The sequence below is a fragment of the Triplophysa dalaica genome, chromosome 13 (genome assembly GCF_015846415.1).
Source record: "Triplophysa dalaica isolate WHDGS20190420 chromosome 13, ASM1584641v1, whole genome shotgun sequence".
In the NCBI taxonomy this organism is placed as follows: domain Eukaryota; kingdom Metazoa; phylum Chordata; class Actinopteri; order Cypriniformes; family Nemacheilidae; genus Triplophysa; species Triplophysa dalaica.
In genome coordinates, this window is record NC_079554.1 from 12,345,231 (window position 1) to 12,916,471 (window position 571,241).

At 38.1% G+C, this 571,241-nt stretch overlaps 46 protein-coding genes across 75 annotated transcripts; 20 read left to right on the forward strand and 26 right to left on the reverse strand.

Moving 5' to 3' along the window:
• Positions 1-2,762: 2,762 nt before the first annotated feature.
• Positions 2,763-38,854, reverse strand: itsn2a (intersectin 2a). The gene is given in 40 exon segments (XM_056764627.1): positions 2,763-4,164; positions 4,377-4,550; positions 6,043-6,126; positions 6,210-6,292; positions 6,508-6,629; positions 6,710-6,919; positions 7,011-7,178; positions 7,565-7,663; positions 8,057-8,240; positions 8,376-8,482; positions 9,280-9,401; positions 10,707-10,898; positions 10,999-11,095; positions 11,213-11,334; positions 11,434-11,464; positions 11,674-11,840; positions 12,141-12,196; positions 12,929-13,107; positions 13,191-13,263; positions 13,953-13,989; positions 13,992-14,115; positions 14,270-14,388; positions 15,478-15,713; positions 16,813-17,087; positions 17,976-18,056; positions 18,534-18,673; positions 18,830-18,914; positions 19,559-19,699; positions 19,872-20,009; positions 20,515-20,798; positions 20,930-21,024; positions 21,458-21,595; positions 21,682-21,745; positions 21,859-22,001; positions 23,928-23,988; positions 24,259-24,450; positions 24,618-24,781; positions 25,324-25,387; positions 25,968-26,060; positions 38,713-38,854. Coding segments are annotated over 40 exon segments (5,214 nt in total). The 5' UTR covers positions 38,825-38,854; the 3' UTR covers positions 2,763-4,006.
• A 641-nt stretch (positions 38,855-39,495) lies between these two features.
• Positions 39,496-41,711, reverse strand: mrpl19 (mitochondrial ribosomal protein L19). The gene is made up of 6 exons (XM_056764742.1): positions 41,623-41,711; positions 41,272-41,389; positions 40,947-41,065; positions 40,698-40,832; positions 40,336-40,517; positions 39,496-40,069 (listed from the first exon to the last, which is right to left on the reverse strand). The coding sequence occupies exons 1-6, from the start codon at positions 41,696-41,698 to the stop codon at positions 39,848-39,850; spliced, it is 852 nt and encodes a 283-aa protein (XP_056620720.1). The 5' UTR covers positions 41,699-41,711; the 3' UTR covers positions 39,496-39,847.
• Positions 41,712-42,099: 388 nt separating this feature from the next.
• On the forward strand, positions 42,100-53,194 carry pfas (phosphoribosylformylglycinamidine synthase). Of its 4 annotated transcripts, none has more exons than XM_056765174.1 (29): positions 42,100-42,220; positions 42,670-42,797; positions 42,886-43,018; positions 43,101-43,206; positions 43,297-43,495; positions 45,561-45,666; positions 45,752-45,892; positions 45,982-46,106; positions 46,247-46,375; positions 46,479-46,610; positions 46,728-46,856; positions 46,936-47,009; positions 47,091-47,247; positions 47,389-47,450; positions 47,539-47,700; positions 47,796-47,900; positions 48,126-48,257; positions 49,185-49,415; positions 49,520-49,700; positions 50,033-50,116; positions 50,253-50,408; positions 50,621-50,740; positions 50,934-51,079; positions 51,154-51,361; positions 51,436-51,527; positions 51,646-51,760; positions 51,964-52,110; positions 52,194-52,334; positions 52,456-53,194. In XM_056765174.1, exons 2-29 carry the CDS (start codon positions 42,674-42,676, stop codon positions 52,761-52,763), a joined length of 3,945 nt encoding a protein of 1,314 aa, XP_056621152.1. In that variant the 5' UTR covers positions 42,100-42,220; positions 42,670-42,673; the 3' UTR covers positions 52,764-53,194. The 4 variants fall into 4 exon arrangements, with proteins under 4 accessions (XP_056621152.1, XP_056621151.1, XP_056621154.1 ...); XM_056765173.1 differs by having other exon boundaries at positions 42,118-42,241; XM_056765176.1 differs by having other exon boundaries at positions 42,133-42,157.
• Positions 53,195-53,206: 12 nt separating this feature from the next.
• Positions 53,207-56,090, reverse strand: si:dkey-183n20.15 (RING-HC_RNF170 domain-containing protein). The gene is made up of 6 exons (XM_056765177.1): positions 56,004-56,090; positions 55,129-55,177; positions 54,893-55,001; positions 54,211-54,284; positions 53,979-54,089; positions 53,207-53,748 (listed from the first exon to the last, which is right to left on the reverse strand). Exons 1-6 carry the CDS (start codon positions 56,057-56,059, stop codon positions 53,443-53,445), a joined length of 705 nt encoding a protein of 234 aa, XP_056621155.1. The 5' UTR covers positions 56,060-56,090; the 3' UTR covers positions 53,207-53,442.
• Positions 56,091-57,977: 1,887 nt separating this feature from the next.
• Positions 57,978-69,706, forward strand: hook1 (hook microtubule-tethering protein 1). The gene is made up of 22 exons (XM_056763733.1): positions 57,978-58,183; positions 59,324-59,409; positions 60,288-60,360; positions 60,461-60,511; positions 60,737-60,869; positions 61,017-61,084; positions 61,192-61,254; positions 61,336-61,419; positions 62,866-63,029; positions 63,150-63,290; positions 63,392-63,593; positions 63,829-63,939; positions 64,378-64,465; positions 66,286-66,352; positions 66,441-66,581; positions 66,912-66,999; positions 67,166-67,197; positions 67,279-67,361; positions 67,433-67,533; positions 67,782-67,883; positions 67,967-68,035; positions 68,144-69,706. Exons 1-22 carry the CDS (start codon positions 58,139-58,141, stop codon positions 68,297-68,299), a joined length of 2,148 nt encoding a protein of 715 aa, XP_056619711.1. The 5' UTR covers positions 57,978-58,138; the 3' UTR covers positions 68,300-69,706.
• Positions 69,707-72,029: 2,323 nt separating this feature from the next.
• LOC130433928 (cytochrome P450 2J2) lies at positions 72,030-75,904 on the reverse strand. Its single transcript, XM_056763736.1, has 9 exons — positions 75,654-75,904; positions 74,817-74,979; positions 74,591-74,743; positions 74,063-74,223; positions 73,649-73,825; positions 73,420-73,561; positions 73,142-73,329; positions 72,519-72,660; positions 72,030-72,304 (listed from the first exon to the last, which is right to left on the reverse strand). The coding sequence occupies exons 1-9, from the start codon at positions 75,843-75,845 to the stop codon at positions 72,129-72,131; spliced, it is 1,494 nt and encodes a 497-aa protein (XP_056619714.1). The 5' UTR covers positions 75,846-75,904; the 3' UTR covers positions 72,030-72,128.
• Positions 75,905-76,362: 458 nt separating this feature from the next.
• LOC130433930 (cytochrome P450 2J2) lies at positions 76,363-81,552 on the reverse strand. The gene is made up of 9 exons (XM_056763738.1): positions 81,238-81,552; positions 80,987-81,149; positions 80,073-80,222; positions 79,360-79,520; positions 79,055-79,231; positions 78,724-78,865; positions 78,459-78,643; positions 78,135-78,276; positions 76,363-76,822 (listed from the first exon to the last, which is right to left on the reverse strand). The coding sequence occupies exons 1-9, from the start codon at positions 81,418-81,420 to the stop codon at positions 76,647-76,649; spliced, it is 1,479 nt and encodes a 492-aa protein (XP_056619716.1). The 5' UTR covers positions 81,421-81,552; the 3' UTR covers positions 76,363-76,646.
• Positions 81,553-81,960: 408 nt separating this feature from the next.
• Positions 81,961-86,091, reverse strand: LOC130433929 (cytochrome P450 2J4). Its single transcript, XM_056763737.1, has 9 exons — positions 85,656-86,091; positions 85,342-85,504; positions 85,087-85,236; positions 84,841-84,998; positions 84,541-84,717; positions 84,314-84,455; positions 84,027-84,214; positions 83,775-83,916; positions 81,961-82,935 (listed from the first exon to the last, which is right to left on the reverse strand). Exons 1-9 carry the CDS (start codon positions 85,836-85,838, stop codon positions 82,760-82,762), a joined length of 1,479 nt encoding a protein of 492 aa, XP_056619715.1. The 5' UTR covers positions 85,839-86,091; the 3' UTR covers positions 81,961-82,759.
• A 4,426-nt stretch (positions 86,092-90,517) lies between these two features.
• LOC130433927 (cytochrome P450 2J2) lies at positions 90,518-94,002 on the forward strand. 2 transcript variants are annotated; one of them, XM_056763735.1, is made up of 10 exons: positions 90,519-90,910; positions 91,002-91,114; positions 91,325-91,487; positions 91,603-91,752; positions 91,874-92,034; positions 92,167-92,343; positions 92,555-92,696; positions 92,786-92,973; positions 93,131-93,272; positions 93,743-94,002. In XM_056763735.1, the coding sequence occupies exons 3-10, from the start codon at positions 91,325-91,327 to the stop codon at positions 93,916-93,918; spliced, it is 1,299 nt and encodes a 432-aa protein (XP_056619713.1). In that variant the 5' UTR covers positions 90,519-90,910; positions 91,002-91,114; the 3' UTR covers positions 93,919-94,002. The 2 variants fall into 2 exon arrangements, with proteins under 2 accessions (XP_056619712.1, XP_056619713.1); XM_056763734.1 differs by having other exon boundaries at positions 90,518-91,114.
• Positions 94,003-103,084: 9,082 nt separating this feature from the next.
• Positions 103,085-108,368, forward strand: LOC130434345 (cytochrome P450 2J2-like). Its single transcript, XM_056764449.1, has 9 exons — positions 103,085-103,276; positions 103,458-103,620; positions 104,529-104,678; positions 104,783-104,943; positions 105,265-105,441; positions 105,525-105,666; positions 105,768-105,955; positions 107,036-107,177; positions 107,418-108,368. Exons 1-9 carry the CDS (start codon positions 103,085-103,087, stop codon positions 107,588-107,590), a joined length of 1,488 nt encoding a protein of 495 aa, XP_056620427.1. The 3' UTR covers positions 107,591-108,368.
• A 2,702-nt stretch (positions 108,369-111,070) lies between these two features.
• paics (phosphoribosylaminoimidazole carboxylase, phosphoribosylaminoimidazole succinocarboxamide synthetase) lies at positions 111,071-121,210 on the reverse strand. The gene is made up of 15 exons (XM_056764279.1): positions 120,749-121,210; positions 116,939-117,322; positions 116,782-116,850; positions 115,988-116,695; positions 115,627-115,704; positions 115,017-115,192; positions 113,876-113,912; positions 113,420-113,617; positions 112,976-113,154; positions 112,652-112,831; positions 112,448-112,561; positions 112,203-112,286; positions 111,785-111,965; positions 111,494-111,652; positions 111,071-111,390 (listed from the first exon to the last, which is right to left on the reverse strand). The coding sequence occupies exons 1-15, from the start codon at positions 121,095-121,097 to the stop codon at positions 111,224-111,226; spliced, it is 3,063 nt and encodes a 1,020-aa protein (XP_056620257.1). The 5' UTR covers positions 121,098-121,210; the 3' UTR covers positions 111,071-111,223.
• On the forward strand, positions 113,878-126,073 carry ppat (phosphoribosyl pyrophosphate amidotransferase). 2 transcript variants are annotated; one of them, XM_056764284.1, is made up of 11 exons: positions 113,878-114,638; positions 122,603-122,669; positions 122,832-123,038; positions 123,115-123,227; positions 123,311-123,456; positions 123,790-123,856; positions 124,206-124,357; positions 124,482-124,609; positions 124,694-124,915; positions 124,988-125,108; positions 125,249-126,073. In XM_056764284.1, exons 1-11 carry the CDS (start codon positions 114,511-114,513, stop codon positions 125,416-125,418), a joined length of 1,521 nt encoding a protein of 506 aa, XP_056620262.1. In that variant the 5' UTR covers positions 113,878-114,510; the 3' UTR covers positions 125,419-126,073. The 2 variants fall into 2 exon arrangements, with proteins under 2 accessions (XP_056620262.1, XP_056620263.1); XM_056764285.1 differs by lacking the exon at positions 113,878-114,638 and adding an exon at positions 117,337-120,384.
• On the reverse strand, positions 126,035-130,762 carry si:dkeyp-117h8.4 (uncharacterized protein LOC572032 homolog). 2 transcript variants are annotated; one of them, XM_056764280.1, is made up of 10 exons: positions 130,584-130,762; positions 130,413-130,479; positions 130,256-130,308; positions 129,538-129,568; positions 129,409-129,437; positions 129,245-129,314; positions 127,408-129,014; positions 127,285-127,318; positions 127,150-127,201; positions 126,035-126,438 (listed from the first exon to the last, which is right to left on the reverse strand). In XM_056764280.1, the coding sequence occupies exons 1-10, from the start codon at positions 130,665-130,667 to the stop codon at positions 126,399-126,401; spliced, it is 2,067 nt and encodes a 688-aa protein (XP_056620258.1). In that variant the 5' UTR covers positions 130,668-130,762; the 3' UTR covers positions 126,035-126,398. The 2 variants fall into 2 exon arrangements, with proteins under 2 accessions (XP_056620258.1, XP_056620261.1); XM_056764283.1 differs by lacking the exons at positions 130,413-130,479; positions 130,584-130,762 and having other exon boundaries at positions 129,409-129,435; positions 130,256-130,295.
• An 83-nt stretch (positions 130,763-130,845) lies between these two features.
• Positions 130,846-138,592, forward strand: aasdh (aminoadipate-semialdehyde dehydrogenase). Of its 3 annotated transcripts, none has more exons than XM_056764561.1 (14): positions 130,846-131,179; positions 131,313-131,433; positions 131,543-131,814; positions 131,900-132,092; positions 132,546-132,787; positions 133,134-133,240; positions 133,623-133,795; positions 133,886-134,159; positions 134,369-134,487; positions 134,888-135,719; positions 135,800-135,963; positions 136,173-136,298; positions 136,890-137,021; positions 137,608-138,592. In XM_056764561.1, the coding sequence occupies exons 1-14, from the start codon at positions 130,947-130,949 to the stop codon at positions 138,052-138,054; spliced, it is 3,435 nt and encodes a 1,144-aa protein (XP_056620539.1). In that variant the 5' UTR covers positions 130,846-130,946; the 3' UTR covers positions 138,055-138,592. The 3 variants fall into 3 exon arrangements, with proteins under 3 accessions (XP_056620539.1, XP_056620540.1, XP_056620541.1); XM_056764562.1 differs by having other exon boundaries at positions 134,891-135,719; XM_056764563.1 differs by lacking the exons at positions 130,846-131,179; positions 131,313-131,433 and having other exon boundaries at positions 131,760-131,814; positions 131,974-132,092.
• A 26-nt stretch (positions 138,593-138,618) lies between these two features.
• Positions 138,619-145,071, reverse strand: cracd (capping protein inhibiting regulator of actin dynamics). Its single transcript, XM_056764564.1, is given in 8 exon segments — positions 138,619-140,459; positions 140,796-140,952; positions 141,121-141,311; positions 141,405-143,465; positions 143,468-143,777; positions 143,871-144,077; positions 144,352-144,513; positions 144,945-145,071. Coding segments are annotated over 8 exon segments (3,291 nt in total). The 5' UTR covers positions 144,987-145,071; the 3' UTR covers positions 138,619-140,298.
• A 16,752-nt stretch (positions 145,072-161,823) lies between these two features.
• On the forward strand, positions 161,824-173,025 carry cep135 (centrosomal protein 135). 2 transcript variants are annotated; one of them, XM_056764387.1, is made up of 26 exons: positions 161,824-162,107; positions 162,365-162,504; positions 162,709-162,899; positions 162,987-163,154; positions 163,245-163,386; positions 164,016-164,100; positions 164,474-164,602; positions 164,705-164,920; positions 165,954-166,019; positions 166,373-166,523; positions 166,745-166,977; positions 167,399-167,554; positions 167,684-167,818; positions 168,117-168,194; positions 168,522-168,673; positions 168,818-168,933; positions 169,223-169,377; positions 169,472-169,527; positions 169,666-169,834; positions 169,975-170,085; positions 170,165-170,350; positions 170,429-170,638; positions 170,728-170,930; positions 172,071-172,175; positions 172,313-172,484; positions 172,603-173,025. In XM_056764387.1, exons 2-25 carry the CDS (start codon positions 162,386-162,388, stop codon positions 172,470-172,472), a joined length of 3,492 nt encoding a protein of 1,163 aa, XP_056620365.1. In that variant the 5' UTR covers positions 161,824-162,107; positions 162,365-162,385; the 3' UTR covers positions 172,473-172,484; positions 172,603-173,025. The 2 variants fall into 2 exon arrangements, with proteins under 2 accessions (XP_056620365.1, XP_056620363.1); XM_056764385.1 differs by having other exon boundaries at positions 172,313-172,468.
• A 606-nt stretch (positions 173,026-173,631) lies between these two features.
• Positions 173,632-178,163, reverse strand: chst14 (carbohydrate (N-acetylgalactosamine 4-0) sulfotransferase 14). Its single transcript, XM_056764467.1, has 2 exons — positions 177,458-178,163; positions 173,632-175,095 (listed from the first exon to the last, which is right to left on the reverse strand). Exons 1-2 carry the CDS (start codon positions 177,722-177,724, stop codon positions 174,268-174,270), a joined length of 1,095 nt encoding a protein of 364 aa, XP_056620445.1. The 5' UTR covers positions 177,725-178,163; the 3' UTR covers positions 173,632-174,267.
• Positions 178,164-178,523: 360 nt separating this feature from the next.
• Positions 178,524-189,198, reverse strand: exoc1 (exocyst complex component 1). Of its 4 annotated transcripts, XM_056765083.1 has the most exons (20): positions 189,046-189,198; positions 188,417-188,548; positions 188,186-188,316; positions 187,767-187,926; positions 187,292-187,309; positions 186,843-187,030; positions 186,055-186,282; positions 185,703-185,835; positions 185,510-185,619; positions 184,542-184,691; positions 182,980-183,088; positions 182,221-182,265; positions 181,600-181,763; positions 181,023-181,124; positions 180,868-180,941; positions 180,563-180,791; positions 180,283-180,466; positions 179,857-180,056; positions 179,475-179,669; positions 178,524-179,049 (listed from the first exon to the last, which is right to left on the reverse strand). In XM_056765083.1, exons 2-20 carry the CDS (start codon positions 188,538-188,540, stop codon positions 178,897-178,899), a joined length of 2,697 nt encoding a protein of 898 aa, XP_056621061.1. In that variant the 5' UTR covers positions 188,541-188,548; positions 189,046-189,198; the 3' UTR covers positions 178,524-178,896. The 4 variants fall into 4 exon arrangements, with proteins under 4 accessions (XP_056621061.1, XP_056621062.1, XP_056621063.1 ...); XM_056765084.1 differs by lacking the exon at positions 187,292-187,309; XM_056765085.1 differs by lacking the exon at positions 182,221-182,265.
• A 69-nt stretch (positions 189,199-189,267) lies between these two features.
• Positions 189,268-192,919, forward strand: zgc:153896 (uncharacterized protein LOC569930 homolog). 3 transcript variants are annotated; one of them, XM_056765059.1, is made up of 7 exons: positions 189,268-189,403; positions 189,547-189,573; positions 190,132-190,322; positions 190,917-191,062; positions 191,630-192,256; positions 192,340-192,571; positions 192,785-192,919. In XM_056765059.1, the coding sequence occupies exons 3-7, from the start codon at positions 190,289-190,291 to the stop codon at positions 192,847-192,849; spliced, it is 1,104 nt and encodes a 367-aa protein (XP_056621037.1). In that variant the 5' UTR covers positions 189,268-189,403; positions 189,547-189,573; positions 190,132-190,288; the 3' UTR covers positions 192,850-192,919. The 3 variants fall into 3 exon arrangements, with proteins under 3 accessions (XP_056621037.1, XP_056621036.1, XP_056621035.1); XM_056765058.1 differs by having other exon boundaries at positions 190,195-190,322; XM_056765057.1 differs by lacking the exons at positions 189,268-189,403; positions 189,547-189,573 and having other exon boundaries at positions 189,973-190,322.
• Positions 192,920-193,059: 140 nt separating this feature from the next.
• mideasa (mitotic deacetylase associated SANT domain protein a) lies at positions 193,060-202,833 on the reverse strand. 2 transcript variants are annotated; one of them, XM_056765055.1, is made up of 13 exons: positions 202,358-202,833; positions 199,708-201,090; positions 198,277-198,513; positions 197,861-198,179; positions 197,391-197,457; positions 197,150-197,292; positions 196,414-196,517; positions 195,780-195,855; positions 195,521-195,609; positions 194,859-194,981; positions 194,546-194,650; positions 194,240-194,442; positions 193,060-194,158 (listed from the first exon to the last, which is right to left on the reverse strand). In XM_056765055.1, the coding sequence occupies exons 2-13, from the start codon at positions 201,073-201,075 to the stop codon at positions 193,936-193,938; spliced, it is 3,057 nt and encodes a 1,018-aa protein (XP_056621033.1). In that variant the 5' UTR covers positions 201,076-201,090; positions 202,358-202,833; the 3' UTR covers positions 193,060-193,935. The 2 variants fall into 2 exon arrangements, with proteins under 2 accessions (XP_056621033.1, XP_056621032.1); XM_056765054.1 differs by having other exon boundaries at positions 194,240-194,445.
• An 865-nt stretch (positions 202,834-203,698) lies between these two features.
• slc35f6 (solute carrier family 35 member F6) lies at positions 203,699-207,639 on the forward strand. The gene is made up of 6 exons (XM_056764360.1): positions 203,699-203,909; positions 204,773-204,845; positions 205,111-205,282; positions 205,402-205,617; positions 205,834-205,944; positions 206,160-207,639. The coding sequence occupies exons 1-6, from the start codon at positions 203,833-203,835 to the stop codon at positions 206,624-206,626; spliced, it is 1,116 nt and encodes a 371-aa protein (XP_056620338.1). The 5' UTR covers positions 203,699-203,832; the 3' UTR covers positions 206,627-207,639.
• Positions 207,640-207,743: 104 nt separating this feature from the next.
• On the forward strand, positions 207,744-215,776 carry ttbk2b (tau tubulin kinase 2b). Its single transcript, XM_056764359.1, has 15 exons — positions 207,744-207,918; positions 209,456-209,596; positions 209,949-210,096; positions 210,270-210,343; positions 210,444-210,584; positions 210,743-210,847; positions 211,160-211,225; positions 211,342-211,434; positions 211,532-211,657; positions 211,801-211,958; positions 212,054-212,249; positions 212,328-212,539; positions 212,619-213,087; positions 213,459-214,063; positions 214,191-215,776. The coding sequence occupies exons 2-15, from the start codon at positions 209,528-209,530 to the stop codon at positions 214,510-214,512; spliced, it is 2,784 nt and encodes a 927-aa protein (XP_056620337.1). The 5' UTR covers positions 207,744-207,918; positions 209,456-209,527; the 3' UTR covers positions 214,513-215,776.
• A 141-nt stretch (positions 215,777-215,917) lies between these two features.
• churc1 (churchill domain containing 1) lies at positions 215,918-218,231 on the reverse strand. Its single transcript, XM_056764361.1, has 4 exons — positions 217,417-218,231; positions 216,909-217,044; positions 216,763-216,833; positions 215,918-216,607 (listed from the first exon to the last, which is right to left on the reverse strand). The coding sequence occupies exons 1-4, from the start codon at positions 217,453-217,455 to the stop codon at positions 216,515-216,517; spliced, it is 339 nt and encodes a 112-aa protein (XP_056620339.1). The 5' UTR covers positions 217,456-218,231; the 3' UTR covers positions 215,918-216,514.
• A 1,432-nt stretch (positions 218,232-219,663) lies between these two features.
• On the forward strand, positions 219,664-225,662 carry znf106b (zinc finger protein 106b). Of its 4 annotated transcripts, none has more exons than XM_056764324.1 (13): positions 219,664-220,124; positions 220,211-220,288; positions 220,460-220,521; positions 220,634-220,831; positions 220,973-221,015; positions 221,241-221,302; positions 221,378-221,581; positions 222,224-222,928; positions 223,169-223,457; positions 223,561-223,609; positions 224,396-224,544; positions 224,628-224,699; positions 225,154-225,662. In XM_056764324.1, exons 2-12 carry the CDS (start codon positions 220,223-220,225, stop codon positions 224,691-224,693), a joined length of 1,893 nt encoding a protein of 630 aa, XP_056620302.1. In that variant the 5' UTR covers positions 219,664-220,124; positions 220,211-220,222; the 3' UTR covers positions 224,694-224,699; positions 225,154-225,662. The 4 variants fall into 4 exon arrangements, with proteins under 4 accessions (XP_056620302.1, XP_056620303.1, XP_056620305.1 ...); XM_056764325.1 differs by having other exon boundaries at positions 219,664-220,097; XM_056764327.1 differs by having other exon boundaries at positions 219,664-220,086.
• A 47-nt stretch (positions 225,663-225,709) lies between these two features.
• capn3b (calpain 3b) lies at positions 225,710-241,445 on the reverse strand. The gene is made up of 21 exons (XM_056764322.1): positions 241,091-241,445; positions 239,687-239,756; positions 238,721-238,839; positions 238,211-238,344; positions 237,941-238,109; positions 237,721-237,804; positions 236,058-236,221; positions 235,728-235,888; positions 235,432-235,589; positions 235,251-235,262; positions 234,939-235,028; positions 228,716-228,834; positions 228,125-228,187; positions 227,425-227,491; positions 227,277-227,334; positions 227,000-227,064; positions 226,522-226,590; positions 226,323-226,401; positions 226,130-226,246; positions 225,941-225,999; positions 225,710-225,838 (listed from the first exon to the last, which is right to left on the reverse strand). Exons 1-21 carry the CDS (start codon positions 241,343-241,345, stop codon positions 225,812-225,814), a joined length of 2,139 nt encoding a protein of 712 aa, XP_056620300.1. The 5' UTR covers positions 241,346-241,445; the 3' UTR covers positions 225,710-225,811.
• Positions 241,446-242,241: 796 nt separating this feature from the next.
• Positions 242,242-253,310, forward strand: nrbp1 (nuclear receptor binding protein 1). Its single transcript, XM_056764235.1, has 18 exons — positions 242,242-242,907; positions 243,558-243,879; positions 244,042-244,164; positions 245,987-246,088; positions 246,186-246,275; positions 246,667-246,707; positions 246,933-247,027; positions 247,118-247,201; positions 247,895-247,953; positions 248,049-248,147; positions 248,292-248,424; positions 248,536-248,623; positions 248,714-248,764; positions 248,931-249,066; positions 249,472-249,525; positions 249,620-249,683; positions 251,352-251,407; positions 252,234-253,310. Exons 2-18 carry the CDS (start codon positions 243,643-243,645, stop codon positions 252,327-252,329), a joined length of 1,608 nt encoding a protein of 535 aa, XP_056620213.1. The 5' UTR covers positions 242,242-242,907; positions 243,558-243,642; the 3' UTR covers positions 252,330-253,310.
• Positions 253,311-253,894: 584 nt separating this feature from the next.
• si:dkey-12h9.6 (macoilin) lies at positions 253,895-262,563 on the reverse strand. 2 transcript variants are annotated; one of them, XM_056764233.1, is made up of 11 exons: positions 262,382-262,563; positions 260,952-261,093; positions 260,643-260,769; positions 260,390-260,546; positions 260,130-260,299; positions 258,316-258,742; positions 257,667-257,825; positions 256,806-256,976; positions 255,964-256,090; positions 254,979-255,153; positions 253,895-254,866 (listed from the first exon to the last, which is right to left on the reverse strand). In XM_056764233.1, the coding sequence occupies exons 1-11, from the start codon at positions 262,456-262,458 to the stop codon at positions 254,679-254,681; spliced, it is 1,920 nt and encodes a 639-aa protein (XP_056620211.1). In that variant the 5' UTR covers positions 262,459-262,563; the 3' UTR covers positions 253,895-254,678. The 2 variants fall into 2 exon arrangements, with proteins under 2 accessions (XP_056620211.1, XP_056620212.1); XM_056764234.1 differs by having other exon boundaries at positions 253,896-254,866; positions 260,390-260,513.
• A 429-nt stretch (positions 262,564-262,992) lies between these two features.
• On the reverse strand, positions 262,993-264,733 carry gtf2h5 (general transcription factor IIH, polypeptide 5). 2 transcript variants are annotated; one of them, XM_056764939.1, is made up of 3 exons: positions 264,609-264,733; positions 263,549-263,631; positions 262,993-263,471 (listed from the first exon to the last, which is right to left on the reverse strand). In XM_056764939.1, exons 2-3 carry the CDS (start codon positions 263,581-263,583, stop codon positions 263,291-263,293), a joined length of 216 nt encoding a protein of 71 aa, XP_056620917.1. In that variant the 5' UTR covers positions 263,584-263,631; positions 264,609-264,733; the 3' UTR covers positions 262,993-263,290. The 2 variants fall into 2 exon arrangements, with proteins under 2 accessions (XP_056620917.1, XP_056620916.1); XM_056764938.1 differs by lacking the exon at positions 264,609-264,733 and adding an exon at positions 263,812-263,935.
• serac1 (serine active site containing 1) lies at positions 264,617-270,444 on the reverse strand. The gene is made up of 17 exons (XM_056764936.1): positions 270,274-270,444; positions 269,792-269,908; positions 269,681-269,717; positions 269,244-269,386; positions 268,934-269,023; positions 268,328-268,459; positions 268,020-268,141; positions 267,800-267,928; positions 267,600-267,713; positions 267,032-267,194; positions 266,765-266,915; positions 266,526-266,673; positions 266,279-266,379; positions 265,374-265,471; positions 265,075-265,257; positions 264,842-264,985; positions 264,617-264,753 (listed from the first exon to the last, which is right to left on the reverse strand). Exons 1-17 carry the CDS (start codon positions 270,314-270,316, stop codon positions 264,617-264,619), a joined length of 2,052 nt encoding a protein of 683 aa, XP_056620914.1. The 5' UTR covers positions 270,317-270,444.
• A 606-nt stretch (positions 270,445-271,050) lies between these two features.
• Positions 271,051-273,484, reverse strand: myct1a (myc target 1a). Its single transcript, XM_056764937.1, has 2 exons — positions 273,159-273,484; positions 271,051-272,102 (listed from the first exon to the last, which is right to left on the reverse strand). The coding sequence occupies exons 1-2, from the start codon at positions 273,211-273,213 to the stop codon at positions 271,522-271,524; spliced, it is 636 nt and encodes a 211-aa protein (XP_056620915.1). The 5' UTR covers positions 273,214-273,484; the 3' UTR covers positions 271,051-271,521.
• A 3,307-nt stretch (positions 273,485-276,791) lies between these two features.
• Positions 276,792-309,152, forward strand: LOC130433948 (nesprin-1-like). Its single transcript, XM_056763755.1, has 29 exons — positions 276,792-276,913; positions 286,552-286,613; positions 292,125-292,220; positions 293,062-293,145; positions 295,125-295,145; positions 295,432-295,524; positions 295,609-295,787; positions 295,930-296,126; positions 297,837-297,946; positions 299,541-299,648; positions 301,387-301,524; positions 301,716-301,880; positions 301,963-302,075; positions 302,182-302,350; positions 302,499-302,595; positions 303,918-304,114; positions 304,224-304,388; positions 305,282-305,431; positions 305,515-305,652; positions 305,841-305,990; positions 306,149-306,307; positions 306,381-306,545; positions 306,628-306,762; positions 306,853-307,011; positions 307,580-307,788; positions 308,270-308,342; positions 308,434-308,598; positions 308,686-308,835; positions 308,985-309,152. Exons 1-29 carry the CDS (start codon positions 276,847-276,849, stop codon positions 309,150-309,152), a joined length of 3,882 nt encoding a protein of 1,293 aa, XP_056619733.1. The 5' UTR covers positions 276,792-276,846.
• A 631-nt stretch (positions 309,153-309,783) lies between these two features.
• Positions 309,784-314,907, forward strand: LOC130433949 (nesprin-1-like). The gene is made up of 11 exons (XM_056763756.1): positions 309,784-309,795; positions 309,908-310,048; positions 310,134-310,294; positions 310,408-310,558; positions 310,652-310,879; positions 310,991-311,089; positions 312,666-312,856; positions 312,961-313,084; positions 313,206-313,372; positions 314,005-314,149; positions 314,239-314,907. Exons 1-11 carry the CDS (start codon positions 309,784-309,786, stop codon positions 314,905-314,907), a joined length of 2,088 nt encoding a protein of 695 aa, XP_056619734.1.
• LOC130434061 (nesprin-1-like) lies at positions 314,747-391,948 on the forward strand. Its single transcript, XM_056763938.1, is given in 108 exon segments — positions 314,747-314,864; positions 316,599-316,778; positions 317,301-317,451; positions 317,551-317,715; positions 317,916-318,098; positions 318,210-318,311; positions 318,397-318,600; positions 319,165-319,372; positions 319,824-319,936; positions 320,055-320,260; positions 320,584-320,745; positions 320,849-321,122; positions 321,457-321,629; positions 322,505-322,814; positions 322,915-323,079; positions 325,016-325,375; positions 326,463-326,599; positions 328,426-328,603; positions 330,041-330,223; positions 331,771-331,914; positions 332,856-333,011; positions 333,572-333,736; positions 333,860-334,032; positions 334,162-334,315; positions 334,462-334,605; positions 334,779-334,943; positions 335,037-335,354; positions 335,439-335,594; positions 336,723-336,893; positions 338,427-338,753; positions 338,838-338,990; positions 339,773-339,940; positions 340,130-340,306; positions 341,628-341,774; positions 341,927-342,052; positions 342,631-342,807; positions 343,322-343,587; positions 343,705-345,886; positions 345,999-346,336; positions 346,519-346,663; positions 346,771-346,980; positions 348,063-348,331; positions 348,493-348,658; positions 349,913-350,068; positions 350,155-350,307; positions 350,402-350,584; positions 350,713-350,850; positions 350,935-351,120; positions 352,236-352,358; positions 352,561-352,743; positions 353,305-353,448; positions 354,966-355,169; positions 356,821-356,955; positions 357,998-358,120; positions 358,202-358,363; positions 358,719-358,919; positions 360,087-360,260; positions 361,312-361,503; positions 362,565-362,580; positions 362,583-362,695; positions 362,857-362,957; positions 363,196-363,337; positions 363,463-363,582; positions 363,678-363,836; positions 364,283-364,498; positions 364,594-364,695; positions 364,823-364,942; positions 365,018-365,218; positions 365,320-365,493; positions 365,579-365,710; positions 367,082-367,278; positions 367,398-367,530; positions 367,627-367,809; positions 367,890-368,039; positions 368,138-368,314; positions 368,420-368,575; positions 369,344-369,499; positions 369,633-369,803; positions 370,061-370,194; positions 370,299-370,503; positions 372,014-372,196; positions 372,399-372,545; positions 372,621-372,775; positions 372,896-373,043; positions 373,466-373,560; positions 373,661-373,895; positions 374,284-374,478; positions 376,066-376,191; positions 376,781-376,936; positions 378,135-378,293; positions 378,425-378,591; positions 380,365-380,527; positions 381,775-381,962; positions 382,252-382,402; positions 383,463-383,645; positions 383,746-383,883; positions 383,965-384,156; positions 384,511-384,811; positions 384,923-384,991; positions 385,314-385,417; positions 385,530-385,656; positions 385,793-386,004; positions 386,339-386,539; positions 386,612-386,740; positions 388,934-389,146; positions 389,286-389,378; positions 389,902-389,960; positions 390,982-391,948. Coding segments are annotated over 107 exon segments (20,310 nt in total). The 5' UTR covers positions 314,747-314,864; positions 316,599-316,605; the 3' UTR covers positions 391,244-391,948.
• A 529-nt stretch (positions 391,949-392,477) lies between these two features.
• On the reverse strand, positions 392,478-406,783 carry esr1 (estrogen receptor 1). The gene is given in 9 exon segments (XM_056763939.1): positions 392,478-394,052; positions 394,137-394,320; positions 395,381-395,514; positions 396,672-396,810; positions 398,739-399,074; positions 400,384-400,500; positions 403,682-403,905; positions 406,300-406,759; positions 406,762-406,783. Coding segments are annotated over 9 exon segments (1,842 nt in total). The 3' UTR covers positions 392,478-393,826.
• Positions 406,784-408,986: 2,203 nt separating this feature from the next.
• On the reverse strand, positions 408,987-413,236 carry armt1 (acidic residue methyltransferase 1). 4 transcript variants are annotated; one of them, XM_056764459.1, is made up of 5 exons: positions 413,156-413,236; positions 411,724-411,829; positions 411,261-411,502; positions 411,002-411,167; positions 408,987-410,617 (listed from the first exon to the last, which is right to left on the reverse strand). In XM_056764459.1, exons 3-5 carry the CDS (start codon positions 411,455-411,457, stop codon positions 409,838-409,840), a joined length of 1,143 nt encoding a protein of 380 aa, XP_056620437.1. In that variant the 5' UTR covers positions 411,458-411,502; positions 411,724-411,829; positions 413,156-413,236; the 3' UTR covers positions 408,987-409,837. The 4 variants fall into 4 exon arrangements, with proteins under 4 accessions (XP_056620437.1, XP_056620436.1, XP_056620438.1 ...); XM_056764458.1 differs by lacking the exon at positions 413,156-413,236 and adding an exon at positions 412,334-412,453; XM_056764460.1 differs by lacking the exon at positions 413,156-413,236 and having other exon boundaries at positions 411,261-411,540.
• Positions 413,237-413,975: 739 nt separating this feature from the next.
• On the forward strand, positions 413,976-421,157 carry zbtb2b (zinc finger and BTB domain containing 2b). The gene is made up of 3 exons (XM_056765134.1): positions 413,976-414,530; positions 415,682-415,862; positions 417,702-421,157. Exons 2-3 carry the CDS (start codon positions 415,690-415,692, stop codon positions 419,143-419,145), a joined length of 1,617 nt encoding a protein of 538 aa, XP_056621112.1. The 5' UTR covers positions 413,976-414,530; positions 415,682-415,689; the 3' UTR covers positions 419,146-421,157.
• A 356-nt stretch (positions 421,158-421,513) lies between these two features.
• Positions 421,514-456,573, reverse strand: akap12b (A kinase (PRKA) anchor protein 12b). 2 transcript variants are annotated; one of them, XM_056764414.1, is made up of 4 exons: positions 456,141-456,573; positions 437,992-438,094; positions 424,594-429,039; positions 421,514-423,069 (listed from the first exon to the last, which is right to left on the reverse strand). In XM_056764414.1, the coding sequence occupies exons 1-3, from the start codon at positions 456,252-456,254 to the stop codon at positions 424,598-424,600; spliced, it is 4,659 nt and encodes a 1,552-aa protein (XP_056620392.1). In that variant the 5' UTR covers positions 456,255-456,573; the 3' UTR covers positions 421,514-423,069; positions 424,594-424,597. The 2 variants fall into 2 exon arrangements, with proteins under 2 accessions (XP_056620392.1, XP_056620393.1); XM_056764415.1 differs by lacking the exons at positions 437,992-438,094; positions 456,141-456,573 and adding an exon at positions 432,559-432,810.
• A 3,505-nt stretch (positions 456,574-460,078) lies between these two features.
• On the reverse strand, positions 460,079-485,681 carry mthfd1l (methylenetetrahydrofolate dehydrogenase (NADP+ dependent) 1 like). 2 transcript variants are annotated; one of them, XM_056764345.1, is made up of 28 exons: positions 485,333-485,681; positions 483,603-483,687; positions 483,412-483,462; positions 483,267-483,320; positions 483,010-483,134; positions 482,802-482,902; positions 482,525-482,661; positions 482,189-482,300; positions 481,758-481,834; positions 481,528-481,625; positions 481,261-481,434; positions 479,964-480,100; positions 479,774-479,820; positions 478,969-479,076; positions 478,495-478,569; positions 477,845-477,947; positions 476,167-476,243; positions 474,699-474,839; positions 474,413-474,481; positions 471,695-471,806; positions 468,877-469,016; positions 468,748-468,789; positions 466,214-466,314; positions 465,949-466,126; positions 464,902-465,009; positions 464,124-464,276; positions 460,792-460,905; positions 460,079-460,564 (listed from the first exon to the last, which is right to left on the reverse strand). In XM_056764345.1, the coding sequence occupies exons 1-27, from the start codon at positions 485,572-485,574 to the stop codon at positions 460,816-460,818; spliced, it is 2,937 nt and encodes a 978-aa protein (XP_056620323.1). In that variant the 5' UTR covers positions 485,575-485,681; the 3' UTR covers positions 460,079-460,564; positions 460,792-460,815. The 2 variants fall into 2 exon arrangements, with proteins under 2 accessions (XP_056620323.1, XP_056620324.1); XM_056764346.1 differs by lacking the exon at positions 485,333-485,681 and having other exon boundaries at positions 483,412-483,493; positions 483,603-483,686.
• Positions 485,682-486,588: 907 nt separating this feature from the next.
• On the reverse strand, positions 486,589-488,918 carry stx11b.2 (syntaxin 11b, tandem duplicate 2). 2 transcript variants are annotated; one of them, XM_056764983.1, is made up of 3 exons: positions 488,609-488,918; positions 488,210-488,309; positions 486,589-487,757 (listed from the first exon to the last, which is right to left on the reverse strand). In XM_056764983.1, exon 3 carries the CDS (start codon positions 487,751-487,753, stop codon positions 486,878-486,880), a length of 876 nt encoding a protein of 291 aa, XP_056620961.1. In that variant the 5' UTR covers positions 487,754-487,757; positions 488,210-488,309; positions 488,609-488,918; the 3' UTR covers positions 486,589-486,877. The 2 variants fall into 2 exon arrangements, with proteins under 2 accessions (XP_056620961.1, XP_056620962.1); XM_056764984.1 differs by lacking the exon at positions 488,210-488,309.
• A 681-nt stretch (positions 488,919-489,599) lies between these two features.
• stx11b.1 (syntaxin 11b, tandem duplicate 1) lies at positions 489,600-491,841 on the forward strand. The gene is made up of 2 exons (XM_056764982.1): positions 489,600-489,684; positions 490,412-491,841. Exon 2 carries the CDS (start codon positions 490,417-490,419, stop codon positions 491,302-491,304), a length of 888 nt encoding a protein of 295 aa, XP_056620960.1. The 5' UTR covers positions 489,600-489,684; positions 490,412-490,416; the 3' UTR covers positions 491,305-491,841.
• Positions 491,842-493,175: 1,334 nt separating this feature from the next.
• On the reverse strand, positions 493,176-495,822 carry LOC130434692 (adenosine 5'-monophosphoramidase HINT3-like). Of its 2 annotated transcripts, none has more exons than XM_056764986.1 (5): positions 495,554-495,822; positions 494,423-494,516; positions 494,004-494,073; positions 493,816-493,936; positions 493,176-493,716 (listed from the first exon to the last, which is right to left on the reverse strand). In XM_056764986.1, the coding sequence occupies exons 1-5, from the start codon at positions 495,674-495,676 to the stop codon at positions 493,633-493,635; spliced, it is 492 nt and encodes a 163-aa protein (XP_056620964.1). In that variant the 5' UTR covers positions 495,677-495,822; the 3' UTR covers positions 493,176-493,632. The 2 variants fall into 2 exon arrangements, with proteins under 2 accessions (XP_056620964.1, XP_056620963.1); XM_056764985.1 differs by having other exon boundaries at positions 493,204-493,716; positions 494,423-494,540.
• A 2,829-nt stretch (positions 495,823-498,651) lies between these two features.
• LOC130434512 (adenosine 5'-monophosphoramidase HINT3-like) lies at positions 498,652-503,021 on the reverse strand. Of its 3 annotated transcripts, none has more exons than XM_056764710.1 (5): positions 502,604-503,017; positions 499,605-499,722; positions 499,219-499,288; positions 499,041-499,151; positions 498,652-498,931 (listed from the first exon to the last, which is right to left on the reverse strand). In XM_056764710.1, the coding sequence occupies exons 1-5, from the start codon at positions 502,724-502,726 to the stop codon at positions 498,907-498,909; spliced, it is 447 nt and encodes a 148-aa protein (XP_056620688.1). In that variant the 5' UTR covers positions 502,727-503,017; the 3' UTR covers positions 498,652-498,906. The 3 variants fall into 3 exon arrangements, with proteins under 3 accessions (XP_056620688.1, XP_056620687.1, XP_056620689.1); XM_056764709.1 differs by having other exon boundaries at positions 499,031-499,151; positions 502,604-503,014; XM_056764711.1 differs by having other exon boundaries at positions 498,652-499,146; positions 502,604-503,021.
• A 3,090-nt stretch (positions 503,022-506,111) lies between these two features.
• irf4b (interferon regulatory factor 4b) lies at positions 506,112-510,075 on the forward strand. The gene is made up of 9 exons (XM_056764708.1): positions 506,112-506,198; positions 506,329-506,526; positions 506,617-506,803; positions 507,000-507,085; positions 507,169-507,271; positions 507,362-507,469; positions 507,649-507,981; positions 508,892-509,004; positions 509,172-510,075. The coding sequence occupies exons 2-9, from the start codon at positions 506,329-506,331 to the stop codon at positions 509,337-509,339; spliced, it is 1,296 nt and encodes a 431-aa protein (XP_056620686.1). The 5' UTR covers positions 506,112-506,198; the 3' UTR covers positions 509,340-510,075.
• A 3,326-nt stretch (positions 510,076-513,401) lies between these two features.
• exoc2 (exocyst complex component 2) lies at positions 513,402-535,260 on the reverse strand. Its single transcript, XM_056764943.1, has 28 exons — positions 535,170-535,260; positions 532,516-532,644; positions 531,853-532,029; positions 531,579-531,705; positions 530,785-530,898; positions 530,573-530,697; positions 528,959-529,039; positions 528,183-528,328; positions 528,015-528,096; positions 526,420-526,522; positions 526,073-526,191; positions 523,380-523,484; positions 523,056-523,180; positions 522,856-522,924; positions 522,465-522,622; positions 522,269-522,390; positions 521,140-521,201; positions 520,969-521,049; positions 520,811-520,870; positions 520,670-520,731; positions 520,523-520,589; positions 517,143-517,259; positions 515,929-516,070; positions 515,188-515,243; positions 514,376-514,498; positions 514,220-514,281; positions 514,029-514,088; positions 513,402-513,727 (listed from the first exon to the last, which is right to left on the reverse strand). Exons 2-28 carry the CDS (start codon positions 532,631-532,633, stop codon positions 513,634-513,636), a joined length of 2,757 nt encoding a protein of 918 aa, XP_056620921.1. The 5' UTR covers positions 532,634-532,644; positions 535,170-535,260; the 3' UTR covers positions 513,402-513,633.
• A 25,113-nt stretch (positions 535,261-560,373) lies between these two features.
• On the forward strand, positions 560,374-561,821 carry foxq1b (forkhead box Q1b). The gene has a single exon (XM_056764932.1). It carries the CDS (start codon positions 560,498-560,500, stop codon positions 561,425-561,427), a length of 930 nt encoding a protein of 309 aa, XP_056620910.1. The 5' UTR covers positions 560,374-560,497; the 3' UTR covers positions 561,428-561,821.
• A 4,256-nt stretch (positions 561,822-566,077) lies between these two features.
• Positions 566,078-568,576, forward strand: foxf2b (forkhead box F2b). Its single transcript, XM_056764745.1, has 3 exons — positions 566,078-566,377; positions 566,499-567,460; positions 568,121-568,576. The coding sequence occupies exons 2-3, from the start codon at positions 566,509-566,511 to the stop codon at positions 568,297-568,299; spliced, it is 1,131 nt and encodes a 376-aa protein (XP_056620723.1). The 5' UTR covers positions 566,078-566,377; positions 566,499-566,508; the 3' UTR covers positions 568,300-568,576.
• Positions 568,577-571,241: the final 2,665 nt, after the last annotated feature.

The window sequence follows — 571,241 nt, forward strand, 5'->3', positions numbered from 1 at the left end:
TTTTTGCAATAATCTCTTCTCTGTTGTTTTGCGCACAGCGACATCTGTTGGATGGGATGATGATGGCGTCTACGACATTACCTTGAGTGTTTTGTTCGATGATCCAAATAAAAGTCAAACACATCTCAACATGTCTGTATATCTATTTTCGACTGATTCTTCAACGTGTGGTTGTTTTGTTAATTTGCTTTGTCTTGTATAGGCTATCCTATACTAACATGAAAATGCTGCCATCTAGTGGATTCTCATGAAATACAGGCAAAATTAATGGATACTTCACAATTCCTCATGACAACGATTCATTTTAAAGTCAAACAGGTTTTTACATGTATGCATTTGGCAGACGCTTTTATCAAGGTCGACTTACATTGCATTACCCCTATACATTAATCCATAAATATGTGCAATCCCCTTGGATCGAACCCACAACCTTGCGTTGTTAACGCAATGCTCTTACCACTTATTTAAGTATTCCTCTGGTTAATTCACTCCACTTTAAATATTAAAGCATAGTGTCACAAAATGGTGTAACAAAATGGTTGATGCGGGACCGGCTATGCTTGAAAGTGTCACTGCACACCTTACTCCTCCTCGCAGTGACACAATGCTAGCATCTTTATGCCCTACATCGCATCAACCGATATAGTGAGGAATGTCGCAGGCTATTTATACTACCAAAACCCCCCGGTAAATTCAACGACGGTAACCTTTTAAAAATCGTTCATTTCAGGGTTATAAAACAAAACATTGTTTATTATACACTCTTAAACGGAACTTGAAACATAATTAAATGTATAAATGACTAATAAAAACATTGTCAAAACAGTACACAAAACTTGAATCGACCTAGCTCATTAATTATTCAAAAAACAACAGCCAATGGAAACTCTCCAACAGCTGATCCTGCAAAAGTTTTGTCATTAATGTATTGTTTTAAAACATATTGGCAGAATAACATATTATCGATTATATGAAACCATTTTGATTTCAGAACAACAAGAGTGGAGAAGTCTGGAGAGAGAAACGGGTCCTTTTTTTAAAAAGGTGTTATATTCGGCAATGTAAACAGAAGAGTCATACTTGTCCACGCCACAGGGTGGCAGTAGTGAAACCCGCTCGACTGCACAACTTCCCAAGTTAGCGATAGAGGGGAAGATCGTTTAAACATGGCCCTGTCCCAAATGATACTAATTAAAGAAACGGATTAGTTTGAAATATCACTATAATCCAATTATGTATTATCTTTTCTAAGGGTTACCAACAAATGTGTCGAGCCCATTTGGATCATTCTTGCAAACCAAAATACACATTGCAGCCTAAATGCACTAAATTATTACATTTAAGTTATATGTTAAAATGTTAAGTTAAAATAATGTATTATATTATGTTAAAATGCTATAAAAATATGATAGACCATGCGAAGAATTGAATAACTTTTTAATGATCATGTTTCTCTGTGAACTTTAGGTTTTAACTCCACTGTTGCAGGATCCAATATCTCTTCAATCTCGAGACATGATACTACTTTCAGAAGTATATAAAATATGAATCATTTCATGTTTCACCGGTTAATAATTTTATATTGGCGAGGATTAAAACACACGTTAATCTTGTGTAATAGCTTTTTGTTTGACAATTAACCTCTGGTGTCAGGCTGTTTATATCATCATCGGCGGATGGATGAATGTTGTCAGAGTTGACCTGTTTCTCAGCATAGTCCTACAAAGCCACATGCCAAACCCTCCAGAGACACTGGGTCAGAACGACTTTGGGGAGACAACAGTCATTGGGATCAAGGTATGGGCATCACTGTCGTTCTTTTATTATCAAATCTGTAACTAAAACTTTCAATTTTCTTTTACCTACACAATGACAATATCATTGTTGTCTGCATTGTAGGGATTGTAAGGCTTCTTGCAAAGAGGTAAAGCTTCTGGAAAAATATGTATTTTTTCCCGTGTGTCATTTAGGAGACAAGGAGCTCCATGTGTGTCTACGGCAGATGGACAGTGCTTTCAGCATCAATGCTGGTCTTCTCAAAATTCATCACGTCATGTTCTGTTTTTCATCTGAAGATCTGCAGTGCTATTTCTAAAACTGGTGCTCATATTATTTAATTACTATAGAAGTGCAATAAACAATAGTGTATCCAGTGTATGTGGTGCCTTATTAATAGTGTCCATTTAAATTAGAGTTTGACCACTGTCAGACAGTATGTACACACAGGAACACACTCACAGTTTAGGTTGCTATACATTGTGGGGACTTTCCATAGACGTCGTGATATTTATACTGGACAAACTGTATTTTCTACTGCCTTCCCTTAACCCAACCATCACAGAAAACTTTCTGCATTTTAAATTTTTAAAGAAACATCATTTAGTATGTTTCACAATTCATTTGAATTGTGGGGACACAATTTAAGTGTGTGACACTTTTACTATCATTGTGGGGATATTTTGACCCCGCACTGTATAAAAACAGGAACACACACACACACACATAAATCATGCATCTAACATCCAAATCATGGCATTTCATTAACTGTGAGTTTGACTGTAATGCACATATAGGTTATCCATACGACTCCAGTGGGTAAATAAATGTCTTCTAACTGTTTTTAACTATAAACATGGGCTTCCGGTTCTTTCGTAAGCTTCACGCTCCACCACGTTACATGTTTATTTTCAGTTGAGGAAAAGACACAATATATGAGGATGAGTAAATTATGAGAAACATTTTTTGTCTGTATTGTCCTTTTATTGACATCAATTTAAAAGTCAAACAGATTACAAAATGTACTATTTTAGAATTTTGGTTTTAACAATATTGTGCATTAAATAAACAGTATAAAACAGTTGTACAGTGTTATTATTGCTGTCATGTTTTTTTAACATATTGTCAATCACTATGTATCTGTATGAAAACTTGCTAATCTCAACAAGTATCACTTATAAAATCAATCCAGTCCAACTCAGAATATGGGAATCGACGAATAAATCGTACATGTGTCATATGGTGTGACAGCAAAATTTTGTAAACATACAGTAAATATTATGTTTTATTATTAATATTAATATTAATCATATTCAATAGCATAAGATAAATGTATCTTGATTATTCGTTTTTTTATCAATTTTTGCCGCACACCATAGGACAAATTTGCATATAAGTCCGTTAACTACTACCCGCAAATAATTTTAGCAGCGGTGCATGTATGCTTCACCTTATAGTCAACAATCTACTTAATTCATGTAGGGCATGTCCTGAAAACAGGGATTTGTAAAAGTAGTTTAATTTTTAAATAAGAGTGGCGTCTTTTTAATCTATTTGTAAATGGAAAATATGAGCTACAACTAAAGTGCCCATATTAGTATTTCTTTTTTTTTTAAATACATTTTTATATAATTTCAGGCACAAATCAAGGCTGTCAATGACTAGTAAAGCATTGCATTTCACAGCACTATTAACATACCAGAATTCAGTATATTCCATTATAATATTTTTAGCTTTTTAAAAATAAAACAAAGGCACATTTAAGGTGTCAGAAAGCACATAATTGAAGTACATATTAAAAGAAACAAGTAAATTTGTACTATTTAATAATTATATTATTACTCAGGCGCAGCCCTGGTCTAAATCTTGTGTGTTTTGTTTTTTGTGTCTTTCTAAATTTCCCATAAATTTCTGAGTATTTTTACATTAAATATTATGATAATACAAAGCTTTACATATTGTAAACATTGTTGAAGTGGATTATCTACAGTATATCAAGTGTGCAATATAAAGATGGCACTCTAATTTAGCAAATTCAGTAAAGAAACAGCTTCCCCTTTTGGCATAGTCAACTCTTTGCATGTCTGCATTTAAAGCTTGTGTTCCAAGGCTATAAAAGTCAATTGTGGAACTCAGTTATGGTACAGTAGTTATCACTATTAGGGGAAAATAAATTGTTTGATGAAGCCACATTTTATCACTTTTGCTTTTGAAGTTGAAATGGATGTTTTCACAGGACAGGTGTTTGCTCGTAGAGCTGCAGGTCAAGGCGCACTTTGACCTCCCCAGTTGGAACTTCATGTAGCAGCAGACGTCGTACCAATGGACCCTTTCCATCTTGATCCTTCTTTATTGTTGCAACAGGAACCTCAGTACGACCTAGAAAATCTATATTAAAAGCACATTCAGTTAAAATAGAAAAGGACGAGGTTATGTATAAAAACTTATGTATATCTTCATATTATCTTCATATCGACTATGGATCTTTATCTCTATGTGGATAAATAGTGATAAAAGTAAAGTGTTGTCTTTTTCCATCGTGGAGCCTGAGCATGAGGAGCCTAACAATCCTGCATGTGCCCTAGAGTGACAAAACCCACCATCTGGAGAGAACTGGTCTCGCTCAAAAATGGTAAGGCAGAGGACATCCTGGTACAGGTCTTTGATAAAGAAGTGGCAGCTGAAGTTCCATTTGGGGTTGAGCGTGTCGGACTGATGGCGGGAGGTGTAACACTGAGCACCCATAGTGAGCTCACAATATGGATTACTCTTCCCTAAAAGGCACAAAGACAGTCGAGGAAATCTGTTAAGAAACACCATATGCCATGATGATGACCTTTTGTTTTATTATGCTTCTATTAATATTTTTAAAGGGGTGCTGCAATGATGTTTTATGCATTCTGACTTCTTTTACAATGTTAAACATGCTGACTTCTCATGCTTAACATGGTCAACTTGTCAAAAAACGAGTTCTGCATATTACGTAGTATTTCTGTGCGCAATACATTCCCCCAGCGATCATACAGGTTTCATCAAGTTTTTTTGAACTTATAAAACTGTTTCATAACAATTTTTCTTAGTTTTTTTTTCTTGGTCAATTCTCCCGGAAAAGCATGTGGCACGCCCACGCGGCAGCATGGAGAGCAGGAGAAGCAGCATGTTCAAACGTCACTTTCACTTGTGTGCAGGAGAGAGAGAGCATTCGGTTGCGATGTTAAGGTGTTTGTTTGTTCACTGCATTTGGGTGATGAATGCTTTATAAACGAAGGATATAATGCTGGATTTGGAAATCGTTTGAAACTGATATATGGATCGCAGTGCTTAAAGATGCCGGACATGAACCAATGTCCGGGGGGATGCGGGGACCAATCACGACAGACCTGGTCAGCTTTACCAATCAGAGCGTTTCGGAAGGAGGGATTTAATATAGAAAATATATAATATTATATATTTAAATATGTGAAATATAAAGCGTTTTTTTATTAGAAAAATGAACATCCATTGTTAAACACCCAAAAAACAAAATCAAAGCTTCAGAAACAGCAAAAGAACACCCCCTTTAAAATAACGCTGAAAATAAAATAAAACTTTCTCAACAATACTGAAGTTGAAAAGTAGATCTCATAAAACGAATATTTGATTATTATTATTATTATTATTATTATTCAGATAAGATTTTTTACATTTTGTAAAGCTCTGCGCAAATGCTGTAGGGACACAAATAAAAGCTTATTGTACTGCTTTGGGTTAATTTAAATAAATGGTATGGCCTAGTCACTGTGCCAGTAAAAGCAGTCAAAAACAGCACGCAGTGTCAGTGTTACCAGTAAAATGATTCTAAATAAGCAAGCTGCTCCGAGTAGGATTCGAACTTAAAACGGGCAATAAACGGGATGGTAGACAGGCACTTCAACCACAAGACCACAGTCTAACATGATTAATGGGTGCATTTCCCTGCACAGACCGCACTAGCTGGTCTCTGTTGCACATGCACAATCAATGCGTTTAAGATTATCAATGATAGTTGATCATAATTGCATCATGATGCAAGAAGCTCTTCATTTTTGGGCTCCCTTCTGGCAACTGCCTATGTCGCCTATGCCACAGGCCGGCCCTGCTTATGGTCCTATATCCTTTTGTAGATGACCTGAGTCGTTCTTCTAGCTTGTTATTTCCTGTTCTAATGATCGTTCATGAAGGCTATAGGATGTTTTTTCTGATTGTTGAGTGTGTGTTTTAGCGTATGTATGTGTGTTTATTCCAAACCGTTTGGCTTGCAGGCCTTCAGCTTTGTTGCCTCTAGTACTGTCACTAACAGTCGTCCAATTCCATTGTTCTTCTGAGAGCGAGCTGAACCAAACACATAAGCATTTATGAATACACCTGCATTTATGGCTTTCAAGTAAATCTTTAAACCTTCAATGATATCTAACCTTGGTAGGCTTTTTCCCTTTTGAGCTTCTCAGTCTCTATGAAGTGGTCAGATGCGGCTTTGATTTTCTGCACCCATGTTGTCCTGATTCAGAAAAGTGATCACTACTGATCAGCCACTGTTTTCACCCTGAACTGATTCTAATTGTAACCTAAAGGGGTGTTTCCTACCATTTCTATGAAAAGTCTTTTGAAAAATTATGTTACAAATCATTTACACTGGAATGAGATGACATTCCAGTTATATAGCCTGACATAAGCTGTTTTGTTTAAGGTTTGATTGTGAGTGTGTTTGTGTACCTCTCGTTCATAGTGTCAGTCTTGAGTGTGTACACACGGTCGATGTGTGAGATGTGAAAGATTGGATCATCACTGGATGGGTCAGAGGGCATTTTGACCAAGACCTCATTCAAAAACACTGGCTAGAGGAAGAGATCAAAAGACAAATAATAATAACATAGTTATAGCTTAACTCATAATCAACTATGTGGAGTAGCCTCACCGTTTTATACATTTTGTATTGTGCATTTGAGTTAGGATTAAAGAGTTTGTCTGTACTGGATGAGAACTGTTTGGAGGTGTATGTAAGGAGCAGGAAGTCATTAAACAGAAAGGCCCAGAGTTCTTTGCTGCTCTTGGTCTTGTGCAGTTTGCCGCCGCGCAGCAGTTTTCGGGGACCCAGGCAGTTAGTTAGAGAGTTAAAAACAAGGTGCTAAAACAAGACAAATAATTTTTTAGTAACACAACCATCTTAAGGTAAACCGTATCAATTTAGTTTTTAAGTTTAGATTTTTTGGTCTCACCTCAATGACTCCATCACACATCACATGATTCTGGATCCATTCCAGTCTGTCCGAATTTTCTTTTTCTCTCACTCCTTCATTGACCTGTGAGCACAACACCTCTGCCTGCTCTAATGCCATCTGCAGATTTGCATGATCTGCATAACCCACAGGAGTATTCTCCAGAATCTTAATGACAAAAACACATATTGAAATTATGGATTGTTTGAATAAAATGTAAAACAAGTAAAAATACACAGCCCATCCAAAAAAGTCACACACTTTTAGAGGAATTTAAAAAATAATAAAATATTTAATCCACTTGCTTACTTACATAGCAGGCACTAAGCAGGACAAAGTTCAGTCATTCATCATTATCATCAAGTATTAGATAGCTTATCTTTAAAATATGAATTATTATTCCTCCACTTTTTTTTAAGAACAATTAAATTACCGTCTAATGTTTATTTTTAATTTCTCATTTCCCTGCTTTAGTTATCTTCTTTTTTATAATAGCCTACATTCCTCTTATCATTCTATTGTAAAATATCTGAGATCTGAGAAGCTTCACATACATTCTTAATGAGCAGTGGGTAGCGTGTGATCCTCTGCATGGGCTTTAGGAGGAAGCTGGACAGCGGCATCCCTTTACACCGGTAATTACTGGCGATTTTCTACAAAGGAGATAAAAAAAATGATATCTATATCCTTTTTTACAGAGCTATCCAGTAGATCACATGAAAACAATTTCTGCAGCGCCCTCTTGTGGGCTACTGTGAAAAATGTACATTTTAAAATGTCATATGTCAAATATGAAACACTGAACTGTATTAACTTTACCATGAACTGCATAGACCTGACAATATAAAAAATGACAACAATGAATATGACATTTTGTTTATGATTTAATTATGTCATGTAACCTTTCCATGATGGCATTTGCTTAGTTCGACTGACTTCTATCAAATGCCACAACACAAGCTTCTAATTGGACACATGGCTTTTAACATTGAAAACAAGAACTTTTCTCTACAGTTCTTATGATATTAAACTGTGCAGCATCTCACCTTTAGGAAGAGTTTGAAGTCTTGAGAATTGTCTGTTTTCTGTTGCAGCATGGCAGCAGCATTGAGCTGGCAGCTGCAGAAGCGGATGTAGGCCTGCATGTGTGAGAGCTCCGAGGACAGAATATCACCCACCACCTGCACGGGCATCCGTTCACCTGACATCTTTTTACGGACACGTAAAGCTCTAATGCACACAGAATATATATCATTATATCAGAGTATATCATTCAGGAGTATATACTTTGAGTACATGTAATCTTCTAGTTCTGTGACATGGTTGAACATGGCTACAGTACAAGTGATTCCAGCATTGACTCACTTTAAGAGTTTGGTGCTACACATGATCAGTTCCCGCCAGTTCACAAAGATCAGGTTCATCTCAGCCTCTGTCAAGCGCCCTGACTCTGACATGGGTTTATAAAACACCTAAACAGAGACAAACACACACACACGGATAAGCAAATATTCATGTTTATAATGCAGCCACATGGAATATTTGATTCTGATTGGTCGACAGCAGCATTTTGCTGATAAATACTGAAATTACTTTTTCCACGACATAGAAAAATTATTTTGAGCGAAAAGACCAGATGTTAGCTTTTAGTTAGCTTCTAGTTAATGTAGCTTTTCTCAATATAATTTTCTTTGACAAAGTCTTACTAAGTCAGTATTAAAGATATCAAGGTTATATTTTTATAGAACATTCACTGTTAAAAAAATTTAATATTCCGGCAGCTGGTGATCAAGAAAAGTTAAGTAACAAAATAACATTATTTGTAAATTAGGGGTGTATTCATACCGAATGGTCACGGGGCAAATTCCACATTAAAGTGATCATTCCTACCTAAAAGTTTTTTTTTAATATTAATAACACCATGACAGACACCATGCTGCCTTGTCACAGGAAAACAAGATTACGAGGAAATTACGTCGCTCCCTTTGCCAAGTGCATTCCAAACGTCTACATAATGGCACGCATAGGCCCTGCTCACTTCAAAGTCTAAACAAGTGCTCTGCCCTTTAAGGGAGTAGGGCATAGGAATTTTCACTTCCATGAGGAATTTGCCTTGTGATGGTTCCTTGTGACAATCCCACATATTTGAAAATTATTTTTGAAAACATTTCCACATTTTAACACAATTACTTTCCAAAAATACAGATATTATTAATAGAGCCGTGCATACCACAACAAGCAGAATTTCTGAAGTGTTACTTTACTGTACCTCCAACGCAAGTTCGAGATCTTCCAGGTAGGACTCCTCTGTCTGAATGAGCTCATGGATGTATCCTTGCCTCTTTCTCTCCTCAGTAGACATAGACTCTAAACTGAGCAGATCAGCACACCCTACACACGACCATATACATCCACACCCATACAGTAACCACGTCACCACAGCATCTCACAATAACAAACTTTATTTCAGAAATTCAGATTTGTATACTTTAATACAAAACTGCTTTGAGAGCAAAGGTTATCACATTCAGAGCGAATGAGTCTAATCATTTCTAAGGTCATGAGTATTAACTGACTGCATAGCTGATCAAGAGTAAGAGCAACACATGTCACTGGTCACCAGTTCTTTCATCTACAATTAAACACGCAGAGGCAGACTAACAATCCCACGATCTACACATGTCCTGTATGATTTGTGCTGATGAGCATAACTTGCTTGTGTAAGAGACTTAAAGGGTGGTTTACTTTAAAGGGGTCATATCATGCAGTTTTTAGCATTGTATATTCTTTCACTTCTTTGTGCTGTTTTGAGCTGTAAATTGGTTTGCGTGACCCTTTTCTGAACATTCTTTGAAACTCTGAAATAAATTTGCTGTTTTGCTGCCATGTCAAACACCCTCTTCATGATGTTGTTAAGATCACTGCCAGGTGCAGCAAAATATAACATATCAATAGTTTTGATGTAGGAAATACAAAAAAATATATCTTATGTTCTCTATTAATAAAATACTTCACAACAAATAGACGGCATTGTTGTGTAAATGTGGGCAGCTGTATGTTAATATTTTTGGATTCTTGACAAATGATATCCAAGGATTTCACCATAAGTGATTTTTGTGTTTGTAATCATGTTATGGCCCCTTAAATTCATCTCAATTTCTTAAACAAATAGTGAAGTATTGTGTTTCTAGTGCATTTCTGTTAAACAGAAATACTAAAATATGGGCTGATGATAGTGGGAGTAAACTATTCATAAATGTAAAATAAACAAAGTTCAAATAAATAGAAAACGGGAAGTCAAATCCAAAGAAAGCTAGTCAGGGCGGAGTCTTGAGGATGCCTCCTAAACCAGAGCAGTGTTCTGATTTGCCCAGATAAAAGAGGAGGAAGTGGAAGGAGGGGCCAGAGCTATAGTCCTATGATAAAACATAGATGAGGTGGAAGTGGAAAAGAGAATGGATGGATAATGAAAAGATGGAAAGAGAGTAAATATTAGAACGAAAGAAAGAAAGAAAATATCCATCCATCTTCAGATTCAGAAAAAGTAAATCTGAATAAATCCAAATAATAAAGAGTTCAGTTTTAAATGTGATCTATTCTTAAAAATGGCTTGTATTTCCTGCATTAGAATCTCAAAGTGATTTATCCATGAATTTGGAAATAAGAAGTGATCAACATAAGACTAATAGTACTCACATTGCTGACTGGGATCGCATTCTGTGGTCATCTTCACATAATTGGTTGGAAACAGTCCTGTGACCCCAGCGACCTCTCCTTTCCACCAATCAGGATTGTCCTTGTTGAGTACGTTGATCAGCTGACCCTTTTGGAAGTTCATCTCATCCTTATTGGCTGCTTTGTAGTCATACATTGCAATAACCTGACATACTACAGGAGAGACAGAACAAAAATGATGAAAGGAATGGAACAGAACACTATCACACACAGGAATATGAATGAGCATCGACTGAAAAATATGACATCTTACGTGGTTGAGGTGCTGGAGTTAGTTTGCCACTGTTGGGCTCCAGTAGTCTAACATTAGAAGAGTGGAACCAGCCATTTTTACGTTTTTTACCCCTTGCCTACACACACATGCACATAGATACAAAGTATCAATACATAATTACAATGTACTATTTTGATTGTGTTATTTTGGAATCTCCTTAAGAAAATATGCTTGTATCATGTTCACCACTGACCTGTAGCTCACCCAGCCACCAGTTGTTTGAGTTCTTATGCAGCACGACAATAAGCTGACCCGGGGTAAGACTCAATTGCTCTGGTGTTGTGGCAGCATTGACCGTAGTTACCTGAACAATCTCTAAATAAACAATCAGCATGAATCAAACAATGTTAAATATATAAAAATGTCCAGCCTTGATTTGTATTACTGTGGTGGTACAATGCTTTCAGACCTCACCTGGCTTTTTAGGGCCTTCAGGTATGGCAGTCTGAAAAAACAATACAGTAAGCACATGATTACAATACATTGATGTCCTTGGATGTGTGATCGATTTCTTTACATTCCATTACGTGAAAATCAATATTACCATTACCAAAGTAATATATAAATAAAATGACTAATAAGCTAAAAAAGGAGCTTAAACAAAAGGTAATTCAAGTCAATAAAAAATCTACACCATTAGCAAGTCATACGCACATCTTTTTCTTTGGGCTTAACGTAGTTAGAAGGAAAGAGGCCAGACTGGTCCCCGATGCAGCCTCTCCACCATTCCCCCTCCTTTTCTGTTACCAGGACAACATCCTCCACAGAGAACGTCAGGTCACCTGACTCCGGACTCTCATATGTGTACAAAGCCACATACTCTGATAAAATGAAATTACAAAAACACATAAACTCGCATACACACTCTGATATGAGAAATCAATTTAGTGTGCTAAATATATATACATTTACATTTATGCATTTGGAAGACGCTTTGATCCAACTTACATTGCATTATCCAATACATTTATACATAGGTATGTGCTATCCCCTGGGATCGAACACACAACCTTGCGTTGTAAACGCAATGCTCTTACCACTGAGCTACTGGCAAGCTTTACATCAAAAAATGTAACTACAAACATAAATTACATTTACTTAAGCATAATTATATTACTTACCCTCTAGAAGACCAGAATCTGAAAGTTCAATCTCCTCAACAGTAGAATACAATGGTCTAGAAAAAAACAATGATATATTTGCTATTAAATTGCAAATATTTATTTGTCAACAAGGAAATGTAATGAAACAATTTCAAAATTGTTTCAATTTGATATTTATAATCTGCAATAATCTCCATTGAGTTCTAATCTAGTTTTATTGTTAGTATAAGCAATTTAAATGTAAAGATGTATCATGAACTTAATAACTGCTGTTATGTAAATTATATGTGTATATATGCCACTTTTAAAACATTGCATTGCCTGTTTAGGCATCCCAACCAGTCAGACATAGCAAAAGTATTTTAGCCAATGAGTTTAAGGCAGGATTTTCTATTGGGGTAAGTGTTTTCAAAACTTTTCAGGAATCCCGATGAAATTAACATATTGTCCTGCTGAAACCTTGTATTTCCATATTAAATCATTTTAATTTTGTTGCCATAAATCATTATTATTAGTCATCCTTTATGTTTGTCACTCAGTTTTGCACATATCTAACCAAAAAAAGTTTTTTAAAAAGTGCTTTGCAACTATTTAATCACTTAAAAAGTACAGTGTATTTTCCATTTCCTGAAAAACAGTGAATCTAGACATCCAAGGTTTCGTTAGGACAGCAAGGATATACTACATTGTAATGTCTTTAGTATCTCAAATGAAGTTCTCTCCTTTTTTATTTTGTACATTGCTTTTTAGAGATCAGTCTGTTCAATGTGTGCATGTTTGTAAGGTAAAGCAAGAGGCATCCTTACTCGGTCTGTGTGTTATTGGTGGTAACCATGGAGACAAATGAACTGGGGAACCAGCCCCGGCTCTCATTTAATTCTCCGTACCACCAGCTTTCCTGCTTCTCAAGAACCGTGATGATGTCATCTTTGGAGAAGCCCAGGTGACTTTCCGTTTTAGCACACCACTCACACATAGCAACAGCCTGCAGCGACACACACATACAGTACAATCAAAAAGTGTGATCAAAAGAAAAAAATATATAACTTTTGTGTGAACGTACAGTACCTGTGAGTGTTGCGTGTTTGTAGACGCTGGTGTGTGTGTTGGTGTTGGTCCTTCAACATCTACTCTGGGAATTCTGTGAAAGAATGATTTCAATTGATTTGGTGTTAATTCAAAACCTCATGATTCAAACTTATATGACAAAAGTAGTAACATGCTTGTTTGTTAAGGCAAAACTGCTTTAAACCAGTCAAAAATATCACTGTGTGTTTTTGCCGGACTATTATACTCTTTTTTTCAGATGTCTGTCACACTCGCAGATTAGGCAAAGAAAAGACGTGACAGATGACTAAAGAGAGGTGACAGACAATCACATCTGATTTGTCTTTCTGATATTCTAACACTTACAGTAACATTTAAGGATACAATGTGAAGCTTAAAGAAATTGTGTTCATACAGTGCACTACCATACTACTCTTATTATTTTTCCATTATGCATACTGAGCATAGTATGCACAATGGCAAGTCTCAAATACACTGTAAGTAATGATTTATTTTATTTGTAATGCACAAAATATTAAGATGTTTCTAAGAAAGAATTAAAACTTACATATATATAAAAAATGTACTTCTATGAGGATGAACTGAACAAACATACAATGTGGCACGCCATGAGGTCATGAGACCAAAGTGTAGCATGTTAAATTGTTTGCCATTGCAAAATGTGCTCTATTTCACATGCTATAAGGGTTGGACAACATTTAGTATTAAGCTAGTATTTTATTTTCAAATTATTTCAGCCAAAGTGAAGTAAATGTGTAATACCTAGGGTAGTTGGCAGAGGGCGCTGTGGATTGTGAACAGCTGCAGTCCCTTCAGTACCACTGTCTGCACTGCATCTCTCGGCATAACTCTCTGGAAACCACCCACTGTTTCCACGGTAACGCCCATACAGCCAGCCTGTCTCCCTAACTGTTGATTCATCTACCTATGGATCCAATCGAAACCAAAATGAGACGTGTATTGACAAAAGATACCAAATGCATAAACGAAAGTTGGACATGAATCGCAGTCAAGGTGTTTATTAGTGTGAACCTTGAAAATCAAACCTCCTGTGACCTCGATCACATTTACTCATGTACCTCAATCAAACAGTCTGCTTCCAGTGAGAGCTCTTCTGCATTACGTGCTGTGAAGGGATATAAGGCTCTATAGGTGGTGAGGGGAGTACATGTATCCTCAGTAATCACCACTGGCAAACCTATAAAAAAACACACAAAACCACATTAGAAGAAAACAGAATGCTCATATTAGCTCATCTTTTAACGTCAATGGAATTCACACTACATGTAATAAATAGAGTATCCACTAGATTTAATATATAGGTTTAATATCAGAATCAAAAGGAGCTTTACTGGCACACAAGGAATTTGACTTGGCGACAGGAGCTTAGTGCAGAATACATAGTGCAAATATACATTAAGATAGAAAAAATGAGATATTAAATAAAAACAATAATGCACTATATACAAAACGTGAAAAAATATAGATAAAAAACGACATAATGTTTTAAAAGAGTGAACTGATGTGTTATATACAGGTTTAACCTATTGTTTAATGCGATATATAGTTTCCAGAAGGATTGCGTAGCTCAGTGCCGTGGCTGGCATTCTTGAAGAACATAATATATTTTTGGTTGTGTAAAATAGCATCATCCAGTTTCAGCTACTACTGGTCATTCATAACAAGTATAAAGTAAAATTATTACTTGCTCAATCCTTCTGAAAGTTTTAAAGAAAATTGTTCCTCTGTGAAACACTAAAGGAGTTATTTATAGCACGCTAAGAATGGCAACCTGCAAATGTACCCTCAAGGATCTCTCTCTACTTAAATCCAACTTTTAAAACGACTTACCTGATGTAACCCAGTAAAGCTAGATGAATTCAGTCATATCAAATTATTTGTTTGATGTACATGTTATACTATTTTAAATGCTAAAAGATGAAAATGTACTACAGGAATACTTCACAGTAAAATTGTAATGTAATAGAAGTACTTGTTCAGTGTATGAAATAAAATGAAAAACTTTTGTATCAAAATGCATGAATATCTTCAGTAGTCTTTTATCTTCTGTTCATTCTTTCAAAGCACTCGCTATCTTTTAGCACAGTCTGTTATAGTAACTCATATAATTAATGGGATGTAATTAAAGTGAATCATGAAGCCCTCAGAGTAATGACACTCATTAGAATGAATAGAATGAAAACCTCATATTGGCCAAGTAGATAAATTCAAGCTGGTTTTTAGGTTTTGGCAGAGCACCCACATTCACACACTTAAGTACACTTACTTTTGATTTCTGTGCTATTGTGCTGAGTATGTAGCAGCAGTTCGTTCCTCTCTTTCTCCTCCCTCTCTCTCTCCTCTACTCTTCTCTTCTCCTCCCTCTCTCGTGCCAGCTCCTGTGCCTCCTGAAGTCGGGACAGGGCCTGTCGCTGTTGCTCTTCCCTGAGTTTGGCCTCTCGCTCCTGGGCAAGTTTCCTTTGACGCTCTGCTTCTTCCTCCTGCAGACGCTCCTGTTCCTGTCTAATGCACATTTTACAAAATGTTTCAGAGAATGTGTAGTGTTTCTTCATGCCCTGTGTAAAATATTTCGATATTCAAATTTTAGTAATCATTTTCGATAGTGGGTGTAGGACACTGTTGTTCATTAAAGTACAAACAAAATTAGGTAATTTGTGACATATTAAACTCAAAAATTCTTCATACAGTGGACGGTTGAAGGGGAGGAGTGAATGGATGCTTCACCTAAGCCGTCTAACATACGTCATTTAAGATGGATAGTCATTAAAGGAAGTGCATTTTCAGATTTCATCTAAATAATATAATATAAAAAATAGACATTGTCTTTTTTTATTTCACTGGGACTTTAATTTTTTTTCTTTAATTGCTATTGCGACCTTTTTACACCACGCATTTAACAAAATTAAGCATTGTTTTGTGATTGGTTGCCTTAAATTGGTATTATCTAATTGTGTACTTATATTTAACAGTTGACAGCTATTCAACCTACTCCATTATGTACCTTTCTATCAAAGTTATCCGACATTATCAAGATCAATTAGTTCTGACACAGTCGAACTCTGTGCTCTTGTCATATTTTATTACCATTCTTTAAACTATAGCGTGATGCTATGAGAAATGTTGAAGGTGACTCTTTGTACTACTTAGTATTCCAATGTTTTAACAACTTACAGCATTCAGGAAAAAAGGCAATGGGTCTTCATGCAGCTTTTCTGATGTGATGTATGGGTTAGGGTTTAAAATCAAACCAACAATATTAGCCAATGAGTTGACCTAATGCATTTTTATCTTTAAATAGGTCTACGCTAAAAAAAAGTGTTTGTCGTTGAATCCCATTTGTCCTCATTCCATTATAAACTGGGACATGAATAATAATATGGTAGCATTGTTACTCATTTTTTATAGCAAGCACAAGATACTATAAATATTATATAGTAGAAGAATCTAAATTGAATCTACTGCAAATGTAAACACTGAAAATCTACTCTACATTGCACTTATTTTGTAATCACAGACTTTGCCAGTCTTTATTTATTATACTTTGCATTATTTCATAAACACCAGACGTCCATTTTTCATAGGCAAATTAGTGACCGATTACCTGGCAGCCTCCTCTTCTCTTTTCCTCTTTATCTCCTTCTCCTCATTTTTCCTTTTCATTTCCTCCTGCTCCTGTTTTCTCTTCCTCTCCTCCTCCTCTTGTTCCCTCTGCCTCTCATCCTCCTCTTGTTTCCTCTTCCTCTCCTCTTCGTCTTGTTTCCTCCTCTTCTCCTCTTCCTCTTTTCTGCGTCTCTGTAGCTCTTGAAGTTTCTCAGATCTGACTTTCCTCAGCTGCTCTAGAACGTTCTGTTGCTGGCTCTGCCTCTGTCTCAACTCCTGCAACGTTACACACACGCTCCCTCAACATTTGGAATATGTTTACAACAAAACGTACAGTAACAATTTATGATAGACCGATATGTTGCCGTGTCCGAAATATAAATATTTTTACAAATGGACAATATTTTCTTCAGTTTGAACGCCATACAGCACATTAGTGTTTTAGTCATTAAAATGCCAGTAAGATGTAAAGCAGGCATTTGTAACTTAGTAATGTTATATGACCACAGATAAATGGGTTGTGTAAGGTGGATGATAGACAAAAATGCATGGTATGTATCAATAATTTGTTTCAATTGCTATATTTTATTAATATTAAGCCATGTTTAGCTGCCCACAATTAACATAATGTCATGCGTGGACCTTTTCATGTGTTCAAGTCTGTTACTAACTAGGCACGCAATACACAGAAAGTGTTCATTTAGTTTCACCAAGTCTCTTACTTAATTGCATTTGTGTTAAATCTGCCTTTTATTGGCCAAACGGCCACAGTACTTTCCTAGCATCGGCCATTAAAAATCCCATTTCGGTCGACCACTTATAATAAAACTTAAAATGCAGTATTTGGTACAGCAATGTGATGAGCTCTACCCACTGCCTAAATTAACCCCAAATCAATCTTATGGTATTGAGCTTCTATATCTGGTTTGTTCTAATAAATCATAAACAAATTCCATGGTTGTTAGTTTTCAGGTGGTAAGTAGAAATCTTTAGATTGCTGAAGGGTGCCATTATGAAGTGATGGAGATAAAGACGTTAAGAGGTCAAAAATGTAAGCTCATTTATTTGTAAATGGGAAAATTTCACAAATGACTGTAAGAAAATGAAGAAAATAACCATAAGACAGGAAATGGTGAGATGACAGTAAGACAAAGAGAGGTCAACCTTTATTAGAAGGAAGAGATTGGTTAAGCAGCCCAGCAAAGAGAGAAGTCCCTGAAGCACACAGTCATCCATTTCTACAAACTATAAAGGCAGGCAGCGAAGAGAGACAAAGAGAAAAAAAGGAGAGAGAACAGAGGAAAGGCAACAATAAAGTGCACTGTAAGAAAGAAAGAAAGAAAGAAAGAAAGAAAGAAAGAAAGAAAGAAAGAAAGAAAGAAAGAAAGAACGACCTGGAGAGGGAAATATTAGAAGAACACCTAACAAAAGCTGAGGTATCAACTGTGAAATGCAGTAAATGTGTGTTAGTTATAGTGTCTGTGTGTTAAGTTTTCATTATTAGTGAATGTTAGCATGTAAGGAACAGCGTTCCAGTCCTCAGGGTTGGGTGTTGAGGTATAGGTTTAAATCACAGGAACATCTGAAACAGTGAACTACAGAGTCGCACACATGAACATTAGGGTTTAAATACATTCAATTCCTCCCCCACATTACGGTTTAATATAAACATGGCACTTTAAATGTTTTCAAAGTTCATATTGCAAAGCAATTAAATCTGACCTTGATCTCTCTGTTGTACTGCTCCATCTGTGAGAGTTTAGCAGAGGTCTCTCTCTCCAAAACATCTAACTGCTCCTTGAGTTTCCGACAGCTCAGATCTTTCTCACACAAGCTCTGTTCCATATCGTTTATCAAAGGACCTGAAAGGGAATGAGAGAGAAAAAGAATGACAGAGAAAAACAGCTCTTGTTAAAGAAACCCCAGCCCTGGGTTCAAGAGTAATGAAATGGACACGAATGGAATTAGTCATCCGCACTTCTTTTGATGGAGTGCTTCAGATCAACGTGAATGCTCACTTGAGGTGTTCTGGGTGAGGTGAAGCAGTCTGTCTGTCTGTCTCTGCTTCTCAGGACCCAATCGAATCAACTGCATCTGAATTTGCTGCAAAAACACACGCATATAATGATGAAATATCACAGATGTCACACTTTTTATTGTTGCTGCTAAAGGAATAGTTGGTCCAATTTATTTACCTTCGTGACATTTCAAACCTGTGTGAGCTGTTTTTTTCCATGCAATGAAAGTGAATGGGGACCATAAAAACACAATAAAATTATCACAAAATAAATCCATTCGGCTTGTGGCAGGAAACCAAGTCTGAAGCCGTATGACAGTTTTGTGCCATGGGAAACTGAAATGTACATCTGAAAATCTTGCTCTACAGATAAGGCCACCATTCAACTTTTAAAGAGCAGTTTCAACATTGTTATAAGTACTTTTTTATATTCCTTGGAAGTATACATATAACGTTTATATAAAAAAATATACACGGTTATAAAATCGTTTTTATATTCCATGGAAGTATAACTGTATTTTATATAAATATCAGTAGCTTTCATATATTTTTATATAAATAATTATATATTGTAATATAAAAAAATATACTAGATGGAAGAAAGTCATAGAAGTTGGGAAAGAGGAGTAAGTAAATTATTATTTTTTGAGTGAAATATTGGTTTATAGTTTTATTAATTATATACAAAAAAATGTATATAATTAATGCAAGACAAAAACTCTATTTATACCTCAAATTGTAACTGTATAGAGTTGATATCCACTTTACGACTCTCTCTCTTCTGATTAATCAGATCCAGCTCGACTCTCTGCACCTGCTTCTTACTCTTTGCATCCCGCAGCCAGTCGGAGATCTGCTTATGTTTGTTCCCCTGAGAGACAGTAAGGTTGAAACAATATTTGTATATTTTAATTTGATGTATTTATTTGAATTTTTTTATTTAGCATTTCAGTGATCTTTTATATTGTTGTTTTTATTTCCTATTCTCTGAAATCTAATGTCAAGTAATGTTTTTTATAATAAAAAAATGTATATAATCTGACCACAGCCTCCAGCTCCATCTCCAAACTTCTCTTCCTGTCCTTCAGTCTCTGTATGTCACCCTGCTCTTTTTCTTTCTGTGTCTGAAGCTCCACTCGTTTACTTTTCTCCCATTCCATTCGCCTGTGACGCTCTGCTTCCTGAGAGATGGAGAGAGACAGAGGAGTTAATTTTGACATGCATATACAGCTGCAGAATTTTTATTTATTTATTATTTAAGATAAAAATTAAGAAACCATTCCACGTTTTTATTTAATCAGCATTTCTAGAGTTATTTCTACCATTTCGGCCCAGCGTCTGCTGAATTTAAATAAAATCAAACTTCAGGAGTGAAATAAAGTCATCCATAGTAATCACAAACTTTCCTAGACACACAAATATTACAGTTTTTCTTTTGAATGTGTGAATGTGAACTTGTTTTTTTTTCAGTATTTGAGGTCTGAAAAAATACAGAGCATCTTTTCTGTTATTTCTGCAAATAAATACAATATCTTTATTTGAAATTTTGGAGGAATATTGTTAGCAGTTTAAACAAAAATAATTTTATTTAAACAAATACCTATACATAGTAAATTCAGGAAAAGTCTTGTTTTTATGTATCATATTAACACTGTATATTTATATGCTGTTGTAAGTTCCACTTGCCTCTCGTTGTTCAAACTCTTTAAGTCTTTCCTCCTCTCTCTGTCGCTCTATCTCTCTCCTCCTCTCTTCCTCCCTCTGTCTCCTCAGTTCAATCTCCCGTGCCTCTCTCTCCCTCCTCTCTCTCTCCTCCCTCTCCCTCTGTCGTCTCCTCTCCTCCTCCCTCCTCTCCTCCTCTCTCTTTCTCTCCTCCTCTCTCTTCTGTTCCTCCTGAAGAGCTAGACGTCGCTTCTCCAGCGCTGCATTTCCTCTCTGAAAATTCTCCTTCAGTTTATCCTCATACGATACTAAGAGAGAGTGACAGAAAGGTGATTAGACGTGAGATGAGAAGTGTTATCTGAACGAAAATGCTTAAAGGTACAGAACACATCACAAAATTGTGTGCAAATATATTATCATTAACATTTTATGTAAATACCATTGTTCTTGTTATTCTGTAAATGTTCGGGCTCAATCAGCTCAGTGTTGATTGGAGGAATAGGTCCGTTTAAGAGGTCACATGATTTCCCTGTTCTAAAGACAAACACGAGCTCATAAATGAAACAATAGAGCTTGTTCATTGACATCACGCCATGTTGAATATTGCGCCATCTTGGGAGGATGGGTGCTAGTGTGTTCAATGCAGTGTTTTGTTTTTCTTGTTTGATTAGGAAATATGTCTATAGTAGGTCGGTGTTGTTGTGTTAAAATCTGCAATAGCATTACCCAGAGTCGTTCAAGAAAAGCCCATGGTTCTTCACTTTCGATTTCAGCATATATCAAAAACAAAACAAGTAACGGTACAAATCAGAACAATAATAGCAGTGGAGTATTGCCCTCCCAAGATGGCGGCGCCACTGCAACATGCATCATAGGGTGTGATGTCAGCTTCACATTCTCTATTTGAATGAAAAGACGACGTTCCCCTCTTAAGTTAATTTCAGCACAAATTGGTCTGTGTGTCTACCTGAGAGAGGGAGGCACCAGGTCAAGAGGTAAACTCAGAGGTAAAGGACGACCAGTTTTGGCCATATCAACCAGGTGCATTGCCAGAATGAATTCTTCTGCTCTTAACTGCCCATCACGATCTACGTCAGCAAGACTCCTGCAGACAGAAATATAATTGCATAGCGATGCACAAATAATATTTGATGAACAAGGAAACTTTTCAAATATTTATTGTGTACTCACCATATGGTGGCGAGCTGTGTTTGCGTAAGGTTTGACACCGTGAGGGCATTTCTGACCTGGGGACCTTCAAACAAACACACACAAATTTGATGCATACACACAAGCACGGTGTACACACTGTCGTGTTAACATAGTCCTTCCCTACTTTGCTTTACATTTACAGACATAAGTACTCACCTGACAGGTATCCGCTCATCAGCTTGTCCAGGCTGTTGAACTGTTGGCGGTATTTCAGACGGGACGCCTGAGGCACTGACCAATCAGATGAGCCCATTTTGGGGGAGTTACTCGCAAGGGAGGTGGTGGAGGAGGAGTTTGAACTGTAAGGATTTCAGAAAAATCTAAAATTTTACACTACACCTGATTAAACTCTATGGTCACCTTTCAGGCATAGTCTTTCATGTAAACTAATTCCTTGCTTAATGTTGACACTCTTTAAAGGGACAGTTCACCCCAAAATAAAAGTTCTGTCATTATTTACTCACACTTGATTTGTTTCAAATCTGTATACATTTCTTTGTTCTGATAAACACAGAGAAAGATATTTGAAAGAACGCTTAGTGGCCACCATTGACTACCATTGTAGGAGAAATTACAATGGTAGTCAAAAGTGTCCCAGAAACTTTTTGCTTTACATTCTTCAAAAAATGTTCTTTTGTGTTCATCAGAACACAGCAGATTTGGAACAACTTCAAAGTGAGAAACAGAAGACAGAATTTTCATTTTTGGGTGAAATTTCCCTTTAAGACTAGTCCAAGACTAAAATAAAATTAAATATCTCAAACACATCAGGCCCATTGTTTTGTCTCAAAATGCACAAAAGTAATATTTATTGTAAGGCGTTTTTGTAATAATTACTTAAATGTCCTAATTTAACGAAGGCCAAGTCCTTGCTTCATCTAATCCCTGTCTGGGAAACGGGCCCATAATCTTCCAAATGTGCGTGTCTTTAGGTCATTTTTAAACAGAAACAATGCATTTGAATGCTAAATGCTTTTTAAATGTGCTCTGTTCGGCAGCTTCGCATTAACACTAATAACAAAAAACATGAATCCTCTCCAAAAAAAACTCAAGTCATCATAAACACACAGGAAACTGGTATTAGCCGCAACGTCAGCTGGACATACAGTGCTTCAGGATTCTGCTGTGACATCATCCTTTCAATAATTTATGCGTTCGTCAACACTTTCCAAATCCATTTTAAGACGGTAATTATTAGGTCCATTAAAACCATACTTAAAACGAAGAATTATAAGCAATATGCTGACTCATTTCTGACAATATATTAAAAGTTCAAATACACAAACAGAGTTTATACAGCTTCTGCAGTTTGTCATGACTGGAGTGAAGGCGAAGACTGAAAAATCGAATGTAAAAGAAAAGTGATTGTTAAACAGAAGAAGTTTGAAGTGATATATTGTTGCCTAATGTCAATGCGTGTAGCAGTCATTATTTACTCACGTTTTATGACTTTCTGCCACAGAAAAGGTGACATTACTCACAATGTCAATATTGTTCATAATTTCTCCTTTTGTGTTCCATGAAAGAAACTCATACAGGTTGACAATGACATAAAGATAAATGAGTGTAAATTACGCAGGTTGAATCAACCCTATAGTTCACCTCAAAACAAGCCCCCGTTGACTTTCCGTTGTAGGAATAAAAATTTGTATGGAAAGTCAATGTGGGCTTATTTTGAGCTGAATAATCCTTGAAAGTAATAAAATATTTGAAATGAAGGTTTGAAATGTAAATGAGTAAATGATGACAGAATTTAATTTTTTTTGGGTGAACTATCACTTGAAGTGTTAAATTGCCTGCAAAATCATGAATATTTTGATGAAAATTCGATATATGTTGCTCAGCCCTAAACACAAATTCCCTCTAAACAGGCACTGAGCAGGTGTTAATGAGTTAACTATGAGTTTCTCTACCACCATGTGGAGGTTGGATGACTCTCAGAGGAACCCTAACAAGATCTTATTAAGATATTGGGAGACAGCTGCGCTATTCGAGCACACTGTCAGCAAACGCGCACTTATTTACTTCACCTATTTAACTTCATGTACTGGAAAACCAAGACCAAAGTAACAATGTTTCCTATACCATCTGATTTTAATCTGCAATATGGAAGTCATTGTCTTTGCAGAAACAAACACACCAGAATGCATATTATGTGGAAATCCAATACAAATCTGATTGTAAATGTCTATGTAGAAGTACGATGTAATATTCAAAATTGATACCTGCTGGATCCAAGGTCCAAGAGGGAGTGAGATTTACTCAAACTGCAGGAAGCTGGGAACGCTGGAGTGGTGAAAGACGGTAAGAGTCATTATTCAGTGTAGATAAACCTATGTTGAGGGTTTTATTACAAAAGCAAATCAAGGAGTGCATCTAAAAAAAATGGGAACTTGAATGTTGTCTAAAATTAAATTTCCCTGAATGCAACTTGTTGAATCCAGAACAGAGTGATCTCTTTGGAGCCCACTGAGATTGGGGAGCCTTAGCAGGAAGACAATCAACACTGCAAAGTACACAGAGTACAACACCTCATTTAAGTCAAAACAAAAATACCTGATGCTGAAGTGAGGTGTGTAGCATTGCCGTTTGGCAGGGCTGACACACTGAGAATGCTGGGGATCTGTGATCTCGGTCCTGGCATCAGGGTAGGCGCAGGGCCTAAAGGGGTCACTGCGGGGCATGCTGCCACGGGCGTAATTATGGGCATCACCGACATGGCAGAGAGATTTGGCATTGATCCCATCCCTGTAAACCAGACATCATAAAATCAATTGCTAGTCAGTTTATCCGAGATGTGCAAAACTAATTTTGTTTTACATGAAACTTAATCTGTGTCTTATCTGGGTCATGTGAGTCTCAACTTAAATATCAAAGCAAACGAGTCACAGAAGTTCTTATATAATCAGCCGTACCGAAACGTGATAATGACGTCATAATGGGGGTGGGGGTCTGCTTCATGATGATTGGCAGGCTGGAGGGAAAAGGCTGACCCTGCAGCTGCAGTTTAATTAGTTTCATTGCGATGGAGAATTCCAATCTGTCCATCTTCCCATCTTTCCCCATATCCGCAAGTGCCCTGAAAGAAAGGAAGTTAGCAGCCATTGAAGCTTTGGCATACAGAGCACTAATTGCCAAAACAATCCCAGCGGAGCCGCAGAGAATTATGTGCGTGTTGACAGAGCACCATCATAAGATCTCAACTGTTTGGCTACCATCATTTTATTTATTAATAGGAGAATTTTAAAACTTACACGGGGTAGGGGAGATAACCTGCAAGCTACAATCTTACATCAAAAGTTGCACATCTTGCCAGAGTTTATCTACTTCCTGTTTGTGACTGGGCGGAAGTGTTTACACCCATAAACGAACCGCAGACAGGAAGTGGTAACTTAAGGAAACCGCCACCCTTCAGAGAGGTATGTGGCTACCAATGCAATTGTCCCAAAGACCCACACAAATTTCCAAAACATCATTCTGATAACTACAGCACTGCAGAATAAAACACAACTAGACAGGTACACACACACACATTTACATACAGAAAGAATAAAAACATGACGTTTTAAAACCGGATCAAGTGTGTATGTACAATAAGGGTGTGTAAGTGTGTACACTGACCAAATGTCAGCCAGGACTGCTGTTGGAAGTCCAGATTGCAGAAAGAACTTTCGTGCTTGGTCTCCTGGAAATAAACAAAGCCTGCATAGTGATGCACACCGTAATCACAGCACTACAGAGTTATTTAGGGTTTACAGAAATACAATTGTACAAACATATTGTTTTTTTTTATTACAAAACTAAATGTGTTTTTTAAATGGATGACTGTTACAGAATAATGAAAAAATAGCACCAAATAAGAGCCCAGCATCGACCAGAAACCTTTCAAAAAGTATACCAAGGTGAGACCTCAAGATACAAAATGCCAGGAGGAAGTGTCACTTGACTGCAATTATTATTTTTATTAGTATGTGTGTATGTATATATATATGTATGTGTATGTTTTTGTCTTGGACATTGTGAAGCACTTTGGTCAACCATGGTTGTTTTTAAATGTGCTATATAAATTAAATTGATTGATTGATTGATTGAAGAGGCCAAAATACAACATTTAATTTGTATTGTTTATTTAGTTCATTATTTACATTTGTGTTTATTTTCTTTATTCAGTTGAGGTTACTATGATTCTACAAATAAATCTAAACTATCTAAACAAACTTTTAAATGGAAGTATTAGTATATTTTTACAGTGTATGTGTTTTTACCTGACAGATAGCCCAGAGTGGGAACCAGTGAGTCAAATTGTTTGTCATGTTTCACCCTCTCTTCTGGTGTTATAGCCCAAATACTAAAACCACCTGAAAGACAAAAAGAAAGAGAGATTTTTCTTTGGACTTTTAATTTTGTTCTTATGGGTCTTTAAGATTGGACCACTTCTCTAAGAAATCCATCATACTGCGTGTGGTTTTATGGCCAGCCAGGGTTCATATTTTTAGATCATTTGGGTTTTAATGTTTCAAACTTCATTATTGTGACTGAATATTTGTTTATAACTGTTATTTGTTATCACAACATAACATTAATTAAAACGGTGAATCTCAAATCGGGATCAACACCATAGAGGAGTAAATATAAACACTGAAAGCTTTCAAAGGCAATGTGCAGCGATCCATCATCCACGTAAGTGGCCAGTAACAATCTGTCCTTCACGCAACATGCCTAAATTGGGCCAATCTCAACACAGCTTTCACACAGAGTGCTGAAGACACACCATTTATCACCTTCTGTTGTGTTTTGTCACTGCCCTAAATGGAAAAGACAGGAGCATTCCGTTTAAAATGGCTTCTTCGATCAATTGGTTTGCATCAAACGTATGGAAGAACAGTGAAAAGTAATTTCCAGCTGTCATACAGTAAATATGAACAATATACAAACATTTATTATATTAGGGAATGAAATTAATAGGAACGCACTCCCGCTTTTTCTTCTCTCTCTAGTTTCACTCTTCTCGCTCTGGGGAGGACACAAATATGCCTCCTTTAGCTTTATGTTTTTGCATTGTCAGCAACACCGAGTTCCAAAAAGGCCATCTTGATTAACTAAGCGGAAGCCTATGAAATGACGTCTTTCTTGACAAATTAAACCCAATCCAGAAGCAAATTAAAAAAACACTTCACAATAAGGTTGTATTTGTCAAATGCATGTAATTTCTTTAATAAATGGCAATATATATTGGTTTATGCTAGTTCACTTGTGCATTAATGGTAACCGACATTTTGATTTTGTAAATGTATTAGTAAATGGTGACTAAGATAACAAATGCTGTAGAAGTATTGATGTTACTGGCTAAAGCATTAACTAATGTTAACAAAAATACTTATTGTAAAGTGTTACCAAAAATGTTATTTGTTACAACTGAACTGAATCACCTTTAACATATAACATTAACAAAGGTCATTTTCAAGATCAAGGCCCGTATTCATGAAAAATCTTTGTGCAAAGAGTTGCTCCTATTGACAAAATTCTTAGAAATGTGGGCGTTTCACATTAGAATTACAGAAAAAATCCTAGTAAAGAACAAAGTGATTCATAAAGCATCTTAACCCTTAAAAGAGCTCTGAAAGTAAAAAATTTAGTAGTAGCGAGGAGGACTTTTAAGAGACTTAAGAGTTTCCTTAGCAGCAGAGAATAATGGACACGAAAAGTTGACAAATATACATGACATATATACATGACAAATATACATATTACTTTTAAGGTTTATCTGATTTAGTTTTTTTATTGTTTTTTGTGTCTGTTCAACTTAAGTTTTTTTTAGGTTTTGGTTTTCTTTTACAGCTGCTTTGATGCAATGCAAATATTAAAGTGCTATATTAAATTAACTTGAATGACAGTGAGTAAATAAGACACAATACATTAGATCGTGCAGTGTTTATGTTTGTGACCGATCCTATTAGAGACACACTAACATCTCCAAGACAGAGCAGAAATGCCATAGCGCCAGAAATAGGAGTAATCGTATTAACATATTTGGCAACTGGAGAAATGCAACTATGCCGCAGAGATGATTTGGTTCTGTCACAACAGTTACAATCTGATCACACAAACAATTACAGCACTTACAGAAACATACTGTTTCACTGTTTATTTTCTATCAAATACTGTACTTGATATTAACAGCATGGAAAAATATATGTATATAAACACGCACACATATACTGTATATATATATACATATATATATATATATATATATATATATATATATATATATATATATGGTGTCTGTGTGTGCTTGTGTATGGTAACACTGAAAACAGTTAGTTATACAATTTCAAAATAACGAGCCCATACTTTTTTTGCTTTTTTTCCTTCTTGGCCAACCAACCAATCACAGTCTTTAAAAGACGGTCTTATACATAGCAACGGGGTCAGCCCCGCCTCCTCAATAAGGTCAAAGTTTTAGTCTTTTCCTTGTTCAAAGTTGCTCTCAGATTGGTCCTTAATCGCTTTTAAGCTAAATTAAGAGCTTTCTTAGAGGATTCTTAGAAGCTTTAAGAATAAGGACCCTAGTCTTTTATTTTCACTCCAGACTGTTAGTGAGCAGATGGTGTAATAAGAACACACAGGTCTCCACTATCAGGTCTCCTAACAATGAAAAATGGCAATTATTTGACGTTGGAAATGTCATTCGTCATTTTGGATTTCAAAGTTCCTGACTGTTCTTTGGGAGATGAAGTATATTGCATGTGGCTTTGACACCAGCTGTTGTCTTGTGTGTTCAAGGAAACGTGGCAACAGCATATGTCGCGTGGGAATCAGAGAGTCTGTGTGATGGAGTATTCAGGCGCTCCTCTGGGAAAATGAAATCTCTCCAGGCCACAGACTGAAACATGTAGCCAAGGTTTATCACTAATTCAAGCGTTCCTCCATTTAGTTCCATCTAGCAGGGTTTCTACAGAGACAACTCCGCTTATTGCAATAAAAATATGAACCAAGACAAATTTTATGAAGCAAAAAATCTATCAGCTTAATGTACCAAATGCTAAAGCAAACAGTATCTGTTTTTCGCCGTGCACTACTACATTAATTAAACTGTGAACAAGCAACCCTGTCCCAAAGCTCAAGGGGGATTAGTAACTGCATACAAATACTCATACCATAAATGGAGACACACACAAACATATTTAATACATTCATTTATATGCATAATGACATCACAGTCATTTTGTGAAAATCCTCTCATAATATCCACAAAATTCTGCTTTTAAACTTTTTTATATACTAACTATACTGATAAAAATTCATAAAGAAGCCAAATGAGCTGTCAGCTGAATTATTTTCTATACATGACAAATGAAGGCAGAGAGAAAGAGAGAAAAGGGAAGAATAAAGAGAGAGATCTCCGTCTTTTAATTTGGCTTTTTCTTTATCTTTTAAATGGACGGTTAAGTCGAAAAGCGATATTATTAATCTCATCATTTTACTTATTCTCATGTCGTTCCAAATCTGTATGATTTTCATTTATGTAACACCAAAGGAGAAGTTTTGCAAAATGATTCACGCCCTTGGATACAATGAAAAGGGATAGGGACGAGATGTTGTTACCCATTAACTTCTATTGTCAACATTCTTCAAATATCTTCTTTTGTGTTCTGCATAAGAAAGTCATATGGGTTTAAAATGACAAGTGTGTAGATAAATATTAACAGATATATAATTTTAGAGTCAACTATCCTTTAAGTTATAAAATAATTTGTATTTTTACAAACAGATTGAATTGCAAAACTGAAATTACCTGACAATCTTGCGACAGCGTATTGCAATTACATTTAGTGCAGTTGTCTCCATTGATGTTCATTGTAGGGAAAAAATACATCAATTATGACAGAATTTTTATAGTTTGGGTGAACTGTCCCTTTAAAAGCAAGTTCACATCCCAGACACACAAGCACAATAGGACTTGTGTTCTTACCATTCATGACTGCAGGTGGGATGTGAGCGACCCTCAGTTCGACACACTAGCTACTCATCTGCAAAAACAGAGAGAGAGAGATTTGCACGATGAGAAGGATAATACACACAGAAGAGCTACAAAGAACACACTGTGAGCAAAAGAAATAAAAAGTGAACAAGTGAAAAGGATTAAATAAAAGAATGAGAACAAAGAGAGTAATGAGAAGGGTAAAGAGCGCCTATGACGGAGGCAAAAATGGAGATGCACTTTCTCTTATAGTCTCTGTCGTCTCTTATGACTCTCTTATTTTGTTAGTTTTTTTCTATTCATCATGCCAGAACACACACACACATAAATGCAACAAGCCACATCCCTTGCACTCACAAACAGGACATTAATTGTGCCACGGCGCTTTCACCTAATGCATTTTTTTTGCGTTCAGCTCTGTCTTTGCTCCAAAGCTTATTCTGGGAAGCTAGCCCTGAGTCTCAAAGCAAAATCTTAAGAATCAATGCTACATAGGCAAACTGAACAAACAAAGGCCAAATATAAACCAATTAGATCTGAAGAGCTCTTAGCCCATTTCAAACAACTGTTTGAGCCTTCCAGAAAACCTCCCTATTACACCCTGTGTAATAAAGCTGTTGAATGCGGTTGTCCATGGAAAATATTGCACTGTTCATACACAATTCTATTAATAAGAATGGAAATTTGAAATTTTCTGAGTCACAATTGAGTTTTGCAAGCGAGTTTGTCAGAACCTGACAAAATTTAAAACAGCAGAAATTCCCCAAACATTTGAATTATTAGTTTATAATAATTATAAAATCCTTGATGGTCCAGTGTATGAAATCTAGCGGCATCTAGCAGTGAGGTTGTGATTTGCCAGCACTTCGGTGACTGACACAGGACTAATATTGACTAATTATCTTTACGTATTTACGAAACGCGCTCTGTAGAGCAGTTTGTCCGCTAAGGGCTACTGTAGAAACAACAGGTCGAATTCCATGCAAGGGGACCCGCAGTGTTAATGGAGAGACATAACACTTCATTATGTAAGGTCTTTATACACCTCTGAACGCATAGTTATGTATATTATATTGCATTTCTGTCAACAGATACTCCAAAAAATGTACTAAGTTTTTAATTTTACTAAAGCTATATGTTTACTGACATCTGAGTAAAAGTATTGACATTAGTGAACACAGAAAATCTGATATTGTCTGCTCTGTTGTGTGTACAGGACAATATAAGGGTCACACACATTATAAATGGTAAATATGGATATTGATCCCAAACAATGATTGTGGGACCGTGTCACGCCCTATATTGCATTTAAATGAAGTTTCCTATTCAACGAATTATCTACATTTTAGACCAGTAAACAAAGATCTTTACTGAAGTTAAACTTTCACCAACAACGTGAGAAACTGCCACTTGTATAAACAACACAAAAGTATGTTGGGTGGTACACCAGTCTAGCCAATGACTTCCAGACTATTTTTTGCAAAAAGATGTTTCATCCACTTTCATACACAAATCTTATCGTTCAGTGTCATTTCCACAACTTATAAAAAGTATTACAACATACTGTTATTGGTATTTGCAAAAGAAAATACATTGAAATAGCCCAACAGCAGAAATTTCAGTTTGTTTAAAGACCCCCTAATCTAGTCCTTTTAGTCTGCTGGTCTCCACCCCCTTTCCAGCAGAAAGCGCAGGGCTGTGAGCCGGTGCTTCCAGTAACAACAAAACTGAAAAGAATATTTCTTAAGTGAATGAGAAACACAGTCTCATCTTTCAAAACCAAACACATTGTTTGTATAAGTGAGAGTACATAAGACAAACGCGTTATTTGTTTAAAAACGGAGCATGCTGTTTTCTGAGTGAATGCGCAAACGCATTACATCTTTAAATCCGGCACATTGCTCTTATAAGTGCAAGTTAACATGATAAACACATCATATCAATTAAAACTGAAAACGTGCTCCCTATTAGTAAATGCGCAAACGCATTATGTCTTTACAACATACACATTGTGTTTATAAGTGACAATACATGGGACAAATGCATCATATCTGCAATACAACAAAAACATGCTGTCTATAAGTGAATGCACAAATACATTATGTCTTTACACCATGCACAATGTTTTTATGAGTGAAACTACATGGGACAAACAAATCATATAAAAACTGAAAACATGCTTTCTATAAGTGAATGCACAAACACATTATGTCTTTACACCATGCACAATGTTTTTATGAGTGAAACTACATGGGACAAACGAATCAAATCTATAAAAACTGAAAACATGCACAAACGTGTTGTCTTTACAATGTTCACAATGTTGGGGATTAAAAGTGCATTTTCTGGATTAGGGAGCCTTTAAGAATGACTGTGTTGATATATGTCGTGAAAAAAATATCATATCTTATCTTTTGCTTTTAAAAAGAAAGCCAGAGCAATGTTTTCAAAAGTCTTGGAAATGTTTTAGCCCAGCAGCTGGTGTGAGGAAGGCAATAACAGTGCAGCTTGGTTGTTACTCAATTAGATGTGTACGACAAAACATATCATCTTACAGCGATCGTTTCTTTATGTTCGAATATTTTAGTTTACAAATCAGATGTCAGCAAATGTTCAAGTGGAACTCTTTAAATCTTCTTTTTTGAGCAAAATAACTGTTTAGATGCTAATTAGTCTCATGTCTCCTGGCAGTCACTCAATAGTGCACAAACCTCGTTCCTCTCATTTAGTCTAATCCTATTAGACTGTCTGATGCAAAAAAAGTTAATTATCAATTAACTGAGCAAATCGTGGTATGCATCAGAAATGAAATGTAAAATGACAAAGCAAATTGCACTAGTACCATTCCATCCTTGCTAAGTAAACTTTACATTTACCTTAAGCATATAATAACCCTGCTGGCTACAAAGGTCATCTAAGTTTAAGTTTACTTAACAAACTTCCTTAACTTCTCTTTGAAATTTTATAGTCACAAGGACAAGCTGTTTCTTTTTACAGCCCTACATGTGACGTGTGATAATTTTTTTGAAAATTACTTTGCGTGTGCTTAATACAATGATCTTCACTTAGCAGGTTTGCACTTATAATACATGGTACTAAATTGGTACAGTTGTGGAGCTTTCAAGCTCTTATGGGAGTCAGAGCTCTGTAAAAGCATTGACTTGAGTTTGTAGATGCCGATGATTTCCAACTATTACAATGGTCTCTTCAAACCAACATTTTGCAGATATGTCGACCAATTGAACATTGAATAGCACACTAAGCAGAACTGTGTTTGATCAACATATTCCATTTGTCTACTGAGGAATCAACACTTTGTGACTTTAACCACTCAATGAAATAAACCAGAGACACAGACAGAATCATTTATCTTTCCGAAAAGCAGTGAAGGAACAGCAGGCAGTGAATGAAAGTCAGTGATCATCAGTTTTACATTAAGATGTGCTGATGCATATGTGATTGGAGGAAAAACTCTAAGTGATTCAACGGCATAATATCAATACAGTGTAATGGACCATTAAAGAGAGCAAATACTGAGTAATATATGTTAGTTTTATATCATGCTGTGTAACTTGCAAACTTATTTCTATAGTAAAATCTTAGAAAGAGAAATCAAATTTTCACTTTGGCAAGCGTCATCAAGTTTAAAATTCCTTTTTGGAAAGACTGCTTAATCACACACAATAAAAAAAATCCCGCATAAAAAAGTAGGGAAAAAAGCTATGGTGTGCCAGGAAGGTTTTTACCAAAAATTACATGATTATATAAAAAAATCCCTGATATGACGTTCTTATTTCAAAGTTTGATTCTTCAGAAGAGAAATGGAATATGTTGATCAAACACAGTTTTGCTTATTGTGCTATTCAATGTTCAATCGGTTGACAAAAAAAAAATTGTGAATATTTTAATGCTTCAATAATTTGCTATTAAATGTCAAAGATTGAACTGTTTGAGAATTGTGGTTGATTGAATTTTCTTTAAATGTAGAAACCTGTGACATCACAGACAGCTTTAGAAAGTCAAAAGGGAGTTGCAGATAAATCCTTTCTCTCTCTCTCTCTCTCTCTCTCTCTCTCTCACACACACACTAAGAAACACACTGGCTTTAGATTTACAAAAGAATATGTAGAGGTTGATTCAGAATACCTCCGTTTCAAATAGCAACTGTGATCAATGACTTAATGAAACAGGCATGGGTCAGTGGGTTGAGGAGTCTTTCTTAACTCAGAAAATAATGTAAAGGTTTAAAAAACTTTAAAAAGCCATTTCTAAATCTATCTAAATCTTCTAATAACAGAACTATCTTTTCATGGAACGGAAGATTCATTCTGTCATTGTGGAAATGCTATGAACCCACATAATAATAAAGGAAATTGTAGCCTTAACTCAATATGTGCTGAGATTCTGACGTCTGAGATGGAAGAAATGGAAAAAGTGAGAATAAGTGAGCCAGGGTTTTCATGCTTTAATAAAATGTTGCGTGAAATAAGGAGTCTATTACAGATCAATAACAGTGTGTGTTTTGGGATGGAACTGGCTGATGGCTAGATTAAGAAACCATATTTATAGAAACTAAACGCTGTTTTTTATAGTGTTTTTAAACCCTAACCCCTTCTGATTTTGTAGTACAAAAGTAGAAATGTAAATGTTTAGCTTTAAACTGTCATTGTTGTCATTATTATAAACTTTTATGGTAATTCCAGTTCTCGCTCAAACACTGTGTGCATACACATAGGCACACACACTTTAACAGCTTGGATCATAGAGTGCAGATTAGAGGAAGGTGATCTGAATCTCAGTATGTTAAAGTATTTTAAGAATTAGTGAGGACATCTCATAGACTTTCACTTTTAGACAGTACCGCAGGCTAATGGTATAAATAAATACAACCCTTTGTATTCACACAAACATTTCTCTTTTCATACAGGTTCCAAATATTACAAAGCTTTTCTTCCCATAAAATTAAATTAGAGTGAATATTCACTCTAGTTTCCAGTGGCTGTGTTGGTGTAAATTTACTTTGAAAGAAAGAGTCTCTTCTTAAACAAAACCCCTGATAACCTCAAACCGCTACCTCCAACTTGAGCTATTGAAACTAAATCTTTACGAAACAAGAGAAAATAATTTAAAAGCCAACCACTGGTTAAACTTCACTAAAAATTGAAAATGACTGATTTGAACCAAACGTGACAATCATGTCAATGACTATTTCTTTCATGAGAACACAGAAAATATGTCAAAAAAGCGTGTACATGCTTGCCCCAAACAATGACAAAGACACAATACACAATTTATTCTCACAGATATGCATTTCTTTTCTCATTTATATGCACATAATAAATACCTGACATTTGCATGTCATTACTAGCTGATCAGGGGAAATATTATTCAGATTCATAGATCAACTCATAAGATTATTTGTGCAACGCTTACATCATTTTCATCATTTCATTTTTGAATACCTTGAACATTGCTGAGACTTTTTAATATTACTATTTTCTAGAGTGTGTGTTTGTTTCTGTTTTTGTCTAGCTAATCAATTTGTTTAACCTTTATTGAATTACATTTACATTACAATATAAGCTTTCTAAAGAAATGCATATAGGGACAAATTATATTCCTCAAGAAAATGAAAAATACTGAATCCAAATGTGTAAACATTGTCATGTCACATGTCACACGTCATGAGATCAAATTGTTTTAAGATTATGAGAATACCTTTCTGGTCCTAATGTAAGGTTTGGTTTGAGGGGTGTAATAGAAAAATAATGAACTGCTTATAAAAGACTCCAAATCCATTCTATATTTCACTGTTCTCGTGTTGACTTAAACTAGATTGAATATTAAATTGGGTCTCTTTCAAATGCGGCAGAGAAGAGAGAAAGAGAAGAGAGGACTTCACACATCACTGATCTTACAGCAAGAATTGCAAAGCCATGATTATTATAGAGTAACTCAAATACACCTCACTCTCCCTCTCTTTCTGACTGCACTGTAAGTCAATGTGGGTTTTAGAAAGATTTCACACAATTTTTGAGCAATAAACTCAAGCTGTCCATGAGCAAAATTGTTATTTACACCCACGCAAATGCAAAAACACATAAAATACATCTCCCTGGGGCCCAGAGAAGAAATTATATGGGATGTTGGCTGCTGAACAGATTGAAAAACTGATAGACAGACACGTCTGTAAAACAGAAGACTAATGGAAAACAAAAGTCCTTGCCCGTTCCAGATTTGAGACACTGTGGACAGTATAAACTTCCTACAAGGGGGAAACATAATACAAGCTGTCCTTTACATACACAATAACAAACAACCCCACCCTAAATCGCCCCAAACCTCAAACTCGCCTGAAAAACAACAGGTAACATTTAATGTTCCAGTCTCTTCCCGTATTCGCTTCTTAAAGCTTTTCTGCCTGTTTCTCATCCTTCACTTCCTTTTCACCTAGACCTTCACATACAAATGTCCCTTGAACTGTGATGGACACCTGCATTCAGTACTGGCCAATCAGCATTCAACGTGTCATTCCCTTCACACAGCACGTGTCTGTTCTGGGTGCATTACCCAGCGTGTTTTGTGCAGGAAAGGGGAATAAGGGCTCCTCTGTCCACACAGGAAACAAGAATATGAAACAGGCCAGCCACACCACATCAGCAATTCAGTACTGAACCAGAGTCGGTGTTGCAATGGTGAGTATGAAACGTAAGGCAACATTAAATAAAAAAAATACCAGCTACTCTCTGTGACAGATAAGAAGATTGGACCAAAAAAAGCCATGAACCTTTGAATGTACAGTACATGAACCGTTTCTCTTTTCTTCAACTCTTTGTATCACTTTGGTGCAGCATCTAATACGTACAGTATATATACATTTTGTACTCTAGAGAGGCACGTCCAATACTTTTATTCTATGTAGAATTTCATTTTCTCAAGCTTTTCTTATTCTTTTTTCTGATTGAAGGTGAGCAAGGACAGCAGTCAGGTTTCTCTCTATCGCCATTGATATTCAGAGAGTGAGATTGTGAAGTTCGGGATAATACACAGCCACAGAATTTAACTCTAGCAGATCTGATTATATTAAGGAGCGTTTTGAGGACACATGGTTACAGACACTACTTCATTTCTCAACCTCCAATTATTTTTCTACTCTTCCATCTCTCTGGTAAAACCAAAAGCAGACACACACACACACACATATATATATACTGTCTGTATTTAGGGCATCCCACCTCCTCTAGTAGAAAGCAATCCTCTCTCTGTGTGTGACATATGAGGAATATTTCTGGGGCACTCCACCCTGTTCACCCTAGGGAGACATACACACTCTCTCATAGAAGATGGGTGGTTGGCATTTCAGGGTGAAATATTTAGGGTGAAAACGTAGCAAAAATATGTGCTGTTCTGTTAGATAAAAACGTGTCAACTGTACACGGTTATATATCTGGTACATTTTGTCCACCTCTGTTCAAAAATCTTAGTCTGGGTTGATGCCAATTCAAGTCGATCACACCACAGATACGTTATGATTTTAAATAACACACCCCTGCCCCTGTTAATAAAAACCATCAACAAAAATCGATTTAACGGTTATAATGGGAATTCTATGGGTTATAATGGAAACCATAATGGTCTCTGTGGATCTCCACTGGTAATGTGGTTTGTATTGGCGGGATGGTAACAAATAAAACACTATTGATTATTACTGTAAGAAGGCCCAAAACACTCAGTCTACATAAAGGAATGTTGTAATGGTTAGAGTGGTAAACAGCTGATGGTTCATAATGGTGTTTTTAATGACAACCATTAGAATCTGTAGAATTTGACATGGACTATTCTGTATAGAGACGAGAACCATATTGTATGAACTCTCACACCCTGCCAGGAAATTACGTCAGCACACTGTACAGGAAAAGATGCTGCATATAGCCTAGAAGAAAACGAGGGTATTCTAGACTTCAGAAACATTAAGAGATGATTATCCAAGAATATTGATATTTTACAGATCCTGCAAAAATGTTTACCTGCACATTTGAAAACCGATAAGGCCATGCATGCCATAAAAAAAACAAGTCGGTCGGTGAACAGACACCTTACGGTTATATTGATGTCATTATTTCTACATATTTCACAGTGACGGTATAAGAAACGGGAGAACAGTCCATCACTCTGCTGATAAGAGGAAGGGAACGACAGTCGGCATATTTCGTCCAACAAGAGTCACCCATTTATCAAGCAGGTAATTTACTACCTCGGACTGGCCCATGCCCCACATACTGAAATGCAATAGCTGAAACAGATTGTAGCTTCTGTGCTTTGATTAACAGAGATGGCCTTGGAGAAAGAGAGGGCGTTATGAGAACATACAGCAGTTGGCCCACACCACATAACCCATTTAGGCAGTCTTCGGATCTATAAAAAAAACTTCTGGGGTCACAAAATCTATTACACTACAGTAATCATGTCACACAGTAATTATATTAGGAAGTATTAAATAACACTACTAAAACATTACTTGATATAAGATTATTAGTTTAGTTTTTATCAAATAGTATATCTAGAACCGGGTGTTTAGGATGATAGATGTACACAGGTATCCTGGAGGCAGGTGCACTCTTGGGACAGGTGTTGCATCTCTGACGACACTTTGGCAAACCCGGCGGGGAAACACAATGCTGCCGCTATAACGTTTCAGGATATTTTGAAGCTTAACACGGATAGAGTTGCTGTATCCTCAAGTTCACAAGCTGCCAAACAAGTTCGTCCGTTGTGCGAACAGTTATTTCTCTCCTGCTCCGGGATACGTTTCAAGCTTTTGTTCCGAAACTGTCCTGCCTCTATTTTTTGAATAAAATAATGAAGCTCCGTTTAAATCAAATATTAAACATTGGTTAACCAACATAAGATGAATTGATTTGTTAATAAAGATTAGAGCGCAACCTACACATAATAAGCAGGTAGATAGGTTCTGGTAAACATAAAAGGACCCACAAAGGATAAATGTTGCGAATATTACTGCTTACCGTGCATGTTGCAAAAAAGACCGACCTCGTCTTCCTGTTTTAGAAAAAACGGGCAGGGCAATGGAAAATGTCCACAGAAAAGGACGATGTGTCTCGTTTTCAGGTGAAGCATCAGCTGTACCTGCTCACTGCAGAACGCTGACTGCGGCGTCGTTTCACTATCTACAAATGATAGGGCTGACGTCACTGACAACAGCAGGGTGGGCGGTGCTTCGTGCACACTCGCTCTCTGGAGCTGGACAGATGCGCACGAGGATTAACGCGAGCAGGTCCAGATGATGTCGGAAAAATTCAATGTATGATAATATTATCATGCTGTTGACAATACATATCTAGAAACGGGCCTGAATTGAACTCCGCGCTTGGATTTCAGTAACCACTGATACCTTTTTTTATTCAAAAAATACAAGTACAAAATAAAGAAATGCATTTATAATAATGATTTACTAAAGTATTACCTAAATATCTATTTAAACCAAATTTTTATATAAGTATATGGGTCATATTTATAAGGCTTGTCTTGGTATTCTATTCTTCACACATGCAGCAAATCACTGATCTATGGTAATTAACCATTGAATGTACTTAATAAAAGATCAATCGTATTGTTTAAATAGAAACTCATCCTAAAATTAAACAATTATATTCTGTGTTAAGCTATTCGCTTACAATTGTGTGTTTTCTGCTGCCATCTTTTGGTCCAAGTAATTCATTGCAAGGCAAAATGACTGTCCTACACAAAGCATTTTAAAAGCATTGTTCACATTGAAAATGACACGGATGTATGATAAATAACAGAAAGCTTTTAATTGAAGATTGTTATTTGTAAGCAAGCATCAGCAGAAAACAGTTCTGATCTGCTGAGTAACAATATGTACACAAACACAAGCTCTCATTGAAAGTTACAGACAAGACAATTTTCTCAAGTTTTGATTTCTGTATCTCATGATCCATTTCGAGGCTTACACCAGAACCAGAAGTGGGTGGGTGGATGAATGGATGGAAAAGTCTATTGTCACCTGCATTCCTCATCAAATTCAAACCCTTTTAGTATCCCAACTCATTTGCTAACTTGGCACCAGGCCTCTTCATCGGAATTCTCCCTGCAAAGTTGGAACAAGTCTATATGGACTGCTCACTTGTTAAGGTTTTCCTGTACCTCCTCCAAGATCTGCTCTTCTAGATTGGATGTCTCATACTCTTTCAGCATATCGTACTTCTTCCAAGGTTGTGCCCACTTCTGAGCATGCTCCATCATCTCTGGGGTCAAACATAGGTCAAAACGAATACCCTGAACGTTAAACTTGGGACGCTCCCATCGTTTAGACCATGGCTTTGGCTTCATTTTTACTTTTAACTATGAGAAACAACAACAAAAGGAAGGAAATAAAAGGGTTAAAATGCACTTTAAAAATGTCATGAGTCATGTCACGAATTTTAAAAATAAATGCACACAATAAGTCAAAGATTTTACATTTACATTTTACCAATAGATTTTTAAGTAAATTGTCAGAGGTAAATATTAGAGGGGTTACAACTAAACAATGTGGTTTGCAGATTGCAGGCAGATGTTTTAAGTTAGTTATGGTCTTAAATTAGATGTAGGGATAATTTTTTTCTTACTGGATTCACTGGAACATCTCCTGTGAGCTCGAAATGAACCGGCTGCATGTCAAAGTCGTAGGTGCTGTACTCAGGTAGAGCATCTCTCAAGTACATGAGATTGTCATCCAGCCTCTTTTCCAGCTTTAACACCTCAATTTGCCGCAGACGTGGACTGTACAGCTCATAGCATATCTCCACACCTACAAACAACATAAATACATTATTTTTAAAGCCATTAAAATATTCCATGTAACACACTACATACCATGATTCAAATAAAAAAATTATGATTCTGAACAAACACAAGAAATTAGAGAAAGAAATAAACTAAGACTACGACATCTCAGCTGAGAATGTCACGCAATGTCTTTTTTTTTTACCTTGGCCATCTACCACATTCCTGAGGATGAAAGTAGCTCCCAATCCTTTGCCAGAGCGTTGAGTACAGATCCCAACAAAGCGATTTTGGTTTCCATTCGCATATGGGTCAGACATGGTGACTGCTATAATACTGCCTAGATGGAATTTACAGGAGGGGTAAAAGGGAAAGTTTATAAATCAATAAATTATATCAAATACAAAATAATTTAAAGATTTTAATGGCTGTCACCATCACAATTATTTCTTACCAACATAAAATTCTGGAATGTTGAGAACTTTCCGTCTCTCTATCATGTCTTTTCGTTCAATAGAAAACTTAATGGGATTAGTACGCTGACGTGGAGGAATAAACTCTGGACTCAGGAACCTATAAAATGAATCTGAATTAAGCATTGTATAAGAAAGGGCTTTCAGAGCATATTTCCTAAACAAGACATATAAGTATTAATTGTTTTCAAGTATCTGATAACTTATTAACCAGTAATTCATAAGATGCAACTGTACATCATGTTACAACCGAACAATCCAATAAACCTGAAAATAAAGATCACTTATTCAATGAGATGTACAAACCGTCGTAAAGATGTCTCGCTCTGTGTTTTGTCTATGATGACAGGTTTTGGGGGAGGAGTGAATTTTGGGGGTCCGTCTGAAGCCACAGCATGCCTCAACGTTGACGTCGACACAAGACCTAAAAATGAATAAACATTTCGTACCTTTAAAGTTATACGTTTAGAAGCATCCTATTTAACTTACTGTATGTTAATTAAACTCCATCATTGGATACTCAAACAGGTGATGCTTCAGCATGACAAGCGGTTTAATCACCGATATGTCGACAATATTTTGTTAAATTCCAATTAATTCAGAAAGGAACATGTAAAACTGACTAAGCAGTGCAGAATATAAAACAGTGTAACATACGTTCGCCCTGAACCACAATTCTTAACACTCGTAGCAAGCCCATCATTTCTCTCGCCCTCCGTGTGTACGCCGCCATGTTTGACCTCTTACAGGCGTGTGCATCGAAAACACATTCTGATTGGCTAGCTACACTCAATAATCATGACCATGATTGGCTGGATGGTCCGCAGGTATCCATATAAAACAGCAATCAAGAAAGTGTTTTAACGACGTGATTTAATAAATCAAAAATAATATGTATTATAAATGCGTACAACCTATCAGTTACTAAGGGCACAATATTGATTGTATAAAAACTAACTATGCGGATACATACGCATATTTTTGAGTAATTAAAATAATATTTACATTAATTTAACGAAACAGAAAAATTCGTTTGTTTGTTAAAAATATTTGTGTTTTCTAAATTAAGTAATTCAAAAATCCACAAAGGGTTTCGATCATGGAATTCGCGTTATGCGCATGCGCAGAGGGAGGCTGGTCCTTGTGTTTGTGGCGGAAGGTTCGTGTTTAACCCTCTGACACACGTGGATCTGTGAGTAGTCTTTAGTGGGCAACATCATCACAGAGGTGACTACTCGACTGCTGTCTAACAAGGGTACTACTCGAACCGATATTAGTAAGATGTCAGCTTAATCTTTTAAAAACGTTTTAGTTTGATTGACTATCATACAAAGTTTTTGTTTACTGATTAACTGTGCTCAAAAAGTTCTCAAATAATTCGTAGGCTTCTATTTTGTATGCCGAGTCAGTAGGTTGTGATTGTTTTCTCTGCTTATCTGTTTTGTCCCATGCTTTGAGCAATGATCTAATAATTACTCCCTAAAGTAACTAATACTAGTGTTAAATAAATGAGTTAAAACTAATGTATGTAACTGTTCTCTTTGATGTCCTTTTTAAGATTTGATCAACTGAGATTTTTTTCCAGTTTTGGGTTTCCCCCATAAAAAACATTGTCATACTTATAGTTTTCCTATTGTAGGATAACGTTTTTAGCACGTTTATGTTCTCTCTCTCTCTCTCTCTCTCTCTCTCTCTCTTTCTCAGGGTCATGCCTGTCATACGGTTCTACAGGAGAGAGGAGGCAGGTAAAGGGCGGGTCATACGCAGGATCGAACAGCTCTATCCTGAAGTCACCATAACAACTGAGCTTTGCTACAATGTGGAAGTGAACGGTACGAAAATATTGTATAGTGACATATAGATGATGTGATGAGTTGTGGCTCTGTGTTCCCTCTTCATCCATTCCTCTGTGTCTCTCAGGGTCCGAGTCTTTAAGCGTGGGGCAGAAAGATGTTCTGCGCTGGTTGTTCACTCCTCCTTATTCTGCTAGTCTGTCAGAAGAGCCCAGTTTAAAAACAATGGATGGGGCGAAACTGGTGGAGATAGGTCCTAGGTAACACCTGCCATTGTATTTATTTGCAGCATCTTTCATGCATCTTGTATCACATCTTACATTAATGTGATGCCCCTTGTAGGTTAAACTTCTCTACTGCTTGGTCCACCAATGCCGTGTCTATCTTCCAAAGCGCAGGCCTGAACCAGGTGTCCAGAGTAGAGCTCTCTCGTAGGCATCTCGTCAAGGTCAGAGGAGAGAGTTTCTTAAATAGCTTTTTGTATGAATGGTATTTTTTCAGCTATCTTATTTAATGTTGTTTAATTTTCCCCATCTAGCTACGGGAGGGACACAATCGTGTGATTAAGGATGCAGAGATGGAAACACTGGTTTGCAGCTTGTACGACAGCATGACTGAATGTGTTTACCCTCAGCCAATCACATCATTTGCTGTTGATGTTCGGCCACAGGAAGTTTTTGAGGTGGATATTCTAGGAAAGGGTCGTGCTGCCTTAGAGATGGCCAATGATGAACTCGGTAAGACAGATTTTTGGAATCAAAACCAACGTTATATGGTTCTTTTAATTATTAATGCTTTAAGGGATAGTTTACATTTATGTTTAGTCATTTAGCAGACAGTTTTATCCAAAGCGACTTACCGAGAGTTCAGGGAGCAATAAAGCGATGTGTCATACAGGGGTAATGGTACAAAAAGTGCTAAAACCACGTTACTAGTTTCCACAAAAGCCAGAACAATAGTTCACCCAAAAATGAAAATTCTGTAAGAATTCACTGATTGTTACAAACGTGTTTACATTCCTTTTGTTATGCTGAACACAAAGGAATATATTTGGAAGAATGGCATTAAATGGGGAAAGAGATCTGTTTGGTTACTGACATTCTTCCAAGTATCTTCCTTTGTGTTCAGCGGAACAAAGAAATAATTACAGGTTTGAAACAATCTGAGGTTGAGTAAATTATGACAGAATTTTCATTTTGGGGTGAAATATCCCTTTATTGTTTAAAGACATGAATATGTGTTTGTCAGCAGTACTCAGATAGTGTTGGAATCTGCAGTCACATGCTACGTAACATGATTAGAGGAAGAATAGATGTCACATGGTCAGAGAAATCTGTTTGATCAAATCAAATGAAAGTGGGGGGTTAAGTAACTTGAGAGAGATAATATTCATTGGTTAACAGTAACACCTAATCAATTTTAATTCCAGCGTGTATTAGAGGAGAGGAGGAGTGTAATGATGATACTCAACTTACTATAAGAGACAATACTGTAGGGGATTTACAGTGAAAGACTCGTAGACTGGTTATGATGAATAAGACAAGAAGTCAGAAATGCAATTAATAGAAGAAAATTTACCGTAGAAAAATTGTTTGTAGTTTTGCCAGCAGAAGTCAGCTTCAGCACTCTCAAGGAGTTCCACAGGCCGACCTGCCTTACATACAAAATTCAGTAGTGCGTAAGCTAACAGAGTCAACTAACTACGTCATTACTTGGGTAAATCAAGCTCACATGATTGGTTATCAATAGATAATCACTTAAACAAGAACACAAAGCTCTCAAACACTTCTGGAGTCATGAGACAGGACATATAGTCCTATAGATTATGAAGGCATGTAATACGAATTAAAACATGGCGCTACATCTGTCTCGTGATTTTCCACTCATTCTCACTTTCCTGAAACAATACAATCACACATACACAAACTCCTCAAGGGTAGAGTGTGTGCTAGCAGAAGATGTTTTCGAACGTGATGATAAGAAGTCCCTTTTCACAGTACCACTGACCAAGCAGGAAGAGAGAGCCTAGGCATTCATTAGAGACTTAAACCATTAAATATTCTCAACTTTCTGTATCAGAAAAGGTTGGTCTTAATCATGATTAAATCATCAATTTGAAATAAGATAATGCTGAATAATAATAGATTCATATTTGTCAAAACCCCACAAAAGTATTATATTTGAAGTAAGGTGAAGCCACGACACCCGTCCCTTCAATACACATTCAATAGTATTTTTTACAAAATATTTAAGAATTCAAATAACAATTTTATTTGCAAAGACATTAACAATTTCATAATATTTTTGTTGTACATACAACTTGAAATATACAATTAAAAAGGGTAAATGAACCTATGTACATTTATAAAAATTGAGTAGGTCACTGAAAGAGTGACCTATTTATCTGTCACTGAAAGATAAAACTTTAAGAATTTTATCAGTAAAGGAAACAAGAAATCTGAACCTTAGCAGAGATCTTGAAGCAGTAAAAGCAAGTAAAAAAAGTAAAAAAATGACATCATTTACAGGTCATATGTTGGCACTACAACCAATAGAATTAAACAGATATGATATCTTTAAAAAATAACAACTTTTTGTATCTCAATATATTGTGCCATGATGCAGTATATTATTGCACCCCTAGAGAGTGGTACTGTAAATGCTTGATTTCAATTTTTTGTGTGATATTTTTTCCTATAACTTGGCTTGCCATTAAAATTTGAATTACAATAGGATTTTAGAGGCTTTAAAAAGTTTTTACGACTTATCAATCTGAACCTTTGTCTCTGTGTTTCTGAGCAGGGTTAGCGTTTGACTCATGGGATCTGGACTACTATACTGCTCTTTTTCAAAAGGTGAAAAGAAATCCAACCAGCGTTGAATGCTTTGATCTGGCTCAGTCCAACAGGTGTGTTTTCTGAACATAACACGTTTAACCTAAAATACACACTGCTCATGTTTTCTTATTTTGTGTGATTGTGTAATTCTTACAGTGAGCACAGTCGCCATTGGTTCTTCCGAGGACGCATGATCATTGATGGAGAGGAGCAGAAGGAGACACTCTTCAGCCTTATTATGGGCACTCAGCGCCATAGCAACCAAAATAACGTCATCAAATTCTGTGACAACAGCAGGTTAGAAGCTGGAGCGTGAATGTCAATCTTCTTAAGAGGATTCCTTGGCCTTAGATAATGTCTCAATATATGATTCATGGTCATTGTAGTGGTATCAAAGGCATGGAGCTGGAGTGTATGTATCCCACAAACCCTGCACAGGCCAGTCAGTATGAAACCAGACGGACTACCAGACACGTCATCTTCACAGCTGAGACGCACAACTTTCCCACAGGTCACAGGCCAAAAACTGAGGCCTTATATTGATTCATATTAGACTGACCATAATAATAAAAGTAAAAAAAATGAAGTGCTGTATTTAAGCCTTTGACAGCCCTTCGCATGTAGTAGTCATATCCTCTGTATCATGGTCAGGTGTTGCTCCATTCAGCGGTGCTACCACAGGCACCGGCGGACGAATCAGAGATGTGCAGAGCGCCGGTAAGGGTGGACATGTGATCGCAGGGACTGCTGGGTACTGTTTTGGTAACCTCCACATCCCAGGTAAGTTATAAATCAATATACTCCTAAACATGTAGTTAAATTTGCAGCAAGATCCAATATGCCCTTGACCTTCTATTGTGAATACGCTTTCTTATATTCTCAGGGTTTGTTCTCCCCTGGGAGGAGGAGGGGTGGGAGTATCCATCAAGCTTTGCAACTCCACTCCAGGTGGCTATAGAGGCCAGTGATGGAGCCTCTGATTATGGCAATAAATTTGGGGAGCCAGTCCTTTCAGGTAGTGTTTGGCTATGACATCTGAATTTTTACTGTTTTATTGACTGTAGATAATAGTTTATTTGGTGTGAATTTATTATTCATTATTTCACTGTGATCTTACTTTTATCATCATCAGGCTTTGCTCGTTCTTTTGGAATGCGATTGGCTAATGGTGAGCGACGGGAGTGGATCAAACCAATCATGTTCAGTGGAGGGTTGGGCTCTATTGAAGACCAGAATGTGAAGAAAGAGCCAGCTGAGCAAGGTACCAGATGCATCATAATATTACTCTATCTGTCTGTCTGTCTGTCTATCTATCCTGATCTCGTTTGTCTCTTTGACAGGCATGGAGGTGGTGAAAATTGGAGGCCCAGTGTACAGGATTGGTGTTGGTGGAGGTGCTGCCTCTTCTATACAGGTACATTTCAAAATACGTTGTCTGTGTCTGCTTCTCTTCGGAGCGAATCATGCAAATTAATATATTCATTGTTTTCTGTAGGTTCAAGGTGATAACTCAAGTGCTCGAGATCTAGGTGCAGTTCAGAGAGGAGATGCAGAAATGGAGCAGAAGATGAATCGAGCTCTAAGGGCATGCCTGGAGAGAACGGAAGGAAACCCCATATGCAGCATACATGATCAGGGTGCTGGGGGTAACGGTAATGCACTTTTTATATATTGAAATGTTTTTATGTTCCCTTACACAGTAATACAGAGAGAAACATATGTGTAGATTTGTACGATCTTATTGTGCACTTGTGTGATGTAGAGAGATAAAACATGACATGTTATTTGTTTAGGTAACGTGTTAAAAGAATTAAGTGAGCCTGCTGGTGCAGTTATTTATACTAGCAAGTTTAAGGTGAGATAAAGACAATATTAAAACCAATATTTGGATTTGATACTTTTATTTTCGTATCATTTTTATGTATTTCTGCTTTAATGCACAGAGAGGAGACCCTACCCTTAGTGTTTTAGAGCTGTGGGGGGCAGAGTATCAGGAGAGTAATGCTCTTTTGCTTCGTCCCTCTGACCGGAGCTTCCTTGAGAGAGTGTGTCAGAGGGAGAAATGCCCCGTTGACTTTGTGGGCAAAATAACCGGTGATGGAAGGGTGAGTGAAAAGCATTTGATAGGCAGAGCTTGTACAAGCATACAAATACATTTTGAGAATCTGCGTAACACTTCTGCATATGTATTACTCAATAGATTGTGCTGGTGGACGACCTGCATAAAGAAGCCAACAGGCTTGATGGTGGGCGGAGCCCTGTGGATCTGGAGCTGGATTGGGTATTGGGGAAGATGCCACAAAAGGTGAAAGAAGTGAATTGCATTAAACCGTACTAGACATCTATATGAGACCTGATTAAGATTTTAAGTGTGAACAAATTCCCCCTCGCTTGGATGATTTGTGAACTACAGACTCCCAAATGTAAATCACCTATTTATTACAGAATGCATTTTTTTACTTGAATGTACTCACGGTTTACTGAAGTACGAAATTAAGAGATTTATATCAGTGGCTCTTTTTTTTTTTAGGAGTTTGTGATGCAACACATGGCTGTTTCTCTGCAGCCTCTCTCTCTCCCAGCTGGTCTCTCTGTTCTTTCAGCTCTAGAGAGAGTTCTCCGACTGCCTGCAGTGGCCAGCAAACGCTACCTCACCAACAAGGTACCATACGTCCTTCTTAACACTATCATACAGCTGCCAGTCCAGTGTCCGATGAATTTCAGCAGAAACAAACCTTAAGGGACACTTCACCCAAAAATTCTGTCATTATTTACTCACCCTCGAGATGTTCCAAATCTGTATACATTCATTTGTTCTGATGAACACAGAGAAAGATATTCTACATAGTACTTTCATTCTTGGATGAAGTTTCCCTTAAGGTTTGTTTCTGTTGAAATTCATGGAATGGCCCAACAGTAATGTGAAAGACTGAGAGAATGCAAAGATGGTTGAAAGTTGTGAAAAAATCAGGCTATTGAATTATACTGGTATTTAAGGATCATTTTTAAAAATGTTCAACTTTAATACTGTGTTGTTTAAACATGAATATGAACTTTGCTGTATTCAAGATCTGTAATCATTTGCATGCATCTGTTATTTTGACGAGTTTCTCCTGTGTACATTTTCCACAATTATATGCAAATAAGAGAGTATTTTTATTTGGAATTTGAATAAATGAAAATGATTCATCCTTATGATATTATAAATACATAATATAAATATTATATGTATTTTTGGTACTGTCTTAGATTTACCATGTGCATTGCAAAATGTGGGTCCTGAGGCAAAGTAATTTGAAAACCACTTGCGTGCAGCAATCTTTGAAATATAATTATTAGAAACACATTTGTCTTTTTAAGCTCACAATGATTTGTTTTCATTTAATTCACCGATTGAATTTATTATGGTCTCATCTACCATCCTGACATTACAAAGTATTTCGATCAAACTCAGAACAAAACGTCAATATAAAGTGCCACAACGTCCATATAAATGTCATTACTTTAATATCAATTGAATAAAAAGCATTTCTGTAAATGACAAGCATAACATTTCATTTAAGAAATTACATGGGAAATTCTCTTCTAGGTTGATCGATCTGTGACGGGTCTGGTTGCCCAGCAACAGTGTGTGGGTCCTCTGCACACACCACTCGCTGATGTGGCTGTTGTCGCCCTGTCTGCGTTCAGCATCCAGGGTGCAGCCACGGCGATAGGCGAGCAACCAATCAAAGGGCTGCTGTCAACAGCAGCTGGGGCTCGTATGGCTGTGGGAGAAGCTCTCACTAACCTGGTGTTTGCAAGAGTGTCTGCTCTCAAGGTACAAAAAACATCACCTGTGTCTGCCATTTTATTTACAATATAAGTGCGTTTTTTTGTTTTTTAGTAAATGGGACTCCAGAATGTGTGCACATTTCTTTACAGGATGTGAAGTGCAGTGGTAACTGGATGTGGGCTGCTAAGCTGCCGGGTGAGGGGGCGTGTCTGTGGGAGGCGTGTCAGGCCATGTCTGAGGTCATGGGCCAGCTGGGCGTGGCCGTGGATGGAGGAAAGGATTCTCTTAGCATGGCAGCACGTGTCGGTGGAGAAACTGTTAAGGCACCTGGTACTCAACCTGTTTGTGCTATTAGTAATCAGCATTTTAAGGAATTTTGTGAAAAGATGTGACAAGAATGAGAATGACATGTGACATTTAGTTTTATTCACAAATGTTATGTCACTAATACATTTTGAAATTTGTGCAATTGTATGTGCTCATCTGAGGGATTAATTGTAAAAGTATTTCATCGTTGCCCACTGCAAGCCAAGCTAAACCAATTTGTATAATTTGTGTTTTAACTAGTTGACAAGTTCAATACTTGTACACCTATGTAGTTTAAAGATTTCAGCACTTTCTGTATATGTCTTATTTATATCTCACACCAATATCTGCGTTAGGGTCTTTGGTTATCTCCGTGTATGCTGTATGTCCTGACATCACAGCCACTGTGACCCCTGACCTGGACAACCCTGATGGCAAAGGTCAGGCCTGCACCTCACTAGCCCTTTTGAACTCCCTATCATGTTTCTGGAGCTATTATATCAGTCTTGTATTTCTGCTAATAGATTATTTGTGTGTTGACATCTCTTGTGTGCTGTCTATCTATCTTTTTCTTAGGTGTGTTACTGTATGTACCCGTGAACCCAGGTAAACACAGGCTGGGCGGCTCTGCCCTGGCACAATGTTATGGACAACTTGGAGACTGCAGTCCAGATCTGGATCACCCAGATAAGCTTTCTGCTTGCTTCAACACCACCCAGACACTGATTCAGGGTCAGTGCATGCTTTGGGGAATTCTGCTTGTATTGCTACATTAATCACATAATTTGTCTCCATCAGCTGACATCAGTTGGTACAATGCTATAAATAATAAAAATCCATACACGCATTTAGGTTCAGTGCCTCTTAATCTCTCTGAATCCTAACATTACAAGACCATTTTGACATTAAAAGAGTTTGTTGATTTTAAATGATTTATTTTATAGATCGATTGCTGACCGCAGGACATGATGTCAGTGACGGAGGGCTTATTTCCTGTTTGCTAGAGATGGCCTTTGCGGGGAATTGTGGGATAGAGGTGGACTTGCCTTTTGAGGGTGTTCAAGGTTGGTAACAAAAAGTGATTTTCGACATAAATGTTGAAGTTTATCCCCTAAGACCAGCACTTGAGTCTTTGAGCTTGATATGTAATATACAGGTTGTCAAGTTTTTGTTTTACAGTAAATAATGGGTCACTTGTGACTTGTCTTTTTTTACAAGGCGTCCATCAAAGATATTTCTTTCTCTGTCTGATTTCAGTGATGGAGGCTCTGTTTTCAGAAGAACTAGGTTTGGTTTTGGAGGCGTGTGAAAGTAATGCATTGAGTGTCTGTCAAAGATACAAAGAAGCAGGTCTGCTCTGTCTAAGGATTGGCACAACCTGTGGTTTTGGACCTGATGCTATGGTGAGCATCAGAAAATTAGATTCTTAGCATTAGATATGCATAGCCTCTGCAATCATGATTTTACTATTTTGCAGGTCAGAGTGTGTCTCCGTGGACAGGAAGTGCTAAATGAGCGTGTTCCCACACTGAGGGCATTATGGGAAAGCACAAGCTTTCAGCTAGAGCGACTGCAGGCTAATCCACTTTGTGTCAAGGAGGAGGAAGAAGGGCTTGTTTCTCGCACACAGCCTTACATTAAACTCACCTTTGACCCCTCCCAAACACCCATCATTAAAGATCCTGGTGAGACCCATTGCTGTATGATTGAGTGATACATGTTCTATTTTCTTGACATGTATGTTAAGATTCTGCTCTAGTTTTAGAAAAACCTTGTGTTGCTGTAATAAGAGAGGAAGGCAGTAATGGTGACAGAGAGATGTCTGCAGCTTTGTTCATGGCTGGATTTGAGGTATTTAACCTATCATTATCAGCAAAAGGATATAAAGAATTTTCATGAAGAAAGTCTTAGCAATATTGACTTAATCTTTTTGAGAGACTTTTAAGCTTTTGCATGTTATGACCCATAGGTTTGGGATGTCACAATGCAGGACCTGTGTTCAGGCTCTACGACCCTTGACCCCTTCCGAGCTGTGGTCTTTGTTGGTGGATTCAGCTATGCAGATGTGCTGGGGTCAGCTAAAGGTAAAAATCACACTATTGCATGCTGCAGCATATGTCGATATCACAGCTGAACTGTGTATATGCATGTGTATGCGTCTGTGATAACATGCATTTAAACATCTACGCCATTGCATGTTTAAGTTTTGTGTCCCAGTGCATGCTAAACTTTATTAGCAGTTAATCATCAAGAAATAGCAAGTAATTTATCTTTTTCCAAATATAAGGGTGGGCTGCCACAGTGACCTTCAACCCCAGGGCTCGAGACGAGTTCAAGCGCTTCCGTAACCGTGATGACACCCTGAGCCTGGGGGTTTGTAACGGATGTCAGCTTCTGGGTTTGCTGGGCTGGGTGGGTGAGAGAGAGGATGAAGGTGAAGTGGTCTCATTTATACCATGTATATACGTGTATAATGAATTATATATCATTTATTATATTTACTTCATTTTTTAACAGGTTCTGATGTTACTATGACCCATAACAAGTCGGGCCGGTTCGAGTCGAGGTTTGTGAGCGTGAGCATCCTGCCCTCTCCAGCCATCATGCTAAAGGGAATGGAGGGGTCTGCTCTGGGTGTGTGGGTCGCTCATGGAGAAGGTTAGAAATCTGTTCAATCCACATGAGACACGCACACATTTATGTTAATAGGGTTCTTAATACAGTGTCTTCCTGAAGTCTGATCCCAGTAGTAAAAATCGTTCCACTCTGTGCTCTACAGGTCTGATGCAGTTTCGTTCTTCAGCAGCTCAGCGGAGACTCATCAATGCCTCTTTAGCTCCTCTGCGTTATGTGGATGATTCTGGCACCCCCACTGAAATCTATCCCATGAACCCTAACGGTTCTGCACAAGGTGTTGCAGGCATCTGCTCGGCAGATGGGCGCCACCTGGCCATGATGCCCCATCCTGAGCGGGCCGTGTTAGGCTGGCAGTGGGCCTGGGCCCCTCGGCACCTGAGGGGATCACTGGAGCCCTCACCGTGGCTTAGTATGTTCCGCAATGCAGCAGTATGGTGTCAGAGTGCATAGAAAGGGGAAGAAATACGGTACTATGTGATTGTTACTAAATCTGCAATAGCGTAGGAATACTTAGCGTAAGAGTATACCAAATAGCCAAACTTATAACATGGAGAGTAATAGGAGATTGTGGATGATCTTGGCCTGATCTTTACAGTTGAATGTTTTAATAACAGCATTAGTTTGTTGTGTAAATACATTAATGTAGAGTTAATGTATTAACATTCTTGATGGAAACTGCTGAAAAAAATCATAAGGGGCCTTTTGAATCGCACTATGGAGAATTCCTTAGTTTGTGCCAATTGTGACAATTTCAACTTTTTTAGAAGAATTGTTTCTTTACTATAAATATACATTCCAGAAATGATTGATGGGAAAACAAATCTTTAGTGATAAAACACTACACGTATTATCAAGGCATTAAATTGATACTTGATACTTAACATTAGTCTCTGTGGTTTGTATGAATTTTTTTTTATTAGAAACGTGTATATTTACAAAAGTACTTTACATTTACTATACATAGTATCGTTCTAAACTCTTATCACAGTTTGTCTATTTTAGACACATCGTCAATGAAAATCCACCTTTATTGACAACAAAGTGCACAAGGTCTTGACACTGTTAACCTTTGCAAACAAGGTCTGTTACTGTAATTTCAACATGCTAGTTTACAAAGGATCAATGTCCTTTACAACGCATCTGTCAACACACCATGTGTGAACGTTTGAGTTCTTGTCCTCTGTGGCCCCATCTGCTGGTTAATGTTAATAATGCAGATAAGAATAAGGAAAACCACTACAAAATCATCCAGCATGCCCAGCACTCCGCCTAAAGGCCCTGGGAGGGTCTCCAAGGGGGATGCCAGAGACATGGCTGCCCCAAATCCACAGACAGCCACCCTCAAAAGAAACAACCAAACAAGACCACTCATGTTCCCCAACCGCCGCACCAGCAACAGCATGAAGAGAGGTGCGTCACAAAGGTAATCTTTAACCTGGGAAGGAAGGAATTAAAATAAAATTGAGAGTTGAGACATAACACGTGGAACAACAACAGTGTTTATTGTGTCTTTGATCCTTTATTCTCTGTGGTTTCATAACCTTTGTGAGTTTGTGACATCAGAGAATTCAGTAAGGGATAATGTTACAGACAGCCGGTTGTTATCGAAGAAATAAGCCAGTAAATGTTCAGTTTTGGGTCAACTATAATAGTGTTAGCATTTACCTGCCGAGCTGCTCCAGAGTTACGTTTGTTGTAACCTTTAATTTGTCTCAAAATCTCCCTTTCTTCACGATCAGCTCTATTGTCCCCGAAGAGATGACACATTTTATTCACCTGAGATGAAAGGATTAAAGACAAAACATATTTACCTGTTTCCTAAGAAAATACAAATGAATACAGGACAAGATGCCTTTATGCATGCATATAAGATCTTTAGGAAGTAGGTCTCTCCTACCCTCTGTCTGCACAAAGGACAGTTGATGGCATCTAACCAGGAGCCATGTTTCCAATATGATATCAGGCACGGTGCTAAATAAAAAAAACACAGGAGACAGATGAACGTGGGCCACGTGTTTACAGATTATAACCTCCAACGTGTGGCTGGTGCCATGAGCGAAGTCTTACTGGCAGACAGAAATCTGTGCATTTATTACTGCAATAGACTGCCCAGGTATTTTATTGCTTTTAAGGGGCATAAACAATAGATTTTACATCACTTTTACCAAGTAATACATCTTAATTATGTACTTCCTTCAAAAACTATATTTTTCCATGACAATATGCTCAAATGGATGGATTTAAATACACACTAAAGTTTTTTTAGTTTTGTATGTTTGAGCTGTCTCAGCTGACAGGCGCAACTATTGTTACTATGACAGCAGTATAATATTAAACTCAATGCTGTGTTGTAGATGAGTCACATGACCCAGCAAGTGTTTGAGTAAGTACTCGACTTAACGCCTTCTGTATAAATGCCCACCACCATCCGCTACCAGATGATGTAGTGCATTTTCTCTATAGTCTATTATATACTGAATTTGCACCCTAATCTAAAATACATCATTACTGAGAGTTTAAACAAGGTTTATGTCTGTGCAGTGTGATGTTTTTTGTTGATGTGTGAGGTTGACACGCACCACAGAAAAGATGCCCACAGTTGGTCTCTACAGGGTAGCTGGCTGTCTGCAAACACACGGGGCACTGGGGTTCCCTGTTGGCAGTTGGTAACCACAGCTTGTGCAAATCCTGCAAACATGATGTTATGGGACAAATATAAAAAAAATATGAAGCATAATATTGTTTACATTTTAAACCAGAGTTAGTGGTATTGTTGTAGTAGTTAGTAGCGGGTTTAAAAGAGATGTGCACTCACCTCTCTGTTCATGTGACCTTGACTCTTTATTTGCGAGAGATGATGGGACCTTCAAAAGTGAGAGATGCAGTTACTTAAGTGCAAAATATTGGAGTTTATGTTAAAGTGTTTAAGTAAATCAGGCATTTTTGAATTTCTAAGTGTAGAAAGAAAACCAATGTAAAGCTATAATTTATTTCAGCAAAAGCAGTTATCTCTATGTTAAAAGTCAGTATTATTGTTTATTTCTTCTTTTTACTTGTTTCATGACATTTGTTTTATCACTAGAGTTGTCTGAAAAGTCTAAATATGTCTGTGCTCTGAAGAAGCACGTACAGCATCTAAACGTGACGCACCTGTGTTTTACTCATACAACAGATAACACAATATCAGACAGTCTTACATCATTCTGTCACATATGTAGGTACCGAACTGTTTTTTTTATTAGAGAGCCACATATTTGAAGTCATGATTTTGTTTAAGTACAATATAGGTACAATGTACACCTCCAATAAAACCGTGCCGTAAATTGATGTAAAAATGCAACTATATTATTTCTGTAAAAAGTAAAACAATGCAAAGCTGTGCTTAAGAGCCTATATGTTCATAACTGAGAATTGTATCACTGTGAGTTTAGAATTTAATTTAAACTCTCTGATGTCATGTGTACTCTGCGTGGCGTCACTTACTGGCCCAACACACCATAACACTTAACCTGCATCCTCTGAATATTTCTATTTATTGCTTTGTTCTTGCAAGATACATTTAAATATTTAAACACTTAGTATTAAAAACTAGTATGTTATTGCAGCATAGAGTTTTAAATAGGAATACCTGCCACATGAATTTTCATAAAATATATGCAATACAAATCTGACACAAATTGATAAACTCACCTGTTGTGGAAGCTGTGACTGGTAACCATGTTTTTTGTATGCAATTCCCTTTCCATCTGTTTCAGAAGGCAGAGAGACTGAAATGATTTTCACTGCTGCACTACACAGTAAATTTGACAGAGCAGTCATTCATTAACCAGGTTTTTCACTCCCACATCGCTGCTATTTTTGGAGGTTGGGTAACTATGCTGATTTCCCGTTGGATTTTCAAAACTGTGGAAATTTGCAGACATAGTGGCCCCCACAGATATCAATATATGTTCATGTCAAGTTTAAAGTTTGGATGAGCAATTTCATTAATAATAGCCGATTCCTCAATGTTTTGTCACGTGACCAGTGTCACAAGTTCGAAGAAATCTAATCCTACGTAACAGTAAGTAGGTTAGGTGTCTGGGTAACCTGTCAATAGTTTACCGTAGGTATGCATAATATAATGCGCTGTGACCTGGATGCCTAAACAGCTATAAGACACTTATGGACGAGTTAAAATAAAGCTACATCTGAACTAATACTATACCCCTGGATCACATAAAATCAACTGCTTAATCTCTTGCATTCTCTGTATGCATGTGTGTAGCCTATGTGTATGAGCGGGTCAATCACTTTAGAAAGAGCTTTCCAGAATGTCTATTCATGAGACAGGTCACGTACTGTAGTTAACTTCTGCACGTTCATACCATATCAGTTCATTTGCCTTGGCTGGCTAAAAATTTCTTAAGCTAATATTTATCTTTCTTTTGCCCAAAACTGCAAGGTCACATTGGCTAAAAATAGATCCAAAAAACCTTGGTATCACAGATGCAGGTTAAACACCCCCTGGCCCCAATAAGAATCTAAGAGTGGGCCAAGATTGTCAAGGTTAAAGTCCAGTGTCATGTCAGTCAAGGACTATCACCAGTTGTTACATTCTTCCTGATAAAATAGCTATCAAGTTATCAAATTCATTTAATTTTGATTGGCACAATTGAGATAAGTTTGTCTTTTAGTTTAGACTAGATTTTTTCACCAACATTCAGAATATCTGGATCTTCTACACACATGTGTGTCATACTTGGATTAATGCCAGGATTGAAATGTCACGGTTTTTAATGGATATAAAATAAACACATAAAAACATTCAGCATGAAATAAACGCTTGTGGGATTTACAAATCTTTCTTACATACTGTGTAGATTCTCATCCCTTAGTATATGAGCGTGACTGCATCACAATTTTATCTCATGTTTTTATTACAAAAGGGTCATAAAAGTTTCAGAGGCAGATTAAAACATTGTGAGTTGTTAATATTTAGCAGCTGAAATCCATATATGTAATTGTATAATTTAATAAACCTGTATAAAGTCTCTTCATTCTTGATCTAATTTTATAGCTCTTTAATACTCAAAAAGAGTTTTTTTTTCAACATAACGTTATAATAAAAACATACCTCACTAACACACCATTAATAACCATTATAACCATTACCATTAATAATAAATAAAGTTTATACCAATATAAACTAAAGGGAAAAAATATATATCTACATATGATTTAATACATTTTAAATTGGACGTCTTTTGTCTTTCGCTCTGTTTTTTTATCACAGGCTTTATCGCACTTTTTGAACATTAACCTACAAATATTAAGAGGATCTTAACTTAAGTGAAGAAAACACTGTCACAATGTTCTGTATTGTGATTGGTTGCACTGTATTCTTTTCTTAACTCAAGGGAGGAAACGCCAATGAGGTGTGTTCGACTTCATGCGGCTCTGCGCAGACCCATCGGCGTTTAATGTCAAAGTACCGCGAGAGCTATTGATAAGCACAGCTTTTGATCCACTCTCGCGATACTTAGCTGTCAACTGCTGATCACTCTGCGCAGCGCCGCATCAAGTCAAGCACACCTCATTGGCGTTTCATTCCTGGCTGTAGCGCTCTTGATCCCCCAATCCTTATGAACGCAGCACGACAAGTATCAGCGGTGTGCATTCACGAAACCCTTACGCTTTAATTAGTGCGTAGTCTCAATCGATCTCAACGTTGAGCGAGTCGGCGCTGCGCAAATACACTCGCAGGTAAGGTCGGATGCAGTGGGAACGGGAAGCGCATTGTTGACAGGTGGACGGAAATATTTGGCCGAAAGCTTGAAGGAGAAATGGATGTAAATAAAACGGTGCTGTGCGAGAGCCTTATTATCTGGGTAAGATTCCGTCTATTTGAAATGTATGTCTAACGGGATCTTGTGTGTGCGCGTGATGGATCGTTTATTTACGTGTGATCGGATCGATAAGGAAATCGTTACCTGTCGCAGGTAGTCGTCGTGTACTTGTAGCGTAGTCCAAAAATACCGGAAATAAGCCATTTAAACGAAGCCATGGCTGTGCACAAAAACTGAATGGGCTTGCATATTGTACATTATGTACAGCATGATATACAATGATATGTCTATATTAGCCTATATATTAGAAAGAATAGGGTTGAATGTACTTTAGAGATGTGAAGTCAAGGTCAACTTCATCCATATCCGATTTAACTTTGGTCGTCTAATATCTTTAACTAGAGTATTTGTGGAAAGTCTGGTATTGGGTTTTTCTTCAGTCCCTTATGCAATAAGATTTTTCCCAGATCAGTCTAATATGATTAAGGTTTGATTTTTGGCTGTGATGTGTTATATATATATATATATATATATATATATATATATATATAGCAGGTTCTTTTTGCATCTGAACCATGGCTGTTTACTTTGCGCATGCACCGGAGCATAGTGTTTTACATATGTTACTATAAATCCAAATCTCATAGTTAATCTTTGTTTACTATATTAAGTCCAATGTAAATTTGTGGTTACTTTGTTTCGTCATAAATACCACATAAGTGTACAACCGTGGTTAATTTCGTATGGGAAGGAACTGTGATGCCTCCAGTCCAGTTTATTCATACAGGTTTCCTACTGTGTTTGAATGGTTATCTGAATCTTAAATGTGGTGTTCCTAAGCATATGGATCCGAAGTCTTTGCTTTTCTGTTTAAATAAATGTAATATACATAGCAAATCTTTATCATCAGAACTTTAAACATTGTGTAAAACTTTGCAAAACGAACACATACTGGATAAACATTAACATGTCAGCACATTTTGTTAATGTTTATGCCATTGTGTTGCTTTTAGTCAGGACGGTGGTGCAATTTTCACTGTGACAGTTTTTCCTCATTAAATACTCACTTTTAACACACATTTTCTATTGTCCAGTGTTATTTATCACGGGCACACCATGTTTTTAGATTTTTGCTGTATATGCTGATTATGCAATTGAATTTGTTTGTATATTTCAACATAGCTGCAGACCTTCAAGACCGCAGCACCATGTAAGACAGTGGATGATCTGACCTCAGGAGCTGCCATGTCTCAGGCACTAAACCAGATGTGAGTGTTTATTCATTTGATAGAAACTATGATGGAAATCAGCTTAGAATGCATTCAACATTCATCAGTATTTCTGTTTTCTGGTAATTAAACTTTTGACTTTGCCGTTGGTAGCCCTACGCTCTATCAGTAAGCTTCACAAACCATGCACTACCAGTTGTTCTTGTTATTCTTTTCTGTTATAGGTGTGTAATGACATAACAGACTACTCCTATTACACTTAATACAGACTAAGTCAATGCTGTCTGGTTTGTCAGACTGTTCGTCATTAACACAAACCTGACTGTGTTGTGCATTTCTCACTGACATTCATTAGTAAATCATATTCTCTGCCAGCATTACTGATTTATACGTCATCTTGTGAGCGTTTTAATATTTGATGAAATGCATGGGATTGTGGGTAGTCTTCGGAGTCACATTTCCTGACACTTGGTTTTGAGAAGCTTTAGTTTTCTTCTTGTTTATGCATTACATTCAAATGTACTGAAATGTAGCATTTAGTGTTTATTGAGGCTTTGTATTCTGAGGATATGATACAGTTTAGGGCTGTCAAACAATCGCATCCAGAATAAAAGTTTGTGTTTACATAATATATGTCTGTATACTGTGCATGTTAATTTTGTATTGATATTAAAAACATATACATGCATATATTTATGTAAAATATGATAAATATTTAAATGATCGGTAAATATAAATAAATACATGTTAATATTTCCTAAATCGCGATTTATCGATTGATAGCCCTAAAACAGTTAAGAGAACAAAACCTGGACTTATTTTGTTATGCAAATTACAGTCATTTTACGAATTACTGTAAAGCATCTGAAAGTTTGTGAATTAGCTGAACTAAACTGATCAATGTGTTTCAATTACAGAGATTCTTCATGGTTCAATGAGAACTGGTTGGCACGTATTAAAGAGGATGTTGCAGATAATGTTAGACTCAAGGTAGATTTGTTTTTAGGTCTTTGTGCTTACTTTATTTTAAGAACATGCCAAATACAATGTGTTCAATGAAGCTGAAGTCTGTTTTACTCCGTTTTTGCAGATGAACAACCTCAAAAAGATACTTCAAATGATGGTTGACTATTATAATGAGGTAAATGATGAGTTCATCTTTGGTTTAATGCAAATGCTTACATAATTTTAGCTTTTTCAGATTTTGCAAGCCAGACAGTTTACTCCTCAGAAATTACAGTATTAAACAATTTAAGAAATTAAGTTCAAAGTTGTCGCAATGCCTTGTAATTCATGCTTTGTTTCAAGACATGTAACCTATACTTAATCTTTCTAATTGTGACTATTAATCTATGTGTTTTTATAGGTTTTGAGCCAGCAGGTCAAAGATTTCCCTATGCCTGACCTGATGCGAGTGGTAGAGCATTCTGATCAAATAGAGTTAGGGCGCCTCCTTCAGCTCATCCTGGGGTGTGCAGTCAATTGTGACAGAAAACAAGGTATAGCTAAGGGGAAAAAAAGTAACGCAAAGAAAATAACCGATTTGATTTATGCGTAAATAAGATGTTACAGACTCTGTAATATATTACTATTCTATAATTTCTAAGCTTTTAAAGTTTAGTTAATGTTTAATGTTTTGTCTATAGAGTATATACAGATAATCATGACCCTGGAGGAATCTGTACAGCATGTGGTGATGACTGCCATCCAGGAGGTTATAAATTTCTTTAGATATTGTTTTATGCTGTCTAACAAGTTCAACCACAGATAAACATTCAATAGTTACACTATGTGAAATTGAAATATTTTTCATTTGTGTAGCTTATGAGCAAGGAGACCATGCCACACTTAGGAACAGAACCTTTTGGAGACGTTGAACATCAGGTCAGAAATCGTTGTTTATTATGTTTGTTTAATGTCAAAGTCATGCTCTGCAAGATCATTGAGTTACTTCAACTTGTTTAGTTAAAGAAAGCTTTGGAAGGTTTGGCTGAGGTCATGTTGCAGAAAGACGAGCTCGCCCAGCGCTGTCAGGAGCTCGACATGCAGGTGAGACATCGACAAAGATACAATATGATAGTTACCTAAATATTACTAGAATAGAAAGCCAAACTTCACAAGCTTTGTTTTTCCTGAAGTGGCATAAAGAAGATTCTTCAGTTTGTACGTTTTAATGCCTGTGGTTGCAGACTGTTCAAGTCGGCTCAGTGAACAGCATTTGTTGTGTCCTGCTGTTCTGTTCTTGCACAGATAAACAGATTTAGCCTGGGAGTGCAGGATTTTTTTGTTGGTGTCTGCAGAGACAAATAATAATACATTGGCAGTTTTTACATGGAGATGGGTGGATGTGTAAAATACAGTATTTTCATTTGATCTGTTTAATGCTTAGGTATCTCTTTCGCTACTGAATTTCATATGTTTGTCAGAAAGTACTACATAAGGTTCGAAGTTTAAACAGCAAAGTGACATTTTCTGTGCATTTATGTGGGATAGAAATTCATATGTTGCTGATTCTTGACAGATTGAGTTGTAAAAGTATTCCTGCCGTATAAGAGGTGAGTCTGAATGAATGCATGGCAACAAGGCTTAACTAAAATCTAAATCCTCCGTTGGCACTAACCAACCTAAAGCTAAACTGGGAAACTTCAGTCAAAGTGGTCAAGGTTTTTTTATGTGATGAGAAGAGTTTATTGGATTACTTCTGGAATGTGTGGGCTATCAGGTTGCTGGGGTTTTCATTTTAAGATGAACTAAAACTACAAGAATTGTGGGGTGTTGGACAATTTTAACAAGCCTAACAATGGATTAACAATTAATTTACATACAGATGGTGAATTGCATTCATTAACTTTTCCTTTTGTTGGTTAGCAGACTTTTAATATTAAATTAACAGTTTGTTATTAGTACAAACATACAACATAAATTAATTAACTCGGCAGCTATTCTGCTATTCAACATTTTATCTTCAGAAAAGCTTCATGCGTATATACTAAAAGTAATTAAAGGGATACTTCAGCCAAAAAGGAAAATTCTGTCATCATTTACTCAGTCTAAGAAAGTTCCAAATCTGTACAAATTTTATTGTTGCACTGAGCAATATATATGAAAGAATATATTTGGAAAAATGTGGGAAACCAAACAGTTCTGGGGCACCATTGACTACTATAGTAGGAAACAAAACTACTATGGTAGTCAATGGTGCCCAAGAACTGTTTGCTTTCCCACATTCTTTAAAGTATCTTATTTTGTGTTTAACAGAACTAAGAAATGTATACAGATTTAAAACAACCTTGAGGTTAAGGAAATGATGACAGAATTTTCATTTTTGGATTAACTATCCCTTTAAGGGCTTATATCGACTGTTTATTATAACCACTTTTCCTAACCTCATGCTTCATCCGTACATTAATTCAATTGCAATCTGAAATGCAATACTGAAGTGCAATACCGTTCCCCATAGATCCCAGACAAATGTCCTTCTTGTCCTTTGATCAGGTGACAGCGCTGCAGGAGGATAGAAACGGTCTTCTGGCAGAAATTGACCTCATGACTGATCAAGCCAATCAGCTTGATACATGCGATGACCCCAGCACCCCCTCAGGCAGGAAGCATAGCCAACTACAGCTCCAGTTAGAGCAGATTCAGGAAGAGAACTTCAGGTGCACCTTCATTCAACCACTCGTTTTGCTACCAATAGTTCTCTTAAAGAATGAAATTATTAAATGAAACTAATATTAAACTGTTATGGTGTATATAATATACATTTATGTACTACCCAGACTGGAGACAGCTAAAGACGATTACCGAATTCACTGTGAAGAACTAGAGAAACAACTAGTGGAGCTTCAGCATCGCAATGATGAACTGACCAGCTTGGCCGAGGAGTCCCGAGCACTTAAAGACGAATTAGATGTATTGAGGTGTGTGTATCCTTATCTGTGCTGTGAATGTTTCTGTGTATGATGGGTATTTTGGAGAACTTTTGACTGATAGATCCCATCATCTGTGTGTGTTTGTTTAGGAATTGCTCTGATCGGGCAGTGAAGCTAGAGGCTTCTGTCGAGACATACAGGAAAAAGTTAGAAGATCTGAGTGTCCTTAGGCGGCAGGTGAAAGCTCTGGAGGAGAAGAATATGACCTACATGCACAATACGGTCAGCCTGGAAGAGGAGCTACGCAAGGCCAATGCTGCGAGAGCTCAGTTGGAAACGTACAAGAGACAGGTACAAATAAGTGAAAAAAACACAGACGTACACGATTAGGACACGAACATGACCAGAATTAAAAGGATAGTTTATCTTAAAATAAAAATAAAAAAACTATTCTTTTTTGAGGAATGGTTTTGTGTCTATACAGTGAAAGTAATAAAAGGATCTTATGAAAATACGTTTAGAAGCATGTCTATAGGTTCAAGCCTCAAGGTTGAGCATCCACATAACCTTGACTTTGAAACAACAGGTGCAGGAGCTCCATAAGAAAATGTCGGAGGAATCCCGCAGGGCTGATAACCTGGCCTTCGAGATGAAGAAGTTTCAGGAAAAATTTGACACTGTACTTAAGGAGAAAGAGGTACACATACATTGACATGTATTGCCACAGACCTTAAAGGGATAGTTCACCCAAGATTGAAAATTCTTTCATCATTAATTTGTTCCAAACCTGTATACATTTCTTTGTTCTGTTGAACACAAAGGCAGATATTTGGAAGAATATCAGTTAGCAGACAGACTTCATCCCCCATTTACTGCCATAGTAGGGAAAATAAATTCTATGGTACTCAATGGGGGGAGAGATCTGTTTTGCTACTGACATTCTTCCAAATATCTTCATTTGTGTTTAGCAGATTAAAGAAATGTATACAGGTTTGGAACAATCTGAGGGTATGTAAATGATGACACATTTTGGTGAAATATTCCTTTAGGCGATAAACTGGGAGAACCAAGCCAGTTTCTAACAGTTAAATACACCCATCAGTCCTGTGATACCTGTGTTTGCGTGATCCATCAGAGAATCAGTATTGAGCGGGACACACTCAGAGAGATCAATGAGGAGCTCCGATGTACACAAGCACAACAAGACCAGCTTTTACAAGCAGGTATGTACGCAGATGACACACCTGTGTCTGGGCATCTAGTTGATGTCTTAGTTCATTTTGAGTACTGGAGTTTACTATGAGTACTACTATGAGACATTTTGGAAGAGAGCTGTGTGGCATATTTAAAAGTCGCAAGCATCATAAGCACATGGACATTAATTTTGCATCCCAGCTTCAATTGGAAAAAGCTTTCAGTATTTGCGGTCACATACTGGAGCAGAGACTCAAAAATCGAAATCCCTCTTTGGTGAATAAGATCCTATTCCAGTATGGACGTAGGGCTACAAGTTGTGTAGGTAATTCAGTTTACTTGTATTTATTTACTATTATAGACCTCTACTAGGGAATATGAATAGTTGTCTTACAGACGTGCTCAAATTTGTTGGTACCCTTACAGGTCATTGAAATAATGCTTCATTCCTCTGAAGTTTGATGAAATTCAAAGTTATTGTATCATGTATACTTGCATGCTTTTGGTATGTCATAGAATAAAGCAAATGGGGCCTCTTAGAAAGGATAATACATCATTGGATTATAGTGATATTTCAAACTAATTTGTTTCTCTAATTAGTATCACTCATGTATCTTATCTTGTAATCAGTCATTCAGCCTAAACGGAGAAAAGAAGTCACTGTGTTGTTTGTCATCATTGTGTGCACCACGCTGAACATGGACCAGAGAAAGCTAAGGATAGAGTTGTCTGAGGAGCTCAGAAAGAAAATAATAGACAAGTATGTTAAAGGTTAAGATACAATACCATCTCCAAACAGATCGATGTTCCTGTGATGTTCCTGTGACCCCATGAACAGAAGGATAGTGCGAATGGTAGAAAAAGAACCGAGGATAACTGCCAAAGAGCTCATGGGTCCTCCAACTGGTAATGACCCAAAACAAACAGCTAAAATCCCCCATGAATGGATAAGAACAAAACTTTGGACTATTCTGAAGTGGTCTTCTATGAGTCCTGATCTGAATCCTATCAAACATATATGGAAAGAGCTGGAACCTGTAGTCTGGAGAAGGCACCTATTAAACCTGAGACAGCTATAGCACTTTGCTCAGGAAGAGTGGGCCAAACATACTGTTAACAGTTGCAGAAGTCTTGTTGAGAGATACAGAAAACGTTGGCTTGCTTGATGGCCTCTAAAGGTTCTGCAACAAAATAATATGTAAGAGGTCCCATCATTTTTGTCCATGACATTTTCATTTTTTTTATTATTTACAATATTATGTTGAATAAAAAAATGTAAAGCAAAGTCTGAATTCTAATTAATATGGAATAAACAATGGTGGATGCCAATTACTTTTGTCAGTTTCAAGTTATGTCAGTGAAAATTGTGCATTCTTCGTTTTTGGGGAGGGGTACCAACAAATTTGAGCATGTCTGTATGTGTAGCTAAATGCTTTTCTGTTTGAATTTTGTCTATGTGAGAAATTAAGGTTTAATTTTTTTCTTATTTCTGACTGGGCCTACATATATGCATTAATGCTTCTTAAAAACACAAATTTAAGTGATAATGCATCATTTTTTACTCTGTTTCTTTTGTATTATATTCAATGGGGAAACAAGTGGAAAAACACCATAATAACAGACGAGTGGGCAGAAGCAAGCCGTACTGAAATAAATACATAAAACTGTCCTATGCAGGTCGATTTCATACAAATCTGGTAAATCAGATGAAGAACAGCCCATCTTTAATATATCTATTCTGTCCACATAATTGTAATAGTGAAACAAGATATATCAGTGCTTGGTCATTGGCCAACTTTTGATTCGAGAAGACTTTGACTTGATCTTGTTCACATTTTATGTCCTACAGAAAAATATCAAACAGGAAGTCCAACCCATGATACCCTGGCAGCTGAGATGTTGCCAATTGAATACAGGTACGATATTTGTATGATTATATCACAAAGCATTTTCATTTTCATTGTCTATGTTGATGTGTATTTAATTTCATGCTCGATTTTACAGGGAGAAGTTCATCCGACTGCATCATGAGAATAAGATGTTGCGACTGCAGCAGGAAGAGTCTGAGAACGAACGCATAACTGAGCTGCAGGAACAGCTGGAGGTGTCCCGGCGGGCACGCAGTGAAGTAGACACAGAGAACAGGTACTGAACGTCAAACACACAATCAGCATCACATCTGAGAAGCCACAGTTAAACGCTGTACCTACAGGGCTGACACAGCAGACAGAATACAACCAAGGCTATACATGTAGAGCGTTTACTATAGTAAATGGGTATACCACATCTTGGGAACAAGGAAAAGTTAACCTGTAAAATTACTTGGTATAATATTCTTATATACTATACTAAAACAGTATAAGATTATAAACTTTTACCCCAAATACTAAGATAGCTAAAAATTGAACTACAGTTATTAAAAAATTTCCAATAAAAGACCTTAACGGATGCAAATTTATTAGTATTTATTTTAAGGTTAAACAAAGAAAGAATCAGTGAGCTCCAGCAGCAAGTGGAGGATTTGCAAAAGGCCTTACAGACACAAGGAGCCAAACCTGATGATGTAAGTGCGCATTTAGGCCGCTTGATGGCGCCTCTAAACTTTTTTGGTTATTTTCCCAGTAGTATTTCACATACTTCATGGCAAAAAATATATATACTTCATGGCTGCTGAAGTACACATCTTTTACTTTAAATGTTTTTTTATGTCACGCTCCTTTTCCATACAGTCTCATCTGAAGAGAAAGCTGGATGCTCATATGTAAGTTTATGTTCATGTAAATACTGATATTTGAACCACATTTGCACACCTGTATAGCTAAATGTTTAAATCTATATTTAGGGTGAAACTTAATGAGGCACAAGATGAAATAATGAAGAAAAAGGAGTGGTTGGAAGACCTTCAGCCAGAGGCAACTCAAACCAGTGAGCTCCTGATCTTATAACTGACCTTGTGGAACTTTTATCAGGGTAGGCGTAACCAATGTTTCTTTCAGATGTGAAGCTGGATGAGCTGGTGGCAGCACTGAAGAAGAAAGATGAGGACATGAAGGCGATGGAGAACCGATACAAGATGTACCTGGAGAAAGCTCGTGATGTAGTTATTTGAACTTTAACCCGAACATTCAGTTTGCCACTTGATCTTTTGTACTTGTATGTCTCAGCTGCACTTACTTTTACTCCCATTAGTAACGCCTTTGGTTAGGTCAAACAAACATATTGCAGCTCCATTTGATGAAGCTACCGCAAAAAATATGATACCCTGCCGCTTTATGGTACTCCTCTATTATTTGGATGTGACTTGTGTGTTGCTAAATATAACAGTGTTTGTTTGTGTTTTTTAAGGTGATTCGAGCTCTTGATCCCAAACTAAACCCCGCCTCAGCTGAGATTCAGTCGCTGAAAATCCTGTTGTCTGAGAAGGAGAAGAAGATCATTGCTCTGGAGGTAGAACATAATCTCTATGTTCTTCTCATGTTTACATCTTTTGTGTCTTAACTGTAATCTTGTCCTTTCCATCTTTTACACAGCGTGAGTGTGAACAGGCCAAACTGAGAGAATATGAGGAGAAGTTAATAGTGACAGCTTGGTATAATAAGGTAAGGTGACTTGACTCAAAACGTCGTAACATTCAGTGTTAACAAACTCTTTTATATAATGAGTTTGAGTCTCTTGCTGATACATTATCTCCCCCATACATCTAACAGAGTTTGACCTTCCAGAAGATGGCAATCGAGTCACGGCTTAGTGGCCGGTCCAACTCTCTAGTGCCGCCCGGCCAGTCTTTTCTGGCTCAGCAACGTCAGGTGACCAACGCTCGACGTAACACGTCCTTCAACGTTCCTGCAACGTCTTCCAAGTAACGTCGTCTTGAATACCCCCCAACCTCCCACTCTTTTCCTTCTTTCCCTCACGTGCACACTTAAGTGACCTTATGTACACTTCGGATCATGGGGAAAAGCATGCCTTTATGGAATATTGGCATGTCCCCGTGTTCCCTATCTACAGTTAAACGTGTATTAAAATCAAAGGAATTCTTCTGCGATGAACTCAATCAGCATACAAATAATGTGCAGTAGCACTCTTTATTCATCTTTAGGAACAAGCACTCCAACCTGAAACAGTCTGCAGCAAAAATCAGCCCGATTTGAAGGGCTTTGCAAAGTCACAGGTCAATCTTTTGTCAGGCTATTCTGACTGCACAAAATGCATTAAATGCAAGTATTGGTAGCATGTATGCTTTCGCTTAAACTGACTTCCAGCGGTTCACTATGCAGTTATGAAAGACGTTTGTATTTGCATTATTGTAGGTATGTGCAGAATACAACTTGTGACAAAAGTATATCAGACCTAACTTATCCAAATCCACCCAAGCATGTCAATCGGCCACAAAACTAATTGTAAGCAATGGTTCAGAATAAAATGATTTGGTGCTGGACACCATTTTTTGTTTATTTCCTCCAAATATGTCTTTTTCTCAAAACAACGACATAAATTAAATACATTTGTATACATCAAAAATAGAAATGTATGTGACTGATTAAGCTAAAGTCCAGGTGCTTCTTTGAAGCTTTGGTCAGTTATAATATTTTATATTCAGTTGAGTGTGATCAGACTCTTGCATGCTCTTTTAATAAGCAGAAGGGCCTTTTTTTTATTTAATGTGTAAAAACATCTGATATCAGGATTTTAACACCAGCACGTTATCGAGCTGTCTCCGCTTGAGCAAAAAATGCTATTGACAGCTTCAATGATCTTGTACGCCATTGGCCTGTTTTGGCTTTTATCTTAAAAATACATGTAAAACTTGTGACACATAGTTTCACAGTACATTTAAAATGGCTTCGCTGTATACCGTAAATGTCCGCCCCTGCTTAGGTTAACCTGACTGAACTGTTTGCTAATAGTCTAGGTATTGTGTTCAGAAGAAAACGCGTTGTTTCTGTTGGAAGATATTAGTTCTTTGTTCTATCAAACTGTTTTAAATAGTAAAGTGAATCATTGCATTGCTTTCCTGGTGTTTTATTCAGATTTTGGCCTGTGATGGGTTAAAGCTACAGTAAATGCTAATTTCTTGAAATGCTAATATTTGTGTATGATGTGTTTCAAAGGAATTTGTGTACTCAATTTTATGAGCACTATCATTGTTTGTGAGATGTGATTATTACGAAACGATTGATATGGTATTAAAATGATATTTGGGGATAAAGTGCACAGGCAGCCTTTATTTACATGTAATGAAATAAATAATCACTTAAGTTTGTTTTGCAGTATTGCCTCTGTGTGTTTTAATCCATAAGCTAAATGTATAAACCCTCACCACTGGAAGGCGTCTATTTTAAGTAATGTTATTTATTACTGTTTTTTATAGGAGTTATAACGCTACTTTTGATGTTTTCAATTGAACAGCTCACACTAGACTAAAGTGATAGTTAGCCCAAAGCAGAGCCATTGAGAAAGAGAGTCACGTCTTCTTTATTGACTCCAAGGAACAGTTTTTTCACAGTTTCAACAGTTACAGGAAGTAACCAGTAACGCATGGAGCTGCGACTAAACAGACCAACTGAGGTAAACATCTAAACCATTTTAAGACAAAAGCCATTTGATGAATAAAAATTGAAAGAAATAAAGCATTTAAAGAGAAAACATAACTTCCTGGTACGATCTGAAGGCTCCATGAATCCCGTGACGCTCCAGCGTTTCGGACATCCGTTGGCACAACTCTATCTCGCAATGGCTCTGACCCAAAGATGAAAATTCTGTCATCATTAACTCACCCTCTTTCCATTTCAAACCTTTATGACTTTCTTCTGCAGGACATAAAAGAACAGTACTGGACCCCATTCACTTCTATTGTATGAACACAAAACCAATGCAAGTTAATGGGGGCCACTTAAAAACTTTCTTTAAAATATCTTCTTTTGTGCTCTGCGGAAGAAAGAAAGTCAAACAGGTTTGAAATGACAAGAGGATGAGTAAATGATAACAGAACTTTCATTATCACAGGTTAAAAGTCAAACAGTATGCAAAAACCATTTTACTTTTATCTTGTAGTTTTCTACTCATGATCTTGCAAGTGCATTAAATAACAACAAGTTCATTTCTTCATGTAATGTAATGTAAAATAAATCTGTCTATTTTCAGTTTTTAGTAACTATGGGAAAGTCTTTTTTGGCCGAGTTCAAACTCTCTCTGGTTATTTTAAACAACAGCAAGTGAGATAAATGCTGCTGAACTTCGATTGCTCTCCAGCCAGCAAATACAGACACACCCCGAAATACTCGCCAAACGCTTCTTGTCCTGCTAATGTTTACACTGTTGGGTTTTGTACAATGTCAATGATTTCATTGTTTACACAGTGTGTGCGTAGACTACTTGAAATCTGCACTTCTAAATCTCACTTTATTTTATGGTATGTGTTTGTGAAGGAATTGAAAGATTATTAACAGAGCATTATAGATAGTGGTAAAAAGATCATTGCATTGATTATTATAAGCACACACAAATGCTTGTTTGTAATGACAAATGTAAATTAGAGCCATTACAAATTTGGATGAATATAAAGTGTTCATATTTAGCTGGCCTTGGAGGTTCACACTTTAACAGCAGGGCATGTAACTCGGACATATTGATGTTTTTAAAGCATATATATTAAGATTACAAAATTGCACTTGTTTGTTCACTGGCGACAACTATTCATGCAACATTACTGTGCATGATTGGTAAACTTACTGATGTCAATGTGCACCGAGCAATTATGTTAGTTTTCATAAATTGGCATTCTTTTTTTGGGTCATAGATCAAAGACTACTTTTGGCTGCAATTCAATTCGGACTGGGTTCAATTTTCTGCGTTTTCACATCCGTAGCAACCATTTTGAGAGGCGTTTTAACAATTCAGAAACGCCTTACAAACGAGCGCCAAATACAAAAAAACGCATGCGAAAATAACTGACCTTATGTCTGTCAAAACAACACACTAAGAAACTGTTTTACCAACAGCAATAATCATAATATTTTGTATGAATGAAGTCATATTTTATTTTTATAAATGTTATAATGACATTGAATTATAGCAGGTGTATTCAATTAAAGTTCCAAGAGGTCCGGTCTTCATATTTTCTTCCAAACGGAGGTCCGGACAATATATTTTTTGTAAATAAAAATGTAATCAATTTAGTCCATTTGGATATACTGTATAAAAGATTTGATTTTATATCAGGCCATTTATATATATTTTGACTTCCACAGTTTGTAGGCTCTGTGGCTTTAGGGGAATGACCTCTTAATAGAAGTCTGATCATTAATATTTTCTAAATGAAAAGCAATTACTGACAACATACAAACAGCAAAAACTAAGAATTAAAATGCTTATATCATGAACAGAAAACAAAGTTACTAACTAAATTAGCCTTTCCATCCCAGTCATACCAGAACTAATTCTATCTTTAAATCATTTCCCATTAAGAACGTTGTTCATCACAAAATGTGACCCTGCTTGTGAAAACCCAGCTAAAGTCTTTTTACTGTTTTCTACACACAAAAATCACCCTACAGAATATTCTGTGAAAATATAACAACAATATCTTCAATATTGACTTAATAATGCCATTTTAATTGAGGATGACTGAATTATAGAATACAACAGGACACACATTTGGTTTTGAATGTGGTTTAAGTGAATATGGCTTGTTCACCGTGCTGTTGCTTGGATCTTAAAAGGGTGGGGGGTGCGTGTAACTCCTATCATTCCATCAAGATTGAAATTTTCCCCCTCTACTGCAGAAAATCGAAATTTTCGAAGCAAACTAACTAAAAACAGGAAAAGTTCCATTCTTGCTAGCTGCTCCCCAAGACAGACCCTCTTTCCTGAGAGAGGAAACAAGATTAGAGTGAGGGGAAATTTTGTTATTACATGCTACTGTACATACACACTATTGTAAGCACCTATCACTGACAGTCTAAGCACTATTCGCATTCATTTCATTTAAAAGATCAAATACATTTTTATGTTAAATTTGACATCAGACCAATGTAAGGGCTCATGGTTTCAAATTATTGATAATAATTCTGCTCTCTGTACCTGCAGAAAAGGGCATGAAGGCCTCTCGTCTCACAAAGTTGCCATCTTTATCTAAAAAGTGCCCGGGGTTGAACTTGTAGGGTGTCTCCCATTCGTTCTCATCATAGAGAACAGAGTGCAGTATGGGTAACACGGATGTTCCCTGGTTTAAACAATACAAGAAGCATTAGGCTTACTCTGTCATATTGTGTATGTTAAAAATATTATTTTAAGTCTAAACATTTTGTCATTAAGGCTACACTATTTTCTAATGCTAATGGGACCATGTTTTTGCCATCAGACAAGTCGCGTTTAATCTGCAGTCCGTAATGTTTTTGGGTTATAAAGAAACAAAAGTAAGTTACTGAGCATGTGTTCAAAAAGGTCTCCTTGCCATGCCACTATGCTCAACCGTAAGCTTATAATAATCATTTATAATTTAAGCCATACATACATACATAATTTTAAGCACATAATGATAAGCATGTAAAAAACATGTTTAAACAGAGATGGTGATAGAGAGGCAAAAGACTGCAGCTGTAATGTTATGATGCTGCTTAGGAAGAAACAAGATAGTTACAGTACATAAGACGATACTTTAAAGTAAATAAGACGTATAGGAATAAATTAATAATTTCACTCACTTTTGGAATAAAGCACTTCCCGAGGGTTGTGTCTTTATCTGCCACACGCAAGACATTTAGTGGTACAATATCTCCTAATCTTTGGATCTCATGAATAACAGCTTCAGTGTAAGGCATGTTGGCTCTGTCGGCTAAATTTGGCTCCCGTGACTGTCCAATTACTCTGTCTATCTCTTCCTGGACCTTCTCTATAACACCATCAGATCATCACATGTCAGTTCAATTTTTATTACATATAAATGTGCAGATTGTTGTTTGGGTGTGTACAATATATTTACCCTGCACGTCTTGGTTGGTGATAAGATAAATGAGACCCCAGCATAATGTGGTGGATGTGGTTTCAGTCCCAGCCAGAAACAAGTCCAGGACACACATAATCAAGTTCTGTTCATCGAAACCATCTGTTGGTTCATGTGCCTTCTGCTCAGGGATAGAAAAAGTGGAACTTAAACGCATCATTAATAAAATGAGTGTGGAAATCAAATTGTATTCACTAAACAAATGTACCTCCATCGTCTCGACAAGGAAGCTGTCTATGTAGTCACGCGGCTCTGCCGGGTTCAGTTCTGCTTTATGTTTTTCAACAACCTCTCTAATGAAGTCACACAATAATTTGTACGTACTGAATATTTTATTGTGTGGACCTGGGAGGTGACTCATTATAGCTGGAAATGCTTCGTAGAGCTGAGAAGAAGAACAGACATTTACTTCTATTCGCTTTACTGCTGCATGGCCAGAAAACAATTGGATTATATGGTAGCAACAATCACTAACTTTGTTGTAATAACTGTCCTGTAATATTTCTTTAAATATTGAAAATTATATTATAACTGTATCGCTTGAAATGAATGATCTGAATTAAAAATGATGTTTATAATAAAGCATGTGACACAATAGGCTAATAAATACTGTATTATTTACCTGTCCCCATATTGAGCCCTCTAACTGAATACTTTTAGAGATGAACTTCAGCATAATCTTGAATTGGTGGTCAGTATAATCAAATCTCTGTCCGAATACCATTTGACAAATGATATTTGAAACAGCATTATTTAACAGAATTGTTGGGTTAAAAGCAGCTCCTGAAAAGGACAAAAACCTATGAAAATGTAACTGGTTTTTCACACAATTTAAAGGAATAGTTCACCCAAAAGTACAATTTGTGTCATTATTTATTCAACCTCGTTTACACTTGTGTGGCTTTCTTTTTTCTATGGAAAACAAAAGAGGATATTTTGAGGAATGTCTCAGTGGTTTTGTGCCTACAATGGCAGTCAATGTTGTTTGATTACCAACAATCTTCTTTTGGATTCTGCAGGAGAAAGAAAAGCATACAGGAAATCGTACAACGACATGAGGGTGAATAAATAGTATTTTCAAGTGAACTGTCCCTTTAAGAAGCATATTTTTGCATTTACAGAATAAGCCTTTTTAGGTATTACTCTGTACCCTTCTGTCCGTCCATCTCATCCTGCAGAAATCTGCACTCTTCAAGGATGGCCACCTCCATGGTTTTCTTTCCTAACCCAAAATTTCTCAGTGTCGACAGAGTAAAACGTCGATGCTTCTTCCACATTTCACCATTACTGAAGAAAAGACCAACTACAGAAAAACAGACATTTTTACAGACAGTGGGATATTTAAAAATACAGAATATAGTTAGTGTTTGACCCACCATTGCTGCCACCCACTCTCTTCTGCATTGGACTGTAGGGCCGGTCCACAAAGTTTTCAGCTTGAGTCACCAGGGCCTCCTTTACCATTTTATAACCAGTGATAAAGACCACTTTGTCTCTCCCTAATCGCAGACTAAAGATGTTGTTGTAAACATGGCCGAGCTGCGGGGAAAAGATTCAGATTTGATTATTTGGAAATGTTTTGGGTCAGCAAGATACATACACAGGCATACAATTTTGATGGTTTCATCGGATATACATTCCTGGCCTGAAGGTTTATCGGTCTGGCAAGCTGCTAGTAAAAAAATAACTCATTTTATATTTTATTTATATGAATTATAATATATACTATATTAATAGTATTTAATTAAAAAACTACCCAACAGTTATTGAATTTTGCTGCTAAAACTGTCTATAAGCTGTACTGTATGTACAGTATGTTAACCATTTTATGGATTCATTTGGAATTAATTAAAATGATTATGAATTATTCAGAAAACATACATTTAGAGAAGGGCAAAGGTCATTGGTTCGATTCCAGAAACACATGCTGATAAAATGCCGGGAATGTACACTAAATGGCTGGAAATAAAAGTGTCTGCCAAATGCATATATTGTCATTGAAAACTATATTTTCTTAATAATTCTTAAATCATTTCTGCTTATTTATTTGTGTTTGTATAAAGAGCAAAATGTGTTGCGAGATAAGTCCTCTGATATAGGTCATGGTAACATAATGCAAAGTTCATTTCCTAACAGTAAGCTCAATGTAATTATTTCAATTTAAATAAATATTTGTCCATGCTATCAACTCAGGAGGAGCGATGTTTACTCACCTTTGTCAGGTATATGTGTGGTTGTTTGGAGTCAATGTGAAAGATATTTCCCAGGAGTGGAAGAGAGAAAGGACTAGGTGGGTATTTAGGTGGCTTTCTGTGTTTTAAAAAATCTGCCACCACAAGGAAGGCAACCACGAAGAGCAGTAGTCCTTTAAAATCAAGAATCTCGAGAACTGTGTTCAACGCCATGATGGGGAGAAATGCGAGCCTGGTCAATACGTGCTGTATGTGGAACAGGCGGTCTTTGTCTGTCAGTTGCACGCCCCTTGCAGCTGTCTGAATAACAACAGCATAATGTTTTCAACATAGAGTTACATAAGATCTTGATGGATTTTACCATTAACTGATGTGTGGGAACTATTAAACATCCGTAGATGTTGAAAAAATATTTTGTAACAGTAAAAAATTGGATGACACCCAGATGTCTTGTGGTCTGCATGTGTAAGAAACAATCTGGAGTTTATGCTTTGCGAGTTCATTTTTAACTCTAGTTGACCCTTGCCATAGTGCTTATTGAGTATTATCTTGAGAGATTACATAATCGACTGCAGGTTGATAAAAATATCCAGTTACACAGTGTTTAATGTTTATAAATCTAAGATTGAAAGTGCGTAGGAAGTGCAAACAATGCTCACTCTGAAAAAAGATGTATGTGAAGGTTTGCAAAGAAGCTTTATCATATTTTTAAAGTAACTGAACACATAGCAAAAGCCAAAGTCTTTTATTTGTCACATACACATACAATACTGTGTGTTATGTATTGTGAGTATTCTACCTCATGATACACTGTAAACCAGACGATGGAAATTGGGCGCAGGGGTTAGAGACAAAGGTTTAAAAAAACCTGTTTAGCAAGTGTATATATCTTAAGTGTATATCTTATACAAGAAACATGATATTACATGTATATGTATAATGCCCAACCTGTTCAAATTGTTAGACAATGTATATTGAAATGTTCATGTCCTGTGGGCCTGGAGTCCATGTCATTCATCTCAGGTGAGCACAGAATTTGTATGGAAGTGGTGCTTGTGTGAAGCCCACCACACTCTCCAGACTGGCCTCTTCACCAGGTGGAGGACTGAACTTGAAGGTCTGCAGGAGGATGGTCAATATGATGAAGAGCTCGATGTGAGCTAGGTACTCACCAGGACACTGCCTTTTGCCTGTAGAGGAATCATAATAAAAGTAGTTTTACATGCAAAGAGACAATTACAGATTAAGTATTTGTTTTTAAACCAGCATAACCAGCATGTGAATTAATTAATCTAGACCGGTCAGATCCCTGTAACATTCCAGATGTTTCTACACTGTAAGAAAGTGGTAAAACTCTGGCAGCTGGGGCTTTTGCAGCTTTAAATTACAAGATTTTCTTGGAAATTTGCCATCTTTTCTGTAATTTGCCTTTTTCCATACCAATCTAAATAAAACAATAATCCTGCACACTGTCATGCAAACATGTCAAAATGTATTTTTTCATACAACGTTTCAGTCCCATGACAGTGTACCATCAGGACCAAAAAGCTGCATGAAGAAATACTCTTTAATATGTTTGCAAGACTGACAGTGTACGGAATAATCATTTTTTTTATTTTGAACTTGACTCAGTCTTTTCAACGCACCAGTAGATTACCTTCAGGTGTGCGAGGGTGAATGTCAATAAAAAAGTATCACTGTAAAAAATCACGTAAAAAATTAACAGTTTTCATATGTAAAATAACTTGGAAAAACATGTCATTTTACACGAGAAAATGGCACTTCACTGTAATTTACTGGTCGACCAGCTGCTGGAAAATTTTAATTTTTTACAAAAACAAATACATTTGCAGTCTTTTTCTTTTCTGTAAGTATTTAAAAAAAATGTGAAAAATATGTAAAATATAACAGTACAATTGTATCAAATTACAGGGGTTTTTTTTACGGTTCCTTGCTTATTTAATATTACTCCACATATCAAATCTAAGTTTGTACTGTTAGATATTGTTGCTGTCGGGCAGAAACATTGTGCCTTCAAAATTTCTACTTTCAAAAGATTGTTTTTAAGATAATCAAACATTGTCTTGTCAAGGTTGACAAGCTCTTTCTAATACTTTGTATTGGTTGCATTTTTAAAAATCCCACAAACAAACATAAAAGATAACCTATAGCATGATGTAAAGAAAACATAAATTGTGAAATTGTACACGAACATCACATCTTGAGTCTCACAAGAACTCTCAACTCAAACGGTGGTGAGCTTTGCCAAAATACGGATGTATTAAACACAGGAACACAATTTTTTTCTTCATCTGAGCTGTGCCATCCACATTACATTTAATAACATATGTCAGCAATGACATCATATGTGCTATAAGGAAGTTTTGGAGAAACAGATGAGAAAAAGTTGATACTTAAATGAAACACTTGAGATCATTATGATGCTATGCAAGAGCATACTGAGGAAAATACACCCTGGGATGATACTTGATTAAATTATACCTGCTGAGAAGGCAAAAAAAGCATTCCTCCTGCGGAACTGGCCCTCAGAGTCTAGAAAGTGTCCAGGGTTGAAGGTGTCTGGTGATTCCCATTCATGTTTATCAAACAGCACTGATGTCAGATTAGTGATCATTACAGTCCCCTTGAAGAAAGAAAGGAATACAAATATAAGTGAGGATTAGAATTTTCTTAATGTTCATTATGATATCTTTGTTTATCCTTCTTGTTTGTTCAATATTCATTATTTGCTTAAATATTTTATTCCTTTACCACAATTTTTGCTTCACAATCGCTGATATTTTATTTACCCCTGGTGCAGTTTACCTTTGGTATAAAGTAGCCACCCAAAGTTGTGTCCTGTCTTGCAACTCGAGACATATTAAGCGGCACAAGGTTTGCTTTCCTTAAGACCTCATGGATGACAGCGTTGGTATAAGGCATGTTTGCTTTATCTGCCGCAGTCGGTAAACGGGAGCCAATCACCTGCTCTATCTCTGCATGAAGCTTCTCTAATGGATGAAATATTTTCGTTGGTAATGAAGAACATTACATAACATAATATAACATTATAAATATAACAACATAAAACCTTGAACATCGGAGTACTTAATGAGGTAAAGCAAAACCCATCGGAGAATGTTGGTTGTTGTTTCTGTTCCGCCTTCAAACAGGTCGACCATGCACCACACCAGACTACTCATTGTAAACCCCGCGTCAATATCATTCTTTCTCTAAAGGTCACAATGAAATACAGGACAGGGAGAAAGTAGAATTACGGAATATGTTACAGAGTCTTTCTCAATAATTATAACAGTTTTGTACTAAGCAACTTATTTTGACTTGAAGAGATAAAGAAAATATTTCTGTGTATTAACACACAAACCACCAAAACTCACAAAGTTTAACACCATGTTTTTTACCTTCTCTATTTCGGAAAGGTACGCGTCAATATAATCTTTAGGATTATCATTGACCCACTCTGATTTGTGCTGCTCGACCTTTTCTTTCAGGAACAGTGCTAAATCTTTATAGTTTGAGATGATTGTTTGATGAGATCCTGGTAACCACTTCATTATACTGGGAAAGGCTTCATAAAGCTAGAAAAAGATGAAAGCTGTGTTAAAATGAGTGCTTCAAGCACTGTACAGTCAAGTATTTTTTTATTTTATTGTTTTGTATATCCAAAAGTAGTGAAGTTGTCTTTTCATCAATGTAAAAACTCTACCTGGTAGCAAACAGATCCTGTCAGAAACACAGACTCTGCGCTCTTACGTAGACATTTCTGGAAATCAACATCATCGTACTCATAGCGATGACCAAACACAAGGGTACCGATAACATTGGCAACTGCATTGTTGATTTTGACCAGAGGGTCGAACGGGTAACCTGCGTTACAAGTGCAAGACATGGACAAAATGAATCTTTAACACTCTTAAAAATGAAAGGTTCCTCATAGTGATTCCATAGAAGAAACATTTTTAACAAATCATTCAGTGAAAGTTTCTTAAAACAATCGCTTTCTTAATTGTTTATTTTAAGAATCTTTACCCACTTTAAAGAACCTTTTGTGAAACAGAAATGCAGATGTTAAAGGTTCTTAATGAAACCATACAAATATGGTTCTTCTATGGCTTTATTTTTAAGAGTCTAATGATATATGAGACTATTTCAATACTTCAAATGTTAAAAAACTGACCATCAGCCTTGTTTAACTTTTCTTAAAAAAAAAAATTTGGGGATGTTACTGTTATTTTTACATACTGTCATTGTCCTTCTGAAACATCAAATGTCCCATATTTGCAAAACCCAGTGACGAACATAAAGGCTGACTAATAAAAATGATTTATGGCAAAAAAATAAAATCCAAATATATGATATGATTATGATATTTCAGTAGGACAACAGTGATGCTAAAGTTTCAAGTTTCTGAGCGCTTACCTTGCTCTTCTTTAAAGGCTGCACTCAGGAAGTAGCATTCTCGCTGCAAATGTTCTTCCAGAGTTTTTTTCCCTTCTCCAAAGTTTTTTAGATGACTCATAGCAAACTGCTGTTGCTTCCTCCACGAGTAGCCATTGTTAAAGGATATTCCTTTTTCATTTATGAGACAGGGTCAAAAATGTTTACCAAATGTAATTTAGACCAGTGTTGTAATATCAATACAGATTCAAAATGTTTTGTTTGTTCTCTTTCTTACAAACGTTGGTCTACGTATTAGTATCTGGAAATAACTAAGTACTGTATTTGAAATGTCTATGCACTGATCAGCCGCAACAATAAAACCGCTGACTGTAAATTCAATAACTGTAAAGTCATTATGAAAATGTTTAACTGGGGAAGAGATGGCAGCTGGATGCATTGTAAAAAAAAAAGCAGACCAGCGGTGGCAGTGCTATGCTCCAGGCAAGATCTTCCTGAAAAACCTCCCTACAACTCAACTGATCATCTATGGGTTATGCTGGACCAATAAATCGGATCCTAAGAGGCCCTACAGTACATTTTCTCAATTCACACTACACACGTTTTAGATTTAAGCTTTTTAGTCAGATAAAGTTTCCAGATTTTCAGCAATGGAAAAAATTGACATGAACTGACCTAAAAGTGAGGAGCCAACAGTGCTAAGCACTGGGCCACCATACTTGTCTTTGTTTTTGTTTTTGAGATTTTGGTTTCTACTGTACAGTAACTGGCACCTTGCAGGATCTGCTGTTAATGTCTTGGTACCAGATGACAAATGATGTTCAGAGACCTTGTGGAGTCGAAGCAACAAGGTGCAAGGAGGCGGATCTAAAATAAATTTGTCAGGTGGTGGTTTAGTGTTGTGGCTGTTCATAGTAGCTGACACCCATACATACCTTGGCCTTTATAAAGCGAATCAAATAGAGGAGAAATGGGACGGCTGATGAAGTTTTCACCCTGAGTGATCAAAACCTCCTTCACCATTTTATATCCAGACACATAAACAATCTTGTCACTTCTATATCTCAAGCTAAAGATGTTTCCGTACTTCGCAATCAGCTGAAAATTATAGGAAGTAAATAAATCAAACATGTAATTTCTTGATTTGCAATTTCACTACATGTAATAATATTATTAAGTGTCTCACCTGGTCCACGGATTTGTAGTTAACATCAGTGAAGACGTTTCCCAGGAAGGGTAGCGCCCAGGGTCCTGGTGGAAGATTCGTTGGATTCTTAGTTTTGCTTATACTTATAAGCAACAGGACTAAACAAACGACAAACAAGCAAGCTTTGAAATCTAGACTCTCAAATAAGTAATACAAAATCATTATTAAATCTTCAGGAAGCAGGCTCTTTCGTAGTAAACTGTAAGTGCAACAGCCAGACTTTTGTTGCGAAGGGGGCGTGAGATCGAATGCATACGCTCGTTTTGGAGGAGGAAGGGAGCTGAGCCAATTCTTTGCAGTTCAGGGGCATTAGAGCAGACGGGAGCTGTTACGAAACCCTGTTATATAATGATGATTCCATAAAGATCTCAGTGTAAACAGCCCTCCCCATACCAACCTTTGTGTGAACTCTCCAATTCCAAGTAATAAATTATGGCAATTGCACATTCTTAACTTGAGAAGACAGGTGAGATAAGACAAATGGCACATGTGAATATTTGTGTAGTGTATCTATAAGAGCCGAGTTCCTGAAGCATTAAGTAGTCTGTCAAGGGTCGTGGGGAGATTTCAACACCCTTGTGTTGGCCTCTTCCTGTAATTCCTGTCTGACGTCCGGTTTAAACATTTCAGATTATTCACTTGTAAAATCATTTGATTTTTGAGGTTTTAGGTGCACATTTATTTAAGATTACATGCAAATACTGCATTTAATTAAGTAATGTTTATTGAAAAATTGAAGTATGTAAAAGGAGTCAAAGACTCAATATGTTACAACATTTTTTTACTAAACAAAAAGAAAGTAAAACAAACAAGGAGTTTGTCTCTGGTCGACAGGATTCGAAATACTCATTCCGTACATTGTAAACATGTTTTTATGAACAAAGAAAGACAATTCTCATGGGTCTGGGGCCCCAGTATGGTACATGCCTCATTTGTTGCTCGGGAACAAGTCACTTTGTACTGTGAAACATTCCTTTACTTGGCTAGACATGTTTGGTTATAACAAACTAAAAGAATGTTTAATGGTATAATATTAAATAAAAAATGTTTGCTCTGTAATTCTGTTGTTTCCATTTCTTACTTCCATTTAAAGAAATGACAATTCTGATTATGGAAAACTCAATCCGGTAAATTGCTCATATACTCATTCACAAAAACGCATTTAGAATTAAACAACCCAAAATAAAAATGATGGTAACGTTGTGTTTATCCAGTAGATGTTATGCAAGAATAGAAAAAAAACAATGTAGTTGTACAATATTTGTTCTTTGTTGACTCTTCATCTGCAAAGATCCATCATCATAAACATCACATCTGACTCTGTTTTTATATATAGTTGACTAAAATAGATGCTTTAAATAATAATGCAAAAAAATAAAAATAAAAATAAGGTTATAATACTATGAGTACATTAAGAAAACAATATACTGAACTATGGAACTTTACAAATCATGATCCTTTAATTGATCCTAAAAGAATTGCTATTTTCTTTTCCCAGAGTCTAACGTGGGGACAGACAAATGCGGAACGGAGTAGGAGCGTATGTAAACCATATCTCTCCGTCCAAACTGGGCTCCTCTCCTGGACATTTTGAGATGGTGAATTGCTGCAGCAGGGAGGTGAAAAACAGGAAGAGCTCCATACGGGCCAGCTGCTCTCCCAAACACGCTCTCTTACCTATGACCACATCAATCAGACACGCTTAAACATTATAATGTGAAACCCATAAAACAAAATGACACGACAATACTTACATGAAAAATTAGCAATATACAGTATGGCTTTCAAGGGTTTATTATGCTGCGCATTCTAAATAAATTAAAGACCATAGATAAGAGGGTTAAAGACATGAAAATACATTTCATAATTGTGACTACAGAATGTCATGATCCTGCCTCACCTTGTTATGCTTCTCTAGTCTTGTGGCAGGGTCATGACAGTCCCACGTGTTTTGTGTGGAATCATTTTTTGTTTATGATGGCCATGCGTTCTCCTGTCCCGTCTCTTGACCTCGCCCCCTCATTTCGCTTCCCGCCAGTGTTTGATTCCCCACATCTGCCTATTGTAATTATACCCTATTAGTTACCCTATTTAATGCGCTTGTGTTTGCTGTCCTGTGCTGTTGCGTTTTGATACTTACCTCGTCTCCAGATTCTTAGACTCTGTCTTTTCTAGTTCATGAGAAGTGTTTATTTTACTTTATACTGTTCTCTACAATTCTCCCTTGTTTTGTTCCCTTCTGAGAAGTTTTTTTTTAAGCTTACCATTGTTCAGTTATCGTTTTCCCCCTTCGTGAGTTTTTATTTTGTTAATCAAGTAAAAAAAATGTTCCTGCTGCTTGCGCATGGGTTCTCTCTCCTTGACCGAATGACAGTATAAGTGGGACATTAAGCTTCTTTTTAAAGTTTATATGATCATTGGTTATGTCTATTTTAAACCTGAAATCACTAAATTGACTAAAAACAGGCACATAACGGATTGAGAGGTTATTTCAAGTATTGTTGGCAAAATGTTACCTGCTGAAAATGGCAAGAAAGCCCCCCTCTTCCGAAACTGGCCTTTATCATCCAGAAAGTGTTGTGGGTTAAATGTGTGTGGTGTTTCCCATTCATCTGGATCATAGAGAACTGAAGACAGACTGGTTGTAACGGCTGTACCCTACCGACAAACAGAAGGAAAATTATTGGGCAACAATCCTTACAGCACATAAAATATTTCATGAATTTTATTCGGACTACTTTGAATTCTTTTAGAATAGATTAGAATACCTTAGGAATGAAGTATTCTCCTAGCATGGTGTCTTTAGCAGCAAGTTTAGGGAATCCCAGTGGCACAGCATTACCCAATCTTTGTGTCTCATGGATGACAGCATCAGTGTAGGGCATGTCAACTCTGTCAGCCAAGCAGGGTTGACGGGACTGGCCAATGACTCTGTCTATTTCTTCCCGGACCTTTTCTGAATGGAAATAAAGTACAACATTACTCGTCTCATTTATGGAATATTTCAGTCCTAAAGTGACGTAAGATTAAGAATAAAGGACATTTTCACACTCACCCTGTATTTCTGGAAACTTTATCATATAGAGCAGACCCCAGCGTAATGTTGTCGTTGAAGTTTCTGTCCCAGCTTCAATCAGGTCTAAACAAGCCACCACTAACCCTTCTATATTAAAACCAGCCTCAGGGTCACTCTTTTTCTGTCAAAAGTGGGAATCAATAATGATTCATTTATAATAATAAATTGAATTGATAATAATTAAAGAAAACGTTAAAATTAGTGACCATCTGTATCTCTGTCAAGTAGGTGTCTATATAGTCACGAGGGTTTAAAGAGTCCCAGTCTTCTCTGTGTTTTATGATCTCTCCTCTCAGGAAATCTGTGATCTTCTCATAGTTGGCAAACATTGTTTGGTGGGGGCCAGGAAGGTAGTCAAAGAGTTGAGGCCACACATTGTACAACTGAAACAAATTAGCACAAATAGTGAAGAAAACAGAGTTTTCAGAATCGCAAAGACATTTAAATGAAATTTAACTTTTAGCTTAAAAGTGTTTTTTTCTTAGAATGCCATTGCGAATTTGTACCTGTGTTCTAGTTTGGCCTGCTAGCTGAATACATTCAGTGTCAAGGCGTAAAATGTTTTGGTAACGCTCATCATGATAGTCAAAGCGTTGTCCCAACACCAAGCAGGCAATGATATTTGAAATAGCACTGTTTATGGTGACCTGAGGATTAAAAGGTCCTGTCGGAGAGAAAATAAGAACGATGTTTATGTTCCCTTTTGCACAAGTAGTAGACACATAACTGTGATTTAGGTATTTAAGTCATACCCTTTTCCACCCTAAATGCATCACATAGGAAAACACACTCTTGTTGGATGCTGAGCTCAATGGCCTTTTTCCCCTCGCCGAAGTTCCTCAAATGAGAAACGGTAAACTTCCTATGCATGCGCCACATGTATCCGTTACTCAAAGCTATACCTGCACGTAAAAAATACATTTGGATAACAAATACGAGAGAATAAATATGGGGTTATTTTAATTTGCCACCTTTAGACACAAAGTCAATATTGTAAGTGAACTTACCTATTCCTTTAAATGTTTTGTTGAACATAGGAACATTTGGACGCTCAACAAAACCATCATTTTGTGCAACCAGGGTCTCCTTTACCAGTTTATATCCTGAAACGACTACTACTTTCTCACTGCCCACTCTCAAGCTAAAGATCTTCCCATAGACTTTTGCCAACTGAAATGCAAATATACTACGTATAACACAGAACACATACAAAACCATAAATGCTTTACATTACAAACCTTTATTGCTGAGATATTTATCTACAAAAAAGACAACATATCAAATATGTAAATTCCTACAAAATAAACATATTTGTTCTTACCTTATCCATAGTCTTAAAATCCATTTCAGTAAATACAGTTCCAAGGAATGGAAGAGGCCAGGGTCCTGGAGGGAAATTTGAAGGATTCCTGTTTTTGAAAACATCATACAGAACCAGAATAACTAAAATTAAAACCATCCAGCTCTTAAAATCAAGGCTGTCGAAAATGAGGTGTAAGATCATGGTTTTAAAGATATGGCAGGTTCCTGTGTGTATCTGTGTGTTCAAAAAATATTTGACCAGCACTAGGAAAAGTGAACATTGGAGCGGAGAGACATTATATAAGCCACTCCGAATTCCAGGAGGGGAGGGAGCCCTGTAGAAATACAAACATTTATCAAGAGTTGCCGTTTGTAGATATGAACACTGGATAGTGTAAACACATGCTACATCAATCAGAAAAATGAACAGTTCTGCTAAACAAATAAATAAACAAAATGGCGAAACTGAAAGCTTTTTCGTTTCATCAATGGATTTGAAATGTGTAATCTTTTCCAATGCGGAAGGGAGGAAACACCACATGTTTTCCTTCAGTGCTCCTCAGTTGCATACAGCGAAACACACAGCGAGACCTGTGCCGAAACAACATGTCTCATTCCACTGCTTTTTTTAAAAAGTCATAGACTAGTATCAGTAAGGAGTGTGAATATGTAATGACTTTTTTGTGATTAAAGCACAAAATGAACCTGAGCCTGCTACTGTGTAAGGTTTACTTAAAGCTTGCAAAACCTAAATCAGTGTTATTTCTGACTCATTGTTTATAATGCAACGTAACTGTTAACATTAGTTAATGCATTAGCTAACACGAACTAACAATAAACAATTATTCTACTGCATGTATTTTTTTGTGGAGGTTAACTTCAGACATAAATACATGTTTAGCATAACTTTGTAGCCTAATCTCAGGTATTATGTATAAATAAAATTATTATTTAAGTAAAAAAGAAATAATCAATAACAACAAAATGTTATCAAATATTGTTTTGTAATTTTCTGTATGGGAGTCATAAAGTCTGCTTAAAACAGCTTCAGCAAGGATAACAAATTTGTTCAGTTAAAATCTGCAATGATTTGTAAGATGAATGTTTAATCGCAATGCCATGGGGTTTACAACATACAAATATTTAAATGCAGTTTTTAACAGTGACAAATGTTCTACACAGTTGTTATATACATAAATATAATGCATTTACATAGACATTAAAACACTATCAAAACCATATCTCACCATCCAAACCGGGCTCCTCTCCTGGAAATTTTGAGGTGAATTGCTGCTGCAGGGAGGTGAAAAATAGGAAGAGCTCCATACGGACCAGCTGCTCTCCCAAACACACTCTCTTACCTATGAGCACATCAAACCTATGAGCACATCAATCAGACACGCTTAATTCATTACATACTTTTAAAGAAGTTAAAAATGCTAAAAATGTCAAATGTTTTATTCAAAAACATTGCTGTAATTAGAAACTGCAACCTACTTAAATTAAAAAGGTCTTAAATTTATAAATGTAGTGGTAAAGTCCTACTTTTTCCAGCTTTGACCTCTTGCTAAAGCCAATATTTTATCCAGTAAATTTTTTGAAAAAGTCATCCACTCTTATCACATCTAGATTGGACTATACTGCTAGTCCCTGTATTACGGGATTGGTCAATCAGCCCTATCCCTTTTACAATTTGTTCACAACACAGCTGCCAGACTCATAACAAGTACCTAAATACGTAAGCATATTACTCAAGTTCTACGCTCCCGACACTGGTTGCCCGTGTGCTAGAATTGATTTTAAAATGATTTTATTAGCGTTTAAAACATTAAATAGTCTGGCTCCGTCTTATCTATCTGACCTTCTAACTGAATATAGGCCCATTGTTTCTCTTCGGTCATCCAACCAGAGTTTACAGAGTTTATAGAGTTTCCCATGGGAAATTCAGTTGGAATTACAAATGAAAATCTGGTACCTATGACCTGATGAAGATACTTCAATATTACACAATTAATTTGTTTTACATTAATGAGAAATAACACTTTCAATCAACACCATTGTATTAACTAGTGTAATATACATTAAATGTGTTGGTCTGACACACAAAAATTTATTAAGGAAAATTAATTTGATTCAACACAATCGGATCATGTGGGACCGATGTACACTTTCAAATTAAGTAAATCCAATAAAAAAAATACAGTGCAAAGTCTAGGTTAAGAGGGATGATCGTGCTTTTTCTGTTGCTGCCCCCAGACTTGGAATGCATTGCCCCTTTCCATTAGAACAGCCTCTTCACTTTCCACTTTTAAGTGTCTGCTGAAGAAATACTTCTTTGATTTAAATGTTTAATTTTAATGTTAAATTTTGTTTATGTATGCTGTCTTTTTTTAAATTATTTTAAATCTGTTTGAATTGTACAGCAAATTGGCCAACCTCGGTTGAATCAAATAGTGCTACTTAAATAATCTTGACATTGAAATTGATGTCTTTGAATACCTACCTGGCCCCCACCAAACAATATTTGCCATCTAAAGAAAGATCAAAGATTTCCTGAGGGGAGAGATTAAAAACACAAAGAAGACTGGGACCCTTTAAACTCCCTATTTCTCTTTTTGGAGTCCTCTAAGGTTGCTTAAGGCAGATAAAAGGGAGAAATTAAAACCCAGTGTCAATCCAGGTCATCTTTCTCAGATCTACCCATTCCTTCTTCCAGTCCTCAGTTTCTTTATATTTTGGTACAGGCTCAGACCTGATCTTATACTCAAACCAGCATTTACAATAATTTAAACGCTTACACCACATGCATTTTAGCACAACTATTAAGTTGTTCTCATTTACATATTTTCCATTTCTGTTTTCAGACAAATAAGTGTTTTGAAAGGATGCAGTGACCCATTGGTTGCAATTCGAAATCTCACCTCTAGATGCCACTAAATTACACTGGACCAATGCACTAGACCTTTAATGAATATAGTGTAACAATCAATGTTCTAAAACTGGCCATGTGCCAGTGTTTTTGGTACAATTTGTCAGCAAAAGCATTACATTATTTAAGCCTTGGACCATTCCAGTGTGTTTACATTAGAATTGTTCTTCCATGTAGAGGCAGATTTCCAGATGAAAGGCTCGGGTAATAACATTATACATTCAATTTAATTCTCCTTTAGCTTATTCTTCTCACAGGTAGTTCTGTTCATTTTCATCTTCGCCATTTACATTTATGCATTTGGCAGACACTTTTACCCAAAGCGACTTGCATTGCATTATCCTATACATTTATACATAGGTATTTGCAATTCCCTGGGATCGAACCCACAACCTTGCGTTGTTACCGCAATGCTCTTAACACTGAGCTACAGGAATGCTGTATAGCTTTTAACCTTACCTTTTAACCTTTTGGTTACCAACATTTTTCACAACATCTTTTGTGTTTTGCAGAAGACAGAAAATAAGACCTTTCGCAGGGTGACAACAGGGTGAGTAAGTTATGACATCATTTGCTACCTGATTGTGGACACACTTCACTGTCTTGTTTTTGATACGATGATTTCGATGGATGTGTTGTTACACAACAGCTACCAATGTTTAATTTGCTCTTAGTGTAAGGTTAAAAGCTATAAAACCAACTTGGATGTGTGTGCTTTTCAGGGAGGGTATTATCTCATGCAGATGCTGTAACAGGGTAACCCATGTGGTCCTATCTTGTCCCATGACTTAGTCTACTGCAAAAACTACTGTCTGGATATCACCCTCTTAGATTTATTTTCAAATCGCTTCCTCTGGAGGCCCAGTCCAATTACCCCATGATAAACCAGCTGCAACTACAGTTATGTTCACATCCGTTCCATCAATAGACCTGCCACCGGGATACCCTCCATAGCACATACCACCGTTACTTTAAACCTCCATCCCATTTTTCCCCTACCCTGGCACCCACTGACCAACCAGACACAGCCAGTTAGTGTTTTACAACGCTAACCCAAAAGCCACATGATCATTTCTATCCTTATCATATCTTTCCACCTCTCTGTTGATGTCTGAAATAAAGTCAAACATATGGAATGAGTATAAAAAACGTTTTCTTTTTTGTTAAGATGTCTTTTATTTGGGTTCAAGCTTAAACCTGCTGATACCAGTTCTGTCATTCACCATCCGTTAACACAACTCCAGACACCATTTTAAACCAAACATGATATTGTACCCTTTCTACTGTTGAGGAATAGTTAATAGGCAGTGAATAAAGGTTAATCGTGTCTGGATACAAACTGGTAAAGGAACCCCTGATTGGCCAGATTGACTGCTTTGTTGATCTCCCATTAGTTCCTCTGTTAAACAAGATTGTTTAGGGAACAAGTAGCATTGCATCGCCCGGTCCCTCATCAGCCTTTTTTCTCTAGATTTCAATAAATAATAAGCCTAAAACATAATAAAATCCTAACGTAAACCCCATCTTATGTAGGCTAAGGCACTTTAAGTGAATGTGATAGCAGAGCCTTTTCAGTATTAATGCCGAATCAAGTTTACATTTCTAAATACATTTAAAATATTTATGATCTACATAGAGCACAGTTTTATCAGTTCCATAGTAGTCTCGATTGTTAGACTTCAAAATAAATTGTTGTCATGAGGAATTCCTTAATTGTACCTGTTATTCTTCATTTTTGTTATGGACAGAATATACAAGACAAGCAAAAGAAGAAAACAACATCATGTTGAAGTATCAGTCGAAAATACAAAACAGATTGTTGCTCAGTTTTATTTGAATCATCGAACAAAACGCCTTAGATATCATAAGTTATCATCATTTCATACAGCAGATGTCGCTGTGCGCACTCGCCTCTGGTTTACTTACTTGATAAACGACAAAGAGCGCTCCCATGTATTATTGTGGCCTAGTGCCCTGTAGTCTGCACTTCCTGACGTCACCAAATGTGGACTCAGGGGAGGTCCACAATACCGGAGTGTGCCATTAGGGACCGGTTTACGAAAGTTTAGGTTCACGAAAGTTTACCAGGAAACACTAGACCTGTTCGACTTGATGCGGCGCCGCAACATCAGACAGGCGGATGACATCAAAGTACCGCGAGAGCGTTTCGAAACCAAATGAATTTAGAGTTTTTCGAATCCTTCTCGCGGTACTTTGATGTCATTCACCTGTAGGATCTTGCGGCGCTGCATCACGTCGAACAAGCCTACTATAAACAGTGTTGAGATTGTGCGTCATCGTGTTTTGCTGCGGATATTTAAAGCCATATAAACGCGTTGAAAATGGTACTGAATAACTTCCTACCTATTGCGTCGGTGCTTTGGTCACACACTGGTACTCTGTTGCTGTTTTGCTTCCTATTTCTCTTGATCGCAGACCAGCTGAGAAACAGAAAACCCAGAAACTACCCCCCTGGACCCACACCTCTACCTTTTATCGGGAACATCTTTCACCTGGATGCCACACAACCTCATATTCACCTGACGAAGGTAATTCACAGTGTATGTACATGTGCAGCTTGTTCAGCCTGTCTGTATTTTGACAGCATTTTCTGTAAACAAAAATGTTTAACATAGTTTTTAATTTCTTGTAAGAATAAATATAAATGTGTATATACATATATTTTCTTATTATTTTCATCCCTTTAATTCTAATGATACGGTTCATTATAAACCAATCAACACCAATATTCTCTACAGATGTCTGATCACTATGGCAACATTTTCAGCATGCGTTTTGGAAGCCTGAACACTGTTATTGTGAATAAATACAGCATGGTAAAGGAAGCTCTTATCGGCCAAGCAAACATTTTCACAGGCCGTCCAAATAATGATGTGCTTAAAAGGATAATGAACTGCCAAGGTATATATTCAATTTCATCTTAGGGGAATTCACAATGGATGACTTTAATCATTGCCTTACTTATTTCTGATCATGTAAATGCCATGGGATACCCCACTGTGATGTTTGCCAACAGGTGTAACCTTCAACAACGGCTACAGCTGGAAACAACATAGGCGTTTCACTCTCAGTGCTCTTAAATACTTTGGTGTGGGGAAGACGAGCCTGGAATGTAACATCATGGAAGAGTATGAATTCCTGCACAAGGCCATCATGGATACTAATGGTACAGTGTAGACAGAATCTTTTGGATAAGTTTTTTGAAGTCAGAAATGGGATTTATTTATTTGTTTAAAGACACAAAAACATATGTTAACTGATTATTTTTATCACATATATCCTCTTAGGGGTGGCATTTGACGCCCATTATTTTATTAACAATGCTGTCTCCAACATCATCTGCTCCATGGTGTTTGGAAGGAGGTTTGAATACACTGACCAGAGGTTTCTAAACATGCTCAGTCTGTTGTCCAAAACCCTCAAACTACAAGGATCAGTGTGGATACAGGTACTGACGGGCACATTGTTGATTATTATAAATCTGACAATAATGTAATGCACACCAGTAAAATGTCACAAAATGAAATACTATTGTGAAATAGGACGCGTCCATTCTTCAGCTTGTCGATTCTTCTTTTAGCTTTACGGGGCTTTTCCACATGTTATGGATCTTCTTCCAGGACCTCACAAGGAACTTTTCTCCTGCTTCGAACAAGTCCGTGCTTTTATTAAGGAAGAGGTTGACAAACATTATGAAGACTGGGACCTTTCATCACCCAGAGATTTTATTGACTGCTATCTTAATGAAATTCAAAAGGTATTTTGCGTATCATCTTACAAAAAAGAATGGTTAGAATGTTTCTGTGTGCTTTCTTGTGGCTCAGTGATTAGAGCATGGTGTTAGCAACGCCAAGCTCATGCGTTCGATGCCAGGGATTGCACATACTTGGAAACAAATGTATAGTATAATGCAATGTTAGTCGCTTTGGATAAAAGCTTGAATGTAAATGTTAATGTGTTGTTTTTAGAGAAAAGATGATCAGAAGGCAGGATTTCATGAAGGGGGTTTGCATTACTCCGTTCTTGATTTGTTTGTGGCAGGAACCGAGACCACATCTACCACTCTTCTGTGGGCCTTTGTGTACATGATGAAATACCCGGAAATCCAAGGTATTCTCCAAATTCTTCCAAAGGGATTGTTGCAACAGTGGTTGTATGTCTGTTTCTTTTCATGGGTAAATTTTTGTTTACACATTCAGAAAAGGTTCAGATAGAAGTAGACAGGGTAATTGGACAATCCCGCCGACCCAACATAGATGACAGAGCTAACATGCCGTACACCAATGCTGTCATCCATGAGGTCCAGAGAATGGGTAATGTTGTGCCCCTCAGCGTGCCAAGAATGACCACTGAGAATACATTATTAGGAGGATATTTTATTCCAAAGGTGAGATTACACCATATTTACAACTACCAGATTGTATCCTCACTACAGCAATATTCTCAATTTAAATATGCAGAACAAAATCTCTTTCTGTTGGTGTCTGTCTTTTGTAATGTTGCATCTTAGAGTGTCTGATGTTTATGTGCTTTTGTATTTAAAGGGTACACAGATCATTCCTAACCTGACATCAGTACTGTCAGATGAGACAATGTGGAAGTCACCATATTTATTTGACCCACAAAATTTTCTCAGCACTCAAGGCAGCTTTGAAAAACCTGATGCCTTTATTCCTTTTTCAGCAGGTGAATTTCTTATATTTTGTAAACAGTTCTAGATAAGCATGTTACAACGGTAGTTCACCCCAAAATAAAAACATTCAGTCATCATTTACTCACCGTCGTAAAATGTCAAACCTGTATGACTTTCTTTCTTCTCCGAAACACAAAAGAAAATATTTTGAAAAATGTAGGTTAAAGAAAACTATTGGTCCCCTTTCACTTCTTTTGCATAGACACAAACCAATGCAAGTCAATGAGGACCAATGGTTTACTTTTACCAACATTTTTCTAAATATCTTCTATTGTGTTCTGCAGAAGAAAGAAAAATCAGGTTTGAAATGTCAATATGGTGAGTAAAACATGATAGAATTTTCATTTTGGGGTGAACAATCCCTTTTAAGTGAAATAGTACTGAGGTTTATTGTGAGAGTTTATTTTCACATTTGCAACCAACTGTATGCGCAATATGAATTTAAGTCTTTTCTTCCTCACAGGAAAACGGTCTTGTCCAGGAGAAACGCTTGCCCGTATGGAGCTGTTTCTCATCTTCACATCTCTTCTGCAGTCTTTTAATCTCTGTCCTCCAGTTGGAACACAAATAAACCTGGATTTTAAATTTGGGATGACCCTTTCCCCAAAGCCATTCAGAATAAGTTTTCCTCCCCGTTAGCAGAACAACACTTTATGGTACTGCAGTGCGTCATGTTTACATTGCCGATCAAAGTAAAAAATAAATTTCACCTTAAGTACTTTACTTTGTGCATTCTAAATCAATATTCATGCATACCACAACTAACAATTTTAATAATCAGGCCTAATTTTTTTAGGTAACAATAAACCAAAAAAGAACCTTCTGGGAATGTTCTGTACAGGTTCCCTTTAGGTTATTAACTAATAGCATTAAAGATAGACTTAATTAACATTAAGACTTACTGTGACCCTTCATTAAAAATGTATTTTTTTAAAAGCACCATACAAACACAGATGAAAACGTTACACTATTTAACTCTTTAAATATCTAAATATAAATAACCAACACTGTGATCCATAGACAAGCCTGGTAAAACATTACCATTACCAGGCAATTTGGGCGCGCATGCACTTCGTTTTTCTGTTTTTTACCATTTTCCGAAGTCTGCATTCAGGTCTTGAAGCAAATTACGAATCAGGTCAGTAAGATTAGAAAAAGTGTAGAACTTGAACCAATTTTACTTTAAAGGAGCAATTACAAGCACATTATCAATATCGCAAACTTATAAATCCCATGTGTTGCATCACAGGGTTTTTTGTATGTATTTATTGATACTTATTGACAGTTTAACAGTGTTGAATCATGGATTTAGTCATCTGATAAGTGTAACATGAGTTCAGTTATTGTAAGACAGTACATAAATTACAACTGCGACTAAACACTACATTAGTGACAACATATAGAGGCAAACACTTCTGTACTTCAGTTATGCAAAAGTGAACAAGAAAAAACAAGGGAATAAGAGGACATCAAGCACTCCCAACATCAAGGGAATTGTTGCAAGACAATTAAAACCATGCTTCTCAGGGATGGGATGTATCCATTGGAACTATGCTGAAGTTGGGGAAACACTTTTTATTCACCCATCTGTGATATCATATAGGGTAATAGGAATGATAACCCTAGGAATTATATCATAATAGATAGCATTATGATACAGGGGGACACTGTCACTGCATGTTACACTGTCACAATGATTAAATGTCACATATTTGTTAAAGAAACCATCTACATTTCACTGAAAAATATATGCAATTTGAATGTGTTTACTAAAAAACAAGGATTTTCTTTGCAACTGTTAGTTCTCAGTGCCATTTTAATAGATAGGAAAGATTATGGAAACAGCATTCATATTTTAAGCAGTCAAATTGATTTCCTTTATTATTACGAGTTCCCACAAACGCATGCTGCAATTAACCACCGCATAACTACTGAGTGGTATACACTTTTCCTTTGAGATAGTGCTTTAAAGATTATGGGTGAAACTGGCAGAAGTTGTACTGCAGAGTTAAGTGGCTGGCTCCGACAACAACAGTATATATGTATTGTTTATAAACAAGTGTTTTATGGCAATACTCTTTGCTAAAGGTAGGATTGTTAAAATGTCATTACAAAACTCAGGAACAACAAATGCTTTTCTTGGCTGCACTGACAGCCAGGCCAAACTTTTTGGCTTTAAGAAGAGTGTGATTCCACGTCTTGCCATGAACAAATGACTGGAGAGACATCAAAGAAAGCATTATGTTCTACTGTAGGTTATTCTTTATATAATCAAATGCCATATACTATAGCTAATACTATAGCTTGTGGAGCTATACAGATTATGTATTAACATGATTAAAATATTATATATACATCACAAAAAGATTTAGAAAAGTAATGCAGGGAATGCTCTAACATTTGGACAAAGCTAACAGCAACTGATAAATGTGGTTAAATTAGTAGTATTACTTTTAGTCAATTACTTCTAATCATTGCATACAGAATCCAATTATACAATGAATTTAAATGTACTATGGTTGAGAAAACAAACACTAAAGGGCATATGAAAGAAGGACTTACCTAAATGTAAGTTAATAATTCAGGATTCATTTAAAATTATGAACAGGTGCTTGACTAGCCCTGCTACAGCTTATACCATTGTGTTTATTAAAGTAAAGTCTAGTAAAATTCCCAGATCCTACTGTGTTCCCTTATGAAAATAAACTTTTAATTAAAACAAATAAAATGTCCACTTTAGTTAAGCCATTGTAACTATAATGTAAGAGGGTTATACGTGAGACACTTATCCCACGAGACGAGACACGAGACTGGGTTCACGAGACGAGATGAGATTTTTTGACTTTTTTTACAGAAATCCTCAATGATGAATTTGTCTTTTATTCACCTAACACAAAATGTAAAAAAATGTAGGCATTATAAAATCAGCTTGTACTTTATGAAACACATTAAACTTCTATTTTAACTATTTATATCATGCAGAAATAAACAATATGTTAACACAACAAAATGTTTGGTCACAAACTCAAATGACAGTCAGTAATTGCACAAAATGTATTCTTTGTTTTCTTAACAGGTGTAACTATTAGTAAAGAGGTGTGGTTGTTTTCTCAGCTTTTGCATAGCTCGTGTCAGCAGAGGTGGCACTCATTTCACACTGTCAATCCTCCTTCCTCCACTGACTGAACATAGCCTCCAGAGAAACAGTTTGTACTACATAAACACATCATGTTTTATGCTTACAATCACTCCATAATGCCAATTGCATAAGGAAATTGTGTTATTGAGACTTATCGGATCTTGTCACACCCCTACAATTTAACCATGCTGTTGCTTCAGTCGCCAATAACCAGAGTTAAGCATGGTTTTTGTAGTGGAACTGTGGTCATACAAATCTTCCAAAAAACCTGCTTTCTACACTTTCATTATGATAAAATCATGGTTGATTTCCTTAAGGGCTCATAGTACACTAAAGATTATATTAATGTAATATATAGTGCTGCATTTTATTGTGCTGTAATATACTATATTATTGTTTCATTGGGCACACTCATCTCTTGCATGCTATTTTTGTCAAAGCACAAGCTGTTACTATTGCCGTAGAGTTTACCTGTTGCCTACAGCACCACTCTTTGCTCGACTGCCATATCTGAAGCAAGACACGTCCCCTCATTACCACATGGACTCAGAACTGTAGAAATAAATAAATGTAGAAATTAATCAATGTGAAAATATATTAATGTGAAAATAAATTAATTTACATGTAAATACACATATATTAGCACAAATGCATAAAATAATTACAAAAATAGACAAATAAATAAATAATAAATATTTATGTGTTTTCGCTTTTTTACATTTTGTTCAAGGGTGTATTGTTGTATTTATTTATTTTTAATTTTGGCTTAGTTGAGCCACAGCATGTGTTTTATAGTCATAAATATTATGATAAACATACCTAACAGATGTTTACTTTGTCCCAGTGTTTCCCAATCCTGGTCCTGCAGTACCAATTCTTATTGGTACTGCAATGTTAGTGGGTCTCAATATTCTTCCAATCGTTGGTGCACAAACACATTGTACACACTCAAAAATCATATAAATCTGTAAATTTGTTTCGTTAAAATAATAATAATTTTTGTTCCTTTGGCATCTGATTGTTGTAAGTAACAAACATAGCAGTTGCCCAGCATCTCTTTTGTGCCATGTTCCTTCATATTGTAAGTCACGCTATTTAGTCATGTTTGCTCTTTTTCTTGTGTCAACAGAAGCTATAATTATACCCCAAAGGCTCTTTTAAGAGCCCTTTCCAAGAGCATCTTTGACTTACTGTAAGTACATGTATGTGACTTGGGAGACTGTCAGACACCCTTCTCTGTATTTGGGTTTAAGCCAGTTGAAACAATGTCTTGATGCAAGTTAGTTATCAGTAATTCAGTAAAAATCAGTATTAAGCAAACATTTTAGTGTCCTCCATCTAGCTTGCCATGTTCACCAAAACATATTGTTTGATCAATAATTACTGTTGAAACTAAATGGATCTCGAACTGATACATCTCACTCATATTAAGTCATGTTTGCTCTTTTTCTTGTGTCAACAGCAGCTAAATAAACTGTTTTAAGAGCCCGTCACAGAGTGCATTGGCATTGTAAGTATATTGCCAATTTAATCAAATTTAAGTAAGTGACATTCATTTTACACATGATGACTGTTTGTTGCTGTTAATAGACTTTAGACACTCTGCTCAAGTGTCACTTCCTGAGTCTGAGACTCCCATACAGTTGAGGTCAAAAATGTACATATTGGAATATGCTGCAAATTTAGAAAGCACAAAAGGCATTTTAATAAAAAAAGTGTTTTAATTACTGAACAGAATATCTTACATAACCGATGTAAATGGCATTTAAAACTATGAAAAGGGTAAGAAAATCTAGTTACGTTTGTTTTAAAAACGAATACGTCACAGTTAGAGTAGTTTGTTTTAACAGCTTTTAAATATCCTAAAACCGCAAAAGTATTAGGCCTACTCAACCCTTTCCAATAAATAACAAAACGTAAATAAAGGTGTTTTTAAAAACAATATTATAAAAAGATCTGTCACAATAATACTGAGGCCTTTAAGTGGACACGGCTTTCCGTCTTTTGCTTAAGTCACTCTTACATAAGAAAAGTTATACCCTATCTCACTTAGCATGCGGCACAACTCCTTGTCCTGGCTCTGGGGATCAAAAGGTTGGACTACTGCAATGTTCTCCTGCAAAGGCTATCAAACCACTCCAGCTTGTTCAGAACGCAGCAGCATGTCTCGTCTTCCAACAGCCCAAAGGGGTTCATGTGACACCCCTTTTCATCTCTCTCCACTGGCTACCGGTGGAAGCCCATTTCAGATTAAAATCACTAATGCTGGCTTAAAGACACATCTCTTCTGTGAAAACTTGACAGACAAAATAAAAAAACCCTTTCTCTCAACAGGTAGTGGTCTCTAGCTTTTGTTGAAACCAGTTACTTTGTATTGGCACTTGTATTATTGCTCCTGTATGACGTATCGTTTATTGATCCCTAAACTCTTTGTAAGTTGCTTTGGATAAAAGCATCTGCTAAATGATGAAATGTAAATGTCTTACCTCCGTTAACGTCTTACCTCCGTTAACGTCACATTTGTGCTAATGGAGCAAATTCGATGGAGTTAAGAAACCTGTTCTTTTCAAAGTAACCCCTAACATGGTAACCTTTCATGAAAATAAATACACATTTTTGTATGAATAACATTGCCACATAGATTGGCTGCGAGCGCGAGAGCTGGCTACTTCACACACGCCAAATGCATATAGACAGACAACCTCTCCTCTAGTAGGCGGATTTCCTTGCAGGTCCGGTTTTGAACATTTGGAGGCCCTAGGCACAAAGCATTTTTGAGGCCCATAAATAAACTATTTTTTAACACTGTAAAAATGTAACAATTTTAACAAATTAATGTTATTATTAGAAAATCTGTTTCAATTTGAAATTGTTTCACAATCAAATTTTACAGAAGCCGGGATTCATTTTTTTTAGGTAATTTGGGCCCCAAAAATTACATTAGCACAGCCATCACTTCCCAACTCTTTTGGATGAGTATTTAAAACGGAAAAAGGGACAATGATGAATAAATGACTTGATCAGTCAGCTGCAGAAAAGTTTTTATCCTCTTGTCTTTATACATTCAGACTGGACCAATGTATTATAATTTAGGGACGTAGGAACTCCCCATGATACGCATATGTTTGCGTGCACCTGGGTGGAGAGCAGCCATTTTTAAACGTACATGAAGGGGAAACACTGAAATAATACGGTTATGATTTGCACGCACGCTAACATTGGGTTTAGGGTTTGGGTTATGGGACATGTTAATGAGACAAACTGCTGTTTAATATGCACACACGCTAAATTGGTGTATTATATGCACGCAAAAATAGGCGTATTGTATGCATGAAAAATCAAACTTTGGCGTACGTATTACACGATATTGCGCAGCGCGTGTTATTTATGCGCAATTCATGAGTCGTCAATATTTTAATAAACATACTTAACAGATGTTTACTTTATCATAGTGTTTGTAATCTTGGTCCGTAGTACAAATTCTTATCGGTACTGCAATGTTAGTGGGTCTCAATTTTCTTCCAGTTGTTGGTGCACTTTACAATTCCATTGTACATACTCATAAATCATATAAATCTGTGAATTTATTCCATTCAAATTATTATTATTTTTTCCAGTGTCCTTTTGCATCTGATTGTAGTAAGTAACAAAGATTTGCCCAGCATCTCTTGTGTGCCATGTTCCTTCATATTGCAAGTCACGCTATTTAGTCATGTTTGCTCTTTTTCTTGTGTCAACAGAAGCTACAGATACACCCCAAAGGCTCTTTTAAGAGTCCTTTCCCAGAGCATCTTTGACTTACTGTAAGTACATGTATGTGACTTGGGAGACTGTCAGACACCCTTCTCTGTATTTGGGTTTAAGCCAGTTCATCAGTAATATCCTAAGAGACAGTTTTTTGATATGAAGGAAACATTTAAGCATCCTGCATCTAGCTTGCCATGTTCCCTTAAACATATTGTTTAATCAATATATTTTGTTTATCAATATATCATATTGTTTTAATACAGTCATATTTAGTCATGTTTGCTCTTTTTCTTGTTTCATCAGCGGCTAAAAAAACTTTTTAAGAGCCCCTTACAGAGCGTCTGTAAGTAAGTCTATTGCCAATTAAATCAAATCCCAGGAATAAGGTCTCAAGAAAATCAATTATGCAGCTCTTCCAACTGAAACTCTGGTGCTTCCAATTTGTCTTGTTGCCACGCCTGATGTGGCCAATTTCAATGTACGAGCTCACCGTATCTCACCCCAAAAACCTGGAGAGATTTGTGAGTAGACAAATGAGGAAATGGCCTACCAAGATGTCTTAGCAACATAGGGCTGTACGGGAATGTAGCTCTCTCTCTCTTCCCATATCAAGCCTCGTGGAGGAATATAAATTCACTAAAAAAAGGTTAGAGATGATGCTCAAAGAATCCTGTGATTCCTGTTTAAGATATGCTGCTCCAACAATAGCTACTGTAAGGAAATGGAACACAACAACAGAGGTAGGAGATGCAAAGGCAGCCCTCAGCCATAAGGACATCATGGGACAAGTGCAATATGGCAGAGGAGGACTTGGTTTGGCATCAACCACATCCACGTTGCGAAAGCGACACCAAAGGAACAGCGTCACCTGGTAGTGGAGGAGATTCGGCGTCAAGAGGAAGCAAGATGCGCCAGAGCGGTCTCTCAAGCTCTCTGGTATATGCCAACTGCCCTGAACAAATTATCTTACATAACAGATGTTTATAGATCAGTTTACAGTCAGCACCACAGAATAACAACTAATTTTAAATCTAAAAAAGGCTAAAAAAATAAGCCAGTTCAAAAGTTTACATACACCTGATTCTTACTAGATTTTTATTTACATTTAAGATGTCAGATTTCTACACATGTCCGTCATAACAGTCATTACATTTTTTTTTTAAAGAACTAATTTATTTATAAAGTCATTCATTCTTTGAGCTCACTTATGAAACAAAACAGCTTACAATTTATTTTCATTTATAAAATCAGGCATTTCATAAAATACCTAATCAAGCTGCTCACCCATTCCAAAATTGTACTTACACCTGATGTTAAATGTATGGTGTTGACTTGAGCATTATGCAGTGTTGTTCAAAGCACTGTCAGGGTAAAGGATTTTTGTTTTGTGGCTGCTTAATTTCCAGCCTGAAATTATAAACCTCCGATTGGGGTTTCACAGTGTTTCATCTTCACAATCTGTTTGTCGAGATGCAATTGCTTCCAGGGTCAGTGATGAAATATGTTATATATCGATGAGTCCACAACCATTATGAGGTACTGATACAATGGCTTTGGGGAATAAGATACTTTATAAGAGTAAAAATAATCGTTATATGCAACTAATACAAATTAATAAACGTTTATCAGTTAATGTAGGCTTGTGTCTATTATTCTCCTTCTCATCCCCAGCTTTCTTCAGATATAAACCTGCTAAAGTATAGCATCTCTAGAAAAACTTGATAAGCAGATCTCAACCCACTGATCAATGATTACAAATTAATAAATTGTTATGACCTTAGTAGGACACAATTTACTAATTACTCATTAATTATTTTTTACAGACGAACTACCTTCGATCCCCTGGAGGATTAAATCCTGGTGCTGCAGTCAGGAAAATGTTGCGCAAGCTTTGCGCAAGACATCAAATTAGGCATTTGGGGGCTTGAAAGGGAAGAAGAACAAACAGACCTCAATGACCTTAGAAGTTTTGCCCTTACTGCTGCAATTAATCATTTTAGGGTCATTCAACAGTTTTTTATACTGCGTTTAACATACAGAGAGTTTATTATCAGATATTGTCATTTTATTTTTAAGGGGCAACACAAAAACATTTTAAGGAGCGGAGGGCATCTGATTTGGAGTACTTAATTCCCCTCGTTTTGAAATATGCTTCACACAGAGACTTTATGGTATACAATGGGATTTTAAATGATCAATACTAGAATAATGATGCAAACGAATAAAAGTGAGAAAGTTAATGATTTTTCATAAAATGGGCCAAATAAAACATTTAGAAAATATCTGTAAACTAACATCCCATCTGGTGTTATGTTAAAGACTGTTTGAATGTTTTTGTAAAATCTTTAAAAGTTTTCTAAAGTAAAACATTAATATATGTACATCATAAAAACTTGGCGACACTACAATGACTATTTCACATATAGCTTTTAGCTCCAACTCAACTGTTTGAGATCAGATCCGTCTGACTCTTGTCCTTTATTTTGTTATTTTTCAGATTATGCTGAAGTAAAGATCGATATGAATTCCTTTGTATATATAGCCGGTTTTTATATTTCTCATTTTTTAATTAAGAAATTGTTACATTGAGTAAGTGTAATTGTATTTATATGTATATAGGCTATAACATATGATAAATAATTATTGCATTATTTTAACGTTTTTATTGTTTTGATTAATGTTTTCTTTACGTGTTCTATCTGTATCTTGTTAAATTGAATTAGTCAAATTTAGTTAAATATACATATATATATATAAATATATATAACACGTGATTTTAGATTTATTTGCATTGATCCATGCGCTAACGTTCCCAGAACGTTCTGAGAAGCAAAAATTGTTTGCTGGGATGACGCCACAATTTCAGGAGGAGCTATAAATATTTGGACTGGACACAAATTGACCAAATACTTGTCAGACATGGACCTGGTGCACTTTTACGAGTGGATTGATATAACAAGTGTTTTATTATTTTCGTGTGTATTTATATTATTGAGTGATTATATAAGAAATAAACCGCCAAGAGACTTCCCCCCTGGACCCTGGTCTTTGCCTATTATTGGAGATCTTCATTATATAGATCACAAGAGGATTCATCTCCAGCTGGCAAAGGTAATTTCAACAATAAATCTGACTTATGGTTTTACCTCCGGACATCTGTGGAAAGGTGATGTTCAGCATGAAAACAAAAATTCAAGTAATTAAAATGTCAGCTTGTTAATACTTAACACGAAAAAATTGTCTGAATGCTATTTAAATAATGTGTATAACCACTATTTTTTATACTTTTCAGTTTGCAGAAAAGTACGGAAACGTTTTAAGCGTTCGCATTTTCGGGGCAAGATTTGTTGTGTTGAACGGGTACAAACAAGTCAAGCAGGTGTATGTGCTACAAGGTGAAAACTTCACCGACCGCCCACATATACCTTTGATTTACGACATCTTTGGAGACAACGGTGAGTAACTGGTGGTGGTTCCCCGTTTCATTGCTGAGTTGACGACCCGTTCACAGGTTGGTTCAGGATAACCCCTTATTTCAATAACCCCGAGTTTCAAGTAGTTATCAGCGTTTCAACTTTGAATTTCTTTATTCTACTTTATAACGCATAAAATATCATTTTACCCCACTTCATTTATATAAGTACAAGTACTTTTTAAAGGGGTTTTTTACCCTTAATACACGAAAGGAATAGTTCACCCAAAAATTACAATTTTGTTATCATTTGCTCACCCTTCAATTGTTCCAAATTTGGATACATTGTTCTGCTATGGACACAAATTAAAATATTACAGTGACATTTTGTAACTGCAGCTGCTTTCCGACAAAAGACAAATCAGTGGTGACCCTAAACGGCTTTGTACAATTTTTCATTAAAATATATACATTTCTAACAACTGGAGGTCAAGCAAATGATGATACATTTTTGGGTGAACTCTTTGAAAAGCTACCACATTCTTGCTTTTAGGTTAAATATTTGAGCAAAAATACTTTAGTAAAATTTAGAGAAGTGCCAGAATTTTAATGCACTTAAGTAGGCCTATTTTATTTAGGAAATATGGTGATATTTAAATACACTCGATACAGTTAAAACACGTTGATAAAGTACAGATCACCTCTGAATATGGAACATTTAAATCTATTGATTTACAGCTGTTTTATTTTCCTTTTTGACTGTTTTATTGCATTAAAATGATGTTCAAGAGTTGCCTGATTTATTCATTTTTTTTGATGGAAAACATGTAGGAATCTTAAAATGATCTGAATATAATGTTTTAAATTAAAATATATACATTTCTTATTATTAATAAATTAAAATAATAATACAATATCATCTGTAAAATTAACACAGAAAGCTAATAACAGGTTTAGGTGCCTCCAGTGGTTATAAATGGAAGCAACAGAGGAGATTTGCTCTCTCAACACTTCGGAATTTTGGATTGGGGAAGAAAAGCCTTGAGCCATCCATACATCTTGAATGTTGCTTGCTTAATGAGGCCATTTCAAATGAGCAGGGTGTGTTCAAATACTTTTCATTAACAATTACATTTAATATTTTCTAAACAAATGTGGAATTGAAAGATTCCTTAACTTTACATTTATTTTGGTAACATTTCCAGGTAGACCATTTGACCCTCATATCCTGCTGAACAATGCTGTGTCAAATGTGATCTGTGTCCTTGTGTTTGGTATTCGATTTGAGTACAGCGACAATGAATTCCAGTCTCTGTTAAAAAAGATCACTGACGTGGCGATTTTGGGAGGAAACTTCTGGGATCAGGTGCAAATTATCTTATTTTTGCCATCAAATAGGTCAAAGTAGATACATAATGTTATTAGAAACAATATATACTTGGGTTGAATAAATTGTACATGTTACATTGCAACATTTAGAAAACAAAGTGTAAACATTGCATTGTTTCATATTAGTAATATTTATTTTTCTAAAAAAAAATAGCATAAGAAAGATTTATCCTCATCGTTTTTTTTTAGTTTCTAAAAACTGTATGAAAAATGAGCATATTAGTCGGTCAACTACCCACTTATAAACTTTATTTGTGCTAAGATGATATATTTATGTCATTTGTGCTTCTTTCTTTAGCTTTATAACATATTCCCACGGATCATGAAGCGAGTGCCTGGACCACACCAGAAAGTAATTGCTCTATGGAAGGAGGTGATTAATTTTGTGCGAGAGAAGGTGCATGCACACAGAGTGGATTATGATCCATCGAATCCTCGAGACTTCATTGACTGCTTCCTTGGTGAGATGGAAAAAGTAAGAAACTTTCTAGGGGATATCTAGGTGCTGTGTATTTTAAACAGATATTGCATTAAATGTCTCTTATTGATGATGTTTAGTGGCAACATGATACAGCATCTTCATTTGATATGGAGAACCTTTGCTCCTCTACACTGGATCTGTTTGTGGCAGGAACGGAGACCATCTCCACCACTCTGTACTGGGGTCTTCTCTACATGATCAAATATCCTGAGATACAGCGTAAAAAAAATAACAAAACATCTTGCTTTTTTACAGTGGTGTTTCTGGAGTAGCTTGTTAAATACTCTTTTTCCATGTGACTACTTTTATTGCATCTTTAGTAAGAGTTCAGGAGGAGATCGATCGTGTTGTGGGTCGGACATGCCAGGCATCTTCCTCAGACAGAGACAAACTGCCTTTCACCAATGCTGTCATTCATGAAATCCAAAGATTTGGAAATATTGTCCCATTAAATATGGTTCGGGCTGCTGTAAAAGATACCCACATAGGAAAATACTCTATACCAAAGGTGGGATTATATTAAAGTTTAAAGCACTGTATTGCTACGTCTGAATTCGCTCAGTCGTTCACTCATTCACTATTTCCCATATCAAATGCTAAATAGTCCACTATATGGGGAAGAAGTAAATGAAAATGAGTGAACAATTTCGGACACTGGCGTGATATACACTGTAAAACTTTGCTGTAGTTTTGCAGCAGTTTTTCCAGTAACTACCTGTAGATTGTATTACTTTACTACAGTTTTTTAATACTGTTTTTGATTTGAGTTAAACTTTACTTAAACCAAAATTTAAACACTTTGATTTTTGAAATTCAAAATGAGAAAGAAGAAACTGGTCTCTCTCATTACTGGCAATAGCACAGTAACAGCAAAAAATCACATTCTTCCTAAGCACTTTTGTCTAAATTACGATACATTTACATAACAAGAAAAGATATTTAAAAGAAAAGATATTTAGAACTAGGTAAGTTTATGTTTAAAACAAATTTGTAAATTAAATCTACAGTAAGTTACTGCCAAACCTGCTGCAAAACTACAGCAAAGTTTGTAATTGTATTCTGTGGTGCTTATTATTGTGGTAATATTTATTTTCATGTGGCATCAATGTTTTAGTGTATATTTAGCTTGAGTAAATTTTGAGCTTGTATCATAAATTACGATATATCAGTATATTCCAAATAAACAAAAACTGTAAAAATGTTCACATACTTGAAAAATTATTTTCCAATTGTCATTGTATGAAAATTTGATGATAGGGGACTACGTCTGGAACTTGGTTTGTTAGAACAGTATTAGTCATAAAAGACTAAACCGATCAAATGTACACTTCTCAAGTTTTGGTTGATTTGTATCTGTTATGTAAAACTGTTGTTATGAGCTCCGTGTTATGCCAGTACCTTGTAATTTCTGTGCATGAGTAATAATACCAAAATGTATGAATGTGAAAATATTTGTTGGTAATTGTATGGTAACCAAATAATTTGGTATTCGCATTTGAAACAGTAAAAATTAAAGCAAACACAACCTATATTATATTTATAAGAATGTGTTACATTGTGTTGTCATTCCCATGTTTTGGTTCTGTAGGGCACAGTGGTGATTGGCAGTTTGACATCAGTGCTGTTTGATGAATCAGAGTGGGAGACTCCTCACTCTTTTAATCCCAATCACTTCCTGGATGCTGAGGGAACATTTAGGAGGAGAGATGCCTTTATGCCTTTCTCTATAGGTACAACAAAACTCTTTCAAGACAAAGTTCCTATCCACAGAAAAACTACTTGCATTGCAAACAGTGAAGCTTAATTTTTCTCGTTGTGCCCAGGGAGGGCCCCAGGCAAAATCTTGTTAAGAGACCTTAAAATTAAAGGCCAGTATATACTAGTAAAGATGAGCAATGTGTATGTGTAAGCCAAATGAAAGGTGTTTTCTCTCACAGTAGATAGATTGTTTCGTTTTATCTGTTTTTTAGGAAGCAGAGTGTGTCTTGGTGAGCAGCTGGCGCGGATGGAGCTCTTCCTCTTTTTCTCTTCTCTGCTGCAACATTTTACATTTTCTTCAGCAGATGTGGAGCCCAGCCTGGATTTTAGAATGGGGACCACTCGAAGTCCCCAACCATACAAATTATGTGCAGTACCACGCTAAGTCCAACAATCCACAAATATATGTATTCATTTATTGTTTTCTGTCCTTTGAGACGTATTAAGAGAAAATCTTCATACAACATGCATTTTTAGTCATTTCATTCATATGTACTGTAATTTACATAATATTTAGTTAAATCCTCAAACAAGTCTGTTGCCTTTCTCTTAATTTTGGTTTCGGCAATGTTATAAATGAAGCCTTTTTAGTCAAAAAAATATAATGAAGTGATTCCCTTTAGACCAACATATAAAGCTTGTTCTGTTACTATAAGGATCATAGTAATGACCTCTGTGTGATCATAAGTGCCAGGTAAAATATACATTATTTTACTAGTGTATACTAGCATAAGCATACTAGTTTATGCTTAAATTTTTACATTTTTGTGATCGAAAAATAATTTAGTATTTTAGACATTAGTATTGCATCAGCTTGTTCAGCCAGAAAAAATATATAAAATAATATATTCACCTTCATTTTGATTAAATATAACGGCACTGGGTGTATTTTCAATGCTCTATTTCAATTTGCACATTTATAAGGGTAATGGAAACGCAGCTAGCGATTCAGATCCAGTTTGAACGAATCGGTTGAATGAATGATAAAATTATTAAAATCAGTACAATCATCATTAATGTGTAGTCATTCTCTTCCCTAACTTTGAGCAAAAGTGACTTATGGTGAGTTTTTGCATCACTTATGGCCAAAGCTGTATCCTTTCTAGCCACAACCATTACAGCCTGTTATTTAGGTAAAATCATTGTCTTCTTTGAGTAGGGTGATTTTTTTTATAACTCACCCGATAACTTATATTAAGCCTAAAAATTCTGCAAATTAGGTGCGTGGCAACTAGAGTGACAAGGGGTTTCAGAAAACCAGGCGTCTAAGCTCTAACCACGCCTCAGCTTTTGCCCATTTTCGATTATCCGGAAGTGACGCAAGATGCCAAAATGGCGACGAGCGCCTCCGGCTACGTTAGGCTTTATTTTAGGCCCTGTCCCAAATGGCGCATTTCATGTGGAGTTGACGTCTCGCCAAGTCTACGAGTCCGTTGAGTGTCCCATTTGTCTTTTTAGCGCTCAAGTAGGCTTGTCATGAGGAATCGAGTCACCCCTCGAATTCGGTCCCCTTAGGACCCCGAGTGTTTCTATTGGCTGAAAGAACGTCTATTTGGGTACTCTTTTAGCGCCTGATTGCAATTCTTACAAAATTACATTACGATACATGTCACTAGAACTAGAATAATGTATTTTACATCAAATACTTACTATGCTATTATGTATATGAGGCTGTAGGTAGTGAAATCAAACAAATATCGTTCTTACTGTTTTAGTTAGCTTACTTATCCACTACCATAGCATTATAGAACTACGTAATTAGCTAGCGCTTGCGAAAAAAGCTAGCCCTAGCATTACCCTACATTCACAAAAATGTGAATTTTGTACCAGTCGGGGTCCTAAAGGGGACCGAATTCCAAGGGGGGACTAGACCCCATGACACGGGTATTTGGGCCCTGGCCCAAATGGTGCACTTCATGGGGACTCGCTGTCTCGTGGACTAAATTGCGCGTGCTCGCCAAGTCTACGAGTCCGTAGGTGTCCCATTTGTCTTTTTAGCACTGCTCGATGAAGCCCGCATTGATGCAGACTCCACTGAAGCCCCCTACACAGGAATCCTTGCGAAAGGAGTGTCGTGGATGTCAGACATTTACGTAAACATGACGGATACATTTTTAAATGTATGTTTTGATCAAATTAAAAAATATTTATTGATTAGTTAGTTTTTCACATTATTGCTTATTTATTTTCTATTAAGACAGCTATTCAAGAATAAAAACGTTTAATGCAGTGTATTTTCTTGCTTTATTTCGATCTGAAATTACATACACAATATTGACGCAAATTTACTTATTAAAGGGATAGTTCAGCCCAAAACTCAGTTTATTTTCTCACCCTCAGGCCATCCGAGATTTGAACGTCATTTTTAATATCATTTTTCCTGCTCACTGTCATTTTTTCCTGCTCACCGGGAGACTGCATTCATTCATTTATTTATTTATTTATTTATAAATTAGATATTATTTATTAGAATGATCTTACTCGTTGTATAAACACCATGCACTGTGCTGTGTTCTAACTTATCTGTTTTTCCTGTTTGCCCCTGTAAAGCTGCTTTGAAACAATACACATTGTGAAAAGCGCTATATAAATAAACTTGAATTGAATTGAATTGAATTAATAAAATGAGCCATACTGTTCAGCCTCAAGACTCCCTTTCTGCAGGTGAAGCTTAACTACCAGACGCTGGTATGCCATCCGCCACCAAATATACAAGAAAAAGATTGCGATTGTATGCAGAGGCTGCACATTGTGGCTAATAGTATGGTATTGTTTGTATATTGTTCCTGTGGTTTTGTATTTTTTCATTGTGTCTGTTAATTGGAAAAGTAAAAAATAAATTAATAAAAAGCATCTTAATGTCTGTTGTGGTCAAATTTCAATGTTCAAAAAACTCAAGACCCCTCTAAATTTGGTGTATCATAACATGATAGAACACTTGGTGACCTTTGGGATTTTGACCTATGATATTTTGGAACTGATTTTTTTTCTTCTTTTTTTTAGGAAAAACAAACCTGTTTTTCAATCAACAAAATATCTTAAAAAAAATTGTGTGTGTGTGACTTTTTTTAGCAATAGTCTGCTAATTTTCTTCTTTGAAACGAGACCGACCGAAGGTATTCCAAACATTTCACGAGTTACAGCCATTTTAGTTCCAACAGTGCATTTGTGTAGGCTCATGTGTAGGTTCAAAAAGGGCTCTGACAGTTAAGGGGTTTAAGGTTATAAGCCATGCTTTATTGTAGATGTATATGTAGTTGTCTCGGGGCTCTGTAAAACCTGAACAACACAGCTTCTGTATTACAGAAGAATAGAATATATAAAAAAATAAATATGCATAAGCAGATGCATTTACGTCATGCCAATTGAGGCCAGTCGCGGTGTAAGTTTTATAAGATTTCCTCTCAAACTAATTTAAATGTTAGAGGCATCTTTATCAAAAACGACTTGCACTAACATATCTTAAAATATAGGACTGCGATTGTTTTGTCTTCAGATGCACACAGTAATGTTCTTCTCGAAAAGTATGCTTTTTGAAACGTTTAAGGCATGGGCTTTCAAACTGAATGACAAACAAAAAAACTGTTTAGTCAAGTTAATGACTGGCAATAAAAGTAGCTATGATATTTTACCAGTAGATAGCTTAGTATGGCATCTTAAATTTCATTTATTCTATTTATGGAAAATAAAAACTTCTACCTCTAGAGGATGAATGTATATTCTCTCCCCATATTTCCATTTAAAAATATTGCTGGTTTAAGGCTTAGTCCTATTTAAAGATAATCCTTGTTCGGGTAACTGCCCCTACATGGTTTTCTTTTTGTTTAAAAGTTCATGTTTTGTGAGAAAGTAATAAAATCACAGAGACAATATATAACGGAATGTTTATTGGTGAATTTACACCTGAAAAGGAATCTAGGTCAGCACATCTTAATTATTTTGAAGGCAATGACAGGTATCAAGACAGGACAGAAGCAGAATTGTAAAAGTGGTTGAAGGGAATGTAAATGCTGGTCCTTTACAGGCTGCACTCTTGTAGTTTCTTGTCAGCCTGTTTTAGGGAAATCCAGGTGTTTAGCATTGATGCACGAAGTTTGGCCCAGACCATGTGGTCATTTAGACCAAAAATCTGAGCTGCAAATTGGGCGGCGGCTTCAGGAGACAGTACTGTGGAGCATCCAAGACCTTAAAGAAGACATGCAAGAGTAACAATGAGTGAATTAAATGATGAACATGTACAGCAAGACAAAATATCTAAAGACCTCAAACACTATAATTTAGTTAGTACCGCTTGGCATGCGAAGAGATGACCAGATATCCTGAGCACCCCAGTCGGGGGTAATAGGAGGACAATTAATAACAGGGTAGGCTGTGTTTCCTGACATCACAGGACCTAAGCCATTACTTCTTCCCGCAACTGCAACAAAAATGGTGGGTTCTCCATCACCTGAAAAAAAAGTTGTTGATTGCTTAAATATGGCATTACCATTAAATCCTTCAATAGGGAAATTCTGAATTGAAACATTTATTAAGTGAATATTAACAACTGTAAATCACAGAGCAGTATCTGCAGTCATACCCTCATATTCAGCTTTGATACGGAGCGTCTCATCAGGGCCTTTATGAGCTGACGTCACTCTAAGATGGCAGGGAATTCCGTATGAGCCACAAGCCTTCCGGATCTTTTCACAGTGAGCCACATCTGAAGTAGAGCCCATCAGAACAACAACTCTTCCTCTTGCTTGTGACTCCAAGAGCAGCTAAAAAACCCAAAACACACACAAATATTTCCATCAGTAATGAAAAGACCATGCTTAGTTATTATCCAAATTGCCATGTTTTATTGCTTCGAAAAAACGAATCCGACAATGTTATTGCATACTACTGCGACATGATTTGTGATATAATTTGATAATTTATGAAGGACATATTGTGTAGTCTTTCCATATATTATTTTGCAAATAACAGTATTGTGAGGGAGACCTATAGCTAAGTACCTTCACTCGCTCAGCGACCCACTCAAAGTTTCTTTTCACCATCTGCATGGCCTCTGGAGTCACTTCTTTCAAATCACGGTACACCTGTATAGAGAACACTACATTTACCTGACAGTCATATGGATCATTCAGATTTATAGTGCATCACAAACTCCGTATAGGAATTCTTCCTATTACTGCAAAAGAAAATCAAACGAAACAAAAAGCACAAAAAAGAACATTCATTTAATGTATATGGTCTTCACCTGTTTGTCTTTCTGCTGACTGCGATCCCCAGCCGGCCACAGCCTCCACGAGTCGTTGTCAATCACATCAGCCAGCACAATCTCCTTAGTGGTCACATTTACACCAAATTCTATCTGAAATGAAAATTATAATCATTTATTAACCTGAATTTAACCTTAAACTTTAGAGCAAATTAAACTTGTTAAGCCAGGTAAGTGTCTTACTTTCATATCCACCAGAGTGCAGTCCTGTGTTGCCCAGGCTTTCTCCAGGAGTTCAAAAATGGCCACGGTGCTTTTGCTCATGATGTCCACCTCACAGCGGCCGATGGTCAGGCCTGCCAGATCAAATCCAGCAGCCAATATCTGCTCCTCTGACCACTGAGGATCATTATTGGCATCATCCTGAGAGACAAGAATGGAAGAAAAATAAAAGGCACAATTTGTGTGTTATTGTGAACAAATAAACCTATCTACTTAACCATAATAACCCCTAAATAACTACTTAATAGTGGAGTCCCAAATTTGCGCACTTAAAAAAAAACACACCTTGAAGAACGTCTCCAGCTTTAGAGGAGTGAAGCGGTAGCCCTCTTTGACCCCAGGGTTTCGTTTTAGGAAAGAGCCTGTGGCGATCCGTCTGCAAACCCACTCGATGGGTATCATCTCACAGCGGGCCGCCACAAATGCAGTCTCAGAATGTTGCCTGACAAACGCGGTCTTGAATCCTGAAAGAAAAAAGAGTGGATCTTATCTCTGAAAAAACCCATTTGTCCTCTGTTTTGTGTTTTTTATAGCACATATGGTTGTTTTTAAAGTAACACAGAGATTCAACAGCTCTAGCTATTGCAGAAACATGCTCTCAGATAATAGTTGATATGTAGTATGCACATGTGAGTCACAATTTAGTTAAAAAAATTTGAGGAAATATGCTTCCGTCATAAAGAATTAAATGAAAGGTCTAGAAATCAGAGTTTGAGGAATAAATCGTACCTGCATCCTGCAGTAGTTTGAACACACAACTAGTGGTGTTGTTGGAAATAGCGGCTTTGCCCTCCATCTGATCCTTCCGAACCGCATTGCCTGCTGTGATCTGATCTTTAGACTGGACCAGAACATGACTCGCCTCATCCACGAGCTCAAATATCTGCTTGGTCTTTCCCTCGTTCAGTTTTTGTCCCAGTTTCAGTTCTGCGCATAAAACAGGCACCACATAACGTTAACTCTCCAGCGACCGATTGATGTGCGACTTTAACATAAACCACAACAAGTTAACAGAGTTGGAATATATATGTATAACGAGACCACTTTACCGATATAGAAAGACTGGTAATATCGTCATTCTCAACAACAAAGCGTTGAATAATTCAGTTAGGCACACCGCATTCATTTGTGCATTTGTATTCCGCGCAACTGCGCATATAAAATAGACTTTAAAGTTAAACTCACCTGCTTTGTTCTGCATGTTTGTTGCGATTCGCTTTTCCTGAAAAAGATTAGAAACTTGTTTAGTCTGTTGCAATGACGTGAAGAAAATCCTTTCGAAACGTTCTCGTGTGACCGCGAAAAGACTTGAGAAGTTCAGACGAAAGCTGCCAAGTATGGAGAGAGGGGAGAGGGATTCAGCTCGTTTATTTCCACAAGGGCAACGCTTGTTACGACACTGCCGTTCCATTAAAACCAATCAGAATAATGCCGCCGCCATCACCACGTGGGCAAAATCAGTTTTTGCGTTCTTTGGAAGAAGCCTAATCTATTATATTGATTTATTGGAAGCAAATCCACACTGATACATCTTTGCAAACTACGCTAAAGTTAAAGAGCACGTGGTTCGGGTGGGCTACAGGTCTTGCGCATACACTTCTAGCGCATTCCTCAAACTTTAGCAACCCGACTTTCTTTATGTTTTTACTTTGCAAAATGCTTAATTACACTCCATATGCTTTTAAGTAGTGCGTTTGATTATTTGAACTTTTTTGTTATTGCGTCCTGCTGCTCGCTCGCTTCCCCGTGAGAAAACACGTGTTTCCACAGGGAAATCTGGCCCGCGTGCTAACACGCGCATTAAAAGCAGGCAGGAGGACATGGAGTTTGAGGAGTCGGGAATTGGAGAGGAATGCGGGGTTTTCGGATGTGTTGCTGCGGGAGAATGGTCAACACAACTGGAGGTGGCACAGATACTGACACTGGGACTTGTGGCTTTACAGCACAGGTATGCTGCTTTACGCGTCTGTTGCTGTATAAGTATAAACGCTATTGGTGCATTAACTGTACGTCCAGTCTATTTTTATTGTAGAACAAAAATCTCAAGGTGAGAAATGTCCGGGTATTTAAACGAAAATTAAATTTTGTGCAAAATTTCCCAACAGCGCATCTCCGTTACTGCAAGTTTGCATAAAGTAATAACGTTGCATTCTATCAAAATGTGTCACAACCTGTGCAGTTGCATGTTTTTTCCATCATGTTAGGTTTGACTTCGATTCAGCTGTAGTTTAAGCAATACTAACACAAAAACGTAAGACATGTAAACAATGCGATTCATGAAATCACAGACACAGTTCAATAGATTTCCATTGTCCCGTCCTCTCACCGATTGAGCAGACGTGATTGCATTAGACGCCATTGAACACACTGATGTGATCTCCATGATGGGAATGTATTGATCCACTTCTTCTTTACATTCAAAGTCTATATTCTCCGACCAGTCTGTGCTGCTATCCCCATCCTCAGTACTGTGGTGAAACCGTTTACAAACCACACTGTCCCCTAAACACACAAGATAAAGTTAAATAACAACAGACGACTTGATATGTTAAACTTAATTTACTTAAATTTCTCAGTAATCACTGGCATATTTAAATATTTTGTGGCTTTGTAGTGTTGAATGATACTATGTTCTGACTTTTCTGTGTAACGGTTTCATTCAGGCATCCAAATATCTGAATGCGTCAGCATTGTTGTTGTTGTCACTATGTTGTGTTGTCTCTAACTGGAATCACATTTTTAACTGCTATTTAGTTTTTTTGCATAGTTCTCCGTGTTAGCATAAGCAACAGTGTGGTGCTGTGGTCTTATTGTGCTCTTAACTCCCATCCTATAGTCACAAGATTCAATTACATCTGACCATATTCTGATCATGATATGCATGATACATTTCTGCTTGATAATCTTGTCCCTGTAAGGAAAATATCCTGAAAAACCTTCATCTGTTGCCTTTCTTTTTCGTCCTCTGTTAGCCATCACATGCTCTCCTCTTGTGTGTGACTGGTCCATGTTGTCTAAGTTGCAAAAATACACATTGAGGATAGGTGGGAAAAAAAACATGCAAATTACATCATTTTTAAATATTCAGTGTAAACTTGAGCGTGATGTCATTCAGTGGTTCTGAACTGCTGGTTCTTCATTAAATCTTGATTTAACAGTGATGATTGTGTTATTTGTGGTATATTAGTGCATTAAGAATTATTATTATAGATTTATTCAGAATTTGGAGTGTTTGGTCTTCACTGTAAAATGTGGGAGCAGTTGAGAACCACTGGTATTTATAAAAAATGGTATTACCTGTATTATAATCTTGATTGTCTTCATATATAACACCAGTCATAGAATCAGAGGACAGATGCTGTTCATATGCTATTTGAGGGCTTCTGGATGTCTGAACCATCATGGATTTTAATTTAGGTACCCCAAGTTCCTCATTTGTCACATTCCCTGAACCATCTTGGCTCTTGAAGACTCTTGCAGAAACCACGGGTGATCTCAACGTTGCCTCATCCACAGGCGGCTGGTCATATTTAACTGCAACAATGTTATTGTCATCCTGAGGATTCCCTCCCATTGAGTGCTCTTCAAATTCAGGAACATCAAACACCGTAGAACTCATAATCAAACTATTTCCAGTGGAAAACTCTGAATAATCCATGCGACTTCTAGAAGGCTTGGACAGAAGGGCATCCAGCTGGTCATAAAACCTCATGAAACGACGAGGATCCCCAATATCGCTCTTTCCCCTTTGCAGAGAACGATAGAGGTATTTCAGGTTTTTGTACTTGGTGCGGCATTGTTTCCAGTCCCTTTCTACGCCTTGTTGAAGAAGCCTGCGTGAAATCTGCACGAATATGTCTTTATTTCTGGTCGAGCCTTGTAGCTGTCCCTGGATCCCTTCTTCTGCCCAGATTCCAAGCAGCGCGGCCACTTCTTCCTCGCTCCAGTTTCTTCCTGAGTCGTGCACAGTGATTATGTTTGGTTCATTTGGTGGTGCTGTAGTTTCTGGAATGTTGCAAATAATACAAGATCAGCAAGAAGTTTATTTGTAATTGAATAATATTTGTTTACCATTCAATATGGTGACTCACCAGCCTCACTTGGGGTCAACGGATGGTTTGCAGTTTTCATTATGGTTTGCATCCCTGCCAGACTTTCATCTTCAAAACAACAAACATGGAGAAAAAGTTTTAGATGGTCAAAAACATGGTGATGCAATGTTCTCCGCAAATTAACAATAAATCTTACCATCATCAATTCTGATGACCTGTTCTTCTGCAGATTCATTCATCGTAGTCACCTGGTCTCTGTTGGCTATTTTCCTATATGAATTCCTCTCCATACTGCTTTCCTCTTTTCCCTCTAGTATAGATTCGAGCTCGGCACCGAATCTCATTGGCCGGCCTTGGCTTTTGCTAACTTTGTAGTCATATTTGAGGTTCTTGTATTTGGTTCGGCATTGTCTCCAATCTCGCAACACATTGTGTTGTCGCTCTAGGCGTTGTGCCATCTCTTGGAAGATGACCTTGTTTCTGTGGGTGCGTTGGAGCTGCCTGTGAACCTCTCGGTCAGACCAGACTTTAAGGAGAGATCTAACCTCTTTGTCAGACCAATGTCTCCCTCCTTCAATTCCTGAGCCGGCATAAAATAAGTTAACAACAGTGCAACAGTGGGCAGAGGAAAAGCTTTTGCAATTCATTCATTGGCTAATGGCCTTTTAAAGAGACACTTCACCCAAAATTCAATCATAATTTTTCACCCCCCATGTCATTCAAAACTTGTATTACTCTTTCCTCTGTGGAACACAATAATTTTTTTTGTTCTGCAGAAGAAAGTCAGACAGGTTTGGGATGACATTAACGTAGGTAAATGAAAAATATATTAAAGGGGTCATATGACACGGCTAAAACTAATATTATCGTTTGTTTTAGATGTCATGCAATGTGTATACATGATTTAAAGCGATTATAAGCAACTTTTTGACCTTAAATTAATGTCTCTAAAATAATTTTTAAACAACTTTTAACTGAAGGAATTGTACTGCTGTTGCTACCTAAGCAGCCTCCTATCGACTGAAATTGCACTTGTAACTTTGGTGTTCGGGCCGGTACAAGCTTTAGGGCATACGTCACATTTTACTCGTAGCATTGGAGAAGTTAGCCAACAGCTAATAATAAGACGAAACGATCTAGTTCAAGGTAAGTCTCCAAACCATAAGCATGGCAGAGCGAGCACATGAAACAAAGAGGAAGAGAGAGTGATCGGACACAAATCAATATCTGACGGACTTACACTCAGCGACGCAAGAGGCGAAGGGTTTCAAAACGGATGGAGACCTAACGTTAGCCCTCCTGCTACTGGTTTTAAATGTCTTATGTACATTTTTTTCTTACGGTCCTGTACTTTTAAGCTTATTAGTAATTTGGCTGTTCTCTGGTTGTTTAATGGCGCACTAACGTTACTGGTTCACAATATATAACTGTAAAGCAGATTAGAGATAATGTAATGTTGCCGGGTCTCAATAGCTTCTGTAGCATGATCGTGCCTCATCACAAATTTAGTGTCAGGCTTGTTAATGATGACTACCAAACCACAATAAATGTTTTATGGTCAAAAGTTGCTGATTCCTTAGTTCATGCACATAGACTAATGTTATCGGTATCTATAGTTACTTTGCTAGGCACTATTCCAATAGCAAGTGGAGTGTAAGTTCTTGATTAAACCCATTACACAAAGCACAACGCCTGGTCGCGAGTGTGTTTCTGAAAATACTACAGAAAATTATTTGCATTGGTTAGTAAACACATTCACGTTGTGTTTTAGTGACTGCAAATGTGTTATGCTAAGTTGGCTAACGTTAGCAAGTTAGCTGCTATGTAGCTAGCACCCTATGCTCTAACAGCTAACAACCAACTGCTACCTCGGAATCTAGTTTGAAATATTAGTATAGCCCAGTAGTATAACCCGCAGGAGCCAAAAGTGTGCTTAAGTGCATGCACAGTTTATGAAGAGACATGATGTAACGGCAGTTTCTGCATAATCAAAAAATTCATGTGTATTGCGCTGCCCACATGGAAGCTTATACGGCGGCAATATTTTGACATTTATAACAGACAATTGCGCTTATCAACCAAATGGGGGAAGCATACACCAAAACTGCTCGTTGTTGCATTAAGGTTCAAAACACTAAATTTTCCACATACAGTTCCTGTTTGTAACTCTTCTTTGCCCCACCTCTCTGAAACGAGCAGATATTTATCAAAGCATATTGCTCTGAAAAGCGATGTGTGCTATGATGGTCAAGTTAACCAGCGAGTAGCGATTGGTTGAATACTTCAACCGTGTGACGGAAATGTGAGGCCTCTTACCATCTATGTAACTAGGGATGGGCCGGTATGAGATTCTGACGGTGTGATAACCTTGAGCAAAACTACCACGGTTTCATGGTGTCACGGTATTGCCAATGCATATCTACAATGTGTTGTTTTAAAATAAAAACAATGTTTTTCCACTGAACACCTGAAAATCATTAACATAAATATTTGAGTTCTTCTTAATTAAATTTAAAAAAAAAGTCACTGAAGTGATCCTGAACCTACATATCAACAATTAAAACAATTTCTTTAAAAAAGCAGTCTTTGAACCTGCAGCTGAACAATGTTTTTGGAGACATGTTTTCTTTCTACATATTTATTTTTCTGTCCAAGTTATAATGCAGGAATGTAAGCATGTTCAGCTGGTTCAAACCAGTTCATGTTGGGCTAGTTAATTAGGCATGTTATTTGAGTCGGTAGAAAGCCAAATAGTATTTATTCTGACTTTACTTCTTTTTAGAAGCTGCTAGCGTCTGTTTAACATTATAATCCTGTGGAATAAACGTCCTGAGCCCTTTTTAAACGTCAGCGTCTGCATCTTTTTCTGCAGCTCAGAGTCTGTTAAGGTTAAAACAAGTTCAACTTTTCTGGAAAAACGCCCTTTTTCACAGCTAACCAATGACAGAGACTTGTCGTTTCCAGAACAACATGCAACATGACGTGATTGGTCGAGAAGGCCCAAGCTCGAAAAATAAAATGGCGACCGAAACGCCCGTTGGACCATAGTTTTCTATACAAAAATAGTTACATTTTCACTTTCAGCAACTATTGAATGCATTTCTAGCGAGAAAATAGTATTCTAGTTTTTAAATATTTGATTAGTTATTGCAAAGACACTCTCTGCTGATAATTCAAATAGACGTATGCCTATCTACATTGTCTTTAAAATGTAAATGTAATGTAAATGTATCGGTTTCTCTCGGCTGCCTTCATGCAAAGACGCAGCTTCTGAAGTCATGACGTTCAAGCTGCTAATTGTAACGAATAGCGTTTAAATTGAACTGCGTCTTTTTCGACGGGGAAATCCTGCACACACGTGACTCTCAATCACTGACTGCTTGCACCTACCAGAGGGGGAGGGGCCAAGTGACTCGTTACGCTCTTCACCGCACACAACCGGAGAGATTCCTGCACTTTCATTTTTTGAGGACTAGTAAAAAAAATGTGAATACCGCAGGAACTATATAACAGGAAATTTTGTGGTTTTGACACCGCAGATTTTTTTAAACCTGGAAACATTTGAGCGGTTTTAGTCAAATCATACCACAAACTGACTTGTGATTGTGGGGGTGTGGTGTGAAGCGTTTCAGGCAGGTCTGGGTGAGCATTCGTTTTTAGATACAATGCATCATTTGTTCTGAAACTTAAATTTGTGCAATTTTACGGTCTAATACATGCATCGGCAGCTTATAACACACCGAAAAACACGTATTCGTGCCATATGACCCGTCTAAAAATTGTCTTTAATACACTTCTGTATCTTAGAGCTCTGGTGTGCTAATTTTGCCTTGTTTTTTGCTGTATCGCCCATTTTGAGCATTTTTGTGGAGCATGTGTAAATTTTTGTTTTGTTTTATATTTAAATATATATTATTATATATATATACATATATATAGTTTTCATATAAAATGCGCTGCCAAAATAAATTTCTAATTCCATTTAGCATTTTTTGGTGAAAATTACCTTCTGGTAGATTCGTAGCCTCCTCTCTCCTATCGGCCTCCATTTGCTCTTCATCCGCCATGTGAGGCCTTTGGGTCTGTTTGTAGCGAGTCTGTGTAGGCCTCCAATCTGGAAGAGCCATGTTGGCACTCTGGGCCTTACAATCTAACCAGTCTCTACACACCCCGAGCTCTCTCAGTCGGCTTGAGATGGCATCATATTTGGCCCTGCTCTCTTCCTCTTCCCACGCCTGTCTCTCCCTCCACACTAAAACCAGATTTTTAACTTCCTCCCCTCTCCACTGTCTAGTTGCTCCCCTTGTCCTCTTTTTCTCCCCGGCATTGTTTTGTTGCTCTGTTTTAGGCTCCATGTTTCTAAGCTTGCCTAGAAATGGCTTCTGTTTGTTCGTCTCTGCCTTTATCCTCTCCGCTCCCCCTCCCTGTAGACTTTAAGCTCAGTGTCCTAGGCAACCAGACGACTGAGCCAGTTAGGAACGCCCACGTGACCGAGAACAGCCTCATGACTGGCTTAAGCTGTGTGGGGTGGGGGAGGGGTGCTGTGGAAACGTGAGAAGTGGCTTGGCAAGCGAGCTGCACTTGCAGTTTCTATCTCTTAGTAAGACATGTAGAAAAGGCTTAGAGGTTTTCTGCTGCGCTGAGCCGCTGGTCTGAATGGGTCTTATGTTTATCGAATCGTGTCTTCAGGCTGCCTCTCTGTTCACCAATTGCTATCTGTCTCTCTCTTGTTCTCGCTGCCCCTCCCCCTCTTCCTCATTCTCACTCTGCCTAACAGTTTCATACAAACCAGTTTGATCTGCCTTCATCACATGCTGTGCCTCCACTGACTCATGACATGGATTTTTGAAATTGTGGGAGAGAGAGATTTATTGGAAGGACGTACTGTCAACTCCAGTCTTGCCGAGACATGTTGCTCGTTGTAATCTAATTGTTGTCTACATGCATTATCATTTCTCCAACAAATGGTCTCGGATTGAGGCAAAATATACAATTCTTGTTTATTAATGGAATGCTGTTTGTAGAACACCAGAAGGTGATCGGTCAAACCAGACATTAGGAGAGCTCATCCGCCATCCCTGAATAGGCGTAAATAGGTCAAAAGAAGGTGACAATAGGCAGAGGAAGGTGTAAGGTGTGAACAACATAAAAAAAGTTGAATAAAAACAATTGTTTGAGTGAAAAAAAAAAACAGTTTGTGCATTTACTTAATTGTCTACTTCACTTAATTTCTAGAGCTGTTCATTGCATTGGGTCAAAAAAATGTTTAAGTAAAATGATCATTTTTGTTTCATTCTGTGAACATTTCTCCTCAATTCAAAATAAAAATATTGCAAAATATTTTAATTTGCAGAACATTGAATCGGGGACAAGCTAACAAAAGTTACAAAAAGATGCAATGTCTTGAATATAGCGCAAATGCAATACTAATGTTGTTACATGTAGTTTAGGAACAGCTCAAAAATGAATATTTGATCAATATGCCTGATTTGTTTTTATAGCTTTGATGTGTCTGTGCATTCTCTCGGTCTTTCACATTGCTGACTATTTCAGTCTTGAGGTTTGTTTCTGTTGAAATACAACACATGCTGTCCTGCAGAGTTTAGCTCCAACTTGGCTCATCACACCTCGGAAGATTCTAGTCTGCTTTGTGAGACCTTGATTAGCTGTTCAGGTGTGTTTGATTAGGGTTAAAGCTAAACTTTGCAGGACACAGGTCCTCCAGGACCCGTGCTGTACTGGAAGTGCAGCAATATGTGCAAAATTATCTCCAGAACATAGATTGCAATGTATATGTGAATTATTACATTTACGTTTAAAAATGTCAACGAATGTGTTAAATGTATTTTATGTTAAATAGGGGTCAAGAAAGTGCTGGAATTGTCACAAGTAATGGAACAACCCCCCCGACATACACCACCCTAAAGGTACTGTAGGAATAAAACCCTTTCAATGTTTAAATGTCCACTTCACACTTAAACACACATTTAACATATTGTTTTTACATCCCCCAGAAATCAGTGTTTTAACAGAGCAATGATTGCAGGATTAGACAAGCCTGAAATAGTTTCTTTCTTTCTCTCTCACAGGGCATGGGATTAGTAAATACAGCTTTTAAACCAGATGATTTACTGAAGCTCCGCAACGGCAACCTAGGGATCGGACACACACGTTATTCCACCACAGGGATCTCAGAACTGCAGAACTGCCAGCCTTTCGTGGTAGACACCCTGCATGGCAAGATTGCAGTTGCACACAATGGGGAACTGATCAATGCTTCAGCCTTACGCAAAAAGGTGGGATTTGATTGTTTCAGATTACTTGAGACATACCATTTCCATATAAAATAATGTTTAATGATTTCTGTTGCAGGTTATGCGACATGGTGTAGGCCTCTCCACCTGCTCAGATAGTGAGCTTATCACCCAGCTGCTTGCATTGACTCCTCCCATGGAGGAGCTGGATACTCCTGATTGGGTGGCTCGGCAAGTTATGCGTCACAAGAACATCTGATTGATGACTATTTATAAAACCCTAAATTTAATAGTTTTTATGCATGTTTTGTCAGTATTAAGAACCTGATGATGGAGACACCGACGTCATACTCGCTGCTCGTGATGTATAAAGATGTAATCTATGCTGTGAGAGACCCCTATGGAAACAGACCTCTCTGTATTGGATGTCTAGTGCCCATCTCCAAACTGCACAGCTCAGGTGTGTGCAGGCAAAAAAAAGAAGAGTAATTTAGCCTCGTCGAAAAGGAATTAGAAAAAGTTATAATTCAACACATATTGATATATTGCTCCCCTTTTGTGTCTGACCTGGATTATAAAATATCTAGACCCAATATTATGTGTAACTAGCACTGTATATCTATTTCTTGCTGCATTGTACATGAATATAGCCCTTTGCAATTAATGAAAATAATATTGCATTAGAGACAAAAGTAAAAGTTAGAATATTTTTCTGGATACATTTTAATGAGTATATAATTTCTGCCTGGTGAGGCTGGATGTGACCTGTTCAGCTCTTTTTCATTTTACTCAGGTGCTGGAGATACAGAGGGCTGGGTGGTCTCATCGGAGTCCTGTAGCTTTCAGTCCATTGGAGCAAAGTATGACGACATCCTCATGACAACCTTTACTTTGCCAGAATTTAAGAAGTTTCATTTTTTTGTTCAAGTCTCTTTGGCTACCTATATATTAGGGATGATTATCATATGACGTATCAAAATATTTATCAAATTTCACTCATTTTTTTATTTTCTCTTTTTTTATCAACTATTGTGGCTAAACGGGTATTGAAAATTATTCATATGTCATATATCAACATATATGTGGTATTAACATGATATTGATCATCATGGTTTAATATCACGGTCATTGCCAATAACAATATATTGTGACCCCCCTTAGATTACATTACACAAACTGTTACTTTTTTCTGTACATTTTTTTTCTCAGGTATTACCGTGAAGTGCAGCCTGGAGAGATAGTCCAGATATCTAAACATGGAGTAAAGAGTCTATGTATTGTCCCACGCCCAGAGGGAGACAATCCTGCTTTCTGCATATTTGAATATGTTTACTTCGCCAGGCCAGACTCCATATTTGAAGGCTAGTTTATTATTTTAAATGGCCTCATTATCCCTCTGTAATAGAATGCATTAGAAATAGAAATTAACCAGAAATGTTTATGAGTTAAGTTCTAGGTAAATAAGTGTGCATTACCATGTTACAGGACAGATGGTGTATACAGTGAGGCAGCGCTGTGGACAGCAGTTGGCCATCGAGGCCCCCACCGATGCTGATGTAGTAAGCACTGTTCCAGAATCAGCCACGCCTGCAGCATTAGGATATGCACAAGTTGTGAGTAATAAGCATGAAATACATATTTCAACACTATTGGTTCACTAGGTGACATCACAAGCTTGAAAATGTATCTTCCTGTAGTCCGGCCTTCCATATGTGGAGGTTCTGTGCAAGAACCGGTATGTGGGCAGAACGTTCATTCAACCAAACACTCGCCTGCGTCAGCTTGGAGTGGCCAAGAAGTTTGGGGCATTGACTGACAACTTTGCTGGCAAACGTGTGGTGCTTGTCGACGACTCTATTGTCAGGGGCAACACCATCGCCCCTATTATTAAACTGCTGAAAGAAGCTGGCGCAACAGAGGTAATTTTCATTTTATATTGATTTGTTTTTTGGGAATATGTTTGCTGCTTTGGACTAACATGAGTCTTAAAGGTCCACATTCGGGTTGCCTCGCCTCCGATTCGGTATCCGTGCTACATGGGCATCAACATTCCAACCAAAGAGGAGCTTATTGCTAACAAACCAGAGTTTGAGGATATAGCCGGTTACATAGGTAGGTCAAAACAATGCAGGCATTTGCTTAAACATTTTTTTTTTAAAATATGTTATAATTAAAATTGTTATTACAGATGCTTCATGTGCTTTTTCAGAATGTGAAAAACATTGATGAAAAGTTGTTTTTGCTTGGAACAGGTGCTACGAGTGTCCGTTATCTATCTGTTGAAGGCCTGGTGTCGGCTGTTCGAGGTGTGACCGAGTCACAGGAGAAAGATGATAGGATCAGCTCCAACACTAAGACTAGTAGACTTGGCCACTGCACAGCATGCCTCACAGGCAAATATCCAGTGGAACTCGAGTGGTGACCTAAGTGCCTTTAAATAAATTCTGTCTACAATTATTTGAGGTGGTTTATTAAATGATGCTTTATGACTGGAATCAAAACCTAGAGGGATAGTTCACCCCAAAATACAAATGTTCATAAATTCACCATTGTCATTCATAACCTGCCTCTTTCTTCTGTGGAAAAAATATATTTTGAGAAATATCTCTGTGGTTTTGTTTCCGTACAACGGAAGTCAATGGGGGCCAATGTTGTTTGGTTACCAATGTTCATCCAATATTTTTATGTTCTGCAGAAAAAAGTCAAACAAGTTTGTAATGACATGAGGGTGAGTGAAATATTTTTTGGGGTGAACTAAGCTATAATGCTAGCTTAATACATGTTGATTCGGTTGTAAATGTATAGCATATATACAGCGAACCATAAACTCAGTTTAAACTGAAATATTTTTTTGGATTTTACTTTAAGGCTACATACATGAACAGCAATTTTAAAATGCTAGTTCGGATCAGAATAGTCAACACACTTAAGTCTTATTAAATGCAAGTACTGTTTTCTGATTGTATTTTGTTTGAATAGTTATAGCAGACAAAGATGTAAAAGATTGTCCTGCTTATACGCACAAGAATCAAAAACTGTATGTGAAACATGTTTATTAAAATTTTGTTTGAACAGTTTCTGAAATATTTTCTTGACACATCTATTAAGTCAGTACATATGTAATATGACTATTGATGTAAACGTGTAAGAAACATGTGGGTCCTTTTAGAATAATATTAAAACTCAAGAATATTTTATAGTCATGGAAAGTTTACATATAAAACCAAGGAATATTAATTAAAACAGATGAATTTACACACACACACAAATATATAAAAAAGACAGCTAAATATTAAACTGTGGTTGATGTCATGCCTTGTATTTTCTCTGGAGTGAACTTGAAGCTTTAACAGTCCATGTTAAGCTCAGAGAATTGCAGATGTCTGTACAGGAGAAACTCAGTCACTGCAGAAGGCCATACTGGAGTCGCCTCCTTGAAAGACTTAAGAAAACAAACAGTCGTTTAGTCTTAAATTAAATGACTGGTTATCCAATCGTTGCACAAGGACAAACAAAAACAGTATACAAATTATTCAAGCACAATTGAAACAAAATATTTGATTACATTAAGGGTACGCTTACACGAAAACAATGTACTTTTTTTAACGTTTTGTGTACAGACAACAGTTCTTTGAATATCTTCGTCAACGATACCCATGTACACAGATCACTTAATCAACTAAAACATTGCTGTACTCATGCCAGGTCAAATATTGCCAATGTTTTCGCTTCTTTGTCGAAGGAGATAACATATTAACAAAACGCGCTCTGTAGAGCAGTTTGTCCGTTTAGGGCTACTGTAGAAACAACATGGCGACTTCCATGCAAGGGGACCCGGTCCCGCTGTGTTTGTAAATGGAAACGCCTCATTCTAAGGTAATAAAAACATAACACTTCATTATGTAAGGTCTTTATACAACCATATAAACATATAATGAATTTTATTGCATTTTTGTCAATAGATCCTCCTTAATATCACACATTTCACCTTGAGATCGGTGTTGTGTAAACTACTGCTAAAACAAGGTTAAGAGTTACTTTTCAATCCAAGCTTTCGAACATGTTTTAGGCTCACAATTTCTAACAAAAAGTGGACTAGAACAATATTATGGGCACAGTCATTATTCATAATTATATCATGAATATGAATTACCTCACAGAGATTGGAGTCATACCCCGATTAAAAGGTCTCAGTGGTGACTCAGCTGTTAAAAGACAAATAAACATCATGATATAACAGCTTCTGACATTTAAAATACAATGAGGATGTCGACATTGGGCGACAAACCTTTAATAGCATAGACTCCACTTGAAACATCTCTCTGCCAACAAAGCAGAAAACAAATAGTTTACTATATTGTTCAACTAAAATCAAACATGTAAAAAATAGCTACGCTAATGATGGTCTTACCCAGGATGAAGTACTTTGGGCCATTTGCATGGCTAATTTGGACTCTCTGATTCGTCTAAGGTTTCCTGTACCCCTGAGGAACTGTGGACTGGGGCACTGCAACAAGATGGCCCTTTCCCACGTACGCCTGTCTTTACCAGGTCCTGCAATGGAAGGGCTCACGTATTCGTCTTTCAGCTGATGTGGCAAACGTTGGACCTGTTTAACGGGGGAACAACTCTCCCGGAAGCGTTTGAATCGCAGTGACTCTTCCACCTCAGGTTGACGACGACGTTTCTTTAGTGCAATTTTCAGGGGTGTTAAAGCAAGAGCGGACATGCTGGACATGCTTTGGCATGTGGTCTTTAGCTGCTTCTCGCACAGGTTACAGCCAGAGGAAGGGCACGGAGAAGACGTTCTGTGACAGATGAAGTGGTGATATAGCTTTCTGAACTCTGCGTCAATATGGGAACGACTGGATAAGCAAGCAGACTTGGGACCTGGGAAAGAACGTTGATGTTCGGACAATCTTGGACTAATCTGGGTTTGCTTATGAGCCATAGAAAAACTTTGTTGTGGCTCTGGACGGTGATAAAGGGAATGTTGTGGTGAAGACATCGCCTTGTCTTTTTGGCCATATGGAGATCTCTGCAGCTCGGAATGAACTTGACAGTGTGCAGGAGACTTTCGCATTGAATTGTGTACTGCCATTGACTCTTGTCTTTCCATTGGCACAGGTTTGAAAATGCTCATCCTACTAGGAGAGGAACAACTGAAACGCTGTGGGGAGGAGACAGAAGAGTGTAGTCTGCCCCTAAAGCGGTCTTTATCCAATGCGGTGTGGGATGACTGCTGACCGGAGGGCCGTGTTGTTTGTGACATCCTTCTCTGCTCAATAAGAGACAGAGCCCTAGCTGTTCCACCCGGAGAGTACCAGGCTGGATGTGGACAAGCGGAGACCAATGAGGGTGGAACACCAGTTGACAAAACAGTCAGTTCAACGTCGTAAGTTTTGTTCAGATCAGGAGACTGATCACTAAGTGAGGGTGAAACAGAGTGAGGAGTTGTGGAGAAGTCAATCACACGAGCGGTATTCTGTTTTGGCTTCCCGTCTAAATGTAGTTCAGTCCATTGTGACTCACTTGACATTCCGCTCACATTAGCATTGTCCCTCCTAGGTGAGTAAAAACAGGCACTGGCCTCAGATGTATTTTTTAAAGGCGAAGGCTTCAATTTCTTGAAATTCTGAAGTTTGCCGCTGTCCCGGATATAATTGAGAAGGTTTTCTTGAACTGAACTTTGTTTGGTAAATGACATTTCAGTTGTATTGTTCAGTGTCCTGTTCCTTAGGGAAGTGACGCGAGGGTTTGACACTCCAGCATGCCACTGTTTGCGACGGTATTTCTGCAGCACGGCTCTTGCTGTATCCGTCACATGCTGACGTCGGTACGCTTCACCGATCTGACTGAGCATGCCGGGATAGACATCCAGGAGGGTACTGCCATGACTGCTCAATGTTTTCTCCAGTTCTTCATCATCTTTGATAGGCTGAAAAGTCACTCCCAACAGAGAGCTTTGAGATGAATTAATCCCGTTCATAGATTGCTGGAGTGAATCACCACCATGCCCTTGAAAATAAATACATAAATGACATTTTATATCTGCTTGACTGTTAATTTATGCTGCTTAGTAACTATCAACTTAAAATGAATGATTTATTGTCTTCTTCAATTGATGAACAAACACATTAATTAATTATTATGCAATTCCTTTTTTAAATTAACTTTTTCAACACAATCACTGAATTGTTTAATTGTTTATTGTGTGCTGCTGGGTTTTGAAGCAATTTAATACTTACACAGACTTTCATCGTTGTCCTTCTGATCAGAGTAGGTATAATTATCTTCGGTGATCCCGGAAAGTTCCATCTGGTGAAAAAATAACACAACAGAACTATAATATGTATTCTGGGTTTTGGAGTCAATCATTTTATTCTTAACTAGTATACATTTTAAATACTACCTGGTAATTTTCTTGGTCCTCAAAGTCCTCTTATAAATACAAAAAGAGATTAAACATAGATTAAAATTGACTGCATACCAATTAGATCCCATCTATTAAAATACAAAAACAGTGAATCTTGTTTCTTACCCCTGATCGAATGGTTTTCCTTGACCCGAAGCTGCATGAGTGAAAGAGACACTTACATCATAAGGCCATAACTAATAAATTATGTCATTGAGGAATAATTTCACTAATAATAATGTACTAATAACATCACCTATATATAAGGCTAGTGTTGGGTAAGTTACTCTGAAAAAGTAATTAATTACTAGTTACTCATTACATATTCAATAGTGTAATTAGATTACTGTCCAAATTACTCTGTCCAAAAAGTATTTAGTTACTCATTACTAATTACTTTCTATATCCTACATCAACCTTGATTAGTTAAGTGATTCAAGAATATACATGAATAGGCTTATTGAATTCATTCAAATAATATTATGAACTGACCAAAGTATTACAAATGTGAGAATTATACATTAAAGCACAGATTTTAAAGTAAGACTTTGAATTTTGAAGTCAATTACGCTACTACACACGCATATATTTAACAAAGTATTTTGTTTAATTACATCAAAAGTAACTGTATTTAAATTACAGAAAACATGAGTAATCCCTTACTTTACTTTTCCAAGGGAAAAGTAATTAAATTACAGTAACTAATTACTTAGTAACTAGTTACACCAAACACTGTATAAGGCAAATGCAAGTACTATATTTAATATTTATTGTTATACATATAAAAGTAAAAAATAAATCTATGTTGTTGAAAATAACATTTGTGATATTGCCTCAGTCTTACCTTCAGGTTTTCCAGCTCACGTTCTCCCTCTACACTGTCAATGGGCACAGAACCTGTAATACAAAGGGCAAAACACAAACCAGTAACTTATAACATTATTTGTGTAAACACTGAATGTTGTTCAATGTATAACACACGATCGACATTTTTATCCTACCTCTGCCAGTCCTGCATGTCATTGTTTTCAGACAAACGTCTATTCCAGGATCATCTAGAGTGGAATACTTTAAAAACACAATAAAAGTTAACGTTTTAAACTCAGAATATTTGATAAAACCGGCGCTAATGGGTAACTTAACGTAACGTTCGTTTAAACACCACCACGTACCTTCTGAAAAATAGACTCCATCGTGTTTCTAAACACATCGTCATTTTTCCTAAATTGATCGGTATGGAAATGGTGTGCAGACATGTTGTAAGTGACGAAATCTATTTGGAGATTAAAGAAATGAAACAAACATAAACATAGATTGATTGCACTCAGTTAGCGGCCACACGGAATTTTCAAACTTCTCCGGAGAAAAGCTCGAGCTGTGATTGGACGTTTTTTCCACACATCACTGTCACGTCATTTTAACGCGACGCTCCAAACGAGTAGGTCGAGACGCTCATGCGTTAAGATATGCGTATAAAATGTGCATGTATTTGACTGTTTTTATCAAATATGCGTTAACGTAATTCCTCTCAGATAATGGCAGAGAAATCCCTGAATGAGCTTGTGCACGAGGCGGCGCTCGTGCATGGTGATAGAATAGCTGTCACGTTTGACAGCAGCATGGCAACGCGCGTCTCTTTAACTTATGATGAGGTTATTTCTCTTTCAAATAAATTAACTGAACGCTTGCGCGTCTCTGTCTGGGAATGTGAAGGTGCTATAGGGTTATTCTGCCTTGCAGATGTTTTCCTTCCTGTTTGGATTATGGGGTACGATTTATTTCTGGTTTTGCGTAGTGCTCTGAGATCATTAAGATGTTCAGCAAGTCAAAGTAGACTAAAAATTTACCAAACATGTTTACTTATCAATTCAAATAAATCAAACTGTTATGTCTCGGAACAGTGTTCTGCAGTTTCCTGCTGCATATGTACCTCTGGATCCTACGTCACCACCTCTGTGCATCCTGAGAATGATGAAGAAGTGCAGTCTGAACTACTGCTTGGTACAGACTGATCTGCTTCACGTGGGTTATGTTCAACTGACAGTTTTTACATATTTTTCATATGTCCATTATTGTAAGACTGCATTCTTTTTATAATCATATTATTAATTACAGTCTTTTTAACCAACAGCAATTCCAGAGTGCATTTTCCAACCTATTGTCACTGACGGTATGTGCAAACTTGTCCTCACACAAGCTCACCTTGATGACGTTACAAATGGAGCAGGATCCCACCATTCAACCGACTGAGACAGAACAACATCCCCCCGTCTCTGCTGTGATCAAAGACAACCACCAGAGGGAGCAGGTGGCTTATATTTTGCACACATCTGGAACTACGGGTCTTCCAAAGATTGTGAAAGTCCCTCACAAATGCATCGTGCCTAATATAACGCATCTAAGGTAGATGCAAATAAGACAAACTCCTCTTTTAACTTTTTTAAAAAAGGTCTTATTGTATGATGTCAAACATATGCTTTCTCTGCAGATCTGTGTTTAAGATGACTGCAGAAGATGTTGTATTCCTTTCTTCTCCGTTAACCTTTGACCCCTCTGTGGTAGAGATGTTTTTGGCCCTGTCTTCTGGAGCATGTCTTCTAATCGTCCCCTCGGCTGTTAAAAAGATGCCACGCAGACTTGCACATGTGCTGTTTAAACGCAACACAACAACAGTCTTACAGGCAAGGGAGTATACACATCACTCTATTCTCTCAGTGAGAGATTATTATCTAATTTCATCACTCTATTAAAGTGATAGTTCACCCAAGAAATAAAATTCTGTCATCGTTTACTCACCCTCTTGTCATTTCAAACCTGTATGACTTTCTTACTTCTGCAGAACACAAAATAAGATATTTAGAAAAATGTTGTTGACCGAACAGGGTTGGCAGCCTTTCACTTGCATTGGTAGTCAATGGGTGCCACCGCTGTTCGGTTATCAACATTCTTAAAAATATCTTCTTTTGTATTCTGCAGAAGAAAGAAAATCATACTGGTTCGAAATGACAAGAGGGTGGGTAAATGATGACAGAATATTCATTTTATGATGAACTATCCCTTTAAATCACACAAATAAATTGTGTTCAATATTAAGTTTAACATGTATTGTTTTACACTTAATTCACTTTTTTCAGGCTACTCCCACTCTCGTTAGACGATTTGGAAGACATGTTCTGCAGGAGGAGGTACTCAGTGCAGATTCATCCCTGAGGTTGTTGGCTTTTGGAGGAGAGCCATGTCCATCTCTCACTCTTTTAAAGAGGTGGAGGCAGAAAGGCAATAGCACACTGATCTTTACTCTTTATGGCACTACAGAAGTGTCTTGCTGGGCAAGCTGGTACAAAGTCCCAGACAAACTCCTGTGCATGGATGACATGTAAGTGAAACCCAGCAAACCATTTTAGTTTGTTTAAAACTGTGGCAGTGTATGAAACTGTGTATGTTCTTTAATTTTAAAGTAAACATTTGCAGGTGTACAGAATCTTTTGACAACTGACAAAAAGCATATTTGCATGAATCAATTATTTTCACAATGAAGTATAAATAATAGTAGCCTGAATTTATGTTTTATGGCAACTTCGTCTGAAACAATTATATAAACAGGGACAGTCTATATAGAATATTATCCAACGTTACAGCTTTTTCTGACTTCTACACATAATTTGACATAGTAGTTTTGTCCTGTGATCCTATGTTATCAATTGATATGTATTGTGTTATAGTGATGATGTACCTGTGCCCCTTGGGGAGCCGCTGCTGGACACCATAATTGAGGTGAGAGATGAGAAAGGATGTTTCGTCACGGATGGAGAAGGACAAGTGTTCATTGGTAAGATATAATGATCTAAAAATAATTCACTAAAAAGAGCAAAGCTCTCTATTTCATCTGTCATAGTTACATAAAAAATATTTATAGTTCACCCAACAATGAAAATACTGTTTTATTTACTCAACCTCTTGTAATTCCAAACCTGTTTGATTTTCTTTCCTTTGCAGAACACAAAAGTAGATATTTCGAAGAACGTTGGTAACCGAAAAATAGTGGCCCCCATTGACATTCATGTTGAGACACAAATCCACTAAGACATTTCTCAAAATATCTTCTTTTCTATCCACAGAAGAAAGTCATACAGGTTTTGACTGAAATCTTTCACTGTCTAATCATTTTCTTGTAGTTTGTTTTTTCCAAGACACTGTATTTTTCTTCTTAGGTGGTCAAGAGAGAGTGTGTCTCCTAGATGATGAGAAAACTGTAGTCAGGGGAGCAATGCGTGCTACGGGTGACTGGGTGCAGGTGCGCAATTCCCATCTGTATTTCCTAGGCAGGAAGGATCGGCTTGTGAAACGCTTTGGTCAGCGGGTACATCTAGATGCCCTACAACAGGTATATGCACTCTGCAGGTATCTCCAGATAAAACCCTGAGATTATTTGGTTCAGGTTGTACCATGGCATCTTAAATCTTTCTGTTCTCAGACCATTGAGAATTTACCCGACGTAGAGGCATGTGCCGTGAGCTTGAGTGAGGGTAGCAGGCTGATGGCATTTATAGTGCTCGCATCAGGTCAGCTAAGAGCCCCTTCATCCTCCTCTGAAGACCTTGCTGCAGCAGATGTCACAAGAAACTGCACCGACCCAGCCAGCGGAGTAATTGAAGGGGCGATTAGAGAAAGGTTATCACAGCTATTGGACAGTCACAGCATTCCAGACACGATATTCTTCATTCCGGCACTTCCACTCACATCTCATGGCAAGTGAGCACCTTCCTTAAAGGATTTAGAGGGACTGTCTTTTGTAGGGGACCGCACTTTTGTATGAACTATTTATTTGAATTAATAATTAAATAAATATTTTTTAGTTGATTAGTGGATCTAGTTCAGTCAGATACGCATGTTTTCTTACACTGTTCATTTTGATATAGCCACTTATGTTCTAACTTCTTCCTTTATGTATTTTTAGGTAAAGTAGCAATGGACGAGTTGATGAGAATGTGTGTGACACAAAGACAAGAAGCAAACAGAGAAGCTGAACAAGAAAACATTGAAACTGTTAGACTGAAATTACAAACCCTATGGAAGGTATAAAGAGCATTTACGTTTGCATAAACAGTAATAGTTTAAGGAATAGTTACCCAAAAAGGAAAATTCTTGAAGTCGTGTATAAATCTAATGAGCACAGAGAAAGATATTCGAAAGAATGCTTGTAACCAAACAGTTCTTGGCAACTCTTGACTACCATAGTAGGAACATTTCCATGTTTTGTAGAACATAAAATAATATATTTTGAAGAATGCAGAAAAGTAAACTGTTCTGGGGCACTTTAGACAACAAATTGTAATTTGTCTTTCTATGGTAGCCAATGGTGGCCAAGATCTGTTTGGTTAAAAGCATTCTTCCAAATATCTTTCTCTGGTTTTTATTTTATGTGAACTAGTTATATTACAATTAATTGTCTATTTTTCACATTTCTTACTGTTAGAAGTGTCTTAACCTGGCTGATGATGTCGTGATTGAGGAAGATGCACACTTCTTGTTAAGTGGAGGAGATTCCCTTCAGGCCCTTCGCCTTTATGATGAGATCACTGTTGCCATGGGGACAACCCCTGTGGGCCTGCTGGAGGTCATATTGGACGGCTCTTTCTTAGATGTGCTTAGCCAAATAGTGACAGAAAAGGATTTTAACGTAATCCAGCCATCAAAGAAGAGAAAACATGACGATTCCAACTCCGTTGATTCATCCAAAAGACACCACAAGGATATGACTACAGTCGGTGTCACGCATAGCACAGCAGGTTTTATAGCTTCCTCTGTGAAAGAGACTATGGCATTTATAGTTGTGAGGAGAGCTGGTGAGGTTATTGATTGGAGTTGTTTTCAGGGAACGCAAGAGGACTGCTTCTCTGACACAAACAAGAGTAAAGTCATAGTGCAGAAAAGTCCAAAAGACAATCGTTCGGATTTAATACTCAAGGCATCGCATGGACTTTGTGAGAGACCTCAATATAACCCTCAAGAAGTTGTCAGCGATCAAGCTAGTGAACCTGAGAGAAGTGAAAGTTCTCAGGGAAGTTCTGAGAAAGTTCTTCCACTTGGCCTCAAGGTCGTCTGGAGCTCAGATACGGGCAGATGTGTGGACGCGTCTCCGGTTCTGCTGGTGGCTCCTGAGAGAACCACGGTGTTCATTGGGTCTCATTCACACAGACTGCAGGCTCTCAATCTGAGAAGTGGTGAGGTCATCTGGGAACGTATACTTGGAGATCGGCTGGAGTCCTCAGCTGCTATTACAAAATGTGGGACTCTTGTGGTAGTAGGTGTGTAGTCTCAGAGTATTTATTGGGTCTCTTAAGAGTATTGTGTACATATGTGTAACTGGTTTTTAACCCTTTTTCAGGCTGCTATGACAAAAAGGTTTATTTCCTGGATGTTGCCTGTGGAGACACTGTCTGGACATTTGAGACAGGAGATGTGGTGAAAAGTTCTCCTGCAGTAGACCCTAAAACCGGGCTCGTCTTTGCAGGATCCCATGATGGATATATTTATGCATTAAACCCACTGGTAAGATTCCAGAGATGCAAAAAAATCACTCTTAAGTAGTCATACAGTTTTGTATGTGTACATCCTGATATATTTAATTATCTTTACCTTTTTGATTTTTTGTAAAAATGTTCTTGTCAAGTGTATTCTGTCTCTGTATTGTTGTTGCTGTATTTCCCATGTAGACTTGTGATGTGATACCCAAAGGTTTACGTTTATGTTTATCCAAGGCCAAGTCTTCTATATGGCAGCATTATTGTGGTGGCGGTGCGGTGTTTTCATCCCCATGTTTACACCTTTCACCAAGACAGTTATACTGTTGTACTTTAGGAGGGGATCTCCACTGTCTTAATCCAGTAAGTAGATAATTTTCTCTAAAAACAACTTGTGTGTAACTAGTGTTGGGTAAATTACTCTGAAAAAGTAATTAATTACTAGTTACTCATTACATATTCAATAGTGTAATTAGATTACTGTCCAAATTACTCTGTCCAAAAAGTATTTAGTTACTCATTACTAATTACTTTCTATATCCTACATCGACCTTGATTAGTTTAGTCAAGGATAGACATGAAACGGCTTATTTAATTCATTCAAATAAATAATATTATTAACTGACCAAAGTATTACAAATGTGAGAATTATACATTAAAGCACAGATTTTAAAGTAAGACTTTGAATTTTGATGTCAATTAAACTATTGAACACACATATATTTCAAAAAGTATTTAGTTTAATTACATCAAAAGTAACTGTAATTAAATTACAGAAAACATATGAGTAATCCTTTACTTTACTTTTTCAAGGGAAAAGTCATTAAATTTCAGTAACTAATTACTTAGTAACTAGTTACACCCAACACTGGTCACGAGTTATCAATGTAGTATGTGGATGTTTTGAAGATTGTTTACATGAAGAAAAAACGTCTTTGTTATTTGTGTGTACAGGACATTGGAACAGTCTTGTGGACGCATTCCAGCGGCGTTCCTTTTTTCTCATCTCCATACTGCTCTGATTCTTGTGTTTTTATTGGTGCAGTGAATGGACATATAGTTGGAATAAGCCATTCTGGAAATCAGGTGAGGGTAAAAAAACAACATTTACCTTGGGAAAGCAAAAGTGAAATTAAAGACTATTTAATATATATAGGGCAATTTACCTCATAAAATTCTGTCATCATTTTCTTACCCTTATATTATCTCAAACGTATGACTTTCTTTCTTATGCAGAACACAAAAGAAAATAGTTTTGAAGAATATTGATAACTAAACAGCATGGCCTCCATTGACTTCAATTATACCATGGTCTGTCTGAATAATCAATTCTGATTGGCTGAAAACCATTAATGCACAGGGAGTTTCAGTCAGTTTGATCACAATTCGAGATTAATGCACTGCCCATAATGTAATCATATTACACAGATGCATAAACTCCGATCAGACATTGATTATGCTGCTCAATGAAAATTTACTGAAAATATTGTTTATGTTGCCCAGGACTGAGACTGAGAAAGATTATCCCTTACATATATGGACGCAAAGCACAGAGACATTTCTCAAAATATCTACTTTGTGATCCACAGAAGAAAGATTCATATACAGGTTTTGAACAATGAAGAAATGATTTTGGGAAACCATGCTCAACCCATGTTTTATTATTTTGCAGTTATGGGACTTCTCCACTGAAGGACCGGTCTTCTCATCGCCATGCGTTTCTTCATTGACATCTCTGACAAATTCTCAGGTTTCTAAAACTCCTGGGAACACTTCGACATCATCATCACTCAATTATGTGGTCACATGCGGGTCACATGATGGTCACATATACTGTTTAAATGCTCATAACGGATCTTTACTATGGAACTTTCAGACCACATCCAAAGTGTTTTCTATTCCATTTATGTTTGACGGCAGTCTGTGGGGTTTTGGAACACTGGTAGCTGTGTGTTCTACTGACGGGACCGTGTGGATTTTAGATGGAGAAACAGGAACATTGAAGGCAGCTTTGTCTTTGCCTGGAGAACTTTTCTCTTCTCCTGTTGTATGGGGCCAAACCTTAGTGGTGGGATGTCGTAATGATTATGTTTACTGTCTAGAACTTGGCAGAAGGTAATAAAACAAAATTTTAAAACTAGGTGTTAATAGATAAATATATATTTTATGCTTTCAGTTAAAGTGATAGTACACCAAAAATGAAATTCTGTCATCATTTACTCACCCTCTTTTCATTTTAAACTGTATGACTTTCTTCCGCAGAATAAAAGAAGATATTTTAAAGTATGTTGGTAAACAAACAGTGGTGGTACCCATTGACTGGCATTGAATTTGCATTGTTCTCTGTTGTAGTGCCTAAAAAGTGAATGGGTACCCTCATTATTCGGTTACCATATTCTTAAAAACATCTTTATTTTGTGTTCTGCAGAAGAAAGTAAGACTTACAGGTTTGAAATGAATGTCGGAAAATGATGAGAGAGTTTTTATTTTTCGTGAACTATCCCTAAAATGAGTAACTCCCAAAAGTGTCTATTGTGGAAAAGATTTGATGGCTTTTGGGATAATATACCTGATAGGATATGTTCAAATAAATGCTAACTGATAAACTAGCAAAGTGTGTTTTGAGAAAAAATTAACAAATAAAAAACAGAATATCATTTTCGTAGAGTTCAAACGTCTTTCTTTAATTTTCTCTACACATTTTGTAACATTTGCGTCACTTTTTCCTTAATGGATATTTCTAAAGTAGAACAAAAAAAAGTGCAATTATCAACAAACTGTTTTTGTTTCATATCACATACAACACTGTTTACGCTACGCTATTGCACAGGACCAATGTAAAAACAAAGTGATGTGAATGCAGTTCATGAGATCTCCATAAGAATACTGTCCATTTCGTTTCACCTCTATACATACATACATACCTACATACATTACATACATACAACATTATATTAGATAGTGGGATCAGTGGCTCTGCTGAGAGATCAAGGCTTCCATTCATTAATTTCATAACTTAGATCATTTTTATCCAGAGCGACTTACAGTTCAGGTGCAGCTTCACCTAAAGCGAATCCCTCTGGAACAATCACAGGTTAGCTGGCTTTTTCAAAGATATAGAGGTGGCGTCCATGTAAAGTACAGTCACTCCTTTGTTTTGCACAGAAAACACTCTTTGGCTAGATCTCTTGTTCTGCCCCCCACAGGATTTTGCTTCTGAAGCACTGATCTCCCATCACTTAGCCGTGTCACGGGTTTGCTAATTAGCTGTAAAAGAGATGGTAGCACACGCTACACCAGGAAAGCATTGTTTATGTTACAGCAAGCAGGCAGTTTGTTATTTCCGGCAACCGGTTGTACGGAAAGAGGCGGGTACAGAGACTGCAAAAAGTAGTGTTGTTGTCAAATGACAGCACGGCTCTAGTGCATATAGTTATATGGAAACGTTATTGAGAAGTTCAGAGTTAGTTCCTTACATTAGTAAACAGTTTCGACATGTTCTTATCATGGTGATTTTTAGCAATAGTTAAAATGACATTACTCACAGTCGTCACGGACACAGTGAAGATCTTTGTACTTTGCTAAGATATCAAATATAATAAGTTAGGGAAAACAGACACCACATCTGTCCATCAACAAAGTGATGTCAACGCATTCGGGTAAATATGAAAAATCGACGCCAAACCTGAAAAACAATACAAAACTGTTGTTTTGATGCCCATGCATGTGGGAGTAAAGAGTGAGATTTGTCAAGGTTATACCAACTGTGTTGTTGTTGTTATTATTAGCCCTTGAATTGCTTCCCAGAACTGTCACCAAAGCATACTGTCTTGTTTTATTTCAGATGTTTTAAACTGTGTTGAAAATGAAACACATTGATTTCGTAATATCTAGGATCAACAATGTGACATGCATTGTGTATATACACTGATTTTTGGATAACAGGTTTTTGATTGACTTTCAAGATATGAAGGGCTATACCTGTTGCCATATATTCAAAAAATTGATGGATTGACTGACAGGAAAGGATTGATTAAATTGTTGATGCACAGAAAGTTTAGTCATTTTTGAAAACCAAAGAAATAAGGGTTGGCCTCTGAGATGGAGATGCGTTTCGTCGTTGGTTCTCTGATCCATCTGACAGAATTCAGTGCGAGTCTGTATGTAGGCACAATGTTTTGTCATTATGGCAATACATTTTTAAAACTGAAATACCAATTATTAGGAAATGCCTGATTGCTTGTGATTTGTGGAAAGCCGAGTTCAAAGGTTTCTATTTTGCCATGTGTCACCAGAGGTGAGCTAACTAATGTGCATGAAGAAGATGAGACTTATTTGCTTTTTTACTGGGTCAAGTATTGGATCACTTGATGATCTGTGGGCAGTCGCTCCAGGCTTTGGCCTTACGCTTGGCTAGGGCGAGCCAGGCAGGCTCGGTTGAAACCTGGGTGGTGTCACCAGGAGGGAAGCGCTTTGTCACATCCTTCGTTGCTGGCGGAGAAGGTGTTGGGTCTGTTATTTCAACTGTCAAAATAAAGAAAGTAATCTGTTTCAGGTGTAATTCCACAAATGGTTTTTTAAATAAGCTTTCATTGATAGTAACATGTACAGTTAAAAGAGCACATTCTTTTCTACATTTGTGGTGTTGGCTGTCTCAGTTGTATTAATCGGAAGACCTGGTTTCGCTTGAGCCGGGCACTTCTTGGGACCTGCGATTCAGCTAGTAGTAGGCGTATAAAAAGCATCAAAACATACCAAACCTTTAAAATACTGCAAACATTGTGCAATTTAAGGAGCTCTAAAGGTCTGGGGTTATCAAAAACAAGTCAAATGATTTGCAGCAAACGTAGAGATCTTCACCTGTGACTGAACTGGGCAATGTATTGGCTTTCTTAAAGTTGTCACGGCGTTCAAAGCGGGCCAGGAGTGTGTCTGGTCTCTTATGTTCAGGTGCTGTTTGCTTGGGAGGGCTGGAATTGTCATTGCCTTTATCCTCTGTGGGACTGACCATTCCAACCTTACAGATGCAAAGAACAGTTGTGATTTTTCTTCCGGTGCAGTTATAGAAGGATTAGGTGTAGCATTAGTGTAACAGTATAGTTAACAAATTACGTACAGTATTAACTGTATGCTATAGCTAGATACAATCATAACTCGTGTGGCCATTTTTATGATATATACGTACACTTTCTCTTTCCCTGGCCTGTTTCTCAGCCAGCTTTGCTTCTCTCTGGGTTCTTCTTTCTTCTCTGCTGTGCTGTTGTTCTCTGAAGCCTTTCTGTTTTTGCAGTGCCATAGTGATCCACAACGGTCCTGTCTCTTTCTCTTGTGTCCGTGAGCTGTCCAGTGAGTGCCTGGCCTGCAGTGAGGGTTTTTCTGTGAAGACAGAAATTTAGAGTGTCAAATTAACAGAAAGACTGGTTTTAAAGCCAACGGCTATTTTAATTTTAATGCATGCAGATTTCGAACCTCTTTTGAGGAGTTCAGTCCTGCGATCAGTTTTTTCCCTCCATGGAATGCTGATAGATGGAAAAAATGACTTCTTCTCTTTAACCTCGTCCTCTCCTTGACCGTTTCTCTGAGACGGTACAGATGGTGAAATGTCTTCCTTACGGTCCCCGCTCTGCTCAGCAGCTACCTGTGCTGGCGCCTCTGTTGTTTGAGAAATCATATCCCCAGAAGTCCGCTTGCCATGTTTTGGAAAAGGAGAGGATGGAGGAGTGGCACCTTCAGAGGGTTTCGGGGAGGCAGCTGGTTTATGGTAAAGTGGAGGCTTGGGGACAAAGTTATCACCTTCATTGCGTGAAGAAAGAGTACTTCTACCAAACTTGATTCTGGGTTCTTTACTGGGCACGGCAGTATAGTACCCAGCTATCTCTTGTTTTGGAGAAGCAGAGCTTGACTTTTCAGAAAGTGTAGATGTGTCAGAGTCTTGATCGATGGATGTTAGGGGTACTGGGACCCCTTCAAAACTGTCACCTGCGCTGTACCTTTTCTTCCTCTTTTCTGCTGATTGTTCGTTATGGAAGCGAAGAGAGTAGTTGGTCCTTCTCAACTTGATTCCAAAAGGCGTCGGTTGCTCATCACCACTCTGATCCTTCTTATCCCCCTCATCTTTTGTTTCAGACTCATGTGATTCTGCCTGATTTGGCAACCCAGTCTCAGAAATTTGTGAACTGGGAGATTCACGTGATGGACTGGGAACAAGAAAGGACGGGAGATCTTTGGCAAACATGCATTCTTCTGCATTATCTGTTATGCGGACAACCTTGCTTCCCCTGTTCTGGATCTTGGTGCCTGAAGAAAGCAACTCTTTTTGGATGGGGGGAGTTTCTGTAGATGCTGATTCTACTTTTACTCCTTCTCTTTCTTCCTGACTGAAAACCTCAGAGTTCCTGTTTGAATCAGCAAATTTCTTTCTAGCTGGAGTAATGGAAAACTTTGCACTGGCTGACATTGTCTTCCTGAGGTTGGTGTGAGAGAATGGCACTGTATTTAGATCCTCACTTACTGGTCTGCTCTGGGATTGCTTGTGACTCTGATCTGGGTATTCAGGATATTTTCCCTCCTCAGCCCCTTTGAAAATCTTGGATCGTATACTTGCCCATTCTGCCAGTACAGCAGCATTGGATTGGTCTACAGATAAGGAAGACTCGTGTAAAGATTTTGTTTTCCCAGATTTCCGATCCGGAGATGTTTTGCTCTTGGTTGGTGGAGTGCCCATGGCTTTCTTCCCCTCAGAAAGACCAAGAAGGGATTTGCATGCAGTGTCCTTGATCTGATCGAGATTGACTGCAGTTCCACAAAGCTGAGCTCCTGTCACAAGAATAGCGGTATGAGGGACATAAAGAGATGATGACAGAGTTGGGGATTCAGTGCATCCTGGAGAAGAGGCTTTTGCTCCCTCCCTGGTTTCAGTTCTTGTCTCATCTTGTTGTCCAGTTGCTGGAGTAACAGGGGTAAGGTTGACCTTCTGGAAGAGTATCTGTTTCTCACTCGAGGACACCTTGAAAGTGAAGGGTCTCTGTCTCTCTTCCATCTCTCTCCATCGAAGTTCCTCTGCCTTTCTCTTCCACTCTGGGTCAGTGACTTTAGCCTGCTCCTCAGCTGCTTGCTGTTCTTGCAGTTGTTTCCTCCTTAGTTCCTCCTCCCTCTTTTTCTCTTCAGCCTCTCTTCCTTGTCGCCTTTTTTCTTCTTCATGAAACCGTTGCTCCTCTTCTCTTCGTCGTTTCTCCTCTAACTCCTGAATTCTGCTTTTTTCTGCTGCCTCCTCCTCCTTTCTCCTCCTCTCCTCCTGCTCCCGTTTTCTTTCTTCATCTAGTCGGAGTTGCTCTGCCTTGAGTTCTTGCTGTCTTCTCTCTTTCTCTGCTCTTCTTCTTTCCTCCTCATCTTTCCTTATCCGTTCTCCTTCCTCTATTCTCTCTTTTTCTTCCTCTTTCTTTTTCTCCTCTTCTTGCCTCTTTCTTTCCAACTCTTCTTTCTTTATTCTTTCCTCCTCCAGTCCTAATCTTAGTTTTTCCTCTTCTTCCCTCTTCTTGCCTCTACTCTGGCTTTCATCTGCTCTTCCTCCTTTTGCATTTGTTCTTGTCTGCGCAGTTTGTCTTCTTCTAGCCTCTGCTCTTCAATTCTTGTCCATTGCTCTTCACTCTTTCTCTCTTCCTCTAGTTCCCTTCTCTGAGACTCAAGACGTTCTTGGTCCTCATTTTGAAGTCGCTTCTTTATGGATTTCTCAGTAGGCTCATAATCTTCTTTGCTTCTATGGATGTCTTTTCTTGTCAAATCAAATACATCTTCATGTTTTTGTGTCTCTGTTTCTTCTTGCATTTCAGAGAGATCCACTTCCTGAAATGTATTAAAAGGTACAGTAAAACATAGTTTCATATGTCAAATCTTTTTAAACATCCACCATTCCCTGAAGATCGCCATCCAATTTACCTGTGTGAACCTTCGATGTTTGCGAGACACCCTCTGGTTCTTGGGTTTGACTGACAGTTTGTGTTTGGCAGCGGTGTTGTCCAAGCATGGGACAAACTGTGGGAGAGCGTCTAAATTGATGGACTCAATTGTACCAGGGGGGGGTGGCCGCTTGGTACGTGGGGATTTGACTGGAGTTCTGTGATGGACTGGATCATGGCTGGTATCCTTAATATTAAGAAAAACACAAGAAAAAAACATGTTAGTTGCTAATGGGAATGGTGAAATCATTGCCAAATAGTATTTATCTTCAATTCTCCAGTCGATGCAAATGTCATGGGTTCAAATCATAGGAAACACAATTATTGTTAAAATGTTGAATTTACTCAGCAGAAATCTGAGGCTGTATTACTATACAGTTTTAACTGGCTGAAGATTGTACATATGTTAACTATAATAAACAGCAGGACCATGTGACTTTGTATATTTTAATAAAATCTACCTTTTCCTTGGCCTCGGGTTCTAGTGGCTCACATTCCACCTGAGCAAGAACCCTCAGTGGACTTTGTGGTACATCTTCCTCATCTGAGCTACCTTCATCTCCCTCACTCTTTCTAAGTGAAGGAGGTCTCTGACCAAACTTGATATTATGTCCTATTTGTTTCTGTCAACAGAAGCATGGACAGTGGTTCAACCAAGTGTTATTCAAATCTTCAAAAGGCCTAAATATACCTAAATAATGTTATATATTAAAAACTAAATGTGAGCTTGCCTGTGAAAATCAGGTTATATCATAATGATATTCTGAGATAGCAAGGATCAAAGTTTGATTTCAATTATTAATTTCAGTTGGATTTCAACCTTTGACGTGACCTTATTCAATCAATGTTACATATATGAAGGTTATATTTTCACTGCATGTGAATCTACATTATGTAGAATGTAGATTATTTTATGGAGAAAACGGTTCTTTACAGCTAGGCTTTCAATGGCAGGATATCATATCATGGTATGAAATTATAGTGCATGGCTTGATTGTGTATGGAAGTATAACCAAACGTCCTTTGATTATACTGTGTTTGTACACAGTCTCACCTGAATGTTCCTGACTGTGTCTGAAACGTTCTCCTCTGACATTGTCTGCCCTGGATGTGCCTTCTCTGAGTCCTCAGGGATAAATATGCTCTCGTGTGAAAAAGCTCGAGACCCTAGGCTGTTTTTCCTCCCTGTGAATATATATAAACAAACTTTATTACAGTAATTCAGTAAATGTTTTCATTATACAATTTATTAACCCAACAGGTGCTGTGCATATACAGCTCTGGGAAAAAATTAAGAGATCACTCTTTCAATATTTTCAGAGTTTTTTCTAAATGGACTATTTAAAGGTATATGTCATAACCACAGAAGTGTTGGGTTAATGCATTTTCAAAAATCCTGTGATTTACAGAAATTTAGTTATCTTTAGATTTTAAATATTTCATTGCTTAAATTTCAGTGCTGGAAATACACGTAATCTTTATGAGTAAGGGATAAGGTACAGGAAGCCGGTTGTTATTGCAGAAATATTATTTCGCAATAACAGCCAGCTCCTTGTACATTATCCCGCTTATTACACGGCTGCTTGCCACATGAGGAAAAAACCTGGATATGAAATGTGAATTTGAAATATTTATAAGTTAATTTTTACCAAATGCAGACCTGCTGCGAGGAAAAGCCGTTTAATTTCGACATTTGAAACGACATTCAAATGTCACGAACAGGCAAGTTGGTTTAATCATTTGTAAATATAATGTCATACATGTTATTAAAATACATATTTTTATTTGATTTGTCAAAAATAACTTGTCAAAATGATTTGCCTCATCCGGGCTACCGTGTTTTTCGCGGTTATTATCTGGGAATAACAAACCTGTATATGTCGCGACTGGCCCATCACAATCTAGCATTTTAACGAGCCGTGTAATAAATCAAAATAAGGTTTGCTAATAACTTGCATGAAAATGGACACTGATTAGAATAACCAATTAATAATTAATCCCAAATTTATTAATAGGATTAATGAATATAACTGGTCATGAGAACGTCAGAGTTTTACCTTAAATATGGATCGTCATCTAGGTTAACTGAGACCCCCCCATTGCAAACATCTTCAGTGGAATGACTAGGCTTAAGTTCAGATCCCTCAAACCCACGTTCAGCTTCCCTCCTTTTCTTCTTCCCAAACAGACGACGGAATGGCTGGAATTTGCCCTGCCGTCGCCGCTCTGGTAAAAAGTGGGGTCAGGAGGGCAGGAAGAAAATAATCCAAGTTATCAAGGAAGCCAATGCTAACTTTATCATGTCTATACCTAAATATAACCATGCAATATTAAATTGTATGAATGAAAAGAAATACAGAAAGATCAGAAATCCCCTGTTATTAAAGTTCCCAGATGTGCTGTTTCTACATCCTGTAAAGTCAAAGCCCATTGATATTGAACTGGCATGATGGAACTAAAGGAAACAAGCCAACCATTGAATGCCAACTGCTAAATAAGCACCTTTAGATAATGTGATCACCTGTAATATAAAGTGTTTATGAGAAGAGGTTTAACAGAAAGTCTTGATGTAATCCATTTCAGCTTGTAAAAGTGATTTTGAGATGTTCTTCAGACCTCCAATGAAGTCATTTTTCAATGAATTAGTTGAAAGCCCACAAAGATAGATATTTCTTAAGATATTTTCCACAATTTTAAATATATTTCTAAGAAACATTATAAACAATCCTTGAATTTAGAGTGTAAATCAGATATTCATAACATTCACTTTAGACAAACAACCAAGCAATACATATTGTACAGCTTTGTAACTTATTCATAAGGATGTTGCATAGGGATGCTGTAGGTTCGTAACAGCTCCTCAAAGTTTAATTTTGATCTACTCTAAACATCATAGTTTTTCCTTGTTGCTCATTGGCGTGTTTGTAAAGCGGTGTTCTTGGTAAATTTGCCTTAAAACAATATGTGTTGTAAAACATGCAATACAAATAAACTAAATCATGTCAGTCTTGCATTATCCGAAAAATTATCCCATCCTGCCATTTCTGACTACAAATCAATCATCAATGTATAAACAGCTAAGTCCGTGGAAAACCACATACTGTAAACACATTAAAGATAAAATGTACAGAAAAATCTATCTTCCTACCTATTTAAACGGAAAACTCCAGATGCAAAGCTTCCCTGACATAATTGTGTCATGGGTTTTCCTTGTAGCTAAAATGGATGATAAGAGAATGGACCTTTGGTTTGTAGGGTTTGCTATGGAGAGGCTGCACCTCCTGAGGCCAACAAGTTATAATGAATCATAAACGCTACAGAGATAAGAGCGGATGGGAAATAAACTACATACAAATGACTGTAATCGTAAAATATCACTGCAAGTGTCACGCAAGTATCATATTTAAGGGAAGGTTTAAGGCTGTGGCTCTTTTTGACTCATAAGAAGCCATAATACTTTTTTCCAGTAGCATTCTGGGATGGGTGTGCGTATACTATATCAGACTTTTAAAAAGCAATGAATGTTTTAATTTTTTTACTTTTTATTTAAGCTCTAAAGTACTATATGCATGTGTTTATGTGTACCCTACACTTAATGTCTGTTGTTCGTAGGGGCTCCTGGTGAAACGCCTGGTGTGACGTGGCCATTCTACACCACAAAGTGGATCTGTTACAGGCTAAAAGTGGAATGTAGTGTGGAGTTACACAGTAAGCATGTTACTGCTAAAAACACAATGGAACATAAACAAAGGAAGCAGAAGTCCGTGGCCACTTGGATGTAGCATTCCAAAGTTAAGGGCGTGATGATAGTGTTAGTGGTAGTATAAGATTTCCTACAAATGTTATTTCTATCTTGTATTGACTGTAATCTCCCTCTAAACTGCTGCATCCCCATTTCTCGGGCCACAATGTTGTGCTGCAGGCGTCCTCACGCACTGAGGCATATAATGTGAGTGGACACCAGCTACATTAAGTTCCTCAGACTGGACTGTTCTTCTCCCTCTTTAACACACATAAGAATACTTAACCTTGCTTCTCATACTCAAATCTACTCAAAAATGTTACAATACAGTCCTTGTTTTTGTCCGTCTGAACCTGAGTGCTCCACTCCAACAACAAATGTTAGTGTTTGTGCATGATTATTCATTATCATATCATAATTATCATAAATAATAACAATTCAGAACTCAGTATGTCAATTTGTACTTCCGCTGACAATATTTTTACAGGCCCCACCACAACAATGCACGTGTGCATACTTTAAATGCATCTAAAATAAATGTAAGGTTTTGATTTGATGATGTTTCCTGAACATTCACAAGTTGTCTTTGAAATTTGTCTTGAGAAAGCCGCGTGGGCCTAAGGGGTCGGTTTCTTTTGTCAGCAGTATTTTTGTTTCGCTGGAATAGGCTTGATATCCATAAAACAAGTTTTACTCAAACATAAAACATGCCACACACAGTCATTCTAGCTGAGAAAGAATGAAATTATTAACAGGTGGAACATTTATAGTTAAATGGCTTATAAACTTGAGAGTATACGATTTACGCAGAAGGGTGTGTATATTCAGGACAGCAGATAAAGTTTAGAAACACACAGACACAGCACACAATTCTTAAAGAGACAGTGCTGATGACGTCGTAAAAACAGATCAATTTTTAGTTTTTTATGCAGTGTTTGACTGCACTGTCACTTTAAGAGCGGGCCCTCGGAAAGATCCTCTCTCTGTTTTTCTGTTTACCTGGGCCTTCAGATACTGTTACCTCTACCTGCACCTCAAGCTTAGCCTCCTTACTGTCCATCGCCATGGATACGACAGGCTTTGTCTGCAGCAAGGATAGAGGGGGGATAAGCATGAACAGAGAGATTTGTCATTGATTTGTTTGTGTGTGCAAGTCTGAAAAGAAAATAGGGGGTATATTAATAGATATTAAAAGCTCATGAGGCTTGATTGTACGTTTTGTTTTCCCTTTTCACTCTCAGTCTTTATTTGTTTGTTTTATAAATAATTCTCTGTTTTAAGGCCCATTAGAATCACTCCACTATGACATTTTTTTTTCCTGGATTTCAAATTTAAGAATTATGCGATATCACAAATATGTCAAAACAGTTCATGCTGAACACAGTGTGTGGATGCAGTCAGTATTTGTTATAAACTCAGATTTCTTAATAATGCAATGTAAACTACTGTAATGAAAAGTTTTGTGATGGCAAACTTTATAAGCTAAATTTACATAGAACAGAAGTTAGGGTTATAAATAATAGCAGCAGCAGTTTAAATATAGTTCAGAAAATAGTCAATAACACAAATTTTTGCAGTGAAATACCACATGTAAAAGCTCACCCACACATATTCGCTGTATGACAAGTTTCATGCCATAGACATGTGTGTGGGTAGCTGCACAATAGTGTGTAAATATGAGTATCATTTCGGTAAATAGCATTACAAAGACAGTAATGTGAACTGTGAACTCTACACGGGTTTTAGGGAAATATTATATTAGATAATGACAAATGTGACACTTACACGCTCTAAGAATAAATATAGTGTTGGTTGACTAAAGAAAGACAATGTATGTATTTAAACACCTAGTTGTTTATTTCCCCTTGCATGGAAAACTAGCAGAGATGGTGTTTGCAATGTTTTCGTTTACGATTTTTCTTTTGGATACATTAAATTAGTTTCTAAATATTTACAAAAAAAGACAAATTGTGAAGATATATGGAGAATGTGGTGTTGATAGCACCCCCACACATGTCATTTCTAATTAAAGCAAGATGCAATATATAGGGAAAAACATTGCAAGTTTAATACAGAATTAACTTAAATTTTCTTATATCATCAATTTGATCAGTTATTCCTATAAAAAGTCACTACAATGCTACAGCAAAGCTAAGATCTTTTCAATTTGGGCAAGGAATTGTATTTTTGGATACGGAAGCAACTTTCTGCTCGAAACATTAAAAAAACTTTGAAGGAAAAAGCCAAATCTAAAATCCAGAATTGTCACCAGTACACAAAACTGGCAGACAAAAACCATTTGGCAACACTGCACAGATAAGCAGAGGAAACAGTACATGAATACAGTGTAACATCATAGGTTTGTATGAGCCCATTGTTTGTCTTTATGTGAGAAGACAGTGTCCTCTGACTGTTCACATGGTCATCCTGTCTGAACAGTCTCAGCTGTAAGGAAAAAACTTCACTTGAGTAGATCAGCGTGTTTATTTGTGATTCCACTCCGGATGTGTTTTTGCACATGCACCTGCGACACAACTGTACACGTGATAGTGAACTTGTGCACATAGAAACGAACTGTGAGCATCAGAGAAGCTCCAGAGTCAGACAGGGGGTTACGACAGAAACACGCAAAGCAGACGAATGCTGTGCAGCAGGAGACTTTAAAACTACCTCAGACATACATAAACAAGAGCCAAGCTACAAAAGTTACTCCATTGCTAATTTAACCAAATTCAAATGGTACAAACTAAAAGGGCAGTGCATGATATCATCACTAGATCTCATCCTTATTTTAAACATTTCTATCCCAGACCTGCCTTTGTTTGGGAACCGGAGAGCTATAAAAATATGCCTTTAGTTGGCATAGTTGGCAAATCAATGTTTCTAAATTCATAAGATATCTCATAATAACCCTCATGAAGGAATTGAAAAGCCAAGACCCTACGATGGATATGCAGTGTTGCATAAAATACATGCTATACAGTTATATTGCTGCAGTGGCTAATAGCAAAGATTTTTGTAACTAGTGCACAGTAAAGCACCACCTTTTTGGAATTGCTTTGGTTAGAAGTGTCACCTTTAAACTACACTGTAACCCTAATTTTGTTTGTACTTAAACAATCATGGTTGTCATGTTGTTGTTTTTTGGCTTTTAGTCGTTGTAAAACTATGTCAGAGATCGGAAGTATATTGTACTTGACTCGAGAAATATCTGTCCTTTTTGGACAAATTTCACTTCGCTCCATTATAACGCACACTTTTCACTCCACTTAATTTCATAAAAACTGTGTTTTTACCTTTAATAATTAAGTGCATTAAAGGAGTCATATGACGCGATTTTGTGTTTTCCTGTATCTTTGGTGTGTTACAAGTTGTTCATGCATACATAAAAACGTTGTTTAAACACATCCCCACTTTTCTACGTTAGTTCTTGAGAGGCGTTGAAGAACACCGCCCAAAATGTGTACACAAAGAGAGGAGGCGTGTCTAATCCCGCTGTAGTGTTGCTGTTGCTGCAGCCATGTCGTGGAGACGTTGTGTGTTTCATTACAAAAATAGAAATAAATAGAACTCCAAAATGCACCTGGTTCTGCACAAATGCTGCTTCTTAAAAGTTGGGCAAATACAACTTTGTAAGGAAAGTCTGACATTTCTCAATCACAGCCTGCAAGTTCGTTTTCATTATTAAAGAATTTGCAACAGACTATTCAAACGTAAGCTTTTAGTCGATCCTACAATCACAAATGAAGAAATGGTTTTATATTTACGAGGCTGAATCCATCGAGAGCTGGATTCAGTCTTGTATCCTCTGGTCGTTCTCCATTGCAGCGTGATGCTACTCAAAAAAGGTCAATATAAGTCATTATATTCAGCACCTATCTCCCCGCTGCATGCAACAAATGCCTTGTTTATAATATGTTTTATTTCCTTTTCGCATTGCGTCGCGACACAGCGTCAAAGGCTGCTCCAAAAAATATCTATAGTTAGCTGATATTTAAACCTAATATTTTTTTTAAATAAAACCTCACGATATGTTACAAAGTTGATAAATCCGATAAAACTCACACGGTACCGGTGACATTGCCAGCTGTCAATATGCTTTGAAGGCTGATGTTTAGAATATGGCAAGGGGCGTTACATCTCTGCCACATGGTGAGGAATTTGGCCAATCACAAAACACTGGGTAGCTGGCCAATCAGAGCATACAGTGCTTTTCACGATGATGAGCTTTGTTAAAAATCGAGGGCGATCCAGATATGTGGGGCACATAGGAGTTACAGTAATTCAGTGTGTGCAAACTCATGGTGTTTTTTTTTTAACCGTGAACAGCGTAAACACCCTGTATTACACCAAATACACACAGTAATGTTTGTTTTAGCCATCCATTTTGACCCCTTTAAATATATACTTTCTTGCTTTTACTCAAGTAAAATTTGATAATTTAATACTTAAATATTATAGGGCCTTAAGCTGAATTTTATTTAGGGCCCCCTCGGTGTCCCCAATACAACTATTGTCAATGCTTAATTATTAGCTTCAAATATAAATCTATATATCAAGAGCCTTGGGTCGTCTCTGAAAGGTATGATATTCAATATTTGAAAACGGAATATTTAAAAATGTAATGAGAGTAAAAAAAATGATTTACAAGCTCTTATGAATACGTACAACTCCTTCAGCATTGCTTTTTTCTAGTAATCATACATTTTTGTACGATTCACAATATAAGAATTCTTACAAATTAGGCACCTAGTAAAATACTTGGGAATTCCCTTGAGATCAGGTTCAGAATTCATGAGCTAGCTAGAGTTAGCATAATCACCTTAACATCGCACAGGTTTTACATTAGCTTCATATGAAACGGCTTTAAACACCACAAAAAGACAGATAAACAGTTTGAAATACACCAGCATACATGTATTTAGCTAGCTGGATAAAATCACAATCTGTAATATTCCATAAAAGCAAAGAGCTGCCAGTAAATCCTACACATTAAGCGGAGCGCCTGAAGCCTTAGCCTAATGCATTAAGTAGCACCATATACTATTACAGCAAGCTAGCTTTGGTGGTACAATGGTTTGGCTTGAAGGAACAGCTAAAAATCACTAAAGCAAATGGGATGGCTGAATGCACAGCGTATAGCAAAGCTGGTTTAGCCGACTGTGCTTACAGTGCTCAAAAGCACGCTTTTACCTAGTTGAGACGTGCAGCTGGATAGAGCTGCACACCACTGAAGAAAAACCTTAGGGAACATGGTTTGAACCTTCTGCACCTTGATTAACAACGCTCTGTTGCTCCTCCTGGTTGCTTAAGAAAAAATATAACACAACCATTGAATCACAGCTTAAATCTCTATATCTCAAAAAGCAGTCATAACAGACTAAATATGTCGACTGAGGCATGACAACTGATATATCTAACTGGGTGGTTTCAGGATGAATGATGAGATTTGGTTATGGAGATCAGATGAACACAGATCTTTCAGCAGTAGCTCATAAGACTTGGATGTCAGGGTTGCCTTTCAGAGCTTGACTTTAGCATCATGAGGCAATTCTGATCCAAGTGTTACTCTTATGAACTAAACCCTGGTGCAGCATAAACTGCAGTTTAGAAATACAATGTGACATATATATTATGTACTTATATAAATATATATATATATATATATATATATACACTCACCTAAAGGATTATTAGGAACACCATACTAATACTGTGTTTGACCCCCTTTCGCATTCAGAACTGCCTTAATTCTACGTGGCATTGATTCAACAAGGTGCTGAAAGCATTCTTTAGAAGTGTTGGCTCATATTGATAGGAAAGCATCTTGCAGTTGATGGAGATTTGTGGGATGCACGAAGCTCCCGTTCCACCACATCCCAAAGATGCTCTATTGGGTTGAGATCTGGTGACTGTGGGGGCCATTTTAGTACAGTGAACTCATTGTCATGTTCAAGAAACCAATTGAAATGATTCGAGCTTTGTGACATGGTGCATTATCCTGCTGGAAGTAGCCATCAGAGCATGGGTACATGGTGGTCATAAAGGATGGACATGGTCAGAAACAATGCTCAGGTAGGCCGTGGCATTTAAACGATGCCCAATTGGCACTAAGGGGCCTAAAGTGTGCCAAGAAAACATCCCCCAAACCATTATACCACCACCATAACTGCATTAATGAGAAATTGAACAGGTGTTCCTAATAATCCTTTAGGTGAGTGTATACACTCACAGGAAAAAGGTCAATATAAGTCATTATATTCAGTAACTATGTCCCCGCTGTGGTGGAACGGGAGCTTCGTGCATCCCACAAATCTCCATCAACTGCAAGGTACTTGAAAGTCTTACATGTTCCATTTCCAGATTTTCCATGCAACTCCCTCTTGCTGTGTTTTCACCCTTTGCTATGTCTGCAGTCAGAGACATGAGCAAGCTATTGAGTCAGCTTTGTGTTTTCCAAGTAATTTGTCGAGAATTGAAAAAAGCACTTGTGTGAATCTACAAATGACTTTTCCAGTGTAGACTGACTACACATTCTACGCATAAGTAAAGTAATCTATACTTGATATTATAAAATATCTCTATAGGCTAAAAACAAGAAAGACAGATGTTTTAAAATAATGAATATTTCAGAGGAGGATTTGTAAAAATTATGTGATGAGAAATATAGTTTATTTACATATATGTGTCATTCATCACACCACAGTATGTTTTTTTGGCTTGATATTTAATACAAGTATAATATATAAAAGTTAAAACACAAACAATGAAAACAAGCAGTTATCATTGAATGTGTATCCAGTTATTTTGTTGGACAATGAACAAGACACAAAGAGCCTTTGACAAAATAATATCGGTTTCATAAACAGAAGCCTATTGTAACGCGCTCATGCTACACGTCGCATTTTACAAGCAAAGCTTGATCACATATATAGTCAGGGGAGTACGCAAAAAAAAGGCTTACCTGGTAGTCGTTTTATCAAGACAAGCGGATAGTATGTACGTGTGTACGCATGTGTGTCTGTTCCACCTTCCTGCTGTTACTGTGGAGCTCGAGTATTACCTCAAGTCAGGTGTCACATTGCACAGGTGCAAAGAGAACTCATGAATGCTTATGGTGGCGTGTGTGTCAGTCTGTGCACAATGCACATTATAATGACATATATTCAAATGAAGACAAATTCACATACATGTTCCTAATAGTGTGAAAACAGATGAACATCCCCATAAAACTCGAACAATGTGTTTTTGTGCGTTCTCCACAAGCAGCTGGACGATGTTTGTTCCCATGATCGCTAATGTGTGAGGGCATAGTCGCCTGTGTCCTAGATGTGTTTACACACGTGATGACAAACAGTGCTTGAATGTCCGAATGTGTCCAAGAGAGGAGAAAGTGGGAGATGATGGCGAGGTAGTGTGCCGCCTCATACTGCGGTCTCTGTTGCCGCTCACAGAATGCAACTTTGTTCATCGGCCAGCTTACTAGGGCAGCAAGAACAGACGTCCATTGATCATTTCAACTGCCCAACTGGCACAAAGACGACGCTATGACTATGCTTGTCTGTTTGTGTATTGTTTTAACATTTTCAAAGGAGCAAGATTAACTAAATAGAGAGTTTTAGTATATCAATAAGAGCAAAACTGTCACTTACAGTATAACCGTGACGTTAACTGCACTGTCTGGGTCACTTATGTTGGCTACAACATAATTGTGGATCTCATAGGGTAATATGCAGTCTCAGAGGACACCAGCGCTTAGGGAGTTATCAAAAAACGATTAAACCTGTCATTTTTGCTGTCGTCAGCAGCACTGATGGACATGTTTACAGAGTATTAACATGATGGACTGTATTTACTTATAGTCTCTGAACATGCACTGCCTTGCAGATCTATTTAGAAAGTATTAGGATTTTTAGATGGGCAGCTTAATGAGAAGGACAACTAACTGTAAGACGTTTTTAGGTTTACTTACTGAATAGAGTAAACACTAGTGTAGAGGGATCTTAACCATACGTCTGAAATGCCCCGGACATTTTCTCCTTTTTTGAATCCAACCATCTGGGCCATGAATGCCATGTGATGTATCATTTAACGATAGACTTTCTTGCAGGTGACATGGAAAAGTCTACTTCACCATAAATTAAATTTCTTGATTCATTTATTCATCCTCAAGTTATTTCAAACCTGTATGACTCTCTTCTGCAGAACACAAAATAAGACATTTAAAAAAAAAATGATAATCCAACAACATTGGATCCCATTGACTACTGTATGGAGATGAAAAACATTTCTCAAAATATCTTCTATTGTGTTCCACAGAAGCAAAGTCATGAAAGTGATCAATACATGATACAAATTTTTCATTTTTTAGTAAACTATCCCTTCAAGAGCCCATTCTTGTTATAGAATGAATATATCTAACTTTAAGTTGAGAAAATGTGTTTGTCAAAGGTTATAAATCTACTGCATATATGTTGCGTGAATGTGTTAAACTTCAAAGTCTGTAGTCACTCTATAGCCTCATGCTGGCAGCGAACATCAACGTTTTATTAAAAACTCCCACAGAACAGACAGAAGAAAATCATAGAGGAATCAGATTCAATCTGGAAACATTACCTTTCAAGATCTATAGAAGAAATAAGCCCAGACGAGCAGCCCACTCTAATAAAACACACTACCCCGCACCATGATATCTAACAGCTTAATACGAATCCAGTGAATTCAACTTTATAGTGTCAAATGTATACATTATGATGATATTATATGTTAAAAATATGATTTCCAGCCAATTGCTAACCGGTTCTCCACTTGATCCACAGTGTGGATGAAACAAAGAACAATTTTCGGATTGTAGTGTTATGTAGTGTCTTTCAATACAAGAGTTTTAGGACTTTGTAGAACACAGAAATTAAATCGTACTAGTAGGAACCAATGAGAAAAGCTAATGTAAACTTTATGTCATCAAATTACTTGATGTATCTATTTTATTGATATATCTATTGTACATAATATAAGTGTAATAAACGTCATTATATAGGCGTCTTAGTGTGGAGTACTGTTTATATATTACAACTACACTTTTAAACAGACATACTCAAAATTAGATGTAGGACACTCTTCAAAAGAAGTTCTTCGATGCCATATAAGAACCTTTTGTTTACATAAAGAATCTTTAACATCTGAAAAACCTTCCTGTTTCACAAAAGGTTCTTTGTGGCAAAAAAAGGTTCTTTAGATTATAAAACTACGAGAGATGGTTCTTTAAAGAGCCTTTGACTAAATGGTTCTTTGTGGAACAAAAAAGGTTCTTCTATGGCATCGCTGTGAAGAACCTTTTAAGCACCTATATTTTGTGTGAAGGCCTTAAATTGAATCAATAAATGTATTGAGTGCCTGCATAAATGAAAGGTAAACACTGTCTGTAAAACAAGATAAAACATGGGTACTTCAAATATTGGTCCTAGATTAACTAGAAAGACAAGCTGTATTTTCAAGATATTTTCTGTACAACATGACCTCGTGGTTTTGCCTAAATCTGAGCAGATTGTAACAATTATTGCTGTGAAGCAGCTCTATCAGTACAGTGTTAGCAGAAAGACATACAACTAAAGGTAATGTAATTACAGACACACATTTCTGATCTGTCTCCTGTCGCTCTCTTTCTCGAATACACCTGTGTGTTAGTGTATTTGAGAGAGAGAGTCACCTTCTATTACTCAGCATAAACACTAAACACAGAATGCATGTGTAACATTCAGCACTCATCCACTAGAATCGGATAAATCTCACCTTTGTTGTCCGACTCAGAGAAACAATGTCAGCTGGCTTTCACAAAATCTTCATGCTTGTGTCTAGATCTTCATAATCCCTTTTTCCGACAACAATATCGCAGCGTCATTGTTGTCTATGGTCTGTATTGATTGTGTTTGGCTACTTGAGATTGAAATCAATCGTAGAATAAAGTCTCGTTCAGTCTTGTTGTCTGTGTGTGTTAAGTGTGGACAGGGTTTTGCTTTTATTGTGGGGACCAAAATCTATGGGTGTTCTTTGGAATGCCTTCACAAAAACAGTTAAATGAACTCCGAATCTTCCAAACGGTTTGTAAAAGTTAAAAATATAAACCTCTTTCTGTGAGGGTTATGGTGTGTAAAAAACACTTTTGTCTCTGTGTGTGCTTCACTATTCTCATCGTACAAGTCTCCGTCAAAGCAACAACAAATCAGATGAATTATTAACATTCTTTATTAATAATTAAATTTTTATTTTAGTGGAATCAGAAGGATTTGTCTGCAGGCGTTCTTTTTAAAATTCAACATCTTGATGTTTGCATTACATATACACATAATGTCTACTATCAAGGATAGAAAACCGACTAGACTTTAAAGCTTTAACTCTCAACAGCCTGTGAATCTCCACTTTCCCTGGCTGAGTGACCTACATGTCAGAGAGTGTGTGTTCTAGTATCTAGGTGACGTTTGCGCTGTTTCCATACACACATTCAATCAGTGCCCGCATAGTCCTACGTTGTTGAATGTATACTTCACAACCAGCGGTTACAGTGAGTAGTTCAGATTGCCTTCACTCTGTACATCTCTCTTTTTATTTATTTTCCAATAATATCAAAGTACATATTGTGTTACCATCCCTGAGGGCCATATTATCAGTGTCTGTCTATTCATGTTTGAATATCTGCAATCTAGGGCCATATAAAATACCCTAGGGATCAATAGAAGACTCTATATTGTATTGTATGACTGTGTCACACTACACTAGATGACAACATTATACCCACATAATGTTTAAGGGACAATGTCATATCTGTCGAGCGTCGTCTCCGTGAGAATAAATAAAGCATGCTTAATTAGGTCATAATGTGATGGAAAATAACATCCTTCCAACATGTTTAAGGCACACCCACTGTTCTCTAAAGATGTGTAACCTTATTCGGATTATTCTGTAGGATCGTCTGTCTCAGCAACAAAAGCACAGACACCCATGTCGAGCGCACTGGGCTTTTCCCCTTCACTGGTCAACTTGTATTGATGCAGCACATTTATGGATTAATATTAATTGGCCTTTTCATGCATTATTTACGGTGGGAGCAAGGCCTCAGGAACAGTTTCTCTGGCTTCCTCATCTAGAACGCACAAATCTCCAGGGTGTCTTAGGGGAACTCAACCCCAACCCGAGGTCAGCAGTAGACTTCAGTTCCTGTTTTAAAAATGGCAGTGTTTCAACTTCAAATGGCAGACGTTAGGATGTGACTGAACGAGCAGTAAGACGGCTGCTGTGTCTGTTGTGAGTTCAAAAGACAAAACATTTCTATTTCTGTTTTGTCATACTATTTTTGAGAAGGACACCCAGCTTTTCCTTCTATTCGTTTCTATACGCCTACATCATTCAGATGTTTTTATTAAACAAACACAATTGATGGTGACGAATACAAAAGACATCCATCTATTCATGCATCTTATTTAGTGGCAAGTAGGTGGAAATCAGAACGTGATCTAGTATTTTTGTCTTGCGTTAGATATTGATGTTATCCTCATATCACTTGTAACAATGTCTGAGCTGTGCTTAATGCGCAGTAAACAACTCAGACACAAGCCCCAGTTTAGTGCGTTTGTATATGGACAACACCAACAAAGAAAGACAATTTTGACATTTGATACACAGTTAGGCATTACATCATCGTTACGTCATGATGAAAGAAAATTGGGCCAGACGCTGTCTAATAAAAATGCCTGTAGTCTAAATAAAAGACCCTTCCCATCATTTTATGCTAATATCATTTAAACATTTCTTTAATCTACGTCTGTCTTATCTTTGTAATGAGTGTTGGCCATTCGTGTGCTTTATCAAAACGGGCAATGGTAACGATGGCATTTTTGCCACAAAGGCATGCATTGTGGCAGGTAGGCTATGCATCGTGAGAGACAACGACACTGTAGCTCAGGGCACCAGCAATCGCCTGCCAGTCGCAGTTCGCATAAGCACATTATGAATGACCGACGAATTAAATGATGTATTCATAATTCAAACACAGTATCAATCCTTTGCGAGCATCTCTCAGAAATTCACAGCCTCACTTCATCAAAACGACTGTCATTCATAAATGAAAGGCAAGAAAGAGCAGGACAGACCAGGCGTATTCTCAAGAATGATGCGATGCAGACGTACAGACGGCATTTCCTAAACAATGGCAATTTTGTATCATGCATTTCAACACGAAATGCCGCTCGAGACGTTCAGTGTTGATGCCCCAGCTGCGCACACATCTGTGAAGAATGGTGGATTTCGGAAGATGGGCTGTATGAAGGTCAGTATCGCCGACAAAGCAATGCAGTTTAAACAAACGATTGATCGTCTGCAGAAATCTCCTACCTCTTCTTTGCGTGTCGCACCACAGCGATCAGTTCCGATGCTTTTGTATTATCCTCGCGGCACTCGGTATCTCCATTCAAGTCACAGCACGCGCGCTGACCTCTTTGTGTATGTGTGTGTTGCTGATGCTGCGAGTGCTCGCCTCCCTCCTCCTCCTCTCACAGACCCGCACGCATCCAGCGCCGCTTCGCACAGCTGCACGTGAAACGGGAGGGTGTGGCAGACGCCGTTAAAACACAAAACAGTCCATCTTTACCTAATGTTTCAGTCTCTGAAAGCACGTTTAATGAAATCGTAATAGACGACGTATATCAGACCTTGAAATAATCAGCCTTTGAAGTCACTAGAAACTCTCGAGAATGTCTTCGGTGACGTATGCGAATCACTTTAAAAGGTCGTGTTATTAAACAGCAAATCAGGCTACATTTAGTGCAAAAATAAACACAATTTAAATACACACACTGCACAATATTCACATCTTACTTCAGGCCAACAGAATTGTAAAGGTATTGCTTTTTTCAAGTAAAATTGTTGCGCTATTATTTAAAAGGAAGCGTTTTGTGGTCTCAAATACTATACTACCAATACGTCTAGTATTCTTTGTTAAATTACTATAAATGGCATTAATACAATCAAACACATTACAATGTGTTTCGAGTGTCCACCAGACGGCGCTGTTTCGATGGCTTTTTACTGTCATGGGAATATGCAAAGTGTTCCTAATTTCATACGTACATAGCTTCTCACCCCATACATCTGTACTCTGGAACAACAGATATATTTTGCACCGCAACCGACCTCTTTGAGGATTGGTAGGGGAGAAACATTTGGTCCATGGCCGACTTATCAACGGTCATTTCGTCAATTTTGCATCAAACATGATTTCAAACCCTAAAAATCAGACTTTTCTAAATAACATAAAGCACTACCCCAAGGTTTTGTCCTTCTAACAAGAAACATTACAGCATACTATAAAATACAACCACAATTGGCCCCACCATCAATTCAAGGGATCTTTGTTCTGGATAAAAAATGCACGAACGACTTTATTAGAAAATGTTTTACGGATTATCTTTACCCTAAAAGCCATAATAAAAATAACATCCTACAAAATTTTGATAAAGACTCAATCACTAAACTAAGAGCAATGTATCTAACACTCCCTATACCTCCTAAAGTGAAAGAAACACACTTCAAAGTAATGAACAATATTTACCCCCCTAAAAATTAACTGAGTCTTCTCTTTGGTAGAGATGACAACACATGAACATGTTGAAACGACCATGTGTTTTTCTCATGTAATGTGATACAGACATTTTGGTGTGATGTATATAAATGGGTAAAGCAGATGTCTTCATTCCCAGCCTCTTCTCTAGGGACGCGAGATAACATTTGGATTGATATTGCAAAACAAGGGTAATGAGCTCTGTACTAATACAATTGTATGTCTAGCTAAATTCTTCATCCACAAATGTAGAGTTGTGAAATCATTTCCCCAATTATTTTTTTTAAATGAATTTAAACTGTGTGAAGTCTTTAAAAATGTTGAAAGATCCTAAAGCACAAACAATATATGATACCCTAAAATACTTCCCAACTGAGGTTAATAGCTCAACAATAACGGAATTCTCCAGAATTTAAATATTAATCTATTTTATTTACATCTTTTTTCTAAGACTGCACATATATTTCCTGTTTGTATTTAGAGCTGCTCCCTCAGAAGAAATAAATAAAAATAAAAATAAATTAAAAAAAGCGGTCCTTATTTCAAGATCCGGCGCCATTTTTAAACCGAGTTACCGCCACCGGAAGCGCGTTGACTGGGGAGGGGATCTGCCTTTACTTGTAAGGTTCGCTATCTTCAGGACAGTTTTACGATATGGTTATGCTGAAGAAAATTATTCAAGATACGATTGTACAAGACATTTTAGGGTTAATTGTTGCATCGTCCATTGCATTTCCACCTGACGAGAAAAGCGTTTATTTTCGCGTGCCACAATCGCAGAATGGGGGCAAGTAGAGTTTACTGGCTTTTGGAGACAGACTGACAGCTTGTGAAAATACGGTATATAAACAACCCCGAGTTTGCTAGTAAGTATAGATTGTGGCGTGTATCGACTAATATAACTTGATGTATTAACGCATCCTTTGAAGTGTCAACGTAACAACTTAACATATGCTGTGATGCAGTTTAGGGTCGCAGACCATAAGGTTTGTGATAAAATCATTGTTAAACAAGTTTAATGGGACTGAAAAGCTAGCAAGCGATTTGACAGCTGTCATATTGAGCAGTCTCTGCTAAATCTGTGTCGAGAGCTTGTTGTAAATCGATGAATGTGCATTTAAAGCGGCGTGTTTACAAGCGTTGAATGGCCATGACGACCAGCGCAGAGCGGAAGTTCATCAATCTGCGCAAGCGTTTGGATCAGTTGGGCTACAGACAGCCGCTGGCCATTGAGTGTCTCCCACTGGTCGAGAAACTCTTCAGGTAAATGTTGTTATATCCTTGTCATACACACTATGCTTGACTATACAAGCTATTGGATTTTTGCTCAAATAACCCTGCTGAAGTAAACAAAAGAAATGTGATCTGTTAGAAACAGCCAAGAGTCAGAAAAAATAAACAAGGGTTGAAATGTTTTTGATGCGTTTTTATTTTTGCATAACCAAACTGTTTTTATGTGTATGTCAGTGATCTGGTCCACACCACGGAGAGTCTCAGAAATGCCAAGCTTGCTGCAGGAAAGACAGAAAAGGACAGTCGGAATCTGGATACCATTCTGGAGCCGTATAAAACTGATAATGCTCGACTAGTCAAAGAGAACAATGAGCTGCATCTTGGGCTTCTGAAAGTGAAAGAGGAGAAGGATCGCATCAGCAGAGGTAGGGTTTCTCTATTCTGTTCATATTTTACTTTGTTTAATCCACTGTAATAAAGAATCATTAAAGCTTGCGTGTTTCTATTAACAGAGCTGAAGGCGTACATCAGAAAACTAGAGCATGAAACCACCGATCTGAAATTTCTTAATAATCAGTATGTTCACAAGGTGCGGTCCCTTGAGAAAGACAGCAAGGCCAAGACGGAGCGAATCTTTCAGCTACAGGAGAAGAACATGCAAGCTGTGGTTCAAACACCAGGTTGGTTGAACAGTTTTATCTTTTGGTTTTGACATCAGTCTGTTTATGTTACTATTTGGAAACGTTATCATCAATAAAAATTCATTTCAGGTGGGAAGAAACGATCAATCCCGTTCAGACGCCAACGGATGCAGACAGATGAACTCCTCCCACCTAGTGGCCCCGCCCCTTCATCTGTGGCACAGCCAGTTGATCCATACATCGCTGACCTTTTGCAGGTGGCTGATGACAGGTGAGAGAAACAAACAAATCAATATTTTCCAAAATATAAGAATTATAAAAAAAATCGCCATTCTAAACAGTGGACCAGGGCTGCTTAGTCGCCTGTCAATGGCGTCATATCCGCATTACCCTTTGTTACCGCCTTTACTGACGTAGCAACCGTGTGACACTGTCGTAGACGGATGCGGAAGTAGTTCGTACCGTCGGTCCATCTAGCATTATTGCAAATGATGTGGGTACTTTCAAAATAACTTTTACTGTGATTGATTTGAACACTTAAAACTGCGGAGTGTTATCACACCATTGAATTGGAGAAGTACTGTAACATCTATGACTAACAATTAGTTTTAAATCTTACATTACTCGGGTCTTACTCATTATAATTAAATAAAATGATTTAATCAAACGCAATATTTATAAAACTTTATTACTTTACTTCTTCCGCTAACATGATTACTCGTTCCCGTATGACTGATCTATCATCAGCGAGGGAGTTGAGGACAACATATCCCATCATTCTCATCAAGCTACGCTATTGTTGTTGTTTTGATCATGCGCCCTCTAGCTGCGATTTCTACAAACTATACCTTTAAATAGTTTTTGAAATGTTTTTCATGAAAAGATTAACATGTATGTTAGGATCCAGGAGCTCCAGAATGAAGTGGCACAGCTGATGCTTGACCTGGAGAGAGCGCAGGCAGGAATCAAGCATCTCAATAATCAGGTAATGTCTTTAATTTGCCCTTGTTTAGATTCCAGTATACAGAACAGTGGGAAATGTACAGCATATTAGTACAAGAACTAAAACATCGGCTCAGTAGGCTAATACAGGGTTACTCTGATGTGGAAGAATGTTTATTAAGCTGTTTGACAGCTGTTGAAAAATAACTTGTTGGGATTTTCTTGCTCAATAAAGACATTTGCCTGAGGGAGAACAGCTAAAAGCAGTTATTTGCAGGTGTGATGAAGTCCTCATGAATTTTTAGCATGTGTACTCGTGTGTTGGATGCAAAGGAATTAAGCTGTAGGGAAAGCCCAAGGGAATCTAAGATCCGTCCATTGAAATGTAACTATTCACTTTTTTCCTCTATGGACAGGTGGAAGAGCGAGACAAAGAAATTGAACGTCTGAATCGAGCTCTTGATGGAGGTCGACCCAATGATGTCATTTCTCTGGAGGCTCAAAACATCAGCAATGAAAAGCTTATTGCTCATCTGAACCTACAGGTAGAAATGTATTGTGTACCTATGGATCTGACAGATAGCTGGTGGATTAAGAGTCCAGTTCATGACGTCCTCTGACGACAGCCAATGACTTCTCTATCACAGATAGAATATCTGCAGGAGACAAACAGATCCCTGGAAGAGAAAGTTGAGGGACTGCAGCAGAGAAAGAAGACCGTTTCCAGTGAAGTTGCCGATCTGAGCGCTCGAAATCAAGAGCTGTGCCAGGAACTCACGCAAGTAGATCAGCTCGCCCAGCAGCTTGAGAAAGACAAAGAGATGGTTCTGGAGACTGCTGACATGGAGCTCCAAGAGGCCAAGGTGATTGAGGAAGGGTGTATACACCAACTTGAACATGCTGAATGATAGACAGAGAATTGCGTTTATGATTTTCAAAAACGTCTGTGCTGTTTACCTGATTTTGCAAAGGGGCTGTCACAGAGACAGGTGTGATTTTTTTTTTTTAAGACCCCTGTTAAGGCTTGTTGCAATAGTTGGTGTCACGGGCGATACAAGGTGTCCACCCGCCTACCGATTACATCCACCGCGGCACCGACCCCTGTTTTCAATTTGAATGTTTATAGTAATAAATCACTTAGTTTGGTTAAAGACTATTTAGCGTAAGCGGAACAAGTGTGGCAGCAAAGATCAGAAGCAGGAGTCAGATTTTGAAGTAAAGTGAGTTGACTGACAAGACGATGGTGGAGGCTTTTCTGGCAAAGAACATGTAGTAGAATATGTAAGCGGTGTTATCAAGAGGCAGTTGAGTTTACATTTTCTTTTTGTTCTAATTTCAGCCATTTTTTTATCATAATGTTTTTCGTTTAGCATTCCTTTAATATTCGTTTCTTATTAATTTATGTAACATTGATGTTTTTTCTTTTTTTATTCATTTCTTTTTTATTGACTTTTTGTTTGATGTGTGTCGTGATTATTCGTTTTGTAAGGCGTGTGTTTAATATAAACAAATGCCATTGTACTTTTTTGTAGTTTTAATGAAGAAGGATATTAAACCCACCATTAGTTCAAGCAATTGCCCTTCCCGAATTGCCGCTAATTCTAAACTGGAAGTAAAATGCGTCATGCGAACCCCCGGTGAAGTAGAATGCGTCAACCTAGCTGAAGTGTTACCGGTATTTTTACTTGTCTAATAACCGGTGTAAAAATGTCATCATCGTCACTTCCTACCCCTGTTTCACGTTATTATTTTTATATGATACAGTTGTCATGTCAAAAACATAATGTATTATTTTAAGTATTTTATTTAAGGTATAATTCAGTTATTCTTTCCTCCCCTCGTGTTGTTCCCAAGTTCCCATGTTGTTTACAGACAAATACTCTATTTAACACACAGAAAGAGATTCAGCGTCAACTGCGGGAGATAAGGAACCTGGAGGAGGTCATCTCTACATTAAGACTGGTACGTGCAAGGGTCCATGAGTTCACTGCTGTCCACACAGAAGCATGTGAAATGAGCTGGTAAATTAACCATCTGCTTCAGAACTGCACATTTATCCCAGTTGGTCTAACATGACTTGGATGGCATAATATAACTCTCAGATATAAGAATAATGTGTTTAATTTCAATATTTGCTTAAATTGATTAGAGGACCTTTTAGTGAGATTTCTGGCTGTCGCAAAAAAATTACATTACATTACTACTATCTACTACTAACCAAGCTTAGATTGTAGTAATATTTTGTAATGGTTCCATTATAGAGAAATGTGTAATTGTGTTGGCTGCTAATGTTTTAAAGTGATAATTCATTTCAGGATATGGCTGATGGAGATCATGAGAAAGACCGACTGAGAGATCAGCTCCTTGAACTTCAAGAACAGAATGAGAAGATGGAGGGACTCATGAACTTATTCAAAGAGGAGAAGAAGAGACTTCACGACAAAACCGAAAGGATGACACAGGCTGGTGAGATGGGATACTCGATGCTGTGTTTTAGGCATGCATAGAAGGACAGACGATAAAATTTATTCCATTGGCTCCAACACGAAAACATGGCGTTAGCAACACATACCAATAGATAAATAATGAAAAACTTTAAATACGCATCTGTTTGTAAATATATGTGTGGAGGGTGTATTACAGCTTCTGGTTTGTCTTTATTAACTGCATTACTGTGATTGTTTCAGATAAGGAGATGATTCTGGAATTGGAGCGAATGCGTGTAAAGCATGGGGTGTGTGGAAAGGATCCCTCTCCCTCCCGCCTGGACGCCTTTGTGAAAAGTTTAGAGGAGGAAAGGGATTATTACAGACAAGAAGTGGAGCGTTACCGCACTGTGAAGGACAGAGGGAACAAAAGCCCCACCCCTAGTCCAGGCAGGGGGAGGAGCCCAAGAGGTAGAAGCAGCTGGAATGCACAGGTGAGTGTGCATTTTTTCTCGATTGCATATTTATGTATTTTTGCATAGATCATTATCCGATTTGGAAGGTTTATCTTCATTTCATCCATTGACATTTTAAATGCATTCTATTAACTTTAAACTACTCATTTTGGTATATCTAATATTAAACAGCTGTCCAGAATGAAGATCTGCAGTACCACAGTTCTATCTTGTGTGATATTGTTTATAGGAAAAATAAATCTCCCCTTACTTTAAAGCAATCTAGAGATTTTTTTGTCTTAAAAAAGTTGTATAGATTTAACATGCATGCAGTTCTTTGATACACAAAGCAGTTCAGACATTGTATAAAAGATGTATAACAGTTGCTTGTGTACCTAGTTACATCTATGGTAGTTTTGTTCTTTGTCGGTATAAAATGTTGGATGTTTTGCGTTTTTAGAGAGATTTCGCAGATGCAGAGCTCTCACGTGCAGTAAAGGAGAGAGATGAGCTTCAGTCAGTGCTGCTGGGCTTTGAGAAACACATGGAGGACATCCAGACCCGAGTTAAACTACTGACTGCAGAGAGAGATCAGCTCAGCACTCAGTACCAGCAGGTGAGGCACCAGGACTGAGACCGTTGTATAAATCCAAAGCTTTTCTGTTTGTTTCTTGACCACTGAATTAGGATACACATAGCATAGTTTTCTAAGAGAACAATTCTGAATAAGTCTGTTTGAACGCAGGCTCAGGAGGAATTGAGACGTGTCTATATGGAGCTTGAGTCACCTGAACTCCAGAGCAGGACCAGAGACGACAGAACACAGACTGAACTCCAAAGAATTACTGCAGAGAGAGACAGACTCAGAGACAGACTCAAGGTGTGTGTTTGGGACAAAGTATTTGAGCAAACAAATAGCTGCTATGTAGCTTTGAACAATTTTTGTGGTTTATTTAAGACACTCAGCTCAGTTGGTAGTATATTTGCATTAGAAGCGCAAAGGTCATGGGTTAAATACCCTTGGAACACAAGTACTGAAAATGTATACCTTGCAGAAAAGCATCTGCCAATATGTGACTGTAATGCACTTTTAAGCTGTAGTGCACTTGGGATGAGTGATACCGCTATGCGTTAAAGGGCAGTGTTGCCAAGATAAAAATGTGCCAATATTTTTGCAGGGTGCCCAGACTACAGCTCTGACAGACAGAGAACAAGAGGAGATCAGAATTCTTGAACTGGAGAACACCGTTCAGATGGTACAACATTTCAGTCACAACTTACATTTGTTTGTTTATATTTACACAGAGGTGATTATTTCTGCATTTTAGTTCAAAATTATGTCCCTGTAATGTTACCTTTATATAAGCAGGATTTCAAGCTGTGGAAAATGTACCATTTGTATATTTTGTGCTGTTGGGACGTTTATTTTAAGTAATCATGCAAGCATATGATTTTACTGACATGTATCCAAAGCAATCTGTATTTTCTGTGATATTTACTCCTGGGACATCTGTACAAGTTGATACATAGGGTATATTGGTTGTGTTGAAGTAAGAGATGTGTGTATGTGTGTGTGTGTGTAGCTGGAGCGAGAGAAGGCTGATCTGCGCACTCAAGTGTCTGTTTTTAAGGAGAATCGTGCTGCTTTTGAAAAAGAGCTGCAGGCTCGGTCTACAGTCATGGTACAGAATGCAGAGGAGGCGGTACAGCAAAGAGCTGAGAGCTGCGCACTGAGGTATTGTGTGTGTGTTTTTTTGTAGTCATGTACACCACTAGAACAGTCAGGCATCTGGGCCTGTTGTTTTGCTTGTATGTTTTATATTTGGCAGCAGTTGTACCCAGAATTCCACAGCAGATTGATATGTGTGTGTGTGTTTAGATTGCTACAGGAGCAGATGGAACAGTCTCTGTCAGATGTTCAGCACAGATTATCCGTGAAGACCAATGAACTACAAGCGGCCCACCAACAGATTGACAAACTAGAGGAGAAAATTGGTGTGTGTCTTTATCACTCTGTGCTTTCTGTGCACTCTTCCAGTTTACTCAAGCGCACGACTGCATCTAATTATTGACTATTCCCTCTCGTGCTTCTTAATTTCTTTCATGCATTTGTCTCAGTAGTGGTGATGTCAACAATAACAGTGCTTCAGTACCAAGTCAATAAAGTAGAAATATTTATAAAATACTCTCAGCCTTTCTCTAGTATTGGTTTGAGACTAATTGTATTGGTGTCTTTACTGTCTAGTTATAATTCTAATTTGTGCGTGCATGTGTATGAATTTAGCTGAATTTAGTAGACATGGTTCGTCACAAAAGAATGAGGTTACAGCACTGCAGAACGCAATAGCATCACTAGACCGAGAAAAAGACACCCTGCAGGATGCAGTGGACCAGAAGACTGAAAGTATGGTACTGCTACAGGAGGAGAGTCATAGGAAGGTACAGCTGACACATACTGACATCACAAATAATCTACTGTTTAGAAAGAAGTGTTATTGTTTCAAAGCTCTATAAAGTTGATTTTGCCCGGCAGGAAAAGACTCTAGTCGAAGTCAGGTTAACCGTCACAGACTTGGAGAACTCTCTGGAGTAAGTGTTTGTTGTTGATTATCCGTTCGCATTTGTCTGTAATGATCCTTGTACATTTTGAAAGTGGTTCTGTCAGTATTTGATGCCGAGATGTTACTTCGTATAGAAAAAGCAGATTTTATTGTGTCATTATTTCAGTCAGCTGAAAGGGGTGCTAAACAGTCGCGAGCGGGAAATCGCCAGCCTCCGCAGACAGCTGGACCAGTCGCACGAGGAGCTGTCATCGATCAGTCGAGACCGAGAGGTCGCGTTGAGAGAAAACCGCAGATTACAGGAGGATCTGGCCACCATGACCCGAGAAAACCAGGTCCACTTCCTTTTCCATTCCGTCTTCTCTGACCGTCCTTCTTTTTGGAATTTCGTGACATTGGATGCTTTTTGTTGGATGGAAGTGAATAAGGCAGAAATATTTTACAATCGCTCGCACCCCTTTCTTGTGTTTTGAAGGCAGTGCATGCAGAGATGCAAGATGCTCTGAACGAGAGAGACGAACTGAAGCTTAGAGTTCACTCGTACATCTCAGAAGTGGCTCGGATAGAGAGCTTGATGGCTGCCAAGGTAAGCAACCCCAAAACCTTAAACTTTAGTCAAATAATCATATTTTAAACATGCTCTATTTTGTTTTGTATTCATATAGGAACAGGAAAACAGGGAGATGTTGAAACACTTCCGCTCCATCCACTCTGAATCACAGGACATTGAGTTGAAGTTACAGCAGGCTGAGGAATTAAACAAGTCCATCAGACTAGAGTTACTCTCGTCTGACACAGAACGCAGACACCTGAGGGAAAGAGTCTCGCTGCAGGACAGAGAGATACAAGAGGTATGAGTGCTACCGCAGGCATCTCGATTAATGAAATGTCTTTCCCTGTTTTTAATTGCTGCATCATCTTTTTCTCAGCACTTGAATGCTATGCAAGCATATGAATCTCAGGTGTCATCACTGGCACGGGCAATGTCTCATTTAGAAGAGGAAGTACAGACGGCTCAAGCTGAGAAAGCTTCAGTATTGGAAGATCTGGCTTCCATCAGGGAACTCTGTGTTAAGCTCGACTCCAGCAAAGCGGTCACGGCTTGCCAGCTAACTGCTAAAAGCATGGAGCTAGAAAGAGTAAGACCAGCATTCCATCATCAAACTGAATGAGCATGTGACTAAATAACACCAAACTGAACTTTTCATCAATTAAACTTTGACCCCAGGTGACGGGTGAACTGGAGGATGTGCGCTCGGAGGTGGAGGTTCTGAAAAAACAGCTGGTCAGTGAGAGGTTGACTGTTCGCAATCTGGAGGCCCTGCTGTCTACCAATCGGCAAAAGGAGTTCCAGACGCACCTAAGCGCCAGTGAAAAGGAGTCTGAGCTTAAAGTGCTGAAGGATCGCCTCACTCTTGCAGACAGCAAAACGTAAGAGAAGATCAGTTGACTGTGAAAGTTAAGGGGGGAAGTAAGGTGACTGAGGTTTTAAAATGGTGCTGTAAACTTATTCACAAACTTATAACAATCTACTGTAAATGGTTAAGTCTTCAAACAATCATTCTGTAATGTGAACGTACAGGATAAAGTCAAATTAAGGATGTCTGTAACAACTGGACAACGTGTCTGCTAGCATCCTTGTTCTTCTCGACGGCACTTGCTCAGGTGTGCCGGGTCATTTGATGTGAATTCTTGGACGCTCTGTTTAGTTGCCAGGGTGTTTTGAACCAATCATCTGAGCTATAAATGCTGTGTTTACAATTACTCTGGAACCACAGAAGGCCACAGCTGATGAAACAATAAAAACACACACAGTCCCAAGACCAAACACTCCTATGCTGTGATATGAATGATCGAAAAAATGGTCCATTTGATGCTTTTAAAACATATCTGGCACTAGTAAAATATCTAATATAATGATTTTTTTTGTTGGCATAAAAATATTTTTTATGCAAGAATAGAGGGATACTTTTGAATGCCTGTATATGGAGAAAGATGCCTTTTGATTTCAGATGGTGTAGTTACAGCATCTACAAGCAGGCAGTTTATTTCTCAATCCATTAAGCCTCTAAGTCCACTCATCCTTTTTTAAGGACGCAAATTTCATGTTTGTTTTTAGCTGACATAGGAGCCAAAGTCTTGCAAGATGATTATACAAGCACACACCCATATCTTTAATAGTTTGATTTTGATGAAATGCATTTTATAATGCTATACTGCAAAACATTTGTTCAATTTCATAAGGGCACTGTATTCCTGTATATGGCATTATACTGACAAACATTTTGCGTGGGTTCCTGTTTGTTTTAAAAGTAACTTTATGACATGTTTGGTATACATTCAGGATTGTGTCTATTTGAAGTGTCCATTCAATGTTGGTTTCTTGAAAAGAAGCAGTTACTCAATTGCATGGCATTGCCCAGCGCAAGTGTGCAGTAGTTATGGTGATCCCTGATAACAGCGAATGAAACAAACAGACATCAATCAAATAAGGGCATGTCAATGTACTCCAGCACAGTTAGTCAGATATTTTATCTAACTTTATATGTGCACATTTTCTTTTATCTTTAGGGCTGGTCATGCTCGAGAGGTTTCTCAGCTGCGTGGCAAAGTCTCTCAGCTGCAGACAGAGATGGATGTCCTTAAGAGACAGCTAACCACTGAGCGCTTTGAAAGGTGACCACATTTAATCATGAACATTTTCCAGTCTCTGTGTGCGCGTAGAGGCATATAATTTTTTTTTTTCAATAGCAGAATGTCTTAGTTTAAGTGTTGTTCTCCCTAAATTTTGTATCACTGTTTTTCTCCATAAGAGAGAGAGCCGTGCAGGAGATGCGCAGACAAGGCTTGTCTTTCTCCTCTTTGCGTAGCTCGTCACCCCTCAGCACCTCCCTCAGTCCACGACCCGTTTCTCCTGAACGCTCCATCCTCCGCACACCAGAGCACTCCATAGACAAAATACCAGAAAAGTGAGTCTCATATAAGGTCTGACATAAAACATAATACACTTGAAAACTATTTCAGACTGATTTCATTTAAGGAATTGCATTGCATCACAAGTGTACAAGTTTCTAAAGTAACAGCCGTTTATCTTTAATTTCAGAAGTGTGAGCTTTAAGGATTAGAAAAGGTTTGATGTGTTGAACACATTGATGGATCATTCCTCCAGGACATCAGAAGAGCAACCTGACACATTTGCATTGACATAAGACATTTAGTTAAGGTATAACATGGATGTCTTGCGAAGATTCTTTTCTGAAGCAAGCTTGGGATCAATTTTGAAGATCCTTTATTTATTTACTGGGTAAATTATGCCCTAAAGCCAATGAGTAGAACAGTGTTGTTTGTCTAGTTGTGTTTTTTTTAATAACTAATGCAAGACGCAATGGTTGTTGTCTGTTACATTTTTGTATTGTCGTTTTTATTACAGAAAACAAAGCTGTATTTCATGTATTGATGTTATATTCGTCACACAGCAGGCCTTTTTACATGTTACTAATATAAAGAGTGTAACTGTTTTAAAAGATGACTGAGGTGGAAAATCGAAATGATTAGATAGTTAATATGACCATGTTACTCAGGGTGACACTACAATACCAATCACACATGCTACCCAGATTTGTGCTTTATATGTTTACATGTTTCTAGCCGATTGTTCGTATTGACTGATTAATTTATGAATAAACTCTTTTTGATAAAAGCTTTTTTTTCATAAATTAATACAATGGCTAGCTAGTTTGTGTACAGTTTAATGTAGTTTCTTACAATAATTATGTTTGTAAATCCTGTTGCCATTGCTACAGCTCATTTTTAGGAATTTGAATAAGTGCTCTTTAGAGAGATCCACCTAGATCAGAACACGCCTGTGGGCTTTAAAGTACTAAATTTAGAACTGTTACTGGTTTAAATCCACTGTTTATCATTGCTGTAAGACTGCAAACTCTTATCTCCAAAACAGCCACATTACAGGAAATGACTCCTGTAATGATCACAGACTTTTTTCGAAAAATTAAGCATGCTGTTGTCAAAGTTAATAGGCCTTAAATATAATAGCAATGATTTCAGCTCATCAGCGTTGATAGGCTCTCTATATCAGCAGTTAGAGGAAAAAGTACAAAAGAAATCCAGCCTGTTGAGTTTAAAAAATGTTTTATTTCCTCATAGTACAATACTCCAACTTTTGGACGTGAAACTGCATTCTTTTAATCTCTTAAGTGACTCAACCCAGAGTTCATCTTTTCAAAACACCAAATGTCAGATTAGGAGCTTCAAGTCTTAAAGCTATAGTTAACATTTTTTTGCTATATTAAACCATGTCACTTATAAAACAATTTATTAGGTACAACAGTTACCTGGGGGACTTCCCATACGCTCTCTAAAGAGCTTCATGTTTCATTTAGTGTCAAAATGGAGACCTCTGTCAATAAACAGTGAGAAATCCACTCTCAAGACGGGTAAAGCAAACGCAAAAATGATTACATATCTAAATATTTAAGCTAAAATAAAACATTAGAAATATAACACTGATAAGTGAATTTGTGCTTTTTGATATAAAGTCCCATGATAGTCTTGCGCACAGCACAATGTTTATATGACCAGCTTGTGTACTTGATCGAGTTACTTCCAGTTAAATAGTGGTTTGCACTTAAAAAGCTTTCAATACACTGTACTGAAGCCTCTTTTCAATTCTGTACATGTAAAAAAACTTCTCAAATATTGACAAGATTACAGGCGGTTTTACAAGGCAGGTATAAACCCAATGTCTTTGTTAATGCCTGCAGTATTCAGTGGTTGTGTTGGGCAAAGAATAGCCGAACAGACTGAAGTCTAAAATATACTTCGGCAGAAGCTCCTTCAAGAACTTCTGAGGAACAGTGCATAGATAATAATGAAGTGTTTCTTTAGTAACAGGTCTGTACCACGTCTGGCGTTCAGGAAAACGCACGTGTTGCGGCGCCCCGACACGTTCCAACACATAAGCCGCGTCGCTCTCCAGCCTCTCATACGAGCCGATGAAATTATACTGTATAGCGCAAGGATGGCACAGGTTGGTGATGGGCATCCAGTGCTCGTTCATGCGCTCAGGATCCTCGTCTATCAAATAACGCACAAACTCTGTGAACGTCACGTCGTTTCCTGCTATCTTTTTAGTCTTTGCGTAGCCTTTTCTATACCTTCGTACGATCTCCGCGCCGTATTTATGCTGATAGGCCTCGATTTCGCCCAACTTGTTACGGTAGGCAGAAAGCAAGCGGGCCATCGGCTCTCGTACAAACATGAATTTAAAATAATGCCGCAATCGATGGCGAATCTCTTCTGGTGAGAAGTCAGACAGGAAAAGCAAATCGGCACGATGGTCCATCTTCATTTTGACGTCCACGTTGGCTAGAGCTCCGGTCAGGACTTTCAGCACGCGCTTCCAGTTTGAACAGGCCACTTTGGGTACGTAGCAGTACAGAAAACGATGCTCGTCATTCACCAAGACATGCTGGAGGAGAGTCTTCCTCTGCAGGGGACTGAGAGACCAAACACTGTTAGGTGTGTTCCTCTGACCGCACATTGATCTGATGGTACGGTTACGGATCTCCTGTAGAATCTGTGCAGACAATGTGACGTATGTTAGTATTATTCGTTGGGTGATATATGTGATTTGAGAATTTAACCGCAAGCGTCATCCCACTGTAACTCAGTGATTATAATTTGCCCAATAACAACTATGAATAAATAGAACACTGTTTAACTTACACAATTTCCAGAAACATTTCTCTATGTAAGCCAAAAGCAGTTGAAACATATGAAAACATGTTGCTAAGTAGATAAACATTTACACTGGACATTCCCCTGAATAACCAAACATCATCTTTCTCCACTTGTGATTCTTCAAAAGCCTAGATGCACAACGAGAATGTATATACAGCTCTGGGAAATATTACTTTAATTCGTTTTTCGATTTTTTGCATTTTCTATTTGTAGGTATGCGTTTAAATCAGTTCTGTCAAACAATTCCGTGAACTGACAACCTTTTTCTCAAATTCCAAATAAAAAAGCTGTTCTTCTATGTGCATTTATTTGAAAAAATAGACACTGGACAAACTGGTGAAAAAAATGGTTAAAATAATTCAACAAAACATGCAATGTTTTCAGACTTGAATACTGCAGAAAAAAATAATATTCAGATTTATTTGTATTTTTACATGTGTTTAAGAAAAAGGGTTCATGTGACACCCCTTTTCATCTCTCTCCACTGGCTACCGGTTGAAGCCCGTATCAGATTCAAGTCACTAATGCTTGCCTACAGAACTATCACTGGATCTGCACCGGCAAACTTTCACACACTCCTACAGTCTTAAACCCCATCAAGATCACTGCATTCGGCAAACAAGTGCCTTCTCTTAACGGCAAAAAAATCGCTTTTTCTCAATCACAACTCCTTCCTGGTGGAACATTCTTCCTAACTCAGTCACGTGAACCACACCTCTCACAACATTCAAAAAATCACTTAAAACCCATCTCTTCTGTGAATACTTGACAGACAAAAAAAATTGAAAAAAAACTAACCATCTCTCATTCCCTCAACAGGTAGTGGTCTCTAGCTTTTGTTGAAACCAGTAACTTTCTATTGCATTATCGCTCCTGTATGACATATCGCTCTTTGAGTAAAAGATATTTGGATAAAAGCTTCTGCTAAATTACTAAATGTAAATGTAAAAAAAGACATTTGGTGGAATAACCTAAGTTCTTGGCCCCTGCTTTCATGTATCTTAGCATGCTCTCATTCACACAGCTGTTGGGCGACTTGTGGAATAGCCAATTGCCGTTTAAAATTGCGTATTAAAGAGAAATTGTGGTCTTTTATTTCTTACAAAGCTGTATATAATTACACACGATAAAGATATGTCTTAATTTGGTATAACCATATTTTCAAAACATACTTGTACAAAAATACATTTAACTCCCTGTGTAAAATCTAAAATCAGACTTATTCAGAAGTCCATTAATTTCCATCACAATCTAAACCGTTTATTTGTCCATATCAGTGAGTGAGACATGAAAGATGAATGTACTCAATATTTAGTCAAGAATTCTGCAGGGATCTTAACTTAAAAGGACCGCCCTAAGGTTTCCATTGCATACTTTGGCTTCAAGGTTTCCACATGTTGAATATTTTCTAATATGAAATATGGTGCTCCTCTGCCCCATCAAAATCTTTTCCACATTGCAGGTTTAACCTAAACCATCAGGCCCGCTTTCATAGACAAGGCTTAGCTTAAGCCAGTACCTTGCCTTGGATAACTTAGGATATTTGAGTCGCTTTTTTTAAATGCCTTATATAAAAACATTACTGGTGTGTATCTTAAGACAAAACAAAGGCAATTACACACATTATTTAAAGTAAAGACAGCTTCATTTTAGTCTGGGACCTAGTTAAGTCTTGTCTGTGAAACCGGGCATCAGTTGGCCCAAAAAAAGATCAGCTCTCACTTGATTTAATGTCCTAAAACGATCTTTAATGTTTGACGGTTTCAGACAAAAATATAAAAATAAAATTTGTAATGGAAACGAAGTTTTTAAGAGGGTCAAATGGTGACTTAAATGTTTTCTCATTCCCTATCTAGCGCACGTTTTTCTTTCTCCCCTAAATAGCCTACTGAAGTCTTATGCGTGGTTGAGTATTTTTAGTATTAGTTACAGTTTTGCAAAATGTGTTTAATGAAATGTCCATTTTAACCATGTACCCTTCAGGTAGTGTAATGAGACCAAACGCGATCTACAAAAGGTGCCTACCTAGAAAGCTCACTAGTTCTTGGGACAAAGCCTAAAGTCTCCCTAAAATTCCTAGATGGACATCCCAGCCGAACTCAAAAGAAGTCATGTTCCAATGTTATAACCTACAAAACATGTGCGCCACTGTTTATTTACAACGTCATGATTTGTATATGACGTTGTAACTGCATTACCTGCGACTCCACGTCCGCAGCCGGGTTGTTGTTCCTGGCGAATCGCTTGCCGTTGGCCCGTGGCGGCGGAGTCTCTACGCTGTTCAGCATTCCCTTCTCTATCATGAGCAACAGGCCTCCGGATGCCACGATAACGGCGAACGTCAGCACCGAAGGCACGACGGCTGAGTGTCGACGCTGTGTGATCGCGCTCACCGGCGGTCTGTAGTGAATCAGTGAACCGCTCGCGTGTTTGATGCCGTAGTGCTGCTTGCGCGGCGGAGGCATCGCGAATCAGATGCATAAAAGAGTCCTCAGACCGAACGAATACACACAGATCAATACACATGCATCGCTTCAGTGAACCAGACAAATCTCGCAATCGGCTTTCGGTGAAAACGGGGGTTTTAGAGAGAGGATGATGGGAAATGAAGTATTGGCAATGGGGGTGGGTTGGAAAACTTCGGGGAACAAGTAATAACTTATCTGCTTGTAAAGGGGCGGCCGTAAAATACCAAGGGGGCTGGTTAGACTTTCACTACACACAGTCTGCAATAAGGTTTTAGTTATGAGCTTCATTTAGGAAGCAAAAGTAGCTCGAGTCACAACCTGCCATTAGAAGAAAAAAACATTGGTTATATTAATGTACAGGAATAGTTGCTAGTTATGTTTTTTAGCAGACTGCTTAGTATTTGTTAGACCGTATTTTTACTACAAATACAATAGGTTAACCTGAAGACAAAAGTCAATTTTAAAATAAATAACAACTTAAACTATGGCAAAGTACGGGTACTGAGTGGCTCACCCCAAAATTTCTTTCTTGTGCAGAACACAAAAGAAGATATTTTGAAGAATGTTGGTAACCGTATAAAAGCAGTACGCATTGACTTGCATTGTGTACCGCCGTTGTTTGGTTACGAACATTCTTCCAAATATCTTCTTTTGTAAGTAAACGATGACAGGGTTATCATTTTTGGGTGAACTATCACTTTAATTTTGCTATGGGTGTGTAAAGCTTTAACAATGTTAAATCATTTGATCAGATAATAAAAAGATATTCAAAGACTCATTATTCTGACTTTTCTCATTTGTGACCCCAGACAGGATTGTAATTTATTGTAATTTGTGGATCATCATACAGTTTCATGGAAGATGAACCAGGAAAACATTAAGTACATGTGTAGTGTTCAGTCATTTAATTCCGTAGCATAACGTGATATAAAGAAATGTTGCGATAACAAGAACAGGAACTCACTGGACAAGTTTTAAAACAGGATGATGAGTACTGTTACTATGTTTAGTTCACTTGAATGGATAAAAGATTACTTGCAAAAATCTAAATGCATTGTAATATATAGAAATATATGCTGTGGTACATCAATATTCATCCTCTCTCTCTCTTTCACTTACTCACTCAATCTCTCACTCGCTCACCATCATCTCACTATCACACTTGAACTTTAATGGGACTGAGCGATACTGGAGAAATACTCCAGCATATCTTGAATGGTGAACTCCATGGTAATTCCAGATCCGGGGTAGCAGCGGTTTATCAGGCCCTCAAAGTGCTTGTATTGCCGAATGAACTCGTCCTGCATGGAGTGCCACACCACCTAGTGGACAGGACACGTGTCAAACTCAAACTGATGTTCTCAATGATATGATTAATGCATGTGGAATACAACTATATGCATAAATAGCCCTGTCATATTGAAAGGAATAGATCACTACAACTTGACAACGATGTGCCATAGGCGCCATATAGAAAGGACGACTTATGAGAAAAGAATTACTTCAATTTAAGTCTATTTTGCCCTGTTTGGAGCCAATATACATTATGAACTGTAGTTGTTTGGATTTGGCAAAGATGCATGTGAAGATTATTCAGAATTTCTGCACCATGGAAGAAATCCCAGCATATGGGGTTGGAATGGTGGGTGAACAAGGATATAATGGACATTTTCAGGTGAATTATTTCTTCCATAAATATCAAAGTAAAACTATTTAGCATTTATAATAATGTTGCTCTTTTTCTCACCTGTAACAGACTCTCTTCATCACACAGGTGCTTATCCACTTTCTTGTAAAGGTTGTCCAGGCCCTTTTTCACCTCTTTGCCAGGATATTCTTTAATGACTTTTCGAAGTTCCTGTTTATTGAAGGCCAGCTGGTAGCTCACCTCCTCCTCACGTACACCCTGAGCTACACGAGCCTCAACTCCCTCGAAGAAGTGCTTCAATATGAGAAAAAAGTCAATCTTAATCGGAAAACTATCCTAAAGCAAATATTAAGACGATTACAATTAACACATTGAATGGCATCGAAATTCCAGAAATATTTCAAATGCATTCCTAAGGAGTCAAATGTTAAACGGGCACATCGCTGAATCAAGGTTTCCATAAACAGTTTTCTCAGCTCACATTGAGTTTCTCCAGCGGCTGGCCCAGCGAGTTGATGACGTAAGACTGCAGGTGTTCTGTGTATTTCTGTTTGGCATCTTTTCTCTCCGTCTCCAGGCAGGAGATCTTGAGGCTGGACAGTGTCGAGAAAATATGGTGGAAGTTCTCCATCATCACCACATCACGTGGAGTCTTCTGACTCTCATTGGCCACTTTCTCCACTATCGACACACAAACAGACAGATACCAATAAGATTTGGGGCAAAGAAATGACATCTGATCTTGCTCTTTCTCTCAAATAAAGGGATAGTTCACTCAAAAATGAAAATTCATTTATTCCAAACCAGTATAACGTTTTGAACGAAAGGGTAAAGAAATAATAACAGAATTGTATTTATGGGTTAACTCTCGCTTTAAGCATTTTTGAAAACTGGTTAAGACCCTCACCGTTATTAAAAACAGCTCTCATAAGTTTAATGTAGGCCTTGTCCAGGTCGCCTCGTCGCTCTGCGTTTCGGAAAATAGCCTCAGCCAGCTTTGCAAACTCCTCAAAGCCAGTGACAAACTGCAAGATGCCCACCTTGCTCTTCTTGGAAATCTTTACCTCCTCCATCTGACGAATCTGACCGGACTGCAAGAGAAAAACCACCATCAGGAGATACAAATAAGAGTCGAGCGGATTTGATATTTACCATCAACACAGAATCAAAAAACAAGTTTAACTCACAATGCACTTATCGAAGTTTCTCTTTACGGTAACCAGCACATTGCCAAGCGTAGTACTGAGATAAGAAGCAGGATCGACGTTTTCGGCCGTCAAGACGTGGTGACTTATTTTTACCAGCATATAGAGAGAGTTGAAACTGTCTACCTTATCACCTAAAGCTATCAGACTGTTCAGCTCCATTTCTATGCTCTGAAAAATCTTATTCATCATCAGTCGAACCGTGTCCTTCCTATAAAACAAATGAACATAAGAAAGTTTTGAGGCGATTTCTATGATGAAATGAATTGAAGAAAGCTGTCCCTTACTCAGAGATAGATATTCTGTGTTCGCTGGGTGGTCTGGAGTGCACGATTCCATCTGCGTCATCCACATTCTCTCCCTGATGAAGAGTTTGTTAAATTAAAGCAATACGCAAATGATACGTTCATGTAAGGCAGTATTGTTTCTATCTTGAACTCACTTGTGCTGGTGTCGAATGTTGTTGCAGCTTAAAGAACTTGCTGATGAAGTCTTGTTCAGCCAGACACAGTGGTTCCAACTCGCTCAAAACCTGCTCAAAGATCTACACACACACAGAAGAGTCACCAAACCTTAATCTGGATGCATGGAACAAACGCATTTAGCCACACAATATTCATGATTTATTTAATTTGATTCATTATTTTTATGAAAAGCGATTTACTTGAATAATAGAGTGAAAAAAATGAGTGATATATTATTATTATAATGCATATTACAATATGTTAATGCACTAATAAACAAATACTATTTACTATAGTTATAAAAATGAATTAAATAGCTAGAAAATGACTATATCTAAAATACAATACTAAACTTTTATGTGTACATTTTCAAGTATTGTACTACCGACATAAATGTAATAGGTTAAATTCCTAGAGGATGCACAAACTGATCAAATGTGTAGCCTGGTTGTACTGTTTTTCACTTATTAAGAGCGTCTGCCAAATGCATAACTGAAATCTTGTTTTTTTAAGTCATGACACTTATTTTTAGACAAACTGTGGTGGCACACAAACCTTGTCAAACCTGGTCCTGTCTGCAACATCTAGATCAGACGCAGACATGTTGCCCATATCGAGCAGAGAGGAGGACTGAGAGCGTTTGCTGTTGGAGCTGGTCACAGCCAGTTTATTTAGACTGGACGTGGAGCCTGTAAGCTTCCCTGAGCTCCCATGCAGGCCTGAGAGAGTCAGGAGAAACCATCAGAGCAAAATCTATGCACAAGCCACATGTGTTCTATAAAGAACAGTTCTTTTATTGTGGGTCAATTAGTATAACTTACCTTATCAAGAACATCATGGTCTTAAAGCATTTATAAAACCCATGGAATCCACCTACAGTCTGTTATCTGCCATTCATAATAGGTAATAATAATAATAATAATAGGTAAGCTAATAAAACTCTGTCCTTTTAACCCCTTATACTAATAGCATTAGACACGTCAGCGGCGGAGTTAGTTTCACAATTGTGCACAAGGTGAGATGGATATCAAGAAATGGTAAAAGACTGTAAAACATCTAATCATGTTATCAACATCGAAGCTAAAGTTACAATAATGGTTAACTGTGCCGAAATAGACAAACCTCTTTCACTAAGAGGCAGCAAGGCATTGTGGGATATGCGTGGCTGATACTTACTCTCTGTTTCTTGTTTGAGAGCACTCTCTTTCCGCGGAAGCGTGGCTGGAGGCCGGTTAGAAAGGCAGGCAAAGACAGAGACACGTTAGGCTCACGACATGCAGCATGGTGCAAGAGTTAGGGTTAAAGCTCAAAGATTTATAAAAATGATATGCACTGCAGTGGTTGAATTCAGTGGATTTGTGCTCTGTGGCTACCTGCTAACAGCTTGCCAACAAATCAAGGATAAATGTTTCTTAAAGAACATTTTGTTCATGAGCTAAATCCGTTCTTAATATTTTAGTGTGCTCAATGAAAAAACGTGTTATTAAAATCCTTAAGTGTCATGCATTTATGGTTTCTTTCCACAAAAGACAGTGTGGGTCACATGCCTCTAGCATGTTTAATACAGATGTGGCACATGTAATTGTTGTCAAGCTTTGGGCCATGCAGCACATGTCAGGACTATAAAAACATAAGTGACATTAAAAACCATCATATATCAAATGATGCTATCAGAAACAAGCAATAACTGAAACCACTGATTCACTATTTGAGAACTATGTTCTATCCAGTGTATCAAAATTTAACACTCAAAATCGACTTTACATTTGAGATGCGGTGTAACATTAGTGCAAGAAAAGACAAAACATATGGACATTACAAACAATGTGACAAATGCATAACAAGGCACAAGACACACAGTGAGAGTTACAGCATCTACAAAACAAGAGTTTCTTTTGATAAATAAATACAATTTTAATACAAGTGAGATCTTACCAAACTTTCCTTTCCCGTCCTTACTAGTGCCTGCCATTTTGATCTTTGCCACTTCAAAGAAGTCCTTGATTTCCCGCTCATACAGTCGGGTCATGTAATCTACATAAGTCTGTAAAAAATGTTAAACAGGCTTAGAAATTTGAAAAAAAAAATGTGTTTTTGGCCCTGCAGTTTGTTTAGAGGGGAAATGTCACAAGAACAATAGAGCACATGTGCCAACCACCAGGCCATGGCTTCCATTATGACTTGATTTTAAGGATGTTTTAATAATGGAGAGTGGAGACAAATCTTTTTTAACATCTGGGAACTATCCTAGCACTCAGAGAGTAATGATCAAGAGAGTAATCATCTCTCTGATGACTTAAACCCTAAAGTTTATATTGCTCTGTCTTTATAGCCCCCTGTAGTTGATAATTCAATCCTGTAAAACTCTCCTCTTTGATCATCTAAATTACCAATTTAATTGTAAAAAAAAAATGTAACCATGTCTTAAAGGTCCAGTGTGTCATTTTTTGGAGGATTTATTGACAGAAATGCAATATAATATACACAACTTTGTCTTCCGAGCTGTATAAAGACCTTAGATAATGAAGCCATATGTTTTTATTACCTGAGAATGAGCTATTTCAATCTATTTACACAACATTTGCCATGTTGTTTCTCCAGTAGCCCTAAACGAACAAACTGCTCTACAGAGCGCATTTCATCAGTGTGTTATCTCCTTCGGCAATGAAGCAAAAACGTGACGACATCTTATTTTTGCGTCAGCCAGTGCTTTGAAAGGGAGTGGTAGAGTGAGCAGTTGGTTGCAATTCGCAACCTCACCACTAGATGCCGCTAAATTTCATACACTGGACCTTAAATGCAATTTAAAAGCACCACATAGACATATAAACAACATAGAAAATGTGATTTTCACCACAGGGGGACTTGAACTTCATTAAGGTCTAATAACGGAGTATCAAGTCAGACTTGAGCAATTACATACAAATGCTATTCTCATCCACTAAGACATTGCTATTTCTAAAGTGGAATTATTATCAAAAGATCTGAGGAAAATAGATTGCAATGTTATTTTGGAAGCACTTTATTTTACATTCCTATTACACATGTAACTACATATTATGCATTTGTTATTACTGGGCAACCATAAATAATTATTATTTGTGAATGATGAAAATGGTGCATTAGCAAATGCAAATGCACCCTTGATACATTTCTATTTCTATGGCAAATGTAGTTATGATGTCATAATACCAACAGTGCTTAACATAAACACAGCAATGATGGCCATTTTCAATAATGGTTTTTGAAATAAATATAATAATGATTTAATGACAATATTGGTATGTAATTTAACACTTGATACTTATTGAGTTTTATGATGCTGTAATGGTCACCTTAAGACTGAAATTATGGATGATCATAGCAATTTACTACGATTTTGTCCCTGACTTTGTTGTTCTGTGAATATTCAATAAACATTAAGTTCTCAATGATTCCATTAGAAGATAATAAAGAAACCTCATGAAGAATTTTGTAGAAAAGTGATAAACACTTACCCTGGAGAGCCCTTCATATTTATCTCTCTGTGTGTTCTTCAGCCATTCCATCAGTTTGGCGTATCGGAGAAGATCTCTGTGCAGTGGGCTGTGTTTGGGTAAAGTCAGGTCAGCTGTGTGTTGTGCTAGTGTATTGCTCTGATCATGACCCTACACACACAAATAAAGACAAACAGAGTTAAGGTTTTCGACATCAGTGGTCAATGCACATAGGTTTCTTAGTCAGTAATAAGGAAAATGCACACAAGCTGTCACACCCACACAAAGGGTTGCTGTTATGTTCCAGTGACACTGAGCTCTGACAGTTATTAGTGGGGGAAAACTGTGGTGCTCCCATTCAGGCAGTTCCTTCCAGATGCATCTACGATACGGAACATCCAAGATCAAAACAGCAAACACTACGGGAACTGCATGCCGACCAGGCCATCTTCTCACGAGCACCCATAAATCCATCGAAGAGTTAGCAAAACAAGGCATTGATGAGCCCCTCTTGATTTTAAGAGGGGAAACCACGAGCTTATTTCATGATGTTTATGAGTAAGAGGTTTATGTAGAGGAATCAAACATCTTAGTATCCTAAAATGAAAATATTTGGTTTACTTTATCATAGGCATGCCTAAACTGAACGGTTCCATGGAAACGGAAGCGTGTTAATGAGACAGTAAGCTCTGGAGATGAACTGCATGATCGTTACGGTGGGCGGGGCAAACAGGGTGCTGGAGTGGGCGTACTCACAGGGAGTGACAGACAGGACGACCTATAGAATTGAGGGATGGTCATTTTGAAGTGACTGAAGTGGTTGAACTGACAGAGGAACAGACAGGACAGTGAAACAAAGGGGAAAAGACCGGTGGCCAATAGGAAACAGGAAGACAGAAGAAAGAACCAATCACAGACAGAGGAAGATTAAGGGACAGCTGATATACAAATTGAAATGTGTAATCGTTTTTGAGTCTGAGTGTGTTTACCTGGTACACAAAAACATTGTTCAGGTGGTTGGTGAGACGGCGTGCAAAAGTATCTTTGAGCTCAGAAAACAGACGCTGCTGCTGTTTGACTGCCAGCAACTTTTCATGACCTATAGAAGAAAAAAAGTTAAATTCACACAGTTTTTAACAAGATATTCAAGTTATTTCCTTGCAAATGATACGCAAGCACTACCTGGTTTGAGGGCCACATTCATGCACTGTGACAGAGCCTCCGAAGCGTTGATGCAGGCCTCGATACCCTTAGGAGACGACAAATCTCCTTCCTGCAAAGCCTTGATGTGCCCCTTAGAGAGGTCCATGTAGTTCTATCATGTGTGGAGAAAAAGACAACAAATAACAAAGGAATAGTACACCCTAATTTTCATTGTTTTGGTGAACTATTCCTTCCAATAGGAAGTGTAAGGGGGCATGGTTTCTGACATCAGAGATGTATCGGAATCCCTACAAGAACAGCTAAAGTGACAGTAATTTGTTGTCATCATCACAGCATGTGACTGCATCTAACCAAATGACCCTAAACTCACCACAAGAAACTGGATCTCATCCAGGAGTTTGTCGTTGTTGGTGTTGCTGATCTGGATTAGGCGGTTGCTTTGAGAAATCTGGTCCATCTGCTCCTTGACGCTCTGCAGCATCTCTTCATAACTGAGCAGTTTGCCTTCAATATTGTCCACCTCAGAAAGCGCCTTATCCAACAACTGCATCAGGATGTTCACCTGCTTCTCGGAAGCCATGATGGACTGGATGTTAGCCTGACCAGAGAAGAACGGATGAACAACTAAATGAATGCAACATTATTCACATCTGCAAGAAAAAGTTATAATTAATAGAGAACTGATTTACAAAAGAAATAGTTTTATCTTTAATATGAATTTTATTACGTCATATTGTCCATTAGTACCTAATATGACTAACCTTGACCTTTAGATAAGTATTGTCTTCAGGTCAATGTAGATAAAGTTAATCATAAACTCTAGATTACACACAATTGAGCCATTTCACCTTTACATCTAATGCTGAGACACAAGCGTTTCCTGCACAAGTATTTAAAAGTGATCCTGCAAAGAAATTATATTTTAAATACAAATATCCAGTGAATTTAACCCAAAATAAATAAATGGATAAAGGAATAAAAGGAATATTTCAAGTGGTAGAGCATTGCTTCAGAAGCACAAAGTCGATTTGGACAAAAGCGTCAAGGAAATTTCTAAAAGTTAATAATGTAAATGTAACATACAACAATTTCTAATTTTGCTTATTTGTTTGCCAAAGTGGTAAAGAAAATGACTTCGAAAGCGCCGCCTGAACGTACCCCATCTAGGACCTGTAGCTCACGGGACAGTTTCTCAGCAAAGCCCTCTGCGTTGGAGATGGCATACTCGCACACCTCCATCATGCTCTCAATGTCCTGCTCCTCACGAGTGTTCAGCTCCTGGTAATCATCCAGAGCATCCTCGTCTCCCCCGGCAACACTCTGACTCTCTCCGCTCGGGACTGACTCTGAAGAGGCAGATAAAGAGCGGTTTTGACAACAAAGCTTCATGTAAACCACATACTCACACTTACACATAACTGCTACATAAACACAAGATTTATAAGTAACACTTATTATTAACAGGTACACAAATATATTCCAAATAGTGATTGTAAGGTGTAAACTGGATAATCAAAAAATAATGGGATAATTAGTTAAGGGGAAAACTAAAACTGAGCAGGTGAATGAAAAAGGACAAACATGGAAGAAAAAGGTACAGTACAAACCTTCAGCTTTAGGAAGTTCTGGCCAGTGAGAGATTTAGAGAGAACAGCAAAGATCAGGTTAAAGCATTAAGAGACACTCAAAAACACATACAGCAGAAACCCCAAAGAAAGAAAGGAAGAGGCAGAGAAAGTGAATTTGCAGAAGGAAAAAGTTTCAAATATAAGTTGAACTACTGCAACATATCTACAGTATGTACATTCTTTAGGATAATGGTTCTCAACTGGTGAGTAGTGACCCAAAATATAATAATGTTTGAATTTAATAACTTTTATATGAAAGCCATTTTGGTATAGTACCAGGTTTAGGAACACTTGATACCCAGTAAAATCTGGATCCTAACACATAACAGTAGAGAACCACTACTTCTTTGTTTCTATCGTGGGACTATTAAGAAAATAGATATGAGAAAACGACTGATAGTTTAATAACATGCTATGTTTTATCCTCAGCGCCAGTACCAACAGTGTGCCACACCTTCTAGCAGCTGAGGACTGACGTTTGCAAACTCCAGTTTTTTTCTGAGGTAGCGCTGGTTCAGCTTCCAGATACAGGAGATGAATGAGTTCTTCTCAGCTGTGCTGCTCGCAACCCAGCGATAAACCTTCTCAAAATGAAGATCAAACTCTGGGTTGTCCTACAGGGTGACAAGAAGAATAAGAAAGAAAATACGAGAAATATATAAAAATAAGAGAAAATACGAGAAAAAACTCAAATTCATGTGAATGTACTTATACTTATATACAACGTGAATCCACAGTATATCTTAAGAATGTTTTTATAATTTTTTCATTTCGATAGATCTGATATAAGATCTAGTCATAGCCTATGACCCCAAATCATTGAGGTTTATTCCATTATGCCGTTTAGAAATAATGTCACAGTGGAAATTTCACCTTATTGGCATCTTTGGCATCGACCTCCATCAGGTCCCTGAGCTCCCATGCCATCTGTCTCTTATAGAAGTCTCCTTTATCCGACTTCTTCACTTTCACCACCTTCACCTGCACCGGCCGCTCCGTGGTAACTACAGATGGAACCAGAATTAATACAGGTAAGATCAACAACAACTAGATTTTTTATAAACATTAGAACTTTGAGATTTTAACAGGTATAGGCGGACTGACCTGTGGCACAGAGGAAACAGTTCTTTTTCTTTTTTCCTGCCTTGCAGACATTGACGATACTCAACAGACGCTCATCATTGGGGGTAAAAATATCCCTCTGAAGGGCGTGCTTGATCGCAGTCATGATTAGTTCTGGAATTGAAATTACAACTGCATCATAGAAACCAGCACAACATATTATCTTTACCTTGACTATATTAAAAAATATGATTAATTGTAGCTATGATCAATTAATGATTCATCTATACGTGTAAAGCAAGAGTAAAAGAGACAGTTATGATGACTAAGGAATAAAAAGACTAGGAACTGTACGTTAAGTCAAACAGTTCTTCAAAAACAAAAAATGAATGCAGGCAACCTACAAGAATATAGTTAATTTGTCACAAAACAGCCATTAATTTCCGTATTGCAGCAACATTTTCTAAAATTGACCAAAATTAGTATAAACGCTGCTTGTGCATTTGACAGAGAGTGTAAATGGAAAATAATATACGTTTAACATGAATATGTTTTTATTATAATAATGATAAACGTTTACGTTAGATATGTTATGCACAAGGCAGCTGACAAAGTAAACAGTCCAGGGGCCATTTTGGGAAGGTAATAAAGATCAGTAAAAAAATCCTTACCTTAGTTATCCGATAAACTAAGAGAAATGTTAAAATGTTTTGCTTTAACGCATTTACGTGCATTTGTTTTAGTATAAATGCAAGTGTATTTAGAAATCACATCAGCTGTCAGGGACCCAGCCCTGAAAGCGGCGTGAAAACGGAAACGGTAATAATGACAGATGAACTTCCTTTTTCCGGATAAAATAATCTATAATAAAAGTCTCTTTAAAATCCATGAAAATAAACTGTAAGCAACAGTGGAGATATCATGGTAGAGTTATGGTTTTAGCAAGGGTACACAATTGTTTTTATACACTAAGACAGTGGTTTTCAAACTTTTTTGTTCAACCTGTTTTACCTAAATCATTTACATAAAGTAAGTCTCTTAATAATTGAATAGTACATTTGCATGTTTACCTTCAAAAACATTATTTTTATCTGTTTTGAGGTTTTTCTTAATAGTATTTTACATAACTATTGTTATTTCTAAACATTTCTTTGCTTTTATTTTTTTTTCAGTTCGGGAAACCCTGTGGTCCTACTAGGGTAAAACATGACATAAATATGCCTAAATATGCTCTTTTATTGTTATTTAATTTGATTTCTTTTAAGTATTATAAATACATATTTCCACATGGTTTTAATTGAATGTACCTGACATGCACAGAAAGAATGTGAACTGGTGACATTACAAATTTCTTCAAACTTATATCCTTTGAAGGCTTTCTGCTTATCTCATATTATGAGACATAGATAAACCAATTCATGGTCCACGCTAAACAAGACAAGCCGTTCAAAGTTGAAAATGATTTAATGAATGAAAACAACATTTTTCTTTACAAAATAACAGTACATAAATAACAAATGGGTTGATCTATCGTTCATTCAGCCTTTTATGTAATATGGCTAATGAAATGAAACTGGCTGAGATCACAGAAATTAATGAATCAGTAGCCGAGCTATTACAGGGCCATCTTATCAGTCACAGATATAGATGCCTATAAAACCAAGATCACAATTTGCTGGTTTTCACTCTTCTTGACATTCTCTCAAGATGAAATCAGAACTTCTACTGGTGTTGGTTTTGTTTCTTTGTGTGAGCAGTAAGCCTCTGTCTAAAAAGAGGACACATAACAAGCTGCTGGTCATTTCTTTTGATGGATTCAGATGGGATTATGACCAAGATGCAGACACGCCAAATTTGGATGCGCTTGTTAAAGAGGGAGTAAAAGCAAAATACATCAATCCTCCAGCGATCACCATGACATCTCCATCCCACTTTACAACTATTACTGGTAAGGACATCAACTAGTGATTTATACAACAATGTGTCAATATATTTTATTGACTAACTTTTTAAAAGTTAAATTCAATAACCCTGTTGTAATTGAATAATTGTATTTAAATTATTTCTGTAGCCTATGTGTATCTGATTTATACAATGGAGGTGATATACACAATAACTGTCCCTCTTGCATAGTTTATAACTGACATTTTCCTGAAACAAATGTAATAGTCTAGGTTATGGAATTGTGCATCATGTAAATTAAATTTATATGCATTTTGTTTGTAAATTCATACCTAACTGGGGTATGTCATGCCTTAGCACCACTAGTTTATATAGTCTTTTCAAGAATGTTCAAAGTCTCAATATTTCTGATTAAGGTTGCTGAGTAATACTTTTTGACTGAGCTGTATCAAAGGTTATTTATAAGCAGTGTTCATAAACCAATGTCTATGCAGTGTTTTATGTTATAATTTACTGTGCACAGCGTGAGATAGCCTAGATAGAAATGTGGGTCCATTCACTGTAGATAAAGCCACCACAGACTACCACAATTTATACCACATCTAGTATTTAAATGAAGGTATCCTAATCTCTCATTTAGGAAGATGGATACAGGATCATGGTGTTGTCCATAACCTGATGTTTAATTCTTCCACTGGCTTGATCGTTCCTCATAAGAGAACACTAACAAAATCTGAGTGGTGGGATAATGGTGTTTTGCCCCTGTGGATAACAGCTCAGAATCAGGTGAGGAAATATTGCCTAAATCCCCCCAAATTTTAAATTGTAATGGTTTCCCCATAATGAAAATTATTTTTATACTCACTCCCTTGTCATTTCAAACCTGAAGGACTTTCTTGTGCAGAACACAAAATAAGATAATTTGAAGAATGTGGGTAACCAAACAACATTTCCCCTTTGACTTCCATTGTATGGGCACAAAACCACTGAGAAATTTCTCTCCGCCAAAAAAAAAGGGTTTGAACTACATGAGGTTATATAACATTTATATTTTATTTTTTGGACGAACTGGCCCTTTAAGAATATAATGCCTCTTTTCTTTCTTTTTTTATTGATGTTTTGTATTTCTTGTGACGATTACATAATAAATTTGAGAATACATTTACTTTAAATGGTCAAGTTAAAAAAGAAATTATAGCAATCATAGTTGAGTGGAAAAACACTACATAGTGAGGAAATATAATATTTATTATTGTGTATAGTTGTGAATAGTGAACTATTCCTTATTGTCATCAATTATTTATTAAGGACCACTATTATATTTTCTAATCACATCTCTTATGTATTGTAAAGGGTCTGAAAACAGCATCATTCTTCTATCCTGGTGGTGGAGTGAATTACAGTGGGCAAGCTGTGGATCGTTCCTTTGTGCAAAGTTATGGGCACCCGTATGACAATGAAACAGAGTGGAGGCTGAACATCGACACTGTAATGAAATGGTACAGCGAAGAGGACTTTCACTTCGTCACTCTTTACTATGGTGAACCAGACAACGTGGGCCATGTCAAAGGCCCAGAAACACCAGAGAGAATAAAGATCATTGAACAGATCGACCGCGCTATCGGTTACCTTAGGGAGGCCATTGAGAAGAATGGTTTGACTGATCGTCTCAATGTCATTATCACTTCAGATCACGGCATGACCACTGTTAAAAAGTCCCCCGTGTTTGATGAGATCCGACTTGCCAAATACATGAGTTTCATAAACATGTCTGAGTTTGAGTTGCTTGATTACGGTGGGTATGGGATGATAACACCTAAAGAGGGGAAAGAGCAGGAGATTTATGATGCCCTGAAGAATGCACATCCAAATCTCACAGTCTATAAGAAAGAAGAGATTCCGGAACAATTTCACATAGCCAAAAATCAGAGAATTCAGCCTATTGTTCTATTTGCAGACCTGGGTTTTAATCTGAACTCGGTAGGTCTATTTGGAAATAAATGTAAGTTATTATAAACATCTATATTCTTCTATCCTAAAGTTATTTTTTGCTGTATTCACAGAGGATCATTTTGTATATCAACAAAGGAGATCATGGATTTAGTAATCACGAAATGGATATGAAAATGATCTTTCGAGCCTTCGGTCCAGACTTGAGGAAGAATTTCTTGGCTGAGCCGTTTGACAGTGTCAGCATCTATCCATTGATGTGCAAGCTGTTGGGTGTCACTCCAGAACCAAACAATGGAAGTCTCAGCGACACCACAGGAATGATAGTGGAAGCCTTTGATGCTGGTAAGCATGTGATGAAACATTTTGACTTTATATTTGATTTAACTCAGCCCATAAATTAATATTTCCAAAAAGCAAATGAAGATATTCTTAGAAATTACTTTTGATATTTTTAGTCACAACAATTGTGAATTTATTTTATTATTATTTTAAAGCATTTCAGTCTCTTAACAAATGTATTTGTTAAACAACTAATGATATAATCTTTATTTTCAGGTGAAAGAATCAAACTGCCTTTTACTCTTTTGGCACTGATGATAATTATATTAACCGTCATCTGAAGTCATTTTTCAAGACTGATGGTTTATAATAGGTTGTATCAATCATTAATCCTTCCAAATTTATCTGGATTAAACTCTGAAAAAGTCTGAATGCATTTTTAACTACTACACTTTAATCTCACATGTGACCACTAAAATATTTTTCTCTTTTAATGTATGTCATGTGATACACATTTATGTTATTATGTTAAATAATACAAGAAAAAAGGGTTAAATTGGAAGTTTGTCTTTATTTGGCAGACATGTACAAAAAATACAGCAAACACAAAGCATGCTCACACTAGTCACCAAAGTGTAAAAAAATATCATATTTGTGAAAACTGGTTTGTGTTGTACAGACAATTGTGAATAAAAAAATGTGATTGTCTGATATACTGAATTATGGATGCAAGTTTCAATAAAAATCTCTTATTCTAAATTGTCCAATCCCTTTAAGTGCATTTAAAGAATAAATACACATTATTATATATTTAGAGTACTGAATATAAACACAAGCACACACATTGTGATCAATACAACATATTGTACACAGTATAATATACACAACATATATATATTCTGCATTATATACATTCAATCCACATAAAGTATTTCAGAGAATTTCAGTGTCCATGGCAGAATGTTTGCTTTGTTTCCTTGATTATTTGTTTAATATGTGCAATACATAAAGTTATAAAAATACAATCTTTAAGCATACAAAAACAGTTTTTGTTCCATATCAAAACCGAAGGAATATTCATTTCTGGAAAAGTTCACCAACAAATAGCCAAAATGTAGAAATTAGTTTTATGGTTATATTGTCCTTTAAAGTGGTTTAAACTCCTTTAAACAATATCAGACTAACATCCTTCCTTGCTTATAATCATTAAATAAGAGTGAAATTTAAAACTATATACCATAGGAACATTTTTGGTATAAAAATATTTTTTCTTGCAACTTATACAACAGAATCAAAACATAAAACAAGTCGGGCATTTCTGACACCACCATCTTTCCGAACATCCTCCCAGCTCATGAGTGTAAAAAGGGAGATGCAAATGTTACAAAACTAAAGTCAATCTGCTAGCAGCACAAAGGTAAAAACTCTCAGTGCCAATCTTCATCCTGCTCATCCTCGGGCTCTATAGAGCTCTCCTCAGCTCCACTGCTCTCTCCCTGCACTCCTTCTGCCTGTGCCTCCAGTGCCTTCTGTCTCAGTGTAGCTGCCGCCCGCTCCTCTTCCTCTCTCTGGCGCAGTGCTGCAGCCTTCTTCTCCTGCTCGGAATGACTCTTCATGTGAGCACTGCGGCTCTTTACTTTAGAAAACACCCTACAGACACGTAAAACACATTAGAGCGTATTACAGGGAACACAGACAAACTTTCAATAGCAGAAATTCAAGCTCACTCACCTAGTGCACTTCTTGCACGGGAAAATACCTTCTGGCTCTCCCTGACTTTTGTTGACAGTGGAGGCTCTGCTCTTCTTCCCTGCGCTGTCAGGTTTCTGAGGTGCAGGGGAAGGAGTCTTAAAGGCGGGTTGAACCGCTGGCTTCAGGCCAGAATTGTCCTCCACACAGCTGTTCTTCTGCTCCTCGTGAGGTGAGTCTGTCCTCTGCTGGACGAAGGTGTAAAGAGAATAATTGAAACACATTTACATGGTTATTTGGTTATGGTTCTTAAGTCATTACCTGGTTATTTGGTCATTTAATACTCACATTCTCATGTGTTTTAGACACATCTTTTGAACTGTCGTTCGCATTGTCTTGTTTTGCCACCTGTTGTCTATTATGAATTCCTTCCTCCTGCTGTTCTTGTTTGATCTGTTTTAGAAAAAAATAACAGACAGATAATACACATCTTTGAATTTAAACTATCAATCAAGTGTTATTTTTGTACATATATATTTTTTTAAATTTCATTATAAATACAATGGGGTCTAAAATGTGGGAGTTAACACAGAAGTTCACATAGAAGTCTTAACACCTTTTGAACAAATATTTACAAACAGTAAGCAATAAAAGCCTTTACCAAAGGAACCCTCTCCTCTGGGTCTAAAGGTCCGTATATAAGAGACCCATTGCGAGCAACCTTCACTTGTTTCTTATAGGTGTAGTAAAACTCCACACATTGTGCCACTGTCTTACTCCTCACCTGCCAAAACAAACATGTTATTTAGGATGAACGTCAATCATTTTCTAAATAACAGTACTTAACACTTTGGGGAGGAATAGTGATTATTTTTGTGATCTCATAACAAGTCTTTCTCTGAAAAAATTAACCATCAGGCTCAATTTTTAATATCAACCATTTTTTTAATAAATATAATTTGAAATACAAGATTTTCATGGCCATTTCCAACTCTCTTTTTTTGACACTGGCTGAACTGCAGTTTTGCTGTCAGGTCCATTACATTGTGCATTGATCCTTTTTTATTTTTCTCTCCCATTTTCCTCCGCAAAGAATATGGGCCAAACACAAAAAAGGACGCCTCTTACTGAATTTAAGTTTCTTGAAACATTGACCAGTTTTGTCAAATGTAATCTTAATTTAAATAATCTCAAATACATAATATTTAAATTATTTGAATAAGATTTTTGTTAACTAGAAGGAGACATAAGCCCATGAAAGCAAGGGGGCAGGGGCTGATTTTTAATTGTAAGAGCATTTAAGAAAAAAGGCAAGCTGCCTACCAGCTTCTGCACCAAGAAGAAATCTTTCCTGTAAGCAGAAATTCCCTTGTTGAAGTATTGTTTTTCGTCCACAGTCCAATAGTCTGACCCTGGTGAAATTTAACACACATGAATCTCTTTCTACCCGCTATAAAGCATTACAGATAACCTTCAACATAACAATCACTAAATAAAACACTCATGACTATAGATACTTGTCTATCAACAGCATACAGTATCCTAAAAAGTTTTGCAAGTTCTGTTTTAAATGATTTTTTACCTGCATAGCGGTAATTGCCCAAATGGTGGTTTACTGAGAAGACAGGATTCTCCATCAACATCATCTCTAGTGTTGCCTACAAGGACACAGATACATTTGTGGTTTCTCTGTCTCCGTAAAATAATGCACTTTAAGAACAACTATCAATCACAAACTTACAAAACCTCAAATAAATGTAATTTATTTTATACCAATGAACATGAAACCATACTATGACCTTTATGATACTCGTGTATAGACTGTTGCGTGACTGACCCCCAGTCAATTTCCGGTTTGCATTGGCTATATATAACTATTTATATTTTATTTAATTTATGTTTACATTCATTTGTATTAGCTTTAGTTTTAAAATTAAGTTTTGACGCATTTAAAGAAACCGTATGGTACAATGACATCTAGCTGTTGAGCTTGGTATCGCAGTCTAAATTCAAAATATTGGATGGATAAGTTTAGGCAAGAAACGGTTATTCGTGGTTTCTTTAAATTGTTAACAGAAATAGCCTACAGGCACTCTATTGTTTGTGAATGTGTACCGGAAGTTCAGTTGGGGTCACAAAAGTGCGCATGCGCAGTAACGTTTGTTTATGTTGCTAAGATGAAAACGTCTGTAGCAGTATCAGAGAGCTGTGCTCACCATGACATCACCCCTGCACTCATGCAGACAGTGCATGGCTAGTTCTGTGTTGGTTCCTCCTCCAGACAGGACACTGGAGCACACCAGATTCATCAGGTCATCAACTGGAAAACAACAAGGATTGGGATGAGATGGTCTGTGTCGAGGCACGTCTGAAGTTAATGTTTATGTCACATCCCGTCCACTCAAATGCCTCAAAGGGACAGTTTACCAAGTTGTTTCAAATCTGTAAATGTTTTTGGTAAAACTTACTTGAGCATTTTTGTATAATACTTTTTAAAAGTAGTTTAAATGTATTAATTATACCTTGGAATGCACCTTCTTTTGAGTTCAACAGAACAAATACATTAATAAAGCAGTTTTCACTATGGTAGTCAATGGTGGGCAAGAATTGTTTGGTAACTACTATTCTTCAATATATCATCTATATGAAATATATACAGATCTGGAACAACTTAAGGGTGAGCAAATGATGACAGAATTAACATTTTTGGGAGAACTGTTCCTTTAATTTCCTTAAGCATAGATGCATCCTTCACTGCCTCAAACAGTTCAGCAACATATTTTTTCACAACAGCAACATACACAAGACATGATGTTATGGTGCATTGAGAGTCTGAAATTGTTTTTCTTAAGAGGTCCCATCATAAAAAAGTGGCTGTCTGAGTTTTTTCAGCTGCAACACAGCTACATTCAGTTTGGGACACAAACATCAAGGATGGTCAAAGCAATTTACCTCTAGCATCCAGGGAGGGTGTAGAATCAGTCTCTGATAATGGAAGCCAAACCAAAGTGGCTTTGTGTTGGTCATTTTGGGAGATGGTCTGATCCTGTAGTTCTGGAATCTCAGCTTGATACCGAGAACCGATGTTAATGCGACTAAAAACAAAAGAGAAAAAAAAGCAGCATTAGCCAAGATACAAAAAAAGTGGACAGTGATTTTGTAAACAGTTTTTTTTAAAGAAGTCAGTGCTCACGGTTCAAGGCTGACAGGCGTTGCTTCTCCAATAAGCTGGGGTGCAGGAGGAGTGATATCGGAGCTAACTGGAATACAATGTTTAAAGTCATCAAAAGAGAAAAACATGTTGAAAGAAAAAAAAAAAACTGCAGAAGTCCCAACCTGATCTCACTGGAAGTAACTATTTTACAAGGTAGCTACTTTGTACAAATTTTTACTATGTGAATTATATAAAAAAATGCATGACTATTAGAAATAATGAAACACTGAAGCCCCTCCCCTAACCCCACCTCCTAAACTAAATAACAATGGTGTTAAAGCAAATTCTACTAAAATGCACAAATAAGATTGTAAACATTTATATTAATAGTTATAATTTCCAATGAGATTGTCTTGAAACTCCTGATCTTAACCAGGTATTAAGGACTTTTAATAAAAAGTGAATAACAAAAATAAAAAATTTCAATCTAAAAGAAACGTGAAACTCACTTGAACGCAGCAAACTTCTTGCGGCACTTCGGGGTGTCTGTGGGGGTGGCAGGATCTGGCTGCCCGCTGCCATGGAAGACAGGACGGCAGAAAAGTAGAGCCCAGAACCTTCACGCACAGGTGAAAGAATAGGCGGAGGAGTGTACGGGGGGATGATGCTCGCATGCTCAGGCAGACGAACTGGGGAGCGCAGGTTGCTTTGATAGGGGGTGATGCTGGAGTAGACAGAAGGGGCGATGAAAGTGAATGGTTTGGGAGGAGGTATGACCAGGGGCTCCGGCCGCGGGCGACGCCTGGATTTGTCTTCTTCCCCCTTGCCCTAAATCCAATACAAGTGACAGAAAGTTCATTCATCTTTAATAATTTAAACAAAAGCATGTAAATCATTTGAGAACCATTTCAGATTACTTGTGCACCTGGATGAAGTTCTCTAAACCAGAGTTCTTTAATGAATGTCGGCGTGCTACGATAACCGAAGGTTTACGCTCAGGCTGGTTCTGTGGTTCAGGAGTCTCGGAGGGATGTCGCACATCATCCGGGTGTGCAAAGGTGTCAGGGCCTTCCATCTGAGCTTGGCCTTTAGAAACGGGCACAGAGACTGGCATGACAAGGGGGACCATACCAGCTGGTCTAGCAGGGGCATTCTCCTCACTCTATTAACAGAAGATAAAGAGACAAAATGTATAACACCGACATGTAATAAAAAGGTTTGGAGATTTTTTTATATACCTAAAAATATTATTTATGTTGATGTTTCTTGTGCCTTGTAATTTTAATCGTTTTCTTACAACACTCTAATTCTATATATGATTATAACAATAGTTTCTCGCCAGTCATTTCACAAGCATTGTAGATTGGTTGCTATTGTGTAACATACAAACGTAACTTTGCACAAGAAACCTGCAGACACGATGAACACCATTAACTTAAAGCACCTTTACATTCCTTTACATAAAATATTATTTTCTTACAAATATCCTAAGAGAAATATTTTGAAGAGTGAATTCATACCATACGCTTTTTTGTGCAAGGCCTGGATCTGATGCGTGTTAGCAAACAGGCCGCTCCCAAGTTCAACTGAATAGATTTGTACAGAGTGTGGAATGTGTAGGTGTGTGGACATGCAGCATCTTACCAGACTGCTTTTCAGTGCTAAATAATTCAACTGTGCTACACAGTATATGACCAGGGTAGCCATAGGGCAAACACTGCTGTGAGCCAATTTTGTATTTTATGGTTTGATCCGATAATAAAAGTTGGTTCTGCTTGATTATAGAACCAGCAGTGGACGTTTTAAATTGTGTGTTGTTTCATAAGGTGCTTTAAACAACAAAACAACTTAGGAAACCAAAGCAGTTGATATAAGATTTAGGTTATTTGCTAAAATATGTAGGATCAATTTGTGAATAGAACAGACTTGTGTATAAATTGACTAGTTCTCGCCATAAATGTAGCCTTAGATGCTGGAATGGTGTCAAGAATGAAACAATAAATAAATAAAATATGTTAATTGTATATAATTTTAAAAACTTCAAACCCATATTTTCATGGCTACAATTGAATGGTTATGTAACGTATGAATATTTTTTTTTTTTAATACTGAATATATTCAACTTTTTTATTTGTATATGGTGAGAGCCAAATTAATAAAATAAAATAGGGTTTTCTAAGAACCTTAAGATAAAATTTTGACTTGGTACTTTAAAATCCTCTTCCAATGTCTAAAATGAATAAAATGTCTAGTAAAATATATTTTATAGACAGAGAATTTTCAGTAGTAAAAAGTCCTCAGTCATCTTATATAAGGACTTTATACATAGACATCCAGAATAATCTCACACACTCACTCGTGCTGGTAAAAACTCCATCTCTGAGGCCTTTTGCGCTAACGTCTCCAGGTTGATCTCTTTTGAGGCTCTCCGCCGTCTTTGGATGCTTTTGATAACCCCCACTGCAGGGTCCCGGACTCCGGCCACTCCTCCATTTGGGGCAGAAACACTGTCCCTAGATGTCTGGTTTTCTTCCGGACTGACACTATCTTTGGATAAGCGGCGCGAGCGGCGAGGGAGGACCTGACGTTTGCTTTGGGCCTCCTGCGGTTCTGGAATTGTCTTTACAGGACCAGAATCCGGGAAATTGGATGCCTGAGGAATTTGATGCTGTGGTGCAGGAGTTTGAGAGACAGTAAGCGGGGTCTGATGAGATAATGGACTCGATTCGATATTCCCCTGAGCACTCTCAGTCTGTTGTTTGCCTTGCTGGGTTTCTTGCGATGGTATAGATTCTGCTTGATGAAGCCCTTGTGTGTGCTGCTGCAGCTGCATCTGTTGCTGCATCTGTTCCTGCATTTTCTGCTGCTGTTGGTATTGCTGTTGAATGTGTTGCAGCCGTCGCTGCTGCTGAATTTGGTGTTGCTGTTGTTGGAACTGACGCATATGCATTTGCTGCATCTGATGCTGGTGATGCAGCTGATGCTGCTGCTGTTGCAACTGCAACACTTGCTGTTGTGTTTTTGGTTTCTCTACGTAATTCATATTTAAAGATGCATTGTTGCCTTGGTAAACTTGATGGAAGTCAGGTGCCTGGGGTTGCTTGGTATTTCCAAATGCCAATTGGAAGGGTTGCAGAGTGGGGTCCGGCATGTCGTGATGCATGCCTTGAAGTGGATATTGGAGTTCTGCAGGCCTGTGGCCCTGTTGTAGGGCCTGAAACTGAGCATGGTGCATTGCTGCCATTGAGTGATGATCCCACTCCTGCCCGGGAACTTGTGAGGTTTCTGGGTAAGACTGCGAAGATGCCGGGGAAAGCTTTTCTAACTTTAAAGCCTCCATCTCATGACCCGCCTTGTGAAAAGATCTAGGGTCATCCATACCACTAAGAGAAGGGCCAAAGTTTGGCGTCCACTTGGTCATGTTTGGAAGGCCCTGAAACCAGGCTGAGGTCTGCACCGGATCCTGATGCACCCACTTGACCGATCCAGCCTGCTGAAAATGTCCTCGGACCTGATATCCTTTATCAGATTTGAAAACGTTAGAGCCTTGGACCTCAGGGCTGGAATCCACCACGCACCCTGGAGTGTTCTGAGTTTGCTCCAGGCCAGGAGCTCCCACATTGTAAAACATTTCTCCCGAATGTTGCATTGATTCATTCATGGCTTCAACTTTCTGCTTGCTTATACTGTTTATGGTTCCCCTCTGATGTGGTGAGAGACTCATGGCAATGCTGGGACACTACAGAACAACAAAAAAACATGACAATATGGTCAATCACTACTTCTGAATGAAGGGTTGGGTGGGAACGTTTCTGGATGTAAAAGATTTGAGCAGGGCACATGTAGGATTTTATGTGGTCGGGATGCTCCCCTCCCCTCTCATCTCCTCTTGCTTTTAAACTGCAATTTGAAGGTGGTGTAAATATTAAAAAACCCAGTCATCCCTCAGTCAAAGGAAATGGTTTACAAAGGAAATAAAGATTTTTATTTAGATCTATATCACAATGAGAATTTCACTTTATATAACCGCTGTCTTAATTGTTTTCGAAAATCAGAGGTGAAAAAAATATATTTGTTTTAAATATCTGGCAACCAAACTTTAAACCACACGTGGGAAGTTGACAAATTTTCCCTACATGTGTCATGGTGTGACATAGCAATAATTTAGAAAACAAACTGCTAATACTATATAATATATTTATATCTATAATATAAAACAGCATAAGAAAGATTCTTATTCATTGTTAGTTTTTTATAAATGTGTGCAGTCGCACCACAGGACACACTGTATATTTAGTCAACTACTCTCTTACGATAATTAACATTTGCTTTACTACAGTAACCACATTTTAATGGTATTTATAGTAAAACCATAGTAACCTCAATTTTTGTTGTCTTCCTGCAATAAATAGTTTAACCTTAAAATATATGTAGTAACACAATGGCAATACAAATGGTAATCAATCAGCCATAATGTACATTAGTGCGGCCATTGTTCATTTATTTCAAAGAATATTTTTATTATATTCCTAAAATGAAGTTATGCATAATCTTGCAAAAATGACAAGACACTATCCGCACACTATACACTCCATGCTCTGTGCATGGCTATAGAGATCTACAACCAGGAAACCTCACATACACACAAATGCAGAAGGCCACGGCAGACAGCACGGGAGGGGCATGAAAAGTGCAATGCAAGACAACAAGAATTACAGGAAGTGAAGAGGGAAAGGGAGAAAGAGAAGGGGAGTGCGTGCAGGAGAGAGAGAACAAGCAGAACTACTTTTCGATCCATTGATGACCCCTCCCAAACCAGACTCTTGTCAACGATGAAAAAGTAGTTACAGCAACAAAATACGTACATGTATAAGCAATGTTGCACAAGCAAATCACCTTCCGCACTTCCCTATTTGTAAACGGAGTAATCTTGCACTTCTGTGATCTTTGCTCTTTAACGTGTCTTGAACGGTCGGTGTTATGAAAACAGACTGTAGAGTTCTTACCCTGTTGCAGTGTAGTTCTGACGTTTTCTTTACTGTTCAAGTTCAGATGACAGCAGTCAGTTGTTTGTAAAAGATCCAACCCTGGGCAAAGTCAACAGCGTGTACGATCATATCTACACACTGCGAACTGCCTGTCGTAAACGCCAAGACGTAGATGCGCGAACTGAATACGTCCAATTGTATAAGCAAATTGCATGTTGTAATCACCCAAAGGCCTTTCTATACGAAGACTGACAGATTTGACAACTTTTGTATCTAGACGGATATGAACTCCAAATGTAGTCAGCCAAATTAGTTTCCGTTCGTATTCTACCGTTTAAGCGGAGATTTGCTGATGCTGTTTGCAGACCCTCTAAAGTTCGCGGATCCTCTCGAAAAAAAGTCAATCCATTAAAGTTATTTATCAAAACAATACTTGGCGCCGCGCAGCCAATCGGCGTGTTTCAGATTGAAGGCGAGGCGACAGAAGGCGCAAATGCGCAACTTGTGATTGGATGAAGGAAGTTCTTGCGCACTGCTGGAATGTGTAATATTGAATTATTGATAACGTATGAGATAGAGGTGCCATTTTATACAGTAATAACATCCCAGTTTCACTATTACAGGATGCGTTGTCGGTGTAGTAATATTCGATCAAAAAAAAAAAAATCACACACAAAATACAAATCTGGGCTTTCTGTAATTTCGGGCAACACATGAGGGGGCGCTTTTCCGGACATGGATGAGTTTAAACCAGGACTTTACCTTTTAGTTAAATACAATATTTAAGTCAATTTACAAAAACACACTATAGATTTTAAGATATGTCAATTTTAATTGTTCGATCAAGACACCTCTAACATTTAAATTAGACTGGGACTAGATTTAAGCCCTGTCGGGGAAACCGCCCCTATAAAGTCTAAAATACAAGCTGATTTAAAGCCGCAACAATCTTTACACGACAAATAACGTGCAGTTGTGTTATTACCTCATTGAAGCCACGTGTTTATACCAAGATAAAGTCTATTCAATATTGTAGTATTTTATTTATTTTTTAGCTCTACTACAAGAAAAAAATGTGGTGGGTGTAAAGAACAGTATCTACAAAATTCACTGTTTGTGCCACATTCAGTGATGTTTATTTCCTTATTTGCAATATACTGTCATTCATTGTTGTTTTATATCAATACTATTTTAAAATAATTGCTGCTCCAGTTCTTTAACATAAGGCTTTATTGCTTATCCGATTCATATGTCATATTAGGACAAAGTATCTTCGCACTTTAGAGATGAAAATCTGCGGAAAATAATAGCGTCAGCTGATAGCGTCACGTGGTCGCTGTCATGTGATTTGCATACAGGCTCAACAGATTAGCTGAAGTCGTCACAGAGACACAGAGAGAGAGAGAGAGAGAGAGAGAGAGAGAGAGAAACAAAACAAAACTCAAGACATCTGAAGCGTCTGATGTTCACGATCACCCTGTCCAACACTCACCATGGCTTGGACAAAATATCAGCTCTTTCTCGCCGGTCTGATGCTCACCACGGGCTCTCTTAACACACTATCCGCGAAGTAAGCCTTCTCGCTATATATTGGTTTTGTTTACATGTGCTTTTTGCCTGTTTTTGTATGTTTGTAAGGCAGGCACATATATATGCTCTCTTCTTTAAGGCTAAAATACACTACGAGACTGTCAGTCTGGACTTGTTGCAGAAAGTCTGTGACAGTCTGCAGATTTGATTAGTTAATGTTTCTTTCGGAAACTTTGAAAAAGTCTGCAAGTTTATGATGTCTAGTTTAAAAAGAAATCTGTTCATATTTTAAAAGTCTTGTAGTGTATTCTCAAATGTATATGTGTAGAACAGATGACAAGACTTGACTCAAGTGCAATTGTGATTATCTGACAAGTCGTGACGTGCTAGAGGTGCACCATCAGCAATTTTGCCACAAAAATACGTATGACCGTTAGTCAGTCGAGATTGTGACATTTAGCAATTTGCAGTAGGCATCAAGTCATGTTCTCCATCAAGACAAGAAAACCGCCACAAATGTTTCAAAGTACATTATCCCTGTAAGACATGAGACACTTTGTGTCTTATACCCAAGCTTTCTCTCTAGACAGAGGAAATGTGATATCACATTTAATATCATATCTGCTCATAATCTGACATGAATGATAGTGTATGACATATTTTGGCATCAAATTTGAACAAGAGATGTGATATTACAGTGTTTATAGTCATATTATCTCTCCTTATGTCAGTCATGCTTTAACTCGGCTGTAAAAATGAATTATTGCACAAACGGTCAGTTACTTGTTACTTCCAACTGAAAGACAGAGATTTTATATAAAAAACAGAACCAAATGTTTTTACATTTTTAGTAAAGTTGTGTTATTATAAACATTAATAACAGATATCTGTTTAATATCCTAGATGGGCTGATATGTTCTCTGCACCTGGATGTAATGGTTCTCCAAAACATACCTTCTCACACCCCTTTGTACAGGTAATTATTTGTATCTGTTCTTTCCAAGGCAACGATACACAGTTCATGTCAAACTTCCCTCTCAGCACATTTAGTCTGAAGTTCTGAAAAAAAGAACAGAGAACTGAGAATATGTCTATATAACATCTTCGCCTATAGAGAACTAGTTTTGACTCACTCAGTTTCCTTCACTTCATGTTACTTTTCCCTTTCTCTGCCTATGCTCTTCCATACTCACGAATATCCTCATTTGTTTGGCTAATTCAAAAAAAAATCACCCCTCCAGGCTGTAGGAATGTTTCTAGGAGAGCTGTCCTGCCTGGTGGTGTTCCACATCCTCATTTGTTATGATCGACGCAGACCTGAACCCTCTATGGACCCAGGCCAAAGTTTCAACCCCCTCCTATTTCTCCCCCCTGCCCTTTGTGACATGATAGGGACGTCTATCATGTATATTGGTGAGTAAACCCACAAAGCACAGTATGTTGTTTTGTTGATAGTCTATACATTGATGGCATGTGTAGGAAGTTCCATTGTTGGGTTGTTATAAAACTCTCCTCTTTCTTTGTGTGTCTAGCTCTTAACATGACCAGCGCATCCAGTTTCCAGATGTTGAGAGGAGCTGTGATCATCTTCACCGGACTTCTGTCCGTATCATTTTTAGGACGACGACTGGAGCCCAGCCAGTGGATTGGGATCCTAGTCACGATCCTTGGTCTGGTGGTGGTTGGACTGGCTGACTTTGTGAGCGGCCATGGAGATGACAGTCACAAGCTCAGTGAAGTCATCACAGGTAATGAGTGCTAAATGTTTTTAATCATGTGGTTGTTCAAAACAAACTTTGGGGAAATAAGACAATCAGATTGAGGATAATAAAGAAGTGAACTTGTCATTTCAAACCCTGTCATCTCAGACATGATTTGTTTATCACAGTATTGTTTTTTCTTTGTTGCTTGATTGTTTCTTACAATCTGATAGGGCTCAATGTTATTTGATCTTTGTGTTATAGGAGATCTTTTGATCATCATGGCACAGATTATTGTGGCAGTCCAGATGGTCCTGGAGGAGAAGTTTGTTTACAAACACAATGTACATCCCCTAAAGGCTGTTGGGACTGAGGGTAAAGTCATTTTAATCATTTGTCATATAATGTGTTATTAGCCAGGGACCATTTTGATCCAAGTCTATTGATGCTGAATGGTAATAGTCACAAATTATGGTAAATCAAGTTAAGAGAAAACATAGAAAAACATTCCAAAAACTAGAATTTTAAATTATAAAGTTCAAATGTTAATTTGATATTTTACATTTATTCATTCTGTCTCTTTCCATCAGGTTTTTTTGGATTTGTTATCCTCTCTCTCCTCCTCATTCCGATGTTCTATATCCACGTTGGCAATTTTGCCGATAACCCACGTCAGGTCCTCGAGGACGCGCTGGATGCTTTCTGTCAGATTGGCCACAAGCCTCTCATCTTGTTAGCACTGCTGGGCAACACTGTGAGCATCGCCTTCTTCAATTTTGCGGGCATCAGCGTCACCAAGGAGATTAGCGCCACCACACGCATGGTGCTGGACAGTCTGCGTACTCTAGTCATATGGGTTGTAAGTTTGGCGCTCGGTTGGGAGAAATTCCTCGGCCTGCAGATCCTGGGCTTCATTATTCTTCTTGTGGGTACGGCGCTGTACAATGGACTCCACAAGCCTTTGATTGCCAAGCTGACATGCTGCTCTGGACCGCAGAGAGCAGAAGAGGAGGATGCGACAGAAAGAGAGGGACTTCTTGGTAGAGAGGACAGCTAATACTGGACAGTGAAGAAATGTTGGCCTTGTGTGTTAAGACAGTGGGGGCCTTTGCGGTTTGCTCTGTCTTAACCTATTTTACGCACAACAATGAAGTGAATCGTAGTAATTAGTCTTTCTCTGTCAAATCAGATGGCAGGAACAGCATGAGTCAATCACATTTTGGTATATTTTTAAACAACCCTGAGATGTCATGGGAACCAAAGCCCTTTACCATACCACTACTTATTATTAACGCATTTTCAGGGTGTCTTTTAACTGTAAAAATAAGTGATGCTTAGATTTTAAAAATGGATTTACAGTCAAATCATTACTTTTAAAAAGGGATGTTAATATTTTTATTACAATTATACTGACTCAGAACAGAATGTGGTATTTAATTTAGTTTTTAATCAGTTTTATTTTTTATTTGTTTTAGAAACCATTAGCTTTTCATATGATTTGCTGCTGTTGGAAGTACATGCCCTATTATTTTTATTTTTGTGTACTGACATCCTCGTTTGTGGATTGTTTTATTTGTTGAAAATTAACAAATGCACATTTAAAAATACCATGTTTCATTTTTACATGGTAAGATATGAAGAATCACAAAAAAGTTTTTTAATTCTGTAAATTTCTCACACATTCTCTTTAAAAGCATTTATGCATGCATTATTTTGTTACATTTCATGGATGTGGAAAGACTGTTTTTACTAAATGTTAGTTCTAAAAGAAATTACATGTAATGCATGTATGTCATTCATTTTATTATACATGTGTAACAAAGACCACCGCCTGTTTCTGAGTAGTTTTTACTTTATTAATGCCACAATGAAGATATGACAGTGTTGTGTTTTTTGTTATGTTATGGCTGTGTTTTTTTACTTTAAAATTGACGTAAAATATCAGTCAAGCACAACAAAGATTAGCTGTAAAACAAATAATTTATATTTGATTTTCAGTGTAATTAATATGTAAATTAACGTTTGATCCTAAGATCAGATACGTAATTAAAAGACAAATTCTGGCCTTTATTTCCTTTTTTTGTATTATTATTTGTTTTCTTCCAAACGATTTTTGTAATGGAAAAACATTTCACAGAGCATGACGTCACACATCGGTACACACGCGCAGTCATCTAGCCGCCGCTACCGCTGAGACTGCGATAGACAACGCGCGTTTCAATCTATACTTTGTGCCTGAAAACGATATGGGATTATTATGTGCAACATTTCCTATCACCATGGCCTGTGAAACCGAAAGCGGCATTTTAAAGTCTTTGGAAACAGCTCGCACCTCGGGCGCAGAGAGAGGTAATATACACACCGGGAACGTGAACAAGCGGCGTGCTAGTCCGCATCATTAGCGGGATTACAGCTGTCACAACATTGGGTTGCTACGTTGTTTTTGGAAGAGTAACATTAACCGCGCAACCTTTTATTTACATTAAGTTACATCTATGTTGTTCGGGTTGTCTAAGCAGCTCGCGCGTTATGGCTTCAATGCGCTATTTCATTCAGTGTTTTTGGTCCGGTTGATGCTTTAGCTTTAGCCTGTGTCCTCCAAAACATCTTTCCTGTGTATCACTGGATGCGGAAAGGACAGAGTAAGCCTTAACCAAGATGTAGGAAGCGGCTCTTTGATTCAGCATAGCTTGGGGTTGTTGACCTAAAATATCTAGAACAGATTGCTGTAAACATCCAAGCTGATAAAGACAATTGTTATAGGCCGTCCTCAAATGAACTCCATTATATCATGAACAGTCCTGCATGTTATTGTAGTAGGTTTGGACTATTGTAGTCAGGCTGGAGAAAAAAAATGCTGATATTGTTAGTTTACTAGAGATTGTATGACAAAGAGATTTAAACCTTATAACAGGACCGCATCTTTGCAGCAGTTTTGCTGAGGCACTGCATTGCAAGGTTCATAAATCATTCATTTATGTTTCAGACCATAATAAAACATTTTTTTAGACGAAATTGATTTGTTATTTGATTATATTCTGTTAATACTGTTTTTTTAGTAAAACCGTTCTTGTGTGTTGTAAAATGTCTGTAAATTGGTAACTTATATATTATTGCATTTGGGCTGCAACGTTTTCCCTAAGTGCATCATTTCTGTTTAGAACTTATTAGGGTTTTCCAATATAAACAGGTCTTCTGTCACATTACTAAATAAAACATATATTTTGTAGCTCTTTTGAAGTCTTGTGATGTGGATTATACAAGATGTTATGTTTGAGTCACTGTCTTGCAGATCAGGTGAATTGTAATCTTTATTTCAGGCCTACACTAAGCCTGTTCCATAAGGATTTGACTGTATTTAGCTCCATCAATTTTTCCCTGCAGTCTAGCTGTGACAGTCAAAAAGAATCAGGCTGGGTTCTTATCTTGCTTATTCAGCTCGAAGGACATCCTCAGCCCCGGTCAGATTCAGGCAGGGTGCCTTTAGTTTATATAGAGCCCACCAGTACATTCACTTTATAAAATGTGGGTTTCATTATTATAGTTTGTCATAGTTTGAAACATTAACACATGAGTTCAGTAAATTCTACTGCCAGTTATTATTGATATTTTACAAGTACATTTAAATGCTATACATTTGTTTCTGACTATGTGCAATCCCCTGGGATCGAACCCATGATCCTGGCAGATTAAATTTCATGAATTATCCAGTTTATTATTAACATTTTATTTATACATTTGACAGACACTTTTATCCAAAGTAAAATACAGCACATTTTTGTGTTGTCAGTATGTGTTTTTTGGGCACATACTGTATGCTAACATAACGCTCTCTACCTATTTAGCTAAAGAAACTTTAATTGAATTCTCTACCTTTGGTCTTCAGTGAGGGACCAGGCCCACTGATGTGAGGTGTGGAGCATCTCTGAGTGCGCTCGGTCCACTCTGGAGCATCAGGATGAGTGGAACAGGAGAGCAGACTGATATTTTGGCCGTGGGGAGCATGGTGCGGGAGCGATGGAGAGTGGTGAGTTCCTTAAAAGAGACACAGAATTGTGAATTAGGCTAATTGGGCACCTGGGGAAAAAGCACAGTAAGTATCAAAGGGTGTGTATCAGTGAATTCTAATGATTTCACATTTAGTTTCACATACATTTTTTTGGCTTGTCATCCGATACACTGTAAGTGCTGACATCAGCACAAAAATGATACAGCTTGATGACAGTTAATCACATGACACAGCATTTGGAAAAAGTTTCAGACCAGTTTGAAAGGAATTATTTAATGTTTGCTCAGAACTGTCATGGAACATCTGTGCTGTGATGGGCTATAAAAGAATTATGAGGATGTCATTCATTCAAGTTTGCTTTGTTGTCTAGCTGAAGAAGATTGGCGGGGGTGGTTTTGGTGAGATTTATGAAGTCTTGGACCAGGTGAACCAGGTCAGTGTGGCTTTGAAAGTGGAGTCTGCACAGCAACCCAAACAGGTCCTGAAGATGGAAGTAGCGGTTCTGAAAAGGCTTCAGGGTAACGGCACAACAACACTTTTATTCTTTTCTTTCTGAGAGTGATAAGAAGTTGTTGATTTTTTGGAACATTAAGACATAGTCTTACCTGACCAAGTTTTTTCATTAAGTGTAACTAAAATTCTACAGTCAGACTGGATTGATCTAAAATACATAAATTATTTGATGTCTCAGGTAAAGACCATGTTTGCCGATTTGTCGGGTGTGGCCGCAATGACAGGTTCAATTACGTGGTAATGGAGCTTCAGGTAGGGGACCTGATTATTAATTATTTTCGGAACAATCGAACAGAATTCATAAGAACAAAACAATCTGACGTGATGCTTGACTCTTAACATTGAACCAAAGGGAAGAAATTTGGCAGACCTTCGACGCACCATGGCTCACGGCACGTTCACCGTGTCCACCACACTCAGGCTGGGCAGACAAATTTTAGAAGCCATCGAGAGCATCCACTCTGTGGGCTTCCTACACAGAGACATCAAACCGGTAAGACTGCTCTGTTGATGAGACACTGAGTGTGCTCTCTCACAAATGGGCGCTTTTAACTTGGATAATAATTAATGTGTTCTCAGGGATTCTATTAGGTTGTTTATTTTGCCTAATAAAATAATCTGGCTGAGATCTAACCTTTGTTTTTCAAATAGTCCAACTTCGCAATGGGTCGGCTAGCCAGCACGTGCCGAACCTGTTACATGCTCGATTTTGGTTTGGCACGCCAGTTTACAAATTCAAGTCAAGAAGTTCGTCCAGTGAGTAATTGCAAATTAAGAGTTTGGTTACAAAATAAGATAACTCTGTTTTTATAAATTGTAAAAAAAATCATGTTTTTATTATGTTATCATGTTTTTCTTGTGTTTTCTTTTTGTTACTTGGCTGTATTTTTTGAGTAATTATGGCTTAAATGAAAACAAACTTACTGTAGTTTGATTTATATTAATGGGAATGCACAATAAAAAAACATGATTTTTGAAAAGACAGAAATCTTCAAATGTTTTTAAAGTTATATTTATAAAACCCCAAGAATGCTATTGCAATAGTGTGATGATGTTTAATTTTTTTAGCCACGCCCAGTGGCAGGGTTCAGAGGCACCGTCCGTTATGCTTCAGTTAATGCCCACAAGAACAAGGTAATTTATAAATCACTCTTTTCATATTTTTGGGCAGTTGAGCATCCTTTACATGGATTATAATGCTCATTCGTGTGGTACTTAACTAAATAGTCTATCATGCTTCCTTTGTTTAGGAAATGGGTCGACACGATGATCTGTGGTCTTTATTCTATATGCTTGTGGAGTTCATGGTGGGCCAGCTACCCTGGAGAAAAGTCAAGGACAAAGTACGTTCTGCTCCAGTCATAACATTCCATGTATACGAGTTTGGCTGGTGTTTGCTTAAGTGAACTGATCTCATTTGGGTTTTTGCTGTAATAATAGGAACAGGTGGGAAATATGAAGGAGACTTACAATCATCGCCTCATGCTCAAGCACCTCCCAGATGAGTTTAGTGTTTTCCTTGATCATATCTCCAATCTGGACTACTACACAAAACCAGATTATCAGGTACTACTTATGCTTTTAACACATGTATTTTTTATGTGTGAGCATAATCTAATATGAATCTAATGACATGGTCTTTAGGTGCATATACAGTATGTATAAATAATATTATAAAATAACAACACACTATTATTTGTGTGCTGCAGCTCCTTATGTCAGTCTTTGACAACAGTATGAAGAGCTGTAATGTGGTGGAAAACGACTCCTATGACTGGGAGAGAACAGATTCAGATGACACACTTAATGTTGGAACCCTGGCAACCACTGCCCAGCAGCTGACCCGTCTCACACCTGCATACATGGGGTAGATCTCCAACCGCTACAGCACAACACACAGAATTCATATTTCTACCAATTTGTGAACTGTTTAATAAACGGTCGACTTTCATTCCCCCCTAGTATGGCCAATGCCTCAGTGATCCCAGGTGATCTGCAGCGTGAGAACACAGAGGACGTCCTTCAAGGTGAGCGCCTCAGCGAGGCTGATAATTGCACGCCCATCCCAACTCAGCCTGCGCAGGAAACAGAGATATGGGAGGATGTGGAGCACAGCCGCGATCGAAACCTCAACCATGTTCAGCCGCTGATCAGAAAGGTAATGGAAAAAGAAAAAAATTATTCAGATGGGGTGACTGCTAGAGATGCTCATGAGTTTTTTGCGTGTCTGATTCAGGTGGCTAGCGAGGAGGAGCGAAGCAAAGAGGGCAACCAGAGCCCCAACAGTGGGTCCATCCAGGGGTCTCCCAGACGGGTGCGCTCTGAGACTTTGCTCATTGACCGCGTGGCTCCTTTGCTTAGACGGATGCGGCACAGCCAGAGCATGGGACTGGACAAAAGATTGACCCCTGAGCCTAAACCCACCATTGAACGCTTCTTAGAAGCCTAGTCAGTATAAAACACTCTCTTGTGTTTATTATAAATGTCAATTGTCAGTTTTAAGACTTCACCTCTTTTCATTGTGTAGTTTAGGGAAGCAACGGGGCTGCCTGCCCCAGGACAGGGCTGTGTGTCGGGTTGAGCAGGGCTCCTTGGAGGACGAGGAAGGGGCAGCCAGCAGCGGTTACGTGGCCGTCAACCTCAGCCCGGTCCCCCAAGAGGGTGACTCTCAGGAGTGGGTCCTTGTGGAGCTTGAAGGCGGAAGCGGTTCAGCTGGATCTAAACCTGATGAGGAAGAACGCTCAGGGATCTCCCCACGCTCCTGCAGCCCTCTTGCCCTTCCTCGCACCTGGTCTGACCCTCTGCCCCAGCACACCAGTAGCCTGGGCGGAGAGTTCCAGGCAGGTGCATGCCACACTGGACCTCCGTTCTCCCGGTTACAGGGCTTGCCTGGTTTGCCTGGCGTAACCGGACTATCTGGGCTGTCTGGATTGAGAAGATTGCCCACAATCCAGCCTGCATCGATGGTCCACCACAACAGGACTCATCTTGAGCAGGTAAGTGTCTTGCCTAAAAATCTGCAACTTTCAGTTAACATTCTAAGGACACTACACTGTAAATGATGTCATCAGAGTTCTTTGTGTGACAAACAGTAAAGCAGTAAGCAGTGATTGTTTATGGGTGCATTTCAGTGGTTGCATTCAGTATCACTGTGTTGGATTTTGGCCAGCAGCAGCGAATTACATATTACACTATATCAAAAACATCAGTGGACAGAGTGAATCTGACACAAAGCTCTAAACACAGCCAAAATATGGCCTCTGGGGAAATATCATACGCCTAGGAAAAGGACTAGCATGAAAAAATTCTATTTTCCCTGCAGAGCTCCATTTATAATGCCTTGTCTCTAATACTGTTTCCGTTACAGTCATTCAATGCTGTGCTACAGTCCGTCCAGCCTCCGCAGAAGATAGATGAATCTAAGCTTGACAACCTGTCATGCCCCACAGAAAAAGAGCACAACCACGTGCCGGCTAAAAGCCACATTCTTGCAGATGAAAACTTTGCATCTGTTAAGGCCTCTGAGAAGGATGTGGAGAGTGACTCTGGCTGTCCTAATGGAGGACCTTCTTCAACCCCTAACCAGGTAGAGACAACTGGACACAGTGTTGATGCGGTTCCGTCATCCCCTCGTGATCTCTCCCCCCGAGCCAGTCGCATACCGGTCCGTGACCTGGACTCTCCCACCCGCAGGGGTTTTCCGGCTCCGCTTTCCCCTTCCTTTTCATTTTCGTGCGAGCACTTCCCCTCGGCTATGCTCCGCGACAAGTTCACCTTCCCCGCCAGCTCCCGGGGGTCTGACTGGCAAGGGGAGGAGCCACTGTCGTTATCGTCTTCTTCAGGCCCTTTGTCAAGCAGGAGTAAGATTCCGAGACCCATTAGCCCCACTCTTGTGCCGGAACAGCTATCTACTCGATTCATTCCTCGGCCGCCACCAGGAAAACCACCCCTTCGCACAGGTAGCGAAAACAGGTGAGAGAATTTTTTACTGTTAGCTGTCCCATTGGACGTGATAGATGATTGATTGATTGATTTATTATTGAAACCCAGCTAGCTTAACCGATAACAGTGTGTGTTAATGGGTTATTCTCTGTACCAGACGTAGACGCTACCGCATTCGGGCTAGCAGCACCGGCGACGCAGATCTTCTGGACAACCTCACTCAGCTTATGCAGGAGCGAGGTGGCATGGCCGTCAGCTCCTCCTCTCGTTACCAACAAGCCACCTCCTCTTCTCTTCAGCGCTCGCTAAGCTCCTCCCCTTCCCACTTTGAGGGCGGTCAGAGCCAGTCACCAAGTAGCTGTTCAGCCTCCCCGCCTCCCAGAATCAGTGACTTGCGACTGCATCATGGGTCAGGGCATTGCGGCAGAGTCAGAGCTGGAAGTCTTGAGAGCAAAGCCACAGCCAAAATTAGCAAATAAAGAGAAAAACATGCACCTGATGGTGAAAGAAATGTGATTTCAAGTAGCTTTTAAGGTCAATATTAAGCCTGATGAACTGTAGCTTTTTTACAAGCGTTGTTTTGACAGAGAGGGAATACAAACAGGTATTCGGCAGTTGAACCTGTGATATTGGTTGTAATTACTTGAAAGCATTATGTTTTTGTCATTTAATCAAATATTATCAACTGTAACTTTCACCCACAAAAGTAAGCCATTGCATTGCATTTCTTTAGGATCATTTTAATTTATTTTTTACACTACATATGGTTTGTGCCAAATAATCATTTTTCCATGTTTTATTTGTAAAGTATGAGATCTGTCGTTTTTGTTACATTTAAACAATTTGCGGTCACTACAAGTGAGTGTTGTCAATGAGTCTTACAGTAACTCATTGTACTCTTTCAAACAGATGCACGTTTCAGGATTTGTGGGTGCAGCATATCCAACTCTAGCCTTACATTTTTTTTACTACATTTTATAATTTTGTTTTATAATAATTTGTCACAATTAAGTCAAATTTTAATTCCACATTTCGGTCGATAGCTATCTATACAAATAATATCAATTATGTATAGATACATATGGTCCAAGCAAGCATGTGTATATATGTATTTCAGGGAATGTATGTACTTTAAACTGTATCATCTATAGAATGTATTTATTTATTTATTGGATGTGTTAACTGTACCTGACAATGTAGCTTTATTACTTGCTACTGAGTGAATTTGCCATCACGTTAAGGGTCAGCAACCTTGCAATTGCCAAGTATAATCTCCTCCATGCCTGTTATATCATACTAACACAGTCACTGTATAAAGTCATAACAACAATAAGAAATGTACTGACAGTGAAACAAGGAACCCTTAAACAGAGCAAGGAACTCTTAATCCACAACACTATAATCCCATTAACATAGTACTTGAAAACATCTGCAAGATGTGATCTGTGTGATAGATTGGCTGTCTATGACAAGATGGTTTGCGGTTTTTGGGACTTCAGTCTGATGAGTACAAGGCCCATGAAGATGTACAGGGAAAAGGATTGTGGGTACTTGCTCATTAACACAATTTAGAATTCATTGTGTGCTTTTCCACTAGATTAGTTGTTTGGTTCTGGTTTGTCTGGAAGTACATTTACTTCAAACGCATCAGTATAGACACATAACAATGTTATGATGGCGTGCATTTTATGAATTGTACATAACTTAGACTGTATATAGATATAAATATATTAAGAAACTCCACATCATGCTTCATGTACTGTATTTTTCAATCATGCAAAACATGTCACTATGTTGGAATGTATATGTATTCATATTAATGGAATAAATGAGTACTCTTTAGTACCAGATGCCCTTGAGGTTGATATGGCAGTATGTCATCAATGCAACACATTTTTTTAGAAAAACCATACAAAATTATTTTATTGTTGCATAGAAATACAGCAGGACACAATACAATGTACTTTCGTGTACATTTCATTAAAAACAGGAAAATCTGATGCGCTTATTCTCAGTCACACAATTTTAAGTATGTTATCTGACTAATTCAAATATGATTTTTTGTTTATCTATTTTCTCTTGTGCCACAAAGTGATGAGATGGGGATGTTAATCTGCTTTGTAACAATCTGCTATCCCACTCAGACCTAATCTGGCAGTTTCCACAAATCAGGTTAACGAGAGAAAGATCATGACAATGGATGATCTTGTGATGAACACATACTTAAGAAACAGTGGATTCTAATTAAATGTAATATTTGTGAATGACCTCTCAAGCTCATCTTCCCTCAGAAACACGGTGTACCTAGATACCACTAGGAACAAGTTGAAGCAAAGAACAATGCACTCTGTAATATATACTCCCGGAGTTAGACATAACACGTACGCTGTTCTCCAGTGCTAAGCATATGTCCCTCAAAACATGCATCACATGCTCTTTACTATGAAGGCAATTCCCTGTTTTAGCTTCAGTTCAAACACTCTAGAACAGGGGGGCTGTTTGTCTGGGATCGTCTGGCAGAACGCTGATGGAATCCTCCGCTTTTCCACACAACATACACAACATTGTGTATTCCTGTAAAAAAACATCATTAAATTAAAAATTTCCCACTATCTAGTACAGCAGTTCTACAATTTATAGAAAAAACTAAGTATGATTAGTCTGATCATAATTATAATGGGCCAAGTACAGTTGTGAAGTTGATTGTATTGCATTATTTCTATTCTTACCTGATAGTCATCCACCACAGTAAAGGTGTATTCATGTCTGGCTATAACATGGTCACAGTTCTTGCACATATCTGTGAAAAAGAAATCTTATTCGTGTACCTGCCAATTTAAATTAATTTTGCGCTCTTTACTATGACATTACTCACGCAGGTAGGTAACAATCTCCTCCTCGTCTTCATTCACCATAGTCTTATCACTGATCAGCACAAAATCTCTCTGGTGACAGTTGGCACAGCCAAGAAAATTCATAAGATATGAACCATTCTCCAGACATGTATTACCCTGCAAACATAACACATGACAAAAAAACATTTAAGATATTATGACAAGCAGAAATACTGCTTCTCAATTTTTTAAATGAATGTTCTTCATTTCTATAATTTATGATTACATCGCCCTTGGTAACATATAGGATAAACCTATGTAACAAAGCATGGTTACCTACACAAGATATTTAGCGAATGAGGACATAATAAGCCTGGGACCGAATCTACATGCAGTAAGTTACTTTTAAACGTGCTGTTGGTTGAAAACTAAACTGGAAACAATATGCGTAACGTTCGCACTTACAAATAAAGGCCACTTAAGGAGTACATAGCATGCTATAGACGGATTCGGACATGATGTGTCAGTAACATATGATAACTAACTCACCCTGTCGGGATATTGTTTCTGCACACAACCAGCACACATTTCAGATCAGATGCAAAAATAATATATATTAGATAGAAAATGGATCGCAGTCACTATATCAAAGCTTCCGCGTTCGTCTTCTTCGCAGTATTACCAATGCATGATCTTGAAGCTTTAGCGCCCCCAGCGGTGGATCATCTACTCTAACTGTTTTCAAGTTCATTTCTCACATTTGTTAGCACTTTTTCTTCAATTTCCTTTCTTTTCTTTTTTACTTTTAATAGGATGAGTAAGTTTTGATTATTTTGATTAATGCCGCAAATTCCCGAGTCTTCCGTGTGTGTCGTGCTGGGACGTCAAAAGAGCGGCCGCCAATCGCGTTGAAGCGCTATCAAAACTTTTCCGAAGGCCGTTAGAATGAATTTAGGAAAATGGGAATTAAATTATTTAAGCTTAAAGTCCCCATGAACCGGAAGTTGCGATCGTTTTTACTTAGGTATTCTGACGGTTTTGACTAGAAAGGATACAGTTAACTTCCCTGGGCATGCGCACTTTAATACAGCATATTTTTTGTCACAATAGTCCATATTTTTATTATTTTAAGGTAAGGTTTAGTGTTGGGGTAGATGTAAGGGTTAGCTAATGTAATTTATTGTAATTATATGCCCAGATTTTGCACCATTTCCGGCCGTAGCTGTATCCTTTCTAGCAACAACCCTATTCTGACACTAGAATCGTTTTCTGATGGCTAAATTCTGCGCAGAACCGACAACCGGTGATCAGCGCGAGATGCATGCCGGTAAGAAATGTGTCCGAGTTACGCCCGCCTTGCTATGATGTCATGCTGACGTGTGTCAGTCGAGCGCAGTTGCTCTCCACCGACTGGGCCGATCAAAAGCATGATGGGAAACGACTTGCTGACGAAACAGCTTAATGCTCATTGGCTAAGCATGTCCGCTGGTTTTTAAGAAGTTCACAATTTATCGTAGTTTTTATATTTTTATTTATATGTGATAATGAAAACACCTTGGTAAAATCGTATACTATAAAGGGATGTTTTAAGTTATAAGTAGCCTAATTAGGGCATGTGCTTCATTTAGTTTGTTTCGTTTTATTTATGACTTGTTTAAGTTCTATTTGTTGTAATTTTTACGTTATTGTATTTTATGTTTGTGTACATTTTTTTATTCAACAATATTATTCCAGGAAATAAATAAGCCACTCCATCAAAACAAATGCTACATGCAAACATATAATTATATTATATTACACTGTACAGCATCTTAACATGAAGTGTTGCATGCTTCTTACACAATGTAGGCTACATACCTCCACATGCCTTATAGAAAGTCTGAAATGACTTTGAAAGTCAGAAGGACTGTACAAATTTACCACTTCAACAAAATTACGAATTCTAGGGACGTTCCTAGCAAAAAGACAAACATTGTTATTAGGGCAGTGTGCCTTTAAAGCAACTTTTAATTATTTAAATAATAAATTATTTTTCTTCATCGTCATGTAAAAATAGGGTTATTTCAATTGCATCTACTTCGTCCGCGTTAAAAAAAACGCAAACGTGATGTCTTCCATTTCTCTCGTTTACAGGAACACAAAAAGCGGGATTCGGGGAGTGTCCGAGTTACAAGCTGTTTTATGACTCCTCCCCTTACTGCAGCCGCCTACTCTCGTCGTCATTTCAGGCGAGCAAAGGCGCGTCTCTAAAATGTATTAAATCAACAAAGAATAGTTCGAAATGCATTTCCCCGTCCATCACACACATCTGCTTCACAGGAGCGATGCATTCTACATCTCCACGTTTTGAGGCATGCAGTGGGCGAACATTCCATCTCCCTTTTTTCTGATAGTAGCAACACCATAAAATCTACGTTTCCTTGTAGAGCAGCTGCTCGCAAGACTTCCCCACTAAGGTTAATAGCTGAACTATAACAGAACTCTCCCCTTATGTCATGTTGTAATTTTCTTAGATTTTAATTTAATTTATTTACATTTGTTTAATTTCTTTCTAAGAATGCATATATAATTCCTGTTTGTATTAAGAGCTGCTCCCTCAGGCTATATCTTTTATGTGTTATATTATGAAGAAACGAATGTTATGCAGCCATGTTTGTTTGTAAATCTTGATAATTTAAATAAAAAAAAAAGACTCGCAAGACGCCATTCTGAATGATCTGACGTATTTCCGGTAAAATTCCTACTTCTCTTCTACCTCCTGTGGATTCAGGACGATTTCGCTTGGGCGCCCCCTGTCGTTTCAAAGAATATCTCAACGGCGAACGCGTCAAGTATAAACGTCTCGTCCGTTTGGGGAGTTGCGCGCGCGGTCAGCGGAGGCTCGCAAAGCCAGGCTAGTGTGTGAACAGCCCTTGAAGGGAGACAAGTTTTTCGAATTGCTCTCGCGGTACTTTGATACTTGCATCAAGTCGAACAATCTATCGGAACGGACTTTGGCGGTTATTGATGACGTAGAGCGAATACACGAGGACACAAGACCGCTTAAGAACACATACCGAGAAACGGCCTAAATCTACAGTAAACAACATTTGGTCAACGTGGTCTGACTCCGCAAGCACGTGGACGACGTGATTCAGTAACGTGAACTTACTTCATAAAACTCGAACATGCTGTTTTGACACCACGATCGTTACATTAGATATCTCATTGAATCAAAATGTGATTATGTGGTAAATAACTGTGTACGCCCTGTCGACGTAAGAATGCATTCTGGAGTAACGTTAGCAGTATTTAGGACAGCTATTCCAACACTATCATGTAACAAAAATATTTTTTATTTCAGATAAAAGCCTATATGGGGAAAAAACGGACGACCAAACTCAACAAATGTTGTGTCTGTTCTAAAAGTTATGATGAAAAGGTTGGCAATTTTTTGTTAATTCCTTATTCAGTCAATTTTGATTGGACACTATCTTCCTTGATTTAAAATAACAATCAACTTATGATGACTACATAATGGTAATTTATTGTAGTTTGCCTCTGCATAGGAATATTTATCCTTAAGCCCTTTTTACCCTAATATTTTTCACAGAATTTGGACGCACATGCGCATAGTTACAATCACCATAAAGCAATTCAAAAGATCAATGGCAGGTAAAGAACTAGCATCAATTATCATGTCTTTCTCAACTATAAATCAAACAGAAAAAAATGTCTTCATTCATACATACAAACATACATACATTAATAGATATGTTTTCTACAGTAAACTGGTGGCCCATAGATGTTGGGCGTGTAATGTGTCTGTTATTGGACTAGAGGAGTACAAGGAGCATATTGCTAAAGATGAACACAAACAAAATCTGTTCAAACTCAAGGGCAAAAGACAAATAAAGGTCAACCTTCCTGTGGATTATGATACTATGCTCGATGCTGAGCTTAAAAACCTTTGCAACAAGGAGAGGTAAGATTGTCATCTCATGGTGTAATGTACTTGTTCATTATTCTGTATGAATTGGCTTTAAAAATATGTTTTAATGTATCTTAATATTTAGTTTGTTTCCTGGATGCAAATTGTGAAGTTTTTCTTTGTATATCAATTTAGGCGTCAGCGATGTTTTGTCTGTCGTCATAGCTTCCTTGCGCGGGTGAGTTTTTATTGTTGCTACAGGTCAAAAGTAACTTAACAGAACCCCCATTTTTGTTCTGGTAGAATATTATGTATGGAGCTAAAAAAGTGACTTATAATATAACAGAGGTGATTTACTTTGTTCTTGCATTCATTCATATTGGTAAGTCACAGAGGTCATAGAATTACATGTTAAAACATAGCATATGTATTATTTTTCTATTTGTTTGTAATTTCTTCACAGGAATTGGACATACATAAGCATAGTTTTGTCCATCATTTGGAGATTGAGAACTTAAAGGGCAGGTATGGAACTTAAAAGCATTCACTGTCATGGGCTGCTTATGAATGTAAAAAACATAAAGCGTGCTTTTCTTACAGTGAACAGGTGCATAAGTGCTGGGCCTGTGATCTCTCTGTGACGGGTATGCCTGAGTACAAGAAACATATTGGCACTGCAAATCACAAAACCAATATGTCTATTCTGACAAAGAGGAGATCAGATAATGACAAAAGCGCCGTGGATTATAGAGAAGAGTTTGATTATGAGCTAAAAGCCCTTTGTGACCAAAGAGACCTACAAAAGTAAGCTTCTCAACTCATACATTAACTACAATCAATTACATTTGTGGAAAAAAATAAGAGACCATTTCAAATTGAATTTCAAATTAGCATTTAGATGTTTTGTGGTCAATCCAGTCCGTGTCTGTTGTGACACTAAGTCATCCGACAGCAATATGAAAGCCTGACAGAATGACTTGCATGAATACACTAATAAAAATCTAGGTCATAACATTAAAAAATATTTTTATACTTTCCTAAATCCATATACAAATAGGCTTTGCATTAAAGTGAATATGAACTTCATTGCAGTATTTAAGGTGTGAAAAAACAGAGCATCTTTTCTGTTATTTTGACCCGTTTCTCCAGGGTTTCTTTTCTGCGAATAAATGTAAAAAGAAACCATTATTTTATGCAAAACTGGGGAAAATGTTCGCCATAGTTCACAGAATAAAACAACATTTTTCCCTAAACACACATCTATAAATGGTACATTTTGAAATCAGAAAATGGGTCTCTGAAATGGTCTCATAATGATTTCTGCGGCTGTATGTGTGTAATGTACACCGTAAAGCAGCAATGCCTTTAATTTATTAGCTGTTACAGTCAACCGCTATAATTAACAACTGGTCTTTTTATGTGTTTGTCAAACATTAAAAAAAAAAGAATGAAAAAGAAAGAGTTGCAATTTTTGAAGTGGATGAATGCCAAAGCAGAAAAGCAGAAAGGAAAGCAGAAAGCACCACAAACAAAGTTAATAAAGAACTTCCAGATGAAGAACATGAGTCAAAGTTTCGAGGTACCTGCCAAAGTCGGTGAGGATTTCACAAGTGACAAGTTGCCAACACAATGCAAGCTCTTCCAGTCTTTGGAAGACCAACAGAAAATCTCAACTTCCAAACCTGAACCAACAACGCTTAAAAGGAGACAAGGGAGCATATTAGGGATGGACAATTTAAATTGCACGCTTGTGAAAAGGCCTTGTCCTCCATTAGAGATTTCTGCTCATGTCTCTGGAGAGCTTACGTATGCTCCTGAACAAGGTCAGAGAGAGATTTCCACTCGGACCATTGGTAAACCATTAGACTATCAAGATGTTGATGTTTGTTCAGAAGAAAATGTAGAAAGTCACATGGAACGTGTGGTGAGACAGACCTGCAAATCCTACCTTGAGAAAGAGCTCTTTATAAAAGGGAGAACAAAATTGGACATGAAGCACAAGAAACAAGAACGATCCACAGAATATGTGAGCAGTCTCAGCTCTCATAAAAGCACTGGGGAGCCGTGCTCACGTGATGCATTTTACACTTTGAGAAACAGTCAAGAGGACCAGATATACACAAAAACACAGCAGGAGCAATGCATGTCCAGGTAAATATACACATTTTATTTCATTTATTTAAAAAATTCCAACTAGTTTCAAATAACTGAGTTTTTAACAAGAGAGCTTAACTGATGTGTGGAAAATTTGCAGTGCCGTGGGCCCCAGAACTGGAATTGAGAACTGAGTCTGTTAGACATTAAAGAGTTAGATTAAATTTACTTTCACATCTTGGATGAAGATTTTTTTTGTCATCACTTTCTGAATCCACTTTCTTCCTTTCCCTTTAGAAAACATATACATGGACAAGAGGCATCTGTCGCCTCCCCGTCATCTGTATCTTCACTGGCTGAAAAGATTGCAAGATTCCATAGCCGGACTAAAGCAACCTGCAATGTCAATGTATGCCAGACATTAGATGTTGGTGGAAATGATTCATTTAGGACTGATACTGATACTTACAGAAAAAAAAAAAACGGATATAATGCAGAAACATCAGAAGAAAACGGATATAATGCAGAAACATCACAAGAGGACCTTGACGGTGTCGAAATCATTTCTTGCTACAGGAAAGAACAGGTAATGAAATATATGTAAATACAGTGTATATACAGTATGTTTATATTTATCTGTGCTTTATTGAAATTTCTGGTAAAGTTTTGCTCATTCAATTTTGCTTCAGGACATTTCAAATACTACTCATCAGAATCCTGAGACAACATGTAGACAAAGTGAGTGTCTTCCAGCTTTAATTTAAATTAAATTGTAAATTTAATTACTTTTAAATCAAATGGCAATTTAAATGAACAAAGGGAGAAATAATTGTGCTGTCAAATCGATCAATTGATTCCAAAATAAATGTATATGTGCATGCGTGCATAAGTTGACTTGTGTATATTTATATGTATGTATTATTTATATTTCTATATAAATATTTCTAAAATGTATATTATGTAAATCTTTATTATATATATGTGTGCATAATACATTATACACACACCACAGGCACAGACACGTATAAACACAAACATTTATTTTTTTGGAAGCGATTTGGTGGCACACAAAAATAGTAACAATTCGCTAAATGTTTAACTCTATTCGGCTATGGAACTATAATGGTAATTTAATCAAGTACAAGTCATCATAGTTCAAGTTCAAAGTTGATTTGTCACGTACAAAACCATACATAGTACAACATGCAGTGAAATGCTTTTAGAGTAGAATAGAGTAAGAATCAGAAAGAGCTTTATTACCAAGTGCACTTGGACACACAAGGAATTTGCACAGGCACAGGTAACAAAATGTAAAAATAAATATGTGAGAGGCAATACACATTTGACAAAAGGGTCAATATTAGACAATAGACAGTATATTGTATGCACACAAGTGCTATATACAAATTATACTGTAGGAAGGAGGGTTAAAGGGGTAAAGTGCAGGTGCTGTGCAACCATAAATCAAACTTGTACAACTAATAAGTAATAGTATGATAATAATTATGTGTATGTGATTGTTAGGTAAAGTGAATAAGTTAATGACGTTGTCTTCAAGAGAAGAGGAGCTCACCAACTCTTTAAGTAATGTCGGTGACCAGCTGTTCCAGGCATATGCGACCCTGCAGACCGCTTACACGGAGGTTCAGAATCTTCTAACAGCTAAACAACAGGTATATAGCTGCTCCAATAGCAGGTTTGTTTAAAGTAAGAACACAAAGCCATCAAAACAATAATAATTTTTTTCTGTTGTCAGGTAACCTCAGAGATGTCCTCCCTCAGGGCAAAGCGAATACAACTCCTAAAGGACATGATTGAGTGATGAAGAGTAAGAATTTCTATCTTGTTTGTATGTTTTCAGCTTTTAGTCAAAGGAAAACAATGTATTTTCTGCTGTAGATATCTCTGGTAGATTATATTCGATATTTTATCAATGATTGATTAGATTTCTTTTGTTTATAAATTGTGAAGGCACTGTATTGCATAATGTCTGCTAGCATGCTTTTTGACTTGGCTTATTTAAGACATGATCAAAACAGTTATTTTTTTCATGACAAAGGTTCAGCAAGTGAGAAATATTTGAATCAGCCAATAGTTGTTACGGTCTTGACCAAAAAATGTGATTCAGGCTAAAATCTCAGAAATTGAAATTATAAGATAAGAAGCATCAGAGTATGATTACAAGCATTTATTTCATGGCTTTACTCAGTTAATATTATAGTAATATTTAGGCCTATTCATAATTAATAACAATTCAATACTTATGCTTTAATGTCTTTTAGATCCCAGCTAATCCCAAACTTCTTGTTGTGACTGTTTTCATCATCTAACCTGATGATGCAACAAATGGTGGGCCGGTCTGAATTACAAACTGCTGTTTGATGCAACACGATCAAAAGTTTTATGTAGTTTTAAATATAAATACTTTTTGTCAGCATGTTACTTCAGACTTCGCAGAAGGCTGTAAGACCGGTTTTAACTCTGCATTTTTTATTTAGTGTGGTCAGACCAGGAAGTGTAAAAATTGAATGAGGCATTTAGATGTTATTTACATTTGTTATGGACATGTTGATTTCTTGTAGTCATTAATTGTTTTGTGCTTTATGTGCTGCATTGTACTGTTATGACACATGTCAAATACTAAAAACAGGGCAAAACCATTTATTCAGTTGATTTTATTTTCATGTTTGCAAACTAGCAAAAATAAATATACGACTTGATCTGCTTTGTTTACTGAACATTTGTAACATGACCATATTTCATTGACAATAAAATGTCACAAAAATGAGAATGAACTGAGTCATTGTTCTTGTAGCTCAAGTTTAAGTTTGTATCCAGACAACAATTCTCTGAAGAACTGAAACCGTTGGAAATTTTCACAACACTGGTTCAATTTGTCTGTGATGCACAACTGAATGGAGCTGAAATGGCAGATGTTGATTAGGCGTACATGGTCAGCTGGAGCCACTGTGCACAAAAATAGGCACATGTTAGAAAGACCAATAGACTATACTTTGATTGTTATATAATATATGACATACTATATGTGCTCAAATATATGCAGTTTACCTCAGAAACATTAAGCTTGATAAGGCCATCTCCATCATTGTCAAAAGCTTTAAATGCCCCTAGAAAAGAATTCACTTAATTTGAAAAAGCTACATAAGAAAGCATGTCTGGTCCTCAGCTTCTCAAACCACTAGAACCGCCAAATATTGTAGATAAATAACGTTTGAAGATGATTCAATTTACACTTACTGAACATTCCCTCGAGTCGCACTAGGCAGCTAATGTAGCTGTCAAAGTCCAGTTCCAAGCGTTCATTAGAATAACGCATGGCAATAATATCAAAGAGCTGATTGTTGAGTTGGAAACCTGAAGTACAGAAAGATTTCACAGGTTTCAGGACATATAGAGTTCAGTTTCCCAAAGATGTGGCTCTGTGTCTCACCTGCATCATTTACTGCGTTTCTCATCTCAAAGCTGCTGATTGTACTGGATTTATCTGTGTCGTATCGTGTGAAAACCAGCTGCAAACAACATGTCTTGAATATTTGCACCGTGCATGTGATAAAATAAAACTACTTTGATGCTACAGTGTTTCCACAGGCAAATTGTAAAAGTGTTTCAAAATTAAAATGTAGATATACCTTCCACTGTTTAATCTTGTTCCATAAGTGCTTGAACTCTTGAAGATTTAGGTGTCCTGTTCCATCAGTCTTATGTGATATGGTTAGGGTCAATGGATCAGTGTGTCAAAAAAAATTGTCATTTAGTCCACTAGGGCGAGCCACTCAGTAAAGGAGGATGTTCGAAGTAACTGAAACGCATTGCTTTGTTTGTTAAAAGAGTCTTACACCTTCAAAATGAACCTTCACATCGTTTGCCCAACCTTGTCATTTCAAACCGGTATGACTTTCTTTCTTCCACAGAATACCAAAGAAGATATTTTGAAAGTATGTTGTTAACAGCCTCCCGTTCACTTGCATTGGTAAAAGTGAATGGGGGGCTGTGTTCTGCAGAAAAAAGAAAGTCATACAGGTATGAAATGACATGGGACATCAATTTTCCTTTCGAAGGTGAGCTGCTCCTTAAACAGTTTAATAGCACAACAGTAGTAAAGGATACATCCATGAGAGCAATCATACTTCTACAGCTCTCCAGACTGAAACCTTCTGTTTTCAGCTCTTTGTCTGAGAAAAAGAAGTGTTACTGTGTTGCTTAGTTGTAAGATAATTGCATTAGCAGTGAAATAATATGGGTTTGATTCTAAGAAAACAAACATACTGATAAAAACGATATGGCTTGAATGCACTTTAAAGCACATTGGATGAAAGTCTAATACATTGTATTACTAATGTAATGAAAGTTGCAAAATGGTTGCAAAAAAAAAAACTTCCCTCACGTTTGGCAGTCGCTCTGTTAAGGACAGTCCTGAGTTCGTAGGCGTTGATCTGCATGTCCTGCCCAGACCACAAAAACAGATAATTCACTATTCGAGGAATGTGGTTTAGAGGTGAGGGTATAAAGTTTAGACTTGAATTTGCACTCACATCTCCAGCAATCTGTTGAAAGATGGACCTGAACTGTTTCTCCTCTTCAGTTTCTTCCTCAAGAGGCCTTACTAACTAATTGTGGGAGAATTTAGAAAACATTGATTTACGGGCCATATAAAAACATAAATTGTGTGTCTTGACTGTATCTTCTGTATTCCACAGAGGAAAGAGCCATAAGCAGGTTTTGATGAGGGTGAATGATGACAATTTTAATTTTTTGGTAGCACATCCATTTAATATTAAAAAGTCAAAGTCATTCATTTACCTTGATTTTCTTCTTGGCATCTGTCTCCTGGTAAAACCATGTAAAACATGTTAGAAATTACATTAAATTCAAATAAAAATATGTATTATATGAAATAATAAATAAAAATATCAAATTATAGCTGGTGTTAATGGGTTAAAAAAACATGAAAATGACTTGGTCTCGCTATTGTTTTGCTTTTATATGGATTGATTTGTATTGCAAATTCCAAATGATTCAAGAGAGCCCAGGCTGGCTGTTATGGTGAATCATTTATTTAAAAAGGTATAGAGACAATAGCCCTGTTCGACTTGACACTTTGCCGCAAGACCCGACAGGTCAATTCTAAAAACCATAAAAAGTTTGCTTTAGAATCGCTCTCGCGGTACTTTGATGTCACCGCCTGTCGGATCTTGCGGCACAGTGTCAAGTTGAACAAGTCTATCACTCAACAAGACCGACGAACACAGGTGTTGACTCACCACAAGCCCCGCCTCAATTTCGGCATCTATAACCCTGTGAGAAAACATGCAGCTGTCAGCTAAATGCATAGAGGTCAAGAAGTCACTTTAAACATGCTTCACTGTAACATGTGAAACTTTAATGGGATACTTTAATAGGAAACACTATAATCACTTTAAAGGTCATGAACGGGTAAGCAATGCATATACATTCAAATATAAATACATGCAGGAACATGATTTCTAATTGAATGTGCATAAATCTTAGTTAAACAGTAAGGTATGAGATATATATTGTAAATGTAGTCGCGGATAGGCACCATTGTTATTCATGAAGTGCAATGCCTGATCGATCAAATACCTGACTGCTATTATATAACTCTTCGTAGATAAACTTTTTTTTTTTAATCAATTATTGTGTCCTTGATATTTAATGAAGTAAAATGATAAAGTTACAGTCAGTGATATATAAATGTCAACTTTATCATGCTTGACAACTATTCATTTTATTTATGTAATTTACTCAATGAAATGACTGAATATCTAATTTAAAGTTTGACAGAAGGAGAGTTTTATTACTCACTCTGAGGTGCTCCAGTTTTCAGAGAAGACCCTGAGAAGAAACTCACTCTCCTTATGAGGATCAAAAGTGGAGGGAATGATGACATACTCTCCTGGATTTAGACAGAAACGCTCTGTTCCCTTTCTGTCGGTCTCTCGACGTTGTGTCGAGAACGACAGATGGGGTTCGCCCTTGAGAACCAATCAACTCTGACTACTATAGAAAAGGCCAATGAAATTTGGCGAATGCAATTTGCATGCCGGGCTCCGCCCCCGGAAATCCGGTATAAAAGGAGGCCGGCGTGCAGCATTCACTTACCTTTTGTTCTTCAGAGCCATCGCTCATGAGTACAACTCAGGATTCAATCCTCTACAACTACACGCTGGTGCTACGACGTGTTACAGCGGATCGTCCCTTCCTGCAGCGACCTTCCCCTGGGCGTCTCGGCGGTTCCGGAGGTGTTAGAGATTTTTTCTAAAAGTCCTTTTCAGGACTGACTGAGCATTCTCCAGCGCGGCATGTCCCGCTGTTCTCTTGGGTGCGGCACCCTCATCGAGGAGGGGGATGGACACGATCGCTGCATTAGGTGTCTGGGCGTCCAGCACACTGAAGCAGCGTTCGTTGACACATCTGCCTGCACTGCGGGCAGATTGTCATTCAGAAGTTGCGGTCACGGGTGGCTGTCTTCCTACGGGAACCAGCCACCATTTCGTCTGCTACCCGGGCTGTGACATCTGTGGCTACGGCCCCGATGACCACCCACGTTAGCAGCGTTAGTGATACGGGGAACTCTGCGAACGTAAACCCGCCAGCCAAGTGCTCACGGGCCGATCGCACCCCGATTCGCTCTTCTGAACGTTCCCCAACCGGCGGTGGCATACCGTCCGGATCCTCACGCACACACTCGGAAACGATGTGTGACGTAGATGAGATGTCGCTCGCAGCATCGGAGGGAGACTGGCATCCGACTCTGCCGAATCCAAACTCCACCCCCAGCGGTCGAGTTCAGGAGGAAGCAGAAGTGATGTCATCCGTGCTAACCCGGGGATACGTGGTTCCCGAGGTCGGTGCGCGGTGCAAACCGCGCCCACCCCGGGTGCCATGTTTTTCCCGGAGGTGCATGAGGAGCTGTGTAAAACTTGGAACGCTCCACTCACGGACCGTTCCAGTGAAACCAGCTCCGGCTCCCTTACTTCCCTCGATGGTGAGGCAGCCAAGGACTGCGTCGAGATCCCCCGGGTGGAACGTCCGCCTGCGGTGCACCTGTGCCGCGGACGGCTACCACCTGGGGGGGGATCGACCACTCCTACCGTCCAAAGCACGTAAGACTTCGGCATCACTGGTGTCGAAAGCTTGCGATGTTGCGGGCCAGGCTGCCTCCTCTCTCTATGCCTTGGCCATCCTGCAGGTCCGCCAGGCCAGGGCGTTGAGAGGGCTCCACGAGGGTAAGGCCGACCCGGGTATAATGCAGGATCTCCGTGCCACCGCTGACAGCGCTCTACGGGCGACTAAGGCGGCGGCACGGGCCCTGGGTCGGACGATGTCCACGGTAGTGGTCCAGGAGAGACACCCCCGGCTATACCTTGTGCAGAAGAGTGACAGCAAGGAAGTCCGCTTTCTTGATGCACTCATCTCGCAGGGTGGGTTGTTGGTAACACCGTCGAGGACTGCGCTCAGCAGTTTTTTGACGGCGAAGCAGACAGTGGCAATTAACCACATTTTTTTCACGCCGCGACTCGGCCGCCTACAGGCCTCCGAGATCTCACGTGACGTCTGCTTCCCTGCAACCCAGGACCCTTTCGACATCGGCTCCGGTTCCTGTGCCCCCACAGGCGGCACCCCGGAAGCAGAGGTCGAGGGGGAAACCTCCACCCCGTCAGCAACCTCCTCGCGAGAAGGGACACTGACGGGAAGACCCCAGGGAGAACAACATCGGGCCCGAACCTTCACAGCCACGGCTCTGATCGGTCGGTACGGGACGACTCCTGCCTCGTCACCAAAGCCGGGCCCTTGTTAGGGCTTGGCGCCCACTTACTCACTGAGTTTTCTGTTCTCCCCGGGTTTACTTGCAGCCGATCGCACACTCCACTGGACTGTGCTCGGCGAACCGACCTCACACCCTGGCGAGGCGTGAGGTCGTACACATACGACAGCCGTCACCACTCTCAAACCGACAGTGCGTGCCGTTGTCCCGCCAGGCAGGTAAGCAGGCGGAGCAAAAACCTTCCCTCCGGGGACTCCCCGCGACATGGTTAGCTCCGCCAGCCGACGAACCACCCCCCGTGGGAATGATGAAGCAGACCGTCCCCTTGGTCACCCTGTCACAGTCCCTGGGAGCTCGAGAGCTGCCCACACTGTCTCGCTGGCTAATGAGGGCGGTCCGTCTTGGTTACTCGATCCAGTTCGCCAGAGACTCACCCAAGTTTCGGGGCATCATCTCTCCCTCTGTCAGAGGCAGGGACGCCTCCGTACTTCGGGTAGAGGTCACCACCCTTCTGGCAAAACAGGCATCGAGTTCGTCCCTCAAAACCAAGATGTTCAGTGGGTCACCACCCGCACTTCATCGTTCCCAAGAAAGACGGCGGGTTGCCCCCAAAGGCTGCGTACCCTGAACAGAGCACCTTCACAAGCTGCCATTCAGGGTGCTCACACAGAGGCGCGTCCTGACATCTATGAGGTGTCAGGATTGGTTCGTGGCAATCGACCTGAAGGACGCTTACTTTCATGTCTCGATCCTCCTCGACACCGGCCGTTCCCACGGTTCGCGTGCGAGAGGCGGGCATATCAGTACAGAGTCCTCCCTTTCGGTCTGTCCCTGACCGCCCTTTCTCCCTGAGAGGAGGAAGGCGAGCGGGTACTAAACTATCTCAGCGACTGGCCTATCTTGGCACACTCGCGAGATCTGTTATGTACACAAAGGGACCTGGTGCTCCGGCACCTAGGTCGATTGGGACTCCAGGTCAACCAAGAGAGGGGCAAGCTCTCCCCAGTGCAGAGCATCCTCTTTCTCGGTATGGAACTCAACTCTGTCACCATGTCGGCACACCTGTCCGCAGTTGTGCCCAACCAGTGTTGAACTGTCTGAAATGAACATTTTAGGCAGACAGCGGTCCCCCTGAAACAATTCAGAGGCTCCTGGGACACATGGCGTCCTCGCGGGCTAATACCCCTCGAGTTGATGCACATGACACCGCTCCAACACTGGTTTCAGAGTCGAGTTCCGAGGAGAGCGTGGCACACCGGCAGCAGGCGCATGGTGATGCCGCCCTGCTGCCGACGCACCATAACCCCTAGTCTTTATGACTTTTTCGACGGACTCAGGTCCCTCTGAGCAGGTTATGAGGCAGGTCGTGGTGACGACTGAAGTCTCCCTGCAGGGGTGCGGTGTAGTGTGCAACGGGCACGCAGGTGGGGTGTTGGACGAACCCCCGCCTGCGCTGGCATATCAATTGCCAAGAGTTGTGGGCTATGCTACTTGCACTGAGCAGGCTACGGCCTCTCGTGCGAGACATACACGTGCTGTTCCGAGGACAGCACTATAGCTGTAGCGAATACAGATCGTCAGGGTGGCGTTCGCACACAGCAGCTAAACACAACTTGCTCGACGCCTCCTCCGGTGGAGTCAACAGGTGACTCGTTCCCTGCAGGCCACACACCCCGGGCAAACTGAACTAGACAGCCGACGTGCTTTCTCGCCAGTTTATGCCTCGTGGAGAGTGGCGACTCCACCCCCGTGCAGTCCAGCTCATTTGGAGGCTGTTCGGGTAGGCCCAGGTAAAACCTGTTCACCTCCCGTAACACCACCATTTGCCCGCTTGATAGTCCCTGCCCTCGGCACGGATATCCTTGCGCACAGCTGGCCGCGGGATGGGCGGAAGCACACCTTCCCCCCCCAGGAGCCTTCTTGTACAGACTCTGTGCAAGGTCAGGGAGCAGGAGCACCAAGTGTTATTGGTTACACCACACCGGTCTAACCGCACTTGGCCTCAGAGCCGATGCTCTGGACAGCGACTCCCCCTGAACCATTCCCCTGACAGAGGACCTGCTCTCTCAGGGGAAGGACACGTTCTGGCATCCCAGATCAGACCTCTGGAACACCCATGTCTGGTCTCTAGACGGGACGAGAAGATCCTAAGATGGCTACTCCCCCTATACGGCTGAGACCATCACCCAGGCTAGGGCCCCATCTACTAGGCGGTTACACGCCTCTAGACGGTGCCTCTTCTCGTCCTGGTGTCTTTCTCAACGAGAAAGACCCACTGAGGTGCTTGATCAGGATTGTGTTCCCCTCCTCACGAGACTGGAGACTAACATCTCCCTTCCACACTGAAAGTGTATGTAGTCGCTATTGCCACTCATCACGACTCAGTCGGTGGAAAGTTTCTAGGGCAACACGACCTGGTCACCAGGTTCCTAAGCAGCGAGAGGGCGGAATCCGCCTCATCTCCGCTCCATACCCTCTTGGGACCCTAAGTGGTCCTGGGGAGCCTCAGGGCCCCCCAAAGAGCCCCTCGGAGGTTCCGATCTTCCTCATAGAGTAAGACGGCCCTCCTGACGGCGCTCACTTCCTTCAAGAGGGTAGGGGACCACCGAGCATCCTCCGTGTCCCTGGATTGCCTTAAACTCGGCCCTGGAAACTCTCACGTTATCTTGAGACCCAGGCCCGGATGCGTGCCCAAGAAGTTCCCACTACTCCCTCCGGGGCCAAGTGGTGAACTTGCAGGCGCTCCCCATAGGGGAGGAAGACCCAACCCGATTAGTGTTGTGTCCAGTACGTACTGGACCGCACGCAGAGCTCTGAAGCTCTGACCAGCTCCGTGTCTGTTGGAGGACAGCAGAAGGGGAAGGCTGTCTCCAAACAGAGGCTGGCGCACTGGGTCGTGGACGCCGTTACGACGGCATTCCGATCTCAGAATCTCCCATGCCCATTGGCAGTGAGGGCTCACTCCACACGGAGTTTAGCCACCTCCTGGACACTGGCAGAAGCGCCTCTCTAGCAGACATCTGTAGAGCTGCGGGTTGGGCTATGCCCAAACACCTTCGCAAGGGTTAACAACCTTCGCGTAAACCCGGTGTCAGCCCACGTCCTGCGTGGCGACATGTAGGACTGGCATCCGGGGGGGCGTATGCCTGCGAAAGCACCTTTCCACCCTCTAACAGGTTGGGTCAGTGTGCTATTTACCTTTTCTTCTTACCCGAACACATCGCTAAGAAACTGGTACCTCACCAGCCTCCCTTCTTACCCAGACACTGGTTAAGAATAGGCATTCCATCCATCACCAAACAAGCACCCCCTGGGGGCTGGCTGGGCAGAGCAGCCTTCCCCCTTAGGCCGGGATACCATGTGAGCTATCACAGATAGCTCTAACCGGACCTAGTGCTACCGGACGTCTGTAACACCCCCTCCGTGGGCTGTTCCGTCTGATGTATCCTCATGAGAATGGTTCCCACTCCTGGTAACCCATGAGCTTCCCCAGGTGGGCCTCCACCTCGCGGTTAACTACTCAGTCCGCACGTTCCATGCGTTCTCCTCCAAGGACGAGACCATACCTATATCCACCATATTCCTCCCCACGGGTAGGAGGTGGCCTCTGTAGCGCTTCTCTGATTAAGAGTCGCGCTTACCCGGTGTAAACTGATCTGGACGGCCTCTCGCCTATAGAGAGCTAAGGCCCCGTCCGTGAAAGTTACCGGTCAGGGCTGTACCCATCTTTCTCCAAGAAAGCTCTGGAACCCCCCGACCACCACACTGGAAGGTTACAGTCTCACGAAAGCTTCGAGATGACACGCCCAGGCTTGTTACCGTCGCTTCGCTAGAGATTGTGACGCGATACAGCGTTGTGGCGTTTTCCATAGGCAACCCCATCTGTCGTTCTCGACACAACGTCGAGAGACCGACAGAAAGGGAACGTCTTGGTTACGTATGTAACCTCAGTTCCCTGATGGAGGGAACGAGACGTTGTGTCCCTTATGCCACGAACACGTATCGTATTCTGCTGCAGTTTGAGAGGTCTCAGGCTCTTCAGAACAAAGGTAAGTGAATGCTGCACGCCGGCCTCCTTTTATACCGGATTTCCGGGGGCGGAGCCCGGCATGCAAATTGCATTCGCCAAATTTCATTGGCCTTTTCTATAGTAGTCAGAGTTGATTGGTTCTCAAGGGCGAACCCCATCTGTCGTTCTCGACACAACGTCTCGTTCCCTCCATCAGGGAACTGAGGTTACATACGTAACCAAGACGTTACTTCACGCATGTTGACGTAAGATTTAGCGCGGGCTTTTGATGCAGTATAAAGGAAGAAATCTTTTGGCAGCGGTTGTTGGTTGCCTTTCATCTGCAATGACAGAGAGATAATTCAAATATAGACAGTGAAATGTCATGAAATGCCGTGAAAACTTTATGGCATTGGTAAAACATCAAGTGGTGAATATTGCGTTTCAGTTGTAACACATTTAAGGGTAAGCTAGCAAAGAACAGTGGTTAAATGTTTATATGCATGAAGCCAGACAGACAGGACATATACTGTATGTAGCCTCTTCATGGTGTGGTCCTATACCTCTTGAGGAACCTGGGAAAGACGGGACAGAAACGGTTGAACTAAATCAGCAACAATCATTCAAAACATCTTAGATAATATTTTTTTTAATGATTTGGATAAATACCTGAAGTTGGCTAATACAAACTAAAAGTTTATCAAACTGCAAATAAGTAGACATACTATCTAGCTACACATTTACCTCATAGATGGCGAACCCAATGTTGTGTAGGGTGCCACCTGCACAGCGCTCGCTACGTCTGCCTTTCTGCATAAGTGCCACCACCACAGTGCAGGTCTTCCGCTTGGCATCTGTCTCCAGAAGAATCAGACGGTACTGAGGGTTCGTCCAGTATGTGTCTGGGACAGGAGGTAGTAAAATGAATGATATGGGTATAAAGAGTCAACCGATATTTCTGTTGCTATGTGTATTATCAGCATAACAAATTGATTGACAAAAAAATACCAGAAAGTTTAATGTAGTCTCATTGTAGATACCTGGAAAGTTTCTGCAGCCCCCAGCAGAGCATCCTCTTACCCATCGGCCCTCATGCACGGTCACATTCCACTTCAACATCTGGTCATCCTGCAGGGTGTCTGGAGTGAGATTACAGATCTCCAGTTTTGTGAAGTTCTTTTGAAACTCCTCAAAGCCCATCCTTGAGTTGAGTACAGTCGGAATGAGTCCTTATAAGACAGCTTCACTCTCAAACCTTTATGCGTATTTATGAGTATCACTTTGAGTATCAAAGTGTCACATGGTGTGTCATTACAGGTAAAGAAAGAAGCAATATTTGAAACAAAGATGAATCCTGTGGGAGTACTTACCAGAACTCTCCTCGTTCTGTGGGTCGGAGTCTCTCTTTGTCCTGTTCAGTGGTGGCTAGTGCAGCCCATTCATCAGACCTACAGGCAGGAGGGGGGTTTACTCCCCATGGGTCTCGTACACGAACAATACGGATCTTTAGGTCCTTACTATCCTTACGTTTACCCTGAGAAAAGGTTTTTGGGTATTATTTTGAAAAGAATGGCCTCACATTCAGAATATTGCCAAATAAACTACCAAAGCCATTTAGTTTTGAGAGACTTTAGTTTCCCCATACAACACTAGAAAGAAAAAAGACTTTAATGTTGCATACAACAAAATGTCACAAGACAAGTAACCCGAAAACTTAATCAATTGACTATATATGACCCTGGACAACAAATCCTGTTTTATGGGGTTCATTTTTCGAAATTGAGATGTTTACATAATCTTAAAGTTGAATGAATAAACTTTCTATTGATGTATGAGTTTTTAGAATATGACAATATCTGGCTGAGATACAACAGCTTAAACTCTGGATTCAAAATATTGAGAATATTGCCTTTGAAGTGGTAAATCAGGGGCACTGTGGAAGGCCATCCACTCACATAAATAAAGTTTTATATTTAAGCTAGGAAATATTCAAAATATCATCATGGAACATGTTCTTTACTTGATATCCTAAGGATTTTTTGGCATACAAGAAAAATAGATAATTTTGACCATAAAGACCATTTTGTCTTTTACTAAAAATTTTACTCTGCTACTTTACACTCAAAAGTTTACATACCCCTTGTACAATTTGGAAAAAGCTAAAACATTTGGAAAATAAGAGGATTTTTGAAAATTAAGGTTTACTATAAATTTAGATCTGCCCTAAGCAAGTTATTTCATAAAATGAATATACAGTTCATACTAAAGCATAATAACTGAATTTCTAAAAATATCAGAGGGCAAAAGTTCACATACCCCTGATTCTCAATACTGTATGATGTTACCTAAACAATCAATGACAGTTTTTATGTTTAGTCGTAGTTGTTTAAGGGTTACTTGTTTGTCATGAGCCATCAGACTGTTCACTTATCTTCAAAACAATCACCCAGTCCTCCACAATCTTTGCTTTTTCAGCGATTCTGGATATTTGACTCATGTCCAGCAGTAATGTTGACACTGAGTTTTACATTGAGGACAATCAAGAGACTCATACACAAAATGGTTCTGGTGTAAAGAAAAATTATATATCAGTTTTTTAAATCCTCTGAAGGACATTAGTGATTGAAAAAATAAGATGTATAAATGAAACAATAACAATTAACACCAAAACCACTTTCAGAGGTTTACACACACCTGACTTTAAATGAATGGTGTTGACTTTGTGGGCAGCACTGAATTTTTCTATCTATTGTAATAGTTGTGAATGAGTATGAAATAACTTCCAAATGTTTCAGCTTTTTCCAGATTTTGCAAGGGGTATGTAAACTTTTGAGCACGACTGTACACAGTAAATGAAAAACAATAGGTACCTAATATACAATAAAAAATGTGCATCCACTTTCTCAATTGATTTGCGGATTAGGTGTTTTAAACTGACCTCTAAATGACATTCAGCCCTGATTGGGATTGTATATGTGAGCGATGTAGTAAATGTGACAGATACTCAAATTCTCAAGTGCATGACAGTCCCACCTGCTCGACTCCAGTGACTGAGTATGCATGTCCTCTCACAAGTCCAGATACAGTTTTTGTCATCTGAGCAGTTGGAACCAATGTCTGTGTCGCATGAGCCAAAACATTGGTTAAGTGAAAAGCAGTATGTTAAACTTAATGCCACCATAAGGCACTGCATTTAAAACATAAATGAATCAGCTGGTTAATAGTCCTTAACTATAGTGGGTGGGCTACTTACATCTATCGAGCAGCCCACAAGGGACCCTCTCTCTAAAGCTTTTCTCATAATATGGTACAACTCTTTGGGTGCCTCTGAAATTTCATAAAACTCAGTCACTCCTCCGGTAAAGTCCTCCATGGCCTCCAGTGTGTTTCCTCCTTTTAAGGCTTCATAAGAACCGTGTAGCCTGGGTCCCATAATTCAAACCATCAGGTTTAGGTTCATAATTGAATTGGTACATGCAAATGATCTTTAGAATACCACAAAATACCATGATAATAAACTTACTTTGCATATGCCTTCTCTAGAAGAGCACTCCAAAATTCATTCTTGTTTCCAGATCTGGTGAAGACCAACTGGTTTTTATAAGTTGGAAGTCGATCGTCTACCACCACATCCACCCACTCACCATAGCGCCAGAACTATAAGTATAAGACAAAAATAAGTTTATGTTTAATACCTTTGCGCTTCATTCATGAAATTAAAAGAAGCAACTTGGAGATTTTAGTGGCATCTAGTGGTTGCAAATTGCAATCAAAGGCTCCAACCCTCCCTTCCGAAGTTTTAGCATATTTGCAAAAACACACTCTGTGGAGCAGTTTGTCCGCTTAGGGCTACTGTAGAAACAACATGGCAGATTCCGTGCAAGGGGACCCGCGGTGTATGCAGATAGAAAAAGCTAATTCTAATGTAATAAAAACATAACGCTTCATAGTTATGTATATTTTTTTCCATTTCTGTCAATAGATCCTCCTAAAAATATACATGAAGGCTTTGGTTTTAATCCTCGTAATTTACCTGGAAATGGAAAATGCCTGCATAGTTTTCGGAGAAGGTCTGATGATGTGGAATCACTCGTTGCAGCAGTACTTTATTCAGAGTCAGGCAAGCTATGGCAGCCAGCAACCAGCAGTCTCCTACAAGAATTATTGGACAAGTGTAGATAAGTTTTACTAACGTACATCTGACAGATCGGCAGAAAATATTCAGTTTCAATATGATTTATTATCACGCAGCTCTCTGGAATACTCAATTTACTTGAGTTGCCACCCAGTGGTCTAAATTGCCTCATTATAAAAAGGATATTTCTTGTCCTAAACTGAACTCTAGATGACTTTTAAAACCCTTCATACAGCCCTATGGACCATAGGGTGCACAGATGAGGAAGCCAAAGATCAGATTCCAACATGCATATACAGTACATGCTTGAAATTACTTATTGATCCAAATAAAAAAGCGGGTTATGAAGTTTCATATTTCAACGTTTCTAATTAATGGTCTATTTTTATTACATTCAAATTAAAACCCCCTACTACTCTACATTTGGTAGAGCATGACACGTCAATGTCAGGATCATGGGTTCAATCATGGAAACCCAGAAACCTATCAAACCATGGTTATTTGGACACGAGGTTGATAAATGAATAAAATGCACAAGTGTACTGTGCAAAATTTTAGAGCACACAAAATGACATTACTCTATACCGCAAGAATGGGTTTAACTTTCTGTCTCATCTGGATCAGAACATCCCACCAGATTTATTACACTGTATTACACTTGACCAATTCAGCTGTGTATGTCAATCATATTGTGTCTCTCAATAAGTGCAATGGAGATCAGGCTGGTCTTTGTTTCTCCAGAGGGAATTATAGTAGGTGCATTTAAACTCTAAAGACTTCTGATATGATCACCAGGTAAGGAGAGAAAAACATAAGTTCCATATCATGTGTCATTAGAAATGACATGCATTTGTACTTTCTTACCCAGGTCCCCTTGGCAGATATCTGTCCTGTTGGCTCCCCCGAGAATGAACTGTGGATTGCTACAAATCTCCTGTTCAGGAAAGAGAGTACTTTTGGTACCATTTATTTTATATGGTCATTCTGTTAGACTTTTGATAGCCTCACAAGAAGAAACAACTAAGATGAAGTGATGATTTCAGCACCATAGCATTTAACAGCTGCCACGGATAATGATATTCACTGCCAATTGTTTACAAGCTTGGGATATCAGGGTAAAATAATGTAGGGTATGCGTGTCCATCGAGACATTATTTTTAAAGTGTTGGTTAGGATATGCGAATTGCTTGACTGTTTGAAGCACCGTCCAAAAATTGTTTTACTGACTTGAAACGGAAACAGTAACCTGATTCTAAACCATGACGAAGCCAGTCACGATACAGCAGTTTTAATATACAAGCAATGTAAACTTAAAAGTCACACAGGTCAGGTTTTTATAACTCACATGAAGATATGTTAGGCTTCATGTAGTATCTTGAAGGCAGTATATAATATAAAAATGGTTTAATAATGCATATAATTAAACATTTATTGAACTGAACTCGGGTTTGTGTGTACTGTATATACAGTATAAATCCTTTATAATGTAAAACCAATTATGCCTGTATGAAAATAATAGAATAAAAAACAAAACCACCTGCACATTATCAATAATAACATCCAATGCATGTACTCAATTCTGCATACAATGATTTATACAGCCTTGTGGAAAAGCTCATCTTCAGTAAACGCTGTTCCAAAATAGTGAGGACAAGAAATAGTCTAAACCCACTGACACAAGTCCATCAGATTGTTGTTATGGCAGAGGTCTGCTTTAGAATCAGCATTGCACGAATTTGCACGTCAGCTGCCTGACACTGTAAAATGTGTAAACTTCCTGCCATGTACGGAAGGATCAATGCCACATTCTTATGACACGCCTGCAGGAGATAACTCATTTAATGCCTTGGCATTGCTGCCTTTAGTTAGTTTAGTGAAGTAAAAATAAAATCCTAGTTGCTTTTGTGATAAAAAATCAAGATAAATCCCACTTGATCTATAGAATTTATATACAAAGTATTGTATCATCAGCATTGATTGTAAATGTGACTAAAGGTTTGGAAATCATTGCAACACAAATATGGGTTTTTTAAAAAGCAAAAAAAGGCATAATAAGAACATTGCAACTCCAAGTTATGACAAGCAAATACACTGCAAAAAAAAACTCAACTCCAAAAAACAATTGACATCACAAGTAAATGCATCCTGTTTTATGGATATAAGTAAGACTAACTAGACCAACTTACAAAATAACTTTTTGGAATGCAAAAGATAATGTAAAGATGCTACACAACCTCATACAGTGCCACCTTAAGGTCATTCACTCACCGCCGGGCGCTTCCATTCTAACTTCAGAGGGAACTTTTCATTGTAAAAGAGAGAGGAGTCCCGAGCAGGGAACAGCGGGTCTTCAAAGAGCACCTTCTTACTCGCGTATTTGTCTTTGAGCTCCTCAAAGTCCTTGAGTCGCCTGGCATCTTTAACTGCCTCATTGCGACTCAAAATGGCAGAATAAGTGTTGCCAGGGGCAGCTTCAGTTATTTGCACAGATTTTTCAGAAACTTTCCCTTCTCTTTCACTCATATTGATCTTTTTGGAGTCCTCTAAGGTTGGTGAAGGCAGATAAAAGGGAGAATTTAAAACACAGTGTCAATCCACGTCAGCTTTCTCAGAAGATCTGCCAAATCCTTCTTCCAGTCCTTAGTTTCTTTATATTCTGGTGCAGGCTCAGACCTGGTCATGTACACAAATCAGCATTTACAATAAGTTAAAAGCTTACACCACACATGCTCACATGCATATGCTTGCATACACACTTACTCCCAACCTACATTTAGCCTTCCCTCTTAGAAGCTAATTCTATTTATAGATCTCCTAAAGGGACGTGAGGGTTTCTCGCTTTCGGTCTGTCATGCTGTCCAGCTGATGACCTCAGGCATTTTCAATGCAGATGATGGGAATCACAGAGATTCGATCAAAGATCTGTAAGGAAAACTCTGGGACGCAATACCATGAAAACACAAGGTTTACACATCAGGACATGTTAAAAGTAAGTTGACCTTCCTGGATCTTTTGAAAGAAATGTAATGCTTTAAATTGAAGTGAAAAAGTGAAAAAAGTCAAAAAGGAATTATTGTCATTTTAGCTATATACAGTCTGTACACAGTAAATGTTCCTCCAAGACCGGTGTGCTTTAAGACAACACAACACAACACAACACAACATTAACTGTATAAATAAATTGTCTCACGTATATTTTAAATATAGAATAAAAACTAAGATAAGAACTAAGCATTAAACACAAACTACAAGACTACACAGGAATACTGTACATAAAATACATGTGTGCAAACATTTAATTTGTTGTTTTCATTTTGCATTTTTAATGTGTGTTGTGTGTAGGCCCACTCATCGCTCATGCAGAACACACGGTTAAACACGAGCGTCTCCAGCAGATGTCGCTGTGCGCACTCGCCTCTGATTTATTTTACCCTCACTTGATAAACGACAGAGGAGGTTCATTCAGGAATAAAGCGAAAGCTCGCTATCTAAGCTCTCAGAGCTCTCGCCATTTCCCTGTATTTTTGCGGGAGACCTTGATGGATATTTGATCAACCGTCGCATACTGAAGTCTTTTAGGAGAAGTCGTTCCGGGAGTACTTTAAGTGAAAGCGATATCCGGGAGTGTAAGCTTTTGCGGCCATCCGTTTAACCACGTCAAATCTGTCAGCCAGCAAATTCACATTTTTGGCGGTTGTGTTTTTGCTCGAGCCTGAAATCTCTCAGACATTTGCTACTTTTTCCTCTCATCGATCGTATCGTCTTACAGAAGCTGTTTTTGCTATTAATTCTGTTGTTATACCGAAGGCCGCAGAGCTAACTTGCACTGCTAGCCTCGTTCCGGTGTAACGTTAGCGGCTAAAGAACTAAACAGTTTTTCGTGTTTTATTTCGTTATTATTGTTATTTTTGGACTTGTAATAAAGCTCAGAGATCATACACGGACGTACATCACTTGAGGATTCTGTGTTTTTCATCTTTCTCTGAGGACCTTTCTACCTCTGTGTTGATACATTTAGCTAGTGACGATCAACGTTAGCTGCTTCCGGCGAGCTGGATACGCCACTCATCTCAGGATAAACTACAGTAAGATTATTAAGATTTACTGTTTAATAATGTGCATAGTAGAGTTTCTTTCGCCTTTATTTATTGTCGTTTTTTAGTGTGTGTTTAACACTCGCACTGTGGTCTGGGTTCAATTGAGGACATCACGGATACAACCCGCAGAACAATGTAAACAGTAAACCAGATATCTAACTTACTAATGTTTCAACAGCTTTTACACGTTTGTTTGTGTTTTTGCCATCAAGTATAAAGTGTTAAACGTTTTTTGTGTTAAACTTGGAACTGAAAATGGCACAGTGACACCAAGTTAGCACTTATAATCGTCATTTCCTGCGTCTGTTCTGATTTGTCGTCCTTTAAAACTTGGTCAAGTTCAAGTGACGTTCATAGTGTGCTGTATAATGTCTTCTTTTATAAGTTACTTTATTTATTCTGGCTTTTTTCATACTTCTATAAATAGAGCACACTCATAATGAATGATAATTTGAATACATTTATTTGTAAATCAGACAGCTATAATGTGAGTTACGCACTTACAGTCACTTACAGTATGTGCAATATGACATGTCTTGGCATACATTATTACTAACAGATAAACTAGCTAAAGGAAAAAAAAGGATATTAAAATGCAGTTTATGTTTAACAATAATCTAACTGTTGAATCTCTCCAGCAGCTCGGTGCCTCCTGCCCTCGAGGTTGAGCCAGGCTTCATTTTTGTGGCGGTTCAGGTCAGGGCTCTCAGTTATCATCCAGTGATGTCAGAAGAAGCAAAACAGACCTCCGCACCTGCCCCTGCGTCCACGATGGACGTAAAGTCCGATTCCACAGCCTCACCACCTCCAGCTCAGGGGGTTTCTTCAGTGTCTCCCCCCGTATCCACCGTGACGCAGCCTGCACCACCCGCAACTGAGGATGAGGAGGAGGAGAGTGAAGATGAATCTGAGATTCTGGAGGAAAGCCCCTGTGGGCGCTGGCAGAAACGGAGAGAGGAGGTACAGATCGTTGTGCAGCTTATAGACTTTAATTTGATCAGTTGTTTTAATGGTTTCATACCACTAAGGCTTTTATTTGAGGGAGAATTTATGGAAGTTTTTATAGGTTCATTGCGGTCAGTGTGTTTTTTAAGTGTTTTAAAGCTTTTTTTGTCACCACAGGTAAACCAGCGTAATGTACCAGGTATCGACAATGCTTACCTTGCAATGGACACAGAGGAAGGCGTGGAGGTGGTGTGGAATGAGGTCATGTTTTCTGAGCGGAAGAACTATAAAGTACAGGAGGTACAACTAAATCTCTCGGTCTTTGCTCGTTTCTTATTTGTTATGGCAAAACTTTCAACTGAATGTAGAAAACTGGCTGAATATTCATATGACCCGAATAAAAGTTAAAATATGAAGCATATTAGAAACATAAGAGCATGTTAACAAAGAAAAAGTCATATTTGCTCATCTTCCTATTTGAAGCCCATGAAATCATATTGAAAGTTTTTTTCATTTTATTAAGCCATAAGGATATCAATAAACTGATAGGCTCCTACGACTAAATTCCAATTTAGAAGATATAACCATTCAAATTCGACAGTCTGACGTGTGCACTCAGAAAAATCTTGAAATTCCATGACATCACGCTACACTTCAGTCTCTCGTTAAGTTCTCGTCCAATCAAATCTGCTTTAGAATCCGAAGAGTTCTGCCCCTTCACGGAAGCGTTGCCTCAAATCAGCCACTTCTTCTGCATTTATGTATTTGGCAGATGCCAATGCGACTTACATTGTATTAACCTATACATTTATACTTTGGTGTGTGCAATCCCCTGGGATTGAACCCACAACCTTGCGTTGTTACCGCAATGCTCTTACCACTGAGCTAAAGGAAAGCCTTGTTTCTTTAACGGTATTCATTTTGCGTTTGCATCACGAAGGCAGTTGCGCGTGAGTGTCCTCCGGTTCAGAGACATCATAGCACAGAGCCGATCATTGGCGTGATCATATGCGCAAATCCGCTGTGAAAACAAAAGTTTCTGACCCGTTTAAAGTCTACACCAAATGTTGTAGGTTAGGGCTCTATGGAAGAGATCAGACATCGGAGCCTTGATGAGGAAAGGAGAAGACAAACGGCAGTGTCACTCACTAACGTAAATAACAAGCTTCAAATGACTCATCACTGGTATCAATGATCTTCCTATTCTTTTCCAAGACTTTTAGACCACTGTGACTATTATGCTGTTAAATGCAGCTTTGCCAGGCTGACTGTGTGCCGTAAACAAAACGCTTTTAGTTATTTTAAAAGAGGGCGGGGTCACTCGATAGATCTTGTGTCTCTGCATTTTTCTGTCGAAACTACGTCTACACATCAAATAATGCTGCGCGTTCCAAAGCGTTGCAGTGGGGCTTTAAAAATACCAAAGCAGGATATGTGAGCAGTCTGAGCACACCCAGCATGAGGATTATCTTATTGATACTTTGCACCAAATATAAATCTGTTGCTTCCTGTATTCATGATTAGTTATAGAGAATGCTATGAACTTGGATAACCGCTGATTACTTTACCACGAGTCATATAGTGCAGGTTGACTTTTTCAGAGATTGTGAAGAGAAGTGTGTTCGTAATCCTTTTCTCGGGTGCAAGTTTCCCAAACAAAGTGGTCTGACCTGTTCGATGCCAAGTCTTTATAGAAACCGCATTCTCCCTCAGAGCCCTCAAGTACTAATGGATAGAATTATAAGGAAAACATTGAGCATGGTTATGTAACTATGTGGTAATGGGTCTCTTAAGTTTTAAAAATGTTAAAAGGTCATCCATAAGATAGCTTATTGCAAACTGCCGTTGCCTGGAAGCACTATTTAAACAAGCTCTATTCATTAATGTCTGGCATAGAGTCGTGGACAGCCATCTGTTTGGCCCGTCCACATACTGCACCCCCTCACCTCTCTGCTTGGCAGACCCTCACGATGGAATTCAATAATTCATTTAAGAGGTTGCTTTGAGAAAAGATTTGCCTTTCACGTTGTTGATTGCATTTCCGTAAGCGCATGATTTGTCCGTTTGAGTTAAACGGTTTCCTAAAAGATTGATCTGACAAATTGAATATTTTGTTTTTCAGGAAAAGGTGAAAACAGTGTTTGATAACCTCATCCAGCTGGAGCATTTGAATATAGTGAAGTTTCACAAGTACTGGGCAGATGTGAAAGAGAACAGAGCCAGGGTGAGACACTTTATTATTGAGGAACTCATTATTTTAAAAGTGCCATTTAGAGTATTGTAAGATATTAAAAAGATTTTTATCCCCCACCATCTTTTAGGTTATTTTTATAACAGAATACATGTCCTCTGGGAGTCTTAAGCAGTTTCTAAAAAAGACTAAGAAGAATCATAAGACCATGAATGAGAAGGTATGAATGCTGCTGTTTTGTCTCATGAGAATTGCTGGAATATTTGTCATTGTTGACTGTGATTTGAAGTATGCAGTCGCCTAATGTTAGTATGTGTGCTATTCAGTTAGTATGTGCAGTACTGAATGCAGTTATTTAAAAATCTGAATTATATTATTGGGTTGCACCTATACAGGTTTAACTATTATGTCTTTATATTTTAATGGTGTATTATTGTAAGCACTGTAAATGACTTTCTCCAGTCTTTGTATATCCTTATATAAGTCATGTCAAGTTATTAGGTTAATATGGCTGTAAAGGAGTTAAAAATCCAATAGTAATTTCAAAACCGGACGCAGACATGTGTGCTCAGATATCACTGTTAACTCTTTATTGTGATTTTTTTTTTTAGGCATGGAAACGTTGGTGCACTCAGATATTATCTGCCTTAAGGTGTGTATGTTCCCCTAGCTCTTAACCAGAGATCATTTATGTTTGTAGTTTGTTCTTTCTTTAAATGATTAGTTGTATTCACCAATGAAATAGTGCGAATATATTCTATTTTATATAGAATATAAAAAAATATTTTAGGTTGCCGTAATGTTGTATATTGTTGTAATGCTTTCTTTTGTAGAGATCTGTTGTATTGTGCTCAATTTCTCACCACTTTCTTTTCAGTTATCTGCATTCATGTGAACCCCCAATTATTCACGGGAACTTGACCTGTGACACCATCTTCATTCAGCACAATGGACTTATTAAAATCGGCTCAGGTGGGTTAAAGCAAACACTTGAGGATGGAAAGACTTGAATCTTTTTGCAGTGTTATAAGCTTTGGTATTAGAGTTTCTGTGTCTTTCTAGTGGCCCCAGACACCATCAATAACCATGTCAAAACTTGTCGCGAGGAACAGAAGAGTTTGCACTTCTTTGCTCCAGAGTATGGAGGTAAAACATGCTGAACTAAATAACTTTGGGAAACTTTACATTTCATTGAAGTGGATGATTTTATTCCAAACAACTAATCTGATCTATCATGGTTTGTGTCATACATCCTATTATATTGGTTATGGTAAAGAACCGTTATTATTTAGTTTTTGGTTGTCAAATTATCATGTAGTCATATTAAATCACTTTCCTTTTGGGTTCCATAAGAGAAATGTTAAGCAGAATGTTAGTAAGTGGAAGCATATACCTTTTTCACGCTGCCGTGTTTCCGAAGCATACTAAAGTGAATGTTTCTCTCCAAACAGTGTTTAAAGTTTTGTTTATATTATTAGTAAGCACTGCTCTGAAAACACCAAAAACGTAGAAAGGAAATTAAATCCAGTAACATCATGGGTTTAAATTGTGCTTTAAATAAATGTACGCAACTTACGCTGAACCGGATATGCCTCCTAGTGTCTGTGAAAAAGGCATATTGCTCCACGTTCACCTCTATTGTGAATTGAGAACAAGGAGGAAAAATAAGGCATCACGATTCGTTTTCTATTGTTCCAACATGAGGATTATAAGGAAAGTTTTATTTTATGGAATTATGAGCTCTTCAGTCCACCGCAATGACTTTCTAGTCTTGTTTTAGTACTTATGTTCTTTGATGGTGTCTTAGTACAATTTGTCCTCTTCCCTCATCAACTTCAGCTGTTGCCAATGTCACCACAGCCGTGGACATCTATTCCTTTGGAATGTGCGCCTTAGAGGTGAGCAATTTGTTTAATGTGGGCTTTGGATCCTATCAGGGCATAGTATTGTCCGCACCAGTCATTCAGGTTTTTTTCTCACTTTGTTTTTTTAGATGGCTGTGCTGGAGATCCAGAGTAATGGAGAGTCATCATATGTGTCACATGAAGCCATTAATAGTGCCATCCAATTTCTGGAGGACCCACTGCAGAGAGTGAGTACAGGAGCAAACACAGTTGCTTGTAGAGTCAAGGGGCTTTATTTGATTAAATAGGTTATTCATAAAAGTTGATATGCTTGTTGTGACTGCAAGTCCCGTGTTGCTGTTTTTGACGCATGTTGTGTGGGTGTGTTTTAGGAGTTTATTCAGAAGTGTCTGGAGGTTGACCCCAATAAGAGGCCCACAGCCAGAGAGCTGCTTTTCCATCAAGCTCTGTTTGAAGTGCCTCTTTTGAAACTACTGGCTGCGCACTGTATCGTCGGTCACCAGCGTGAGTCACTAAGATAATCTAATTGCCATTCAGTCGCGTATGTGACCTTTATGAATGGGATACGACTGCACTCAACCTATTCAAATAAAATTTACTTTGGCTGGATTCTAGACATGATCCCTGAAAATGCTTTGGAGGAAATTACCAAGAACATGGACCCTAACCAAGTGATCTTGGAAATGAAAGAGGTCCAGCTAAAGTGAGTTGCATAGATTCTTTTGGTTTTATGTTGAAGTGGATCAAATAAACTGAAGGTTAATGCTTCTGTAATCCTGTCTCTTTACTTTAGACTCTCCCAGTTTCCCGCATTGGAGCTTGACAAGTTCCTTGAAGATGTGAGGTGAGCAGTTTGAAATATAAAAGATCTCAAACCCAACTAACCCTACATACTCCAATAAACCAGCTTTTATATTCTTCCAAAGTTCTGCTTTAGTCATTCTTGCTTACATCAAGCATCATTCATGAGTGATGTCATTAAGACCGTGCTCTTGATTCTCATACTGCAGGAATGGAATCTATCCGCTGACTGCATTCGGCATTCCCTGCCCACAGCAGCCCCAGCAGGAGGCTGTCAAGTCCCCCATTGTACCACCCTCCGTCAAAACGCCCACGCCCGAGCCTGCAGAACTGGAGACCAGGAAGGTGAGAAATGGAATGAATTAAGGAGCTGGTTAATGGGGGAGGGTTTACAGTTTTCTCACCTTCCCCTGCTATCAGTCAGAGTCTCTGTGTGCCTTATTACATGGTGTATATATCAACAGTTTCCTGTTGCACTTCATTTAACAGTACCTGTACTTACAGTGTACCTAAGAATGAACTGGGTAGTATAAGGTAACTTCATGGTATAAGTTTAGGTTTAGAGGTAGTGTCAGTAACTAGTTATTATTTTTACTGTCATATGAACACAGTATGCACATGGGAAACAGGACTGTCAAATAAAGTGCTACCTAGTTTCCTCTGAATCAAATCTAAGTGGATAGTGACAGTCAGTTCAGCAACTGGACTGTTATTCAGCATCTGTGTTAAAGACGATATGTCTTTGTTAAGGTCGTACAAATGCAGTGCAACATTGAGCCTGTGGAGGAAGGAGCAAAGCATCATGTAAGTATTTCTTGCAATGTTGGGCTAATGTAAACTAGACTTGAGGTAAAACCAAGTATTTTACATTCATTACTTCTCACTTTTTCTTTTACAGTTGACGTTATTGCTAAAACTGGAGGATAAGCTGAACCGACATTTGAGTTGTGATTTAGCACCAAGTAAGTAGTTCATCAGTCTAAAGCCATTATGCTTATACGTAAACGGTACAGGGCTGTTCCCACAAAATGCTACTTTGCATCTGAAAACAAAGGATCACAGATGTGCTTTTGACATGTTTCGTGATGTAAGGAATACCGTTTCCAGAGGCTTATTGCACAAGGCCGATTTGGTTTTTACCCAGGTAAGTTTGCGTTTAGTTTGAACATACTCTGAGTTTTTGGGCTCAGGAAGGTTTATTGGTTTGGCGCGGCTTTTGTCACCATGGTAACTTGCACTACACAGCTAACCTGCTCCGGAGCATGTTTAGTTCTTGGTTAGAGATCGCAAGCTAAAACTGGACCAATCAGCTCTGAGCAAAGTGAGTTCTGACACAGTGAAGCCACTCCCCTTGTTTCTTACCTCAAATTAAAAATAGTTTAAGGTGTTAAGATGTAAGAGGAAAATCTTTTGCTGCTAATTGTTTATTATATTTATATTTTTTTGATTATAATGATTTATAACTCCTATAATTATTATGAGTTTAAAATATTATTCAATTAATAATAAACAAAGCACAAAAATAAATATAACTGTATACTGTATGAATAAATACAAACATCAGTATATAAAGTATATTGCACGCGCCTCATGAACTCTGGATATAACCTGGGTTGACAGGGAATGTTTATACTAAGCGTTGTGCAACAGCTGAACCCGACTCAAACCAGATTGGGTTTGTCTGGTTTTGTCAAACCGAAACTTGCTCTACAACCCGGAATTTGTTCATCTCGCTTTGTGCAATAGGCCGCTGGTCTTAGCCTTTTTTGCCATTTATGAGCACTATTTATTTATTTGACTTAAGTTTAATAAAAAAGAGAAAAGGGGATTATGTACATTGGGTACAATTTATCAGCATATTTAGATAAAAGTTAGATAAACTCTTTTCTACTGACCTTTTTTGGTTCACAATAGCTAGATAAGAATTAAAACTACTTTAATGGGTGAATATGACTTTCTTCTTGAAAAATAATGCTCTCGAAGTTATAATACCACATACCATTTTACTTCCAAGTGGTGGAATCACATCGGTTCTCTTCAGAAGACCATTGTTAAGACCAAAGAGCCGTGTCGAGCAGTTCTTTGATTGATGGATGCACTTTTTGGAGCTTCAAAAAGTCGATGCCCACTCACTCCCATTCTACCACTTGGAAGTAAAATAACACGTAGTATTATAACTTCGACTGCATTATTCTTCAAGAAGAAAGTCATATTCAGTTAAGATGCCTTGAGGGAGAGTAAAACCTTGTGAAACTTTAATTGAATTTAATATCCTTTTAATAGCACAAATAGTTGTATGAATGTACCTCTTCGGTCTCCTCTAGTATTGTGGTTTGTTACAGCCACATTAAGGCTTACATTTCATTGGCCAAGCATTCACAACTGCATACTTATATACAAGATCTCTCTAGTGTTAAGCTTATATAGTCTTTGTGCAGTGAAACTTCTTTATTACACAAGCTTATTTATGCACTGTTTTAAAACTGTGACTCAAGGGTAAACATCCCTACCTAGTGGTGTCTTGCATCATAATGAATCATCAGAATACGATTTTAGAAAAGTGGACAGTGTTGACATGCATTGCCACAGTACTGCTGGAAGCTAAGATGTGTGCTCTTGTGTGTTTTTAGATGAGAATGTACAGGAGTTGGCTGTGGAACTGGTCCAGCTTGGCTTCATTAGTGAGGTAAGAGATTTCTGGATCTGCTTGAGATATAATACACCTTCTGATTATAAAATTTGATGAAGGATTGGATGGCATTCTGACATCCGTATATAATTTCGATAAGCATGGATCTCGTGGCGTTCATTTTTTGGCAGCGTATTAGCAGTGTCATTTTTCTTGCAACTGATGTGCATTCTTAGTTTTTATGCCAAATAGGATGACATTGCACTTCATGTGTGGGCAATTAGATTTTTTAATAGCTCAAACTACTGGTGGTATTACACAATGTTCTGGCTCAGGTTTGTTTATTTTTTTAACCAGTTGCGCCAACATTTTTAATAAACTGTTTCAAGAAATGAATCAATAAATCAGTTGTTTGTTTGAGGAGATGGTTGGAGCAGTCACTGATTCCTGGAAAAGTGAGGATGGGAGAGCGCGATGACATAAACAGCAAGCTAATAAGAACCGCAAACAAAGCCGAGATCATGGATAAGCTGTCCCAAAAACCAGAAATAACACTTTCTCGCCTTTATTAATACTCAGACTGGGGCCAACATAACAAAATACCACAACGGTTTGGCATCTCAACACTAGTTCAAGCGTCAGCTATACCATCTGTACCACATGGATTTTTGTTTGGACTGTCTTAAGAAGGAATAGTAGATTTGGATGTACAGTAGTGTTTGCGTTTCTTGTATCACATTAGAAGCATTCTTTTGATGAATTCATCTCAATGAATCGGTTTCGAATTAAACTCACCAGCTCTTAAGCTGTATTTGCTTCTTGCGTTCAATACAAAGAGTCTATTTCTTGTTCTAAGATATCTGTTATCTTTGTCTCTCCTAAGGGGGATCAGCCACGTCTCACAACCGTGCTGGAAGAGGCCTTCTCAAAATTCTACAGCCGTAACGGCTCTCTAAATCCTGTCACCGTTTCTTCGTAGCAGAGGGTTGAATCTGCCAGCTTCTCCACCATTTTATCTTCACGCACGGGACAGAACTCTAGCGCTCCATCACTCAGAGGATTGTGTGAGATCTGCAGCCAGAGATCCAGATGCCTTGAAAACAAAACAACCCCTACACTCTTGTTTTTCACACCACTTTATGTGGCGGAAAGTGTTGGCTGATAGTTCCCATATACATTTATTCTGTCAGTGTAGCAGTCTGCTTCTGTTTTAAAAGAAGAAAAAAAATGACTTGGTTATTATTTAAGTCAGTATTAAGAGCTGTTTTCGGAGCGTTTTGCTTAAATTATGCGTGGGATCGGCTACTTTAAGGATTCGCTGAAGTGCAAACCTTATGTTGTCTTTTTAGGCACATGTTTTCAGTTGGTCTCTCGAGTCTCCCGCTGTCATTTTTCTTCGTCAGAGGAATGGGTTTCCATTTTAATGAGAAATGTACCTTTATGGTACAAATGAATTGTTAACCTACGCAAGATCCACTCAGACTGTGAAAGGAAATGGGTTCCTCGAAAACAATGAAAGTTAAAATAGCAAACCGATTATTTATCTAAAGGCGTATGATCTATCTTTAAATGTTTGACTTGCGGCGGCTGTTTTATTTTTCATCCTGTGAATGTATCTTTTTTTCATGCTTTCTAAGAGAAGGGCACTTGATTTTGTTTTTAGATTTTTCCTTGTTTTCTCCCACGTATGTGACACGGTTATGAGTTTCAGTATAAAGATAATGATCTGCAGAGCTCCAAATGTGTTAAAAATGTGCCTTCAACAAAGACACAATCAATCTGTGGTCAGACCCATTGAAACACTTGTATAGTTTTTTTTTACATTGTGCAGATCCTGTATTTTTTTCAGCCACCATCTGGTCTGCATGCTAGTAACTGTAGAAATTTTATGGCACATTTGCAGCATATTAAAACTCCAAACATATGCTTGTTACCTCAATAAAATCCTAGTTCAGCTTAATGGTACATCAGCCTTTGTCTGTTACAAGATGCTAATTTGAACGATGCATGAAATATGCGATATCCAATTGCTGTCATTTGAAAGGGAAAATGTGTTTTTTGTTTTAATAATTCGTGAGATGGGTTTCTTTTTTCTTGCAAACTGTCCAAGATGTTGACTGCTTCAGACAAGAAGACCATGCTTGGCACACTCGAAAGCCCACCACCTCAAAAGAAATGTAATGGAGACCAGCGAAGATAAATGCTATCATTTTAAAATGGAAAAGCATGATTCATTCTGTGTGGCTGTGAAGGAAACAACAGGGTTTTATGGATCTTGCTCTGTGAAATACTGAGGTCAGAACCGTGAGTTTATAATTTGAGTTTTGTATCATGCAAAATATTGGAAAACTGCTTTTACATCTGTTATCCGTATCTTTTCAGAGTTGCACCCTTTCTTGATATAAAGATGAGGTATAGACAACAACTATTCTGTGTGTGTGCGCGTCATATTTATAGAATTTGAAAATGCTGGGATGTTTTAAGAAAAATAAGGTTCTCATTGAAAATGACTTTATTACGACTTCCAGAATCATTGGAAGAAAACAGCCCTTGCACAAATGCACAATTAGACATCAAAACTTTTTTTTGTCCAAAACAATCATTTTACATAAATTGGCATGCAGACCCACAAGTAGAATTATAAAATTAAACCGTTATTTCATTTTGGTTTAGAAAAAAAATGGTCAAGGCAGAAAAATAAACTTCTCATAAAAAACATCCCGGTGACACATAAAAAAGGCAACGGTTCAGAAACATGAAAACCTACAAACGTTTTTGGGTGTTGGTTACTTCCTTTATAACGCGTGTAATGTAAAAAGAATACAAAACGGTACAAAGCACTCAAATATTCACATACTGACTTACATTTGATATTGGCTTGTTATAGAAATTGAATTCACATAAATGGTGAGGCACAGAAAGGCTGTGTTGCGTTTGCCTCTTTGTCGTACACTCAACACAAAGTATCCTGTTCTCCTCATGAACTCACATCACGTACGTTGATGGTCAAGTGTTTTTCATACTGATATCTTACTGTTTACGAAGCTTCGTTCAACGGTTCGTTCAGTATTTGATGGTCTTCCGCTGGAACTCTATGTATTTACAGTCAAATTTCATTTTCATCTTAATTCATTGGATCAGAGCAAGGTCACCCGTAACTGGCCTGGGTGTCTTTGCTTAAATCAGTACACATGTAGATTCGCCAGGGGCTGTTGACATTGTCGAAAGGCAAAGTTTCCAGGCAAATCTTAAGATGCCCCAAAGTTCGGAATGTCAAAGAAGAGTCCAAAAATGTTTAAAAAGCCGTCCCGATTTGTCCTCGCTGGTCTTATTTCTTTAGACATTGGTACATGAGCGCTCTAGGATTCAGCATGTAGCGCTCGGAGTTGAAGAACTTGAGGTACTGGGGCATAGATGACCGCGGGGTCATATAGGACAAACCCGGAGCCACGGCCACCGCTTCTGCAAGCTTCTGCTTCATTTCTCGAACTTCATGGTCTTGTTTTACAATTTTAACTATGACAAATGGAGAATAAATATTGAGTCTCAGAGAAATAGTTGGTGAGATATAAAGAATTAAGACATTTTTAAGGATGCATAAGAAATCATTGTAAATGAGAAGAAGAACCTTGAGCTATCTCCAGCTGTCTACGGGCATCTCCCAAGGCAGAGAAGAGGTCTAGTTTGAGACGGGTTTCTGCGCTCAGGTTGTACTCTAGATGCTGTGCCTTGTCCTGCAAGGAGGAGAGAGCTGAGAGCATGGCATCTGCCTCCTGTTCTGTACATCTGCTCCTTTGGAGGCTCTAGAGAGGAAGATTGCACGTATGAGATAGTTATAGAATGGAACACCATTGGACAATACAGTACAGTGGTATATTGACATCTCATTTGTCTAATTCATTTTTTGTTCAGGTGTATGAAATTTAGCGACATCAAGTGGTGAGGTTGTCAGTTGCAACCAACGGCTCACTCCATCCCTCCATTTCAAAGCACTTCGGTAAGATCACTAAGATGTCATCACGTTTTTGCTTCTTTGCTTAATCACATATGTACGAAACATGCTCTGTAAAGCAGGTTGTCTGTTTAGGGCTACTGTAGAAACAATATAGCGGATTCCATTTAAAGGGACCTACAGTGTAGATGGATAGAAATGGCTCATTCTAAGGTAATGAAAACATAACACTTCATTATGTAAGGTCTTTATAAACCACTGAAGACATAGTTGTGTATATTATATTGCATTTCTGTCAATAGATCCTTCATAAAATTACACAGTAGAGACATCTTTAAATACCTACTTTTAGGCTGATTTCCTCAAAAAGTATTTGCTTTATTTTCAATGAAATCCAAGTTCAGTTCAGCCTGACTAATGGTAAAGTCATCACGGCACAAAAAATTCTCAGATTGCACAATTTCTGAAAGATCTGACTTTTGTCTGGGCACGTTTTATATACTAGACACGCCAGTGAAAAGCAGGATTTTGCACGGAAACTTTCATTCACAACACTGCAAACACAGCTATCTGAGAACAAATGATTTAGCATTAAAATATCAAACACAAACAGCCCATCACAACTAAAAAAAACAAAACACATCTATAAGCCGTTACTCACCTCCACTTCATTATCTAAAGCTATCATTCGATTCTCTTTCTCCTGGTATTGCAGCTTCAGTTGTTTGTACTCTGAATCTAGATCTTTTGCTTTTTTCCTCAGCATTTGAGTTTCACTGTGCTCTTGCCTATAATGGATAAAATACACAATTTTAGTTTACCTTGATCACATTTCTGATGAAAGCAGCCCATTTTGACCTAAACAAAAGTTGAACTGATTTTTTAAAAAGTTGTGTTTCGCTTTAATTTTAACTGTTTCTTTATGACGTGTATTATGCTGAAAAAGAAAATTACACACAATTGTTTTACAATCGATGGTACTCACAAAAACAACAGTCAAAACCACTCAAAACAACAGTTTAACATGCAGTTACTAAAAAGGAGGCATCCAAAACTTTTTATCTTTAATGACAAATGTCCCCACAAACCAAGTTCCAGATGTTGTCACCCATCATCATCATCCCACCTTCCCAGTGCTACAGAAATTTCTAGAATTTTCTGATTGGAAAATAAATTTTAAAATATGTGAAAATATATTGTAATTAATGATATGTGTAAGCTTAAAATTAACTTGAGCTTAACATAAACTTTGACATTGAAGCTACATGAAAATAAATATGACCACATTAATAAGCACCACAGAATTGTACAAGAACTATCGGTCGGGCGAAACAAAACTTTGTTATACTGTGTAACTATTGACCAAAACATTGAATCGTTGGATTTCGTTCTGGGAAAACAAATCACTATTTCCTCTTTAAAAATGTATTACTTTTTTGTATTGCGATGCATGACAAATATATGCATACTGCATGAATTTCGTTGCTTTAACACAAGAATTACCTGTGTGACGCATTTCGAAGCGAAATAGATGCTTCATCAAATTTTTGGGCTCTGACTTCTGCAAGTTGTTTTTCTACTGAAAGCCGAGCCTCTGTTTCCATTCTGATTTTCTTCTCCAGCAGGGGACCGTTTTGCTTGTCCTTATGTCGGGATTTTGTCAAACACTGAATCCTGCATGGCAGCACAACAGAGAATTTAAATGAACACCATCAGCTTTCACGTTCAAGTCAAACTTTTACAGTATAATTTTCATAAATGTCCTTGTAGCACATCAATTATTTGCAACTGTATGTTCTTTTTTTCTGATTTAAATTACCATAATAGTTTCCAGATACTTCAGTGCAAGAATTTGAAATATTGATGTTCTTAAATAATAGATGGTCTGTGAGCTTTTAGAAAATAGTCACCAGTGACTGCCACAATAAAATTGGTTTATAAATTTCTTTGTTCTGTTGAACACAAAGAAGATATTTTGAAGAAAGTAGGACAGCAAACAGTTCTGGTGCACTTTTCACTACCATTGTCATTTTCCTACCATGGTAGTCAATGGTGGCCAAGAACGGTTTGGTTACAAGCATTCTCCCAAATATCTTTCAGTGAAATTTAAACAGATTTGGAACAACTCGAAGGCGACTAAATAATGACAGATTTTTAGTATGAAATGTCCCTTTAATATCTCTTTCCTACAAACTTCATAAAACAAAGAAACATTATTAATAAAATAAACTTCGGGAACACACAGTACACCCACATGTTTATTATGAACACCAAGTCAAACTTTAAGTGCAGTACAGAAAACTCAAGTCAGAGTTCAGATGCCAAGAGCAACAGAAAGAGAGAAGAAGAGATCAGAGAACTCACTTGTTCTGCAGAAGTTCATTTGCATGTCTGAGCAGTGAGACTTCTGGCCGCAGACTGTGTTCACTGTTGGTGAGATTACAAATGTGACTGCGCAGTTCTTGCTCGCTCTGTCTGCTCCCTTGCAGCTCGCCCTTTATTCTCCTCATCTCTTGTTCCAGCCTGTAGAACAGATGGAGATCAATACACAGCAAATATAGGACAAACTGAAGCACGCGCACTGTAAAAGATTTCTGTAGAAATGTACAGTACTGCTGGCAGCTGTTAGCTAGTTCCTACATTTATGTAATTTACTGGCAACAGTTTGTTTAAAGATAAATGAAAGTTAAACATTAACAAGTCTTTATCGTTACAGAAAAAACTATAAAATAACAGCCTCCATGCTAAGCATTCTGGGAACCAAAATTAGGAGAAAAAAAACAGAAAAAGGTTGATGAGGATTTCTGGTTCCCAGAATGCTTTGCATGAGGCCATTATTTTATTGTTTTTTTCTATAAAGATTTATTATTAATTTATCTATAAACAAACTGTTGGCAATAAACTAGATAGATATACATCTACAGTAAGTTAGTGGCAACTAGCTGCATTTTCTTTACAGTTGCAAACATATCATATATTTTTTGTTGTTGAATCATATAAATTGGACACATACTTCAGTATCTGGTCAGCATGCGGGTTGGGAGGACTTGAGATGTTGGCTGAGCACCGTTCGGCAGGGTCCCCTGTAGAGTTGACGGCTTTGGGGACTTTCTGCCTTTTCTCCCCTTTGCTATTAGGGATGTTTACTGAACCTCGCTGCACTTTGGGCAGGGAGCTCTTTGGAGGTCTATGAGCTTTAGTGCTCTGATCCTCCTGAGGTAGGTTTTCAGAGATTTCTAACATGGATGTAGAGTCCAAATGAAGTTCACCTCCCCGGTGCTTGGGCCCTGGGGTTTGTGGATTTGTGTCTTTTTCAGGTCGTCCAGGAAGTCTGTGGATTTGCAGACAGTCTTCCATATTTTGCTTTTCCTCTAATGTGATGTCATCATTTGGACACTGGTATTGCATTGGCCTGGATTTGGTCACCTTGAATTTGGGATCTGTGAACACAAGGTAATAGTTTCGAATGAATACAAACGTGATCATATTATGTGCTGACATAACTGTATAAGTGATACAGTATAAGAAATACTTATTTTGAGTAATACATTATCAAGATATGAGGTTTTAGATACCTACGGTAACACTTTCCTTGAAGCATGTATGTATAATGCATTGTAAAAGTAGTTTTAAAGCATTGTAATGCACCTTTTATTGTAATGTCTTATAAATAATTGTTATTACAGTTAATACATTATAACAAAAAGCAATTCATTGATACACTACACATTTAAAATTGGTTATAATTCTTTACAACTACATATAATCCATTACAACAAACAGTATGAAGAATTATAATGCATTTTACCCTTAATAACTCTTTATAATGCATTATACATACATGCTTCAAGGAAAGTGTTACCAACAATTCTTTCATCGTTTATTCACCTTCGAGTTGTTCCAAATCTGTATGAATGTATTTGTTCAGATGAACTCAGAGAAAGATATTTGGAAGAATGCTTAAACCAAACAGATCTTGCCCCCCATATAATGTTAAATAATATAATCTAAATAAACTGTATTCTGTTGAACACAAAGTAAGACATTTTGAAGGAACTGACAGCAGACAGTTCTGGGGAACTTCTGACTACACATGCATTTCATCCCACTGTATAAAATAATCCAGTAAAGTAGGCTACTTGCAGAAAATTACTATTTTATTTTCCTTTACTTTACAGACATTTCCGTTTAGCTAAAATGTAATTTTTAATGCAGTGCAAAATATAAGATACAGGTAGAACAACTGTAAAAACTACTATGTACTATGAGAGTCAATGGGGGGCAAAATCTGTCTGGTTATATGCATTCTTCCAAATATCTTTCTCTGTGTTCATCAGAACAAAGAAATTTATACAGATTTGGAACATCTCAAAGATGAGTAAATGATGAAAGAATTTTCATTTTTGGGTGAAGAATCACTTTAAAGGTATAATTTAGAAAGTTGCTATTAAGACAAGGTTTTGGAAATACAACACGTATTGGAAAAAGTATAGTTAAAAGTGCCCCAGATCTGTTAGCTGTCCCTCACTCTTCAAAATGTCTTCTTTTGTGTTCAACAGAAAAAAAAAGAAAAAAACGTAATTTTTCTACTCTGGGAGTCAATGGGGGGGCAAAGTCTGTCTGGGTATAAGCATTCTTCCAAATATCTTTCTATGTGTTCATCAGAACAAAGACATTTATACAGATTTGGAACAACTTGAAGGTGAGTAAATGATGACAGAGTCTCCCTTTAAGGGTATAATTTAGAAAGTGGCCATTAAGACATGGTTTTGGAAATACTACACGTATTGGAACATTGAAAAATGTATAGAAGGAAGTTAAATGTACCTTCCATCCACAATTTTGGGTACAGGTGCATATAAGGAGGTAGGGATTGTTGTAAGAGTTCCACGTGGAGGTCGCTCTCACTAGGAATGGATTTTTGAGTGCGCAGCTTAAACATACTGGTGAAGTAGCATGTTGCATCAAATCCCATATACACTAGTGGATAACCAATGCTGGGAGAAATAATGAGTTTCATTAAGTGATTGCTGCATGCATGACATATAAAGGTCCAGCTCTGAAATAAATTGACAATCAGAACTTACCAGTGTGCAGCAAATAGATGGGACAGATTTGCATGGGGGCTTTTAAGGTCCCGCAGCCGCATAGAGGCTTCCATATACACTAAGAGTATCCATAATGTCACAGTTGACATACAGATTCCCTTTTCTGCAAATCGATAAATTAATAAATGAACAGGAACTACGAAACAGGAACATCAAAATACATGGAGGGGCAGAGGTTATTATCTTTATCTTTATTGCAATATGAAGTTAATCTGAAGGGTTCGGGTGTTACCTGTATGCCACATATAGTTGAGTAAGACATATGTACTGGCTGCAAAGAACAGCCAGTGTAGCGGCACAAAAATTAAACAGAATAAGTCCAGAGTAAACGCTGCACACACAAAAACCACACAGATGGCCTGGAAAAGAAAAGGAGTGATCAGCATCTTTACGTTCTATGAAGTATTATTTTTATTGGTCTATGTTTGTATTTTAGATCTATGTTTATACACACATACATATTATATGAGTAACATTTATCCAGGACAAAGACAATAAAAAGTAAAGGATGTTTAAATAAAATTCACAGAAAACTACCTACCAGCCCATGACAGTGAAATGTGGTGTAGACGGTTCCTAGAAAGAGCCAACAGGGCCACAGGTATTCCAGTCTGAACTCCAGAATAAAGTCAGCAAACAGCACCAGCATCCAGACGATCATCAACTTCAGAACAGAGTAAGCGCTGAATAAATGAAAATTTAAAGTTATTTACATTCAACTACATATAACAAGTTATTAAATGATATATTATTTCCATTAAATATGTAAATTATTTATGCATAAGCTAATATATCATTATGTTACAGTATTTTATGAACCGTTTTCATTATAAAATAATTATTTGGAATTATATTTTTAAAATGCCAACATTTATCATCTCTTCAAGACTACGGAGATCTAATCAAGCTTAAAAAAACGAGTCAATGTACAAATGCAAAAAACCGAGTTCTCTGCCCTTACGCATTGTGTACAAACTTAATGATGACTGACAGACAACATTAAACAACAATTAGGAATTTCTATGAGGATTAAACGAAAGTACAAGTAAAAAGTCACAAATAGTATTTCAAGAGTTCACAAATAATATGTTGATCGTACAATCTATTGTGCTCCATTCCTTTGTTCACGCTTTCAGCCCTTCACATCCCTTTGTGTTTGGTAACCATGACAACATTTCATCTTCTGCATCAGCACCTAAATCTACAGTGTTGCCATGGCTATTTAAAGAACAAGAATCCGATGTGCAAGAAATCTGTTCACATTAATTTCTATATAACGCCTACTAAATAAAAGACACTCATCCTTAAGAACAATCATTTTAAACTAGATTGTGACGTGATGGAGAACAATAGGAAAACAGCGACGCTGAAAATACAGCAACTTAAAAACAAGCTATGCATTTTATTCAATAATGGGATTATTATACCCGTAATGCTCATACAACTCGTAAACATCACAATCCTAAATCTATCGTAGAAAACACAACACATTCGCGTGTTTTCCGTCAGTTTTTCCGTATAGTCTCAGGCCCTGTCCAATTGTCTGTGTTTTCAGACAATCTGCTTTCTTAGAAATTCTCCTGTCATTCAGACATAACGCAAAGACAACTTGTTAGAAAAAGCTAACATCAACAAAAGCCACATTTATAAACACCATCGCATAAACGATCAGATAATGCAACGGTGATCGTAAGAATAATACGGGGATATCATTTTGTTATTTCATATTTTCAGTAACGTGGCCATCTCGTAAAATTCTGTTTTCTTTGGCAAAATATTAGCCATCAGGCCTTATGGATTCATTAAATCGGAATCAGCATTAGGCTACGACTTAAAACGCGATAGGTTATAATAACACTTGTGTTTACATCAATCCGCGCATCGCGCCGTGAATTGACGAGCGCGAGCCATTCAGGAGCCAAACGCATAAGGGCAATAACAACACAACAAAGCAGTGCCGTGTTGCGTTACCTTTCGGAAATCTTCTCTGTCAGTTTGATCTTTTTCATTTTCCGCAGTCTGCCTATATCCATGTAGCGTTTCTTCATGTTATGGCTTCTGGTCCTCTTGGCAGTTTAATCCATTAAATGGGTAATTGTAAGAGTGGAGGTCTCATTTACAGTAACCTGAGCAGAAGCGCTTTGTGCGTGAAGGTGGATGTGCGCACGCTCGACGAGAACTTCACTGAGAACGCAGCGACGCGCATGTATGTGTTGTCTGGAGGCTGTACAAAACGCGTTGTTGTTGACCACACGTAATGTGGTTTAGATGCGTTTACCGCGTTACCGTATTACAACATTTACATTTATATTATAAATAGACATATACATAGGTAAACAATCACCGAGGCTCTGTGGGAAATAAAGGAAAGTATAAGACACAATCTCGAGCATTTCATTTTTGGATTGGCTCACAATAGAGTGGATATGATTTTTTCATTGTCAAAAACACAACATAAAGGCGCTTGATGGCTCGAAAGATTAAGACAGAATAGACACAAAAGGACAATGTGTCCAAGCATTCATTTAAACCTTATAATCTTACTAAACTAAATAATTGAAGGTGAAAAAATAGCACAAGAGCACATTTGTTCAAATTTTTATTTGACACATACAAACGTTCCTGCGTTTGTTTATCATCCATTAACAAACATCTTTTAATATTGCACCCTATACAACCTATCTGAACTTGATTCGTCATTCCTTTTAATACGTAATGCCATTCTCCATTTATATTCGTAATCTTATAAATGAATTATATGACTGATGCCACAGAGATTGTCCTGCATGTGCATCTTTGTTTTGGTGTCCATACAGGACGGATCTCCACATCCACGCGATCTCACAGATTGTAATGGCTCCTGTCAGATTCCTCAGACGTTTATTTCTGGGTGATGGGGAATGAATTCTGGTCCATCAGTTCTCCTACGCGTTCCTGAAGAATATGCACGACTTCAGCCAGGATGAAAACGTGCGTGTCGTCCAAATCCTGGATGATGAACTTCTTACCCAAGGCCGATGTCTCGTCCAGATACAAAAGAAACTGTTTCATAGCTGGATCACTGTTTAATATTTGAGAAGAAAATCATTTTAACTGAAGCATCTCTTATTTTAAATGGCTATGCTAGGTTTAGCTTACCATTCGACGAGAACTCCTTTCAATACGTTGACCATTGTGGACGGGCTGTGTTAACACTTCCTTCACAAATATATCTTTCGTATCTATTAAAGGACAAAGAGTAAGATGTTTTAAGAACATAAATAATGACATGCGCTATATGTTTGCATGCACGCACCATCAATGTTTAAAATAAGTCAAATGCTACACTAAACCGCTAAAGTTACATTCAAATTCTAGTATTTTAAAAACAACAATTTTACAGCCCAGGTCAAGACACTCACGTTGATTGTTTTGTGTGTCTCAAAAGGAACTTTATTTTCAAATCCACAGTGAACACGTCTAGTAACAATCGTCTTCCTCAACTAATCTACGCGCTTTACAGCTATAGCGCCACCTGCTGCATTGGAGCGTTTGAAAGATGACGTAGCGTATAAAAGTCCTAAATAAAATAAACGGCAGATGAAAATAGAAATTAAAAGTTAGAATGAACTTTATTTAAACCAGCGATGTAATGATTATTTGGCACAATTGTGTGAGAGAAACACCGACCATCCTGTGCTTTGAGGTAACGTTAGGGGTACAAAGAAGGTTGATGAGTTAAGAAAATATTGTTTCAACATTCAATTTGTTACTAAAAATATAAAGAACAAATAATTTAAATAAAACAAAATTCTTATGTCTCTTAAACTGTACATTGATGTACAAGATAACGTAACTTGATACTCATGCATTTCACCTTACGATATATAGTTAAAAAGAAATGCTAAATGTTTCCTTTAGAATAACAGTACATTGTCCTCCATTAGATTCCAAGGTAAGCACAACACGCTAGGCCTAATACATTAAAAGGCTAAATAAAAGTTTTGAAACATAAATATTTGCAAGACTGAACCGGAAAAGATTGTGGAGTTTTCATTTTACGGCAGAATGTTAAAACATCACGACAAAAAAAACCTGAATTACTTCTCCAGTTCTTATAAGTAACACTATCTTTAAAATGTAATTGTTAAATCCTCAAGAGGCAGACTAAAACATGGCAAGAGATCAGTTAAGCACTGTAGGCACTAACCTAACTTACACTTGACTTTACTTCATTCTCGGTCCTCCAAGAGCATCCTGAATAAACTGTAAACTACGTTTGTAGATAAAGGAATTCTTATTTTCTGGTTTGCAGATGTTTAGGTGCTCTACATTCACCTGGATAAGGTCCCCAATTCCAAGCTCTGAAGGGAGAAACAATATGAAAACCTCACAAATGAAGCATAACATTACAGTTATATAACGACAGCTTCAGTTATTATTTTGACCTACCTGCCGATTGAGATGGAACAACCAATATTTTGAGCATTGGCCCAATGGAGGTAGGCAATGATTCCGTAAAGCTAAGAACTTTAAACTCTCGTTCTTTTGCAATGTTGAGAAAATTTTCGTTCAGGTCACGCAACGCCGGAGAGTCTGAGCAGAAATAAAGTGTGTGAGACAAAGACTTATTCAATCATACCATCAAGAATAAACGAGAAATTCTGAGAACGAAAGTCTTGCACCTTTACATAGTTCTCTGACTTCTATAGAGGGAAACAGAAGGTATCGAACGTTGACAGAGTACTCTGCCATGAACGTGCCGTGGTGAGGAACGCTGTAGAACAGAATTCCTTTAGTGTTCTTGATCAGAGCACTGAGGTCAGGATCCTTTGAGGCATCTAAAAGCATCTTTTTCACAAGTAAACCTATGAAACAAAAACGATAAGTAAACCAAATTAACTCTACAGATTTATAAACCATAGAAATGATGCACGATTAAGACCATATAAAAGTTTTACTTATGTGTGCTTTAAAAACGAACCTCCCATACTGTGGGCTACCCAAACCACAGGCCTGTCTCCTACACCCGCATCCTTCAATTTCCTTAGCAGCTCCTGACTCCTGTAGGCCAATGATTTTCTGAACAATAATCATAGTACAATAAGTTAACCTGATAACTCACTTACATACTTCACACCACCACTATTTCACGAGTTCGACTTAGCAAATAATTAAATAGGCGGCGATTAAGTAAGTAGAGTATATAGTATGTGTATTTGCCGTGCTGTCCAGGGAGAGGGCTCTGAGATTGGTATTCTTCCCGGGTAGAAAAGAGATTTAATCCAGACCAGACTCCTCCCACTTTATATACTTAGCATTTGGAGAGTAAAGTTACAACCCGTGGTCGCCAACATTTGCTCTTCCCAATGTAATCATAATTTATTGTACGCCTGTAAGTAATGATCCCAGTTAAATATGTTTCCCCAAACCCAAACTCTTAACCTAAATGTAATAAAATGTGTTATTAAAAGTACCCTGACCCAAACCTTTGCCCTAAATGTAATAAAATGTGTTATTAAAAACACATTAATAGTAAAGTTTGTCTTCAGCCAGTTTGTTTTTCTGTCAATTTAATAACTTTATTACGACTTAATGTGGGAGGGGATTTTGAGGAGTCTAGTTCCAGTGTCGACCAATCACAATGCAATGGGAGGAGACCTTGCCCCCTGGATCTCGCGTTCTGCAGTGAGGAGCTACTGGGTTTAATGGTGTGGAGTCAGGGTGGAGGAGGGATACTCCAAAATGTGGAGTGAAAGGAGGTAAGGCGATTTAACTATTTATAGAGCTCACTCTTGTTTTGGTAGGGTGATGTAATAGCTAATGACAGGCAGCTATGTAATTATTTGCACGGGCTCCTCCCAACTTTGTTAATTAAATATAATTTACCTTTGGTTTTCGGCAGGACACTTTGCCTTCCAGTCACTTAAATGCGTGTCATACTCCACTGATAGGATTCTGAGGTTTGGACAGTCTGCGGCCAACCATGACTGTGAAAAATACAAAATGAGATCGAGACTGACTTTCCAAATGCCTCTTCAGCCCTGTAATGCTGTTACACCGCAGAAAACATTTGTTAAATCTGTGATTTTACCCCTATGCTTCATTCATAGCGTTTTTTACAAAAATATTTAACCTTGGGCCAGCATTCAGTGTAGTCGTCTCGGATCCCTTCTGAGGTCTTGTCATCATCGCCCGTAATATCACAGTCTTTTTGACGCCACGTCTTAAACGCTGCTCCCAGCAGGCCATGCACAAAAAGGATGTCAGCTTTGATTGATTGGCTGATTATAAAGGAAATGAAATGAGATTAAATATATGATTTACGGAGCATTAATATTGAATAAGTTCATGCTTAATTTAAAGTATGCTTACTTTGTACGGATCTGCGGATGCAAGATATAAACGCCATCTTGGTACTTCTCTCTTACTGCATCTCGGTCCAGGTTGGCCAATGCACGGGCAGCGTGAGATGCCTGCATGATGTGTGGTGATTGGATCATCTCAGCTAGGGTGGACATCCAACCTAGAGAAAATACAGAATTTGAATTATTACAATTATAGTCATTACATATAAATGTCATAACAGTTCATATGCTTTTAGTGAATAAGGATATAAACAACCTTATGCGCAAAGCTAACCTGACTGTACTATAGCAGTATGCAAGCTTTCGTTCAAGGCAAGATTTCCAATAATTCGCACAATGTTACGCTGAATCTTGGGAGAGTCTCGGCGTAGCTGGTAGACTCTCTGTAAAAGCTGCAATCCTCCATTGGCAACAATGTGGTCACAATGACTGGGGACCTGTGAGGAATAATGTGATAGTTCAGGTCAAAATAAACCTTCTTTCAATATTTATTCATCATCAGGCCATTCAAAACCTGTATATGACTCTTTCTTCAGTGGGACACGAAGGAAGATATCTTAAGAAATGTGGTTTTGTGTCAATGCAATGGAAGTCAATGGGGATCAATGTTGTCTGAATAAAAACTGGCTTTCAAATATATCTTCTTTTGTGTTCTGCAGAAGAAATTCATACAGATTTGAAATGAGGGAACTTTGAAATGACACGAGAGAGCTTTACTCATTCACAGAAACTCCTTTGATCACTGTTTATTTCCTTGCCCTACAAAAAGTGTCAGTGTGCAAAAATGCACTACACCCACTGCAATGCTGTGCAGCGGATTATAAACAGAGGGGAATCTTCACCTTTGAGTGCTGCACCAGAGCCTGCAGGCAGAAAGTCTCCACCTTCTCTGAGGGGGTGGATGTCAAGCTTTGAGCGTAGGGCAACCCATTTCCTCCAAAACACCACAGCCCCCCCTAAATCCACAGAGCAAAACACAGCTTTTAGAGTGGATTTTTCATCTAAAGTCAATTTTGAATATGTATTTAATTGTGTGTCTCACCCTTTGGGAGGCCAGTGACTGGCTGCTCTCTCTAAGTGCCAGCGAGGTAAAGTACTGCACGCACTGATCCACCTCCGACTGGGGTAAAGAAGCAAGCAACTGTCTGAGGCTGTCTTCTATTGATATATCCTATACACACATAACACATGAACACTAATGCAAGCAGGGAAAACCAAGACATTTTAAGTCAGCTCAACCAATGTTTGGAATATCTACCCACATCCTCTTTGTGTGGTAGAGCAGGAGGAGGAAGAAAGAATCGCAGGTCCACATTAGGGATGCGGGCGAGACCCACAGCTGTGCGTTGATCGACCACCTGTGCTGCTGTCTGGTACTGATAATCTGTGGTGGACAGGCCAAAAGACCAATTACCATACAAAGGTTACACGCAGCTGCCTTGGACTGACACCTAGCGGCATGCAACAGTCAATGCACGCCATTGCATTTACTGTGAGAAGTGCTGAGATAAAGCCAGTACTATTGGGCAGTCACTACAGTTGTAGTGCGAATACATCTTTAGTCTCTCACCCTGCCAGTGGTGATTCTGGGCCAGGTCCTGCACCGCCTGTTGTCTCATGGCCCGGTCGGCAGAGCAAGTTCTTTTCAACAGGATCCAAAGGGCATATTCATGAGGGTCTGCGTCCATATGACTTAGATGCTCTGATGGAGCAGTGAGCACACAGTCACGAACCCCATCGACACATATCAGTGAGACATCACTTCAGATCTCTCTACATTTTAACAGTCTACTGTGGAACACTTGGCTAAACTGTCTCAGGTTTAATCTATTTGTTATACACTTCTCTATACCCTCAAATCCAATGCCTTCAAGTGAGCTGTGATAAAGAACAGAGCCAAACGTTAAACACAGTCTATTATAGGACTATAAAAGAGAACAACACTGAATGTCAGTTCCTCTCTTCGCAGATACATGTGACAGTCATCTTTATAACTCAACAGAAAGATATCTGCAGATGTTTCCTGAAAAAGTGAAATGAACCCTTCTGTCCTATGTGGGTTTTCTGTAAGCATATCTTTCGGTATACCTGTATGATCCTAGATAACATTTCAATTTTAATCCGCTACGATATGATAACTGACATGAACTGTCAATGGGAACAAATGAATACTCACCGTCCAGGGGGCGGAGCATAACTCTGGAGGAAATTTCGAGAAACTTTCTAACTGCTTTATGAAGCTCTTTTCTGGTTTTGTTAGTGAGCCCTGAAAAAGTTTAAAGGTCTGTTAAAGTGCTAACATTACTTATGTGGAGTATATGAGTTATGAGTTAATGTTTTACAACTACAGTAGTGTTCCTGTTGTTCAACTGATAGATCATTTCTTAAGGCTAAGCCAATGTCTTTTTACTAAAGGTTGCTTTTAGAGCACCTGCCAAAATGCATAATGTAAATGACTTTATAGTAAAAAAGTCAACATGATGTACCAGAAGCAAGACTCTCCTGTTCTCTATTGGTGGCATGAGTTAGGTAGATGTAGGACTTGTGTTTCTCCTGTAAAATGGCACTTGTGTCGATAGTGACGGCCTGTTTCAGCGTAAACACTTCATACGTGATGAAAACACATCCCCTGTCGAAACAAATAAGATAAGAGTCAGAAAGTATGTTGGGGTTTCTGTTGAAGAGAAACCCAATGGTTTTATTAAAACTGTCACAGCTCACACTTCACAAAAACTGTCAAATATATAGAAACATCAAGTGTATAAATGAAATCTGCAAACTCTCAAGGAAATTAAGGATGGTTTTGTTATAGTAGTTTTGCTGGATTTATTATGATATTATAGTAAAACTATGGTTACGAATCACTGTTAATGGTAATTTTGTGATTACAAAATTAGGACCTTTAAAACTGTGATGAACTTACCCCAAAATTACTGCACCCGTGACTTTTGCCATTTTTCCTAAATAAACAAGCATCTGTTAAAATGACTTGTGTATACCAGAAATACAAAATGTGTACTAAAAAGAATCTTACGAAGGTCCTTCCATGGCAGCGGTCTCCTCACAGCGGGTCCGCCGGTGCTCAGCCTGCGGCAGCGGATCAGTCGTAGTGCAGACGCCGACATTTGGGGCTTTACTCGCAGATATCCGACAAGAACACACGTCAGATGACACCAAATAAACGGTGAGACATATGACAGGTGTTTATGCTCACTTCTACAGTAACGTTAAGCTTCTCACGTCGATCAGTCAAAGAAGCGGTAGAGTCAATGCATTCCAGCGGGTTCCCTGTCACCTGATCTCCTGTTTTCGACGCATCGAGCACACTTCTATACAACAGACATCAGGTCTGATCGTCTATTTAATGCTAAATATTCTTAAAAACATCTCACATAAATGAAAAATCATAATTGTTCGAGGTTAAATTAGCAGTGTTAGTTAGCTGGATAGCTAATTCACTGTCTGCGTTTAGAACTGTCACTGAAAGCGTACTTTAAACGCGCACTTTAACGTTACCTCTTAAAACAGGAGCACCTTCAAATAAACCGGGTTTGCGCATACACGCGTTCACTTTTGACAACTATATAAACAGGAAATGTTTCGTATTTGAACGGACTACAATGTGAAGCGTCATTACCGTAAAAACCAGTGTCACGTATCCTTACCGTAATCACTGATGCCAGATCTGGCGGGCAACACTGATCGTACACCTGAGTTCAAAGTCCCCTCTTGAGAGATGTTTAAAAAACATTTATTTTTATTGAACAATGGATAGCCTCTATATCACGTTGGTTATGTGTTTATTGTCCACCCGCCCTATGCATTTGTCTCCGGTCAACACTGGCAACACTGACCGTAATACTGCGCAGTGCGCACTACATTGTTCAGAGTAACGGGCCTATTGTATTTAGGAAATTAAAATCTGTCTGTGTGGCAAATGACTGTATATGTGACTGTGTATGTCATTTGCAGCTGGCACAGCTATGTTTTCATAGAAAGTTGAATCCTTTGCATTCATTTCAACCTGCTGAGAGAATTCCCTCCTCTTGTTAAGGGAAATCCACTCATGTTTGTGAAGGATATCAGGTCACATCCAGGATATGTGTGCTGTAAACCCTCTTTAAAACACTTTAGGAACATATTTGTCATTTGTTTGTACATTTTCACCAACTGTTTTAAAGGATGAATTCACGAAGCTGTCAAAGAACCACAAAATAATAACAAGTGCTCTTTCTGTTGAGATTTAGGCATATGAAAAGTAGCAGTGATTTATTCAATGATGACATGCAGATGTAGCAATGAAAAAAGTTTATTCCTATGAGGATATTTTGGCTGAGGAATGTTTACAAGGGTTTAAAAGACTAGAGTTCCTATAAAACCGAATAAAGACTTAATCCAATGAGTTTGTGGCAAAATTATTTTAAATGACTGTTTACAATAAATGGCTGTTTATCAAAATACAACTTAAGTAAGATTTATTGCAACCCCACCCTGACCTTCTATATCTCTGGCTTTTTCTTTTATATTTCTACTTCTCTCTCTTTCGTTCTCATGCATTTTAAATCATTCAACACTTGTATGCACAACCACAATTGAGCACATACACAACAACCCACATAAATATAACACAACATCTTTGGGAAACTTGCCATGACTGAGTTTAGAAGCCCCCAAAGAAACTGGGAACTGAAATTCCTATTGTCCAATTTAGTCCAAGCCTATGCATATATTTGTCTTCTCCCAACCATATTATTGTGTTCTCTTTCATGTGGTCGTCTCCTGATAGGCTCGTATGATACTGTCATAGGCAGGTGGTGGGGTCTGGCCAGCATGGAAGCCCCTAAGATTGCTGTTGCTCCAGAAGGAATCTGGTCTGTTCCTGGCTCTGGGTGGAGTAATCATAGAACTCACAGTGTTGGTTAAACCGGCCACCCCGGGGCTTGTAGTGAGAGCTGGGGTCTGTGGGTGGCTTCCCTGGGCACCCTCCTCTGCCTCGCGAGCGATCTGACTGCACTGGAGAAGAGGATGGAAGGTGGAGGTCCGGAAACTAGATTTGCGGCCCGGCAAGTCGCCATAGTCTGTTGGTGAGGAAGAGGTCTGTCGATGGAAAGAAAAGGCAGCACTGGCCAGGCTGTTATTGCTGCGTCTGTCGTAGCTGCTGCTGTGTTGACTGAAGCCAGAACGAGATGGCGGTGAGGAAGAACGGGTGGTGGAACGGTGGACGGGGAGGCGTGTGATTGTTGCCGAGGCCCGACGGCGAGACATCCAGGTCAAAGTCATGTAGACCAGCGCACCTAGCAGTAGACCAACAACCATAGAAAGACAGAAGGCCAGTATGACATCTCCTAGAGGAAAAGAGATGTCATTTAATAAAGCATTAAGAAAAGTATAGTTATAAACTTGTTTTTGTTTTTAAATGTCTGGTTATAAAAGTCCATTTGGAAGGAAATGTTTCCTATTTATTTCAGATGGCTAAAGGAGTGGACTAATGATTTTAGGATCTTGAGTGACTGACTGTTGGAAGCAGTTTAAAGGGATAGTTCAACCAAAATTAAAAATCTTTCTTCATTTATTCGGTCTCATAGCATTTAAAACACGTATGAAAGATATTTTAGAAATAACTGCGTTTTTTTTCCATAATGGAAATCAATAGGGCTATTTTGTTTTTAAAGAATTCTATTCTGACACATAGTGGGCGGTAAAATTCCTAATATATAGGGTACACCCAGTGCTTTTTTATGGCACTAAACTGAATTAAATAGTTTGAATTTTAGGAAGTTTCCTGTTGTGACATTCCATTGTCCAGAGAAATACCGATTCCAGTAGCACACACGCCTGTTATCCTGAGTGTCACGTGACATTAACGCTCCTTTGAAATCTGCAATTTAAAAAAAAACTATAGAAAAAGTAATATTTCTAATTCCCTGTGTTTTGGAGTGTCTGTCAGTATGATTTTAAAATCTGTTTCAGGTTATTGAAGAATGAGTTGTCTATTAGTCAGACTAATAATGACAGTGCATAACTTTCCGCCATGTTTTTGTAATATGACAGCAAAAACTCTTTAAAGTCTTAAGTGTACTCCAAAGTGCGTATTAATATACAATTTTGCTCCCTGTGAGAAAATAATCACAGTCCAGAGTAAAGGCTCATCTGGAAAGGACATTTGGAAAGACTAAATGGAAAAAGCTACAGGCTGACTGACTGTTGTTTTTTCACAGATAACTCTTGCCAATATCTTTACTACTCTCTGCCTTTCTGTCGAGAAGCAAATTCTCTTTAAAGTTCTCAGCACATAATGCTGAAAACTAGCCGGCATTTATTTAAGTTCAGAGTTGACAACATAACATTATTCGTAAAAATTGTGAGAGAGACTGCTTTATAAATATTGTAAAATGACTTACTCAATCCAAAAGACTCCAGTATTTCCACAATAGGATGAGTGCTGTTATCTGCCATAGCTCCAAGAGAGGTGTCCAAGAGAGGACACAATCTCTCCTCCAAACCCTTTTGTCTACTCACGTTTTCCTTTTATTCCTGTGTTTTTTTTCTCTATATCTGTGTCTGGGCAACCCCTTAGTTCTCCATGACCCTCCTCTCTGTGCCCGTGTCTGTCTTTCTGTCCCGGACGACTCCGCTCTATGGCAAACAGGATCTTCTGCAGGGCTGGAGTTGCTCTGTTGTTTGTGGCAAAGCAAAGTCTTCTCTTGACATTTCCTGCCTTTCCTGCGTAAAATCAGCAGCAGGCTGTCCTTATCGGCACAGAACAGGGTTCCTGTGGGCTGGAGGGGAAGGGTGGAGAGAGGGGGAGAGTCAAGGTGTATGTGACCATGCTCCCCATGCTCTCATCCATTAGATTTTACTTGTCTCACCTTCCTTTTTTCTTTCTCTTTAAACTCATGAACTTTGAAAGATGTATTGCTCTGTGTCACCTCAGATGGCATTTTGTGAGTCTGTAGTTTATATGAGAGATATGCTTTTTATGCTTTGCAATTTATAGGTTAATGATATAAATCACATATCAGTATAAATTCAACCTACTGTATAATCACAAAAACTAGAATAACATATACTTATAAAATTGTAATTACATTATTTAAATATTATTATATATAAACTGTATATATACATGTGTGTTATTACATATATTTGACTTTTATGGAATTGTAAATTGTGACAGTTTCTGACAATTGTTCAGTTAATTGTTATGGAATACTGTGTGACACCAAATGGATTATATTCTACTATTAGATTGTCACAGGTTAATATGGAATATAGAAAATCACATTTATAAAGATACTCCTTCACCCCAAAATTAAACTTCTGCTATGAATTCGCCCACAAGTTGTTTCTTAATCTCTTTCTTTGGTTGAATACAAAGAAAGATATTTGGAAGAATGTTAGCAACTGACTGTTCTGGGGCATCATGACTACCATAGTAGAAAAAATGTTTATATATTTTTTCCGACTATAGTATGGAATATGGTGCCCATGACCTGTCAGACTCTAACATTCTCGAAATATCTTTCTTTGTGTTCATCAGAACAAAGAAATGTATGCAAATTGGGAACAACTCGAGGGTGAGTAAATGGAGTATTCCTTTAAAGACAAAAAAGTGGCTCATCTGTATTCACCTTATCCACTTTTTTTAATAGAAAATTGGCTCATATAATTTATAAATAAATGCAATGTAGAAAATAAAATGGACAAATAAGAGAAATTGAGCATTGAGCACATTCTTATTTTACAAAACCTTTTTCTCATAAACACCAAGTAAACCATCATAGGATATTTCACAATCAAAAAGTATCAAGAACGTGTTCTCAACCTTATAAAAAAACAATATGAAATGAGGAAAAGGTTTGCATATTTCTGTGTTTCCCAACACAATTTCCAAGATTCTTGAGCTTTTACAATTCCAATTTCTCTTTCCGTATAGACATGCCAGTAGTGCCGGGTTATCCTGACCAGGCTGGCCGTCCAGCCCAAACAATATCCTGATAAGATCCTGCAGAGAAAGCAGTTAAAGTGACACAAACTAGTAAGACATAGTGCTTTCCATTTCAAGTGTTCATGAAGGGTATCTGGAGGTGATTAGTAAGGTTTTCAGGACAGAGTCGCTGTTTTGGGAGGGGAGGGATAAGCCCTGTACTGACATTTCCTCTTATTGTTCCTTGTGAAATCAGCTTTGACCAAACACACGTTTTAAAGAATAGATTGCAATTTATTTTAAGCTACTTACTGTACGTGTGTTCTTGCATTGACATTATATCATATGGGTGATTCATATTTGTGAACACTTGGCCATGCATTTAGCAGATTTCTTTTTTTAGATTGAATAGTGTTTAAATCATAGCTCTACAAATCCCGATTGCCATGAAGTTTTCTTTTGAAACATTCTCTCCTCATGTATTGTAATAATTCTCAATATTCTTTAACCTCTTATTTAGGGCCCCTATTTTTGAGCATTGTATTGATTGCAAAAACACATTCAGAACATGAATGATGAGTGTTTTAGCTTTTAAATGATGCATAGTTTTTGATAATTGATTAAATATGAATGTAAAACAAATGTTATGAAAATGCAGACGCGTTAAAAAACGTCCTTCCCATAGGCCCATGGCATTTTACTTTTTTGTTATTGTTTCAAAGCTTAGTGACTGCTTTTTTTGTCAGGTTTTAGTTGAAGTAACTTATTATGAGCCAGAGAAATAAAAGTGCTCTCTCTACGAACAGCAGATGGCGCCGTTACTCTTTGGAGAACATATTGCAGCTACTTTTTCGGGCAAATTATGTTTTTAACATTTTTGTATGATTGGTATTTTTATAAATACAGATATATACATTAAAATTATAAAACTCCATATTGCACGTTTTTATATCTTTTTGATCATCAAAATGAAGTCCTCTCTTTATTTCTTATGATTCAATATTCAATGTATATGAATTTCTTATGTCTTCCCAGGAAAATATTCAGCAAGTTGTTGATGAGGTGCTAAGGAGCTTCATGGTGCATCTATAAAGAAGGTGAGATGCCAGTTTAAGAATGGCATACTGCACACATTCTCTCTCTCTCTCTCTCTCTCCCTCTCTCTCTCTCTCTCTCTCTCTCTCTCCCTCTCTCTCCCTCTCTCTGTCTCTCTCTCTCTCCCTCTCTCTCTCTCTCTCTCTCTCTCTCTCTCTCTCTCTTCTCTCTCTCTCTCTCTCTCTCTCTCCCCCTCTCTCTCTCTCTCTCTCTCTCTCTCTCCCTCTCTCTGTCTCTCTCTCTCTCTCTCTCTCTCTCTTTCTCCCTCTCTCTCTCTCTCTCTCTCTCTCCCTCTCTCCCTCTCTCTCTCTCTCTCTCTCTCTCTGACACATGCATCTGCAGTGACCGCGTGGAGGTCATTGCTAAGCATTGCATTGCTTGAAAACCAGCACACTCAGCAGTTTACTCTATGAATTGTAAGCTTATCCCTTTATACAGGCGTTGCTTATCGCTTTAGTCAGGCGTTTTACTTGCATTTTATCAATAAGATGTATGTGTGTGGTTGAAGCTGTACTGCAGGTGAAGAGCATAACATTATATCTCACAACATGGTTAACATAAACTTGCCTTGCTAATTTCCCTGGACATTTTTTGGGGGTGGCCTCCCGCTCCTAAGGGCCCAACAAACAAACTGTACTACAAAAGATCTTAGTGGGCTCATCCCAAGGGCCGAGACAACATTACCAGTTATCTTCCCTGATGACGGCCTTCACTTAGTGTAATGTTGTCTGCCTTACTGATGTGGCTGTGCAGAATTCAGGCCCCTCAATTGGTCAATAACATGCACTCAAGATCTGCATTCTGATTGGACACCAGGTGGCAGTGAAAACGAACGCCGGTGCCTACTGTGGTGTCTGAGATGCAGAAAGAGAGAGAGAGAGAAGTGCTAGAGGTTGCTTCCTGCAGAAGGCACAGAACTTCAAGGGGAGGAAAGGGACCGTATGTTTGCGTGGCATGCAGTGATTTTGAGTTTTTAGGACTTAATGTACATTAAGCGGATCCTGGATCATTGGAGAAGTCTCAGGTGGCTGACCTGCATCAGCATCAACTGACTTGAAATCAGTGGAATGGCATCCGCTCAGCACTATGGCCGTTCAGACAGGGAGATTGCCAATGAGATGCAGAGGCTGCAGGGTAAGCGCTTACGCATGCTTTGGCATAAAGGTGACCTCGCTGTTGTGTAGGATGACACAGCATATACCTGTGCAGATGTCATTGGGTCTTTTGTAAGGCTGACTTCTCAATTTGTATAGCTTTGAATAGTTAAGGGTACGGGTGGATATGATTTGTATTTTGTTATGATGTTTTGATTGATAACTGCATCCACGCATCAGCATGCAAAGAGTCCTTGCTAGTCTTATTTGGCGCATTGTTTCAGCAGATGCTGCTCTGCAGATGTATGTTGACAAGAGAAATGCGATGCAGATTTGTCACAACTGCATGCATGAAAAGTTTGTTTGTTTTAATTTGGTGCTTTGCAGTTCTAGTGACGTCTCTTGTTGCAAAATTGCCCTTGTGGAGTTTAGGAGTGTTTATTTTTATTTATAGTCACATACATTCAGTTTTCAACTGAACTGTTTGTTTATCTATAAAATATGGATGTTGTTTACAACGAATACATCTGTAGTTTTACACTGACCAGCATTGTTGTGCTTGTGTGCCCTGTGTGTGGACCACTCTTCAGATGAAATCAGAGAGGACGGAGAAGAGTGAATGAGTTTAGAAATGCAATTATGATAAAAGATTGTTCAGTCTGAGACTCTAAGAACGAAGGAGAGAGGATACAAGCGAAATAGCTGACTCTAGAGATGTGTTCGTCTGTGAAAGTCACCCCTTACACCTACTGTGTAAGTCTGTTTAAACCACAATTCATTATATGAAAAGCATTACCAATCTTTATTGCCAGCCAGTATTTTAGTCTTTTTTTGTCATTTTTCAGAAAATAACCGCTTTAAAAAAGAATTTAACAAAATGTAAATATTTAACTGGGATGCAAGGTTGTATAAGATACTGTATAAGGAATCGTATGTCCTCAATTAAATATATTTACCCTATTAGAAAATTATCTTTTTTTCAATTTGTCAATAAATTTAATTTAAAGATAGATTTTCTACAAATTGGTCTTATTCTCATAAAACTTCTCAAATATATTTATTTAGTTTTATTGATTTTTAGACAAAAAAAAACAAAGCCGCTATTTAAGTATTAAAACTATAATAAAGATATTTGAATTAAACGGAAATAGATCATATTTTGACTCATGATGATAATACTTTCACTAATGAGCAATATAGTTTTTCAGCATTTATTAATCTTTGTAAATGCTATAAAGTTAATGGCAATGCAATTGTTCATGTTAGTTTATAATGCATTAACTAATGTTAAGTTCACCATGAAATGAAAGTTGCGAATGTCTTTTTTTCCTATCAGGACATATGAGATGAGACAAAAATACAGGAAGAACAGTACATTTTGATTTCATGGGGACTTTAATATGATATAAAAAATGTAATGCAAGTAATTCTGAAGTAATACATGTTAACATGTAATAATGTAAACAGAACTTTTGTTCTTAAATTCATATGTTAACAAATACAACCTTATTGTACAGTGTTACCTTTATGACTTATGTATTTATGTATATTCCAATGTTTAGAACAAAAACCCCTAATATGATCCTATACCTGTCAATGATTACGACATGGTCGCATGGGCTCAATATTTCTGTATAGGTAACATAGGACTCTGGTCTCCCTAGAACCCAGAAGTAGATCACTGTGTTGAGTGTCAGGCCAGATTGATGGTATGTTAAGATGCTTGTGGGTGGAATGAATCATGTGCCGCTAAATATGTTATATAGTATGTCATCGCCCCTCTATGCCTCATTGGTTGCAAAATTAAGTCAGAACAGGAAATACATAACCATGTGCTTATGTGTTACACTTATGCATAGTATGAAACAGCAGTGGCAGAGCTGTCATATTATGATACTGCTGAAAGAAAAATAGTAGAGATGAATAAATATCTCATCTCTTAAGGAGGCCCGGAGTACTTTGGCCTAAACCGTACATGTGTGGACTTCCAAATCAAATGAAAATTTTCCCTTTGCCTTGAATGTCTCATATTTCTGTATATATATTCAACATTAGACACATTGAAATTCAATATTCGATGTTCACTCTTCACGCGAGTCGAGAATTCTTCAGCTATTCCTGAATGAGCAGATTAGAGTTGCTAATTAGACCCATTTGATCCCCTCCCTTGATCAGATTAGATTACCATTACTGTGTGTGTGAGAGCATCCCTTCCTGCCTGAAACAAAGAGCTCATCATAGGCAATATTCATTGGGTTCAAAACATTTGAACTATCATTTCAATTTCCTGTTTTATTGCTGAAAACAGAGAGGGAACGTCTTGCTAATGAGCACCTGTTTTCAAAATGGGAAGCATGCACAAACATACACATGCACGCACACACACACATGCACGCACACACGCACATCACACAAACATGTTCATTACATTATTTTTTATTCATGCATTTATGAGCCAATTTATTGGGTTGCAATGACACTAATATCCATCCTCATGTTCATTTAGGTTCATTCTTATAAATAAACTATGCCATCCCATACATTACTTCAGACACAATTTATGCATACATAATTCATGTTGTTTAATTAAACATCATTTTTATTTCAATAACAAATATCATCATTAATATGTAGCGTTCAGATCTGTTCAACTATGTATGATAGTCTATGCTTTGTTGAAATGTGTTAGAGAAGGTGGGCATCCCGACTGAACATTTCAGTACCATTCAAATAAAATGTGATAATTGTAGGGTAACATGAATCATAAACGTTAGTTACGTCATTGTATATTTGTATGCCTTGTTTTTTCTTTTGTCCTCTTTTTGGGTACGTCATATCCAAACAGTGACATGTTGTTAAAAAACAGCAATTAGTGGCACCATATGGCCAAAACAGCAAGTCTGCTTTGAAGTCCTTGCAGGCTAAATTTTTTCCCATATGTTTTGGAATTTTGCTATTTATTATCTCTCATTATCTTGACAGTAACGCCAAATCTCTGCATACTTTCAGTAATATGTTTTTTTAGTGATCATATGTGTAGGCGGTACGACCACTTCTCCACATACAGTCTGGTGGGTTTCTCAAATCAATGAGACACGTTTTACTGTCCTGTTCCCCTACTTTTTCTTTTCTTTTGTGTAGTGTGGGTCCCTAAGGGGAAAACACCATGAATAATGTCTTCATAAATAAATGTTTAAAAAAAATTGTTCTGTGTATGGTGCACGTGAGCAATTTAGCTATTTTGTCAGGTGGCCTTTTGTCTGCGTCATGCTAAAAAATCACACAAACCTGTAAAAGGTTCAAGTTTACCCTTTGTTTCTTGCGTAGGTGGCACTTTAATTATTTTCTTTTTGTGTGCATTTTATTTATGCGAATGCATTCATAACATGCACAAAGACAGAAAGAGACAGAGTTACACGGAGGTCATACCATGTGCTCATGCTCTCTTTAAGGCAATACTGGCACAATGCCAGTGAGAGAGAGGGAGAGAGAATTGGCTCAGTCCTGGCACTCGTCCACAATAGCTGTGTAATGTTGTGCCATATATGGCAGAGAGCACACAATTTCCTACTGACCAGCAAGAGTGCAGACGGTCACCTTGAACGCTGTGTAGTGGACGGGTCTTGTGGATGTGGTCCTCCTCCATTATTTTGGTGCGTCTGATATTTAACCACGAGTTCCTCTTGTTTTCTTCATTTCTTTCTTAGCATTCTGTTTTGGCTCTGGCTTGTACAAAGGTGTAATATGATAGAGGTGCAGACACAAAAGAACATGCTGTAGGTCAGCAAGGAAGAAAATGGATGCAGTGTGCAGCAAAATTACATGAAGAATTTATAATAGACATCGTTTGTGTTTTCTTGCAATAACCCTTGCGGTAGATTAAGAGCTTTAGATACTGAAAATGAAAAACAAATGTTAAAATGTTAAGATCACAACAAATAATTACAGTGTGTGGGTCTCTATTACAGATTTGCTCAAAATGTATGCAATATTTTCTAAATGTCGATAAAAAATGATATTTCCATTTAATGATGCCATGAGACTGAAATGCAAATGTTGTCTTCTCGCGATAAGTCATTTTTGCCAAACTTCTTTTATGGTGGGTTGCAAACCAGCTTCAGAAGTGCGTTCCCCGACCTACTCTGAGGATGTGTAAAAAGAAATCTAGCCCAACCAAACCGTGCCATCTTGAAAAATGTATCATGTGACGTCTTCATATGCCATGTGACCTATAAATGCGACCAAAATGTTTTAATTGCAGTTGCGAAATATTCCTTTATGGAATTGCAATTGAAAAATACCTCATGTTAGCGCAAAAACTTTTTTGCAATATGTGAGTTTTTGCCGAATTGACACGTTTCCATTGGCCATATTTTTAATTCGCATTTCAGTTTTGTGCAATTTGAAGGGAATTTTTTATGGAAACGCCGCTATTAAAAACTGGATTTTCGTTGCTTATTTGCTTGGCTGCAAGTCTAAAGCTTTTCTGAATTGTGTAAATGAAATAAATATATATCATTCCCAAATTTTAGTCTCTGGGCTCCCAGGAAGATCCTACCAATGCCATTTAAATCTCAACTCCATTTAACAGTACTGCAATTTAGAGTAATGTACATCACAATCAATAGCCCACCACTCACACAATGCAGGGGGGGGGGCTTGTCCATTAGACATGAGCACATGATAATATCATGGACCCCTACATCAACCATACAGCCTTAATGGAGCCAGACCCTTCTTCATGGTCAAGTGTGAATACAATGTAAATCTATATGACAACTGGGAAAAGAAACTCAGTACTTCACAGCGTTCAGCTGGTGTCCCCAAGAAAATAATTGCTGATTCCCGCTGACAGTGATATTGCATTGCCGGTTTCACCGACACACACATTAGAAAGCTGAAAAGATTGCGTTTAGCTTCACTTTGAGTCATTGGAATCATCCATGGCACTTATAACGCCCTCCAGATAATATGTTTCTGTCTTATCTTTCAAAGGCAGACCAACCTTGAGTTTTCCGCTCAGTCAATATCACTGAACCCTGAACTGGTCACCTTGGGACACTTTGCCTCGAGCAAACTGTGTAAAGTAGTGAAGGTCAGTGGTGCATCACCTTCCGATTTTGATAAAATCTCCCTATTTGTGAGTTTGTTTTAAGGCAGAATGTGGATTTTATAACCAGAGTATATGCAAATCCTGAGTCAATACACTTCATTAATGTTCAATATCTGCATGTGGTAATACACATGTCTCAGTGGTAATACTTGTGTCTATGTGATCCACATGATGTAGGCAGTATATGTGGGCATTTCTCAATGTGAATGAAATGCTTAGTCTGTCTGACCTACTTCTGCCCTGGCTCTGACCACAACATCATTTCATCACAAAAGCCAACAGGAGGTCCTTTAATACGCTTTAGATGCCATGATTGACATCCGTTTTGAGTTAGTCTGTAAACCACTGTCGCATTTCTTTCTTTCTTTCTTTCTTTCATTCTTTCTTTGCATTTCCTCAGCAATACACATTGTTTAACATTGCAGGCTGAAAATGCACGTTAGAATTTCAATATGTTCTTACTCTTTTTCCGGCATTACATTTAAATGTGGCCTATTGTTAAAAAATAAATCCCTATAGCCTAATAGCTAATATGAATAAATAAAATCACTGCCGATTTAATGCAGTTGAATTTTCATACGTCTTTTATTCCCTCAACATTTTAATCTTTTTATTTATTTAGCAAAACACGTCTAGACAGAGTAGGAATTTGAGCTGTATTGTGGGCACATCTGTACCGATAAGTGCACAAATCATCGGAGCCCACGAGAGGAAATTCCCGTAGTAATCATGCTGAATAATTCAGAAAATCATGTGTGTCTTTGGACTGTAATTATTGATGCTAATTAGGCAGCATTAGTTTGCTGAATTATTCTTATTTAAAGGGGTTTAGTCACATGTTTGAGGGGAAAAGCGCGGGAGGGAAGACGCTCTTGACTCGAGACTTCCGATATCAGTGAATGAGAAAGCAATCATAGCCGCACTCAACGGCCACATACACATGTTTTTATATCCTCATAGTTGTTGCTTGGTGGATGAAACGTGTGTGTGTGTTTGTCCGAAACACTGTGTGTATGAGTAACGGTTTTCTATAGTGAGGGGTAGATTTATGATTATGTAGATATTCACATGTAGGCCTCTTGTGTGTGTGCATGGCAGGAGAGAGAGTCGTCTCAACTTAATGCACTTGTTTCACATGTATGGTGTGCATGTATAACAAAAAGAAAAGGATTTATTGTAGATCAGATTAAATCGTTGTGGGGAAAACTCACGGCACAGTGAATCCATATTTCTGAACTTGGCAGTAAACCCTTTGTTTAGTAATCGACCCTTCACTTTTCACTTCACTATTCTATTGTAGCTTTCAAATTACATTTGCTATTTTATTTATTCGGTATACCACTAGGTGGTGCAATGCCCTTTCTTTCTTTTTTCTTTCTTTCTTTCTTTCTTTCTTTCTTTCTTTCTTTCTTTCTCTCTTTTTGTCATTAGTCTGTAAGCCAGGCATGTATGGACTAATAGAGAGGGAAAACCCATGGGGTTAGTTGGATAGCCTCAGGTATTAGGCGAACTGAGCCAACATCTGTTTGTACTCTAACTTCTACTGATCTCTAGTTTATACCCCTCAGCTTTCTTTTTAGTAACAAAATAAAATCAAATTAAATGAAAATTCATTCTTTTAAAAATATGTTGTTTTTCCATTACTTTCTCATGAAGATTGTTCTTAAGGGCTTCTATCACCTGAATGTATAATAGATTTAGACTTCAAGGACTGCTTGTATTGTAATAAACTGTGTATTTAAAAAGAGTGGTCATGGAGGTCAAATGTTTGGTCAATCGCACTACCAAAAAGTTCAGTTTCATTTCAGGACCATGGACAGGGACCAGGCACTTCTTCAACAAACTTTCAACATGTTAAAACGGGTTGAATCTATACATTAACCACCACAAATTTATAAATTAAACAAATCATTGTCTACTGAAATATTCACTGGTTATAGCAAAACCACGAAGACCCACACTCGTTCAATTTTCAACTTCAAGGTATGTTATTGGCATGATTGCGTGTTATTATAACATTGCCAACGCATTTAACATGTAACAAAAGACATATACAATAAGAACAAACATTAGAGTGAAATTAAAATTAAAATAAGTTGCTGAGTAAGACATAAATATAGAATGAAATATAAAACAAAATATATGAAATATAGAAATAAAATTCCTTTCTCTCTTTGTCTCTCTCTCTCTCTCTCTCTCTCTCTCACACACACACACACACACACACAATGCATACATGTACACACATACACACGCCTGTCAAAGAGAGATTTTCATTAAAGATTCTGCAGAAGAGATTCCAGGCTAGGTTAGTGAGTTGAAGATAACAGGGGACTGATGGCAAATGACAGGAGCCATTTCATATTAATGACTTTCATCATTTAAAACCCTTTTGGGAGGAGACAAATAAAGGGGTAAATTATACCCATGATTAATGAAACTATCATAATTTTAGAGATTGTCACCGTCCCCAGGCTTTTAATTTTCTTGTATCTTCATTTTTGAAATCTACAACAATAGTGGTTCATTTCCTCTATACTGCTACAGTAAAGAAAAGGATATTTATTTCATGCATGCCAAGCTAAAATGTCATTATATAATATTCATCTGATACACATTGTAAACAAGTTATTTTTGGTAAAAAAAGCACATTGTAACAAAAACCCACATTCAATAATGCATCCAAGTTGTGTAGGGATATTTGTTTTGTTAGACTGTTTATGGAGGTTTAGAGTAAAAAGCCACTGGGAGCGGCAAATAAGATGGAGCAGTGTTTTCAGGCAAAGTTAATCAGCTCAGCCCCGTGGCTTCCTCTAAAACCCTGGAATCCAATGCATTTTGTGGCAGAAAAGAGAGACAGAGAGCGAATTCAGCTGATCTTGGGGAATTTCAGCGCCAAGCACGTCTTGCCCGGTTTGGTTTTTAAAGAGCGTGTGTGCCAGCTATGTGACACACACACCACTCCCCCTCCGTTTATGCTCAGATGACATCACACATTCACACACAATCTGATTGGCTGTAGGTAAAGGGGGAATGGATTGTTACTGCAGTCGTACCGTTTTTAGAGAGAAATGCTGAGACCGGTGTTGCACACATGCACACATTCCCACACACTCTTTCCATTGCAGTATATGCAGTATAGAGAGGACACGGGACCTGTTTGCATACTTCAGAGTAGAAGGAAGCAAGGAAGCTAAATAAGAGGGCGGCAGCTGGTCCGAGATCAGCAAAAAATCAGTCGTGGAGAATTTTGACAGATTGTAGACGAGATAGAGTGGGCAAGAGTAGAGGACAAGGGGAGTTACCCTGTGCAGGAACTCTCACCATCACAGGTGGATGCACTCTTCATGGACTTAGGGTTTACAGAGGCATTGTGGGAATGGAAGTCAAGGGCAAGGTGGCCCAACGGTGGGAGGATATAGCTGCCAAAAAGAAGACAGGCACATGCCTCAACTTAGTGCCAGGGGTTTCACAACACCTGCGGGGTAAGAATTTGGCATACTTGCCTCCTAAAATTCATTTTTTTGCAGTGGTTTACATCCTTTACATTGCATGTGTGTGTACTAAAATCTGTGCACACGTATAAAATTGTGTTTTAAAAATCAGTTATTTGATGCACTGTGAATCATTACTCAGTGTGTGTGTGTGTGTGTGTGACTGACTGTGTGAGAGAGAATGTGTGAAATTAGGAAGTGTTGATTAATCATGGTGGTTATTTTGGAAAGGATTTAATTAGAAATAAGTAAAAAGGCTCCATGAATATAATTATGTGGTTTCTAAGGGGCACATTTTGTGTGAGGTGCGTGGATCGGTGATGGAACAGCGTTTGGTATGTGAGTTTACATCTGTCTGGCTCAAAGTCACCCTGTCCTTATGATGGTGGGCTGGGGACGCACACACTAATGCAGCAGCAAATCACTCCTATTATCATTTATCACACTCTTCTTTTCATCAATATTTAATTACTTCAGATTTGAAACAGATTCAAGAAAACTATTAATTCACAAAAACACACAATTTTAGCACATGTGACATAAAAACATGTGGTCTGCATAATGCATGAGCTAGCTCCTTTTCCTATCAAACACACAGAGATGATGTGTGACACAGTGACCGACTTCAGTATGATCCATCAGACAGTGGTTTCATTAAAGATCTCAGGTCTGCATCATTTGTCATGTCATGATATATCAGTTAAAATGAAGAATATTAGTCTCCTTGTAGTCCAGAATCAACACTGGAATAGAGCAGAAGATTTTGTTTAGTGAATTAAATGTTTACTTGGCATTAATAAAGCTTTTGGGTAAAAGTAAATCTGTTCAATTTTGATTTAAATGTGTGTTATACGATTCTGTTAAAAATGATAGGTAAAAGCACAGTTCTTTGGGAAATATACAGTATTGTCTAATTTCCCCAGAACAACCCAATAACTCACTTTGTATTGGGATTAGATCATGTGTTATGAAACATATGAAAGTTCGTGTCATTTATGCTTTGATTAAGATTCAATCAATATTGCGTTTCTCTGGATTCTTATGTGTTTTGTATATATTTCTTTCTTTCAGATGAACAGGAAGCAGTACAGAAGAGGACTTTTACTAAATGGATCAACTCTCACCTGGCAAAGGTGAGCTGTGATGTGTAACAATCATACACAGATACATGCATACGTGCAGTAACACAAAGTACATGAATGTTTTTCTCTCCACGTTACAGAATTAATCCGTCATATGACTGGTGGCACCGGCCTAAATCTACCATAAACATGCACTTTAATCTCCTCTATAGATTACTGTACCTCATTTTACCAGGGTACGGTCAGTCTGCTGACAGGACTTACCTATAGCTTACTGTGTAATAGCACAGCACAGCACAGCATTACATAATAATAATGAGTAACTGCAAAGACTATAATCAGGATTGCTGTGCTGGGCTGGAACATGTGGGGGTAAGGGGGTGAGATGGGATAAAGTATTTAAAATGGAACAATTACACTCTTCAGAGGTTTAACCGATATATGTACAAATGGGTTAAAAGGGATAGCTCACCTTAAAATATTTTTTTCATCATTTGCTCTAAAGTCTAAAGTCTTTCAGAATTGTGTACATGAAATACATATATAATCATTCCCAAATTTTTGTCACTGGGCTCTCATCTCATTCCAATTCTATAGGACTTTAATTCTTGCGCAGAACACAAAAGAAGATAAAAAAAGTCGATTGCCGAACAACATGGGCCCAATTGACCTCCATTAAATGGACACAAACCACTGAGAAATTTCTCAAAGTATCTTTTGTGTTCCACAGAGGAAAGAGTCATATACAGGTTTTAAACGCCATGAGGGTGAATAAATGATGACAGAATTTTTATTTTTGGGTGAACTATTCCTGTAAAGGTGCTGTGTGTAATATTTAGGATGATCCACTGACAGAAATGCACACTAAAATACATAAATATGTCTTCAGAGGTGTATAAAGACTACATAATGAATCGTTATGTTTTTATTACTTTAGAATGAGCTATTTCTATCTACATACACGGCGGTCCCCTCATGGTCCCCTCTCGCCACGTTGTTTCTTCAGTACCTTTAAACGGACCAACTGCTTGTAAATACGTTATCTCCAACGACAAAGAAGTGAAAACACAACAACAATTTGTCCTGTAAGAGCCGCCGTAGTGCTTCGAAAGGGAGGGGTGAGCAGTGGGGTGAGCCATTGGTTGCAATTCGCAAACTCAAAACTAGATGCCGCTGAAATCTCCACATTGCTTCATTAACATATTGATTTGAAATGTAAGCCATCTTTTCAATCAGTAAAATTATCACAATATGGGTGAAGTTTAAAGGTTTCTTTATAAGAGGTGCTCGTATAAATTAGCAAATCAAAATAGGAGACTATAGCGTTTGGCCTCATGTGCATGTAATAACACAATGGAGCATTGATTTGTGTGTTGAGAATGACTGGTCAAGCCGTTTGTAATTACCTGCCACTCCAAATATATCTAGTATAATCACCTCGACTTCTCGTTGACAGCAGAAAATTAATTTGAGTCTGTGAGGAATACATCTCGACGTCATATTTCATAATAGGATTTGTGTGCCAGCGTTCTTTTCTGTTGACATTTTAATTACAAATGTTTTGAATGGGTTAATGGTCTAGCCGTTATTTACAGTATTTGTCTATTTATTTGCTCATTATCTGTCAAGAACATATTTGACACTTAAAGATTCAAAAGGTAAATTTGCATATTAATTCATATACTGTATGCACTATTATCCTTAACCTACATCCAAATATTTACTAATGCCAAAGAAAACCTGGTGAATTTCAAGCATGTTTTTTTGACAGGCAACATTTTTCCAATACAAACTGGGCACTGTGCAGGGAATGTCTTAAAACTTTTGTGAATTGTAGGTGTTTCTGTAAAAGTCTGATACGCTTTCTGCTAATGTCCAACTATAACTGCCTTCAGTCTGTTGAATTGTTTAGCCACCTCATTAGTTTTACTCTTCATGTAAGCCTCCAGGTCCTTGGATTTTTTTCCTAACGTGTCACAGCGGTAGTTGGTTAAAAGGATTCAGATAAAACTACGAAGGTCAATGTAAGTTGCATTCAGATCAGTCTTTATTGAGCTTTCAGTGGACTGCATTCGAAAAGTAGCCAAAAAACCCACAATGCGTTATCTTGGACTTCCAATACCTATTGTAGTACAGAGATGTTATGTGCTTCAATATATGTGCAGAAAGGAAGAAGATGGTCTCATTAAAATTGCAAATAGAGCTATTTGAAACTATTTGAACTTTTTCTAAAACCATCAGGATCAATTATGTTCAGCATATCTTATAAATCCCCAAAATGAGATCAAAAGCTGAACACCAACAAGCAGTGCCAGACACCTGCTGTTCCCCCGTCTTCGCTGCTGCCCTTTAACCTCATCCCACTGCTGAATGACGTTGCCTTGGCGACAACACTCAAGTGTTTCCAGTTGGAGTTTCAGAATGCATGTGGTAAATAGGAATAAATTTGACTATTGTAGGAATTGACAGGCCGCTGAGACGCTGATCTCCTTCAAGAGAAAGACTGAAGAGAGACTGTATGTGTTGTTTGAGTGATCCCTGTTTAGATTTGGGTTTCAGGTGTTTTTGATGAAATCTCTAGCTCTCTACCTCTAATGCAAATCATCTGTGTTTTACCGGCTCTGTTTATATCCCAAAGGCAAGAGATTAATTCTTAACAGCATTGCTGAGATAATACAAAATGAGAAATTTTCATTCCTTTAGAGGTGTATCAAAAGACTCGCCCATAGGTACATGATAAAAAATTAAATGTAATTAGATCTGAACACACTAAATTACGTCTCTTGTTTCCAGACTTCACTAGTGAGTGATAAAAACTATTTCAACCCTAGAGTACAAACGTGTTCCTACAGAAAAAAAACAAATCAAATATTTGATTCAACCCAATAATCAGTTCCCACAGTATCGATTGCAATGCATTGTGGGATATTACACCATCCTTATAATCCAAATGGTTCATTATATGATAGCATCACAGGACATGCAGCACCTCAGGCCTCATCACTCATGCATATGCCTGCAAATTTGAAGGACATCAGAGAGGCGGGTCTGAAGTACTAATCTGCCTAAGAGCCTCAACTTGATTAAGCCACTAGAGAGAGAGAGAGAGAGAGAGAGAGCACGTTTAAGGCGTGAGACCGTAAGAGGCCACCCTCCATTTCAATTTTGACAAATCCTCTCAGACAAGGTTAGGGCTTAATTATGGCATGCCCAATATTGAGGATGAGCTCGTTTCTCATGTGCTTGACAGATAGCACGGGTGTACGGCACACACAGACGCCATCCGGAAACCCCACCGCTTCCACCTGCTTGCTCACTAGACACGGAAACTTCAAGTTTCCCTCTGAATTCTAAAACTCATTACAGACTGCATGTCAACATCGGAAACAAGATGTTATGATTCGTATGTGGTCAGTTTAAGGCCACAATGTTCAGATATACAAACAATACCTTAAATTTGACCATTTGTACCTAAAGCACGGCAGGATTTTCAGACGGCTCACTCAGTTATGAGTCTGTATGGCTCGAAAATGTTTCAGTTTTTCCGAACGTTCATAATAATGCAAATAAAGTACAATTTGCATTTTTGTGCTAGGATAGTTCACCCAATGAAAATTTTGTCATGATTTACACACCCTCGAGTTATTCCAGATCTGTATACATTTCTTTTTTCTGATGAACACAGAGAAAGATATTTGGAAGAATGCTTTTAACCAAACTGTTCTCGGCCACCATTGAATAAAGCAGGAAAAAAACAAAGATAGTCGAAAGTGCCACAGAACTGTTCGCTTTTTTTTAACAACAGAACAAAGAAATATAGAAAGCGGTTTATTCTACTATGGTAGTCAATGCTGGCCAAGAACTGTTTGGTTACAAGCATTCTTCCAAATATATTTCTCTGTGTTCATCAGAACAAAGAATGTTTTACAGATTTGGACCAACTCAAGGGTAAATAAATGATGGCAGAATTTTCATTTCTGGGTGAACTGGCCCTTTAAAACAAAATTAGACAACCCATGAAGATACACAAAGAACGTTTTACAGATTTGGACCAACTCAAGGGTACAGTACCAAAAGTTTACGATCACTTAAAATGTTTCTCATGAGCATAAAAATCTTGAAGGTATGTTTCAATGTTTAAAATACCTTTTGTAGTCCAAAATACAATTGTGTTAACGTATCGATTTCTATCATTACAACTAAATATTTATTAAAAAATATATTTTTTAATGGGATTACTTTCAAATACTGAATCAAAAGCAGCCAATTAGAGTCCAGCACATTGAAATGCCTTTAATACTCTTTAAAAAGCTTCCCAGGTTGAGACCTCAAGAAAATTAATAAAAAAGGCAAGTTGTACGAGTTTAGTAATTTTAGGCACTATGAAAACTTTAAAGATGTTATATAACATAGAGCTGTTTCATTTCGGATGCTTTTTGTCACAACATAATTCCCAGTTACGATTATTCCATGTTTTTTGTGACAAGCTTTAATTTGGTTGATTTTGTGAGATACAGTACCTGTAGATTTCATGTAGGGCATAGTAATACTTGTAAAGCTATTTGGATGACTAAAATGGCACCATTCGCATTCGAACAGCACTTAGCCGCCTACCCTCAACCTTCATTGAACTCTACCCCCCCCAACTCTGTTAGATATTGAAATCAGTTAGATTGCACCTCAGGCATTTCTGTGTTCACATGAACTTTGATTGGGTTTATCAACTATCACAGACATTTGCAGCTACCATAGCTAAATGCTGTCAGTCAGCGCCTGCCGTGACAATCTATTTCCATCTGTAATATCCAGACACACATACAGTAATGAGTTTGTTAAGCCCTGTTGGTCGTGCCTTTGTGGTTTTCCCTCTTATTTTTCATTAGTGGCATAATTACTCAAAGTGCTTCTTTTTAATGTAATATCCTATCAGGTGATTTTATCCAATTAGCTTTTGAATTATTTAGAGCTAATTGGAATATCTCATCCATTCCTCCCCCAGCTTTCTCAAAAATGCTTCAAAAGTGAATATGGGAGGAAAAACATAACTCGCTTTCCATCTCGGTCTTCTGTCTCTAATTAAGGTCACACCGCTATCATTCTCTCTCAACATCTTTCACTTTGACAGTTTTTTCGTCCTCTTGCCATTCCTTGGAATTTAAGTCTACACCCCTCTACATCTCTCACTTTCGCTGCTTCATATTAATCTCCCTATGAATGACTTCGCCACCCGGCAGCTTTCCATTCCAAATCCCAGTCATGTGACTGCTGTATTAGAGAAATCCTAGATGTGTCGTGCGGGTAAAGAGGGGCTGCGTGGATGGATTAGCGGAAGGGCTCCGTCAGGTCAGACAGTCTGCGTCGTCTCCAGAATCAGCACTTTTGGATAATTTTTCAAGCTTAAGACTGTTAAAGCCTGACAGCCCAAATATTCACTTGGTTTTATTCCAGTTGGCTTTTGATTCGAGATGTTTGATTCAGGTTTTGTCCAAAAACAGCCATCTTAAATGGTAAACATACTTGTCTGAGTAGAAAGTCATTGATTGATTGTTGTTTCCTCCCCAGTGTAATCCGCCTTTGATGGTGTCAGATCTCTTTGAAGATGTAAAAGATGGAGTGATGCTCCTAGCTCTTCTTGAAGTTCTTTCTGGTCACAAACTGGTAAGCTGCTTGTTGTTTGGGGAAAAAATCCCCCTGTGTATTCAGTAGGTTTGTTTTGGTGTTTGATATTCTTGTAAAGGAAATGGCTTAAAGGGGTCATATGGTGCAAATACATGTTTTTTTGTTTCTTTGGTGTGTTACTGTATAAGTTGCCCATGCATGTATAAGACACGTAAAATTGCTAAAATTTATGTGTCGGAACAAAAGATCCATTCTATCTAAAAGCGAATGCTCACCCAGACCTGGCTGAAACGCCTCGTGTAACCACAACCCCTCATTTCTACATCAGTTTGTGAAAAATCCCATACAAAAAGAAATACAATTTATGGGATCATTGCAAAAAAAACATACAGGGACTACATGGACATGTAGTCAGTGAATATGAAAGATGCCAGGTAGCATATAATAAACAGTATAATGCAGTACTTTAGCACAATTACAAAAACTCACATTGATTATATTATGAATTAGTAAAGAATTGTTATTATTTAAAAATACACACACTCGTTAGGTTTGTATGTTTAATACGGCCTTAATGATTTTTATACATATATATACAACTAAAAGGCCGGCGATGCCTCAGTTTTTTAAGTACTGTAACAATCAATAATCTGATGGACACATGGGGCTTTCATAACAACTGTGTTTCCTCTCTCTCCTTTCATCGGTTTGGTGTGTCATCATATATTTTTAAATTATTTTCCTCTCCGTACTATATATAACCATTCTTATCATCTGTTATCTTGCTGTCTCTGCTGCTGCGTTTATTTATCTTTCTCTGTCGGCTATTTACATTTACCGTTTCTTTTTGTCTGTTGTACCATCATCTCCATTGGGACAGCCGTGCGAGCAGGGCCGCAAGCTGAGGAGAATCCACTGGGTTGCTAACATAGGAAGAGCCCTCAAGTTTCTGGAGGGCAGGAGGGTAAGAGAACGCATTCCCTTATTGCTTTGCTCAGGTGTAGAGCTCCAGGTCATAACTACTCAGTCTGACCTACGTGACCTTTCAAGGTTTACCCCCTAGTATCTACTCAGTTGTTGCTCCATCACTTCGAAACACTTTATCTCATGAGAGACATAAGAGAAAGAAGGAAAACTGGTTTTAGCTTTTGTCTACAGATCAGCTGAATATATTTAGGTTTACAGTGTCTCTTTCTACTCAGTCAAAAACTGTGCTGTAGTGTCTTAAAATGATACATTTGTAAACATTTATTTACCCTCATGATGTTCAAAACATGTATATGACTCTTTCATTTGGGATGATGAGGACAGAAATTTTAAGTCGATATGACATTTCACAGGATTCAGAGAGGGTTAAGAAAGCTAAGAAAACACATTAACCAAATTAAATTGTCCTTTAATCACTAAACGTATGGTTTCCAAAGACAAAATACATGAATTTAAATATATATAATAATAACATTTATATTTGATGTAAATATCCATTTACTTTTACACTATGTAGGTAGACTAAAATAAAAACACAGCTTATGTGTTAAAGATTTTAATGACAGATTAAGAGTTCATGGCAGTCCTGGATTTATCAAGACAGTTGCCTTCCAGGACCAGAGTCAAATATCCCTAGTTTATGGATTCATTACAACATGCTAGAGGGTTCATGACAGGCTGCGATAAATTGACATGGATTTATAAGCTGATGTTGACACTTTAGACTGAAATTATTCTCATTTCTGAGGTTTAGCACTGAGCCATCACACAGTATCACAAATCTTCCTCCGGTCCCTCAGGTGTGATGATGCGCCGGTTGCCAATGCAGCACTAAATCATTAAGGTACCTCGGTGTTTGAAAATAGATTAAAGAAAAGTTCGATCATTACCTTAAAAAACACAGAGGAGCTCAGAAATGGGCTTGTTTTTTTCACTGTGCAGTATACCTCGTGTTTGTTCATGTGATCTCTCCGGGGGAAAGGACATCCAGCATATATCTCATTTAGACGTGTATCTGAGCCTCAGAATATAATTATTCTCAGTCAGTGAATGAAGCTGATCTAATCCTCCCTCACTTGACGGTGGTCCGTGTGTTTGATCTCTCAGAGAAACTGAAAATCCAAGTCTCAAATGGACTTTTAGTATATCTTATCGTTCTCTGTTTCGCCTGGAGCACAGTGGGAGACGCCAGAGTAACACAGTTTTGTAGTAGCCTATGTTAAACTGTATTTTTGTATCTGTTTTTTGGTTTTATGGATATTGTATCTGTATTATTGGGCCGTTTAAAAAGGCACCATTTACACAGAAATATGTTATTTACTCACTCTTTTGTCATTCTAAACCTGGTTATATTTTTCTGTGGTGCACAATAGCTGGAGCTGTGACAGAGGGCAGCACACTTGCCCATGACATATATTGCTTACAAAGCTATTGGCTCACGGTGACCGGGGATCAAATCCAGCATGGGTCATGTTCTGATCCTTTCCCTCTCTCTCCCCCACTTTTCTGTCTGCCTCCATAGTGTGCTCTAAAAAAGGTAAAAAACAAAGCGAAAAGAATTGTTCCACAGCTTTTGTCAAGAGGCTTTAAAAAAAGCAGCATGCTTCAGCTACTCTGCGCTCTTCTCCAAATCTAAGTGTAAAATTCAAACAGTCAGATTCACATGCCTGAATGACACAAGGTTGAGTAAATTTTCATTTTAAAGCGAACCTTTTCTTGTGCTTTGTCTTGGCTGGTTCTTGGGTGCTTTGGGGTGTGTGTGTGTGACAATGGTGTGCATGTGTGCAATATACACCTTGTCTGTCAAGGGTTTTGTCTGTTGCTGAGGGTCCTTATCGCTCGTCTTTTAGTTAGGGGGGTGTATAGTGCTTTAGTTCTAGACGCTTTTGTTAACAGCATGTAATCACCTCTATTGTTCTTCTCTTTCATTCTTTCTTTTGTTTTGTCACCGTGCAGTCGGCCTACAGGGGATCACCGGTTAGTATGACCTTTTCTGTGACTGTCTATATAACAACTGTGATTGACAATATCAGTGTCTGAATCAGGATCCATCCAAATGTAATCAGACTTGATAACAATGACACCGTAGCAACGCATGTAATGCTAGCAATATCAGTATTTTGTTTATAAATACATAGTAATAATATCATATTAAAAGTAGGCTATATATTTAAAATGGAATGAAATGTAAATACACGCACAGTATATGTTGTATACTGCATAGGCTACATACGCTTTTTTATTTATTCATTTTGCTTGTCAGATTAAACTGGTTAACATCAACACAACGGATGTTGTCGATGGAAGACCGTCTATTGTGCTGGGGTTGATTTGGACCATAATCTTATATTTCCAGGTAAGAGTTTATTACAGATTATTTCAAATCTTAAAATGAAATAACTTGGTTGACATTTTCAAAATGTTCTGCGTTCCTGTTCAGATCGAGGAGTTGACTAGTCATCTGCCAGCTCTGCAGCCTCAGTCCAGCAGCAACTCTTCAGTGGACAGCTCCAACAGCACTGAAACCAGCAGCCCACCTGTCAAACGCAAGCCCCGCCTCTCCTTTCAGGGCGGGGCAAAGAGAGCCCTGCTCAAGTGGGTCCAGACCACAGCAACAAAGTAAGAACCGTATTGTAAATCCATCGAGTTTATGGTGCAAGAATGTGCAACAATGAAGATATTGTTCCTCGTTCTCTAATCCTGTTTTCTGCATTTTTCTTGGGATTTGAGTTAATGTAAACATTGAGACGTGCATTTACAGGCGATTGGGTTTGGACGTGAGGGATTTCGGCCCCAGTTGGCGCACAGGGGTGGCTTTTCTTGCTGTTATCTTTGCATTGCGACCCCATCTGGTTAATATGGAACGGGCTTGGAGGAGAGCCAACAGGGATAACCTGGAGGAGGCCTTCCTATTGGCGGAGAGAGAACTGGGCATTCCAAGGCTTCTTGACCCTGAAGGTTATTAGAATAATAATACAGATTACTGTTATACGGTAAAACATCTGTATATTTCTGTATATATGTATTTGTGCACAGTTATGTTTTTAAAACATATAAAAGGGAGCATTTTGGTAATAGAAAATTATTGGGTGACATACAGTATATTTAATAAAAATAAACATTACATTTGATTTAATTTCGTACTTTACTTTACTTCAGACATTTTTTCTTTCATTTTTTTATAAAAAAAAAATAATAATTAAAAAAATGCTTATTCAGTACAATTTGACTAGATTAACTTTTTAACAGGGCTTGTTTTCATTTTCCTACAATATCAGTACTATGCCGGTATGCACTGTCTCAACATAATCTTGTAAAGGACACAAATTTGGGGGAGATTAATATGTGTTTGTCTGTATTTAGCATATGTGTTGTGCAAGGCTCTAAGCTCTAAATGGTTAAATTGTAATTAGCAGCATGCCACTAACAGCGGATGTGATTGATGAATTTTTAATGGAGGGGTAAAGCCTTAGACCTGCTAGACACCATCTGAGTTTCCTCATGCTATCAGGAGTCTGACAAATGAAGTTTGACATTTAAATGATTAGTGGCTTATTAACCATGGTAATGCTGACTAAACAAATCGTGTGTGAATGATAAGTCAAGTGACATTGTCAACCATGAATCTATTGTAAAGGGATTCACCGGTGTTGCCAAATATGTATTATTGTTTTTATTTTGCAGTGATTTATTATTTAAAATATTGAAAATGTAAACATATTCTGTAGGTTTTTTTTGTAAGGCATGTTTGAAAAAACTACGTACATTTCCTAATTTAAATAAGGTCTAGTCCCGGTTTAATCTAAATCCAAAAAAGTCCTTTATTTATATACTGTATGTACAAGTACAATATTAATACTTTCATATAGACAGTATTTTATGTACACAAAAATAGAAATATGTACAAACATTACAAAATGTGCATTCATTGCAACAACAAAAAATAAACCAAATGTATTATTCAAAATACAGAATAATCTAAATTTGGTAATAAAATGTATTTGCAGGATTCTATAAATACAAAACAAGTGGTAAATATGTATATAAGAAATGTTTTAAATTAGACATAAATATGATTCTGTTGCTATTCTGGGTCAGTAATTATAAAATGAAAGCAAAAAGCATATATAAAAATGATGTCGAAGACTGCTATAAAAATCCATTAGGTGGACTAGTTTTGTACTGCTTTTCGCTCTTATTCTTGGCATATGTCTGTGTATTAGCATTATCTATTGCAATTACCAGATAAAATAATTTCTTAAACAATGCACGCAGTATAGTGTGAATACTGTATTTAAACTGAGTTGGTAATTTCATGCTTTGTTAAAGCTCAATGACAAGGCATGGAAACACAGAAACCACGAGAAATAGTAAAACGTATGAACCTGTGACTGTAAAATCATGTTTTCCACAGAACCATAAACCACAAGGGTGGGTAATACAAAAGCAGATGCTCAACAAACCTTCAGCATTCTCTTAGGAAAGAAAATACGTTTTTGTAGAGATTGGTTCACTGAGCATTTGCCAGCTGTGATTAGTTCTGGTTCTCATCTAAAACACAAACTTCATTTCCACTGGAATCATACAAGTACTGAATCACTACTGTACCGGTGAACAACGGTGATTTTTGGTTTAAAACCCTATAATTTGTGATCATTTTTGCTTTAGATGTGGATGTGGATAAGCCAGATGAAAAGTCTATTATGACGTACGTGGCTCAGTTCCTGAAGCATCACCCGGACCACAAAGAGACCGACAGTGGACGACAACAAGTCGAGGTAAATAATTCTCATCCTGCAACCGCACAATTTAACCAACTGTTCATTGAATATATGTCTCATGGTCTGAAAGTCCTTCAAGGGATAGTTCACCCCAAAATAAACCTTCTGTCGTCATTTATTCACCCTCGTGTCGTTCATCTTCAGTGGAGCACAAAAGAAGATATTTTGAGAAACGTCTTAGGGGTTTTGTATACGTGCAATCGAAGTAAATGAAGGCCAATGTTGTTTGGTTGCAATCGTTCTTCAAAATATCTTGTTTGTGTTCTGGCGAAGAAAGAAAAACATTGAGGTTTAGTATGAAATGAGGGTGAGGAAATGATGGATGATTTCTCATTTTTAGATGAACTATCTCCTTAACTTTTTAATTTTCAATAATTTGTCTTGTTTGTGGAGTTTTGTCACCTCAGCATCTGCTTGGATCTCTTTACTTCTCTCTCTCTCTTTGTCTACTAACGTCTTGTTCACATGCGTGGCTTTTCTCCCATTGTTCCTGTCTTTGTCTCAAGTTTGTTCTTGCTCCCCGAGCCATTGAAGAAATGTTAGAGGTACGTTGGCATGTATAAAGCTTATTTTACCTCCTTTTTCCCAGCAGAGATCTGCTGCTGCCGCACCATGTAGTTTAAAACCCTTTAGTAATATTTGACTTCACTGGCTATTATCATAGATTCGTTCCTTTTCATCATGAGCAGAGCGGATACAGCGTGGATAAGGTCTTATATTCCAGGACTTTGTATGCCTTTGATGTTCTGTATAATTTAACTCCCTTTACTACAATATTTGCATCAGAATTGGGACTTTGGCTGACATTTACATGACAAAAACGGCCTTTGGCTTTTTTCTTCTTTGCATTGATACTGATGATTCACATTAGCAGAGGTTTTTAAAGGAGAACATAACTGGTTTTGTACTGTAACAAGCTGATGTGAATTGATCGTGATTTTGCCTGCTCCTTTTGGAGAATCTCGTAGCCATACGATTAAACTGTTTTCAACTCTTTGTTATACGTTTATACCAAGACAATTTTGGTTAGGCTTAATATTCCAGGGCATGTGTGCATGTGCCGGTATTTGTTAGTGGGAGGCGGGGAGGAGATCGTACAGCAGACGTTGGCAAGGTCATGATAATCGTTTTGATGACCCAAAGGCATTTCCTCGGTGTGCGTGCCAAAATGTGAGATGAGCGCTGGAAGAATAGGCTTAATTTTGTTAGAATTAGCTGAACATTGTCTCCGCTTTCTCTCTCTTGTTCCACATTCATAGGAGGCAGAGTAAATGTGTGTAAAATGATTAGTATCTCCCCCACGGAGCTGATTTCTTGCTCCCCCGCGGAGAGGTTTGGGGCAGACCCACATAGATTAGAGAAGATCTCTGTAAACAGCAGGAGCACAGAGTCTCTTTATGAAGGTGGCATTAGTGATGCATCTTTTAACTGTGAAATTGTATTGAGTTAAATGCGTTTAAAGTGCGTTAAATTACGTTAAGCGAGGAAATTAGGAGTTTTGGGGTGCCCAAGGGCCTTATCTACTCAAATGTTTGGATTTTTCCCTAATTTCCAAAATCCAGACTGACTCTCCTTTTTTTTATTTTCCTAGAGGGAGCAGCGCAAGACACTGAGGGAGCTGAAAGCTTGGATCGATCAGTTGGAGAGAGACTGCGCTCAAGCCCAGAGGGATGGGGGAAGTGTTGGTGTACAGTATCAGGTGAGCTTAGTGTCCTCATACACATGATAACACACTGTACTGGACCAGAACTCACAGGGCTGAATATATAGCCCTGTATTGATATAAGAGTCATTACAATTAAAATCCTTATGTAAAACAGTGTAAATTGATATTCAAGTCTTAATGATAATATGGTTTAATTGGTAATGCTGATATACAGTGTATACCTTCCATTGGGCAGCTTAGTAGTAGGAGGGTTCGGAAAGGTGCTGGAAATCCAGAAAAATTATTTATTTTGAATGCAGTGTTTTCAGGGTTTTAAAAATGCTTGGATTTGGGATAAAGGGCTTTTTAACTGCTTGAAATTAGTTTATGACAATAAAATAACTGAAAAGTTCTCGCTTGCCGTGATTTTGCACACGTGGCGAGTTCAGATGCAAAACCCTCTAAAAGCAACAACCTCCGTCAAAAATGAGATTATGATGTTAAATTGGGAATCTCATTTTTTTTAGTACAATATCATCACTTATTTTTATTATTTATACTGGAAAAGTATGAAAACACACATTGTAAATACTTGAAAAGGGCTGGAATTTGATTTCGTAAAAGGTGTACGAACCCTGTAGTAGTATCACCGATTGGCCTGTCACGATAAGCCCCAAGAAGCAGTGGGTTACAGTGCATTTTATAACATCGTAGGGCCGTTGTTAGACATGAGGCGAAGTGGAAACCCCCTTATGAAATGCACTTGTAGCCCACTGTTTTGAGGGGCTTATTGCTTTTATTAAACAGTTATTCCATATGTGTAACAAGATTTCATAAAATAAATCGCATCAAGTGAGCTATACTACATGCGATTCAATGTGGTCAGAAGGTAGGTTATTTTAGTTTACTAAAATCAAAACTTTGAAAACGTTCCTGTTCTTTAAAATCAAATCAAATATTGATCTAAAATTCTTTGGAAAAACTTGACTCCAGGGAAATTTGAAATGTTGCCTCAAAAATAAACTGAAGTCAGTTTAAAGTAGTTAAATTAAATAATAACAAAAACTAGAATAAAAATGAATTAATCTTATATAGCAACATTAAAAATAAACCAATAATTTGTCAAACGACAAAAGCAAGTGAACCAAAAATTAACACAAAAACAAAAAATCTAAAAATAAAAGCTAATTTGAAATATTAATAAAACTAATTATAACTACATTTACATTTATGCATTTGGCAGACGCTTTTATCCTTATGTCCTTGTTTTACTTTATGTTAAAGTTGAATATGAATATGACCACGATAACCATGGAGTAAAATTCTGATATTGTGACATCCCTGTATACCAGACCAAACCAGCCACTGTTTAGCCCATTTTCCCAAATTTGCACACAGCACTAATATGCATTAGAGTTGAGAACTCACATAATCACAGGCACTACACAGCAGCAAACCGACGTCTGTCGCTGTCTGTAGTGCCCACGGATATATTCAATATTCAGAAGAATCTGAGCTCTAGCAGCCACCGCATGGCCAGAGAGAAAGTGGGAAATTGGAGTCCATTATTGGATGAATACATGAATGTGTGATCTGGCTGTTTATATTCTTTAATGCATGTCTTTTCCTCCTCGTGTTGTCACTCTCTCATTCTCACAGACTGTTCTGTCATGCTTAGACGGACTGTTATCTTGTTACTTGGAATACTACGTTGGAAATGTGAATATTCAGGACGCATATTAAACAGTCACACTTTGCGTTGTTCTATTCCTGTCTCTTTCTCTCTCTCCAGATGTTCAAACGTTACCGTGTACAGTTTGAGGTGCAGAGACGAGAGGTGGAGACGTGCGTTCAATCCACTCAGAAGGATGGCAAGCTGACTGCAGATCAGGCTCTGGTCAAACAAGCTTGGGAAAGACTGTCTGCAAGGGTCAGATACACATTCTCTCAGTATTATTATATACTTTATTTATGATTTTACTTTTAAGATCATTCTCATATCTATCCGTAGCTATAGCTTGGAGTGTTTGTGATAGACAATATGGAAAAATATTTTATTATCCAACTCCGTTTGATATTGCTAACAAAAGAGCACTAATAAAATGGTTATCCTTGCTGCAGCTTTCGGATTGGCATCTAAAGCTGGACAGCGGTTTTCCAGATCCTCTTAGCAAGATCGGTGTGTGGTTACATCGGGTGGAGAAGATGCTTCGAGAGGAGCTGGTCCCTCAACAAGCCCATGATGAGACGGCCAAAGCCATTCACAAAAGACGCTTACACGACCAGGTAGAACAGAATCTTTGTCTTTGTCTTCATGTGCGTTGGACAACTGTTATCAAGAATAACATTTTTGCTTTTGGTTGTGCAGGAGATCTTAAGGCTTGTTGAAAGACACAAGAAGACTTTACAGTTAATCCACAGAGACAGATGTGTCAATAATGTCCCCATTCCAACAGAACAACTGCAAGATATGGCAGAGAGGTAAATGCCAACAGATCAAAGATCAATGAAGGATTTAACTTTAATATCGCAAGGGCTGATTTACATTATACAGTAATAGCTGTTAACTCTACTGAACTGTTCTCAGATTGAACTACATATATATCTCCTCGCATGTTCACTTGAGCAAACTGGAATTCTGGGAGTCAAAATATCGCATGCTGGCATTTTTGACATTAGCCGAGTCTAAGCTGAAATCCTGGATCATTAAATATGGCCGACTGGAGTCAATGGAGCTTCTGCTGCAAAGCTATGGTGTAAGTTTACAAGCCAAAGGCTTCATTCTGAGTTTCACACATTCATTCTCAAGCTGATTCTATCCAGTTCAACATGGGATCTGTAAGCGATTCATATTATTTTGGTATAATAAATGCGTATTCTTTGTTTTTGCTTGTGCTTTCGCAGTCATTTGTGAAGGGACAGCAGTTCTTTGAGAAGTATGAATCTAGCCATCAGGCTCTTCATAAAGCTGCTGAGCTTTACATTAAAGCAGACAACTCAGGTACGCTTCATAAGCTGAATAATAATGTGTTTTATATGTATATAGTTTTGCCTAAGGGACGGCTGAGGGGAAGTTTGAAAAGAACAGATTCATTCGTTCTTCATCACTGAATTATGAGCTCTCCGTGTCCAAATTTCAACCTTTCAAAATCACTGGAAATAAATCATATTTCGCTAAACTTAATTTTTAAACCCCTTAGCTTTCCCAAGGGGTAAATTAAATAAAATTTTATTTTTGGGTTTGTATAGGTAAGGCTGTTTTCAAGGGACGCACTAAGAACCTCTGTAGCCGTCCATTGCATCCATTAACAAACATAGTTTTGAGTCCTGTGAATTGTAACAAAATCTGGCCTCGGTTGAGGCTATGTGATTTCAAATCAAAAAGTATATTTTTAATGTAGGAAAGTTCATGGCAAAACACAGATTTTTAGAGCAAAGCCTTCACATTTTTAGCATCTTGGTGTCCTGAGGGGAGAATGATAGTCTCTATCTCACCTAGTTTCACCCTCAGTTGAGTTTAATCCTTGTAGGCTCAGTAGTCAATCAGTCGGTGCCTGTAGCCCTGGCCTGCTCTCTCTCTCTCTCTCTCTCTCTCTCTCTCTGTTTCATACTTGCTCTTTTCCTCTTTGTTTCTGCCCCCTCTCATGTTCATCTTTTTCTCCTTGGGCTACTGGTAAATGAGGTTTTCCCAGGCACAGAATTCAAAAGGGAATTCCGGTCCATTAGTGAAGATAGTGTATTCTAATTGGGTTTCTCTGGGCAATAGTCTCCCCACATGTTGCCTTCTTTGTGCCTGAGGCAACCCTCAACAAAGAGGTGGGGTTTGTGTGATAAATGTGATTGGAAGATCACAAACCAGCCATTGACATTTTACCATTGACATGGTTTATACCATAAACTGTATAGAATAGATAGTAGTGAATGGGTCATTGAGCAATTTTCCTCTTTATTAATAAAGATAAAAATGTATCGTCTCTGCCCTTCCAAAACCTAGGATGTCCAAATTAGCTGTTTTATAAGAAATGGCAAAAAACACGGATTGTGCTCTTTTTAATACTTTTTATTGGCAAAACCAAATGATAAACATACGGGTGACTAAATACACACACGCACGCACAAATATATTTATGTATGTTTATACTGTATGTGTGTGTATACATACTGTATATGTATATATCATATATGTATGTAGATGCATGTGTATAAATTTATATATATATATGTCTGTGTGTATATTTATAATATTGTATAAAATACCTCTGGAGTTTTAAGTTTAAAGCCATGTTTTATGTAGGACTCATTTTGCGTGTTTCGATATTGTAGTTGAGGACGGAGTAAAATTCTTCCTGCGAGAGGTGTCTGATCAGTGGAGGAGTTTGTCTGTGGAGGTGCGAAGCGTGAGGTCCATGCTGGAAGAGGTGCAGTGTAACTGGTTAAGATACAACAGCTCCGTGGCTTCACTTCAGGCATGGCTGGAGGACGCCCAGACTGCTCTCAGGCAACCTGAAAACACCAAACGGGTGAGATAACCGTACCCGCATGTAGTGTATCCTTTTAAAAAAAATCTTAAAAATATGCAATTTATGTTCATGCTAATGGAGCGTTCTTTCATCTCTGACTTTTTTCCAGGAGTTTTTCCGAAATCTTCCACACTGGATGGACCAGCATGCAGCTATGAACGACGCGGGGAACTTTCTGATCGAGACGTGTGATGAAACGGTGACGCGCGACGTGAAGCATCAGCTTCTGCTGCTGAACGGAAGATGGAGAGAAATGTTTCTGATAGTCAGACAGGTAATGAATGTTAACGACAGATGGAGCGCTCAATGATGTATTACTTGATAAATAATTAACAACAGTGACTTGAAACATTGAGCAGAGCTCCATCAATCCCCTACTGCCTCTATTTACTAATGACTATAGAATTAATGACCTGTGCTCTGACTGGTTAATATGCATTGTTTTTGCTTAAAACAATTTGTTTAAAAACTAGTTTATAATCAATTGTGAGCCTAAGAAAGTGGATAGTTCAACTCGCAAACATACCTATTTTTGGTTTAGAAAGAAACAAAAAAAAACCTTTTGATATCGAATAAAAAAAAAATTGAGACTTACCACTTCCGATAACCCGATAAAAGTGCTATTTTCTGATGCCAATACCAAATAGATTGATTTTTCTTGACTTTCTTAGACCCGGTTTCACAGCCAAGGCTTACTATGCTTTAGTTAAATTAGGATATTTAAGTCGCTTTTATTAAAATGCCTTAGATAAAAATTTTACTAGTGTGCCTCTTGAGACAAAACAATGGCAATTACATATTTTAAGATATGTCAGGGCAATTTATTTCAGTTAAGACAGCTTAAACTTTCATTTTCGTCTGGGACGAGTCTTAGTTCTTATCTGTGAAACCGAGCATGAATTTTATTACTTCATATAATGACTACTAAAATTGAACATCAAACTGCAGATGTTTCTTAATATTTTCTATATACAGAGCACGAATTCATTGCAGTTTCCTGTCCTCTTTTGATGGATAGGATATATCAGCCTTAATCATCTGCTGCTTTTATACATTTAATAGTGTGAATCATTGCCTTTATCAACCGATACCGATTATTTGTCGATAGGGTGCTCCATATTTGTGAACAATCACTTTACTTAAAACAAGTGTTTTCTCTTATCACAGTATGCCCGCCTGCCTGAGACTCAAAACGTGACAGCACACCAGGATATCACCTCAGCCTTACAAGAATTTCTGGACGCTTCTATGAACAAACTGACCTCACCACTTCAAGTGTCATTGCTGGATGTCAAAGCCTTTATGCTGGATGTTGAGGTATAGCAATGTATTTGTATTTAAATAACCTTTTGATGCCGTTCAATTATATTATAATTTTTTTCATTTTGCATATAATATAGGACATCAAACTCAGGCTACCCGCAATGGAAGCACAATATAAGGCGGCGGCTCGATCCGCCCAGCTCCTAGCCATTGAATCTGTTCAGGGTAGTGGAACTCTCTCTACTACAACAGCGATCGAAACACAACTCCATCAGGTTTGAGGAATATTTATTCAATTATTCTATCTTGCTTTAGGGTGCATTGGACATCTGCAATTTACAGTAGTACCCAATATATTCTTGTTAATCATTTATCTTACCTTCCATAGTTCCTACATGTTCTTACATTAGTTTTGTTGGTATTATGTATACCTATACGTGTGTATATGTTTGTGTTCTCACAGCTAAAAGAAAAGTCTCCTTCAATCCTGAAGCAGTGCCAGAGTCTGTTCCCTCTTTTAGAAGAGCTAGAGAACCAAATCTCAGCTTTCTACCAGACAGCGGAGCTCGCTGGACATATCATCACCCAACAGCACAACCAGCAAATGTGCCAGGTCAGACAGACCACTGGGACAAAAACATTATTACACTTTGAAGAAAACAGTGTGGTGAAAGAGAAATAAGTAACTAATATGTCTTTAATCCCACGTGGGAAAAAGATTTTGTATCTGAGCCTGATGTCTGTCTATTTCTGTTTTATTCATTTTATCAGGAGCTACAAACACAGCAGCAAAACTGTAAACACTGTGTTTGTGCTATTGAGCGCAGTTTCCTGTCCCTACAGAGGGTGCTGTGCGGTGCAAAATCCCTACATAATTTCGATGTGTCTCTTCTGCAGAACAGAGTCACTGAGATACAGACCACTGCGGAGGTCAGACTTAATTCGAAACTACTCATTGGATCTTTGAAATAGACTACATTGACTCACCATTTTGTGAATCCAGGCTCTAATGCAGGAGGCTTCAGATTGGAGGCAGGTGTCCGAGACCGGTGGCAACCTCATGCGGAGGTTTGAGGAGTCTCGTGCTGACCTCGAGAATGCCTTGCGGGTGGGCCAGGCCTGTCTGAAAGAAAGAGGAGACCCGGATGAGCTGTTCCGCAAACATAACGTACGTCAATAATGTCTTCATCAGCCTCTTTAAACATATCACTTATTGCGTACTTCAATTGAGTGTGTCACTATTTGCTCAGGAGTTCTTCGGCCGTCTGGACCAACACATTTTGAGTGCTTATTTAAAAGCGTGCGATGACCTCACTGACATCATCTCTGATGAAGACCAGAAGAGTCTGCGGGAGACTGTTAGAAGACTGCACAAGCAATGGAAGGTCACTTTCAGTTCCCCAGCAGAATCTTGAAACATTTTATTTTCTTCAATGGTTAAAAATTCATTGGTACCTCTGATTTATTTCTTCCAGGACATTCAAGCCGAGGCCCCGTCCCACCTGCTCAGACTCCAGGTGGAAATAGAGAGACGTTTGATGATGGCTACGTTACAGGAGTGCAGTGTAGAGCTTAAAAGAGAAGACAAAGCCCTGCCCACCGCTGGAAGTGAGAGACTGATCAAAGAACACAGGGTAAAGACCAGCTTGAATTTTCTGCTGGTTCATGCAGATCTAGTGCTGATCTAGCTGGTGGATTTTGTTCACCAATGAAAAATGACTGTCACCCAGCATGGGCTCGCTGATGAGGCTGGATATATGACCAAGTGAGATTTCCTTGTTAAGCTAGTAGTTATATCCTTTAAAACCTGTATGACTTTTTTTTTTACAGTAAAACACACAAAAAAAAGATGTTTTATTTAATGTCTTAGTGGATTTGTGTCCATACAATGGAAGTCAATGGAGGCCAATGTTGTTAGGTGACCAACGTTTTTCGAAATATCTTGTTTTGTGTTCTGCAGAAGAAAGAAAGTCATGTAGGTTTGAAATGACATGAGGGTGAGGAAATGAAACAAGACTGGCCAATTTTGGGTGAACTATCCCTTTTAAAAAGTCTCAGCATACCAGTCTCCCATGATGGGGACGGGCATGCAAAGTTAAAACATGCTGGTCTATCAGCGATTCCTTTAAACCTGAGAGTTGAAGCACAAAGACTGCAATAAAATGTGAATGATATCATTGTGTATTTTTATGTGCCCTTTAGACATTTTTCATAGAGAAAAACCCTCTATCTGAATGTGAGGAAAAACTTAAGACAATGGAGAAGCTCTGTCAGGATCTTCCTGAAAATGACGCAGGTTATCAAACACTTGAAGAGACCAGACATCATCTCGCAGAGGTCAGGAGTTTGGTAGAGAGAACACACCTGAGACTCCAAAAACATCCAGATAAATGGAGAGAGTGGCACATCAGGTAAGACACAAACGGGTATTTTGATTGGTTGACAGCCAGATTTCTGAATTTGACCATCTGACAAGTGCTGAAGCCCCCTTTGAAACCATAATATTAGAATTTCATAACAAGCAGAGCGGCAGCAAACCAGCTTAGGGTGGTATAGACATCTATGGAAGACTTGAACAATCCTGGTCCAGAAGAACTTTCTGTTTCAGTGTTTTACAAAATACAACCAACAGAACATCTAGAAGCCATTAAAAGGTTAACAAATTTCTTAAATATTCAATTAATAATGTAAGATAAAAAATATAATAATGAAACCAGAAGTGCTTCTTTACACCTTACGAGGGGGTCTATAAACTGTTTTGTTGGTCTATAAGCTGTTAAGATTTTGTTTATTTCATTTTGTCTAAAAATCTTATTATCTTAGTTTGTTTCATATATAATAAAAAGCTTTATACAACTAAATGTGAATAAAATGTTCTTATTGTGACTGCAGGTTCAGTGAGCTGTCCGAATGGCTTCTCTCCCAGCAGGGATTGCAGGTTGATGCTGAAATCTCCACTGTCCAGGTGAGCTCATCCCTAATGCATTCGTGCTCGTCATAATGCGCAGACCACCTCTCCAGTTTGACGTAACCCCATCTTCCCTATCTGTCTGCAGACGGAGCGGCAGGCGACGGAGGCTCAGGGTGAGATTCTGGGCTGGCTCAGAGCTCGTCTCGCTGTGCTGGAAGAGATAAGTTCTGAGAGTGAAGTTCACACACACAGAGCTGCTCTCGAGAAACTCGCACTAGAGTTTTCAACACGGCTACACTGTCAGTCTGAGGTGAAGGACGATCTCATATCTTCACCAAGACCTTGTTTTGAGTGTGGTGTAGTGGGAGAGTTGCATTTTATGTTTTATGTTTCTCAGGATGGTACTGTTGCTGTGCCAACTCAAAAGAGCACAAAGACTGAAGAGGAGGTGCTTTATGAAGAGGAGGGGATCCACACACAGCAGCACCGAAAGATACTGATGGCAGAAAACGTCACAGAGGCCAAACAGATGCTCCTCATTCACCAGGTGGGGACTGCGAGATTTATTTTGCTGACATGTAATTTAATAAAAGTGATGAATCTGTGCATCTGAATGCTGCGAATAAATGATTGTTTGTCAATCATCATTCCAAGATGTGAAAATCATTTATTAGACTCTACTCTATTTACTTACAGCAAAATCTGAAATCCCAATATGCAAATGAGATGGATGTTCAGGAGAAACACCTGGAGGTAATCCTTTTAATCAAACCAGAGCCGTTGAGGGAGAGTTGCGACAACCCCGTTGAGTATAATGGAACAGTATTTTTCACAGCAATGGCGGTTCATGGAGGCTCTCAATAGCTAAACAGAACGATTGTGACAAACTTTTAACCTGTTTAAAGCTATAGTCATTTAATGAATATTTTTTTTAAGAAATGAAGCATTTAAAGAGAAAACATAACTTTCTGGAACTATCTGAAGGCTCCATGAATCAAATGACACGCTTAATTTCCGTTGTCGCGACTCACTCTCCCAATGGCTCTGAATCAAACAAATATACTTACATATTTATCAGATTTATCTTTAGAATAATGTTTATTTCTTATAATATCTGCAAAAAATAATATACAGTGGAAATCAGCCTTAAGCACAAATTCACATTTAACATTTACATTTTTATACATTTGGCATATTATTATTTAAAGCTACTTACGTTTTAATGCTATACTTTTTATTAGTATTTGTGTTCCCTGGAAATTGAACCGACTTAAGCAATGCTCCACCCACTGAGCCACAGGAACAATATTTGTAGATAAACGAGGGCCTGACCAAAGTTTTAAATCAAAATTTTAAATCTTTATGCAAATCTGTTTGACATTTTTATTTCCTCGGGACAACCATACAGTTAAAGTGAATGGGGACTGAGGCTGTGTCTTATGTAAATTCTGCCTAGAATCTCCTTTTGTGTTCAACGGATGAAATAAAGTCGTATATGAAACAACAAGTAAATTATATATTTTTTCTAGATGAACTGCAATATTAATGTTCAAAGTATAATATCTAAACTTAGTTTGTATCATATATTATATTAAAATTGTTTCCCTATTGCTTAAAAGGTGACTGTAAGTGCATGGCAGGACTTTGAACAGGAAAGAAAGGCCATCTGGAAGTTTGTGTTCGATGTCAGTGTTGTCCTGGAGAGGGAGCGTATATTTAGGAGCCTGGAGAGCCTCGCTACTGAACTTAGCAATGTGAAAGTAAGAGCAAAAATATATAATAAAAAAAATACATGGGATGAACGTTAGTCTCAGTATTATATTTTGTATGTGTGTGTTTGTTTAGGATCTTCATGAGCAGGGTAAAACGTTTGCTGCACGGGCCGAGTCACTGGAAAAGTCTTCGCTGGACATAATGCTTGGACCTCAGAATCAGTCCTTACTGCAGGACCAAGCCTATTCCACACAAGAAAGAGTTCAAGAGATACAGGCCAGCCTCAAGAAAATGTAAGATTGTACTGACTGTGCATGTACAGGTCTGTGCCATATTTGAATAGATTCACCATTTGCTGTTGGCTGATCCATTATACTTAATATTGTTCATCTCTCTTTTCTAATAGCACCTTAGATTTGGAGCTGATGCACAAGTGGTGGCAAAGTTTCAGCTGTGAGTCTGAGGCTTTCTTCTCTTGGATCTGTGATAGTAAGAGGGATCTTGAAGATTTGAGCAGAACCTTTGCTAAACTGGATGAGCAGATTCACGCTGTGGAGGTAAACAGACAAAACTTTCGGGATCAGAAGAAAATAGATTGTTTATATTTAAAAGCATTGAAGCCTGGATAAAGGGTTTTTGTTCCCTCTTAGATGTTGAGGAAGAGCTTAGAGGAGAAGGTGGAAGTCTTTAGCCGACTGAAGACAGAGTTTCAGACTTTAATGCTTTTCATCATGTCAAATGAAGCTGGTCGAATTAAAGCTCGCTTCAAGCAGATTGGGAGATACCAGGAAGAGTTTAAGAACAGCGTTGAGCAACGAGAGGCGGAGCTACAATCCAGCTTGAGAAATACAAAGCAATTTACCCAAGATCTCAATGAGGTACCAGCACTGTACAAACATGTGTTCTGATTTCTGAAAAAGTTTTGTAATTTTAATATTTAAGGAAGTTTATTTGTACATTTGTTTCTTTCGTGTTTTCCTGCATTTAAGGTTGAAGGTTTGATGACAGGACTACAAGAAAAACTGAATGTGCCGATAACTTCCTGTACATCAGCATCAAGAACATATAAAACTCTTCATGAACATATGGTTAGTATCACCATGCCAGGAACCTTTATATGGGTAGTTGGCATTATAACTTTTGGGAGGAGAGCATATGCTGCGGTGTGATAATACATATACAGCTTTTATTACCATTGAATATTTGTAAATTTAAAAAGAATAAGTAACACAACAATAAGTTTGTATTTTTCAACATTAGTAAAAGTATTAGCTAATATGAATTAACAGTCATTACTGGTAAATTGCTAGAAAATTGCAGTTTACAAATTGTGTGTGAACAGAATGTTTCCGTTAAATCAGTTCTTCCAATTTACCAGTAAACGCAGAAATACATATTACTGGTTTTCTGATACAGCTGTGTGAATATTGTGTTATGGGTAAATTGAAAGAATGCCATTGCTTGTCTGAGCAGCACAATTGTGTATTTACCATAAATTTACCAGAACTACTTTATCAGTAATTTACCAGAATTGCTGTATGAAAAGGGCTAGTTATATATTTTTACAGGATTTATCTTGATTAATAATAGTCTATACAAACACAGTTGTTCATTGTTTGTTTATATTAGCTCATTGGGCGTTAACTAATGTTAATACACGGCTCATTGGAATGCTTGATTCTGATTGGCCAGTCACGACATTTGCAAGTTCGTTATTCCCAGATAACAATCTCTCAAAACTAATAACACATGGTCACCTGGATGCAGCAAATAATTTTGACAGGTTTTTTTGACAAATTAAATATAAATATTTCTTTTTATAACATACATGACATTATATTTACAAATGACTAAACCAAATTGCCTGTTCGTGACATTTGAACGTCGTTTCTGACCTTAAAACCGAAAGTAAACCGCTTTTCCTCACGGAAGGACTGCATTCGGTAAAAATAAAATATTTCAAATTCACATTTCATGTCTATTTTTTTGTCATGTGGCAAGTAGCTGTGTAATAAGTGGGATGATGTACAAGCAGCCAGCTGCTATCTCAAAATAAGCCCCTTCAGTGTAATAGAAGACTCTCCGCGTCGGGTCCTGATATCACAGTCGGGGCTTATATGCTTATTTCCGCGATAACACCCGGCTGCCTGTACATTATCCCTAACTTAACAGATACAGTTTGATTTTTTTATATATATTAGTATATGTTGAAATGTATAAAGTATTGTTTATTGATGGCTTATGTTAACTTCCAATTTGTATTTATCTACTGTTAACAAGTTTTGTACTGTAGACTAGTCAATTTATTTGTTATAATACAGCACCATACAGACCAGTGGCAGCAAAAAGTGATTAAAATAGTTTAAAATTAAAATTGAAGTATTTACTTTACCTAAAATCTTCATGTAAAGTGTAACTACCCATTCTAAACCATAAAACAAAGCCGTACACATCTTAGATCTTGAGTGCATATGTATAAGTAGCATACAATTTTTCAAATATTGATGACTCATCGTGCACTTAGGTTTTATTTTGTGTAAATAAAATGCTCTTTAAATGAGAATAACCTGCCTCTGACTACTATTGCAGATAGCAAATCACTATCTGTCTGTGATGTAAACTAAAGGCTATAGATTTTTATGGTTAAGTGTCTTTGATTCCCAGGACGTAATGCAGCGTCTGCAGCAGCTGGGACCCAGGTTGATGTCTCTGAATCTGGGCTGGAGGAGACTGATGTCTGATGAAGGCCAGCTGGAGAAAGCTGTGGCTGAGCTTCAGCAAGCTCACAAATTACATACCCAGCAGGCCACTGAAAAACAATCAAAACTAGAAAACCTGTTGACTCTGTGGCAGAGGCATGTGTTTACTTGTTTATTTGTTACATGGTGTGTCGCTCTATTACCTAAATTACAAACAAGAGCAGAACAAAAACAACAATGTTTTGGCCGTCTGATTTCAGGTATGAGAGAGATCTGTTGCTTCTGCAGTCCTGGTTGAACAGATGTGAAACTCTATGCAGTTCAGATTGTCCGTACTTGAGCGCAGATATAGCAAACCTCAACAGCCAACTTCAGACACTGCAGGTGAGTGTGAATCAAAAAAGATATTAGTTAATTCATTCAATGACTGGATTATTTGTTTGGGTGATGAAACCTCATAAACTGAAGCCATATAAGGTGATGTGTCTTTATTATGATCTACCAGGACATGCAGTCAGAAGTTCCCTTTCAGGAGTCTTTGCTGGAAAGTCTGGAGACCCGGGCAGAGTCTCTGTACTCCTCATGTTTAGAAGACCGAGCCACAGAAATCGGAGATCTCCACTGTAACCTGGAGGAGAGGTGGTGTTCTCTCAGTACCAACATACCAGTCAGGTATAAACTACCTTCAGGTTTTAACTAAAAATGATTGTGGCTTTTAGTCCATGTTTTTAGCTTTGAAATATTTATTTGCTAGTGGTTTCCATATTGTTTTTCAGAATGTTGAATAACGTTAAATAACAGATACACAGTAGTGGCCAAAAGAGATGTCCAGGGGGCTTACAGTGTTTTTACAGATTTTGCTATTAATATCTTCTCAAGTTAGATAAAATATGAGGTGTATGGTACCAAATGGACAAAACACTGGACACAATTACTTGTCAAAAAGGCAAAGTACACCATATCAGAGAGTTTAATTCAATATACAGAAACAATGTAAAGAAAAACCATAGCCTAAACAAAACATTGACTACAATTTGATCTGTTATTGATATTTGTTGATCCTTTTCTGCTGTAATATTTTGTAGTCATTCTGACTGAATACAGCTTTGAATAATGTGTGATGTGTGTTCATTTTTGACAAGTTTCCCAGTCAATTTTTCCTGTACGTATAAAAGTCTTTCTCTTCTCGGAAAACAGACTTAAAACTTAAGGACGAAGAAGGGATGAGTCCTTGAATATGTTCCTCTCAAATCTGTTTTAACGTTTTTTGGAGTTTTAAAATGCACTTGGTGATGTTCCCTTAGGATTCATGAGCTCCTGTCTCACCTCGCTCAGTTGGAGCAGTTTAGTCATTCTCTGCTTGCTTTGACTCAGTGGTGTGAGAACTTCCTCAGACACATTCAAAGCACCTGCACAGTCAGCATCATCGATCTGGACTCCAAAATCAAGGTACATTGTTAGTGTAGTGCAGTTATAATCCTGTCATAAATATACACAATTAAACTCAATTTTGTCTATATATTATGTGTTGTCTAAAGGAGGACATGGCCTCTCTCAAAGCCCAAGAAAAATCTATAGAGGCTTTACAGACTCATATAGATGCCATCAACCCATCTTTAGCCCCAAGAGACCTGCAGCACCTCCAGACCAAGAAGGATTTCTGCTATCAACTCTTCAATGAAGCTCAGAGTTTAGTAGACCATCGAGATGAAGCTCTACTCAAATTCAAAGCCTTCTATGAGACCTATAGTAAATCCAACATCTCTCTTCAGACGTTTCACAAAGCAGTTGAAGGAAAAGAAACCTGGGAAGGTTCTAAAATCAATGATGTGAATCAGGAACTGGGGGAACTGGCTAAGGAGTTAGCATCTCTAGAGGTGCAGGCCATCAGTTTGGATATTAACCTGAACAAGGCACACTTACATCTGCAGGGGGTCGAGGGGGAAAGGACATCCTGCAGAGAACTGGTGGATTATATTGCATCAAATCTGCAGGTCCTACAGAGGAGCATTGGGACAAAGCAGAGCGACGCAGAGTCACTGGCGACCTTGTGGAGCTCCTTTCGAGGACGGAAGGAGCTGCTACTTGAGAGTCTGGCAAAGTTGGAGGAGAGAGTTAATATACCATGGCCTGCAGAAGCCAGCACACAGGCTTTTCAACAGAGGTACACCAGCAGTGATTCTTTGCTCTTCCTTGAGAGTTTTTAGGGACTGTTTACACCAAATTGTTTTTTTCTTCATTTGAACAGTTTATTTGCTTCAGTAAGCAAGTAACTAATCTAATACAATTTGGTGGGGAAGTAAGTGATTTGAATAGTTTAATTCATGAATGAGACTGATGAATGCTATGTATGTTCTGTATGGAAAACAATTTGAGCCATCAAGTCAGTTAGAAAGATGTTTATTATTATCAATATTTATTGAGTATTCATTTCAATATATCTTTGAAGTGCAAAAAAAAAAATTCAATTGAAATAATACATATACAAATAATTTATACATTTAGACAAATTATATTTACCCGAAGTTTGATATTAAAATTTGTTATTTTCAAAAAAAAGGTTTGAATATCTTTTAAATTTCTTAAAATTTTGACTAGAGATGCACCGATACTACATTTTTCTACCGATACCGATCACCGATTATTCAGAGTGATATCTGCTGATACAGATTCGGAAAATGTTATTAATATTTCATAACTTTCTGATGTTATTAATTCAATGATAGCCAATAGCCAATAATGTGCAAAATTGCTTTTATCAATCAATACCGATTACTGGCCGATACAGTTGTGCTCAAAAGTTTACATACCCCTTTCAGTATCTGGAAAAACCTGAAACATTTGGAAGAATAAGAGGATTTTTTTAAATTATGTTCTTTTGTTAATTTAGTCTTGCCTTGAGCAAGTTATTTCAGAAAATTAACATAAAGTTCACACTAAAGAATAATAACAGAATTTCAAAAAATAGCCCAGGGCAACGTTTACTCACCCCGGATTCTTAATACTGTATGATGTTAGTCCATTCATTTAAAGTCAGGTGGGTGTAAAACCTCTCAAAATGGTTTTGATGTATATTGTTATTGTTTCAATAAAACATCTTATTTTTTCATTCACTGATGTCCTTCAGAGGATTTAAAAATACATAAATATTTTTCAGGAAATTATATATCATTATTTTACACCAAAACCATTTTCAGAGGTTTACACCCACCTTACTTTAAATGAATGGTGTTGACTTTATTGGCAGCACCGAATGTTTCTATCTATTGTAATAGATGTGTAAGGGTCTCTTGATTGTCCTCAATGTAAAAAGAGGAATCTCAACATCATACAGTTACTGCTGGACATGAGTCAAATATCCAGAAATGCTGAAAAAGCTAAAATTGTGGAGGATCTGGGTGATTGTTTTGAAGATAAGTGAACAGTCTGATGACTCATGACAAACAAGTAACCCTTAAACAACTACGACTAAACATAAAAACTGTCATTGATTGTTTAGGTAAAATCATTCAGTATTAAGAATCAGGTGTGTAAACTTGGATATTTTTTGAAATTCTGGTACTATTCTTTAGTGTGAACTTTATGTTTTGTTAAAACGCTGCATTGGTACACTAGGATATATAGTTTTATTATAATGTATATACATCTTAAGATGTAGTACAAAAGCATCAACAACAAAAACATACCAATAAAAATACCAAGTACAATGCAATATATATAGAAAGCAATTCTGCTAATAATTAATTATTATATGATTTAATCATTACATATTTCATTTTCCAAAAATGTATTCTTGGTGTGAATGGTTAAGTAAAATTAGTATTTTTTTTATTTTATTGTAGTGATAATATACCTTTAATTCATCCCGCAGTGTTCTGTCATTCTATATGTTTGACAGGTTATGGATGCTCAAGCAGTTGGAGGAGGAGCTACAGGCCCTACAGCACAGTCAACTGTGGTTGTGGGAAAGAGGAGAACAACTGATCCACAGAGACTCTGAGCTGGCATTGGAAGCCCAACGAGATGTAGCCATGGTCCAGTCCACCTGGAAGAGAATCAGGGGGGTTATTGTGGAGGCGTGAGTATATTAGAATGCAGGTCTTAATACACTAAGTTTCTCATTGAAAAGCTCTGTGATTGGGTAGATGAATGGTTTATAAAATTGAGCTTGATATAGATGACTAATGGGTAGGGGAAGCAGGACTGGGCCAGTGGGTTGATTGATGGAAAATTTGACAGGTTGCGACTGTTGCCATGTTAAAATGCAGTTTAAATGCGGTTTATTGTGTGCGGATTGTTTGATGGATATGTGGGTGAATCTCTAAATGGATTATGGGTTGGATTAAAGAAACCGAAGAAAGAGAGGAGAGCATTTTGAAATATAACCAATACCGCAAGTGTGTTCTTGTTTAGTTCTGTTGATGCTATTGAATTTTTTGACCCAGTTAACATTTTTGTGATTTTAAGTTTTAAATCAGAATTTTTAATAAAAGATTTTTGAGTAAATTTTGGCTTTTGAACCCCACTTCATTTCAAAGAAACCGGATTGCTTTTCTTCGTTATGACACAGAACCTGACTTCTTGTGTTTGTCCCATACAGCCATGATCTGTCTGCAGTGCTGCTGGATGTCTTAAGGGAATACCAGACTTCAAGAACCAAGATCAGCTCTGTCATAGAGAGAGCTCTTGCCATCACCGTGGCCCAGTCAGACCCACACAACCCCGATGACATCCGCAGAGCTCTGTTACGGGTTAGCGCCTCATTGAGTCTAAATGGTGGCGTATGCTCTTGCTGCTAAACAGCAGATTTAGAATCTGATCATGTAATGTTGTTATCTCTGTTTGCTCAGCTGGAAGCAGTGAGGCCAGAGTTGGCGGCCACTAAGGAGGACCTGAATCAGCTCATTGGTACAGGCAAACGCTTCACTAGTCTGTCAAAGAAGGTTCCAGTGGAAAACCTGCTAAGTGAAAATATCACCAGAGAGATGGATAACATTGTAGATCAGTGGCTTAATGTATGTTGACTGTATTTAATTTGCTATTGTAAATAAATGGCATTCCTGTAACTTGTAGTCCATTGTGCTAGAGACGCCATGGTCTTGGGTTCGAATCCCAAGAAATGCATGGGCGAATAAAAAGCATTACCATTTCAATATACACTGTAGATGATGCAGTTATAACAAAAACTGAATGAAAAACATCTGTGCTTGTGCAGATCTCTGAGAAGATGGATTCAGACACCGGTCTGTTGACTCGCTCTTTTGAGCTGTGGAATGACATTAATAAAATGGCCAATGACATTGAGTGTTGGAGTGCCGTCTCCGTGAGCGAACTCAGTGAAAGAACTGCCAGACTCCTCTCCACGCACAACATGGAGGAGCACCTCACTGACTTTAAGGTGAGATCCGTTCCAAACACTGCAAAAATGCATTATTTGCATTACTTTAGGTTTTAACTTTGGAAAGAAAATGAATTGAGACTATAGCAAAATGTGTTTATGTGTATGAAGCTGGAGTTGGATATTAAGGAGGATGAATTAAAGATCTTGGAGGAGAAGATAACAGAACTACAGGAACTGATGAGTGCCCAGCACATACACGCTGAGCTACAGGTAAACACCATCTGTGTTTAAAATCACATCTGTGTAATACCCTACAAGCTGCCACTCTTGGTGATGACTTTATGGGGTTTTATAGGTGCTGGTGGCGGACCTGAAAAAGCAGATTTGCCATGCGACGGACGTGTATGAACAGACCAGAGGCATGCATAAAGATTTCAGCTCTCAGACACAGCAGCTCCAGGATCTCATCACCCAGATATCAGAACAGCTGAAGACCTCCGAGAACACGCTGTCAGAGTTTTCAACGTCCTCTGACCCTGAGATTTTGGATAAGATTAGGGTCAGTGAACTGAATAAATATTTTCAGATGACCAACTGTTTACTGTGAAATCAGTTTTTATTAGGAAGCTAGATGACCGAGGAGGTCCTACTGGAAAAATGAATGAAAAACGCCTGATAGAAACACCAGCATCCACTGATGGAGACTAATATCCAAAACACATTTAAAGGGATAGTTCACTCAAAAATGAAAATTCTGTCATTATTTACTCACCCACTATTCATTTTAAATTTGTTTGACTTTCTTTCTTCCGCAAGACACAAAAAAAGATTTTTAAAGAATGCTAACAGCAGTACCAATTGACTTGCATTGGTTTTGCGTCCATATAATAGAAGTGAATGTATACCGCCCTTGTTCGTTTACCGACATTCTTTAAAATATCGTCTTTTGTTTTCTGCAGAAGAAAGAATGTCAGGATGAAATAACAAGAGGGTAAGCAAATGATGACAGAATTGTCAGTTTTGGGTGAACTATCACACTACGGGTGCTGTTTAGCAGGGTTGTACAGCACTTGCAGCCCATTATTTGATAATAGCATTATGTATATCCCTGACTCTGTTTTAGGAGGTTGAGAGGTCCCAGAAGCAGCTGGAGGTGAGTCTGGATGTAGCAGGTGAATCTCTTAGGGCCTTGTGCAGGGCTTACCCAACTCAACACCTGACCCTGTTGGGTGAAGGTGTGTCCCGCTTGGTAAAGAGAAATGAGGAAGTTACACAACACCGCAGGAAGATTCTTGGCTCCCTTCGGGACACTCTGTTGCAGAGATTTACCGGTGAGAGGCGTAGAAATATACAGTGTGTTTGAATGTATGTGTATATCTAAATAATTGATTTATTTTTTTCTATATAAGCAAAATACTAAAATTGCTAAATCAATTTTATATGTTCCAATTGTGCGTAAACTATAGCTGTGATTTTAAAGCCACTTACCATTAAATTGTCTCATGAATAGTTGATCATAAATATTCCATTATTTATGTTTGTTGGAAGTGATTCCACATGGCACTCCCTGCCACACACCTGTGCCTCAGAGATGCTGCCTCTCCCACTGACATTATGACAGCTCCCTGTGGAATTCTTTGAGGCTGGTTACTAAGACAACAGAGAGCTGTTAGCATCCGTACGCACCTACACAGTCCATCTGGCCGCACGCAGCAACAGCTCACATATATGTCTTCTTATGGGTTGTCACACTCTCTCTCCGTTTCTCCATTCCTTTAACAGAGAAAACGCAATCCTTCCACTGCTGGCTGTCTGAGCTGAAGCCAGGGATAGAGGACTGTTTTGAGCAAACAGGCGATGCTCTTTCCATTTCTTTCAAACAACAGAAGCTCAAGGTAGCACGGAACTGTTGTAAAACTGTGACTCCATCTAATAGGGTTTTATTCTCAATTTAATAACAACGCTTCATCATCCTGTGCCTTGAAATGTGATTATCAACCCCTCGTCCTTTAGATTGCCCTAGATGAAGCCATGGAGGGCGAGGAGCGCTTGGCCAGGGTGTGTGAGGAAGGAGAGAGACTCCTGTTGCATTTGACTAAAGGCGGGACTGAAGGTGTACAAGAGCAACTGGATTCTTGTCAACGTGCCTTGGACACATTTGTTGTGGAATGCAAACAGCGCTTGCGGTCCTTGGAAGAAAGTGCAAAGCTATTGAACGGGTAAGAAACAGGGAGGTAAAGGGAAAAGCCTGTCTACAGCACATGCCTTAAAATAAAAACATTACTGCAGATGCATGCTTTTGTGGCATAAAATTAACATCTTTACACGAGACAAATAATAGTGATAATAGAAAAAAAGCAAAAAAACAAGTAAATTACATTAGCAAGTTAAAGTAGTAGAACCGTAACTAGGCTAAACTTAAATGCGACGAAGTTACACTACCCTTTCAATAAACTGTTTATTTAATCAAATTAACATACAATAAAAAAACATGTTCTGTGAATAAAAAGTTAAATCTGAAAACGGTGTCTCTTTTATTAAGGTATGAGACACGTGTGGTGGATCTGAATCACTGGCTGCAACAGCTGGAGGAGAGGCTGAAGACAGATGCTCCTCTGTGGGGTGAGAGTGAGCCAGAAGCCCCTGACTGCTCTGAAGAGCTGAGAAGAGTGGAGGAAATCCACAGAGAGCTCCTGATGAGGAGGTACATATGGTCCATCTGCGCATTTTTATAAGCCCACTTGTGTACGGAAGAACGTTCAGTATTCAATACAGTTGCCTGCGTGTTTCATCTGGATCTATCGTAGGCCGTCTCTTGAACGTCTATGTCAGTCGTCTCTCACCCTGACAGAGGGAGGATCTAGATCACATGATAATGTAGCAGCCGAGTTGCTCTCCAACCATGAGACGTTGCTACAGGGGGCCAGGAGTCGAATCCGCTGCCTACAGGACTACCAGGCATTCGAGGAGGCGTTAAAAGCAGTGGAGACATGGTTGCGGGATGTTGAGGGGAGTTTGGAGAAACTGGAGAACACAGAAGGGAATAAAAAAGAGGTGGAAGATAAACTTGAGCGAGCACAGGTGTGTCCATCTGGAAGTATATGAAGGACAATATTTAGTGTAGATGTGCTAGAAGATTCTATGATGACACTATAATATAATTTGTGAATATTATTTTTTCAAAAATTTTACGCAACCAAATATATTAGATGTAAAATCTCTCCTTAAAGTCTAACAGAGCAAAGTTTCTTCAAATGAACATGATTCCACGCATTTACGTTACATTTATTATTATTTATGTAACAGATGCTGACATTTCCCCAGATTTCCCTGTTTAAAGGGGATGTCATATTTTTAGAATTGTTAGTCAGTAAGTCTATATGCAGTAGCTGTAATTTGTTTTCCTCTTATCTAGGATATCCTGCTTATGAAGGGCGAGGGCGAGGTGAAGCTCAACATGGCTGCGGGGAAGGCCGAGCTGATCATCAAGAGCAGCGGAGAGGTGGAACGAGGACTGATCTGCTCTAAGCTCCAGGAAGCTGAAGATGCTTGGGCAGCACTGCTGCTGGGAGCCATGAGCTGCCACAGGTGATCTCAGCTCATTGAACTCATTGACCCTCTTTTAAAAACATGGCTCACTGCATGACCATCAATGCAGAGGTTTGGGTCAATTTATCTCTGAAATTTAATGGGAACAAACCACGTCGATGGGAAGATCAATAGTGATATAATTACCTGGGCCATTAAGGTAGTTCGCGTGAAGAGAGATAAAAGGAAAAATATAGTGGTCTGTTTTCGAATTGGCAAGTGTGCTTGACTGCAGGTGGCAGCCACCTGGGCTTTTATTCAATTTAACATCATCACAACATCATCACTATGGTAACCAAGTTATTATCTGGCTCTATCAGTTTCAATTAACACCAAGGGTGTAATGATGGAGCTGTTTTTCCAATTATCTGATGAATAATTTGGTCATGGTTTGATAGTGGGGTTTATGTTGCACAATTTAAAAAGGGTGTTCTAGATGATATTGAGGTCATTGTGAATATATTTAGAATTGAATATGATTTTTTCCACAGTTTATGCTCAAATTATGTCATCAGCCCAAAAAATGTGTTGAGTTGAAAAGCCACATGAGTTTTAGAATTAAATAGATGATACGTTCATTGTTGTGCTTTGAATGATATCTCAGATGGGCATGGATTTAAGTTCACACCTCCTGATAATCCATGTTATCCTAGCATGACCTAAAAATGTTATAGAAAGCATTTTGTGTGCATCGGAAATTTGATGTTCCATACAAAGGAGTTAAAATGATCAGTGTCACAAATGTACTTATTTAATTGGTGAAGCCCAAATGATTTTTATTAATTTCATATCATGCAATTTCTTTGCTTTGAATCTTTTTAAAAGCATGATAAAATTATCCTTTTTCTACCCTGTATCATTCTGTCCCGTTTTAGTCGATTGGAGTGGACAGTCAATCAGTGGGATTTATTCGTGGAGTCTCGTACACAGTTGCATAGATGGCTGGAAGAAGTTGGCCAGGAGGTCAAAGGACCCCTGGAGCCTCAGCTCGGGCTGCGCGAGAAACGAAAGCAACTGGAGAGACTGGGCCTGCTGTCATCTGATGTTGAGGACCACCAGGGAGCTCTGTGCTATCTGGAGGAGAGTGCGACTGAACTCTACAAACGCACCGGAGACCCTGTCTTTAAGGAGGAAGAGATGATTGTACTCAGGGCCCAGTTTGAAGATGTCAAAGCTGCAGCTGAGGTGAAATGTTCTAAACGTTTATTGGATGGTTGAGGTGTAAAATTCGACTTGACAATTCCATGTAAGTATTTGAATGAGTTTGATTATTTGTCCCGTTTAGGAGAGAGTCAGGCTGTCAGAGGATGTTGTTCTCGATCATAAGAAGTACATGGAAACAATCAGGGAGCTCACTGATTGGCTTATGGTTGTAGGGGAGGAGCTTCAGCGGTGCTCTGACCCATCTGGTCACTCTCCCACCTTAAGTCTGAAGTTGACTGAAGTCCGGGTAAGTAAATGATATTTTATTTATAGACGCATTTTTAGTCTGTTTTTATTGAAATTAGTTTGAATACATTTTTCAATTATTTACTTTAATTAAAAGAATTATCTTAATTTTTTGTGGAAAAACATGTTTTGGGGTTTTTTGACAACATCTGTAAAAAAATGATTGAGAGCAGCTTTTTATTTTTGATGTTTTTTACAGTATGTGTTTCACTAAGACAAACAGCATTAAATAATTTTTTTATTGTGGATGGTCGGAAATAAATGAAAACAAATCTATTATTTTAACCACAGACGTTGTGAGATTGCATGTGAAATTATGTGAGACAATCATATGCATAATTGCATTTCACCTGCACATATGAAAGTGTAGCTGTGTGTGCGCGTGCGTGCGTGTGTGGGTGTATAAACAGACAGATAGAGGGATATGTACTTTTATTAACCCCACGAGGGAAATTGCACTACAATAGCAGCCACTCAGCACAGCACATTTACAAATAAAGAAATTCACAGAACATTTAAAATAACTAGTGCCAACTAGATCATTTACTATTTTCTTTTGAAAAATGTATTTTTTTGTGCATATTTCTTCATACACTGAATGCCTGTGTGATCAAATGCGAATGAAAGAAAACGTCCATTTGATTCCAAAGCCAGAGGTTTGTATCGGATCATGTCACAGATGAACAGAAACATTACATCGTACTGTTTCAATGGAACTGCCGTAGTTTGGTGCTGATTTGCCTGTTACACCTTCTGCTCATCTCACAACACGTTGTCAGAGAATGAAGTGTATGTTCAATGAGAGGGAAAATGAGAGTGAGAAAGAAGATACCAGAAGCAGTGAGAAACCAATAAGAGGCGTTAGAAAAGGGGGAGAACCGGGGGGCGAATTCCCTGCTTTTTACACCTTTATACTGGGATAATAAGTGCCAGTCAGAGGGAATGAAAGAGGGTTAGACAGAAAACAGGGGAACGAAATCTAAAGGAGCACTTCAGATAAGCTATTCAACTACAGCTATCCTTTTCAGTATGTGTGTGTGTTTTCAGGGATCATACGATCAGCTTCTTTTTGCTTCTTTTAGTACTGAGCTTTCCTGTAGCTCATTGATTAGAGCATGGTGCTAGCAACGCCAAGGTCATGGGTTAAACCCAGGGATTGCATATATCCTTCTTAGAAACATAGGCCTATCCTAAAATGCAATGTGTTGCTTTGGATAAAAGCGTAAATGTAGGCCTATATTTAAGTATGTTTAGCACATCTATAGTGCTGTTAATCTATAGAACTTTTTGTGCAATAAGAACTGCAATAATTTTATAGATCAGTTAAGGTTTTCCAAATAATTGTATTTATTTAATGTCTGCTGGATTTTAAGGGTCATGATAACAACAGGAACAACATCTCTTGGGGGCATGCTTAAATCTCAGAAAATGTATAGGGATTTATACATCAGTCCAAAATGATAATGGACAATTTTATACTAGTATTTCATTTATTCAAATTGAATTGACCGGTCATTTATAAACATACACTTATACATTTTAAATAAGTAGGCTATACATACTTTTAAAAACCTTTCCATTTGAATTCATCAATTCATGGTCATCATGATTTTAACTCGAATTTAAGACAATATAAATATTCCAGAATGAACTGTATGAAATGTATGGATTAATGAATGCATTTCTCATTTGAATGTGAGAAAGTGACACTGAAGCTAGAATGTAAAGAAGAGGAGGTAGCGGAGGGAAGAGGAGGGGAGTAGCGCTCATTCTCTGCAGAGCGAGAAAACTGAGAGCGGAGTTTTTAACGAGCTCTAGACCGCCGTGAGAATCACGAGCCGCGGCGACAGCACTTGAATAACAGGCAGCAACCGATATGCCGCAGTTTCCGTAGCAACTTTACCCTCCCTCTCCTTCTCGCTCCCTCCCTCCTTCAGGAGCTGCTGGAGCGCGGCGCGTGCGAGGGACGCGAGCGGCTACGGCGCGTGCGGCTGAGCGCGGAGAGAGCCGGAAGGCACACGGCGGCGGCGGGCTGCGAGCTGATGGATGGAGAGGTGGCGGCTCTGGCTCGAGCCCTGCACCAGTGGGAGGGAGCATCGCTACGAGCCCGCGACACCCTGGAGACGGCCGTGGCCGCGGCGACGGGGGCCGAGAGGGAGCAGACGCGGCTGACAGCGCAGTTGGAGGGAGAAATGGAGAAGCTTGAGGCGCAGTTGAAAGAGTGGAGCGAGGGACTGAGCGGCGCGGAGCGGAGGAACAGCGGCGCTGCTGCGGTGGAGGGATGGACGGTAGCCAAGGTAATTGAGTGGAGATGAAGAACACGGGAGGGAGGGGGGTATAAAGTGAAAGGTGTTTAATTATAGTTTATGTATAGATTATGTAAACAGTCAAAGAGCTACATGCTGTTAGTGTTAGAGTCGACGGCTTACACACACACATATATATATATTATATTATATATATATATATATATATATATATATATATATAATATATATAGGCTCACTCATTATTAGCGTTTGTTGATATCCGTTATATCGCAGCACGCGCTTATTTTCTAGTTTTTCGTTTTTTCTCCTTCTTTCTATACATGTCCGTCTAACTTACTGTTTCTCTTTAAATAAATCACGATGCCTCTTGCTGTTAAGATAATTAAAAAAGAAGTGCCTGTTTTTATAGCTGTATTTATTTTTAATAGGGGTAATTTTCGCTATTGTGTATCTAATAGTGGCTCTTTCACTTTCTCTAATCCCGCGTTTCCGCTGTCCGGACTTGTTTGTGTTACACGCTCGTTTGTGCGGCACAGCCTCCTCGACATCTGACAGCTGACTCCCATCGGGAGCGGGAGAGAGAGGAGGGGAGGAAGGAGGGGTGAACGTGAAAAAAGGAGGGAGGGAAAGAGAGAAAGTGAGATCACAAGCTAGAGAACATGTCAAAGGCGGGGAGTGTATTACAGCCAGAGAAAAGGGTGAAAGAGTGCAGCATTTGAAGTGGAAGAGAGGAGGAGTGGAAGAAGGAAGAGGAGGAGAGAGACTAGAAGAGGAAGCGTTCTGTAGAGGGAAATCAGGGAAGCATTTCCCTCTTTTTGTGAAGTAGGGTGGAAACTCTGACATGAATTTGGCTCTGTTTCATTTCAAGCATGTTGGAAGAAGCGGGAAGGCTTCCTGCTCTTGCTGAAGAACAGAAATGCTTTTGTAAGAAGCCCCTCTTATTGAGTTGAATAGAGCTGTGTGTCAATGCTCACAAGTGTTTGTGCTGTATGTGTGTGTGTGCAGAACTTTGCTAGAGGGAGCATAAAGCCGATAAATGAGATTTTGGACGTCAAGCATGGCCTCGTACTGACACTCTCTCTCCTGCTGTGTGTGTTTTTGTGTTTGCCGTCAGGGTGTTTTGGAGGGGCTTCAGGCAGCCGAAGTTATGGAAGAGAAGCTAAAAGCGCAGCTGAATGAGCTGTGTGGGTTCTCCGGTGATCTGGGTCCTCAGTCGGATAGGGTCAGCGCTCTGATCAAGCTACACAACAGGTGAGTGCTAAAGACGTGTAAGGCATATGCATGAAGATAGAGGGTGTAAAGTCAAACGGTCACGGCCTGTTTTGGTTTAACATTCCATTGGCTGGAGGTTTGTTTACTTTGTGCAGACAACTAAAACATGTTACAGAGCACCCATGTGCATCCAGTACTTTGTTTTGATTTGGAAAGCTTTGAATGTTGTAAGCTTTTATTGACCTTATAGATTTTTAAAGTTGTAAATAACACAGACCATCTCTAGTCCAGTTCAATCAGGCACTTTGAGTCATGTGAATTTAAAATGGTCATTATTTTCAGCACTTACATGCCCATTTCTATGTAAATTAGGCTATTATAGATGTTCTTTATTCATAAAAGTCAGCAGGATTTGCCTGATATAGTTTTGCTCTTTTGCAACAAGTAGAGAGCAGATAGTAATTGTATGTTTGTGAACTTTTTTAGCATTAATAGCTGCAGTAAGTCATATAGACATGACATTAAGAGATCATTTTCATTTAATCTAGATGTATAGTAGTCAGTATCTGTTGAATTTTAACTAAACATAAAGTCATCCAACAGCAATGTGAAAGACTGACAGCATGACAAGACACAGGAAAACTGTGATAAATAGAGGTTATCACATAATACATAATTCCTGAACTTTTCCTAAATACATGTACAAATATTGCTGTTATATAGTTTAAAAGTCAATATGAACTTGTTTTCTTGGTGGCATTTGAGGTCTAAAAAATTCACAGCATCTTTTCTGTTATTTTGACCTGTTTCTCAAGTTTTCATTTTCTGAAAATAAATGCAAGTGGAAACAATATAATGTTTTTAATTTATGAGAAATATTGTCAGTAGTTCACAGAAACACAGTGATCAGTTTACCTTAACACAAACCTATAAATAGTACATTCAGAGAAACTTAAAATAATTTTGATTAAATGATGAAGAACAGTGTCATAACTGACTTGTGATGTAAGGAAAGGAGTTTAGTTGGTTTAAGCTCTGATCAAGTGTCTGGCGTACATTTGTATGATATGAAGTATTTTGACAGTCTAAGTAATATACTGCATGCAAGGTGTGTCTGCAAGTTGCATGTTTTGCAGATTTAAAGGCTGAACTTGTTTGTACTGTATTATTTGCATGATTCCTGAAGTGAATCTGGTGCTGAAACAACACAACACTTTCACTATTTGTACACTAATTGTACATCAAATTAAATCTAATAAATGAACACAGGAATAATAAACAAAGGAGTACATTTTAATTGCCTCGTATGCAAAAACCAAAAGTTTGTCAAAAATGTGTCATCCCACTGGTACAGTAGACAGACACATTGAAATGGATATCTATAAATATTTAATGTGGTTTGTTGCTCCAGACATGCGTTTTATTTATTCAAATCAATACATTTACACATATAACTTGTGTGAATTGAGGTGAATGAGTTGTGATATATAACACTTCACAGTATGTTTCAGCTGAGAGCACCTGTCATGACGGCAGGCTGTGCCTTGTTAAGCATGCTTTTCAAGTATAGCGGCAAACAAGAAAAAACATGCTTATCTTCACTCCACTGTCCAGCCTCATCTACATTCATGTGTGCGTGTAGGTGTGTAAACACATGCTAGTGTATTCTTGTGTGCATCCGATCTGCTGCGTTTTCACTTTTTGATACCTAAAGTCTCCCTCTGAGAGAGTCTGTCATTGAAACAGATGTCTGCACACCTTGCGCTATTAGCCCCCGCACACACACAATTTAAGCCCATCCCCCTTTTTAGCCTTTCCTTTTATAATATACGTCTATGTGTGGGTCTTTCTCTCATTTTCTCCAGTCTAAGCCTGCGAGCCTCGCGGGAATGTCAGAATAAGGAGAAACTCCTAGAACAACGTTTCCGCTCCTCTCTACACGACTACCGGCAGTGGCTGGTCAATGCCAATATCTCCACTGCCAAATGCTTCGACTCCCCCCATAGCATCCAGGATGCCTCTGCTGCTCTCCAGAGGATCCAGGTAGGTGGAGAAATGTCCCTGTCCGGGGGGGGGGGGGGCTCATCCAACCAGGACAAGATTCTTGAATTATAGCAAGTTTGGCCACAGCAGGTTGTCTGTTTTCTTGTCATGTACATAAGGGTGGGCAGTATTTGATAAAGTGGACGTCTATTCTCAGGCCCCATGGGCCAGTTTATGAGGCCACCATACAGCCAAAGATGTGCCAGACTGGGCTATTTATGACTTCAATTAGCACAGCAGAAGACCTGTGAGAGTACACGCAAATGCACAGTAATGATGTATAGCTGTGATGAAAGAGACATAGTTAGGTCTGGACACAATGTGTAGCTGCGGAAAGTTCCACAGATCATTGCACAATGCGAACATGCTTCAGGGGGACCTGCAGGAACAGGACCAAATTAAATCGTATTAGTTTAGATGGACAGAAAAAAAAGCAGAGGTGAACAACACTAAGTCAAAAATATAAATGGGGTGTTCGTCTTCTGAATAAATGTGGTAGCTGGATCTTAGAGTAAAGACAGCTCTGTACGTTGGAATGGGATCAATTCCAGTGTACCGTACAAGAAGTGACAGGAAAAAATTGCCAGTATTGGTAATAAACTTAAAACAATAAAATATGCAGATAAATAATAATAGTATAAATGTATTCAATAAATAATAATAAACCACAATAAAGTAAATAAATAAACAATAATAAACAATAAATAATTATTAAGTAAATAAATAGTGATAAACAACATTCAAGTTAATAAATAAATAATAATAAATAACAATTACAAATAAAAACACAAAATATATCTCTATATAGTTTCTGACATGAAGTCCACACAAAAATGAATGCTTTAATTTATTAAGTTTTATACCACAAAAAAAGGGAGCACTTATGATGCAAGCAATGCATCATTTATTAAATGACATCTAAAATATATCCTCATTGGATTTACACGCTCATTTATTAAATATTTTAGCTCTACAACTACCAGCAACAGCTGATAAACACGTGTTACCATATTTAAATCCCTTTCTCTATATACAGTTCCCCCCACAAATTATAGTGAATAGGATGCCTACAGATAATAGAGGAAAGGTGTTCAGACAATAGAAAAATAAAGCCAAAAATAATAGGGATGTAGTGGAGACGCTCATATTTTATTTATCATCGCAGACATTTCAAATGTGGAACGATGTTTCTGCATGGCTTACTGCCCTGAACCACCAACACAGCAGCAGACATGCTTTGGGTCATACATAATTGCGTCCGTACCATTTGAGCAGAGAAAGAGGAAAAAGGAAGGAACGTGTGCAACTCACAGATGGTCAGATTCCCGCTGGGTGCCTGTCAGTGTCTGAACGTGACTTATCGCGCTTACTGCCCTCTGATCTGTGATACTCTGCTTGTGTCTCTATGGCTGATGTCTTGCTCTTTCTGCACCGCAGGAATTCATGAGTGACAGGCAGCAGGGCCAGACCAGACTAAATGCCGTCCTGACGTACGCGGAGCAGCTTAGCAGCGTTGTGGCTGCGGAGAGGGTTGAAGCCATCGGGGCCAAAGCAAGTGCAGCCAAAGATGATTTGAGGAGCCTAATGGAGAATCTACAGAGGAGAGAGACGGCCTTACAGGTACCGTAGAGCTGGACTGAATTGCAAACTGAAACTTTCTGTTAAAACCAGTCTGAAATGAGATTCTCAATATGAGATTAGAAGCATCAAAGTTTGATTTAAACCATTAATTTCACTATGATTTCAATCTTTGACATGATCTTGCTACGTCAATATTAAAGTTATCAAGGTCATTTTTTTACAGAATGTTCTTTACATTATGTAGGATGGTTTTATTTAGAAAACAATAGATCACAAAAAAATATTTAGCTGGGTTTTCACAGACTGGGTCACAACTGTAGGCAACTTCGAAGATGCTTAAGTATAAAAGTCTCAATTTATTTGAGATTTTTGTCATAACAGTTCCTATAGATACTACTATGAACAATATATACAGAAGGCTATATACTGTGAACATTAATGTACAGGAGGTTATGAACAGATAACAATATAGACTATACAATAGTGCAAGTGACTTGAGTGTGCATTAGTTACAGACATTAGCTATTAAAGTTACAGTGCAGTAGATGAGTTAATGTGGTTATTAAAGGTACGGTGCAATACATGAGTAGATGCAGATATACAGTTACAGTGCAGTAGATGAGTTAATGCAGTTATTAAAGTTACAGTGCAGTAGATGAGTTAATGTGGTTATTAAAGGTACGGTGCAATACATGAGTAGATGCAGATATACAGTCACAGTGCAGTAGATGAGTTAATGCAGTTATTGAAGTTATAGTGCAATAGATGAGTAGATGCAGTTTGTTATGCGATAGATGCAATAATGCAATAGATGAGTTACAGTGCAGTAGGTGAGTTAGTGCAGTTATTAAAGTTACAGTGCAGTAGATGAGTTAATGCAGTTATTAAGGTTACAGTGAAGTAGATGAGTTAATGCAGTTATGAAAGTTACAGTGCAGTAGATGAGTTAATGCAGTTACAGTGCAGTAGATGAGTTAATGCAGTTATTAAGGTTACAGTGAAGTAGATGAGTTAATGCAGTTATGAAAGTTACAGTGCAGTAGATGAGTTAATGCAGTTATGAGAGTAGTCCATTAGTGCAAATGAGCATTCAGTGTAATGTTCCTGGTGTGCAAGTGAGCAGTATAGAGTGCAAATGATGCGTGTAAACAGTCCGGTAGAGCAGATACATGAAGTACTGGTGTGTACAGTTCCGTCATGCATGGCAGCCCTGTAGTGCAATGTAAACATTATAATAGCAGCATTAAGTTAAAGTTATGAGAGGTAGTGAAATCAGTGGGGAGCAGAGTTCAATAATGAAACAGCTCTGGGAAAAAAGCTGTTTCCTAGTCTGCTGGTTCTTGCCCGGAGGCACCTGAAGCGCCTACCGGAAGGCAGGAGAGTAAACAGTCTATAAGTGTTGTTAAGTTAGTCTTGTTCGTAAATGTGAAAAGTATTAATAAAGAATGAGTGAGAGACCAAAAATGTTGAATGGTGGTGGGTTTAAATTGAAACGTCTTTTGTGTTGGGCTTTAAGAAAAATCTGAACTCTATGAAAGCAATGTTGCAGAATGAGCTACACGTGTTACATTAACATGTGTTGTCAGGTTCTGCAGTCTCAGATGGAGGACTTTGAAGCAAGCGTGGAACCCCTGCAAGACTGGTTGAACAGAACTGAGATGAGCGTGCAGGAAAGCAGCGCACGTCTTCACGATCTCCCAGCCAAGAGACAAGAGCTCGCCAAACTTCAGGTATCCTTCCATCCCACCCATCATCCTATTGACTGTATACGGTAAAATCACTCGTTGCTGTTTACCTTCCTGTTCTCTCTGACCTTACTTAGATAGTCTGTGTAATATAATTAATTCATATTTGCAGTATGTTTTTTAACATCCGACTGCTTAAAATGCGCCACATCTGAACCCAGCAATTCATGACATTATCAGATCAAATCAGCTAACTGTGGCAGAGGAATTTGCGGTACTTAAACTCAATTAAATCGGTTCAACAGACGCTGTATCTGTTGGAGATAATGAAACAAGCCCTGTCTGTCATTACTGATTCTGCTGATTCAAGCTTTTAGCTAATATGAAGGATTAGAGATGCGGGCCTAATTAATTTTTTTCAGCGTTCTTCTCGATCTACACTCAAGAGAACAAAAAACAAATATCGTATTATATGAAAGTAGAACAGAAGTCGGAAAGATAAATATTTCTATTTTTGCATTATCGCGAAATCTCTCATTTTTGTATTGCTTTGTCACCCGCTGGGCCCTTTTGTTTGCTCCATCGGCAATTACATTTCCAACAGTGTATCCGTTGAGTGTGTCGAGGTCCTCTGAGTGATTATCTAGCCCTCCCCTCGTCCCGTTCACCGCTTTTATACACTTTGCCTCCTAATCCTTTTATCCCTAGAGTGCACCCAACATGATATACTCTATTATCATGAACTGTGTCTGCCTAAATGACAATTTCACACTGTGCTCTTTTTTCTATCTAAAGAAAAAAGCAAGAAATTTGGTTTGGGTGGTCTTTTGTGCCTTTGATGTTTTAAGTGTGTTAAGTAAAAGTTTTCCTTGGACGTTGCCAAAATCAGTTTTTTTTGTCTGTGTGATATTTCACGGCATGAACCCTCCTCATTCTATTTCCTTTGACCCCTGCTTGCACTGTGACCCCTGGTTGCTCATCCTCAGAGGTTGCTGGAAGAGATGCGCTCCAGAGAGTCTGAACTGGCAGGGCTGAGAGAGAGAGCGCATGGCCTCTGGGATGGTCAGGGTGCTGGGAAGAGTTTTGTGCATCGAGTGTGTCAGCTAGCTGCATGCTACTTGGCCCTCAGCAACCTGATTAAGGTAACCTCCTCTACCTGTGTGTATACCTCACCTGTCCTGTGTTTGCTTTGTACATTATTAACATTATCTTTGATGGAAGAAAATGTGTTACTTCGTTTTTTTTAAAGGTTTATTGCGATTTTAAGTATTTTCTTATTTATGTAACAACTAGGTTTGTTTTGAAGCCTTGTAGGCTTTTAGTTGTCCTCTTTCTCCTTTGTACGCTTATAAATAAATTGCTATGCCATTCATAGTGTTTAAATTCTGTTGTTTTAGCTTGCTTAAATTTTGAAAACGTTTGTGTTCATTGAGAAAAAAAAAATATTGGAAAAACTTAATAAAAATTGAAATGTTGCCTCAAAAATAAAGTTTAAAGCAATACAATTATAATGATAAACAAAACCTAAAATATATTAATCTTATATAGCAACATAAAAAAAACAAATAATTTATGAATAAATAATTTAAAAATAAGCTAACTTAAAGTTAATTTAAAATCAAACTAAAATCAAATTTTAATAACTATGAATTACGTTGAATATTTTTTTCTTGTCTTGACCTCTTTTCTTTTCCATCTGCAGGAGAAGGTGTCCAGGGTAGAACGAGTGGTTGGAGAGCATCAGCTTTTCTCACAGGGCTTGCAGGAACTTCAGAACTGGGTTTCAGAGTCCCAGCAGGTACTACAGACCTGCAGATCCCCCACATCTGACAAGAGTGTCCTCATTACCAGAATGGGCCAGCTTGAGGTAAATATATTGTACAGATGTTACATTCTTTAATAATCTAGAACTGTTATACAAACATTTAGCATGTAGCAATTAGCTGTCTGCTATCATATGTCAGTGTAATATACTTTTTGTCAATTCCAGACTCTACTGACAGCTTGTCAGGGAAGAGAAATCCAATTAAAGATGCTTATTACTAAAGGAGAGTCTGTCCAGAGAAACACTTCAGCCGAGGGGGTACCAGTAGTTCGCAAGCAGATCCAAGACCTCAAAGACTCCTGGGATTCACTCTTGTCCTCTTCCATACAATGCAAAAGGTCAGACAGCTTTCAGACAGAATTTTTAGACTTAAAACCTTATGTCAGTACGTTCAGGATGCTTTTCAAATATGAGTGTGGGAATGATGGAGAATTGTGCCTCAGGTTATGTTGTTTATGCATTTCCAGCCAGCTGGAAGGAGCCTTGTCACACTGGACCAGCTACCAGGATGATGTCAGTCAGTTTGGGACCTGGATGGAGCGAGTGGAAGAGAGTCTTGGCAACTCAGACAAACACTACGCCGAAATGAGAGACAAGACTGCGAATCTGGGCCGTGCCAAGGCAACAAAACTTTAAATTTGATCAGAGAAATCAGAGCGCCTCCTTGACTTCTGGGGTTTTTTAAAATGTTGCAGCTGAGTTGGCTCATACTAGTCGACTGATAGCGTGAATTGCTTTATATGCTTTGTTTTTTTCTTGTTGTACAGCTCCTCTATGAAGAAGTTCTCAGCCATTCCAGCCCCTTACAGACGATTGCAACCAAGGGTTCCAACATGGCTGAACACACAGTCACCCAACAGGAGATTCAGAAACTTAATGAGAAATATGCAGCTATTAAAGATAATGCCAAGGTATCCACATCATGCATGATCTAAATGTGTATAGTTATGTTAAGAGGATTTTTTTGCCACATAGTAGTAGAAGACTGTCAACCCAATGTCCAGCAATGATCTGTACAAGGCGTTCATGAGATGCCATGCATTACATACTGTATATTATATATAAGATCCTGTTGGTGTTTCAGGCATCTGTCAGTAAAGCAGAAGAATTGGTTCTGCTCCACCAAGAGTACCAGCGCGGACTACACATGTTTGAAGACTGGCTGGAGCAAGAACAGAGCAGTCTGGCTAGTTTATCACCTCTGGATGAAGATATCAGTTCTCTGGAGCATACTTTAAAAGAACTACAGGTTAGTACTGATTTAATTTGAGAGATTCTGGCAAAAAACATTCCCAAACCTTAAGCTTGAAAAAAGCCATCATGTGTCTGAAATGATTTACAGATTCTCCAGTCTCATTGTCCAAAGGGACATAACTTGCTCAGTTCAGTTCTTGCGAGTCGAGAAAGGGTTGTTCCATGGGGAGCTCCTCAAATCGAAGATCGGGCCCTGGAAACAGCACAGACAGAATGGGAGGGGTACCAGGACCGGCTCGGAGAAACCAAAGTCCAGGTAGAGCAGGCCCTCGCAAGGGTTCAGCGACTAGAGGGTCTTTTTCAAAACCTGGACCATTGGTTAGTAGACATGGAGCTCAAAGTTAAAGTAAGAAGCCATCGTCGCTCTGATGTCACTGCAAAGGAGACCCAGCTACAGCAGTTGAAGGTGAATGCAGCTGTAGATATGGATTCTCTTCATGAGCAATAGTTTGAAAGATTTTGATGTTTTCATGTTGTTGTGTTTATGCAGCGATGGCAGATTGAAGCGGCTCAGCGTCAGGCTGAGGTGGAGGGTCTAAGCGCTCTTGCACAGCAGGTCGTAGAGGATGCTCATGTCAGTGGTCGGATCAGTACCAGGGTTACACAACTCACTACGCGCTATCATGCTTTGCTACTACAGATACAGGCAAGTCAGCGCTTTTAAATTCTAAAACTGAAATCTTGAAATTTTATAATTTTTTCTATTTTGAAAATGTTTGCATTTTTTTATCCAAAATATTTGTATTGTTGTTTAAGCTTGTTTTTGTAAAATATAGCATTTTCATTGTTATTGCAATGCAAATGTAGCAATTTTGAAATGTTATTTATTGTAATGATACGGCAAAACATATACCGTAAACATTTTTATTGTAGTTATTGAGGTAGTTGCCAGTAACCTACTGTAGATTTATATTTATCTAATGTATAGGCATCAGTTTGTTCAAAGATAAATGAACATTTATGATTAAAAAGTTTTTAGCTTTACAGCAAAAAAATATAAAATAACAGCCTCATGCAAAGCATTCTGGGAACCAAAATTAGAATTCCATATATGTCACTATACTTAAAACACTATACATAAAACCTTTCTAACTTACACTCAGGTCTTTCTGTATGTATTTGGCCTTCAGTGCTGTTTTATTTTATTAAAACCTACTGTCATTGACTCACCCGCATTTGCTGCCAAAACACACTGATAAGTCTAATTCCTCAGCCATCAAAACTTTGGAAGCTCTCCAGCATGGTAAACCAGCTCTTGTTTATTCCCATTGCCCCTCTAGGAGGACAAAAATAAAAGCTCTGGTGGAAAATCAATGTCTCTCCCGCGAAGAGACCTAAGCTTGTAATTAAACAATATACGAGCCAATCTTGCCCATCAATTGCTGCTGCTGTTTCATGGCAACAACAGAATTGTTTTTAACACTTGCTCTAACACCTCTCCTTTATGCTCACTTCCGCCTAACATGCGTTTACGCACACACCCTGACTACTGAAAACAGAAACAACAGGCCGTCGCATGCGCTACAGCGAGGGGCCATAATGCGTCTGCGGATAGGTGCGAGCTCAGCACAGCCCAAAGCGTTAATTGGTGCCACGCGCGTGAGGGATCTGCATGTCAAGTGAAGAATGCGGCAAAATAGCTTAGCTTTGAGCCCCCAGGTGCGAATGGCCACCACCGTGCAGCAAGGAATCGATCAAAACACGACATGCTGGTATTGAGAAAAGTGAGTGTTCTTGACAATGAGGCTTTCAGATTTTCTCTTTTGTCATTCAGGAGACCCTCAGACAACTCCAGGAGGAGACGCAGAGCATCACAGAGGCGCAGACTGCTTTCAGGACCTTCTCTGATTGGCTGACTGGCGCGAGGAAGAATATCAAAATTTTTACAGAGAAAAATGAAGCTCTTGACCGTGTTACCATGGAAAAGAAGATGAAGAGGCTGGAGGTATGGGATGACAAATACTACATCATATTGAATTTCAGTAAAAATTTACTTTTAAAAGCATATGGGTTTCATGCTTATCCATCTTCACTGAAAGCCAAAAAGATAATTTTGTATTTGTTTTTAATTTATAAAGAGACCAAAGGCTATGCACATATGATTGACAGATTTGTTCAATTCAATTGTCCAAAACCGACATATCTAGGCATATATTTTACATTTCTTATACCTTAAACATACTTATCTACAGCATATACTTTCAGGCACATCTAATATAGACTAAAAGGAAAAATGAACATATGAACTGTATCCTGTGGTTTAGAGCTATTGATTCGGCCGGATACAATTACAGACAGACACACGCTACAGACTGTTACTCTCAGTGGGGCTGGCACAGTTTTATGCCCATATTTGAGATTGTAAAGCCAGTGCATGTGTGTGTGCACATGTGCGAGTCTCTTTGTGTAGCATATTGATCATATCCCTAAGAAGACAAAGCAAAAAAGCTTTAGTGCAGTTGCACACTATGTGCACACACACATACACGTATCCCCTCCACATACTCCCCCACTGTGAGATCTGAGATGAAGGAGCGGTCTGTCTGTGGACCCTGCTGGCACAGACTGTGTAATTGATGCAATGCCCTTACAGCTTCAGCATCGTGTGCACACTCTTCTATATCACACACAAACATGCAAGCATACACACAAACATATACTTTACAAGTCATATCCACATGCAATGCTCATTTGGCTCATGCTTACATATATATAATGGAGTTCATATTGTTGGAATGATGGCATTGTGCAGACGGCAAGTCACATGGTGACGTCCACCCACCCACACACACACATATGTACGGTCTGTTAAACGGCACCAATATACTAGCCGCATTTATTTCAGAAGTAATAACCATCCAATTAAATATGCTTTTTTTTGACAGCCCACTGTAACATATATCTGGCCCCAATTATCTTCGCTCTTACATCGTTCCGCATTGCTCGCATGTGCTCGGAGATCATCATTAAAACACTGGGTCTCCTTTCCCTGTCAGCAACCCAGCAGTAGCCCCAGATTCAGCTGTACAGCCGGGAGCCTCTTGTGTACTGCTCTTTATACAGACCACAGGCTGATATCATATCGTGATGCTTCCTGCGTAAAGGTAAAGAGCAGAAGAGAGTAGGAGGGGCCGAGCGGGCTTGTTGCTGGGGGAAACCCCACTGTGCCAAGGCCTGGGTAATTGGTGCTTCCTCTCATATCTCTGACCTGGGCCTCCCCGGGTCTCCGCACACAGGTGTCAGGAGCCCGGCAGGCTTCAAAGCACCCGTCAGAGATCCAATTCAGAGAAGCACAATTCCAACCTATAACCACACGTGAATAGAAGCTGTCATGAGCTGTCTTGGGAAAGCCTGTATTGGGAAGGCCTGATTTTCCCTTTGGATTTATAGATTTTCTTGTTCGGTTGTTATTCCTCTTTTTGTCATATTTCATGTTGTTTGTTTTAAAAGAAGTTGATGATGTTCTCTCACCCCGCAGTCTCTACAGGGAGATATGGATCACGGTCACAGCCTTCTGAAAACGCTTCGGGAACGTTCAGAACAGGCGGTACCCTTTCTGGATGACCCCGGAGCATCAAAGCTGGAGAGGGATGTGCAGACGGGCAGATCACAACTTGAAAAGCTTACGCTGGGGCTACAAGAAGAACACGCGACCCTTGAAAGGAGAATTGTGCTTTATAAAGATTTTCAAGAACGCTACAAGAGTCAAATGCAGTGGCTTAGGGAGACTCGGGGTCTGCTCAGCTCCACTGTTGAACCCAGAGCAGAACTATACCAGAGAAAAGCACAGCTGACCAAGTACAAGGTACAGTCAATGTCAATTTAAAGTGCAGTTTTTCTGTATTTTGAAATGTTTTTGTTAATTTCGAGTTGTGCGGGTTGTGTCCAGGCCGTGGAGCAGATGTTGCTGTCTCGTGATTCAGCCGTGAGCTTCGTTCTAGAGAAAGGGGAAACCTTGCTGACGCTGTTGCACTCCCCGTCTATCACAGACAATTTGACCAGATTGCAGACGGACTATCAGGAGCTGTGCTTCTCAGCACGGGTAACTGACATTCACTGCAGATCTGCTTTAAATAAAATCTGATTGTAAAAATAGTGTTTTGGCCTGTTGAAAAAAAACAAAATATGCTGGGTTAGGTATGTTTTGATGCTGGTTTGAACAGCTTGAACCAGCTAAGGACCAGCACATGACCAGTTTAAACCAGCACATGACAAGCTTCAACCAGCACAAAACCGCAAACCTGCATCAAACAAACCTAAGCCACCAAATGCTGTTCTTTTCGAAAGGGTAGTTGTTTGATTCACTATTTAGGTATATACATTCAAATGGCAAAGCCGTTCCAGTCCTCCGAGCACATTTGTAGAACCTACGCTGCAAAAATGGGTCATTCAGAACATGCCATTATGTATATCAGAGCTATCAGAGCAATACTGCATCGCACAACCCGTCCACATCTATATAATATATCAACACTTGTTCAGAATTCTTATGTATTTCACATGCTGATAACAACAGTGCTCATTACTGCATAAAATCTTAAATGTGCAGTACAGCTTATTTCATTCTTAGGGACTTTTTGGGTTACAGAAATTGTCAACTTTAAGCTTTTGAATATTAATGTGGAAGCTCTCTGTGCTATTTCCTAAAAGATGACATCCACTGATTGCAGTTAGTACAGAGTGCTATCATTTTCCAATGATCCGTCACATGCGTGCAGCTGTCGGAAGCTATTTCTGTGCGTGATCACTTCCAGCTCTGCATTTATAATAGATGCTTTCGTTTGAGTGCCCCATCAATTAAATGGTGTGAATGTATTTCCTAAGACCCATGTTCAAAGACTGGAGGGGCAGGTGAAGAAACAGGAAGCGTACCACAAAGAGCTTCAGGAAATCGAGCGCTGGCTACTGCAGATGTCCAGCAGGATGGTGACACCTGACCCATCATCGAGCGGCGGTCTGGAAGCTGCAACTCAGCAGCTGGCCACACATAAGGTGACCAATCACATGGCTCTACAGAAAACCAGTACTCCTCAAATAACCAATCAAATAGAAACCTAAATAAAAATTATGCTTTTCAAAACAGAATTGGACCATTTTGGCCTGTTTGAAAACGCACCTTCTGGACAAGGATTTGTTTTGTAGACTCAGCATGAATGTGCACATATTGTCACCTCATTTCAGGCTATTATGGAGGAGATTGCGGGCTTTGAGGAGCGTCTGGCTGCGCTGAAGGACAATGGAGAGGAGCTGTTGTCCGGCTGCAGCGAGCGCCTCCAGGCTCGACTTCGCCAGCAAATTCAGAATCACCAGCAGGGAGCAAAAGACAGCTACTCTGCCATCTGCAGCACTGCCCAGCGTGTGAGTCCTCTTGCCAACACACCATCACTAGACCTACATGGCGTGTGCCTAAAATAAAGAGTACTGTAAATATAGACCCACTGCTTCTGTAGTCAGAACTGTGATCCTGTCCTTAAAAGCCCTAATATTGTTTGCTTGTAGTTAATTTTACAAAACTAAATGTTCAATGTTAATTAATAGTTTAATTTCCAGTTATTGTGCCAGTGTCACTGTGTTTTTTTTCCTCACACTCTTCCAGCAAACTCATGTGCCGGGTGCCAATTTAATTCCACTCTGCCAGAATCCCCAGATTATTTTAATCCACCCAGTCTGGCTTTATATTTGCACCAAGTGAAGTGTTGACAAAATACTCGACTCAATGCATTTGTATTTTAAACAGATTAAATCAACCCTTACCAGCAGTTAATAAACCAGAGAGGCCTGGCAATAAAATGCGCTTGACATTTGACTCATGCATACCGGCAAAACCATCACTAGGCACTCCTTTAAAGCAAATCATTTAAGCTTGAGGCAATGAAAGTGAGCACAGACCCCCCTTATTGGCAATCAGCACCCCCCCCAACTGCAGCATCCCACCAAAAGCTGCCACCTGCTTTCCTCTAAAAACCCTAATCACACTCACCCCTAATATGGCACCCGATAGCCACTCTCTGCCATCTGACGCATTGCCTTCTCCGTTGCTCTCGGAGTCTATTAATACCTCACCCCATAGCAGTTTTATTTTGCCCAAATCAGTCAACACAACCCCAGACATGGATAAAACCCCTCCCTTTCTATTTACTAGTTTCTACCCCCTGCGAACATCTCGCGCCAACCTTGCCAGAACAATGCCGCCCCGAAAATCCCGCCACCTGGCAATCTGGTCAATGAGTTCCGCAGTCTGCACGTGCTCTGCCAACACCCGCCGTCTGCCAAAGCAAGCCGGTCTTTGCCTGCCCCCCGCGAGGGCTTTTGAATTAAGAATGTCAATCAGCGTCAGTTTTCTGCTCACGGGATTAGAGATGCCAGAGCATTCAACACCTGTCAAATGGGCTTTGCTTTATTTTGACCGAATGTGTCCCACTTATGTCATTTTCCTCTTGAATATGTCAGAGTCAGGCTGTTAATAGGATTTAAACAGCTAAATACTGTAAAAACCTTGTGATTTGTAGTTTTTGCATAAATTGGAATGTATTTCGTTTGGCTTCTGTTGAATGATGTTATTTGTACTTTCATCAGTGTCTGTATTGCCCAAGAATCCAACCCATGACCTTGGCATTGCTAATGCCATGCTTTACCAATTGAGCTACAGAGTTTAAGTATCTTCTCTTTGTCTGCACAGGTGTATCAGAGTTTGGATCGGGAACTGCAGAAGCATGTCAGTGAGCGGGATACTTTGCAGCAGTGTCAGACGTGGCTTTCAAATGTGCAGGAGGAGATGCAACTTCCAGTGCATGCACCACACTGCCTACAGGAGGCCCTGGCACAGGTATACGTTATTACATTGCATTTTTATTTCACTTTCTATACGTTCAGTAGCTTTATTTTACACGTAATGAACTGGAAAGCCATAAAACTAGATGTACTGCAGACTACAGTATATCTTATATGGTTCCTGCGGTTTCTTAAATGCCCCATTAGATGAAGCAGGATCGAACTCTACAGGAGCAGGCTAGTACATACTTGCAGCTGGTGTGCTCCACTTGTGATCTGTCAGATGGGAAGGTACGAGAGACTGCCGCTGAGATACAGGAGGTCAAACTTCAGGTTAGTGACTCACATCAGGTCTGCTCTTAAAGGGATAGCTCATATAAAAACAAAAGTCCTGTCATCATTTACTCACACTATTCTCATTTCATACTTGTATGACTTTCTTTCTTCCGCAGAATGCAAAAGACGTTATTTTGAAGAATGTTGGCGACGGAACAATGATGATACCCATTGACTTCTGTTGTATAGACACAAAACCAATGCAAGTCAATGGGTATCGCCTTTGTTCTGTTACCAAATTCTTTAAAATAAGTTATTTTGTTCAGCAGAATAAAGGAAGTCATACAGGTTTGAAATGGCAAGAAGGTGGGTAAATGATGACAGAATTTTCATTTTTGGGAGAACTATCCATTTAAAATCTATATAAAGGATGATATGAAAAAGATTTTCAGATATTTTTACTTTTTATGCATTTACCAAACCTCTTCATTTCAACTCATTTGGAATGGTTACATACAATGTGCAAAGTATTCTTACAGCATGCATATGTACAATTAAACAGTTTATCTAGATATATGCATTGATAAATGTCCTGTTTGAATCAGTTGATCGAACACCTTTTCCCCTGATTATAGATCGAGGAGAAGATGCTGGAATCTCAAGATCTTGCAGATAGCTGGAAAGAGATCAAGGACATGCGCTCTAACCTTGAATGCCGTCTCCTTGAGTCAGAACAACTCCTCCAGAGCATGTTGAGAAGGCCAGCTGAGCTAGAGCCAAAAGTTGCCCAGAACCAACTGGACCAGGCACAGGTAAGCGTCAACTTAGTGACCATGTGACAGCCATTTGAAGAGAGCAAAATAATTATTCATTATAATAAAGAATCTAATTTTATTTACTAATTCAATATTTAATATTGCATCAAGTCAACGCACACGTGTTTTGTGCGAAAAGCGCTTTTACTGTTCATCAGCTTGTCATTGGCGTTCTATTGTGTATTGCTGAAAGCGCTGGTGACTTTTGCCCTCCGTTACATTTCCTGGCAGGAAGCTTGATTCACTAATAAAGATGTAATTACAGATGTGAGAATTGATTTGTCAGTGCCTGTAATGACAAAGTCCAGGCAGACCCCTTTATTGTCTGCAAAAATAATAGATATTTCCATCTCTAAATGTACAAAGAAGAGTCAACAATAGAATGAATGAAATCCTCAATTACCTCAAAGCTCACTCTTAACCAGTAACACAGACCGTCATCCATTTGGCAGGATATCAAATAAAGACAGCCTGCATTTAATAATAAAACCCTATATTTCTTGCCACAAAGGACTTTATTCAGGAGATGCGAGCCAGGCAGGTTGAGCTGACCCAGTTGAGAGAAAGCATTAATAGGCTAACGGCTGGTCAGGAGTCCCCTGAGCTTCTGGAAGTCGGGCGTCTGCGTTGCGCTTGGCTGGATCTGGGCAGACAGGCTGCGCAGCTGCTGGAGCAGAAAGAAGAGGATCTGCAGAGGAGCGGGGACTATCATGACTGCATTTGTATGGTGGAGGAGTTGTTTGACCAGCTGTCCAAGAAATGGGATCAATTAGCCAGGCATGCGACGTTCCCTTTCAACATTTGTACAGCATATTAATGCTTGATAGTTACCATGTGTTCTTGATGATGTTTTTGTCAGCCATCATGTGATTAGTATTGACTCATTTTTTCCAGGGGAGACATTGAGAGCACCGCCGAGTGTCTGGATGCTTTAAAGAAGTTATCCACAGACCTACAGGACCAAAGATGTGTCCTTGATGACCTCAGAAATAATAGACATGGGATCCTACCTCGTCTGAGCTTGGAGGACAGAGACCTTGTAAAAGAGCAGGTGGGTTACCTGGAGCAACGGTGGACCCAGGTGGAAACACTTGTCCAACAGAAAATCCAAGATTCGACCCAAATGCTACAAGAAGTCAGTCAAATTGAGGACCATCTGCGAGAGGCTCAAGAATGGGCAGAGCTACATCAGCCAGCCCTCTCTGAGGTGCTTAAGACCAGCCCCCCTCCAGATTTGGCTCAAAGCTTTCTGTTTGATCACTTGAGCTTCTGCGGAGAACTGGAGGCCAAGCAGAAGCTCGTGGCAGAGGCAAAGCAGAAGCTTGTGGCAGAGGCTGTGACTGATTCCAACAGCCTGTCCTCACGTCTAGGTCTCCATGAAAGACGTAAACTGCAGACGTTGGTCCAGGAAGCTCAGGCAGAGGTGGAAGCACTTGCAACGAAGGCAGCCCGATATCGTAAAAGCCTCAGTAAGGTGTTTACAGAACGGACACAGTTCCTCCAAGCCCTCGATAGGGCAACCGAATGGATCAAAAAGCAGGAGCAAAGGGCACTTGCTGGTGATCATGTGGCACTTTTACCAATTGTACTGAACAAGCAGGTGTCCACCTGTAAGAATTTTACCAGCAGCCTAAGAGCGTATCAGGTAGAGCTGACGTCACTTTGGACACAGGGAAGAGAATTGGTGAAGGATGCTACAGAGGAGGAAAAGAAGGAGACCCTTCGGAAGCTGGAGGAGTTACAAGTCATTTTTGACAGCTCCTTGCAAAAGAGCAATGAAGATCTACAACACCTGGAGAAAGCGCTGGTTATCCGGAAGTACTTCCAGGTGGACTTGGATAGGATTTGTGAATGGCTAAAACAGGCAGAAGTAGCCACATTTCCAATTATTGATCTGAGCGGGAATGATGACGCCCTTCAGAACCTTTTGACCAAGTATCAGCAGCTCCTAGACTGTGCTTCGGAGTATGAGAACCTTTTGCTCATTGTCCAGAGGGCAGGACAGGAGATTCTTCCCAGCTTAAATGAGGTGGACCACTGCTACCTTGATGAGAAACTCAATGGTCTGCCGCAACAGTACAATGACATGCTGTTGTTGATCAGAGAGAAACGTGATAGGATTCAACAAGTGCTTGTGGAGCGGAGGGAGTTCGAATCCCTCATCGATGTTACACGAAAAGCTTTGGAAGAACTCCAGGAGAAGTGTGATGCTTTGGAGAATGAGTCAGCAAATCAAAGTCTTGAAGAGGGAAAAAAGTTGCATTGCAGTTATGAAGATCTCCTGAATGGTCTTGGAAACCTCTTTCAGGGATTAAAAGATCTAAGGGGTAAAACTCAGAATTTTCTTAGCATGGGTCAGCCGTATACACCTGAAGTCATTGACCAGCTAGTTGACCTTCACAGAAAACTCAACCAGCAGATTGAATATAAAATCAAAGAATTACAGAAAACATTAAAATTATTAGACAATCATAGTGGAATTGTTGAAAAAATGGATAATAGCATCACCACATTGAAGGAACAGCTTGACAACCTTGACTCGGAGGTGGAATCGGATGCCATGGAAAGATTATCAACACTTTTCAGCCTATCAAAAATTCTTGAAGAAATTCATTCCTATCCAGAGCGTCTCACAGTACAAACAGAAGACCTCACCCAACACTTGCACTCAGAGACCCTTAAGACTCAGGTTATTTTCAGGAAGAAACAACTTCTTACCTTACAGCAAAGACTTGATACACACATTAAAGACTGTGAGAAGTGTGTTATGGCAAATAAGGATTTTCAAACTGATCTGAGAGTTTTAATAGACTGGCTTAGGAATCTTAGGGATCGACTAAAAAGTCCTTCAATGTTTAAAGAAGCAAAAATCGAGCTTGTGCAGGAGGAGGTCAGGTCACTTTTGACACTTCAAGAAGAAATGAAATCTAGGCTTAGGGTGTTGGATGCTGTGTCTTGTGAGGAGAAACAGAAGTACATCAATAATCAACACCCGATTCCCAAATTCTTGGAAACTGCTTTGAAGGATATTACAGAACTGAAGGCTGACATTCAACAAGCTTTTAATACCAAACAGGTAAGATTATATTACGGCCTTACAGCCTATATGATTTCAGCACTGCCTATATTATTAAAGCAATGCAGAAGGCAACCTGAATGTTTCTTGAAACTGTAATGTTAACCGTCAGGTGGCGTTGCAGTCCTTTCTGTTCCTGCTTCAGAAGTACCAGCATGCCTTGCGGTGTAACCAGCAGTGGTTTGAGGATGCCGGTGCTCTGCAAGAGCAGGTCCCTTGTGAAGTTGACCTGGAGAGACTCCCAAACTGTCTCAATGACTTCGAAAAACTGAAAGCAAAGGAACAGACTTTGGAGAACATGGTCGAGGAAATGCAGGCTGTAATCCTTCAAATGAATGACTTTTTGAGCCCTACTGTAGTGAAACAAATCAAGACATATTTTGAGGAGTCTCATCATAAGGCCAGAGAGATCCTCGAGCAGCTAAAAGATCATCAAGACTGCTTACAACGGTAATGCTAGTGAGATTGTAGCTTTATACCTATTAAGTTTTAAGTTGCTTTAATGCTTTCTGTCTTATAGTACACTGTGATATTGTTAATATAAATATTTCCTGTACTGCTTTACATACTGTACATTAACAATATAGTGACATACATAATAAAAAGTATTCAATTATCTGTTTTTTTGTTAGATACATAGCTCAGTCGAGGTCCATCCAGGAAGAGGTAGATGAAGTTATAAATCAGATGAGTGATGTTGGGAAGAGGATGCAGGAGTTTAGGACGGCCAATGCAAACTCTGTTCAGGAGGCTGAAGACAAGCTCTGTTTGTACCAGGTCTGTTGCAAAGCAGAGAGTATCACATTATTAACCATTAAATGCAGTCTTGCTATGGATGTCATATGGAGTTTTTATAAATATCTCCTATTCTACTATTTCTACAGGAAATTGTGTCACAGGTTGAGGGTTTTGAGGACAAACTTAAGAGACTGAAAACACAAGAAACGCAATTTGATCAGCTTGCCATAAATGACACTGTTACTCAGTCAGTTTGTTCATTAGGACAACGGTGGAATCATCTGTGTAGTGTTGCTAAAGCTCAGGAAAAAGTCCTGAAGGATTCTGCACATAACTGGAGATGCACCATTGAGAAGGTAAGAGGGTCATACTAAGAGTTAATACTTGTTAAATCATTTACCAATTGAGCAGATTTTATCCAACAAATCTTGATTAAATAGACAAAATTCAATAAAGAATTATTAGATCTCCAAAATAACAAGCAAAAATAAAAAGCTAATTTTACAATATAATGTAATTAATATTAAAACATTTATGTAATGCATCACATTGAGGTAAGTAAACTATTTTCTAATAACTTGAAATCGATGCACAAATTATAGATGATGACGAAAGCACTAGTAATGATGAAGTAACAGCAGTGATTCTGTAAGCAGCATGTTCTTGCTAAATAAATCTTCATTATTCTGAGATCTGACCAGGGCAACAGCCGCAGGCAAAAATGATGTAATGGATAGCAATGACAGTCCATTACAAAAATAGCAAAACATGCAAGGTACCAACTCACCCCATTTCCTAGCAGTCTCTGCTGCATTAACAGGAAATTACCTCATAAGAGAACATTGTATTTATAAAATTATATTACAGTAAATTATGTAGACAACATTTTTAATAGATATATAGATTTACAGGCATTTCAACATTAATAATGTTAGCTGTAAATACATTGATTTAAGTCGTTTTATTTATTATCGTCAGCTCAAACTTTTTCCTTTTTGTTTCTTTGTAACTTAACCCAGTTTCAATGTTCTGCTGAGGATATGACATCACCCAGTATGAAGTCATGGTTCTTGCAGTACTGAATGTAACACAGACATGAATAATTAAGGAACAGTTCACCTGAAATAAAAATTCTCTAATGTTTTACTCACCCTTGTGTTGTTCTTTGCCAAACAGTTCTGGGCCACCATTGACTACCATAGTAGGAAAAAATGCTTAATACATTTCTTTGTTCTGTTGACGACATATTTGATGAATATTTGAATAATATAGAAAAGCAAACAGTTCTAGGGCACTTTTGTAATTTTTCCTACTATGGTAGTCAATGGTGGTCAAGAATGGTTTGGTTACTTTATAGTACAACAGTTAAGTATAGTATTTAAAAGTAATGGAAGCAAAATCTGATGTTATGAAGTAACCCCTATGTTTCTGTGATTAGCTGGAGAAAATGCGAACTGTGTCTGAGGACCTGCACAGCCGTGTTCCGGACAGCATGGTGGAAAAAGCCTCCAGCATGGCCTCCCTGCAGAGTCTGCTGGAATATCATGACTCCTTTAGCAGAGAGGTGGAGAGAGAGAGCAGTGCCCTGACCCTCCTCAGACACCATGTGCTAAGCCTCTTCCTCCATCCTCACCCCACACCCAACCAACATGACCAAGAGACTCCTTGTCTGCAAGAGATTCAGAGCATTCAGGAGAAATATGACAAGTATGTGGTCATTGTTACATCCACCCACCCACCCACCCAGTCATTCATTTATTGATTAGTCAACAGGTCCGTCCACTTTGTAGAAATGTATGACTCCAGATACATACATTCAACATTTTTTAATACTTCAGTTAGTGGTTTAATATGTATTCTGCCTTCAGTCTGTTGCAGCTGGTGTTTGCCAGCAGACAGCAGGTGCAGGTAGAGCTGCTGGAGCGAGAGGAGGTGGTGAGGGAGCTGGGACTGCTGAAGGGTTGGATTCAGGACACTCAGGGAATGCTACTGAGCCCCACTACAGACCTGGATACACTATTCACTGACCTGGAGGTACTTCACAGCTCCTCACATGAAGTTATGCACTAGACGTTATACTTTATAGTACTGATATGTCTGATGTATTAGTCAGTTGTCTGATGTACTCCAGGTCTCTTTCCTGTTTCTAAATATTTTTGATTAAAATTTGTGCATGAAAATGTCTATTTATTTGCATAATTTGACAATATTATAATAAACCATACAATACAATACAATTCAACATATTATAATTAATATAATATATGTGACTCTGGACCACAAAACCAGTCTTAAGTAGCACGGGAACATTTGTGGCAATAGCCAACCAAACATTGTACGGGTCAAAATGAACTAAAATTGCCTAAAATCTTTAGGATAGTAGGTAAATATCAATTTATACATATAATTTATATAATATACATATAATTTATGTTTCATAAAGATATTTTGTAAATTTCCTACCGTAAATATATCAGAACTTTATTTTTGTGACTGCGTGCAGCAAAATAGCTGACAAAAATGGCCAGAAAAACGCATACAAACTTCACTCGCTGCTGCCCGCTATTTATAGGGAGTTAACCTTAGAATTTCCGCTTTCGGGTCCATCTACTCTCCAAAACAACATTACAGCAGTAAACCCACAGAGAGCGTTAAAACAAACCTGTTTCCTGTCAGCAATTTTGACCCATAAGACTGGTTTTGTTGTCCAGGGTCACATATATACACAGTGCTGGTCAAAAGTTTGGAAATGCTAAACATAAATGTTTTTAATAATGTTTTTGATTGGAAAACAAAACTTTTGTTCAAAAATATTTTTGAATGGAATGACTTAAGGAAGAATAATGAAGAAAAAGAAGCCAAAAAGAGTTTTAAAACACTGGACTAAAATGTTTCTCTGATTTGAAGATGTATGTCAAAATGTTTGAAAAAAATGTATACACAATAATATCAATGTGGTAACAAAGTAATTCATTTCATTATAAAATAAAATTGTATAATATAATTTATATAAATATATATATATAATCAATAAGAGTTGAGAACTTGTCAGTACTCTTTAAAAAGCTTCCTATGGTGACGTCTTAACCTGTTTGATACAATGCCAAAAGTATGATTTTGTAAATTTTAGGTAAAGGGTGGCTACTTTGAAGACACTTGAATGTAACATACTGTAGTTTTTCCTTTTTAAAATAAGTGTTTTATGACCTTTGAACCGATGTACATTGATAGATGTTGAATGTCAATGGATGTCTAAAACTATGTGCTCGTTTTTCTGGTCAACATTAGTCGGCTCATGAAGGCATGCAGTCTCACCGGCAGACCCTGGAGCAGATTGCAGATCGTCAGCAGATAAAGTACCAAGACCTCCATGCTACCCTTCCTTCTGAGATCTGCACCCAGCTGGCAGAGGTCACACTGGCACTGGGTTCAGCAGAAGATCAGGTACCTTCGTTCATACACCTACACGCTTAAACGCTAACACCTACACGCTTCCTCTCTTCATCACATCCCTGTTAATTTTGCCTCAGGTGCAGGCACGGGAGAGAGAGGTCCAGCACAGCAGAGATATTAAAGAAGACATCAACTCCAGACTTCAGGATATCGCAAAGAAAGTCAAGCTCATCTCTCTGAAACTCAAGGAGAAGGCTGTGGATGTTGAGGAGGCTAAAGAGGAGACAGAAGTATGAATACAAAACAGATTTTCCAGCTCAATTGCATTAAAATGTGTAATCATTGTATAGTGTGTGTTTTTAATTTCTTTCTCTCTTTATCCAGACTCTTTTTGAGGAGTTGCAGGAGTGTGGTCGTGCCCTGTCGGAGCTGGATGTTGCGGTGCAGGAGTTTGGGGAGCAGAATCCTCTGCTGGCCAAGCAGCTAAGCTTCAGTCTCAGCAAACTGCATGAGCTTCACGTTCAGATCAGCAGGCTGGCAGAGGAAAAGACCAAGAGCCTTCTGAAGGTCAGCACGCTCCCCAAACGTCAGAAGAGCTTTCTTATACACAAAAGAAGTTATCTTAAAGAAGCTCTGAGCATAAATATTATATATTGTCACCTCGGCTTATGTCTTAACCTATTGCTCATTTTTAGGCAGAGAAAAACTTTGAAGAATTCAACGAAATGCTGACGTTGACTCTCAACTGGACTGAGAAAGCAGAAACTGTGGTCTCAGCCAAGCTCATGTGGAGTCCAGCTGCTCAGATGCAGGAGCAAATCAGAACCCACCAGGTCTTTAACCAGACCACTATTGCATCATCCTTATTTTATTGCCATCAAATTTTTAAATCATAATGTGTGATGTTTCTCGACCAGGCTTTATTGCAGGAGTGGCGAGAGCTTCAGGGAGAGTTTGAGGGTCTGTTGGAGAGGGTGGGACTGCTGGGAGAAGTCATCCAGACAGATGCTCTTCACCAGCAGGTGGCAGAACTGAGCCGACATGCTGAAGAGCTGCAGCAGACATCCAAAACAAGACTACTGACCCTACAGGACGCAGCCAAAGTAATAGAAAGCACACCACATCAAACTAATAATACTATAATATAGCGTATGCGCAGAGAGGATCATTGGCCATAATGTTTAGTTTTATGTGAAATGAATGTAAAAAGGTTAAAAAATATATAGAATTACAGCATTCGTACAAAATATTCACTGAATAAGTAAAATTCAGAATACAGTACATTTAAAAAAGTAATTTCAACAACTCAAATCCACTGCAATATATCAGGAAGTTTTCCATAAATGTAAGAGAGACACCGCCATCTAGTGGCCTATAACAAAGCTACAGTATCTAATTTACAATTCCATCTTTATGATTTTATTGCCGTCTGTTCATTGCTGTACACTCACACTGCTTAGCTAAACTTTCTTTTATAGCCTTATTTTAAACATTATGGTCAATAATGTAAAGTGTTGCAGTGTTATGAGAATGTATTGTGAAATGCACATATAAATGTCTCCATAATAAGCCATCATAAATTCTCCATGATGATGAGTACATGCCCCAATTACAAAACTGGCATTGTGCCATGAATAAATGTGGGGAATTAAGTGCTTGAATTTTTCTAATAAAGAGTAGATTCATAACTTATAGTGGCTACATTCATTTTAAAGGTTTCGGCTTGAATTATTTCCTAGCCTTTGGTTTCTTCTAATGTCGTATCCTAATGGGGACATTCTGCAAGATGAATAGCATATAGTGGCAGAGTAGAAGTTTCACATTGTGAAATACTAATTTGGTCATCGTTTTATTAAAAATAAATATATTTTACACCCTTGTGTATTTTATAATTAGATCATTATTTGATCTCTGATGTAATTGATTATTATACGCCTATATTGGTGTTATGCTTTCAAATAATTTATATAATGACAGATACGTCATTGTATAATGGCAATAATTATATAATCTGTGTCACTCTGCGACCTCTCTCATTTCATATAGTAAAATAATTTAAACTTAAATATATATTCAAAATCCCTTCTTAGTGATGTTTTAGTGCTTTACAATAGATTGCTTAGAGTGTGTGTGTTCGGTAGCAGACATTAAATCACTGCAAAAACTGAAAAGAAGAAGACATTGCTGTGGATTAATGATATTCTATCTCTGTGTTTAGGACCTGGGGAGACTGGAAAGTGATGTTAAAAGCCTCCATCTGTCTTTAGAGAGAGTCCAGGAGACACTGGTCTCCCCTGATCTGGCTCGCCTCAGCCTCAGGGAACAGCTGGCTCAGAGACAGGTGCGCTCAACATTTCTACGGTCACATATCCTCATTCCTTATTGTTACCTCATTCACTCGAATCTCATTCGGTTTGAGCAGTTTCCACTTTTCATTGACCAGTTAACAGTGAATTGATCGAATATTCTACAAACCTAAATAAATAGTACAGAGGGTTTAACTGATAGTTGCTAGAAACCAATGCTGAATATTTGTTCCTCAGATCCTGTTGTCTGATATGGAGGGTCTCAAGCAGCAGGTGCAAGCCATGCAGATGTGTCAGAGCGCCCTCCGGCTGCCAGAGGAGGTCATGGCAACATTACCGCTCTGTGTTACTGCGCAAAGTCTGCAGCAAGAAAGCAGTCAACTCCAACACAACACGATTCAACAGTGCAATATACTACAGGTATCTATACACAAAACAGAAAGTCGGTCCTTTCTATCTTAAAGGTGTGGAGTTTGCTGTTTCATATAGACATTCACAATGCAAAACTAATTTTCCATTTTCAGACCATTTCTAACATTTATAAACTGTATATTTCAATATCTATGACTAAGCTGGTGCTGTGGTTTTCCCCTATAAAGATTTGAGTCAGTCGTAACATACATCATTTGCATATAACAGTATTCATTTGTTCATGCTTAAATGCGTTTCTCAGCTTAAATTGCGACTATTACTCAGAGAAATTGCACACTACATCTGTAAAGCGCAGTCACCAAAACAGCCTCTTTAAGAGTTTAATTAAAGGATCAAGAAAAGGTGGGAAATTGCTCTTGTCTTGTTAAACTAAATTGCAACCTTGCATACATTCTTTTTACCCTGAAGACAATTTATAACATGTTAGCGCACAGAATAAAGTCCCTTAAGTAAATCTGCACCGATTGTACCTACAGCATGACATGACAGGATACATGCGTGAAACTTGTGGTTTCGATGGCTCATTTTGCGTCTGTCATCTTGTTCCAGGAGGCCATGGTGCAGTATGAGCAGTATGAACAGGAAGTGAAGAACCTACAGAGACTTATTGAGGAGGCACATCGTGTTATTCAGGACCGCCCTGTTGCCACAGGAAACATACAGGAGCTTCAAACACAGATACAACATCATGAGGTGAGGACGCACATCCTTTTTTTAAATTCATTTTCCCTAATGCAAATTTAGGCAGAAAGTACAAAAATGCGTTGTGGTCCTTTAGTTTAAGGTTGCAACCAATGACTCGCAGGTTGCTGATTGTGAACAGCAGTGCAAAACAAGAGCAAATGCAGATGATTATATAATCGTACATAGTTCAAATAGAATATAAATACGCTTTTTAACTTTTTAAAGCAAGGAGAAAAATAATATTACAGTATAACGTGTGTCGTTGATGTCAGAGGTTGCATATCCAATGAACATCTATTGTATTTCAGTGCAAATTCATCTCTCTCTCTCATAATCGATGCCAACCAAATTGTTCGAACTACAATTTGTGTGTAGAATGATTGACTGTCGGAACCATTGAAATTCAAGAAACCTTTAGAAACTGAGCATATTATTGGCTGCATATAAAGTCATTCTGCACAGTGGCACTGTTGAATCGCCAGTTGTGGTCAAATGTAAAATCTGGTTCCCTCACTGAAACCAAAAGAACCACTGCAGTATTTGATAACATTTAGTTTTGCCGGTCAATCTTGAGTTTGAATGAGCCGGGTCATAAATTCCTTACGTGTTTTCAAAGGGCGGTTAAAGGGACAACTCAGACCTTTGACCTCGGTTTGTTGTCCTTAATAACACCAAATTCCTTCCTATCTCTCACGCCCTATCTTGCGCTTTACCATATACACAGAAAGTTGAAATCATGATTAAAACACATCAAATAAAACGGACCTGTGCTCTGATAGCAGTGTTTGGTGAGTTTAGGTCGTTCGGGCTGTGGTTTTATCACCCAGGGTTATTTTCCTCTGCTGTGTCGAATGCTGCAGCTGCAGCTTTGTCCCACATGACCTCATTATCAGAGACTGTCACGTCTGTGTATGTGTGTGAAACTGAGCGACGGTTAGAGAGAGAGCGAGAGACAGGAGGAGCTGCCCCTTCCTCAGGCCCCTCTCGTTCTCCCCCTCGCCCCCCGTTCTTTTGTATTCTGGCCTCAGGATTGGTGCAATGGGGGGAAGGAAATACATTTCAGTCGACAGGAGGGGGATAGACTCTCTGAATGAGCTCATTTCCTGTTCCCGGGGTCTTTGTGTGTATGAGTGTGAGTTGGCCGGTTGGGGCGGGAGTGTTTTCGTCGTGTTACGGTTTCTTCCGTTCCTCAGTCCCTCCCGCTTGCTCTGATTGGCTGAGCTCTCCGCCAGTCAAGTTCGCTTGTGCCTGAAGGCTCGGCTTGTGAGCTTTCCTCCACAGCGTTCCGATTGGCCGAGAGCTCAAAATGCCTTTGATTGTGCCTTTTTTTCTACAGCAAACAGACAGAGTGAGAGAGAGATTCTCAGCTTAGCTCGGCGATGCCGCTCTCTGCCTAAACCCTGCTAAGCTCATTTTCCCCTCATCTATTGGACCTAATTCGCAGGACATATGTTTGTTCGTCTAATGGACTTTAGTCCTCAACTTGGACCTCCGCGGAACAATAAAATAATGTGTTTTTGTGACAGGAACTGGCCCGGAAGATAAAGGGCTACCAGGAGCAGATCTCGGCATTGAACTCCAAGTGCAAGATGTTGACCGTTAAAGCCAAACACGCTACCATGCTGCTGATGGTCAGCGAGGTTGACGGCCTCTCCGACGGCTTGGAAGAGCTGGAGGATGAGGAGGAGGAGATGCCCAAACACCCACCCGCACACCCCTCTGTTGTCATGGTGAGTGATTTACACACGCACACATGTCAGGGCTTTGGGGGGCGTCGGAGCATGGGAGATTTATCTTGTGCTTGTTTATTCATTCTCTGTCATCAACTTTCTTTTTCTCGTCCTCTCTGTGGACAACCATCCTATGTGTCTCTTGTTTCTACCCCGGGGTTTTTCTCGCCAGTTTGTATTGACTCTCTGCTGTTATTTGTCACAGTGAAGGAAACAGGATAAGGGTGTTACTTGTTGTTTACTTTATCAACATTGTTTGTCTTCATTTTTGGGTCCCATTGGACCGGATTGCCCCGCGTTTCGTCAGTGAGGGTTGCTTTGAGTCCCTGTCAGGGCCGGATTTCACATTAAAAACCAACAAGCGGAGTGCAGTTTGGCTGGAGTGTATGGAATTCAAGCTTCTGTCCTTACAGACTTACGGAGAAAGGAGGGGTAGCTTTGCAGTAGTTCAGCAGTCATTGTAGCTCGGTCTATATTTAGCCTGATGCTTGAGAGCTCCAGGGGTGTAGATTACTTTAGTTTATTCAGGCAAGCTCAAGCAATTGTCTTCTGCCGTTGCCCGTGCGTACATTTTTATATGAGGAAAGTGTGTTTCCTGACCTGGTCCATTCCTTTATCATGACGAGAGTTCTGGAAATGTCTTAGTCACGACTACTTAAAACAAATGTGGTCTGTTTGTGATTCGTTGGTTCAGTCGGGATTTTAATTTAGCGGTTCTGCCTGATGCATGACTTCCTGTCAGATTTGTATGAGGTAAAAGGCTTTTCAAACCTTCTTAAAAGCTCTTCACACTGTGCCTTATCTTGGGTACGTTTTAAGCCCAAGTTAGGGCCTCGGGTTATGAAATGTCGCTTCACTGCTTTTGCAAGTTCTGAAGTGTGTCACTGTGGCAAAGGTGTACATTGTTTGATGACGCGGTGCTCAAATGTTTAGCAACATAAACCATCACAAGCTTCCTCATAAACTGCCTCTGTGTTTACCTTGTTGAAAATGGGCAATGTATAGTCACAGAAAGCTGTTTTGGAACAAGCGTAAACTATTGAATATTTGCGGCAAATATGTTTCGAAGACATTTCCACGGATAGACATTAGACAAGCATGTGTTGAAACCTCCATGTTCGTCACACAATGTCCATTTGAATAGTATTTCACCTTAAAATATATATATTTCAACATTTTTCTGGGTTTTCAAATGCACAGGGTGAAACCTGACTGAAGATAAGGTGATGTAAGCACAATTAAAACGGATTGTTACTGCCTTTCCGAAACCTTGGATGTCCAAATTCTTGTTTTTTTAGGGAATGGAAAAGACACTTTACTTTTTAAATCATTTAATATTATGTTGTCAAAGGTGACAAGCACTTTTGGATGTATTGTAAATTTGCAGCACTCAGTGACAAACATAAAGGGTGTCTAATAGTAATGATAAAAATATTTTTTTCTGAAGGACAGCGATATAGAACAAGATATCCCAGGATATCTTGGTTTTGAATATCAGTGTGAAAAGCCCACAACATTCTTCAGGCTCCTGAATTTCTTTATCACTGTTCTTGTTTTCTCAAATCTTCTCTTGGTGCTGGACTTTCTGCTTAGTTTCATTGTCTCTCTCTCTCTCTCTCTCGATCTCTCTTTGGCTCTAATAAATGGTCAGATGACAGCCGGCCGTTGTCATACTCTACTCTCCCCGGTAACAGAGGAGTCCGGTGAGGAGGGCACCAACAGTGAGGTCTCCTCTCCCCTGGGCTGCAGATCCCCCTCACCCGGGCCTAACGCTGACACTTCTCAGGTACCAACCGCACCTCACTAACTCACTAACATTTAATCAACCTGTCTAACTAACACACTTTAAACTTAACCGATCAATTTCTCACGGCAGCCTCTGCACATGTATCGATTTGAATAGGAATGTTTGTCTAAGGGTTCCCACGCTCATGGAATACAGTTGGGTTTATTAGCCCTGGAAAAGCAATGTATGTAATACACTCGTTTAAATGCCTATGTAAAAATAGAAAACTATTATTTAAATCTCTATAATGTGAATATTTTAATATTTTTCTTATAATGCTACAAACGTATTGTGTACTTGTGCCCGACATTAAAACACCAAACAACAACTTTTACAGTCTCATATTTCTACAATAAGCTACAGGTTCAATCATGTAACTATTTTAGAAAGCAGTTTGCCAAACCACAAGTCAGTAATAAAATATTATTTTGTACTAACAAAGCTGAGAACATTAAAAGTGAAATTTAGAAAACAGCATTAATAGTTAATTTTTTTGCAGTCAGAGCCTTAATAATGTATAAACATAACTTTTCAAGGTTAACAAATCTGCATTTGGTAGGTTCCTTTGTGCTTGTCAAAACAAATTAGCTTGTTTAACAAAGTTGAAAAACAAAAACAGAGCAGCTGAACAACTGGCATGCTACCTACGACAGATAAGTTACATAAAAAATAAATGTAGTTAGTTCCCAACACTAATGCACATACGGCATTGATGTAATGAATAGCCTGCAGAACCCTGATTTGATCAAAGGGGCTCTGGAAGTGACAAAGATGTTTTGCTTAGGCTGTGTGTGTTTTAGCATCTGGCAAACAGATCATCAACCACATCGTTGTTCGTCGTTGTGGCGTAACCAAGTTACTGTGTAAATGTGCACGCTGATTTCAAGCAACATCGTGAAACATGCCTTCACAGATGCACAACACGCAGTAGTATCGCTACTGTTTTCTGTATTTTTAGAGGATTAGCAAAGTTTGGTTTATTATTCATGGCTGAACGCACATACAGTCACAGTTGTTGATAACAGTTGCTTTTTTTCTACAGATTTCAGGTCGAGCCCCTCTTAGCAGAGCTCCTCTACAGGAGCTGTATGACCCATCCATGGAGTCGTCGGCCTCGGACAACCTGGACGACCTTCAGCGCTCATGGGAGACTTTGAAGAACGTGGTAATTTGCATAGATCCATCTCGCATTACTAGAAACAAACCACATCCTTTTACGCTGGTTAAGACATGCATTTCTTTTCAGATCAGTGAGAAGCAGAGGAGTCTTTATGAAGCTCTGGAGAGACAGCAGCATTATCAGGAGACCCTGCAGTCTGTCTCGACAAAGATGGAGTCCATCGAAACGGCACTAAATGAGGGGTTAGAGCCAAGCAAGAGCCCAGAGAGCCAGATGGCCGCCCACCAGGTGAGAGATACAGGGCATCTGTTGAAACACTAAAGCTAGATCCCAAATAAACTTCAACCCTGACTGATATCAACATCACAACATTTACTATTTTAAAGTCATGTTTAATAGTTTACCTTTAATTTGCTGTAGCATTACCTTTTTCATTTCTTTTACATTTACATTTATGCATTTGGCAGACGCTTTCTTCCAAAGACTACATTGGATTATCCTATACATTTATACTTAGGTATATGCAACCCCATGGGATCGAACCCACAACCTTGCATTGTTAACGCAATGCTCACTGATCTACATGCACAGCAGTTATCAATAGTTATAAATAGTGACATGAGTTGTTGTTGTGTTTTTGAAGGCTCTGATGGATGAGATCCTGATGCTTCAGGATGAGATCATTGCGATTCAGGCCTCTTTTTCTCAGGAGCTGCAGATGGATGAGGAGAGTTTAGAGGCAGATACTGGCGACCAGCTGGCCCTTCAGTCTACTCTCACTGTACTGGGAGAGCGGATGGCAACCATCCACATGAAGGCCTCCGGCAAGCGGCAGCTTCTGGAGGTGAGAAGGCATTATTTAAATAGTGGGAAATGTTTATTCTGTATTTAAAGGGGTGATTTTTGCTTTGTAATAGTGAACGGACAAACGTGTCACAGTGACATTTTATCTACTTTAAAGTTGGCACAGGTCCCTGGGGTCTTACTTTAAAAATACAGGTACTTACAATGTCTTTATTTACAGCTTTGCCTCATTCAGTGTGGATGATTTTCATTGAAAACTAAATAAATCCATTGATCTCTTGTCTCTCGTGAGACTGGGAACATTGTTCTGTGTTGAGCTTTACAGCCAACATCAGAACAGTTCGTAAGCTTTGCTAATTTTGCCCTGGTGTTGGAACTTCACACTTGCGAAAACAAAAATGGCAACGGCGCAATGGCTGGACACGTTCAGAACAAGGGGTGGATATTTTATAATAAGAACGACTTTTTACGTCATTAAGGATGTGATTTCTGAAGCGCTCCTTTTCTCACAGAATGCAAAGATTGGCTCACATGTAAAAAGTTGATGATTTGCGTTTTAACGTTCTCTAAGATGGCAGATGCAGAAGTGACCCGATTTAGCATTTAAACATGGAAAAATTTATATTTCAAGAAATCACCCCTTTAAGTTGTTTTGTGTTTCATAGTTGTTTTACTATTTGTTTTATTTGTTTACTATTAATAAAAGGTGTTCGATGACAGGTTATGATAAATAGTATTTGTAGTTGCGTTGCCCGTTTTACATCCTGTTTAATACTATTAATTCCAAATCATGCACCAAGCCTTAGACACACCTAGACAAAGTCAAAGAAAGAATAATAGAAGTAAAAGTTAAATCTGTCAGTTCACATTTTAATGCTTATATCACTGCTTTGTTTTATTCTGTTTAAATGATTATTTTGGCCCTCTTGAGAACTCCCTGTTGACTCAGTGTCAGTTTCATTCGTAGTTGTATTAAAGTCCAGTTTGAATACATATTTAAAACACAAATATAACAGGTTGGTCCCACTACACTTGCGTCTTGTACCACACAAATGTCTGGTTAACTCAATTAAAATAATGTCTTAGGTTGTTGATGGCGTATCACCAGATTGTGGGTCAATGTTTGAGCTTCGTTCCAAAACACACCTTTGACCAGATCACTTGACGGATTCTGACAGCCTTATTTTTTGCGTTCTCCGACCCGCAGGAGCGCTTGAGTGAGCAGTTAGAGGAACAGCGTCAGGAACAAGCGCTGCAGCGTTACCATAGCGAAGCAGAGGAGCTTGACAACTGGCTGCTGAGCACACGAGCCACACTAAGCTCCACCCTACAGCCACACCCACAGGATATGGACATGGAGGAGCAGCTGATTGACTGCCAGGTAAAAGTCCCGGCCTTGCTATGATGACACTGTTTGTTCTATTATTAAAGAGTTGTTTATTTTTAGAGAATCAAGCTGAATTGTGGTGTTTTATAGTGGACCACTTATCTTACTGGACAAAATTCAAACAAATGTAATTAAACGTTACCAGCACAGATTCATTAAAAAGAAAGTCCTAAATCTGTATTATACATGTTGCTGTGTAGCTTTCCTTTAGTTTTACGGTATCATGTCTGAATTCACCAGAGTGGGCTAAAGTAAACCTGATAAACTGTGTGCTTTTGTCCGGATCTGTTGGTCAGTAGGATTAGGGGTTTCTTTATCCTCTGCAGTCATCAGAGCATGTCTACATTCCTTCAAGGAGACTCGCACACTAACACGTTTTTTGTGTTTTGATTAGAGGGTTGTAGGGATCAGGTTGACTTTTAACCTGATAATTAAACTCTTTGTGAAAATCCAGGGTGGCCCTGACCCTCCGCTGACTGCTGTTAATGTTTTTCCAGTCCTCACTGTTGAATGCTGTCGGCTCTCTTAACAATGAAGCTCTATCCAGCTTTAGCTGTCCTACATATCTGCAGAGCACTCTATACTAACTAGTGTAGTTTGGATTAGTGTACCTGTGTTCTGCTGTGATATGGTAAGGGTTTAGATGTCTGAAGGCCCGTCTAAGGATCTTACGAAGAGTCAGTCACTGTAGACACGCACACACTTGTGTCCTATCAACGTCTATTTGCAACTTCTTACACCTTGTGTTGTGGTTGTGCTTGTATTGTTTATAGTCAGTCGCTAGATCAATAATCAATACTTTTATCATTTATTAGTAATAATAATTATATCTATAAAAGAAAGTTATGTATAGGCTTTTATTAAGAATATATCTTCATGGCAATTTTGGACAATGATGATAAACAAAGATAACTTCTTGAAGCTTAAAGTCTTCAGTTCCTTATAAATAGAGATACTGAAAAATATAGCTGGAGATTTTGGATAAAACTGTAAAAATGACTTAAATGTATCGCTAATTATTTTCAATCTCTTGTTGCTGGTTTAGAACATGTTACTAGAGATCGAGCAGAAGGTGTTGTGTCTGTCTGAGCTGTCAGTACACAGTGAGAGTTTACTCATGGAGGGGAAAGGCGGTACACGGAGCGATGCTGAGCAGCTTTCCTTCAAACTGTACAGCCTTAAATCCAGCCTGCTGGAGCTACAGAGAATCCTACAGGACAAACAGACCCACATACAGGTGAGCAACACCAACTCCAACTATAATACATACATTTAAAATAAGAATATCCATTTTAAATAGTTAGGTAAAATATCAAAAATTGCTCAGAATACAGAATATGGCGCTTTATAAGAACCACCAACACAAATGCTAAAATAGACAAACAAACGGATGCTTTGTTCCATAGAACAAGCAAAAAGGCAAGCGCTGTTCATTGTTGAGAAAGATGTTCCATTGCGCTTCAACAGCAAATGTCTAAAACAAAGAGCTTTTAGAAATGGTGGTGTGTGTCTGGAAATTTTCGCTCTGCTTGTGTAAATGTATCTGTCATGACATAATGCATTCTCATTTGGGTTTTCTGCTATTTCTCAGCTGTGTCTAAACTTTGACCTAAATTGAAAGAATTTTTTGCATTTATTTATTTTGTTTTTTTAATTTGTATTTTTTCAAAAGGGGTTTCTACATAGGTTTATAGTTTGGGCACATTCTATAAAACAAGCGAACCAAACATGACGTATTTATGTAATGTTCTTTTGTGCATCAAATAATTTGAAGCCAAGTACATTTTATATTATCTACTCTCAAATCTAAGAGATTTAGGCTGGTTCATGTTTAAAAATATTTGCTTTTTGAACAAGGAAAATAAGGTAAATGTACATTTAAAATATTTAATGTTTTTAGGTGTTTCCAAACAATTAAAAAATTAATTTTCAGGCCTGACATTTTAATGAAAATGTATAAATCTTGTGCAGTCTAGATTTTTTTATGCTCAGCACTACATTATTTCATATTTTTGTGAGTGAGTGCAGTGTATAAAAATAAATATTAAAAATCTATCAAAAGAAAATCTTAAATGACCTGTAAAGTAATAGAAACAAGTATTTTATTGCTTGCAAAAACAAGTTCAGAACACAAATATTGAGTGTTTTAGCTTTTAAATGATGCATAGTTTTTGACAGTTGATTTAATAATGTTGTAAAACAAAGGTAATAAAAATGCAGACAATAAATATGTACTTTCCATGGGCCCTGTGCATGTTAAAAGGTTCATCTTTAACTTACCTTTGTCTTTCCTTTAAGGGGTCACTACAGGAGCAGGAGATATTGAATCAGACTCGTCTCTGTCTCAGAGCCCCAATATGATGGACTGGCTCAGTCAAGCACGATCCACACGCAACCAGCAGCACCAAGACACAGTCCAAAGACAGAAGGTAAAGCGTCTTAAATACTCCAAAGCAGTAACATGTAAAAACATGAAAGCTAGTACTTACATTACATGCTTCATAAAACACGGATACTTGCATTTGAGTAAATAGCCTTTGCACTTGACTTGGAGGTTAGTTGTTTACATCAGCTCTCACATGTAATAAAGGAGTTGGAGGAGCAGCTCGGCGAACAGAAGAGGTTACTCCAGTCTGTAGCATGTAGAGGAGAGGAGATTATATCAAAGAGAACAACAGCGAATGGAGAGTGGTGAGTCCTTTTACACTAACTCATCCACTTTTTCTACTTCTGTTCCTTCAAATTTATGCCAGAACTTTCAGAAAAGTTTCTCTGTATGTTGTGGAATTTTTTTGCATTTATTTGTCTTGCTTATATTTTTTATGCAAATATCACATTACACAAATTTTTGCATAATTGTACTAAAAAGAGCAAGTGGACACTTTACAGACTAAACAAACCTAATGAGATTTTTTTCTGTTCTCCATAGTTCTCCCACAGATCAATCAGAACTGGATGATGATCACTGGCCTGAGAACATGAGCTCAAAGGATCAGATGAGAGTCAGATGGGAGAACATGAGCAAAGACCTCAGCAACAAACTCAAGCTTTCACTCAACACGATGGAGCAGGTGACGTGTAACACGGTAAACAACATCCACACCATTTCATATGATAGGTTGTATTGTTGTCACTTTCACAGCCCAAGTTCACGAAGATTTGTTACTTAAATAAGGATCTGAATGTGTTCTCATAGGTGTACCAGCCAGTGTCCAGCCCTTGTGGGGTTTTCAGAGGTGAACCAATGACAGAGGACATCCTGTCACCCAGAAGTCTGTTTGAAGGATTCAACCAAGAGCTGGAGGACCTGCCTCAGGTACTGCAACATTTGAAATTTTACCTTTACACGTGTTTAGTGTGAATGTAGTCAATGAAGTCAGATTTGGTTGTTCATTCATGTCCTCCCGACAGGAAGGGGGCGCTGACAGCAAGCGTGTTCATGCTCTTGAGAATGTTCTTTATGAGGCTGTGTCATCAGCTTCCTCATGGCTGGATGGTGCTGAGAATGAGCTCATATCTGGTCCAATGCTACTATCCGATGACTCAGAAACTCACTTGGGCCATTTAGAGGTGAGACATGCATTTCACATTGTGTTTTAGTCGTGCTGTCAAATCGATTAATTGCGATTAATCGATTCCAAAATAAATGTAATATGTGTTTTTGGCGTTTAAATGTATATGTATGTATAACATACACAAGATATTTAGGAAATATGTGTAATATACATTTATTTGCACACGTTATACATATAAATTATAATTAAATATAAATGTATAAAAGTATACTGTATATGTTAAAATGTGTTATATTATCAAAAAATTAAATTATATGTGTTCATTTATAAATACACATAAATATACAATGTAAACACAAACACTTATTTTGGAATCGATTAATCGCGATTAATCGGATTGACGGCTCTATATTTTAGTCAATTTTTTTATAAAAACAAGGACTCTTCTTGTCTCAACTTTTCTTGTCCTGTCTCACTTCTAATTTTGGCTCGTCTCTTCAGGGTTTGAGTAAGGAAGTAAAGAATATCAACGAGGAGGTGTGTAGAAGTCTAGAGGTGCTTGGAAGAAAAGAGCGGCTTTGGGATGAAGGTGAAGGAGATGTTTTAGTTGAGGAGGTGTTAGATGGTTTAGAGGGAAGACTGAAGCTGATGAATTCAGTGTTGGAGGAGCGATGTGACAATATGAAAGAAAAGTTGCAGGAACTCAACGCTTTCCAGGTAAGTCTTCTTAGGTATGTTGCTTCTGTTTCATATTTAAATCCTTATAGATACACTTTCATCTGTTTTTCTCTTTTTCTTTGCGTTTTTGTCAGACCGATTTGAGGCTCCTGCTCACTGCGCTTAGCGATTCAAAGTTCCAGCTTTCCCAGAAAATGAACGCAGCGATGGATCGGCCCGCCTCCAAACAGATGGAGGTCAGATTCAGAGGCCTCCAAACTCTTATTATATTTCTTACCCTGTCATACGAATCCCATCGAAGCGTTTAGATTATCATATAATTTGTCTAAACAATAAGATGAATGAAGTGTCTGTAATTCACAGATTCTAGCTGAAGCGGAGGACAGTCTGAGGGAGTTTGAGCAGAAAGTTTCTGAGATGAAAAGTAGAGGAGAGACACTGCAGCCTAACCAGCTGTGCACTCAAGAGCTGCTGAAACTACAGGTTTTACAACAATTCTTGTTTTTATGCTTTTGTTTTTTACATGATCATATAACTAAACCATGTTCTTTTATGTAGGATGCTTATGAAGAGCTGGTGGAGATGGTGGGCTCTAAGCGAAGCGGTCTAAACCAGACGTTGGTTCTAAAGGCTCAGTATGAGAGAGCTCTGCAGGACCTGATAGATCTGGTAGACACAGCCCAGGACAAAATGGCAGCAGATCAGAAGATGAAAGTGAGCTCTGTGATTGAGGTTCAGATCCTTTTAGATAAACACAAGGTAATACTCTCTTTTTGTGTTTCATTCCTTCTGTTTCTTTGCTTTTTAACAAATTGAATGTATTGTGTTTGTATTTAAAAAAACTTTACATTCTCCTGCAGGAGTTTTTCCAGGGGTTGGAGACACATGTCGTGCTGACACAGGCCTTCTTCAGGCAGGTCAGTGGGTTGGTGGTGCAAAGAGAGGTTCAAAGCCTTGATGAAACTGTCACCCAGGCTCAGTCTGTACTAAAACAGGCCCATAAACGAGGAGTGGAGCTGGAGAGCATCCTGGAGGTGACTTTGTGTTTTCATTAATAACGCCAGGCTTAAAAGGGCTGAAAAAGAAAACTGAATGACTGTTGTGTGTTTTGGGCACCAGTGGTGGCGGAATTTGGCAGCTGATTATCAAGACCTGTACAAGCAGCTGGAGGCTGTAGAGAGTGGCATCCCCAACGTGGGCCTGGTGGAAGAGACAGAAGACAGAATGAGAGAGAGAATCACTCTGTACCAGGTATAGCATCTACACATAGACATTCTCGCAAACACACTGTACATTGTACCGTAATCCAACAGTGTTTTTTTGTTTTATAACAAATGTAAAATATAAATGGGATATAAATAAAACAAATGTTTGAAAGAATTAATAAGTAGCAAGAAGTCTGTACTTTTTACGTAGTATGCAGTAGTTTTCAAAATTGATATCCAGTTATGGAGAATTAACTTTGCTTTATATTCAGATATACTAATAAATATGAAAGAATTTGTATTAATGTTGCGTAGCTGGTGTGTAACTTGAAGCTAAGCTTTGGCAAAAAACGTATAGAGTTGTGGTAACAAAATATAACGAGACAAGAATATCAACAAAAAAATTATAATAGACAAAATCCTAAAATACAATTAATAAAATTGTCGTTAAAGTATGTTTTATTTCCTGTCAGCTTTTTTTTCTGTGAATTGCTATAATAAAACAAGCCCATATCCCTTGATATGCTGTAATATTCCTTGATAATTATCCAATAAATGCCCGTGAACGTTTTGTGTTTTGTAAATTTTACACAGTACAATACATGTCAGCTGTCTTTAATATTTAGTCATTTATTATTTAGTCATGAATTGTTATTTGTAGTCAAAGGTTCACTGTGTAAAATGAATTGCGGCATCAACTGGTGAGGTTGTGAATCATACCAATGGCTCACCCCACCCCTCCCTTTTCAAGCACTTTGTGGATGACACAGAACAGAAGAAACCGCCACTTTTCCGCTTCTTTGCCGAAGTAGATAACATATTTACGAAAGTGCTCTGTGGAGTAGATTGTCAATTTAGGGCTTAAACAACATGGCGAATTCCATGTAAGGGGACATAATGTAGATAGATATCGTTAATTCTAAGGTTATAAAAAAACTTCATTATTTAATGTCTTTATACACCTCTGAAGATATTAGTTGTTATATATATATATATAATGTTTATGAAGAGTTTGGTTCTAATATATGATCATTTTCAAAAATCTTTTTTTTATTATGTTATCATGTTTTTATTGGGGTATTTTGTGTTAGTTAGCTGTATTTTTTAGTTATTATGGCTTAAATCAAAACAAACCAACTGCTGTTTTATTTATATGAATTGGTATGCACAAAAAAAAACAGGATTTTTGACAAATTTAAAAAAGGATGTTATCTAATTTTGGAACCAAACTTTTATATATATATATATATATATATATATTTATATTGCGTTTGTGTCAATAGATTCTCCAAAAAATGCACATCGGAGCTTTAAAACATGTTTCCTAATAATAAACTATACCTTGAGGCTAGATTTTAAGTAAATTTGACATTACCTATTGTGTGATCTCTCCGATGTTGTATATGTCTCATTTCAGCGTCTGAAGTCCAGTCTGTCTGAGCGGCAGCAGCAGTTGTACAAGTTGTTGGATGATGAAAAGAGGCTTCTCTTACATGTGTCCTGCTCAGAACTGGAGACTCAACTCAACCAGCTGGGAGACCACTGGCTCAGTACCACAACTAAGATTAATAAAGAGCTACAGCGTCTGGACTCCACCCTTAAACACTGGATCAGGTCTCAACATCTGACTGCTTACTACTTGTGCTTCTGTCTACCCTCACAAATACACAAAATATTATATACAGTATACACATCTCTATATCCATATCACGTCTCTGTAAATCTTATTTTAGGTACCAAAGTGAGTCGGCTGAGCTTAGGCAGTGGCTGAGTTCAGCACTAGACCGTCTGGAGTTCTGGAGCACTCAGTCCGTTACAGTTCCTCAAGAGCTGGAAACTGTAAGAGATCATCTTCATGCATTCCTGGTAAGAACCTCAAACAAATACTGTTTGTTAGTTAGATTATTTAACCAACATTGATTCTTCGAAACACTCTACATGACCTCATCCATATATCTGCAGGAGTTCTCCAAGGAGGTGGATGCCAAGTCGTCTTTGCGTGCCTCAGTTCAGAGCCAAGGAAACCAGCTTCTCCGGTTAAAGAAAGTGGACACGGCAACACTCCGGGCAAATTTGGCCCAGATAGAAACGCAATGGGCTGATCTTCTCGCACGTATCCCAGTAGTCCAGGAGAAGCTCCACCAGGTATGATGACTTAGATTGGGATGGTTCAGATTCCCAGTTTAACAAGGTGCTAAATGTTTTATTCGTGTTGTGACCTACAGCTGCAGATGGAGAAGCTGCCGTCCCGTCATGCAATAACTGAACTCATGAGCTGGATATCCCTCATGGAGAACATAATCAAAGAAGATGAACAGAAGATCATTGGGGCAGTGGGATCAGAAGTTGTGCAAATGTATCTTCAGAAATACAAGGTATGAGAAAAGTGGAATAGTCCTTTTTTTTAATGTTTTAATTGCTAGCTCAGTGTTTTGCTTGTCTGTATTTACCCCTCTCATTGTCCTCCAAACAGGGTTTTCAGATTGACCTGTCATGCAAGCAACTGACGGTGGACTTTGTGAATCAGTCGGTTCTGCAGATCAGCAGTCAGGATGTGGAAGGGAAGCGCAGTGACAAAACAGACTTTGCTGAACGTCTTGGGGCCATGAACCGGCGCTGGCATATATTGCAGGGACGTGTTACAGAAAAGGTCAGCCATGCCTGTGAAAAAACTTCTTACAACTTTTATCAATGTACACGTCATAATATTTTCATTTGCATCTTCCTTAAAACTGGTGTGTTATGTGATTCACAGATTCAGGTTTTAGAGGGTCTTCTCGGAAGCTGGTTGGAGTATGAAAGCGTGGTCCAGACCTTGACAACTTGGTTCAGTGTACAGGAAGAGAAATTGAAGAAGAAACACAGGATTGAAGATGTTTCCTCAGCCCAGAATGCACTCAAGGACTGTCAGGTAGATACTACGCTCGGTAAAATGTTAAGAAACCTAATAGTTGTTATGCTTCATGGTTATTACAGTTTACTAAAACTTAAACTAGTAAAACAGTTCTATTAATTGAAATCAAATAAAATATAGGCTTAAATATTATTTGAAGAACTGGAGAAGAAATTAACATTTTGTTTAGGCACTACAATTATTAACTGGAAATATTAATAAAAAAAATAAAAACTTTAACCAGAACTGAAATCAATACCTATATAAAATACCTATATATAAATATTACGGAAGCCCTGAACCGCATTGTAAAAACTATTGGTGAAGGGAATAAAAGTCCTTACTTTCTCTTTCTGTTAAATTATTTTTTAGAAGATAGACAATTATGACATAATAATAAAATGTGACATGATAAAAATCTATGACAACGTGAAGTTTAAAATTACGTCTTAGACTATTGTGAGTCATAATCAATTTGGACGTAACAATGCTTTTTTTTATATATATTTAAAAAAATGAAAGATCCATTTTTTTTAAAGAGAATAAACAATAAACCAAAATTTAGGCTAAAGGACAGAATGTAATTACAATCTTGTTTTCTTAATTAAATTTCTGAAAATGACACTCAAATTATCATGAAAACAAACTGAAGAAACCAAAATCTAGAATAAAAGAAATATTGTAACTGTGCACTACACGGTACATACAGTACTGTAGTGCACTTTATGAATTCACTTTCTTTTATTGTTCAAAAATGTTAAACTGTATTGTGTTTCCTTGTGCTAGGAAATGGAAGTGTTAGTTAAAGAGAAAGAGAAGGATCTGGAGAAGGGTGAAGAGAAAGGATGCTTACTTATCCAGGACAAGACTGGGGAGACCGGCTCTGTCATTAAGGAGACTATAAAAAGGCTCAACCAGTCCTGGGCCAATCTAGGTCACATGGTTGGTTTTGAAAAGAGCATTTCACTTTATGTTGTTGTTGCCTACATTGTTTACATCACAATTTTACATTAACATAGAGTGGATGGGTTGAGGCCTTTGTCGGTTTGTCAGCTGAAGTTTTTGTTTCTTGCAGGTCGGTCAGCAGACGGTCAGTCTTCGGTCTATCCTGGAGCAGTGGAGTGTGTATAAACAAGCGTACGATGAGATTCAGGGTTACCTGATGGAGGGGCGTTACACTATTTCTCGCCTGCGCCTCCTCACCGGCTCCCCAGAGGCTGTGCAGGTTCAAGTGGAGAATCTTGAGGTGCTCATCTTTCTTCCTGTGGGACATTTGATATATTTCACCGTATCCATAATAACAGTTTATAGACTGTTTAATCCAACCCAAATTACAATGCATTCAAAGTATACATTTTATCAGTTGTGTGACGTGGGATCGAAACCATGGCGTTATAATAAAAGGAAAAATATTTTTGGTGATGAACTTTGTACAACTACAGTGATTGCCATTATGTGTAGTGAATAACTAATACCATTCATGGCTTTGTGTGTGTGTTTTAGAGTTTACAAGATGAGCTTGAGAAACAGGAAAGCAGTTTACGAAAATTCGGCTCCATAACACAACAGCTGTTAAAGGACTCCCATCCTTCAGTGACTGAATCACTCAAAACAGCACTTGGTGATGTCAACCTGAGGTGAGCATATCAAATTATTTTAACTACTAACTACTCAAATGTACAGATTAACATGTTGTATTTACTCAATTGAAATCGTTTACCATCTGCTGGTGTGCTGTCAGGTGGAACACACTACTGGAGCAGATCTCAGATCAGCTGAGGAACAGTAAAAACCTTCTGCAGCTGTGGCAACATTATAAAGCTCTTCATACTCAAAGCAACACCGACATCCAGAAACTAGAGGAACAGGTGGAACATCTACTCAGGAGCGCCACCAACAGGGACATCACTGAACAGGAGGTGAAGATCTGGTTGCATCAATGCATGGTGGGTTTAGAAAGCATTTGTATTTGTAAACGCTCATTGAATTGCAAATTCACAAGTTAACAAACTTTTTAATAAATGGGACTTCAAATTTTCTCATGTCATAACAAACCTGTTTGGCTTTCTTTCTTCTGCAGAAGAAAAATTTTTTTTATAAACATTTATGCTTCAACAATATTGGGGCCCCACTTACTTCCACTGTATAGACACAAAACAGTTGGGACATTTCTCAAAATATCTTTTTGTTTCACATAAGAAAGAGTCATAGACAGGTTGCATGAGGATGAATAAATAGTACATTTTTGACTGAACTATCCATTTAAATGGGTCGTATGACACGGCTTAAACAAATATTTTACTTTGTTTGGATGTAATGCAATGTGTATACATGATTTAAGGTTCAAAAACGCTGTTTTTCCACACACCTTGCATGTTTGTATCTCCTCTTTGTGCCGCCTCTCTGAAACTGACAGATTTTTTCAAAGCTCATCACTCTGAATAGTGAGAACTATATGGTATAATTGACCAGTTAACCAGTGCATAGTGATTGGTCGAATTCAGCAAGCGTGTGATGGAAATGTAACGCCTCTTACCATATTTGGAAAATCATGTTCCAAAGCAATTGTACTGACAGGTACACCCACCTTACTTGCGTATAATTGTGGGTGGTCTTAGTCAAACCATACCACAAACTGACTTTTATATGTGGGGGTGTGGTTACACGAGGCGTTTCAGGCAGGTCTGGGTGAGCATTCTCTTTTAGATAGAATGCATCTTTTTTTCCGACACTTTCATTTCTGCAATTTAATGTCTAATGCATGCATGGGCAACTTATAACACACCAAAGACATAGAAAAACACGTATTTGTGCCATATGACCCCTTAAACACAACATGAAATGTATTTTGTAGCCTTTTGTAAACATGTATATGGGTCAATGACAAATAAGATTTTCAAGAAGAAAAATTTTTTTTTTTATGCAAAACAGTTTGAAAATGTATTTTTATGTCCAAAAAAATGTATTGTGTTTGATTTATATTGGTTTTACAGCATTTTAGGGAGCATTAATTCATTATTAAACAAGATTTCTGATTTTACCACCCAGAAAATGTCAGGTGGTGCGACCATATATTAATTTAAAATAATATACATTTAATGTATTTAGCACTGAGTATTTTTCCCCTCATATATAAGAAATTTAACATAAAATCATGACAAAATATTTTATTAAGAATTTTATTGAGAAAATTAACATTTATTTCTCAGTTTTGTTCTCTGTTTGTATGTTCGGACGGTCGCACCACCTGACATTTTTGGTCTTTCAAACACCAAAACTCAAAAAATCTATTGAATTTCAATAAAATGAAAAGGGTTTCTTATAAAGGACATATTGTAGATCCATTTGATATATGACATGTATTTATTCAAATTCTTTTTAGGAAAATAATGAATTTGGACACAAAAAATACATGTCACGTCATTGACCCATAAACGTTTTCTGGCATTCCTGTAGGAGCTGATGAAGGCCGAGGGATCCTCGGAGTCTGGTCTCCAGCAGCTGAACACGTTTACAGGGCAGCTGAGACAGCAGGTGGACCCCTCTGCCATGACTACCTTCCATACAGACCACCTGTCACTCACTGAGCGCTTGGCAACGGTTGGACACGCCCTCCAAAGACAGCAGTCTCTCTTAGAGGTCAGAGAGGAATAAATTATTCAAAGCAAAGTTGAACTTTTCCTCACCAACACCTTTTTAAACCAAACCACTGAACATTAAACAATTTTCAACTTTTGTTTAGTTTTGATTTCACACTTTTTCTTATCACCAAAGCCTGTGGCTAATGTAAATGAGATTGATTTATTTTTATTAATAAATGGTTTTTCTTTCCTTCCTCTAGGCGGGTTTTAAGGACTATGAGAGGTTTAATGAGGAGTTATATTCTCTGAGTCACTGGGCAGAAGAAGCAGAGAAGGTTCTGAAGGAACCAGACCCAGCTGAATCCCCTGATATAATAACTGTGCAGCAACACATGGAAAAACTTAAGGTGAAAAATTGTTTGGTAAAAATAAGCACCTCTGTACGCTGTCAACGTTCTTACAGGATAAATGCTTGTCCACAGGGGCAAATGTTGAAGCTGAGCAGTCTTTCTCCTGATCTTGAGCGCTTGAATCAGTTAGGTTATCAGCTTCCCCTCAATGATAATGAAATCAAGCGACTTCAGAACCTCAACAGGAGCTGGTCTTCTAACTCTGCACGTACAATAGAGAGATTCAGGTACTCGATTTCTATTGATCCTCAGTAGATCTTACGGTAAAAAATGACTTTAGTTTGTCTTTAAATCCTCTGCTACTCGCTAGATATTTACAATGTTCGTTTTTGTCTATGTTGTTGCAGTAAACTCCAAGCCCAGGTCCTGCAAAGACAGACCTACTTGGAGAAGTGTGATGCTTGGCTAAGCTTCCTCAGTCAAACCGAGGAGAAGCTGGGCGCTGAGATTTCTGGGAACTACCAGAGCTTGTTAGAACAGCAGAGAGAACATGAGGTGATGACAGACATAATGGTTTTATTATATTGCAATTTCAACTCAAAATGAAAATTATTTTATTTTTTACATTTACTCTTCAAACCTGAATGACTTTCTATAGTAGAACACAAAAGAAGATTGTAAAAGAACGTCTGTAAATAATGACATCGGTCTGCCATTGACATTCATTGTATGGACATAAAACCACTGAGGCATTTTATCAAAAGATCTTCTGTTGTGATCCACTGAAAACAAATTCATCGCAAGGTTTTAAGCCGACATAAGCGTTAATAAATGCTGACAAAATGTTTATTATTTTAGGGTGAACTTTCCCTAACAAAGAATCATAATATACAGTAGATTGTATGATATATCGGGTCATTGTCGAATCCTTCCCTGTAGTTGATGACTCTTCTCTAACTTTCTTTTTTTATGAATAGTTGTTCCAAGCAGAAATGTTCAGTCGACAACAGATTCTCTCCTCTATCATCAGTGATGGACATCAGCTATTAAATGAGGGACAGGTGGAAGACAGGTAACATTGCAGAACCTGCAATGATTTGTTTCTGATCTTTTGTTGCTGTATATTAACATTCCTGGCAATGACCTCTTCTGTTTTGTTATCTAAACAACAGGGATGACTTTGGTCTGAAACTTGCACTGCTTAGTAACCAGTGGCAAGGTGTGGTGAGGCGGGCCCAGCAAAGACGTGGGATTATTGACAGTCTTGTTCGCCAATGGCAGCGATACACAGAGCTGATAGGAAAGCTACGTCATTGGCTGCAAGAGATATCAGTTGAATCAGAAGATCAACAGCAGGGGCCAACGGTCGCACTACAGCAGATCCGAGGATTGTTGGATCACATACAGGTAAGCATATTGATTATATTCTCAAAATGAAAATATTGTTAAAAAGAGTATTTGAAGAGAATTATTCAACATCTACCAATGGCAGATGAATTGACACACCAAATATGTGTTTTATTTTTTATATTTTGCATTATTGCTTTATAAATGAATGAATGGGACATTTGGAATAATAATGAATGCTATTATTGTACATACTGTAATATTACCATGTATAGAAATATAGAATTTTGCCAGACAAAATAGTGCAAAAAGGCTTAACTAACCAATACACCACCACCACACTGTCCTGTAAAATACACTGTAAACAACAGTAAAGTAGAAATAAATAAAGCAGTAAACCCACCTGAAACCCATTGCTAGTAAACTAAATGTCCTTCTCTCCATTTAGCTGAAGGAGCGTGTGCTTCAGAGGCAGCAGGGCAGCTATATCTTAACAGTTGAGGCTGGGAGGCAGTTACTCCTGTGGGCAGATGCCAAGGCGGAGGCCTTACTTCACACTGACCTCACTGATGTACAGGAGTGCTGGAGGACCGCTAACATTCGCCTCGATGAGAGAAAGAAAGAACTGCTGTCTTTGCTAAGAGTGAGTTTTGAGATCATAGTTTACATTGTTTCAGACATGTTTATTAGGGGCTGTGTCCCATGAGGTGTTTTTACACGGCTGAAAATGGCCACTGCAGGCGCAGCGTTCGCCCCCAAGTCGAGCATTTTTCCACCGTGGAGGTTTATTTTTTATGTCGCTATATAAGATTAAATTAGTTAAATAGATTTTTTATTTATTTTCAGTTCATAATGTTAGTACCTCAACTCAAAAATATTTCAGTTTAATATTTCTGAGGCAACATTTCTAATTTCTGCTTATTTTGGTTATTATTTAAGTTTTTTAAATCATATTTAGGCCAACATTTTTTTTTAAATCAATAAATAGAAACCACAATAACCTTTGTTGCAAATCTCTAGTTCTATTTTGTTTTATTGGTTCTTAGAGTTCAATGGACTTCTTGGTGGCTTGTTTTACAGTTTATTAGTATGGTGATATATACATCTTGAATGACAACCTGTTGCATTGTGGGAAAATCCTCATTGAACTGTCATTTGTTACAAATTTTATAGCACAAGTTACTTATGCCAAATATTTTTTAAGGCTATATCCATATTTAAACCTTTAAGTTCGGATTGGTTTGACATTCTCTTGCGTTTATTCTATAGTATTTTACACAAGAAATCAGTACTTCAACTATTTCTAGTAACTCATTTTTTTGAGTTGGTTAGTTTGGTTTCTTTCTCTAGTGGTGTTCTGAAATAATCTCTTTTCTTGTATAAAATATGGAATCACAATCATTTTTTTGTGGAACATTTTGCATTGTTATTATGCACAAACAGTTGAATATAAGTTATGAACTGCAGCCAAAATGCTGCAAAGCTATACATCTTCATTGTGTTTTATATTAAATCAAAGTTACACAATAAAAACACTTTGCATGTGACCTTACAAAACAAACAGAGTCCACCTATGACAACAAGAGTAAGAGTGTGTGTATGTGCGTGCGTGGGGGGGTTATTCAAGAGAGAGGAAGAGGCAGCTAGAGATGCGAAGGCGAGTGAGATATCTTTAGTACTGTAGGAGACAGGAAACAGAGGAATCCAAGAAAAGCTGTGCTGCCAACACAGGGCAGAACGGACAGGCAGTGATCTGCTCCATTTTGACGAAGCACACTGAGGTACAGACGCAGGCAGAACACCAATTTGGGATTGTAAAAGAAAATGGCATTTCTTGCTCCGGCCTCTGGCTCTCTCTCTTCCTCTGTCATCCTCTTTCTTCCGTTTTCTCGGATGCAGTGACGGAAGGTACCAGACTGCTTTATATTAACATAATAATGTCTCTCTCCTCTATCAGGGCGGGACCTTGACCCTTTTACTCTGATCGTATTTGAATGAAAACTTTGGTCATATCTGATTGGTTGACATCTCTTCCATCCAAAATTCTTGCTGCTGCCGTGATTTCACAGTGAATTTCAGTCATTGAGAATAAACAGGCATTTTGCATTACAGCATCATGATGACTATGCTTAGCATTAGTGTTTTACATATCTATGTTGATGGGTTATAGGATGTGCTTTCTCTATATATATCATGATTTATGTTTATGATTCGTGTTTTGTGTGTGCAGGACTGGGAGCAGTGTGAGAAAGGTATTGCTGCATCACACGAGAAGCTAAGAGGTTTTAAGCAGAAGCTCTCTGTGCCTTTACCCGATCACCATGAGGACCTGCACACCGAACAGATCCGCTGCAAGGTACACGTGCAAACACACACACAGACAAATTTAACTCAACTTGTTGTGGCCTTCTCGAGGATTGTCAGTCTTCGTATCTTTCATTTCATTTGTTTTTCAGCTTTAAAGAGAGGATGGAGTTTAGATTATTAATTCATATGTTGAGTCTAAAGTTATTTATTCTATATTTTTATTACTGTAGTCTATTGCAGTCCACTTCGTTGCATTTGCTTGCTCTGTGTATGTTGGCTGCGTGTGTGATGATGCCCGTAGACTGATGAATTTTTTATCTGGAAAGGAGAGTTGATTTTTTATGTATAATGTTTGAAGGAGGTGTGTGCAGTAGTAGGAGTTTGAGGGCCAATCAGATAGCGTTGAGGTAAAATATCAGTAGTTTCTGTGACTTTGCCTGAGGGAAGGCAGTGGAGGTGCATGATAATAAACGTTCTTCAGCCCAACATGTCAGTGCAGAGATTTAGTAGGAAGTAGCTTTTTATTCTGCTCATATCTCTGCGTAAAACACACTGGACACACTTCACATTTAAATTCAAATGACAGATTTGCATACTGCTTAGTAGTTTGATTGGTGTTCTCTGTATGTGTGTGATAGGAGCTAGAGGGCAGTATTGAAGGCTGGGCTGATGATGTAGCCGGGCTGTTTATACTGAGAGAGTCTCTCTCCACTGGCCTCAGTGCTGATGACCTCACAGTCTTACAGGAGAGACTGGCATTACTGCAGAGACAGTGGGAGGAGACCTGTCACCAGGTACACACATGAACAAACACATGACCATTGACTACCATTGTAGGAAAAATTGCTTTATACATTTTTTTCTTCTGTTGAAAAAAAAAGTAGATATTTTGAAGAATGTAGGATAACAAACCGTTTTGAGGCACTTTTGACAACCATTGGTATTTTTCTTACTATGGTGGTCAATGGTGGCCAAGAATCTTTGGTTACAAGCCTTCTTCCAAATATCTTTCTCTGTGTTCATCAGAAAAAATACCTTTATACAGATTTAAAACAACTCGAGGGTAAATGATGACAGAATTTCTATTTTTGGGTGGACCGGATTTGTGTTATCGCATCGTGCTGCTCAGCATCCAGTGTGGACAAAATGTCCAATTAAAATAGGTTCTATTATATTTTTTTCGTGTGGCGTCCGGTATAGACAGGATGACAGTCTGTGTACAAGATAATATTATATTGGCCAAAAATATTGGCTAATTGGTAATTGGTGATTGGTTATTCAGTCATTATTTGATCATAAATTGAACATATTTCTAGTTATTATCCATTACAGCTTATGTTAACAAGTTAATTGTAAATAGCAAATTTCAGTGATTTAACAAAAATATTTTTTCCTCAACAATTTACTTAATTAATTTGTTAACAATTAATTAACAATTTAATATTATTGCAATTATATCTCTCGCCTGTTTTTTAGCTTATGTTTAATACAGTTTGAGGTATATGCACTTAATTTGGCCAAAAATATACTTAAAGGGACAGTTCACTCAAAACTATTTTTTTTATTAATTTGTTCTGATGAACACAGAGAAAGGCATTTGGAAGAATGCTGGAAACCAAACAGTTCTTGGCCACTTTAGACTACCATAGTTGGATAAACTACGCTGGTAATCAAAAGTGGCTTCGGATTAAAGCGTCTGCCAAATGAATAAATGTAAATGTGCCCCAGAACTGTTTGCCTTCCTAGATTCTTCAAAATATATTCTTTTGTTTTCTACTTTTCTGAACAAAGGAGATGATTGAGACACGCCCTTAGTTATCAGTTATAAAGCCAAACACACCAAAAGCTCTTAATAGGTCCTTGTTTGCCTGGTCTGGTAGCCTAGTATTACTGAGATATCCAGCTGTGTGCTCTGGATGTGTCATAGCTAGGAGGAAACATGATATTTCCTTTCATTCCCATGATGTGTATTGATCTCTGTCATGTGTGCAGCTGTGTCTGCGCAGACAGCAGGTCAGTGAGAGACTAAACGAATGGGCCGTGTTCAATGAGAAGAATAAAGAGCTGTGCGAGTGGCTCACCCACATGGAGAGTAAAGTCTCGCAGAACGGAGACATCAGGATTGAGGAGATGATCGAGAAACTCAGAAAGGTGACGCTGACTTCACAACAGATGTGCTTGTGATATCACAGAATCATCTCATTCGATTAAAAAGATGATAAATAAAATGTGTTCAGTACTATGAATATTTTGACTGAAAAAACCTTTGATATTTTTTTCAGGACTATCAAGAAGAGATCTCAGTGGCCAAGGAGAACAAACATCAGCTGGAGCAGATGGGGGAGAGACTGGCTCAGGCCAGCCATGAAAGCAAAGCTGCAGAAATCCAATACAAACTCAGCAAAGTCAATGAGCGCTGGCAGCATCTTCTTGACCTCATAGCAGCTCGGTGAGTCTCCCACTTACATTACATGTTATAAAACGTATGTTGGCGTGCCGATGTTATTGCGCTGCGCTTTAAATTTTTGTGAGCCGTCTTGTGTCTATGTTGCCTTTTGTTATCGTGGCAAAGCTTCCTTAAATAAAAGGGCCTAAACTGTAAAACTGTGTTATAGTAACGGTGCTAATGGGTCGTGGCTGGAAGGGCAATATTTTGCACAAGGATCATAAACATGACACCATAGTGTCTCTGGATATGACCGGTATAGTCGAGTTGCCTGCGGTCAAACTAAAATCCTTCTCACGTGGGTTGTGTTAATTTCAGTGTGGCCCATGTGAGTGCATTTCTCTCTCTCTCTCTTTCTCACTCACTCATGTATATGAAGACAGCTGTAGTCCTGTGTGTGAGTGCCGTGCACTTTCCTCCAAGACCAGTCAGCTGTAAATAAACATTTTTGTGATCAAATCCCCAAAAACACATGTAAACGTTAATTCTAGTCATTTCCATCTCTCTACTTTATATTCTTTATTTTAAAAGGTTTATTTGCTTGACAATACAGACACCCACAGTGAGATTCCTGTACTCCGAGCAGCACATGCTAATGACTGTCATCTTATTTTAGACTCTGCAGTATTTGTCACTCTCAGCTGCTCATGCCTGCACTTGAGAGCAGTTTACACACACACACACACATGCATGGTTAGAGAAAGCCTGGACACTTGTTGTTCAGACGAAAGAGAAGGGGAATTTGGACTGTGTGGAAGTTTTTCTTTCTTTGGAGACCCTCGGTTGGGAAAACTCGGCCTGATGGTGCTGGAAATGGGCACTGATAATATGGCAGGATGTCCGGGACAGGATTCAGATCTGCCAGAATGTGACTGCGACATTAACAGGCAGGATATTTTGTTACGTTTGTTTAGACTAATGTGGCATTTTTTTACATACATTAAGTCTTCTGATCGAATGTCTGTATGGAGTTTAGGTTCCTTTAAAAGAAGTTGTCTTGTCTAAATGCGTGTCACAGACTGCTTCTTTCAGCACAGTATAGATTCCACCACTAAGTGTGAAAGTAGCCATAACTTGCTCTATTCAAGCACGATTCTTGTTAATGGTGTGTTTTGATAGATTTCAGTGTGGCACATTGGACCGCTCACATACCAAAGAACATGAGGGCTTTATCTCAGTAGTTCACATTCTGTCGGCCTGCAACACACAGCACACATTTCTTTCAAAGTTAGTTGAAGTTAAAACACATTCGCTCTACATCAGTGCTTATTGATCTAATCTGAGATGTGAAACATGCTATGCTGGTTTGCGTGAGAATGTATGTGGCTCTGTTTTAAACCTGTGATTCTGTATTTTTTGGGATATGAAGGAAACACTGACACCCGTGGGTTAGAGTCTCTGTCTGCTTGTGATGTTGTATTACAATGCCAGTTTATCATACACAATATAACTTAGTTTTAGTCAAGTAAATATTAACAAATTCAATTATATTTTGTATGATAAATTAGTCCGATATTAAAAGTAACTCTCTTCACTATGTAATATCGTAATCCTTCAATGCAATATGCAATAATTATAGATCATATAAACTATAACATAATGTTAAGTACCTTTTAACATGTAAGAAATATTTACAGCTCACGGGCATTTTATAAACTTATTTACAATATCTCATCGTATAATATTGTATGGTGCTTTAAGCTTGGACATGTTCTCTGATTGAGTGTTTCGGATGTTTTCAAGTTATCTCTCTGTCTGTGTCTCTGGGGTCTGTAGGGTAAAGAAGTTAAAAGAGACTCTGGTGGCCGTGCAGCAGCTAGATAAGAACATGAACAGTCTGCGTTCCTGGCTGGCACACATCGAGACTGAACTCTCACGACCCATCGTCTACGAGACCTGCGACTCTCATGAGATCCAAAGAAAACTCTGCCAGCAGCAGGTAGGGCACACATGCACACAAAAAAAGACATTAAGTCACTTAATATTTTGTGTAAATAATAAAGGGAAAGACAAGTAACACACATTTCCAAGCAGAAGTCTATTTTTTTTTTAAGTATATTTAAATCTGTTGAAGATTCTTCGGACAAAATAAGAGCTTGACCTACTGACCCACTTACTGTTTCAACATGAGATCTGATCCTCACTTCACCCAGCAACATCTCCCTCTCTGCAGCAGAATACAGTTTTATCAGAGGAGAAAGCTAATGTTTCTGTCAAAGAGAATTTATAAATTTGGGATGTGATTCATTATCGAATATTTCAGTGGCAACAACATAAAGAAACGTTATGCAGACCAAATTAACTTACGGTAGACCTCGGCAAAGAATAAAAAAACAGAATAATGATTATACAATAAAATATTAATATAAATATAATATAGATTTTTATATGACTAGCCACTAGCTAAACCGATAACCAAACACAAACCAGAAGTTAGCTTAGGCCCAGTCTCATGCATATGATAAAACCAGCATTTGTTTGATTTTGAATCAGACTACACAACAAAACATGATGTTTTGGCAATGTTGTGTAACACATCTTTGAATCGTTTTGCTTTATCAGAAGCAAATCTAAAAGCTAAAATAGAATTGCATTTTTATTGTGATGCCATCAACGATTTCGGTATAAGAGTGCAGGAAACATGGCTATTGTAAAAAGGAAATGTTTTTTCCTGAAGAGTTTTTGACCTGATGATGCAACAGGATGAAACTTGAAAGGAATGAAATTTGTCAGAACTAGTTTAAAACAAAACATTTTATTGGCATTTATTGGGGCAAAAAACAAACTGAATAACGTTAGTATTTATTTATACATAATAACAAAAAAACTTCATATTTAGTTTTGCCTCCTCTTGCATTCCTGGTAGCAGTGGTTGTACGCACTTTTCCACCATCAGTTATTTAATGTAAATTAAAGTGCTTTACTCTTTTTCTGCATCCATGGATAACAACAACAATTTTATTTTAGCTTTAGAAATACTTCAGTGACTAATCAGCTCACACATACTGATGAATTAAACATTACAGAAACATAAAAAATGATTTTGACCATCAGCAGAATTGTTAGCTTACGGCAGCTGTGACAAAAGCCTCACATTGGGTGGAGATATTATAATTTTGTAAGCACTGTACATGACACCAATGATGTGCTTTTTAAACATGCATGTTTTGCTTTTGCTCTATGCAGGATCTGCAGAGGGACATTGAGAAGCACAGCACAGGTGTGGCGTCCGTGCTGAATCTGTGTGAGGTGTTATTGCACGACTGTGACGCCTGTGCCACAGAGACGGACTGTGAATCCATCCAGCAAGCCACACGTAGCCTGGACCGTCGTTGGAGGAACATCTGTGCAAACGCCATGGAGAGGAGGCTCAAGTGAGTGTGTATAAGAAACAAACGATCAAAGGGATAATGTACATGATTTTGTTTCTGTGTACAATTATAAACACACGACAGGACAACAGTAAAGCTACTATAAATAAATAAACAATCATGGCATTAAATTTGTGTGTTCTTATGGAGAATTAGGACTGTTAATGTTAAGTGGGTCCATCAGTTGAACAGGTGTGAGAACATGCCGGCACACAATGAACTGTTGAGCAGCTGTCATTCGGAAGCATTTCTTGGTAAATATACACGGTTTGCTGTACGTGCGTGTTTGCAGAATTGAGGAGACGTGGAGATTGTGGCAGAAGTTTCTGGAGGATTACTCTCGTTTCGAAGAGTGGCTGAAGGTATCTGAAAGGACAGCGGCTCTACCCAACTCCTCTGGGGTGCTGTACACCGTCGCTAAAGAAGAGCTCAAGAAGTTTGAGGTGAGATCTGTTCCATATTTTGATGAAACAGAATGAAAGAGATAATTTAGGACTCAGTTATTTGCAGACTGGATCAGTGGGATCGAAGATAAACGTTACTCACTGCTGTCATTAAGTGGCAACAGTTAAATAAAATAGCACACTTCAACACAAGTGGGATTAATAGGGATGTAACAACATTATTGATTATCGAAAATTGTCTCAATATTATTGTGCTTTAACTGTATGAAAAGATATGTCTTCCGGGCCTAACATAGAGAATGGTCACACTTTTATTTAAGGTTCAATTCTCGCCATTAATTACAACTTTTGCCTCAATAAACTCCTAATATGGTTCTTATTAATAGTTAGTAAAATAGTTGTTAGGTTTAGGTATTGGGTAGGAGTAGGAGTAAGGATGTAGAATATGATTATGCAGAATATGTGCTTTATAAGTACTAATAAAAAGCCAATATGCTAATAATATGCATGCTAATACTGTAAGCAACTAGTTAATAGTGAGAATCGGTACCTAATCCCTATACTAAAGTGTTACCAAAATAATAGATGTTACCTTTGACAAGGTCCATCTGGTGCAATTATTTTAAGGGATTAAAAGAATTAAAGAAAAGAGGATGCTTATGGAAAGTTTCCAGGTCATCATTTGTCACTTTAAATATTGCAACAAATACTGTACCGTGGACTTTATACCGATGTAAAATTGTACAGTGAGATTTTGATATCGTTACATCCCTTGTGATAAACTTTACTCAATTCTAATTTGTTTATTTAAATGATTTTTTTATTCATGTGCCCTCATCATTTTTTATACAATTTAAAAATGTGCTCTTCTCTGAATGACATATGTCTCAGCCTGTGGGCGGGACTATATTGACAGTCCGACGGCCAGGCTTCCAACATCCAATCAATTTCCAAAGGTCAAAATCAAGCTCGCCCTTTTTTTAATTCAGATATTCATTCAGAAGAATACACTATCACAACTTCCTTTTCATGCCGACTAGTTCCCAGAAGACGTATCTGCCACACCTGATCTTACAAACATTACGTCGCCACATTGCAGGCATTTCAGAGACAGGTGCAGGAGTGTCTGACCCAGCTGGAGCTCATCAATAAGCAGTACAGACGACTGGCTCGTGAGAACCGCACAGATTCATCCTGCCGACTGCGACAAATGGTGCACGATGGAAACCGACGCTGGGACATTCTACAAAGAAGAGTAGCCGCCATCTTGCGCAGACTTAAGGTGATGATTTAAGTATTTAAGAAAAGTGTTAATTTAATAAAAAATGCTTTAATGGTAATTATTGATCTGAAGTGACATTTGTCTGTGTTTTGTTTCGTAGCATTTCATCAGTCAGCGAGAGGAGTTTGAGACAGCCAGAGATGGTGTTCTGGTTTGGTTGACTGAAATGGACCTGCAGCTCACTAATATAGAGCATTTCTCAGAGTGTGACGTTCAGGCCAAGATCAAACAACTAAAGGTAAGAACTGTGTGTGTTTTTCTCAGTATTGCAGTATGCAGTTTGTGTATCTCTCACCCTTTGAACTCGATGGGGTAACAGGCATTCCAGCAGGAGATCAGTCTGAACATGGGGAAGATGGAGAGCGTGTTTGGTCAGGGTGAGATGCTGATGGAGAAGAGTGAACCTCTGGATGCTGCTGTCATAGAGGAGGAGCTGGATGAGCTGCAGAGATACTGTAAGGAGGTGTTTGGTCGGGTGGAGCGCTACTACAAGAAACTCACACGCCTGCCGGTGAGAAACATTTACGTGAACATAAATGCTTAAAATTCAGGCATGCAAGCATCAAATTGGGTAAAATTTTGAATTTTATTGCCGAGCTGGAATTTTAAGTAGTTAAACATTTGAACTTAACTTGACTAACTTAATAAAAAATTATAATATTTTTTATTTTAATATTTCATAATATATCAATTAAAATTGTATTAAAAGTTCAATTAAAATAAATTTAAATTTAAATAAAATAAATGAAACAATTACATAAAATATATATATATATATATATATATATATAATATATAAAAATGTATTATAAAATAAAAAATAGTTTTGTTAGTGTTTTGACTTGCTGTTTTGCATTTTAAACAGCTGGTCGATGACGAGTTTGACGGCTCAGATCAGGAATTCGAGTCAGGTGACTTCTCAGACCTTCAGTGGGCTGAGGATGCCATCCCTCATTCATCCAGCAGACCACCCTCAGATACCACCGCTCCTGCCCGCATGAACGGCTCAGGACGGGACACTCCCGCCAGTGTAGATTCCATCCCGCTGGAATGGGACCACGACTACGATCTTGACCCCATGGGCCATAACATGTCTGGAGAACAGGGAGGACAAAACAAAGACGAAGATGAAGAGTTATTGTGTATCACCACTTCAACTCTTTCAGGTGAGCATCCTTACATGTTATAGAGGGTTGTTCGCACAATAGATGATTTCCTGGGTGTCCCATTGCTCAGTAGGTGGTGTCAGTAATTCTGTTGTGTATCTCTATTTGCAGACGTAGTGATTCCTGAGAGCCCCGAGGCTTATATAAAAATAACAGAAAACACATTGAGGTCCTCCTCTGGTAGGCAGGAGTTATAATCTGTGGCATGCGAAATGACTGCATGAAGAAATGCACTAAATATCACATTCCATGAACTGAACTATAACATGAATTCTAAATACGGCATGTCAGTGTCCCAAGTTTGCAATAACCAAACTAAACATAGCATGAAACACATTTATTCCAGCATGTTACACGTCATCCATTTTGCATGATGTTTTTTCGATGTTTCAGTATCACTATTTCAAATCATACGTTTGGACAAACTTCATCAACTTCACTAACCGTAGTCACTGCGAAAAGGGACATTCTATGTTAATCTGTTAAAACATTTTTAATGCAGGTGAAACAGCCCGATTATTAAATAATATGCTGGACACCAACCGTTACAGTCACCAGCAGGCAGATGGCGCTATGTGTGGCCATGACACCTCCTACATGGGATATGTAAGTACAGATTTGATCTAGTGCACCAAAAATGTTTTAAAAATGAAAAGGAGGATGATTATTTGAGTTACAGTGCATTTAAATAGTGGAGTTAACAGTGTTTTCTGCTCAGATGCGGTTAATGGATGACTGCCGGGGCAGTCTGAAAGAGGTAAAAAGGATTGAAGGAGAGCTGGAGGAGGATGTTGACAATCTGTCCGGAATCAGCAACCCTGATAACTCAGAAACACAGAGTGCAGGTTAGTCTAGCACAGAGACGCAGACCAGAGTCATTTGTATATTCAAGAAGACCCAATGCTGCCGGTTACTCTACAAAGTTTTTGTTCACTGAATTTAATCTCACTTTTGTGCAAACTGTTGTCTTTGATCTCTTAGGTGTGATTGAGCGTTGGGAGCTGATCCAGGCCCAGACTGCCGACGCAGATCACAGACAGACAGAAGACCTGATGCTATTGCAACAGCTGACCTCTGACCTGAGCGCCATGGAGGCGTGGCTCAGCCAAGCTGAGGCGGAGTTAGCAGAGCTGAGGGGGAGAGATCTCAGTACAGAGATACATACCATTGAACAGAGAATTCGAAAATTAAGGGTTTGTTCCGCTTGATTTATAAAACATTTGTACTCATGGATATGTTTTGTATGTGTGCATGTAACGGTGTTGCATACTGAACGTACTGTGGTTAAGCTGTAAAATGATACATTTGATACTGCTCACGTGTCTACAGTGTACACACACATAGACCGACAGCTATAAACGGTCAGGATGTCATCATAACAAAAATAAACCAGAGAAGTCACACCATCCCACTGACCCACATACACCTCCCAAAGCATCCGATACACCAGAGTTATGTTTACTCACACAAACACGCGTGTACTATATATTCAGTACAATGAGCTGAAAGTGCACCTGTTCTCAACAGGACCTGCTGAAGGCCATGGATTCCCATAAATCGAAAGTTTTGTCCATCAACTTAAGTAGCGTTGCACTCCTTCAGTCCGATTCTAAGGAGGGTCGGGACCTGAAAGCCAGACTAAAAGAGATGAACTCATCCTGGGATCGACTGGGAAAATCACTCAAGGAGTGGAGAACTGCTCTCCAAGATGCTCTGATGCAATGCCAGGTACAGACGACACACACAGAGACCTACAACAGGAAAGATGAATAAACACTCACATTGTTTGCTTTTCTTAAGGAATTCCATGAGGTGAGCCATGGTCTTCTTCTCTGGCTGGAGAACATTGACCGCCGGAGGAATGAGATCGTCCCAATCGCATCAGGGCTAGATCGGCATACATTAAGGGCTCATTACAGAGCACTGAAGGTACCGCTATCATACGAGTGTATGACTGCTTAGTGTAATTTTCTGAACCTAAATTCACATACCATCATCTTTATGTAGCATGCAAGTAATCATCAATTTCTAATAATTGAATAGTAGTGCTGTATGTCAGATGTGTTTGGATGGGGTATTACTTTCCGTGTTTTTTTTCCATGTAAAGCTGCTTTAAAACAATGCAACATTCTAAAAAGTGCTATATAAATCAAATTGAATTGAATTGAAAAATATGTAAGTCAAAATCAACTCATAGTTAAGTCTGTAATTCAATTTTTATTTTTATAAAAAGCACAGATCTAAACATCAGTTCAGTTAAACTCAGTTCTGTAATTCAATTACAAGGGAACAGTTCTGTAAATCGCAGTTCTAAATTTATTTGTAAAAATCAGATCTATATATTAATGTATAAGTCATGGTGATGAATATTCATGTTCACAAATCACAATTGTATTCATCAGTTTTTTAAATAAAATTTCTACATATCACAGTTTTAAAAATCTCATTTCGATAAGTTTATTTATAATTCATAGTTCTAAACATTTCTAAAAGTCTCAGTTCTATATATCCATTCTATAAATCATAGTTCTACTCAGCACTTCTAAAAAACACAATTCAACAATATAAAAACCACAGTATGTTATTAAAAGACATATTTATATTACATTTTTGCGTAATATTAAACTCTGCCTGTCAAAATGATTTGCACCATGTGGTATTAGTTATGAGCGGTTGTTCTGGGAACATCAGACCATGTAATATTCTAGAGTTGTGTAATAAATTCATTTATAAATATAGGTTCTGAAATTTCATCGTAGTTCTTTACCAGTTCTTTAAATTACAGTTCTAAACAGTTATTTATATCATTCTCATGTATCCAAAATTCAGTTCTAAAATGATCATTCAGTATGCACGGTTGTAAAAGTCGCACTTCTAAAAAGAATCTAAACTATATTAATCATCTCTCAGTTTTGTAAAAGAGCAGCCATAATCTGAATCAAATCTGAATCAATGTTTCATGTGCACTATTGTGTAATTTCTGAGTGATTTTAGACACAAAAAACACATATTTAGATATATTTTACATGCACTGGGCACTGGTCTACACGCAGTTATTATGTCCCTGAGAAATACCTAAAAAGTATTAAGAAGACATGTTCTGGCCCCAATCACACCTGAGGACCAAATTTAGGCATTTTCCGCCTCGTTACTATGACTACAATCTACATTGAGTTTTGAAAGGGGAAGCAGGTCATGATGACCATTATGTAATTGTGGTGGACAAGAAATAACTAAACAGTATCAAGAAGACTTGTTCCGCCTCCAATCATCCCTGAGGACCAAATCTGGGTATGTTCCGCCCCGTTACTATGACTACAATCTACAAACAGGTCATGATAACCTTGTGCCGAGTGAGGATTTATTAAAAATTCACCAAGATTCCTTTTTATTCATTCATTTATACCAAAAAAATATCCAGAAGTATTCATAGAAACAGTAGGAATGTAAGTTGACATATGTGTATCAGTGGAAACACATTAAACTAAAAATAATTGCATACAAATTAGTTTGTGATGATGATTTAATGATTTGATGTTATAATCGGTACATCTGTTCAATGATTATTCCCATAGATGCACTTTATGTCATTTTAAGCATGTTTAGAGCACATTTGAGCACTTGTTTTAATGTAAAATCCATTGATGTTTATGAGGCCTAAAAGCCAGAGGCCTGTAATTTCTAGAGTTCATAACATGTTGTGCTCTCTCGTAAGCTTGGCTACTGTTTATTGGGCATGATCCAGCAGTTTCTGATGACTTCACACGTGTTTAAATTGTATAAAAATAAGACAATTACGAGCCAACCACCATTAGATACGTACCTCGTTGCCTACGAAATAAACGTGGCAGATTAAAAGCATTGGATAATAAAAATAAGAGATAACTTGAATTTACCTGATTGGTTTTTGAGGAGTACTCCTCGCAGATGTTTTGCTATAACTGTAGGCTGGAAGGCACTGTATTTTCGGATGCTCTGTGGAACATCTCACTTTGCTTGATTTGAAGAAATAAAGTTAACTCTTTGCCACCTGGACCTGTTTTGTCTGAGAGATTTTTTTTGTACGGCAAAATCAACTTTTGCAACATCGGCACCCGTCTAAACTCCATTGTTTGTTCACAGCAAATCCAACGAGAGCTGATGGACACTGAGCAGAAAGTGGACAGTCTGCAGGACCTGTCAGTTCAGCTGCTGGTACAGGCGCGTGGAAGTGAGTGTCTGGAGGCCCAGGAGAGGGTTCATGTCATCGGGAACCGCCTGCAACTGCTTTTGAAGGCTGTGAGCACCGACCTGGAGCTGCTAGAAAAGCAACTCCAGTCTCATGTGGACAAACAGGTTGGTCTAAAAAGTTCAAACTTAAACGTTCTAACGCTTGAGAATCACCCCCGGTGTTCATATTAAATGATCAATAGATCTATTCATTTAGATCTATCATTGCTCTGTTTTCTCACTTGAATATTCACCAAATCTACAGGATGCGTCTGTCTGGTCTGTTACGGACGACAATAATACTTCTGCATCAGTCAGTTCTGTTCCAGAGGTCTCCGTTTCCAATAAACAACAATCGGTAATGCATCTCCTCTCCCTCGGTTTGATATTATTTTTGGCATGCTGTGAAGATCACTGTTCTGAGGTTGAGCTGATATCAGGGGAACTTTAGAAGATTTTTGACATGGTAACATTTTGAAAACTGATCAAATCCCTTGAATATTAGCTCACTACCTCTACCCCCAGTAAATGCGTTTATGTTTGTGACCCCAGAAGTAATTTACTTCTTGTGAAAGTTCTACAAGAAATACTGGCCTATCTTTCAGACATACTTTGAATTAAATCATTTTAAATACATTTATTTTCTGTGTCTGTATTGGAATGCCAGATTTCTTGCATCTTGCAAGATTTGTTTTTGTCATTGCTACTGGATTATTTTGCTGGCTCTTTTTATTTTGTTCTTTACAGATTTGTTACTATATTGATCGCTTGGCTATATGTCTCTGCTTGTCACCACAAGCTTTGTCCTTATTTGCTGGGACTGAAACATTCTTTCTTTTCTTTTATCCCTCCCTACCTCCCTTTTGCTCATTGCACAACAGCTACGAGGCAAATGTAGTGTGTCAGAACCAGGATCCAGAGCCAGACATCCTCGCCACAGGTACCTGTCTCCTGGACTTTAGAATGCAGGGGGATGATGCAACTCGTTCCAGATTCCAGATCTGTGTTGTCTGAACTATGGAAAATCTTTTTAGATCCATCATCTTTCTCTATTCTTGATGCCATATGAAAATAAACAAATTTATTAAAGGGATTAGTCACCCTAAACTGAAACTTCTGTCGTCATTTACTCATCCCCTTGCCATTTCAAACCTGTATTACTGAATGTCTTCTGCAGAGCACAAAAGAAGATATTTCGAAGAATGCTGGTAACCGAACAACGGCGGTACCCATTAACTTGCATTGGTTTTGGCATAGTGCATAGAATAGAAGTGAATGGCGGGTACCATTGTTGTTCGATTACCAACATTCTTCAAATGATCTTCTTTTGTGTTCTGCAGAATAAAAGAAATTCATAAAGGTTTAAAATGACCAGAGGTTAAGTAAATAACAGAATTTTCATTTCTGGATGAATTTTCTCTTTAAGTCCAAATCATGTTTTTGCATTCATCATTTTTTGCTGTTTCTTTTGTGCGCAAACAATTCATCACGATGCTCTTATATCCCTCTTTGCCTTATAGCGATTTAGATCGGCTGAAGTACGGGAAAAAACGTTCAATAATTAACATGAACTAACATGATATGTAATCTATTTAATTATTCGCAAACTGATGTTTTCATGAACATAACTCAATAATCATTAAAGTTTGTATTCATAAATTTCCAATTATTAATATTTTATTGAAGTACTTGACTGTTTTTCAAGCATGTTAGAATGTTTGTTGTTACTTTTTATCGAAAGATATAATAAAGTAATTGTCACTGATATCACGATACTAATAGCATCTAGTTCTGTCCAAAATATCTATAGATTTGAATATTGGCCATAAAATAAACGGATCGAGTGAAGTTAAAACTAGTCACACCATTTGAAATAAATATAACTTTCTGTATTGTGTTAATCCGTGTGTGTCATCGAAATTCATATTTTTATGATAACCTATTTGAATGATGTTTCCTAGGTTACCCAGCGGTTCTGGATGCGTTGCATCTCGCTCTGGTTCCTCCCGGCCACGAGGTGGCGCTGCTGTGGCTCGCTGCCAGCCCTTTCTGCTGCGAGTGCTCCGGGCAGCACTGCCGCTACAGCTGTTACTCCTGCTCATAGTGGGCCTGACCTGTCTGGTTCCCATGACTGAGGAAGATTACAGTTGTGCTCATGCGAACAACTTCGCCCGATCTTTCCACCCCATGCTCCGCTATACCAACGGCCCTCCGCCTGTATGAGCAGGACAAGACTTTACGAATGCCTTTAATATTTATTATTATATTCAGAGTTACTGCAGGGGCAGGACACTAAATGGACTTGTGTTAGCCAAAGTGGATTTTTCCCTGTCCCTGTACAGTTGGATACTGCTGCTAATTTCATTTTTTCTCATTCAGTATACCGTGTATCACTATTGAGATCATTGCAATGTAGACTAGTGTTGGACATCTGTAGTTTGGGGTAAAATCATAGATTACAGCCAAACTGGTGAATCTCTTCTGTCCCAAAGAAACAGAAGAAAAACTATGAAAGCATAAATATCTACTTAATAGCACTGACATAAGCGTAAGGTACTGCACTTATACCGTCCACGAAAAAAGCCAAATTCTTTTGCATAGACTAAAAAGTGTTTTGTTTTATTTTTTTATTATTTAAGATTAAAATAGTAGAAAAATGTTATTTTCAGTATTATTTATGGCATGGCAATTCATCTTTTTATTTTATGGCATGGAGTTTGCAAGTTTATTTTCCACAAATGCGAAACAATCACTGATAGGTGTATATCTATAGAGATGTGTGCTTTTTACTGATTGATATCTACTTACTATATTTTTAATTTGTGTTGACAATGTGACAAAACATTAATTATGATTACAATGTCAATGCCTATTTATGTATGTACAGTTTGCTAATGCTGACAATAAAAAACACATCCTTTCATTTGATAGACATGTATAATTCTGCTGGTTTGCTTGTAGTTTGCTGAAACTATCATTTCAATCTTTTTATCAACTCAAAATTAAAGCTTACACTATGCTACATTACTTGTAATATGTCAAATTTAAATATGTGAAATGTAATAGCTGATAAATGTGATCTTAATATCTACGGGACTTTGACCGAATATATAAAAACACACAGGAGGTCATCTGAAAGACATCACATCATAATCACACATGCTTTTACACTTCACCACAATAATATGCAAAAGAAGCAGAATGTAGTGCAAGGCAGTCAGTGTCTGTTATAAGGCCTATCAAGTTATCACGTGGATATCAATAATTAATCATCTTTGAGACTAATAATTATTTATAGCCTTAAAGATATTTCATGTTCAAATTATAAGTCTTTTATAGGTCTGGTCATACAATCAAAGCAATGACATCACTGTCACAGTAAAAATGAATCAGGAAATACTGACAAACTAACCAACATATAGGCTATGAACACAATGAATACTTATCACTGAGCTAATGTGTTTTCATTTTTGTCATTTAATTTAAAATTCAACATCTAAAAATTATTTAAAAAAATATCACATTGTATTCATAAACAGATCGGATTATGAGAATCGATCACACTGATATGCAATTTAAGAAAATAGTTTGATACGTCTAATGCTGTTTTCATGTTGACCTGCAGGCGGCGCCCCTGCTTTGATTTTTGTGTTAACTTATACAGTGCTCATGTTACTGTGTGTTCGGAATTAATACTGATAAACTATTAATATTTAGTGTAGCTGCATAAAATTAAACACAGCTATTGTGCGTTACTGTAATGTAATTATAGTAGAATGTAAATATGCTTCAACGTCTTCAGTTTGCTATTCTGCTAACGTATGTGACTGACAGCTCAGAAGCGTCTGTGAAAATTAATTGTAAATAACAAATTTGTTTACCAATAAATGGTTTGAATAATCATTGGTGAGGAACTACGTTTTTATGAATTCAACCGATTTTCATACCATTTTGAAGAAAGTGCACGTATCTCATTCAATTTACATTTTGTCTTCAGAAGGTGTTTGTGTAGGCCTATAGGCTAGCTGATGAGAATATTGTCACTCAATAGATCTAAACGAAAAAAATAGCAGCTTCTGCATAAAGTGGTCTCAGAATATCACGGACGGAGTCCAAACACACCATTTATAAAGTGAGTCTTGACTTTTAAAAATGTTTGTGACCATAAATGTGACCCTGGACAAAAAAAAACAGTCTTATGGGTACATTTTTTGAAATTGAGATTTTGCATAATCTGAAAGCTGAATAAATAGGCTTTCTATTGAGTTGTTAGAATAGGACAAGATCTGGCTGAGATTCAACCGTTTAAAACTCATGAATCTGAAAGAGCAAAAAAATCGAAATATTGAGAAAACTGCCTTTGAAGTTAATCAGAGGCACCGTGTCAGGCCATCCACTCACAAAAATAAAGTTTTGATATATTTAACTTAGGAAATTTACAAAATATCTTCATGGCACATGATCTTTAAGTATTATCCTAAAGATCTTTGACATGAAAGAAAAATCTATAATTTTGACCCACACAATGTATTTTTGTCTTTTACTAAAAATGTTCCCGTGCTTAAGACTGGTTTTGTGATCCAGGGTCACAAATGCGAAGTTTTCTGGATGCTTGTTCTCATCTGAGGATCTAATCTTGTATTAATCTGGTTTGGTGTACCTGAATTTGAGGTGGAATCTTTTTAAAGCACAAGCAGAGACTCCACTTTAGCCCCAATTTAATAAGTAGGCAGTGCCATGAATCACAGTCCAAAGTTTAGCTGTTTAATTTTACCCGAATGTGTTTCAGATGCTATGACTCGGGAGTCAGGACTTTGGCTCGGAGTTGAGCTGCATGACTCCATGTCCTCTGGAGGGACTGCCGCAACTGGTTGTGGGTGTAGAGGGTGGATCTTTCTCATGATGTGCCCAGGGTCGCTGCACTTTCCCTTGAGCGTGGAACCGGTGAGCATCCAGCATCTCCAGCAGCAGGTCATACAGTGGAACTCGATTCTTGCACTTCATTCTGTATAAGTGCTCCATCCCTTTGTTGCTTTCAGAAGGAAGCATTACCCATCACTTATTGTAAATTGGGGCAAACTTAATTATTCATGTATGGATCCAAATCTTTTTTTACCTCATGTGTCTGATGTGGGACAGGAGCAGGAGAAGCTGGGCCTGTCGACGTGACTGCAGCTGCAGTGAGGCACCTGATTTACTGAGGCAGTAAATGAGGGCATCGGTGATGTTATCCAGCATGCACTGCACCATGAAGAAGTCTGTCAGGGGCTCCACAGGACTAGAACAGAATGAAAACGCACCTGTCCAGATCAAAAACATAAAGCAGAAGAAGATTATGTTAAAGAAGAGCTGACATCTTGGACAAAGTAAGAGCTATTGACACATTTAGGGTTTTGATGTAAATGAGATGCAATGTACGACACTGTTAATTTAATGCTTTAAATCTTTATTTATAGATATTTGCTAAATTTGTTGAACGTCAAACAAGAGTGCTATTATACTGAATATTAGTAAGGCTGTAATTCTACCTTTGTCCAAGAAAACAGTAAGCATTTCTCAGAGGCGCTTTCTATATTTTAGTATTTTCTTCTAACATTAGTGCGGTGTAAAAACCAGTGCTTCTGGACCAGTGTTTTTTACATCTTGCAAAATGGTCTATAAAAGTTATATCATATAGGCCCAATTCTATTTAACACCCCTTCGTCTAGACCTCAAAGTTGTCTTATGATGCTGTTATATCGTGCAATAAGTAATGCGGTACGTTAGCAAAAAAATTAGCGATAAATTATACTCGATTGAGCAGCCATGCTGGGAAGTCTCATACCCCTTTGTTTGAAGTGAGGTCCTGAAAAATCTTGAATGTCTGTATGACCCTTTCCCTTTATGTCAATTTAATGAAATTAAAGAGAAATGTGGTTTAAAACATGCTTAATCTAATATGTTGGACATGTTTTTAAAACACTACAGGTGTTACATTGCTTAAAACCTACAACGTGTGCCAACCAGGCAGACCACGGTTTTGGAAATGTTGTCATGGAAACACAAAACTCACAGATGTTCAGTATATGTCACTTAGGGATTGTGTCCACCAATCCGATTCTGCCGGTTTACAGCATGTTTTTTCAATTGTTTCCAATGGAAACGAGCTGGCATGCTTTTCAGCATGCTCAGCACCTGCGCTCTGCATTTTCTTTACGCTCAGCGTATCATAGTAACCAACGTTTTCAAGTTTATAGCCAGCGCCTAGCGTTTGCAGCCGCGTAAAAACGCCTGGGTGGATCTGGAGCCTTAGGGACTTCATGAGTGTTTGTGACGCATCACTGTAGGTTCTTAAAGTTAACCTTCGCTTCAACTACTCACCAGAATTAAGCAGTACGATGGCTTTGAGACACACAAATTCCTCCGGCTTAAGTTTGAGACTGCGGAATCGAGCCACGGTTGCCAAGAGCATGTCAAAAATCTCGGCCATTCCCTCGACACATTCTCCTTCACTCCTGTAAAGTAAAAGATTTGCGTTATTTCCTGTGATAAATGCCCTGAAATTGCTCCTCTTCACCTGTGCTAGAAATAATCAAATAAACAAACACATTATTTTTATAGAACATCTTTAAAAATGGCTTCTCAAAGAACTAAATTCTTGTATTGTAAATATCAGGGGCGGACTGGCCATCTAGCGCATCGGGCTTTTTCCCGGTGGGCCGCTAACGTATAGGGCCGGAACGGACGCTTTGGCCGTCCCCCCCTTTTGCAATCCCCCCCGGTCAACAGGCTTAGACATGCACCACACGGAAACGCCCAACCCCATCATCCACCCCCCCGGTCCTGCCCTGGAAAATATTACTTACTTCAAGCCCATCTTGTCATTTAAAAATTGTGGACCGCACGACTCTTACTTTTGCGCAGTTTGTTTTTGATTAGATTCATATTCTATTACTCATGGATGATGCTGTTCCTCTTTTCCCAATTGGTCCCCCTTTAATTACAAGCTACCTGTGACATGGTCTTCTGAAGAGAAGCAATAAGCTCTTCAGAAAATAGTCCCCGTCCTCTTTTAACAATCCAGTTTTTTCACAATCATTCAATTTTGTTTTGTAAGGTACAGCTCTGGGCCAGTCCCTTCTGCGGGGGATAAAACCTCATGCGCCTTAATGGTCTTTGAGAAATTGATGCGGAAAAAAAGCGTAGAGGAAATGCATCAGGTCGGTGTGACAATCCAAAAAGCTCACGATCACATTCAAGCTCACTAGATCTATATCAAGTAAAAACATTTTAAGCATTAAAAAGTGGGAGTAAAACAGCAGAATCGAGTTTACTAGAGTATAACAGGTTTCCCCACAGGATTTGTCACAGCAGGTTGGTCCTTTCCCATTATCATAACCAGTCAAGCAAAGCTAAATTCAATCAAAACAGTTTAAAACAAGTTTTATGCTTGTCAAAGCGTGGTTCACATTTGTCTGTTTGTTTATGTCTCACTGGAGAAATCAAAGTCATGCTAAACCCGAGAGTATCGGGGGATTTTATTCAGGTTCAGTCTTCATTCAAGCCACTACAACGTTTCAAAAGTTTGTGCAAAATACTCGAGTGCAAACATCTATTAATGCAATAAGTCTCTTAACGGTGGCATGAATAGGAGGTACAGAACATACAGCACCTGTCGAGGATGAGATCCTCAGCAAAGATGAGTTTTCCAGGCAAGTGAATAGACCTCCATATAAGTCCAATCATTAACACCTCCAGCCAGGAGCTCTCCAACAACTTCACCTGATCATGCAAAGAGAGATCCTGGAAGCCTGCGGAGAACATGCATCTTCAAAAAAATGAATACAATTCTAGGACCATATAAGCTAATTTAAATATTTTTATAAAATAAATACGTTTGGGAAATTCCAGCATTATAGATGTGACTTTATTATAGGATGGTGTAGAGAGAAAGGAAGTTATTAGGAAGAGAGAGGGGAGCAGGATCGGTAAAGGATTCCAAGCTGGGACTTGGGTCTCCCAGGCCACAGTTGCACCACATGTCTGGAGCACTGTCCACCCAGCCACAGGCTCCGGCTAGATGAGACGATTTAAAAACTGAAAAAATGAAGAGACCATTTCAGAGGCCTTTTGTCTGATTTTAAAGCAACCCTTTAGAACATTCTGGGACACGTGCGTGTCGTGTTCTTTAACGGTCCGCCTGGAAAAAACACGAAACCGCCTGATCTAAGAAGTAAGGTGTCGTGTTTACAACAATTGCAATAAGAATTCATCGGGATCGACTAAATGCTTAGTTCTTAAAAGTATGCCAGGTTCACCACATAAACTTTTGATATGTTCGTGAATATAGACCGGTCTGTTAAAAAAAGCAGCAAAAGCTTCCAGACCATCTCCTATGCGAGACTGCCACATGGGCAGCACATTACACGTGAATTTGTTGACTAAGCAGAAGCGATGGAACGAATGCAGAAATGTTGTTTATAACTCTTCCGCAGGCATGGGATGGGCGAGACTGTGTGTATCGACCCGAACACAGAACTTAAAGAGTGGGGTTGTTGCCGCTCTGAGGCTGCTTAGAAAGCAACGGCAACAGATTTCAGTCTAACACTAAAATCATTTTTGAGATATTATTTTAAGTGTTGCTTTAGAATGTGCTATTTATGGGTATGTGTTTAGGTGAAAATACACTTTTGTTTAATTCTGTGAACTACTAACAATATTATTTACCAAATTTCAAATAACCTTATTGTTTCTATTTGCAAAAAATGAAAACTAGAGAAACTGGTCAGATTAACTGAAAAATGATCTGCTTCTCTGTTTTTTCAAACCTCAAATACTGCAAAGAAAACAAGTTTATATTCACTTTTAAGCAATACAACACTAATATTTGTACATGTTTTTAGAAAAGTTTCAAAAGAAAAATATCAGTCTATGCATGAGTTAGACTAACAAAAGGAGTAGGGGTGGCTCTTTTTTTATAGCATAAATAGTGGATGCTTTAAAAACACACACAAAAAATTCTTTAAAAACTTTAAGAGGGGCTTTACACGGATATTAAAAACAAGAAAAATTGACATCTGACCTACCAGTTTGGGGTAAAACCTTTGATAAAAACTTGATTTTTCATTTTAAGGTTAACATTTGCATTACATTTCCCATTGCAGAAATATATAATTAGGTAATATGATAAAACAAATAAGATAATACGTCACATTGGATAGTTTTGACGCTTCATGGTGAGTAACATTTCATTACTGATGTTGAAATGACCTTGTTATATATATTACAGTTATGAAGGTGGTGATCATCACGACTCATTATTACTTTTTCCTCAAATTCGGGGGATCTCGCCCACATACAGTGAAATTAAAATCTTGTTTGCTGTAGCTCATAAAATAAAGTGTTTACTTCTCAGGGGAGGGAAGCGAAGACCTCTGAACAGCAAATGTAATGGCTCACTAAAACTCCCAGCGGGTTTCATGTGTGTGTGCTAAGCTCAGCTGGAAGTCAAATCAAACTGAGGCGCAGCATAGATAACCGTAATAACCCCTTTGTTCTTTATCCTTGCGCCTGTGACCTTGACGTTTGAATCACTGCCACCTGTGCTTTTGAAACCTGCTGCCACGGTTACAAAAACAGGCAAGGCTGTCACTATACTTTTCGCTGAAATGACTTAAAATTTATGAACCATTCCCTCGATGTTGTGCTCATAATGAAATTAAACCTTCATTATTTTTACCTGGTACTTTCTTAGCCCAGGCTATCATGTGGACGAGTTCTTTATCGGCCATATTGGTGAGCAGAGACATCATTGTGATCTCTGTGTACGGGCGACTGTGTTTCTGTCGTGAACAGACGGCTGGTGGCTCCGCCCCCATGAGCAACAGCAGCACCTGTTCTGGGTTCATGCATAAAGCACTGACCACCCCACCGACTCTCTTCCTTTTGTTCTGTGGAGCAACTGTCTTTAGACCCACATGAGTCTGCTGTTCAATGTAGCGTTTGTCATGATCCTCACTTCCACTCCTCCTCCTCTCCCTCCTGACAGTTCGACCACCTCGATCCTTACGAATACCTGCAATGGAAATGACGGGAACCCTTTACATTATAAGTCTAAACTGTTTCACAAAGGAGGGACTAATATATTTGCTTGTTTATTTATATGAATTGTTTTTAAGTAGGCATATTTCAACTTTTTAAGTAATCTCACAAAAAATAAGTTTATGCTTAAGTTTATTTTATTAAGTACACTTAAGTAAAGTTCAAGTATTTTTTAAAAGCATACTTTATGTAGTAAGTATATTAATATCAATAAACTAGTAGCATACTCGTAAGTGTACACTACCACTTCAGTACTAAATTGGCCAATTTCATTACTACCATAATAGTACTTCTTAAGCCCAAAGTATAGTCCGGCTGTCTGTGCGCCGACCACATGATACAATTTTTGTCATCAGGACAGTCCGCGGTCATGCGCATGAAACATATTTCTCACCTTTCGTTTAAATCAATTTTTAAGAATACCTTTTTAGTATATTACAGCGATTTATACTATATGTGTACTGCAACTAAACTACAAATGAACTTATACTGAGTTTGGATATTATCCTGATAGTTTACTAGTTAAATAATTTTAGCCCATTTTTTGTTGACAAAAGTATACACTGAAGTATACTCTCAGTAAGTAACTAGTAAAAAAGTTTTTTAATAGGTTAATCAATGAAAAGAGTAACCACAACTACAAGCTAAGTACACTTTGAATAGTTCATTATAGTTTTAAAAACTCAATTAAACTATAGTGCGTCATTTTGAATCTATATCAGGGTAGACTGAAAGTCTACGTTTCTTATTTTTTTGTTTAAACGAAGTCAACTATAGCACACTTAATTTAACCTCGTATAATAATACAAATTAATATTAACATAAATGAAATAAAATAAAATATAAATAGTTATATTATTAGACACTAGTCAAATACAAACCGGAAGTTAACTGAGGGTAACGCACGCGCCTGTCGGAAGAATAGGTCTACACATAAGAAAAGTATTTTTTAAAGTATGAAGTACTTTATGTGCTTAGCTCTAGTACTTGTACGCAAATTATTTCAATACTATGTGAGGCTTAATTGGCCATTTTTTTTGTATATAAAAGGGAATAAAATACTTGGTGTGTAATAGTAAACTTTGAGTACACTACTAGTTTTTCAACTAGTTTGTGCATAAAGTATATTTCTGAAAAGTACATGAAGAAGTAGACTGAAACTATACCTTCTTATTTTAATTTTAAAAGAAGTACACTAAGTGCACCCTTGAATAAACATTTTGTAAGATGTTTTAAGCGTTCTGCACTTTTTTGTGAAGATTGGTAGTATATAGTACGCATACCTCCTTTCATCATCCCTACTTCATAGCACTTGCGTAGTCTGCATGCTTGGCAGCTCTTCCGGCGGTTTCTGTCAATAGTACACTGGTTGGTCGCTGGACAAACATAGTCATTGTGACCTGGAGGCAGAGATATCGAGACTGATTTGTCAATGAAGATCATAAGTCCAAAATAGTTATATTCTTTGGAGGTGTTCTCATTATTTAACTCTTTATTAGCAATATGTAAATACTGTTTTGTTACAAGCAACAAAACGTGCGGCGCAGCGCATAGATGGCCTTGAATCTGATTAAGTGCTGAGAGCAAGAACATGCTGTTCCAGTGCTACAAATTAAATTTTAAATTAGATGATTGTGTCTCAGCCAAAAATGTCACATGCACCTACACACACAGAGGCAGATATGCAAACACTTGTATTAAACCAGCACAAAATCCTGATTAAGGTTTAAATAAGATGTGTAACAGAGAATGCAAAGCACTCATATGAAAATTGGCGGGTTAAGAAGATAAAAGCAGAATGCAGATTTTAAGATAATAAGAAAATATTTCGATGGCTAATAAAAGTGACAGGTTCAGTGCTAAAAAAATACAGAGAGGGACACCCAGCACAGTCAACAATGTGCCATTGAATAAGCCTTGGGTTGTTCCCTGAAACTGGTATTCCACAAGAAAGTGGCCAAAACAGCCTTTGCAAAAGAAAGATTATTCAGAGAAAATTAATATGCTGAGGATTTAGAGGGATAGTTCATCTACAAATGAAAATGTTCTCATCATTAACTCCCCCTCATGTCATTTTAAACCTGTATGACATTTTTTCTAAAGAACCCAAAAGATACATTGCATTTTAAAGAATTTTGGTAACGAAACATCGGACCCGATTGACATCCATTGTATGCACACAAAAAAACTTCTCAAACGTTTCTCATAATGTTTTATACAGGTTTTGATCAACATGAAGAATAATAAAATATTTTTTAGAACAATTTTTGGGTGACCTTTTCCTTTAACGATAAGGATTTTTTTCTTGATCTGCCAACATTTTACTGTAGACATGGATTTATTTTATTGGATTTAGAGTGAAAACATACAGCTAATATATATATATATATAACAACAATAACTACTTATAATTATCATAACAAATAATATTTTGATTGCATAGCAAGTGTTCCCTTTTCAATCATTAATCAGTATTATTGCATTTTTAGAATTTCCAAAGTTACAATGACAATATTTTCACATCGAATATGAAATACCATTCTGTATTTGCAAAGAAAGGTGATGACATGACACACTAAGGTTGTGTTGTACATTTGAAACATTTGTAAAAATTACTGACAGATAAAACTACCCTATAGTGAAAAATAAATATACTAAAATGTATTTCAAATATTTTTTCATGCTAAGTATACGGCAATTCCATTTACATATTTATGTACGTAAAGCAGTAGTTCACCTTCAAAATTCTGTCATCATTTACTCGCCCTCTTTTCCCTCATTTCAAACCTGTATGACTTTCTATCTTCTGCAGAACACAAAAGATGACATTTTGAAGAATGTTTTGCATCGTTAACAAGAAGTACTCCAAATATTATCTCTTTAAAAAGCTATTTTGAAATTTAAAAAATGATTTATTTCTAATGGAAGAGTTCTCTCTTTTAAAGGTACTGTTCCCTGTGATGCCAAATTTAAAACTTTAATGTGTAATGCTGCTGTTAGAGCATAAATAATATCTGCAAAATGATAAAGCTCAAAGTTCTATGCTAAGTGAGATATTGTCTTTAACAGAATTCGTTTTTTTAGGACTTTAGAGAACGGCTTTTTTAGGACTTTTAGAGAAAGGGGTGATTCCTTAGATAAGAGGAAGAGCCACTGGAGTAGTGTTTGGTTATCAGAGATTATCACAGTCCTACAGATGATAATAAGAATTCAGCTACACACATTCTAAGATGACCAACGGTCAAATATCAGCTTTCACGACTTTAACGTCAGCTGTGAAAGCTGTTCTTTGTAATACACTGATATTGTGTGTGTGTGCGCATACCTCTAAAACACTTCTATGAAATGTCATTTGAAGTCCTCCTTGAAAATGTCTCCCGGTCAATCTGCTTGTTTTATTATCCAATTTAAGTCCAACATAAAAAAGCAAAACGAATGCTTCTGTTGTTAGTGTTAATATATTTGGTGTCATTTCCCTCACCATAGCAGGAAAGAAATTGCGATCTCTAACAAAGATTGACGTTTGCAGATGCACTAGCAGACCTCCATCACATTTCGATCGATCCGCATGTTTTTAACCGATAAAGTGAAGTCTAGGCCATTGTTACTGTTTATTGCTAAGAGCCAATGCTTATGACTACCACGTGCACTGAGATGGGAACCGACTAATCTCAACAGCTGTTTTGTGAGAAGAGGAACAGCGATGAACAAAAGTCTTGAAATATGTGAAATATAAAGCATTTTTTTAAACTAGACACATGAACATCCATTGTTAAACACCCAAAAAACATAAACAAAGCTTTGTGAAGAGCCGAAGAACGGCACCTTTAATAAATATCTCGTCTCTTTATCCTTCCGTACTCCCACATACTGCACCCTAAAACCCATTTGGCAGGAACACAGTTAGAGACATTTCCCCTGCTGGTTTCCTGCAAGAGAAGCTACTATGTCAGGGTCAGGCTCAAAGCATCCACACAGCCTATCATCTCATCAAATCCACCTAGATCTGCAGCCCCTTCAAATGTAATACTGAACCAAAAATGAGCTACAGGCAGTGATATATGTGACGGTCAGGTGGTGTCTCATCAGAGCTATGTGTGAGACTTTGATTTTCACCTTTTTCTATGAGCTTTAAAAGGAAGGAGAATAGAGAATGCGCAAGGCTGATTATATACTGCACAGATTCACACATTCGTTATTCAATTTAAACTTATATTAGTGTTTTTAAAAGGGCTTGGCTTGAAGATGATTTTAATAAATAAATATAATAAATCCATATTTTTGTCTTTACACACTGCATGCATGAGTGTGTTTATCAGCTGTGTTTTTTTGCATTTACATGTATAGTTGAAATAATGTAGGCTGCTCAAGAAAAGCAGCTGGCCTTTACTATAAAATTATTATAAAACCTTATTGAACCACTAATGATCTTAAAATATCATACTTTAATTAATTTAATAAAAGCCCAATTTCACATTGTTAGAGACAGTATTCATCTTTATATATTAAAATTTAAGGTTACATACAAAAAAAGCTAATTCTTCCCCCATTTTCTGCTATTGTCACACACAGGATGGTTACCTTGAATGCTTCTCTTGAAGAAAGCTTTGCAGCCCTCACAGGACCAGACTCCATAATGGTAACCAGAAGCATAGTCACTGCACACCGCACAGAAGCGTGTCTCCTTCGCCAGACCAAACCCTCCTGTGGCTTTTGACCCGTTATACAACTCTTGCCTATCTGTAGCGCTGCAGAGGTCTTCACACAAGCCGACACCTGCAGGCTGAGAAGCTAACACACTGGACCTGAACAGAGGAAGAGTTTTATGAGGTGTCACAAGTCATCAAAGAAAATGCACTTTTAGTAAACAGCAGATGATGAAATATTGCAAGTTTACTGTCATTTATACATTTTAAAAGAATAGAACTTATCAAATTTGGAAAAACACAAATGGAATGTAACTGGAAAAATCTGAAATAATTAAAAATTAAAAAATGTATTTTACACTCTTCAAGCAAGTCAACCCTGTTGGTCATATTTATTCTGATCATTTATTAGCTGTTTTTCTTTATTATTTAGTTCAGTTAAATAATATAGGTTTAGTTTTGTGTTAAGGAAATGTATATCTTGGGTCAATTGTCATTTTTTGTTTATAAAACTCATTTAAAACATTTAAGCATTTAAGATTTTAAGATCATGAGGAATATTTTAGGCAAGTGTTCCTTAATGTTTGAATGTTAATGTATATAAGGGCTCTTCCGTTCGGGACACTTAATTATTTAAAATCTTTAAAACACCTGAAATGTCATACTTCACTTGTGTTTATTTCACTGCAGCATGTAAAAATATTAATATTCATATGTAAAATGGCTTAAACTTTATGATGGATTAGTATAATTTGCGCTTTTTTAACTTAGATTTCATGTTACCTCACAGCAAATAGTGCTTATAAATATAAAAACAATAAGATAATTGTAAATCACAATCAATTTGGCTAAAAAATCAATGATGATACCGAGTTTATTCAAAAATTCCTAAGCATGTCATATAAGTTTGCAAACCTCAACTGAACTGTAAAATGCTCCCTGTGCTAATGACATTAGTGTTGTGGATATTATTAATTGTCAAAGAAAATAACCATGGTTAACATGGCCTACATACTAAACGAACATTTGTGTAGGAGATGCTAAATGTTCAAAAACCCTTGAAGATAAAAATGTACGTAATGGCAAACAGGGGACAAAAGTGACCAGCTCCATTTCTTTCTGACCTCTTGTACTAGAGTTTGTAAATATTTATTTTATCCTTATTCTAATGTCCAGCCGATTTCTGGCATAACCTCAGAAATAGACTTAAGTACTGTCTTATGTCATCCAATGTCAAATGTAATGTCTTAGCTGTGTTTAAAACACGTACTCATTAGGCAAAGCTGAAAAGGGATTGCTTTTAGTTTAAAAAAACTAAAAAACATTTTGGCGCCCCTAAATTTCTTCTGTGTTCCTCTAAAAGTGTAGAAAGTGCTTTTTGCTCTCAGACACAATGTGATAACTCTTATACCACTGTTGTTTTCAGTAATTGTTCTCTATTCAAGGTCTAGACACAGAATTTAATGACAGACTTTACAAATCTCTGGGAATAGACGAGAAATAAATGTATCGCCAAACTACTCAAAATGTTTTTTACTGCATGTGCCGGTGTGCCCCTTATGAGGAGGAGCGTGCCTATTTAATCTGCATAAACTGGTATTCTTGAGTCAGTTATTGTGTCCTTTCCACCTTTTAACTTAGATATCTTGCAATATATAATGTTCTCCATCAATTAGCAGTATCATAAGAATTGTGTTAAAGGTTGTGTCTCTTTATTGAGACCCTCTTTTGCAGAAAGCAAACATAACATTACTTCTTTAGTGGAATAAAGATAGAGTGTGCAGACTGGCTTGTACTATGAGAACAACATGTACTTTCCAACCAACAATATCTCATGAATGTTTAATCCATAGACACAGAAAATGCATCTGGTAGAGGGATGAATGCACAAGAACATACACCCATACGCTAAAATAAATGTTAATAAAAATGCAATCAGATCTGAATACCGATTTATTTACAACCTATTGTGTGGAAATATGTTTTATATGTTGTATATATTTTACAAAGCTGCCTTGAAAACAGGTGCCGGATCAGAATTTAAAGTGACCTATACAAACAGTGTGCCTCAATGAATCCTAAATTAGGTGTAAAACATGTCCTACCTGATTCAATTCATCTGATTAACTGAACACCTCACAAGATTTCCATCTTACATCGAGGTCAGCAAATATTTTTAGGGTTCTTTTATTTGTTTTTAGCAGGTTTTGGGTGTTATGTCTACATTATCACCACAGTAACACTGGGAGTCCAACAGCTTATATTAAAGGGATAGTTTAGAAAAAGAAATACATTTGTTCCCCCTCAGGTCATTCAACCTGTATATGAGTTCTGTGAAACACAAAACAAGATATTTTGAAGTGTGTCTCAGTGGATTTGTCCAAACAACAGAAAACAATGTTGGTCAGTGTTGTTCAGTTACCAACATTCTTCAAAATATCTTCTTTTGTGTTCTGCAGAAGAAAGAAAGTCATACAAGTTTGGAAAGACACGAGGGTGAATAAAGGATGACAGAATTGTCTTTTTTAGGTGAACTGCCCAAGCTCCACTGACCTGTAGACTGTGCTAGAGGAGGTGTCCAGGTAGTAAGACACCTGGTGTGAAGAGTGGTGGCCGCCATGATGGCTGAGATACGGAGGCAGCTGAGGGCTTGAGGGTGTGAACATGAGAGGGCTGCTGGATCCCGTGCCTAAAGCCTGCAGATGTTCTTCAACCGCTGGACCGTGAGGGTCCGGGGGAGCCGGGTAGTATTCGACAGAAGAAGGCTCAGTGGGCGATGAGGTGCCGTAGGTCTGAGTTGGGTTTGGGTACTCATAAACTCCATCTAGGTAGTTGACCGAAGAGGTGATTCCCCCCGTGCTGTGCTCCTCCTTGGGGTACATGGGCGAGAGTTTGCGGAAAGCGGGTGGTGAGGAAAGTCCCTCCAGGTCTTCTCTCTCAGGGCTCAGGCTGGTCCTGCGTCGCTGCCTGGCACCAGCAGCCTCTCCGCCGGTCTGCCCTCCAGACATCACCATGGAAACACACACACAGCCAGCATGACTTAGGGTACTATCTGTTCATAAGCAACGACCGAAAGACTTTTTTTAAGCTCTGCATTCGCCTCCCACTGCCTCTGAAACTCTCTCCCCCTTGCTCTACTTTGCTTCCGCCCTGCTGATCTGCCTACTTCTAAAAAAATAAAAAATCCCTTCCTCTCGCCTTCGAATCTCTTCGGGTAGAGAGGACAACGTTCTTAGATGCGTGTGAATGCAAAAAAACGCTGTTTTCCTGTTTCCTTCTTTCGATGGCTCTCACAGGGCTTCAATATTAAACCTAATGAAGCGTTTAAAAACAAAAAGCACTCCATCCTGATCTCTTCTTCCTAACAACTGAGTGGATTTTCTATTAAACTGGAAATGGACAGAACAGGAAACAAATATATATATATATATTATAAAAAAAAAGAGAGAAATAATGAAAATGTTGAAGAATAAATCTTCTACACAGGTCTTACCGAAATCCAAACCGTCCCTTGATTGAGAAGCTAAGTCAAAATGGATGTTTTTTTGTGTGCATAACCGCTCTGTACACAAACAGCTGAAGTATCTCTTTCATCCTGCGTCTTTCAAACATCCACTGTCTGTAGCTCTGGCTAAAAAAAGAGGTAAACAAATTAAAGACAGCCAGGTCGATATTGACAGTCGCTCTCAAAGCAGGTCAAAGCAACCAGGTAAACAAGAGATACGAGGTCACCATCTGATTCACTTGCCAAAACCTTCCAATTTTACAGGTGGTGGGTTTTAAAAGCGCACGTTACTTGCTGCAACCACGGGTAATTACACCAAATCCCCAATTTTATTTGATAGAAATGGTTTTTGAAAACAAAATAATAAAAATGGATAAGTTATGTTTATTAAAACAAGCAGGTAAGTGAATGGAAAGTGTGTTGGCACGTTGGAGGCCATTTGAGTTAGTTCAGACTCCAGGAGAAAATTGTATGCTCTGTACCTTAGTAATGAAATGTAAACATTACATTTAATTAAATTGTATGGTCTATTCAAGTCTGAAAAATGGGCATGTTGCTTTAAAAAGGAAAGCTCGCATTAGCACATACATAGTGTATTCATACTTAAAGGAATAGTTCACCCTAAAAAATGTTCCCCATTTTTTATGTAACTATTAAAGTAATTTTACCTCAAGAGAAAACTGTAGGTTAGGTTTCAGACGACTTTAAGAAGGTATGATAAACAAAACTAGTACACACACCACATATAAAAAGCTTATTGAGTCAAGGTCCAGCAAAATGACTGCTGTAGTAAAAACTAGAGACGACCAAAAAATATTAATAACAATATATTTTAGGCAAGTTATGCTTTTCTTACAATTGGGAATGTTTTGCAATGCGTTTTTGTGTGTTAGAATAAAATCAACATTCTTTGATATGCTGTAGTTTGCCTTTTGCAACAGTTTTGTCCCATAAATAATTATCCTTTAGGTTTCTCCAATCTGTCCCAAACTTCGGATATTAAGATGCACTACTTAGAACAGTGGAATTATGAAATAGCAAATATTGTTGAAAATATCTTAGGACATCAATTTTGACAACTATTGTAGTTATATAGTGTAATACTACTATCGCTTTATTGCTCTCTGTACTCTCTCGAAAGTCGCTGTGGATAAAAGCGTCTGATAAATGTCTTAATGTAAAACTCAGACAGAGAACTGCACAAAGTGATAAACACATATTGCTATAAAGTCTCCAACACCTGCCCACAATTTACAACTGAAAAACACACTGAACAAACTACAAAAAATAATTATTGAGTCTTTGATTTAACGCACTGAAACTGAATCTTTAAGTCCACTGTTTAGCTGCATTCATCACTCACGGTTCAAAGACTAAAACTGTGACCTTGATTTCCAGGAAAACAGCATGTACACAGAACCTTGCTTACCCCTATAAACCAAAAGATAAAGTTCATGTGTTTATTATATGTTAACAAATGCTTTGGGAGTCCTCGGCCTTTATTTCTACATTGTGGAACAAATGCAAGGCCTCTTGTGCATCCCTGGAAATATCCTCACCAGAAAAAATACTGTGAAAGAAAACAAATTGTGCACTAGGAAGATAGGTCAGAATCCAGCAAGTGGGAACACCGCCGCAAACATGAGAGAAAAAAAGTACATGAGAGAAGGATTTTTCAAACATAAAACTCATCTGTGGTTGCTTTATAAGAGTAAAAAGTACAATCAAGACAAGACATTTTTAAACATTTTATTGAAATAAATTTTCAAAACAAAGAATTTGCATTTTAATGAGCACAAACAGACAACTGCAGTATTAGAACTTATGTCTCCCGAGTGACTGGCATCTTGTTTTCAACATCATAAATAAAATCAATCATTTTGCATTATAACAGATTCTACACATCTGGTAAACTTTGAAACAGTAGTGCTAGTCATTCCAAAGCGTAAACAAATAATGAAAACTGTTTTTCCCTGGTCAACAGCCAATATTTTGTATATAATGTAAACCATTGTCAACGATGTTCTCACGCAGAGCCTAATATCCAGAAAAAAATACACCATAATACACAGCATATGCTTAATGTCTTGATTGAAATACTGAAACAAACTATTTGCTGTAAACTCAAGAATTCTGTATGAAATGCATGACATTAAGGAATTTAATTTCAATACACGTTTTTTGTATTTACTATGCATCACAGCAGTACAACTATTAGATGTCACAGATTGTTGTCCCATTTACATGTGCACCATGAATTTAACTGTAGCCGGTTTAAATCCGTCCTCTTACGAATTAACAACTGGCAGTGCTAAGCATAAATTCTCACGGTAACATTCAAAAATTCATCCATCTAAAAAATTCATTTAGATTAAATTTGCTTTTAGGGTGTAATAATTCTGAAGCTCCCATATCTGCCGTTTCATCCACAGAAAACCTCCATTGGATAGTTCAAGCAAAAACAAAATGACAAAGCATACATCTGTTTGCAATGTTGGGTAGTTTCAGTCCGTAAATGCATTTTATTTGTCGCCTCTTGGTTGGTCTTCCGTTAGTAAGGACTCTTTGCTCTTTCTAAAAATGACCCTAGTGTTCTTTAGACGAACTGGAGAACTGAATGACAGCATATTTACCATTAGTCATCCAGTCTGCATCTTCTGAGCTGAGCTGCTCAGCGTGGCCTGACTTCAAGCCTACCTGAACATTCGCCTTCAATGTTCTGATACTACAGAGCGGGGCGGCCTGGAATCCTCTCAAAGCTCTGTTAAACAAAACCGTGTGCTCCCACATTCTATCACCAGTCAGCTTCCTGTAGTTTAGGTCTCCTTTGAACAGGATCAAATCAGAATCCTGTAGCATGGCGTAAAGATCGGCTGCATCAGCGGGCATATCACAAAACTCATGTGGTGAGGTCCAAAACGCATGGTCGTGGTATGACCAAGTGCCGTCCTTCATGAAATGTTTCCATTGCGCACCACTGGCCGACATCCACTTATGATTGGACGCCATGGTCTGCATGATGGTCCACTCAAAATCTTGTTTTGTGACATCGGAGACAAACCACGGGAAGGATTTACCGTGAAATCTGATTTGCTTGGCGAGTCCAGCAGAAACAAGGAAGTCGGCGAGGACGAGATCAGTGATGAGCTCAAAGCCGGCATTGTCTAAAACAATGTCAACTCTCCCACGTTTCATTCCTGAGGATCCACAGCCTTGCCCAGCAACCAGCGTTGACCAAACCTTGATGGAGTCATCCACTAGAATGAAGCGCTGGAGATCAGGTAAAGAATCGATGGGATTGGACTTTTGAGAGTTGTCCTGACCGGCAGAGATGGACAGATCACACTTGTTTCCCCACAACGAGACCTACAAAGTAAACCAAATGAATAAGGCATTCTGGTACTGGTAAACTACACAGACACATTAATGTAGGGAGCTTCTATCGATCACGAATTCGAGCCAATGCTGTAAACAAGAATCACCCACGGGCATGTTACTTGGCACCACAAACAGGATATCACTTTGGGTAACAAGATTTTCTGTTCTACATTAAAGATGCGACTCATAAAGCTTGTGGTTAACACGTTTTCAGTCGGCTCTTTAAGGGTTCCTGCCGGGTATTTGGCTCTGTCGAAATCATTAAACTCAATTACAGCTGTCACAAAAACAAAGGGAGCATTGCTGCTGTTTGGTTTTGATGACATACAAAGTAGGTACGGAAATGAGAATTCAAAACCTCCGCATACAAACCTGGAGCAATTTAAGAAAGTGTTCCTGCAGCTGCACCTCAGACATGTTCTCCATGTTGGTGATGAGTTCTTGAAGGTAGGTACAGACGGATATTATTGCTCGTTGAGATTCAAAAAAGCTTTCCGTCTTTCCCTCCTTAAACACATCAAAATTATCCATAGGTGGACTATTGGGTAAAAAAAGAAGGAAACAAAGTTCATGAAACCACCAAAAATGTACCGACAACTACAGTACAATAAATAAAGGAAAACTGCCTTACCTTAGATACAAGGCCTCTCGGATTCTCCGGTACATGTAGCACTCCATATACAGCCATGGTGACTTGAACCAGCTGACAGGTTGCCCATCCTCCATCAGGTCCTGCTGTCTTTCCATGTACTTGTTCCAGGTCTCTGTGTCTTCAGCATTATCAGTCAAAACCAGCACAGGTTTATCTGTCTGCAGTTCATTCCTCATTTTTGACAGGAAGGAAATGGCCCTCTTCTCTGCCTGGACCCCCTCCTGGTGAAACGGGTTATCAACCAGTTAAATCTGGTAAACTGCTAGTCAAAGGTGCAGATATAATAAGGTCAGATATGGGCTCCAGGAAAAGCCCAATAATCTATGTCCCATATTTTACAAAAAGGTGTGGTTAAACATTAATTTTATACTTAATAATAATTTCTTATTCAAAGATAACACCAATGCCATGCATTAAAGGTAAAAGATCATGTATACTGTACCTCTCCATAATCTTTGAAGAAATTATCCTTATTGCGGTGTATTGTGTCTATCACTTTTGTCAGTATGGTTGGCAGCCTGTCTCTGACGGTTAGATAGGCAAAGGACCTAAAAAATAAGTTAAAATAAGTTCACGCTACCTGGTTATTTAAAAAAATTAACTTAAATACACTGTTTACACTGCGTTATAACAATGTTTCACGTGCAACAATATTTTGAATAAGGCAGAAGCATGGAAACATAAACCTACTTAAAAGGTTTCAAACATAAAGTCGTTTACATTAAATGAGTGGCATCAAGAGATTGGTTTGAGTAAACATAACATTCAGCAACATGATCTGTGTATGTCATCGAGACAGGCTTTTTTTTGCACATTACTATAAACGCGTCTTCTAGATTTATGGGTTTGAGTTGACCTCACTATAGATTCGCTTATGGTGCACTAAAACAGTAACGTATGGAGGCAGATCACTGCATTTTGGAATTGATGACTTAGTGCATTACGCTATGACACGCACAAAGAGGATATTTTTCAGTGTAGCCGAACTGTTTACACATCAACAGGAACCAGGAAACGGTAAACATTAATAGCGGTTCAATAAGTACACATACCCCTCGAATTTAGCAGAGAGCGACAGCGGGGCCAACATACCCTCCACCTCCATTTTTGCACACCGGAAGAACTGGTGAAGATCTTCAGAAAAACTTTATTTAAAAGTGAACGGTGATCACTGCACAATGTCAAGTGAACATTTTAAACCCTTTAAGACGCTTTTCATTGCTTCACTCGCACAACGGGGATACACGAAATGATATAGACAAACATGTAAATTAATGTTATAAGAAAAAAAATCTTAAAATATTGTACATATCTTTCTCGATCCACTACTGTCCTCTTGTGGCAATGAGAAGAAAAGCCGATTAATGTCGTGCACATAGCTGATACATTTTGAAAATGTTTGTTAAATCGTAGTACTCAGAAATTTATACCATTTATTCCGTTTAAATGAATCAAAATTTTGTCTGGTAAGCAGTGGCTCGGAATATGCTATTGCAATACAGTCTTAAAGATTCAATAGTAAAGGGTATGTTACTGATTGACTGTTATTGATCTGAAACAGATAAACTGGTTTGCTTAATATACCTAATCTTGTCTTAATTTTCCATAACAAAGTGTGACATTTTAGCATTCCAGGGTTTGAGTTTTTCTTTGACTAAACACATTTAAGGAACTAATGTGATTTTCAGAAACTGACAACTAGTCCCAAATGCATTTCACCACAACACATAGGGCCTATGGGCCTAACAGACAGCTTGCTTTCACTGTATGGAGTCACCACCCCCAACTTCCCTTTCCTTGTTCTTTTTTTGCAAAACTCATAACTTATGCGATATTGGCATTTTATTTCCCAGTTTTACACTTAAGGGACTTACCTCTAAACATTTTTCCACAGTTGTTTTGTGAATTTGTGCATGTTATCCCCCCACATTTCCTGACATCTCTGGCAGGCCTGGTCAAGCCAGCTCACATCCTGCCCCCCTCCCCCCAAATACACTGAAAGCTCTGAGCACAAACAAAATTAAAAGGTTTTTATTTTTTCACTTTGTCCAGCTCTCTCCACGCACTGCACTGTTTGAAAACACATTACTTATGGCTAAGCTTAATCATTCATAAAAGTGGTTTCTAGGAATGGGAAATTATGTTGCTTACAACTAAAAAACAGCTTTCTAAGGCTAAATTACAATACTAAGAATTATTACTAATAGAAAAACAATTAAAACTCAAGGTCCGGTTGTGTCGGGTGGTTAAAATATAATGTTCTCACTGACACCAGATGACTGACATTAGATTAGTTCAACAAAAAATGATTTATGAACACGTGGTCATGCAATACCATTTATCTCACATTTCAATATTTATTTGTATTCACACTTTAAAATAAGCATTTGTTTTTTTGGTCCTTTCAAGACCTTCGAGAGGCAATACATTTTACAAATAAATAAATAATATATAAGGCTACTAGTGCAATGCATCAACGTCTTTTACAATAAGAACATCATTCAGTGTTTTGTATTATTATGTATAAACATACCAATTTATTTTTTATATGTCAAAATATAAGTTTCAAAATTCTGATTTTTTAAGACTTACGCAAATTGCGTTGTGCCACAAAACAAGTTGTTAAACAGGGAATACAATTATTACTTAAATCATGATGTTGTATTTTAAAAAACAAAACTGTTAATTAAGTTTATTGTAGCCCGTGGGTGACTACGCGTATCAAACTATACTCTTTCCCCCCATGTGCGTGTTACTCTCGGCTGTAAAAGTGCCGAGTCTGTCAACCGAAATGCAAATTTCCCGTCGCATGTATCTGTCTCGATACGTTATCTTCGTGTGGGGGTGGGTCGGATGACCTACGGCTATCCAACGCCACCACAATCCGTTTAAGCGTAACGTTCACCAACGAGACATTTCATCACTCCTGAATGATCGCTCAACATTCGTCTCCGCCGCACCGTAAAACACAGTCTGCGAATCGCATCGTTACGTTCATCAGTTCACTCATTTGGCGGCTTCTACAGCCACAGACCGTTTGTTTCGGCGTCCCAGGGAAGTGGGTTTTACAACCGCTGTTTTTAAGCCCTTTTAGACAGTCATGTGATTGTAACGTAACCCGACCGGAAAACACCGACGACCATCGCCGCCAATGCTGCGTTTGAGAGGAACAGAGCAGCTGCGTGCCCAACGGACAAGTCCCCCGGTAGCAGACAACTCGCCAACTCCACGCGATCAAACGGAGGAAAGGTACGTGTGTGTTTACATATCGATGTTTATCGTTTGTTTTAGGGATTTTAACTTGAGGAAATGTATTCGGTGACCACCCCTTCCCCCCGCGTGCGGGAGTGTGTGTGTCCGTTTCACGAAGCTCCGTTTATACTCGATTCTCGCCGAGCAGATAGCCTCCACCATTCTGGATTTACGTTGCCGTTATTGTTTTAATGTTTCTGCTTTATTAGAAGATCGTTGGATCGTGTGCTGGTTTGGCAGGACGTTTATGGGTTGATCGTATCAGTTACGTTTCAGTTTTTGACGGTTTATTTTCTATTTGCGAAGAAAAACAGATTGCGGAAGTGGTCGCTCTCTGCGGGAGATCTGTCCGTTCCACGTGTCTCCGTAGTGGGCGGGGCTAGTTTACAACACCACAATGAGAGCAAGTTAAAACTGTTGGTGTAGGTTTGGATTATTGAGAACTGCAAAATGTTTTATCACTGAATGAGGAACTGCAATGGCTGTTTAATATATTTTTGAAACATTTGTTATCTGTCTATAAAACGAAAACTAACATGCATCTTTTATATCTTTTTTATTGCTTTTTTGTCATCTTCACGCCCAGTTATTTGACATAACCGCCCATGTTGTCAAAGGCTACCAGCATTATGTCTGTAGACTGTGAACACATCCGTTTTTAACTCATTAGGGACTGAGTGGAAGTGGCCTCAGGAATGCTGTCTGAAGAGCCAGTCATGTGACACAAAGCCTGTGGTTGATCTTTAGGTTAATGGACGAAACAGAGGTTGCGGAGCTGGTTGTGTAGATGGGGGTTAATAAGCTCACAAGTCAAGTTTTGACAACAATGTTCAATAGTTAAACAAAGTTCACAGGTTGCCTGAGATGTTTGGCTCTCGGCTGCATCTGACTGCTGTGTGGTCAGGTTTGCAACACTGAGATCATGTGATAGTCTCAATATCTGTGCACTCTAATGAATATATTTTTTGTTTATGATCATATGTACTTACAGACAATATTTCTTATTGCTTATTATATTCACGTCTAAAGACTTGAGGTGCAAACTTATGGGGCTTCTTTCTCCAAGTCTGTTTTTCTTTCTTGTGGTGCATTGTGGTCTTCAGTATACAGGAAGTCATCTTTGTCATCTCTGACCCTTTTTTGTGTAGGTGGAAGTATGGAGCTGGCCAATCATGGTCTTATCCTTCTGCAGCAACTCAATGCGCAGAGGGAGTTTGGCTTCCTGTGTGACTGCACGGTCGCCATCGGTGACGTCTTCTTCAAAGCACACAAGGCCGTACTGGCCGCATTCTCGAATTACTTCAGAATGCTATTTATACACCAAGATAGGTACGAATCTTCACACATTGATCGCACCCAGTATGAAAGCATTTGAATGTTTTTACGAACTGCACGTCTTTGTGTGTAAATTACTTGAAAAACAAGTGACCATGCCTGTAAAAAACCAAGCTGAAGTCATTTTAGTGGTTTTCTACATAAAATGATCCAACATAACGTGAAGAACATTCTGTGAAAATATACCCGGATATGTTTAATATTGACTAATGGCTGGAATACACTACAAGACTTAAAATCTGAACAGATTTTTTAAAACTAGACATCATACACTTGCAGACTTTTTGAAAGTTTCAGATAGAAACACACTTACTGATCAAATCTGCAGGGTGGCACAGACTTTCTGCAACAGGTCCAGACTAAAAATCTGAGCAAAAGTCTTGTAGTGTATTTTAGCCTTAAGTAAGAGCATGTCAAAGATTGAAGTCATAGGAAAAATTAATAACTGAAATCAAACTTTGATGCTTTTTATCTCATAATTATATTATGAGTCTTTAGCCTGGATTTTACGGACAGGGTCACATATGTTATAAATTCATGCAGTTTTTTGACTGCACGACACATATAGGTATCACATTAGGTGATAAAGTATAAGTAATAAACACACATTTAAAGCATTTTTACTATGGCTGTTAAACGAATAGTCACATCCAGAATAAAAGATTGTGTTAACATTATATACACTGCTCAAAAAAATGAAGGGTACAGGAACACCTAAGTCACACTATTTTAGATCTCAATGAACGGAGTACCCAGGTTAAAACTTTTCAATATTATAATTTGCATAATTTGTGAGAGCAAAATAATGTGTCAATGAAAGCCATAAATACAAACACATTCAGGGCAGGAGTAACAGTAAAATCACTATTATACTGTCTCATCAACTTGTTTGAATTTCACCACAGTAACTCATAATGTTAGGCTGAAACGTGCACGGCCCCCCGTGCCCATATGAACTCCCAACAATGTCTGTTCATACTCCTGATGAGATGGCACGTGGGGTGCTGTGGGATCTCCTCCCAGTCTCTCATCAGAGCATAAGTGAGCTCCTGGACAGTCTATAGTACTACTTGAAAGCTTCCGATACACTAGATCCCAGAGGTTCTCAATTTGATTTAGGTCTGGGGAACGTGAGGGTCAGTCAATGGCATCAATGCCTGCGAAGTCCAGAAACTGCCTACAGTCACATGAGGTCATGCATCAGGAGGGCCCTGCACTTCACCAGCATAAGATCAGACAAAAGATCTGAGGATTTCATCCTGATACATCATAGCACGTGGAAGTCTGTGAGACTTCTCTGAGGATGGTGCCCTGCCTATTGCCTCTCCAGTGTACCTGTTGTCACTTTTATTTGGACCAAAGCAAGTAAAAATGCTTATGGTTCCTTATCGGGATGGATATTCCTGAAGATGAACTGACTTGGTGTTAAACTGTGATGATTAAGTGTTCCCTTCATTTTTTTGAGCAGTTTATGTCTGTGTTCTGTGCATATTAAATTTGTATTTATAGAAACATACATGCTTTTGTTTAAGAAAGATGTAAAAATAAAATGAATAAACAGAAATGTTTATATTTATATCATTTCAATTATTGGTAAATATAAATAAATGCATATAAATATCTATATAAATATATGTAATAATCTAAATAAAATGTATACGTTAGTGTTTTTGTGTTTATAAATACTAAATAATATGCACAGTACACAAACATTTATTATTTAAACACAAATTTTTATACTGGATGCCAATTATTGCGATTGATCGTTTGACAGCCCTAATTTTCGACACTTTAAATGTTAAATATTTAATCTTTCTTTGTTTCCTCATGCAGTGACTGTGTTCGCTTGAAGCCCGCAGACATCCAGCCAGACATCTTCAGCTACCTCCTAAATCTTATGTATACTGGCAAACTGGCAACACAGCTTATTGACCCGGCTCGTCTGGAACAGGGCGTGAAGTTTCTCCACGCCTACCCCCTCATTCAGGAGGCCAGCCTGTCTAGCCATTCAAGCCAGGCTTACCCCGAGATCAACTTTCCACTCTCTTCCTCTCTTTACGGCATTCAAATATCAGACCAGCAAGCCACGCTCACGAATCGTCTTTCAGCGAGAACGCGCCTGTCTTCTCCTTTCGACATGGACAGCAGTGGTTTGCTTGATGGGAAGTGCGTTACCACAAATAAAGCTACCTCGCTGACGCGGTCTGGATCCAAGCACAGGCACCCGCTGTCAGAAACCGAGGCGGAGGCATCTGCGAGCACCAGTATGTTTGCGAGGGAGGCTACCGAAACGGAAACATCTGCTGGTGAGGCCCCATCACGCTCTCCGAGTGCCAACACGATTCTGCATGTGAAGCCCAGCATCATGAGAAGAACCTCCTCTATGAGGAAGCATTACACGTGCCACATTTGCGGGGGCCGCTTTAACCAGCGGGCTGCCTTGCGAGAGCACCTGCATTTGCACACTCAGCCAATGCTTCCCCTGCTGTTTGAGTCGGGCGGAGCATCTTCCCCCATGGCGATGGGAGGAGCTGCCATGCCGGAGGTGGAAGAAGTTGTGAGAGGTAGCGAAGCCAACGCTGCCACCCCTGTCGTCATGGACATTGCCAGTGACAGCGAGCAGAATTTGTACTCGAAAGACTCGCCGCATGCTGAAACCGCCATGTCCGTCCCCACGACAATAGCTGTTGGCCTTTATGCCGCTCAGCACCAAGCGGACACGCCGCCTCCGTCCGATATCGCCGACATCGACAACCTCGAGGGTGTGACAGACTTGGAACGGGAAGTGAAGAGAAGGAAGTACGAGTGTTCCACATGTGGCCGCAAGTTCATACAGAAGAGCCACTGGAGAGAGCACATGTACATCCACACGGGCAAACCGTACCGATGCAGCGCCTGCGGAAAGAGCTTCTGCCGGGCCAACCAGGCTGCGCGGCACGTTTGTATTAATCAGGGCTCGGAGCCGGCGTACACCATGGTGGACAGGCAGAGCATGGAGCTGTGCGCAGCAGATGACTCCAGCCAGATGGAGGCACTGTTTCTTGGCTCGTCGGGGAGACCTTACAAATGCAATATATGCGAAATGACCTTCTCTAGTCCCAATGAGGTTATCAAACACCTGTGTTTCAACCAGGGGGCCCTCGCAGGTGGGGCAGCTATAGGAATGGGAGTCACTGGGATGAATAGTGACAACCTGGCCAAAGATGAAGGCTCGGATTCGTCCAGCGGTGGGCCGTTGGTAACGTCTATCAAAACTGAGGAAGTTTTTGCGGAATAGTTCAAATTCATCCACTTCTTAGTATTGTTTGTTAATGTATTGCATTTGTTTGTGGGTAAGTTATGATCAAGTTAAGCTATCAGTGCGGAAATTTGTGTTATATTTTTTCAGGGAATCCTTCTACTGAAAAGTCCTTGTATTTTCGGTGTGATGCATTTTTAAGCCAGAACTGATGCTCATAAATTAGCTTGTTATATTTTTAATATTTTATTATTTTACAGGACTTCTAACTTCATTTTTTTCGAGATTTTATTTGTTTACTTGGGTCATTCGCACAGTTTGCGCTTGTGGTTAAATTTCTTCCTCTGTCTAACTGACTACAGGAAAAGGATGTTGTGAACTGTTGGCATCCAAATTGTCAGTGAGTGCAGATAAGACAAAAACTAGCTTCGGTAATTCAACTTAATATTCAAAAGTTTTACGTTTATTTTTAGTATTCTGATTGAACCCCCAGGTTGAAAATAAAGTGATATCTCCCTTTTGAAATGGCCTCTTCAAACAAGATAAAATCTGAATATGCCATTAAGTGATTTATTTTGTGCAGCTAAGTGTGGGCCTTGGTTTAAAGAACAAGTATCCTTCACTACCTCAACCAGTTGGACCAGTTTCACAAATTTTATATCAGAATAGCCTGAAATTTGCATTTATTGCTTGTGTTCTGAGGTCGAGGATCAAAGTAATCTTAATCTTTCAGCAACTCCAGCATATCATTTTAAAGTTCAAAAAAGTTTTTCTGACACTTCTTTTTTAACTCTTTTATGTGCTTTTGCAAAAGCAATGTGTTCGTGCAAATAACCTTCCTTAAAGCAGTGCTAGATCACATTTCAAATCATTTATATTGGAGTTTATTTTAAGAATTACCAGTTAGTGACCACAATGTATTTGCTTTATTATCTATTTTTGTATTTTCACATTTGCCATTTTCAAAATTTTCTTTTTGTGACCATGTTGATGATAAACATTCTGACTGTAAAACATTTTTTTATAAATTGCAGTGATCAGTTTATCGCCAACCTGATTCTGTTTTCACTGTGGTTAAACATGTTTACAGTCGTGCTGTGTGTTATATGAACATACTCCTTGAAGCTGTTACTGTGTCCAAGTTAGTGAACACTGTGGCCAATCCTACACAGGTGTACATAACATTGCTTGACTGGACATACTTCTTTCATTTTTGCCAATTTTATTTGAACTTTTTGCCATCTAATTATTCGCTTGAATATGCTCTTCAATTCTTCATTTTTGAGTTTTGTATAACTTTTCTAATTTTATATTCAGTGTTGTATTTACAAATAATTTTATAATCGCAAATGTTGTACATTATTAATTGCATTTATTCTAGAATATAAGGCCTATTCGTTTTAGTGTAGCACAAGTGTATGTATATTTGATTTCTCTGCATTTTCCTGGCCGTGTGTTAATGGCATTCGTTTATTGTATTGACACGGACAGTGAGGTCATGCTCAGCACTGATATCTATAAAAGAACCCTGACTACTTTAATATACTTGTGCTATATCAGGAAACTTGTATCATTTTATACCAGGGCTACATGCATTCAGTGCTAAATATTTTTTTCCATGTTTTAAATTGTAAAGATCTAGAAATATATTTTATAGGGCACTGTGAGTTAAGTTACTACTGAATAACTAATCAATTTTCAGGAATTTAAAATCATTTGTTGCAACAGTTTTTATTGTGACTAAAATATATTTGGCCAAGGCCTCCTGTTCTTATGTTGGATCATAAGTGTAATGTCATGCTTCCTTATGTGACTTTGTTTCAGTTTTTTATGATTTGTACATATGCAAGTTGTTGCTCTTTGAGGCAGTTGTAGGGAGTGGAAAAAGGGTAACCCCTCCACCCTCCTTCACGCGCACAAAACCCAGAGCCATGGCAAGCATACTGTGATCTCGCTCTCCTCAGGGACATGAAAGAAGGTTGTCTCTGGAAAAAAAACGTTCTTTGCATTTTCATTGTGAATAATGAACAATAAATTCTTATGTTTTTTGAGGAGTGGGTTTTTCTTTATCATTATTATTTAATGTTGCGTTAATAAAGAGAAACGCACATATTTTACATCATATTGTTATGAATGTTATAACCAACCACGAGGTCAAGTATCTTGGCTTGGAAAATGATTCCAGAATTTTTATGGTTGAAAATCAATGATGTGGCTTTGTGTTCCACAAGATGGCACTATTGTTTTTATATGGTACTACTACTCAAATGTTTTTTAACCAAACAAATACTATATTTACTGTACTTCTTGTGTATATTATAAAATTATATTATTAGAATTATATATTTATATTATAATCTGCCATTTTTTTGCACAAACAAACATTTGTGAAAAGAAACTAACAGTCTGAACACTTTACGCTAACTTTATTTGAAGGAAATATAGACATGATTTTGTATCCATACTATGAACAGCTTGAAGAATACAAAAAGAGTACGTGAGATTCATGCTACTAGTATACAACATTCCTTAAAGCTTCCATTGGTTATTTGTTAATATTTCAATATGACATAGGGTACATAGGTATACAATTTGTACAAATGTTAAAGAGCTTCACAGTAGACTGTATTATAAAAAGCTAAGAAAGAAATGTGAGTTGGCTTTTCATTCAAGGCGTGACAGTAGCAGAGCTCGATTTCTGTTGAACTGAGAATATCATGCATCCTCTACGTAGGTCGACCTACAAATGTTTTTTTCATCATATTTCAACATATGTTTACAGTTTCAATCTTCATCGTTCAACTTCCTTTGATCTTCATTAAATATAATTTTTTGAAATGCTAGCCATGGACATCATGGTCTCTGCAAGAATACAGTATATGGATATGATGTTACTTATTTCAAAGAGACTGACACTAAGGCATCTACTACGCATTTCAAAGGAACAACAGTACTTGTTAAAGAGGAATGCAAAAAATATTCATAACTTGTTTGTGAATTAAAATCATGTGTTACTATAATACCAGTCTTGGAAAGTCACCAATAGATGGTTTCAATACAATTCCCCAGTCTTAGCCTATAGTCTTATGCACAACTACCTCACAATATTAGGAGATAAAACTAAGGCCTACAAACAGTGAAGTGCAGACATATGCTGTGGACAACAAGTCCTTACTAAACAATCCCTACTCATGCAGGTGTTTATCAACATATTCAGCTATTTCACAGGGTACCAGAACAACAGAGCTGTAAAATATTGAATGTCACGCATTGTGATTGTACATGATCAACAGACACAACGTTTCACAGTATGAAGTGGTTTATCTACAGTGAGAATGAAAACAGTTATGGCTGGACATCACTGTGTGTGTGAATCTGATTCTGACTCCTACAGTCACTGCACTTTGTTATTTGCTATACCGCATCTGTACCATGTTTGTTAGAATTACTCATCTAAATAATATTGGACACCAGCAAGACATCATTTATCAATGGGTTTAGGGTGTTAGAATGCGTTTGAGAGGGTTGAGAGAATATTTTAGATATAAATACAATATACAAAAAAATAAAAACCCTCCTACTCCATACGCATACTCATACAAGATCCACACACACACATATACTCTCTATTCAACAGGACTGTTGAACGACTAATAAAAACACAAATGTTCAAAATTCACAGATCTGACGCGATTTAACTAAATAAAGGAAAATGGGGATGGTGTGTGGGGGTCATCCCTTGAGTCCAGAGAGACCTCAATGATATGACATATGTTAAGAGTGATGGGGAAACTGAAACGAGGGATAGAAGAATGGATGGATGAAAAGAGAGAGAGATTGGCCTTCGTCTCTGGGAGCTCTGGGACAGAGCAATATCGCTTAATGTCCTCCATGGCAGCCTCTCACGTCCTGTTTCCGGAAAGCTCATAATTCCCAGTCATATGACAGCTTCTTGCGTGCAGACTGAAAGACAAATAAAGGAGAGTGGCCATGAGACACAGTAAACCAGAACTGCATTAAAAACATACATAACACATTAAAAACCATCACATATTATTAATGTATAAATGCCTTCTGTAATGCTTTGCACTTATTCCACAAAGATAAAAAAAATTGTTCTTCTCTCAGATCGGTAATCTATAACCATGACCGACTACTTTCCACATCCTACAGTATATTCACTAGTGCTTCACTCATCAGCGCACAAACAGCGCTTTCCATCTGGACTTCATCTTTACTGTGCCTCCAGCCTCCATCTCACTGTTTTTATGACTCAGCACAAGTCACCAAGGCACAGGGGGGATGTGAGAGAGTTTTCTGCACCAAAGCTCATGCTGTGATGCTATATTTCACCTGTCTCTGCTGTGCTGCAGTGCTGCATTAGCACTCATCAAACATTTAGCAGACACGCCCAGCTCTCTTCTCCCTCTTCTTTCTTTATTTGGTCGCTTTTCATGGCCCGTTTCACATTTCACACCGTACAGAGAAAGTTAATATGTTGTACTGAGAAGTAAATGTGGAGCTTTGTCTGATTATGGATACCGGTTATTTGTATCACTTGTATGACAAATACACAACCTGTATGACTTTCTTTCTTCTGCAGAACACAAAAGGAGATATTTTGAAAAATGTTGGTAACGGAACGGCACAATTCCCATCTATTTAAATCAATGCAAATGAATGAGGGGTTTTTAACAGCATTCTTCATAATATCTTCGTTTGTGTTCTGCAGAAGAAAGAAAGTCATACAGGTTTGAAATGACAACAGTAAATGAAGACAGATTTTCATTTTGAAGGTGAATAATCTTTCAACCACTATGATTTTCAACTGATTCAATAAACCATTTCGTAACAACACTTCTAAGCATTGTATTTAAGTAATAAATATCCAATTCGGCTTTGATGAAGGGAAGAGAATAAAGAGAGGTTGTGCATTAGGGAGCGGGCGGGCCCGGGAGAATTATACTCTGTCTTTCAGCACAAGTTCATCTCTCTTCACACGGCTTCCCTTTAAGACCCAGCATACAAAGCGAAGGGTCAGGCTGCGGCATTCCTGCTTTGATATCGAAGGTCCCTTGGTTACTGGTACATCACACAAAAGCTTTTTCATCTCACCGAATGCAAATCCACCTCTAATAAACCTAAAAGGCACCAAACTTTGGTACTTTGGTTCCTCGACTAAGGAATGTGGAAAAAGAAGTGCTTAATGCTTTGTACAAAACCTAAATATTTTTTGATGGTGTATTTCAAATATATATTTGATTTATATATTTAATTATATATTTAAACTTTATATATATATTATGTGATATGACATTGTATTTATTTATTGATAATCAAATGTCAAATGTATTTATAAAATACTTTTGTTTTCAGTTTATAATGGTAAAAAAATATTTGGTTATAAATATTGTATTTCTTTTTGTTTTCAGTTTAAAGCAGAAAAAACAAGAAAAATATATGTTACAATTTTAAATAAAGGCTAACCTGATCATGACACCGTGGCAACCTCTGTGGAGACAGACTCAATGTCATTCTCCAACTCCTCCACTACGATGGCATTTGTTGTCTTCTCAGCAGCAATCTCCTGTTTGGCCACTACGTTTTTAGCATCTTCATTTCTGGACTCTTCCTGCTTTTTAGTGTCTTGTGTTTGAGGCTCTTCTAAGTCTTTGTGAAGCATGTCTTCTGCTGATTCCTGACCCTTTGACTTGTCTTCTGTCTTGTTTGTGTCTTGAACATGTTCGTCAACTGCATTTATTGTGTATACGACACCAACGTTAAACTCCTGTGTGGATTCAATCGGTACCTCCTTTACCACTTGACACTGCTCAGATGTAATCTCTACTTTTGCAGGTGTTTCTGCACTCAAAAGCTTCTCCTCTACTGATGTCTCTGTGGCTTCAACTTGACCTTTTCCATCTTCACTTTCTGTGTCTGTCTTCTTTTCAACTTGCTTAAGTTCAACTTCACTTTTTGTTACCTCTGTTTCTTGTTGCACATCTGTCACAGAGACTGCAGCAACCTCTTCTTTTTCAACTGGGATTTCACCTGCGAGAGAAACAGGGCGGGTTTCAGCAACCTCGACAGCTTCTTTGTTTGTTTTAGTAGGTTTCTCAATGACAATACGAGTTTGTTTGTCATCATCTTTGGTGGTGGTCTCGGATGTATTTGGTTTCTCAGGGGTTGTTTCCAGACTTTCTACTTTCTCAACACTTGTTTCATCCTCATGAGTTTCAACAAAGTTCTCAACAACATTCTGAATGATCTCCTGTACAATAACACTACTCTGTTTCACAATGATCTCTGCTTCTATTACTTGGTTTGCCTGCATCGCTTCAGCATCTTCTAACACAGCCTCACACGTTTCCTCAACCACAACAGTAACTTTGGTTGAAGCCACTTCGATGTTACTCTCAATGACTTCTTGAGCAGATACAGCATCAACGTCATTCACTATAACCTGAATGTTGTGGTCACCGGTGGGAACAACAAGGGGAACTTTTTGCATAGTAGCTTCATGTCCCAGTACTGCTGTGTGGGTTTCTGTTGTTTCAGATGTTGAGCTTAAAACACATACGGTCTCTTTGATGACTGCAAAATCTTCGGCAGGAGCCACAATAGGAATGGAAGCATCTTGAGACTTAGCAATTTCAGCGGTAGGTACATCTGGAAGGATTGCCATGACCTCCTCTGTTACAGCCACAGATACTTCCTCAATAGGTGCTACCTCTATTTTGGCAGCTGACTCTTCAACATCCTCCAGTACTTGCATCTTTTCATCTTTAGCAATAGCAACTACAGTAACCTCTGCAGTTTTGGCACAGATTGATTCTTCAACAGTTGGTTCAACAGGACCTTCAGCCTCAACTTTGGGGAGTTGTTCAGCCACTACTGGCTCTTCAAGAACTTCTGGTTCCTGTTGTACCGCAGTCATGACTGCTAACTTGACTGCTGCTACTTCTTGAAGGTCAGTCACAGTCTCTGCTTCAGGTGTCTCTTTAACCTCTTCAAACTGGACTTTTTCCTCAACAGCATTTTCCAAAAGAGCATCTTTGAGGTCTGGCTTAACTTCGCTCACCTCAGCCTCGTAAACCTCTTCTTTAGCAGCAGTGGCCTTTTCAAGCTTCTCTGTTGTGTCTTCAACTGAAATCTCTGTGACTACGGCCTGGCTAACAACTGTGACAGACTCTACTGAAGTCTTCGAGATGCTCTCCTCTTTCACAACTCCTATTTCTTTAGTGTGAAGGCCGGTGCAAAGGGCTGTTGCCTCAGTTTTCTTATGCGCAACTAAGACTGTTTTTTCTTCCTTGGTCGCTGACTCGATGGGAAGAGCATCAGTGATGACAACTGCGTTTTTCTTTTGTTCCTCAGTCGCGGTGACGGTTATGGCACATGTGGTAACAGTGATCGTCTCCACAGCTTCCTGAAGTACTACATCAGTCTTGGTCTCCACACTATCACCTGGGACAGGAGTCGTCTCACCTGATGTTACTGGTGATGCTGTGACACGTGAAACAGCTGAAACCATTTCCGTCTCCTCTACTTGTTCAAGGCAGGTAACAGCTTCTGACGTGAGCTCAACAATGTCCTCTGCAATTGTGTTATCAGGTGATTTGGGTGTGGCAGCCGTGTCTGCTTCTTCAGGTATGTCACTCAGTTGCTTTACATCTGCCTCATCTTCAAGATTTTCCACAGCCGTTGAGATCCATGATGGTGATCTGTCTTCAGTTGAGTCCTTTACCTGAGTCACCGGCGCAGTTTCCTGCTTCACCTCCTCTGGCTTCTCTGCAACTTCTGCAGAAGTGTCATTTTCATATTCAGACAGAGGAACTACAGCTGGAGTGTCAGAGTCATCCTCTGCAGAGCCAACATCAGACGAGGCCTGTTTTTGTTTGCCAGATTTCTTCTTTCTGCGTGGAATCAGTTTCTTCAAAGAGAACGAGGATTCTTCTTTGGGGATTTCACTGTCGGAGGTGGTCTGCTCTGGGGCTGAGGCTTCATCGGATTTGTCTTCTGATTTAGTTTTCTTTCTGTGAGTCACAAGCCTCTTGAAGGACTCCCATGTAGAAACAAGCTCTTCCTCTGGTTCGGGTGAAGATGCTAAATTTTCATGATCAGCTTCACCAGAACTCACAATAGGTGACTCTGTGATCTTTGCCTGCTCCTCTCCAGACTGCTGCACTTCTTCCTCATTCTTAGGTTCTTCGTCATCCGAATCCGATGTCTTCCTGGCTCTTTTTTTAGATGACCCCACACAAATAAGAGCTTCCCAAGACACAGAGGTGTCCATTTTTCTTCTTGGCTCATCTGGAACCTGTTCAGTCATTTCAGGTTTTTCTTCAACATTAGATTCTGCTTGTGTTTCTTCTTCGGGCTCAGGTGCCACTTCTTCAGAGGGTTTAGGCTCATCGTTTTTTTCATCAGTGACGGCGTTGGCACTCTCAGTTGAAGATAAGGTAGAAGATTTGGGTTTGTCTGTGGTTGCCTCATCTTCGCTCTCAGAGGGCCGTTTGACACGTTTTTTTGGAGTGACTAGCTTTTTGAAAGATGACCAGGGTAAAATTCCCTCCTTCTTCTTCTCACTGTCAGATGTAACTGGTTCTCCCTCAGGCTCCATGGCTTGGGCCGCTTCAGCTTGGCGGACCTCTCCTACAACATGCTCAACAGATTCTTCTGGAGATGATGCTCCACTGTCAGGTTTTTGGGTTTCTGGGGACTGGATTTGCTCAACAGCTTGTTCACCCGATTCTGCTTGCTTTGACTCAGCTTCTTTCTTACTCTTTTGTTTTTTGGATGACAGCTTTTTCAGACCAGCTCCTGTAAACAGCTTCTTAAGCGGGCTTCCCTGTGGTTTTGCTTTCTCCTGAGAGGATAAGATTTCAGCCTCTGTGATCACCTCTTCAGAGACATCTGGCTTGTCATTTGTTGGTTCGGCATCTTCGGTGGGGTGCGCATCATCAGCTGTTTCGGCAGCGGGAGCTTCAGCAGTCTCAGTTTGAGCCACAGTTTCACTTGCAGGCTCAGCCTCTACCTTAAGATCCTTATGCTCCTCTATGTCACCAGACTGAACTTCAGCCGTGTCATCTTTTGTTTCAGCTTCTGTTTCTGTTGGCTTCCCTATCTGCTCTGCCTCAGCCGGTCCTTTCTCTGCATCAACCTCCACCTTCTCAGTACTGTCAATAGCACCTTCTGGTTTCTCCTCCGTTTCCTTAATGTCCTCCTCTACAGACTTTTCCTTGACCTGCTCTTCATCTTTGGACTTCTTGAAGCTTGTCTTCTTGCGTAGGTTAGAGAAGATTCCATGAGTGAAAAATCTCCTAAAGGGACTCTGTGTCTCTTGAGAGAGTGGACTCGTGGATGATTCAGTTTGTACTTCTGGCTCAGGCTCTTTGTCTGACTTTGCCTCCTCTTCTTCGGCAGATTTCTCTGGCACCTCATCACCGTTTTTTTTAGCTTCTGGCACATCAGCTTCAGGTTCTTCTGTTGTTTCCTCCACCTTATCAGTCACATCTACATCGGTTTTCTCTTGTTCTTTCTCTGTTGCTGCTGGTGATTTCTCTACCACAGATATAGCTTCTTCTGTTGTAGCTTCCTCTGTTGTAGGTTCCTCTTTATTTTCTTCAGAAGATGCATCTTGTGCACCATCTTCTGCTTCCTTCACTGTAAGTAGTTGCACAGGCTCAGTCTTCTCACTCTTGTCCTTCTTCAGTGTGAACTTAAAGCCAACAAAACGGAAGATCTTCTTGAAGCCAACTTCATTTGCCTCCTCTTGTTTTTCCTCTACAGTCTTCTCTTCTGTGGTTGTAATTTCATCTGCATTTGCAGAATCGTCTCCTTTCTCTCCATTAACTTGTGGGGCAGCCTCTTCCGGATGTACCTCAATTGTATCAGCACAGTCCTCTTTTTGGGAGATGCTCTCCGTCTGGCCAACTGCAAAGAAAAAAACATAGAGGTTTAAGTAAAATTTACTTAAAGTTTTAGGTAATTAGATAATGTCTAATTATATAATCAAAAAATGTCATTTTATTATCATTTTTATTCACGTTTATTAAATAGTATGAAGCAAACATGTCTATAACAGCCTAGCAACTGTGGACTACCAATAGTTGAGTGCAAAAAACAAATCTGAGTTATAAAAGCAATAGACATGATCTAGTGGTATAATTAATTCAAGATGGAGGGTTGAGGCATTTCGAGAAATCAGAGCCACACCGCTACGTGCAAAAATATGTTCACCCCCATAGAGATTTAATCAAGCATATGCTGGAAATTCAATATGAAGTTTACATATGCCGGACATTTTCCTGTGAGCAGCAACCAAAAATATAAGCTGATGATGACAACATTCAACATCAATGCTACAACGGGATTTTTCCATGTAGTAAGCTTCACTGTTATGCAGGCTACACTGCCAAAGACATTGACCTGATTTCTTAAAAAATTGCACAAATATTTGCAGATGTGTTGTCTTATCCCATTAATAATTGTTATTATTAAGCTAGTTTATGCACCAGTTCTAGAGTTACCAAACCAAATGCTACACCTAACAATAACAGGTGGGATAAACAAACACACACACAAATTCAAAATGTCTTAACTTCCTCGTCTATTTCTGTTTTGACAGAAGAGGGCTGGATATGAGGGTGTAGGCCTATGAAAGAGGAGTCTGGTTAGCAGTAGTGTGGGCCTCCTGGAGGCCCAGTTTCCTTTTGACATCCAACCTAGCAAAGGACTGTTCACATCTGGCACTGCTTGCTATTGGGTCTGTAAACCCACCCAGTGACTTTAAAAACAAATTCCAAGCATATTTAATGCATGGATATCCCATTACTTGACTTCCTACATTCTTCTATGACACATGGTGAGATAAAGGTGCAGCAGTTCTAAAATGACTTTTGTCGATGATTATTGTTTCATGCTGGTGTGGGGAAGGGCTTCCTTAAGAAAAATATTACAATAAAACAAAAGAATGTTTTATATTTACAGCGTGATATATAATATTGGAGAAATTTCTGTTGATCTAAACCCAGTTTTTTATGCAATTAATGCAATTAAGTGTTTTTCAACTTCAGACATTTGTATTTATTCAAGATAAACACTATCCTATTTTTTCAAGGTTTTTTGAACAAATAAAGAATTGCACCTTTTAAATGATAAAATAAACTACAAATAATATCCATATACACTGTAGAAAACTCCATAATTTGTCTGTTATTTTTTAACAGATATTCATGTAATTTTAAAAAAACGACCCAAAAATGTTATAAAAAAGCTCATTTACAAGAAAAACAGGAAAACGATTGCATGTAATGGGATAAAGTAAACATCTGTCTAGAATTTATACATACATTTTTATGGCTAAGAAAAAACTAAGAATTCTGTCGCCTCACTACACCTGCTAACATTGGGTGAGTAATAAAAAAAGAAACACCAAAGGGTTAATGTCTACTTTAAATTTAGTGAAGCACCAAACTAATTCCACAAAACTGTGTGGTACTAAGATGCAATGGTATCCCCTTCCCCCTGCAATACAGCAAACCATCCCCCCGCAAACCAAACCAAATCCTAAACTTCAGCTTAGGAAGACTGTATTGTGTTGTTCTCTTTGTCTCACAATGGGCCCCCAGTTTTTCCTGCTTTGGCTAAAATGGGTGGGGGCCCCATACTATTGTCTGTCCTGGAACCTAAACTACCATGAAAAAATTCTGGTTGTAATATGGGAAGCATTGTGGGAGGCCATGTAGAGTGACTGAAATGAGTCATTCTTTATGATATCCAAACTAATTAGCAAAACAAGAATAATTTAATCCCTTAAAGTATTTCTCTGAGTATTATGCTCTTTATTCACTGTTACTATACTTTACAGACATCTCCCGCTGGATTTGCTCCCAGGGGTTTCTGCTTACACTGTTGTAATGGTCTGAAGGACATACATTCTTATGCAAAAAGACATGTTCCAGTTGCCTTACACAGCTGGAGACAGGGAGACTCTGTTTATGAGGGGCTGTATTTGTTCACGGGTCCAAGAGAGACAAAACGGGCCAAGGGCTTGTCGAAGGCACCAGTCGCCCTACATTTGCTTTAGTCTCAATGGTGGCTCTGACCGGGGAAACTCGAGCCTAGGAATTCGATGGCGCGTCTGTTGTGGCTGCTAATGTGTGGAACCGTAGATGAGCGTTTGGAAGGGGTGGGGTCGGATGCCATCTGAAATCACAGTGGTGTGATAGCTGGGCTTTCTATGAAGATGGAGGAGGGGTGGATGTTTGTTAAGATGAGGGGGTAAGTAAGTAATGGTCAACAACCCCCCACCTCTTGTTTTTACATGCAAATGCAGCCTTGTCATTAGGAGTTTGTGAGTTTAGGGAAGTTGCAAGAAGACTTGGTGATAGACTGACTGTCGGCCCCTACCAAGCTAACTGCCCCACCTCCGACTCTAAATAACTACACTAGACTCCAGCTCCCTTAGAGATAGATGTGAATCACGGAACTATCAAGATGACAATACTGGAAGTATTGAAAATGGACTCTTGGTGAACTACTAAGAATATTAATTCACGACCAAAACATGGTCCTCTATGTTAAGGATGTACAGAAAAACTTTGGAGGTACTTTGTTAAAATAAGTAAATTAATGGAAAACAGATGATACTAGTCAGATATAAAGTATCCATATCCATACAAAATCCTAATATTCATTCCCAGTTTATCAAAACACTCTCTGAAGGCGGTGTAGCAGGTAATCAATTCCATGCACCCACACCAACTATTGAGACTCAAGAGAACCCTGACTAAGATCTGAGGGGCTTACAAAACTAATTAACATTCCTCATGAGAAGAACATCCGAGACCCCTGAAGCCCATCAGCTCCGGACACTTTTAAGAATTCCATACAGTACATGTATGACCACACCAAGCTGAATCTTCTTCATACCATATTATAAAATGTAAAATAAATGATGCTACATACTTAATGGGATTTATGCTTTCCAATAATAATATAGAGAAAATGACTATGACTATCTAACAAGCAGAAAACACACTAGGGCTTTAAAATTTGATTCTTCATTTTTTTCAACTCAATATTTTTATGAAGCACTAAAACTTTCCCAGATATCCCGAAATTCTGAAATTCTTTGAAGACATAAATGTTGAATTGATTTCCACACTATGTCCACATACATCTATATTCAAATGTAAAACACACACACACTGGCAAAACTTGAACTTTTAAAGTTGACTTAAACCTTTCAGCAACAGGTGCAAACTATACAATACTCTGGTGGAAAAGTTACATTCATTTAAAACGTTCAAACATAATCCTACATGGGTATAGATTCATGGCGAAAGCTACACATCACACAGACTCTATCGCAATTTATATATAAATTAACAACGATAAATCCACCGTAAAAAAACGAAACTTCTGTCATATGTTTTAGATGCATCTTACCTGTTAGAGTTATTGTCCCGAGCATTTCAAAAACTTCACGACGACGTCTTCAAAAAAAATGCTTTATATCGTTTCAATAAAGCTGTTTAAATGATCTGACAGTGATGCTCTCTGCTTGTAAAAGTCCTTCGAAACTCTGAGTATCTGAATGGCTTTAAAGCTGCACTAGTCTCGCTTGTCCTCTCCACATGGAGTCCTCTCTTCCGAGTTTCTGGGTAAGAATGAGCCGAGCGGGAGGGTAACACACATTTCAACAGATACTGACACATGTCCTGTGTGAGACCACCCCACCCTACAGAACCCCCACTACCCCCCCCCCTGCCCCTCCTCAGCTTTTGTCAGCTGTTCACTGCCCCACTCAACTGAATGAATTTCCCTCCTCTTTCCTCCTCCGCTCCGCTGCACTACACATACTCCCTCTATCCACTACACTCTAACATTACAACTCTTTATGTTCAGTTTAAAGGACAAAACTTTTTGTGCGTAGTAAAACTGTCCCTGTACTGTATCTGAATGGATGTTGGGAGGATTACACTTTGTTTCGTTACATGATGTTGTGCAGAGTTCTATCTCGTCTTTTCTTTTGTGTTCAGACAACAGTTTCCGTATGGCTAAGATTGGCTGGGGGTAAAATAAGGACATCTACAATATGTTCTGTTATCTTTCGGCGTCTTCTCCCTCTGGCTTTACTGAGATCTTGTTTTATGTCTCTTTCACGTCATGTTTTGCCTATATCCATATGTCTGAGAACAAAAAACCCACCGCCCTATATCATGTATCCTGGTGAACTTCTAATTTGTAAAACATGTCAAGCTTTAAACATTCCTTTACCTAGTCACAGACAAATTGTTCTTATAAATAAAATGTTCGTTTTCCTTACACACCTACATGTGAATAATACATTTCCATATGTTCGAACGAAGTCCTTTGTATTATTCAATACATTGTAATACAGTTATAAATAAATTAAAATGGACATGTTTTCAAATATATGTTAGATGGTTTAATATATTGAGAGTTGATAAAATATATTTTCTTTGCATAAGGGTTGATTCCAGAATATATTCAACACTATAGGAACGAGTCTCTCGCTCCAAACTGTGCTAATAGTTCATTCAAAGTGTAAATTTATGCCACTTTAGTTCATTGAACTTTTATTGAAGGAGGATGGGCAAAGAATGCCAGCGAGATTCTTCAGAATACAGGGGTCTAATCAGATCTCACACCTTGCTATTGTTCCCATGGAATGTGCGAATTCCAGGTAAAATCTTCCTCTAAATGGGTGATAACCAGTCTAATCCAGTTTGGTCAGGAACCTCCAGACTATGATGAAAGTAATTTTGTTAGGACTGGTATCATATCACTGGGGGTTCTTATGACCCCATTTTGTTCCGTTCAACAATTCAGACATAACAATCTTATATAAATTATGTTAACGTGCTAAATAACACAACCTTTAAACACAACTTAATGCACCCAACTGGAATGTGTCCCAAACACAACATAACGTGTTTGGGTACAAAGCTAGAGGCAACAAGTAGCACCAAGCTGGTCTTGAAAAGCTAATGAATAGCAGTCCTCAGACTTTATTGTGATCTATAGGAGGCAATGGCAGACAGTGTCATGGGGCCCAGATCACAGGAATCTTACACATGGGAAAGGCTTTTTTGTGCTCAGTGACTCTATAGGAGTGGAATTCAATAAGCACAGACTCCCTCACACTAAAGAAAGTTTTACAATGTGAGACACTCCCATTTTACTGTAATGAACATTCCTCAAAAGAGGATGCTTGTTCTCAGCGTTTCCTGTAATATGTATCATGCAGAAAGTTCCTGTAGCTCAGTGGTTAGAGCATGGCACCAACAATGCCAAGGTCATGGGTTCGATCCCAGGGATTTCACATAATTAGAAACAAATGTATAGTTATAATACAATGTAGGTCGCTTTGGATAAAAGCGTTTGCCAAATGCATAAATGCAAATGCAAAACTGAGTCATATTTGAGTAGTTAACATATTGCGTAACATATTTAACAAGACTTATATGACTTCCGATGAGAAATGTTTTTTTGGTGACATGTAAAAGTGAATAATAGTCATGGTCTAGGCTACCGTGGCAAAACTGACACCCGAAAAGGCATCCGTGTTATCTCCAGCATCAGGGAAACGTGAGCAGCAAGCTGGGGTTTGTTTTGGCTGGGAACAAGGGGAGGTGGGCTTCCAGCTGGCCTAGGGGCTTGCAGGGGATGCTGTGACGTCATTGCAGACCACAACCTACACACGTACACACATACTTCCACATAAACACTCCCTCATCTGTGCACGCAGAGCCAGGAAGATGATGTCGAAATAATGGGAGGAAAGGGAAATGAGAGCTGCAAGCAGATCTGACCAGGATCAAACTGTCTTTGAATGTCCTGCGTTCTCTCTATTACTCCTGCTGTTACTTTCACCTGTTTTTACTCCCAATATAAAAAACTATGCTCATGCTCTCTCTATTTCGCTAGCTGTTTCCAGTACTTTCTATGGATAAAGGAAGCTGAGGAATGCTGCACAGGAACTGTGCTCATTCTTTTGCGTCATAATTTCCTGTGCATTTATTAGTTTCCTTCAGTGTACGGTCACTCTCTTTCTCTTGGTGTAATTCCGAAAGCACATTCTGACTAAGACTTGATATTGTTAAATATAGTACAGGACGTAACTACCTAATGATCTTTTACAACGTTTTGTTTGAGTAGTAAGGCTTACATCATCATTTACAGCACTTATATGACACACCGATATCGGAACGCAAAGAACGTTTGAAGCCGGAAATGAGAATAATTACACATACTTTAAAAATGCACAATTAGGTTGAGATAAAAATTTACAATAATAACTTTTTTAACTAGTCAGAGTGAAACTAAACCAGACAGATTTTTGCGAATTCAGACTACTTGGATAATGCGATTGTACCTTATATTTGTGTGGAAAGTATATAAGAAATAATATAACACAGTCACAAAGTTTTGACATCATTGACATAGAACAAAAAAAAGTTTACTTAATAAAATGAAAATACTTGAATAAATTAAGTTACTTACATTTACATTTACTCATTTGGCAGACGCTTTTATCCAAAGCGATTTAAAAGTAGGAGAGCATATAAACATTTTGTCAACATACTTGTCAACATTTGTCAACATGAAGCTGCTTTTAGATATTTTTATTACTGCATTCTTTTATGTTTCTGTTCATTGATAGTATTCCATTGCAAGCAATGAAATAAATGAAAATAAATCAACCATATTACCACACTTTCCCTGTCCTCCCTTTCAATCGTCATCTCAAATGCCATGTATTCCATGTATGTCACCTCAGCTTACCTCATTTCTGTATGTCTCATAGGCCTATATAGTACATTGTTAGTATAAAACGTTTACAACCCTTACAAGACAAATCTGTGTGTTGGTTTGTGTATAAGTTGACATTAAAAACATCACAACTGAATCTGACCTCAAATCAAACCTCAATTCCACAGAAAAATGTCACACAAGCAAACACACACACACACACACACACACTAAACACACACACACACACACGCACACACACACACTAAACAGACAGGAAACTGAAATTTTACAATAAAAAGTCACATGCCAGTAAGACTGAATTCTTTAGATAAACAGATTATCACAAACAGCCTGTTAAAACATGTTTGATATGAGCACATGTTATCAGAGTAAAAACCAAAGCACAACACACACACACACACTCAGTGGGGGAGGACTGTGAATGAGATAATGGTTGAGCTCACTCTCTGGATTCACTCAAGTCGCTCCCTCCTAAACGCCTTGCAGCCAACTATTGTGTGTGTGTGAGCTTTATTCTTTTCCAGACTTTTGTATTCTGTCCATATCTGATGCATGTAGCTCACACATCTGCATCTGGAATGTTCTGCTGATGTAAGCTTCAAAACTGTATAGAGGTCCATGAGTAAAAGGCATGTTCTCTGAAGTTCACTCAGTTAATTTGATGTAAGGGTTTATATTTTTGAGCATTTGAAAAGCCAGAGCTCATCAAAATGAAAAGATGTTAATTAAACAAAGTGGTAACAATGTTTGTGGCTTTAATTTTATAGTAGTACCTGCTCTTTTGTTGATTTTTGGCATAGCGTAGACCAATGAAATCCCTCGCATGTGTTTGTATGTACAGGTTTGATTACTTGTGAGAGACAAATATTTGAGAATGTCCTCATAAATATAGCGAACGTTTTTTAGGAGGTCCTTGCCAGTAAAAAAGCTGTAATAAGACCTCAATAACAGTTAGGTAAAAGGGTTTCCTTGAATAAGAGCCTAACAGACTGTTTTGACAATATGGCCTTTGGCAATTTTTGCTTCCTGATAAATTCTTATTCCAGGTTAACACACTAAAGAAATACAAAACGTTACAAAATGTTCTTCACAGCAGTGCCATACAATGTCTTTTTTCTTAAAATTAAATTAGTTACATGTTTTTCAGGTTATTTTACACCAAACGTGTACTATTGAAGTTTATTTCTTTATTTTCATTTTTTTTATTGCATTTTAAAAACATGCGAAAATTCTGTAACCTTACAGTTTTTAAGTCGTGAGAACCATTTTGGGTCTTAAAGAACCATTCACTCAAAGGTTCTTATAAAAAACCTTGCTTTCTTACTTTTGTAGTCTGAAGACTTTTTCTACAACAAAGAACCATTAGTAAAACAAAAAGGTTCTTCAGATGTAAAAGGCTCTTACGCAACCATGAAAAAATTTTCTTCTATGGCATCGTGGAGTACCTTTTAATAGAATGTACTTCTGCACAGTGTTCTAGAGCGATGCATATCATTTCTGTTCATCACTCTGGATGCCTTTTGTTCTGTTTGATTTGCCATAAATTACTCCATATGAGCATAACAAATGGAGGCATTAGAACTCCACCGCTCCTCTGAGGTCACCAGGCATAATCTACACATTCGCTTATTAAAACCATGCACCGGTCTCCTTAAGGGTTGACCAGGTCATGGCTTGCTAAATATTATCGGGGGGAACATCTAGGTGGTCTCTCCGAGTTTAAAGAACAAAGAGAAACAAACATAAATAAACACGGTATGCAGTATTGCTCACGGAGAGACAAAGAGAAGGTTCAGAGAACTGTGTTAGTGTCCATTCAGCGTAGCCTCTATGTAGGTGTTCCGCACTTCAGGTTAGCTGAGGATTATGTGAAGGTTTAGCTGGGGAATGACGGCATGCAGATAAAGAGATACAAAACAAGTCTTAAGCCTTAAAAACACACAGACCCTTAACACAGGGTGGCAGTGTCAATCCCTGCTGTTTTACACACACACATACACAAAAAGAGAGACACACACAGACGTGATAATAAAGATATGTGGAGCACTGACATACATGAGTGCAAGATATTACACATACCCTCGGCTGGTGGGTTATCTTCTGTGTGACCATTATATTCTGACTGATCTTCTGTCTTTCCATTAAGACTGGAGATAGAGATCTGTCCGTTCTTTTGAAGAGTCTAAAAAGAAAAAAAAGAGAGAGTTATTTTCTACAAACAGCTGACCTTTGCTGCGTGTTGATTTTTTGGCAACTGTTGCATTGCAATACATCTGTGCAACATCCTGAACAACATCAAACTTGTGTCAGACATCTGCATTCCAATGACATTTACATTTACTCGTATTTTCATACTATTTCAAAATCCGCAATCGCAAGTAAGTTACACATCTGCAGCCATGGTCCAAAATTAAAACCAGACAAAGCTGGACGGTAATGTTATAACAGGTTCAAATAAAAAACAACAACGATCTGAAATGTAAGCAACAATACACAGATAATCTTAAACAGCCCTTGTAAAAAGTAGAGTTTACACAATTGCTTTTGGCACCAAAGAGTAAACAGACGTAAACACATGTGCACGTCGAACACTGGTGTCTGAATCCTGTAAAAGTGTGCATAGCGAAATATTTTTTAAATCGGTCAATTGCTTAAACAGTTTGACGTTTCCCCCACTAAAATAACACTTAACAAGTTGAAGGACTCTGGCTATAGTCTGGGTGGCACTCATTGTGTACTCAAGCACACAGACACAAACATACACCTACATACACACAAAGCCTCCCTTAAGACTCCCTTTATGAAACTAATGGACAGAGTTGGCCTCCATACGGTAGAAACATTTCTGACCATATTCTGTACACCATCCAAAGGGTTTGGCACTTACGTCCTTAAGTGAAGCATTAATACGGATGAAGAAGCAAGATTTGAGAATCATGGTTTGGATGTTCACATAATGAATCAAAGTTAGCCTATACGTGCAGAAAATAGACAGGTCGAGAGAGGCTAGGAAAGAATCAAAGAGAGATGACTAGTCAGACTGTCTAAGGATTTGTGCGGATTTGGACGGTCTATCTAACCACGCACCCGTGATTCCCTTAGGTACATTAAATATTTCAGTGACGGTTGAGTGTCCTAAATCTTGACTGTGGGCTGTCTATCGCATTTTGGAGCCAGTAAGGGATGTGGACGGTATGAATCTAAATAGCACACTTTTACTTTACCGTTCTGTACTATATGGTTAACTGCATGCAAAGTGTTTATTGATCGACGCAGATCTCATTTGAGTATTTTCTTCAGTTCCCTTACCTAATGGCATTTGAAGCCAGGCCAATATATATATGAGGCATTGAGAGAACAGGAAAACAATTTGTAGGTTGCAATATCTTAAAGATTTGATTATGAAACAGGTCCATTAATTTCTAGATAAACAAGACAACAATAACATCACATGTATAGCTTAATTGAAAGGCATTACGTTAGAATGGGTTTATTATAACATGTAATGTATATCTTTGGAAAAAAGTGTCAGCCAATTGCAAGTACGCAATGTATCTATAGGAATCCCAAAATACTTTCTGTTGTTGGACTGTGGAAAAGTATGTTTGCTATGCAATTGCATTAGGAAAGTTGATTTATTTTTAGTGGTAGAAATAAACACAAGCCTTTTTCTGATTTGACAGAGGTCCAGCAGGTGCCCTTTTAACCCTTCCTGGCCTCTAGCCCCTGGCCCGGGACTATCTCATGACACTCATTCCCCACATTCCAAGGGCACTTCACAGAATTCCACCCTGATGGCGGCAACCCCGCCCAAATTCCCCCATCGACCCTCAATTTCATCCCATCACTCATTTGACCAGTTTTTAACCATCCGGAAATGTCCTCGCTTAAAATATAGAGCTACAGAACTGATTTGACTTGGGGTGCATTCTGTACATGAAACATGAAGGCTTTTTACAGCCTAACCTTCTACTCCCCCCCCGCCCAACATTTTAATGACACACATTTGTCGCCATATTTAGCAACAATGTATACATTTTTGAAAACTGAGCTACGTTAATACATTAACTTAATAACAGATTTTTAAATCTAGAAACATTCAAATGTATGAAATAAAGGTTTGATTCTCTAAATGTAAGACAAAAAATGTGCCGTTTTGGTCTCAAAGAGAACTGAGCCGTAAAAATCTATTTCAATGTTGTAACTGAACATATTCAGTTGATTTCACCATAATAAATCGGATAAGATCTCCTAACCAATCGGGCTGTTGCTCTTCTTGCGAAACGCTCAAAGATCAATCTCGCTGACACACTTGACACCCACTGCGATCCTAAATCACACAGAACCGTTAACAACTGTTCAGCCCACAGAAAGTGACACAATGTGTGTGTTTAACTGTGACAGTTGTTTAACTGAAATAACTTAAGGTAAACACTATCTGTCTTTATGACACCACACTTGTTGTGCGGAGGTTTGCACAGAGGTGTGACATCAGGTGCGGGTGTGTGTGTTCCGTCATTAATGTGATTTGTGACTTGCCTTGTGGTCAAACATTAGGAGATATCTATTTTGTACAAAAAACAATGTTTGTTTTTGCCCATTGTCTTTCCTAAACTTGACTAAACTTCCATTATCTTTACAATACGTTCATGCTTTTTCATGATTCCATATGTTTGGATGCACTATATTGGACACAGCTGTCAGATTCCTGTTTTCCCCCTCCTCTCTTTTACTGTGTCTCTCTGTTGTTCACTTTTGCAGATCACAGGTTCGGGGGCGGCTGTCTAGCCCACAAATCATTCCGCAGAGGGATTGCAAATCTCTTCTCTGGTAGAGAGAAGGGACAGAATGAGACAGAAAAGGAGAGAAATGGTGCCCTCTTAAATTTCTATACAGTCAAATACTCCAGATGGCCTTTATATGTCATCAGTCCATTCTGAAGGTTCTCAAAACTTTCTTAAACTGTTTAAAATAAAGTTTATGACATTTATGGAGATAAAAAAAAAACCATTTGAACACTTAAAGTTTGTATAGATAAATGCGTTGAGAAATTTACAGAACCTTCATATCCCAGTGTGGCTTCAGTCTCAACAGCAATTTAAAGAACATTAGACCTTAAGATGAATTGCAGTATGAAGAATGACCTTCAACAGGGTGTGATCTCTAGACATCACTATACATCACATGCTGATACAACTATCTCATAAAACTGAAAGCCTAGAATAGCATATCTGTCAGCAACATGTTTTCATAACCCATGCTTTAGCCATATTACATTACTTAAAATTTTGAATACACATATGTCAACCTGTTAGACCAATCATTTTAATATACAGTATGTCTGAGAACCAGATGGAACATTACACATTATGTACTGCACAAGAGCTGCTAATTTTTTTGCTTTAGTAAAGACATAAATATATGACCAATTTTTCTAGAGTTTTAAACCCCATCTATGCATTCAAAATCTCATATAGATACACACTAGGCATGATACAGGGCTATTAAACTCCCCTTGGGGGTCATGGCTTATCACAGCCTGTTAACCTTTGCCGTTTGACCCCTCACTGATGAGAAATGAATTGCAGAATAAATACAGGATGAAAGCAAATGGGCACATCTTTACCATTTTATTTAAAATAAAAACATTTGCAGAACGGAATTTAAAGGTTTGCCCAAAAATGATAATTCTGTCATGAATTAGTCACTCTCTAGCGGTTCAAAACCTGTATAAATGTAAAGATATTTTGAGGAATGCTAGCAACTGACATTCTGGGGCATCATTGACTACCATAGTAGAAAAAAAGGTAGCCAAAGGTGCCCAAATCTTTTTGCTTTCCTAAATTCCTCAATATATCTTCTCTTGAGTCATAAAAATACAATTATTTTCCTACCATAGTAGTCAATGATGCCCTAGAAATCTCAGTTGCTAACATCTTTCCAAATATCTTTCTTTGTGTTCAACAGACTAAAGAAATGTATACTGGTTTAGAACAACTTGAGGTTAAGCAAAGGAAGAATTCTGGATAAACTACCTATTTAAGAAGCAAACACACAAAACAAATCTGAACATCTGAATCTGAGCATATCAGTTCAAACCAAGTGAAAAAGGCACTTCACATGCAGCATCATTAATTGCATGTCTAGCTATATTTAGGAGGTCCTGTTTCAATAGACCACACAGATGGATGCATCTTAACCTAAACGTGTTGATGCATTACTCAGCCATTGCCTGTATTAAACAAAGGGCAGCTCTTTGGAAGCACTGTATGCCAGAAAAGCGGTTTTAATCTGATTCTGGCAACACTAAGAATGCAGTGAGGAGAGCAGCAGAAGATGAGGTCATTATACAAAGCCTTCCAAGATGAGAGGTCAGAGAGCCAGACTGAGATCACTGTGATTGTAAAGCTGCAGATGGATAAGGAATATAGAAGTTAAGCCAGGTAACGTCAGCATAAAAGCGATAGGGGAGATTGTGCAACGTTTTTATCAAGCTAATTGAGCTGTAGACAGACAATAACAGCGTTCTGAGGACCGAGCCCTGTGGGTCTCTGGTGTACTCAGTGTGGAAATGTAACATGATAGAATCTGTTATCAAAGGAGGCTAAAAGAAAGTACGATTTAAGATCCAACATCAGCAGATGGTTAACTGATGTTAAATGCATTGGACAGGTCAATTAGAACTGAGGATCTGAGTGTTCTGGCAGCTGTAAGCAATCTTTACACCGTTAGAACAGCAGTTACAGTTTTGATGTCTGATTATTGAGAGTGACATTTTTCAAATACTTTTTAAGTGACAAGAATTAACATTTGGTAAACATGTTTGACATAAAAGACAGACAGAAGAAATGTCAGATGATTTAAGGTGCTCCTTGTTTAGGGTCACTTGGTGACTTTGTGAACAAACCCCCCAAAATAAAGATGTGATTCAAAAAGGCGAAATGGTCCTAAAATAGTCACACTTGTGGCCCTTGGTCAAAAGATGACCAAAAAATTAAAAGAAAAGAGGAAAAAGTATTTAGCTAATAGATTTTTTCTTTAATGGGATAGTACTAATCTTAGTGACTTTTTTAGCACTTGTTAGGTAAACACAAAAACCAATACAGGAATGTGATACAAAAAGGCAAAACGGTCGCAATTTTACTTATGACCACAATATAATGAATGGGAATTGAAACAAATGAGAATATTTTGTATTATAATAATAAAAATGAATCTGATTAATCACAATTTTTTCTGTGATTAATCGCGATTAATCGCACATAACATTAATGTTTTAAAAAAAACTTTTACAATCTTATAATTTCACATTTAATCTCCAAATTAAAGTAGAAACAACAGATTTCTTTGACAGCATCATTTTATGAATGAAAGCCAACATTCTGATTTTAGTACCGCAGCTGATGTCTCTATTAAATTGATTATTTATTTACCATTATAGCCATTCAACAGTATAATTGAGAGCTATCATGTCTAACAGGTAGGAAATATACAGAAATTGAATGAAGATCTCAAACACTTGAGCAGTGAGTTGTGATAGGGTGAATACCTCAATTGTGTGGCAGAAATGTTTCGGCCCTTACCATTAGCTCAAACTTTCAGGACAAGGCTTATTGTCAGTTCATCTCTCCTCTTACTTGGAGACCTTTCGCTTCATAATAGTTGGAAAAATAGCGAATAACAGCAGCGTCAGATTAAATAAAGAAATGAGCGGAATGAGCAAAAATGCATATGGAAGCACAGCGGAGGCCAGACAGTGTGTGGAAGCTCTGATGCCGGAATGATCTTCAGTTCGCCTCGCCACCCACTTGAGGTGGATTTGCATCGGATCACTTATTATTATAAATAGCATAAATACAAGTACACAAGTGCATAAAGAGTAAATTGATTGATCGAGGTGTTTTGGGCAGATCTTGATCAGTCTTCTCTTTTAGTAAAAGTAAATAATTTTGTGCAAAACTTTGAGTTTTGTGACTTTGGACATCTTATACATGCACAAACGGTCATATAGCAAACTAAATAAAAAACAAAAAAAGAAATGGTCATCAATCACCCCTATATTATTGGTGCAATGTCTGACAGATTCCTATAGAGATTCATTGACGCAGCCTTTAGCCTTGACTGTATACACCAGACTGGACCGGTGTCGCATTGCATTTACACCGAGCGCATTTCAAATCACGCTTGAGTGGTTTAAAAACCTTTAGATGAATAAAAGTGTAATTATGTAGCGCTAGACAAAGGATGACAAAACAAACGGATGCTGCATTGATTGCGTAAAAGAAAATAGGAGTTATTCTGAAAAAATATCAAATGCGCTAACATGTTAGCGTTGACAGCCCTAATTATAATCATATCATATTCAATAAAAATATATCATAATCGTTGCATAAATATTACATAAAACCATACAGTTCCCTAAAAATTTAAATAAATAAAAAATATTCAACAATAATGTATTACGTTTATTTGACAGAAATAATAAAATGGAAAATTCCACAAAAATCATTCTGTTAATTTTCTGTCAAAAGTGACCCAAGACTATACCAGAGGTTGGACTTAAAAAAAAATTATACTCTGTGTAACTGTGCATTGGGAAAACAGACCATATGATTTACTCTGTTAATAACTAGGAATCCTAATTCGCTCTTTTGTTTGTTTTGTTAATACTGTAATAAAGAGAAACTTGTAGTTGGGTTTTAAGATCTAATATTGGATGTATGATTATTTACTGTTCACGTTCCAAACACAAACCTCCTTAAGGAAACACACTGTAGTTCGGCTTCATGTTCCAGACATTAAGTTAATTAATTTTATCACAGTGAAATAAACATACCAAGTACTATCCAAAATTGTTGTTTTGACATTGGTTATATTGGTTTCATGCTTTCAATAGGAGATTTCTCACTGCACAAGACTGTGGTTGCCAAGATTGTGGTTGGCACCAACCATGTTTATCGGCACTAATCCATATTGAATTTAGTCTGGATCATATTTTCATTTATACCTCGCACAGATTTGTTGACGGATTTCAGGGATGTCTAGGCTTTGACTACTCTAGCCACTCCTAAAAGTCAAGTCAGCTGTTCTTGTGTTTTCTTATCATGTTGCGCACAACAGGCAATGTGACAGAATGTATACACTAAGACATATACAACTAAAAAAAATATGAATCGATTTTCTAATACTCGATGGACAGTTCATACAGATTGTCTCAGGTGAATTCATGTATTGCATTCTAGTTATAAAAAGGCATTGTATTGTTTTGGGAAGCTAAATTGAATTCTTCTTTATAGCCTTACACGTTAAACAGTAGAAACTTGTTTTTGATGTACGCACATTCCACTCAATAAATCTGAAAATGAATTTCAAAACGATACAGTCCCAATCCAGTATTGAGAAAGACAAGCGTGTTTGTGTAGTACACAAACACACACTTGGGTAACACAAACTCTGTCCTTCAAAGACCACAAACTGCATGCATCATCTCCTGCTACACAAACACAGATGTGAAACGATCAGTCTTTGGCAACACACACAAAACCTCAGTCTCTTGTGCACACACTGATTTCACAAACAGTCCACACCACAGTAATATTACGGTAGTAAACTCATGAGTGTTTTAATAGGTGAGTGCTTACAACTTGATCCTGACAAACAGACGTTTTAAATGTAACGCACAATTCCAAGATGAATCATTTCATATGTTTATTCATTTGATTTGATTTAATGAAACTGCTTTAAATCAGATCAATCTTTGAGGTCCACAAATCATTTGTCTTTTTAAGCTCTGAGTCAGAACTCCACCCTTCAAACGCTCGTTTCTCATTCAATGAAGGAGAAAATCTGTGGTTTCAAAGGCGGACAAACACAACGTTTTATTGCCTGAACTTATTAGACTGTGGCAAATTTATGCCGAAGTGTTAACAAAAACACATTGTGCTGTGCATTTCTTCACGTCGATTTGATAAAACATTTCTCCGAGGCTGAAGGGGATTAAGTTGCTCAACTTGCTAAAACTTCCTTTAAGTTGGCTTCAGGTCTGTTTGTTTTATGGAAGCAAATGCTGTGAATTCTTTACCCTCTCACTTGGAAAAAAGATTTTTGGCACTGAACAGGAGTCAGATACAAAAAACTTTTGTTTGTATTTCCAGGAACTTCTACATATGCTGTTTAAATAAACTTCTGTCGTTGTGTATAAGTAAAGTTACAAACTATGAGCCAGCCACCCCAGTGCACGACTCCCTGGTTTTCCTGACCCAATATTTGTCTCCCGCCAATAGGAATCTTCCGTTCCTCCTGCTCCTCAAACAGCTGTCACTAAGGCCACCCTCATGAGAGCAAACATCAATGTGATAGGACAGGACCTCCCTGTGTCTCCAACAGATCAGCCAGACCGTTCCAGATAGCCCTCCCCCCCACTCCCACAGACAATCTGAAACAATAAACCTCTTTTCCTCCCTCTACCCAAGGGCCCCCCTTCGTCTGTGATGATCGTTCCGATCATAAGAAAGAAAAGGTTTGGATGGGACTCTCCTTTACTTTAAAGAAACAATGTGTTTATCAAGCCAAGTGAGCTGCAGACAGTCAATAACAGCGTTCCGAGGACCGAACCTTGTGGGACTCTGGTGTGCACAGCGTGGAAATGAAACATGATAGAATCGGCTATCAAAGGAGGCTACAAGGAAGATAGCTTAAAGATCTAACATAACCAGATGGTTAACTGATGTTAAATGGATCAGACAGGTGAATTTGAAATGAAGAACTGAGTATTCTGGCAGCCGAAAGCAATTCTTACACGGCAAGAACAGCAGTTTATGTTGAATGAATAGTTTTGAAGTATGATTATTGAGGGTGAAATATATAAAATACTTTTAAGCTGACAAGTATTGACATTTGGTAAACATGTTTGACACAAAAGAGAGAGAGGAGAAATGTCAGACAATGTTTAACCCCCCGGTCCTTGTTAGGGCACTTTGTGCCACTGGCTATGTGAACCTCCAAAAGACAAAAATGCGATTAAATAATGCGAAATGGTCCTAAAACAGTCACATTTGTGGTCCTCGGTCAAAAAGGATAGGCTGAAAATGTATAGAAAACAATAAAGCTCTTTTCCTCCCTTCATCCTTAGGGTCCTCCTGCGTCTGTGGTTCAGATCATAAGAAAGAAAATGTTTGGATGTGACTCTACTGTTACTTTACAGAAACAACAATAGGGAGTTGAGAATGAGGATCTTGGGAAACTGAATCTGTTTAATGGCTATAGTTAATAGTCATATCGTTTTTTGAGTGACAACTCAAAATATTTACATAATTTAAAACTACTCAAATATATCGACTCACAAATATATGAAGAGTTTGGTTTTGAGATATCTCTTTATTTTAAATTATGTTTTTTATTATGTTTTCATATTTCTATTGGGGTTTATTGTGTTGGTTAGCTTTTTTTGTTATTGTGGCTTAAATCAAACAAATCAACTACAGTTATGCACAATAAAAAAAACGGGTTATCTCATTTTGGAACCAAACTCTTCATATATTTATGTACATGTTGCATTTGTCTAGGTTATTTCTCCATTGGACACTTTTTTACTCGCTTTCAGTGAGAGGACGACAGGCTCGTGATTTTATTATCTTATATTAATAAGATACAAAATGATCTATGACAAAGGGATTTTTTTAAGCTCTATGCTGCCTGATTTTATTTTATACCTTGATAATTTCACTGTGCTAGAAACATGTGACTGACTTTGGTGTAAAAATGCACATTCAATTGTATTTGTTCTAGTGAACACAGAGAAATATAATTGGAAGAATGCTTGTAAACAAGCAGTTCCTGGTCAACACTGAGCATTGACTAGTAAAAAAATTCTTTGTTCTGTTGAACACAAGGGAATATATTTTGAAGAATGTAACAAAAGCAAGCTGTTCTTTTGACTACCATTATAATTTTTCCTACTATTATAGTCAATGTTTGCCAAAAACTGTTCCAAATATCTTTCTCTGTGTTCATTAGATCAAAGTAATGTATACAGATTTGGAACAACTCGACGGTAAGTAAATGATGACAGAATTTGTATTTATAGATGAACTGCCCTTCAAGTATTTGCTTTTTAAAAAAGATTTCAATTTCAAAAACTTAGGACTCAGGAAATGTTCATGACAGCCCTGACCCAACTATGGGTTAAAAACAACTCAGCATCTTTTAAAATATCGTAAACTTTATATAAAACTGTACAGTAATCTGTGGCTCCATATTTTCTAGATATCAAACCCTTGTTGGTGAGAATTACTGGGCGATGATTTAATCAATTCTTACCACATAATAAACTTGAAAACTTAAAATCTTTATCTTCTTTAGTTCGCTCATATATCATCCGATGTGCGATGTGTGATAACTACTCAGCATTACAAGATTCTCTAAATACAGCAACTCTTGATAGCTGTGAGGCCAGCCAGAATGATATATGACCTTTCAATCAATAAATGATTGTGCTGAGATTTTACAACTCTACTTGGATGCTTACAAATCTGATATGTGCTTTCTGTCGCCCCCAATTTTATCATAAATACAGGATCATAGCAGTTTGTTAAAAGACAAGAGTCATGTTTTATCTTTCAAGGGTGATTAGGGGTTATCCTTGAGAGAGAGAGAGAGAGAGAGAGAGAGAGAGAGCATCATGTTATTTTTGGCACAGCACAGAGCTGACGTGACATGAGTCTGCACTGCAGTGTAGGGGAAACAGCGCATGTGTCTGATACAGGAAGTGTTAAAGTCCTCCCCCTGCTTCCTACTGTCTTTAGATGTCCACTAAAAACAAACAAAAGAACAACAACAAAAACCCAGGACAAACTACAATGTGAACTGTGAATTGGTAAGTCTTATGTACTGCAAATTTAAATTATGTAATAACCCCCGATCGCACAATGTAGGTTCTGAAAGCACTGTAGCATGTCTGCACTACATAGCTTTAAACACATGCAGCTCCATCCATCTTCTCTTCTGCACTAACACAGTAAACACTAACAGTATACATCACTGGAAGTTATATATAATCATCCATAAGTCTCTTGACCATACCGTTTACTATGTGTATATTATGGAAACGTGTGTACTGTATATTGTGTACAATTGTCTATTATTTATTGTACATTGTGTAGATGTAAGTATATTGTGTATATTGTTGTTTATGTATATTGTACATTTTCCATAACTTGCACCAAGAGTGTCGTTACTAAGAATTTCACCATCAGTACAATTGTGTACATGATGTGTGATAATAAAGAGATTTTATTTGATTGTTATTTAATTTATATATGACACCATTAGCAGATCTAGTTAATCAATATACTTTCTCATTTTATCACTTGCACCCTGCACACAAAAGTTAATGTATTCTGCTGGAAGGCAGAATTTATGTGTTTGTGGATGTCAAATTCAAAAAGTTTACCATATATCCACCCTGCGACAAATTCTTTGAAACATTTTATTTATTTTAATGAATGATAAATGTTTCTAACATTATTTTTTATTTTATGTATCACCTCAATATGTATGCGTGTAAATCGTTATATACAACAAACGTTATATAAAAACAATGTTTTAAAGAGGCTTCATAAATCCGAGTTTTCTTACCAGAAAGAGAGAACAGATTTTTTTCTCTAAAGACTACGCTACACAAAACACATATTTTCTCAACAAGAAATAGTTGTTTAAGTGATTTACAAAAAATATGAAGTAGTAGTTACTTTCCAATAGTAAAGCTTCTTCATGACGTTAATAGAGGTAAGAAACAAATCCCAATATTGATTTTATTCATCCAGCACATTCTTAATGAAACATGCTGTATTTCCCAAATACTCTTACAATAATAATAATAAATCAACAGTTGAAGTTGATTTTTATAGAAGCAAACAGCTGGTACAAACATCATAATTCTTTTACAAACATACATCAGATATTTTCTGTTTGATATGGATATTTAAGGGTAATCACAAGGGTGTATTAAGCACGTCAATAGGCCATTACAACTTGCCATGATTGCAATGACAGATGAATTTTCAATTTAGGACACATTGAAGGGCTCCTAAGATAAATCAAACGGCTTCATCGTGACTCTATAGTTAATGAAGGCTACACTTAAATTAGAACACCTCATTGATCTCATCGAACTGCAGCGAGTTTAACAATACAGAAGGTCAAATACATTTAAAAAAGTGAAATACATTCAAAATTAGTAACATTTTAAATGTAATGACAATGAAAGAATTCCCTTTAAAAGAAATGGACTTTCCTGCAGCTTTTTGTAAGTTCTTAAGACAGAACTGCCCATGGACGGATCACAAAATCAAGTGAAGTGGATTCATTTCTAAAAAAAGAGAGATTACCACACCATTACCAATCACCTCAAAATAAGCAGACGTGAACAAATATGTTTCAGATTTTATGTTTGAGATTCACTTGAATGGGAGTGGTTCCTGTTTGTGATGACATGTAGTACAATCCATTGATGGGTTTTGATTATCTTTGTTGACATCACACTATTACAGTTTGGGAATTAACGTAACACGCCTTGATCTTTAATGCATATTTCATATCACGAGACGTAAAAATCAAGTGGCTCTATGAATGCCCTCATGCATGAGAACAAAAGTGCGTCCAACCCTTTGCTGGGAAACAAAAAATAGATGACATCAGCTAAAACCAATCAGTGTTACTAATCAATAATAGCAGCATGAAAGCAATCTGGGAGCAGCTGGCCATCATAATCTCCCAAACCTATCCAATTTTCACGTAAAAGAGCGTCATTATATTGTGTTTTTTACGGCTGCCGCCCCGCAGCATCTTCCTTATTTAAATGCATATGATTAAATATATCTACACACAATATTCACCACTGGTAATTTATGCTAATTGCTTTTTTGCCAAAATATATTCAAAAGCATCGAATCACCTGTTTTTGAGTCAAGTCCAAAATACTTCCAGAATCCATCCTTTAAAGTTTGTAGCCCAAGTTTATTTTCAAATAACGCTCTTGAGTCAATAGTCCCCACAAGATATGTAATAAGCTGTGAAACAAGCACATCCAGGAGCCTTTACGTGCTGTTCATGAGAACAATAGGGTTCTTCAGCTGTGAGGTGCAGAAAGAAGTAAATGGTTGACGAGTATTGTCTATTTCTGGCAGGGCAGTAATGAAATGTTATTGACTTTAGCTCCTGATGGAAGCACTTAGTCTCAGCTTTACACAAGGAGAGAGCTTTACATTTACCATCACAAGTCCAACTGCAATGACTTGTTTAAAAAGACTTTTTTCCACCCATAAAAAAACAAATTGGTTGTTAAAGATGATTTTCAATGGATGTGCTGTGTGTTATGCACTGTCCTGTTGTTCTACTTCTACATGGCCTCACTGGCCTTTCGGTTTTCTATTTTGAAATGTTATATAACCCCTGACACATTTTATGAAGCCAACTTAATTTCTAAACAAGGAGACAGAGAGAAAAGATTGGGGAAAAAACAAAGAGGGTGCCCACAAAAAGGTGCTTCATGCTATAGAAAAACTAATTTTGCCTGAACGGTTCCAATGGTTCCATAAATGTTCCAATGGGAGCTTCAACATCTCAAGAACCTTTCTGTGTCCCGAAAAGGTTCTTTGTAGTGGAAGTTATTTAGAATATAAAAATTAAGAAAGAAATGTTTGTTATGAGAACCTTGAAGTAAATGGTTCTTTGGGGTACCAAAATGGTTCTTCTATGGCATCGCTGTGAACTTTAACTTTAATTTGGTGTTCCTACTCTCTCTTTTTAGAATCAGCCATCACGTGCCCTTGCTAATTCAACTCTCCGCTTCAAGCTCCATGTGACCATATGAATTAGTTAAAAGGCTAAAAATATGAAATCAGAAATACATTTCCACCGCATGTAACACATGATCTGGAGAATGAATGTTTAATGTTTTGTGGGCTATGCATTTTTAAAGATGAAGATAGCATCATGCCACCCCTAATTTTCTATGCTGGACAGGAAGTCCTGCTATGAAACTGGGTTGTCCCTGAATGATTCACAACACAAGATTTAGTTAAATTCCTATGTCATGGCGATTTATATTGCGGAGATTCACAATTTTAGGCAAAATTGATTTGTCATGCTTTATCTTGTCTTGAGCAGTGAGTGAGTCACACCTGGTGCCAAAATCGGGGCATGACGGCCCTGCTTTCTTGTAAACCTGACATCATAACGAACAGATTTTCTCCCGCTTCAATCATCTGTACATCGCACACTCCATCTCTGGTTAATAGCTCATTCTCCATCAGCATCGTTGAAGTAAGTGGATTACTGTAAGTGCCTCCCTCTGTCCACACATTAATGACTAATGGTCTTCTCATATGGCTATTTTATTCTCCTTTACTGCACATCAAAGTTGTCTTACAACAACATTCACGTGACATTTACGGTACTGCTAAAAATTGTATTACAGTAACGTATAAATCAACCAGCTCAACCCGGTCTTAAACAATGCCAATTTTGAAACAATTTTACGAAATCATTCGTGCAGTTAAACCACAGGAAGTCCCCACTCCCTTTGTAGTGCATTAGGGTGAATGGAACGGTGGAGCAAGCAGGCTGCTCATTCCAAACCCTCATTAAACCACAGATCCCATGATGTCTGACTGCACTTCTGTCACATCCTACAATTGCATAATATCTGACTCCAAATCCTATTTCCTATCCTCCTGGGACAGATCTTCTCACTACAGGACTAACTGAGTACCGGTTCTGTCTGAATATCAGTCACAGATGACAATGACTGTCATTATTTATACAGAAGACATTTGTTATTAATGTAACCTGTATATGGAAATGTCAAACAAAAAGCTTGTGTTCTTTTTTAATCTTATTCACAATAAAACAGATTTGAATTTTCTTTAAAGTTTCATGCTAAAACTGATATTTTTGTCCATTGAAAGGATAGTTTACACATAATTGAGGGCACATCTGTCATTACAAACCTGTATGACTTTCTACTGCAAAACACAAAAGATGTTTTCAAAGATGTTGGTAACAAACGCAATGGCCCCCCAAATGACTTCCATTGTATGAAAAAATCTACTTTTGAGAAATACAGAAAAAATTGTGATATACAGGTTGGATATACAATGGTAAATACATTTTATTTTGGGATGAACTATCCCTTTAAGTGTTTTAAGTGAAATTATATTTAGTTGCTAATTTGATATCAAACGGAGTGAGGTACTCTCAGTTTCATTTTTTCACAAAAAATACAACATTGTAATGCATTCCATCTACTTTCACAGATGTGTCCCAAATATCAGCGGAGAAAATGTGAAAAATCTTGGTTGCCTGCAAAAAAGCTATCATCTGTGCATTTTTCAAGGTTAAAAGAGTTTTTCTTCTCACTTAACATGCAAAAACAGCAATGTCACAAAGCTTCATTTAGTTACTTATTGAACCTTCTCTTCCCCTGGCATCAAAGCAGATGCAACAATATCATTCAAATTTTTTCTTCTCCCCGCACCCTCCATTTTACTCTTCTGTGATACAGCCCCTTTCAAACCAGCAGCAACCTTACTTTCAAATCCCCCTCCCTCAATCTCTCTCTTTCTTCGGGCCCATGCGCACACAGCACCCCTCTGCCCTGGGACCTGTCCTTTAGCCCATCCTAAATGGGGCCTCTGTTCTCTACCTTCTCCACTTCTCCCTCCTCTTCTGGAGTCCCATCCTTTATGAGGCTCTTATCTGATTTCAAATGCTCCCACACCACCCCTCTCTCATTACGGCTCGGAGATGTTAAGGGTATTATGCAATCTTTCATATTGTTTAATAAGTTTACACAGGCTAAACACTGGCATGTGTTTGGAGTGTTTGTGTGCGCGTGGCCAGATTTTTTAATAGTGTGAATGTACTCTCACTAATCGCAAACTGAAGAGTGTTTATGTACTTGTCAATCACTCCTTTGTTAGTTTGGAAAAAGGCCAGAGTGTGTATCTTGTTGTGAAGGCAAACATAGGCATTATTGTTAACGTTTAAGACCGTGGCTTCAAAGAATACTGAAGCGGCAAATGCATTTAATGTTACGTTCTTGGTTCTTTAACAATGTTTAGGAGTGTTTTGGAGGCACTTTAAAGGGAATTAATGTGAACTCCGAGTAGGTGCTCTACCCTATCCGTGTTTTCACCCATTTTACAGCCAGCGAACGAGAGTGAGAGAGGAATTACTAAAATTCCTATGTGCGCCAGAGAGGATGTTTATCAACCACATCTCCAGTAGGGCGCCTCAAACAAACACTGTATACACAGCATGCACTCATATTGCTAAAGCGCACGCACGCATACAATGTTGATACTACGGGCCGTCGGACCACACCTGTTCAAGGGCAGCTGGAAGGAATCTGGTCTTATCATATGAATAGCAAAAATGCAAACATTTTTGAATATTCCATACCAAAGGCACGTCTCAACAAGATTCAGTCCGCAATTACACAGAATGTCAAAATATTTAGGCAATCATCACACATACAGTACACTACATTTTTTCGTGGTTAAGCGGAAAAGGCAGACTGAAAATAAACAAGGTCATTGAAAAACAGTTACAAATAACTTGTTTGACTTGTAACTGTTTTCTGGAAGAATGTTTAATCACATTACATTACATTACAATTGTATTACAATCTGACAAAATCTTAACTTTCAAAACGAAAGGCGATAAGATGAAGTTGCCTTGGAAATATTATTTCACAAGACAAGCTGTGGTCCTTTTTAATCAATTTTTTTCAAATCTATTTCACTCAATAATATATTTATATTAGACAACTCAGAGGTCCAAAGTGCTTTGAACATTCAGTGAATATAGTATAACAAAATTGAATTATTAATTCAATTTAACAGTTTAAATTTTTCAAATTTAGTCTTTTTGATTTGAGTCCTCTTCATTTATTCATTTATTACAATAAACTTTGGGTTTCCATTAGATAACATCATATAAAATCATTTTACTCTACATAACCCCCCTGAGCCACTTACTTAAAGCTCTGTCGATGGCTCCTCCAACAACCTGAGAGTTTAAGAGTATATTAAAATCTATATTGACTTTTAAACTACATAAATAGGACATCTGATGCTCTTTTAATTGATGCCTGAAAGTTCTGCCATTGTTGCTTTTAAAACAACATCAATCAAAATGTGCCTTGAAAATATATTTACACCACATTTACAGTTTACATGGGTTGTGTATTGAACAGAATAACAAGTGATTGATATTGTCCATCTGTCCCAGCATGTGATGAAATAAATGTATGGTACTTCATGAAAGATTTAGGACCCAAATAACTTTACCGGGGCATCTTCTGAATATCATCATACTTTTTGATAGTAAATGACTCTTTATATTGATATGACCAATAATTTATTGTGCATCCCTACTTTATCCATTCCACTCACTTTCACTTTACTCAAAATCATGTGCTGATTCTTGGTAATCCCCCATAAACCCACCCTGGCTACATTACTCACTACCCTACTCTTCTTGTCATTGTGATACATAGCTCTTTAAAAGTGATATAGCACTAAGGTGAAAGATATGCGTCCCGTGATCTGACACATGACAAGAAATTACAGCACAGTGCAAATTTTGTGTCTATATTAGGTGCTCACATCACACAAGAGTGAAAGTGCCTAGGCTTTCAAAATGACACTCAAGCATCATTTGATATTACAACACAATGATTCTTTTATGATGCAAACAACTTAGATGCATTCTGACTCATAAAAGATAATGCAGCCTCACAATGGGTAACTAGAACTGGGATAGAAAAAAACTCAATTTTCTTTTGCCCGATGACATCTGATATTATTTCTATGAGCACAACAAAAAGTGGCGCAGTTCCCTCGTGATGGCAAGTGGTTTCTGACTAGTAGCCAGCCTGCCTCATAATGTCATACTGTATAGACCCACACGGTATAACGAAACTGCATAGGCCTACACTCTAAAAATAAGCTTTTTTTTAAATAAAACCCTCTAAGCAGAATTACAAAAAACGCTGAGTGCATTAACATCTGTGTGGAGGTATCAGGTGTTTACACGATGCAAAGCTCGATAACTAGCTGCGACACACATCCCACTCAAGAGGTCCCGAATGGGTATACATAGGCGAGCACGTATCGGAAACGTCCCCTATGACGAAAAAAGTTACAATTCTGCCACAATGTTACCTTGTCATCCACGTTTTCTCCATCACGCGTATCGTTCACCTCTGCGATGACTGCGTCCTCTGGCGCATCTTCAGGGCTCGTCGCGTCCCGCTGCACGGATGGTGTCGCTCCCATGATAAAACCCCACGCTGTTTCTCCAAAATATCACGCGTTCAAAAGGAAACTATCGTTGCCGAATCAGGTATCCAACAGCCGGCGTAAATTCGCCCTGCAGTCCGTCCCGAGGGTTGTCTCGTTGGGAAAGTGTTGAAACAGGTCTGCAGATGGACTTTTAGGAGACCTCCTCCTATCAGTCTCACATGGAGAAGAGCCAGACACGCCTTACAGCATCACAACAGCACGAATAAAACAAAAAGCGTTTTCGTAAAATAATTGATGTATTATTATTCGGAAGGTTGTAGAATTTTACGATTTTTTAAAGCAGGAGCACCTGCATGTCTTACAACTGTTCACAAAACTCAGTATTAGTTTTATTTACGGACAGTAGGGATTTTAGCATCGTACAGTCAGTAGGAAGCAGGATCGACCACGACGGAAAAACATCCCTATGGTGTCCCGTAGGAGATCTCGAGATAAGGGTCACTGTAGTTTGCGTCACGGAGCAAGACGTGCGTTTAAGCCAACTATACGTTTAGATCTCTCTCCCTCTTTTTGTGTTTGTGCGTTTGGGTTCTTTAAATGCGTAAATTACGCCTCATAACCAGTTAGCACAAGCCAGCTCGTTTTTGCGAGATGCAGTAGGTCTGTGTCCATAGAAAACAGCAAGTGCTTTGCTGTGCATGGCTAAGATTGAAATGGTTAGATCAAAATAAGACCGTAAAATGTATAATGCACTTACTTGTCAATCGTTTCATCATGTGTTATGCACGGAGGTGTCAAGAAAATATGCAGTGGTAAAACTTTGGATATTATAGATGTTAAATAGGGTCAATCATATTATACTAAAGCACAGTAAGATGTAAACCATGGATTAAAAACATGTTTCCCTCTTTGAGATACTCTTTCTTACTAAAATAAACTCATTTTAGACTATATTTAGAGGCACCTGGGGTGTTTAGATAATTTTTTTAGGGCAGTCACAATATCAGGTTTTCACACAATTATTGTAGGGGGAAAAATCCCCGGTATCAATACTATTACGGTATATTTTATTTGTTTTCTTTTTTTGGTCATTTAATCACACTCAATATATGAGTGTAAGGAGTGGAGAGAGTGAGTTGGTGGCGCTTATGGCAAAACTTTAAACAGGTGCTGAATAATTCACAATATCATATGTGTAGTCTTAACAAATTTGTAAAGACAAGCATCATTAAACAAGATATGTGTCATGGTTATATTGGTATATTTTAAAACTCCTACTTTGTATGTTCAGGATGATGGAACTGATATAACCTTTAGATGTATAAATGTCAGAGAAAGTGATGTTATAACCTTATTTAACCTTAAAAAGTTTTTTATTACTTAGAACAGTGATTTATCCACATCAGCAAGTTTATGGAACTTGTCTTATTTGATCATTCAATTACATAGAAGAATTATGATGTAGTCTTAAAATTACTTCATTAAATTATCAATCAAAATTGCAATGACTGCTCAATATGAAACATTCCCTGTTCAAGTGATTCATTATATAATTACATTACGTTGTCATCAATAAGGATTGCTTAGAGTGTAAATGCAGCCTAATGAAAAACAGACTGAGCAATTACAATAATTTCTAAAAGAAAAATTGCTTTTAACTGCCCTTCCTTAAAGATACATTAAGCATCTCAAAAATATATAGTCTGAACTGGGGTTAAACATTTTGTATAAAATGTAAATACAGGCTTAACAGCAGACTATATATATATTTTTTTCTTATCAAAGAAGGTCTCTAAAACTAGTTTAATTTATAAACAGTGCACAGATAGCAGACAAGAATAGCTAAAGAGTTGATGATGTGTTTACTACAAAAAAACAGAGAATGTGAGTGACATAATACATTTAAGTTAGGCACAAATTTATCTGTCTAATAAAGGAATAGATTGTTAAATTCACAATGTCTGCCTTGTGTTGTATGAAGATTATGCTACTTTACGTATGAGGTCAATTTTGTACAAAGATCTTTAGGTCTTGAGATAAAGGCCCCCCGAATAAAGACTTGAGATAAAGGCGTCCCAAATAAAGATTTATAATCTTAAACAAAGAGTTTTAATTGAAACAAAAACATGTTCAGTTCTACATTGGTGGAACATAAATTATTTTGGTTGGTGGTCTTATATTTCGGATGTTTGATTGCATAAAATGTATGATAAATTTTTATATTACATAAAATGCAACAAAATCTGTAGCCCCTTAGGATCTATCTTTGGGGGCCCCAGTTTGAGATCCAGTGCCTTAGATAATCCCTTCAAAAAGGTCAAAATAGCAGCATCAGAAATCAATCCATCTGAGATCCCACTGATCTCAAATCCATTGAATGACTTTTCTCTTTTATTATTCCTAACTCACACACACTATATTCTTTTTCACGCTTTTATGAATTAAGAAGCGAAATGCAACAAAAGAAACAATAACAACCTCTAGACTGCTCCCTGTCCATTGTGGGTTCCGAGAACCACTCTATAGGTGAACTCAACAGGGAAACATCTAAACAGAAGAAGAGATTACAAGTTTTTGTGTGTGAGCATTAGAGTAGATGGCAAGTTGAGCAGGTCAACTAATTATGGGTGTCTTCAATGACTGGAGCAACAGGCCTCTCATTGAAAATGGTATGAATGAGAACAGCCGCCATACGGACTGCTTCCTGTTGAGGCGTAGGAATGGAAAGACTGTGGGGGCCCGTCGTCTACTGTTTGAGACATCACAACTCTGTTATTCTTCATAAAAGAGCAAGAAATCTAATCAAGAGGAATTTCAACTTTGTGAACTGGCACTTGACAATATGGATTAGTAATTCATTAAAACACTCATTCATGTCGGAGCCGATGGTCGAGTGGTTTGTCCTCCGACACATGGTGCCGATGCGTCCTGGGCGACCCGAGGACCCGGCTCGTGGTCCATTCCCCGACCCCACCCCCTCTCTCATCCACTTCGCTTCCTGTCCTCTCTAAAATAACTGTCTGTCCAATAAAGGCAAAAATACATCTTAAAAAAAAAAAATACATACATGTGCATACATCACTCACACATTCTTTCAAACAAACTTTGCTTTTGCATCTTAATTGGAACTTCTATTGTGTTGTATTATATCCCCTAACCAAATCCCTGTAAAACTAATGCTTACAAAAATGGTTCCCAAAACATGTGAAACAAGCCCCCATTCCACACACAAAAGTAATACATTTGTGGTTACTTAAATGTGTGGAATGGAACATGGTAGCTGTCATCATATAAAACTTCCCACATTTCTTCCTTGAAAGTGTGCATTTACTCAGTTTAAACCTTTGATAAGATTTCCACTATTGTGAATAAAATCAAAGTTGAAAAGATAAGCAAATCATTGCATTATTTTTATTCACATTTTACATGTCGTTTCAACTTTTCTGATTTGGGTTTATAACTGGAATTCTATTATATATGCATGTTCTCAATAAAATTAAGTTAACTCACAGCACTAAAACAGCTTTACTCCCGACACTCGCTGTCACCTCGTTCTTAAACTGCCCTCCATACACTGCTGAATTTTTCACTCAACACTTGAAAAACACAGGTTTTCAGACTAACAACTATTGCAACACAATGAATAAAGCTCTTCTATTTACTCACCTAGCAAACTGTGGTTAAAGTCTCTGAATTACAGATAACGGTGGAATGTTTCACACAAGATTGTCTGGCATGTACATGCATGCATGTGCAAAAACAATGAGAAGTATGTTTTATAAAAATCTGCATTTAGATTATAACAGAGAGAGACAAAGAGAGAGAACATGTGTCAAAAAATAACCACAGACAACATCTGGAATTTTGTTTTGGGTTTAGTGTTCAAATAAGAGCACCTTAGACATTGGATTCCAGTCATAATTGGCTGTAACAAATATTTGAAACTGAAGTTAAATACAGTACAGTTTAAAGAGAATGTTAACAGTACGCAAATATAAAGCAAATAAAGGTATCCTCTTGAATACTGTTGACATACCTCAGGTAACATTAAAGCCACAGATATTAAAGCATTAATAATGTATCAAGCCACATGGAATGCGCTTTGAAGCTTTTGTGCGTCATTGAATTGTAAACACTGGAAGTATTTAACTGGACGAAAAAAATCAAGACATTTCCTTAATGTAAAATTCATAACAAAAACAGGACCACAAATATTGCCATTATAAAATAGGAAACGATTAAAAGTGTAAAATTCTCATTGGTATGTTGGCACAGGGCTGTGGATGAGATGTGTATGACTGTGCATGAATGAAGGTCTACTCTACACAGATAAAGCAGAACATCTGCGAACAGAGAAGACACGTTTTGCATACATTAAATCACACAAACATAAATTCATAAAGCACACGACCCAGATTTTAATAAATGCTACCCAAATCCCAGTTTGTAGTTATTCAATACTGATCCTCTTATTTTGGGATAAGATATGATCTTTTTGGTGTGTGGCCTGAATGAAGTGCAAAGACAAAACAGCATCACCGTTTTGAAACACCTTTATGGGTTATCTTACCATTCAAGGGCTACACAAGCACGTTCAGAAGAGTCCTTTAATCTCCTCCGTAACAGGATCAAGGTCAATGTCATAGAAACAAGGTCTTGTAGGTAATCCTGGCATGGTGCTCATCTGTAAAACAGGTACAATTCAATGAGTCTTTTTGATTGACAATAAATCTTTGGGAAACCTTGGATATAAATAGACTAGTCGACAAAATGTCTATCTTATTTGACAGATACGGTATATCAAGCACATGAATAACAATGGGTGTGCATGAACAGTATATCAAGCCACACAGTGTCAGACTGTGAATGGAGGTATATTAAACTCCCGCAGCATGTGACAAAGATTGTATTACAAGAACGGGGAATTCAAGAAAATCATGTCTCGATGTACATTTTGTAAATGTTGAAACATCAGTCCAATGACATATTATAAAGGTTGATATACAGCAATTAAATATTACTTCTTATGATCCTTAAACAACAAAACTCAGTCAAGCTGACAGACACATGAACATCACCTTAAAATAGCACGAATTGAAATCAAGTGACTGGCACACATGTGAGACACAGGCAAAGGAAAGGAATTATCTTAATGAAATTTCAGCATTAAAAAAGAAAGACCAAGACAGAAAGAGAGGAAACAGCACATCATTTATCCAGCAATTTCACATTCCCCACAGAACGTTAACCTGAATTTAACAGAGGTCTCATATACTGAAGTCTAATGCACTGGATCCAGATAAAAAAATCTTTATCTGCCCTGCGTACAGACTCATAAAAGGATACACAATCAAATAATTTAGCATTGATTCCTCATGACCGATAAACATTTGTTTTCTGTGGTCATGTGAATATTTTCTGTTCACTTCACATCAAACTACTGTGGTTTCCCATCTTAGAACAAAGCCTCATCTCTCTTTCTCCATCTCTGAATAATTCAATCAAAAGAAAAATGTCTCTCATCCCTGATGTCCCAAGAGCGGTTAATTGGCTTATAAGAATAAATGAACTTCCTTGCAGATGATGTGGACAGATGATGACCAATTTCCTGTTTTCCTTTCAAAGCAAAAAACAAACACAATATACGTCCCAGTCCACCTTCAGAGTTTGGCCCCCCAAAAAGTGCAGTTTCATTCATTTTGTTTACCAATTCAGAAATCGTCACAACTGTTTGTCACTCCCTTTAAATGTGCCTGATCATGTGTGTATTGACTAATGTAGTTCTTTTCTCGAATACATTCCCCCAATTATATCCAAGTTTAATACACCATTATGTAATTGCAGAGAGCCTTAAAGCACAAGTAACCTCAAAATGTTGCTGAGTAAAAGTGTCTGCTACTAGCATCTGTTCACGTCAGTGTGATGGTCAGGTTGCCAGTACAGCAAAAGCCTTCCAGCAGTTTTTTCAGGAATCTATTGTGCGGTTTACAGCAGACACGGATTTGAGCAATAAATCTGAGCTGAGTGGAAGCTATGATCCATTGAGTCACATTGTTTTTTGGCTGACCCCTCCCTCACGTATCTGGCATATGACATCAGCCACTTCCTCCTGTTACCCCCACTAAGTCTGCTTTTGTCCCTCAGCGGCTTCTATAGAAAGGACCAGGCAGACAAACCCACTGGTCAGCTACAATCCCATTCTGTATGTAACTGCAGGTTGATATAAGAGCGAGAGAATTCAGTATCCTATAGACCCTTATTTAACTGACTCTGAATGAATAGTATTCAGCGAAAGAAAGAAAAAGAAAGAAAGAAAGACGGACAGACAAACATAAAAACAGGTAGAAAGACAAAAAACAGACAGAAAGAAAGAAAGATACAATGAAAAATAAAAGACATGAAAAAGTAATGAATGAAAGAAAGACAGATCCGTCTCTCTTCTGTCTTTTATCATATAAAATCATCTAGAAAAGACATGACATATAGGGAGACATATAGGAAGACATAAGACAGATAGAGGAATTAGACTTAAGTTCAAAGCGCTGGCAGTAAAGTTTGACAGGGGTTGAGGGTGAGGGGTCACGAGCACTGGCCGTGTGTCCTGCAGCAGCCCTGCAGAGATAAAAGCGGTCAAAACCGGTGACCAGACCAGAGAGGCGGGGTCACAGCAACCCATCTCCTAGCACGCTGCAGTGCGGACGCCTCACCCCGACCCTGAACCTTCATCACAGCCTGGACCTCACTCTCAACCCGGAAATCAACTTCCTTCCCTAAGCCTCACCCAGACAACACAACACACTAAAACATGCACTTCATACAGATTGGCTGACTGGATCAAACTGGATAAAAGACAACGGCTGGTCAGCACAAGTGTACATCATCACAGCTTCATCCACTAGAGCTGATGGAGCTCTAGTGGGTGAAGATACTGCCAAGAGCAGTGAAATTGTGAAATTACCGCCATAAACAGAAGACAGTTCTGTCCAAAACTCATTCAGAGCTAAAACTGCTAGAATTTGTGTCCGGATCATGAGGGCACTCAAACTAAACACAACAATGTTGTTTTAATAGCATCATAAAGCCAGAGGATCTATGCTTTTTGTAGAAAAAAAAAAACAGATGTCTTATATCTGCCTTACATAAATAAATCAAACTTTAACAAAAATGACATCTCAAACATTCACTTATATACACAAACATACAGGAAATTCATTCAAAAATAATGTAGGGAGAAAAGTTTAAAAAGTCACAAGGTGGACCAAAATGGGACAATAGAAAATAATGAAAAAGACTGTTCTGACGACTCTAAAGTTGAACGTCTTGAAACAGTGGTTCCTAAAGTGAACCAGCTGGGTTAAATGTGAACCACAAACACACGCACACACACACACACATGGACAAGCACGGGTCATACCTGTCAAAGTCAAGTTCTGAGCCCCATCTCACGTCACGTCGTAAGGGTTGTTTTCACAGCGCATAGCCAAGCAATCTCACAGGTTTCATTACAAACCCTAACTGAGGCCTACTTTCATTAACAATAATAAAAAACTGTCCAAAAACTGTTAGGAATTCAGACAGACAGATATTCCCTCCTTAGCCTAGCCAATATTGGCTGTAGGGAACAAAAACATAACGGCCGATGGAATTCGGCCAAGTGCTGTTTTAAAGGGCCCGGCGAGGTCATAGATCACAGGTTCAACCATAATCCTGGATCCTATTAGTAACTGAAACATCCACCTACTTACCAGCAAAGGAAGTAATAAAAGACAGAGATGTAAGGCAGCAGATGGCATCAAGAGCGAAGAGCCAACAAATATATCTACAGGGAAGAAGTGAGGGGGGAAAGATGGAAAAAAGGAATGGAAGACAAGAGTTTCAAAATCCGATTTTAAAGATACTCACAGTTCCAACTAAAGGGTAGATAAACCCTGCCCCGATGCTGGCACGCACATCTCTGATTGGCAGGATGAAACCTGTGGGAGCACCCTTTTTCTCCGGCATGTGCGAAAGAGACAGGTGGGTCTTGGCCATGCAGATAGGTAGAGCACCAAAACCCTGCGAGATACAGTTAAAGGGATACTTCACCCAAAAATGAAATTTCTTTCATCATTTACTCACCTCGAGTTGTTCCAAATCTGTATACATTTCTTTGTTCTGGTGAACACAGAGAAAGATATTTGAAAGAATGCTTATAACCAGAAAAATTTTGCCCCCCATTGACTACCATAGAAGGAAAATATACAATGGTAGTCAAAAGTGCCCCAAAACTGTTTGCTGTCCTACATACATCAAAGTGTCTCCTCTGTGTTCATCAGAACAAATCAAAAGTATAAGGTAATTTTTCCTACTATGGGAGTCAATGGGAGGCAAGATCTGTTTGGTTACAAGCATTCTTCCAAATATCTTTCTCATTGTTGATCAGAACAAAGACATTTATACAGATTTGCAACAACTCGAAGGTGAGTAAATGACGACAGAATTTTCATTTTGGGGTGAACCAACCCTTGAATACCCACAAAACATTTATATCATCAGTTTTTAGGCTCCTGCACCTGTTATCTATTGTGAACCTTGTTTTGGATTTATTTTGGGATAAACATATTGACTGCAAAACAAATGAATCAACCCGCATACACACAGTGCCTGTGTGATATTTAATAACAATGGTAATCTCTCTCACCTGTTGATTGTAGTAGTCTATTTTATCTTGAGCCTCGGGTGATAACTCAATGTCAGCAGCACCATAAATCTTCTGTGCAATTGTCCGAATCTTCTCCACAATAGGATCCTGTAAAAAAGTCACAAAAAATGTTTTCGACCACCAAGAGCTTCACGGAATAGCAGTAAAAGTTTTTAGTTAAAAGTTTCCTCCTAAAAGCTAAAAGGAAAAAGATGTGGTCGACCTTGTTGCCATGGATGATAGCAAACTTAGTAAATATGCCTACAGTGATTGGCTTATAAGGGATGGGTCTCTGTCAGTGACTGAATCATATGAATATTGAAGAACGAAATATCATGTTGCAATATAACAAAAAATTAAAGAGCTGAGACCATATGAGATTTTCACTGTGCGGTTTATGCCCAAATAACTTCACAGTAACGGTATTATCATACATTTTTTTAAATGTTAAAGGCAGGAGGGCATCAAGGAGAGATGAAATCAGATGATAGTTTTTGGTAGTACATGATGTCCCAGAAATCTTCCTTTGTGTTCAGCAGAACAAAGAAATGTATACAGATTTGGAACAACTTGAGGGACAGTAAATGATGACAGAATTGTAATTTTTGGGCGGAGTATCCCTGTTTCTCCTAAATCATCAAATTTTAGCCTTATAAGTTATGTGAACACAGGGCCAATGCTAACTTTAAAAAAATATGTGTGCAAACATCTTTATTATTATCATCACTCGCTCCTCTCTGATGGCCAGAAAATCCCCCGTAACCTTTTTTTTCGGGATAAATGTTTGGGATTGTAAGTGTCCAGACCTCTAATAGGATAATAGAAGCTAGTCAAAGCCAAGAACACAAATTACCAAGAAAGTGCCTTTCATAGCATTACTTAATCAAAGTCACAACCTCCAAAACTCGCTAAAGTTAACTGAAACCAGCTGACAGATTTACAACCCCCATTCCACCCTGACTGTGAAAACTCCAATGTGCTGAACAATTAATATAGCATTTCTGATCATGTTTAAAATGTCACTCTGATAAACACGTATGGCCTCACCTGCAGACTATAGAGCAATGTGAAATGGCTCTCTCGAGACCCAGCTTCTTTTACGGCATGTGCCAACTCTACAGAGCCCCGCCCACCTCTTGACCAATGATTACACGGCACAGCAGCTGAGGCCCCAGAATCCTCTGCGATGCGACACACCAGTTCAATCTCTGCTTGAGTGTCAGTGCTTTACAAAATGATAGAAAAGATATTAAGAATCAAAACTCCACAACTACAGCACCGCCTGACACTTTTTCGTTCAGATTGGTCTTACTTAAACACATTCAGAGCAACAACCACAGGAATCCCAAAGAGATGAGCGTTCTGAATCTGCTTCTTCAGGTTACTGCAGCCTTCCGCAACCAGCTGCAGATTCTGATGACAAAAAAAACATAAATCACAAAATATCAAATACTGTATAGATAGAGGATTTTAAGCCGAACACACAAAAACAAAACTCACTTTTGTCTAATCCGAGAATTAGAAACTAGCTAGTTATTAATTCATAAACATCTTATATTACAGGTTAAAGGAATTTACTCATTTACTACAATACTAATAAAAAGCTCTAACCAAATTGATGAGGCTGTAAAAGATTTTGGGGGGAATACTTACTTTGTAAATATAAACATACACAGAAACCATAAACATTGTTAATATTGTTTTTGCAGAGTGTCTTGAAATCATGCATGTGGCTTGTATCCATGTTGAAGTCAAACACATTGTGTATGTCTTTTAAGTACACTATAAATACAATTTATGACTGCACTTTAAAAACAAGAATGTAGTGAAATAAACTAGCTAGAAGCTTGGTTGCATTCTTTTTCATGGACTGAAACATTTGTTATTTTCTTTATCAGAGGATGAGTTGTTTCGTCCTTGAGAAAACCATCTACAGTGCTTTCCGGAAGGAACCTCCTGCTCCTTTTTTAAGCAAACCGGCGCTAACAGAGCAGAACCAGCCTCGGACAATAGACATCCAAAGCTCAGGAGACAAGCTTTGGTGCCTTCTGTTTCTCATTAGAAAACCGCACAATTAGCTTAAGCACTTGAGTTATTTTCCCAGCTGGGTTTGCTTTAGGAAACACTGTACCTGCTTTTCATCACTCTTTCTAGACTACAACTCCCATTACGCCTCTGTGCCTCTACCTCCATAAACAGACACTGTATTTTCCCTGTTAATTGAATAACACAAGCCACACTAGGGAGAAAGGGGGTCATATGAGATGGGCTGTGGCCCTGCGGAGCGTAGCAGGGTGCGTCAGGCACTCATTCACTCATCTCCCCCTTCCTCCTTTATTTTCCTTTTACCATTAGGGAGCAATATCGCAACTTATTGATGGGGTAAAATAGTACAGACAAGACTCGTAAAGGACAAAATTAGAATTTGCTATAGTTGGTTTCAGGAGCAACAATATAAAAAAAGTTATTCGGTCCAAACTTAAAAAGAATCAATAACTAGTTTAAACTTAATTCAACACAATTAAAATACAATAAAAAATAATATGAATTGTTATTAATATAAATTAAATATAAAGTAAATTGTTATATTAGAAGCTCCTTGCCAGACCAATGACAAACAGGGCATGTGCATCCAATAAAACCATCTATAAATGTTTCTCCGCTGATGTAACACTTTCTTGTATTACAATGTAATATTCAAAGAGTTATTCACAAAATCAGACCGCCAGTGACACCCAGTGAAAAAAAGGGAGGCGATGTTCATTTCAATGGAGAGCCGGCGACTTCCTGCGACACAAGCGGCAGTGATCGTTGGTGACAGGAAGTGATCGTTGGTGACAGGAAGTGATCGTTGGTGACAGGAAGTGATCGTTGGTGACAGGAAATGATCGTTGGTGACAGGAAATGGGCGTGTCTAACCATGTGACAAAGTTGAGATTTGCTCAACTTTATGCAAATCACGAGCGACTTTCCGGAGCGACAACCAATTGAAGTACAGCAGCAGAGCTCACGTCGGCGGTCTCTTGTCCGTTACTGTAGGGTATGTTTATAAATGTTCCTAATGGCCTCTCCAGAATTTTTTTTTCTATCTGTTACGATGTCACCGTGTCAGATTTTGCCGTTCACAAGAAACAATGACAGACTATGTGTGTCCGTCCGTCGTGAATGGGTTTTTGTTTTTTACGACGTGGGTGACGTTCACTGCGTATGCGATGTTATTGAGAAGGCATTACTATAGTGACTGACTGACTTTCGGAGACAAGCGGCTGCAGTATAATAACAAACCATAGGTATAGGAATTGAAGCAGCATGTTTTGTACTTGGCTGTTTTGGCATCAGAAAGAAAATCCTGACAGTGGACACATTCCTGGATTGCAAGACGGGGACAGTATGGGTTGTCCATTCTAAAGTTAGCCATTAGGGAAAAAATGAAACATGCTAGTCTTTATGTCGTGATACCTCGCAGGAGCAGTTTTGGTTGTTGTGTACTATGGCGAACTATACGAGACGACACGATTAAATCTTGCGCCTCGACGCCCCATGTCGTTTACAAATTACTACGATGTCCTACGACATGCAAATCGGGCCAAAATTGGGCTTAAAATCGTGTACTCTGAAGGCCATTAGACAACCAAAGCTAGGAACGCCTTCTAATGACTTTGTAGCAAGAGACTAGCGACAAAGTCGTTGGCGATCTGAATGCAGCATTATGCTCTGTTACTCATAATGTCTGATTAATGATCTTTATTTTTGCAATGTCATTAGGTGATATTAACGTCACAGAAACTAAAAGAAGAATTGTTCAAGTAAAAGTTCAATTGTTAAAGTACAATGATTATCTCGTACCTCGTCAACATATTCTTTAGGCAGCGGTACACCAGCTGTAACCTGTTAAAATATACAAAACATAAATTAAATGTTATATATTTAAAGTTCGAAAAATAGGAGAACATTGGCAGAAAAGCACACATTTACATTTGGTCCCCCTCCATGCATCTTCAGAGCCCTGACAGTGGCTACCAGCACCACAACATCAGGCCTCAGTCCGGATGTCCGGCACTTGATGTTAAAGAACTTCTCCATACCGATATCAGCACCAAAGCCAGCCTCTGTCACTGAGCACAGAAAAATACACAATAAGTTTAAACAACATTTTTATTTCTATGATATCGGGGTCCAAATAAGATTATATTTCCAGATTAGGTGTGCCCTTACACTTGCTATATTGTGCTCAAATAGATGAGAATGTAAAAATTCTGCAAAACAAAGGGAGGTTTTTGGAAGAAGGACAGTGACCAAACAGATCTTATCCCCCATTGACTCCCATAGTATTTATTTTGCCTACTATGACAGTAAATAGGAGGTGAGATCTTATTGGTAACTGTCCTTCTTCCAAATACCTCCCTTTGTGTTCATCAGAACAGAGAAATTTATACAGGTTTGGATCAACTTGACTAAATGATGACAGAATCTTTCAGTTTCGGGTGAACTATCACTTCAAATTAGTTGGTCAAGAATGATGATGAATTTTTTCCAGAATAACGGGTTCAACCTCGTGTACACACACATGCTCTCGCTCACGTACACATGAGAACTGCTTTTGCACTGACAACGTAATTTATTAAGCCGTGTCCCCACATTCCAGGCTGAGTTATTGCCATTCACTCATAACAATTATATAATTACAACCGTTTCAAAGTAGGCATCAGTGCACTCCAAAATCTTCTATTGATCCCATTCTTTTTGACCATAAGAAACGAGCACTAGAAACATTATTCTCAAGTCCCTTCCACCCCACCACAAGCCACTAATGTTTATTTTGTGTGTGAGAGACATGTACTGTTTGCTTTTTAACTGGTTAGTATAAACGTGAACGTACCACTGAACCACTGAATATGGAGCATTTCTACTAATCCATTTTTCCCAGAACCCTGCAAGTTTCCTGTGCTACTTCCCAGGCTTTAGGAGCAGGAGGGAAGGGGATGGGTAATGTTGTTATTTCCACTATAGAGGCCTGGCATATTTTCTAGGGGCTCTTCATCTGCGTGTATACGTGTGTGTGCGTGGTGGTCTGGCATTGTGTTTTGAGCGACTGTAAACCTCCTGGTGTCAGTCTTTGTTCTGCCCTAGATGCATCCGATATTGGCCACTTACACCTTTGGTCTCTTGTTTCCCAATGAGGCGAAGCCAGATATGTCCATCACAAAATTTTAAATAATAGGATTTACACTATTGAAATGTAAAAGCATCCTATTAAAAAAGTAAACAACCGAGTCAGTTTATCTTCAAGGCATTGCTCATGACCTTGGGACAACCAGGTGCAGAAACAAAGTAACCCACCCCCAACTGGGTTTGACAAGACTGGGAACATTGAAACGAATATATCACCCGTTCTTATGTCATCCACACACCATGCAGACACAGATTTACAGTCGTCTCAGTACTGAGGGGAATGTGAGGCGAGGAGTATGTTATTGGCTTTCACAAATCCACACTGCACAGAACCTGGAATGATCAAGTCATCTATCAGTCTGAGGCTAAATGTCCATCAGCTTCTTCTGTGTAGACCAAAGGTTACCCTCATACCCCTCTAGTATTCCTCAGCAAAGCAGTGCTTTTCCTGTGAAGTGGATCTGTTGTGTATAATCAGCTGATATGCAGTGTCCTCCCTCTCACCCACTGCGAAAACACAGCATACCACACATACCTTGGCATCAGGTAACGCATACAACCCCCCCTCATTGAAACTTGACAAAAGTCAACATAACTCCCAGAATTCCAGCTGTTTCTAGAGGCTGACGATCCAAGCCTCAAAAGGACTTGAATTGAGGAACGAGAGTAAACTAAACCGCTCAACTTAAGCGGTCCCAATCTGCCGTTCTTTACAAAGTAGCAAATCAAATCATCTCTAATAGCCCTGTAGGGGGTTCTAGCAATGTCTCTATTTAGAAGGATTTACATGCTGGCAGAAAAGCAGACATAAAACAAAAGATTATAAAAATTAGGCTTTAACTCTACACAAATCTTGGCCTGGTTTGGTTGGCGGTGTTTTCACTGGGATGTGGTGTTTAGTTTGTCTTGAGATGATGAAGGGGGAATATTACTCTGATGCTAGCATGGACCACATGGCCCTCAGCCATTCTTAGCATTCTTTAAGTGTCTGGGACAAGACATTGAGAAAGAGGGAAAGGGACAGAGTTAAAAGAACGGGGAAAAGGAATGAAGGAGAGAGATGTGGATTTTTTACACGTGGTGAGCTAAATCATTTTAAATACACTCAAAAATATATGTAATAAAATGCAATGTTTAAAGATTTGAAAGACTCGTTGTTGTTTAAAAACACAGAAATATCATCCTCCTGGTACGAAACAATGGAAGTCAATGATATGTTTCATTTACAATATGATAAAACACACATTTGAGTGTGTGCACGTAGGTTTTGAATGTGCATGTATGCTCAGGTGTTCAGGCACTGATAGGATTAACTGGATTCATCTTAAAAACAAAACATTCCTCTGAGGTTTAAGATAAAGTATCCGGTTCTTTGCTCAGCTTTACGCAAGCCCTAGAGGTTTCCTAGAGCTCGCAGACCGTGGTTGAGCATGTGAAACCACCCTGACACATGAGCAAAGCCCGAAGCAGAAAATAACCAAGCGTCACTATTTTCGGTTAAACGTACCCCCACATAGCCATTGTCTCTTGCCAGTAAATTTGTGTGCTATAAAAAAACAGCTGTGGTGTTCAAATGAATGCATTTGTTTGTATGCGTGTGTGTGTGTTTGTGCACACTCACCAACGTAGCCTTCTTTTCCTACTAGTTTGAGTGCCAGCTTGTCTGCCAGGATGGAGGAGTTTCCATGGGCGATGTTAGCGAAAGGTCCGGCATGCACGAACACTGGGGTGCCCTGGCATGAGATAAATAACAAATAACAACAATTCCTGTCAGAACCCATTGACAATATCTTACATTAGCACCTTAAGGGTTCACAACTGACACTGTGTCACAAAAGCACCTGAAAATGGTGTATTATTCCTTAAACATAAATCTATTGCTGAAAAACAACGCAGGCATTTTAACAAAATATTCAAACATATATGGTATCCTTCAACTACATACTTAAAAAACTCAAAATGTGTTTCATTGTCAAGTGTCAGAAGGCATTTGAAGCCTTGCGAAAATGTGGGGCTTAAACCAATGACCCTGTGGCAATCCGTAACAGGAAGGAGAAAGTTCAGGAAGATGGAAAAGCAAAGACACAAACAAAGAAATGGAGTGATGAAGTAATCCGAATTCAGGAAAAGGAAGTCAAATCTGGTAGGAAACTGAGGTAAAATGTGTCCTCTGTCAATGGAGAAACAGCAAGACTTCCTATATATCCTAAACATTTATCAGTGCATGCCAGCATCCTCATTTCGACACATCAGTAGGCCCTGATCATTAAATATTCCACACCACCCAAGTGTAAAGGTGATGTGTTCAAAGAAGTCAAGCGAGGTAAGCGAACAATGTTCACATCGAGGCGTCACCCTATTAAGTCCGTGTTTGCCAGTGGCTTGTCAACATCAATTACTTTTAAAGTAATTCTACCTGTTTATTTAATAAGTGATAACTTTACGAATGATCTGCTCCATTCTTAAAAGGCATTTCTTTTCACACAGCACAATGAATGTTGTTGTTCGGTTTGTCGCCAACACCCTGTGTGTTTGTGGCTTCCAAGATACACGTAATTTAGGAGCATGCTTTCTTTATAAGCAGAAATAAAAAACCTGCCATTCAACAAATTTGCCTTTACACTCAAATGAATGCAAACACAGTTACACGAGTACAGTTTTAACTTGCAAAACTTGCAGTTTCTTCCGCCCATTTTTATTTACACAAGAGTTTGGTCCGCTCATAACGTTTTATTTCTATACATCAAAGAATATCCCAAATAGTTTCTTCGATTCATCTTCACACGATTTCAACCAAAGCGTTAAATGATTTTGTTCATCTACGCTGCTGGCTTGCCATCAAGTCTGTCTAAAAGAACGAGAAAATATCTGTATGTGTGCGACTGTGTGAATGGAAAAGCAGATGTTTGGATTTCCAATGAACTGTCCTCTGGAAAATTTCACATGAAAAACTAGCATATCAAAAGATGCAAACTGATATGACGGGACACCTTTGCCCTGCGAGTGTGGAAAATGGGGGAGATGTGACGTGCCAAACCCAGGACGGATAGAAAACAGGAAAAACCAAGCAAAACAGAACAGAGAGGGCTCACTTTATAAGAAAAGTGTAGTTTTGACCAAGGCGCAATGGCGGAAAAATAAGAAATATCTATTGTCAGAAATGTCTTCAGAGGTGTATTAAGACCTTACGTAATGAAGCATTATGTTTTTATTGCATTAGAATGAGCTTTTTACATGCAACGTGGGTCCCCTTGCATGGAATTTGCCATGTTTCTACAGTAGCGATGAAAGGACAAACTGCTCTACAGAGAGCATTTTATATTCCTTCGGTAAAGAAGCAAAAACGTGACAACATCTTAGCCCTGTGTCAGTCCCGTAGTGCTTCGAAGCAGAGGACTAAGGTGTTGTTTCAATTAGAAAATCACTCCTAGATGCCACAAAATTTTATACACTGGACCTTTAAAGGAAAATGGAGACCAATTCGATTCTTTTCAGAATGAAGTTCCATTAAAATCATTTTTGGATGCATATGGGCTAAGGTTAATATACATGTGACCCTGATGAAAACATTGTGCATACACATTCAACTATATGAGTTTACACATACAAAGTCAGCTAACCTCACTCGATTGGACATATATCCAACTAACACAACTTACTCTCTCTAGAAAAAAGTCCCTCAAGAATCTAACCAGGCCTATATGTGAACACATGCAAGTCCTTTTGTTTAGTCATTCGCATACCAAACACACACACACATCCCAATCCCAGCAGGAATAATACATCACCATGCAAAAAGACTATTCCCACAACCCTTTGCGGCCTGTTCCATCCTGATATGATTCCTCCTCACTAAAGAAACAGGAAACCAGGCAGGAAAGTTTTCACAAAGCAATTTTGCACCCGCTCTCTAAAAACACGCAACTCCTATGCACACATACACGCATACACTACCGAACATCAATCGCGAGTCATTAGCATGTTTAAAAGCCGTAAAGATGAAAGGCATTCCAACAATCAGGCTTTTCACCACTGTCTATTTCTCATTTCCAGTTTCTCTCGTGGCGCTTGGGGTGTGATGGTCGAAGAGCGAGACACACACCCACTGAGCCAAAACCAAAACCAGATGTATGTATGTTAGTGCGCGAGCTTTCCGTTTCATGCTTCTAATATTCTATCGCTTCACCAACGCTGAGAGTATCAAGTTTGGGAGTTTCCATGAAGATAGCGTGGCTATGACCGCTGAGCGTGTGGGTATGTGTGACAGAATATAAGAAAAATAGCGCACGAGCGAGCGCCTGTGTAAAAGATACTAACAAAGCCAAGGAAAAGGTCTCACCTCCAGTGTCTGCATCAGCGTGGGTTTGATGGCGTCTTTCATGAGGACTGCTAAAGCACCGGACACACCCTGAAAGAGAGTGATCGATTAATGTCAAAATATTTTTGTTGAAGCATCAAGTCGGGTCTAATGTCTTTATAGTGATTAAAAGTACGAAATTCTTGAAAAGGATATACGGCACAACATCCTCTTTAAGGGTTTATGATAAAGACAAGTAACGTCTCAATGCGAAAACAAAATATATCTAGTCTGTTAAGCGGACAACTTGTCGACAGTCAACACAAACCAGGTCATCTGCGGTGATCGGCTGGCCGTTTCTGCTGCTCCCTATGACCATACGTCCCAATCTGGCCCTCATGTCAGCCAGCCCATCAGTCAGAGCCAGGATGGCCATGATCTCGCTGGCCACAGCTATATCAAACTGGGTCTGAAAAAAGAAGACAGGTTACATACCATTAAACACACACGCACTCACACGATAATTTAGGTGATTTCCATTCAAATGACTCTTCGGAATGATGTTATCTGACACGTCCGCAGACATCTGCCAGCGGTGGTTCTTTATCCTACAGTATGTGACCAAACTGCTCCCGCATGTGTCCATGTCAACCCCAGCTGGAGGAAAGCCGAGACGTCCTGGTTTAACTCTCAGCTAATAAATACTCCTTTAATAAAACAGCTGGGAGCAGATAACGGGTGGCCAGATGCCTTATGAGGAGAGATGGTAGGCTGCTTAACAGAAATCACTTGTGCCATTAGCACCTGTCACATAGCTACATGCTAATAGTTTTCGCCAAATTTGAATTTAAATTATTCATAATTCATTACTAAGGTAATAATATTTCTTTAGTACGTACAATTTGTTTACTATAAATTTGAAAACATGTTTAAAAGAAACGGTTCAACCAAGAATGAAAATTCTGTCTTCCTTTACTCAAGTCGTTCCAAATCTGTGTAAATTTCTTTGTTTTTCTTGTGAACACATCGAAATATATTTGGAGAGTTCTTGGCCTCATTGACTACCATAGTAGGTAAATTTGCTTTCTATATTTCTTTGTTCTGTTGAACACAAAAGAAGATATTTTGAAGAATGGAGGAAAGCAAACAGTTCTGGGGCCCTTATGACTACCATTGTTATTTTTCCTACTGTGGTAATCACTGGTGTCGAAGAACTGTTTGGCTACAAGCATTCTTAAAAATGTATTTCTCTGTGTTCATCAGAACAAAGAAATTGATACAGATTTGGAACAACTTGAGGGTGAGTAAATGACAAACTTTTAAATTTCTCTGAACAGTCCCTTTAACTTGCTTGTCCTCAAAAGCTTTGCATTTCAAACGCAAACCTTTACTATTTCCAAAAAATACATACACAGTACACTGCACTTCCCTAGAACACAACTGCTGTGCTCCAGTGCATGTTTCAGTGGTTTTGGTACAGTTGGAAAGGGGGGGTTAGCTTTGGGTGAATGTAAGCACATGCTTGGCCATCTCACAGGGTTTGCTATGCAAGCAATAAGCCCTTTTTGAAACATTTGCTTTTACTTAGCCTGTTTCCCATTGAGGTGCATGCTGTTATCTGGCCGATTTGGGGCCATTATTCCTGACAGCTGTTGACATACCGCAGGACTTAATTAATTCCAGTTAAAGGAAATATACGTAAAAGTGAGAGAGGTACTGATTAAGAAAACAAGACAAAACGTTGGTGTCACATGATATTGCTGTTTAACTAAATGAAAACTTTTAACAGTACGTACCTGGCGGGCATGGCCTTTTTCAGTGTTGGCTTGGCCAACAGTGATCTTTCGCAGAAATCGGTCATTGGTATCAACAACTGTGATAGATGTAAAAAATCAAGGTTAAGAATTGAGAAGGGAGATTCAACGTTTAAAAAAATATTTACGTGCTTGAGGCAAAGACTGTGTCTTCTAAGAACCTGCTCACTTATGATAACATAAAATCTGGTACAACTAAAACACTTCACTTGTGTTTCCTTGAGCTTTTTCTCCTAAATTCAACATTTTAACCAGGTTGCAATAACACCAGACTGGTTAGCTTGCGCTATCTGCTCAAACATAGCTGCTGTGTTTGAAAACAAAGCCTGGAGAGAATAAATGGCATGAGGGATCTCAGCTGGACGCTAAGTGTTGCAAGCTGGATAGATCTCGCCGTCACTGCTGAGATGTATGAGGCAATCTAATGAATCTCACAAAACCAATGACCTAAGAGACCCAGAGCGGTTTACGCCAAGGGAAACCATAACCTCACAATAACAGGCATTCCTCAAAGACCTTGCGCATTTTTCGGCCAAGCAAAATGTGGGAGGGGGCAATCAGACATAAACACAAAACTCCCAAAGGCCAGGGAAGTTGGAGAAGGAATTCAAACCCTCCGGTATTTTCTCAAACAAACGCAGAACAATTATAAGCCTCGTTTGCGGTTTAGTACGCTTTAAGGCTTTCTGTTTCTCATTTCCCTCTTGTATATTTGTATCAGTTCATCTATCTGCGAGTGTACGGCGTACATGCTGCATCGAAACATATAATCTGAAAACTTCTATAACAAGGAAGGAATGTGCTGATGTCAAGCAAAAATCATCATTCACAGCGATACCTTTTCATAACAGACCGTAGGAAACCCATGGGAAGCCTAATGGCTTACATTAGACTTTACGAATGTCGCAGAGATGATCTTCAGACGTTTCCTCAGGCAGACATATAGAAACATGCACTCTCCCTCAGAGCAGGAGAGATGTAAAGCTGGTCTTAATCGTCCAGGCCCCTCATCTTAGCGTGTACTCTTAACCCGACTGAGTAAATATCCCATCAGTCACTGCAGCGCTATCTCCCTGACGTTCAACTTTGGGCTAAAGGCAGCAGATGTTCCCAGGCGGCCATAAGAAAAACGGGAGACGCCCGATGCAGCTGAATGTGCAGATCTCAGGCGGGACAGCGTAATAATAAAATGCAGAAGGTCTACGTTGGGTTTCCTCAGCAGATGTGATAAGAGTTGTAAGTGGGTTCAAGGGGGCTAGTTTTCAAAAATTGCTCTGGAAGGATAACAACAGACAAATGACTTGCATACGACTTACCCCATGCATAGTTTACGCCAAAGTTCTGTTTGCCAACTTGAATTACCACAAATTGGCCAGTTAGCTGTCGAATTTAGGTAACATTTACCGCACATCATCTACTGTCCTACAGACTTCATACTCTTGCCATTTTAGTTGACTACAGAGATTGAATAGGGTAGAGAAACTTCTCTGCGTATGAAAATCGTGGTAAGATCATCTCTATGGCAACAGGGAGTGGCACACAGTCAGCTTTCTAGCAACTTAGTATACTCAGCTTCCTGCAACCTAAAACCTCTGTGACCTACCAAGCATGGAGGGAAAGAAAACTATGAGGAACTGTAGACCAATACACCTGCACCTACCTCGCTGCCACGTGACCTTTTCAGGGTCAAGGTCAAGACGGACAAATGAGTTAATCTCTTGTGGAGTCAGGGTATGAGGGTCAGATTTGTTTATTCCAAGACGCTGAAAACAAACACAAATCTAGTATTTAAACATTTTCATAACTGAAGTAAGTTCTGGACTTGAATCAGACAAAGTAATAATTTAAATTATTTTGCAATTGAATTCCCAATATGTCCATAAATGCCTTTCAAATTGTGGTTAAATTATAACCTTTAATTGTTGACCGCCTCTAAAATTCAAATTACTTAAACATTTAATCTTATATTTCAAAATGTAAGTCAACTCAAGCTGTCCCTGGGCAAACATAAACAGGTTTTGTGTTTGGAAGGGACTCCCAGCTTATCTGTGTAAGAGCCAAAACAACACTTGCCGTGTTTACTTAAACAGTGAGACAAAAACATTTTTGTGAACTTGCTGTGAATTATTTCCACAAAATGAGAACATTGTTTGACAACAGCTTCATGAGGACCCCTAATGGTAACTTGATGTATTGCATCTGTGTGTACAACCTCTATCCTGAAGAACTGATGTAAGGCAAAACTAAATGATTTTAAAAATTGTCTTTAAAACAATGAATGAACGGTCAGACCTGTTCAGACGGACTCACCTGTAGACGAGACAGCTGTATAGGAGAAAAGCGTCTCACACCATTAACAGACGGCACTAGTCTGTTGTACAAGGCCTGCAAAATATGCAAGTCAATGTGTTGTAAAAAACTACAATAATGCATAATTGTTTGTTATGTGGTAAATCAACACATATCTCATTGAATTTAACTTTTGACCTGAAGCAATCCTGTAAAAGTGCTTAAAGGAGTAGTTCACTTTAAAAATAAGACTTTTTGATATTTTTAACAGTCTCCCATTCACTTGCGTTGGTTACAATAGAAGTGAAGGGGGGGCTGTGCTGTTCTGTTAATAACATTTTTCAAAATATCTTCTTTTGTGTTCTGCAGAAGAAATAAAGTCATACAGGTTTGAAATGACAAGAGGGCGTGTAAATGATGATCGAAAGTGAACTACTCTTTTAATTATTTCATGACCAAAGTGAGACTGAAAATCCAACAGGAACTCGTTGTTACCTTGTCTGACTGAGAGGCTTCATGAAGAATGCGGGCATCAATAGCTGCTGCGACCAGATTATTGGCTGCGGTTATAGCATGAATGTCACCTGTGAGGTGAAGATTAAACTGGAAGAAAAAGAATAAACAGAAAGTGAAGTCCAAAAGTGTACACACATTGATTGACATTTTGAGACCCAGAACCCAATTTATATCAAATACTTTCAACAAAAAATGCAACAAAACGAACATTATGGCACAAAATAGGAGATATTTAAACTCTTTTGTACAAAAGTGACACAAGATGCTTTTCAAAATACTCTCCATTCACACTAGTGTCACATGGCCCATGAGATTTCGCTTAATTTGGGGAGCCTATGCAAGTTTAAATACATGCTCTTAATAAAATAAAAGGTTGACATAACAAATACTAAGAACTTCTCATGTATGTTTTTCAATACAAATACAAATTTAGATGTACTAACATACACTGATTAACTAATTCATAATGAGCAAAAAGGTTAAAATACTGATCAACTTAATCTGTTATATGAGTGAGAAAAGGCAGAAGAGGATAAAACCAGATTAAAATTCGAAGAAATATCTTATTTGACTTTGTCTTAAAGGGACAGACATCTTTTTTTGTCAAATACAGGTTTACAACCACATAAGGCTGAAAAAATGATGACAGAATTCTCATTTTTGGGGGATCTATCCGTCTAATGGCTGTGTGATTCTGATGCCTCTCATCAGTGACAGACAACCGTGGCATTCTAAGGGAAAGAGTTTTGTGATAATAGGAGACAGGATGTCTGTCCTCCCTCACCTCCTCCATAGGAATGACCTGGGCATATCCCCCGCCCGCTGCTCCTCCTGTGGGGAGACGAAATAATGAACCATGCTGATAAACAGACAGCAACACAAAAGACAAGACAACATGCCTGATATAACAAGACAATGTCAATCATAAACTTCAATATCAAACCGAGGTTAAGCAAACAGAAACAGAAGCGCACCTTTGACTCCGAAGGTCGGGCCCTGGGAAGGCTGTCGCAGACAGGCGAAGGCGTTCAGCTTGAGATGAGCCGAGAGGGCCTGGACCAGACCTATGGTCACCGTACTCTTGCCCTCACCCAGAGGAGTGGGAGTTATACTAAAACACACAGACCAAACACATCATAAACACACTGTCCTTTTAACACAAATACCAAGTTTTGTCTTTCTTCCTGTAGAACTGCTTTGAAACAATGCAACATTGTTAAAAGCGCTATATAAATAAAATTGAATTGTACTCTTAGCACAGCCTTTCAGGTTTTATAAGGTTAAAACTACGCATAGATTAAACAAAATGAAATGTTAAAATAAACTTCGAGCGAAAATCAAAATCTTCTAGTTTTTCGTAATAGTGATACACATCACATAACATATATAAAAAAGTACAAAGCAGAGGTTCGTGAACTATTTTAGGTTTACAAATATTTGGTTAAAACCAATAAAACATACAGCTCAAACGACCAAAACATTGTGATCAAAATGTTTGCAGTGAATTTCTTGGAACCAACCAAATTTACAGTTCTGCACATTTAACCCAATATAATGAAGGAGTTGCGACTACACGTTTACTCATTATTTTCCCTTTCCTCTCTTCTTGCTCTCCCTCCTCTGATCTCGCCGTTTCAGTCTCCCAACAACCCCATAAGCAACCTCTCTACCTCTTTTGCTCTCTCCCTCTCTCTGTCTTTATGTGAAACAGCTTTTTTGGCAACACAGTAAAGGCATGCCACTGGCTGACAGTAATTGAGTGGGTTGTGCGGGAGGGCAGTGCCGCTTCACAGGCTCTGTAGGTAGAACAAAGGACTGAACTTAAAGAAGGAGAGTCTGGGGAGAGGAAAGGGGTAGTGATAAAGCCGGGGGTCTCTGCATTCCCCACACACATGAAAGAGCCACCGGCCCCCCAATCGGAGAGGACCGAGCCATGCTTCACACACACGGATGAAAGGGAGGTTCCCGGTGGGCCCGAGAGCCAGCAGCAGATAAGATCCCTGGGCCCACCAATTACTCTCTCTAGGAATTTAGAGGTAGAGTACAAACACACACACCTGAAACCTCACATGATTGTAACAGTACACCCTGAAAGTAGCTCTCATTTACTTGCAATACAAAAGGATGAGTACAGCTTATTAATGTACTAGTTTCGTAAGCAAAGAAGACTACAGATTATCTATTTTGTGAAGCTCAACCAATGGTGTGACCTGGGGGCGGGATGTTTAATAATGCAATTAAACCAAAGTTGAGTAAAGACAGATGCCGCACCCTGCAACCAAGATGTATTTGCCATCAGGCTGATGCTGGAGACGGTCAAGGAGGGACAGGTGGACCTTGGCTTTGGTGGTACCATAGGCCTCCAGCTCTTCTGGAAGCAGCCCGATCTCCTCAGCCAGCTGAGATATGGGCTTGGGGGTCTGTGATCTTGAGATCTCAATATCACTGTGGGAAACATTAAAAGACAGCCATTGATCAGAGAAAAGTCGTCAACAATGTTGTATCTTTTCAAGAGACTTATAGAAGAACTGCTCATACCTGGGCACAGGGGACAGTGGTTGAAGTTTTAGTGGGCGGAGCCTCCACGGTTGGTACTGTTGTGCCTTCATCCACCTACTGCTGCTCATTACCACATGCTTAACAATCAAAATACAAATTTTAAAATAAAAAAAACCACTTTAGCATACTAGTGCACAGGTATAATGCAATAAAACTCAAAATTCACATCATCACTCCTTACAATCATACAACAGTAGAAGGTCCCTTACCTGCATTCTAAGAGCAGCACTTAGAGACCCGACAGAAGAATCATTCTCAACCCCGTCATCCCAGCTGTCAGTGTGTTCTAAGAAATTACATCATACATAGGAAAGCATGGCTCAGTCTGAGCATCAATGAAAATAAAATCAGTCATGTTTTATTATTATTCCCACGCTAACGGAATGCTTGTGTTTATGCCGTATAAATCACGGGCTCTATATCCATTACAGTCTCTTGGCAATGGCAAGTCATTTAAGTGCAGCCTGCATTTCTCTGCATTAAAGATAAATCACCTGCTTGCCTTTTACATCAAGTGTTTTTGGCAGACTTTAATAAGTCCCTCAATTCTCAAATGACAATGAATGGAAGAATAAAAGACCAGCGTAATTTTACTCTCAGAAATGTATGACCTGCCAAGCAGCCTAACTTAGAGACATACCTCTGACCAAAGCAAAGCCGAGGTTGATGACTGCAACCCCTGGCCTCAACCAGGTGGATGAGAGACGCTTAAGCCCTGTCTCCAACATAACCACAACATCTGACTCCATGACCTAAAAAGCAAATGTGCAAGATGGTTAAATACAGGAGTCATAATTAACCACATCACACAGCAAATACGAGTCAGATTCAGAATCAATCAACTTGACTGCAACAAGAAACTTGTACTGTACATCTCTCATAACTTATGATCAAATCTCATTTCATAAAGCAGCACTGGCCCCTGCTGGTGAAAACAGCTAAATACTCAAAGGAAAGCTTAAACTCCCTCTCTCACCTGTTTTTGTAGCATCTCTGAGCGCCACTCACAGGTCTGCACCATCATGCCATTGTTTTGCATCAAACACTGAAGAGCCACTTTCTGGGGACCCTCCACACCCACCAGCAGTGCCATTTTGCCAACCAGCGGGGCATCTGAAATTACACAAAAAGATAGTAATGAACAACAATTATATATATTGTAATTAAAATATGAGTTTTCGGCCTGATTTTCACAGACAGACTCACTAATATTCACATGCATTCTCTAGACACACAAACAAACAGATACGCACATTGCCTGGTGAGCAGCTCCAGCACGGCTTCAGCTACAGGTGATGTAAAGCCTTCTCTCTGATCCCCCAACACCCCGCGACCTATATTCAGATCACAAACTCTGCAAACACAGACACACAGGACGGCCTGAGCATCTAACACTTACTAAGTGCCACCGTGTCAGACAAGAAATCTGTATGTAAAAGCGATTTGCAAATAAACACTCACCCATCCACATCCTTTTGTGGTTTGGTGGCGTTACGGACAGCACTGGACAGGAAGGACTGAGGCAGGTGCAAGAAAATACCATGAACACAAGAATCTTCATTCAACCTCAAGATCTCCTCAATCACCTATAAGCAGAGAAAGCAGATGATCAGAACAGTTCAGGAGTCAGAAAACTACCACCATCTGTCATATTAGAAGTCTGTATCTTTTGAGACACTAAAGCTAATGACTCTCAAATTTTGCAACATCAAGCTGACCTCATCTTCCGTGCACTGGCGCGGTAGACAAATTTGAATCACGTTTAAGCCAATCTGTGTAGGGACAAAATCAGGAACACATTAATAAAGGCTTCAAATCACAGTCTGTAACTAGACTGTACATGATGAGGAGGACGGATTTTACCTTTGCAGCCATCTTTTTGTTAATCTCCAGCAAACTGTCATCCTCACCAGCCTGTCATTGACAAATGTCGTTTTCACAGTGTCTGATATCGCGCATATATCAAAAGATATGTATATTGTTACATCATTTATTTATAGAAAATATAGTCAAAACCTAGAAAAATGTGTTTAGAATGTAGAAGGAAACCAAACCTGTATAATGGCCAGTGTAGGTTTAAGGCATGGGTGGATTTTTCCAATAGCTCTGAGCTCCTCCCTGCTTCTCTGAATGATGTCACTGTAGGTGACAAATTATCATAAAGTTACTTTTTACCATCCAACTCACTGTGCTTTTAACATGGTGATTTGATCTGAAGCCATGATCCCCTTTTTAAAAAAGTTTATAACTTTTTAAATGAAGTTATCATTGTTGTTATCAGTCTTGCAACTGAGATATGACTAATACAATATAGTCTGCCAGGATAAGATCAGAATCAATGCTGACCACAAATCAAGCATCAATGAATCAATCAGTTTGCCTCTAGTTTTGAGCTTTGGGTCACAAACTTTGAACATTAGTGCACAAGTCCACAACCAGTTGACAGATTTCAACCTTTTTGGTCATTATTTCTGCATTTTAGAAATTCATAACTGCACAGTTCGAAGCTTGATAATAACCGTTTGAAAAAATATCTAAACTGTTGTCATGAGACACATCTAGAAGTTCATAACCTCTTGATAATGTTGCCTTGGAATCTGCTGCATCTGCATCTTTTGTAACGCTGACTCAAGTAATCGTAGTGATTTTTTAAATTTAGTGATTCTTTTTAAACCCTGAAGCATACCTGAACTTTGACTTCATTTGCAAACAGGTCATATCTAAAAAAAATGAAGGGGACACATGTAGGCTATGGCTGAAAATCACAGAGTTAAACGTAAGTAAATGTAAGGATTTACATTTTCATTTCATTTATGCATTAGCAGACGCTTTTATCCAAAGCGACTTACATAGGTATTTGCAGTCCCCTAGGGTTGAACCCACAATCTTGCGTTGTTAACGCAATGCTCTTACCGCTGAGCTACAGGAAAGACTTAATTCTCAGATTTGATAAGAATCAAAGTGAAAATTTGGTATCAATTATAATCTCTTGGTTAATATGTTAGGGCATAAAAAACGGTATAGACACTTCAAAATTGAAACAACAATCCCATACAGGAGACCGCTTTAAAGGGATTTAAATTATGTCATCATTTACATGTTCCAAATCTCCATACATTTCTTTGTTCTAATGAATACTGAGAAAGATATTTGGAAGAATGCTCTTAACCAAACAGATCTTGCCCCCCTTGACTACCAAAGTAGGAAAAATAACTTTTTTTGTTGTTCTGTTGAACACGAAAGAAGACATTTTGAACAATGTACGAAACAGTTATGGGGCACCATTGTATGTTTTCCTACTATGGGAGTCAATGGGGGGCAAAATTTGACTATAGGCATTCTTCCAAATATCGTTATCCGTCTTCATCCGAACAAAGAAATGTATACAGATTTTGAAACAACTCGAAAGTGAGTAAACGATGACAAAATTTTCATTTTTGGGTGAAGAATCACTTTAAATGAGGTCCTATACTGTAACACGGACCAACATCTTAAACGCTTAAAAATCAGATATTATAACAAAATCGCATTAATAATGTTCAACTCTGACTTTTCCCGTATAGACAATTTATACAAAACACAACTCGCCACGCATGAAACGTGTAAGTTAACGGGAGCCATAAGTTACATCAGCTGGCGCCTGGCGGTCAAACGCCGGTAACACGTGGGGAGACATCAGACTTGTTGAAGCACAATAGCAAAGTTGCAACCACACCGTTCTACAATCGTAAAAACACTCAACATTACCCAGAATATTTGTCATCTCAGTTTATTTTAGTCTTACCTAATGGCACCTTCATACACGGGTACATCTCTTTTCCTCGTGTGGCTTTTAAAGCTCGTAACCGTTTCGCTCGAGCCGCTACCGCTGCTTGAACTTACTCTGCGAGCGGGTGAATGAGAAACCGTATTACTATCAGCTATGAATCTGTTCACCGGGGTTAAAACCGTAAAACCGCTGGTTCTTGATCGTCGAATGTTCGAATGGCTCCGGTGAGCATGACGAAACGCGACCGACAGTTTCATGGCGCTCCTGGATAACGTCCACCAGTGTCTGCTACTGTGTAGCAGAGACAGAGAAGAGTTCGTCTGATGTTCAGGTGCAGTACTGGAAAAGTCAAGGGGCGGGCGGGAAAGCGCACAATGTGCACACACGGAGGAAATGCGGAATTGACTTGTGTTTCTCTAGACTCTTAGGCAATCTGTAAATACTGATACACAAGTCTGGTCAAGAAGAGATGACTCACCAGGCATGACAGACAGCATTAGGAAACATGTTTGTCTATATTCATCTCATCATTTCTTTATTTTATAACAAGATAGTACTATGGTTGTTTGTTTTAATCTGTTCTACATTTGTGCACCATTTATGCTTCATTTGACAAGCAATTATGTATAATGAAAACCTATCCATCCATTTTCTACTGCTTATCCGGGGCCGGGTCGCGGGGGCAGCAGTCTAAGCAGGGATGCCCAGACTTCCCTCTCCATAGACACTTCCTCCAGCTCTTCTGGGGGGACACCGAGGCAGACATAGTCCCAGACATAGTCCTTCCAGCGTGTCCTGGGTCTTCCCCGGGGTCTCCTCCCGGTGGGACATGCCCGGAACACCTTCCCGGGAAGGCGTCCAGGGGGAATCCGGGAAAGACGCCCGAGCCACCTCAGCTAGCCCCTCTCGATGTGGAGGAGCAGCGGATCTACTCTGAGCTCCTCCCGAGTGACCGAGCTTCTCACCCTATCTCTAAGGGATCGCCCGGCCACCCTGCGGGCGAATGAAAACGAGAAAATCAGCATAAAGACTGCAACTTCTGTAGTCGAGGAAGAGCATACTGGCACTCATGGCAAACGTGGACATTTTTATTCATTCATCCGTAGGATAAGACAAAATATTTCTCATTTAAATCTTCAGATTGACCTATTGGGATCCAGCGGTCGCTATCATGTCACAAGCTTTGTGTTCAATTTATCTGTGTTCAAGCCTCAAAAAGGAACACACACAGTAAAAAATGTATACCTCGTAATAAAACAGTTTACCAAATGTTTACTTTACAGTCATTTATTTAATACTGCACTTTAACACAAAGTTGTCTTTTGAACACAATCCTCGTTTCATGTTTTATTACATTACAATCTCTTTTCAATATTTCTCTTTGCCACAGACACAAAGGTATTTTTTTCTTTTTAAGAACTGTGTGAATCACATTAAAGTCTTGTGGTTTAAACAAAAAATTAGGAACAGGTCTATATTAAACCAAGTATACAAAATAAAAGTTCAGAGAATAGCAATTTATCACATTTGGTACAGTTCCTTTGAACATCCGTGGCAATGTCACCGCTTCCAGAAGAACATTTTCTTAAAGGGATTGCTCCTATCATGTCTCTTGGCTCTCTCGAGCTTCACAAGGACATTCCTGACCTCCACCTCAGTTGATTGCACATGGGTGTGAATGCAGTCTACCATTGACCGGTGTTCTTCTGCTAGCATAGCCACATCCATAAAAACTTCATGAAGGCTCTGAATGCGTCTCTCCAGCTGTAGCAGCTCTGTATGTCTGCTCTCAATCTGAATGAGTGCCGACCGTGCAGTTTTACCTTCTGAAACCAAGTTCTCACTAAAGATGTTCCACTGGCCGACCTCCAGCATCTCTTCGATTTGGTCACCTGTGACTTCTCGTCCCACAATCTCCATTTGTCGTTGAATGTATGCTTTGCAGGATTCTCTATGGCTCATCTCTGCCTCGTTGTACTCCACCATGGCATCACGGAAGCCGGTGCTTATGCTTGTATACTGGGCTCGAGCTATTCTTGCCACAGGTGAATTGACACCATACTTCTCTTCTAACTCTTTTGCATGGGAATACATCTTGCGAAGGTGCGCGAGCATTTCCTGTCCACGGGTTTTAATATCAGCAGCAATAGCATTAGAGTCACTGTTATTTGGGGTACCGGTGCACATCGCCTCCGTAAAGATGCGCAAGTTTTGCTCTCTGAGATTCTTCACTTCCAAACGGATCAATTGAATCTCACGTCGAGCTTCCTGTGCCTCATCAAAGACAGACTCCATATCAGGGTTGGTGCTGCAGGGGTCCTGAGGAGGGTCATCGTGGTCTCCATCTGAGAAACGGAGAGCCTGGGATTGTTCATGTTCCACTACAGTCCCATCGGATTCTGATACCGCCTGAAGGTGTTCAAGTCTGTCCCTCATGATTCTGAAAAGAGAGCAAAGTTTAGAGGTGTAACGATAGACCAACACATCCAACAAAGCTTACAAACAACATTACCGAATATTTGTCTGTCACGTTACGTAACACTTGAGTCACGTGAGGAAGTGGTAGCCTATAGTGGTGTCAGGTGAGCTTGTTAGACAAGAAGAACCAGTCTGCAGGTCCACTTTAATAATAAAGCCTTTGTAAAGCTTTGCTTTATCGACATGCGATTTTTGAACGAGAGAAGAAATACGCCATTATTTACTAATTGTAATTTAAGTTAATAGCAAGGTAACGTTATATTAAAAAATATATAATATTTAATCTATATCAACAACCCATACATCAAAAACGGATAAATCTTTGTGTTTTTGTAGAGAAACACGTTGTAAAACGATTCTTATGCTCACTAGTGTCTTTTTCCTAAAAGTAAAATTAACATCAACGTTACATACCTTAATGTTACAGTACTTTCTTCAATGAAAACTCTTACACAAAACAAGTTCAGGTAAAAGTTTGCCAGGGTTTATTGGTGGAATTCACACAAAAGAAACCCTAAACAAAATAAGAAATAACAAGAGCAACGATTAGGCCTTGCAGTACTGCAAATAAAAACAAAACATCTTTATTATAATTACATTAAAAGCCCTCATCCCACATTCCCCAATTAATCAACCCTTCGTGCCCGTCTCAATAGTCCAATGAGACCCGCCTATGTGCACTCTCGCACATGGTCACGAACAACAAACTCCTCCGATTACGGCATGAACATCGGTCCACTTCGGAAGTCACACAGCTATAATATACAACATTAAAACCAACATCCTATTCACTATAATAAACAGGGGGGTTACCTTTCCGCTATTCCCTTCCGGGTGTTTCACAGGGCACGCACTGTCATCCACATGCGAGTCGGTGTGTCACCTAATCCTGCCAGAAACATACACCTCTCCAAACTCTTTCCTACCGGGCAACTTTTTTCCTCTAGTCACACCCCTTGTCTTCGGCACCTCCTTCGGTCGTACCCGCTACATTCGATTGTGCCTATTTGTTGCAATGTGCATTCATCTCATGATATTCATCCTATGCCCTCCGTCTCAAGGTAAATAATAGATCGCATCACCGCGTGCGAGTGGAGTGACGCAACAGACACAAACTTCGTCCATCGTCAACTGTGAAGAGATCGATGAGTCCAGCAGAGGGCAGCAGAATTGCAACACTTGAGATATAAGAAAAGATGTAATCATTATTATCTTATTTATGTTTAAATGGTTTATATAGCAAATACGTTTATTCTCTTGCAACTAATGGTGCCGGTGAAACCCTTTAATTATTTACTACAGTGATTTCTGAAAAAAATAAGAAATTATTATGTAGAATAAATCAATGTATGTGTGTTTGCTTAATGATGAACAGATGCAGTAAATTATAGTAAAAACGTATAATACACACAAAATGAAGTCAGTTTTTCAAAACTTTGTAAGAAAGTTGCACATTTTGGAGTTCCTTTATATAGCACCTTAACACATTATTTACATTTTTTTAAGTTAAAACAAATAATCACATTTTCCTAAAACTTTGCTATCTTCGACCTGTACTATTATTGCACAATGTGGGGTCCCATGCTGGCCATCGCTGCCCAAACGAAACCGCTTAATGTCACGGGATGTATAAATAATGAAACAAAGAACATTGCCTAAACAATAAAGATTGAAGAAGTAGCATTACAGAAAACAAAGAAATCTAAGGGGTTAAGGAGACACGACATTCCACTTTGGGAACAGGTTTGGCGTCAAAGTCACGCCCTGGAACGTGCATTCCTTCCACACCCCCATTAACATTACAGATGCTCCACTGCAGTAAGGATGGGACTTCATCTCCTAACATATTGTTAAGTTAGACTTGTGATATTTTGGACAAACGAGACAAGGTAATTTACTTTGAAGCATTTGCATGGAGTTTATATCATCTTACTTTTAAACTTTAATTTAAAGGAAAATGTTGAGAACTTTGCTATAGAAATCACACCGAGAAAATCCTTGGAAATGTAGAATGTAAAAGCAATTGTTTTATCTCGTCAATGTTAAAATAATACTTGTGGTATAGTAATTATTACGGCTACATTTAAATATTAAATGTTTTGTTTATTGTGACTCAGTTAGTTAGTTTTCAATAATCAAAAGTTAGAGACTTCCGTACTTGTAAATATTATGTTACTCAAAAACATGCAGCGATTAAGTAGTATTTTACCATATTGACTACATTTATAGTAATTTATTTCTTTATTTTGTGCTGATCGAAGAGAAGCCTATGAAAAGAAAAACAAATATCCCTTTAAACCATTCAAACTCGTCTGGTGAGTGACGCCACTCAGAAATAGTTTCACAGATGAATTTGTCCAAAGTGACTTTTAGTGCTGATAAGGAAGTATTGCCTTTTACAGAGTCACTTGTAGAGTAAGTATCCACTAACAGTTTTGTTTCATGAAGAATAAAATGTATTATGCTTGCAAGCCATGATCACATGAGGGAGAAAACCTGCATTGTGTTATTGTGTTTGCGTTGCTCTAGAATGTGTTTATCAAAGTCAGGTTGTGTATCTCCTTCTTTCCTTCTAAAGCCAGTCATTTTTCTGTTGCTGTAAATAATTTTCCTTAGCAACCATGAGGGACAGACTGGACCATCTGCAGACCTTCTCAGTGTCAAGCAGCCATGTGGAGGAGATGGAATCAGATTCATTCAGCAATGTGGACCTGGAGGAGGACTTCGCACAGCAAGCTGTCATTTTTGACAACAGCGAGAAGATGGAGTTTGTGCTCGACGTGGCTCAAGAAACCAGACGTGAGATTCAACTCATCCGACATGAGGTCAAGCGTCTAAAAGATCAAAACACACGCCTTCTTAGTGAACCAACTCGTACAACTCACATAAAGCAAGACGCCAACGTCATCGTTGATGGGATCAAGACCCGTGGAGAAGACATCCTAGCACGCCTTCAGAAGATGGATGCTGAAGCCAAAAATCTAGAAGAGGATAATGGCGTCAACTCGGCTGTGGCAAGAGTTGCCCGGACACAGTACGCCAGCCTGAGCAACAGCTTCCGTGACGCGATGACAGAATACAATGATGCAGAGATGAGCCACAAGGAGAACTGCAAGCTTCACATTCAGCGACAAATGGAGATTGTGGGAAGAGATGTTTCTGGTGACCAGATTGATGAGATGCTGGATAACGGTCAGTGGAACATCTTCAGTGATAACTTTATCTCGGAAGGTAAAACAGCCCGCTCTGCACTCAACCAGATTGAGAGTAGACATCGGGACCTGCTGGATCTAGAAGGTCGACTCAAGAGCCTTCACGACGTCTTCCTGGATGTGGCCATGCTTGTAGAGGAACAAGGACCTATGACAGACTACATATTAAACAATGTTCAAAAAACTGATGCTAAGCTTGACGAAGTCCTTGTTAAACTGGAACGGGCAAAGAGGTATGACAATAACAACCCGTTCAAGAAACTGTTCTGTGGATGCTGCCCATGTGCAAATAACTGAGACTGTTGATCAGAAACTGGATGACTGTGTGAAATTGTATCTAGGATGTCAAGAATGGGAGACCAGAATAGAGACTAGTCTATATGGAGACTGAAATGGAGAGATCACAAAACCTGACTGATACTGCTAAAAAACAGCTAAAGTCTTGCCTTTGAATAACTACATTCCTAAATATGCTTAACATTTACATTCCTATTTATGTCATTATTCTAACCTCGTTAAACTAAATATGCACTGTTCCTGACTGAGCCGTCTGTTGGGTAAATGAAGAATTTGCCATGTTTTGCGATGCAAGTATTCTAACAATCTCGATGATGTCTTCATGAGATACGTTTTGTAACCATTTAGATGCTTCACACAACTAAAGCATCCTTGCTTCTAGAAAATAACATGAATATATTACGCCAATGAGACTAATGAAACATTAAATCACATTTTTGGTTCCTAAGTAATGTATGCAAGAACCAAACTTCAATAATAATAGAATAATCAATCTAAATTCTACTTTTGAAAAAGAAGGGTACCAGTGAAATTCCTTATGATGGTTTCCATTATACATATTATATATATATATATATATATATATATATATATACACAGACAGTATATACATACAGTATATACAGTCCTGCTTATCATTATTGGCACCCTTGGTATATATGAGCAAAGAAGTCTGTAAAAATAAATCTGTGTTTTTTCTCCCTTTGATCTTTCATTTAAAAAATAAAACAATTTGAAGTGAGGGGAATATCACATTGAGAAAAAAAAACTGTCTTCCATATATGTTGGACACAATTGTATTTAATTCTCCCTGCAACCTTACTTTACAAGAAAATCAGCTCTTTGCTGATGGATGATCTAACCACGACCCATTAGAATATTTCTAGCAGAGCAAATCAGGTTTAGATTTTTTTACTTGTTGGTATTTGATATAAAACATGATGACATGTATCTGAGCAATATGTCCAGAACCTCTGGTATAAAAATAGGTTCACAACAATGAGGATCTGGTGACATATTTAACCGTGGACATGGGGCATTCTTTTATCCCAGTGTGCACCAAACCTATATTGTGTTATTGCTGCCAAAAAAAGTATTTTTCATTCATATGGCCATTGACCCCAGTCCTGGTTGAAGTTCCAGTATGGCGGATTAATATGGTGCAGTTTATTTTTGTATGAGAGCAGAAGATTTGTTTCTTGTACAGTGTCCCAAACAACTTGTGGTGACGGATGTGCAGTTTTCCTTTATTTTTATTAAATTCTTTCTGACCCCAAAATTCAACTGATTACTGCAATTTTCTATTTGTGCTCTTTGAAGAGTCTTTCGCCACTCAAATTCTTCTCCTAGTTGTGTATTGAGATAATCTAGACACACATCCTGTTTCAAGCTGATCTCCAGTCCATTACAACTTCTTCATCATTGCCCTGATGTTGGAAATGAAATTGCGTATTGTTTTAACTATTTCCTTAAATCCATTTTGTATTTTGTGTAGCTCAACAGAGCTATATTGCACATCAGAACTATGGGGGGTTGGGCTTTGTGTTACTAATATTTATTCTCAAGTGCAACAAGAAGTTATAACTGGACTACGTCATGTTCTAGTCACTTTGGTGTGCTAAGAAAATGTAAATAACAATGGGAATATACTTGGGAGGTATTTTACTCATAAGAATTTCTAGGGGTACCAATAATTGTGGCCAGGGTGTATTAGAGAAAAAAAAATTCTCAATGTGATATTCCCCCTACTTCAAATTGTTTTACTTTAATGAAATGTTGGAATATTTTATATTTTTTAAATGAAAGATCAAAAGGAGAAACGATGTAGATTTATTTTTACATCCTTCTTTGCTCATATTTACCAAGGGTGCCAATAATGGTGAGCAGGACTGTATATCACTAGGAGTTTAATTTATTGTAAGTCACAGGTAAATTAATCACAATAAATTATTTGAACAATTTGCTTGATAAGGAACAGATAAAATATATGCACCATGTATAAAAAAAAATCTATTTTGTTTCAAAACATTGCATAAAATTGCACATTTTAGAGATACAAGGTAATGGTCAGTTTTCTGTCATTTCATATAACAAAAAATGTCGTGATGTAACACTGTATGATAAAAATGCACAGGATAGAATATGTAATCCTCATTTAAGGGATTACAACATTAACATTATAGTTTTAAACAGTTACATAATTATTTCATAAATAGTCAAGTTTTAAATCAGTTTTAACATACCATTTAGTAAAAAAATCATACACAAACATAATAAAACTGACTCGCTTTCGACAATGTACTAAAGTTTCTTGTGATTACATTCTTTTCATATATACTTGGGAAAGCAGTTAATCCATTTGAGTTTTCTACCCCCCTTTATCATTTCTAGAGCCTGAAGCAACGCTTCCACCTATAAAAACATCAGGAGAGAGAAGTTAAATTGTTAAAGCTTTATAATCACATTAACTGTCTTGTTTAAATTTATATCCATAAGGCTCTTGAGACTTACTGTGATGTAACTTAAGTCTGTAAACTTGTATTCCGTCTTCATATAAAGTTGACTGTAAGGTGCTAGAACATGCAGGTGGAGGTGGGGGACGCTGATATATGGTGGCACATGGAACCCTAGGCTAACATACAGTGATGTAAATATAATGTAATAATAAATAAAGTACCTGTAAATAATAAATATAGTACCTGATATCTTCAAAATCTGTGACATTATTGGATTTTAACACACTTCTTCCAATCTCTGCCATCTTCTTCACTGCTCAGGAAAATCACATGTTTTTAATATTGTACAACTAAATTAACTGTATGTATTTTAAATAACAGTATACCTACACAGTAAAATATTCTTGAATTTGGGATCCATATTTGTTATTTAAAAGAGCCAAACACTAAGAAATATCTTGACTTTAAGTCGCCTTTGCATATTTTAAAGCTTGATTTGTCTTTTTAAAACAATTTCAAGTCATCTCGACGCCCCCTAGTGGCTCCAATCCGCTGTTATGATAACTATTTCAGAAACCAAAGTGTTGTTGTGTCTTCAGGTAGCTACTATATACACAACAAAAGTATTAAATTGTAAATTAAACACGATTATAATACTTTACCAAGACTGATATCATCTGCTTCAAGGTTTTTACAACTGTGAATATGCTTTTTTGGAACAACCAGGTAGTGATGAGCTGCACCTGGATAAATGTCCTGGAAACAAACAAAGTCTTCATCCTATAAAAAAACATATTTTTTATTCACTTTATAGCTACAGAAAGTTATAAGTAACAAATTCCTAGCCTATAGGTTACATAATGTCAATTGAAGCTTTGACATGAATTTATAAGCAAGTGTTGTTTTGTTCACATGTGCTGTTATAAAGCAAAATATATAATATATAAATCAATATATAGCGTAGCTTAATGACATATAAGAGCAATCTCGTCAAGTGCTTGGAAATAAAAATGTGTTTCTTTGATAAAATAAAAGGTATGTGGTTTCAAAACTGCATAGGCTATTTCTTTGTGTAAATAACACAAGAGTTTGCATCTCAAGCATTATCTATAAAATTACCTATAAAAAATAGGTACATTCAGTAACGTCATTGACACATCATCGTTTCAGTTCAACGTACGTTCAAGCGCATTAATTCAGACTAATATATTGACAAATTTGAAAGTGAAAGTAAAACTAAAGGTCTATTTCCTACTATGGGAGTCAATGTGTGTTGAGATCTGTTTGGTTATAAGCATGATTCCAAATATGTTTCTGTTCATCAGAACAAATACATTTATACACCATCCAGCCACTCTCACTGCAGAAGGTTACAAACTGCTGGTATATATTCATTGAGATTACAGATCGTGTTAAGAATTAGCGAATCCCCATCAAAGTCTATGAGGGGAGTCGTAATCTCCGGGGGGTGCAAATTAGGCACAACAGCGGCACACTCTTGACCTTAGACAAGAACAGGTTCTAGAAGCATTTGCATTGAAAGGACTTTTACAGAAACAATTGTGTTTCTTCGTTCTAGTTTTACTTAATCTTCCCCCACAGAAGTAGACCCGAACTACTACTGCTTAATTACAAACTACATTTTCAATGTTTGACAAAACGGACGGCAACAAAGTAGAGAATCTATGTTACAATGTATCCGGAATGATGTGAGTGATTCTTTAAGTAAAAGCAGGATCGAACCGAACTGCCTTAAAGATAGAGACGAAAAGAGAGATAGAAGGTCAACTTACGATAAACAGTATATTAGTCTGTGGACAGTCACCATTTGCGATCGTACAGAAAACACAAGTTTCGTCATAGTTGTCGTCGGTGCTGGTATTGGGATGTTCGCTGGAGTTCTTCACTTCTGTCATTATGGCAGGACGGTTTCATATGACATTGACACAGACACATTACATTCTTCTTATACGATTAGTTCTTCCGCGTTGCTACAACAATTTGATGGGAATTGGACATTTGTTCCGGGCTACTAATGTTATGACTCATGAGCTTTATAGAGGTTTTCTGAACAATATAAGTTCCTTTATTAAGGGGCGTGTCTTTACTATAAAGCCACTCCCGATATTGTTGACTCTCATAGTCAAAAGAAAATGTCATATTACATTTACATAACAGACACAAGGACTTTAAAAGATCTGGCAGAAAAAAAAATGAAAGCCCATGTAGGGAACAACTAGTTTTTCCAATAGCTTGGAATTACACGTCACCTGAAGAGGACAAATAACTCTGTATAAAAAGACCAACAATCACATTACGTAAATATCTTATATTTATGTGTTTTTCGTCATATGCTATTTGTGCTTCTGTAGGCCTAATCATTTTTCTGTCGTGAATCATGCTCGATGCTATATTTTATAAAGTTATCTGAACAAACACTTTGTTCTCCATTTGAATGTTTTTAAACATGTTTGTATACTGTTTTGAACGTTTGATAATGTTGCTGTCAGTATTTTGCTGTTAATATGGGGGGGGGATATCTAAACAAATGAAAAATATTCCAACTATTCCAAGTGTCATTGTATGTTATTTAAAAAGTCTCTAAAATAGTTATGGGCAAATAAGGACTAGTTAAATTAGATGTGTTGCATGTCCGCCCAAAGAATATTAAAACATTTCAATTGATGTCTGCCTCAAGTGTTTGGGTCTCCAGAACGCTAAGCATCCTTCGTTGGCACTGCGGGCGGACGGCGATCCAGACGTTGCAGTCACGGGTGGCTGTGTTCTTTTGGGATCCATCCACCACCTTGTCTGCTTCCCATTCCGTGACAGCAGTGGCTATGGCCTGCCGTCCGCTACGGTGAGCGAAGAGTGTGATGTGGGGATTACTGTGAGGGTAAATCCATCAGCCAAGCGCTCATCTGACCGTTCCCCAGGAGGCGGTCTCACCCCGTCTTGTTCCTCAGCCACATATTACGGAAACAGTGCGTGTTGATGATGAAATCATCCCTTGCAGCATCGGAGGATGACCTACTGGCATCCGACCCCAACGATTCCTCGGAGATACCTCCCTCGGGGGGTCGAGCCCAATTGAGGCTGACCGCGAGATGTCAGCCATGCTTTCCCAGCCCGCCATGAGCATTGGGCTGCAGTGCACCACACCGCCCCTTCCCCAACGCTCGTGGCTGGACACATGGTACCTCGAGCACGACTCTGAGACGCACCTGGCACCGGTTCCATTTCTCCCGGAGGTGCATGAGGAACTAAGTATGACCTGGAACGCCCCCTTTTCAGCTTGTTCATGTCAAACTAGTTCCGTCGTCCTTACTTCCCTCGATGGTGGGGCAGTTAGAGGCTATGTCGACGTGCTCCAGGTGGAACATGCAGTCGCGGTGCACCTGTGCCCAAGTGATGGCGGCCACCTGGACACATGGGTGTCTGCTCCCCAGCAGCCCTGTCCTTTTTAAACCCGGTGCCCCAGACCAAGGCGGCCCTCATGAAGAGGATGTCGAGGAGGAGACCAACGCACTGGCTCAGGGCACCTCTCTGGCAGACATCTGCAGAGCTGCGGGTTGGGCTACGCCCATCACATTCACAAGGTTCAACAGCCCCTGGGTAAAACCGGTGTTAGCTCGAGTCTTGCATGGTATCAACAAGTAAGACCGGCGGCCGGGAGGGTGTACGCCTGTGAAACCCCCTTCCCCCTTCCTAGGCGAGTCAGCGAGCTATTTTCGCATGGCTTCTTACCCCACTGGGTGAACAACAGGCATTCCATCCATCACTAAGCACCTCCTGCGGGCGGGCTTGGCAGAGAAGCCCTGGGCCCGGTTGCATAAAGAACTGTATGTGTAATTTTCCCTTAAGTGTGCCCTTAAATATAACTTAAGTTCTACTTAAGCTCCAGACGTAGTAACCCCCGGCAGGGCGAATGTAATCTCAGTTCCCTTGATGGAGAGAACGAGATGTTGTGTCCTTCATGCAACAATGCGTCCGGGGGTGGACTCCGACATGCAAATATCATTTGCCACAACGTCTTGTTCCCTCCATCAAAAACGGAGGTTACATCCATAACAAAGACGATCCTCTGCTATCCTATTCAATATTTTTTTTTTAAGAGTTTCTTTCTTATTTAATTTACCAATAATTTCTGTATTTTTAGTTGCATGGTGTTGGCTGTGTCACTTTTTTTTGAAGACCTAAATCAATTTAAATGGAATGATATACAAACTTTATAGAAAGACACAAATGGATAAACCATCTGATACCTATAAACAAATATCTGACATTTAAACCCCATCGCATTCAAAGAAATAAAATCTCTTATATAAACGCCAAAAGTCCCGTTTGATTGTGTCGAACTGACTTTTTTTAAAACACATTATATAACGTCTATGAGACTTATGAAACATTAGATCACATTTTTGTTTCCTTTGTAATGTATGCAAGCATCGAACTTCAATAACTCCACAATCATCTTAAATTCTACTTTTGAATAAGAAGGGTACCAGTGAAATTCCTTTTGAGTGTTTCCATTATACATATATAAAAAAATATATATATATACATACAGTATAAATATCACTATTGTAAGAGTTTCATTTATTGTTAAGTCACTTGCATTTTGAACACCTGTTTGGTGAACTATTTGCTTGATGATGAACAGTATAAAATATATGCAACATGTATAAAAATATTGTTCAATTTTGTTTCAAAACATTTCAATAAAATTGCACGTTTTAGAGTTACAGGGTAATGGTCAGTTTTCTGACATTTTATATAACAAAAAATGTGTAGTGCTAAAACATTGTATGATAAAAATTATAAAAACACAGAATATAATATGTAATCCATATCAGGTATTAAGATATCTATCAATCAAATTAATGACACATTATTGTTTTAAATATATAAATATTTATTACTTAAATAGTCAAGTTTACATCAGTTTTTAACATACTATTTAGTAAAAAAACATACACAAATATAATAAAACTGACTGGCCTTCAAAAGTTTTAAAGTCAAAGCACTGAAATGAACAGTCAAAAGAATATTGCAATGTACTAAAGTTTCTTGTGATTACATTCTTTTCATATATACTTGGGAAAGCAGTTAATCCATTTGAGTTTTCTACCCCCCTTTTTCATTTCTAGAGCATGAAGCAACGCTTCCACCTATTAAAACATCAGGAAAGAGAAGTTAAATTGTTAAAGCTTTATAATCACATTAATTGTCTTGTTTAAATTTACATCCATTAGGCTCTTGGGACTTACTGTGAGGTACCTGAAGTCTGTAAACTTGTATTCCGTCTCTATATAAAGTTGACTATAAGGTGCAAGAACATGCAGGTGGAGGTGGGGGACGCTGATATATGGTGGCACATGGAACCCTAGGCTAACATACAGTGATGTAAATATAATGTAATAATCCATAAAGTACCTGTAAATAATAGATATAGTACCTGATATCTTCTAAATCTGTGACATTATTGGATTTTAACATTCTTCTTCCAATCTCTGCCATCTTCTTCACTGCTCAGGAAAATCACATTTTAGATGTGAACAAAATCTATTTAAAATAACAGTATACTTATAAAGTCAAATATTCTTGAATTTGGGATGTATCTTTGTTATTTCAAATAGCCAAACACTAAGAAATATCTTGACTTTTAGTAAATAAAGCTTGTTTTGTCTTTTTTGAAACAATTTCAAGTCATCTCGATGCTCCCTAGTGGCCCCAGTCCTCTGTTGTGATAACTATTTCAGAAACCGTAATCTTGTTTGTCTTCAGGTCGCTACTATAAACACAAAAAATATTATATTGTTAAACAAGATTATAATACTTTACCAAGACTGATATCATCTGCTTCAAGGGATTTACAACTGTGAATATGCTTTTTTGGAACAACCAGGTAGTGATGAGCTGCACCTGGATAAATGTCCTGGAAACAAACAAAGTCTTCATCCTATAAAAAAACACATTTGTTATTCACTTTAACATATGAGCTACAGAAAGTTATAAGTAACAATTGAAGCTTTGACTTGAATTTATAAGCAAGTGTTGTTTTATTTTGTTCAAATGTGCTGTTATAAAGAAAAACATATAACAGGGATGCACCGATACTACTTTTTCCTTGCCGATCTGATTCCGATATCTGGCCGATACCGATCCTGATCCGATACTAGCACTATTTTTCTTGATCAAAGTAGAGTTGCATATTTTATCTTTTATTGCCAGAGGTGGATAGTTCTTAAGCATGTTTACTTTCAAGTACATTTTTAATAATCTGTACTTTATCAGAGTACTTTGGACAAAAAATACTTCCCTACAGTATGAAGCACATCATACTTACTCCACTACAGTCCATAAATAAATGTTGTTTTTAAACTTTTAATCCATGAGTGCATTAAAATCTACCGCTTTCCTTTACTTAAGTACTTTTACTTTTAAAAGTAGAAAAGTATGATTTTTTAGATCTGTTTGGTTATAAGCATGATTCCAAATATATTTCTCTGTGTTCACCAGAACAAAGAAATGTAAAACATTTGGAAGAACTCAAAAGTGAGTAAATGCTGACAGAATTTTCATTTTTGGGTGAAGTATCCCTTTAAGTATATGCAGGTCAAGTGATTTCGACGTGTGTGACACTGTGGAACTAATCCAGCCACTTTCAGCGCAGAAGGTTTATGTCAAGTTAGTGCATGGAGGAATTAAAAACTGCTGGTATATATTCATTAACATGACAGATCAATGGCTGGTATGACAGACATACAGCTATTTAAAACTATGCTAAAGGGACAAGTCTTAATATCACTTCAATGTTTCACACTCCTTTCCAGTGGATGGCGTAAACACACTAACAACTAGTTCGCCATACACCTGTGATGTGAGGGAGTCGAGTAAATGTGTCCCGTAGGTTATGTGAGTGGGCGTGGGCTTATGAAATTGAAGTGCACAGGTGATGCGTTTTAAGCGGATTATAAAAATGCTGTCTGACAGGCTGTTTGGGTGTTCGGATGTGGGGTGTACGCTAAACGGCCGCTTGGGACAGTTAGTGTCTCCGGCGGTGAAGACAGTTTGTTAGTGGGGTAAATGTGTTAACAAGTGAGGGCCTATTTTGCGGTCTAGGAGAGCTCATGCTTCCTTTAGCGTGATCAGAGAATGGCGTGGTCTTGTGGACTACGGGACGATATTTGGCCGTTGTTACCTGTACTTCGTATCCGTAAAGACTATTAAAGCTGCTTTGTCCCTGTCCTGATTCCTGGAAAGTTCGGACACCTGGCTGACCCAGAGTGGGACTGAGTTCCTTGCCATCTGTCCTCGGGGACCTGGTCATCTGTGGTTATTCAACCCATTAAAAAGGGTTGTGTCTCATAAGAATGAGTTTGTGTTTTAATGGAATAACACTTGGATAATTGTCATCCTGGTTTTTGGTCTCTGCCCTTGCATTTGCCTGTTTGTTACACACCAATAAACTAGAAGGTAGCGTGAATTGTGAGGTGTTTTTGACGTTGGTCGCATCTGCGAGTCAAGCAAGTTCTTGTTGTGAGCGTAGTGCACTTTGTCTGTGTTGTGTAGTGTAAGTGCTGCTACAACAAGAAGATAAAGGATGACAAGAATGCCTGCACGATCCATTCTGCGCATGCGCGTAATTACGTAGTAAACGTCACGGTTTCTCTACACTATTGGTATCGCTCATGCGCTGAATTTTTGTAGGCTACATTGTGTTTCTCATTTAACAGTTCACGGCGGGTCTACATTGATGTTTTTAAATGTAGCATTACGATGTGTTGACATGGTTGCCAGGCCAAAATAATAAAGGAGTTATTACAAGAACATACACAATTTAGGTTACACGTCTAATGTCTGAGTCTTTCAGTCACTGCAAAACCTTCAGTTTCTTCCGTACTCCCTTTTGCGATTCATTGCTTTATGGCATTAGGCCGAACGTAACTTGACGCGTTTCAATCTGAGGTCAGTAGTATTGTCAAAGACGGGTTGTGTCGTTTTTTATGAAAAGATGCTAATATTAGTCAACTTCAAATTGAGTTATTTTGTATTAGTATGGATCTATATAGACGAATATATCTATCTATATAATCTAAATAATAGCAATAATTGACTTTGATTTATAATTTATACCGTGAATAATGATAAGGGGAGAAATAAAGCTGAATATGTCCAAAATACCCAGCTGAGACATTTATTATAGTATCACAAAATAAATGATTAAAATGTTTTCCACTTGTTTGTTGTGAAAAGAAATCATTATTGATGTTAATTTAATTTTAAAGCTATTCTGAACTGTGATGAATATGCATACTAAGATTTTTTTCAACCTATTGGTTCACTAGACATGTATAGGTGGCAATTTGAACCTTTATTAAAGAGCAAACTTCTCTTTTCTTTCACTGTGAGTGAATGAAAGTCTCGCGGTACAAAGGTGCGCATGCGTGGAACATGTCGTGGTGTGTCGTAAATCGTTGTCATGGACAAAATTGTCTGAGATTATTTGTGTTCCTGCTGATGAGCATTAACGTTATACATTTTCAGTAAATAGGTGGAAATTCAGCACGTCAGCAAACATGTAACTACAATAAAGTTCTTTTCACCGATCAATTTCTTGTGGACACTCACACACTTTGCTTCCTCAGAAAGTAGACCCGAACTACTACTGCTTAAATACAAACTACATTTTCAATGTTTGACAAAACGGACGGCAACAAAGTAGAGAATCTATGTTACAATGTATCCGGAATGATGTGAGTGATTCTTTAAGTAAAAGCAGGATCGAACCGAACTGCCTTAAAGATAGAGACGAAAAGAGAGATAGAAGGTCAACTTACGATAAACAGTATATTAGTCTGTGGACAGTCACCATTTGCGATCGTACAGAAAACACAAGTTTCGTCATAGTTGTCGTCGGTGCTGGTATTGGGATGTTCGCTGGAGTTCTTCACTTCTGTCATTTTGGCAGGACGGTGTCATGTGACATTGACACAGACACATTACATTCTTCTTATACGATTAGTTCTTCCGCGTTGCCACAATATCTTGATGGAAATCCGACATTTGTTCCGGGCTACTAATGTTATGACTCAAGAGCTTTATAGAGGTTTTCTGAACAATATAAGTTCCTTTATTAAGGGGCGTGTCTTTACTATAAAGCCACTCCCGATATTGTTGACTCTCATAGTCCAAAGAAAATGTCATATCACATTTACATAACAGACACAAGGACTTTAAAAGATCTGGCTGGAAAAAAAATGAAAGCCCATGTAGGGAACAACTAGTTTTTCCAATAGCTTGGAATTACACGTCGCTTGAAGAGGACAAATAACTCTGTATAAAAAGACCAACAATCACATTAAGTAAATATCTTATCTTATCATATGCTATTTGTGCTTCGGTAGGGCTTATTATTTTTCTGTCGTGAATCATGCTCGATGCTATATTTTATAAAGTTATCTGAACAAACACTTTGTTCTTCATTTGAATGTTTTTAAACATTTTTGTACACTGTTTTGAACGCGATTTGATAATGTTGCTTTCAATAGGTTGGTTTTATCTAATATAACTGAAAAGTATTCCAACACTGTGTCTGTGTCATAATATGTCATTTAAAAAGTCTCAAAAATAGTTATGGGGAAATAAGGATTAATTAAACTAGTTGTATTGCGTTTCCGCCCAAAGAATATTAAATAAAACATTTAAATGACTAACTGGTTCCCAAACACGGTTATTTGAATCCATTACGTTGTCACGACGTGACCACGAACGGCAGATTACGTCACGAGGTTACGTCGAGGCGACGAATCCAGGAATTCACGTATTTGGGTAGCTGGGTATAGCTACAGCCGGTATAGCTGAATAACAGAGAACATTTAACCTGACTTTACTGATCTTTAGACCAAATTGTTTTAAGATTTAATAAAAACTTGTTTTTAAATAAGATAATACCAGCAGTGCTCTAAACAGGTTAATATGATCATATAAAAAAATCTAAATCCATGAGGAAAGAGCAATGTTCACTATAGCCTAAGCTTTGGAATAGCTTTATAGCAGTTTCCACCGATGCTTTTAGTCTCTTCCCATTAGTTGCAAATCACATATTTCTTCCCTGTGTTCTCCATTATTAGCACTTTGAGATGCTCTATGACGTTTTTTATCGTCATTTTTCTTGTAAAGATTCATCAGCTCATGTTATACCCATTTAAACATCGGCAATCAACATATTAGTAGGATGATGGGGATCAACTGCTATCCTGATTAATTAAAATATTATTAAGAGTTTTACCATTATTTTGACATATTATAACAGAAAAATAGTGATCACCTTTACGTTTTAATTATTTTGCGGAACAGAATAATGTACTTTCAAGGGGCAAGATTTAAGATGTTACAATTTTGTTTACATCTTACCACAGCCACGCCATTTTTGAAAATCTAATAAAAATTAAAATTGCATTGATGAAATTGCACTGTGTTATTTAGTGGTTGCTGTGTACTTGGTAAAGGACTCCATTACTGCCCTCTGCTGTTAACAACAGGGTACATACAGATCAGAAAAGTTACACTCAAAAGATCATTATCAATATATTTTGCAATTAATATAACTACAAGAATACAAAAATACAGATTTTTACGAAATTAAGTTAATAGCCTAATATTAGACATTTCACATTTTCTTAAAGATATACTTCACCCAAAAATGAAAGTTCTATCATTTACATTCAGGCATTTGGCAGATGCTTTTATCCAAAGCGACTTACATTGCTTTATCCTATACATTTTACATAGATATTTACAATCCCCTGGGATCAGCACACAACCTTGCGCTATTAACCCAATGCTCTTACCACTGAGCTACAGGAAAGCTCTACAGGAATCATCATTTACTCACCTTCGAATTGTTCCAAATCTGTATACATTTCTTTGTTCTGATGAACACAGAGAAAGATATTTGGAAGAATTCTTATAATCAGACAGATTTTGGACCCCATTGACAACAATAGTAGGAAAAAGACAATGGCCGTCAAAAGTGCCCCAGAACTGCTGCTGTCCTACATTCTTCAAAATATCTCACACACACACACACACACACACACATACACACAAAATCTAGTCTATGTATTAAAAGCTTTTATAAGATGCAAAGTTAAAGTTGGTCATGTTATCTTTTTTAAAACTAAAATTGTACGGTTTTAAACAATTTTAACACACAATCTTTCTGCTAGAAATGCTACTTTGCTGTGTTTTAAAGTACGGGCCACTTAAGCTTCTCTCCTCACACACATGCACGCACACACAGCGCTGAAGGTTGCACACTTTTTACCAGAATTTCTCCAAGAAAATTCACTTAGGCTATGATCTCTGATTATTTATTAACTTTTTACCACTCCATAAACACAGCTGAAAAAGGGAACACCTAAATCACACTGAATTAGATCTCAATGAAGGAAACAGGTTAAAACTCTTATTACATGATGTTGTGACAATGGTCAATGAAAGCCAAAATCAAAAACTTCTTCAGGTCATGAATTACAGTAAAATCACTGTAAAAAAATGAAAATACTGGCTGAGTCAACTTGTTTGAATGTCATATCATACTGTTAGTAATAATGTACTCCCAACAATGTCTGGTCGAACTCCTGATAAGATGACACATGGTATCCTGGGGGATCTCCTCCCGGACTTGGATTTCATCCCAATACTTCATAGCACGTGAAGGTCTGTGAGACCCTCTAAGGAAAGTCCTCCCAAGACCACCCTTGCTGTTGCCTCTCCAGTGTACCGCTTATGCTTCCTTACCGGGGTATATTGATATTCCTAAAGGTTAACTGACTTGGTGTTATGCAGTGATGATTAAGTATTCCCTTAATTTTGAGCAGTATTTTAAGTCTGTTAAAACAGTAATATATTGAGAGATTTTCCAAAAAGCGTCCTATGAGTAACTCTAAATAAAATGACTAGAGCGTTGCTAAATCTTATTTAATTTACCCAATCATTTCTGTAGGCCTGTGTGTAGTTGCATGGTGTTGGCTGTGTCACTTTTTTTTGAACACCTTAATCAATTCAAATGGAATGATAAACAAACTTTATAGAAAGACCTCAATGGAACGCAAAAACCATCTGATACCTATAAACAAACATCTGACATTTAAACCCCATCGCATTCAAAGAAATAAAATCTCTTTTATAAAAACGGCAAAAGTCCCGTTTGAGTGTGTGTGGGGGGGGCATGATATCAAGTACTGCCCCCGCACGTTTACGGGACGTCCGTCGGATCACACGAGCGTGCAACAGGTGTCTGGGGCGAGCCCCGCCCCCCGTCAATGCAAAAGACTTAAGAAAGTCGCAGTCGAAAACTGAACTAATTACTGACACATTTCAAACCCGAAAGGTCTGAGGAGGGCACCACGCGCTCCAGTACTTTCTACAGTAAGCATATGTTTCGTTTTACTTTACACCTCATTGGTTTGTTAAATTTACTTCATCTACTTATTCTACAGATTTTTGCGCGTATTTTGCTACGAAAAAGTGCGAATGATATAATTTTTTTTTTTCTCAGATGTGTTCAGATGAAGAGCGCGCGATGAACGGGAGCTCCGGTAACGGAAAGTTGCGTCAGTGGTTGATCGAGCAGGTGGACAGCGGAAAATACCCCGGGCTGGTGTGGGAGAACGAGGAGAAGAGCATCTTCAGAATACCGTGGAAGCACGCGGGCAAGCAGGACTACAACAGAGATGAGGATGCTGCGCTCTTCAAGGTACCGCAGTGTTCGAGCATTAAACTTAAACGGGATCTTTGTGATACTGAGTTAAATGCTTTTTCATACTATGGCATCCGTTTTCTGCAGGCTTGGGCGCTGTTCAAAGGCAAACACCGAGAAGGCATTGACAAACCTGACCCGCCAACGTGGAAGACGCGCCTTCGGTGCGCACTTAACAAGAGCAACGATTTCGAAGAGATCGTGGAGAGAAGTCAGCTTGACATATCGGATCCCTATAAAGTGTACAGGATCATCCCGGAGGGATCCAAAAAAGGCAAGGGAGAGCGCGCTTTATAGAAATCACAAGCACTTAAAAAAATGAGCGCGCGTTGCAACATCTCCTCGTGCCGCGAAAACAAACGCCCTCGCGTTTCTTTACAACGTGAATGAATTGATTCGTATACAGCAAGGTTTATCTTGCAAATACTTTTTGAGAAGAAATCCAAGTCTAACATGTTTTAATGTTACAGTATCCAGATCTGTGGAAGATTCGCAGTCCAATTCATCCTCACCCAGTTACCCCATACACCCGCAATATGCCCCTGCGCCTTCTCAGGTTAGATTTAAACATTATGTTTATTTCTCTGCTGGTGTGCCTTTCTGTATTCACTTGAAATTACATTGCACTTCTCATTACAGGTGTGCAACTACATGTCCCCAGCAGAGAGAGGATGGAGAGATTACTCCCCCCTTCCTGAGATCTCTTACAGCCAGAACCCCTACACTGCACGCTGGGACCCTGGTACTTTTTTTTGGCTTATGCTTTAGACAGTACAGATCATTTCATGCAGCATACAATTACATTACATCTCCATTGTTTCTATGTGTGCAGGATATCAGTTCAGTGGCTCCTTCTATAGTTGCAATGCATCAGATCCACAGCCCTCACCCTTCTCCCTGGACTCTAGCATGAGATCATCAGAGGCCTTGGCTTTCTCAGGTACCCAAAATATACAAACATGCCTAAAACATCTTACAGACAAAATATTAACATTAACAACCCCTATTAAACTTGTTTTGATTTGTTCACCTATTTTCTTTGAGTGAGCAAAACATAATGACCATACATTTAGTTTTAAGAAGACAATAACTTTAATTTTGGTCCTTTTCTGTGGTTAGATTACCGCTTGCACGTGATGGTGTTTTACCGGGATGCTCTGGTACGAGAGGTAACAGTGAGTGGCCCAGAGGGTTGCCAGATTGGTCCCAGCAGAGAGATACAAGGATATATTTCACCCGGCACCCCAGAATTGGTTGAACTCCCTCAGGCTGAAGGGACATCCCTGGAACGCGGCGTTCAGCTCTGGGTGACCCCGGATGGGCTGTATGCACGTCGCCGCTGCTCCTGCAGGGTGTACTGGGATGGAGCTCATGCGCCACCTTCTAACAAACCCAATAAGCTAGAGAGAGACCAGACCTGTAAACTTCTGGACACCCAGCTTTTCATAACAGGTTAGTACACATTAAGAAATTCAAAAATTCAAGTGTAAGGTATGTTACCGAAATCAAAGAGATTGAGATAAATAGGTCACCACTCTTCGATCAGTCATTTATTGTGTGTATTTTGTGTACATCATCATATCTGCACATCAAAAAAGCCCATCTACAAAGAAACGTACGTGTTACAGTAAACAAACAGGTCAGAAGATTTTACAGTAAATAGTGTGTCACTCTTATCTGTGGGTTGACATGTATTGAGTCACCACGTCAGTCAACTATGGGTTACTCACGCCCTCCTTCTGCTCATAGATTCAATGATTGTTGTGATTTTCACAGCACTTCCCAGCATACGATAAATACAGCTGAGAAAATCCACATTTAACAGTCACAGGATCGAAGAAAATGCATTAATAAAATAGACCAGACAATATGATCCTGTCCTTAATCATAATCTAAATGTCATGTCAAAAAACCTGTCAAGTATTAAGATGATTTAAGGTATATAGTTTTAGTGGTAGTTTACCCCAAAATAAAATGATAAAAGATTTGTTCTTACTTCGCTGTAATTTCAATTGAATTTGAATCTGAAATTAAAAATGAAACACAGATGTTAGACAGCATGTACTGTCAGTGACTCAAAGCACAATTGACTTGATATTGTATGAATAAAATGACAATAACATATGCAACAAAAATATTTTAGTCAAACAGGTTAAATAACAAAACTCTGTAACATTTTGGATTGATTGAAATTTGAACATTGGAGATGGAAATAGGTGGTGATGGCCCTGTTTTGTAATGAGACAAATATATAAAAAAAGACCTTTCTTTACATACAAGATTGAATGAGAATTTATTACAATTAATATTTAAAGACCCCTTTCTCCATCTTACTCTTTGTCTCTTCTTTTGTCTCCAATAGAGTTGCAGAGTTACAGCCTGCACGCCCGCCCCGCTCCGCGTTCCCAAGTGCTACTGTTCTTTGAGGATGAAGGATCCGATGCACAAAGAACAAAGAGGACCTACACAGTGCAGGTGAATTTTTAACCCCTTAAATTAATACACCGTTACCAGTTCCAGGCCAAACAATGCTTTGGTTCTCTTTTACACTCACTGATAGTTATAAATGTGGCATAGCGGTAATCATGTATGTTATATCTATCTTCATATAATGACTTACTTATCTTGTCTTCGTGTCCTAGGTTGAGCCACTGTTTGCTCGACAGCTATTCTTCCTCGCTCATCCAGGGAGCATGAACTATATTCGGACTCACGACCTTCCACACCTGAATCCTGAACACAGCCTCACCCCAAGCCAAGATTTCCACAGAGTCATCACACATCACCATAACAACGGTCTTCAAAATTGACGCTAAAGAGCTTTTCTCTGGCTTAACATTGGTTTAAAATCACAAAATTCACACTTGTAATTTTGAAGTGGGGCTAGCATTGCTTTTAACCCTGGGTTATGAAGACTTGCACCGGATTAACATTAAAATGGTTTTACTGAAGAGAAATTTTCAGAGATTTTCAGGTTCTGTACCTGTCCAACTAATATGCAAATGTGAATGTTACCCAACGATTTTCAAATGTACAGTGACTTCCCAGGTTTTTAACCCAGAATTAACAGTGCGAAACAGGGAACAATAACCTAGGATTATGTTTACTCCCTTGAAAAAGAACTCATACATTTTATAAGCTAAAGCTTCACTGATAACTAACCTTGAGCTTGAATACTCTCCACTGGGGCATAATCGTGTCTAAATAATCCATAGAGCTAACCGACAGCCTCAGACTACAAGACTGTTGTCAAATATTGTTTAATACTGAGAATGATTTGTTTGGTTGTGTACATGAATGATTGTATCAGATTATTTGATGAAATTACTGAAAAGAATGTAAATGTGCAGTCTCGCTGTGACCGATTCCTCGCACCAGTGTTATGTTTAATTGAGATGGAATGAGACAGAATGTAAAATTCAAAGAACTTCATGTATATAGGCTATGTATATATAGGTTGTTTTTATTTTTTTAAAAAATTTTTTACTGTGCCTGTTTTTTATAATATAATTGTGAAATTTGAGTATATATTTTTTTACAATTAGCTTTTGCATCATTTTTTAAATTTAGTGGTTTATAAAAAAATAAAAATTATAAAAAAGTAAAAGTGTGTGCATAAATTATTGCTTATACAAAAAAAATCTGAATCTAAATGTCCCTTTATTCCTCAGAATTATGACAGTTTACTCTGTCTTCATTGTTTTTTGGTTTGAGGTTAACTTTCACTGCTGGATTGGATTCTCACTAAATGATAAACATAAGCAAGCATCATTCGTTTGAATTTCTCCATCACTGGGTGGCTGACTGTGGTAATACCAAAGCCTGTGCATAGGTCAGGAGGGGAATACTTTCAACCCCCAATTCAAAAACTGGAATCCCCATGTAAATTTGGCACCATTTATGTTAAATGTATGCAATATGTTACCAGTAGAGCATATAGGTTGTGTAAGAGTATGATAGCAAACACAGGATGATGTTGTGGTTTGGACAGGATGATGAGGGCCACGGTTGATGACATCACAGAGGAAGAGGTAGATTCACAGAATACTTTTTTTAATTCTTTGCTTTCAATGAAGACACTTAACCGGTAGTCTATCGTTTTTAAACCCTCAAAAGTCATCAGTTTGTGAATTATACTTGACGATGAATCTACTTCTTGTGAACAATTTTGATCCATACATATTGTAGATATGTTGATATCCTAATACCCTGAGAAAAGTTTCAAGATGTTTTCTCAATTACAATTCTTGGAAGCGTATTAGATAGCTTATTTAACCTGATTTAAAACATGGTCAGCAACGATATCCAGTAAACTGAACTGAGCATGTCAGAAAAGCAGAAATGCAAAATGTTTAGTGCTATGGGTCTAAAGACTAGAGAAGCACACAAACAAAAATTCTCTGACTTTTCCACTGTTTATGCTCTCATGGCTCTATGTCAGCATGTAAACATGTTTGGATTATTTTCCACTGCCTACAAAACGGAAAGGTGCGATCATTAAAAACTTCCCTTAAGTCGTATAGCCCGAGATCAAAACACCCACTCGTTCACCTGGTGCCACATATTGCTTTGATGCTCTTCTGTCAAACTGGTTCCCTTAAATGAGTGGGTGGTCAGGGATCTATATTTAGAAAAAGACAAAATAAACAAACCGTGTCGGGAATTGGCAGTGTTCGCATCACTTTACCTCAGGTTGAAATATCTAAACACCTGTATCTTTGGAAAATCGACGTCTTCGTTTTTTATTCAAATATATGATTAAAGGTGAATAAAAACTTTGTATTGATGTCGCATAGTCTCCAAAGAATTTAAGGAGGCATGGCAAAAAACGACACGCGACCAGATACAAAGCATACTGAGACAAGTTGAACGATTACAAAATAGTGCTTTCAAATGATTTATCGCGATTAATCAAAATAAAATAAATGCTTGTGTTTATATAATCTAAGTGTATGTGGAAATGTTTATTATATGTTCAATTATATGTTCATAAATACACAAACAGACATGAGTATTATATATTTATGTTGTAAATTATATTTAAATATAAATGTATATTCATGTAAATATTTCTTATCTGCACATGTAGGTGCATTTATATATACGTACACACACAAAGTACTCAAAGTTATTCGGGAGGGGCACAAAAAAGGGGCCTAGCCCTTACCCCGAGATTCAGGTCTGCCGAGTATAGCCAGAGATAAACCACAGACTAACTTTCCCCTTGGAAATCGTAGCGATCAACCTGGGGCCGGACATGGTTCTGTGGTCCAGCTCCAGTAGGAATGTCATCAAAGTTGAGGTGACTGCACCTTGGGAAGAGGCCAACTTTGCAGTGAAGGCTGAAGAGAATGGACAGCGAAAGTTTTACCGGTTTTACCGGCTTTGTTTCAAATTCCATTGCAAGACAGCTTAAGGACTCAAAGAACTTGCCACTGTTGCTGAGAGAAGCAGTCACCGGGTGTGGTTGAAACGGGAAGGACACAATATGTACTGCCATATGACCACGTACTAAAATGGTGTTGTGTGTTGTAATGTTACACCATATGGGACCGGGGGCACTTAGCATGCACTAACAGTACCCGTGGGGCTGGAACCGCCTTAGCCAAGTGGTTGGCGCGTATGGTTGCGTTGAGGTGTGATGCCACCGTGCCACCAGCAAAGCAAGAGTTGTTGAGGCTGCAGCGACTAATCTGGATGAGCTAATTGACACAGGAAGTGGGGTTCAAATGACAGGTCCAGTGGAGGACAATCAAGAACTGGCGAGTGGCGTGGAAAGAGAAAGCCACTGGCTGTGGTTGAGGCGGATGGACACTGCATGGGATGCCATGTGACCATGTAACAATGCGACACCCACCCAGGTCTGTTCAACCTGCGTTGCATAGGGCCTCCCTTGGCTGAGGGTGTCTTGTGATAAATGGCTGAAACACACAATGAGGCTGAGGTGCACAACTGACGATGTGGCGTATTGTTGGGAACCATACAAAGGGGATCATCAGCAGCATCTCACCAAAAGGCATCTTTCACCCAGGCTAATGGATGTGACGAAAGTGGGATCGGACACATAACTCACGAGATGTCTCTCTGATATTAGCAAGGTAAGGTAAGTGATTATGCTATGTATTTATATAATCATATATCCTCCAAATACAGGGGATGCCTACCCAATGAACCCAGTGAAACCTCGGAGATCCGTTACTCTATTCATATTCTTAACTGCTCCCCCTGTCATGCAAAAGGTGTGGGAAATGTCCAATTGGGCAATTCAACTGTGCCAAATTAGTGGGATCATAACACCTAGTCGTATTAAGCGAATCCCATCACAAACAAATATACTGTGTATGATGTACACACAGGCATGTATTTTGCGAATTTGACAGCACTAGTACAAAAAAAGAGGTTAATGTGTGCTTTAAAGCAAGGTTTTGGTTGTTCTATACTTTTAGTACATTAGAATAAACCCATTCTCCCCGAAATACTGTAGTTTGCATTAATAATTTGTCCGTTTCATACCCCACACCTCATATTTTGATGGTTTAATCTAACTTGAGGGGATATTTAAAATCAAATATGTACAAATATGCCAATATTGACTTGGTTGTGTTCCACTTAGCAGCAGTTTACAGTAAAGGGCACCACCTGATTTTTAACCCTTCCCGCATGTACGGTACACATTTCTCCATCGACGTTGAGGATGGGTAGGGTGTGTGTCTTTCAGTCTGGCACTTAAGACAGGGCGTGTGCACCCAGCAGCGATCGTGTGGTTACGTGTCTTTACAAAACGAGGCCAGGAGTCAATTCAAAACTCAACAGCTTTATCTCCCGAGAGCAGAACACTTGGCCTCAATATATCTCTCTTTCACACACACAACTCTTGGAGTCGAGTTTTTAATATGCAGTACAATCATTGACAAAAAGGTGTCAATTCTTATTTGACACTTCACAGAAGGATGTGCTTTGTCAATAACACATCGTCCCCCTATGCCCACATGCACAAACTCACAGGTGTAAAAAGGATTATATGGGTGGCACTGATTTATTTATTTAAGTGAAATGATGGTTTAGTGTTAAACTGTAGAGGGATTTTTAAAACGTTGAATAGGTTTATCTCTTCACAGGCTGAAAAGAGGCAGGTTTAAAGCAATTGAGCTGTAGCTTCATACTGCTCTTGAACTTATTCAGCAGCTCCTCCAAGAGTCTGAGGAAAACAGAGTGAAAGAGATTAGAAACCGACCATGTCCTATTTTTAGCTTTGTGCTTTAGCTCGACAGAAAACATCTAGAGACACAGAAAAAAGTAAATTAGATTGCAAATTAATAATATTGCGTAAATTAGTATTGTTATATGGTTGTAGTGCCCACTGCCTGGGACCTGTCATGATTTTTTCATGTCATTTTAAACGTATATGACTTATTCTAAATAAGACAAAATAGGAGGCTGAATAAATGATAACTGATTTTTTATTTTTGATAAATGTAATTCAGATTTGAGTAACTCACTTCTTATCGGCTCCACTCTGAAGCTGTGGCAGAGCTTCTATTGCCTGTTTAAAACTGATGCTGAGGGAAAAAATATGATGGGTGTGAGAAAACATGACACACGCAGACACACACTCATAATCATAGTCAAACTCTTCGGCTTAACTTAATTTTTTCCATTCACTGCAAATGTATAATAACGTCTGTATTACCGGCTCTCCGACGTTAGATACGGCTCTACGGCATCTCTCAATGCACAGATTTCAAGACGTGCCTGTAGGGAGAAATATTCTTAAGTGAACTTCAAAACCTTTAGATTAAATACTAACAGAGCTTATATGTGTATTTATGTGTGGCGGGTAAGGTACCTGAAGAGCTCCATTTTTACTGAAGGAAGAAACGCACTGCATCAGGCGACTCATTTCTTCAGCTACAGCCTCAATGATCTTTGACAAAACACGAGGAACCAGCTCCTTTGAAACTGTAAAAACCTGATAAAAAGGGCGCAACAGACAGTGATATAATAGTCATAGAAACTGCACAATGAACAAATATTACTACATGTTTGATATGATTTTCAAATTTCAGCATTTAGTTTATATTTAGTTTTTTTGTTCACCAGATCACTCTGGCAGATCGAATTCTGACAAATGTTTTACAAGATTGCAAGGACATTTTGTGCGGTTTTACATGCAAAAGAAATATGGGCGTCAACCGCATTTATCACCTTGTGCCGAGGCGTTTTTTTATCCACGCCAGACTTTTTATAATTTCTTCACTGTTCTCTGAAACCTTGTATGTCCACGTCACACTTTTTCAGGAAATGGAAATTTCCTATTCTTTAAATGATTAAATACTCTGTTGTCAAAATTGACAAGCACCTTTATTGGTTAGACATTTGCAGTGAAAAACATAAAGGTTAAATAATATTAATGATTTATGGCAAAAAATAGAAGTCAAGAAATATGGAGATGGAAGGTTTCAGAAGGACTGCAGTGATTTTGTAATCTTAAAAAGCTGTTTTTTCAGCATTTCCTCTATTTTGGGTTTTCAGAAAAGGTCACACCATGACTTATTTATCTAATATTAGTCACACATCTTTAGGTGATACAAATCAGAATGTTCAAAACTTTGCATGCATATGAACGGAAGTCAATGAAACATGTTAAGCGTGTCTCACCTCTGCGTGTACGGATATGATGTTGACCAAAGCCTCTTTTAAATAACTCCTCACACCTGCGACGGAAAGACAGGGCAGAAGAAGACGATAACAAAAGAAGATACTTTGAGAAATGTCTCTGTGGTTTTGTGTCTACACAATGGAAGCCAATGGGGGCTAACGTTGTTTGGTTACCAACCTTCTTCAAAAAATCTTTTGTGTTTTACAGAAGGAAGATAGTCGTACGAGTTTGGAATGTCATGCGGGTGAATAAATGATGTCAGAATATTTATTTTCGTCGAAACTAGTCCTTTAAGCTGAATAATGCAAAGATATAGGCTAATATCACCCATTCTGCACATACAGTACATGCAGGTGAACAAATTTACAACAATGCATACAATGCAAATGTTATATACCTTTACAACTTTAATTTTATCAAACAGAACCATGACATCAATTTAGTTACCTCTCGAAACTACTAGAAAATGATCAGAATGTCAGAAGCAGGAAGTGCTTGTGAAAGTTTACAAATGATTCATGCAACCAAAAGTATTTAGTGTATTATGCATCACACAGGCTTGCTCACACTATTGACATGTGACACAAAGACAATCAGGATAGACTGAAACTCCACAATCAAGTCAAGCAAGACCGCTGATGTCTCCATAGTGACCACTTTTAATACTCAAGCAGACACAAACATCTTCAGAGTATACTTGACATCATTACTCCAGATAACATGATTCAGGTGGGCGATACCTGTCGGTGGCAAGCAGTCCTTCCAGTCAAAATATCCAGCGTAGATGCCGGGCTCCAGAGAGCCGACGATAGGATCAGATTTTTTCTCGATGTACGTCTCGAACAGATGGTCATCTAGCTGTCTCACAGCCTCTATGCTGACCTGAAGAAAATGAAAGCATGGGTTTTGCTCTAACACAAAATCACAGATGGCTTGTTTTCACTATTTACGTACAATTCTGTCACGCAACGCAAAAGTGCGTGTGACAAAGTCAATTCTAAACAGCCACACACACTTAATCACACAGTTCTTGCAGAATGAGTAGAGTCCACTCATGCGTGTCCATCATCCTAATAGTGTTCAACATCAAGAAAGTCCTCAGAAACCAAAATGGAAAGCACCATTTCAAAAGGGGAAAGACTTGGAATGACTGTGTACATCTCAGATACCGAAAACAGATTCAGTAGACATCTGTCCAAACAGATAAGTGACAACCCACTATATGACTGTTACTATAAATTAGAAATTTAAAGTAATAGTATATCAGATTATGGGAGGGGTGGAGTGAGCCATTGCTTGCAATTCGCAACCTCACCACTAGATGCCACTAAACTTCATAAGCTGGACCGTTATATAATGAAAATTCTTTTATAATTACTCCAATAATGAAATTCTTTTATAATTTACTCGTCATGATATCACGATGTATACGACTACCTTTTCTCAGTTGGAAACAATCTTTTTCAAGAAAAAATATTATTATTTTGAGCTATTTTTACGTAATCATTGGTAAAGCCAGTTTTTTATCTTTTATTTAGATCTCTCTTACTTAAAGTCTCATTTCACTGTCACACATCATAATGTAAAATGAGGTCTAGGACCTTCGCAGTATCACACGATATTTATCTGAGCCTAACATTCCCCTAAAGGCCAGCACACATATACACTCATTCACTGTGATCTGCTTCGAAAAGCGTCTCCATTTACTGGAAAGACCAACCATAACCTTTTGTGAGGGCCTTCACCCTCTCCAATGCAGGGCACTTGTTGATGTGTGTTGTCATCATACTGTGAAAAACCCTCTAGCTTCTTCTCAATTAGTGTGAGTCATTTTCACTTCAATAAAATAATTAAACGTTTTTCACACCTGTTTATTAGACTGAAATAACACAGCCAGAGTAGACTGGACTAGAGAGGAAAAGGGAAGTGGGTGTTTGTGTGTAAATCGTTGTACCCTGATGATCTTGTCAGCGTTGGTAAAGCCGTTCTTCTCCAGGTGTTCTGCCAGATTGAGGAACGTGTGTCTCTCCAGGTAGTGGCAGTTGCTGAGGAGGATGAGAAGGCGTTGCTCCTGGATGTGCAGACACACACAAACACACATCAGGATGGTTTTCTGACCTCTTAAACAAACTTGTTGACTATTTGGCAACACATGATTTGACCTTCCAAATAGTTCAGAAAGGAGTGAAAAAATGTGTACAGCAATAATATAATAGACATGACTGGATGCATTTGTGTCTCTTTGAAACAACACATGACCTGTAAACCAGACTGTGAAGGAAATGATAAAACAGAGCGAGCAGAGAAAGAGAGAGAGAGACGGGGGGGGGGGGGTTGGGGGGAGAGAGAGAAGAGGGGAAACCTGCAGCTCTTCCATTGCAGGGTTGGGGAAACCCCGCAGCAGTCGCCACATTGTGCTGTAAGACTGAAGAGAAAGTCTGTCTCACTCACATGACTGCGGTGCGTAATGCTCAAGTGTTTGCAGCGTTGCAGGTGGAAACTGTGACAAACGCATCCAACACAGAATGTTTTTGCGGGAAAAACGTTCTTCAGAAAAACCAAATAACAAAAACAAGTTCTATTTGCGTGATTTCAACGTTTTTCCTCTCTTTTGAACACACATGCATACAAACTCTGCATGACTGAATTAGCAGACGGGGCATGAAAGGTTATTTGAGGTCTCTTAATATCTGCAATCTACAAAGTCCAGTATCGTTTTGATCACGCAAAACCACTACCTGCTTTATATCTTTCTCTCAATCTTTTTTTTTTAGGACTTTCTTCAAAACTGTGCCACCCTGTGGTTCTGATGATACAAATCAACAGTGTGCTATATTGGATTTCAGTCAAAGCCTCTATGACTGTTTGAAATATGACAGGAACTCTCGCCTCAGAGCAGCGTTTCCTATTCTCTGTATTCAAATAAAGTGGTGTACAGTGGCATACATATGAAGATAAATCGGTAGCTAAACTTGAGAGCATGTAGATTTTAATTTTTGAACTTGTAAAGTAAGTATTTGTACCTGTGCACTAAAATGTACACACACAGCCCTAATGTGAAGTTGAGATCTGCACTTGTGGACAAAACTCACAAATCTGTCGTCTGAATTTTAAGTTGTAGAAAAATGGTCACAAATGTGTAAACTGACATTTACAAAATACATTGGCTCTACAAATGCATAGCAAATATTAACACGTTTTCCTAGATTCAGATATGAATTGAAACCACAAATAGGGATCCACAACCTCTCAAATCTGTCACTGCAGTTTCAAATATTCACGCCTTGACTTTCACTACTACTTTCGCGATAAACTTGTTGCAAAACTAACTTTTGCACTTGAAAGCTCAGAGGTGAGAGAAAGAGGTGCTCACCTCATTGTGCATTTGATCATGTCATGTGGCTCAGCCACACCACCCCCTAAAGGCAAGAAAATCTCAATAAATCTCAATAAATAATAAAAACTATAGTTTAAATAGCGAAACCATCACACTTATGTATACGATCATGTATAACTATTCCATGAATTATATTATCTTGTATAGATAACATTCCTTAATGTATTTGAATGATATAATTCCCGAGAATTATATCATTAAGTATAATTTGACGATATAATTGTTTACTATTGTAATTCCGTCGTGAACTATGGTTTGCTTTAAAATATAATAACAGGCTGACTACAATGCAACCATATACAGAATTGGGGTTGTGGGTTTCTTGGAAGTTTTTATCAAATGAAAGGTTTGGATTTTTTACAGATGAGCTTAAAAAAATATGGAATCCATGTTTAGTGTTCAATTATTTACTCATGTGGTAATTACTAGCCGCAGGATAATGTATCCAGTAGGTTGAGAATAAATCCCTCCAGTGTGATACAAGAACTGATTCAGAACAGCTTTACACAATGACAAGCTGACTGTACGTTTTCTGTTAGTTAGTATTTATCATTATCATCAGCGAACTTAGCGAAGTTAGATTGTTAATTAGTTGCTTATTTATACATCCCCCTTATCAGATTCAAGATCTTTATTGTCATATATAATTGAAATTCTATTTTGCAGATGGAGTAGAAAAGCAATAAATATATAATAAAGGACAAACTACGAACAAAAGATATACTACAGTAAATGTAAAAGAGAATAAAATAGAAAAGTTCGTTTACAGTTAAAAAGTGGCAGTTAGTAGTATTTTAGTAAAGGAAAATATATTTATTGATTAAGAATTTCACGTTAAATTAAATACTGTATTAGTGCTTTAAAAAAGATCCCATTCATTTAATTTTCCTGCCGTAAGGGGGCAGTGTGACCCAGCCGCATGACGTCATCAAATGCCGTACTTTCGCTCCCCTCTGAGAGCACAAGTTAGTTTTGCAAGGGGTTTATCTCAAAAGTAGTAGCAAAAGTCAGTGCGGGAAGATTTGAAACTGCAATGACAGATTTGAGAGGTTGTGGATGCCCATTTGTGGTTGCTTTTCACATCTGAATCTAGGAAAACGTGTAAATATGTATCTGTACTATGCATTTGTATCTGCCAATGTATTTTGCAAATTTGTGACAATTTTTCTGCAACTTCCAATTCAGAAGTGCAAATCTCAACATTCAAATTCAGTTTTTATTTTACAAGTTTTCACATTGGGCTGTGAGTGTACATTTTAGTGAACATGTACACATACTTACTTTACAAGTTCACAAATTAAAATCTACATAGTCTCAAGTTTTGCTACCGATTTATCTACATACACACGCTGCAGTTTACAGTACCGTACAGTGCAGGCAAATTGATTATTCCCTCAAATTATTTATATTCTGAAAAAAAATTCAATGCAAGTTTTCCTATTCCAAACCACAAGTTATAATGGTTGGCAGAAAAAAAAATGGGGAGAGTAAAAAATGCTTTATGTTCTAAATAATTATAAATAACTAAATAACTTATATATAATAAAAGTAATATATAAGAACTATACATTTTGAATCTGAAAGTAAAAAAACATTATATTCAGGTGTGCATAATTATTGAGCAAGCTTTATTTTAAAGGTAAACAAGCAAAACTTTTTTTTACACTTAATAGTTATGCACACCTGAATATAATGTTTTTTTTTTACTTTCAGCTTCAAAATGTATAGTTCTTATATATCACTTTTATTATATACAAGTTATTATATATTATAAACAAAATGAAGACAGGAAATTACTGCGAAAGGGAGGAAATTCAGAATGTAGTGTGTGCAGAATCAAGATATTTGTATATTATAGCAGTTATGTTTTAAATGTGTTATTACTGTAAACACGGACAGAAAAGAAAGAGACGAAGAGAAATAGAAACGATTCTTACTGGTTTTGAACTAAAGTCTTCATTGATTTTTCCAAAAAGATCAGGTGATGCCAAGTCCACTGACACACTGAAATGAACGTCAACATTAATTGCACATTCAAAGTCAGATTTCACTACATAATATTCATATTAGGATAAAATACTAACTTTGAAGTGTCCATGCCTCCATCTGTCTTGGTGCTGAGCTGATCCAGACATGTAATAAAGTTCTAAAGCGACCAGAGTCATTAAACACTTTCGTTCAGATAAATTATTTTATACACAAGCCAGCGTAAACACACACAGTACCTTCATTATAGAAACACACTGCTCGCAGGCTTTGTCCTGGATCACTTCCAGATTCAAGATCTAAAGGAACAAGGAGACACGCACAGATCATTGAAGATGTTCTATACTTCTGCAGTGGCATAAACAGGAATATAAGAGTGTGACACGAGGGTTTGTACATTGATCTCTCCAGTTTTGCAATCCATGGGTTCCTTCAGAGACTGCAGCATCTGAATCATACACTGCTCAAACTGGGCCGGCTAAAAAAAGACACAATGTCTCATTATCTTCTGTATAAGAATTATTATATCCACATTATAATGATTTTTGAATCAAAACAATGGCTGTACCAGTGACGTTATTCCTTCATTGTCCACAACCCAGTCTTCTTTCTCTGCAAGTCTCTTCACATCTGAATAACACAAAGCGCTCAACGTCAAATCCCGAAAGACTGGGACAAACACCGGGACAAAACTTAAAGTATACAATATTTGTATTTCATATCTCTTATTTTGATTTTATTGTATTATTCGGGAGCAGTGAGGTTAACAAGTTTTTGTGTGACGGGACAAGATGGACATATTGGCATCCTTCTCATATTATTTATCCAGGCAGATGTTCGGCATACAAAACTGACACTGTACATGGATGTCATGAGTAATGTTAAGATGTGAAGCAAACTGATCTGAAGCAAATCTATCAGGTCCTCTCTGAAACTGCACTGATCTGAGATAAGCTGTTCTATTTTTGTAGTTATCAGTATCACAGATCTACTTTACCATGAACATTTTACGTTTCACGTTTAACTTTGAAGTCAACATGAAATGGGTTTTTCACTTTAATAAAATTAACTTACTGTTGCTTTCATTTAAATTAACTTCAATTCAAACAAGTAAAATGCACTTAAAGGGATACTTCACCCAAAAATGTAAAATCTGTCATCATTTACTCACCTTCGAGTTGTTGCAAATCTGTATAAATGTCTTTGTTCTGATGAACACAGAGAAAGATATTTGGAAGAATGCTTATAACCAAACAGATTTTGCCCCCCATTGACTCCCATAGTAGGAAAAATTACTCTATAATTTTTTTGTTCTGTCGAACACAAAAGAAGACATTTTGAAACATGAAGGACAGCAAACAGTTCTGACGCACTTTCGACTATCATTGTATTATTCCTACTATGGAAGTCAATGGAAGGCAAAATTATATTTTATATCTGGTTATAAGCATTCTTCCAAATATCTTTCTCTGTGTTCATCAGAACAAATAAATGTATACAGATTTGGAACAACTCGAAGGTGAGTAAATTAGAATTTTTGGTGAAGTATCCCTTTAATGTTTCGTTGCCGGACCTAGTTTAGAGCTCCACAGCACCCTCTGTTGTCCAGACTGATTAATTTGCTTAAAAAAAACATGTATGTATTTGTATATTGTCAGAACATAAGGACTGAAGCTCTGTGAATGTTTCGCTCATACCCTCTTCAGTGTGCTGCAGTGTGATGATCAGGCAGTGAACGCGGAGGTCCTGCAGTAAATCATGAATCACCTGCAGCAGGTCATTAGGAATCTCCAGAGCAGACAGAGCCTCGTGACTCAACCTATGACACAACATCCATAATCTGTTTAACAAACTACAATGGACGACCTACTTCCTTACAGAAAACTCACGCACCTGACAGTGTGGATGGCCTGTGTGAGCCAGGCTCCTCTGAGCGGGTTTTTAGTGTCCCAGCCTCCGTAACGCCGAAGTTCCATCTCAGTAAGAGAGGAGGGTAACAGAGCTCCACGAACCAGCTGCACCAAGCGTCGGGTCACCTCCTCGATCATAGACTAAACACAAAAAAGAGTGTACAGAGCCATTCAAATCTGAGCCCATTATACAGAACGACTCAAACACATGATGTGTCTGTAAAATCAGTTGAGCTGTCTACCTAGGCATCACATTTGCCCAATAAATCATAAAAAATATCTCAACAGGTGAAATAATCAGAAAATTCTGTCTAGCTTATGAGACACACCATGCCAATCGTCAGGACATCAAGAATTATCTCTGCTTTACAAACCTTAAAGTCACTCTGTCTTTGCCGGGCATTTTTTTTTAATTTCTCCACCTGATTGGACTTCTCCCCAGTCTGTCAAAGAGAACATACTTAAAAATATTAAAAAAAAGTCCTTTCTGCACATGTGTGACTTCAACATTCAAAATGAAAACTTTCAGAAAACTTCAGCATGTTTCCGATGTTCCTACAATATCTATATCTACCTCACTAAAGAGGCTGCCGTTGACATAAGAGATCCAAAGTTTCCAGAAGTTGGGCAGCTGGCTGATCACCACGTCCGAGAGTTTCTCCACGAACCTCACCTGCTGAGGACTCTTATAATGCCAGGCTGAAAAACATGACAAGGTACAAAGTCTTAAGCATTCCGTTTCTAAAAATCTGAAGTTTCTGTGAGTTTAACAACTTCCTTCTACTATAGTTTTTGAAATTGAAGCTCTATAAAATTTGTTTCATCATCTGTATTCATAGATCTGCTTAAAAGAGACATGGATAAAGATAGAAATACACAGATGTCCTTCTGTACTCACAGTCATCTTTAGGCGCCTGGAAGCTGCCTCCTCTCTTCACCGGAGCTGATAAATTGATTCTGTTTAGGGCTAAAGAGCGATCCGGCTCTAATCCTACACCACCCACTGACACAAACACACAATGTGTGACATGAATGATTGTGGAACAATAAAAGAGTTTCGTTCGGACAGTATATCAGTGAGTCCCAATAAGGAACGCGTTTAAACCAGGGGATACTTTGATTTCTTTTATATATAAAAACATCACGATATTAATTATTTGAAGGTTGTCAATCGTTAAAAAAATCTATAGTGATTGATGTCTTATACATGTATATATGGGTGGGAATTCATATACTGTACGCAGAGTGCTTTTTAAGTATAATTTTCACATATCTTGCTATAAATCTATGTTTTGTGTAAAGAAAATTTGAAGATGGGCCATTCAATTATTCGAAAGTTAATAGCATTGACTTTCTCATAATTTAATGAATGGGCCGTTCAATTATTCTGCATATATCACGGCTACTACAGCACAGGACATTGTTCAAATGTTTGATTTTAAAGTTTTACCGTCTTTAAAATGCTCTTGAAGGTAGGACTACTTTCTTGCGCATCTCATTTCAAGTATCCGTTAGAGTGAACAGACTCAGAGGCTTGAGCAACTTCTACGTGGTTTGTGTGTGTGTGCGCGAGTGCGAGAGGCCGGCGTGCACACCTATGTGCCTGAAGTAGCCTAATGTGACAGAAAAGCCAGTGATAATAATATTATATGTAGTAAAAAACACGAAAGAGTAGGGCTATCAAAATATATCATCAGTTATAAGCAGCTTGAAGAGGAAAACGAACTAGTAGGAAATCAGTGCTTACAAATTCATTTTGTTTTTCTATCAAGTTAATTTATTAAATTTTGTATATCTATTTCTATGTTGTTTTTGAAATGCTTTGTTTATTGAAACGACACTGTGCAAGCGTTTCAATTAACAGTAAAGATTGACATAATAAATATCAGATCAAGGTCTGCGTGCTGTGTAAGGCCTCTAGGCTACAATATAACCTTTCTGTTATTTAAACTTGGCGAAGTGATATGGAACTGTAATGCGGTCGGAAGACCTGGAACACATTCATAGGTGTGCAACTACTGAAAAGTAATGCATACCCATTGAACGTTTGTCAACCAATCAGATTGAACCGTTCAACAACCTCATGTTATAAACTTAAAAACTTCTTTGTTTTCTTATTTTATCCTTCAAGCAGCACTTTACTTTAGCACCACTTTTGTTTTATTCAAATATTGTTTGTAGTATGTGTGATGATATTTAAAATGCTTTGGCAATGATGTTAATATGCACAATCATGCCAACAAAGTACCTACATTCTCTTGGTTATCAGTCTAAAACAAGTGGTTAAATATCATGCTGTATCTCATGTCCATCACTAGGTGGCACTGAAGCTCTTTCTGTCCATGCATGGCTCTTACATCTCCCTGTCCTTTTGTTGATATACTGTAGACTAAAATACTTAAAGGAAAAGTTCATCTCAAAATTTTGTCATTTTTTACCCCCATGACTGTCAATATGTTCGAACACCTCCTGGTGTCTTCGGAACACAAATAAACATATTTTAGATGACAGCCAAGAGATTTCCAGGCCTCCTCACAGACATCATGGTTACAGTGGTTCTCAAGGTCCAGAAAAGTACTAGAGACATGTTAAATTTGTCCATCCGTTCATAGTGGCTCAACTGAATATATTTGAAGCGATGACAATATTTTATGAGCGAAAAACAACCCAAAATAACGACTTTAATCAATATATTCTCCTCTGTCTTGCCAGACTATGGTGCGTGTCTGCATTCAGTTGGGCAAAAACGTGCAAGTCTTCCTCAATATCAAAAGCATCAGACATTTGCAAAGATCAGCTTATACACAACGTGCGTCTGCTTGTAAACACAGTGTTGCGTTTGAGGAGTTGTCAGTTATAACGCCGGCATCAGCCCCCACCAAATGCGCATGCGTTGAAGTGCTCTTGTGAACGCGCATCATAGACTGACAAGACAGAGGAGAATATATCGATTAAAGTCATTATTTTGGTTTGGTTTTCCCCACTATGTGCGGATGGACCACTTTAACATGTCTTAAATACTATAACCATGATTTCTGTGAGGAGGCCTGGAAATCTCTCCGATGTGACCTAAAGTATCTTTATAAGTGTTCTGAAGATGCCGGGAGATCTTAAAACATGTTGAATGTCATGAGGGTGAGTAAAAAAATACCACAATTTTGATTTAGAGACGAACTTTTCCTTCAATATGTATTGCAAACATGCAACTTTTATCTGACTCTCTCTCTCTTCTCACACACACAGAAATAGACATCCACCATTTAACTGCTTGAACCGTTCTGATTTGATAAAAAATGAGTGCTGGTGTTGATCCAGGTGTCCAATCATCTCTTATGTTTATCTACGCGCCTCTCTCCTCTTGTAATTCCCCAATCTCACTCTCTACTGCAATCCCCCCTCCTCAGTCCTACCACACTATAGAGCTCTATGGACTTCCTGTACTCTAGAGGGTCACGACCAGACCACACACATGGGCTGCTCTCTATCTAAACACACAGACAGACACACACACACACACACACACACACACACACACTGGTTTCACTTTTCTAAATAATAGCGATTATTAGAAAGCAGCAATTTATTTCAAACCTTTTTGCTCTTTGATAAAATCTTCTTTGCAGTTTTGCATCAGCTGTAGGATCCACTTGTGTTGCGCGATGATACACTGCCATGCAGGGTCGCCTGGAGCATGCAAGTCAGACAGATATCTGAACAGAGAGAGATTAATTATTAGACTGTCATGAGACAGAACAGCCTAAAGCCCCCTTCACTCTGACAGGAATACAGACGCTATACTGTTGGACTATAGTAGGAGTTTATTTTAAATCAATTCCCTAAAATCTGATTTAAAAAATCTGATCGTAATGGTGATGTATTCCTTTTATACATGAGACGACAAGAAATAATCTTTGATTTGAAAAAGGCTTAGCACACACCTGATATAGCGTTTCTGATCGTGTAGAGTAGATGGCGTCTCCAGTAGTTTATCCAGCAGCAGTTTCCTCAGCGCTTCGATTCGAGTTTCCACCTCTGAATAAACTACACACACACAGACACACACGTTCACAAACAATTACAAAAGCAGGTGCTAACATCTGATATATATGTTCATGTCTCCGGAATAGATGTGATATGTAACTAAATCAGTAAATAGTTTATTTTATTATTGAATCACTGCATTGCGATATTCAATCAGTAAATATTGTGATTATTTGAATTAGTAAATTAAATAGGGTGATATATTATTGAATCAGTAAATAATGTGATATCCCATTGAATCAGTAAATAGAGTGGAATCTCAGTGAAATGACTATTGAATCAGTAAATAGTGTGATATCCCATTGAATCAAAAAATGGTTAGAAATCTCAGTGAATTAGTAAATATTGATAATATATTATTGAATAAGTAATAGCTTAGATATATTATTGAATCAGTAAATATTGTGATATCTCACTGAAGAAGTAAATTTTGAGATAATTACTGAATAAGTAAATAGTGTGATATCCCATTGAATCAATAAATATTTGGAAATCTCAGTGAATGAGTAAATATTGATAATATATAGTTGAATCAGTAAATATTGAGATATATTATTGAATCGTTAAGTATTGAGACATTTTATTGAATCTGTAAATACTGTGACGTATCATTAAATCTGCAAATTTTGTAACATATAATTGAACTGGTAAATATTGTGATATATCATTGAATCTGTAAATATTGTGATATATCATTAAATCCGGTAAATATTGAGATATATCACAGAATCGGTAAATATTGTGATATATCATTAAATCTGTAAATATTGTGATATATCACAGAATCGGTAAATATTGTGATATATCATTAAATCGGTAAATATTGTGATATATCACTGAATCGGTAAATATTGTGATATATCATTGAATCTGTTAATATTGTGATATATCATTGAATCTGTTAATATTGTGATATATCATTGAATCTGTAAATATTGTGATATATCATGGAATCTGTAAATATTGTGATATATCATTGAATCTGTTAATATTGTGATATATCATGGAATCTGTAAATATTGAGATATATCATTGAATCTGTAAATATTGTGATATATCATGGAATCTGTAAATATTGTGATATATCATTGAATCTGTTAATAATGAGATATATCCTTGAATCTGTAAATATTGAGATATATCCTTGAATCTGTAAATATTGAGATATATTATTGAATCAGTAAATATTGTGAAATCTCAGTGCATTGTGACATGAGTATTATTGAAAAAACTAAAAAGTGTGATATATTAGTGATTATGTAAATATTGTGATATATTAACAAATCATTAAATTTTGTGATATCTCATTGAATCAGTATATTTTGTGGTTTTTCAGCAAATCATTGTGATATATTGTTGAATCATTAAGATCAGTAAATAGTGTGATTTCATTGAATCAGTCCTTGCTATGCCATCTCGTTTAATCAATCTTTAGTGTGATAGTGTGTGATATCTCATGTAACCACAACATTGTTATTAAACTGATTTGCACCTTTCTTGAAGACCGGAACCTCTGTGTTCCCAAAAAGAGATTTAGCTTTCTCATAATCATTGATCACCACGTCATAATCCCCCTGAAAGAGAAACACACACATTTTTATAACATTTAGCCCCCAGATGAATTTAACGTATCTCAGGAACTGTGAGAGGGAGACACCACCTTCTGGATGTTACGCTCGATGTTGAGCGGCAGGTTGAAGAGAAATTTGAATCTCTGCAGGACGTTGAGAGCATTGCGTGTAGAGTCGGCCTTGTCCTTTCTGCCCAACACTTCTTGAAATAGAGTGTCCGCAGTTTCACTCGCTCCTGAGGTGGAGTACAAAACGTTTGGGAATGAGCAAATGGAAACAGATGACAAAGGCGTATAAAAAGAACGAATAAGACAGCAGCTGATAAAAAAAGCCATTTAATCCCCTCCACTCAGTTACAACTGAATTCAAGTTCTCCAGCCCCCTCTTCTTGGGTGGTCTGAGTTTTTCTTGATTTGTTCAGTCAGATTTAATAAGAACCAGCCCCCTGACCACTATTAACGTCTGACCGGCCTGTCTTCTCCACAGGCTTTGTTTGTGATTGGTTGAAGGAGTCAAAGCCAGTGGCTCTGGTAAGAACATACATGTAAATGTACATGTAAATACAGGCGGTGAGAAGGAAGGGGAGGGGCGAGTGATGAAAGCTTGTCAGTGTGTGACTGGTTTATTTTTGCGGCCTTTAGGAAACGAGCGTGTTTATTGACCTAACGTCATACGAGAGAATCAAAATGGAGATATGATTGGGATACGAGTGGTCTCAAACACTCGCAGACACGCTCGCAGAGGTTTGCCTAAAACGTATGGCTTTGATGGTCTAAATAGAATGCATGCATTACTCTGATCTTAAACATGTCGGCTCTGTGTTATACTGTGTGATTCTGAGCATGTGTTTGATTTTATGTCTTACTGTTAAGGATGTTCTCCAGTCTCTGGGTCATAGAGCCTTCCACTTTCTCAGTGCCATCTGATTCAAGCTTTTGATGGATAGCTGAAAAAAATGAAATCAAATAAAAAATTTAAATAAAAAATGTAAAATACATTACATTACATTTAGGCATTTGGCAGACACTTTTATCCAAAGCGACATACATTGCTTTATCCTATACATTTTACATAGGTATTTGCAATCCCCTGGCATCGAACCCACAACCTTGCGTATATGCGTAAATATACAACCTTGCGTAAAATAAAATGTACTCTTTAGAGATTCTTGTTTATATACATATTTTTGGGATAGGGTACTCTAGTACCCAGAAGCCACAACATGGCTTCTAAATTCAATAAAACAAATAAAAAACATAAAATGTTAAAAATATATAATATTTTTATATCATAATCAAATGTATATAAAAATATTTTTATATTATATAAATAAAAAATAAATCTAATCTAATTTATTATGTTCTTATAATTATTTAACAAAACTGTACAATTATTTTTAATTGATTCATATTACTAAAATAAAATATGATATTCAAATAACTTTATAGCCTACTTTTTGTTGAAAATATTAAAAAAGACTGTCAGTTCAAAATTCCTTCATGTTTGGAACACACAGTCAAGACAAAAACAAAATGCAGTTAAAATAAATAATACAGTATACAAAATAATAAAATACATACAGTTTGTTGAGTTATGTTACCTCATATGTCTCATGAGTTTGCTCGAGTTATTTCTAAAAATTCTTTAGTAAAGACGCTTGACATCATGCTGACGACTATGTCATTAAAACATATTTACAATGTATAAATACACAGCGGAAATTGACAATATTGTCTGAACAAACAGATCAGATTGCATCCCATGCAAAATAAAGCAAAAATGTAGCTGAAATTGTGGGAACTGTGAACGAACGTGATTGAATGTTCTCCCTCTCTTCACTATGGTTGTAGAGCCACATAAGTTGAAAAACGAACTTTCTTCCAAAAACCTCAAACGAAGCCTATTTTCTCTTTCCACATCTGGATTCCCAAAACATCTATACACAATGACGTCAGGGCTAACCTTCGGACCCCCGGGGCCCGGAATGCTGTGTGGTACGCTTCCTCTGTCCCTGAGGTATGTTTTGACTATTGGCTGGTAAGTTTTGGGAGTCTTCTCTGGGAATCAGTCAAGCTTCCGTCTGTCGCTCTCTGGTTTCCTCTCAGCACAATGACAACCTTATTACAACTTCATCTAAACATTATCACAACCACGCCTTGTTATCCGTCCCCATGCCTGTCAATCACACACACACAGTGCTAAGAATAGCTCTTATGTTTTACTCGAGACTTGTGACCCGAGACGGCTCCTACATGCATGCACGCGGCTTAAAGCAGCATCTCCACTTTCGCCATTGACCTCTAATGACATTCGCACATAAACTTGTGAACTTGTGTAGGCATAGTTCAAACAGAAATAAAAATTCTGGCATCATTTATTCTCCCGTGTGTCGTTCAGAAAGATGGCAATACCATTTTATGTTGTCTTTGACATTACTGATGGTTGTGTACATGTGTTTGAATTAAATAAGCACTCTTACATGCGAGAGCATCCTGAGCCTCAAAGAAAGTACTAAGTCCTCCCTTCACGTAGGCCAGACTTCCCTCGTTCTTCTTGCTGGCCTGCTTCTTCAGATTGCCGACAGCCAGACGCAGCTGCTCAAAACTACAGCAACGGACACAACACACCATCACACACATGCACCCAGCGGATACAAAACAGATGAATGAGTGGATGAGTAGATGGACAGACCTGGTTGAAGAATGGTTATCCATGAGATACCAGGTGGCGGAGAAGTTCTCGCTGTTGAAATCTCCGCTCATGCCAGGAAACATGTTCTCCAGATCCTTGAGAGGAACCTTCCCTCTAAACAAAGTAAAGACAGGGTCACAGATTCCGCACAGCTGATCTGCACAGACCATAGATCACAGATCACACTGCAGACCATAGAGAAAAACCAGAGCAGAGTGCAAAGCAGATCTATCAAGATATAAACAGCATTACGTAGGCCAACTGCGTCTTATGATGTGGCACAGAATATTCTAATGAAACGCATATGGCTACTCATGTACTAATTCCTTCCTTCATTCTATCTATCTCTAAATATATAGATGTGAATTGATATAAGGTTAGCAGTGCAGTGTAGGTCAGGGAAAGGAAGAGATTCACTTCCAATGCAAGGAAATGGTGGGCCGATGACATCACGCAGGTGGGTAAAACGCATACGCACACATGCACACAATGGGCTGTTTCTACTTTCTGCCGAACATCCTTCCTTATAAACAGAGCAGTCCACTTCTCTAAACACTCAGGGGTGAAGTGTGTGAGAGTGTGAGGAAATCTGTGTGCGTTTAATCAGACTAACACAAATGAAGCACACATGTGTGCGAGTTGGGTACAGTAAACTCATTTTGGGTCTCCACGCTGACTCGTTCAATATGCTGATTTGCACTTAGCTGTTGGTATATATGTAATTTAATTGCGTACGTTATGAATGCTCGATAAGGGGATAACATATTCGATTGTGAATGTGTTTGTTTTTATACTTGTCTATTTCGATGCCCAGAGGGTTGGATGGCCTCAGCGAAAGAGGAGAGATTCCTTTGTTCCGATCGGTTCTCATGTCATAGTAATTTATCTCATCAACCCACACGGCAGACTGTTCCAGAATGCCTAAACACACAAAAGCCAACACACTGACCTACTGAAATCCATTGGCTACTTCAAAGAACGCATGTGTACATTTATAGACGGTAATCAAAGGATGTGGTTGGTAACATACATCAAGTGTGTATACATGAGTTTGAAGGCATGTCTCACCGATCCTCTCGGGCTTAAGCAGTTTAAAGGAGACCGTGGATGTTCCTCTGCCTCCGCTCCTGGTGGTGACCACAATCTCACCCTTGTCATCTTTAGCGGGACCCACCCGACACACGATTTTGCTGGCAGTAATCCATTCTGACGTCAGTAAACAGTTATGACCACAGATAGACAGACCTGTAGAGGAAGGACGCAATAAACAGAGAGAAAGAGTTTGACATTTCATTTAGCTCATAATTTAAATATATTGTAAGCTGTACTCTGTAAGCTGTACTCTAATACTCTATAGTATTTGAATCACATTTTAAAATATTCAAACATGTGATTCATTTCACAGTCATTTGTTATTGCAAAATGTTACACTTTCATGAAATATTAAAAAAATATGTATATGAATGATATGTAATGAAACTTTCATTTTTTAGGATGCTAAACATTTAAGGGAGCGGCATTTAATACAACAGAAGTTTAACCTTGTGAAATTAAATATATTTATGTATCAAGGAAGAATAGTATTATATAATTGAATGTGTTTAAACCATGGTATGTGTCCAGCATATTGACATACATTACTACATAATTATCTTTTTAAATATTATTTAAACAGAAAAAAGAAATGCATACTGTATTTTGCATGCAAATTTTAGTGTGCATGTGCAGTACCAATGAGATCAGTGGGTCCAGTGCCCAGGTTTTCTCCACGAATAGTGACTTTGGTCCACGGCGTGCCCTCATTGGGCGAGATCCCAGTCACCAATGGGGGCTGGCGGGCACGAGACATCCTTTCCACACCTATGCAAAACAAAATTCAACTCTATTGCAACTTCATTACAACACTTTCCTGTCCCTGCTGAAAGCTCACACATCAAAACATGAAGTACGTTGAGTGCACTTAAAGAGCGAGGGAGCGGAACGCAATGGAGACATGAACAAATAAACCTAACCCGCTCCCGCTGAGAGACAGAGATTTTGTTCATGCGTATGCTGATAAGGCGGAAACGGCAATATTAGACTATGCTATGACTAGGATATTTAAGCAAGCCTGGCATTTCTTCCCGTGGCTTCTGCACTGTCACAGATGCTCTCCTATACACAAACACCCACACAGAGAAGAGTGACAGCTCCGGGGTGGTTGCGTGCAGGACCCTATGGCTGTCTCTGTGTGGTCTGGAAGGGTGCGTTTCTGTGTGGTCCATTGCATGGGCCAGAGAGAGAGCGATAAAGGGGGAGAGGCCAGAGTGATGGTGGAGTTCTACAGCGGACCTCAGAGACCCCTGCACATTACGTTTTGCTCATTTAAAAATTAAACTGGGTATTTGAGATGAATGTATGAGGCATTTATATATACATACAGTCGTGGAAAACATTAGGAGACCATTCTATTTTTTTTATTAATTGGCATTTCTATATGTATTGTGCCCATTCCAGTCCAGTGTCTGTTGAATTTCAATTAAATCTAACCCCAGGACTGACTGAGTCATTCAACAGCAATGTGAAAGACCGAGAGCCTGACAAGACACATGAAAACTGTTGAGGTGATCACATAAAAAATATTTTTTAACTTTTCCTAAATCCATGTACAAATATTACTGTTTTTTGCTAAAAATTGAACATGAACTTATTTTCTTTGCAGTATTTGAGGTCTTACAAAATACAGAGCATCTTTTCTGTTATTTTGACCTATTTTTTCCGGTTTTCATTTTCTGCAAATACTTGCAAATAAAAGCAATATTTTATTTGAAATTGTGTTATATTTACATTTAGTAATTTATCAGACGATATATCCAAGTTAAAAGTTGTTCACAGAATGACAAAAAAATGACTATGTTACCTAAACACATACCTATAAATTCAAAAATAAAAATTCGAAAATTGTCTTTTGAATGGTCTCCTAATTTTTTTGTGATTGACAATGAAACATATCTAAATAAATACTGCAATATGTTTTTTAAAGATCAGTACTTGTAAGATTTAGTCCGTGAATAAACATTACATCTGTATGCAGTGTGTAATTCAGAAAAATAAGCGGTATTTTATTAAGCAGTGTGTTAGTCATTACACTTACTTCAAGCTCATGAACGGGGGTCATAAAAGAGTGAGAAAGCATCAGAAATATGAAGGTACCTTTTTAATAAATGACAAGATATTGAGCCACTCTTCCAAAATTCAGTGAGATTTTATGGCCTTGTCACAAGAGCTTAAAGTAAGGTATCTCTGTTACAGCATCATCTAATAGAATACACACACACTTCTGTGTGGCAACATTCGGGAGTGATTGACAGCTTACGTGATTGACACCTTAGAGTCCCTATGGAATAAAAAGCTTGTCCCAGACAAATTACATCCAACCAGCCTCCTATCAACACTCAGACCCTCTTTATAAACACAATGAGCCCTATACCTACAGCACACATCCACACAGCAGGAGAAACTCACACCATAACAGAAGCTTGATCTAACTATTCAGCATAAGAGCATCATACTGCAGACTAATCATATGGATTAATGATAAGGCTTTGGAATGTTTTAGGTACACTGTTTTACTGCAGAAGAGGAAGAGCTTGTCGATACAAATTGAAGACAATAAACAAAAAACAGAGATGGGAGAAAGCACACAATTGTCAGTATTTAAAAAACATTATTAAGTTATCACTATGCCATGGTTTTATTCATGCCTCGGTATAATACTAAAAAAAAACAATCGGCTTTCCATTTCTATTTAAGTATTATATCTGACTGTATGTTGTCCTGTCAAACATCTGGCTGAATTTAACATCGCTGCTGATATTTATCATGATCGCTCATAAAAAATACATAACTTAAAACAAGGCGGAAAACAAAGCAAGCTGTTACATCTGTCATATAAATGAAAGCATATGAGAAAATGTTACTGATCACATATCAACACATCTGAGTCTATTTAAACTCAATACTCTCCATACCGTTAAACCAGTAAGTTGACGTTGTGTATTAAAAGAGTGACATATTGTATGTTATTGTGTTACTTTTGTGGCTGTATGTTTGTTAGTTGTTACTGTTTCAATATTTTCAGCGTTAAGAGAAAATCCACGTTTTGACTACGATATGCATAAAAAGATATTTCATTTACACGGCCCTAGAAATAAAAATAAACAGCATGTAAATAAACAAAATGCACTGACAGTAGAGACAACAGCTAACGTTAACTGGCTAATGCTAAAAACAATCTGACAGAGAAATGTAAACGCGAACAGAATCAAATCATTAAGATACGATTTTTCATGTCAATTCTGCTTCATCTGTAAATTGCAGATGAATATAATATTGGAATTACTTACAGAATAAACGTGAGTGCAGAAAATCTCTGTATAACGCTTCGTTCCTCTGAGCACTTCCGGTTTAGATGCCGCTGCCGCTGCCACGCCCACATCCTGAGTCACATGCCAGAGATATAAACAATGCGTCTGACTTTCTATACAGTAAGGGCTGACGTGTTATACAGTAATGTAATTTTAAAGCGTTTGTTACTTTTTATGTTTTTACATTGAAAGGTTTGTGAAAGTGTGTACAATGTCTTTTTTTGTCAACATCTCGAATTATTTAAGTGAGAGAAAACTAACATTTACAGCCAAAAAATACTATTTATTTCATAAATAAAAGCGTAACAGATACAATAAGTTTGTATATAATAAAACATTTTTTTATTTGTAAATCTTATTGTATTTCAGTTACTCATTTATTTGACATATATATAGCATATAGTGATATACAAACTAATTGTGTATCTGCATCTGTATGACGTTATTTATCATTAGTACTAAATAAACAGTAGTTTTGGTCTGTAAATGTTTTTTTTTATCATTTTGCTGTAAATGTTTTTTATCTCTATATTTCAAATATCAAACTAGAGAGATTGGATGATGATAAAAAAATGAATTATTATAAACAAGGTTTATGGAAGTTGTTTAATAAAGAATATTATTTAAATGTATCCCTTTAATATTATATCAAAAATATGCAGAATAGTAGGCCTATAATAGGCTATCCACATTTGACTTTGATACTGTTGAACTACTTGTATTACAGTTACTCAAAGTTCAACATCAAAGTCACTCTGTGAGGTCACATGTAGATTATGAACAACTTTCACGATGCATATGGCGTTACTTCCACTTGTTCTGGGAACGCGCTGCACCATAACACCACACAACACAGACCACCCAAGTCCCATGCACATTATGCCCTCTCTTATCTCCTTCAATAGCGCAAGGCAGAGATACTTTCCCTGAGATAAGGGCCTTTCAAGCCCTTGGGAAGTCAAAATGTTCAATCAGTCTAAACTAATCTGAGGAATCAGATCCAATTTAACATTTCTGCGGTCTTAACACTCTGTGTTGCGTGTGACGGCACCACAGGGGATGTTTAGCAGTGTAAACATGTAATGCAGCTATGGCTTTTCTCAAGAGGGCCACCGCCAAAGATTCATCCAGTTAATTAACAGAGAAAATGTTAGTCAAATAAGATAACTCACTTAAGATCTACACTGTTTGTTTGTTCAATTTACCCACTCTTGATGATGGTTCCACGTTCCTGATATGAGTCTTCACATTAAAAGGGTGGCAGTTACTACACCACGGGCCACAACACAGCAATGAGATGCAAGCTAAGCAAAAGGCAGCATGTACAACTTTACATATGGAGGCAGAAATTATTTTTTTGGGTTAAATATTAATGCGGGGCTCAATCTATAGTTAAATACTGTAGATTTGGGAAGAAGAATAAATACTGTAAATATATAAAAAATGCTATCAGAATTAAAACAAATCTTACAGTTCCAAATGGCACAAGGTTCACTTCACAATAAGTGAGTAGATTATACATTATTGTTCTGCATGAATGTGTCTGTCAGCGGGTTCCCATGGGTCCTGAGCCAGCACAGGAAATGCTGTGAATAGGCTTCCCATCTCTCTCACTCTAACACACACACACATACACTTTATGATTTAAAAATGTGATTTAGCTTGGTATACGTATTTGATTGTACTACGCATATTATATTGTATAGTTCCTCAATTAAAATTGAAATGGAAAAAACTTCAAAAATGAAGTATGGTTAGGCATTACAATTTTACTAGGTGAAATCAATGAAAGAAATAATTAAAATTATAGATTTCTGGTGGTTGTGAATACATTTGTTGTCTCTCTTGTCTATCATGCACACACAAACAGACACATGATGACACAGTCTTCTGATAAAACAGAAAAGCATTGCACACTTATCCTGCAGTCACATGAAGAATTAATGTGATTGTGCCAAATGTTTCCAGTTGAGGGCGCTGCAGAAGCAGAGATTGTAGTTGTTCCATTTCATTCCCAGTCTCTTGATCAAACCCATGTCCTGTTTATGATCTTGTGACCTTGTATGTATATAAAAGCTATGTTACCTTTTATGAGACATGTGTTAAAATGTAATAAGAGTTTTTGGTTTGTTCTTTGTGTGGTATAAAAGTGTTAAATGTAATATAAATAGAATTATATCACAAGGATTACACAACTGAGAAAAAATACATTGTGTCCGGTAAGCATGTTCTGTTTTACTGTCATGTTTTATGATAAACATGTATAGGTACAGAGTTGGCATATTTTACAGTGACCATATTAAATTGACAAGCTTGATGTAAGTAAGCATAAACTGGATTGGAATTTGACAAGACATTCATCTAAATGTATCAAGTGTGTGTGTTTGAATAATGAACTTTGTATTAAAAGAAGGAAACGGGCTAATTTCCACAATGCGGATAAAATGGGTACCTGGCAGGAAATGATATGTGTGTGAGAAAAAGAAACATCAGGGGTCAGTTGCGAGCTTTTGATCCTCTTGAAAAGGGTGGATGAAAGACATCCTGTACTGCAGAGAGTAAAAACAGGAGAGGTCCAATCACCATCCAGCACAAACATAGTGCTTTAAAAACAAAACTAAATATTGGCACTTTGTTTTAACTAGTCTCACTTTGGAAGTGAGCAACACTTAATATACTTGTTGATCTAGTACTATGTACAGTATATAAATACATTTTCATGAATTCTGAGGCAACAACTACTTTTACAAAATTTTTGATAAAATATGCATCACTGAGATTAAAATAAAATGTGAGGACGTATGATTTAAAGTATTTATCTAAATGCATATTGATATGTTAACTCTTGTGTGATGTTCACCCATTTTCAATGTTTACTTAATTTTTTTTGTTTTTAACCTCAGATATTTAAGAATGAGGTTATTCAATTCAATTCAAGTTTATATATAAGGCGTTTTTTTCACAATGTGCATTGTTCCAAAGCAGCTTTACAGGAGCAAATAAGAAAATCACAGAAAGGTAAAACACAGCCCAGTGCATGGTGTTTATAGAACAAGCAAGATCATTTTAATAAATAATATCTAATAAATAAATAAATGCAGTCTCCCGGTGAGCATACCAATACTGCCCTGCTGTTTATCACCCATATTATAGATTTTCGTACCTTTTACACAAATGTGATTTAAGAGATGATAATAACAAATATAGCCCATGCTGTCTGCGTTGCTTGTAGTTGATATAAAGTCAAAATCTGTTAAGTATTTTTACATACATTTTATTGTGTTGATTTTACGAATACTGCTGTAGATGTACTTCACCTGCAAATGACAGGGAAGAAAGTGATGAACGCCAAGGGTTAAAGTGTTATTAAATACCTACTGTGTGTTGTCTGTAAATGTAGCAACATCTCTCTTTGCTCTCTCCCTCTCTGTCAAACTGAGATTTTATCTCCACCCACTCTGTGTAAATCACTTGTTATTTTAATGCCAGTATAAACCTGACTGATGTGTCAACCCACTCACAACTCTCTCACCTCCTGTCTGGCAGTCACCAAGAACAGAGACAACATCTGATTCAACTTTGATTCACCTGCAGGTTTCCATCCTGCAACAAAGAACACGCACACACACACAAACTCATAACTGGAAACCAATTGCAAATACAAGATGACTTTCTGCTCTATCAACACATAGAGGATGGAAATTATGACACTTTGTGTTATGTGGTGCAGGTTGTAGAAGGGCTTGGTAATGACATATTGTTCTCCAGCTTTGTATTGTGACCCGAGGGAGAAGTGTGGAACAGATAGGAACACTAATAACTGGATAAATGGGTAGGATGCAATTCAGAGTTTTCGTACATTGGAGAAGTGATGAACAAAATTGTGAACATATACTTATTATATAGATTTTGTGTAGCATAAGTTTTGTAAACATGCAGCAGAAACAGGTCATGTAAAAACTGTTTAGGTGTGTGGGTGAATCCTGTTAGATGCTACAAAGGGCAATGTGGGACTATGTAAAGTGGGAATCAATCTTTTTCATTGGTTTAATTACATTCCCCTTGTCCAACAGGAAATGACATCACAAAAATTTGCATTGTGTAATAGGTTTCATAATCCCAACAGTAAGAATTGTAATGGTGTTCCAGGAGGTGTACATTAGTCACAGTAACGATTACCGGAGAAACAATAACTCATGAATACACATGTTTACCTAGTTATCTAGATATGGACAAACCCTATACTTCAATTGTTTTTATATATTGCTAAAAATAATGTTAACTTAAAAAGTTAAAATCAAAACACTTCATTAAATCAACTTTATATGTTGAAGAAAAAGCAAGGGCACTTCTGTCTTATTTATTTAACCTATCGACTTGATATAACTTTATTTAATTTATATAAATAATTATACTTTTTACAATTCTTAAAACATTAAATAATTTAAATATGTATTTCCGTATATTACACTATACTAAAATAGTATATTTGAATTTAGGAATCATTTTTATTTTACAAACAATGGTGTCGAAAGATTTTTAACAGTTAAACAGTTTCCATTCACTTATAATGCAAATGTTTATTTGCTTTGTATGACGAGGGCATAACGTTTCTCCATTGCAAAAATCTTGTTCTCATCTGTTAGCCCAGCGCCGCTTTCATATCTGTGTTTACATGGATATGTGTGTGTTTGTGTGTGGTCTGGTCGCTCTCCTGCCATAAGTTTGTTTACAAAAGTTCACATAGATGGCTGTACAGAGCCTGCGGCCCACATTCCAACACTGTGTGTCATGCACGCAACACAGTCTCTCGCTCTTTCTCTCTCTTAAATGCAATTCAATTCACTCCCTTTAAATGCACGTCAGTAGATTTCACTGCCACTCATTTCCAGTCAGTTCCACTTCAAAGACTCAACGATCAGATGCAGCAGAACCGAAAGTCTGCACTCGTTTTCAAGCTAAATTTATTCAAAGGTTTGTGAAATTCTCTTGCATTTTATTCCTTTGTCATCTCTCTTTGTCTCTCCAACGCCTTCTCATTAATTACAGGGATTGTTTGCAACTAGCGTCTGTTTAAATAAAATGTTACTCATGAAACACACATTTGAATGTGGAGATAAGATGTCTCCTATTGATATCATGCTCCCACCTTTGGTTAGAGGTGTGTGGGCGTCATTTCAATGCAGCAACTGTCAAGTTAAACTTCAGGATTTAAACTGTTACAGCTTACTATTTTTGTCACATTTTATTTTATATAGGATTGTTGTGGTTTGTTTAAAATAAATTTGCATTAAATATCATATTATTATAAAACAAAGAAATTTCTATTTATTCACACTTGTCAACTTTCTCTTCTTCAATTGCTCAATATGGCATGATGTTTATTTATTTTAAGAGCACCTTTAGGAACACCGAAATGTTGACCAAGGGACTACTTTCAGTTTTTTGTACATCAAAATGTGTGCATCAATGTAGTATAATCATCCTTTTGAATACATTTAATTTTGAAATGAAATAAATAATGTAAAAATGAAACAAAAAATACAAGAATTTTAAATGATACAGCAAATTTCAATGATTGTCATATTTTTTTTTTTTTACTGCAGCAGTATATTTATATAGGATTTATTATTTATATATTTTTTAACTTAGTGTTTGCTTGAAAAAGTTTGATATACTGATATGTATTTTATCAGTTAATAAATTATCTTACATTTTATGGGGCAATTACTCAACATTTCCAAGAATGCAAGTACCTAAGAATTTTAATTCAGCTAATTCCACTTCTTGTTATTTCAATTCAACTTTCTGTGAGGTGTGAACTATTCACATAAAAAAATTACTTGATTCATTTGAAATTAGCCAAACCCCGACTGTTAAAGGATGCCTAATGTTGTAAAACCTCATTTTAACATCTCACCTGTATAATGATGTCAGAATTTCCAACATACGTATTAAGTGGTGAGCACAGATTTGTATGGAATCATCCCTGACAAACTCTAAACCTGTTTATGTTATCCATTACTTCAAGGCTAAATCTGTAAAAATAATAAGTTTTAAAAGAGGAAGTGATGTTTCTCCTGTTGTACGTAATGATCTGACACAATTGCTTAGATTATTGCTGACAGTGACTGCTGATAATGTATAACATTGAAAACCTCAATAAATCAATGTCTGGCAATAAAGATAATATGATTTGCAGTCAAAATAATCCAGATAAAATGGGTTATTGCACACAGTTTACATGTATCTTGATAGCGCAGTACAATAAATCTTGCCACAATGCTCTCCTTTAAAAAAGAGAAAGAGCATAAACATCAAAACACAGAAATTAATTTGCTGAATGTCCATGGCCCAATTTTGATGGTTTACTATTATTATCCAATTATGATAAAAATTGCTTATCAATATACCATTTCAATACATTAAATTACTTTCTAATACTTTCTAATATTAACTTCTCACTACATGCATATTGTGCAGTAAAGCATAATAGTGTATGGCAGACACACAGCATTTGCATGTAGAGTCTCACTTCTGTTGTGTTACTGATAGAACACTACCAAATACAAGAAAAGTAGCAGATTATGCGACAGTTCAGACTAATCCTGAAGTAAAAGTGTGAGTGTTTAAAAAAAGGCGAGCAAGAGTGAAGAGAAAAGTGTAAGCGGATAGAGGTTGGGGGTAAACGTGTGTGTGTGTGTGTGTGTTCAGCGAGAGTTCGAGAAAGAAAGTCTTGGCATGTACATGTGTGCCAATTCGCCTTCAGAATTACACAGATATAACCTAAACAGCAACCAATCCCAAACACAGAAAAAGAATAGATGCTGCGACTTCCTGTAAATTCTCATTTCTACGTGTAAGCTCGAACATTTACATTTAGTTATTTAGTAGACGCATTATGTTATGAATTCCTACTGCTGACTCACTGAGCTCAGTAAAAACAAAACTACACCGGGAAACAAACAACATCTTTTTGAAGAACCCCATTCGTCAAAGCAACAAAAAACAATTAATCTTGCGTTTAATGATTTTGTGGCATGTTCATTGCTGTCGACGTGTCTGGACATCGGTCAGATGTGAGTGCTTTGTGGTACTCGAAACGCAAAAAGTGACGTTGTGTAAAACAATGACCGAAGTATAGTAAATCCAAATGGGTGGAGCAACGTGGACAACATAAAGGGGTGAGATTTAGGGCATATCAAGGCCATTATCATTTTACCTTAATATACCTGTTCTCAATATACCATGTTTCACACTAGACAAAAACAAAGATTAGGTTAACCCCCAAAAGACCACCAGGACGCACTTGTATTTACTAGACCTTCCTTTTGGGAGTTATACCACCATTATACCGTTAAACCATGCATTTACACAAGCTGTTCTTACGACATCACTGTCCATAGAGACATCCAATCTCCACAGAAGAATCATGACAGATGTGATCCTGATTTACTTGCTGACCAAAAACATACTCTGAACACCAGGGTGAAAATCAGTCTGGTTGGAGGTAAATTAACCTTTGGGTTTAGATATAGGTGTGACCTTTAGTATTGAACTTTAGTATAAAACAGATTAATTGGATTGTAGTTAAAATGTGGAACTATTAAGGACCCAATTAATCAACTAATAAAATAATTAATCTGACAAAAGCGCAGAGAAGAAAAACTGAGTCACGGAAGACAAACACGCCCGTTTTCTACACACACAAACAGGCATCAAGGGTCATGTAAACTTCCAGGGATGATATGTAAGCCATAGAAAAGCGGTAAACTAAGTACTGGGTACTTAGGTAAAGTTTAACTGAAAAAGATCTGCTTCTGGAAAATCTTTAAATGACCCCTAAGAAAGACTTTCTAGGGACATGTTTTTTTTTGTGTAGTTGTTGTATCAGTCCACCCTTGGTAATAAATTTATAAATCATACATAGAAATCAAAATCAATTCAACACCCATGTTCTTATCTCTCTTTACCCTAATCAGTATGTTTACATAACTTTACGAGCTCACTGCTATACTTTTTATGTTTATCTTTCCCTCTGATTAGCTGCATTTATACAGGACTTTGAGTAATAATCACTCACTTCATGCTGAAGGGTAATGCACTGAAACCGCTGAGTGAATGACGGCTAGGGACCAGCTGACTGCTAATAAAACCAGTTCAGGCTAGTGTGTCTGTCAGACAAATGTTTGCTCAGTCATGTGTGCAGCGACAGGAGAGGTTTATGTATGTGAGACTTATTTGCTATGACAAAAATCTCTATTTATGTGTTTGGACTGGTTTAAAGCTGTACATCCTATCAAATGTTGATTATATAGGAGTTTGACAGTGTCATGTATTTTGTTATTCTAAATTCAATATATATTCAAATTTGGCATATCGTTTCCCGAACAATGTTCTGATGAAAAACACAGACATGGAAAGTAACCAAACACTGTGCCAAAACTGCTTTGCATATTCTGCCCCCCTACTGTTTCAAATAAACATTGAGAAACAAAACCATGAGTGTTCAGTCAGGTTCTGTTTTTTCCACATCGTTTTATTTTATCTTATCATTTTGGTGTTGTGCAAGTGCAGTACTATTGAAGCCTGCTTGCTATTTTTAATGCATTTACACAAGCTGTATCTTTATTCTAATCATTTCGTACTGTATACTAAACCATCATTGATGATTTTTTTGCATGTTAAAATAATATTTGTTTAAATTCTTGTAATGAATAGTGTAGAGCTTACTAGAACATAAATGGTCCGCATTCAAACAACAGAGGATAAAATGTGAAAAATTAAAGATTTGGCAATCCATCTTCAAGGATAAATTTATCAGTAATTCCTCCTTGAGGAGCTTAAAAAAGAAGAGAAATTATTGAAAACTTTTTTTTTAAATATGCTCCTGTAATCCTTTAAAGGACAAGCAGAAATAAAGTGATAAAATGATAACTTTGTAAAACAGAAATGCTAAATGTTTGTTTACAAGCACTGTTTCATGTCGTGCCAGCAAAATTAAACAAACAGTGATTATAATAATGAGAAAAGCACCTTAAAAGATTTGAGGATGGTGCTTAAAATGTGCCCAGAATAACAACTGAAGCAAAAAAATGACTTATGAGACGTGGGTCAACATTGGTCAAGACCATTTAAAGAAAAGAACACTTTATCTTTATGAAGACTCATAAATGCACAATTACGAATTATTGTGCAAAAAGCAATTTTGGTTATGTGGAGCTTATTATGTGCAAAACAATGGGAGGCTTAAACCCTAATAGTTGAGGAATATTTTAAGTAGTTTACAGGTTCGTCTTTACTATATTTGACTCGAAGTATTGGAGAGCGCTAACAACAGCAGGTTGATATTAAAATGAATGTAAAATGAATGCATCCTTTTAATGTATCAGCAAGTCAGACACACGATGTGGTCTAAAAGGCATAGACTACAAATTTAGGATTTACAGTTTAATTTAACTTTGAAATAAACAAAGTTTTAGGATTTTGTGGGGGAAATTATGTACATTTAAATTGTACTTAACATTGTTTAAAAGGTTTGTTTTAGTTTCCTTTTTCAAGCTGGATTTGTGAAAACTTGTGAAGTCTAGGCCAGTTTAAGTGTCTGTGATCATGAAAGTAAGAGGGACATACCAAACAATTCAAGAGTAATAGAAAATCTGAATTTATGTTACATTTTCAATTGAAACACAGTTAAGATTTTTTTTACAGAACTCTCCTGTTATTTTTTTACAGATATTACTATTCTATCTATTATTATTTGACATAATAGTTATAACTAACTATTATGTCCAAAAACCTGTAATTTTACAAGGTTTTACTGTTTTATCAACAGAATTTTCACTTTTTATTTACATTACATGAAAACCAAGAATAACTAAACTTTTAGGATTTTTTAACGGTTTATTTCTGGCGGCTAAGCTGCCGGGAAATTCCTGTTTATTTTACAAAAAAAAAGGGAAAAAACTTGTCATTTTAAAGGAGAAAACATTGATTTTACGGAATATTTCTATAACTTTTTTACAGTGCACTTTTCTCAAGTTGACTTGCAGCTTATGTAATTTTAAAGAAGAAATACAATGGGAACTCATTCATTTTTCCGTTTTGATTGTTGCACCCTTCATTACATTTACAGTAAAATGAGCCTTTTGATACTGCAGTGAACAGCAGATGTAAGTAGTCTGGCCTTTCTTACCATTCCTGTAACTGTGATGGCAGGATCATTAAACAATCTGAATATCTTTGCACGGGTGTGTTATTAACCAAATATAAGCTACTCTCATCATCCTCTCGCACCCAGTTATACAGCGAGGAAATGGAGTGATTTTAAAATGTTGACCTGAAGCGTGTCTGAGTACACGTGGGCATTAAAAGCCTTTTTATCAGATGTATTTCAACAGCTGTTATAGGCAGTGTTTGTCAAATGAATCACAGCTAAACAATTGAACTCCCGCACGCACTTCACACCCATGCGAGTGAATGATGTATTTAAAATCGCATTAGGTGGTCAAAGCATAGCTTTACATGTAATCAATGTTGTTGCCATAGCGGCATCATAATGTGGCGTTAAATGTTACAGCACTGTTGATATTGTATGATATAAAATTTGATTAATCCACATTCCACAGCATTTTTTGTGTGTATTTGTACGCATGTGAGCGTAAAAAGCAGACACACCTGGGCCACGCCCCCACGCAAACATCAACAAGGTCCAACAATCACTTCAAAAACCAAGTGAAAACAAAGATGTTTCCAGGTGGATGGCCTTTGCGAAATGAGTGCATGAGAAAACAACCTAAAAACAGCACCCATTTGAGGCATAAAGATGTTTGATGTATGTTAGTCGTTTTGAATGGAGCAACCAGAAAAGTAAAGGAAGATAAAAGAGGTGCAAGGCTATGTTATCATCTGTTAACCCGCACTAAACAAAGAGAGGTTTACACTGTTGAGGAATTCAAAGAACTTTGGATAGAGAAAGACGAAGACAATCGCAGCCTCAGCGAGAGCGAGACTGGGAGCAGACCTCACTCGAAAGCTGCCACATTGTGTTGCTGGCTTTGATCTCTTCAAACTTGCCTTTTGCTCTATAAATACATTAAGACCTCAGACGCAGTCGGGGTATTTGCCCGAAGATTAGTTTACTTAAAAACAGAGAGACAGAAGCCACCCGAGTGAAAAAGCCCAGCTGAGCGCCTAATCTGTCATTCAGAATACTATCACTACATTACAACAAAACTCTGTATGTGTGTGCATGTGTGAACGTGCTAATACATCAATGAGGTTCAAAGGACTTCGGTGCAAAGCAGTCAATTCCTTTTGTATGAATACTTGATTCTAGAAGCCTTCGATCCAGGAGAAGCAAAAATATACAATTGTAACAATCTGGAGTTAAGCTTGAACAGAAAAGAAATGCATGTGTGTGAATGTGTAGAGGTTTATGTGTCTAAGAAATAGCTGGTATGTTCCCAAAACAAATTCAGCATGGAAAACGAACATACACAACAATGGACTCTGAACATACTACATATGTTTTATATTTTATACTACATAAAATAGAAACAGTAATTTTACAAAATCACAGAATAATTAAGACCAAAATACAGAATTTTCACATATACTGTATAAAAACTGTTGCAAAACTGTTATTTTAAGTTATTCTACTGGCGTACCAGCTGCGGGAAAATTACCATTTTACGGGATCTTTTTGTAGTGTACCAATGTAATGTCTACGCATTCAAAATATGTGAAAAAGGAGGCACAATGTAAAAATGTCACATATTGCAACCTAAAAACTTTTGTTCAATAGCTGCCTTACACTGAGAGTTTATCCCAAAAATATTTCATCATTTATTCACTCTCACGTCATTTTGAACCTGTATGACTTTCTTATGCAGAACACAAACAATGATATTTTGAAGAATGTTGGAAACCAAACAACATTGCCCCCCATTAACATCCATTGTATGGACAAAACCACTGAGCCATTTTTTTAAATATCTTCTTAAGTGCTTCCCAGAAGAAAGAGTCATATACAGGTTTTGAGAGTTGTGATAGTGAATAGATGATGACAGAATTTTTGGTGGGTGAACTATTCCCTTAATTTTTAACTGGCTTTGGTCACTTGAACATAATTATAGTAAACTTACTTCAAAATCAAGTTGTATTTCATTTAACCTAATGAAGTTGAAATTGGTTAAATTGTTTTGATAAATTAAAGTAATAAAAAAAACTGCAAACATGCCTTATTCTCACAATGCAAGATAAAAGCTGGAGTTAAGAGCTCCCCCAACTAATAACAGTTATTAAAAAGTAAGAAAGGGAAAAGAACACATAAGGTTTATCTCACACATCTATCTACATGCACGTTCAGTTTGTGTATAGCAGATCGTCACTGCCAAAAAAAAAAAATTTAAAAGTTCACACAACTCCTGACTGCCGATTTATCGAGGCTAGAGACGTGAGTCACAACTGACAAGGGTCTGTGACTGAAACGTTGCCACAACAAACTGAAAATAAGCAAAGTTAATTCAGCTTCATGATGGCCACGTAACCAAGTGAGATGTTTCAGGTTAACCGCTTCTTTATTTATTTTAGAACACAACACATTTATATGTATGGAGACGTATAGGTTTGTTTTTATATCATGGTGAGTGACCTTGGCTTCTATTACATCAATGATGATTGATGTAAAATGAATAGAAGACCTTGACTTCTATTACATCAATGATACATTTACATTTAGGCATTTGGCATACGCTTTTATCCAAAGCGACTTACATTGCTTTATCCTATACATTTTACATAGATATTTACAATCCCCTGGGATCGAACCCACAACCTTGCGCTGTTAACGCAATGCTCTTACCACTGAGCTACAGGAAAGCTGTACACCTAACCATCACTTCATTATAACCCCTCAAATCATTTTGGAATTTTCATCAAGCCATTTTCCTCACAGTGACAGTCGGCAGGTTCCAACAATGTAAATAAAACAAGACCCACATGTACAAACACTCACACTTCAACACTCTGATAGGTGAGTGTATCAATAGACCAAACACTCTGAAGACAGGTCACAAACAATCTGGCATCATTCAACATGATCTTGAACAATTAGAACATTTATAACTACTGCTCATTGAAACACACTTGGAGATATCTGACATGTCATCAGCTGTGGAACAAACTCTCATAACATCTCAGAATGTGAAGAATTTTGATCTCTACGACTTGTCCTTTGTTCTTAGGTGTGGTAGGAATGATAACATAAATAAAGAGTTTTGGTTTATTTAAATGTCACATCATTATCAGTATGTATTTTGCATGAAATACACAAAATATAGCACCCCCACAAATCTACGTCAGTTCGTGGTATGATTTGACAAAGGCCTCCCAAATGTATATGCAAGTAAGGTAGGCGTACCTGTCATTACAATTGTTTTGGAACCGGATATTCCAAATATGGTAAGATGCCCTACATTCGATCACTACGCACTGTTTAACTGGCCAATCTCAGCACACCTCGCTTTACAGAGCGATGAGTTTGTAAATAATCTGCGTGTTTCTGAGAGGGGGCGCAAAGAGGAGATACAAACATGCAGGGTATGTGGAAAAACAGTGTTTTTGAACCTTTAATCATGTATACACATAGCATTACATCTAAATCAAACGATAATGTTTGTTTTAGCCCTGTCATTTCACCCCTTTAAGGCCCCATCACAATTCACATCCCAAAACACAAAGTATATGTTCCTTTAAATAAAATAGCAAATTAAGACCAAACAGGCTGCATGTTTTACATTAAATACAGTTGATAAAATGTGAAATATTACCCTCAACCAGTGTTAAAATGAGGACAGGTTACCAGCATGTTGCATGCAGGGCTCTCCACAGACATTTTGAGGGGCAGGGGCCGAAACAAAAATCTCCACTGAGGGTTGGGACAGGAGAAGACAGCACATGCTCTGGGAAATGTCTTTCTACTTAACACACTGTAGCATGCAGTCAATATGTAAATCCATATTTTATGTTGTACTATGTTGAGGTACAACTCTTTTGAAGATCCCATTCCCCGCAATCCTATTTTTCAACCTTTAGTTAGTGTGTAATGTTGCTGTTAGAGCATAAATAATTTCTGCAAAATGATAAAGCTCAAAGTTCAGTGCCAAGTGAGATATTGTCTTTAACAGAATTTGCTTTTCACGGACTACAGAGAACGGCTGGATCGGACTACAGCCCTCTACTTCCCAGGTACATGATGTCACTATTCCGAGTGCTTTTAATACCCTACGATCAAAGGAAGATGGCAAAAAAGGGGCGAAGCCTTCCTTAGAGAAGAGGAAGATCCGCTTCAGTAGTGTTGGGTTATAAGAGATTGTAAGAATTTGACTCAGCTATGCGCCAAACTACTTTCGTCACAGTCCTACAGCTGTTAATAAGAATTCAGCTACACACATTCTAAGATAACCAACGGTCAAATAATGGCTTACATGTTTCTAACATCGGCTGTGTATCTGTTCTGTGTAAAACACTGATATTTTGTGTGTGTGTGTGCATAGCTTACCTCTAAAACACTTATGAAACATCCTTTGAAGTCCTGCGAGGAACCAATCACGACGGACCTGGTCAGCTTTACCAATTAGTGCGTTTCGGAAGGAGGGACTTTATATAGACCTGAAGAAATCCAGTCTTTTTGTTAGAAGAGGGACAGCTGTGAACAATAGACTTAAAAGATGTTAAACATATAAAGCGTTTTTTGAAGAAACATGAACATCCATTTTTAAACACACATTATCAAAGCCTCAAAAAACAGCAAAGAATGGCTAATTTAAAACATTTATAGAAGCCAATACAGCATTTTCAGAATAAAAAATTCAACAAAGGCAAAAGTGATATTCAAATTTATACATTTTTATCCAACGTGACTTATGTTGCATTTTACTATTTGTTTCTGAGCATGTGCTCAGATGACCCATGACCTTGGCGGTGCTAATGCCATGCTCCAACCAATGAGCTACAGGAAATATTGATGCATTAACATTAATAAATGACTCAATGGTTTTCACATGCTCTCCTGCTATCCGGGCTCCTATTATTATGGTCTTAATAAATTGTTATTTATATGACGTATGTTATAGATGATGGGAAATGTACTGCACAGCAGTTATAGTGTGACAAACTGTCAGCTTTGTGAAGGCATTTTCTACAAAGTGTGCCAATAGCTACAAATTTGGTGTTATTTATATTATATCGATACAACAATTTGATTTGACAAAAATTCTCATTTTCTTATGAGAACATGGATATTTTGTACAAGGTGTTAGCAGTTAGCACCAATAATAGAAAATCAGGAGAAAAACTTTCTAACAAAACAAAATTATCTTTTTATAAACTTTTATAGAATTATATTCTGCGTATCAAGGACTCTCTGTTATGTGGATAATGTGCTTACAGTGATGGGATGAACTTCTGAAACTGTCGTCTTCACTCCAGCGCGCGGACAGAAGATGTCTGTGAGTTATACTGTGAATCGAGTGGGAAAACACGGAGCGGATAAGCGGAATCAGAGGATGTTTAGCAGAGTGTTAACAGACGTATTTTAGAAGGGATCTTGAATGGGTGCCTGCCCCGAAGTGGGACAGCAGGTGACCAGTTGTGATACTGTTCATACATATTCAAAAGTCATTTACAATAATAAATAATATTCCAAATACAGAAATCAATTTAAAAGAAATACGCTTTCTTATATTATAGTTAGGCCTATTTGGAATAATTGTGAATATATTTTAAAAAGTGGGTTTAAAAATGTATTTTCATGTTTTTATTTGTCTGATTTTGGACAGCAGGAGAAAGCTATCATCATTTTATCATTGTTAAAATGTTCATTATGATAATAATCAAATCCTGACTTTTAAAATTAAACAAGTCATAAATCAGACATGCTGTTTTCTAAATTGAGATCTCTTCTGACTTCAACTACAGTGAACTGATGCTTTAATCAATTAATCTGACATCTAAAATGACTTAAACTCTGATTTTCCCTGTTTACTCATCAAAATAAAGAGAATTAATGTGTAAAAAAAGTGCTGTGAAAAAAACTCATCATTTATGAAATGTTGTGCACATATAAATGTATCAAATACTGTATAGTACATCCAGCATAATGAATGATTCATGTAGGTGATCTAACATCTTTTCACTGAGACTTTCACTCACTTTATGTGTTAGAAAATCACTTTTTAACATAATTTTGTAAGTGTCGTTCAGTAAATAAAATTAAAATTCAGCGTGTGAAACTTGTCTGTAAAGGGAAGTTTGAAATATTTGATGTTTTTTTATCTCTCCTGGTGTTTCTGATTTTCTAATTAGGATTTAGAGATTTGTTTTAAAACTCATTTTATGTCCTTCAGACATTGCGGCACTCTTCAGTCATGTTTCCTCATAAATCTTTAAATGAGAGTCTGATTGTTGTCTTAGATGTTCGTTTATTTGATGTGCAAGAATTTGAAAATTTTCAGTGGTATCTAGTAGTATGCTGCAGTGGTGTGAAAGATTATATAAAATATATTTATATAAATACATTTTAATTTAACTATTGATAAAAGTCATTGCCATGTCAAAATTGGCTCAGTTACCTGAATTCATTCTTAATCAAAAACGTTTATAGTTTTACTTTTTTAATATGACTTTTGCTGTAATGCATTGTAATGTCATATAATATAACAATGCATCTCAACTTTTATATGCACTTTTTATCATATATGATAGGAATATTTGAATCATTGAATTTAAATGCCTGGTATGGACAAAAACATGAAAACAGTAACATTACTGAAACCTAAAACTCCTAGAAGTGTGTAATATACTGAAAACAACATGTACTACTATATATTGTTATCTATCCTGAAACAGTCTGGTAGAGATCTTGAAAGAAGAAGCTATTAAAAATAAAGGTGCATAAAAGGTTCTTCACAGCTATGCCATGAAGACCTATTTTTGGTTCCACAAAGAACCATTCCGTCAAAGATTCTTTAAAGAACCATCTCTTTTGATAATTTAAAGAACATTTTTTCACGACACAAAACCTTTTGTGCTGAAAGGTTCTTCGGAAGTTAAAGTTTCTTTTTTTAACCTTTATTTTTAAGAGTGTTCAGAAGCACATTGTAACTGCAATCAGTAAAATTTCATCTTCATTTCAATATGTGCAAATGTTGTTCTCTCTGTAGACCCCATAGGCCACCTACGGGTTTTGTTTATGGTAGCACACGCCAGGACTGCCGGAACTCTGTGCGAGCCTTGTTTGAGTTTGTTTAGATGAAGAGGGAGTGGAGTGCCTTGAAAGAGGAGTCTGAGAGCGAGAGCATTAAATTGAAAACATAATTCACATACAATGTGCCAAACAAAAAAAGACAACTATAGTCAATACAACAAACTCATCACAACCAAATGTATTTAATGTTAATAGTTAGATATGTTAATACTTTCCGTGTTACTAAGAATATTTCAGGATGTTTAAAATTTAGAAGATGAAGTCTGATTGCCTGATCAACAATGCTACTATAAACCATTGTGATCCGTCTGAGGGTTTCGTGCGATGCCCTTTTGTTCGTCGCTGTGTGCTGTGAAGTGTGTTTGCAAAACAACCTAAATAGTTCTCGAGCAACCACACAGATTGTAATCTCGCTCCAGGCGTGAGGGTTCTCCTGAGCGCCACCTTTGGAGACAGAGACGGATTTTCTCCTGTGCTCAGCGTGCCCAGTGGCCTGGAGATGAAAGCTGCATCTAGAAATAAGTTTAGCCCTGTAGTACTACTTCACATAATTCTCAAAGCAATGTTCATCAAGTGTGGTTCATTTTTAAGGGTTCAATTATGTATAGGTGTGTATCTCTGTGACAAACTTGCAACATGGACAGCTACTATTAAAATCATTTGTTTACAGTTACAGTAAAGAAAACTTTATTTAAAGGCCCAGTGTGTGAAATTTAGCGGCATCTAGTGATGAGGTTGTGAATTGCAACCAATGGCTCACCCCTCCCCTCCTTTTCAAAGCCCTACGGAGGCTTACACAGACAAAAATGTCTTCACGTTTTCGTTTCTTTGCCAAAGGAGATAATGTATTAACGGAATTGGCTTGGTTTGTCCGTTTAGGGCAAAGGTTAGGTACTTAAAAAAGATAATTCTCGGATATAGAAGCACAACACTTCATTATGTAAGGTCCTTTTACACCGCTAAAGACATAGTTATGTATATTATATTGCATTTATGTCAATAGATCATCCAAAAAATTACACACTGGACCTTTAAACCTGATCTAAAGGCCACTAATGCACAATGCCACCCTGATGCCAGGCAGTACCACCTAACCACTATCTGCTTAAATAGTATTTCTGTCACACATAATACATCAATTATTTCATATTCAAATGTCTTTGTGTAAATTCCAATTAAAGCAAGACATAAAAGGATACCTGATGTTTGTTGTGCATCAGTGTGAAGAAAGGTGAGATTTACTGTGAGCGCTATTTTGCAGGCTGACTGTAAGTCATTGAAACAGGTAGCAAAACATTTTCTGTTGACATTTACTTCTTTTATTATGGTCTCACCTTAAGTTGAACTGTTTTGCATCATGTGCCAAGGAATCCGCCTTAACTGTCTCCTAGACTCACGCACAAAAACAGCCGCTAAACTGGTACTAAACTACTAATCTAGCTACCACTCCCAATCTGCACACCACTATGTAACACTTTGAAAAGTGATTCTTCAAGTACAACACAGAGATTTTATCACCATAATTTATATCTTATCTATATACTAACTTGGCTTTCATTTTTATTTTTTATTTCAATCAGAAATTGTTTTCTGCAACATACTGTACGTAATATTGGTTAACAACGGAAATAAAGAACTAGCCTGCACATACTTATTACACCTGTAATAAAATCAAGCTCCTTTTGCCATGAGGCAAAACCATTGGTACCCATTAACTTGTATTGGTTTTGTGTCTTTACAATATAAGTCAATGTGTAGCATTGGTTTTTGGTTACCAACATTCATCAAAACTTCTTCTCACCATCGACAAGAGGGTGAGTAAATGATGACAGAATTTCCATTTTTGGGTGAACTGCTTTTTTGACAAACAACTATCCCTAAGGTATAGAAACAGAAACTTATAGGAACAGACAATGAAAAATATTATACAAAAATAGCATTGACCTTCCATTTACACTATTATTTATGGTGATTATTTTCTGCTTGATAAATTAAGCAGGACAGAAACTTGTGTGTGTGTGCATGAGTTAATGGATCGATGCTGAATTACCCAGTGAGGACACACTTCTTTCCGTTTGTTCCAATGTAACTTCCTCTCATTAATAACCCGGACAAATATAAAGGAGTAAAACTGAATCAATACAGACCTATAATGATCAACAATAGCATCTGCCACTAAATCAATGTCTCCAATAGCCACTTTATTGAGCGTACTTAAAGGGAAAGTTCACCCAAAAATAATTCGCAAAATCTGTCATCATTTAATCACCTTCAGGTTGTTTCAAACCTTTATAAATTTCTGTGTTCTGTTAAAAAACAAAGAAAGATATTTGTAAGAATGGTAGCAATTTCCAGTTCTTTGGCATCATCCACTACCATATTAGGAAAATAAGTGTTGTAAATTTTGTTGTTCTGTTGAACACAAAGTGAGATATTTGAAGAATTTGGGAACACAAACAGTTTTGGGGCACCTTTGACTACCATATAATTTTTCCTACAATGGCGGTCAATGATGTCACAGAATTGAACATTCTTCTAAATATCTTTCTCTGTGTTCATCAGAAAAAGCTATTTATACAGGTATGAAGTGACATGAGGCTGAGCAAATGATGACAGAATTTTCATTTTTGGGTGAACTATCACTTTAGTACTGCTGCTTTCTGTCAGTTTTATGATTCAGAAGTTGAAACAAATATACATTTTGTCAAACAAGAGTGAATGGAATCAATGACAGAAATGTCCAACAGACTTAAACTATATAATATAATATTAATATCTCATTTGTTTTACTTTAAATCACTCCAGCAGTAAAACATGGGCGGGGTGTGTCGTGCGAACCTCAGTGCGTGAGGAGGGCGAGTGTTTGGATCCCCTTTCAAGTTTAGACAAAGAGAGCAGAACGGCTACGCTCGCCAGGTAAACACGGATCCACCGACAGACCATAAGGGTGGGGGAGGGAGGCTGTTGCTTACATTTCTCAAAAAAATGCCTCCTGCATAGCACAGAGTGAAGTTTAATCTGTCAACACGTGGCACAGAGTGCAACTCATATCAGATAACCCGCTATCAGATTCTTTTTTAAATACCTTTTGTAATATTTTCTCCGGGCTGCATGCGAGCAGAGCTGCCGTAGCGTGTGAGGAGCTGCGATAAAGAGCGGACGACCAACTAAATCTGCATGATGGTTCAAACACGATGTTCTTGACTATATCCTAAACCTGTCATACCACCATCTTGATGGTGAATCTAGACCCACAACACTTCGGCTCTCCACGCTTAGCCCGGCAATGATGACTAACATTAACATCCAACAGATTTGCTCTCACACGCACATAAATACGCCACCTCACAATAACCTCTCTGTAATAACAGTGCTTGCCTACCACTGTATGTTTGTTTATTTCTCTTTTACTGGTTTGGCAAGTTAACATGACCTCAGGTAAAAGCCTTGTAAGTTGAACTTTGACAAGTGCAGGTAAAGGACACACACGCATACACACAAACACTGAACAGACAATGAGGGTAGACGTTTTGTTGTTAAACACATGGCTACTCAAAGCAGACACAGGGAAACACAAAGTTTACGTGTTTCAAATTCCTCTCAGATGAATGCACACCCACATGCACACAGCCCATTTGAAACAAAGAACAAATCCTTCCTAAAGACAGGATTGTTCTTAAGAACTATTTTGTATTGCCTATATAACATTCTGAATAAATTAACTTTGTTTATTATTAATGAACACTTTATGGCATAACAACTAACACTTTATGGTGTCATTTTTAGTGGCAGGTGCTGATGCATTAATGAGTTTTTACAATACACCGCATAGTTCCGATGTGTCATTTTTTAGATCTCCTCCTCGGAGAGTGAAATACAATATAATATATATAACTAGCTTCAGACGTGTATAAAGACCTAAAAGAAGGAAGTGTTATGTTTGTGTTACCTTAGAATGAGCGATTTCTATTTACAGTTCCCCTTGCATGGAATTGATGTTGTTTCTACAGTAGCCCTAAACAGACATTTCAACATTTGTAAATACGTTATCTCCTTCAGCAAAGAACAGAAAACGTGACGACATCTGTGTCAGCTACCATAGTGCTTCCAAAAAGAGGGTTGGAAAAAAGCTATTGGTTACAATTGGCAACCTCACTAGATTCCCATAAATTTCATGCACTGGACCTTTAAAAAATATTTTTTGTAAAATATACTTTTAATCAAGTAGACAAAATGCATGTCAAACATACAAAATAAATGATATTTCATTTCAGATATGAAATATTTGACCATTCATTTCTTTAGAGACATGGTTTATTCTACAGGAGTTTAGTGAAAAGCTCTGAAAACGCCAGCAGTTTTGCAATAACAAGAAAAGCTCACTTTCACCCTTCCCGCTTCCCTGATGAACTGCAATAAACAATGTTTGTTTTATTTTGAAAGACTGAAAATCATATTCACATAACAGCTTCAAACATGACACCAAGCACCTGCAGTCCTTCCATTCCCATCACGCCAAACACATGCACATTTCACCAAACTGTTATACTCTTGCTGTCACGCAAAGATTTAGAAACACGCTCCAAAACAGAGTTGGGTTTCACACTTCGTAGTGACAAAACGCCTCTCTCGCTTGCAGATGTAAACGCATAGCCACTCGACAACAAACACATAACCACTCATTGTATCAGATTACGCACTTGGAACAAAGATAACAGTGGTGGGTGGATGAAGAAAATTTAAGGAATTCATTAAGAGAAAAAGAAAGGGAACTGCTGGGTACGCCATATAGCATTAACCAAACAAGACATAAAACAGGTGCGTGTTCTCCTGTGACAACTCTGTAAAGGTGTGTCTTTGGAAAAAGGATGTAATCAAATATGAAATTCTTTTCTCACACATAAACACTGTGTATGTGCCAAAGCCTCTGTGATAATGAAAGCATCGATTCAGCTGCTGTGTTATTTCTCTCGGCTGTTAGCTCAGTGGCGCGCTAACGTACGTCTTGACTCGCTGTTATTTTGTTCGGCAGAGCTGGAATGGAGTAGTAATTATAGCATCTGGTGGTGGTTAAAATCTAGGCTCATAACCTAAATGATAGAAGTATTTATGAGCTGAACTGGCAGCTGGTATCACCTGCTTAACCTCTAAGACCACTGCGACCAGTATCATTTAAGAAGATTGAATTAATAGCCTATTTCTCAACTTTCTGAATATTATTTATTAATATATAATGAGTATTAACATTTAACATCAAACTGGTGATGTTTCTTAACATTTTCTATATACAGAGCACAAATTCGTTGCATTTTCCAGTCGTCTTTTCATTGACAGGATATATCGGCCCTGATAGTGTGAAAAATAGCTTTTATCATCCGATACCAATTATTGATATATCGGTTCATCTCTAACTAAAAACCCTTACAATTTTTTTGTAGTGTGTTTTGGGCATGTGGTTTTCAATTGGTTCCCATCTGCCAGAAAAACAACCCCAACCAAAAGACACATCACATACCAGTAGACACCCATTACAGTTTCAATTAAAACCAATAAAGTTCCACAACCATTTAATCCAATCCCAAGTTTCTATTGAATTTTGGGCAGGGCTCTATTGTTTTTTCCAGTGGGGATGTGTGCTGAAAAAAACAATAGAAACCAGTAATTCTAATGGTTTCCATTAATAACCATTAGCTTTTTTTATTAAAACCATAATAAATTCCTTTTTGTAGTGTGTTTTGGGCATTATTCCAATATTATTTAACACCCCATCGATAGACAGTAGACAACATTATAGGTTCTATTAAACCAATACCAATCCCATTTTATTTATAAACAAAACAAATGCTTGGTTGAATGCAGAAACACACATCCTGCAGGTTTGTCATATTTCTCCTGTTTTACACTATAGAGAAAAAGCTCAGCGTAGGCTTTATCAAGTGACTCCTATCTAAACACAGACGCAAGATCAATAGATGACTTATAACTCTCTTTTTGTTGAGAAAAAAAGATCATGACACCTGCATTTTTTTAAAAGATAAACCACACGCACACCTGTGCACACACATCATATCTCAGACAGAAGGTCTGAGGAGTTATCAGATGACAACTAAACACAACAGGTATGAGGAGAATCTTTAAAGCTGAAGAGGAGGACATTTGGTGTCTTTCTGTAAGATTTGACATGATTTTAAATGGTCAGTTTAAGGCCTTGTTATGTGTTCAGTCTGCTGGCAATCATTTTATCTTGGAACAGAAGGGAAAATAAGTAAGCGCAGAGCGGAAAATCTATCTGACTGCGGTTTGGAGCTCGATTTGTATTTATTTGAGTTTATGACTGGGGAAGCAGTCAAGGCTTTTGAATACATCCAGGGATATTCCGAGTCATTTTAAGCTTAACAGAAATGTAGCCAAAATCATACATCGGTATACAATTTATTTCAGGATGATTCATCAAAAGAAAAGCCTTGTTTTTTACAAATGAACTAGAGCTGTGTTTTCGTGTGTGGTTTTTGCGAGTGGATTTAAAAAGGCTGGAGCTCCAAAACATGTTTTGCACGTGACAATAGTAGGCCTATGCTGTTAGATTAACCTTTTTAAATATGTCAGTATACTGAATGAATAAGCCACAGAGCAAATTAATGAAAATCTTCTCACCCGGACACACTTGTCATCAATATGTGCTAAAAGCTGAGAAGGATAGATATATAAAGAATAAGATAACAGAGAAAGGTTATTTTCAGACATCTTGTTGAAATTAACGTTATGGTAACAAGCTACCCAATATAAACAAGTGCAAAGACTTTCTCCATGGAGACCCATATAATAATTTGTGTATATCGGTGTATTCGTGTGTGTTTATTGGCAAACACCACAAGTCGCACAGGCTTGCTTGCCTGCCCCATGAACCCAGTAAATTACACACACCATTGGTGCACAGGAGAATATTTTGGATTCACTTGAAGAAAAAACATCCCAAAGGCTTTACGTAGGTGGGGCTCAGAAGACAGTTAAATGGTTATCATTCACCTTAGGGCACGTTAGGAACTTGTGAAATTTCATGACCTTTTGCTGTACCTTTACCTGTTTTTATTCTTCGTGCAAAAAAGAGACCGTAAAAAATGGGCACAGCTTTATATCATCTTTCATGCCCCACCCTATCAAATATTCTCTAACCTATGTGTGACCTCTATGGTGCATCCCTGTTCTTTCTAACATGTATATATGGCCACCGTCCAAGCTCATCGTCCACGTGGAAAACTTCCCCATTCTTTTAAAAGTCAGTGAGTGCCACAAGCGAATTGTTTCGCTAAACAAGTAAACTCAGTTTACAAAGCGTGATCGTGAGTGACGCGTTGAAGTCAGGTATGGGTGCGTCAGAATGAGGTGTGACATTCCGGCGAGGTCACATAGACAATTTCACAGTTCAAGTGAATTAACACGCATGTCTGCTCAGAGTTTTTACATCTCTGTGTCATTGTTAAGAAGAATGAAATCAAATCCATCAAACTATTTTATGCATCTACGCCGTCACACATAGAAGGATTGGAGAGGTACCATGTTGGATAAGAGATTTTGATAATTTAGTTCAATCAAATAAATTACTTAAGAATGTTTTTCTAAAAAAAAACATTTGGTATTTTAACACTTCTTCTGATCAGTCCCATACAGTCAAAGAGGAGGCAGCAAATGTTTCAGTAAAATGATCAACACTATTCTTTATCTTTCTGATCTACTCTCTCTCTCTCTCTCTCTCTCTCTCTCTCTCTTGTGTGGCTCTATTCATACTCCTACAAGGGCAGGTGAGCATCTCCTTCAACTCACGCGAATGTGTTTAAGTCCGATGAACAAGCCCCGCCCCCGTGGGCCGGTCCTGCTCAGTGATTATATTAACGCCCGCCGGTGCACTCTGTTCTCCCATGAGGACTACGATAGTAAGTTTCTTACATGCCGCTGACTGAGATTTTGCTGTTTGTATTGCAATACAAAACAAGTAGAAGTCTTCCTAGTTTAAAGTGCTAGTGTGCAGAGACACTTAACAATGAAACTGGAGATTTTCTCTGGGAGTCGCCTTGCGGACAAGCCGCTGGACCTGTGCAATGACATGGACGTGAATACGGCTTCACCGCTGTCCACCGAGGAGGAACTGGGGTCGGATGGAGACTGCTCCGCCAACAGCCCGGTATCTGGTGCTCTTGTTTCAGAGGGAAAGGCAAAGCCGTACACGCGCAGACCCAAACCACCGTACTCATACATCGCGCTCATTGCCATGTCTATACGCGATTCCGCAACCGGCCGACTGACGTTGGCTGAAATCAACGAGTACTTGATGGAAAAATTCCCGTTTTTTCGGGGCAGCTACACTGGGTGGCGGAACTCTGTGCGGCACAACTTGTCATTAAACGACTGCTTTTTGAAAGTGCTTCGAGACCCCTCGCGTCCGTGGGGAAAGGACAATTACTGGATGTTGAACCCACAAAGTGAATACACGTTCGCCGACGGCGTTTTCCGCCGGAGGAGAAAGCGCATCAGCAAGAAGGCACACAGCAGCTCTGACTCTCAGGAGCGCGCACCTGCGGATGACAGCCGGCTCTCGGTACGCGATGAAAGCACTAAGTTCTCAAGTTCGTTTGCCATTGACAGCATCCTCAGCACACCGTTTACGCGGAAAGAGCAGATCATTGAAAGTGCGAATTTTGGTACTAGACTCATGTTGTCTGCAGCTCCGCGCTTTGTGCCGGTTGTCATGGGTTATCCAACATCCGCCATGACGCATGCGCCGCAGACAGGATTTCAGATCGGATCCGAGGTGTCGCATGCCTTTCCATTTTACAGGTGTAATACGGCGGACATTACTAGTGTCAGACGCATGCCAGTCATGCCGAATACCATTCTTGGTTTGAAACCATCTCCATATACCGTACAAGAGACTGGATACCATCCATTCAGAATAGAGTCTCTGCTGTCGTGATACAACACAAACTCAAACACACCCATTATGTGCACTTTCCTCAGATAACTGGTATGAAACTGTGTGTTTTATTTTGATCTGCGCCCATGCGCTCAATACGCAAAACTACTGTAATGCTGCATGTCTGCTCTTTAAATGTCTTATTGGAATAATCAATGTCACTATAGTGTGCTATGTTTACAGTGATTCCAGTTTCATTTATTGTAAACTATGACATCATAATGTTAGTAATAATGGATGTGATGTATTTAAATATTTGTATTTTCGTTGGGTTCCAACTCTGACCCGTTTTATGTGCGTTTTAATGTTGTAATGTTGTTTGTTTTGAGCTGTGCTCAGTCTGCGGATCAACAAAAAACACTTACAATAAATAAAGAGAAATATGATAATAAAACATTCTCCATGATTTTCTGTAACCCTATTTTGGTCTTATTTTGTCATTCACTAGCTCCAGAACCTGTTTTATTAACCATTTACTATTTCCCATTTAGTCTCTTGGGATCATAAGCTAAAATCTCAAGTAACCCTTTTTGCTGTACGTTTTTGTTTTGTTTTACTTTGTTTTAGGTTTTTGTTTTGTTTTGTTTTGTATGCAACTTGATTCGTTTTGTGAAGAGTCGGTTTACAAACTCGTGATTCCTCAATAACAAAACACACACCCATTTGAAAACCAAAATGAAAGTCCAATCTTGCTGCTGGACAACTAAAGTGCAGTCTTGTGCAGCATTCCAGATCCTATACTCGTGAATCGGTTTTCAGTTTACAGAAAATATATTTTCTCAGGTTATTATATAATTAATAGCTAATTGTTTTAAATAAATAGGCTAACTGCATTTAATTGATATTAGGTTAATTATATGATATTTGATTTAAATCTTTAAATCTGTAGACAGCATTTTTTATTGAAGTAAAGGTTAAATTGGTTATCTTTTTTCAACCAGCTATAATTAAATTAAATTAAAACCCATTTTGAGGAAGTTACCTGGCCAATACTTCAGCAAAGGAAAAACAATGTAACAAATAGACTATAGGTATACAAAACAACATAAAACCCACACTATAAAAAAAACAGTGCTATATAGCCCTAAACGTGGTTCTTGGCTTGTGATATTAGGGGAAGCACTTTTAGTCCTGTAGAACCTTTGGGATGACTAAGATGCTAAATTGAACCTCTGAAGAACCTGAGAAGAACCATACAGGGGCTTAACAGGTTCTTTTTATACAGAAACGGTGCCATATAGCCCCTCGGTCACCATATAACCTGCACTGAAGCGCCGAGATATTATGCTATATAGCACAAAAAGTGGTTCCCCTATTATTAGGAGCAAAGAACCACGTTAAGTGCTATATATAGCACTTTTTTTAGAGTTTATAATTAATACAAGTCAACGTAAACTGGAAATTGTCAATTGCAACGTTATAAAAATCTAAAACACACAATTTAGGTAGCCTAAGAAATTAAAGAAGTTGTTTCAGACTGGCCAATTTTCTATAAAATACCGCGTGAGCCATCAATACCTTCATGTTTAAAAGCAAATGCTGTGTGTGCAACAGATGAAAAGGCTATACATAAATGGGTTCAACGGAATTCATGCACTAAATAGCATACATCTAAGTAGATTAATCAACATTTTAATCAATATATTATCACGGACAAAATATTACATTTTTGCAAATTCAAATGAATTCACCTTTTTAAATAAATTAATTGTCTTGTGCTTGCTACGTTTTACTTTTATTTCATTATTTTGATGTCATTATTTTAGACAGGTTATTAAATGTTGTGTAGCTGTTGTATAAAGTTGATAATAGATTGTCAGCGTAGATATTTGTAACACTAAAGCTGCTCAATTTCATTTAAGCTTTATACTGTTTCGGGTTTTTTTTAGTTTGCCCAAAATGTTAAGACCTCTTTCGCTGTCCGCGGTACTGAAACAAGACCATCGTTTCCTTAGTAATTTCAGCGCTCCGTCACATCATTTGTTAGGTTGATGACACTGTACCTTTTAGACTGACCAGGAACTGACCTGATGCAGAACAGACCAAATATTAACTAGTCTCTCTTTATTAAATCCTTTACTTGATGCATAATGTATAGAATGACGATCAACTGTCAAAAATAAATGCGCCACTGTAAATTATTTAAAGCTGAGTAAATTGACAATAGTAAAGGTGAAACCAATAAAGTGCGCTTTGTTTTGTGTCATTTTCCGTGTGTGGAACGTATAAACCGTTAATGATGTCATAATGTCTTGGTGGCAAATGTGTAATGTTTGCTTCTACTTGCCTTTTAGAGCGATGCTGCGACCTGCAGGTGAACTCACGGAATGGCACACCTGTAAATGCAAAATCGTTACATGCGATTTTATATCCACGAGTAACTCCATCAATATGAGGCCTTCTCATAAACAAACACCATCTTTTCTGGAAACTGTTTAAATTACATAGACATAATACAGGGATATTTACTAATAAGCAGATAGGAAATAACCAAAAACATTAAGATGCATTTCATGCAACTTTTTTCCCTCCAGTGATAATCATTTAAAACAAATGTGTATTAAAAGATGGTGCAAATAACAGGATTGAACCAAAGGTTGACACGGTTCTTTTAATTCTTTGGTTCTTCTCAATTCTTGAACAGTAACTCAATTAAGTCCCATTTGAAAATAGATCAAGGAGTGTAGGCTTTGTGCGTAAGAAAGCAGAGTGCCCTTATACGCACATACACTGTTCTATTTTAATTCCAGTTCGAGGACTGTCATCGCAATCTCCTTGTGTTCAAAGTCTAGTGCAGAGCTGAGTTTCCTCCAAAGCAGCCGCGGGTATCCGGGACGCGGCGGGGGTCAGGCGCTCAGCGGGAGGGGGAAACCTGGCGAAATACTCCTTCTATGGCGCGGGAACATGTTTTTATCCACATCCTCGCGGTAAGCTAAAACTGGGGGATTGCTGAATCTCATTGTTTAAAGACACATATAAAAGAGTATGGTGATTAAAAAGGGAGGAAAAATAAAACGCTAAAGATAAGATGTCCCGCGTCATTTGAGGAAAAAAGAAACTGCAGGATCCCGAACTGCTGTCTTTTATGTCGTCATAGTATGATTGTGTCTAACTTCCTATTTGTTTATTATAACTATTTATTTAATAATGTTATAAATATGATTTATTTGAAACATGAATGCCAATAAAATGTACAACTGAAAACACGAGTGATGTGTTTATAATTCTGTTAAAATGCACAGTAAACAAAAAATACGAAATGTTATTTCATAAAGCACATTATAAGACTTCTTGTCATATGTTTTAAAATGTCAGCAAATAAAATCACATATTTGTTTGTACACTTATACTTTTTATATATTTAAAATCTCTTATTTTTTAATAAGAATATTGTTATTTAAAAGGATCAACCTACACTTAAAACAATTAAAGACAATTAAAACAAAAACAATATCAACGAATTCTGCATACTATTAGGCTACTATTACTAATACTACTACTAAAAATAATAATGATTATGCATTATAATTGCAATAATGCATTTTAAAGCTCTAAGCTAAAACTTTTTAAAAGATTCTGTCTTTATAAATTATATCCCCTGTTACAATGCGTTGTGATAGATGTTGTAAATGGTCTTTGTTACCTGTTTGCTGTCTTCTCGCAGGTCAATCTTGCAAAAGACATTTCTTGGATCTCAGTGAATTTTTTACCTGGTTAAATATAGGAAATCATACGAATAAATTATAATTATATAAAATAGTATTATACATTTAGTTGGGTGTGTATAAGACAATTTAAGCTACATATCTTTATGTTTGGTAAATAAATAAACAATTTACAGTGCTGCGACGAGTCTGACCCCTCTCTGCTGGCGGAAACTGTCGACGTCCAAATGGCTAATTGGGCTTTTCTTTACTTAATGAACACTGGACCCGAGGGATGTGCTGTGGCCCTGGGCCCGTAAACTGATACTGGCGCGCTGTGTGTGGTATCCAAACCACTCTCGACAAAGACAGCCTGCTTCCACTCGAGCCAAAACCATTCCTCATTCCACTCACTCCCCCCTTTTCCCTGCTCTGTTTCTGTCTTTTTCTCGCGCGCACATGCCTCTGACAGCCTCTCACAGATCCCTCGTTTGGTGATATGATTGCTTTTTTTTGTCCCGTCAAGGCAGGTTATTAAAGGCCATATGTTCATTTGTATGTTGCAATGTGCTATGCTATTTTCATGTTGGATATTTTACAAATGTTTTTAACATTTTCTACATTTTGAAAAATTAAGCTAAATTAAAATTATTAGTAATTTATTCCATTAGGTATACCAATGTATAACCCAGTTTATATTATAAGAGTGCAATCCTGACCTCCTCACAACGACTATCAAGAGTCTCGTTCTGTTTACGTGGCGAATGACTCATTCAAAATGACCAAAAACATCTGATAAAAATGGGGATCTAGGCCAAACAGAGCACGATGATGAGAGTAAGAGATGGGAGTGAAGGAGGGAGGGAGATGTGTGTGGTACAATACCGAGGGTCGTGCGGGAGAGTGTGGATGTAAAGTTGAGTTTGCAGGGGTCTGAGTGTTGAAGGGGTGGATGAGGCGGAGAGGAGGAGCGATTCCAAGAGAGCGAGGCAACGAGGGTTATTGAGTGATTGGCTGTCGGGTTTTGTTTAGTTGAGGGATCTGCACGTACTCAGTCTTTCCGTTTCTTTCTCTAAAAGGAATTACAACCACCCGGACCAGCGAGACTACAGAGAACAATAGCAAAACGTTGATATTGACAACGAAAACGCTTGACTTCAATGGGACAACAGAAGATATCACTTGGATGTATTTTGTCTGAGGGATAAGGTTTGAAGCCACTGAATTTATAGGAGCAAGACTGGAAGAGGACAGTTAACATTATTTGGGAATAAAAGAGCCAGGAACTTTGGCAGACATGTGTTAGGTTTGTGTGTGGCGTTCTCAGTTATATTGTCCTGATTTTCGTTATTGGTTATCAAATATATTGATCGTTTGCGTGTTTTTGTCTGTAAACGTCATTGCCCTAAATCTAATCCGTACGTCAGCGCGGGACAGATGACGACTGAGAGCTCCCACGAACCACTTGGGTCGACGCCCCTAATTAGGACCAGTCCAGCGTCCACCGCGCTGCATCCCGGAGTGATGAACTCGATGGGTAGCTCAGAGGACCATGCCGTAGCGTCCAAGAGCAAAAAGACCACCTCCGGACTGCGACGGCCGGAGAAACCACCGTACTCTTACATTGCTCTCATCGTGATGGCAATTCAGAGCGCACCAACAAAGCGTCTTACGCTTAGTGAGATTTACCAGTTCTTGCAAACGCGCTTCCCTTTTTTCCGAGGATCCTATCAGGGCTGGAAAAACTCTGTTCGCCACAACTTGTCTCTAAACGAGTGTTTCATTAAACTACCAAAGGGACTTGGGCGCCCAGGAAAGGGACATTATTGGACTATAGACCCCACCAGTGAGTTCATGTTTGAAGAAGGGTCATTTCGGCGAAGACCCCGAGGATTTCGGAGAAAATGTCAGGCCATGAAACCAATGTACCGAATGATGAACGGCCTTGGGTTCGGTTCCGCCATTTTACCTCAAAGCTTCGACTACCAGCCTCCCACCGGCGCACTTTCGTGCCACAGCAGTGGGTATAACCTGGACTTGTCTGGTAATGGGTATGAGTCAATAAGCAGTGGCCATCACAGTCATATGTCCCCCAACACCATACATGGCTACATGACCGGCTGTCCAGGCCCGGGCAACGGAGATTATGGAGGGGATAGCAACACTAGTCCAGTCCCATCTTCTCCGGCCATAGGGAGCGCGCTTGAGGGCCACTCACCGTATTCGGAGGGCACGCAACTCTGGGCTTCTTCGAGCTCTCCGTACCTAAAACAAGCGAATACCAACTCGTGCAATTCGCCATCCACAGGACATCATCCCGGTATTTTCACCTACTCTCTGGAGCAGGGGTATATACAACAAAATGCGAGAGACAACACAGACATGGCAGGTAACACAAAAAGCTATTACCAGCTATAAAACATTTTTAATCTGCATTTAATTTATGTTGAGGCAAAATTTCTTAACAAATTCTGTTTTAAACATCGCACTGGGGTAAATAACACGTCAAAACGGGCATCACTCTTTATATCTTGAAAAACATGACCAAGCAGCAGGCAAGCAGCTGTTAGAAAGCCTTTTTACGTTTATAGTATATCATAGTCCCTTTCTATCACAGTTTCCACCCTCAAAAAGCCAAAAGGTTTAAGAGGTTACCTTGTAATTATTTTGATTTCAATAGCTGAAACTTTCAATTCTTATTATTATTTGTACAGACAGCAGAGTGGCACAAAAGCTTACTTTTCGATATCATGAATTTAGATGGTTTTCTGGACGACGAGCGATCAAAAATAAAATCTATGAATTATTATTGTTATTTTATTGTTCTTGTTAAATGTATTATGAAAAACATTTATATAATATTTATAAAAAATATATATTTTATGGTACGTTGAAATTAGAATAATTTATTTATAACTGGTGCAATTTTAATTGGTTTCACAATTTAACAAACTTATCATAAGGCTACCGTTATGTGAACAACCCTTAATTTTGGGTTTTATGTATACATATATTTCTGTACTTACTTTGCACACATATCTCTTCCCAGTGGGTATATCTCGCTATCCGACACATTCTTCCCCCGTCGGAGATCGGAAGGACTTCGTGTTGAATTTTAACGGGATTTCGTCCTTCCATCCTTCAGCTGCGGGATATTATCATCACCATCATCATCATCACCACCACCATCAGAGCATGCACCAAGACGTCAAACCTTGCGTAATGTAGGGAGTCTGTTGTGGAGCAAGTTGTACAAAGATAAGCACTTGGGTAACTAAGATAAAATAAATTAATAAAGCTTACTGAAGAATTCACATTTAATAGTGTAGACACTCAAATATTAGCAAATGTTTTCCAGCAGAAAAATGCGACACGACGGCGCATCGAGTATAAAATAGTAAACAAATAAGTGTTCGTTCATACAATAATTTTTGCTGTGCTTTGTGATTAAATGTCAACCCAAAAATCGAATTTAGCACATTTCATCATATTTCACGTAATCTGTACAGTCAAATAAAATAAAATATTTCAAGAAAAATGTGTTCTTTTGCCTTTCTGACTCTTGGGTTGCTACAACCCCCTAACATTGCGTAAATAAAAATATATAAATTGACACATGCAGGCCTTAAATTTTCTCGTGAAAATAACGAAAAGTTAAAATGCGTTTGAAAAACAAAATTGAAATAAAGAAAGACGATAAAAACAAATACAAAAAAACATTCTTTCTCTACAATTGGAAATAAGCAAAATAATAAAATGAGGAAAATGAGCAATAATAAATTGAAAAGCCAACGTTTTCAGTTTTTGCGTAATCGCTCACATAAAAAACAACACATTTGTTAACATTAACATTTACCCATTTCATTTTTTGTTCTCAGCAAAATGACTCATTTGAATAGTTCCTAAATAAGATACAATTTTATATTTACTGATTTGCAGAACAAAATATTTTAACATAAGCCAAAGGCTATATACAGTTATAGTTCATAATACAGCCAGTTCTTTAATAATAACTGTCTTGGTTTTTATTTTACGGATTTATGTTTATGGTGAACGTAAAATTATAAAGCAACTAAACATAACCACAGCGCGAGCACATTTCACACGTCTCTTACTGCAATGGTTGGTTATCTAACAATGATTTTAGATCAAATGTTAAAGATACAATTAAACGAATGTTGTTTTGTAGCTACTTAACCTAACTGACTATGAGATATTTACAATGAGAAAGTTGAAAACAAGTTCTTCGTGTCCTTCTTGAATAGTCTCAGTGGATAGAGTCAGTGCAACTTTTAGGTGGTACTCCACCACCATCTAGTGGTAGCTTGTTGTACCTGCACAGGGCGTCTTAAATAGACCCAAAGCAACAAAAAAGAGACCATCCCAAGCTCTCAATACACATGATGATGTGTCCGAGCTAATGTTCCTATCAGTGCAGCAAAGCACATTGAACAAATATTCCAGCAAACTAAAAGCTCAGTAAACAACTTCTAAAATTAGGAGACCTTGTGTGCACATTATGCAGAGTACCGGTGTGACTGGTGTAGATATCATTTCAACTGAAGATGGGACACCAAAGAGATACTGCCTTCACAATTTTGATTTCAAATGAAGAATAATGTAGCCTATATTGTATGTATGTTTTTTTCTAGTTTTGATCTACTCCCTTGAGTGTGAAATGACACTGTTTTGTGTACTAATGTAAAGCTTGTGTTGCAATCACTGCAAGAACAGATGAGCAACATTGTCTTTAACCTCCTGAAATTCCTGAGTAAAACTGAAAAGTTGCTGAAAGATACTAACTGAAAGCAAATTGAGGTGGCACTCAAAGCCACAATGTCACGCAGCTCAAATACATAAGATTGAAAAGAAAACATCTATCTGGATGCTAAATTTATTCAGCATGGATGTTTGTTTCATGTTCTTATTCCCATATGCCTTGAAAAACTGTGCACCAGATGTGTACGCAAGACAAGGTCTCCGTAAAGCAGAGAGCTCATTGCTGATTGACTGTTAAACAAAGACACGTTCAAAGAAGAAAGTGTTTCTAGGTTTTGTTAATGATGTTCTCAAGTACAGTTACAACAATATAAACAAAATGACTAGAATTTTCATTTTGGAGATTACTATTACAGCTATATTACAGCTATTATTGTCAATATCACTAACACTTCTAGATATAATAGAATTAATACTATATTATATGAAACATTAATAATATTCAAGGAAACACTTATAATGAATTATATTCTACAAACTGCTCTTAAATGGTGAAAATTGAAGCAAAAATATGGATGTGGTTTACAAAGTACAAATGGATGCAGTGTGAAAAGGTGATTTACTGGACATGTACCAAATGGTTTCTGCTGAGTACTACTAAGGGAAATACAGTATGCTGGAGGGAAACCATAACCTTGGGCTAACTAAAAACAGTTGATATACAAATGGTCCAACCAGGACGGCTTTCATTAAAGAAATGACTTGCAGCTTTATATGGGCATGTGTTGTAAATCAAATGATTGCATAATTCGTTCATAGGCCTCATAGGGAAAAAACCTTGCACTTTATGGTACAAATGCTTTCTCGAAGCTATAAAGGTTTAATGGAGAAAAGTTATTAATTGCAAGAACCAACTATAAAAGCCAAAGAGTTACGCATTTGTTAACTCACAGTGCATACAAGGAAGTACACATCACTTTATAGGGTGATTCAATACTTCATCTGTGCATTCTCCTAGAAGTGGATGCCATCAGCACTTTCATTTGAACTACACAAACAACGTATCTGCCATTAAGATCAGACTAAAGGTAACTATTAAAATCGTGTTATCGCTGCCTTTTATATTTAATGCAGTAGAATTTTACAGAAGGGGTTGAAATAAGTGCGCAAATAATGAGGGCAATAATAAACAGTCCTCCATAAATACGCTTCTTTTGTGTCTTTTTTAATATAAATATATAATGCTATGTAATTATTCTCTCTAAAATGTTTTACTTTCATGGCTTTCTGTAATTCAATTTTAATAATCTTTAAATGTGTAAGCTTCACCAAGCAAATCGAGCGTTTCAGTTGAAGTTGAGCCCATATGAGCTCAAAGGGATCGCATCTATTGAAGTCTGCCAAGAAAAATAAACAGAACTTTCCCTATGACAGTACTCTACCACAGCACA

Bases quoted from the DNA above. Each gene is read 5' to 3' on its own strand.
- gtf2h5 (XM_056764939.1), bottom strand. From the start codon at position 263,583: ATGGTCAACGTATTGAAAGGAGTTCTCGTCGAATG. The intron at 263,472-263,548 runs GTAAGCTAAACC...AATATTAAACAG, and splicing joins AAAGGAGTTCTCGTCGAATG to TGATCCAGCTATGAAACAGT.
- nrbp1 (XM_056764235.1), top strand. From the start codon at position 243,643: ATGTCAGAAGAAGCAAAACAGACCTCCGCACCTGCCCCTGCGTCCACG. The intron at 248,425-248,535 runs GTGAGTCACTAA...GCTGGATTCTAG, and splicing joins CTGTATCGTCGGTCACCAGC to ACATGATCCCTGAAAATGCT. The intron at 248,624-248,713 runs GTGAGTTGCATA...TCTTTACTTTAG, and splicing joins ATGAAAGAGGTCCAGCTAAA to ACTCTCCCAGTTTCCCGCAT.
- znf106b (XM_056764324.1), top strand. From the start codon at position 220,223: ATGGGGAAAAAACGGACGACCAAACTCAACAAATGTTGTGTCTGTTCT. The intron at 220,832-220,972 runs GTAAGATTGTCA...ATATCAATTTAG, and splicing joins AACCTTTGCAACAAGGAGAG to GCGTCAGCGATGTTTTGTCT. The intron at 223,458-223,560 runs GTAATGAAATAT...ATTTTGCTTCAG, and splicing joins CTTGCTACAGGAAAGAACAG to GACATTTCAAATACTACTCA.
- LOC130434692 (XM_056764985.1), bottom strand. From the start codon at position 495,676: ATGACAGAAGTGAAGAACTCCAGCGAACATCCCAATACCAGCACCGAC. The intron at 494,541-495,553 runs GTAAGTTGACCT...GTTTTTTTATAG, and splicing joins AGACTAATATACTGTTTATC to GATGAAGACTTTGTTTGTTT. The intron at 493,717-493,815 runs GTAAGTCTCAAG...ATGTTTTTATAG, and splicing joins CAGACTTAAGTTACATCACA to GTGGAAGCGTTGCTTCAGGC.
- churc1 (XM_056764361.1), bottom strand. From the start codon at position 217,455: ATGTGTGCTGGTTGTGTGCAGAAACAATATCCCGACAGG. The intron at 216,834-216,908 runs GTGAGTAATGTC...TCTTTTTCACAG, and splicing joins GGAGATTGTTACCTACCTGC to ATATGTGCAAGAACTGTGAC. The intron at 216,608-216,762 runs GTAAGAATAGAA...GTTTTTTTACAG, and splicing joins CTGTGGTGGATGACTATCAG to GAATACACAATGTTGTGTAT.
- armt1 (XM_056764458.1), bottom strand. From the start codon at position 412,386: ATGGAGGTGGAGGGTATGTTGGCCCCGCTGTCGCTCTCTGCTAAATTC. The intron at 411,503-411,723 runs GTACAGTATACA...CCGTTTCACCAG, and splicing joins TCTTCAAAGATTATGGAGAG to GAGGGGGTCCAGGCAGAGAA. The intron at 411,168-411,260 runs GTAAGGCAGTTT...TTTACCCAATAG, and splicing joins CGAGAGGCCTTGTATCTAAG to TCCACCTATGGATAATTTTG.
- myct1a (XM_056764937.1), bottom strand. From the start codon at position 273,213: ATGGCAGATAACAGCACTCATCCTATTGTGGAAATACTGGAGTCTTTT. The intron at 272,103-273,158 runs GTAAGTCATTTT...CTTTTCCTCTAG, and splicing joins ACTGGAGTCTTTTGGATTGA to GAGATGTCATACTGGCCTTC.
- mideasa (XM_056765054.1), bottom strand. From the start codon at position 201,075: ATGAGTCTCTCACCACATCAGAGGGGAACCATAAACAGTATAAGCAAG. The intron at 198,180-198,276 runs GTGCACAAGTAA...TATTGGATTTAG, and splicing joins GTTTAGAGAACTTCATCCAG to GGCAAGGGGGAAGAAGACAA. The intron at 194,446-194,545 runs GTGAGTATTAAA...ACCTTCGTCCAG, and splicing joins TGTCTAAAACACATGAGAAT to CAGAGGACAGACTCACCTCA.
- si:dkey-12h9.6 (XM_056764233.1), bottom strand. From the start codon at position 262,458: ATGAAGAAACGCTACATGGATATAGGCAGACTGCGGAAAATGAAAAAG. The intron at 257,826-258,315 runs GTATGTGTCCAA...TCTGTTCTACAG, and splicing joins CATGCTGACCAGATACTGAA to GCTGGAACAAGAGATGAGGA. The intron at 256,091-256,805 runs GTAATTCTTGTG...TATCCATTATAG, and splicing joins CTTCGAAATGCGTCACACAG to GCAAGAGCACAGTGAAACTC.
- mrpl19 (XM_056764742.1), bottom strand. From the start codon at position 41,698: ATGGCGGCGTACACACGGAGGGCGAGAGAAATGATGGGCTTGCTACGA. The intron at 41,066-41,271 runs GTTTGTACATCT...TTCATTTTATAG, and splicing joins AGCGAGACATCTTTACGACG to GTTCCTGAGTCCAGAGTTTA. The intron at 40,833-40,946 runs GTAAGAAATAAT...AATTCCATCTAG, and splicing joins CATTCCAGAATTTTATGTTG to GCAGTATTATAGCAGTCACC.
- LOC130433930 (XM_056763738.1), bottom strand. From the start codon at position 81,420: ATGATTTTGTATTACTTATTTGAGAGTCTAGATTTCAAAGCTTGCTTG. The intron at 79,521-80,072 runs GTAAGCGCTCAG...CTTGTAACGCAG, and splicing joins AGCCTTTAAAGAAGAGCAAG to GTTACCCGTTCGACCCTCTG. The intron at 76,823-78,134 runs GTATAATTTAAT...ATTCCTCTACAG, and splicing joins TTTTTTTGCCTTCTCAGCAG to GCAAAAGGCAGTGTCCTGGT.
- exoc1 (XM_056765083.1), bottom strand. From the start codon at position 188,540: ATGACTGCGATCAAGCACGCCCTTCAGAGGGATATTTTTACCCCCAAT. The intron at 185,620-185,702 runs GTAGTGCTTGCG...TTTCTTCTATAG, and splicing joins GAATGTGGCCCTCAAACCAG to GTCATGAAAAGTTGCTGGCA. The intron at 180,942-181,022 runs GTGAGTTCAAGA...ACTCTTCATCAG, and splicing joins AACATTCGACACCAGCACAA to GGAGAGAATGTGGATGACGC.
- serac1 (XM_056764936.1), bottom strand. From the start codon at position 270,316: ATGCGCAAACCCGGTTTATTTGAAGGTGCTCCTGTTTTAAGAG. The intron at 269,024-269,243 runs GTACATCATGTT...AAACTTTTTCAG, and splicing joins ACAGGAGAGTCTTGCTTCTG to GGCTCACTAACAAAACCAGA. The intron at 264,986-265,074 runs GTGCAAGACTTT...ATTTCTGCTCAG, and splicing joins AGTCAGAGAACTATGTAAAG to ACTCTCCGGCGTTGCGTGAC.
- chst14 (XM_056764467.1), bottom strand. From the start codon at position 177,724: ATGCCTCCGCCGCGCAAGCAGCACTACGGCATCAAACACGCGAGCGGT. The intron at 175,096-177,457 runs GTAATGCAGTTA...TTGTCTGCACAG, and splicing joins CTGCGGACGTGGAGTCGCAG to ATTCTACAGGAGATCCGTAA.
- cep135 (XM_056764385.1), top strand. From the start codon at position 162,386: ATGGCCATGACGACCAGCGCAGAGCGGAAGTTCATCAATCTGCGCAAG. The intron at 167,819-168,116 runs GTGTGTGTTTGG...ATATTTTTGCAG, and splicing joins GACTCAGAGACAGACTCAAG to GGTGCCCAGACTACAGCTCT. The intron at 168,674-168,817 runs GTATTGTGTGTG...GTGTGTGTTTAG, and splicing joins GCTGAGAGCTGCGCACTGAG to ATTGCTACAGGAGCAGATGG.
- LOC130433929 (XM_056763737.1), bottom strand. From the start codon at position 85,838: ATGATCTTACACCTCATTTTCGACAGCCTTGATTTTAAGAGCTGGATG. The intron at 84,718-84,840 runs GTACAAATTCGC...AATTTGTTTCAG, and splicing joins CAGGCCAAACTAGAACACAG to TTGTACAATGTGTGGCCTCA. The intron at 82,936-83,774 runs GTAACATTTTGC...ATGTGGTCATAG, and splicing joins TTTCTTGCCATTTTCAGCAG to GTAAGAGAGCGTGTTTGGGA.
- aasdh (XM_056764561.1), top strand. From the start codon at position 130,947: ATGGCAGAGAAATCCCTGAATGAGCTTGTGCACGAGGCGGCGCTCGTG. The intron at 136,299-136,889 runs GTAAGTAGATAA...TTGTGTGTACAG, and splicing joins ATCTCCACTGTCTTAATCCA to GACATTGGAACAGTCTTGTG. The intron at 137,022-137,607 runs GTGAGGGTAAAA...ATTATTTTGCAG, and splicing joins TAAGCCATTCTGGAAATCAG to TTATGGGACTTCTCCACTGA.
- zbtb2b (XM_056765134.1), top strand. From the start codon at position 415,690: ATGGAGCTGGCCAATCATGGTCTTATCCTTCTGCAGCAACTCAATGCG. The intron at 415,863-417,701 runs GTACGAATCTTC...TTCCTCATGCAG, and splicing joins CTATTTATACACCAAGATAG to TGACTGTGTTCGCTTGAAGC.
- zgc:153896 (XM_056765057.1), top strand. From the start codon at position 190,082: ATGAAATCAGAACTTCTACTGGTGTTGGTTTTGTTTCTTTGTGTGAGC. The intron at 191,063-191,629 runs GTGAGGAAATAT...TGTATTGTAAAG, and splicing joins GGATAACAGCTCAGAATCAG to GGTCTGAAAACAGCATCATT. The intron at 192,257-192,339 runs GTAGGTCTATTT...CTGTATTCACAG, and splicing joins TGGGTTTTAATCTGAACTCG to AGGATCATTTTGTATATCAA.
- ppat (XM_056764284.1), top strand. From the start codon at position 114,511: ATGGAGTTTGAGGAGTCGGGAATTGGAGAGGAATGCGGGGTTTTCGGA. The intron at 122,670-122,831 runs GTACTGTAGGAA...TCTCTCTCACAG, and splicing joins CGACATACACCACCCTAAAG to GGCATGGGATTAGTAAATAC. The intron at 125,109-125,248 runs GTAGGTCAAAAC...TGCTTGGAACAG, and splicing joins GGATATAGCCGGTTACATAG to GTGCTACGAGTGTCCGTTAT.
- ttbk2b (XM_056764359.1), top strand. From the start codon at position 209,528: ATGAGTGGAACAGGAGAGCAGACTGATATTTTGGCCGTGGGGAGCATG. The intron at 211,959-212,053 runs GTAGATCTCCAA...ATTCCCCCCTAG, and splicing joins CTCACACCTGCATACATGGG to TATGGCCAATGCCTCAGTGA. The intron at 212,540-212,618 runs GTCAGTATAAAA...TTCATTGTGTAG, and splicing joins GAACGCTTCTTAGAAGCCTA to TTTAGGGAAGCAACGGGGCT.
- mthfd1l (XM_056764345.1), bottom strand. From the start codon at position 485,574: ATGAAACTGTCGGTCGCGTTTCGTCATGCTCACCGGAGCCATTCGAAC. The intron at 483,688-485,332 runs GTAAGACTAAAA...TGTCACCTACAG, and splicing joins GTGTATGAAGGTGCCATTAG to TGACATCATTCAGAGAAGCA. The intron at 466,315-468,747 runs GTACGAGATAAT...TTTTGTCATCAG, and splicing joins CTAAAGAATATGTTGACGAG to AATCTGCAGCTGGTTGCGGA.
- akap12b (XM_056764414.1), bottom strand. From the start codon at position 456,254: ATGGGAGCGACACCATCCGTGCAGCGGGACGCGACGAGCCCTGAAGAT. The intron at 438,095-456,140 runs GTAACATTGTGG...TTTTCTTTTTAG, and splicing joins GAGAAAACGTGGATGACAAG to ACTCTTCAAAAGAACGGACA. The intron at 429,040-437,991 runs GTATGTGTAATA...TTTTCTTTGCAG, and splicing joins AGATAACCCACCAGCCGAGG to TTGGCCAGACGGAGAGCATC.
- LOC130433927 (XM_056763734.1), top strand. From the start codon at position 90,908: ATGGTACTGAATAACTTCCTACCTATTGCGTCGGTGCTTTGGTCACAC. The intron at 92,035-92,166 runs GTACTGACGGGC...TTCTTCTTTTAG, and splicing joins AAGGATCAGTGTGGATACAG to CTTTACGGGGCTTTTCCACA. The intron at 92,974-93,130 runs GTGAGATTACAC...TTGTATTTAAAG, and splicing joins GAGGATATTTTATTCCAAAG to GGTACACAGATCATTCCTAA.
- capn3b (XM_056764322.1), bottom strand. From the start codon at position 241,345: ATGAGTGAAAGAGAAGGGAAAGTTTCTGAAAAATCTGTGCAAATAACT. The intron at 238,110-238,210 runs GTAAGTTTATTA...TATGGGACCCAG, and splicing joins CTAGAGAAGGCATATGCAAA to GCTACACGGTTCTTATGAAG. The intron at 225,839-225,940 runs GTAAACTGCATA...TTTTGTGCACAG, and splicing joins TCAAGCTTAATGTTTCTGAG to TGGCTCCAGCTGACCATGTA.
- exoc2 (XM_056764943.1), bottom strand. From the start codon at position 532,633: ATGTCTCGTGCCCGCCAGCCCCCATTGGTGACTGGGATCTCGCCCAAT. The intron at 520,871-520,968 runs GTACAAACCCTC...TTGTTCCTTTAG, and splicing joins GCAAAACTGGAGAGATCAAT to ATCTTGAATCTGGAAGTGAT. The intron at 516,071-517,142 runs GTACAACGATTT...CATTTTCTTCAG, and splicing joins ACGCTGACAAGATCATCAGG to GTCAGCATAGAGGCTGTGAG.
- LOC130433949 (XM_056763756.1), top strand. The intron at 310,049-310,133 runs GTAAGAGCAAAA...GTGTTTGTTTAG, and splicing joins CTGAACTTAGCAATGTGAAA to GATCTTCATGAGCAGGGTAA. The intron at 311,090-312,665 runs GTTAGTATCACC...TTTGATTCCCAG, and splicing joins AAACTCTTCATGAACATATG to GACGTAATGCAGCGTCTGCA.
- paics (XM_056764279.1), bottom strand. From the start codon at position 121,097: ATGGAGCCTAAAACAGAGCAACAAAACAATGCCGGGGAGAAAAAGAGG. The intron at 115,193-115,626 runs GTTTTTCAGGAT...TTGTGTGTTTAG, and splicing joins AAGAAAGGCAACAGATGAAG to GGGACAGTGTGGTTTGTAAA. The intron at 111,966-112,202 runs GTACTTAGCTAT...TGGGTTTTTTAG, and splicing joins GGGTCGCTGAGCGAGTGAAG to CTGCTCTTGGAGTCACAAGC.
- foxq1b (XM_056764932.1), top strand. From the start codon at position 560,498: ATGAAACTGGAGATTTTCTCTGGGAGTCGCCTTGCGGACAAGCCGCTG.
- si:dkeyp-117h8.4 (XM_056764280.1), bottom strand. From the start codon at position 130,667: ATGTCTGCACACCATTTCCATACCGATCAATTTAGGAAAAATGACGAT. The intron at 130,480-130,583 runs GTACGTGGTGGT...GTGTTTTTAAAG, and splicing joins TGGAGTCTATTTTTCAGAAG to TATTCCACTCTAGATGATCC. The intron at 127,319-127,407 runs GTAAGACCATCA...CTTTGTTGGCAG, and splicing joins CCCAAAGTACTTCATCCTGG to AGAGATGTTTCAAGTGGAGT.
- irf4b (XM_056764708.1), top strand. From the start codon at position 506,329: ATGTGTTCAGATGAAGAGCGCGCGATGAACGGGAGCTCCGGTAACGGA. The intron at 507,086-507,168 runs GTTAGATTTAAA...TTCTCATTACAG, and splicing joins ATGCCCCTGCGCCTTCTCAG to GTGTGCAACTACATGTCCCC. The intron at 507,982-508,891 runs GTTAGTACACAT...TGTCTCCAATAG, and splicing joins CACCCAGCTTTTCATAACAG to AGTTGCAGAGTTACAGCCTG.
- LOC130433928 (XM_056763736.1), bottom strand. From the start codon at position 75,845: ATGGCGTTGAACACAGTTCTCGAGATTCTTGATTTTAAAGGACTACTG. The intron at 74,980-75,653 runs GTGAGTAAACAT...TTTTCCCCGCAG, and splicing joins CACACATATACCTGACAAAG to CTCGGCCATGTTTACAACAA. The intron at 73,826-74,062 runs GTAAATAATACA...TCTTCTTCTCAG, and splicing joins AGGGCTCAATATGGGGACAG to CTCTACGAAGCATTTCCAGC.
- stx11b.2 (XM_056764984.1), bottom strand. From the start codon at position 487,753: ATGAGGGACAGACTTGAACACCTTCAGGCGGTATCAGAATCCGATGGG.
- si:dkey-183n20.15 (XM_056765177.1), bottom strand. From the start codon at position 56,059: ATGGAAAGGGAATTGCATACAAAAAACATGGTTACCAGTCACAGCTTC. The intron at 55,178-56,003 runs GTGAGTTTATCA...TCACTTTTGAAG, and splicing joins AGTCACAGCTTCCACAACAG to GTCCCATCATCTCTCGCAAA. The intron at 53,749-53,978 runs GTAAATGCTAAC...CTTCCTTCCCAG, and splicing joins ACTCTGGAGCAGCTCGGCAG to GTTAAAGATTACCTTTGTGA.
- pfas (XM_056765174.1), top strand. From the start codon at position 42,674: ATGCCTGTCATACGGTTCTACAGGAGAGAGGAGGCAGGTAAAGGGCGG. The intron at 47,248-47,388 runs GTAATGCACTTT...TTATTTGTTTAG, and splicing joins TCAGGGTGCTGGGGGTAACG to GTAACGTGTTAAAAGAATTA. The intron at 47,451-47,538 runs GTGAGATAAAGA...TTTAATGCACAG, and splicing joins TTTATACTAGCAAGTTTAAG to AGAGGAGACCCTACCCTTAG.
- stx11b.1 (XM_056764982.1), top strand. From the start codon at position 490,417: ATGAGGGACAGACTGGACCATCTGCAGACCTTCTCAGTGTCAAGCAGC.
- LOC130434345 (XM_056764449.1), top strand. From the start codon at position 103,085: ATGGACCTGGTGCACTTTTACGAGTGGATTGATATAACAAGTGTTTTA. The intron at 103,621-104,528 runs GTGAGTAACTGG...AGCTAATAACAG, and splicing joins CGACATCTTTGGAGACAACG to GTTTAGGTGCCTCCAGTGGT. The intron at 104,944-105,264 runs GTGCAAATTATC...TTCTTTCTTTAG, and splicing joins GAGGAAACTTCTGGGATCAG to CTTTATAACATATTCCCACG.
- slc35f6 (XM_056764360.1), top strand. From the start codon at position 203,833: ATGGCTTGGACAAAATATCAGCTCTTTCTCGCCGGTCTGATGCTCACC. The intron at 205,283-205,401 runs GTGAGTAAACCC...TTGTGTGTCTAG, and splicing joins GACGTCTATCATGTATATTG to CTCTTAACATGACCAGCGCA. The intron at 205,618-205,833 runs GTAATGAGTGCT...TTTGTGTTATAG, and splicing joins GCTCAGTGAAGTCATCACAG to GAGATCTTTTGATCATCATG.
- LOC130433948 (XM_056763755.1), top strand. From the start codon at position 276,847: ATGGCATCCGCTCAGCACTATGGCCGTTCAGACAGGGAGATTGCCAAT. The intron at 304,389-305,281 runs GTAATGAATGTT...CTCTTATCACAG, and splicing joins TGTTTCTGATAGTCAGACAG to TATGCCCGCCTGCCTGAGAC. The intron at 305,432-305,514 runs GTATAGCAATGT...CATATAATATAG, and splicing joins CCTTTATGCTGGATGTTGAG to GACATCAAACTCAGGCTACC.
- LOC130434512 (XM_056764709.1), bottom strand. From the start codon at position 502,726: ATGACAGAAGTGAAGAACTCCAGCGAACATCCCAATACCAGCACCGAC. The intron at 499,289-499,604 runs GTAAAGTATTAT...TTTCCTGAGCAG, and splicing joins AGCAGATGATATCAGTCTTG to TGAAGAAGATGGCAGAGATT. The intron at 499,152-499,218 runs GTACTATATCTA...ACTGTATGTTAG, and splicing joins ACAGATTTAGAAGATATCAG to CCTAGGGTTCCATGTGCCAC.
- hook1 (XM_056763733.1), top strand. From the start codon at position 58,139: ATGGATGTAAATAAAACGGTGCTGTGCGAGAGCCTTATTATCTGG. The intron at 63,940-64,377 runs GTACACATACAT...GTGATCCATCAG, and splicing joins CTGTACTTAAGGAGAAAGAG to AGAATCAGTATTGAGCGGGA. The intron at 64,466-66,285 runs GTATGTACGCAG...TATGTCCTACAG, and splicing joins AGACCAGCTTTTACAAGCAG to AAAAATATCAAACAGGAAGT.
- foxf2b (XM_056764745.1), top strand. From the start codon at position 566,509: ATGACGACTGAGAGCTCCCACGAACCACTTGGGTCGACGCCCCTAATT. The intron at 567,461-568,120 runs GTAACACAAAAA...ATCTCTTCCCAG, and splicing joins AGACAACACAGACATGGCAG to TGGGTATATCTCGCTATCCG.